Source organism: Mustela lutreola, chromosome 13 (genome assembly GCF_030435805.1).
Source record: "Mustela lutreola isolate mMusLut2 chromosome 13, mMusLut2.pri, whole genome shotgun sequence".
Classification (NCBI taxonomy): Eukaryota; Metazoa; Chordata; class Mammalia; order Carnivora; family Mustelidae; genus Mustela; species Mustela lutreola.
This window is the reverse complement of record NC_081302.1, coordinates 75,741,716-76,318,431: the sequence shown is the minus strand read 5'-3', so window position 1 is coordinate 76,318,431 and position 576,716 is coordinate 75,741,716. Positions and strand designations below refer to the sequence as shown.

Here is a 576,716-nt window from a genome sequence, read left to right as displayed (position 1 = left end):
ACCAATGACTGCTGTGTGTTTCTGTTTTCTCCACTTTAGCACAGGAGTATCTATAGCAGATATCTTATACCTCTCCCACCACTATATGTTGGGTTTATTTGAGGGAGGAGTAGAAGAAAATTTATCTCTTTAATTCCTAAGTTTTCTTATCAAGCAGACCCTTCACTCAAGAAGCCTAATATCCACCTGGACCTGAATTATATTATGAGATCTTGGACCCTAAGCCCAGTCAGCTCAGCAGATGCTTCTACTATCACATCTTCACCAGGCTTGAGTATCTGATTTTTTAAAAGTTTTATGTTATTTGATGATCATTCTTTACAAGTCTAGTGTTTCTCTTATCATGTTACGTTGAATTATTTATATATTAAGGATAACAGCTCTCCCGGTGCCTGGGTGGCTTAGTCAGCAAGCGTGCCTTTGGCTTGGGTCATGATCCTGGAATCCTGGGAATCCAGCACCCCGCTCCGTGGGGAATCTGCTTCTCCCTCACCCTCTGAACCTCCCCCTGCTTGTGTTCTCTCGATCAGTTTCTCTGCCTCTCTCCAGTGAATACATAAAAAAACTTTATTATTTAAAAAAAAAAAAAAGGATAACAATGCTCTTGTCGAGGCACCTAGGTGGCTTAGTCCTTAAACGTCTGCCTTTGGCTCTGGTCATGATCCCAGGGTCCTGGGATGGAGTCCCAGATCGGGCTCTCTGCTCGGTGGGAGGCCTGTTTTCCATCTCCCACTCCCCCTGTTTGTGTTCTCTTTCTCACTGTCTTTGTCAAATAAATAAATAAAATCCTAAAACAAAAACAAAAACAAAATGCTCTTGTCATTTTTGTAGCAAATACTTTTGTCATTTTTTATTTGCTTTTAAATTTTTGAAATGCTGTGTTCATTTGCTTGTTTTAAAGAGTTTCTTTTTAAGTAATCTTTACTCCCAACGTGGGGCTTGAACTCACAACCCTAGAGATCAAGAGTCGCATGCTCCACCAATTGAGCCGGCCAGGTGCCCCTGAAATGATGTTATTGATAGCTATCCATTGTTTTCTTCATAATTTCTTTCTTTTTCTTTCTTTCTTTCTTTTTTTTTTTTTAAATTTTAGTAGGTTCCAAACCAGGTGTGGAGCCCAATGCAGAGCTTGAACTTATAACCCTGAGATCAAGACCTGAGCTAAGATTAAGAGTCAGAAGTTCAACTGACTGAGCCACCCAGGCACCCCCATAATTTCTTACTTTGTCTTTATACCTAGAAAGTCTGCTACATTCAGAGGCCAGACTGGTTTATTAACACTGGTTTATTTTTTTAATTCATTTTTTTAAAAGATTTTATTTATTTATTTGACAGAGAGAGACACAGTGAGAAAGGGAACACAAGCAGGGGACGTGGGAGAGGGAGAAGCAGGCTTCCTGCTGAGCAGGGAGCCTGATGCTGGGCTCCATCCCAGGACCCTGGGACCCTGGGTTTATGACCTGAGCCAATGGCAGAGGCTTAACTGCTTAACCGCCTGAGCCACCCAGGAGTCCTCAATACTGGTTTAACAGCATGATATTTGATGTCAGATGGGCCTAGATTAGAATCTATCTTCAGGAGTAGATGCTGGTTATTGCAAAGATTAAATCAAATAATTTAAGTTAAAGAATCAAGCACAGGGGGGACCTGGGTGGCTCAGTCCTTAAGCGTCTGCCTTCAGCTCAGGCCATGATCCCAGGGTCCTGGGATTGGTCCCCACATTAAATGGGGCTCCTTCTCAGCGGGAAGCCTGCTTCTCCCTCTTCCTCTCTCCCTGCTTGTATCCTCTCTCTCTCTCTCCTTTGCTGTCTCTCTTTCTGTCAAACAGATAAATAAAATCTTAAAAAAAAAAAAAAATCAAGCACAAAACCTGGGATATAGAAGTACTCCATTTCTTTTCCTTCTGTTTATTATTTTTTAAAAAATTGATTCAAGGGGCGCCTGGGTGGCTCAGTGCATTAAAGCCGCTGCCTTTGGCTTGGGTCATGATCTCAGGGTCCTGGAATCGAGCCCTCATCAGGCTCTCTGATCAGCAGGGAGCCTGCTTCCCCCTCTCTCTCTGCCTGACTCTCTGCCTACTTGTGATCTCTGTCTTTCAAATAAATAAATAAATCTTTATTTAAAAAATTGATTCAAGCAAATACAGAAAATACAAATGCCCAAAAAACACATGAAAATACGCTCAACCTGTTTAAGAATCATGGAATGTAAAGTTAAATTATACCATTTTCTGTACATCAGATTAACAAATATTTGGAAGGTGATCTCTAATGCAAAGAGGCTAAGGAGAAATAGGGACTCTGTGATGGTAGTGTGACTTGCCAAACCGTTTCAGAAAACAATGACTATATTTAGTAAAGCAAAAAAATGGGCATGTTCTTTGATTTAGCATTTCCAAGTTAAGTAGTCTAGCCTTTAAAAATACAAACATATAGAAACATATATGTTAAAAGATGGTTACCTTTCCACTGTTTATAATAGCAAAACACTGACAACAACTTGAATATCCCTCAGTAGGGAAATCATTAAATAAATACAGTTATTTTCAATCTCTCCCACTAGAATGTAAACAGAGGTTTAAAAAAAAGAGAGAGAGAGAGAGACGTTTGGGGGCGCCTGGATAGCCCAGTCAGTTAAGGGTCTGCATTCAGCTCAGGTCATGATCCCAGGGTCCTGGAATCCAGCCTTGCATCAGGCTCCCAGCTCAGCAGAAAGCCTACTTCTCCCTTTCCCACTCCCCTTGCTTGTGTTCTGTCAAATAAATAAGTAAAATCTTTTTTTTTAAAGAAATTGTTGAATAAATGAACACAATTCTAGTATATCTAAATTTACAAAATGCAGTGATCACTAAAAAGAATCCGTCGGCTTTACGTGTAATGAGCTGGGAAAATGCCCATGGTATATTATTCAATGATAAAAGCAACTCAAAGTATGACTTTTTTAAAAGATTTTTTATTGGGCGCCTGGGTGGCTCAGTGGGTTAAGCCGCTGCCTTCGGCTCAGGTCATGATCTCAGGGTCCTGGGATCGAGTCCCGCATCGGGCTCTCTGCTCAGCAGGGAGCCTGCTTCCCTTCCTCTCTCTCTGTCTGCCTCTCCATCTGCTTGTGATTTCTCTCTGTCAAATAAATAAATAAAATCTTTAAAAAAAAAAAAAAAAGATTTTTTATTAAAAAAAGTATTTATTTGACAGACAGAGATTACAAGTAGTAGGCAGAGAGGCCAACAGATAGAGAGGAGGAAGCAGTCTCCCCGTGGAGCAGAGAGCCCCATGCCGGGCTCAATCCCAGGACCCTGGGATCATAACCTGAGCCAAAGGCAGAGGCTCCAACCCACTGAGCCACCCAGGAGCCCCTCAAAGTATGACTTTATTTTGTTTTGTTTAAAGGAAGGAAAAAGGAAGTCCGAGATGGTATATAATATATATTTGTGTAAACACAGAATGTTCTTGGAATAATATGGACCGGGGTGTTAATATTGGTATCCCAGAGGGATGGGATTGAACGAATGAAGGAGAAATTAATTTTTTCCTACTTCTGCACTGTTTAAATTTATTGAAAGAAATTGTTCGTGCAAGACCTTGACTTGCATTAAGAGAAGCCTGAACCAAACCAGACTTTGCTTTGGGAAAGACAGCATGTTTGAATTCTCTGACCACACCCTATTAGGTATTCTTTTTACAATATTGGTTTGTTGCCTTTTTTTATTTTTTAAGCTTGTGAGGAACACTTCCCCCTTACCAGCAAATTCTGCTCTCCCCACCCTCCCACTCCCGCCTCCACTTAGTTTGCTCTGCCCGTTCCCTTCCTGCAGGTATCTCCCCTGTCAAACCTGCTGACTCTCCTGCCCGCTTATCTCTAAACTGTGCTTTAGAGCCCAAGCCGCGACGGGCGGGCGCTGCTCCTGTGGGGCAGCTACTGTGTGCACGCTCGACCTTTGCCATTTGAGCTGCAGGAGGATGTGGTTTGCAAAGAACGTGGCCCAAGCGTCTGGATTTACGAAACACTCCCCCAAAGTGCAAGTCCCATCTCCGATTCTAAAAGAAACTCCAGAGAAAGAGGGCTGGGCTGGGGAGGGGGGGAGGGGACAGGAGGTGTTGGAGAAGCACAAGCATGGCTCCTCCACCAATATTAATATTAACCTTTATTAAGACTCGGCCTTTCTCTCCCTGGGGCTTCACAAAGCAGGAAGTCAAGGGCAGCGGTGCAGGGAAGGGAATTGGCAGGAAGAGAAAACTTCGAGTAAATTATTTAGCTGTGAGACGAGATTAAGAGTGATTCCGCCTCCACCCCTCCCCCACACTTCCCAAAGTGGGCCCAGGCTGGGGATCAGCCCCCAAACCGTCACTAATCACTGAAGCTGGGAAATCTCTAGAGTCTGATGAGGGTCAAACTAGGGAGACTTTTCCCTGCGGTGATGAGCCGCGAGTGCGGCGGGCGCCCCTGGGCTGCAACCGGGCTCAGGTTGGGGGAGAAAAAGAGGGGGGAGGGTCTCTCCCCAGGTCGCGGGCCGCACTTTCGGTGGCTGTTGAAGAGAAGAAGCTGGGGGCGAAAGTGCAAGAGCGCACCCGGCAAAGGCGGGAAAGCGCAGGTGACTTTGCACCCGCGGCGACGGACCCCCGGCCTCGTGCCCCCTGCCGGAGACCAGTTGAGCAACCCGGGGACGGGAAGGGCCGCTCCAGAGGTGGTTCCAGCGCACTGCCCGCCGCCAGCCGCCGGCTGCCCTGCTCCGCCCCCCAGCTCCACACCCCCCTCTTCCCGGCTCCCGGGTCTGTTCGGCCGGCTCAGCCGGGGCAGCAGCGCCGCCTGCCGAGCACTTGGCGCCACCTCGGCCGCGACGCAGGCGGAGACGCGCTGGACGCGGGCGAGCGGGCGGGCGGGGACGCTCGGACTCCCGCTGAGAACATAAACACTGCGATCCTCCCTTTCCAAAATAACATCCCCCCCGCCTGGCCGCCGCCGCAGCCCGGGCCGCCCAGCTCCACCGCGGAAAGCGGCTCTCTGAGCCCCGGCGGGGGTCCCGGTAGCGTCCCCTTCAAAGCGCTGCGCGCCTCTGAAAAATCGCCGTACTTGGAACTCCAAGCACAAAGCCACTGCTGAAACCTAGCTGTCCCAAAGAAGGAAAAGAAAGTGCCGGCGGTCTTGAAGCGCGACTTCCGGAGGGGCGCGGACGCCGGCGGGGCGCGGCGGGGAGGTGTCCCCTGGGCTTCCCGCCCGGCTGGCACCTGGCCGGGGCCCACGCCGCGCTCCCATCCCCGGGATGGCGGAGGAAGCCGGACACTGTCCCGGGACGGCCCTGACAGCGGCGGGGACCTAGCGAGGCGAGCGGGCGCTCTGACCGGTGCAGACCGGAGAGCTGCCTTCCCGCCGCCGCGGAGACCGAGGGCGGGAAAGACGCGCCCCCTGCGCCCAGACGCGCGCGAAGAGCTGGAGGAAGGGGGCCTTGGGGACGGTCGGGGAGCCTGAACCCCGGGGCGGCAGGAGCGGATGCTGATGCCCGCAGGGGAGGGGGTGAGGCTGCCACCACGAGTGCCCTCAGGGTCTTTCCAAGTGGTTCCCGAGGCAGTGGTTCCCTTGACTAGTGCTTTCCCCCACCCTATTTTGGACATCCATTTCTCTATTTGGGCATGGGAAAAGTTTTCTTCCCTTTTGCTGTCTAAAACATTCAAAGACTCAAATCCAGACGGTTTCTCTGAGGTAGAGGTGGGAGCTGGGAATAAAAGTAAAGTTTGGTAAAGAAGCTAAAAGTTCTCGCAAAGAAAACAGCTTGCTTCTTGGTTGGGTCTGACTTCAGATTTGCGAAAGGAGGGCCCAGCTTCATTCAGTAATACCAAGTCCATCTAAAATGTACTCTCGGAACAGTTTCAGACCTTTCCGTTGTATAGTTCTGGCTGAGTGTCTGCCCAAGAGTAGCTATTAGAACCCTGCATGTACATGTCGGGACTCTAACCCTAGAAATGAAAATAAATGTTGACTGTGGACTTAGATCATGATCAAGAATGTCCTTGGAATCAGGGTCTAATATGTGTAACAATACATCGCTAGCAGGTGGCTATGTCGAATTCTTAGGATGAAAATTGTAACAGGAACAAATGAAAAGAATCAGAAGAATTTGGATTCTGAAATTTGTATTATTTTCATAAAGGTGGTCTGAGGAGGAAAAAAAAAAAGTTTTATTTTACAAACATGGATTCCAGACACACAGTCTTTCTTTTTGTTCCTCCTACGTGCATCTATATTACTACTTATTGGTCACTGTTCTCTGAGCCTTGCTTAATTATATCATTCTTCTGTTTGTTTCTAGCAACTCACATAATTCTGCCTAGAAAAGGGGGAGGGCTGAAAATAGAATCAAGTTCTGCCCAGTTTTGTTGTGTTTATTTGTTTTTATTCCATTAGATGCACAGAGTGGTAGAACAGTGCATTAAGTATCTTTCACAAGTAGAAGATAGAGGCTGTCCAGGTCATTTTTTTTTTTAAGTTCCTTTTATTTTGTTATTTTTTTATTTTTTTTTAAGATTTTATTTGTTTATATGACAGAGAGAAATCACAAGTAGATGGAGAGGCAGGCAGAGAGAGAGAGGGAAGCAGGCTCCCTGCTGAGCAGAGAGCCCGATGCGGGACTCGATCCCAGGACCCTGAGATCATGATCTGAGCTGAAGGCAGCGGCTTAACCCACTGAGCCACCCAGGCGCCCAAGTCCAGGTCATTTTTAACAAGGCCTAATGTGTGGTTTAGGTATTTAATCTTTGTCACTTATTCTACTAATCGCCAATAAATTAAAAATTATTTAAGTGCCACCCAACAAGCCATTGTGTATTTGTACTACAGTGACTAGCTCCTGCATTGTTTTTCATTGTTTGCTTTCCTGAGGCTGGAGAGGAATTTATCAACAACCACTTGTATGAAACTAATTATTGTCATACTAAGGATACAAAGCATTATGATAGTGAACTATCAGTCTTGAAAGTTCTGATAACACATAAACAATTAGAAAAGAATTCCTTTCCTAAAATCAAAACACAAATATTAAAATGCATTAAATGCCTGGGCTTCTATTTACCAATACAATATTGGGCACAAAAACCCAAAACACGACCTGAATATTATTTTTTATATAAATGTATATGTGCGAAGAGACTGTTTGGTTATCATTTAACCTCAGGGAATTCTTTATGGATCAAAACTGGTTGTGTTCTGGTTTACGGATTAGTCTACCACAGAAGCACCAGGATCCTGCAGAAAAAAAAGAACCAACTGGTCATTTAACTTTATCGTTATATTATCACTATCCACTGAGGTTAATGACAAATTCCAATATGGAAAAACTGCTGCTGAAACAAATGTAATGTCTGGGTACTAGAGATGTAGGAGCCAAAAGGTCATCTGTGTGCTTGCCCTCACCCTCTCTAAATTGATTCTTCCAAGACTGACTCTTCCAAGAAGAATGTCAAGGTAAATGTTAGTATAATCTCTAAAGCTGGAAGATTCTACTTTCTTTATTTGGCATTTGAGAGGTTTGTTTGTTTTTTTCTTTTACACATTATTTCATAGTCTTCAAAAAAGTAATAATATTAGAAACATATATTCCCTCTGGTTTGTAGCTAATAAGGCATTTACTGGTTGTTTTGTCCCAGTAGCACTAACCCATAGTTATCAATAAAGCCTGCTTGGTTTCCTAAAATTTCCTAAAATTATAGTCAACCACCTATAGGAAAAGAGGAGGAGAGGCGCCTGGGTGGCTCAGTCATTGAGCATCTGCCTTAGGCTCAGGTCCTGATCTCAGGGTCCTGGGATCCAGCCCCTCTTTGAGGTCCTTGCTCAGCGGGAAGCCTGCTTCTCCCTCTCCCGCTTCCCCTGCTTGTGCTCCCTCTCTAACTGTCAAATAAATAAATAAATCTTTTAAAAAGAAAGACTAAATGTAATAATTATTGGGGTTAATCACATTTTTAAAAATAATTATAGAGGTTAGAAGTTTGGGGCGCCTGGGTGGCTCAGTGGGTTAAAGCCTCTGCCTTCGGCTCAGGTCATGATCCCAGGGTCCTGGGATAAAGGCCCACATTGGGCTCTCTGCTCAGCAGGGAGCCTATTTCCTCCTCTCTCTCTGACTGCCTCTCTGCCTACTTGTGATCGCTCTCTCTGTCAAATAAATAAATAAATTTTTAAAAAAAGAAGTTTGTATGGTATCAGTGTAATTTAGGAAAATAAATGTTAATTTTAAATAGCTACAAGTTAATCTACATTATTAGATAGGAGTGTGTTTCTTATTCTCCAAAGCACAAAACTAATTTAACACAAGAGCTGTTCATGTAGTTTCAATGTCAGGGAAAATCGTGGGGACTAGAGTAAAACGCTTGAAATGATCTCAAGGGGGGAATCGGTCTTAAAGAATTAAATCCACAGCAGCTTTTTGGGGTGGTTCCCTGAAGAGTAGAAAATTGACACTCAAGTGCTAGAATGGAAATTGCTTCAAAATAAAGGAACTTTCAATGCCATCTAGTTAGAGCACCTACCTCTCTGCCTCCTTTGGACTGAAAGTGTCCTGATCATTATAAGAAAGTTCCTAACTACATTCTCAACTAATCTGAATCTCCTACAAGTGTTTGGGGGCTGTCTTTAATGGTGGGTGAAAAGGCAAGTCAACTATGCACATCAGTGATATATCTTCATGTCTGGAATGTTAGTGCTTTGCCACTTGAGATTTTATGCAGATGCCTAGGCAGTGGAAATCAAGGGACAACAGACTGGCAGCTACTTGGGAAAGTAAGCAAAACTCAGTGAATTAGAAAAATGTGCGAGGTGATTTGAGAAATTATCCTGGCTCAAGGTCTCTTTGTAAAGATTCTTGCACACTTTGCAAAACATGGTTCATGATCAAAAGCAGCAGTAGGGGGGCACCTGGGTGGCTTAGTGGGTTAAGCCTCTGCTTTCGGCTCAGGTCATGATTTCAGGGTCCTGGGATTGAGCCCCACATCGGGTTCTCTGCTCAGCAGGGAGCCTGCTTCCCCCCACCCCTGTCTGCCTCTCTGCCTACTTGTGATCTCTGTCTCTCAAATAAATAAAATCTTAAAAAAAAAAAAAAGCAGCAATAGGTCTTGTCATCATTGGGGATTAATCCTAAGTGTATGTTGTAAATTCCATTCCCTTACTTTACCTTATTCAATTCCCCTGTTAGTGGTAGGGCTCTCCTCAAGGTCATTAAACCAGTAAATTGCAGCCTGTCTCTAAAATAAAGTCTACAGATTTTTTTTTTTTTTTTAATAAGCCCAACTTGGGGCTTGTACTCACCACTCCCAGATCAAGAGTTGCTTGCTCTACAGACTAAACCAGCCAGGCGCCCCATGTAACCGAAGTTTCTTTACTTCTGCTTGTTGTCTTCTCTTATTTTTTCCTGAGGGGCTGTGAATAACAACAGCAAGGATACTGCTGTTTACATACTAAGATTTCTATTTAAGATTAGTTTTCTTGACTGATGTAGGCCCCTTACAGATATTATCAGAAAGGAGTGAGGCTCGTTGAAACTTTTATTGCTCTCATTAACAGCCCATCTTGCTAACTTTATTGGATGAATATGATAAAGCCATGAATTGTTCACAGAAGAAAAAAAACTCAGACTGTCTTCTATCCACATATGCCTTAAAACACACACACACACACACACACACCTTTTTAAATATTTTTTTATCTTAACCGCGCCCAACACCGGGTTTGAACTCACGACCCTGAGATCAAGAGTAGAACGCTTTGCGGACTGAGCCAGCCAGGCCTCCATTTATATGCCTTTTTTGACATGAGTTCCACAACACGGGTACATTCTTCCCCATATTTATCCTAAGTTCACAGTCTTCCAATATATTCATACCGTACCCACAGTCCTGTAATTTTTAAAAAAAACATCTCGTGCAAGAAGGCCCTTTTAGAATGGCGAATAGCTCCCCTCACCCTAATCTGTTTTTCTTAAACACTCAACGCGCCTGACTTAGTCTGACCTTCGTCTCAGCAGGCCCACGACCACAGCTGGGAAATCTCGCCGCGCCCCAGCTCGGGAGCGGCCGCGGCGGGAAGGCTGCTAGAGCTTGCAACCTTGCAGCTGGGTCAGAACTGCGTCCCTTTCCGGTCGGCTCCAGGTTGGGAGAGGAGCGCGCGCGCCCCCTGGCGGACGGAGAGACGGAAGGGCGCCCGCAGGGCCAAGGAATGGAGAGGAAGGCGTAGGGATCCTGGTCCCGGACCTGGAGGCCCTGGGAACAGCGAAGTCACCCTGTCAAAAATACACCAGGGCGTCCCAGCGCCGACCTTCCTACGCCTCCTCCGGCGCCCCACCCGCGCCCAGTCCCGGAGTTGCCTCGGGTTTGCTCCAGCGGCGAGTCTCGGAGTCCCAAGCGCGGTGGCCTCGCTTGCCCTCGGGGGCCCTCTTTGGTCGCCCCCTCCACGACCCGGGAGACCAGCGGGCAGCCCCGGACCTGCATTTCAGAGAGCAGCCGAGCGCCCCTCCTCGCCCCGGATGCGCGGGGCGCGGGCCGGCGGCGGGCGTCTGTGCGAGGGGGCCGGACCCGGCGAGGGGAACTTGTAATCGCTTGCAGCGGGACAATGCTGACTTTTGAACCTCTAACCACTAAGCAAACAACCCTTGTGCTCTCGCTTCACTGTCCAAACAGGGTTTATTGACAGGCGTTTCACAGCAACGCATAGCAACCGCGGCGGCGGCTGGGGGCGGACGTGTGGGCGCGGCCGGGTGCGGGTCTTCGCTCTCCTCCCAGCGCCGGGACTCCCCAGGAGGCACAGAGACCCGGGACCGGTCGGCGGGGGTGCGGGGGGACGGATAACCCGCTTGGAACGCCACCCCCAGCTCGGCGGACTCCCCAGCCCGAGGGGCGGGCCAGGCACTCTCCATCCAGCTCCGAGCCGGGCGCCCGCGGGCCCGGCCACCAGGGCCCCTTTCTCAATCCCGGAGCGGAATGCCACCTGGAAGGGCCGCAGAGCCGGGGACATGCTGCAGGCGCTATTTAGGTCTTGCTGCTTTGCTCTTCCTCCCGAGCCCTCGGGCCACCTCCTGCGTCTGCTGGGGCCGTGATTAGGGCTCGAAGGTGCTTGTGGGAAGACCGACACGGAGAGCAAAGCCCTTTCCCCATGCCCCGCCTGCCAGAGCGCCCAGCTCGGCGGCTTCCAGGACCCAAAATCTCAAGGGCAGCAGCGCGGTACCAGTGGATCGGCTAGATAACAAGCAACTACTACTAAAACGGTCTCCTTATACTGGGTCTTGAATTCTTTACGGAGTGCGGGAAGGGGGCGTGGGTGTGGGGCAAGCGAGGCAGTTTCGCAACACACCGCAAGGAGTGGAGACCGACAAGGGCTCGTAGAAATGCCCAGTTGATTCACAGAAGACTATATTCCTGGAAATGTTCCCTTGAGAGAGCAGAAAACACAGCATTTTTACTAAATGCTTCTGTTTAACAAGCTGGATTATGGGACATCCCTCGGGTGAAGGGAATCACTGAGGAAGGGGATGTCTGCAACCGCATCAACGTGCATTAGATGAGATGTCAGGAGGGGACTCTCTCACCTGCCCCCCATAATTCTCCACAGCTTGGAAGCAGCTGAGCATTCAGATGTACATTTAGCCCAAAGCCACCCCAGGAGAACCACACATTCCACAATCCAAGGTTGGGCTCAGGCTTGGGGGCAGGGAAGGTCTTAGAACCTGCTCCCTCAGGCTTCTGACGCTCTGGGGTAAAATGAGTTTATCCAGATAACCTTCTCCACCCGCTCCCTCGTTTTTCTAATACTAGCTCTCAAGTAGACATTTCATTTCTTAAAAAAAATAATAATAATTCCAGATAAAATCTGAGGATGATAAATACAGACTCTGAAATCTGGAAAGCTCATTTATATCTCTCTCTCTCTCTTTTTTTTCTTTTTAGAAAAAATTCAACTGTGTTCAAATACCCCCCCACTTCCCTTCACCGTATTACTTCTCTCCCCCATGGAATCAGAAAGCTTTTTAAATGCTGGCTTGGATGTTACACAGACCAACAACCCAAACAGCAGCAACAATAACAAAAACTCCCCTTTTTCATCAGCCCCAAGATTGTGAAAATGACAGGAAGTCCAGGTTGGCTCTGGCATTTATAGCACTGACATACATTCAGCCCAGAGAAGCTCTGGTGACAGGCTTTCTAAACAAGGCCCTGTCCGGGGCCTTCTTGTCAGGCCTGGAGCCCCATAACCACGCCCCTCACACCATACAGCAGCACATACACCACTCAAGCCTTTCCTGGTCTGGGAAGGGAAGAGAAGAAAGACAAAGACCTGGGGGTTCTGCAGTCTTTGGTAGGTCCAGGTTTCTATCTTAGCTGCCTCTGACTTTTGCAGTTAAAGCTTGCCTGCCCTTGAGGCAGGAGGGACCAGCTGGCCCTTGAATGGTTGGGAGTAGGCAGTAGCCATCTTGGCTGCAAGCGCTGGCGTTCACCCTGAGTTCCTCTCTCCCCTCGGCTTCAATCAGAGGTGTGTCCCGCAGGTTTTGGAGGCCAAGATCTGCGGAGGTGAGGGCTGACAGCCTGTCTGTTTAGTCAGTCCAGGCCAGGCTTCTGCCAGTACTAAATGAAGCCTCGGTAGTCATATCCCATCTTCTCGCTGGCAGAAAGTCAGACCAGCAGAAGTCCAAATCTGGGAGAATGTCTTCCTGGAGGCCTCCAACCCCACTTGTCCTTACTCCCGGCCCCCATTTTTCCTCTGAGAGCTAGGTAAGTTGGTGTACATTTGTGGTTGGGAGGGAAGGGGGTCTCTCCTGAGGATTCTAGCAGAGTCTATGCTCCTCGTGGCTCAGCCCGGAATCGCTCTGCTGCTGCAGGCCACTGGAGGTCACTGGGTGACAGTGGGGTTTAACACCCCTGCCGCTGGCCCCAGAACCCCAGGGACGGAGCCAGGCACCGAGCCTTGCAGGGCAGACACAGGACTCAGGGGCTCTGGGACGCTTCTCAGAGGGCCTGGCTGTGGCTGGGGTTGCTGCGGGGTAGGCGGTGGACCTTGCGGGGGCGGTGGCTGCTGCTGCTGCTGCTGCTGCTGCTGCTGCAACTTCTTCTTGTTGATTTTCCTTTCCTTGGCTCTGCGGTTCTGAAACCAAATTTTAACCTAGAAATGGAAGATGGAGAAAAACAGAGGGTGATGAACGAGCCGATGGAGGGGGTAAGGAACTGGTCCTCAGCCCCAGCTGCCGTATCTCCCTCCCCAGCTAAAGAAGGGCCCTCTCGAACTCCCGGACCCCCAGACCTTCTCCCAGCCTTTCACCCGAGAGTTCGGGACAGCCCAGCGCTGGAGCCCTTCCCGAGCCCAGTACAGCCTCAGGAGAGAAGAGCCTTCCTCCCTCCTTGCTCGCCACATTTCGTTCCAAAGCAGCCTTTATCTACAGCTTCACTGGAAAAGTTCAGAGTCTCAGAACCAAGGAAAACAGAAACTTTTCCACAAACAGAAACAAGGAAAACAGAGCCTTTTCCACAACAAGCAAGAGAAGACCAACATGGATATAGTTCAAAATGCCAGCCTTTGGCCTCTCAAAATTAAACTGAAATGTAGTATTATTCCTCACCTTAAAGCTGAGAATGAGATTTGAGAGAGAGAGAGAGAGAGATTTGTCCATTTATTTGAGAGAGAGAGAGAGAGAACATGTGAGTGTGTGGGGGGAGGGGCAAAAGGAGATGGGGAGAGAGTCCCAAGTAGACTCCATTCGGGTTGCAGAGCCCCACATGGGGATGGATCACACAATCACAGCCTGAGATGCTTAACTGTGCGACCCAGGCACCCCCTGAGAACGAGATTCAGTGTGCAGCTTCACAGTAGTGGACTCCGCCTTTTTCTAGACCATATAGAGTGTTCATGAGTCAAGCCTCACTCTAATTTTCATGGGCCTTTTTTTAAAAAAAGATTTTATTTATTTATTTGACAGAGAGATCACAAGTAGGCAGGGAGGCAGGCGCGGGGGCGGGGAGCAGGCTCCCTGCTGAGCAGAGAGCCTGATTCAGGGCTCCATCCCAGGACCCTAAGATCATGATCTGAGCCAAAGGCAGAGGCTGAACCTACTGAGCCACCCAGGAGCCCTGGGATTGGGGTCTTACATTAATTTTTCCCTAGGTATGGTACTGGGCACAAATTAAAAAGGTATTTAAGTCTTCTTTCACCAAAAAAGAATTCTGGATTAAACTACTACTCATATTTTTTTTTCTTGCACCTTCCGGGTCCCGGAAAAGAGGAGAAAAAGAATCAACATCCAAAGAAGACATCTAGAGGTGGAAGGAACCTTTTCTAAAAGCATTTGGAAGGAAATACTCTCTATCCTCCTGCTTTATTTATTTATTTATTTACTTACTTACTTTAAAAAAAAAGACTTTATTTATTATTTGACAGAGAGAGATACAGTGAGAGAGGGAACACAAGTAGGGGAAGCAGGAGAGGGAGAAGCGTACTCCCTGGGATCAGGGCCTGAGGCAAAGGATCAATGACTGAGTCACCCAGGAGCCCCTACTTACTGATTTTAAGTAAGCTCTACACCCACTGTGGGGCTTGAACTCAACAACCAGGAGATCAAGAGCTGCATGCTCTGAGCCAGCCGGCGCCCCTCTATCCTCCCGCTTTAATCTGCTCACAGAACTAGGTAGATTCTGGGGCCCGGCTTCTAACTCTGCCTGAGGAACCCCCTGCCCCCACCCCCACTCGCCGCCAGTGACCAGGCCCTAGAGGGAGCAAGACGGTTCCCACCTGCCTCTCGGAGAGCCCCAGTGTGGCAGCCAGCTCGGCTTTCCTCCGGATGGTGATGTAACGACTGTAGTGAAACTCCTTCTCCAGCTCCAGCCGCTGGTGATCCGTGTACACCACTCGGTATTTGTCTTTCGTCCTGGTTTTCACTGAAGAGGAAGGAGAAGTTAGGGCTGAGAACTGCAAAGCGGCCCATCAGTCATGGGTAATGACAAACCTCCCTAACCCAAGGGCCATTTCTCTTCCTCCACCGCCCCAGGGGGCCAGGGTTTGGCTGGTTCCTGACAAGACCCCCAGGGGGTCATGAGGGGCCGGTACAAGCCTATCCAGACAACTAAACTAACCTTGAGGTTAAGTGGTTTTTAAAAATGAAGAAAAACTAAAACCTCATTCACACACGATAACAGAACCCAACCACCCTTCTGGTAAACCAAATACAGTACTGGATCACGCTAGGCCCAAAGGCAAAGGGGGCAGGATGGAATCTCCAGAGTCCTGGGAGTATTCAGATTTTCAGGTGTGTGGGAGTTGGAAGCCCACCCTGAAAACAGCTGGGGGGGGGGGTGGGTATGTGCTGGTGGCAATGTTACTTTCTGTTTGCTTTATTAAAAGTGGAAAGAGGAGTGCCTGGGTGGCTCAGTCCTTAAGTGGCTAACTTCAGCTCAGGTGGTGATCCCAGGGTCCTGGGATGGAGCCCCACATCAGGCTCTTTGCTCAGCAGAGAGCCTGCTTCTCCCTCTCCCCCTCCCTCTGCTTGTGTTCCCTCTTTCACTGTGTCTCTCTCTGTCAAATAAAGAAATAAAATCTTGGGGCACCTGGGTGGCTCAGGTCATGATCCCAGAGTCCTGGGATTGAGCCCCACATCGGGCTCTCTGCCCGGCAGGGAGCCTGCTTCCTCCTCTCTCTCTGCCTGCCTCTCTGCCTACTTGTGATCGCTCTGTCAAATAAATAAATAAATTCTTAAAAAAAAAAAAAAGAAATAAAATCTTAAAAAAAAAAAAAAGTGGAAAGAGGGGGAGGTGTGCAGGAGCTGACAGTTTCTCTCAAGTCACCAGAAACTTCTCCCGGGCACACTAGTCCCATCTGGTAGAATTCTGAGCTGGTGCCTGGCTGGCAGAAAACCCTCCCCCCAGCTGCGGGGAACACTGTATACCTGGCTGAACCTGGTTTGGCATTTGGCGCTTTTTCTTTTTCAATCCCCCATTTATTTCTGCTACAAACTCTGCCAGAGCTATCCAGACCAGTGATCTATGCTCATTGGATTGAGTCAACATATTAAACCTCAGATTGATTGTTTTACTGAAGGGCCTTGACAAATAGTGCCGTCGCGGTTGGAGCGGGCCCGAGCCTGGCGTCTGCACCGGGTCTGTCCTGGGTCAGTCGTTGGTAGAGCCCCCACCCCCGGCCGGGAGCTCTTCTCTCCTCGTTGGCCCCAGGTTCAGGTCTTTCTGCAGCCCGACAGGTTCAGTCGCTCGGTGCCCAGTCCTCTAGGAAGATCTAAAGGGTTTGGGAGTTTCTTGGAGGTGTTTAATGCCCCGCAGGCCTACTTTGTTCAGGTAAAAACCCTTTGCAAACCACAACAAAAGCGCCCTGGGAAGATACAGGCCGGATCAGAGGGAGCTCCCCCGAGCCGCTGAAAAGGGAACACAGTCGCAAACAATGCAGGACAAGGCGATCTTATCAAAGAAAAGCCCTTTCAATGCCTTAATAACAACCGCATTCTGTTTGAATTACCACTACTGAGCAAATGGCGGTCCCGGCTTTCATCCCCCTCCCCGCCAGGCGCATTAACATAAACACGGCCCGGCAGGCGCATTTGAATGGCGCAGCGGCCCCGACCCCGCGGCTGCTAAGAAAGTAAAGGGAACTAACACGTTCTGAGAGCTTTCCGAGTGGAGGGCGCGTTTACACGCGTTGCTGCCTCAAACCCACTCGAGGCTGCCAGCGGTAGTCGCCCCATTTTACAGATGAGGAAACTGGGAGTCGGACGAGGTCACGCAGGGAGTATCAGGCGGGGTTGGAGAAACTGCAGCCGCGGTTGGAGCTTAAAGGGCACCCCCGGGACTTGGGAGCAGGACGCAGAAAACGTTCTCCGCGCTGAACATCTCAGCAGCGGTGTTCGCCTTGGGGTGCTTGGGATCGGCTCTTGTTCCAGTGCTCCCCTTTCAGTATCCGGGATGCGCCGGGAGCGCGGTGACCCGGACCCCTGTGCGCTCTGCGGCTCGAGCCCCAAGGGCCTAGGAGGCGCCCCGCACCCCCTGGGAACCAAGGAGGGGGATGGAGGAGGGGAGAGATGAGAGGGACTTGTGAGAATTCATTATTGACTGCGAAAGTCACCACCCTCTTTCCGGGCCCTAAAAGAGACAATGGCAGGGCTGGGAAGGTGTATATCAAAGCGGGCCGGGCCGAGGACCAGCCCCCTAGCCCCTTGACAGATGATGCTCCGCAGAGGAGTAGGGCACTGGCCTGCGGGCCTCGGCCTCCCGACATTAACATCACAAGGGCGCCCGGCGCCGACTGCGGCCTTGCCACCTCTGCGCGGGACATCACAGCGGCCTCTCATCTGCTGACCCCGCGGCCTGGGCTCCTGCGGCTCCCCTCCCTCTCCCCCGCCCGGGCCCGGCCCGGCGGCCGCTCTCCCCGGACGAACCAAAGGGCTCCCTTAGGGCCCCCGGTAGCTGCCAGTTGCGCCCCAGGCCGGCTCCGTAAGAGAGAGCCTTCTCTGAGACGGCGCACCTTTCAGACGAGGGCGCCTCCTCTTGGGGAAGGGACCTAGCCGAGGCTTCGAGTCTGGCCCTGTGGCCTTCTCCGTGGGCGGCCGCATTTCCCACCCGGCATGTGCCCAGTGACGCAAATACCGATGCCCAGAGACAGCCCCCAACGACTTCTCTGATTTATACGGCAGTAATTGGCTATAAACCTCTGCAAAGTGTCCATAACCTGCAGGAGGACAAGGCTGGGCCAGAAAGAAGGAAAGAGAAAAAAGCGGAAGTGCAGAGGGCTAGGAAGACTTCAAGGAGTGCAAAGCGGACGCCAACAGGACTCTCTCCCACCACACCTATTCGCACTTCCTTTCCACTTTGACACACATCCCAATACCAGAAGGGACAGACCCGGAACTAATGAGCCCCCACAATGGGGCAAACCTAGGACGTCTGCAGGGACATCTCCTGAGTAAGCTTCTTGAACACAGGCGCATGTGAACATACATACACATACACCTCCCTCCACCCCAAAGCCCTGGAAAGGAAGGGTTGGAACGAATGATCCCTGTCTGGAGCAGAAGCTGAATCCTCACCAAGGATTCCTCCCCCGCTTCCGCAGACACAGGAGGACTCCCATGACTTCTTGCCCCTAGCCCCCCAGCTTCTAAATCTTTGCAAATCAAAGGTTCAATGAAAGGACGCCCTCCTTTCCCCCTTAGTTCCTGGGGCCTTTCCTGCAACAGCAGCTTTGCCCCACGTCTTCTTACTCGCCCTAGCTCTTGAGATCCCTTGAATTGGCCCGAATGGTCGAACCTGGTCCCGAGCACAGCCTCGCAGCCCTCCTGGTCCCCCCGGGCCACCATTCTTCTTGAGTGGCTCCGTGGCGTGGAAAGAAATGCTCTAAAGTCCGGCCGATGGAGTGCAGGGCTCCCTTTCCCCGGCGGCTCCCAGCCGCGCACCCGGTGCTCGGGGTGGCAAGTGGAGGAGGACGCGCTCCTGCACCGCCTGCTCCGCCGACATTCCTGGGAGCGTCCCCGGAGCGTTGGGATGGTACGAATGAAGGACCGCTGGAGGGAGGAAGTTTCTCTTCTGCGCTAAACCGAACGCGGTCTGGGAGACCAAAATATCCACTCTCGCCCCGACCCCCTGCCAGCCCAGGCACAGCAGAGAAGCCCCGCAGTCGAGGCCCCCTGAAGTAGTCTCCCGCCCTGGCCCTCGGGGCGCGGAGCCCCTAGACAGCTCTGGACGCCTCGGTCCGCCCTGGACACGCGGCCCGCCCAGCAGCCACCTCCTGCGGGGCGCCGCCACCGCCTACCTTGGCTTCCGAGGGACGGCTGCGCAGGCTTCCGCATCCACTCGCACAGGTTCCGCCGCTGACCGCCGGGGGACAGCTGCTCGGCGGCGGCGGTAGCGGCGGGCCCCGGAGGGCCGGGGTTGAGTGTCTGCAGCAACCCCGAGGCGCAAGAAGGCGCGGCGGCCGGGTGGTGCGGGTGGTGGTGCGGGTGGTGGTGCGGGTGGTAGTCGGCGGGGCTGCTGTAGCCCATGGCGGCGGCCGGGGAGCCCCCGTTGAGGCCGTGGGCGACGGCGTTGGCTGCGGCCGCGGCGCCCCCCGGCGCGTAGCCGTTCCAGTCCTCTCGGAGCGGGGCCCCGTAGGCGGCGGGCCAGGACGGCCCCGGGGACTGCGCGCTGTCCAAGTTCGCGGCCGCGGCGGCCGCAGCCGCCACATGGTAGCCGCCGTAGTCCGGGTACTGCGGGGGACTGACGAAGTTCTGTGGGGCCAGGTTGAGGCCGCCAGAGTGGCGCACGGAGCTGGGGTACATGCTCACGTCCTTGTCCAGGAGGTAGCTCACGTACATGGTGGCGAGGGCCCGACAGCAGACCTCACCATGCTGCCTGGGGACCGACGCTGGACGCTGCCGGAGGGCGCGAAGGGGAAGGGGCGAGGCGGGGTGCGGAGAAGGGCGTCCGGCTGCGCCCCAGCCCGCGGAGCTCCGCTGGCTCTTCGCGGCGCTTCTGCCTCTGAGGCGGTCCCTCCCTCTGGCCTGCCTCCTCCCTCCTCCCTTTCTTCCTTCTTTCCTCCCACCTCCTTCCCACTGGGCTGCAGAGGCGGGGAAGACCCGCCACAGGCTGGAGTGCGGAGCCCCAGGCCGGCGGCCTTTCGTGATTAACGAGTGTTTACAAGACTCTATTAGTAATGACACAGACACCAATGGCTGGAGACGTCGAGGCGCAGCGCGCACCCTGCGCACAACCCCCCGAAACACGATTTGCATTTTAAAAGATAAGGGGAGGGGGGAGCTCCAGAGACCTGATCACAGCTAAATATTCAAACCTTTATTGTTAAGAGCTTCCTCCTTCCAACCTGGTGCACTTTAACCTCCAATCACAGGTTCAAAGAAAGAAATCAAGAGACTTGCAAAAGAGAGGGGGGAGAGCTATCTTGGTGGGAATCTGGGCTTGGAGACTGAGTAGTAGCGTGTATGCATTTGCGGGGTGGAAGCGGGGGTGGGGGCGCATCACAAGCTCCTTTTATACCGAAGAGAAAAGAAAAGGGAAGCCATTACTTTGATGACAACGTTTTTGACCAACCCGGGAGAAGACGAGCTAAGACGATCTCCTAAGAGATGGGCCAGTTCCTGTCTTCCCTGAGCTCCTGGCCAGAAGGACTCCGCGCCCCAAACAACTGTCACTGCTAATCGGTTATTCTCTTCCCCCATGGAAACTCCTGCCTCTCGCAGGACATAAATTATGATCCTAGCTTCAGGCTGCATCTCCGAGTCCATCTCACATTTGGGATTTAAGTTAAATTAAGGCAATTAGTTTTTTTTTTTTTTTTAAAGAATTTATATTCAAAACAGTCCAACCAAGGAGCCTGTGGTAGAAGTCAGACTAGTGGAGGGCAGTAATGGGGCTGGGGGGCAAAATGGGGTCGTTAGAGTGCTGGGAAAGTTCTGGGTTCCTGAGCAGGGTGTTGGTGACACGGCATGTTGTCTGTGAAGATTCAGCGAACCTACACAGGTACATGTTTATTTTACTGAAATCAGCGGCTAAAATCCAGGAAAAAAAGAGCCAGAATGTGTACCCTAGGTATATGTCATATAATCACACCTATGTCTTAAAAACACTTTCTGCTTTACAAAGTAAAAGGTTATACAGAGGAAAATTGTCTTTCATCTCCAGGAGATGGGAAGGGAACCTGGGCTGTTCCTAATGATTGCTTCTGAACAACTCTGAGTAGGGAGGAGTTGAGAAAGTTTCCTGCTTGGTTTTGAAGCACTGTGTCAAGGGGCCCGGAGCTCGGTGGCCCCTGTGTGTTGCGCGGCCTGGATCGGGAACTGCCCCGACCGGAGCGCCGGAGCGATGAGATCCGTCTTGCGCTCGCGTCCATCTGGGTTCAGCCACCACAGGGAGTGAACCCGCGGTAGTCTTCTAGCCCTTCTCTCCAGGCCCAGCCAGCGCTGCCAGACTAGGATCTGAGGATCACAGCGGCGAGTCCGCGGCCTGGGCAAGACCTCTGGGTGGCCTTGAACGGCTCTCGGAACCAGCTCACCTCCAGAGCTGCACTTGTCGGTTCTCATTGTGAAGCGCTCTCTGGTATTTGTCACTTCACCTTCTCATCTCTGGAGCCCTTCTTCCAGCGCTCTTTATCTCCCTTGATCCTCACGTCTCCCGAGATGGGGAACAAAGCTGGTGTTGGCCTCTCCATTTTACAGATGACACCCACCAAAGCTGCAGACCGGAAAGAGGCCAGGCCCAAGGAGGATCTGAACTAGCCCAGGCCTGTAGGATCTCCTGCTTGCTGGTCCCTCCAGGTCTTTGCCTTTCCTAAGGAAGATGGTTAAAAATCCGGGCTCAGTGGAGGGTCAGAGAGCTGAGCGCTCAAGAGGTGGGAACCAGGAGCAGGTTCTCCATGTGGACCTTCCCACTTGAACCAGACAGCTGAGTGTCACTGGACCTCTCAAGAAATAAAATAGGAAATACATCGCACATTATACATATGTATATATGTAATGAGATCCGTATATCTGTAATGTATAAATGCATTAGAGAACCCAAATCATTGAGCTGGGGGACAGGGGGAGAAAGGGGGTGTCTGTAATCCTGATGAGAATGGGCTGAGAATATGGGAGGTTACATGGTGGGCATTGCAGACTTTTGATCTACCAAACATCTCCCTCCCCTTCCTGGAGACACAATTCCTCTTTCTGTCCCCCACAACCCCCTCCCCAGCCTCGAGCTCTGGAAGCCGAGGCCCAGGCTCAAGCCTGTGTCTTCGGAATGTGGGCATTCTTTGGAACAATCACTTTATTGGGGACAGCCATTCCCTCCGCCCTGCAGTGGCCACTTCCTGCGTTTTTATGGCTCGGCCGCCGGCCGCTGGCTAATTGTCCCGGTTTTCCAGCTGTGTCTCTGTGCTCTGCCCCCAAGAAAGGGTTCTGGCCTGCCCAGCCAAATGCTTTGGGAGCACCCGGGGTTGCTCTGGCCCCAGGGGTCATGCCGGGCCCCAGTGCTGGTAAAGCCCACAGGTTCATTTGGGTGGCAAGTGCTGGAGAAAGGAAATCGTGATGAAAAAACAATTGGTTTTCTTCATGGAAAATGGGCCTGCAAGCAATAGGTTGTACCCCCACCCCTCCCCACCCCTGCCCCCAAGGTCCTAGATCTAGGCTGTTTGGTGAGGGAAAGGAGCCTCTACTGATGTCCTTGGACAAGCTCCTCAGATTGGAAATGTCCCTTCACATCCAGTTGCCCTCTCAAACAAGAGGCCCATGTGGGCCCCCAAGAGGTAGGGCGGCAGGAGCAGTCAGAGAGCATTGGAAGGTGGCTGGCTGCTGAGAAGAAAGCTTGCATGTGTCTTTTTGTCATTATGGCTTAGCCTCTGGTGGGTCTTCGTCAGGTGCCTACCCTCTGGAGGCCTGCTCTAGTTGGGACTCTACCAGCCTTTGGGTGCAGATGTGGGCCCTGGGAGGATGTTGGCGTCACCTGCACAAAGCCCCAGGGGGAGCTTTCTCAGTCCTGGACCCAAGGTGCTTGGCAGCTTTCTTAGAACCATGTGAGCTGAAAACTGCCTGGGATAGTCGTCCCCAACTTCTCTGCTCAAGGTTCCTTTCCAGCCAGTACCTCTGGTCTCCAACTGGCTGCCCCACCAGAGAAGCCTTCAGCAGATCGTTCTGGAGGAGGCACTGGTGGTAAGCTAGAGGCTGGGGTTGGGCGGACGCAGAATGTGACCCCATGGAACCAGCGCTAAAGCAAGCTTTAAAGGGTAGGAGAGGGTGGGAACAAAGAGACCCAGGTAAATAAAGCATCAGGAATACTACAGGGCAGCCACAACTCCGTTATCAAAGGGATGTCTCTTTGTTGCTAACATTGTAAAGGCCATTCAACATTCCTTGGGGAGAGTCAGGGCTTCCAGAATTCTGGCTGGTGGCAAGGGCAGGGGCGCCGGGCTAGGGCGGGGCAGGGGAGCGTGAGGCACAGGAAGGGGCGGGCTGCTCCTCTAGGCAGATGGGACACTCCTTGAATCCACAGATCATTGACAGGACTCTCTCCCTGCTCAAAGGTCCCCAATGTTTGCTTCAGCTTGGGGGACCCTCCTTTCCCCTATATTTGTAGCTCCTGAAAACTGGGGCACCTGTGATCCTTGTAACCCAGACAGGGCAGTCCATCTCTGCCCACCTTAGCGTGCTGGTCTACTTTTGGAATCCCGTTCAGATCAAGGGAATTATCCAAATAGTGCAACATTTCTGTTCTCCCTCTCCCCCTCCGCACAGGAAACCCTCACCTTGCACTGACCTGGATTCCCAGCATAATTAAGGAAGAGTGGGAAGGAAGAGAATGTGGTTTGATACAATTGGTCAGTTTGGCAATCTACATTGCTGAGGAGATCTCTACTTAATTTGGTGTTTAAGGAGTTCTTCAGCCATTGCACCCAATCGGCAACCCCCCTGCACAAAGAAAGGCTCAATAATGGGTGGTTTGACCGCAACGCCCCCGCCCCCCGCCGCGGCTCACTCAGCTAACATCTCTGGGAAGGAAATCGAAGGAAATCGATGGCAGTGTCCTTTCTGTGGGGCGTCCCCAGAGTCCATTGCCCGCTCAGCCCCATCAGGCCACAATGGATCCCCAACGCGTTCATTCTGAACAACAGTGAGGGCCGCAGCTGTCCACAGCTGCCCAGGCTTCCCTCACAAGAGCAGATGTCCCTTGCCCCCCTCAGAGTCGAGACTGTTCCCCCACCCACCCTCTGCGGCAAATTGAGTATCTGGGCTTTTCTACCTGAGGAAAAGTTCCTGAATTTGTGGGAGGTCTTTAGTGGACTAGAGTTTTACCACTCAGGGGAGAGGGGGCAGGAGCATGGGGGAAATCCACTGCCTTATTTGTCTCACAGAGGAATCCAAGGCTTTCTTGTCCAAGGCAAGGAATTTACAGTTTTCATTATTCTCTTCTATCTACATTCTTGAAGTCAAGAGATTTAGGAAAAGAAAGAGCCTCAAGGGAGAGGGTGACATTTGGGTATAGAAATCCAGTTTTGCTCATTGGGTGAATATGATGAAAATAAGTGATGGTGGCCTGTTTTCATTCTTTCTTCTGAAATTAGAGTCTGTGGTCACTGTGGAGTTATCGTATAACCCATTCCCGTTCCGTGTGATGGATGAGCACTGAGAATGATTTAAAGTCCCCCAAGGGAGGACCTTGGGGTCTTACCCCAGGAGAAAAACCCTTGATGCTGAGGAGAATCGGGCTCCCGGGCCAGCAGCAGCTAAACGTTATCACTTGGTCTTGACGTGGAAGGCCTTCAGTTACCATTTGTTCACTCACAACGTCTGTGCCTAGAGTGACCTTTGCTTATCATATGAAAATATGTTCCGAGGAAGCCCTACACAGTAGTCTTTATGAGGCTGAGGGAAGGGGCTCAGATAAGGTTCAGCTCTCCTTGAGTCACTGGGAAGCTACTCACCCGAGAGGGGGGACAGGGGACTTACTGTTCGTGCAGCACTTCCACTTTATAGGGGAGAAATCCAAGGCTCAGAGAGGTTGGGCGACTTTCCCAAGGTCACACAGCTAGCTATTCCAGTCACTAAAACTAAATGAGCTACTATAGGTACATTGGAACCCATAAGATACTGTATGGATGTTAATTATTACTAAGGTTGCTGGTGCCACCCTGGAAACACAAAACCAACTAGACGATTCCCGGAATCCAAACTCCCCACTGCCACCCCCCACCCCCCACACCAAATAGTACCAGAACAATCAGGTTCTGCTGTTGCAACATTTCGGACTACTTCCCGAATCCCACTTATTTCTCTTTTATTCTCTCTTTCACGGGCACCTGCTAACTGCTGTTTATTAGTTTATTGAATGGCGAATTTTCCATAAATTCCATCCCAAGTTTTCCATCCCAAGAAGGTCTCCATCTACTCCTGTCCTACAGTACATACTTACTAAAAAGAGCTCTTTATTTTTGAACTGGAATTGACATCCTAAGGCTGATCTCTGGAAGTGCGTCAAATTTAAAATGAATAAAGAAATTTATGCAAAGAAATTGTCTTGTCATTTCTCCCCTTTCTCTTCTTCCCATGCCCGTGTCCGTGGACATCTTTTGGACACACAGACCAAAAAGACGGCATCTCTGGGCAAATGAAAGCAGACCCCTCCCCAACTTGGTTTCTCAGTTACACATGTGAATGCCAAGCTGGGACTGGGCTCGTGGATTCCTAGCGGGAGCAGGGAGCACTCTTTTTGCTCAGAGCACACGCTGGGTTGGGGTTGGACATTTTAAGAGGGGGGTGAAAATTGGCAAAGCAGTACCGGCACCTGGGAAGGGAGTGTGCTTGGAAGGGCTGTAGGGTTAGGGGACTGAAAGCAGCTCCTCGCCTTCCAACTATTTTTTGCATTGCTATTGTGTTCGTGTGTTAACGAATTAGTAAGTAAAAGATTAAATTACCCACCCTGGGAGCTGCACCAACAACTCTGGAACCCCAGATGCCCAATGCTCTCAGGCCACCCCGCCGCCTGTGCTGGTGCACACACAGGAAGGCCTCAGACAGTGGCCCTTGGTCTCCACCATCTGGGTTTGTCTCCCGCCTCTTGCGCAGGACAGCACGGAAACGAAAAAATGTCTCCGCCAGGCCAAGGCCAGCACAAGCCCAGGGCGTGTTGCTGTGTGAGTCCACAGAAAACTGCTCTCCCGGACTTTGGCAGCCACAGGTGACCTGCTCCCACAAGACCCAGTCTCGGGCTCTTCGCTCCTACTGGAGGAAAAAAAAGCCAGAACTGCCAGTTGTATTTGCCAGAGCCCTTGCCAGCTTGGCGCCCCTGTCCCGCGTCCTGCGTCTGCCTGTAAGACTACAAGAGCTCCGGAGTCTTGGCCGAGGAACCTCCCAGCTCCTTTCAGGGGTGGATCCAGGGTCTCCCCCCACGGAACATCCCCCTGCAGAAAGAAACAATTTCGGGCAAGCTTTGAAATGTAACTGTGTGACTGAGGACACCCAGGTGGAGCCAGCCCCAGAGGTCCAGATCTCCTGGACACTCAGTCTACAATTGTAGCTGGAAGTGTCATCCCCCAACCCTCCAAGCCTGGCTGCCTTAGGTCGAGCCTATTTACAGGGACAGTCCAGACTCTGCAGTGGGGGGCCATCTATCTAAGCAGGACTTATCCTAGGGTTGGACAGGGTGGCTTGAATATAGTGGATTAGTGTGTCTCAGACCCAGTCTGATGGCACTTGTATCCTAGGCCCCCAAGTTACCCATCTAAAGTGAAGCAGGATTCTAGCCCCAGGCCTAAGGGGCCCATCGTGGCCTTGGGGTCCTACAGCACAGGAACTGAGTCATCAAGTTGCCTTTGTAGTGTACACCTGGTGCTCTTGCTTCCGGAGAAGCCTCTGGCACAGGCCCAGGCCAGCCAGGCCCTGGCATTAATCTACAGGGATGTGGGTAGCCACAGCTCACTGCCCTGGCACCCCCACCTAGCCCCCTCACCAGCTCCAATCTTCCCCCCTTACCTCGAGCAGAGAACACCTGTATGGTGGGAAAGGAGGGATGGAGGTTCCCTGTTTGAAATACCTGGTGTGGTCAGAGCAGCTTCTTTCTGTGAGATTCAGCCCCCCCAACCGATGTGTGGCCACACTGCTTTTTGTGAAAAGGTTTTCTTGCTGCTGTTGCTGCTGCTACCCTGGGCCTGGGATGGTCCCTAATGGAGGTTCCAGTCTTCAAAAGGGCCTTCACTTCTTACCAGGTCTGCATCTAGGAGGATGGGTATGACTTGTTTCTCCTGTGCCAACACAAACTTCAGTCGTGTTGTTGGGGTCAGACAAACCCTCCAGTGTGTGGGGAGAACCCATGCTCCCCAGAGAGAGAGAATGAGTGAGATCAACCCCTTTTGCATGAATGAATGGACATTCTGGCTTTCAGGACCGACAGCGCTGGAGCCCCAGGGTTGGTAACCTCCCCAAAAACCGCCTATGCGGGCCAGAAAGATTGCAATGGGCACCATTTTCCTCCATTACCTGCTTTATCAGCGCTGTAGGGGGTGGTTTCATCCTCATCTTGGGGGCCAGAATATCCAGCACTACTCAGTGAGTATTATTAAATTATTATTATTTATTTTATTATTAACTTTTTAATGACCGATGGCTCTCCCGAGGCAGCCTGAAGTTCTGACGACCCAAGTCTCAAGGGACGACCTTTGTGAGAGTCGGGGGTGGTGGGACGATCTCTGGAAGAGGCGGGGAGGCCGCCTGCCCCTGACTTTCAGGCCCGTCCAGCTTGGAGACACCCCCACTCCCACCCCTCTTTCAAGAGTGCCTGTGGCAGCTGCTCCGCCTGCCCCCACGGGGCGCCTTCCCAACGTTGGCCCGTCGCGAGGCTCCCATTCGCCCACGGACCCCCCACCCGCGGCTTGCCCGGCGCGGAGGACCCAAATCAGTACCTCGCTCTCCTCGCCCGGGCTCCCGGCTCCCGTAGGCGCCCCAGAGGGAGAAAACTACTTCTGCTCACATGTTAATGTCGGTACGGCAAAAGAGGTGGGGAAGAAAAAACAAAGTGCTGTGGAATAAAAAGATGCCTTTTCCTCCGGTTTTGCTTTGCAGCTCGGGCTTAGCGGGAGAGGATGCGGACCCAACAAGAGCTGGATAAGCGCTTTGGAATCCACAAAGGCTGGTGGTGTCAACGGGCTGCAAAGGGAGTGAAGAATTGAAGCAGTGAGCTGGATAAATCGGGGCCAAAGCACGAACCTCTACAGAGATTTTGGCAAAGCGTGCGCGTGTGAGTGGGTGGACAAAAGGGCTCATTATTCGTGCGGTGGCTTCAGTTCTCCCCTCCCTCTGCGCGCGTGTAGGACGCCGTTCCCGGCCCGCGCCAGCTACCGTCCCCGCGCGTCCGGACGTGCGCCCCGGGTCCCGGGCTCGCGCGGCCACTACAGTCAGGTTTGCTCCGCGCCCAGGAGGTCGGCGAGACGCAGGTGGCCGATCTTCTTCACCTCGCCCAGGGCGGTGCGCAGCTCCTGCTCCGGCGGGCAGTGCAGCCTGCGCGCCAGCTCCCGCGGCACGGCCGCCCTGTCGCTCAGGCGCGCGGCGAGCACGAACGGGAAGCTGAAGCGCGCGCGGTACTGCGCATTGAGCTCCGCCAGCCGGAGCCGCTCTTCGGCGTTCAGGCTCGTCAGGCCCGCGCTTCTCTGCTCCCGCTGCGACTCGGCGGTGAGCGTTCCCCGCTGCAGCTCGCGGCCCGTCAGGTCCGGGTGGCAGCGCAGGATGCCCTCTTGGCCTGCAGGAAAGCACAGACACGCGACGGGAACACGTTACCCCGCGGGCGCGGCGGAGAGGGCGCACGGGGCTGCGGGCCGCCCGAGCCCGGGCGCCTGCACCGCCTGAAGAGGGCTTCGCCAGGGAAGCCGGGTCTTCAGGAGGTGACGAAGGGCAGCAAGGGGTGTCCTGGAAGTGCAGGGGTGCCCACGGCCACCGCCCCTCAAACACGTCCCGAACCTTGCGCCCCTCCGTCCCAGCTTCAGGGGCCTCGGCCTGGACCCAGGGGCGGGGCGGGAAGTGACAAGTTTGTCCTTTGAGACCTTGGGGCAAGAAGAGCGGAGGGGAGAGGCCACTGGGGCTCGGAATTTACGACTTGCTCGGGAGGGAGCAGGGACGCGCGATAAGGAGACCGAGCATTTCGTATCTTTTCAAAGTCCTTTACTCTCAAGGGGGCTTTGATGTCTCAGAGGGCCGGACACGGGGGCCTGAAGACTTCCTGCAAAAGCCACAGAATAGGTTTCGTTCTGTCCCAAAGGAGACGGGCGGGGAGGGTCCAGAGGGATAACATCCATGGGGCTTGGCAAATAAATGTCCAAGATTTTGTGATCCTAAGTGTGAGTTTTGGGCTTCTGGAATCAAGCATCCAAAGAGGCTTACAGATGATTAAGTGTAAAGAAACCCATTTCCAGCCGGAATTCCACAGCCCTTTGAATGAAAGTGACTTTTTTCCTTTTAGGAAAATAACACCCACTCATCACCTACCCTGCCTGAGGCTCCTTCCCCTTCTCCAACTGTAGGTTCCAAAGACACTGCAGACTGCCTTGGAGTTTTCTTGGGAGATAGTTTCTCATAATCTCCTAGACCTAAAATTGGAAATCCCTGGTGATTGACACCTGAGATTTTAAATCCAAATCCAGAGAGTTTCCCTGAGCCCCAGCCAGCCATTTTGCTCTCTCTCTAGAGAGAGAATTCGAATAGTCAAGGCTGGGCAGAATTTCAGATATGGTCAGCAGACGGCCGTAATCTGTACAATGAGGATAATGACATCTAACTTGCAGAGGAGCTGTGAGCATTAGAGACAATTCATTTCCCTAAAACACAGTGCCTGAGTCCTTGGGTGGCTTAGTGGGTTAAGCCTCTGCCTTCAGCTCAGGTCATGATCTCAGGGTCCTGGGATCCAGGCTGCATTGGGTTCTCTGCTCAGTGGGGACCCTGCTTTTCCCCCTCCCCCTGCCTGTCTCTACCCTTACCTGGTGATCTCTCTTTATTTAAATGTGATCTCTCTTTATTTAAATTTAAATGTGATGTCTTTTATTTAAATAAATAAAATCTTTAAAAAACGAAAAAAACCACACACAGTGCCTAATGCTAGCAAACATCCAATAAACAGCCATTATTAGAAGTCGTAGTAAACACTGTTAATGGGACTGTGGTGCAGTTGGGAGTATCCGACTGTGGCCCTGGGATTAGCCATGAGTTCTGTTGGAAAAGAAGATCATTTAAAACTTGCTTTAGTTACGGCATAAACCTCCCAGTACTCAAACCTGGTAGTTTCTGCCCAATTAAACGATGATTGGGATGGCACCACCTAACTCTTAGACAGGGGCCAGGTAGGGATAACTGGGGTGGGGACATCTTTATTTAAGAAAACATTCAGTGAAAGTTCCGATGGGATTAGGTGACCTACCCAAGGTCACTTAGTAGCTCAAATGCCAGGCGGTTTGGGGGCACTGGCTGCCCCTATGAGGCTAAGGGGCGCTTATTTAAACGAAACTCGTGTCGCCAATTCTCCCATCTTTATAACACCACTGTTTTAGACCCCCTCTCAGGAGCCCTATCCCTGGGGCGCTGCAAATGCCAGGTGGTTCTTTTCCATTTCCTGCGTCCAGCCCGGTCCGGGTGGGGCGAAAATGAAGGCGTTAAATTCCCTACCTGCACTCCCGGCCCCAAACGCTGGCCCTGGAGCTTGGCTGTGCCCAGCGGACACCTGCCGCAGAATCTACTCTGCACCCACCCAGCCCTGGGCCCCCGCAAACAGCCGGCTGGGAATGGGGAAACAGAGTCGTGCGTGGCTCTGCAAGTCGACCCTGAGGGCTCCCCCGGGCTCTCCCTCCTTGCATATTCAGGTTTTCAAAGCTGCATGTAGACAGTGGTGACTTGTATGTGTGTGTGTGTGTGTGTGTGTGTGTGTGTGTGTCTTGGGGGCGGGTCTGGCTGAGAGTCAGTATTCTCACCGACTCCCCTTCTCTCAGCTTCCCTTCCCCCCTTATTTCTTATTCTCTAGAGACCTAACTGGAGCTGGGGAGAAGTCGTTAGCTATTGGGTGGCGCCCGCATGGGGGTCCTTCCCCAGTGGACTCCCCTAGCTGACCACAGAGCAGAGAGAGGTAGAGGTGCAGCGGGGCTGGTCCCTCTTTCCTTTTTGCTTTCACACCTCGCTTCTCACTCCCCTGGGTTTGATTCCCCTCTTGAAAATGCCGCCTGGGGTTAATGTTTGCCCAGGATCCAGCCTGTGTTTTACACTGTTTGCAGGGAGGAGTGGGAGAAGAGGAGAGAAGGGAGGCCCAGAAAAGGGCAGAGCAAAGAGAAGAACACACACACACACACACACACACGCACACGCACACGCACACGCACACGCACACGCACACGCACGCACAGAGCTGCAGATAAAGAGAAAAGTACAGGGAGTCCCTCAGAGGATGGCAGCTCAGGAAAAAAGGGAACCTGATCCCATCTAACCAAAGACTCTTCCATTATTGCCCCACACCGCTGACCCCATGAGCATTCTCCCCACCCTCGTTGGGGGGGGCAGCTCAGCAGTGGAGTATCTTGTGCTTCTCAGGACTATGTCAATGCTGCCTAATCTTCAGTCTTTCTTTCTTTTTTTTTTTTAAAAAAAAAGATTTTATTTATTTATTTGACAGAGAGAGATCACAGTAGGAGAGAGGAAGGGAAGAGATCACAGAGAGAGGAAGGGAAGCAGGCCCCCCCCTGAGCAGAGAGCCTGAAGAGGGGCGCCTGGGTGGCTCAGTGGGTTAAAACCTCTGCCTTCGGCTCGGGTCATGGTCCTGGGGTCCTGGGATCGAGCCCCGCATCAGGCTCTCTGCTCAGCGGGGAGCCTGCTTCCTCCTCTCTCTCTGCCTGCCTCTCTGCCTACTTGTGATCTCTGTCTGTCAAACAAATAAACAAAAAAATCTTAAAAAAAAAAAAGAAAATTAAAACCTACCTTTGATTCCCTACTGTCCTCTAGTTTCTTTCTATATCGCTGCTCCTCCTTACAGTGAACTCCTCAAAGGAGTTGTCTACGCAGTGTTCCCCGTTTTCTCACCTCCTATTTCACGTTCATTCTGTTAAGCTTTCAGCCCCGCCCACTAGCGAGTGCACACTCATCAGGGCCACAGATGATGGACATCTTGCCCAAGCCCCATGACCAGTGCCCGGTCTTCTTCCTCAGCCTCTGGAGAGAATGTCACAGGCTCGCTCCTCTTTCCTTAAAAGATTACCAGCGCTGGCCTCCTTTCTTCGCTGGTTCTTACTTTGCCAGATCACTGACACGGGAGTACCCCAGGACTCAGTACTTACCTGTCTTCCCTTCTGTATTTACACTGATGCCCAGATGTTCTCACTGAGTTCTGTATCTTTAAATGTCATCAGTTTTTTTTTGTTGTTGTTGTTTTTTAAGAATTTCATTTCTTTATTTGAGAGAGAGAGAAGGAAAGAGAGGAGAGAATGAGGTAGGGGGAGGGGCAGACAGAGAGAGAAGCAGGCTCCCCGCTAAGCAGGGACCCCACCAGCAGGAATGCCCTCCGTTTTGTTTTGTTTTGTGTGTGTGTGTGTTCTTTAACGACACCCAGATCCAGTCCAGCCTACAGCTTGCCAATGAGTTCCTGTGTTGTAATCCATAAGGACACTCAATATTTTCATTTGGATGATTATTACGCCCCTCAGACACAACAAGCTCCCATTTTCTACCTTGTCTTCTCAATTGTAAAGTTTTCCCCATTGTAGAAAACGACACCACTGCCCATCCAGTTACTCAGATTAAAAATTTAAGTTACCCTTCATTTCTCTTTGTTTTTGATCTGTCTTCCCCCCCCAAATCCATTAAAAAAAAACAAACAAACTATTGAGGGGCGATTGGGTAGTGAAGTCGGTTAAACCTCTGCAGACTCTTGGCTTCAGCTCAGGTCCTGGTCTCAGGGTCCTGAAATACAGCAGCCTCCCTCCCTGGTCAGGCCCCACACTCAGCAGGGAGTCTGCCTGAGACTCCCTCTCCCTTTGCTCCCCCCCCCATTTGCTCTCTCTAAATAAATAAATACACGTTTTTAAAACCTGCAAATCAAACTCTAAAATGTATTCTGAGAACCCAGTCACATCTCTCCATCTCTCCTGCTCCAACCTGAGTCCAAATGAGCATCTCCCCTCACTTTTACCACCTCCTCAGTCCCTGTACCTGACCTCTCTTTCCTTCTATCTCTCCACTTGTCACTATTCTCCCCACACTGTGGGCTTTCTGTGCTCCCGAAATGCCGAAAATTTTAAGTGCCTTTTCTCAGATGGCCTTCTCCTGGATCTTAGACTGCTTCCTTCTCATTTCTCAGTCTTAAACTCAAATGTCACTTCCTAAGAATGACCTCTTTTATTACACATTTTCTTCTAAGAGTTCCTAGAATGTGAAAGTATCTTCCTTATTCATGTTCATCCTGTCCCTCTTTACTAGAATGTAAACTCATTGAAGGCAGGCACTTGTCTTGTTCACTGCTCTGTCCCCCATGCCTGGTACAATTCCTGGGACCCAGTGGGCACCTGACCAACACATCACTCTCAGGAAGGAGTGCTATATGTTTTTTTTGATGGAACACCCTTTAATAGTCTCTTCTAAGTACCTTATGATCTGCATTTCAGGGAATTATGAGTATCTTTCTTATTCATTCAACAACTATGAAATATGTATTAAGTAATAAATTATAGAACGACTGTGCAATTTTGGAATGTCACAAGGAGATACACGATTAACCCTATGTTATGAGAGGGCTTTTTCCCTCTTTGATTTTTAACACAAATCAATACTGAATTGGTTTGTTATTGGCTGTGTGTGTTTGTGTGTGTGTGAGGGTACGTGTGTATGGGTAAGTGTTTCAACCATCTTCCCTTTACTTTTGCCTTGCCCCTTGCCTGGAAATGAGGAACTGTTTGGCTCAGAGTACTTTGCCAGTTGAGCTAGAGCTGAATATTAATCCTGGACTGCCACCTACTGACCAATAATCATCATAGTGCAATGGAAATAGATTGTCAACCTTGGTTTACTCTAGAAACAAGATTTTCATTTCCACTAATGGTAGACGGTTTTCTTTTCTTTTCTTTCTTTCTTTCTTTCTTTCTTTCTTTCTTTCTTTCCTTCCTTCCTTCCTTCCTTCATTCTTTCTTTCTTTCTTTCAGATTTTATTTACTTATTTGACAGAGATCACAAGTAGGCAAGAGGTAGGCGGGGGAAGGGAGGAAGCAGGCCCCCCGCTGAGCAGAGAGCCCGATTCGGAGCTTGATCCCAGGACCCTGAGATCATGACCTAGCTGAAGGCAGAGGCTTAACGCACTGAGTCACCCAGGTGCCCCATAGACAGTTTTCTTAGATCATGTATAAAACAAAGTCTTGACCAAGTAGATTACCATATCCCGAACTTTACTTTAAGGTGTCTTTTAGCTTTCGGATTCAAAGACTATTACACCCATTTGTTCCCAACCATGCAAAGATTAAAGCTAGACTAGTCAGTAAATCCTATTTTATTTGCTTATTTAAACAGCTGAACATAGCATCTGGGACATCGGGCATTAATGTTAATTGAATAAATTACTGAACAAATAGATGTAACCCCTAGAAAATGTTTCTAGCTGTTCCTCCCTGATTCTCTAAAAATGCCACAAAAGCTGTTGGGTTGACTATCAGAGTTCTGAATTCCAGTTCTGCCACTTTCTAGTTGTGTGTTCTTTTGATCAAGTTATTTAATCTCTCTGTGCCTCAGTTTTCATCTGAGTATGGGTATGGGTATAATAATAATACTTGCTTTATAAGATTGTTACAAGGATACAATGAGTTGACAAATGCAAAGTGCTGAGAAAAGTGCCTGAAACACACCAATAGTAAGGGTGAAATGCATTGTAGCTATTGTTATTATTAGTTGCTTATTTAACAACATCAGCAGCAGCAACCTCATCAGTGTGACCACCCATACAGCATTGAAGCTCTGCTCCCACCTGTCTGAGAGAGTGTGGATGCTGGCTTAGGGCTGAGAAGCAGCCCACAGGGAAGTCCCTCCACAGAACAAGGTCTAGTCCAGAAACGAACAACCCTCCAGTTTCCTCTGGGCATTTTGTCCCACTGACTTGCCACTAAAGTCACTCCAGGGAAAATGTGTGGGAACAGCGTAATATCAGGAACCGTCATCTTTAAAAATCATTTCATGATTTCACCTTCTAAATCATTTCATGCATTTAAATCTTTATTAAGTCCCAGTATCCTATTCACTGAATGATGTAAGATTCTGACACTGGCTGGAATACAGAGTTCCTGTTGAGTTAGGAGAAGGATCAAAAACAAGCCTTGGGAGAGAGGGAGTGAATGCCAATCCCCAAATCCCACTTTGCTCGGGATTGTGATTGGATTTAACCTTAACCAGACCTTTTTTTTTTTTTTTTTTTTAAGATTTTATTATTTTTTGACACAGAGAGAGAGACAGAAGCAGGCTTCCTGCAGAGCAGAGAACCTAATGCGGGGTTCGATTCCAGGATCCTGGGATCATGACCTGAGCCGAAGGCAGGTGCTTAACAACTGAGCCACCCAAGCACCCCTTAACCCAGAACCTCTGCTCAAACCTATCAGGGTGCCTGCTGGTGGGAAAGAAGACAGAAATAGGGAAGTTTTAATTTTATTATCTAAGTTTCTGGCACAGCAAACTCTAAATAAATGTCAAGTAACTGGATAAACCAGTGAATACTGGATTTAAATTATCCATGTAATACCTTCCCTCCCCAGCCCCATCACCCAGTCCCATCATCCCTTGTGTTTTAAGACAGATAATGGGATTTTTCTCTTATTTTTACCGTGATAGAAAAAAAATGCTATTCATAAGGCATTCACACCCTTTAAAAATTATTTCCCTCTGGTCTTGAAGGCTTTCGTTTGATCCACATTTTCCTGTCAGACATTTTGAACACGGGTTCTGGTGAACATGGTGAACATGAACATGGGTTCTTGCTCTTTCCAGCTCACTCTGTAGGCTGTGGGCTGACAAGGGGAACCCCTTCCCTCCCCAAGCCAGGGCTGAACATTCCTGTGAGTCATCAGTCACAAGGCTCTGGTGTCCATCAGCCTCATTAATTTCTGAGCCCATGGCAGAGCTGAAAAAGGCCCTGAGAACTGGGTGACTGCCAACAAAGTCCTGATATTTCTGTCAGTTTGATTTTCTAACACCTTCTTCCCCTCTTGCTAAATGTGCTTAAAACAAATTAAAATGAGTTCCTTCCTTGGGAGACATTCATCTGACAATTGGAAACCATCCTGAATGTCAAACTCCGGATGGATAGGCAAGAGTTCTGTTTCTTGGCCTTGTAATGGTGAAGAGAGTGGCCATTTTCCCCCAACCCCTCCACACACAGACCAGATCTCTGTAGAAGGCCCCTCTGTGAAGGCAGCCCTTGCCCCTCATCTCCCTTCGAGCTTTTCTGAAGATACAGGACAGCCCAGTGAGTGGGCTCTAATCCTGGGCCTCTGAATCTTTGTGAGGCCATGTGTCATTCTGAGTCACTTGGGGTTAGACTAAACCTCCACCCCCGCCTCTCCTCACCCTACACCCAGAAGTGTCTTCTTTTCTCTCTCTACCCAGAGGAAGTCAACAATTTCTTTCCCTTTCTCCAGAGGAATTCTTTCAGATTTTTGTCTTTTCCCCTTTACTCCCTCAGGGAGTTGCTGATCTGAATGAGTTTACTTTCCTTGGCAGTCCAGTCCAAACTGGCCCTTTCTGGTAAAAATGTCACCCATCTGCTCTTTCCCCTGGGCTCCTGAGATATTCTGATACTGTGCTGTCTCCTGTCCTGCATACAGGACATTCCCAAAGTGAACACACTTGGCTAAGAGAGGGTGGGCCCTCTGCCTGACCTTTGGCCTCTGAGCGACTATGAGGCCTGAGGAAACAAGTGCCTGTTCCTCTTCCTCTTGACCTCATAGCTTTAATATTTAACAGCTCTTTTACCTGAGCCAACGTATGTCTCTTTTTCTAAAAATTTAATACAATTTTTTAAAAAAACAGACTCTGTGCCCAGTGTGGAGCCCAATAAGGGGCTAGAACTCATGACCCTGAGATCACTACCTGAGCTGAGACCAACATACATCTTTAATTCCACTTTGGCCTAACATCTTGCAAGTGTCCGACTCGCATTGAATAAGCCTGAGGAAAGTAAACCTTACAATAAAAAGTGCTGATCAACATATCAGCGATAAGCAACTAGGCTGAAACATATAAAAATATTTTGAGGGGCGCCTGGGTGGCTCAGTGGGTTAAGCCTCTGCCTTCGGCTCAGGTCATGATCTTGGGGTCCTGAGATCAGCCCTGCATGGGGCTCTCTGCTTAGCAGGGAGCCGGCTTCCCCGCTCCCGCCCTCTGTCTGCCTCGCTGCCTACTTGTGATCCTTCTGTCAAGTAAATAAATAAAATCTTTTTAAAAATTAAAAAAAAGATAAAAATATTTTGATAAGCATATTCGAAATCCTTTTGTGGAGATTCTCAGCGTCTAATGCCGAAGCCTTACCTGACTGCGGAAGGGCGTCAATGAAGGCAAAGAAGTGCTTCTCTAAATCTTCCAAGTTGGAGAACGGGCGCTGGGACCAAACAGCAGCGGCAATCAGAGGACACCTCTCAATGACATTCCCAAACACATCCACAAATTCCCCAAAGTCCATGGAGTTGACCTTCTCAATGTCCATTGCTTGCATTCAGCCCGAGGCCGGAGAACGGCAGCTCCCCTCTCAAAAGCAGGTGACCCTGGCTCTGCTCGCCAGCTTATATTTGCTGAATACGCAAGATTTTTTTTTTTTTTTTTTTTTTTAATGCAACACCAGCGTGGCATGTTTTGAATGCCTCTGGCAGGAGTACATCCACAATCCTTGTGTAATGAGCAAACTGAGGTTAAGGTTCTAATCCGGGGAGTGGAGATCTCTATATGGGAAATGTTTCTCACCAAATTGTTCCCACCAAGCTGGGAGGGACCCTATTTCACTGTGGGCCTTCAAGCCAGAGACCCTTTTGGTGTCATTAACATTTTTTTTTAAAAGATTTTTATTTATTTATTTGACAGACAGAGATCACAAGTAGACAGAGAGGCAGGCAGAGAGAGAGAGAGCGGAGGAAGCAGGCTCTCCGCGGAGCAGACAGCCCGATGTGGGGCTCGATCCCAGGACCCTGGGATCATGACCTGAGCCGAAGGCAGAGGCTTTAACCCACTGAGCCACCCAGGTGCCCCTGTCATTAACATTTTAATGTCAAGGGTATCCCAGGAAGTTTTGTCTGATAACTCAAACACAGGTCACAAGTCCACCTGCCTAATGTGTGATTTCCCATTGGTTGCTGCTAGAGAGGTCAGATGGTGTGTTTTATCTTTTCTCTGTATCTCAGATGCTTAACATGACAGGTACTTCATAAATGCTCATTACACAGGATGTGGCATCTAAGAGATAATGGTGTCCCCTTTACAGTTGTCTCTCAGACACCATGACGTGTTAGTTTCTTCCTGAATATATATACAAACCTATCTGAAATCACCTTGCTTATTGTATTTACTTACTTGCATATCATCTCTCAGCCCCAACTAATTCCATGAGCCTGGAGACGGTGTGTCTTGTTTGCCTCTGTGTCCTGGGTGCCTAGAGCTGTGCCCACGGTAGGGGTGACTTAGTTGACCAAAGGACCACAAAGATTTAATTTCTCACCTATAGCTTTCATGTGTACTCAAAACAAAAGAAACCATGGAAGATAAAGTTAAAAAAAAAAAAAAGAAGGGTCAAAATTTTAAAATAAATTGCTGCTGTTTCCCTTTAGAACAAAAAAATGCAAACATATTTGTAAAAGTCATACTAGCTACATGTTTGCCTCCATCGGAGTCAAAACTCAAGGGTAGAGTGGCCATATTAGCTTTATTTTTTTTTTTTAAAGATTTTATTTATTTATTTGACAGACAGAGATCACACATAGGCAGAGAGGCAGGCAGAGAGAGAGGAAGGGAAGCAGGCTCCCCGCTGAGCAGAGAGCCCTGATGCTGGGCTCCATCCCAGGCCCCTGGGATCATGACCTGAGCGGAAGGCAGAGGCTTTAACCCACTGAGCCACCCAGGCGCCCCCCCACCCCCATATTAGCTTTACTAAGTCAACTACATCGTCCACTGTGGTTTATGACAGGTGGGTGACAATAGTGCCCTTGACCATCTTTCAGATGTCATGGAATTTGTCCTCCTGTTTGTGGACATTGTCTAGCCCAGGTTCCCTCTGACGACCTGACAGAGGGACCAAGAATTCATCTCTTGAAAAGAAGCTGGTAAGGTTTGCTTTTGTAGGAAGTAAATCCAGTGACACGAGACTGCCATTACTGGCTTGTCTTCATAGAAGTTAACAGGGATATATAATGTACCATGTATTTGTGAAAACACAGAGAATCCCCTAGTGTGTACACGGTTTGGGGTATAGAACTCAGTGTGGAGAGCACAGACCCAGGAGAGTTCTGATCCTGCCTCTGTCACTGATCAGACATTTGGCAAGTGATCAAACTTTCTGTTCTTCAGTTTCTTTGTAAAATGGGGATAATGATATATTTACCTTGTGGGATTTGGGGAAAGATTAGTGACTACACAGAAGTACAGAAAACAGCTCCTTTACAGAGCTCTACATGGGCTAACGTTTTCTGTATACAATCTCTCCATTGGACCAACCACAGAATTTTCTCCTTTATCCTTTCTGTCATTAGAGCTTTTTCCTTGTCCATGCGGACTTTGCTGCAGACCCAGCTAATAGCTCAATATCCATTTCTTCCCTTTCTTGAGGACATCCCTGCCCTGAGCCTCGGTTCACTCTAGCATGACCTGTGCAGCATCTGTAATGTCCAAATAAGACTGTGGAGAGATAAGACTGAGGGGGAATCTGGCTGGATCCCCATGACTGGTCTGTCCAGGCTCTCCAGCCTTATTACCACCCTCATTCCTGGAATCTGGGAAAAGAAGGTAGGCCAGAAGCCAAGAAAGAAGACCATCCTGGGTCCACGGCTCTTTGTCCCCCACCCCTCAGGCCTGACCCCTTACAATTTCCTGCTCTTATCTCTGCACACTGAGGGTCTCCACCAGCAAAGGAGCTCCTGCCTGGGGCTGGGAGCCTGGGGGTTCTCAGTTCCTCTGAGAACAGCAGGAGATAGACATCTGAATTTGCAAGTAGAAACTCCTTCCTGTCATGGCAATGCTGATACACAAGGATGGGAAGGACCTCCCTGCTGATATTGCTACCTTTCTGGCACAGAATAGACACTGAAACTTCTATTTTGCTCTATCTATTGTATAATAATGAAACTCCAAATTACCTACTAACATTCGAACTGCGAGACACAAAAAAGTTAAGGAATTAAATAATTGCAGACATAAAAACCTATGGACAAAAAAAAAAAAAAAAAACAAACAAATTACTAATGTGGAACTCAGCAGCTCATGCTGCTGGGCTTAACTCAGCACTCTGGGCTTCACCTCTGTTGACCCTCACCGATCAAATCAATCGAAGAAATGGCAAGTGGTCAGAAGGTAAGGCAATTTGTAGCTGAGCAAAAAGCCAATATATTGAACAGTACACCATACAGAGGGGGATTGTGTGGTATACAAATTATATATCAATAAAGCTTTTTTAAAAAAGTACAATGAGGGGGACCTAGGTGGCTCAGTGGTTAAGCATCTACCTTAGGTTCAGGTCATGATCCCAGGGTCCTGGGATTGTGCCCACATCTGGCTCCCTGCTCAGCAGGGAGCCTGCTTCTCCCTCTGCCACTCCCCCTGCTTGTGTTCCCTCTCTTGGTGTCTCTCTCTCTGTCAAATAAATGAAATCTTTTTTTTTTTTTTTAATTTGACAGAGATCACAAGTAGGCAGAGAGGCAGGCAGAGAAAGGAGGAAGCAGGCTCCCTGCTGAGAAGAGAGCCCGATGTAGGGCTCTATCCAAGACTCCGAGATCATGACCTGAGCAGAGGCTTAACCCACTGAGCCACCCAGGCGCCCTGAAATCTTTTTTTTTTTTTTTTTAAGTGAAATGATATAAACATGTAGCCTCATAATTTGTTTGATCCTACCAGATAAGATTCTTACATTCTGGTTGCTGAATATATTATATTTGATTCTATTATAATTTTTCTCTTAAGACGCTTTTAGCTGAACATGGAGAATTATTTTTTTCTTTAAGTAAGCTTCATGCCCAGTGTGGAGCCCAATGAGGAGCCTGAACTAATGACCCTGAGATCAAGACCTGGACACTTACCCGACTGAGCCACGCAGGCACCCCAACACAGAGAAAATAGTTAACCACAAATTTTTGTTTCATGTTTTTTTGGTTGTAACACTCACACATCCATTCCCTTTAACTGGCAGCCCTTAACTTTTCATTTATGGAGCTTAAACGGGAGCGTTTTCCCAATGAAATGCCAGAAAGACAGACTGCTTTTCTTCATATTATGTATTTTTAATTTGAGGCAAATTGGGAGTCAGAACTCATAATCTTGCTGTTACCAGACCACGTTCATTAGCTGAGGACTGAGGCAAAGCAAGAAGCACTGGCAGGAGCCCAGACCTTGGGTGTGGCTGTGAAGAGGCGGAGGGTGTGGTGCTAGGCCAGGCCAGAGCTTAGTACCTGCTTTGTGTGGCTAAGTTGGTGACAATCTTCCTAAACCTTGATTTCACCGGTTGCTAAACTGCCACAGCACATCCTTCTACCTCCCGTCTTGTTCAATGAAATACACATGTGAAGCCTTCAGCGAGTCACTGGAATACAGTCTATTATCAACAAATGTTCATATAAAGCCAGGTGCAAAATGACCAATACTGGATGGTTCTACTCCTATGAGGTACCTAGAGGAGTCAAATTCAGAGACGCAGAAAGTAGAGGGGCGCCTGGGTGGCTCAGTCGGTTAAGCATCTGCCTTCAGCTCAGCTCATGATCCCGGGGTCCTGCTTGTCCCTTGTCCTCTGCCCCTCCCTCAGCTTACACATGTGCACTCTCTCAGTCTCTCTTTCTAAAATAAATAAATACTTTTTTTTTTTTAAGAAGCTTTTTAAAATAACTTTTTAAAAGTGATTGTCAGGGGCTGGAGGTAGATGGAAAAGAGAGTTATTGTTTAATGGGGACAGAGTTTCAGTTTGTAAAGACAAAAAATTTCCACCAGAGCTGGATAGCGGTGATGGTCATATAACACTGTGAATGTACTTAATGACATCGAGCCCTACACTTAAAAATGATTAAGATGGTAAATTGTACATGTACATGTATGTAGGTTATATATATTTTACCACAAAAAACTCATCAAGCCTTTTCTGATTAAGTAAGATAATTTGGAATTTAAGTACATGGTAGGCTCCGAGGAACTAAAAAGATGTGCTGTTTTTATTTTTACTTTATTTATTATTAGTATTTTTTAAGGAAGCACACAGAGTTCTGTCTTTTCTTTTTCTTATTTTAAAAAGATTTTTATTTATTTGACAGAGAGAGAGAGACAGTGAGAGAGGGAACACAAGCAGGGGGAGTGGAAGAGGGAGAAGCAGGTTTCCTGCAGAGCAAGGAGCCAGATGCAGGGCTCGATTCCAGGATCCTGGAATCATGACCTGAGCCGAAGGCAGATGCTTAATGGACTGAGCCACCCAGGTCGTCCAGTGTGGTGTTTTTAGGTGATAATTCCCCCTCACCCTTTTTTTCTGCTGCTTAGAGTCATGATAGCATAGACAGAAGCAAATTTGAACGCTGATAGGTAATTTAACAGAAATGACAGTGGGAGTGGCAAAGGGGTTCGGATAATCATGTCACTGGGAAAGTGAAGAGCTGAGGAAAGAGAAGGAAGATCAGGAAGAAACACAAGTGGCAAAGGTGGATGAAGGAGGGACAGAAGGTGGATAATCGAAGGGCTGGAACTTTGATAAGAGGTCACCCAGGACATCTTCCTGCTGCAGGCCAAACACCCCTGGCTGTTTTCCTTACTCCAAAAGATCTCTGAGAAAAAGACTTGGTTTTCAACTGGAAGCCAGTCCAGGCTCAGGCAACACTATGCATAGAAAGTGTTCCAAAAAGAATAAGCTCCAAAGTCAGTCCCCTGTGCTGGTAAACGTGCTGTGCAGAATCTAGTGGTAAAAACTGAGTTCCATAAAGAAACTGACAGACTGCTCTGTTAATGTGGGAAATGTGAAAATAATGTGCGAAATGTGAAAATAATGTGTGTAAAATGCGCAATAGTTATCATAGTCAAGAAATAACCAGGTACTGAATAAATGAATTTTAAGTGATCTGTGTAGAGGATTGTTCTTCCTTCTAATTAATAGACTGGCCTTTTCTTTATTCTGCTTGTTAAAATTTGTCTTTCCAGAGGCAGGGTGAGGGAATGAAGTCCAGCCCCCTGCTTGGGATTAATTAAAAACACAGTAGTCCTAGGGCGCCACCTACTGGTCAGATGGAAGGGACTGCACGCAGTAGCAAGAACACATCTCTAAAATCAGTGCTTGTAAGTTGTGTTTTTCCACGTGGTAACAATGTGTGGTTTGGGGCGCCGGAATGGCTTAGTCAGATTACTTAAATAAATAAAACTTAAAAGAAATTTAAAAAATTAATATTTAGTTTTTATGTAATCTCTACACTCAACGTGGGCCTTGAACTCACAACCCCATGGTCAAGAGTCGCTAGTGCTTCTGACTGAGCCAACCAGGAGACCCCAAAATAAAATCTTTAAAAAAAAAATGTGTAGTTAAGTCAGAGATACAACTTGACCTACATTAATACCGGATCTGTGATAAGAGCTGGGTTTAGTAGAGTCTAATTCTGTTTTCCCCAATACAGTTTTTTTAAATGCCTCCCTTCCTCAGAGAATGTTGCCTTTTAAATATCATATTATCATTTTTGATATTTAAATATCATATTATCATTCGGCTCCGGTGGTGGTCCCAGAGTCATCAGGCTCTCTGCTCCGCAGGGAGCCTGCTTCCCCTTCTCTCTCTCTGCCTGCCTCTCTGCCTACTTGTGATCTCTGTCAAATAAATAAATAAAAGCTTTAAAAACAAACAAACAAACAAATAAATAAATGTCATATTTGGGTGAGTTGGGGGAAGTTGCGGGGAAACTGGAGGGGGAGACCAGCCATGAGAGACTGTGGACTCTGAGAAACAAACTGAGGGTTTGGAAGGGAAGGGGGCGAGGAATTGGGTGAGCCTGGTGGTGGCTATTATGGAGGGCATGTATTTTTTTTATTAAAGATTTTATCTATTTATTTGACAGACAGAGATCACAAGTAGGCAGAGAGGCAGACAGAGAGAGAAAAGGAAGCACGCTCTCCGCTAAGCAGAGAGCCTGATGAGGGGCTAGATCCCAGGACCCTGGGATCATGACCTGAGCTGAAGGTAGAGGCTATAACCCACTGAGCCACCCAGGTACCCATGGAGGGCACGTATTGCTTGGAGCACTGGGTGTGGTGCATAAACAAAGGATGCTGGAACACTGAAAATAAATAAAGTAAAATAAAATGGAAAAAAAATAAATATAATATTTGGTATTTACAAAAGTTATATTACAAAGTAAGATAATATCACTGAACACCATGAACCCATTATCTCACCTAACCCAAAAAAGCCTCAAATATCATCAATGTGAAAATGAATGAATAGTGGTAATTTTATAGTCACATCACACATCAATGAAATGAAAGAGTTTGAGATCCATAGAACACCACGAGTGAATCTTAGAAAGCATGATGTTGATATCTTTTTTTTTTTATTTTTAAAGAAAGCAGGAACTGGAAGTCTATATAGAGTATGGTGCCATTTTTATGAAGCTCATCAACAAGAGAATATTCATTTTCAAGGAAATCAAAATTTTGGTGCCGTAGATACTACAACAGCAAGGGGTGCGTTGCGTTGGTGATTCCATGTATAAATGTATTTATTTGGTTCCATCTGCAGTGAATTCATGTTCAGAATATATGTGCGTCTGACATAAAATGTGCTTCTCTTTTCCTCCCTATGATCACCCACAGTTTTGGCCAAGCTGTTGAAGAGGGCTTACTCAATGCTTGTGACTCTACTTCCTCAGATCCTGTCAACATAATGGAATCAAGTACAAATGAAGATAAATTATTTGAAAGTTGAAAGGAGATCACTGTACAACCAAAACAGAGAGGACTTTCTAGAAAAGGCCAAGCAGATGAAATCCTCAGTTTGGCAGAGGAGACTGTATATCGGTTCAGGTGTGTGTGCCAAGGGTCTTGGCTGTGAGCTCTGGAGACAGATTTGGGCTCCTGGGGCAAGGGGATTTACAGAAAGGACACTGGGTAGCTCACAGGCCTAACAGGAAGGCCAGAGACCAAGGCTTGTGCAAGAAGAGGGACCAAAGCAGCTCAAGGGATCTAGGAAGTGGGAACTGCTTGTCACTTTTGTCGGAGACCGGTAGTGTGAGAATAATGAGTTCTAACTCCCTTTTTGATCCTTGCCTGAATCCAGTCCAGATGCAAAGTTCCAGAATAAGAGAGGAGGTTTATGAGCTGAGCTTCAGTCAAAGACCCTCCTTGGCTAGAAGACCACTTATGCAAGTCCCACTCTACTGCATGCCATCGGGAGAAGTCATGCCCCCAACCACAGAGCTGTTATCAAAAGAAATGGGAATTGATACTGGATGGCCAAAGAAACACATGATCATTATCACTTTTAAGATAATACAACAAAAACTTAAAAATAGAATTACCAGTTGATCCAGCAATCCCACTTCTCTATAAAAGCATATGAAAATATACCAAAAAAGTTGAAAGCAGGGTCCCAAGAGGTACTGGCACCTCTGTGTTCATAACAACAGTATTCACAATAGGCAAGAGGTGGGAGCAAACTGAATGCCCATCAGTGGATAAATGAATAAATAAGATATACACACGTACTGTGAAATAGTTATCAGCATTAAAAAGAAAGAGAATATGCACATACTTCAACATGGATGAAACTTGAGGCCAGGACACTCAGTGAAATAAGTCACTCAAAGAAGACACATATGGTATAATTCCACTTATATGAAGTAGTCAAATGCAGAAAAACAGAAAGTAGAATGATGGTTACTAGGGCTTGGGGGGGTTGGAAAAAGGGGAATTATTGCACAACGGGGGCCAAAGTTCCAGATGTAAGAGACAAGAAAATTCTGGAGATGGGCTGCAGAACAATGTGAAGATACTTACCATTGCTGAACTATACACTTAAAAATGGTTAAGACGATACGTGTTGGGTTTTTTTTTTTTTTTTTTACCACAATTATAAATAAATGGATAAACAAATACAATAGATAAAATACTGGTAGGACCCAGGAGTAACTACATGGTAAGTGTTAAGAGGGGCTTGGAGACCACAGGTTACTAAATTAAGCTCCAAGTTCTCCAGAAATACATGGTATCATATTAGTACCTACTTCATAAGGCAGCTAGGAAAATTACAGAAGGTAAAACATATATCAGTCTTAGCACCATGCTTGGCTCGCCACAAGTGGTACACAGACATGTATAGTTGGGAAAATATCAATACATGGTCAAGAACAAAAATACGTTTGGCCATAGTGCTAGTATAATTCCATTTATATAAAAAACAGAGTTTGGCAGGGGTGCGTGTTTGTGTAAATACCTGTAACATCAAGTATATTTAAGCAAGAAGATGGAAGAATTATACCTGATACTTGAACAGCATTTCCTCTGACGAAGCAACCTGGGATTTGGGCTGGGTGCATAAAGGGTAAATTTCACTTATTACTATAAGAAAAAATACAAAATTCTTTGAATTTTTAACATCAAGCATATTTTATGCTTTAACCTGAATAGGCAAAAAATAATTGAATACACATATGGTGCGCGTCCTGACTGTACACACAAATAGGAATTAGGCATACAACTTGGAATAAATCGTATCTACTTTCAACCTTCTAAAAATCCAAGTGAAAAGACATAATCCTTAAGATCAGAGAACCAGGGTCAGCTGAGTTCAAAATCAGAGGGAGACATGGCTATAGAATGGAGAGATGAAACACCGTAGGCTATAAGGAAGGAGGAAGGGGGCCAACTGCCAAGGAATTCCAGCAGCCTCTAGAAGTTGGTGAGGAACAGAGTCTCCGCTAGAGCCTCCAGAAAGGAAGGCAACGTGGATGACTCCTTGATTTTAGCCCAGAAGGACATTGCTGAACTGACTATAGAACTCTAAGATATGCTTTTGTTGCTTAAAAAAAAAAAAAATCCAGGTGAAAATAAGGAATGTTTGGGGCGCCTGGGTGGCTTAATTGGTTAAGCGCCTAACTTCTGCTTAGGTGGCGCGATCTCCGTCCTGGGATCAGCGGGGAGCCTGTTTCTCGCTCGCCCTCTGCCCCTCCCCCTGCTCGGGCGTGAGTGTGCGCGCGCGCAGACACGCTCTCTTCCTCTCTCGGTCTCTGAAAGAAGAAAAGAAAACAAAAGAAAAAAGAATAGAATAGGTGAGGAGAGGAGAGGGAAGGGAAGGGAAAGAAAGGGAAGGGGGGAAGGGGGTAGGGAAGGGAAGGGACAGGGAAAAGAGGAGAGGAGGGGCGGGAAGAGAAGGAAGGGAAGGAAACGGAAGGAAAGTTTATGTTAAGAGCCAGTTGGGGGGCGCCTGGGGGGCTCAGTGGGTTAAAGCCTCTGCCTTCGGCTCAGGTCATGATCCCAGGGTCCTCGTATCGAGTCCCGCATCGGGCTCTCTGCTCAGCAGGGAGTCTGCTTCCTCCTCTCTCTCTGCCTGCCTCCCTGCCTATTTGTGATCTCTATCAAATAAATAAACAAAATCTTAAAAAAAAAAAAAAAGAGCCAGTTGGATGATATGGACAAGGAGCCTATAGATTTCAACGGAGGAAGCCAGCACCCACGACTGGTGGAGGTGAGAAAGATCTGAATTATAAGACAGAGCTCAAGTCTGGCCACGAAGCAGGGGTTTACTTGAATAGGAAGAAGCATCCCAGGATGGTGGCAGGTGAAGAAAAGAAACACAGGAGATGGGAATGCCCAAGACATTCCCACTGAACACGAGCAGATGGTTTGGGCGACAGAGAGTTATGTAACCTGACACAGAAATGCAGGGGAGCCCAGCTGTGGTGGGCGTGTAGGCTGGCCAAGAAAATCCGGCTTTAGCTGATAGACACTGGGAGCCACGGGACGTGCTCCTGCCGGAAGTGGCAGGTGCACAGGAATACTTTAGGAAGACAGATCTTTCTGTGGCCAGAGAAAACACTGGATGGCCCAGAGCTTGGGAGAAGGGGTGACGTGAAGAACGGATTTGTGTAATCTAGTTTTTGTGGTCTCGTCTAAAGTAAAAGATTAAAACCAGAGAGGGAAGTGCAAATGACAGATTAGGGTACATTTATGGACGAGGTACTCTCTTTCTGTAATATAGCTTGTCTTCAGCTTGCGATGGGGTTATGTCCCAGTAAACCCCCAGTAAGCTGAAAATATAAGCTGAAATACATTTAATACTCCAACCCAGCAAACCTCACAGTTTAGCCTAGCCCACCTCAAATGTGCTCAGAATACTGATGTCAGCCTCGCGTTGGGCAAGATCATCTAACACAAAGCCTATTGTATAATAAAGTATTGAATATCTCATGTAATGTATTGAATACTGTGTTGAAAGTGAGAAACAGAACGGTTGAATGGGTATACAATGGCTGTCAGTGTTTTGATTTTTCACCCTGGGATCCCATAGTGGACTGGGGGCTGCCACTGCCCAGCACTGTGATAGACATTGAACTGCATATCGCTAGCTCCGGAAATTCAAAATTCAAAGAATGGTTTGTACAGAATGTGTATCCCTTTTGCACCACCGTAAAGTCAAAAAATTTTAAGTTGAGCCGCCCTTAGTTGGAGACCATCTGTGTGTCTATTATAACATACATATATTATATATGTAGTCCATCTAATCCTTATCAGAACCATGTAAGATAGATGTCATCCATTATTATTTCGTCTTCCAGAAGAGGAAGCCGAGACCCAATCAAGTTCAGTTACTTGCCCAAGGTTGCCCAGTGTTGCTCAACTAAGCAGCATTGGAAGGAGAATTTCAGCCCAGGCAGACTGGCTTCAAGGTTCTTATCTTAACCACGCCCCAGAAGGGAAGACAAGAAGAGGCAGACCTTGGGGAGGTGGGTTGGTTAAGACCTGGGTGGTTCAGTTGGCTAAGCAACTGCTTTCTGCTCAGGTCATGATCCTGGAGTCCCAGGACCGCATCCCACATCAGGCAGTACTTTCTCCCTCTGACACTCCCCCTTCTCATGCTCATTTTCTCTCTCAAACAAATAAATAAAATCTTAAAAAAGAAAAAAAGGAGAACATCACCACACATACCCTTCACCGAGAACCACACCTGGAAAATAAGGATGAGGGCAAGTTCAGCTTTATAAGCCTGTGGGAGGGAAGAAGCTAAGCTGAATTCGAAGGACGAGAGAGGCTGAATCCACAGAGCGCCGCAGAGAAGCCAGCAGACCTCAGTGTTTCTGCCCTAGTCGGGGCAGGAGTCACGCGTCCTCTTAAGAATCTGATGGAGGGCTAGAGCGTCTCAGTAGGGAAAAAAATACACATGCACAAACAAATCGTTGCACATAATTTCATTAGGTTCCTGCCCTCCTGTTAAGTCTTGCCCTAAATGGGACATGTGAACAATTCAATGACAAACATTTCTAGAGAAGAGATTTTATTTCCATTCATAAAATATATCACTAAATAGCTGAAAAAAGTTACATATTATTTTAAAACATAGATTTAAAAAATCATATCAGCTTCTCCTTAGCAAAATGCTTTTGTGTTATCTATTTACAAGAACGTACTGTACCTCAGGTACACGATTTTCACTCAAGCCAGCCCAAGAAGGCCTTTGGATCTGGATAGATACTCCAGGAAAAGTACTTATCAGCTCTTCCCGCCTTGTGCAAAGGATGATTTGTTTTTACAAAAGTCCCTTTGAAAACAAGAGTAAATACAGAGAGCTTCTAGAGAAAAGCCCAGCAAAGCAGCAGTTGAGATCATGCTTTCTTTTGGTGATGAAATTAATCCTGTTTTGGTAATCTATAGCCTGTTTAAGGAGGGGGTCAGAGGGAGGAAGGCCTTAAGACTCAACTGTTTCTCTAAGAATCTTCATCATGAGCCTGTGGAGGCAGGAGCCCCGAGTCCACCTCTCTGCTGTAAGGTCGCCTGTTTTGGTAGACAGAAGAACGGTCTGAAACGTGGCCCTCCATGTTCTGATACATCTGAAGGTGAGGGAGAAGACAGAACACTGATTACCATCCAAGGAAGACGGACATGTCAAGGGCCTATGTTGCAGATTACTTGCTATTATGATACAGAAGTCTTAGAGGACAATCTTAGAGGATGTTAATTGACAAACCAAAATCAGTTTACTAATGGAGAAATCAAGTCACCATCAAATAGCTAATTCCAGTATCATTTCTGCTCTTGCATTTAAAGTCCCAATCTAGAGGGCGCCTGGGTGGCTCAGTGGGTTAAGCCGCTGCCTTCGGTTCAGGTCATGATCTCAGGGTCCTGGGATCGAGTCCCGCATCGGGCTCTCTGCTCAGCAGGGAGCCTGCTTCCCTCTCTCTCTCTCTGCCTGCCTCTCCATCTACTTGTGATTTCTCTCGTCAAATAAATAAATAAAATCTTTAAAAAAAAAAAAATAAAGTCCCAATCTAGAAATCCAAAAGCTGAGCAGTAAAACCATAAAAAAGGGACTCCTGGGTGGCTCAATTGGTAAGCGTCTGCCTTCGGCTCAGTCATGATCCCAGGGTCCTGGGAGCGAGCGTTGAGCTTCCTGCTTAGTGGGAAGCCTACTTTTCCCTCTCTCACTCTCCCTGCTTGTATTCCTCTTTTGCTGTCTCTGTCAAATAAATAAATAAAATCTTTAAAAAGCCAAATAAACCCATATAAGAGAAAGGCCACTAAAAATGATCTGTTCATTATGCAACTAATACAGGTGATTCTTGACTTTCACTTGGGAGGTCAGTGACTTTAAAATGTTTTTCCAAAATGAAAACAGCTCTACTTTCTGTCTGACTTTAAAGTTAACACACATTCATATAGACACCTTAAGCAATATAGGAAGATATATAGAAAAAAGCCTAAAATTGTCAGAGATAGCCCCCATGACAGATGGTTTGCTGTGTATACGCAATTTTGTGTTGGTAGGCTCAGAGTGTAGACCTTGTTTCAGAACCTTATTTTGAATTTCTAAGACGTTGTTTGCAGGTTACACATTACACATTTTCATATTTACTAAATATGAGCACATTCATGTTTTTAATAGTAGCCTAGCATTCCATAGTATGGATGAACCATAATTGACTTTTTGATGGACTGTTTGTATAACATCGACTGAGAAGTGCACACTGGCCCTGTCTGTCTCCAGGGTGAATGAGGGCAGTGGAATTGCCAGGTCAAGGGGGATGCACATTGAATGGCAACGTACCTCAACAGGCTGCCCGGCAGAAACAGTTACTTATTTCCACTCCTCTCCGCTGTGTCGGGGAACAATGCTGCTTTCTCCCAAGCCCTACAGCAGGGCTGTTAACTATCGCCCACGGCTCTAGCCCTTTGTCCAGGGAAGGTCTGATCCCCTGGCCTGCGTGTTTCATGATAAGCAAATCTGAACATCTTTTTCTAGATTCAATGAACATTTGCACTTCATTGGGAATTGTCTGCTTCTCTCCTTTGCCCTTTTACGTTGGGTCATCCAGGTTTTTCTTATTACTTATGAGAACTCTGTGATGTAGGGATCCTGGATTCTTATGTGAGTTGGACAGACTCCCTCCCTCTCCCTGGCCATCACTACTGTGTATTTGTTTGTGTTAGTTCACTTGGCAGTTATCGTGTTCACTGAACGGACCATCTCCTCCTCTTATTTTTTCTTTCTGGAAAACAAATGGACAAAAATCTCCTTTTAAACCTGGTCTTCACCATAACAGTCTGCCTCTATCCTTAAGGATGAACAGTAATGATACGTTGTTTTTGTAGAGCGGGCCTAGCAGTTGGTTATGACCTGTTGAACCAAATGTTCACATCCAGCACTGAATTTTGACCATCTAAGGAAAGCTGGGACAGAAATACCAGTAACACTTCAAACCCAACAGCTCCACACCTGAATCCATTATCTCTGATCCCTGATCCTTCTCTCCTTCCTGGATCGAGAGTTTCACTTAGTGAACTGCCCCAACTCCAGGCCCAAGATCCAGGACTTTCAGAATCATCTTCTCAACCTCGCTGTACTCCCACAGCCAGAGACTGGGTGCTATTCTGGTGTGTCCCCACTTTTAATGTCTTCCTGTCCATTGCTTTAAGAGATTTTTGTTTATGTTAAGTAATTAATTGGTTTTATTGATGTATAGATGAAACACAGTGTTACACCAGTTTCAGGAGTACAACATAGTGATGCCGAAACAAGTCTGTACATTACGCCATGCGTCCCAAGAGCGGCGCTCCCTTCTGCCAACATATAGCACTATGACAACCCCATTGACTGAATATTCTCTGTGCTTATGGCCTTTCATCCTGGTGACTTTCATTCCCTAACTGGACGCCTGTGTCTCCCACCCCCTCACACCTTTAAGTGATTTTAAAATAAATTTTTTAATTGCACAAGTAATACATGTGTATATGCTCCTTACAAAGATTTTGAAACCCTAGCTTTTCAAGTATATCAATAGAAAGAGGTGCATAAGATTTTCTTACATTTTTTTAAATGGTGTCTCTATCCAAAGTATGTTCTTTTTATCTGAATGTCATCTGTGCTTTCTCTTTTTTTCCTAATTGTTCTCTTCATAGTGTGCGTTAGTGGTATATTTGTACACCATATTAACATACAATATTAATATATAGTATAAACTAGATCCAGACTCCTGTGTTCAAATCCTCAGTCTGACACTTACTGGGTTACCTTGGGCAAATGACCGAACTTCTCTGTATCTCAATTTACTGATCTGCAAAAGAGGTAATACTCAAACTTACTTTGTGAGATTGATGTGAGAATTAACTGTTCGTATGGATAGTATATTAGTAGAGTGTATGGCAGACACTTAAAAAATGTTTGCCATTCAATCTTATTATTATTAGTTCAAAAAACAACTTCTGTGTTTCCTGATTATCACTCTTGTTTTGGGGGCTACTCTCAGTTTAATTAATTCTGCCTGTAACTTTATTAGTTCTTTTATTTTATTTTTAACATTAGTTACTTATTTTAGAGAGAGCACACACAAGCATGGGGAGGAGGGAGAGGGGGAGGTAGAGAGAGGGAAGAAGAATCTCAGGCAGACTCCACGCTCAGCATGGAGCCCAATGATGGGCTCCCTTCCAGGACCCCGAGACCACATGCTGAACTGAAACCAGGAGTCCGACACTTCACGGGCTGAGCCACTCGGGCACCCCTCTATTAGTTCTTTTCTTCTGCTTTGTTCATTTTCTTCCTCTACTCCTTCCTCCTTGTTCATTGTGGTTTTTTTTTTTTTTTTCTCAGTTTCTAGAGATGAAAGTTTAAGTCATTCATTCTCATTCTTTGTTTTCTAATGAATTTAGTTATAAATTTGGCTGGCTCCTACAGGTTCTAATAAGCAGGGACTATTTTTATGTCTTTTTCCTTCCTCCTTCACCTTCTTGTGAACCAAAGGCTTCTGTAAGAAACATGAGTTTTAATTTCTCATGTAGGACACGGGGAGCTTTTTGGGTATGACCAGTGATTTCTCCTTTCAGTGCACTGATGTTAGTAAATGTGATCTGTGTGATAAGAGTCTCATTTATTTTGACATTCTCTCTCTCTCTTTTTTTTTTTTTTAAGATTTTATTTATTTATTTGACAGACAGAGATCACAAGCAGGCAGAGAGACAGGCAGAGGGGGAGGGGGAAGCAGGCTCCCTGCTGAGCAGAGAGCCCGCTATGGGGCTCCATCCCAGGACCTGAGATCATGACCTGAGCCAAAGGCAGAGGCTTAACCCACTGAGCCACCCAGGCGCCCCTGAGATTCTCTTTCTTAAGTGGACTTACTAATCTTGACATTTTGAGCTTTTTCTATTTCGATGAATGCTCTTTGTTTCTCTCTTCCCCACTTTGTGGCGTTGATCAGGTTTTCTATGGTCCTTTTTCTTCTACCCTGAACCCAAGATTATAGATTATATTTCTGTTTTCACAGTGGCATACTTACATCCTTAACACCCATGTTATTCTTATGTGTATTTAACACTGTGACTCGTCCCACTGAGGAACTTCTGCGTGAGCCCACCAGAACTCTCCCTACTCTCTGGGAAAACACTAGTCCTCATTCTTTCAGCTTTCAAAGAGTTCTCTGTTGTGGGTCTTCCCGATTCAGTCCTAACTACTTTCATTGTCTCAGGGGTTTTCCACAGTTTCTGGTCTACAAAGATCTCCTTCTGGCTTTCAAAGGCGATTATGGCCTCACTTCTTTAAAAAAATATAATAAAAAAAATGTGTATGTATGTATGTATATATATATATATATGTCTTATTTTTTAAAGATTTTATATATTTATATGAGAGAGAGATAGAGAGATTAAGAGAGAGAAAACACAGTGGAGGAGGGGCAGAGGGAGAAGCAGATTCCCCGCTGAGCAGGGAGTCTGACATGGGGCTCCATTCCAGGACCCTGGGATCATGACCTAAGCTGAAGGCAGACGCTTAACCGACTGAGCCACCCAGGTGTCCCATTTTTTAAGTATTTATATTATATTATTTTATATTTGTATATTTGTTTATGATATAGTATATATAAATACATTATATATTGATAATATATTTATATTCTATGTATATATTTCCTATGACTTGTGGGCATGGACATGAGAAGAGCGTGATGTGAGTTCAGGCCCTTTCTGAAACAGGAGCTGTGCGTGTCCCTTCCTTCTGCACCCCCTCTTCCCACCGTCTAGTTCACCCCCTCATCTTTGCTCACCTCTGTTGCCACAGTCACCTCTTAACTGATCTTACTTCCTCTCTTAGGGTTTTACTTTCTCAAATTTACTTTTATGCCTGCCTGCCTTCCTTCTTTCCAGAAATATTTGCTTAGCACTTTCCATCCACTAAGCATTATGCCAGCCACTTAGGTATGTAATGGCTGAACTAGGTATGCCATGGTGAACAAAGCGGATGTGACCTCTGACGTACCGTTGTGCTGATAGGCACTCATTTCTTTGATAACTGGTGAGTGTCGCCTGCCTACGGGACTGCGTCAGGTGATGTGAAGACGAGCAGTGCATCTGCTTGCCCTCATGAACCAAGTCTAGTGGTGGGAAAGATAGACCCATAAAGCAAAGTCTCACACACCATTACTGGAGTCTCACACACAGTTAAAGACAAAGTGTTAGGGAGACTCAGGAGAAGGACCCTGAAATCTGAGTAGGGAAACTACAGGGGTCTTTGGAGAGGAGAGAATACTCCATCTGGCTCTTTTTTTTTAACTGAGGTATAATGGATATGTAACTCTATATTAGTTTCAGGTGTATGATATAATTCATGTATATATTGCAAAAACGATTACCACAATAAGCCTAACTAATATCTGTCACAGTCGTAGTGATCTGGGCCATCAAGACCAATACTGGAGCATCTGCCCATTCTAAAAATCCCTGTTGGTTCACCACTGTCTGAATAATGCCTTAGCACATTATTCGGTGATCTCCCTGCTCTAACTCCACACCACTGGGGTTGGGTTATACCTAAAAGCGTTAGCCTGTGTTTTCTCAGTGAGCTTCTCTCCCCTTCTCACTTGTCCCCTGAGGGCCATTTTCCTTCCCTAGTCCATGAAGAAGCAAAAGCAGAGACTGTACAAAAAGCGTTCACATGCATACCAGGAAATATCACCTCAGGCCTGCTGGCAAGGCCTGTCTTCCCACCCAAGAGACTAGACATCGCTGTGCTTAGGGCATGTGAAGGGAAAAGCATTCCCTGGAGGAACCAGGGTTCACTAGTAGTGGGCAGAGCTGCCTGGCATGGTTGTGTAGACTAGGCCTTGCTCAGAGGTGCCCAGCCAGCGGGGACTGAAATCCAATCTCATCTCTGCTCCCCAGGCTTCTAGACTGGATCCCACTGCACCAACCAGTACCAAGATGTTCCTCTTGGTGTATTCATCCCACCCAGAGGGGACACTATTAATCGAATCTCCCTGAAGAAGACAGAGCTTGCTATCTGTGGCTGATACTGGTAGGAAAAAGAACCTTCCATGACAGAGGGTCAGAGAAAGAGAGGAAGAGAATGGTGGTGGGGGGAGGGTAGTTAGAGGGGTATCTCTGAGCTCAGACCCCCGTGGCTGAATCATCACCTGTGGAAAAGCTTGCCATTCAACAACCCTGATTCCCTGAACAGAGGGAAGGGCATCTGGACATCCTGTGGGAGTGGGGACATGAAAGGAGACTTGTACTCCAAGATAAGGGGTTCTGAACAAAGCCAAGGGGCTTCTGAGCAGTAGCAGAGCCCATACCCTGGTCCACTACCTTTCCAGTCCTGTTTTTCTCCATATTCCCCCACCGACCCTATACTTTCAGCCACAACCATTTATCTTCCACTATCCTTTCTCAACTTTGAGTCTTTCTTATATTACTCATCTAGCCTGGAATACCCCCACTGACCCCCCACCACCTCCCAACAGCCAAAATACTACTCTTTCTTCACAGCTTGGTACAAATAACACCTCTGTGGAGCCACACCCAACTGCCGGGCAAGGAGAAATTATTCGGTCCTCTCTGGAGCCCACTTCTGGTTTCTCTCTCTTACTCTTCTTTTGGTTTGTATTATAGGGTCATTAACTGTGTCCAGGCGGTCTGCTCGATAGCCTTGAGGTTTTCCATCTCCCCCGACCTTGTTGGCCTAATTCCCTCACAATAATTTAGTTTCCGAATGTGATTTTTAAAAACAGCCTACCAGGAGGAAGGGACATGACTGACCCACCCAGGTCTCTGGAGAGACTACAGAATTGAAAATGGGCTCTTAATAATTTAGAAAAAGAGAACAGACAATCCATTTAAGCAGTCAGGTTCCTATGTGACTAACATTTACTGATTAACTACTAAGGGCCTGCTATGTGCTAATAGATCTTTTCACATACATCCTACTCCTTACAGCTTCCTAAAGCAAGATTTATTAATTCTATGTTTCAGATAAGGAAATAGAGATTATGTCACTTAATCGAGGCCTATAAGATGTAAATGATGGAGCCACAATTTGAACCTGGTTATTGGAGGTTCAAGGTCTGTCCTTTGTCCACTTCCTCTAGGGAATGGCTCTGTTCACTACGGTGGATTGTAATACTGAGGGGAAGAGTGAGCAAAGTGATTCCAAGTTCCCAAAGCCTGAGGATCACCTACCTCGGCAACCCATTTTACAGGTGCGAAAACTGAGGCCAAGAGAAGTAAAATGATTTGCCGTAAGTCATACAGCGATGAGGAGCTAGAGTGCTAGAGCTGGGATTAGACTCTCATGATTCCAGGTCAATGTTTTTTCCACTCTGCTGTATTATATGTCTGGGTTGTACGGATTATTCCATACTAAAGCTTCATGTTGAATTAGGAAAGGTCAGTGGTGATCAGGGATTAAGTTTTGTTTAGTTGTCTAGTCCTATGCATTAATTAAATACTTAAAAGCATTTAATTTCTTAATCAATTGGCTGACAATGTTAGGGAAAGCTTTTCCCCCCCAAAAAGCTTACCAATAAATATATCTCACCCCACGCAACTTTCAGAGGGCAACCAAGACAAACTATGCTGAGACAGACAACGTGATACTTTGATTCTTAGGAAATGAGTGCGTGTTCTGAGTTACTGCTCTCCTTTCTAACAGCGCTTTGTAAAATACTAGGAAGCTACATACGGCTTCTTCTGCATCCGCCAGCTGACATCCTAAAAATGAAGTCAGGTTGGGGAAGGATGGCCGTTTCCTTGAGTCGAAAGCCCAGCAGGATTGCATTATAAAGTATCTGTAAAACCAAGAGAAGGTGGAGTAAACTGAGAAAATCTGAAAGAAGAAAAGCTGATCATTTCCCGCCATTTCTTGCTGGAGCTACTCATCATCTGTGGCCTGTTTGTTTTGTGGCAAGTACTCTGCTTGACTTTGAACCCCCACCAGGAAGGGCAAATTAGGTGACGGGTAGAAATGCATTCTGTGGACCAGAAATCAGAAGATGGAGTCTTAGCACCCTGAGGGACCCCTTCCAACAAAAGAACTGAAGCCTCTAATTCACAGTATCTTCAGTTTTGTTCAGAAATCCCCAAAACAAAAAGGAAGAATTTCCTTTTCTTTCTTTTTCTTTTTTAAAAAGAGGAATCATGGATTTTGCATTAAGGAGTTTTACTGTCTTCAACATGCTTTGGAACTAGAGAGACTGTAAATTCCTGATTTCAGCCACGGTGCAGTCTGATCTGAACTCACATTTCTTCCGTAGCATAAAAGGGCTGATCCATCTTAAATCCACTTTGAATGAGTTTGTAGAAGTTAGCGTCAACCGGAATACCAGGGTAAGGATTGACACCTGGGGGAAAAATGAGGGAGGATACACCATTTCATTTGGTTAGTCATTCAGTGAACAAGCAGGTACCAAGAGTGCCCATGGGCCGGACGCTGCTTGGTGCGAGGCTGTAAGTGGGGAAAGTCAAGGCTCCTGCTCTCATGCAGGTACAGGCTGGGGGGTGGGGCAAAGACACCACAATAAGACATGAAGTGGCACATATATCACAGATGACAAGGTGGCACGTCATGAATGCTTTATTTTTTTTAAATTTTTATTTATTTATGTTTTAAAGATTTTTAAAAATTTATTTAACACAGAGGGATCACAAGTAGGCAGAGAGGCAGGCAGAGAGAGAGGGGGAAGCAGGCTCCCTGCTGAGCAGAGAGCCCGATGTGGGGCTTGATCCCAGGACCCTGAGATCATGACCTGAGCCGAAGGCAGAGGCTTCACTGACTGAGCCACCCAGGCACCCTTCATGCATGCTTTAATATAAGAACAGGATAAGGCGCGGAGGGGGCAGGGATGGTGGCCACGGGCAAAACTTACCAAGTGAGAATATCTCCCAGAGTAATATTCCATACGACCAGACGTCACTCTTTATGGTGTAGATCCCTTGGAATAAGCTCTCAGGAGCCATCCACTTTACAGGCAGACGAGCCTGTGCGGAGTCCAGGAGGAGATCAGTGGTGAACAGATCGAATGGTGAAGGGGATTTCTTTTCTCTTACTAGCTAGATGATAAAATTTCTTTGCTTCCTAAAGTTACTCTCAATGCTTAATGGAGAAAATCATATTCCTCAAATGGAAGTTTCTCACTTTCAAATCAACATCCTAACATAAAAGCCTGACAAAAAAGAAAAGAAAAGAAAAAAAAACCCAAACAAACAAAAAACTCCAACACAATATCTTTCATTTTTTTTGAGAGAGAGAGTGCGCACCTGCATGCAAGTGTTGGGGGGGAGGGGGGCAGCGAGAGAGGGAGAATCTTTTTTTTTTTTTTACTATTTAGAATCATTCTGTTTCAACTTGGTCCTGACAATGAAGATTTATAGGGCAATTAGTTTTGTTTTATTTTAAAGATTTTATTTATTTATTTGACACACAGAGAGAGATCACAAGGAGGCAGAGAAGCAGGCAGAGAGAGAGGGGGAAGCAGGCTCTCTGCTCAGCAGAGAGCCCGAGGCGGAGCTCCATCCCAGGACCCTGAGATCATGACCTGAGCCAAAGGCAGAGGCTTAACCCTCTGAGCCACCCAGGCACCCTGGGAGAGGGAGACTCTTAAACAGGCTCTACACTCAGCTCGGAGCCTGACATTCTCAGCACAGGCTCCATCTCATGACCCCAAGATCATGACCTGAGCCGAAATCAAGAGTCATGTGACTCTGAGTCAACCCACTGAGTCACCCAGGTGCCCCATAGCTGGCCATTGCTTTAAAGCTCATCCTGAAGCGGGGCTCCGTAGCTCAGGGGTTAGAGCACTGGTCTCGTAAAGCTCATCCTGAACAAAGCCTGGTGATTGGAATGGGTAAGTTTAAAAGCAGATAATTCCCATTAGGGAATAACAAGTCCTTTGCCCAGAGGTAAGGAAATATTGGTGAATTGGCGGAATATTTTGTTAAAGCATTTCTTGGAAGAACTTTAGTGGAAATGCCAGCTACAAGAATGTGGTGAGGGGAGCATATGTCATCACTTCCAGAAATGACACCAGGCTGGCTTCTGTGGCTTTCGTAATTTCCAGTAGCACGAAAGGCAGGTTTAGAGTCAGTACAGTTGGGTTAGCATCAAGACACAGAAGCAGGTAGGTTACTGGGACACAGCTTTTTGTAGTATTTCTTTTTTCTTTTTTTTTTTTTTTTCATGAAATGAGGAGCCCTTCACTGTGCTCGTTTAATCTTCCAAGTAAAATCAGAGTTCCAAGGGCACCTGGCTGCCTCAGTCAGTACAGCATGTGACCTTGGATCTCAGGGTTGTGAGTTCCAGCACCACAGTGGGTGTAGAGATTACTTAGGGAAATTAAAAAAAAAAAAAATCAAAGCTCAAGAAAGAAACCCTATTTAAATTCTATACAAACTGATGAGCTGATAGAATCATACAGGCTCATCTGGTTAATTTAATTAATTAAAAGACTTAACTGAGGTGCCAAATGGAAGTCACCTTCCCACATAAGAGACCACCAGCTAGTAAGGTAAAAAGACTGCACAGTCGCCCACAAGCTTTGATCATCTTTATGACTTCAGCTACAACAAGGGAGGTATAGATCTAAAATCAGCTGAGATGGCTATTTGATTCTAATGGAAATAGTGTTTGATTTGATTTTTAACATTTATTGGCTGTTTACTGAGACAGGTGCTTTCATGTTAGTTTTATTGGTTTATTCCCACAACGCCAATGTGGTAAGCAGATAATTGTCATGGGAAATGCTGCACCTGTCACAGTGGTTATGCACAGGCTTGGGGCTCAGACCATTCACGCTCTCTCTAGTCCACATGCTGTGTAACCAGGGGCAAATTATGTTCTGTGCCTTGGTTTCCCAGCCCACAAGTGGGCACTGTGAGGACTAAATGTATGAATGTACGTAAAGCGCTAAGAACAGTACCTAGCTCCTGGTAAGCACCAAGTCACTATTATTTCACAAGTGGGGACTATAAAGCACAGGGAAATTCCAAAAAAAAGGGGCTTAACTCTAGGTGTTGGGATTCTTACAAGCCACTCTTTCCAGTACACAATTTTATCATCTAGTATTTCTAATAGTCCTTAAATAACACGTCTGTCCCTAGTTGGGTTTTGTTTTTTGTTTTTTTTTTAATAAGTGGATTTGGTCATATTTTAGATCTTCCTGTGTGACAGTAATAAGATGCTAAATATTCATTAGCTCATATCTAATTTAAATATTGTGTCCTTTAAAAATGCACATTTAATATTTAATTGATATGTTGTACTTTAAAAAATGCTTTATTGTAGTGACTGCCAAATTCCTGTAATTGGAAACATGACTCTAGTTGCTTTATAGCTAATGGAACTGAAATAAGTTCAAGTAATGAATTTTTTTTTAAGTGTGGCTTGTACTCCAAGATCCCTAATTGGTCTGTTCTGACTAGCCCAAGGACAGATGTGATGCTATTTTGCTCAGTTTAATTGTAACTGGAATATTCCTTGAAGCTACAGAAAAAGCTTTTAGTGGCACATGGGTGGCTCAGTGGGTTAAAGCCTCTGCCTTTGGCTCAGGTCATGATCTCAGGGTCCTGGGATCGAGCCCTGCATCTGGCTCTCTGCTCAGCTCTCTCCCTGCCTCTCTGCCTACTTGTGATCTCTGTCTGTCAAATAAATTTTAAAAATCTTAAAAAAAAAAAAAAGAAAGAAAAAGCTTTTAAATGTAAGAAAGCTGACTGCAGTAAGGAAGCTTTTTGATGTTGCCATCAAGCAAACCCTCACTACGGTGAGTGCCAGTGTCTACCGTCCCAATGACAAAACACAAAATAACAGTATAAAAACATGTGAGAAATAGTGGCCTCACGTTGCCCCTGATAACATAGTTGGAGTCACTCATAATGTCCCGGGCCAGTCCAAAATCACAGATCTTCACCACCTTCCCGTGGGTCACGAGCACGTTCCTGGCTGCCAGGTCTCTGTGAACACACTGCAAAGAATGAAATTGGCGTGTTATTTACTCTGACAGAGATCATCACAGAGGGCAATTTTGCTTCCAGTTTCAAGTTCAGCAGGAGTTACAGATGACAGGAAAGTGTGGTTCCTCGAGGTGTCTAATCTTTACTGGGCCACCGGCTATCCTCACACGGGACCTGCAGCACACAGAGTGAACGCGGATGGCCCACTTCTTCAGCTGTTGTGAATACAGTCACTCGTGCTACTTATGGAACATTCCTGGAGGCCAAGGGGGTAGGTTCTTAGAAAGGAGATCAAACCTGGCTGGGTGTGTCTTCCTATAAATAAAAGACACAATACCGAGGTCCAGTCTTGAGCTCCCTTCCGAAGAGATTTTCCAAGGCCGTTGTCCAGCACTCTTACTGAGGGGTGGAGAAAAACGATCTCCTTTCTGACTGGAAAACAGCTTTGGCAATGAGAGTATGACCAAAGAATATATTTGGAGAAAAAAAATGAAAAATCAGTTTGGGAAGGTTGACTCAAGTGGAATTAGGAGCCTCTGAGTGGACAGAGGACATGATATGAAGCCAAGTGGTCTGACAAGAGAATTAACCCTAAGAAGGAAGATATTCAAAGGAACAGAGCACTAGGAGCAAAGGCCCAAAGGGCTCTCCTCAATCTTGAAAAAATAAAAGCAAAAACCGGGCAGACTAAAATCCCCCTAGCTCTCCTTCCTCCCTCCAGTTTTCTGAGAGTGTTGCCCACTGCCTGCAGACTCCATTCACGCTTCACCCACGTTCCTACCAGCCCCCCACACCTGGCCTTCATCCTCCCAGATGTCTGCCCCAGCTGCCTGGGCTAAGCCCCGCAGGGACACCGACTGAGATTGGATTCGGCGTCCTGGTGGCACCTGGTCCTATGGGCCAGGCCCTCCTCCTTCACATCCCTCCTTCTGTGCATTCAGCATGTCACTGGCCCCCTGTTTTCTTCCTACTGACTAGTGGAACCTGTTTCTTTCTGCGGCTCCAGACAAGCCTGCTCTCATTCCCTGGGGCAGCACCCTCTCGTCTACACCTTCCTGAGTCCCTTCGTCCAAACAAAGAGACGGAACTACCATCATCCAACCTCTGTTCCCAACCCAAACATTTCTCCTGAGCTTTAGATAGGAATATCTGCTGGACTCTGTTGCCCAAGGAACCACAGGTCACACATTTAATGTGACCTTTCTCAACAGACTTCCTCCTGATTTTGTGCTCCCTGCCCTATCCCATGTTCCCTGCTGGTTTTCCTTTTCCTCAGAAATCTCCTCTAGCCGAAGCATGAGCTGCTTCCCCAAGCCTTTTCTGCACCGCTCCCCCTCCTGGTTCTGATGGGTCTGTGCCTTCCCTGGGTTCTCAGAGCTTACTTGAACATGAATGTTTACCACACTACAGGGTCATCTTTGATTTGCCTGTCTGCTCATCTCTTTCTCCCCTGTCAGTGATAAGCTCTGACTCTATCTCAGCACCTAGCACCAGACTTGGCACTAGTCAGTATGGTGGATGGAGTCATGGCAGCTACAGGGAAAGCAAGGAGCAACCAGAGAAGTAGGGAGAAAAGACAACCAGGAGACAGTGACGTCATGGTGCAGGGGGTAGGACCTAAAGGGAAAATAAGCGGGGAGCGTCTCAGAAACTGGATATTCCTCAAAAAAATTCTTATTATAATAAGCCCAGAGGGGAAAAAAGCAGGGCCCTTGACCTTTGGTTGTGAGTAATTTGCCTATTTACTTCACGACAGGCAGGAAATCAGGCCAGACTATCGAGGTCGAGGCCCTCCAAGGTCTATAAAGACACGCAACCACTACTGTAGTCAAGGAGGTGAACGATAAACGAACTATAGATACACTTGAGAAAAGAGGAAGCCAACAGCAGGCAGGGAAGACGAGGAGAAGAATGTGCCTCAGACAGGTGAATGGATAATGAAGATGTGGTATATATCTACACCAGAGTAGCACTCAGCCATCAAAAACAAGAAATCTTGCCGTTTGCAAAGACGTGGATGGAACTAGAAGGTATGATGCTAAGTGAAGTGAGTCAATCAGAGAAAGACATCGATCATATGATCTCACTCTCATGTGAATTTTAGAAACAAAACAGAGGATCATAGGAGAAGGGAGGAAAAAATAAAACAAGACAAAACCAGAGAGGGAGACAAACCATAAGAGACTCTTAACCGTAGGAAACAAACTGAGGGTTGCTGGAGGGCAGGGGGTGGGAGGATGAAATAACTGGGTGATGGGCATGAGGAGGGCACGTGATGTAGCAAGCACTGGGTATTAGATGCAACTGATGAATCACTGACCTCTACCTCTGAAACCAGTGATACATTATATGTTAATTAATTGAATTTAAAAAAAAGAATGTGCCTCAGAGATGAGGGGTGGGAAAATATTATGAGGCAGGAATTTTTTTTTAACCTGTGAGCAAGGATGCTCATATTTGGAAAAAAAAAAAGCAAAGAAGGTAACATACACTTTCAACATCCGTGAGAGTGAAAAAAACATCCTTGAGATTCTAACTGGAGTTGTGTTAAACATACAGATTAACTGGGACAGAATTGGCTTTTCTAATAAACCCCGTATCTCTCCTACATGATCATGGTAGAGCTCATTTATTCAGGCCTCCTTTTTGGCATTTAATAATGTTTCATTTGGGTCTGGTATATTTCTTCTGTTTACCTCAAGATGGTTCACAGGTCTGATTGCTATTGTGAACATCACTTTTTTCTTCAAAGCTGTTGATTTATTTTATGATAATCTTTTTTTTTAAAGTTGAGATATACCTAACCTATGACAATATATTAGAGAAATTTTTTTCTCTATATATTAGAGAGATTATTTCTCTATATTTTCTCTATATATTAGAGAAATTATTTTTATTTTTATTTTCTAATTTTTAAAAAAAGATTTTATTTACTTATTTGACAAAGCGAGAGATCACAAATAGGCAGAGAAGCAGGCAGAGAGAGAGAGGAGGAAGCAGGCTCCCCACTGAGCAGAGAGCCCGATGCAAGGGTCGATCCCAGGATCCTGGGATCATGACCTGAGATGAAGGCAGAGGCTTTAACTCACTGAGCCACCCAGGCGCCCCAAAAGTAATTTTTTTAAAGAAAATAAAATATAGCTGAAATGATTCTCTCCAAATTCAGGAAGGAGGAGGAGGGAAGAGGCAAAAAGAGGGACATGGAGAAAAGAGGGAGAAAGAGAAGCAAAGATTTAAAGGGAAAAGAAGAGGAAGAGTTTGGGGGAATACTCAGAAGGTAACAGAACACAAGACGGTGTGGACAGAAAGCAGCCAGAGGAATGCTCAGAGGTACGAGACCCTTGAAATGTCCCAGAACAGGGCTGAGAGACGATGATAGAAAGAAGGCAAAATTGAGGTAGAAACCATGGTTTGAGGCAGGCTTCACGGCCCTCCCATCATAGCCCTGTGGGTCTGGGATTAGCATGGGAAGCGGGGGGGGGGGGGGGGGGAGGCAGAAGGTGTACCAGGATCCCAGCACACTGTGTTTGAAGTCCTGCGTACCCAGGGTCAAATGCCCACACACAGGACACAGCTTGGACAAACTGGACTGCCCAAGGAAAGACTGACGCTGTAGACCTCGCTTTGACTTCCTATCTGGAAGTCTCAGGGGACTCTGGACCTCCTGGAAGGGCTGCAGTAAGGGATCTCAGTCATTCCCCTATAATTCACCCAGAGCTGCTGAAATGAAAATTCTAGGTGGTTCCGACAGAGAAGAGGGTGGTTGTGGATAGTGGGCGATACAGACTGTAAGGGATACAAGTTGAAATAAGAAAAAGAAAAGCACATCCCATTTCCAAAATTATCTTGTTGCTGTTAGTTTCTCCTTCAAAGGGGGCTTACCGACTTAAATTCCAGAAATTCCATTCCTTTGGCAACTTGATATGCAAAGCAAAGAAGGTCCTCAAATGTCAGCACGTTCAAGTCTTCTTCTTCCTCCAGCCTTTTTTGGTTTTCATATTCAATTTCATCTGTAAAACAAAACTGGTCCTCATGCTTGCCCCAAGTTTAAGAAGTTGCCCCATTACATCTCTATGGGGACATTATCAAAGCCACAGTGAGGAGGAGCGCCCAGACTACAAAGGAAGCTCCCACTGCATTTTCCCAGTAGCACTGGGGCTAACCTGTTCACGCTAAACCTGTGGGGCCTCCGAGGGGCCAGCCAAAGGTTTCTTTTGGTTAGAAGGGTAACCTGTCCAGCTGCTTTTGTACAGATGGCCCCTGATCAGTCAGGAGCTTCTGATCCTCCTCTTTTGTGCAAGGTAGTTTTGTCATGTGGGAAAGAATTAACATTGCGCCACCACATTTCACGAACAGCACTGGGCACTTACTATACTTCCATTTAATCCTTCCAATGGTACTATGACGAAAGTACTATTAGGCCCATTTTACAGATGACAAAACTGTGGCTCAGATGATTACATAAATTGTCCAAAGTCTTCCAGCCAGAAAGTGAGGGAACCCAAGGTTAACCCAACTTCTGTCTGATTTTAGAACTCATCTTTTTTCCACATGTCAGTAATCAGTGGCTCTGATTAATGTATTATTTTAAAAAGAACAACCTGACCAAATAACATAGCTCTCTGTGTTTATTAGTTGCTCGCTGACATCAAACCCACAATATATAAACTGTTGGCTTTTCACTACCTTTAAAGCAAATATACATTAATAAACCCTATGGGTGACATTAGCAAATAAAAGCATTTCTTGCATTGACACTTTTTAAAAACTAACTGAATTTCCATACCTGTTTCTATTTAAAGGTGCTACTAATTAGGATAAAATATTACCTTCAGATTGGAATGAATTCCCATTGAATCCTGAGATATGATCCGAGTCCTGGTGTAACTGAACTTCTCTTGAACCAGGCATACTATAAAAAAAATTATTTTGTTATTTATGTTCTTCTTCTAAATAGAAATTTTATTTAAAAAAACACAATTCATCAAAAAAGTTGAATTCTAGTTATAAATGGGCTTTGAGATTAAAAGCACAGTATCCACTTGTCCATTTTTTTGTGTATATGGACATTAAAAACGTGTGGAATCGAGCTTGCCAAGTCTAATGAGAGGAGTGATCCCATTATCTGTACAGGGTCCCAGAGTTCAAACAGGACCTCACTCTGTCCTTGCCACAACTCAACAAGCTGGGTGTCAGAATCACATTTTATAAAAGACTTGGTGAGATAAAGGTTTGCTGAACCTTTATGTTCAGCAAGATGTATAGTTAGGACTCAAGTACCTCTTCTGTTTCTAAAAGCCCACTTTCCCTATGAAAGTTCCTGTAATACAGTTCTTCTTATAAAGACCTGTGTGGTTTTTTTTTTTTTTTTTAAAGATTTTATTTATTTATTTGACAGAGAGAGACACAGCGAGAGAGGGAATACAAGCAGGGGCAGAGGGAAAAGGAGAAGCAGGCTTCTCACTGAGCAGGGAGCCCAGTGTGGGGCTCTATCCCAGGACTCTGGGATCATGACCTGAGCCGAAGGCAGACACTTAATGACTAAGCCACCCAGGCACTCCAAGACCTGTGTTTTATCATCCCTCTTTTCTCAGGTTTTGTAAATAAAGCACATTTCCTTTTCCCATGAAATTAATAAAGTGATAACAAAACTCTCCTTTGTGGTGAATAACATAAAATCCTTCACTGAGGAATTCTGTGTGCATTATATACAATGATTCCATTTATTCCAGCATACAAATTCACCCCGACTTATAATTTTCCCTATCTTTGGCAAATGGCTTTATGCTTGCAGACCACAAATATTCCTAAGTCGCTTCAGTGTAGTTAATACCCCAATGACTAGAATGAATCAAAGACCCTGTTGACCAGCGTTAGCTATTGCTAACCATGGAATGCTGATCTCACCATCTGACTCATTAAGAGACTCTATTCTAGAATACAGATGACATTGCAGAATTTTCTCAGTTTTAAAACATGAACTGAGAAACAAGTGTGAAAGATAAGACCGGTGTGACATGAATTCGTTTCGGGCAACCACACAAAGACATCCAACGGGGATCTCCAAGGGGTCTCCCAGCTTCAAGATGTAACATCCTGTCTGGGGCACCTGGGTGGCTCAGTGGGTTAAAGCCTCTGCCTTTGGCTCGGGTCATGATCCCAGGGTCCTGGGATCGAGCCCCATATCGGGCTCTCTACCCAGCGGGAGCCTGCTTCCTTTCCTCTCTCTCTGACTGCCTCTCAGCCTACTTGTGATCTCTGTCTGTCAAATAAATAAATAAAATATTTAAAAAAAAAAAAAAGATGTAACATCTTGTCTTAAAAGACTCAGTGTCTTAAGAGGCCAAAGTCCTACGCTGAAACCTACACACCAGGAAAAGGGAGAGCTTTCACGTGTGTGGAGGAAATAGGATGACACTGTGGATTAAGGAACATAGAGACAAATTGACATTGACAGAACATAGAGACGAATGTTACCACTACTCAATTTCGTCCCCATCACATTATGTCAATTAATCCATTCTAATTTTCAAAGATCCAATGTGTGAGTTCAGAGCTCTTTTGTACCAACCTCCCAAGACCTGCACTACTCTCTGTGAATATGTCATGGGAAAGTGTTCATTCTACCAATTCCTGTGCGTCATCCAGGAGAGCTGAAGGACTGAAGAATGTACTCTCCCCAAAACTGAATATGTGGCCAGAGTGTGATTCAGGCACAGGTGGATGGAGACAGCTACAGCCTTTGTACCACAGGAAAGCGAAAGTCTCGTTGTTCCAGATCAGCAGAGAAGCTAAAACAAAGACAAGTGACCTTTCTAGATCTTAGAACCCATAGACCACAGGAGGTTGGACTCTGGCCTTCAGAGACTGCCCAGTGCGGGGTGTTTAACCATCACACTGGGCCTGTGTTCTGTGACATAACATTGTGAAATCCTGACCCACTTCTCTTACCTGGAACTTGGGTGTGATTGGAAAGTGGGGTAAAAACTGAAATTGTGTTCCTTGAAAATCTCCGTCCATGTCCTGTGGAATTTTTCTCTTTTATTTCTTAGATAGTTGAGAAGATCACCATAGCAACAATATTCAAAAATCAAGTAAATTGGTCCTGAAATAGAATTTTCATCATAGGCATACAAATTCCAAATATTTCCTTCAGATGTCTGTGTGGCAGCCAGCATCACCTAGGAGAGCCCTGTGCTCCCTGACTTGGGGAAAGTACAACTTTTTCTGACTATCTCTTGTACTTGAAACTCAATTTTGGCTTTTGGCTCTAACTCCTTTGGAAAGCGGGATCTTCCTGCCTTCCATGTGGGCCCTTGCTGTCCATCGCCTCACCAATAACCAGTGGCCACGTGGATTCTCCAGTTTGCAACGGGGCATGATATGCCAGCAGCGTTGTGAGCACTTGGCAAATCTACGCCGCTCTGTTGTTCGCCTGAGGAGGGAGATACAGGCCACGGGTTCGCTCCTAGATGTGTTCACTCTCGTTCTCTTTCGTTTAGTCCCCGTCCCAGGAGGAACGAGCTGCGAGCGCATCTTTCCGGGATTTCTAGGCGGAAGTGAATCAGAGCGCATGCGCCACTGCATGCTGGGAAAACGAGGGCTGGCGTCCCGCCCTCGTTGTCCCTTATTTGAAGCCGACCCAGCTGGGCAGCGGCCAAGCTCTGCGGCCATTCTCCCCACTGCAAGGAGGCCAGCTTCACAGCCTGGGGAGAAGCTCCACCAGAGCAGGTAGAATGAGAGTCCACAAAATGTGCCAGCAGGGCTGCTGTTGTTTTTAAGGAGGTTAGAATTACGCGGCCTGGCCTGGTGCGCGGAGGCATTCTCTACACGGACGCATCCGCTCTCAGAGCGCTCACTGTCTGAACTCCGCTCCGGTTCGAGGGACCGTACGAAGACGGGGGAAAAGAGGAAAAGTTGAGAACAAATGTCCTCTTTGTCTTCAGGCTAAAATATTTTTGATGAGAGGCTTTTAGTAGGAATTGATTACCTGACAGTGTGCATGCCCCCAGCAGATTGACGATATTCTCGTGGTTTCCCAGGTGAGTCATCATTTTGAGTTCAGACATGAGAGCCTCTCTTTCGGAACTGTCTGCTTTTTCTGTCGATGGAAGAGCATGAAAAAATATAAAACTAAAGTAAGAGAGGCATTTTAGATCATTTAATAAATGAAAACTTTCTTCAGTTATTTGCATGAAAATTTTAAAATGTGTAAAATACATGAATTTTGAATAAAACTATCTTGTGTTTAAGACAGAATTTCAAAGATTGCAATATAAAAGTTTGGTCTGATAATGTGCCTTTCTGCTGGACGTTCCTCTACTTACCCAAATAAAAATCAGTAGAGTTGACCCTCAAAAAACAAAATAAAACAAAATGCATGATTTTCCTCTATGGTAGAAGTTAGTAAATATACTGAAGGGAGAAACATAACTTTCTTTTTGACTCTTGATTTGTTGGACACAGAGAGACAAGATAGGAATGTTAAGCAAGGTTGGCTCCACCTTGTGGTCTTCAGGTCTAAAACCTTAAATTTGTCAGTGGGTCCAGTGGTGAGAAGGTCAAAGAGACCAATTCCCTCCAACCAAGTTCTCAAGAGACTCATTGATTGATCATGAGAAATATAACTGGCAAATAGGCTAGAATGTATCCGTTGGCCAATGCATTCTCTCCCTGAAGATAAGTCTAGATAGTTTGGTAAATTGTACTCATAATCTTGCTTAGAAGCATATCATGAGGGTAGTTATTGATAAACTCAAAGGTCTCATGTCACTGAGAGTGAGGTGACCAGGTGCTTGGGGAACTCCTGCCCAAGAAGAGGGTACTAGAGCCCTAGAGGTAAGGGCAGGGTCGTTGGACTTTCCTCTCCACACACCAGGCACCTACTCCTCTGTTAATGTCTTCTTTCTCATAGACATAGTAACTGAAATTTTGATTTGATATTCCGAGGTGTCATTATTTTATCTTGGAAGACACCTAGCCTTTATGCTAACTTTTTCAGATCACTGAGGCCATTGATTTTCATTTAGTGAGTTCTTGGGGATATCCTTACTACCAACATCTTGGCATGGGAGTGAGATTCTTCACTGTGAGCACTATGACCTACACCAGTATGGGTCATGTCTTCTGCTGTTTCATGTTTTATAGGGGTCCATGGCTTGTTCCTCTCAACTAAAGTGGTATATTTTACGGTGTGCTTAACTTTTTCAAAGTACTGTCATTACCCGACTTTCGTTTAGTCTTATCCATTCGTTTACTGAACTAGTGTTTATTGAATGCCTACAGTGTATGAGGCAACGTGCGAAGCAATGGAGGAATGAAAGACAAGACACAGCCCCTGTCTTCCTGGAGTTTAGGTCTCCTGGAAAAGGAAGATGAGTAAATAAACAATTATAACAGTGTGATAAATACAAAGTGGCAAATGAATGGGGGGGGGTGCTGTGGGGTCACACAAGAGGGATACCTAACCTAGCCGTGGAGAGGTTTGGAAGGGGACGCCAAGTGCCTGTTGCTGAGATGTGAGGAAAAATAAGAGTTAACCAGGTGAATTTACAGTGGGGAGGGAGGGGAAATATTTCATACTGAAGTAATAGATTGGGCAAAGATCAAAATACAGAAAACACAATAAACAGATCCAACCCTTGCCCTCATGAGACTTACAGACTAATATGGCAGATGAGACATTAATGGGATAATTAAGCAAATAATAAATTGCATGGAAAAGAAGTCTGCAGAAAGCTAACAGAGCATAGGGCATGGAACTTGATCTCTTCTGCGGTGTGAGAGAAGGCTTCCCTGAGGAAGTGATATTTCTGCTGAGATCTAGAAGAGGAGTGGGAGAGGACTACGTGAAAGGGGAAGGGTGAGCAGAGGGATCCGCCTGTACAAAAGCCCTGGGAAGGGAGGGAGCATGGAGCTCTGGAGGAACTGAAAGAAGGCCAGTGTGCTCCTGTGCTGAGGGCGAGGTGGGGAGGTGGGCAGCCAGATCTGCAGGGCTGTGTAGACTAGTTCAGGAGTAATTAAAAGCACCTGGCAACATGAAGTAGGAAAGTGATTGGAGAAGATGGGTTCAAGGAACACCAAGCAGGGAACCTGAAGGGATGGCTTTATAGGGTGCTAGAATGAAGATGGTTTCTGGTTTGCCTGACTGTGGGAGATGTGGCTAGTCACTAGTACTTATAACCAGTCACAGACCAGGAGCGTTGGTGGAGGGCCAGGGCTGGAGGAGTTCAGTCTGAATTATAGACACCTTTGAGACACCCAAGCACTTGGACAAAACCTCGGGCTCAGAAGGGAGGCATGATTGTGAGAATGTGGGATGAAGTCAGGTTGTCTTTGACCTAGCCTGTGGAGAGCATCCTTCCCTAAGGAGGCCCAGGAGAAAGCCTTCTGGAGCCCCACCCAGAAAACTGGGTAGAAGAGGAGGAGCCAGCAAAGGATGGTGAAGTAGGGGGAGAGGGAGGAAGAAAACAGAAGAATATGGTGACATGGAAACCAATCGAAGAAAGCATTTAAAGGAGAGAGCAGTCAGTTGTGCCAATTTATGCTGAAAATTCAAGCAGCATGAAGACTGAAAGATGTTCATTAGACTTAGTTTGTTGGAAATTGCTGATCACCTCAGCAGAAGCTGACTGGGGCTCTGGCTGGGGGAACAATGCTAAGGGGAGGGATGGTGGTGGAGGCCAGGTGGGAGGGCATGAAGCCACGAGTGGGAAGTGAGAATACAGAGGGCTTCAACTTGTTCTTCTACCCAGAGTGTGTGTCAAAATGTGAGAAACAACATCTGCCTGTAGTAAAAGTACCCCCTAATACTGAAGCCGAAAACACTAAAAAAAAAAACAGAAGAGGAAGAAGAGGCGGAGTTTTGCGTTTGCGACTTGTGTTTTATATTCACAACTTGGTTGACTCGAATCCCAACTCAGTCCCCTTTAAGCCTTGAAGAATGGCAGCCATAGCCATAAAAATGATGGAAAAGAGTAGATGAGGCGGTGGGAAACCATGCCTCCCATTTTTGTGCATGGTGTGGACATCATTCCACTTGTACTTTTTTTTTTTAAGATTTTATTTATTTATTTGAGAGAGAGAGACAGGGATGGTGACAGAGAGCACAAGCAGGGAGGAGAGGGAGAATCAGGCTCCCCGCTGAGCAGGGAGCCCCACACAGGTCTCAATCCCAGGACCCTGGAATCACAACCCGAGCCAAAGCAGACCCTTAACCGACTGAGTCACCCAGGCATCCCACTTTACTGTACCTTTCAGCATTTTGACTGCCACCTGGATTGAGACTCCTGTTTTACTAATTCCATAAGCTGTTGCATTCATCACTTTTCCGAAAGCACCTGATCCTAATACCTTCCCTGTAAGACAAATGGTCAGTGAGGGCATGTTAGAGATTTTCCAACAGAAAGGAAATGCTACAGAAACACTCGGACCGATCGGTTCTTACCGAATTCTAAATTTTCTCTTGGAAACTCCCATTTGATATCATATTCATATTCTCTGAAATCAACGTAGAAGTACTCATTATCCAAAGAGCCGGTCACCTGCACCATTTGCAGCTGGCTTTCATACCTGAATTGCTTCAGAGATGAAATAATGGGTCCATGAGCAATGGGCAGTCCCTCAGAAATGGGAAACAGGGAGGAATTTTTACGTTTGCTTTTACCTTTTTGTACTTGTGACAAATCAGCATGGTCAGAATAGCGATGAAGGGAAGACACAGCCCGACTGTTGCATAGAAGGAGATGTTGTCTTGGATGAAAGGGAAGGGCCCTGCAAGGCAAGAGTGTCACCGAGCAATGAACCTGTGTACCTGGTGGTTGGACTAGAATCTCATTATCATCTCTCACCTCCTGTTTGAGGAACCATCATTTGCAGTCCTCGTAAGCACTTGACAAATACTCCTCTCCCCCCCAGAAAATCAGGCAATGTTCATCTAAAGGCCAAGTTCCCTTCCTAGAAAATTGTGACTGACTTTGACCCCGTTTTTACAAATCACTTACTAGGGTTATACAGATGACATCGAATTAAACCCATGGGATATATAAGTCAGATTAAAAAAATGAAAGAAGTCTGTGCTCTCCCAATAAAGGTATCCTATGAATATGGGAAGTTGGTCGTGTAGGTGGGCATGTTTCAGACTTGTTTAAGTTTGGAGGGTTCTAAAAAAAACAAAAGTATAAAAAAGCAGGCTAAAGGAACAGAGGGAGATGAACCAAGAGGGAAAATGGAAGGGACCCCAAATTACTAAATCAGTTTCTCTCAAGTTGGATCTTTCAGTAGATCCTTCCTGTTCTCGGGGTTTATGGTTCTGCCTCCATCACTGTAATGTGTGAGTCACACTCACGTAAGCAGAAACCATTCTGTCCCTGAATTACAAAATGGCAGAGGTTCAGTGGGGATTCTTGCCTGACTCAAAAACCCTTCTTGTCACACACCGAACCTACGTGTTCTGGTGAAATTCCCCAAATAAAAGCCAATGACAGGGACAGCCTTCTAGTGGGGAATTCCTGGAGGTGGTGTATTATGGTGGTGACTACTGTATACCTGGCGAGTTTAGGAGGATTGTTTCACAGGATGTGCCAAGAGAATTGTAGGCACAGCACTTCACCAGGAATCCCTTCACGGCCTCACTCATGTTAAGGGTGCTGCTTGATAGCCACTGTCCAAACACTTTTCTGTTAGCCTTTTTATTCCAGATTCCTTCTGTGATCTCCTCTGTGCAGCTGAAAAGAAATGGCCGACAGAGAAATCAGGCAGGTGAGGCTGTGGTCAGATTAGAAGTTAGGGTTGGTCTCGGGAGCTTGGAAAGGGATTTCGCTGTTCTAAGTTATCAGAAATGCTCTGTGCCCTTTGAAAATTATGGTTGACTCAGAAGGTAAACATTTTAAATACTTCACCATTTCTTCTTAAAGGTATTCATGAGAGAGAGTCGATATGTCAGAGAGAGTAAGAGTTCTATGTTCTTCCAACACAAGAGACACCAATGTCCTGCTTACTTGGGAGACTTATCTGAACACTTCTTCCAAGTCCAAGATGGTAATGGGTAGCCATCAGAAGAACACGAAGCCTGACTTGCTGATGTCTTGGCTAGCACCTGAGGTTTCCCTGTAGAGAATAACACCTAAATTAAGCTCCTGTGGTATGGGACTTTCCAGAAATGGCTTCAGCGTTCACTTTATCGAGGCTGCCCATCTATTCCAAGCTGTTTGTGCCTCAGCAAGGGTGTCTCATATGCAGGATGACTCAAGTCCTCTGGTTATTCCCTTTTTGCCCCTTGTATGGAATTTTCTATCCAGGCAGCCCTACCACCCATCTGCAAAATACCCCTTTTCCACAGCCAGGCCCCTCCTGTAGAGAGTCAAGGCACGCTACTCTATAACCTTGAAGAATCAAAATGATTCTGAGCTTCAGAGAAACCCTTACCAAAGTCCAAGGAAATGTACTCTCAGCTTTTTATATTGCCTTCTTCCAAAGAAACAGAAATTACTAAGACAAACCAATGGAAGATATCATGACTTTTAGCTGTTCCTTAACATGACCTTTCAAGATACCAAAGCCAATGAGGCACTTCACCAAAGCATGTTCAGACAGGACATGGAAGCATTATCTTAGCTTCAAGGGATGAACACAGAAAGAGATAAACAGGTATTTATCTATCTATATATGGATATATAGATCTATATATAAACAACAAAGCCATAGGGACGTCTGGGTGGCTTAAGGGGTTAAGCCTCTGCCTTCAACTCAGGTCATGATCTCAGGGTCCTGGGATTGAGCCCCACCTCGGGCTCTCTGCTCAGTGGGAAGCCTGCTTCTCCCTTTCCCACTCCCCCTGCTTGTGTTCCCTTTCTCTCTCTCTGTCAAATAAATAAATAAAATCTTTTAAAAAATAAATAAAGCCAGTAGATTTGAAGTAAAATTTCAACATATTTCAGCATATAAAAATAATATAGTATCCCTTCTAAGCCATTACTTAGCTCTTTCTGGTCATGGTTGATATATAATGAAGGAGTTATGAAAAGAAAATGAGATTTCTTGATAATTTAACTTACTTCTTATGTTCAGCGTGAACATTTTTGTGAATTCAGCATCATCATTTTCTGCATGGAATATATATTCTCCCGGCTGGTGTTTATGGTTGCAAAACTTAGATATGCTGTTTGAAAAAGAATTAAAGATCCACTTAGCCAGATCTTTATAGGAGATGCTGAAATGAACGTCATTATGCTTAGGAGTTTTCCTTGAGACTCTGACCCCTTAAAGTCCAGTGGACAAGGAGGAGTCTGTGTGCTAGGCCCTTGCTAATCTAAGTGTGGTGTGGTCCACAGCAGGTAACATCAGCATTGGTATTATCTAGGAGCTTGTCTGAAATACAGAATTTCAGGTCCCACCCCAAACCTACCGACTCAGAGTCTGCCTTTTAAGATGATCTCCACATGATTCATATGCACGTTTAAGGCTGAGAAGCCCTCCTCTAGACTGGGGTTCCTAAGAGAGATAAAAATGTTCCTGCCCCTACTGTCTATACCTTCTGGACTAGTCTGACTTCCCAGACATTTGGAAAAACCTCTATAGGGAGAGGAGCCCATAACCCCCTGCTTCCTAAAAGGATGGCTCTCTGACATTGGTCCGAGGTAGGACCTATAATCAATCCTTGACTTCAAGAGCAATTAACAATGACAAGGTCTCAAATCCACTGAGTTTGTACAGAAACCTGTAGGTGTTTTCAGGCTCCAGTATTTACTTGGAGTGTTCATTAACCACTCAGTACATTTGGACACGGACAACTTAGTATTGGAGATTAGCCACCATGCCTGCTAGGAATCTAGGATGCTGAATGTTGTAGCCGGATATTATATACTATAGGGGAGATAGGGGATCAAAGAGCTTTTGAATATGCCTTTATGCATTGAAGAAATTGAAAAAAATTTCCCTTAAAACAGAATGAGAGAATGTAAGGCTTGTTCAGAAGATATATAATTAGGCTACCTCTATATAACCTACTAACAGTAAACAAAACAAAACAAACAAACAAACAAAAATATATATATATGAGAAACATATTGCCATATTGCCAGGGTAGATGTGTAAACAGGAGAACACAGGGTGTGGAAACCAGACTTAAACTAGGAGCTATGGAGAATGCAGACTATAAAATATGGCTTCTGTCCTCAAAAATATCATCATCCAGGTGGGTGGATAAAACCTCCAGAGGTAAGAATTAAACTAAAAGCCAATAGAGGATTAAAGAAGGTGGAGGATGCCAATATAGATGAGAAACGTTCAGAGGTATGCACAGAAGCGGGACCCGAGCTAGCTCTTTGTGGATGGGTTGAGTTTAAGGAGAGGGCAAAAACAAAGCATCCAAGGGGGAGGCAGTGGCATTCCCAATGCCATGAGACAGGCACTGGTGTGGCCACTGGGAGAGGAGCAGGGAAGCACAAGTTGAGATGTGGGAGAAAAGACTGAATGGGTATTGTGGGACCAAGTGATCAGGGGTCCATGAAAAACAAGCCTCATTATTTAAACCTCATGGGGAAATCAGGAAGATGCTGTGGATTCTTGAGCAGGAACGGAACACCATGAACAGTACTGTAGTTTAGATTGATGGCAGGAGAGAGATCTGGAGGCAGTTGCAGTAACATAGGAATTAATGAATTATTCATTCATTCATTGTATTACCAATGGTAGAATCTACTTATTGGAGGAATCGGGGATACAACAGTGAGGTACAAGAGGTAAGTTTCTGTTCTCACAGCATTTTCACATTGGTAGTGAAGGTAGACCAGTGATTCCAGTAGAGTGGGAAGTCCAATGAGAGCAGAAGTAAAAGTTCAGATTTGAGAATTCAGAGCACGCAAAAACGAGTGCTATCGAAGGCAGGGAAAATGGGAAAGGATTGGAAAGAGCAAACCCAAGAGGCACCAGGAAAAACAAATACAACTAAGCAGGTGCTGTGCTAGGTACAGAAGAGGGAGAGAGCAGAATCCCAGCTGATTCTCAAGACTCAGCAGCCACACCTGGCACCTGACTGATAGAGCAGCTTTGAAGCCCATGTGTATTTGACACCAGTGTTCTGTGCCCTCAACTCCAAAGCTAAAGGATAATTCTGACTCTGTATAGCGATAAGGGAATTCATTTCTCTGGCCTATCAGAGTGAGCATTTAATGAGTTTTTTGTTTGCCCTGTTTGTTTTTTGTTTGTTTGCCCTGTTAACAACAAGAAGGCTGAAGTAGAGGAATTTCTTACCCGACCTACTTGTGGACAACAAGGAAATGGCTGGTGACATGGAAGTGATGGAAAGATGGGGGAACACACCAGTATAACATTAGGGAGAAAAGTAAATATAGCCACTTGTGACTCCCAGACTTTAGGAAGGCAGAGTATAAGTGGCCCAAGAAGGGAAAGATGCATGCTTCTAAAAGAGAAAATGTTAATTCTCACTGGACACCAAGAGCACCAATCAGCTGGACTGAAGAAACTACCGGTGCAATAAGTGATTATCATGTGGACCAAAGCAAAATGTTTTGTGAACTTTTTTTTTTTAATATTTTATTTATTTGACACAGAAAGAGAAATCACAAGTAGGCAGAGAGGCAGGCAGAGAGAGGGGAGAAAGCAGGTTCCCTGTGGAGCAGAGAGCCCAACGTGGGGCTCAATCCCAGGACCCTGGGATCATGACCTGAGCTGAAGGCAGAGGCTTTAACCCATTGAGCCACCCAGGTGCCCCTGTTTTGTGAACTTTTTCCTTCCTAAGTCTTTTGTGCTGTCTTAATGGAGAATGATTTGCCATGGGATAGACGAGAGAGCATCTGAAATGTTCTCACTCTTCTGGGTAGGAAATTGGTCACCTACGTAGCCTGATCACAAAACCACATATCCAGATTATTTTCAACTGCTTGGGCCCCAGTTCCACCCTTCGCTGACAGTTAACCCTAGCAAAAGCAACAACTGGGTCACTGAACCTCCTCTGGGAATTCCAAGGGGAATAACCAACCAGGTGATCTGGAGATACAAAGCTTCCTCTTTCCCCTTAGGGTTTTTCTAGAAATGGCCAGCTGACATGAGATGGGAGATCAGGACATTGGAGTTTACAGTGAAAGAGTATCTTGGTGACATACAACCATGAAAACCACGAGTTTTCTTCTCTGCACAAGCAAAATGAAGGTCCTCTTTACTTTCTGTGTGGTGCCTAGAGGAGACGGGATGAGGAAGGGCTGGGTCTTCCCAGCGGCTCAGGGAGTACTTGTTCTATAAGTGAAGAACGCTTTCTGCAAAGAGCAAGGGATTATTAAAGTCAAATCAGCATGCGGAGAATAATACAGTATCCACTGGGGAAGCTGAGAGCTTCTGAAAGAGGAGAACAAAAAGCTGATGGGAGTGGGGGAGGCTTCCCCCGGCACCGAGTGCTATCTGATCAAGAAACCCACGATTCTACCTCTGCAGAAGGGGGACACGGCCAGGCTGAAGCTGGATCTGATCTGTTCCAACTTCTGTCCCGAGGGAGATAGAGTCAGGAGGTGGGAGGAAGGTGATGATGATTTCATATAATACCATCCTCGTTTTTATCTTGGGGGAGTCAGCAAGCCTGGGGCAACAGAACCATTATGGACTGAATAGCAAAGCATGGCCCATCTCATTAGGAGGCACACTTTATTTTTAAATAACGGAAGAAAATGATTGCATCGCTTGCATTTTTGTTTTCTTACATCCTGGGTTTGGGACTTCTACACTTTTGAAATGAGTTGGCGTCCAGAGCCAGTATAGTGATGTGGTTAAAAACATAGGCTCTGGGGGCACCTGGGTGGCTCAGTGGGCTAAGCCTCTGCTCTTCGGCCCAGGTCATGATCTCAGGGTCCTGGGATGGAACCCCGCATCTGGCTCTCTGCTCGGCTGGGAGCCTGCTTCCTCCTCTCTCTCTCTGCCTGCTGCTCTGCCTACTTGTGATCTCTCTCCCTCTGTCAAATAAATAAAATCTTAAAAAAAAACAAACAAACAAAAACCCAAAACATAGGCTCTGAAGTCAACCGTTTTTGCCAGAATCCCAACTCTGCCATTGCCCAGTGGTGTGACCTTGGGCAAGTCACTTAACCTCTCTGTACCTCCTCATCCTTGAAATGAAGACAGTGGTAGTACTGACCTTGTATGGCTGTGGGAGGAGAACACTGTTACATTTTTAAGTAGTTTTGTGTGACGTATCTATAATGGGGCCCAGCTCACATATTGAACACAACGTATGTGTTTATCATTACTATGAGGCTTATTAACTCCAGTAATCATTTTGAGTAAAAAAGAAATTTAGAAACTTTACTGTAGTGTATACTGTGAGAAAATAACATTAAAACAAAAGAAAGCTGCAAAGAAAAAAAAAACCTAAAGTAAATGTCCATCAACAAGATTCAGTTAAAATAAAATGGTCCAAAAAGCAGAATACTGTGCAGCCATTAAGATGCTGATGTAGGGGCGCCTGGGGTGGCTCAGTGGGTTAAAGCCTCTGCCTTCGGCTCAGGTCATGATCTCGGGGTCCTAGGATGGAGCCCCGCATTGGGCTCTCTGCTCTGCAGGGAGCCTGCTTTCTCTCCCTGCCTCTCTTGTGATTTCTACTTGTGATTTCTGTCAAATAAATAAATAAAATCTTTTAAAAAAAAGATGCTAATGTAAATAAGATAAGATGTAATATATTTAGTATCATAGAGAGATGCTCACAATATATTTTAAATAAAAAATCAGGTTACAAATGGCAAAATTAGTGCCATAGTTGTATAAAACCTGTATTTATATGTTTCTATCATGGTGGTTACATAGAAAAAATCTGAAATATAATCTCTGGAGGTAGAGTTATTGATGTTATTTCTATTTTTTTTAAAAGGCAGTTTCAGAAAACAGGAGTAAAGGAAGGGTACTGACTTTGTTCCACGTGGGCAAGTAACAGCCTGTTTCCATCTTTCAAAAAATGATATTATGGGCATTAAGCGAGATAATTCACATAAAAGATGTGCACATTGTCTGGCATGTGGTCAGAGTTTAAAGAAGTTTCTTTCGCTCTCAGTGAGCGGGGTCTTGGGGAGGAAAGGACAGGTGCCCCAAACAGCAGCGGCAAAGAGGGACAGGGTTTGCTGGGGGCTCTCGGTGCTTTACTGAACCCACACGACTTCTCCCTCCTTTCAAGATACCTTCAAGGCCCATCTCTTTCCAGAAAAAAAAAAAAAAAAAAAGTCTTCCCAAAGACGCTCAATACACTTCTGCAATTACATATCTTTTATTGACTTGAGAGCCTGCTTTTCTATTAGTCTCTGTGCTTGAGAAGGACAACATCTTATGGCTCAGAAGTCACATGCCCACCCCCCCTGATGTCTCCCCTAAGCGCTCACCTAATGCTCGGTGTGTGCAGAACTCCAGGCTACTGGAGGTGGAAAATGAAATACTCCAGGGAAAAGGAAAACACAGGGATCAGGCAAGCTAAGGAGAGTCTTTCAGAAGGAATCACTAAATAATTCTAACATCTTAAGGTTTGCTTATTTGTTTGAACCACAAAACTGGGAAAGGCTGAGGTAGATTCAGCATTTATAAGGAAGTCTAGAGGGACAGGAAATTATGCAAAGCAACCGATAACTATCCTAGGACCTTTTCTCAAGATGAAGATATCAGGACTGCTAGAGAATTCCAGTGGAATAAAATGTAAACACAGAAAGACAAGCCCTCACACTTGGGGTATGATGTTTGAGGAAGTAAATAGGAGAAATGAAGCTGTGAAGGTGGGGAAGCTGACAGACTTCCGGCACACGCACGACGACTACACCATAGTCTTTTTTCATGAGGCGGGTTCCTACAGAGGGCCTTCCAGTTATCGCTACAAAAGCTCATGTCACTCTGCTTATAAAGTCACCTGTTGCAACATGATTAAGATACGGTCCTTCACCAACAAATTTCAGTTTGGTTGAACTTTGAATAACAAATTTCAGTTTTGGTTGAACTTTGAATGTAAGTGGTAAGGGAAAGGAAGCTCACTGTATGATTCTTTTAGCTTATTAGTAAATTGGAAACTTTTTAAATAAAAAAAATGATATCCAATATTCAGCTAGCCACCTGTTCTCTCAACTCAGAGCCTGGTGTGGAGAGCAAAAGACATTCAGGGTCCTCACTTGAAGCTATGTTTAGATTTCTCGTTATTCACTTTTTGTTCAGTATTTTGAGCATCTTCTTCAAGAAGAAGGATGATCTGTCTTCCCCTTGTGTTGTGTGTTACATAGCGTATAGGGTGATACAGGATATCAGGCACACCATTATCACTGACAAACCCTGTGTGTCACCCAGTGTGTCAGTATCACCAACAAACACTGCAGCTCTTCTAGAACTTTTCAGATAAAACAAACTCTTGGGTGTTGGGTATTATGTGAGTGTCTGGTGTGTGGTCCTCGCAGGGCACAGAGGATGCCACTGACTTCTTCTAGCCCAGGCACTGCATCACCACTTCCAGGGATGATGATGAATTAATTCATTCATTCATTAAATACAAGTTGCCTCAATGAGGTATTGTATGAGAGAGAGACATGGTCCTCTAATCAGTGATTCTGTAAAAACTCAAGAGCTTGTGTCAGAAGTCAGCAGCAAAGGAGCAATGAATCGTATCCAAGATGCCCCTTGACCATGAATGTGCCAGTCTAATTCTGGGGGTTGGAGAGAGAGAAAGAGACATTACCTTATTCATTCTTGTAGACCCTCAGAGCATCAAGCCCATCGAGAAGATATTTAAAGAATATTTATTGAACTAAAGAGAATTGATTCTCTAGCTCTTTGAATCAGGTTCAGGAGAGAATCCCATAGCACTAAGAGCTTCTCTGACACAGGTCACAATACAAAGAAGGGAGGGAATGTTGATATCACTGATAGTCATCCGAACAGAGAGGCCTGTGGTGGTCAATTCAACAGAAAGACAGGGGCTGACTCCCCGGCTGCCTACATTCAAAGGTTTGATAATTCAGAATAAGCAGCTTATGATAATGGGGTGATCCCTCTGTGGCAGTGGTTCTCAACCCCAGTCAATTTCTCCAAAGCAAGGACATCTGGCAATGTCCAGAGATATTTTTGGTTGTCACAGCTGGGGGTAGGGTTTCTACTGACATCCACTGGGTGGAGGCCAGAGATCCTGGTAAAGATCAAACAATGCAAAGGACAGTTCCCAGAACAAAGAATTATCCAGCCCAGGATGTCAATAGTTTGCTTTTGAGAAACCCTAATTCAGAAAGTGGGTATCCCTCAGCTCACAGGTCAAAGACTGTGTTCTTGATTAACTGCAAAATGAATGCTTTGGACATTAAGAGGTTAGGGCAAGAGAGGACAGAGAGTTCCATGCAAACTCTGCATTACAGTCTTTCTAAAAATGCAAACAAAGATCACTTATAAACCATTTTGGGTTATGAAGAATAGCACAGTAATTGTGAAACAGAGGTGAACCCAGGTTAAAAAAAAACAACTTTTTCTCTTCACCTGGACCAATGTTATCCGATAGAAACAGAATGTAAGCCATACAGGTAATTAAAAATTTTCCAGTTAGCTATGAAAAAGAAAATAATGGGGCACCTGGGTGGCTTAGTCATTATGCGTCTCCCTCAGGTCATGATCCCATGGTCCTGGGATTGAGCCCTGCATCGGGCTCTCTGCTCTGAGGGAAGTCTGCATCTCCCTCTCCCTCTCCCCCCTGCTTGTGCTCCCTCTCTCGCTGTCTCTCTGTCAAATAAAAAAATTAAAAAGTCTTTTAAAAGTAAAAAAAAATAATAATAATATAATATGATAAATAAAAATAAAATAAAATGTCAGATAAAGAAAAAGAAAAAATAAGTAAAAACTAAACATTGTTTTTATTTAACTGGATATATCTAAAACACTATAATTTAACTTATAATCAGCTTAAAAATTGAGATATTTTACAGTCTTTTTATTTTCCAAACTAAGTCTTCAAAATCTAGTGTGTATTTTACAGTTATGGCACATCTCAGTCGGGACTAGCCCATTTCAAGTACTCAACAGCCATTGTGGCTGGTTAGCTACTGTAGGCAGAACACAGATCTAGACCCTTGACAGGACTCACCAGAGGGAAGGACAACATGTAGAATCTGGGCATTTTTCCCCAGTTGTTGAGCATGGCTAGAATGGGAGCTAGGAATCCATATTTTTAACATTTGCCCAGATGATTCCTACAGAAGTGGTTTACAGACCACACGTCAAGAAATGCTTTATTCTAGACCACTGACATGTTTGAGGGATGACAAGTGTCTTTCAGGCACTCAGAGCCCCGCATGAAATCATGGTACACAGGACTACATTTATGAGATAAGAGGGGTCTAGCTCTAGGAAATACCAGAAAAAAAGAGTTGTTTTCTGTTTCCTGTAAGACAATCTTGAATACAGCTGTACAGATCCCCAGGAAAATGGAATTTTCCTTCAGCATTTATTCTTAGGCTATTTCTGCATTGATATTTTTGAAAAGTTAAATCAATACACTTGTAAGTAATGTTTTGCTGTTTTTAATGGGTTTTACTTCCTCAATCATCTGTATACGTGCGGAGGGAGATTCGGCATAATAAAACACAGTACTCTCAAATAGGAAGTAACAATCGAGTGACTCAGAAAATGCCGCAGAACCATATTCAGACTAGTAGGATTCTTTCTGTTGTTTTTTTTTTTTTTTTTTGTCCAGGGGGTTCTAGATTTGAACTGATTCTAAGACTATCACAATGGCCTCATCTTTGCTTTTTCTCTTCTCATCTTCCATGTCAACTCAGTAATATAAAAACTTGTAATACAGAACCGCTCTTCTGGGGGCGAGAAGTAGGGCTGTGCTATGCCCAGAGAGCCCCTGAACAGTCTGTCGGCTCACCTGGACCCGTCATCAAGCCCACGCTGCTCACAAGGAAATGATTTTCGAGAGAAGGTCCACGTACATCTGATCTGCGGATATGCTTTAAACCTGACAGAAAAACAAAACTCTTCATACTGGTCAATCTCATAGTCTTCACTCGATTTGGAACCATTTATAAATCCCTTTTCTGTTAAAAAAAAAAAAAGTATGTTTATACATTAGATGGGATTCATATGGACATACATTGAAAAGATAAAATACATTTTTATTCATTAGTTTCACATAAGAAAACTCCGATGTGGCCATGCCGCAGGTCAGAACTGACAGTTGACAAGAAATTCAAGAGTCCTCTCCCTAGTTATAAACCTGGGTTCGTCACCTTCTACAGTCAAGATTCCTCTAAGAATTGGATGTCAGTAATTGAATCCCTCCCCAAATCAACCTCCATATTTTATGGACAATTTCAAGAGATCCAAGAGCTCCCAAGCCTGGCAAGCCTGTCCATTTCGGGGCAACTGACAGAATTTGGAAGCCCTCTGCTGAGTGAAGACTTCTCTCTCGGTGAGTGACGTGTCCCACCGAAAATCATCTCAGGCACAAATGAAAGAATCTGGCCAGCAGTATTCACTAGATTTCTTTACGGAGGACTTACTTGTTAGTTTGATATGAGAATCACTTCATTCTCTAGCATGTCTGAGGCTGCCACCTGATCTGAGATTATTGAAGCGTGGTTATTTTCAAATCCTGCACAGCCCACCCAGTTTCCGTGCATCTAAGCGCTTGTCCCTTCTCTCTGTCCCTGCCTGTCACCTGCAGTTTTCAGAACAAGTATTTATCAGGTGCCAATTTTGCGTCAGGCTCTCTGCCAAGTTCTGGGACCACAGGGGTATAGAAGGGATTATTTCCGTCCTTCTGGAATTTAGTCTGTTGGTAGACAAACATCCACAAACAGATGGTCACGTTACAATGACAGTACAAAGACAGTGGCATTCAAGTGAGCACGGTTTAAGTGGAAAAGGAAAGGGGCAGGCAGCTTCTAATTACAAACCGATTCTATTTCAGTTTCGTGCTCAGCTTTTTGATGCTACTGTGTCCCAACAGAATTTGCAGTCCGTACCTCACGTTCCACACTAAAGCAACTGAAAGGATGGAGAAAGACCGAGAAAGAGCAGCCCGCATTACCTAGGATGGTAACCAGAGCGGATTTACTGGGATGTTCTGAAGAGGAACAAGTGTAATAGCCGGTGTCATTTCTTCCCACTGATGATACAAAAGCAAACAGAATCCGTATCATAGTTCTGTTTGTGGAATAGGTACTCATCTCAAAGGAGCTGCCCTGGATTTTAATAAAACAAGAGTTTGAATTTAATGACTTCAACCCGTACTTTGTAGCCATCTGCAGTTTCAGAATGCAAACTTGTCATCTTACCTCCCCCAGCGCTTTATTTTCTAGCTCCCAGCTGAGTCCGAATCCATGGTTTACGTGAACAGCTTTGCACCTTATCCATAAGGGTTCCCCTACTTTAAGAAATAACTGTGGCGGTGTGGTCTGAGGCGTTTGATTTAGATCTGAAAGGACGAAAACATCCCGAGTGAGAAAACAAGGTGATTTTTCCACCCCCACCTCCCCATTATAGAATACATCCCGAGCGTTCCAGTGACCAAAGATTTTTACCATCATCTCAAATGGTACCCACTGCTTGGATAGAAGAATCCTTTAGAAACTGTCTACCCTCGTAAAGAAATTGGTAGATGCATAATCCAAAATATTCTAAGTGGCATAGAGAACTATGGCAGCTCTAAAAGTGAATGATGACCTAAGCAATCACTGTTCAGTGTCGGGTTTTTCCTAAGGAACAGTCACTGAAAAGAGAAGAGCCCCGTCTCATGGTTCCTACCTATTGTGAATAGCTTGGTACACTCCCTGCCCAGCTCGTTTCTTGCACAGCACCTTATGTCTGTTCCAAACAGCTCATAAAGCACGCTTTCCTCCTTTGTAACAACAGCTGCACTCTCCCCTTTACAGCTGCAAGTAGAAAAAAAGAGCTGTCTGACCAAACATGTTTTTTTAAAGTTACAAATGAAAGTGAGGGAGAAAAACAAAGTGAAAGGTTCTAGAGCCTGTTTAAGAGAATGAAATGCATCAGGGCACCTGGGTGGCTCAGTGGGTTAAAGATTCTGTCTTCGGCTTGGGTCATGATCCCAGGATCCTGGGATCGAGTCCCACATAGGGCTCTCTGCTCAGTAGGGAGCCTGCTTCTCCACCTCTTTCTGCCTACTTGTGATCTCTGTCTGTCAAACAAATAAAATCTTAAAAAAAAAAAAAAGAGAGAGAGAGATTGAGAGAGAGAAAGAAATGTGTTGAGAGGTAAACCCAAATCTAAGGTTTCTAGGTAGTTATCCATTATCTCAACCAATTAGAATAACACTAAAAAAAAAAAAAAAAAAAAAAAAAAGGAATAACACTAAACAGAATTACATACTTTTTTCCTTTTTTTAGCGAGCTCTACCCTCAATATAGGGCTCAAATTCACCACAGGAGATCAAGAGTCCCATACTTTCCCAACTGAGTCAGCCAGGAACGCCAGATTACATACATTTTTATGTAAGCTTAAATTTTGGGGGGTTTGGTGCCTTCTTTTTTTGTTGTTGAGAGAGAAAGAGAGAATGAGTGGAGAAAGAAGAAAGAGGGAAAAAAAGACAAGAGAAAAGGAAAAGCACCATTAGGTTTCAATACAGCACAACAAGGCGGGTATCTTTTCTTTGAAGCCCTACAGAGGACTATGAGGGAGAAGAGAAGAATGTTGCAGAAGTCACCCATCCGCAGAGCTCACAGGGAAGAGGCATGGTAAGACGCAGGAGGGAATTCAGTGGGTCTCAGGACCTGACACGGTACCCCTCACCCCCACCCCTTCACCCCCTCTTCATGCCCTCATCACCACCGTCCACATCCCCACCCTTCCTCAGACCCTTATCCCTCCTCAGCCCCCCACCCTCACCTCCTCATCCCCATTACCATGCCCTCCCACACCCTCCACCCCCTCACCACCCCCACCATGCCCCCACCCTGGTGCCCTCACTGTCACCCCTCAGCCCACCCCCAGACCGCACGCCATCCCATCATCCCCACCCCCACTGTCTTCCCACCCTAACCCTTACCTCCTCATCCCTATCCCATACCCCTCATGCCCTTTTCTTAGCATAAGACAGACTTGGATTCCTCCCAGGGAGTTACCCTAACCACTGCCTTTCCAAAAGCAGGAGTTGCTTTTGGAGCCTGTGGGTGATTACGTTTCTCCCCCTTACCACTTTAGCTAAATGTATTCTTTTCTTTGTTGACATATTATTCCTTAATGATATTTTTTTTCTTCTTATAAGACAACAGTAATTGAGTTCACTGTAGAAATTCTTGAAAATACAAAAAAGCCCAAAGAATTTTACTTGCCCATATTTCTACTACCCTGAGATAACAACTATTATTATTTTGGGGTGCAGACTGTCTATCTCCCCCCCCCACCGCTATGCTTATGTTATATATGTATCTACAGGTAATCTCTTTGTCCTCTAAAATTTGTGATCACATTCCTACCATTTGGTAATCTTTTTTTTTTTTTTTACTTTTTCTCCTGCTTAGTACCATTTTTCACCAAAATTGCTTAGTAAATTTTTATTAGCTCAAACTGCATGAATTCTCGCTTTGTGAGAGCATAGCTATGGCACCTATGAAAAACAAAAGAAAACACACATATGGGACTATCTGCAGGCGCCAGCCTTGCAATGAGCTCACATGTATTGATTCATTTCATCACTGTAGCGTAAGGCAAGTACTATCCCATTCCCATTCTTCTGATAAGCCAATTGGTACACACAGTGTGATGTCAGCTATATCAGAAAAAGACCAAAAAATAAAGCAAAAATAGCAATTACCTCTATAAATGTCATACCTTTCACTCTGTGCATTGCAGAACACCCATTCCACGGTCGGTTCTGGAATGCTCTCAGATATGCAGACCAGGGCATCCTGATTTTCCATTTTTCTAAAGTAAGGTCTCCTTAATGTATAAAGCAGTGTGTCTAGAGTATCATAAATGAGTAACATTTTAATATTTCAAAACTAATTGTCTTAGCAACCCCCTCAGAAAAAGAATTCTGCATTATTAAGGAAGGTTAAATATTTTATACCATAGCAGCCTCATCTGCTCCCCTCCAAATATGTACAATAATATATCTCCTCCATTCCAATACATTAAATTCAACTCTGGCTGAAATGTCTACTTCAGCATCTGTCCTCTTAGCTAATTTTTTGGGATATTTCATAAACCTACAGACAACTGAAGTTAAGTGGAGTGAGGTCATGTAAAAATACAAATAGTGATTTGCATAGGAGCAAGAAAACGAGAAATAACAGCTTAAAGCTCATATAATTAAGCCTCAGTTTTCTTCCCATGATTTATTTTATCTAGAACTAGGCAGAACTATGCTGATAAAAAACACAGAAATACAGTAGGAGAGAGGATTGGAAGAGAACTGAGAGGTTCGGTTTTAGCTTCCCGTTCTTTTTGGACCATCATACCTCCCCTCTCCCCCCACCCCCATCTTTGGCTCCCACAATGCTTAATGTACAAACTTTCCACTTCTGGGTGGACCCCTCTAGCCACAGGAGTTCACTACCTCCCTGGGTGGATCATTCCATTTATCAACAGACCTTTTCCTTTAAAAGAAAGTTTCCCTGTTCTAAATTCTAATTTCTGATCTTATATTCTGTTTACAAATATTATATATATGCACACAAAAGAATATATGAAGTGTACATTTCAAAGCATAATAATAAACACAAATGCCCACAGACCCGTATCTGACTTAATAACTGGAATATTAATAAATATCTTCAAATCTATTTTATGTTCCCCGCCATCTCAATCCTAGGTAATCTTTATCCTGAATCTTGTGTTTATCATTCCTGCGCTTTTAAAAATATTTCCACCACATAGATGTGTGTCCCCCAACAATCTATTGGTTTGCTTTGTTTGTTTCTGATCTTCAAAACGTGGTATCCCTCAATATGTAGGTTTCCATAACTTCATTTTCTCATCCAGCCTTATGTTGGTGGTTTTGCCTTATGGTTTTCATGTAGCTATATCACATTCATTTTTTTTTACAGCTATACAGTATTCCTTCAGTGAATATATTACCATTTATTATTTCATTTTCTTGCAATGGACATTTAGCTTTTATCAGTCTGTTGTATTTGCCAACAGTGGTACTATGAACATTCTGTACTGTACCGAGGCAGGTGTGTAAGTTTCTTTAATAATATACCTAGGAGGAAAACTGCTGGTTTATATGATATGAGCATGTTCCGCTCTACATATAACGATAGTCTGCTTTCCAAAATGGTGGTACTAATTTAACTAACATAGCAGGACATGAAATTTCCTTTTTCTCTGTATACTGACCAAGACTTCTTAATTTTCAACAATCTAGTGGCTATAAAATGGTATCTCAGTGTGGTCTTTTTTTTTTTTTTTTTAAGATTTTACTTATTTATTTCTCAGAGAGAGCGAGCACAGGCACAAGCAGGGGGAGAAGCAGAGGGAGAGGAAGAAGCAGGTTCTCTGCTGAGCAAGGAGCCTGATGCAGAACTTGATCCCTGGATGCTGAGATCGTGACCTGAGCCGAAGGCAGACGCATGACAGACTGAGCCCCTCAGGCACCCCTCTCAGTGTGGTCTTAATTTGTTTTTCTCAGTTATTATGTTAATATATTTATTGGCCATTTAGTTTTCGTGTTCTGAAAGTGAAACGTCTACTCGTCTTTTGTTCATTTTTCTACTGTTTTTTTCTTACTGATTGATAGAAGCTATTTACCTATTACAATTTTTAATCCTTTATTGATTACATGAATTGCACATATCTTTTTTCATTATGTGATGGTTTTTATTCTTTCTTGCAATTTCTGACCATTGATCAGGCCCCACATAGGCCTGATCCTGTGACCCTGAGATCATGACCCAAGCTGAAACCAAAAGTCAGTTACCCAACCAACTGAGCCACCCAGGTGCCCCGCCCTCATCCATGGTATAACTAGTTAGGCCAGGGTTCCCTGACTCATATGCCAGAAGAGTACATTACATTACACTGCCATCAGTCTCCTCCCTTCAAAATATTTTCTTCTCTGTGCTAAACATTGTTAAATCCTTCAGCTGTTTGAATTTAACCAAGTTCTTCACTATCTGGTTGCTCTGTTTTGTCAATATTCGTCTGAGAAGAATAATCATCCATTCATTTCCTGAACCTAGACATTCCAACATTCCATTCTCATGAATGCTGCCAAGGTTCAGCTTTCCTTTTTTTTTTTTTTTTTTTTTTTTTTAGGTAACCAGGCCTTAACTGCTGGTTACTGCTAAACTTGTGGTTTGCTAGTAAACCCTTTCCTCTTTTTCACATTGGATGTTGCCAAGTCTCTTCCGCCCGATTTTTTTTTAGCCTCACCCAGAATGCTGAAAGCATGTTACAATTTACCTGAATAGTTGTCATATTTTTACACTATAAATCTGAAATGCAAAGAAGATACCCTACATATAATAAAGACAACAGCAGACACCACTTATCTGACACAAATTCAACTCTAAACATTTGGCAAAAAAAGAAAGACAACAAGCAAAGAATCGTTGATTCCCTTCCGAATTGAACTGAACCACAGAGACCCGTTGTTCCACAGAATGGGATCAGGGACTGAGGAGGGGACAGGGAATAAGACCAAAATCAAAGAGAAACAAAAGCTCTCTTTTGATTTTTGGGCTTTCAGGCCTCTGGTCCTATACATATCAGAGTAAACTGAAGGGCTTTTCAGAACTTCTGACAAGTTTTGACTCTACCTAATTTCTTGCCTTACAGGCCGATTTTAGAAACCTACCACACCACCCCTGGCCCCAATTAAGGTGACACTTCTAGGGATCTAAATGGCCACAGGTGCTCTTTGTGTTAGCAGCTAGGACCACAAGCCCCAGTACAGTGTGGTGTAGACTGCGTAAACCTGGCTTCCAGTGGTGTCCAGTGTGTCTGTTTTCCAAGCTGCATGAAGGGGGAATGGCTGTGAGGCAATGAGATGGTGCCAGCGGCATCCCCCTCAGCACAGATGGTACATACAGAATACTATCCATGGTTATCAGCACGGCACCTCCGTGGACTAGACCCTGGCTTTGTGCCTTCAAGTCACTTACAAGGAATAGGAAGCCTCATCCTCAGGTGTGGCCAGGTAACCTAATTTAAAATGGCTTGGGGTGGGGGGTGCCTGGGTGGCTCAGTGGGTTAAAGCCTCTGCCTTCCACTCAGGTTGTGATCCCAGGATCCTGGGATCGAGCCTCGCTTGGGGCTCTCTGCTCAGCAGGGAGCCTTCTTCCCCCTCCTCTCTCTCTCTGCCTGCCTCTCTGCCAACATGTGATCTCTGTCTGTCAAATAAATAAATAAAATATTTTTTAAAAAATGGCCTAGGGGTGCCTGGATGGCTCAGTCGGTTAAGTGTCTGCCTTCTGCTCAGGTCACTATCCCAGGTCCTGGGATGGAGCCCCGCATCAGGCTCCCTGCTCAGTGGGAAGTCTGCTGCTCCCTCTCCCTCTGCTTGCTGCTCCCACTGCCTGTGCTCTCTCTCTCTCTGTATCAAATAAATAAAACCTAAAAAATAAGTATATAATATAAAATGGCATAAACCCAGAGATTTGGGAGTGCTGCCTTAGTCCCTAAAGGCAGTAGGATGTATGTGAAGGCACCTACCTCTAGTCCCTGCATGTCATGTGAGGTGAAGTGTTCGGTGTCTAGGAGCTGAGGGGGTGCAATTCCTAGGCCTGCACAGAACTGGGAGGAAACAAGAAGCCGGAAAGCACACACGCGGGGTGATTCTGCCAACTGCACAGTTGCCTCCACAGATAACAACATTTGGATTGTTCCTGGCGATTTGCGGAATGATCTAGCATTTGTACAAATCAAGGATCCATAAGCTCTATGTGGTTATTTAAGTCCAGTTTGTAACATCTTAACATGAATGAAAGTCACACCTGGTCCTCAGCCACAGTGGCCACATGTCAAATGTTCAAGAGCAATGTATGGCCGGTGACTACCTTGTTAGAGCGGACACGGACATCTTCCGAAATCTCAGAGAGCTGTACGGGATGGTGTGGGAATCTTTCAATCCTGTGAGGTATGTATTTTTATCCCCGTTCTACAGATAGGCAATTTGAGGTTCAGGGAAATTAAGTGACCTTCCAAAGGTGGTAGGAACAGATCCAGAGTAAGAACCCAGGACTTCTAACTCCATGGTCAAGATCAAAATTATTTTCCATTTCTTCCCTGTCAGTCATGTCACTGAAAAAAGGGGGCTGAACAGAGAATGTTCTGAGAGTCCACAGGTCATGCCCGATGGTTGAAGTGAATTCAACTATTCAACCACATATTGAGGGAAACCTGAATATTGTGTCTCCAGCAGCTGGCAGGAAGCTCAAGGGCTAAACCACTCCTTTGGAATACTGTGAATACCCAGTAGCGAGGTGCACTTACTTCTTATACTCACTGTAAACAATATTGTGTAATTGGTAGCTTCGGTCTGGATGAAAAGTAGGTATTCTCCAGCTTGGGTTTCTGTCATTTTCAAAATGACCATGGAAACAACTCCTCTGATGAAAAAACAAAACAAAACAACAACAACAACAAAAAAAAAACAAGAAAGAGAACTGGTTATTTTGGAAAATGTGTGAAACTAAAACATAAAATTTCACCCTGAGTCAGCGGGCAGCACAGGGGGCCCCCACGTTCCATCTCTGACTGTGGCACCGGAGGCTGGCAGCTTCTCACTCTGCCGGAGGCTGGTTAGTTTGACTTGGACTTCATTCAGGCCCTCCCCTCAGAATGAGGGACCTCCATTCCAGCACCTTCACCCCATGCTTCTCAGGCCTCTCAGAGGGACAAAATGCACAGGCTTGGGGGTTCACTCCTGCCAGCAAGAGCAGACCATTCCCCTCAGTGACAAGCACCTCACAGTCATGTTCTGTTACCTGACCACCAGCCTCACTTCCCCACTTGCAGACCCAGATGACTGTACGAGCAAGATACCCAGAGCTAAGGAACATTCTCTTCTGCGTGACTCTCTCTGTAGATGAAAGAATTCAAGCAAAATCTAACACAAGCCATTATCCTATGTGAAGGAGAAAAATCACATATATGTAAGGAGAAAGATGGCTCGGTTTTCGCTCTTTGAACTTCTTAGGGGCTCGATACCAATACATTTGTCTAGGAGCAATCTCTTCCAAGAAACTTCAATGTGTTCAGTGATATCTATTTTCATTAAAGCTTACGATATTCTCTAATAGTTTGTTGAGTGATGTTGGGTGTAAATTTATGCTTTCTGACCTTTAGATGCTTACTACTCAAGAGTGTAGGATTTCTCTAGCAGTTTTAGTCTCAGCCCACCATCCACTGAGAGTCAGACTCTCAGGACCTGCCCAGACCCATTGGACCCATTGAATCAGGATCTGCATTTGAACAAGGTCTCCAGGCAATCCAAATGCACATTTCTGCAGAGATGCCCTGCCCTGCTCTAGAGCTCCAAGCTGCTTGGTTCCAGAATACTATTCGTAGGTTAGCAGGAGACATATTTGATTGGTGCCTACAATACTCCGGTCCTGTGCTTGCTTTCTCTGAACCACTCATTGTCCTGGTACCATTTGTGAACATTTAATGCATATCATAGGCAACTGGAAGACAGTGATCACAGCCTAGGTATTCAAGCTTTCTAGCCATGAGCCCAGAGCTAGATTTCCACAGTAAGTCTCTATCGTGGACAAATTGCTAAATAGTTTTGGTATTAACTAATCCACAAGATTAGGTAATACCGATCAGTCAAGTTAATACCTATTAGTCAAGACCGGTGATGGGGACTGACAAATGGGACCATTGGTCCTAAATCAAAAAAGGCAAAATCTAATGGAATGACAAGAACCCTGCCTGCATTTGCTTTTTGGTCTCAATCCAGTGGGAAATGTTGTGGTATAAAATTTTAATAGGATTACCAGAACATTTCTTTAAGCCAAAATTTTTAATAGAAGAGTGCTTTGGTTTAACCCCAAGGTACAAATAACCAAAAAACAGAAGTGAGTAATATAGTCTCAAAAGAGGAAAGGAAAATGGATGTGTTCCAAGATTTAGAAGCAAACTTTAGAATTATAGCCACTTTCCTAAAAATTACTTACGAGTTTATTTGACGTTAAGGGAACAAATGCAAATAATCTGGTACAAGTCAGTCACAGAAATGTTCCCCCATACCTCAGTCGGACAGGATACCCACTGTAGGCCATTTGGGTCCCACTTACTGCATGGTTTCTGGAAAGACAGAGACTCCTCTACACCATGGGGCACCAGAACACCCTAACAACTGGAGAGAAAAGTAGCCTTAGAATTACCAAGGGGCATTTGAATGACTTTTGTCTCTTTGTTACTGCCCCCATCTGGTCTCAGCAAGGGGGACCCAGACAGCGGGTGTGGGGGGGGGCGTTAAGGAGTGAGAGGGGCACAATCAGAACAGAGTCAAACACAGACTTGGCCATTCCATCACAATTCTTGGCTAAGATATTTTTCTGGATCATGAGACCCATGTTCCATCATACCCAGATCAGTTTCCTATTAAAATACTTTGTGGATATCACTGGCAATTCTGCTCATCATACTGTGAAACAAAATAGATTAAAACCAAATGTTCTTTCCCCTAGTATTTCCCAGAAAGAAGCTTCTGGCTACTTGAAGTAGAATGTAATGAACATTTTCTAACTTTTTATCTTTAAGACAAGATCCAATTAAAAAAAAACAAGAGACCATAAAAATCCCAAATATTCTTTCCCTTTTTGTTTTACATTTTTCCAGCTGCTCACTGCCTTCTTAGGCCCTAACTATATCTATATGCAATTTTTTAGGTACATAGGCTTTATTTTTTAGAGTAATTTTAGATTTACAGAAAAACCAGGTGGAAAGTACAGAGAGATCCCACATATGTTCCCCCAACACACACACACACACACACACACACACACACACACACAGAGTTTTCCCTATTGTTAACATCTTACATTGGTGTGGTATATTTGTTACCACTGGTGAACCAATATTGGTACTAACTCAAGTTTGTAATTTACACTAGAGTTCATTTTCTGTGTTAGACATCCTATAGGTTGGATAAACACATAAAGCCATGTATTCATGCCCTAACTATATTTTTAGTTCATTATTTCACTGGAGATAACAGTTATGATGGATATAGATAAATATTTGAAAAGAAACTCCAGGCGAACTACATTCTACGGTAAGGAAGTTTTCCTCCCAAAATCCTTGTGGGTGCTCCCACCCCCCACACCCCCCACTCACCTGTTTTGTAAATCAAAGTGTGGCTGGCAATTCAGGGAGCTGTGTTTAAAGACCCAGAGACAGGAAATGTTCCCCGGGGTGTTGACCAGTACTTGCAGCGTGATGGACGCCAACATGTCCACTTCCACAGTGGCTGCTCCATACACGGCCTCTGTGCTCTCAGACTTCAAGGCGCACCCGAGGTCTTCTGGGGTTTCTGATGCCTGTGTGGAAACAAGGTGAATTCACTATTCATGCATGTTTTTACATCCTCTTCTTAGCTGGGACCTTTATCAAATAGATTCACGTTGATGTACTGCCCACTGCGCTGGAGAATGTATTACTAACTGAAAATCCTATTATTTACAATTCTCAAAAGAAGAGATAGGAGCACCAGGGTGGCTCAGTTGGTTAAGCACCCACCTGCCTTTGGCTCAGCTCATGATCTTAGGGTCCTGGGACTGAGCCCCATGTCGGGGTCCCTACTCAGCAGAATCTGCTTCTCTCTCTGCCTCTGCCCCTGCTTGTACTCTCTCTCTGTGTCAAATAAATAAATAAAATATTCAAAAAAATATATAGAGGGAGGGGTGCCTGGATGCTCAGTTGGGTAAGTGTCTGCCTTCAGCTCAAGGTCATAATCCCAGGGTCCTGGGATCAAGCCCCACATCAGGCTCCCTGCTGGGCTTGAGCCTGCTTCTCCTTCTGCCTGCTGTTCCCCTTGTTTGTGCTTGCTCACTCTGTCAAATCTTAAAAAAAAAAAAAGATAATTGAGTTTAGGCTGCATTTCTAATATGTTTTACATATGGTTATGTGTTGAACTGTGTCCCCTTGAAATTCATGTGTTGAATCCTAACCCCCACTACCTCAGAATGTGACCTTATTTAGATATAAGGCCTTTCCACAGGTAATCAAGTCAAAATGAGGCTGTTGTGTTGGGTTCTCATAAGAAGAGGAAATCTGAAGAAGACACATGCTAGGAAAAGTGCCATGTGAATAGAAGACGAACCTCTAGGAGTCAAGGACGGAGGACTGGAACAGATGCCTCCCTCACAGCCTTCAGAAAGAACCAACCCTGATGACATGTAGATTTTAGACTTTTAGCTTCCAGAACTGTGAGATAATAAATTTGTTGTTTAAGTCACCCAGTCTGTGATACTCTGGTACAGCAGCTCTAACGAACTAATATACAAACAATAGTCATAAAATGCATAAGACTGCTTTTGTGATTACTGGTATGTAGATAAGAATCTACACAGTAATAGTAAATTGGTAATTGTGTTAGAGGAAATTTAAAAAACAAAATATTTTCTGGGCAGATACCCCCACAGGCTCTTCACCACCACCACACTTCTTCCCTACTTTAAGTAATTGAGACACATTGAAAGAGGGTGTAGTAGCAACTTCTGTCTCTGGACCCTTCATCTCCTACCCTCAAACACAATGTAGCATGCCTACACATGCGCGTGCGCACATGTGTGCACGTGTGCATACCCACAAATACGCACACACAAGCTTCTTCAGGTGAAGAGCAGGGTAGGTCTTCTGCTACTGATCATAAGCCATACTTCTGGTTTTACTTATCCATTTATTCAGCAAGTAAATGATAAGTTCATTTACTCTGTATCTGTTAAGTGCTAGACCATGTACTGGGCACTATGGGAGTTGGAAGAAAAGACATTGATTTTGTCCTTAAAGTGTTTCAAGTCTAGTAAGAAGGAATAATTAAAACACCAGGTGAAATATGATGTACCCTCTAAAAAGATACCAGTTATTTTGAAAGGCAAATTTAAGTGTCCTGGAACTTCAGAGGAGGAAGAAGTAACTACTAAGCTGGGAGGGTTGTAGTGGGGAGGCTTCATGAAGTCCAGAAATTGAGCCGGATCTTAAAGGAGAGGCACAGAATAAAGTAAAGACAAATCAAAACCAGGTAAAAAAAAATCTGCCATACTAGAAGAAAATATTTGCAACATATATTATAAATATAATATCCCTAATATACCCCTAATATATGAAGAGCTTGTTACCAATGAGGGACACATGACCAAAACACAGTAGAAAAAAGGGAAAAAGAACTGAATAGGAAGATATCAAGAATAACCTTTGAACATAAGAATAAAATGTTCAAACTCAGTTATCATGAGAAGACGCAAATTAAAACAACACTGAGGTATTACTTCTCATCTATCAATCTGTCAAAAATTTTTCAGTATTATAACACACGGTGTTGGTAAGGTTGTGAAGAAACAGCTATTCTCATACATTTCTGGAGGAATATAAGCCAGTGTGACCCCTCTGGAGGAATGTTTGGCAATAGCTAATGAAATTACATGTGCACCCATCTTTTCAGCCAACAACCCCCACTTGAGGATATATGTATAAACCTATACCTACAAACAAGTAATTGCAAAATACTAGAAACCAACTAAATGCTCATACACAGAAGAGTGGTTGAATAAACAATGGTACCTCCACATAATGGAGTACTGTGCAGCTATAAAGAAGTATGAGGACAATTTCAATGAACTGATTTGGAGTGATCTGGATATACTGTTAAGTGAAAAAAAGTGAAAAAATAGCTACTTTCACATATACTACACCTCATGTAAGAAAGAAGGAGATTAAGAAAATACACATGTATCTGCTTATTTTGGGCATAAGAAATCTAGGACTAAGACAAAAAAATCTGAAGTGGGAGCACTTGAGTAGCTCAGTCAGTTAAGTGACCAACTCTTGATTTTGGTTCAGGTTGGGAACTCAGGGTTATGGAATTAAGCCCTTTGTCATGTTCCACAGTGGGCATGGAGCCTGCTTGGGATTCTCTCTCTTCCTCTATCCCTCCCTCTCTGCCCGGCACACACTCTCTCTAAAAAAGAAAAAAAAAAAAAAAGCTAAAGGGATTGACTATAAACAAGAAGTAGGTGGGAAAAGAATGGAAACTTGGTTATAGGTATGAAGAGGGAGTAATACTTCTTTGAGTATATCTTTTTATACACCTTTGGCTTTAGGACCATAAACAAGTTTCACATACTCAAAAAAATAAACAATTAAAACAACCAGGATTTGGGGGGGACTCAAAATGGAACAGTAAAAAAAATTTTAATTATATTACAGATTCATAATGTAACCATGGTAAAGGGGGTGGGAAAGAAAAGAACTAACATAAATAATAGAAAAATACTACACTGGATACTGTATGGTTAAAGACAAAAAGAATTATGCACAAAGACTCTATTCTAGTTTGTGAATCTGTTTCTCACTGTAATGTGGGTTAGCAATTCTGAAATTTGTTTATATATATACCAGGTTTATATATATACCAGGTTTATGTAAGTCATTTATTATAGATAATGAGAACCTTGTTTCTATCACAGAGAGAAAAACAAATAGGGAAAGAGGAAAAAGTACAATAAAACCGTTGATGCTGAATTGACATCATAGCTATCAGCATGAATTTATGGTGATCTAGAGATAGGTAAGTAGGTAGATGTAGAGATGATAGAGAGACAAAGTGTCGTGTGTGGTGGTGGGGGAGATTGTATACATACATACATACATATATACATTTCCTAGAGGGCCCAGAGGCATCCCAATAGAAATGAGCACACCCAGCTCTCAGACCATGGTTTCTAAATACTATTCTCCAAAAAACCCAGTGTTGTTTTTGTTTTGTTTTGTTTTGAGAAGTGGCTAATTTTAGGGCTAAGGCAGGAAAAATGCAAGATGGGCCTGAACTATATTGTAGTTACTAGAAAATAAGGCAGTGTTTGAGAAAACACGGGCACAGGTTGAAGGGACATAGAAGACAGCCTGAAGTAGCTCCCAATGGCCAAAGCTGTACAAATCTGAGTAACAAAATAAAACTGATAGTCTTGGGTTATAAATCATAGAATAAAATAAATATCTCTGAGTCCATATGATATAAATAAATAAAATGGAGAGAAGAGAGAACCCTTCCTTATGCAATTCCAATTTAGAAATGTAGAGGGAATAAGGGAAAAAGAAAATTATCATTAGGCAAACATCACAGTTATAACTGTTGTAGGCAAGATCCACCAACGGGTGCTAAAACCAGCAGGTGAAAACTGGAGGAGAAATAGGATATTGGCAAATGCCCCCAAATACCTGCTATTTACAAAGAAAACAGTAACTTTACAGTGGAGAAACTCAGCATATATTACATTCATCTTCAAACAAAAATTAAAAATGGTGAAAACATTCAGGTTTTAAACAACAATTAAGTGGATTGTGGGAACAGTAAAATCATCTTATTTTGGTTCCAGGTTTTATCGGTAACACAGCTAAGGATGTAATTGCTTATTTAATAGAGTTATATTGTCAAGTTTCGTCTACTAGAATGCTTGGTTATTCAAAACACTCCTGAACTGTAAGAGTCTCAGAAAGATGTCTTATCTGAGCAACGTGAACTGTGGAAGAAATCAAAACCAATTTTTAAAAGACCACTGTCCCCCTAACAATACACTTCCCCACTAAAGTGGGAAAATGCCCAAAAGGAGCAGCTTCAACTTCAGGAAGGTGAAAGCACATTATGTAGACTGCTCATCTTTGCATCATCTAGGATTTGTAGGATTATCTGTTTAATGTTGTTTGAGAGACTAGGTCTTAAAACAATCTTAAATATTGCATAAGAACATAACTTCTACAACATGAAAAAGAAATGCAGGACTTAATCCTAGGAGCCAAGACCAATTATTAGCTTCTTTTACAGATTGTGTTTTCTAAGAAAACACTTCAACATGTGCAGCTATTTTCTTAAGTTGAAAAGACACCAAAAGTTTAAAACAGCATAGCCAATAATATCAACATTTTTCTGAGCATACTGAAATACTATATGCAAAAATATTAATTATTAATAAGCAATATGCTATGATGCCAATACCTGTTTTAAAAAAAGTAAAACCAGCCATGCTTCTGGCATAAAAAAAATCACGAGTTAAATCAGGAGTTTTCCATGCATGTAGAATGTTATGGAAACCTATTTAACACTATATTTTAAATTTGAGAATATTTTTACTATCTCTGATCTTAGGGGGTAGGGAGTGAAGTCCAGGGCATCATGTAGTATATGTTATGTGTTTATGTATTCTATTTATGTAGAAGAAAACAGAATGACTTTATATTGGTATGAATCCTTAGCTTGAAATGTTCATGGAATTGGCTGCACTTCATGTTCACTTTTTGTTACGTGTTTCTAATATTTTCAGTTCTCTATTATCTAAGCTTCCTTCCTTTGAGTAAATATCTAAGCTATTAGAGGAATTGCATGAAGGAGAAGGGTGATGGAAAACAAATCTGTAACCTGAAGGAGCCAGAGTCAGATGACGGAGCAATTTGCATGTCAGTTTAATGGGAAGCCACTGACGGTTCTAAGGCCGGCTGTAAAGGATGTGGCCATGCTTCAGAATCGTCTGGGAGCCCTATCAGAATGAACTGGAGAAGGAAGAAGCCACTTACGATATTATTGTGATTACAGAGGAGTTAACGAGGGAAGTGGCTATGAGACCAGAGAATATGAGGTGATTATATGAGAATTATCAAAGAAAGGGAATTGACAAGACTTGGTAACTGACTGAATGTGAAGGTGCAGGGGAGGAAGTAGTCTAAAATAATGCTGACCTCTCCAGCCCAGAAACTAGACAGGCCCATAAACAGAAATCATTTAATATAAGAATAGGTGCAGGTTCGGGGAAATAGAAATGAAATATAGGTGGGTTTTAATGAGCAAATGAAAAATCTGTTATATCTAGATCCAGGAGGCACTCGGAAATTAGGGACTTGGGTTTAAGGTAGAAGCCTAAATTCTCTTTAAGGAGAAAGGGTAATTCCTTTTACTTATTCATGCTGAGTATCTGTGTCTTTCCTGAATCCAGGCCAGGAAAGAACATGACTCTAGATAGAATGGAGTGCATATAAGTACATAATATATTTAAACACACAAAAGGAAAAACCCATATAGCTGTGCTAAACCTCAATAGCTTACGAAGTATGGCCTCTGGAGAAAATAACTAATGTTAGAATTTTAATATTACTTTACCATGGGATACGATGATGATATCCCCAGTGATGAATCATTGTTCTTATGATTGATTAAAACACACTTGATCACAGGCAGATCTTGATTTGTAATAGTCTCAAATATCATTGCTGAAAAAACAACTGTAAAACAAAATAAAGACAACAATGTTGATACATGCACACCTTTAAAAGAAAATACACATTCATTTCACAACAGAACAAAACAAAATGTAATCAGGCAAAGGAGGCCAACAGGAAAGTATGTAGGACATATGATTTCATAAAAGGCAAGTCTTATTATAAATCAGGAACAGAGGTACTTAGAGCAGTCCTTTCCAGTGTGCTACTGAGCATTTTGAAATATTGAGGAATGAGGAATGATTATTGGCACACAAACAATTTTTCCTTCTTCATGGATGTTTGTGAAATCTTTTCTTTGTGCACTTAAATTTTTAGAATTATGTACCTTATAGAGAGTCTGTTTTCATCCATTGTGCTAGACACTCAGTTGGCTTTTTCAATCCAGAAACTCACCTCTCAGCAAAAGTTTTCTTTCTTTCTTTTTTTTTTTTAAAGATTTTATTTATTTATTTGACAGAGAGAAATCACAAGTAGATGGAGAGGCAGGCAGAGAGAGAGAGGAAGGGAAGCAGGACCCCTGCTGAGCAGAGAGCCTGATGCGGGACTCGATCCCAGGACCCTGGGATCATGACCTGAGCCGAAGGCAGCGGCTTAACCCACTGAGCCACCCAGGCGCCCTCAGCAAAAGTTTTCTTGAATTATTTCTTTGATTCTCTCTCTCTCCTTCACTTTCTGTTCTCCTATCATTTGGATGTTTTTCCAAAATGACTGATGATCTTTGACAGTATGCTCATATATAAGAATGAAGTCCAAAGTGGTCATTGTAAGCTCTGTGGGCATGGTTTGACCTGCTGCCCCATTCTCTCTGTGCGGTTATCTTTAGTTTTTTTCCATGGGCTAATCAGATCTCCCAAAGAAGAGTTCTCACTCATGTTGGCTACCTAGGTTGTGGGAGTTGCTGCTGGCAATTTATACTTTTTTGGGCAGGGGGGGTCCTACAATGGAAATCAGGTTGCTTTTCAGCTTTTTCATCCTGCATCTTTTGATTCCACTTTCTTCATGTGTTTTAAATCTCTCTAAATTTTATTTTCTGCCTCTCCAGTGTCCTTGTAAGTTTATGTCTTTAATAAATTTTTGTCATTTGAGTGGATTCTTGGTGGAAGGTAAATGAATGTGTTCAACCATCTTTGTACCATGTCATCTGATTAAAATCTCAGTATTGTAGCTATGAGAACTGCATATTAAGATACATTCACTGGTTTGTTTTCATCTATCTTTATTATTTTATTCTTTATTAAAGAAGTCATATTATACCAATACAAGTAGAACTGTAAAAGGAAATTCACCCTAAATCATGACATCCTGACAAATAAACCATTTTCATTTCCCTAGAACCTTTCCCATCCATAGACATCGTTTTTAACTAATTGCATTAATAGAGTAGAAATCATTTTGTATTCTGATTTTGAAAATAATATATCATAAGCATTTCTTATGATACTAGATGCAATTGATTTGCTTTTCTTCGGTGGCACTAACAAAAATGACCTAATCATTCTCTTGCTGTTATACATTCTGCGGTTTTGTTTTTTTTGCCCTCTGCCATTTAAAATACTTCACCAAGGGACACCTAGGTAGCTAAGTCGGTTAAGCATCGAACTGCTGATTTCAGCTCAGATCCTGATCTCAGGATTGTGAGATTGAGCCCTGCATCAAGCTCTGAGCTTAGTAGTAGTCTGCTTCAGATTCTCTCCCTCCCTCTCTCCACCTACTCCTTCCCCTGCTCATATGCACATGCACTCTCTCTCTCTTAAATAAATCTTTGGGAAAAATGAAATAAAATAAAATACTTCACTAAGATTTTTACTGTTTCTTTTTTATTCTAAGCATTTCACTTTTAAAATATTATTTCTTTATATACATTTCTGGAAGTGGAACTAGTGGATTAAAAGATATAAAAATACATAAAGGATATACTTAAATAGTTCTTGATATGCATTGCCATTTGGTTTTCCAAAGGTGCTATACCAATTTATATAAACACAAGTAAGGTGAGAATGTAATTGTTTGACTACAATCTTATCAGCATTTAGTCATTATGTGTTTTTTAGTTCTCCTAATATAGCCCCTAGTCTTTTGTTTTCCTTTCTTTTTTATTTTAAGCAATCTCTACACTCAACATGGGGCTCAAACTCATGACCCTGAGATCAAAGAGCTGTATGTTCCTGGGAGTCTTCTTGAGAGTCTCTCTTTCTCTCTCTCTGCCTTCCCCTGACTCGCATGCTCGTGCTCTCTCTCTCTCTCTCAAATAAATAAATACACTTTTAAAGGTTTTATTTATTTATTTGAACAGAAAGAGAGACAGTGAGAGAGGGAACACAAACAGGGGGAGTAGGAGAGGGAGAAGCAGGCTTCCTGCAGAGCAGGGAGCCTGATATGGGGCTTGATCCCAGGACCCTGGGAAGGCAACCTGAGCCAAAGGCAGACAGTTAACGAGTGAGCCACCCAGATGCCTCTAAATAAATAAAACTTTAAAAAGGTGGGGGGGTTGCATGGTCTTTCATCTGAGCCAGTCAGGTGCCCCAGCCCCTAGTCTTTTAAAAGAAAAAAAAAAAAATCAAATAAGCACAATTGCAAGGATGGGGGATGGGGGTGGGGGGGCGCAGATCAGAGAATTTAGGAAACTTCCCTGTCTTATTTCCTAGTGTTCTTTTTTCTCCCTACTCGTTTTTTTCAAATAGTTTTATTCAGCATAATTAATATACAGTAAGCTAAACATAAAGTATATAACTTGATAAGTTTTGACATAAATACAAATCAGTCTATAAAACCATCATCATAATCAAGATAGTAACCTTATTCAGCCCGAAAAGTTTCCACATGCCCCTTGATAATCCCTCCATCTTACTCACCCCACAAGCGCATGCCATGCAACTTCTGATTTCCTTTCTGTCACCATAGATGAGCTTGAATTTTCCAGAAATTTCATATAAATGGAATCACATAGTATGAAATTTCTTTTTTTGTCGGGCTTCTTTTGTTCTGTTTTATTTTTAGATTCATCCCTACTGTAGTATGTATCAATAGTTCACTCCTTTTAACTCACAAATAGTAGTCTTTTATACAGATATAACACAATATTTTAATTCATTTACCTGTGGATAGAATTTGGATTGTTTCCACTCTTGGCCTCTTACAAATAAAGCTGCTATGAATATTTGTATAGAAGTCTTAGTTTGGACATATGCTTTTATGTTTCTTGACTAAATACCAAGGATTGGAATACTCATGTCATGGGGAGGTGTCGATGTCTCTTTCTAAGTGCCAAGCTGCTCTCCAAAGAGGTTGTTATCATTTTATATTCTTATTGTCATTGTATGGCATTGTCATGTATGTCATTCCAGTTGTGGAAATCACATCCTCAACCAACACCTGGTATGATGAGAATTTTTAATTTTAGCCATTGTGCTAAGTATATAATAAATCATTGTGCTTTTAAGATCTATTTTCCTAATGATGTTGAGCATCCTTTTGGATGTTTCTATGACTTGCTATATATTCTTTGGCAGTGTGTCTGTTTACATAATTGCCCTCATCAAATCTTTTAAAATTGGGGTGCTTATTTTCTTATTATCGAGTTTTGACAGTATTTTCTCCCAGTTTTATTATGTTATTGTCAGCATGTACCATTGTATAAGATTAAGGTATACAACACAATGATTTGAAATATGTATACACTACAACATGAATACCATAGTAAGTTTAGTTAACATCCATCATCTCACATAGGAATAATTTTTTTCTTGTGCTGAGAAATTTTAAGATCTACTCTCCTAGCAACTTTTTGTTTTTAATACAAAATCCTTTTTTTTTTAAAAAAGATTTTATTTATTAATTTGAGAGAGAGAGAGAGACAGAGTGAGAAAGCGTGAGAGGGGAGGTCAGAGGGAGAAGCAGACTCCCCATGGAGCTGGGAGCCCAATGCAGGACTCGATCCCAGGACTCCTAGCACCCCTCCTAGCAACTTTTAAATACATAACAGAGTATTGGTAACTACAGTCACCATGCTTTACATTACATCCCTAGAATTTATTTATGTTATAATTGAAGATTTGTACCTTTTAATGACCTTCAATCATTTCTCCTACTCCCTACCCATGCCTATGGCAACTACCAATCCCTTCTCTCTGTGAGTTTGTTTTAGATTCTACATAAAGGTGAGATCATGCAGTATTTGTCTTACTCTCTCTGACTAACTTCACTGAGCATAGTGCCCTCAAGGTCCATTCATGTTATAAGAAATAGCAGGATTTCTTCCTTTCTTTTTTTATGGTGGAATAGTATTCATAGATAGATAGATTAGATGATTGATAGATAGAGAGATAGATGTATACTTATCTCAATATCTAAAAAAGAAAAGAAAAAGAAATCTGGTTGGAAAATGTGCAACAGACACTTCTCCAAGGAGGGCAGTATCACTAATCATTAGAGAAATGAAAATTGAAGCCACAATGAAATATTATCTAACACCTGTTAGAATGGTTGTCATTAAAAGGACAGAAGATGACAAGTGTTGGTGAGGATGTGGACAAAAGAGAAGCCTTGTGCACTATTGGAGGGAATGTAAAATGGTACAGTTACCATGGAAAACAGTACATATAGTAGATCTATCTATCCACGTACCTCACATTTTCTTTACCCTCTATCCATCAATGGACTCTGAAGTTGTTTCCAAATCTTGGCTACTATGAAAAGCACTACAATGAACACAGGGGTGCAGATATTTCTTTCAGATAGTGATTTTGCTTCCTTCAGATACGTACCCTGAAGTAGAATTATTGGATCACATAGTAGTTCTATTTTTATTATTTTGGGTAACTTACGTACTGTTTTCCATAGTAGCTATACCACTTTACATTCCTTCCAATAGTGCACAAAGCTTCTCTTTTGTCCACATCCTCACCAACACTTGCCATCTTCTGTCTTTTTAATGACAGCCATTCTAACAGGTGTTAGAAAATATTTCATTGTGGTTTCAATTTTCATTTCCTTAATGATTAGTGATGCTGCCCTCTCTGGAAAAGTGTCTATTCATTTTTTCTGTGCATTTTCTAACCAAATTTCTTTTTCTTTCTTTTTTTTTTTTTTTTTTTTTTTTGGTTGCTATTGAGTTGCATGAGTTCTTTTCATATTTTGGATATTACTCTCTTATCAGAAACATAATTTATAAATGTTTTCTTCCATTCCATAGGTTACCTTCTCATATTGTTGATGGTTTCTTTTGCTAAGCAGAAGTTTTAGTTTGATGTAGTCCCATTCATTTATTCTTGCTCTTGTTGCCTTTGCTTTTAGTGTGAAATCTGAAAAATCTAAATTTGCTAAGACTGATGTCAAGATTACCACCCTATGTTTTCTTCTATGAGATTTATGATTTTAGGTTATATGTTCAAGTCTTTAATCCATTTTGAGATTTTTTGTATATGGTATAAAGTAGTAGTCCAGTTTCATTATTTAGCATGTGGCTGTCTAGTTTTCCCAATATCTTTTACTGAAAAGATTATCCTTCCTGGTTGTATACATTTGGCTCCTTTGTCATAAATTAACCATATGTGTATGAGTTTATTTCTGGGTTCTCTGTTCTGTTCCATTGATCTATGTGTCTACTTTTATGCCAATACTGTACTATTTTGAATACTATTGCTGAGTAATAGTGTTTGAAATCAGAAAGTGTGATGACTTTCACCTTGTTCTTTCTCAAGAGTGCTTTAGTTATTTAGGGTCTTTTGTAGTTCTACATAAATTTTAGGATTTTCTATTTCTGTGAAAAATGCCATTGGAATTTTCATAGAGATTGCACTGAATCTGTAGATGGCTTCAAATAGTATGGACTTTTTAACAATATTAATTTTTCTAATCCATGAGCATGGAAAGTCTTTGCATTTATTTGTTTTAGTTAATTTCTTTGATTAATATCTATACTTTTCAGGGTACAGATCTTTTACTTCTTTAGTTATATTTATTTCTAGATATTTTATTCTTTATGATGCAATTGTAAATGGAATTTCTTTCTTAACTTTTTTCCTGATAGTTTGTTGTGAGTGTATAGAACCAAGAACTGAATTTTATATATTGATTTTATATCCTATATCTATTAAGAAATAGAGTTTCTTAATTAGTTCTAACACTTTTTCGTTGGAGTCTTCAGGGTTTTATGTATATAATAACATGCCACTTGCTACAGAATTAGTTTTACGTTTTCCTTTCTGATTTGGATGCCTTTTATCTCCTTGTCTTGCCTAATGGCTCTGCCAAGAACTTTCAGTACTATGTTGAACAAAAGTGGGAAGAGTAGGCATCCAAGTCTTCATCCCAATGATAGGAGAAAGGATTTTAGCTTTTAATCACTGAGCATATTAGCTATAGGCCTGTCACATATGACCTTTATTACATTGAGGTATATTCTGTCTAAACCCACTTTGTGAAAGTTTTTATCATGAATGGATGTTAAATTTTTTTAAAAAAGCTTCTTCTGCATCTATTGAGATGATCATATAGTTTTCCCCTTCATTTTGTTAATGTAGTATATCACATTGTTTGATACTCAGATGTTGAACCATCCAAGCATCACTGGAATAAATCCCACTAGATATGGCATATGATCTTTTTGATGTATTGTTGAATTTGGATTGCCAATATTTTGTTAAGAATTTTTGTATCTATTTTCATCAGGGATACCGATCTGTAATTTTCATATATGTGTCTTTGCCTGGTTTGGGTATTAGGGTTATGCTGGCCTCATAAAATGAGTTTGTAAGTGTTTTCTTGTGTTCTTTTTTGGGGGGAAGGGAAGAATTTGAGAAAGATTGATACTCAATTTTCCTTAAATATTTGGTAGAATTCACCACTGAAGCTATCTGGTCCTGGATTTTCTTTGTTGGTAGGTTTTTCAGTCCTGATTCAATCTCCTTCCTAGTAATTCTATTCAAATTTTCTGTTTCTTCATGATTCAGTCTATGGTAGGTTGTATTTTTTTTTATAAGTTTATCCATTTTGCTAGACTGTCCAATTTGTTGGCATATAAGTCTTCATAGTAAGTAGTCTTATGATCTTTTGTATTTCTGTGAAGTCACTATGACCATTAATTTAAATTCTTAATAGGTAAAAAATTTATCTTTGTGAATCACCAAGGTTTGTTTCTGCAGTTTTATCTCATTCTTTTGTTTGGAACATATTCCTCTTAACTTTTCTTTACTCTCTGTGTTGGTTTCTATGCACTGGAGAAAACAGCTGCCTCTTCCAATATTCACAGAATGATCTCATGTAGGAGATAAACCTTGTCATTCAGTCCAGGCTAAGACCTTGGTTGCCTCTCAAACCTTTGTAATTGTCCAAGCCACCTTTTTTGTTCTTACTGGATTTTTTTTTTTTAAGATTTTATTTATTTATTTGACAGACAGAGATAGAGATAGACAGAGAGTAGGCAGAGAAGCAGGAAGAGAGAGAGGGGGAAGCAGGCTCCCCGCTGAGCAGAGAGCCTGATGCAATGCAGTGTTTGATCCCAGGACCCTGGGATCATGATCTGAACTGAAGGCAGAGGCTTTAACCCACTGAGCCACCCAGGGGCCCCTTTCCTGGCTCTTAATAGTAAAGGTATGCCATGACCTGTGAGTGCCTCAAAGGGGGAGGATCTCAATCAGCACCTAGATGAAGAGTGATTGGAAGCCAGACTCTCAGGCAGCAGTTTTTCAAGTATGCAAATCGACCTCTTTCAGGAAAAGACAGGAGCTGGAAGTTTCTGTCTGCTCCCTTTGCACGGAGCCCTGGGGGATAGCCACTTAAGAACTGTTTCTTTGTTTGCTACAGTCTTGGGGGATCCTTCAATACAAGCTCTGCTGAACCAGCGCCAGGCAGTTAAGGGGTGAGTCCTCTGGGCCGCACCCACAAAATCCAGGGCTCCAAACATGTGCACATGTTCCTTTCAGGAAGATACTAACAGAGGAAAAAGTGGAGATGGTGCTTGCCTCCCCAGTTTTGGGCAGGATCACAGTCAGTTCCTAAATGTATGTTAAACTGGAAGCCTAGACCTCAGGCTGCAAACACATCTCTTTAAGAGATATGCATTTGGGTTGTTGCTTCTGCACTGAGCCCTAGGGGTATGACCACAGAGAGTCCTCCCAGGCCCAAAGAACTGTTTCTTTGTTTGCTCCAATCTGGCTGGTCTCATAGATGCAAGCCCCCCATAGGTTTTCAGAGCCATGTGTTTTGGGAGTCTGTCCCTCATAAGTCTTAATGATAGGAATGCTAGATGTTGGGTCCAAACCCTTCATTCGTTAGGGAGAAGCTGAGAGTTATGAGTTCCTTCTGGTTTATATATTGCTGTGTTGGGTATTGGGTTCTCGTGAGATTGACATGTGTCTCTGCCTTTTCCACCCATTTTAGTGTGGGTTCTTTCCTCATTTTGTGTGATGTGTGAGAGTCACTCAGCTAGTTTCTGGATTCCTTTCAGAGAAATTGTTCGATGTGTAGCTGTAGATTTGGTGAATCCATGGGAGAAAGTGAGTTCAGGAATCTTTTATATGGCCATCTTCAAGTTTTGAAACTTCTTTTTAAAAAATATATTCTGGATACAAGTCCTTATAGAATATGTAATTGACAAATATTTTCTGCCAATCTGTGGCTTGTCTTTTGTAGACTTGAAATTCTTCATCTTAAAGATGTTCAATTTATCATTTCTTCTATTATGGACCATGCTTTTGGTTTTGTATCCAAAAAATCTTTGCTCTATGTAAGGTTGTAAAGGTTTTCTCCTAGTTTCATAGTTTCAGGTTTTAAATGTACATTTTAGTCTCATATTTAGGTCTATGATCCATTTTGTGTAGACTTTTTAAATGGTATGACTATGGATCAAAACTTTTCATATAATTATATTTACATGGGAATATTCAATTGTTATAGTACCATTCATTGAAAGATTTTGATTTCTCCACTGAATTACCTCTATACCTTCATCAAAAATGATTTTGATGACTGCATATTCTAATTTCTGAAGTCCTTATACTTTTCCATTGATCTATTTGTCTATCTGGATCTGATTCCACATTGTATAGATTATTGCTTTATAATAAGCCTTGAAATCAAGATGATAAGTTTTCCAATTTTGTTCTTTTCCAAGTTGTTTTGGGTATTGTAGGTCTCTTTCATTTTCTTTCTTTCTTTTTTTTTTTTTTTGAAGGTTTTATTTATTTATTTGACAGACAGAGATCACAAGTAGGCAGAGAGGCAGACAGAGAGAGAGAGAAGAGGAAGCAGGCTCCCTGCAGAGCAGACAGCCCGATGTGGGGCTTGATCCCAGAACCCTGGGATCATGACCTGAGCTGAAGGCAGAGGCTTTAACCCACTAAGCCACCCAGGCTCCCCTAGGTCTCTTTCATTTTCATATTAAGTTCAGAATCAGCCTGTCAAAATCTGCAAAAAGGCCTGCGGGGATTTTGATAGAAATTATATTGAATCACTGGGACAACTGAGTAAAACTGACATTTTAACAATACCGAGTCTTACATATATATGGTACATCTCTATTTAGATCTCCTTTAATTTCTCTTAGAAATTTTTTATAGTTTATAGTTTTCAATGTACTGATCTTACCTTTATCCATATTTCATCTTTCTGGACATTTTTTCTTCAAATTCTGATTCTTAGTTATAGAAACAAAATTGAAATTCTACACTAATCTTCTGTCCTACAAACTTATAGAACTTACTTATTAGGTGTAGTTACTTCTTTGTAAGTTCCATAGGATTTTATACATAGATGATCACTTTGTTTGCAAATAAAGATAATTTTACTTCTTCTTTTCCAATCTGGTTGTTTTTATTTTTCTTGCCTTAGTATACTGGTTAGAATCTCCAATACAATGTTGAAGAGAAGTAGTGAGAATAGTCACCCTTGCCTTATTTCTGATCTTAGTAGAAAACATTCAGCCACTTAATATTAAAAGTATGATGTTTGCTAAAGGTTTTTTACAGATGCTATTACTTAATTGGAGGAGGACCACTTCTATTCCTAAGTTGTTGGGAAATTTTATTAGGAATGTATGTTATATTTGGTCAAATGTATTTTTTGTATCTATTGAGATAATTATGTAGTTTGTTTTTGTTTTTCTAGTGGCTTTTCTTTTTTATTCTGTGAATACGGTGAACTACATTGATTCATTTGCAAATGTTAACCAACCTTGCCTTCCTGCAATAAACCAGCTGAAAATGATGTGTTATCTTTTTTATATATGATAGAATTCAACTTGTTAAAGGATTGCTAGGAATTTTTGCATTTATATTCATGGTAATTATTGGTCTGTAGGTTTATTTTTGTTTTTCCTTCTAATATCTTTGGTTTTGGTATCAGAGTAAAGCTGGGCTCATAGAATGAGGTGAGAAACATTATCTTCTCTAAAATTTTCTGAAAAAGTTTGTACAGATTTGGTATTATTTCCTCTTTAAATATTTGGTGAATTCTTCCCCAGTAGTTTTCATTATGGGAATATTTTTAACTACAAATCCAGCGTCTTTAACAGGTATAGCATTGTTTAGGTTATCGATTTTCCTTGAATGAACTTAGCAGTATGTATCTTTCGAGGATTATTTTTCCTTTAAATGGAGGTTGTCAAACTATAGGCATTAAGTTGTTAATATTTCCATATTATCCTTTTAGTATCTATAGATTCTGTAGTGATGTTGTCTGTTATTCCTGATTTTGGAAATTTGTGTCTTCTCTCTTTTTCCTGATAATTTGGTTAGAAGTCTAGCAATATTACTGATCTTTTATTGATCTTGGTTGCACTGATCTCCTTTTCTTCCTATTTTAATTTTTTCACTTTCATCATGTTTGTTTCTTTTCTTTTGTTTATGTGGGTTTTAAATTGTTAATTTCCCTCCTTTTGCTTATGCTTGAAATCCAGCTCATTAGTTTGAATTTGTAGTGTTATAATTTAAGGCTATTAACCATTTAATAATTAATAATTTAGTGCTATAAATTTCCTCTTAAGTACCGCTTTAGGAACATCCCACAGATTCCAATATATTGCATTTCACTTTTACTCAGTTCAATATATATTCTCAACTATCTCTTGGTTACTTCTTTGATCCACAGATTATTTAGAAATGTGTTCTTTGGTTTCCAAATATTTGAGGACTTCCCATATATTTTTCTGCTAGCAATTTCTAATTTAATTACAGTGAAGTCACAGCATATATTTTGTATGTCTTTAATCCTTTAAAATTTACTGAAGCTCATCTGATGGTCCAGAATATAGCCTAGCTTGGTAAGTATATTGTGTGTGCTTGAAAAGTGGAATATTTTGAGTGGGATATTCTATAAATGTAAATTAGATTAAGTTGGTTGACATTGTTTTAAGTCTTCTGTAAATTATTCATATCTTTTTTTCTATCAGTTATTTCCATAACCGGAAAGAGTACTGAATTCTGAATATAATTGTGGATTTGTCCATTTCTCTTGGCAGTTCAATCAGATTTTGATCCATGCATTTTCAAACTCTGGTATTAGATGCATAAATATTTATGATTTTTATGTCCTTTTGATGATCCAAGTCCTATAGCGTTATGACATGACTTTCTGCTCCTACCAATATTCTTTGCTCTAGAATATACTTTGTTATTTATCCTCTCCAGCTTTTGACTAGTGTTGGCATGGGATTTTTTCTTCTACATCCTTTCAGTTTTAATATTTTTGTGTCTTCCTATCGAAGGTCAGCTTTATTTATGTATCATATAGTTGGGACTTGCTTTTTTTTTTTTTTTAAACCAAGTCTCACAAACTCTGCTTTTCATTTCTGATGTGTAGATTATTTAAATTTAATGAAACTATTGATATGCCTAGGTTTAAATCAATCATGTTGTTTTTTATTTGATCCATCTGTTCTTTTTCCCCCCTTTCCTCTTTTTCTGCCTCCTTTGGGAGTAAGTGAGAATATTTTATGATTCTACTCAATCTCATTTCTTGGATTATTAACCATAATTTTGTTTATTTTAGCACTTGCTTTAAGGTTTATAGTAATCATCTTTATCTTAATGCAGTCCTTTAAGTACTGCTATATCACCTCATATAAAATATAAGGATCTTACAACAGTATATTTCAATTTCACCCCTCCCAGGTTTTGTGTTATTGCTCTCATACATTGCATTTCGACATAAATTATACACCCAACAAGTCATTGTTATTATTATGCCTTAAAGAGTCAATTATCTTTCAAAGGAGTTTAGACAATAAAAAAAGTCTTCTATTTTACTCACTTTCAGAGGTCAAATATACATGTTATTGGAAAGAATAGGGGAAAGGAGGTCAGGAAAAATAGTTGATGAAGTAATGGAGAAAATGCCCAAATCTGATGTAAATTATAAACCCACAGATCTAAGAAGCCCAACAAAACCCAAACACATGACTCAGGAAAAAAAAAAAAAAAACCTACAAAAGTGCATTATAATCAAATTGTTTAAAGCCAATGATAGAGAGAAACTCTTGAAAGCATCCAGGAAAAAAAGGTACATTCTGACAGTAGACTTACACATCTATTTGACCAAATGCAGTTCTCAATGATTCTTTGTTCATTTTATTTTGTCTTTTCTGTTCATTTTGGATTGTTTCTATTGCTGTCTTCAAGTTCACTAATCTTTTCTTCCGCAGTCAATCTGCTGTCAACTCCTTCTAGTTAATTGCAATTTTCGTCTTGGGAAGTTCAATTTATGTGATTTTTTTTTAATATTTACTGTGTCCCTGCTTAACACGTATAATCTTTCCTCTAGTTTCAGAACTATGTAGAACTAGTTTAATGCTCTTGTCTACTAATTTTATATTCTATGTCATTTCTGGGTCCCTTTTGGGTGGCTGATTTTTCTCTGTGGGTTGAATTTTTAATCCTTTGTTTGTCTATTAGTTTGTAAGTGGAAACCAGGAATTGTAACTTTCACCTCATATCAGATGTTTCTGTATTTGTTTACATTTTTTTTTTTTAAGATTTTATTTATTTATTTGTCAGAGAGAACGCGAGCGAAAGCGAGCACAGGCAGACAGAGAGGCAGGCAGAGGCAGAGGGAGAAGCAGGCTCCCCGCTGAGCAAAGAGCCCGATGTGGGACTCGATCCCAGGACGCTGGGATCATGACCCGAGCCGAAGGCAGCTGCTTAACCAACTGAGCCACCCAGGCGTCCCTTGTTTACATATTTTTGAACATTTCTATGGGATCAAGTTAAGTTCATGAAACACTTTTCCTTTCAGGTCTTCCTTTAAACTCAGTTAGGTAGGACCAGAGCAGTGTTTGTTCTAGGGCTAATTTTTTCCATGAGTGGATGTCATCAAAATTAATAACTTCTGCTCCCCAAAGGAAGTGCTCTTAAAAAAATGAAAACTGAAGCCATAGACTGGAAAAAAAAATCTTCAAAACAAACAACCTGATTAAAAATAGGCAAAATACCTTAGGAAACACTTCACCAAACATAATATAGGGTGACAAACACACAGAAATATAACCAACATCATTAGTCACTAGGGAAATGCAAATTAAAACCACCATGACATATTGCTACACACCTAGGAGAAAGGTTAAAAAACAAAGACAAAAAACTGACCATACCAAGTGAAGACAATGATGTTGAACAACTGCAACTCTTGTACACTGTCAGTAAGAATGGAAATTGGTAGAAGTACTTTGAGAAACTGGCAGTTTCTCATAAAGTTGTATATTCATCGAGCATACATTCCAGCAATACACTGCCACTTTTCAGTGTTTTATATTCAACTATTTATAGCAGCTTTAATGATAGCTGCCAGAAACTAGAAGCAAACAAATGAACTTCATCTTGTCAATGAATAAACCAACCGTGGCACATCCAACAATGAAATATTATTCAGCAATAGAATGGGAAAAAAGTACTGTTAAAAAAAAAAAAGAAAAGAAAAAGCACCAGAGGTCCAAAACAGAGTTATTCATGCTATGGCCAAGTCACCAAACCAGGGCTTACTACCTAACCTAATGGCAATTTCAACCTTCCCTAGAATACAGTCTTAACTAACCAGTCAGAAATTTTCTGGTGAGCTTCCAGGAGTTCATCTGTCACAAGGGCCCTCTCCATCCCCCAAAGAAGGACAAAGTAATCCACCTAACAAGACACCCTGTCTATCTCCCTAAAGGAAGGCTACCTTGTCAGAAGCAATCTTTTCTTTTGCTAAAGGTCCCAGCCCATGTCTGTCTATAAAACCCTTCTGTTTTGTACAGAGCTCCCCTCTACTTACTAGATGGGAACTGTCCAGTTCATGAAGCACTTAATAAAGGTAAATAGATCTTCAAAGGTACTTGATGGACTTTTGGCTTTTGAGTACTGATATGCGTAACATTGATAAATCTCAAAGAATTAGGCTGTGGGAAAGAAACAGACTCAAAAGTCTAGATATTACAAAACTTCATTTACATGACATTCTGGAAAAGGAAAAATTATAGGGACAGAAAAGAAATTATTGGTCACCAGAGGTTGGAGGTGGGTATTGGGGTTGATTAACTATAAAGAAGTATAAAAGAAGCTTTGGGGGGAATGGAAATGTTCTATATCTTAATAGTAGTGCTAGTTATATGATGATAGGTGTTGGTTAAGCTCAGGGAACCATACACTAAAAAGGGTAAAATTTGCACTAGGAAAATCATATTTTAATAGACTCAACTTTTTAAAAAGCCAAAGGAAGAATTTGCCACCACTGAGATTAAGGTTCTTTGTTAGAGAATCCATTCGCAAACCCTGGTAGCACTTCCCAGAGTCCAGTTCCAAAGACAGTCTAAGCAATGAGGACAACTTTGGAATTGGAAAAGTGGTGTGCTTTAAAGGGCTGGGGTGGGGGTAAGTGGAAAAAAAATGCAGCACCAATCAAAAATAAAATTTCAGGTACAACTAAAATCTCCTCCACTGAAAGGGTGATGGATTTAGACATTATAAAACAAATCAGAGCATATCAGGTAACCTCGTTTTCAGGTTCTCCAAGATGAGTCTCCCGGGAAACACAGAGCTGGCGAAGACTTTAAAAGTTTGAGTTCCCAGTCCCTCTTCTGAGAGTTACCCACTTGGATGACTGAATTTCAGCAAGTTCTTTAACCTTTCTGGACCCCATTTCCCTCACCAGGTAAAAGAGGGCAGTAGATCGGACTGGTGTGGTATATAATAAATATATATGACCAGTCCTGGTTCCTGGCACAAAGCTCCTAAAACCCTTGAAATTCCCCGAGTGACACGAGTGTCTTGTAATCCATAGTGGGCCCCTTTTGAGAACACTGGAGTTGAAGCTAATGAGGTCACTTTGGGTGGGGTCCCTAGATGGCCTCAGAATGGGGCTAATAGCCAGAAAGACCAAGTAATCAGAGGGTGGGAGCTTTCAGCCCTTTCTACTAACCTCTGGGAAGAAGAGGAGCTACTGATTAAACTCCACAAATATTCCTGGACTGGAAGTTTGATGAGCTTCCTGGCTGGAGAGCATATGGATCTGCCGGAGAGGGGCTTCGTGGAGAGGATGTGGAAGCCCAGGCCCCTTCCCACACACCTTGCTCTATGCCTGGCTTCTTTCTGGCTGCTCCTGAGTTAGTTTTTTTTTTTTTTTTTTTTTTTTAAGATTTTATTTATTTATTTGTTTGTTTGTTTGTTTGACAGAGAGAGAGATTACAAGTAGGCAGAGAGACAGAGAGAGAGGAAGGGAAGCAGGCTCCTATGCTGAGCAGAGAGCCCGATGTGGGACTCGATCCCAGGACCCTGAGATCATGACCTGAGCCTAAGGCAGCAGCTTAACCCACTGAGCCACCCAGGTGCCCCTAGATCCCTTTTTTTTAATAAATTAGTAATCTATAAATAAAATGCTTTTCTAAGTTCTGTGAGCTACTGTTGCAAATTAATCAAACCCCGGGTGGGGCGTGGGGTGTCATGAAAACCGTGGCAAGAGGGACGATGTGAACCCCTAACCTGTGGGATCTGAGGCTGTCTCCTGGTAGATAGTGTCAGAATTGAGTGACATTATAGGACATCAGCTGGCGTCTGAGAGTTGCTTGGTGTGGGAAACACCCACTGCAAGACACACACACACACACACACACACACATTTTGGTGGCCAGAAATGTTCAGTGCTGTTACTGGAGAGGAAGAGACATACAGGAGTGCTTTCCCTTACAACTGGGTAGCTCTAAGGTCTCGTCCCCTCTACTCATTTTATGCTCTTTTTTCCTGAAAATTCTCATGATTTTAACTGTCATCTGTTTGCTCATGAGTTTTGAAATCGTACCCCCAGTGTGTATCACTACATATCCGGGAGTCCCAGGAACCCTCAATTCGGACTGAACTTTTTTTTCCCCTCCTAAAGTTACTCTCTCCTTTTTCTTCTCTCTCAGTTAGTGGCAACAGAGCTACTGTTTTCGAAGCCAGAAACCCAGAAGCCATCTTTGACTCCTCCACATCCCTCATTTCCCATCAGCCAGGCCATTGCCAAGCCTTGATATTTTAATCTCTTGGTAATTCCCAAATCAGTGTGCAGTTACCATTGCCCCCATTCAAGCTCTAGTCATTTCTGGCCTGGGTGACTGCCCACAACTTCCTAGCTGGCCTCCCTGCCACGGACCTGTCAGCCTGACATCCATCCTCTCTACAGAAATGTCTTTCTAGGGGCACTTGGGTGGCTCAGTCTCATGATCCCAGGGTCCTTGAATCGAGCCCCACATCGGGCTCCCTGCTCAGTGAAGCCTGTTTCTCCCTCTCCTACTCCCCCTGCTTGTGTTCCCTCTCTCACTGGTCTCTATCAAATAAATCAATACAATCTCTAAAAAAAAAATGTCTTTCTAAAATATCCATCAAAGCATGCCACTCCTCTGCTTAAAACCCACAGCAATGGTGCTTACTATTTCTTAAGCTGGACCCCTTGAAAAATCTGATGAATGCAATTAACCCTCTCTCCAACACACACACACACACACACACACACACACACACACACACATGCACGCACACCCCGGAGGAATTCATGGATAACTGAATTCCATTCAGAAACTCCTGTTGTACAGGATAAAGTCTGAGCCCCTCATCACATCACCAAAATACTCCTTAAATATTAGATACGGAGCCTCTGACAACCCAGAATGTTTTTTGAAAGATGTCCACTGAACAGTCTTCAAGTAATTTTCTGAATCACAACTTTTCAAATGAGAATCACTCTGTTCTAGAAGCCTTGTACACTGTGTCTCAGCCACCTAGAAAGGAACTCTACTTTTCCATCCACTGCGTGTTTCTTACCTCTGGACTTTTACTTTGCTGTCCAATCGGCCTGAAATGTCTTCCTTCCCTTCCTCTGTCAACTCTTCCTTACCTTTCTAGTCCCGGCTCTGGCATGACTTCTGCTTGGAAGCCTTGCCTTACTTTCTCCATCTGGGTTACAGGATCAGTCTGTGCGTATTTCCAAACTTGCACTGCAATTTCCCTTTTGTATGCTGGATTTTTTCCTGCCAACACCCCCAACATTAGACTGTGGGCTCTTTGAGGGCAGAAACCAGTATTATGGGGGACTTATACAAGTCCTAGATAAAGGCAGTACTCAAAAATGTCTAAGAAGGGAAGGAGGAAACTCCTGTGACTCTAAATCCTGATGATTTCTTAAGACATTATATACTTCCCTTTCTGCAAAGCACCTGCCTAACAAAGAATGCAGCTGTACTTTACAGGAATTATCTGATGAAGGAGTAAGATACTGCTTATCTCCTTTTTACAAATGAGGAACTTAAGTGCTGAGAATTTCTCTGCCAGAGGAAAGAGCACATGTTTCCTAACTGTCTTGTTAGTTCTAATATATCTATCTGCATTGCCTCCAAGAACAGAATCCCTACCATTAGGAAAATCCTAACTCAAGTAGCAAAGCATTTGAAAACAGAGTTCAGTGAATATCTTCTAATCCAAACATAACAGTTTGTATAAATAATGACAATATCCTGTTTTAGTGTAAACTGAAAATAATTACCATTTGACTTATAATGACAGCAGTGGAAAAAAAAATATTTTACTGTTTAAACCTAAAAAATAACAATAGTTCCTCTTTTAGGATCTTATGCAATTCCTCTAGCCACAAAAGAACACTGTGTGTGTACTTTATATTATTTTTAAATTTCCTCTACATGTGTTGGTACCCATAGGCCAGAACTGCATGATTCAAATTAACGACCATCCGTGAGTTCTACAAAAGCTTTTATCCCTTGAGGACCATTGATGGTATGGCCATAGAAGGTAGCAACCAAATGTAAGTAAGTCACCTACGTATAAAGCTCATAGCTCATATAAAGCTACATATAAAGCCCAACCCCTCCAAAAGATCAAAAATCTTTCGGCCACATGACTATGGCTACCTAACTAATCAGTGGCAAAGGATCTTCTGGAAGTCATGGAAAAATCTGAAGATCACAATGTCACCTGACGAAAACCAAGAAGCTCTACTCAGACAAACCACCTATAGTGAGATTCACAAGAGTGTGTTATTTCAGAGTGAATGAAGGATAGAGCAGGGGGGCTAGACCAAGATATGCAAACTATAAAGCAAGTTAAGCTAATTTTCAATCCCTCATATTCCCCCCTCCAAATTCTTACTCCTGTCTCCGCAAGGTCTTTTCAACATAAAGAAAAGTGATATAATACTTTTGAGGTTATTTGCTTTTTGTTAAATCAGAACCTTTACCCAAAAATAAAGGCAGTATCTGGTGGGTGTCTGGGGAGCTGGCACACTTGTGAGCTTGAACATTGAATGTTAAGGGCTCTTGTTACACTGCTTACTGAGTTTTACTGAAGAGCGACAAGATGACAGGAACAAAAAAAAACTGTGTAGAAAGTGTTAGCACTGAGCCTTCCTGTGGGCTTCGCAAGAGAGAGAGATGCTCTCTGGGGGTAAAGTGAGGTTGATAAGCTTTGTTCAAAGAACCACTTAGAAAACGCCTTCTTCGGGGCGCCTGGGTGGCTCAGTGGTTTGGGCTGCTGCCTTCGGCTCGGGTCATGATCTCAGGGTCCTGGGATCGAGCCCTGCATTGGGCTCTCTGCTCCGCAGGAAGCCTGCTTCCCTCTCTCTCTCTCTCTCTCTGCCTGCCTCTCTGCCTACTTGTGATCTCTGTCTGTCAAATAAATAAATAAAATCTTAAAAAAAAAAAAAAAGAAAACGCCTTCTTCCCGACACCATGCATTTCTTAAATAGAATAGAATTAGATATTAAATGTGAGTTCCTTTACCCTCAGTCTCTTCCATCCCTGTATCCCGCACAGAAATATGTGTTCAATAAGATTTTATGAGATAAAAAAATGTCTTTCTTTCTCATGCACACTTCCTTTTCAACTTTCTTATCCTAAATCCTCTCTGGAATATAAGTAAAGTCTTCCTCCTTCACATTTAATATCTCCTCTCTTGATTGTTTTGCAGTTCAACGATAGGAGACTTCAACAACAACAAAGACAAAATCTTGATTCATAATGAAGAGTTCCTGAAAGTTCCTTTATAGTTATAAAAAGTGGAGCCACCCTTTCATGGAAAACAGAGTCCAGAACTCAACCTCAGAGATAATTTACTATGGGTCTATGCGACGGACCTAAGAAGACATGAACAGCCGATCTAAACTTATATGACAGCAACAGTTAGAACTAGACTTTTAGAATCAGGGGACCTGATTATCAGGCCATCAGGTCTGGTGTCCCATCTAATGCAAACCTATCTTTGCCTAGCAGTCCTTTCCCTCTACCTCCTCCTGAATCACTCCTTCCTCAGGCTAGCGGTCCACAAGAAGGCAAAAAAAAAAAAAAAAAAAAAAAAAAAAAAGCAAGAAAAGCAACAAGGGCAAGGGCAGAGGATGACAATAAAATGTATAATTCAAGGTTCTATGAATTTTCCGACATGAATGAAGAAGAGCATCACATTTACTGAAATATCAAAATCCCCCTCCTCTTCTCCAGTCGCAGCACATAATGCAGTGGAGACCGTGGAGAGCACATTTCCATTCTTTAAATCCTACTTAGAAAGCGTCATCATTTTTCAGGAGAGGTAGAGCTGATAATATAAGGGAAATGGGGATAGCATCTTAGAAGCCAAGGAATTTCAAGTTTTTAAATATTATGAAGTCCTCACTTGAAGTTTCTCACGTTCTGCTCCTTTGTTCAAGAAAAATGTGTAATACCAAATATTGGTAAAGATGTGAGGGTCTGGAACTCCCAAAAGCTGCCAGAGGGAATGTAAATTGGTAGGGCCACTTTGGAAAACTGACAGTTTCTACCAAAACTGAATCTATGCCTTTCCCTGTGATCTGGGGATTCTACGGGTGGGTAGCACCGTAGGAAAAATGAGTGTTTGTGTCCACCAGAAACCTGTAAAACAATGTTCACAGCAGTGTCATCCCTAATTAAACAAAATTGGAAATAACTTAAATGTTCTTCAACAACAGACTGCATAAATTGTATAGTATATTGATATTTTAGGAATAGTACTCAGCAGTTTAAAAAACAAAAACAAAACAACAACGTTACTGAGACCAAGGCTGAATCTCCTAATCACAAAGTTGAGTGAAAGTAGCTAGACATCAAAAAGCACATAGGATGATTGGATTTACATAAAGCCTAAAAACAGGCAAAGGGAGGGTATTGAAAGTCTGAATGGTGGTTACCTTTGGGGGGATATTGACTGAGAGGGGGTGGGGCTAGGATTGTTTACTATCTATATTCAAGGTTCTGTGGGTACCTACACCTATAAAAACCAATGGAATTGTACTGTTAAGACGGGTGCATATTTGCTGTATGCAAATTATACCTCATTTAGAAAAATCTGGAAAGAGATGTGAAATTTCTGAGATTGTTCCTAAATATAAAGGAATTCAGTGCAGCTTAAAAATAGTTGCAAGTACGAATCTTTGTAAGCCTCTGTGTGCTATTGAAAAATTCGCTTACTACTTAATGTCGTACGTAACAGAGAGCCAGCTTTTTGTATTAATAGACTGGAAAGCATATTGTAGGATACATCTGAAATGTACATATTTACCAATTAGCAAAGATAAATGTTTAAGAAATGCAAAAGGTCTGTTTTCCCACTCTTCTACCCCTTATGTTACATTTCTTAATCTCTAATTCTGAATTATTTTTAACAAAAGCTATTGGAAATAATTCCTGCACGTCTATGTGCCACAAGGATTTCAAGTTAGAATGCTCGAAATTTTGGAGCTGGCGAAAACACAGTCGGATACCCTCACTGGATGGAGACCGAGGGGGACAGCGGGGCGGGGGCGGTGAGTGCCAGTCCCAAGGTTGCAGGACTAGACAGAGACCCAAGGCTCCCGGGCTCCTCAGGCTCCCACAAATGTCTCCTTCACCCTAAATTCAAACCAACCCTCTTATCTTTCCGAATCGATGAGCTGGATCTAAAGGGGATTCTCTCTCTCTCTCTCTCACTGCCGACCATGCCATCCAGGAGATTATTTGGGAACAGTCAGCTGAGTCCTTGAAAACCCCCTTGGGGTTTAATGCCAGGATAAAAATCGAGTAGAGTTAGAAAGGGCAGCTAGTATTCTCATAGGTAAATCCTGTTTGCATAACATTTCCAAAGTAGCTATTCGTTGATGCCACCGAAATGCGGCGGGGGTGGGGGGTCATTACTCGGGATGAGTAGCTCTGGGGAAGAACGCGGGCGCCTTTCCCCCCTCAGAGTTCACTCCGTAAATCAAAACCTCAAAAGACGAGTCCAAGACGCCACCCGGTCTCCGGGGTCGGTCCAGGTGCGGTCCGGAGCCACCTGGGGCCACCCTTGGGGCCGCGGCCTCGGGCGGACGGCCCAGCACCCGGCGCGGGAGACCGAGCGGGCGGCGGCGCGGCGCGGGGAGGTGGGGGTGGGCAGGCGGCTGGCGCGGCCCCGACTCCGGCCCCGGCCCTGGCCCCCGGCAGCGCGTCGGGAGGCCGCCCGCGGAGTCTGGGCCGCCGTTCGGGACGCGGGCCGAGCCGGAGCGGCGGCTTTAGAAAAGAGGCAGGACGACATGGGGTGGGCAGGCAGAGGCCGCGGGCAAGTTCGGGGCGAGCCGGGAGGGCGCGAAAGAGGGGAGGGGCGCGGGAGCGAGGGAAGAGCGAGCGCGGGGAGGAGCGAGGCGGCGGGGACCGAGAGGCGCGCGCCCGGGTCCACAGTGCGGGGTGGGGGCGAGGGCCGCGCCGGGGGCTGCGGGGGCGGCGAGCGGGCGTGCGGGGCCTTACCGAGCAGCGGCAGCCGGCCGCCACGGCGTGCCCACGCCGGCATGGCCTCCGGAGCCCGGGGTCCCCAGGCCGCACCGGCCCAGCCCTGCGATGCCGCCCAGAGCGGCGCGCCCCGCGCTGCAGGTGGCTCGCTTAAGGATGCGCGTCACCGACCGCAAATTCCCTCGGACTGGTGCAAAGTGGAAGGGGGGAGGATCCCTCTCCCCACCGGCAGAGGCCGAGGCGGGAGCCGAGAGGTTGGGCCGAGCCGGGAAGCGGGTGCCTGGCGCAGCGCTGCGGCCGAGCCCACGTGCCCGCCGTGGTCCGCAGCCCGCGCGCTCCGCGGCGCCCGGGGCTCCCCGATTGTGGCGGGGGAGATCGGGCGCCGTTCCGCTGGGGAAGTGGTCGGAGCTCCGTGGCTGTGGCTGAGGGGAGGGGACGCGGCAAGGGATCTGCCTTGACCCCGGGAGTCCCTGATCCCTCCCGTTTGGAGCCCGGAGTTGGGAACAGCAGAAAGCCAAAAACCGTCCCCCTCGCGCGCGGGGGTCTTTGAGGTCCCGGGATGGCAGCGAAATCCGCACCACACACCCGCAGCCCTGGGTGGCGCGCGGAAGAGCGGAGGGTCGCATTTCGAGGTCGGTGGATCCTAATTAACGGACTGATTTTCTTTGTCTCCCCCTCCATCTCCAGGGATGCTCAGGACCCGTTCAGTAGTGGCAATGAGGAAGGCAGGCTAGGTTTCAATGTCAACCGAGGCACGTAGGGAGGCTAAAAACCAGCCATGGAAACAAAAGCAAAATACACAGAGTACATCCTAGAGGATGGCTTGAATTATCCATTCCATAATTCTTGTTCTTCATCGAATATATACCTCCAGTTGAAAATTATTTTCTTTGCAGTAAGTTGAAGATTGGAAAGCCCTGGATGCTAGTTCTGGGGCTTTCCTTAACTAGCCCCTTGACCTCACAAGCTGCTTGCCCTCTCAGAGTCCCAGCTTACTCATCTGTAGATTAGTGAAGTGGGCCAAATGGTTTACAGGTGAATCCCAATTCTAGGAATGCCGTGCCTTCAATTACGTAAATAATTTTCTAAAGAAGCATGATAATTGGCAGTGTTCATCCTTGGCCATAAATCCTTTCCCTCAGCTGTACTCTATAGCACCATAATTTTTACCCCATAGGGTATGACGGAAACAAGTGTCTACCGTGGTGCCGCCACTGTGGAAAACAGTATGGCAGTTTCTCAAAAAAGTAAAAATAGAATTACTGTGTGATCCAGCAGTTCCACTTCTGGGTATATACTCAAAAGAACTGAAAGAAGGTCATGAAGACATATTTGTACACCCACTTTCATAGCAGCATTAGTCATAATAGCCAAAAGGTAGAGGCGACCCACATATCCATCTACAGATGAATGGACCAACAGATGTGGTATATATGTACAATGAGCTATTATTCAGACTTTAGAAAAAATAGGAAATTCTAATATGTGCTGCAACATGGTTGAACTTTGAGGACATGCTAAGTGAACTAAGCCAGTCACAAAAAGACAAACGCTGCATGATTCTACTTGTATGAGGTACCTAGAGACGTCAAATTCATAGAGACAGAAAGTAGAATGCTGATTGCCATGGGTGGGAGGGAAGGGAATGGAGAGTTGGTGTTTAATGGGTACAGAGTTTCAGTTTTGCAAGATGAAAAGCATTCTGGAGATTGGTTGCACAACCATCTGCATGTATGTAAGGCTACTGAACTGTACATTTAAAAATGACTAAAATAGCAAATATCATCTCGGTGGATTTTATCACAATTAATAGTTTCCAAAAAATAGTAAGCATCTACTTTGGGTCCAACAAAGAGCTAGAGGAAGAGGCATGAGTTAAGTGAGGCATGAAGAGATAAAAGCAATGACGTAGGCTAGTAACGAGAAAAAAATGGGCTGTGATCCTCCTTTCAAGATCAAACACATTACCTTTTATTTATAGCTTGATTACCACAAGCTTTCAAAGAAACTGAGTGTTGCAAGTCTGTAGAATATCAGCTTGGGAGGAAAAAGGTTCAAGAACACAAAATCATGAAGATATGATGTTTTGTCAAAGAATCTTGGGCACAAGGCAAAAATCTCTACTAGAAGTCGTAAGAGGGAAGGATATTAGTCAAATAACAAATGAGTGAAATAGGGAAAGACAAATACCATATGATTTCACTCATCCGTGGAATTTAAGAAACAAAACAAGCAAAGAGACAAACAAAACCAGACTCCTAAATATAGAGAGAAAACTGGTAGTCCCCAGAGGGGAGGTGGGGGGAAGGATGAATGAAATATATAAAGGGGATAAAAAGCACTCTTTCCCAGTAAGCACTGAGCAATGTATAGAATTGTTGAATTACTCTATTGTACACCTGAAACTAATATAACACTGTATGTTCGTTATACTTTTAAAAATGTGCTCAAGAGTTGAAATTTAATAAAAAAAAATAATTTCTATGCCTTCAGAAAAAAGAAGAGAAGAGAAATTAGGAATGGCTTCTACACACACTTGATTTTCCCTGGAAATTGGTGGAGAAAAATAATTCCAGGAAGAGCACATTTTATGGACTGAAATATTTTGAGGTATGAAATATAGGCTAACCTTTGGGAAGTGAGATAATACCTATCATTCTTCGAAGTGTGCCAAGAGTTATGTCTCATATGGGACCTAATTTAGTTCTCATAACATCACTCTGAGAAGTTAGCCCTACATTATCTAGAACCTTAGACCACACAGCTAGTTATGCATGCCAACTGTGAAATTTTCATTCCAGATCTCCCAATATAAAGAAGCTCCTACAGGGGCAAGAAATTAAAAGGAGGAATGAGATTAAAGAATCAGTCAAAAGAGAGATGAGTACATTTATTTCTGGGTTGAATGGAGGGACTTGCATTTGCTCTACAAAGGACATAGTTCGTGTAGATGCTTAGCACCGTTATGCTTAGTGCTACATAGCTAGAAGTGGCCATTAAATTACACAAACATATTCCTCTCCCTCTTCAGAAATCATGGTATATTTTCAATAACAACCTATAGGTAAAGTGCTTTCATATCATTTTTAAAATACAAAGCTTTACACTTTCCTGAAAATAAGGGACAAGCAGAAGAAATATTTGAGTAGGATTCTTGTGAATCCAGTTGAAATATCAACCAGAGAGTATAATTTTACACATTTTTTAAAATTTTACTTATGTGTTTACTTTTTAGTAATCTTTACACCCAGCATGGGGCTTGACCCCAGGATCTCACGATCAAGAGTCACAGCTCTTCTGACTGAGCCAGCCAGGAGCCCTAATTTTATACATTTCTATTAACAGCAAACTTGAACCTACATCTCGGCAAAACTAACAATACCAAGCATCAACAAGAATTCAGAGCAATGGGTAGCTCTCATCTATTGCTAGTGGGAGTCTAAACTGGTATAAACACTTTGGAAAGTAATTTGACATAACTTACTAAGTTGAACGTGTGCATACCCTACACCCAAGTTTCAACCCAGTATATATAAACAAATGCATATACTTTGGAGAAATTCTACACACATGCACCAGGACACATACACAAAAATGTTCATAGCATTATTGTTGGTGATGTCAAAAAATTGGGACCCATCTAAATATCCACTATGAAAGAATAAACTCATATATTCACATAATGAAATACTATATAATGGTGAAAATGAATGAACCACCGATACTTGAAACAACATGGATGAATCTCATGAGGTGGGGGATGGTTAAGCAATTCATGGAATGATAGACCCAAAGGCAAAACCAAACAATAATCTTTTTAGGAATATATTCATAAAGGGCTTAAAGAAAGAGAAGGAATAATCACAAAAATCAGGATAGTGCTTAACTGTAGAATGGGGTGGGAAGAGAAGGATTAAATTGAAGATTTCATTCGAGAAGGCAGGCTGGCTATTTCTGAGGACCTAGCAATACTCTTATTTTAACCTCTGCAGTGGATGCTGGGTGTCTGTTTTATTATTTTTTTAGCTATGCAACTATTTTTATACACTGCTGCAGGTATTATGTATTTCACAATAAAAGGAAATTTAAAAGGAATATTGATTGACACGACACTTCTACCTATGAAGTAGTCTTATCCAAACAAGTAAAAACCATTGAATCTGATTGAGATCCTAGGTCCAGCTACCAATGAGTAGGAAATACAAGAGATAGTGGGACATGACAAATAATGACACAAGGATACAATCAGAAAATCCCAGACCCTAGCAAACTTTATAGAGCAAGTAACTTATTTTCTTCAGTAAAAATTGGTAAGGAAAAAAAGAGTCGGAGAGAACCTATAGATGAAAAGAAAACTAGCAGCTATATCAAGCAATGGCAATGTACAATGTAAGGCTTTCCTTTCAAGCAAACTGAAAATGTGAAGTAGTCAAGAAAATGTGACCGTGATTTTATCTTTGATATTATTGTTTTAAAAAGCTTATATATCATAAAATTGTTACATATTTTAAAAATAGTTCTACCTTTCTAGAAGCTCATATGAAATCTTTACAGATAAAAGGCAGAGCTTGAGAGAGGAATAGAGAATGACAGCTAATGAATACAGAGTTTCTTTTGGGGAGGATGAAAATGTTCTAAAATTAGACTATGGTGATGGTTGCACAATTCTGTAAATATACTAAAAACTACTTTCGTGTGAAAGAGGTGAACTATAGGGCAGATCAATTTGATCTCAATACAGCTGTGAAAAATGATATAAAGTCTGAGATGTTCTTCAAAATCATTTGATGTGGGAAGGTTTGAGTGGGGAAATAAAAATTGACCATGTGTGACTAATATTGAATCCCAGCGATACTTAAATAAGCCCATTATATTTTTCTTAGAAATTTTCTGTAATAGATTTGGCAGGGAAAAAGATTTTGAAATAATGGTGTAGTTAAGTCACCCCGAATGTGTGGAAGACAACTGTCCTCCCTTCGATATCACCAGCTGCTCCTTATTGTCATAACCCACCTGAATTAGAATGAAAGATTCCACCCAACCCTGGAAACTCTCTTCAAGACACAAACTCAGTGGCACACAGGTGAACCACAAAACTCCCACTGAAGGATTGTGTGGTAACTGGCAGTTCTGTGTGTAGGAGGAGTTCAAAACAAGCATTTCCTTAGAATTTTTGGCAGCAGATAATGTATTGGTTGGTTAAGTCTACTGTAACATATGACAAAATGAGTGACTTAAACAAGAGAGATTTATTGTTTCACCGTTCCGGAGGCTAGAAAGATGGAGGTGAGGTAAGGGTTGGTTTCTTCAGAGATCTGTGTGGGAGAATCTGTCCCATGCCTCACTCCAAGCTTCTGGTGGTTTGCTGGCCATCCTTGGCGTGCTTCGGCATCTGCTACATTGCCCCGGTTCTCTGTCTTCATCTTCATGTGGCATTCTCCCTGTGTGTATGTGCCTATCTCTCTATCTATGTGTCTCAAATTTCCCCTCTCTTATGAGCATACCAGTCATACTGGAGTAAGGACCACTTAATGAGCACACTGTAACCTGAGTACCTATGGAAAGACCCTATCTCCATATAAGGTCATGATCTAAAGTACAGAGATTAAGGACTCCAAAATAACACTTTTAGGGACGAGGGGGAGGCGCAATTCCACCCATAACACATAGGTTTCAAGATCGGTACCTAGAAATTAATCCACATGATTCTTCTATAGCTTAGTTATTAACTGCAGGTAGATTGTAATTTAATATTTTGCTTTTACAAAGAAATAGAACATGAGTTACTTTTAACTTGTTGTTGTTTTTTTAAAAGATTTTATTTATTTATTTGACAGAGAGAGATCACAAGCAGGCAGAGAGGCAGGCAGAGAGAGAGGAGGAAGCAGGCTCCCTGCTGAGCAGAGAGACTGATGCAGGGCTGGATCCCAAGACTCTGATATCATGACCTGAGCCGAAGGCAGTGGCTTAACCCACTGAACCACCCAGACACCCCCTTTTAACTTGTTTTAACACAAAAATGAGAGCCATTAAAAATTTTGCCTCTAAAAAACTTCCATTAGAAAGGAAACAAAATGGGCACCTGGGTGGCTCAGTTGGTTGAGCATCCAGCTCTTGGTTTTGGCTGGGGTCATGATCTCAGGGTTGTAGGATCAAGCCCTGCCATCAGGCTTTCATGCTTACCAGGGAGCCTGCTTGAGATTCTCTCTCTCTGTCTGTCTCTCCCCACCTTTTCCCCTCATGCTCGCCCTCTGAATAAATAAATAAATAAATAATAAAATCTGGGGGGAAAAAGTATACAAAATAGTGCAAACATGTATTAGATTTTTAGCGATTTTATATATATATCCCAAATGCCTGGAAGGCAAAATGCAAACTAGTGATCTCTGACTTGTGGCTTTTTGGAGTGCTATGGAACTGGTTCCTCCAGTTAGAAATCCGAGGCTCAGGGGTGCCTGGCTGGCTCACGTGGTAGAAAGACATACACACAAACAGGGAGAGCATGCGACTCTTGATCTCAGGGTGGTGTGTTTGGGCCCCACACTGGGTGTGACATTACTTAAAAATAAAATCTTTAGGGGCACCTGGGTGGCTCAGTCAGTTGGATATCTGCCTTTGGCTCAGGTCATGATCCCAGGGTCCTGAGATGGAGCCCTGTGTCAGGTTTCTGCTCAGTGGGGAGTCTGCTTCTCTCTCTCCCTCTACCTGCTGCTCCCCCTGCTTGTGCTCTCTGTCTCTCTCGGTGTTGTCAAATAAATAAAATCTTTAAAAATAAATAAAGAAATAAAATAAAATATTTAAAACAAACAAACAAACAAAAGAAATCCAAGGCATAGCTCTGTTAGGTGGCACACCTAAGGTCTTTCACCTAGTGTGAGGCTACTGGGATTCAGACTGGCTCGCAACCCTCATCCTGCTTTTAACCATCATGTCTCAGTATAACTGCCAAACACTGTACTAAGCACTTTATAACTGTGATCTTATTTAATTCTAATAACAATCTGATAGTTCATTATTCCTACTCTAAAGATGTCTATTAAGAGGGTAAACTGAAAAAAAAAAAAAAAAAAGAGGGTAAACTGAAGCAGGGAGAGATGGAGGATTCCAGGGGCCAAAGGAAGGAGTTCATGAAAAGAAAACAAGAATTGAAGATGGTTGCATCCAATGTAATGACTCGTTGGCCCATCTCAGAGGGTCAAACGACAACTAAGCATGCTAAGACTCAAACAATATATAATCAACAAATCATTTACATCCTACAAGCAGAGAAGGTATCTTTTTTTGGACATCTTTGGCACGGGAGAAATCTTGATCATATACCAGGTTACATAAATCAGTCTCAAAAGCAAACATTACATTCTCTTATCACTCTACAGTGAAGCCAAAAAAATTCGTAATTCTGATTCTAAAATCTTGGAAGTTTATAAACACTCTGTTAAGCAATATTGGGTTCAAGGAGAACAGCATGATTCAATTACCAGCATCATATAAAATAATGGAACTAAAAACAAAATGGAGGGGAAGGAGTAGAGCTATAGCAAGTCAAAAAAGTGATCAGCAACGAGCTAGTTAACATACTTCAGACAGTTGGAATAGAGAAGAGTGGGTCTGGGAAAGGGGAACTTGGGTCCATTTGCATTTCAAGGAAATGTATATCACATTTCAAGGAAAATCACCAAGGACTCTACTATCTTGGTGTGCAGGAAAGGAGAAAGGACTTTGAAGAACCACAGTCCTCAGGAGCAAGGGATATAAGGACATTCGATTCATTCAATTGGTGGGGAGGGTAGGACAGCATCCTCTCCTAGGGAGCCAGAGGAAGGGGACTTCAGGAAGGGTGAAACTAGGTATGTCAGGCCAGATTGGTCCAAAGCCAATTTTTAGGGATTGAAAAATAATTGGCTTTTCTTGCCCACAAGGCTGGTAAAGCATAGAAGGGCCGTTTTGTTGGGGCCTATAAGTCCCCTACAGAAAAGCGCAGAAAGTACTGATCCAAAAAAAGAATCAAGAAGACAAATAACAAGTGTGGGGAACATGTAGAGAAATTAGAACCTTCACACACTCCTGGTAGGCATTTAATATGGTACAGCTGCTCTGGGAAATATTCTAACAGTTTCTCACAGGGTTAAACATTACAGTTACTTTATGCCCCAGCGATTTCAACATAGGTCTGTACCCAAGAGAAATGAGAACATGTGTCCACACAAAAACTCATACATGAATGTTCTTAGCAACTTCATTCATAGCCAACAAGTGGAAACAACCCAAATGCCCACCAACTGATAAATAGAAAAACAAAATGTGATGCATCTGTACAATCGAAGGTTACTTGGCCATGAAAACAAGAGGTAGATACTACAATATGGTACCTTAAAAACATTATGCTAACTGAAAGAAGCCAGTCATAAAAGACTATGTACCATATGATTCCCTTTATAAGAAATGTCCAGAATAGACAAAATTAGTACAGACAGAAAGTAGAGTAGTGGTTTCCCAGAGCTGGAAGAAGCAGGGTTGCAAAGGAGGGGTGACTGCTAATGGGTCTGAGGTTTCTTCTTGGAGTCATAAAATTTTCTTCACGTAGATTGTGGTGATGGTTGCCCAACTCTGTGAATACACTATAACCACTGAATTATACATTTTAAATGAGTGACTTTCGTGGTCTGTGATTTATATCTCAATAAATAAATAAATATATATATATATATTTTTTTTAAAGATTTTATTTATTTACTTGACAGAGAGAGATGACAAGCAGGCAGAGAGACAGGCAGAGAGAGAGGAGGAAGCAGACTCTCTGCAGAGCAGAGAGCCCGATGCGGGGCTAGATCCCAGGACCCTGAGACCATGAACTGAGCCGAAGGCAGTGGCTTAACCCACTGAGCCACCCAGGCGCCCCAATAAATATATTTTTTTAAACAAAAAAAAAAAAAAGGAAGAAAGAAACTGAGAATTATAAGCTTGCCAAGAGTCAGCAGCAGAAATAACCGTGTATTTAAGAAAGGAATAGTTTTATTTAGGACCTAAGCGAACTACGGAAACTACCCCAGGCATCTCCAGCATCCTCAGAAAGTGGGGATGGGGTGGGACTGAGAGCTGTCCTAGGGCCAGTTACACTTCCAAGAAAACAGTGACAAACAAACTGATCTAGTATTTTTGCAGAGTTCCTGTGGCCTTTGTTTCTTTACTTCTCTTGTAGCTTCTTAAATGAAAATACTTAAAAATATTAAAATGCATTTGTTTCTCGTGACAAGATAAGAAAAGTAGAATTGGTAACATTTTCTGTTGCTCAGGAAACCTGGCTGGTGAGTGGAGAGAGCAGGTAGGGATGGAAGACAGCAAACCATCTTAGGGCCTGTGGAGGATTCCAAATAGAGCAGCCCAGCTCGGACCAAGAAGCTGATGGGAAGAAAAGCTGTAGGTTTCACATTCTTCCTACACAAACCTGTTCCTATAGAGTCTGCGTGACGCTCCTTGACCTTAGGGGAATTTTGGGGTTTGTCTTTGTGTACTTCTTACCACTCCCATGCACATCTGTGAAGTCTCGTGTTTTATCCCTCTAGACTTCTGTTAAGCTGTAGGCAGCTAATCTGCTAATATCTTATTAACTACAACCATCATCCTCCCACCTCTCGGATCATACCTTCTCAATCTTTGCAGGTCTGCCTTCTCTTTCCCATCCCCAAATGCTGGTGTTCCCCTGAACTGAGGCCCCTCTCTTCTCTCCTCCACTCCAGGCTTCCTAGTGATTTTTCTACTCCCAGCACCACCTCAACACCGAAGATTCCAAGGTCTGTATCTTCAGTTTATACCCCTCTCACCAACCACATTTTCAAAAAAACCAAAATGGGCTCCTCCTGAAAGACACTATCCCAGTCACTATTCATCCTTTTACTAACCTCTTCTTTTAAATCTCCACGTTCAACTCATCATCAGGTCTAGATTGGGATATATAGCCTAGATATCTTTTTTAAATGTTCCTTCTGTCCTTTCTATTCTCCACTGCCATTAGTCTTCACAATGATCTTGCTTAGATGATCACAGTCACCCCACAACAACCATCACTGTCTCCATCTCATTGAGAGTCTCTAAAACACAATAGGATCATAACACTTTGTTTCAGTAAAGCCTGAATGACATCGCATGCCATTCTATAAAAACTAGAATATTGGTGCAGCCTTAGAACACTCCCTTAAAAAATATTAATCAATTACAAAGTGGAAAAAATGACTCCAGGAACCTAGCATGTGCCAGCCCAACCAGGTGATCAAGGTTAACATCACCCACAGGATGGGTCAACATGGAATGTCTCTTGTAGGGATGCTTGAAGAAGAACACAGTGTTATTTCTGTGGTATTCCTTCTAAGAATGCCTTACCAGAGTCTGGATGAGGAGACATGAGACAGACTAAAATTGAGGGTTATTCTAAGTAATGAAAGGCCTGTACTCTTAACTGTCAAGGACACAAAAGACTGAGGAATTGTTCCACAACTGAAGAGTCTGCAGAAATAAACAACAAAATGTAGCCCATATTCCTGAATGGGATCCTGGACCAGAAAGGGAAAGAGACATTGTTGTAGACAATATTTGAATGACATCTTGAACTGTGTACTAATGTTGATTTCCTGATTTGGAGGGTTTGTTTCCTAGTTAGAGAGGAGAGTGACTTTGCATGAGGGAAATGGAAATCAGAGATTTTAGGGCCATGCCTCTTTCTATATGCATATAGAAAGAGAGCCTGAATACAAGAGAATAAATGCAATAAATATTGACTGGAGAATCTAGATGAAGGAAATACAGAAATTCCTTTTACTGGTTAGAAAATTTTTCAATAAATTTGAAATTATTTCTAAGTAAATTATTTTTTGAAGGCAGTTTCTTGCCTTCCATGTCTGCTTTTTCTTTCCCCTGAGCTTTTTCTTTCCTCTGAGCTGGAATGTGGACATGACTGTCAGCCCATTTTGATGATGCAGATGGGACCACATCCTAGGGTCTGGTAGAGCAACAGTATGGAAGGCATTTAGGGCTCAAATGAGCAACCCTGAAAGTCTGGGCTACCTACATACCTCTAGACAGCTATTTGAGAGAAATAAACTTTGATTGTGTTTAATCTACTGTATCTTGGGGTGTCTTTGTAATAACAGCTTAGCCTGTACTCAGCCTATTTTTATTCCCACTACTCCTCCATAGGTACCCGAAGTTAGAGTCATAGTGAACAGGAATTCCAAACTCACCACCTTCTCCCTGGTTTCCATGTCTTGAAACTTGATACTGTTTCTGTCTTGAGTGACCCCCTCCCCCTTCTCACCATTTTCCCTGCCCCTTCCAGCCTGCCTTCTAGATTTGTTCTGGACCACTCTGTCAGTCCCTGACTGCACCCCAGCTGTGAGCTAGTTATATCTTCTTCCTTTCTCATGACTGTATATTGCACTATATGCTTGTCCCATACTTACCCACAACCCACCTAAACCCCTTTTATTCACATGGGTGTCCCTAGACTCTAGCACAGTCACCAGCATACAGTATACTCTCATACGTCATTAGATATTTGTTGCATGACTTGTTGAATTTTTTGACCGATTTCTAAGCTATCTTTTAATACAGAAATGTTCAAACATACACAAAAGTCAAGTTAACAATGTAAATGATACACATTTCCATCACTCAGTTTCAGCAACTATGATCATCTTGCTGGTGCTGGGAATGGATAAAGTTCAAAGGTGAAACATTTGGACATAATGCTTTAACTAAAAAAAGTTTACTTCAACAGGGAGAATTTCAGTCACTGTGGCAAACTGGCAAGGAGATATTTTAGAGTAGATTGGTGTTTCCGGGATAGGAAGTCTTCAGATCAGTATGCATTTTCAAGTGGAGAGGCAAGAAGAGAAATGAAAAGTATTCTTCATTCCCTCTTTCAAGCAACACTTATTAAATGCCTTCTAGGTGCTAGACACTGGGGTTACCTAGGTGAGGAAGACAATTCCTACATTTAAAGAGGCACACACACAAAATAAAATAAAATAATAAAGAGGCATGCAATCCTTTTCTTTTTTAAAGATTTTATTTATTTATTTATTTATTTAAGAGAGAGCGAGCAAGCATGGGGTGGGGGAGGGGCACAGGTAGAAGGAGAAGCAGATTCCCTACTAAGCAGGGAACCTAATGTGGATGCAGGGTTCAACCTCAACACCCGGAGATCAGGACCTGAGCCTAAGATAGATGTTTAACCAACCGAGCCACCAAGGTGCCCCAAGAGGCATGCAATCTAATAAGAATTGATAGTCACATAAAAAAATACTTGTGGCAGAGCGCCTGGCTAGCTCAGTGGGTAGTGTGTGCAATTCTTGATCTGGGTGTTGTAAGCTCGAGCCCCACCTTGGGTGTACAGATTACTTAAAAATTGTATTTAAAAACACAACCAAAAACACTCTCACCAAAGTGTGATTAGGGTTTTGATAGAAACTTGTGCCAGGCACAATAGAGTTACAGAGAAAAGTGTGGTCAGTTTTCTATAAAATATTCCCTCCCCCTCTGGATCTGGAAAGCTAGCTTCCTCGGTAGCTCTCTCAAGTGCTATTTATTTCCCTCAATTTCATGTATCTTGGAGCCTGGAATGTGGACATTCTGCCAGTTCTCTATTGCTTCTCCCATACCATTGCCTCTTTTTTCCCCCCCTCTATCTTATTTAAAAAAAAAAATTCTGAATTTCTAGAAGTAGTATACATTTTAAAGGCAAAAAAAATTGGAAAGTACACATTCATACACAAGTGTTAACTAGTATTAACAATCTGATGTTAGTAGATTTTTCTCTATGCATGTATGTATACATAGTTTTAAAAATTAATAAATATTAATCAAGTGTAATTTTATTTACTATGATGAATTAATTTAATCAATCAATTAATTTTAATAATCATCATCAAATAAATAAAAAATCTTAAAAAAGCAAACAAACAAAAAACAGCTCATGACCCTGAGATCAAGAATCACATGCTCTACTGAATGAGCCAGCCAGACGCCCCTGTATAAAAATTTTTTTAAGTGTTTTTAAAAAATAGTATCATCTTGGGGCACCTTCCTGGTTCAGTTGGTAGAGCATGCAACTCTTGATCTAGGAGTTGTGAGTTTGAGCTCCACACTGGGTGTAGAAATTATTTAAAAATAAAATCTTTTTATAAAATAGGATAATCTTTTTTTTTAATTGTATTTATTTATTTGAGAGAGAGAAAGAGAGAGGGCACAAGGAGGCGGAGGGGTAGAGGGAGAAGGACAAACACTAACTGCTGAGCAGGGAGCCTGATGTGGGGCTCAATCCCAGGACCCTGGGATCATGACCTGAGCTGAAGGCAGAGGTTTAACCCACTGAGCCACCCAGGCACCCCAGGATAATCTTATATTATTTTTATACCTTGCTTTTTAAAAAAATCAAATGCTCTCTATATGTACATTTTTCTACAAAATTATTTGTAATAATTAGAAATTTCATCATACCGATGGGTCAAAATTTATGTAGCCAGTCCATGCTGTTGGTATTTTATAGCTATTTTTATTTTAATTAATATTCATTAATAGGGGCACCTGGGTGGCTCATTTGGTAGAGCCTGCAGCTCTTGATCTCAGGATTGAGTTTGAACCCCATATTGGACATAGACATTATTTAAAAGAAAAAAGGTAAGAAAAGAAAAAAAGAAAAAAGAAAAGAAAAAATATTCAGTAATGGTCACAAATTTTTCAACTAAGTGTTTTGAAACTTTTGAGCTCAACTTAGGAATCTTATTTTATTTATAAATCCAATGTAGTTTGTCTTGAAATTCAAAATATCCATTTTTACTTTTTCAGGGTTAACACTCAATCATCTTATAAATTTAAATTATTAACTATAAATTTATTATTAAATATTCCAAAACACTTAATGGATTTACAAATTTTCTTGGATATTTTAAACTATCACACTTTAATAACTTTATTCTTCTTTACCTAATAAAGTCTAATCAAACTTTCTAAACATTCAAGGAATATTTGCATGAATAATAAGGGAATCCTTGTAGATTTAATAATTGGATTCCCTTAAATATTGATTATAAATTTAATTAGTCAAATATTTCTAAGTATTTCACTTAAAAGCATAAATCTAACATGTCAGGTTCTCTTAAACACATCAAATATCTCAAATCATGAGTAAAACATAGAAACTGTAACAATGATTTACAAAACATAATACTTGAACAAAAATATTAACATTGTTATTTGGGATCAATTTTATTTTTACCATTTAAAAACTTATCTTTATACATTCTAGCATTGCAAGCTTACTTCTCTAAGAGAAGCTTGGTTTGGCTGTGATGTACATTTAGGGTCACAGGTTATAGATTTGTCATTAGGAGGTTAGAGCATGGATGCATCTTCCAGAATAATTCACGGGCCAGCCTGTATTTGGCTGATCACTTCTTCAAGCCACGTTGGTTTTTAAAAATGAAAATCCAATACATTATGTATTTTCTCTTAGTCACTGCCACCCCTTTTTAACTGCAACCTCTCTTTCCTGAGTCAAGTTGAGGGAATGCTGTACTTGCCTCCCCTCCGCAAGTCTAGTTACTTTCCTCCTTCATTTGCACCCCTCCGCCCAACCATTTTCATGAGGACATACACCTGTCCAGCTCTCTGCCCCCGATCACATAACACCCTTGCTCCCAACAGCTCTGATCACAATCTGCCCATTTCCATGGCTCCACCCTGAAAATCCTCTACCTCTGAAATCGTAAATGTCAGTGCATGGGTCCGAGAGCAACTCCCTACCCCTCCGTGGTCTGCACCTTCTTTCAAGTCTAATTGTGATTAAAAAGCTGCTGAGGTTCATCCAGAAAGTGAGCTTTGGCAGATTTCTCTCTTTCTTTCTTCCTCTTTCTCTCTCTCTCTTCCTTCCTTCCTTCCTTCCTTTCTTAAAGGACAGGGAGAACGTGGTTTAACGGAAAGAAATAGAACGGATCTGTAATCAATCAGGATGAGGGCTATGTGATGGCCTCGTGGGCAGAGATCAGCGGATGAATCATGTCACAGTGGAAAACTCACGTGGGGGTATAGTGAGGGATGACTTAGGTGAATGAAAGGAGGGGGATCCATTTAATATGAGGGCTTTAATTTGAAATGGGAATTGAGTGCCCCTCTCAGAGCAGCCCACGTTTTCCTGCTTTTCCATGGACTACTATGAGTCCTATGAGTAAAACATAGAAACTGTAACAATGATTTACAAAACATAACACTTGAACAAAAATATTAACATTGTTATTTGGGATCAATTTTATTTTTACACCAGGACTACTTCAACGTCCATGGTACCAGGGAAAAGTCTTTAAGAGGGATTAACCATAACTTGCCTATGAACAAAACTTGACCCGAGCACTTATGATTATAGATTTTTCAAAATACAAGCTTCTGAGAATTTTAATGTTGCTATTATGATTTTAGGGGATGGACTATATTTCATATTTGGGGGGGTGGGTTTTCCTTATAAATCAATGACAAAATCCTAAAAATCCTAGCATTCCAACAAACAGTAACCAAATATCTTTAGTCAGGACTAATAACCAAATGGCAAAAATGATAGGATGCCATTTTCGAGATTAGGTCATAAAAAGATTGAGGCCTCCATCTTGCGTGTTCTCAATCTTCTCTCACTCATTTGCTCTAAGGGAAGCCACCTCCATACTGTGAGTTTCCTCACGGAGAGGATATGAGGCCCAACATCAGCCACATAATAAGTTTAGTAGGTGATCGTTCCCAGTCAAGCCCTGAGATGTCTGCAGCCCTGACTTTGATCATAGCCCATGGGAAACTGAGCCAGAGGCAACACTTCTAAGCTGTGCCCAGATTCCTGACTCACAGAAACTGTGAGACAACAATTGCTCATCATTTTAAGCTGCTGAATTTTGGGGTAATCTGTTAAGCAACAGCAGATCACTAATATACTCTCCTTTGTTTAGCCTATATTTAAATCTTAATAAATGAATTGGGGAATGCATGGAAATTTGGTCAAGCAGGAAATCATGAAATTCTATAAAAGGAGGAGAAGTTCGAGGGTGTTGAAAATAAAGAAGATGAGACTTGATTAGTAATCATATGTAAAAAGTATATTTTTTTACTCTATCATTCATATAAAATTTCCTCTGGGTTGACATTTTTTAGTAGGAGGAACACATTTGTGTTGATTCATCCACACTTGGAGCTTTAGGCCCAATGGCACATATTTGTGTATTGGTTGGGATGTGTAGTATAACTGATGCTGAAGAGGATGGTGAGAGCAGGAGGCTCAGACTAATTGAAATTGAAGTCATAGGCTTCTTGAAACCAAGGGATAGATGAAATCATTTTTGACTCTACTCCAGTCCATTGGACAGAGCTGTCTACTAGAAATAGAATGCAAGCCATGTATGAAATTTGAAAGTTTTTAGTAGTCACATTTTTAAAAGATAAAACAAAACAGGGGAAGTTATTTTAATAATATATTTTATTTAACTCAGAAAAAATATAAAAATTTCAGTATGTAATCACTATTAAAATATTATAGAATATTTTAGTGTTTTTTGCCCCATGTCTTCAAAATCCACTGTGTTTTTTTGAACTTAAAGTACATCTCAATATGAATGCTAAGTTTTTACTTATTTACAAGTAAATGCTTGAGACTATTTTGCATTTTCGAAAATTTAGGATTGAAAAGGTAGATTTGCATACCCAAATTGTTCCAGACATACCTTAAAGTTTTCCAATAACTGATTTGAGAGTCAGTGCTTAAATTTAAATTAATTAAAAATAAGGTAAAAATGCAGCACTAGCTCTCTCTCAGGTGCTCAATAGGGACACATGGCTGGTGGCTACTATACCACACAGGGCAACTCTAGTACAGAGTCATACTCAATACATGATTGCTGGAAGAATTAATTTCATCAATTAAATCATCCATGAATTGGGATGCTTGGCTGACTCAGTCTGTAGAGCATGCGACTCTTGATCCTGGGGTCATGAGTCCAAACCCCATCCTGGGTGTAGAGATCACTTAAAAAAATTAGCCATGAATCAGGGAAATACAAATCAAAACCGCAGTAAGATACCACCTCACAACAGTCAGGAAATGTTCATGTTAACCAGTCAGGAAACAACAGGTGTTGGCGAGGATATGGAGAAAGAGAACCCTTTTACACTGTTGGTGAGAATGCAAGCTGGTGCAGCTACTCTGGAAAACAGTATGGAGGTTCCTCAAAAAGTTGAAAATAGAGCTACCTTATGACCAGCAATTGCAGTGCTAGGGATTTACCCCAAAGATACAAATGTAGTGCTCCGAAGGGGCACATGCACTTGAATGTTTATAGCAGCAATGTCCGCAATAGCCAAACTATGGAAAAAGCCTAGATGTCCATCAACAGATGAATGGAGAAGGAAAATGTGGTATATATATATGATGGAATACTATGCAGCCATCAAAAGAAATGAAATCTTGCCATTTGCAATGACGTGGATGGAACTAGAGGGTAAAATGCTTAGCAAAATAAGTCAATCAGAAAAAGATAATTATCATATGCTCTCACTGATATGAGAAATTTGATAAACAAGACAGAGGTTCATATGGGAAGGGAGGGGAAATGGGAACAAGACAAAACCAGAGAGGGAGACAAACCATAAGAGACTCTTAATCTCAGGAAACCAACTGAGGGTTGCTGGAGGGGAGGGGTGTTCAGGGGATGGGGTGACTGGTGATGGACGTTGTGGAGGATATATACTGTGGTTGGTGCTGTGAATTGTGTAAGACTGATGAATTATAGACCTGTACCCCTGAAACAAATAACACATTATATATTAATTAAAAAAAAGAAAACATTAGCCATGAATTAAACCAAAAGGCTGCCAGAAAAAAAATGTTATTAATAATTATGTTAGTAGCCACTAGAATATCTTCAGTATTAGGTGGTTTTACTTGTACCCATATCCTGAAGACAGCATACTTTCTCTACACAGTGCAGCTTGAACACTGAGTCATCAGGGAATCACTCCAAAATGTGTAAATTTTTTGAAAACACTCATTTATTTGTGTTTTTTACCCATGTGACAATTTAGGGATTTAAAATTCTCCATTAATAAATACGGGGATGAAAATCAAAATGGCTAATGAATCATGAATGGAATAAACTCATTTTAAGAATTGAAATAAAAAAAAAAAAAAGAAGAAGAGTTGAAAAGGTGAGTAACTTTTCAAGGACATGCCAACCAATATTACCTTCATATCACAACATCCCTAGGTTGATTAGCATATTTCCAAAACAACCCAGATTTCCGTCCCCGCCCACACATATACCCGTACATTCAATCTTCCATGAATCCAGTTATATAAATTAGAAGTTTACATTTTAGATTGGGGTACAGTTGTATACTATGAAAGACTTCAGAAGGCTGATAGTAAACATGTGCTATTTCTAGATATTTAACAGAGACATACAGTAAGAAAGTAGAGAATGTTCACCTTATCAGTTAATTTGCTTTCCTTAAGTTAAAGCTATTTCTGTCCTTTCCTAAAAGGGGAAACGGACTACACAAGTATTGCTAGGATCTTAAGCTTAGGCTGAGTTTCTAAATCAAAGCACAGGAATAAATGCTTAGAGATGTAGTGTGGGGACCCGTGGGTGGCTCAGTCGGTTGGGCCGCTGCCTTCCGCTGAGGTCAAGATCCCAGGGTCCCGGGACTGAGTCCCGCATGGGGCTCCTTGCCCCGCAGGGAGCCTGCTTCTCTCTCCACCTCTGCCTGCCACTCTGCCTGCTTGTGCGCGTGCGCCACTCTGCCTGCTTGTGCGCGTGCCCTCGCGTGCTCGCTTTCTAGCGCGCGCTTTCTCTTTCTCTCTGACAAATAAATAAATAAATAAATAAATAAATAAAATCAATCTTAAAAAAAAAAAAAAGAAATGTAGTGTGTCTTTGCTCTCTCTTGCTTTTCTTCCTTCATTCTCCCTTTCTTCTTTTCCCGTTTCTTTCCTCCCTCCCTTCCTCCATTCCTTCCAATCTTCTTTTCCACAGATTAAAACCTTCCTCCAGGGGCACCTGGGTGGCTCGGTGGCTTAAGTCTCTGCCTTTGGCTCAGGTCATGGTCTCATGGGATCAAGCCCACATGGACTCTTCATTCAGTGGGGAGCCTGCTTCCTCCTCTCTCCCTGCTTGCTTCTCTGCCTACTTGTGATCTCTCTGTCAAATAGATAAATGGAGTCTTTAAAAACAAACAAACAAACAAACAAACAAACAAAAAACCACAGAAACTCAATTCCAGGTGCCTGGGTGGCTCAGTTGTTAAGCGTCGCCTTTGGATCAGGTCATGATCCCAGAGTCCTGGGATAGAGTCCCACATCCGGCTAAGCTGCTTGGTGGGAAGCCTGCTTCTCCCTCTCCCACTCCCCCTGCTTGTGTTCCCTCTCTCACTGTCTCTCTATCAAATATATAAACAAAATCTTCACAAAAGTAAAAAATAAAAAACCAAAAATCTCAATTCCTAGAGTTTTTGTTTTTGTTTTTGTTTTTTAAAAGCACTATGTGGAAAAACCACAGACATCGAGAACTCTTAGAAAGTGATTCAGAAGAGCTGGGCTCTTAAAGTGAAGAAGTTTTAAGAGAAACTAGCCAATTAATTTTGCTTATATTTTCTTTTTTACGGATGCCAAAACTGTACATAATTTTAAAAAAACCTGTCTAAGTAAGTCCAAAACAGCTCCTTCAATAGATATAAAATAAAAATTCCAATTGGTAAGAAGATATTTTTCCCCCTGGTATTATGTAAGATAACAGTGTATCTTACTCTATATTTCAGGGACTATAATAATCCAATCCACATAGACATTTCTGAATATAGAAATGTTCTAAAATATGTTAAGTTGTTATATAGTCCTACAGGTAGTTTTAAAATAATAAAATATTTAATTATTACAGAATAATATCTGAAAGGTTCTTTTTTTGAAAAGCCAATGTTACTGAACAAACCTGAATATAGTGTGAAATATGGTAGGGGTCAAAATTACGAATATCCTGAAATTTCTTAGTTTGTTTACTTAACATTTATAATTTCATGCTCCCTGCTCTCTCTTGCAGTTCACTGCTACCTTCTAGTGAAAATTAAAAAATCACTACATGGCAGTTCTTCGAAGATCTGGTATCCAATCCTAGCTGTTCCATTCACACTGTATAACTTAACCTTGGTAGACTACAGCTTCTCTGTTTCTTCATCCACAAGGCTACTTCCCACTTTAAAAATGTTTTTAACTTTAAAAAGTCTACAATTCAACCACTAGTCAATATAATTAGTCTGAGGAAATGCAAATATTTGGCATTGATATGCCTCACAGATGATATTGACGTGAAAACCATACCACAAAATAATAGCAGAGATTATTTTCTTCTAATCCTGTATCATAATTTTGATAGTCTTGATCTAACTTTAAGTAGGCATCATACCACTCATTCATCAACAAGTGTTTGTTGAAAGCTTTTGTGCACCCAGTTCTGAGGTAAATGGAAACTGTCCTTGCGGAGCTGATAGCCAGTAGGATGGACAAACATTAAGGAAATAATCTATCATAACAAATTATCATTCCAAATTATGATCTATCCTAAAAGGGGGAAAGTGTTAATTGCTAATGAGAGACTAAACAATGGAGACCCAGTTTAAATTGGGGGGTGGGGAGGAAGGGTCTCCCTGAAGAGATTTATAGAGAGATTTTTTTTTTTTTTTTTTTTTTAAATTTGAGAGTAGGCAGAGAGGCAGGCAGAGAGAGAGAGGAGGAAGCAGGCTCCTGCTGAGCAGAGAGCCCGATGTGGGACTCGATCCCAGGACCCCGAGATCATGACCCGAGCCGAAGGCAGCGGCCTAACCAACTGAGCCACCCAGGCGCCCCAAGAGATTTAAACTGAGACTAATAGCAGGATTTGTATCAAGTGTGCATGTTGGAATAGAGGTACGGGCCTGTATTCCATGTAGAGGAAATGGTGTCTATAAAGACTTTGAAGTGGAAAAGATCTGGTGTGTCAAGAAACTCAAATAAAGCCAGTGGGGGGCTGCTCTGACAAGAGGTGAGGTACACAGGCATATCGTATCATGCAGGTCTTTGAAGAACATGCCAAGGAGTTTGGATTTATATTGATTCAGTGGGAAATGAATAAAGATCTTAATGGGGGGATGTGGGGAGGTGTGATTTGATCAGCTGGTTAATTTTATTTGTTTATTTCCTCAGCCTTACTGAGATATAATTGATATAACATTATATAAGCTTAAGGCATACGACATGATTTAAAACATGTATATGTTGTCATTACCACAACAATGCTAGTTAATCAGTCACCTCCCATAATGACAGTTTTTGTGTGTGTGTGTGGTGAGGACATTTAAGATCTACTTTTTCATCTTGCCATTTGCGACAACATGGATGGAACTAGAGCGTATCATGCTTAGCGAAATAAGTCAAGCAGAGAAAGACAACTATCATATGATCTCCCTGATATGAGGAAGTGGTGATGCAACATGGGGGCTTAAGTGGGTAGGAGAAGAATCAATGAAACAAGATGGGATTGGGAGGGAGACAAACCATAAGTGACTCTTAACCTCACAAAACAAACTGAGGGTTGCTGGGGGGAGGGGGGTTGGGAGAAGGGGGTGGGATTATGGACATTGGGGAGGGTATGTGCTTTGGTGAGTGCTGTGAAGTGTGTAAACCTGGCGATTCACAGATCTGTACCCCTAGGGATAAAAATATATGTTTATAAAAAAAAAACTTAATCTCCTCTGATAAATATAAACATTTCACATAGATGTTTGCTGACATTGAGATTCTGCGCCTTTTCTCTCACTTGGAATCAGAGTCTATTTTTTTTTTTTTAAAGATTTTTATTTATTTATTTGACAGAGGGAGAGAGGTCACAAGTAGGCAGAGAGGCAGGCAGAGAGAGAGGAGGAAGCAGGCTCCCTGCCTAGCAGAGAGCCCGATGCGGGTCTCGATCCCAGGACCCTGGGATCATGACCTGAGTTGAAGGCAGAGGCTTTAACCCACTGAGCCACCCAGGCACCCCAGAGTCTATTTTCTATCTATCTGTATAACCTCAGACAATTTTTTAAATCTTTCTTTTAATAGTTCATATTATTAAAGCCACAGGCATGTTTTACCTTTCAAATAAAAACATGTATTACAGTAAAAAAAAAAAAAAAAAAAGATCTACTTTTTCAGCCACTTTCAAATATGTCATATCGTATTGTTTTTTTTTTTTTAAGATTTTATTTATTTATTTGACAGAGAGAAATTACAAGTACACTGAGAGGCAGGCAGAGAGAGAGAGAGAAGGAAGCAGGCTCCCTGCTGAGCAGAGAGCCCGATCCGGGACTCGATCCCAGGACCCTGAGATCATGACCCAAGCCGAAGGCAGCGGCTTAACCCACTGAGCCACCCAGGCGCCCCTGTCATATCGTATTGTTAACTCTAGTTACCGCATTGAGCATTAGATTCCCAGAACTCACTCACCTTACAACTGGAAGTGTATCCTCTTTGACAATATGTATTTTTAAAATGTTGATTGGATGATATTTTGGAAAATGGATTGCATAAGATAAAGTAGGGGGCTAACAGTCATCTAGGAGAGAAGTGACCATCATATGAACAAGTATCATGGCGGTGGAGAGGAAGGGAACGAGTTGATCCATTTTGAAGGTGAGGTAAAGGGAGTTTGGGAGATTGGGTATTCAGGATGACATCAGGTTTCTGCCTTAAGAAACTGGGCCTTTGGAGGTGCCCTTTACCGAGTCGGGAAAGGCTGGCAGAGGTTTGTTGAAATAGTGAGATTGTAGTTTCAAGATGGTACGGTTGAAATATCTGTGAAAATTCAAGTGAGAATGTCAGGTAAGCATTTATAAATAAGTCTGGAGTCAGAAGAGAAGTCCGGGTTGGAGATATAAATTTGAGAGTCTCCTACAGATGGTATTTAAGCCATGAGTCAGCTGGGTGGGATCTCGGAGGAATAGAATACAGAAGGAAGAACAGAAAGGGCCCAGAACTAAGTGTATTTGTGTACTCTAAAAGAAACTAAGCCTGTGAATTTGGGGCTACAGCAGTGAACAGGCTTACTTTTCCATTGGTTCATTAGTTTACTCATTCAGTTATTCTGCTATATATACCTGAATCTACCTTATTTTAAGTAAGTTCTAAACTGAAGGTCCTGGGGCATTTTTCCCTCATTGTCAGAGCCAAAGGGAGGATCCAGGTTTGGGGGTGGAGGGACTTGAATCATATATAATTTGGGGACCCTTCTTTTTAAAAAAGGAATGCAACTTTATAAACATAAAATTAGGCACAGAAATAAATATTTATTAAGAACTGGAAAAGATATAACAAATTACAGATTTTTATTTTTTAAAATTCCAACGGAATTGATGTACAGTGTTATATTGTTGCAGATGTACAATATATAGAGTTTAAACAATTCTATATCACTCAGTGCTCAACATGATAAGTGTTCTCTCAATCCCTTATACCCACTTTACCCATCTCACCCACCCACCTGCTCTCTGGTAATCACCAGTTTATTCTCTAGATTTAAGAGTCTGGGGTTTTTTTGTCTCTTTTTTCCTTTGTTTTGTTTCTTAAATTTCACATATGAGTGAAATCATTTGGTATTTGTCTTTCTCTGACTTATTTCACTTACGATTACACTTTCTAGAACCATCTATATTGTCACAAATGATAAGCTTTCATTCCTTTTCATGGCTGTGTAATATTCCATTATATATCTATATAAATATTCCATTATATAACTATATATATCTATATATCTATATCTAGAACCATCTATATTGTCACAAATGATAAGATTTCATTCCTTTTAATGGCTATGTATTATTCCATTATATATATATCTCTCTCACATATTCCTTATCCACATATTGTTGGACATGAGGTGCTTCCATATGTTGGCTATTATAAATAATGCCGCAATAAACATAAGATGCATACATCTTTTCAAATTAGTGTTTTTATTTTCTTTGGGTAATTACCCAGTAATGGAATTAATGGGGCACATGGTAATTCTATTTTTAATTTTTTTCAGGAACCTCCATACTGCTTTCCACAATGGGTGCACCAGTTTGCATTCCCACCAATAGTGCACAGGGTTCCTTTTTCTCTACATCCTCATCAACACTTGCTGTTCCTTTTATTTCTGATTTGAGCCATTCTGATGGGTGTGAGGTGATATTTCATTGTGGCTTTTTTTTTTTTTTTTGGGTTCCAACATTTTATTATTTTTCTTTAAATTAAATTAATTTATTTTCAGCATAACAGTATTCATTATTTTTGCACCACACCCAGTGCTCCATGCAATCTGTGCCCTCTATAATACCCACCACCTGGTACCCCAACCTCCCACCCCCCCGCCACTTCAAACCCCTCGGATTGTTTTTCAGAGTCCATAGTCTCTCATGATTCACCTCCCCTTCCAATTTCCCCCAACTCCCTTCTCCTCTCCAACTCCCCATGTCCTCCATGCTATTTGTTATGCTCCACAAATAAGTGAAACCATATGATAATTGACTCTCTCTGCTTGACTTATTTCACTCAGCATAATCTTTTCCAGTCCCATACATGGTACTACAAATGTGGCTTTTTTTTTAAATACTTAAAATTTATTTTTTTAATTTTTTAATTTTAATTTTAATTTTTTTTAATTTTTAATTTTTTATAGACATATATTTTTATCCCCAGGGGTACAGGTCTGTGAATTGCCACGTTTACACACTTCACAGCATTTACCAAAGCACATACCCTCCCCAATGTCCATAACCCCATTCATTGTGGCTTTGATTTGCATTTCCCTGATGATGAGTGATGTTGAGCATCTTTTCATGTATCTGTTGGCCATCTGTATGTTTTTTTCTGGAGAAATATCTGTTCATGTCTTTTGCCCATTTCCAATTGGATTATTTGTTTCCAGGGGGGGAGTTATAGATTTTTAAAAGTTGACAAATACCAGAGATATAACAAAATTAAAACAAATAATTTTATTTCTACATTTATATATTAATTAACTAATAATTAACTGTCTGGTGTATCTTTATATCACTTTTTTCCTACCCTTTCTGGCTCCACAAAGTTTCATTGCCTCTTCTCATGTCATTGTTTTTAGAAAATAACATTTTCTAAAAAGAATAGAAAGATAATTAAGTCTTTCATAAAGTATGGTCAATCAACATTTTTATTGTTATTAATAGTTTAAAATTTCTGCATTACAATTCATGACTGGTTATGACATGTCAGTTTTTAGTATTGTTTTCAAATCTGGTAAAACCTCAATTAAATTTCTTTCACATATGAATGGTAAGATTTCAGGGTCATTTCATTGCCTTAGTGCCAGCTTTGCATGCCATCTTGTCTAGAACAACCAGAATTTGTCAGAACAAGAGGCGTTAGATATGTTAAAACTCAATCCAATCATAGAAGTATAAAATTTAACTTCTCCCAAAGACATACTGGCTGGCTGTAATACTGCTACAGGCTTTGCTCCACACACACAGGAATTCTGGCAAATTCTATTTTGTGCCATTCCTATTTTTAAAAAAATGAATGGTTCATTTGTATGTGTATACATTGCATTACTGAACATATTCCCGACAGGCTAGGATTTCCATTTTAACTAGGTGTTGATGAGAACCAAAGACTCCAGCTTACAATTTCACATGTTATCCAATTGGAAGAATTGACTGGAAGACTTTTCTACAGACTAGGCTACAGACTTGGTTTTAGTCCTAGATGTTTGTGTTATGCTTCATGGCAAGGTGACATTGGAGGTAGGAGTGCTCTTAGAAGCCATTCTTATAACCTGGATGACTCTCGGTGACTTATCTATGCATAGAACTGACTATGAATCCCTTAACTATATTCCATTAAACCCAAACTAGGTAAATACACCCAAACATAACCCAACACAAGGGAAAGGCGAGTGGAAAGAAATAATTGTTTGAGTTAGCTGTGGTTAAAATGTATTACTTTTGAAAATTTTACAAACAAATATGACTATGAGGACACATTTCTAGGGCCCCTCCCAAGGCCTTTTGCAAGGCCATATGTAAGCCCAACTTCATTAGTTTCATAGTAAGTTCACCTCTAGTCATTAAATTTTCAAACACAGAGTTATCAACAGTCTTCAAATGGATATTATTTTATCCTCTCCTTGCAGGCAGAACAGTTATTCCTTCTCACACGTTCCTGTTTGTCAGTCTTGGGAGGAAATCTCAAGGTGATGGTTTGAGCTGCTGCTCTGGGGACACCACTGTCTAGTATAAATTGCTTTTTTCTTTTTTTCTCCTCCTCCTCTTTCTTCTTCCCTTTGTTGTTTTTGTTGCTGTTGTTGAGCTCCAGCTTCTTCTTCTTCTTTTTTTTTTTTTTAAGATTTTATTTATTTATTTGACAGAGAGAATCACAAGCAGGCAGAGCAGGCAGAGAGAGAGGTGGAAGTAGGCTCCCTGCCGAGCAGAGAGACTGATACGGGGCTAGATCCCAGAACCCTTGAGATCATGACCTGATCTGAAGGCAGAGCCTTAAACCACTGAGCCACCCAGGTGCCCCAGAGGCCCAGAGTCTTGATTTCAGCTCCTGTTGTGATCTCAGGATTGTGAAATCGAGCCCCAGATCTAGCTCTGCACTCAGTGGGGAGTCTGCTTCTTTCTCTCTTCCTCTCCCCTTGCCCTTCCCCCTGCTCACACTCACGTGTGCGTGCTCTCTCTCTCTAAAAATAAATGAAATCTTTAAAAAAAAATTGACAGCCTTGGGGTGCCTGGGTGGCTCAGTGCATTAAAGCCTCTGCCTTTGGTTCAGGTCATGATCCCAGGGTGCTGGGATCGAGCCCCGCATCGGGCTCTTTGCTCCGCGGGGAGCCTGCTTCCCTTCCTCTCTCTCTGCCTGCCTCTCTGCCTACTTGTGATCTCTGTCAAATAAATAAAAAAAAATCTTTTTAAAAAATAAAAAATAAAAAAATTCACAGCCTTGAAAAAACTTACCATATACATCTGATTAATTCAAATCCAGGGGGTAATAAAAACCTACAACTAACTAACTATTCGTCCAATAGTAGTTATCACAACTATGTCTCTAATTCGGTGATTCTCTTCCTTTGAAAACTATGATTTAATTCTAATTTTTTTTTAGCATGTAAATAACTCAAGTAGTATGTTATACTTAGCATATATATTAGCAAATATATTTAGTGTGTCTAGCATGGAAATAACTTATATAGTATATTATACCTTCCTTAACACACTATGAATAGTTGGCCTAAACAAAAATTACCTAATTATACTACCTAATTATACACCTGTCCAGAGAACAGTTAACCCTACCTGGGAGGGAGAGAACAGATAAGGGAAAGCAGAGCTTGGTGGGAGAGGTGTTTGGGGAAGGAATAACAATATTGATTCTAATAGAGGTATTTAAAAAACATAGCTCTTAAATTAAGATGGTCTAGGTTGAAACATGGCTTTCTTTTACTTAGCTATATGATCTTAGGTAATTTAGTTGACCTTTCTCAGCTTCAATTTCTTTTGAAAATGGGGGCAATAATATTTGAGAGAATTCTTGATAAATTTGATGAGGTAACAGTAGGAAATAATCATTAATACTTTAAGATTTTATCATCATCACATACACAGACAGAGCTTTTTACTTATTTTTTAAATCTTAGTGTTCATTTTTGTAAAGTAGGCTCCACTAGTGTGGGAACTTGAACAAGTCCTCCACAAGTGGGGACTTGAACTCCTGACCCCAGGATCAAGACCAGAGCTGAGATCAAGAGTCAGACACTTACCTGACTGAGCTATCCAGGCACCCCTTAGTATGTGTTTGTTTGTTTTTTTATCAAGTTTATCCAGGTACATTATTTAAAGCTTTTATTTTTATTTTTTTTTTTTAAAGATTTTATTTATTTATTTGACAGAGAGAGATTACAAGTAGGCAGAGAGGCAGGCAGAGAGAGAGAGAGGAGAAAGCAGGCTCCCTGCCGAGCAGAGAGCCCGATGCGGGACTCGATCCCAGGACCCTGAGATCATGACCTGAGCCGAAGGCAGCGGCTTAACCCACTGAGCCACCCAGGCGCCCCTATTTAAAGCTTTTAATAAAAAACAGTTCAAAATTTGGAAGGTATGTCCATAATATTTTCATGCTGTCTTCCCCGCACTATTCAATGTTAGGATTTCTTTCTCTCTTTATTTCAAATGAGTGTCATTTTCTGAATCTCATTTCTCTCTCTTGCTTACTGGGTTTCCAATACTGCTGAAGGTGTTGGACGCAATACTATATACACACTCTCCTAAACTTTCTTATTTACTTTTTATATCCCATTTGGATTTTATTTTTATTTATTTATTTATTTATTTATTTTTAAAAGATTTTATTTATTTATTTGACAGAGAGAACTCACAAGTAGATGGAGAGGCAGGCAGAGAGAGAGAGAGAGGGAAGCAGGCTCCCTGCCGAGCAGAGAGCCTGATGCGGGACTCGATCCCAGGACCCTGAGATCATGACCCGAGCTGAAGGCAGCGGCTTAACCCACTGAGCCACCCAGGCGCCCCTGGATTTTATTTTTATATGCTGGATCCTTCTAGAATTTTCACATGCTGTTTTGTTTTCTAAAACAGCAAATCATAGCAGCAACAGTTATTTTTAAAAATTCCTTTTCTCATAGAACTAAAACAACAACTTTGTCATAAAGTTTTACAAAACTTGGATGTATTTTTCTCTTATTATTATTATTTCTTACTATTTAGTTATCTGTTCCAGTGCCAGTACTGTACTCTTGTAATTATAGGAACTTTATAATAAAGTTTTAATGTCTGCTAAAGCAGGTCTTCTCTCATTTTCCTATTAATTTGTTCTTATGATGATTAAATTCTTGGCTTCAGATACCAAACAAGAGTAAAATATCACAGACAACCAAGCAAACAAATCCCCTAACAGCCCATCGTCTTGTGAGGATTTTGATTTATGTATGTAATTTTCAAGGATTTAGAGTTTAATGATATGACATATTCCCACACAGGCATTTCTGTTAGTTTGTTTATTCAGATACTTTTTCTTGTCAATAAATTACTAATAACTCTCTTCATAGAAGTCCTGCAGTGTTCTAGATTTATTTTTACATGGTTTATAATTTTACCACTAATATAAGTAGAAATATCTTTAAAAAATTTTTTTCTTAAGATTTTATTTATTTATTTGACAGAGAGAAATCACAAGCAGATGGAGAGGCAGGCAGAGAGAGAGAGATAGAGAGAAGCAGGCTCCCCGCTGAGCAGAGAGCCCGATGCGGGACTCGATCCCAGGACCCTGAGATCATGACCTGAGCCGAAGGCAGTGGCTTAACCCACTGAGCCACCCAGGCGCCCCATAAGTAGAAATATCTTTAGTTCCATTTGTAATTGGTTCTTAAAGAGAAAAAGTTATTTATTTTTAGCTATTTTTCTAATATTCAGCCACCTTAACATTTTTTCTTAATTTATATTGGTATTAGACACAGAAAGGCAGTGCTGTCCAATAGAACTGTCACGCAAGCCACATACAGAATTTGAAGTTTCCTAGTAGCCCGGTTATAAAAATAAAAAGGAAAAAGGTAAAAACAGTTTTAATAGTATATTTTATTTAGTTCAATATATTCAAAACTATAATTTCAAAACAGAATATGCAAAATTACTAATTAGATGTTTTATATTTTTTTGTTTGTTTACACGACATCTTTAAAATCCAGTATCTGTCCTATCCCAGTAGCACAGCTTGGACCAGCCACATTTCAAGTGCTCAGTAGATACCTGTGATTAGTGGCTACCATACTGGATAGTATGACTTTCAGATTTTCTATATATACAATCCATGCAATCACATCATTTATAAATAGTGTTGATTTTATTTTCTGACTATCAGGAAAATCTCTCTAAAAACATTAACAAGTAATGGTGATAGCAAGCATCCTTGTCTTTTTCCGTATTTTAATAAACATGACTTTAATGAAATGCTTAATTTTTTAAATAACATTCTCCTTAAATAGTTTCCTTTTGTTTCCAATTTACTTAAAGCTCATATGAAAGAACTGAGGAATTTTAATTATTTATTTTCACCCTTTGATATAATGTCATCTAATCTGTGGATAGAATTAATTTGTTAAAAGATTTCCTAATCTAGAACAACCCTTTCATTTCTACAGCAACAATTCTTGGCCATGATTTATTATTCTTTTACATTCAACTTGCTCATATTCTAAATTATTTTAGATGTTTATAGATTCAGTTTGCAAATATTTTATCTAGGTTATTTATGTTCATATTCTACAGTGAAATTAGCCAATAAATTTTTTTATTTCAGCAATATCTTTACAAGGATATTTGGGTAGTGAGGTTATCTTAGTTTCATAAAGTGAACCAGGATATTCTCTTTTTCTAGCATTGCACAGTCCTTGAGAATTTTCTGTTCTTAGAAACTTATATAAAATTCAGAGGCAAAACCGTTTGGATTTAGCTTATATTTTAAAAAGTTATATTTCAAAGTCATGTTTTAATTCCATTGCTATTGATCTTCTGAGTTTTCAACTTCTTTCTGAGTCAATTTTGAAAATTTAAATTTTGCTTTGAAAGCCCATTTCCTCTAGGTTTTCAATTTCACTGCCATAGCATTCAGACTACATTCCTTTAAAAATACTTTTGAAATTTCTGAAAAAGGGAAGTCTATAGAAAATCTATAGAGGCAGAGAGTACAAAAATATTTGTTAAAGGCTGGGGCAGACACAGGGGAATGAAAACTAAAGGGTATAAGATTTTACTTAGAGGTGATGGAAATCTCTAAAATTGTGGTGATAATGCACAAATCTGTGACTATACTAAAAATCACTGAACTGTATACTGGAAATGGATGAATTGTATAATAAGTGAATTATAACTCAATAAAGATGTTTAAAGCTCAGAAAAGTTAGGAAAATAGAAAAAAAGATTATATATATATATTTTAAATAATTCACTTTTTCTTTTTCTTTTCTTTCTTTCTTTCCTTTTTTTTTTTTTTTTTAAGATTTTGTTTATTGGGATGCATGCATGGCTCAGTTGAAAATCTGCCTTTGGCTCAGGTCAAGATCCCAGGGTCCTAGGATCAAGTCCTGCATGGGGCTCCTTGCTCAGTGGGGAGCCTGAGCCTGTTTCTCCCTCTGCCTGCAGTTCTCCCTGCTTCTCCTCCTTCTCTCTGTCAAATAAATAAGATCTTTAAAAAAAAAAAAAAAAAGATTTTATTTATTTGACAGAGAGAGACAGCAAGAGAGGGAATATAAGCAGGGGGAGTGGGAGAGGGAGAAGCAGGCTTCCCGCCAAGCAGGGAGCCTGATATGGGGCTCAAACCCAGGATCCTGGGATCATGACCTGAGCCAAAGGCAGATGTTTAACGACCGAGCCACCCAGCTGCCCCGGAGAATATACTTTTAATCTCAAAACCACAATGAGATATCATTTCACATGTATTAGGATGATTACTATTTTTAAAAAAAAAGTGTCAGTGAGGATGCAGAGAAACTGGAACTCTTTTGGTTCCAATATCCAAAAGAAAAGCAGCATGTGTTTCAAAGAGATATTTGCTCACCTATGTTCACAGCAGCACTATTCACAATAGCTGGGAGGTGGAAGCAATCCAGATATTCATCATCGGATGAATGGATATTATATAGGCTAAAAAGAAAAGAAATTTTGGATGAACCTTGAGGACATTATGCTAAATGAAGGAGGCCAGACACAAAGAAAGAGATGCTGTATGATTCCACTTATATGAGGTATCTAAAATAGTCAAATTCATAGAAACGGAAAGTGGAATGGTGGTTACCAGGGGCTGGGGGCAGGGGAAAGGGGAAATTGTTTAGAATTTAGACAGTTCTGCAAGATGAAAAGTCTGGAGATCTGTTTTGTAACAAGGTGAATATAGTTAACACTACCCAACTGTATGGCTACAAGAGGGTAAAATGGAAAATTTTACGCTATGTGTTTCTACTGCACATAAAAATCTTTCAATCTCTTCCATATCTACTGTCATAGCACTTTTAAAATTCCTAATGTTGTCTACTATATCATTTACTAAAAATACTTTAACAATGTAGAAAAAGAGAAAAGTGAATAATTCAGAAGTGTTACTGATCAATGAATTATCATATAGTGAACACATATAACCACTACCCAAGTCAAAAAATAAAACATCACTATTATCTCACAAGTCCTGTACATGTCTCCTGCCTAATAACTTTCTCTCTCCTTCCTAAATATAGACACCATACTAACTTTAAACACTACAGATCAGTTGTGCCTGTTTCCAGACTTTTATATAAACAGAAGGTACTCTTTTGAATGTACTCCCTAGCATCTTTCTCTTGATATTATGTTTATGAGCTCCATCCATATTGTTGCATGTAGCAATAGTTAATGCATTTTTTTTTTAAGAGAGATAGCATGTGAGGGTGGGTAGTGGGAGAGGGAGAGACAGAATCTTAAGCAGGCTCCACCCTGAGTGTGGGGCCTAACATGGGGCTTGATCTCACAACCCTGAGATCATGACCTGAGCCAAAATTAAGAGTTGGCTACTTAACCAACTGAGCCACCCAAGTGCCCTGATACTTAATGTATTTTTCTTAGTCTATAGTATTCTACTGGATGAACATATTCCATAATTATCCATTCTATGATTTATAGGCATTAGTATTTTTTCAGTATTAACCTGTAATAAATGATATTTTTAGGAATAATTTATATGGCTTTTGGCACATGTGGGTGCAAAGAAATAAATGCATTTCTGTTGGGAATTCACATAAGAGTTAAATACCTGTGTTTGTGTTTATTTTTAATAAATAAGGCCCATGGGGCGCCTGGGTGGCTCAGTGGGTTAGGCCGCTGCCTTCAGCTCAGGTCATGATCTCAGGGTCCTGAGATCGAGTCCCGCATCGGGCTCTCTGCTCAGCAGGGAGCCTGCTTCCTCCTCTCTCTCTGCCTGCCTCTCTGCCTACTTGTGATCTCTCTCTGTCAAATAAATAAATAAAATCTTTAAAAAATAAATAAATAAATAAATAAATAAGGCCCATGTTCATAGCAGCAACCATTTCCCAATATACTTGTACCAATTTCAACTCCCAATGGCAGTATATAAAGATTCTGGCTACTACATATTCTTGTCAGCATTTGGTATTATCACTTTTTATTTGGTATTTCACTTTTTAGCCAGTTTGTCAGCTACGCTATAGTATTCATTTGTTTTAATTTTCATTCTGATTATTAATTTGTTGAAAATCTTTTCATACTTAGTGACTATATATCACCTCTTGAGAGTTGCCTGTTCAATTTCTTACTAATTTTTCTATTGGGCTATCATTTTCTTACTGATTTGAGGGAATTCTTTATACGTAATGGTTACAAATCCTTTACCTATTTTATGTGTTAGAAATATTTTATTCCACTTCTACTTTCCACTTTTTTTTTTTTTTTGAGAGAAAGAGAGAGCATGAGTGGAGGTAAAGGGGCAGAGGGAGAGGGAGAGTGAGAGAATTTAAGCTGGCTCCATGGACTCGACACTTGACCTCATGACCCTGGGATCATGACCTGAGCTTAACTGACTGAGCCACCCAGGTGCCCCAAGATCCCTTATGAGTTATGTGTTATTTTTGTATCTTTTAATTACACATCTATTTAAAACCCCACAAAGTCATTGCTATTGTTTTATACTGTCCATATTCATTTTTTACCGATATATTTCACCCTATTGCTTTTTATTCCATCCATCTAAAGTCCTTTAGTGTGGGTCTGCTAGTGATTAATTTTCTCATTTTGTCAAGACTGATTGTCTGATTTTTGTCAACAAATGAGCCACCTAGGTGCCCCTTCATCTTCATTTAAAAAAAATTTTTTTTAAAGATTTTATTTATTTGACAGAGAGAGATCACAAGTAAGTAGAGAGACAGGTTGGGGGGGGCAGGTTCCCTGCTGAGCAGAGAGCCTGATGCAGGGCTCGATCCCAGGACCCTGAGATCATGACCTGAGCTGAAGGCAGAGGCTTTAACCCACTGAGCCACCCAGGCGCCCCTCATCTTCATTTTTAAAGATTATTTTCACTGGACATTGTATTATAGATTGGTAGTTATTTCCTGTATGTGTGTGTTTTTTTTTTTTTTTAAAGATTATTTATTTATTTGACAGAGAGAGATTACAAGTAGGCAGAGAGGCAGGCAGAGAGAGAGAGGAGGAAGCAGGCTCCCTGCCGAGCAGAGAGCCCGATGCGGGACTCGATCCCAGGACGGTGAGATCATGACCCGAGCCGAAGGCAGCGGCCCAACCCACTGAGCCACCCAGGCGCCCCTTCCTGTATGTGTTTTGAAGATAATAATGATGCTTATTTTTCTTTTTTCTTGCTATCATTGGACTTGCCAGGAGTGCATCTGTTTAAAACCTTTCGATGTTTTCTATTTCCTTAGTTTCGATCTTTCCTTTATTACACATTTCCTTTTCCTCCTGTCTCCCAGTTCATTTTGTCCTTGAATGAGTTTGTTACTATTCATTCCCTTTTTTTTTTTTTTTAAAATATTTATTTATTTACTCACAAGGGGCACCTGGGTGGCTCAGTGGGTTAAAGCCTCTGCCTTCGGCTCAGGTCATGATCCCAGGGTCCTGGGATGGAGCCCTGCATCCAGCTCTCTGTTCGGTGGGGAGCCTGCTTCCTCCTCTCTCTCTCTCTGCCTGTCTCTCTGCCTACTTGTGATCTGTCAAAAAAAAAAAAAAATCTATTTAATCACAAAACAAACTGAGGGTTGCAGGGGAGGGGGTGGTAGGTGGTGGGGAGGAAGAGTGCGGTTGGGTTATGGACATTGGGGAGGGTATGTATGAGGCTCTGAAGTGTGTAAGTCTGATGATTCACAGATCTGTACCCCTGGGGCTAATAATACATTCTATGCTTAAAAGAAAAAAAAAAAAGAATTGTCTTTGGGGGCACCTGAGTGGCTCATTCAGTTAAGTGTCTGACTCTGGCTCAGGTCTTGATCTCAGTGTCCTGGGATCAAACCCCGCATCAGATTCCCCACTGAGTGGAGAGTCTGCTTGTCCCTCTCCCTCTCTTTCTGTCCTTTGCCCCACTGTATAAGCTCTCTCTCTTTCAAAAAATAAATAAAAATCTTTAAAAATATTTATTTATTTATTTGAGAAAGAGAGAGAAAAACAGAGAGGCAAACTCCTCATTGAGCACAGAGCCCAACCGTGGGTGTGGGGAGGTGGGTTGGATCCTATGAAGCAGAGATCATGACCTGAGCCGAATTTGAGTCCCACACTTAACCAAGTGAACCACCCAGGTGCCCCTCACTCTTTTTTCATAATTAAAGTACTTAAGACTATGTATACACTTCAGGGCACGTGGGTGGCTCAGTCCTTAAGCATCTACCTTTTGCTCAGGTCATGAGATCCAGCCCTGCATAACGCTCCCTGCTCAGCTGTGAGCCTGCTTCTACTCTCTGACTCCCCCTGCTTGTATTCCCTCTCTCACTGTGTCTCTGTCAAATAAATAAAATCTTAAAAAAAAGAGAAAAGACTATGTATATATTTCTTCTTAGTATAGCAGTGTTTTCTAGACTTTAAGATGCAGTATGTACTTTTTTCATTGGTGTTTGCATGTTTGTAATTTCAGTTTTATTTTCTTGTTGGTCCTGGAAATATTCAGAAAAACATTTTTTAATTTCCAAATAGGTAGGCTTTCTTATCCTCTTTTTAGCATTGATTTGTAGTTATATTGGATTATAATCAGAAAATGTAGCCTATAAAATCCCTATCTTTTGAAATGTATTGTGATTTATATTATGGTCAAGGGTATGTTTAATTTTTGTGAATCTTCCATAGTTATATGAATAGAATACATATTTTGGCAATTGGGTACAAAGTTCTCTATTTGGCTGAAGCATAAGCCAGTTGATTATATTATTAATATAATATATAAAAATATACATAATATTTATATATAAATATAATATAATATAAATATAAATATTGTATTATTATATAATTATGTAATACTATTATATATGTAACATATTATATTTATAAATATAATAGATAAATATAAATATTTATAAATATTATATTATCATATAATTATATTATTGTATATTATATACGTATATAATATATATTTATAATTTACATATTATATAAATATTATTTATTTATTATTACTTATATATTATTATATATTCATATTTTATATGTAAAATATGAATATATAATATACAATAATAGAATATATAGACTATAAATATAATATAAATATTAACATATATTATATATTATATAAATATAAATATAAAATAAATATAAATATAAAATAATTATATAAATATATAAAAATAAATAAAAATATTTATAAATATAAATACCCCTGGGTTTTTTGTCTGTTAAGTTCTGAAAGAGGTTTATTAAACTCTAACATCATAATTATGTGTGTGCATGTTGATTTTTGTGTGATTCAAACCATGTTCTGTATTGCTAGGTGTTCTTGCAGTTTGGCATTCAGTAATATTATTTGGCATATGAAAGTTTATTACGATAATTATTATTTTGTGGAGTTCACCTTTCATTTTTTCAGAATGTTCCTCTTTTTCACACTTAATGTTTTGGTCTTAACTTTTCTTTACCTCATGCTAATATTTTCACTCGTTTTTGTTTTCACTTAGGCCAATCAAAAATCCTAAAAACACTGTAGTACCTAGATCCTTGCTCTAGAGGGTCTGAGTAGACTTGTGCTAAAGACAAAGTTCCTAGCTTCAAGGAGCTTCATTTTAATTTTACTAATGGCATATCCTATTAAGATTCTTGTTTTAACATATACATTTTTTTCAGCAAGTCTCCTGATATAAAGCTTTTTATCAGAGTATCAACTAGAAAATTTGCACAACAAATATTTAATCTTTGCAATAGTAAAATAAATGATTAATATAGCACTATTAGATTTAAAATGATAACATACTTTCTAAAATAAAAATAAAAATAAATACATATAAAATATAATTAAAAATTTAGAGTAATTATTTAGAAAAATTTAATATAACTAAAAATATAATGAAAATTATAATAATGGGCATATTATACATGGGAATGTTGAAGTGACTTTCTGGAGTAGGGGGTGTCTAAGCAACAGAAATGGTAGCAGTGAGCTTTGCTAAATTGAAGCGACTTCTGTAGGGCTGCTGGTAGCTATATGGATGCTAACAGTGATTTCCTTTAATAATCAGGGTTATTTCCGAGGTACAACTAATGTTAAACTCATGTTTGCCTTCACACAGGAATAGAACGAGAGTCTTGGAGTTCTTTGAAAACTTGTAAAGGAAGGTAGCAAATTGCTTTTATTACCACAAAGACTTAAAATCTATATACTGCATACAAGTATGTAAGTACGATGATGCTGATGAAAGACTACCTCTTCTAAGGAGGGTCACAGATACACTACAATCTTTTTTCAACACATCAACTGTTTTTTGTTTTTAAGTAGGCTCTACATCCAGCATGGAGCCCAACTCGGGGCTTGAACTCATTACCCTGAAATCAAGACCTTAGCTGAGATCAGAGTTGGAGGCTTGACCAACTGAGCCATCAGGGCAGGTGCCCCAACATATCAGTTATTTCTAACTGCCACAAACAGACTTTTGTTTTAAGTGCACCAGAAATTTGTCAAAACAAGATTAACACTAGGAAATTGCCAATAATCTTATATAGAATTATAGAGCAGAACTTAGAACTTAGAGCATAAGAGGTCACACAATTTTGCAACTATAGAAGAAATAGATATAAATGCAGTCAGTTCATTTCTGAGACTCAAAAATAGTAAAAAACCTTATCTACATGTAGTTTCCATGTTAGTTGTCTTGATGGAGAATGTTTTAAACTCAGGCTACTATCACTAACTACTCAGAAAATGTGAAGTTTTCCCTATTACTTGTATTCAATACAAATTAACATCAGCTTTAGCTTTTAGCAATCTGCTACTGGGGGAATGTTGCTAGAGGCCGGCCACCCAGACAAAATATAATTCTTACAGTATATTCCAAAGCAAATATGATTTATGGATTATTTGCAGTTTTGGATATAGTCTTCATAGCATGAAAATGACTTGGAGTTGTCTGAAGATTTGTTTTTAGTAAAAGATACTTAAGAATGAATATTTCTTAAAGAGACAGCCCTCTTATGAAGGAGGCAGTTGCCTACAAAATACTTTGGAGGAGATACAAAATGTGTGAAAAATAAGGTCCTAGGATACTTTTCAAAAAGCAATCACATTAGACTATAAAATCAAATGAACACATTTCCTGTAGAATACTTTTTATAATTACATGGGAACATTATACACTTACATACTTATAAATTTGCCATTGTTTTAGGAAATTATTTTCAGCGTCAGCTTTTAAGCCACACAAGAATATTGGTTTTATTTATATTGACATCATTATTTTAAATAAAAAATGACATGGCCCTATTCAGTTATTTTTATCATTTATTACACCTGGCTCTGATAAACTTGGGTCATCTCCAAAAATCTGGTCTTCCCTTAAAGAACAAAAATTTGCTACCATGATGATATTTTAGAAATGTGATTAGGGTGCATAAATACATCTCAAAAACATGGTATAACTTAGAACAAGCCTTGTTTTTACCAAGGTGACAAGTTGCGAAGTAATGTTCACTTAGATTATCAGGTGAAGGAGAAAAAAAATCTCATTATTTCATCGTACCTCACAGTTCTTCCATCCAGAAATGGGAATATTGCTGCATTTGTAAATACTACCATTAAAGCACACGTAAAAAAAGCCAAAAACGTAACGTAAAGTTACCTCCCTCTGTATTAGTATGTAGTTATGGGCTTCAAAACCCCAGACTTGCTTGAGGGCTATCTTAATTGAGTATCCAATGGAATGAAGTATGAATTTGGTGCATTTTAATGAAGGGTAAGGAGGAACTATATTAATCTCAAGGTGAACTAAAGGCAACAGTAAGAAAATCCAGAATGAGAGGACACAAACTCTACTGAAATGTTTATAGATTAGGAGAAAGATGATAAAATACAAGATTTTACAGAGTCTAAGCGGACTATTTTGGGGCAAGGCATAGAACCTTAGAGATCTTTTTAAAGTCTCAGGCTCCCAATATTAAAATAACATTTGCATTTTAACTGTTTCACAGGATAGTTGGGAGGAGAGATGAAAACTATGCCTGACTGCTCTTTAAGCCGTGAAAAGCTGTGGAATTTGAGGCATCATTACAGTAATTGTCAACTTCTTCATCATATAAGAAGAAAAATGTATGAAGGAGAGTGCCTGAAGAAGTAATATTAAAGGCAATAAGATACAAAGTTGGGAGAAGTAAAATGCCTCCTACACAGGAAGGTGGTTACAATTATTTTAGAAATAGAAACTTTGTTTACTTAGTGGCAAAGAGATTCAATCCTCAAGACAGCCCCATAAAGTAGGTATCATCTCCATTTTAAAAATTAAGAAACTGAAGCTAAGAGAGGTTAAGAGACTTGCTAAAAGCCACATGGGTCTAAAGTAGTAAAAACTAGATTTCAAATCACTTATTTTAATTTCAAATCCAGTGCACTTTTGTGTCTCATAAACATAAACATTTTGTGTTCACCACACAAGCTTAAGCTTCAGAGGATGTCCTATGCATTGTATTAAGTTTTAATACATTAATGCCTTGAAATGCATTTTATAGTATTTCTACAAGACGTACCATGCGGGCAGCACTGAATGGCAGAGGCAGAGGCAAAAAGATGAGGAAGAAAAACCAGAAAGGGGTGACTGCAAGCTGTGTGGGGAGTGCTACAAAAATGGTTATTACTGTTGAATATTACAGAGGAAGCATAAAATGGCTGAAAAGTAACTAATAAATTTACTAATGAATATCAGCAGTGGCCCTAGTTAAAAAAATACTTTAACAAAGCAAGGGCAATTTTTAAAAAAGCCAAAAAACAAAGCAAAGCAAAACAACAAAACAAAGCAAGGGCAATGTCTGATTATTCTCGATTAAAGGATGAATGGAGATGCAGAGACTGGTTATGAAAGGATGATTCAAATAAATTGCCTGTGAAGAGAAGTTAGGACAAAAGAAGGAAACCAATGGAGAGTGAGGATTTTCTTCCTTTAAAATCAAATTTTAATTACTGAAGCAGGCATATATACTTGTAAAATCTGAAATATCAAAGATAAAGCTAAATCCCCTTTCACCACTGCTCCTGATGTCCATCCTGATAGCAATGTAATGTTTATGGTTCGTCCTTCCTGTGCACAGTTATATGTATCATTGTAGGAAATAAATTTTATTTTAGATAAAAGGTACTACATTCCATATCTACCTGTTTTGTGGTTTTTTTTTTTTTTTTTTCATTCAATAACACCTCTTGGTGTGTAATGGCACACATAGGTCTAGCTCTATATTTATGAACATTTAGGTTATTTCTGATTTCACTTTTATCAACAATGCCTCAAATGAACATTGTGAAGCATGCCTCCTTAAGCACAAAAGGTTTTTTCTAAGGGAGATATCAACAGTGGCATTGTTGGGTCTTGGGAATGGATATTTGAAAATTTTACAAATCTTGCCAAATTGCCCTCCAAAATAGCTGTAGTAGTTAGCCCTCCTACCAGCACTGTTTCTTTCTGGTATTTTTAAAAACAGAAACAGAAACATTTTTGTTTCAGATTTCAAAAGGCTCACAATAGAAAGGAATGGATGCCTTACACATTATTGCAGTGTGAGACTTTACATATTCACATTCTAGAAGAGTCAGAAAAGATACTGGATGGAGAACACTAGATCCCTGAGGAAATGTTAAGAAGTCTGGTGCACGAGTGAACGGATTAGTCCTAGATGGGAGGAACTAGATGGGAGGAATGGACTCCTGTTCTAAGGACATAGGCCGTGTTTTCTTTTTATGGCCCCATGAAGTAGAAAGCAAGGTAGAAGGGTTGGAATGGCAGGGTTTGCGGGACTGAAGAATGCAGACACATTTTAAAATAGGTTATACAAGGACAGTGAGAAAGCAGTTGACTGGGACGCCTGGGTGGCTCAGTTGGTTAAGTGGCTGCCTTCGGCTCAGGTCATGATCCCAGCGTCTTGGGATCGAGTCCCACATCGGGCTCCTTGCTTGGCAGGGAAGCCTGCTTCTCCCTCTGCCTCTGCCTGCCTGTGCTCACTCTTTTGCTCTCTCTCACAAATAAATAAATAAAATCTTAAAAAAAAAAAAATAAAAAGAGCAGGCAGGTGACTGGGCCAGTGTTCCTCAAAGTGTATTTGAGGAACACTGACTCCATAAGATAAGTTAAAAAAAAAGTTTAAAAATTATGGTAAATTCTGCTTATTAAACCCTGCTTTTGCAGAATTACAACTTATCAACATATTCAAGGATCTGAAAAAGACAAAGTGTTTAACTTGGCATTTCCCAAACTTTCTCAACACTAGAACCTTTTCCTTTGTGTAAAAGCAGTTAATACACTGTTGAAATAGTCATCTGTGAAATATACTTTGGGAAACACTGAACTAGAAATATACTTTGGCAAACGAATAATGTAAAGAGCACTAGTTCAGTGACTTTGGGAAATTTGAGGAAATGGGCAACAAATGAGTGTCCAGCTTGTCTTCAAAAAATTAATTTATTTGAAAATAAAATGAAACCAAAAATACACAGAACAATTTAACAAACATCCAGGTACTAACTTCTTAGAATTAAAAGGTTAAGATTAAATTATAATAAAATTTTAATGCTTATTTTTCTATTATAGAAATAATGTATGTTCATGATACAAATTTGGGAAGAAGAGGAAAGAGGAAAAAACCACTGTCATTTTACCACCTTAGTAAAACTACTGTTGATGTTTTGAGGCAGTTACTTTATTGTTATTTTTATTAGGTTTTTTATTATTTACATCATTATAATAACACAGCATATACAATTTTGTATCATGTTAAATATTTACATTTTATTGTAAGCAGTACTGTATATTGTCATGGCTGCCTTTTTTTTTTTTTTTTTAAAGATTTTATTTATTTGACAGAGAGAGATCACAAGTAGGCAGAGAGGCAGGAGAGAGGAAGGGAAGCAGGCTCCCTGCCGAGCAGAGAGCCCGATGTGGGACTCGATCCCAGGACTCTGAGATCATGACCTGAGCCGAAGGCAGCGGCTTAACCCACTGAGCCACCCAGGCGCCCCATGGATGCCTTTTTAATGGCTGCATAATATTCCAAGTGGATAGTTGACTATTTAACCATTCTCCTTGGTTTTAGAATTTACACCGTTAGTAACTCTTTCTTTTTTTTGGCTTTCACATGAAATATTGCAATGATTACAGGGGAGCATAAAACTCCTTATTTACAGTTATTTTCTTAGGACATATTTGCAAGTAGAATAGTTTAAAGGTAACATACATTTTAAAGGGTTTCGAAAAAATATTGCCCATTTGCTTTGGGGGGGCACGGGGAAAAGCTGTATCATCAGTAATATATTAAAGTGCCTATTTGTGGGGTGCCTGGTTGGCTTGGCTCAGTTGGTTAAGTGTCTGCCTTCGGCTTGGGTCACGATCCTGGGGTCCTGGGATCCAGTCCGGCATTGGGCTCCTTGCTCAGGGGGTAGCGTGCTTCTCCTTCTGCCTGCAGCTCCCCCTGCTTGTGCTCTAACAAATAAATAAATAAAATCTTAAAAAAAAAAAAAAAAAAGTGCCTGTTTGCTCTGTTTCCCTGCAATTTAATTCAGGTTTCATTTTGTTAGCACTGGTCCATTTTGTTCCAGCTGATGGACATGCACAAATTCTAATGTCATTAATTGCATTATCTATCCCCACTGGTTTTATAACACGTTACAGATCTGCTAAACATGTTATATATTTCTCCATCTAGGCAGCGAATAACATTTTTTCATAAAATGTTGAGAACAGAGTCCAAAGGAAGATAGTAAAGACCATATTGAGATGTATCAATTTAGCAATACTCTTTGGATTTAAGGGATTAGTTCCAATGGCAGCTTTATCAACATTTTGATCATGACTGATCAAAGATACTTAAGTCACCTAACTATAGCATATTAGTTTATTTTTCTCCATTTTGTTCACAGTGATTTAATAGAAAACTCTGTCAAATGGGGTACTGAGGGGTGATTTCTCTTTGGCATTTCCCCTCATGATTGCCAGGCTGTATTTTACACATTTTTATGTATCAGAGCCTAGCACAGAACTTGCTTGATACATGGCACACAGATTCTCAATAACAGTTTATTTGAATGATATGCTTAATTTGGCATGAATTTAATGAACCTCCATTGTCCACTATAGATACCACTTTCCTTTCTAATCCATTAACATACATGTTCACTTAGGAATGGCAAATGTATAATGGAAAGGGCACTTAGGAAAAAAAAGATTTTATTTATTCATTTGAGAGAGAGAGCACAAAAGGAGGAGCAGAGGGAGTGGGACAAGCAGACTTGGTGCTGAGGTCCTTGAGGTCATGACCTGAGTCAAAATCAAGTTGATTGCTTAACTGACTGAGCCACCCAGGGTGCCCGCCTCAACCAAGAGCACATTTTATAATCAGAATTCTCTGTAAATTGGCTTTGCAACTTATAAGTTGGTAACTGTGTAAATCCAGACCTTACTCAGTTTGTTCATCTACAAAATGGTGATAACCCATCTTTATTACTTTCCTCATAGGTTTCTTATAAGAATTAAAATGTTTTTCTCCAAAAGGAAATCTGATTATGTTCTTACTTGGACTTTTTAAAACCTTGTAATAACTTTCTTTTCTTTTTTGAAGATTTTATTTATTTATTTGACAGAGGGAGAGACAGCAAGAGAGGAAACACAAGCAGGAGTAGTGTGAGAGGGAGAAGCAGGCTCCCCACTGAGCAGGGAGCCCGCTGTGGGACTCAATCCCAGGACCCTGGGAACATGACCTGAGCTGAAGGCAGATGCTTAACAACTGAGCCACTCAGGCACCCCCTGTAGTAACTTTCTATTGCCCTCAAGAAAGAGTTAAATCCTGGGGTGCCTGGGTGGCTTGGTGGGTGGGTTAAGCCTCTGCCTTCCCAGCTGGGGTTTGAGTTTAGGGTCCTGGGATCAAGCCCCACAGGGGATTCTCTGCTCAGCGGGGTGCCTGCTTCCCTCCCTCTTACCCAGCGCCCCCCCCACCCCTGCCTGCTCCTCTGCCTGCTTGTAATCTCTCTCACTGTGTCAAATAAATAAATAAATAAATCTTAAAAAAAAAAAAAAAGGAAAGAGTTAAATCCTTTAACAGGTCATACAGAGACTTTTGTGATTACTATTCTAACAATGAAAGCTCTCTTTCACTGCAAGGCCTTTTGCACAAGCTGTGTGCTTCGTCTGTAAAGCTATTTTCTGTACCCTTCTATGCTGATTACTACTAGAAGCAATTCTACTAATAGCAATAGCTAAAATCTGAATTCCTACTAAGCACGGGACACTTTACATACAGTAGTTTGTACTTTATCAAATAGATACTATTATCTGTTTTACAAATAAGGCACAGAGAAGTAAAGCAACTTACCCAGAGAAACACAACTAGTAAGCCTTAGCTCACGGTCTGAATTCAAAGCAGATGTTCTCAACTTCTGCTATTATGTTATCAACTTTCTCCGGAAAGTCTAACATCTCTAATATTCTCTAATAGCCAATGTGTTAAGATTAGCACTTAAAGAACTGCCTTATTATCACTGTGTACTTTATGGGGGGCTCTGCAACCAGAGGGATAAACAATCCATTTGAACTCAGACAAGACTGCATTTAGTTTACTTTTGTTTCTCCAGGTCCTAGCAGTTCCTGCTACACATAATGGGCATTAATAAATATTTACTGACTAAATAAATACACTAAAGTGTTTTTAAACAAAAGACAGAAGACAATGTTATTTTTGAATTTAGTTAAGGAGCATCACCAGGCTTACCAGTTTGTGATGTATGGGATCCACTTTTCCCCCTTTTTTAGTGTAGTACACTTGCTTATATCCACTCTTCTGTGATCTCTTCTGTTTGCCACAATTCCTTAAATACTGTCGACAAATATTCCCCTTTCACAGCTGTGATGCTGCCTTCTGAGAAAATCTTTTACAGAGGAGAAAAACGAAAATGTTAAAATTACTTTTCCCTTCATAGCAAGGAAAAACTTTTTTTTTTAAATATAGCGCAGCAATATTTAAATATTAAAATATTTAATTTTGCTGAGGGAAAAGCTATCTTTTTAAAAATGAGTTTCAAATCAAGACTAGGCTGATTGGAGAAAAGCAATCTAGCACATTTATAAATGAAAAGTTCTGAGGCTTCCTAGGCATAGTTGTCCCCAGGTGGCATCTTATTTTTCATATTTTACTGAGGCCTTTCGGTAATTATAAATAGAGAAAACAGGTGCTGCACTGAGCAGGGGGTTTGTCCAAATCAGCCTTTTTTTGGCTCAGTTTTTTGATAGGAGGCCCAGAACTTAAGGTAATCAGTCCTGCAGCTCTCATCACCTTCAAGGAGAAGGAAAAAGAGGAAGGTAGTGAGAAAAGAGGTAGGGGAAGTGTGGCAAACAGATGAACTATTCTCCAAATAGAGCAAGGGCTTAAGCTCCTTGCTAAGGTGCGGCCCCTCAAACTGACCGTTTACATTCTGTTAATTTTGTCTTTTCAATTCAAAAAGGACGCCTGGCTTTATAAGTACGAGGATATACAAAAAAGGAAGGTATTCATCTCGTGAGAACTTCACCACCCTAATCTGCGTCCGGGAAAGCCACCGCGGATACCCCATCCATTGGCCGGCCCGCTCGCGGATGCCCCGGGGGCCGGACGCCTAGCGAGGCATCCCCTCGCGCTCCCGCTACCCACAAGCCACCGCGCCTCGGCGCGCCTGCGCAGCGGCGACGGCCCTCTCAGGAAGAGGAAAATGGAATAAACAACTCGGAGGAACCAGAGCGCGAGAGAGCGAGTGGAGGCAGAATTTAAAAATAAACCGGCTCTCCACCCTCCCAGCCCGTTCGCCGCTGCCGCTCCCCCTTCCCTAGTCCGCGCCCTCGAAGGCCCCGTCTGGGCCCGCGCGCCCACCCCGTCGTCCCGCGCGGCCCCTTTAAGAAAAGAGAACGAGAGAGTGAGTGAGAGAGAATCCCAACTCTCCCCCTCCCCTCCCCTCCCCTCCCTCCTACCCCCTCCTCCCTCCCCTCTCCCCTCCCCCCCTCTCCCCGGGCGGCTCCGGCTCCCGCAGCGGGACAGACCCACCCGCCCAGGCTTTTATCCGGCACCGGCAGCGTCTTCCTTCCCTCCCCGGTCTATGGTGGCGGCGGCCGTGGCGGCTCCTCGGGCGGCAGCGGAAGACGAGGCTGCGGCGTTGCCATGAACAGTGGCGGCGGCCTCCCGCCCCCCTCGGCCGCCGCCTCCCCTTCCTCCTCCTCGCTGGCGGCGGCAGTGGCGGTGGTGGCCCCGCCGGGGGTCGGGGGTGTCCCCGGCGGGGCGGCGGCGGGAGTGAAGCTGAAGTACTGCCGCTACTACGCTAAGGATAAGACTTGCTTCTACGGGGAGGAGTGTCAGTTCCTGCACGAGGACCCGGCCGCCGGAGCTGCCCCGGGCCTCGGCCTCCATAGCAACAGCGTCCCTCTGGCTCTGGCGGGCGCGCCCGTGGCCGCCTTTCCGCCCGGAGCGGTCCCGGGCGGGGGAGCCGGGCCGCCTCCGGGGCCCAAGAAGCCGGACCTAGGGGGTCCGGGTGCAGGAGCCGCAGCCGGCGGAGGAGGCAGCAGCGGGGTGCTCGATGGACCGCGGCTGGCAAGTGAGTGTGGTCTGGGCAGGGAGGGCCGCCCCGGCCTAGGCTCGGCGGCGGAGCGAAGGCCTGGGGCCGGCGGAGCGAGGGCCTGGGGCCGGAGGGGGCCCGGATGAGTCCCTGCAACGAGCTTTGCCGGCGGGTGCCCCCCCTTCACCTCCCTAGGCGGTCTGAGAGGCCTAGGCCGGGCCTGAGCCCTCCTTCCTTCTTCCTGCTTCCCCTCCTCACAGCCCTAGGCGAGCCGGGGAGCGAGGGGAGGCTGGGTTCCCCGGTACGTGGGTGGGTGGACTGGGGTGCTGTGAGTGGGGGCGGGGAGGAAGGGGGATGGGCTGTGGCGTGCGGTGTGTGAGAAAGGGGGTGTCGTTTCCGGGGGGTGTGGAAAGGGGCTGGGTTTGCAGGCACATGTGTTTTGCGTGCCCGTGTGGAGTGGTGTCTGAGGAGTGTTGAGGTTCCCTAGTGGGTGTGTGTGGGTAGGGGGCGGGAGGTGATGGGCGGGCTTAAGGCTTCCCGGAGTAAGTTGAAAGAACGGAAAAAGTTTGTGTAAGCCTATGGGAGAAAGATTTTCCAGGCAGGAAATGCTTTCTAAGGATTAGGAGTGAAGGGACAGCAGCTTTTATATTATGTTTAGGTTTAGTCGAGAGTTTAGCGTGGGAATTTATGAAGACTTGCATTTCAGCATAGTCTTCCTGAAGCCAACATTAGTTTGCCGGTGTCAGTAGGAATCCTGAGTAATACAACTTGGTATCAAGCAGACTCTTAGCATGGAGCTTTGAAAACGTCCTGGGCAGCGTTCATTTGTGTGCGACCGAGCACTAGAGTTCGAATATCTTAAGGCTGTTGGTATTTTTTACTTTTTCTCTTGTCATTATCTCTTACCTTTCAACTTTTTAGTTTTCAGTGAGTGGAGTTTACAATCATTAGTGTAAATGCAGTCTATTTTACAGAAGCAGAGCAGGTGGCAGATTTTTCTTTTTTGTTTCTCAGTATATTGACTACTTTCTTTCTTTCTTTTTTTTTTTTAAGCGTATTGACGATTTCTTAACCAAAAGGGGGAAAAGCTTACTTTCTTGGGCATTCTAAACAGTTTTTAGATCTTAAAATAATTTGATAGGCAACTTAACTTGGACATTAATACATTTTTGCTTTTTTTTGTTGTTTTTTTTAAGCAGTTACTTGCTTTTTGAGGATTATTTAGTCTTTTCCTAGAGACTTGCTTTTTAAAAAAAAGATTGCTGTGATGGACTTGACTTTAATGCCCATGTATTTGGCTAGATTGATGTGCTCAGAAGATTAATTTGTAACTAAAAGTGTTTTGTAAAAAATGGTTACTTTATTGGTGGAAATTTATCACTTTGGAGTAGCAACTTTGCATTTTCAAGGTAAACTTTTGCTGGCTGTGTGAGTTGTGGCTCAAAGTAATTTGATCAGTGTTTGAATAGTACTGGGAACCTGGTTGGTGGCTTTGTTACATACAAAAAGGCATTTTCAAAAATGCTGGCATCTGATTTAATATGTTATTTTTCTATGATTTTCTAATATATGGAAGTAGTAGATTTGGGACGTGAAAGATAAGACAGGATATTGTAAACAGGTGAAGATGGGAGGTCAAAAAAAGATAGTGGCAATAGCTCAAAGGTAGGATCATTCCATACCTCAGAAAAAGAAAGCAATTGTCTGGGATATAGGATCTTGAAAGAATAGGTAACTACTGCAAAAGAAAGCATTTAAAAATTTAATAGCCATTTAACAGATATTTGATTAAATAGTTGAGTTATGTATTTAGGTTCTGTAGGGCTTGCTTTAACTTGCCTGGGTGAAGCCTGAGGCTTGTCTTTACTGTTGTAGACTTGGTAACTGAATAGTATATAGATTCTGACTCCTTTTAGATGAGAGCATTTTGTTTCATATCAGTGAGTGGCAAATAAACTTGCTCAGGAATCAGGAAAAGAGGACTGTGTTGGTAATTTAATGACTGCTTAGAATTTTTACACTTAAATGTTTAATTTTTAGTTTACTTTCTACCTTTTACTGGATTCTTTGCTGTATCTTTGGAAAGAGGCTTGATTTGTTAAGTGCATGAGGTAATTTAATGAGGCAACACATCCTAAGAGCTGCTATCAGGAGAAATTTAAATTTTTTAGTTGTTGCCTTGATCATCTTAGCATCACGGTTTTATTTTGTTTTTATTTTTTCTTTGCTCTTCTTTAAAGGTGAGGTTGTATAGTGCTTCCTTAGCAGAGAGGTCACAAACTGATCTGCTCTGATAAGCTAGATTTGCCTGCAGAAATATTTTGTTTCGGCTTCATGGAATCTTCTGTGTGTGCATGTGTGTGTTAAAAGTTTTTATTGAGGTATACATACCTCGGTAAAGCATACAAATCATAAGTTTTTGGAATTTTCACAAGATAAACACATAGTTTATCATCAGTACTATGATCAAGAAGTAGGACCTAATCAGTACCCCCCAAAAGTCCTGCTCTTGTCCCCTTCCAGTCAGTACCCTTTCCCAGATGGGACTTTTGATTTCTAACACCATATTCTGACGCAGTAGATTCATTTTTCACTTTTTTTTTGAACTTTATAGGAATGGACTTCTTTCTTTAAATCTTTCTGTGAGATCCATTCCTGTGATGTAGAAACAGCTTCTGTAGTTTCATTTCTGTATAGTGTTAACATTGTATGGATATACCACATTTTATTTTCCCATTTTACAGGTGAGCAGTGGAATGTTTCCAATTTTTGTTATTAAAAACATTTCGAACATGGTTTTTGATGAACAAGTCTATGCATTTCTCTGTTGGATCATCTAGGAGTTGAATTGCAGGGTCATAATAGGGTATGCATATGTTCAGATTTAGTAGATAATTTCTGAAGCGGTTTTACCATATTTACATTCCCTGTGGCAATGTGTGAGAGTTCTAGTTGCTCTACCTTCTCACCAGTACTTGGCATTAGCTCTCTTACAGTTTTAGCCATTTCGCTGGCTCAAATTTTATGGGTGGATTGTAGTTAGTTAACAACATTAAAAAATCAAAAGATGTACGATAGAAGTAGATTTCAGACTTCCTTTGAAAGGCAGCTCTTACTCATATTGGAATTAGGACCATTGCAGCAAGACTCTCTCAGTTTTGCCTTAATCTCTGACTTAGGTGACTTGTGTGTCTGGCTACTTTTGGCATTTGAGTTTTTGACCCTTCCTTTCTGCTTTATTTTTGCAGAATTTCTTCCTTAGTGTTTCAGATCATGTTAAAACTTAAGAGGTAAATGCAAAAGAAAATTTTATCCTATTTTGCATTGGAAAACTGAAACACAAAAGCCTTTTTTTCTTAATATACTTAGTTGCAGTGATGTTTTGGTCTTGTGAAGGAACCATACTTTAATTTGTTGCTTACCGTTTATGTATACAGAGTATTATATTTTCTTAGTCCAGTTCTCCAGCCCTTCTGCTCACCTGGCAGTATAGTAGTAAACGTTCTGGGATTCAGGATAGTTGTTTGGGAAATAACAGTTTTTGTTTTTTTTTAAAGAAGAATTTTAAAAAAATACTTTAAGGAAGTATTTAAGTTTTTTAAGAGAGAGAGCTGGTGGAACCGGTGGTGGGAGGTTTGGGTATGCCAGTGGGAGAAGAGGCAAGGGGAGAAGTAGAGAGAATTGTAAGCAGGCTCCACACCCAACTTGGAACCTGAAGGGGGCCTCTCTCTCACAACCCTGAGATCATGACCTAAGCAAAAAATCACGAGTCAGGTACTTAACCAGCTGAGCCACTCAGGCACCCCTGAAGATGTATTTAAGGTTTTGACATTTCATATTTCTGTTGGACTTGGGATTTTCTGAGGCTTAAATATTGTTTGATTTGGGTTCAGTTGAATTACTGATTCTTGACATTTTAATAATGTAATTCTAATTTTCAGCTAGCTAGACTTCTAATCTTTAAGGTGCTCAATTTTCAGCAGTTAAACTATATTCCAATGTTTATATTTTATGTACATTATTTGAAATCTAGTGGATTTATTTATTTTATCAAAAACAGATGTATTTCTCAGTTCAGTTAGTTTAGTTACCAGTGAAGGCTTTGATGTAAGACACATCTGTGGTGGAATCCTGGCTTTCTTATTAGTTTGGGATCTTGTGTAAAGTTTGAAACTTTAAGCCTCAGTTTTTCTTATTTTAAAAATGGGGGTAATAGTAGCACTTACTTCAGTTGTGGTAAGGTTAATGGGATAGTACCAGTGCATTGCTCAGCCCATAATGAGGTTTTAGTTGTAGTTGCTGCTGTTAATCAGTATTATTAATAATAAATCTGTAAGTTGTGAATTTTTTTCTCCAATTTTTGAGAATATACGTTTAAGACCAGTGAAATACTTAGATTATGGAATTTTGTGTAGTTGTCTATCCAAATGGAAGAGAATAATGGATAAATTTAAGTTCATTTACTTTGGATTAAACTGCGTTTAAGTCAGGATTTTACTTACCTAGAATTACAGAATTACACTATTAGCTAACAGGAAAGTGAGGAGTGGGAGTTTGTCATTAGTATAGCTGGCATAGGTTTAAACATTTTTATTGGACAGTGGATAACAAAGACTTTATAATACCATTCATTTCACTCATTTTATATTGCGCTTGCAAGGTGGCAAACTTTGGCCAAACTCGGTGTAAGGAATATAATATAGAATAAAACGAAATTCTGCCCTAATGGAGTTTCTATTCTAGAGGAGAATACAGACACAGGTGTAAGATAATATTAAGCCTTGATAAGTTTTATGAGGACTATTCAAAAATGGATGTGTTTTCATAAGTTGAGGTAAGATTCAGTTAATGAGTAAAAGTGCATAAAAGTGTACCTTCTTTCCATAGAGTGCATTTGAAATAGCCAGAAAGGAAGATAAATGGTTGTCAAAACAAAGCAAAATATCTTTATATTTTTGCCCTTCTATAAGATTTTTCACTTTTTAAAAGATTTTGTCAGAGAGAGAGAGCGAGAGAGAGAGCAAAATCGGGGGTGGGGGAGTAGGAGAGGGAGAAGCTGGCTGCCAGCTGAGCAGGGAGCCCAATGTGGTATTTCATCCCAGGACCCTAGGATCATGACCTGAGCAGAAGGCAGACACTTAACTAGCTGAGCCACCCAGGTGTCCTGGATTTTTCCATTTTGAAATGAACCTTCTATTTTGAGATAATTGTTGAGGCACATGCAGTTTTAAGAAATGATATACAGAGAACTTGTTGTTCCATCACTCATTTTCCTTTGACAGTAACATGTTTCATAACTGTACTGCAGTATTAAAACCAGCATTGATTGATATAGCCCACTTATCATATTCATCTTTTTGTAATCTGATTTGTACTCTTCTGTGCCCATACGTGTGCATTTAGTTCTGTGGGATTTCTCACAAGTATGTTGGTGTAAATGCCAACACAGTCAAGACATAGAACAGTTTATCACCCTCTAGTTGCCCTTTCGTAATCCCCCACCTTACTCCCTCCCCAAGCTTGACAACTACTAATTTGCTCTCCATTTCTATAACTTTCTCATTTCAAGAATGTTTAAATGGACTCATATAGCATGAAATCTTTTGGGATTAGTCCCCCTCCGCCCACACAGAGCATAATTCTTTCAAGATTCAGCCAAGTTGTGTGTATCAAGAGTTCTTTTGTATATATTGCTGAATTTTTCCTCTGTATTTTAACTCAGGAAATTTATATTTATTACTGAGCAGCATTTTTTGGTTTGCTCTGCTGTAGGCATGTCTACTTTGTGCACAAAGTTATGAACATTTACAGTAACCCAGAGATAATATTTTAAAGATTTGTGCTAGGAGCATTTATTTACAGACTTGAATATTTATTTATATATTTTAGGGTTGATTTTCACTTTATCTTTTTTTTTTAGTTATGAAACTTTATTTGTAAAAATTTCCATTGGCGCAGCAGTGTATAAAGTCAAAGTAGATCAATCTTACCTTATTACCTGGGGTTGATCGTTATTAATATAATGCTTTTGTGCTCCTAAAAGCTCTGCCTCCAAATACAATTATGTGAGGGTTAGGGCTTCAGTATATGAATTTTGAGAGAAGTGTGTGCATGCACACACTGAAGTTTTGTAGCAGTATTTCTCACCTTTTTTCTGTATTAACTTTATATCCCATTTATAAAATAGTTTAGTTTGAGATTTTATAAATGGAATATGATAAAATACTTGTTTTGTGTAGTGTTTTCAAATAGCTTTTAGAAAGCCAATATATACAAGTATTTATGTCTTCTACAGTTGTATAGGAATTACTCCTGGACTGGCAGTTCAGAGATTTTGATTTTTAGTGCTCTTACAAAATCACTTTGTGATCTTAAGCTAGTCATTTAGTCCACATGGAAATAATGTTTATCTGTAAAGTGGGAGAATGGGGATAGAGTACATGTTGTCCAAGATGCTTTTAGCTCTAAAATGCTCTGTTTTCTAAATGTTCATGTTCTAGAAAACAAATTACTTCATGTTTGATCTTTAGATCCTCTTCCCCTCCCAACAGCTCTTAAAATACAGACTTCTCAGCAGTTTAACATCCAGTACAGGGAAGGGCATGTTGATCTCACTAATCTTGGCTGGGCTAATTGGTATGTAGATAACAATCCTCTTCCATAAAAAACCTTTCCCCTTTTTTGATGTCTGTTTTGTTATTTATTTTTTCTTTAAAAAATAAAGTTATTTTTTTCTTTTTAAAGTAAACTCCACACCCATCATGGGGCTTGAACTCAACCACCCCAGATCAAGAGTTTCGTGCTGCACTGGCTGAGCCACCCAGGTGTCCTGTTGCTATTTTTCTAAAGCGAGTTTTTAATTACATTTTTATTATAAAAATTCCAGCTTTAAAAAAAAATGGGAAACAATGTCTTGTTTTTGGAACTAAAGATGTAACACATACGCAGGTTAAAAACTTAAATAGCACAAAAGGGTACTCAATGAAAAATAGTCTCCCTCTTTCTTTAGTTGCCTGATTCCTTTCCAAAAGATAGTCACTCTTTCTAATTTATAATGTGTACATTCAGAAATACTCTGTGCCTATACAGTCATTTATGTGTTTTATATTTCCCTGTCTCTACCATCTACTGACACACATACGCGTACACACACGGAAGCACTTTGAATTTTCTCACTGAATTTCATATTTTGTGGTTTGTTCCACATTCATACATAGAAATCTACCTCGCTCTTTTTAAAGGCTGCATAATATTCTACTGTATGCTGTATTATTCTTTTTAATGGATAGCTAGGTTATTTATAGTCTTATTACAAATAATGGCACTAAGCTGTTGTATCTTAATGCATTATGTACATTTATACATAAACTCATGCAAAATATATGTACATATATTAAGCATATAGAATCTTCAGTAATTTGGTAAATCATTCAGACTTGGTACATTAAGAAAAAATTATGTGGGCAGCTACCATATGATCTCACTTATATGTGGAATCTAAAAAAATCCCTGAGCTCATAGATTCAGGGAACTGATTGGTAGTTTCTGGAGGGATATGAGAAATGGATGAAGATGGTCAAAAGGTACAAACTTCCAGTTATAAGTAAATCCTGAGTATGTAATATATAGCAAGTGGTGTATTGTGTATATGGAAGTTGCTAAGAGAGTAGATCTTGAAAGTTCTTTACATAAGAAAAAAATGGTAACTGTGTAGTGACTGATGTTAAATAAATTTAATGTGGTAATCATTTTGTGGTATATGCATAAATCCAATCATGTTGTACACCTAAAACTAGCACTATATTCCATGCCAATTATAGCTTGATAAAAAAAATCTGTATTTTACACATTATTAGCTGAAATAAGATATTTGAAATAGTCATCAATATCAAATCTACGCCAGCAAGATTTTTTTCCCAGTGGCTCAGATATCTAGAGATAGTTTTATAAATCAGATCTTTTGTAACTTAATAGATTAGTATTTGTTAATAATTTCAGGGAAATTTCATTTGTATATTTAATAAAAGACATGTTATTATTTAATAATCTTTCATTGTTTATCTGCATTTTTGTTTTTTTAAGATTTTATTTATTTATTTATTTATTTAAAGATTTTATTTATTTATTTGACAGAGAGAAATCACAAGTAGATGGAGAGGCAGGCAGAGAGAGAGAGAGGGAAGCAGGCTCCCTGCCGAGCAGAGAGCCCGATGCAGGACTAGATCCCAGGACCCTGAGATCATGACCTGAGCCGAAGGCAGCGGCTTAACCCACTGAGCCACCCAGACGCCCTAAGATTTTATTTATTTATTTGACACATAGAGATCACAGGTAGAGAGACAGACGGGGGAAGTGGGGAAGCAGGCTCCCCACTGAGCAGAGAGCACGGTGTGGGGCTCGATCCCAGAACCCTGGGATCATGACCCGAGCTACCCAGGCGCCCCTGCAGGTTTGATATGGTTACCTTAGGGTGCTTTAATAAATTAGGTAGAGCATGAAAGAGCTGGAAAAACGGGAAACAACTTTATATATTATTAAATATAACTTTATTATTTTACTTATCTTTTCCTAAACTTATTCTGTTGTTTAATATTGCTTTTCCTGAATCTGACTGTATACTTGATTGAAAGGATGAGAACAGAGGTGAAGAAAAACAACATAGAATTGGGTCTCTTAAATTTCGTAAGTGACCTTTTATGGCTCATAGACTTTATAGAAATGATAGCTGTCTCTGTAAAAGAGCCTTGACGATGATGGGACAGGGAATTTTCTTTCTACTCCCAAGGCTTGGAAAAGTGATAAAGGCAGTTTTTAAAGTAAAAATTTCAGAAGAGTTTTCTGATATATATTTTAAAAAGATTTAATGTAAACAAAATAATGTATTTGAAAAACAGATTTTTGGCAGACTTTCAGCTTAGCATAATTAGGTCTGAAAGTAGTGATTCATTCATTTTATTTAATTATTTGATTAACACACATTTACTGAGTACGTGCTCTGTGTCAGCCACAGTTTTAGATTCTTGGGATATGTTAGTAACCGATAAATGATAGATTCCTTCCTTTGTGAGCCTTCCATTTTAGTGGGTAGGGTAGTCAGTATTTGTAAACAGAATCCCCCAAATTTTATATATTATAAATTTATATATTACAGAATTTGTTAAAAGATTTTAATTGCTATTAAAAAAAACCAACTCTGCTCCTAACTTCTCATTAAACTATGGGTTTGGATGATCTTACACTAATATTTTGGCACGGAGTAAGCTGGTTTTAGAAATACATTAATAAATTCTGATTTACTCTACTGAGAAAGCAAGAAGAATGGAATACTCAAAAACATTTATTTATTGGCAGATTGAGATTGCATAGAGAAAGCAATCATCTTGGCACAGATCCTAAACGAGAACTGTCTTGTAAGACATGTTTCAGTAAGTAATCAAAGGGGCAGTACTAAATATTAAATAGCTTCACGTGACAACCCAATTTATTTAGTTGTTTATTGTCAAGTTTGTAGCCAGTGTACATTGGAAGGCCTGTGGTATTGTAGTGCTCCTCAGAATGCACTGTTTACCAGAGTCTTGCTGTTCTACATACAGTTTGTCTCTGATTCTGGAAACTAAGTAATGTATATCTTCAATTTTCAGTTCAAAACAGTGAACTATGTATATTCCACTGTGAAACACTAGAATCTCAGCTGAGCTCTTATTAAGCCACTGTGATCTATGTAAAATTGCTGTTTCAGGATTTTTTCCCCCCATCTTCTCAGAGGCCTTGGTGTGTCTATCTTGGTGCAAAGGTATGGTAACTTTCATAAGGGCCAGTTTGCCAGATAGAATTTACAGTTTTTAAAACAATGTTAACTTGCCTCTGGAGGTATATTTTATGCAGATAACTACTCAGTAAGTATGATTTGGTATATGTATACTCTGGGCACTGATTAGAGGCTTAATTATCAAGTTTTTATTGAGCACTTTTGTGCCAGATACCGTACTGTATCAGGGAATGTAAAGATGTGTGGTTCTGGCCATTTATGAATGGGCAGTCTAGTAAAGGATTTTGAAATGTATAAATTTGGGCACAAGTATGATACAGTATAGGTATAAAGTTGTATACAAACAGACTCTATTCAGGGATATTTTGGAAGGTCTCATGAAGAGGGAATATTTGAACTATTTTTTGAAAGATTTATGAAGCATACCTGGTAAAAGAGAAGGGCATCCTAGGCAGATGACAAGGACACAGATTTTGAGAGACAGCCGTGTGCATGCTTGTGTTCTGTAGTCTCCTGTGGTGGATAAGAGGCTTTATTATGGAGAGTGGGACCAGATGATAGATTTTGTGGCCACATTGTGAAGGTCCTTGTAGGCTGTTCTCAGTGCAGTGGTAAGATCTATGTCTTAAAGAGATAACCATAGGAGTTTTTGGCTTCCAAGGGTGGAGATAGGGAAACAGTAGCCTTGTGGCAGTGGGAGAGAGAAATGCCAAGGACTTGATTTAGGCATTCGGACACATTTGAGAGAGATTTGGTGAAGCACCTACTTCAGAGGGTAAATGGGAGAGAGAAAGGAGTTAAGAATAAATGAGTTTTTAGCTTAAAAGTACTTGTAACACATTGTACTTGAAGATTTAATAATAGGTCGTTGTATAGGTGAGTCTGTAGGAAGGGCTGAGAGGAATGTAGTATAGTGATTTTTGTAGCCTTTGAAGTAAGTTTGTTCTGGTTTCAAATTTCGTCTCTGGCACTGCCACCAAAATAGGCAATAATGATATATATATTTTAAAGGACTGATGAGATTGTATATATAAGCAATACATGGCAGCTGGTATTATTGTCTATCTGTCTATATGTAATTTATCTATCAGAACCAGAAATGAATGTTTCAAAGCAAGAAAATGAGCATTTAAGAGGGGAAGATTGGTCAAGGTAAATGGCTAAAAAGGGAAGTTCTTAAAATTCTTAGCCCTTTATTATCTCAGTTGAGTTGTGGTTTAATACTGTGTTATCTACTTCTATTGAGAATTAATATAAAAAATGTTTCTAGAAATTTTTCTTTTATCTGTATTGAAGATGCATGATGATCAGTACTCCAGATATAAAAATCCTTATAAAAATTTTTCTGAAAAATTTAGTACTAGGAAGTATTTTTGCTCAAGGAATTGGTATTGGTTATTTTACTAGGTGAGTATTTTTAACTTACATTTTTCCTTTTTATCTTGGCTGCTTAGGAACTTCTGAACTTAATGTTCAATTGAGATACTTTTTTAAAACTTATGTTTATTGGTTTAATAATCCCCCATTTAATCTTTTATTTTTATTATATGTGTGTATTGGGGGAGGGTGATTAAACAACAAATTTATTGTCTCACAGTTCTGGAGCCTAGAAGTCTGAGATGAGGGTGTTGGCTGGGTTGCCTTCTTCTAAGGGTTGTGAGAAATAATCTGTTCCATGCCTCTTACCAAGCTTCTGGTGGTTTGCCTGCCGTCTCTAGCATTCTTTGGCTTGTAGAAGCATCACCTTGATCTCTGCTTTCATCTTCACAAGACCTTCTTCCTGTGTGTGTGTCTGTGTCCACATTTCCCCTTTTATAAAGTCATAAGTTATACTGGTGTCAACTTACTACAATTTAAATAAAAAATTTGAAAAGGAAAAAAGAAAAAGGAAACTGATAATGAAACCAGGAAAAAAAAATTGTACTGTAGGATTCACCTGAATAACCTCATCTTAACTAATTACATTTTCAATGATTCTGTACTGAAATAAAAACATTCTGAGATACTGAGATTAGGACATCAACATGAGTTTTGGGAGGATACATTCAACTTGTTGAGTGGGTAAAAAATGAGATAATGCACATAAAATTACATTTGACTTATGATTGATGCTGTGTGCTACTAAGGTCTTTCTTCTCTTTAGTTATCATCAGTGTTGGTTAATGATGCCTTAGAGTTAGGTAGAGAATCTGGAATGTGGAATGGTCTCTTTATGGTTCTGCACAGAAACTTTATCACAAATATAATATTTGTAGCCATTAATTAGTTTTCTCATAGTTCCCTTGGACTTTTTTCTTAGTTTCAGGAGCTTTTGAGGGAAGTCCAGTCTTTCACACAGACCTGTACGTCTTGTCCAGCCACCTGCTTTGGATTCGAGTCTTTTCTTTCAGACAGTTCCTATGGGATGTCTGAAATATTCCAAGCTACCTTTTCATCATTTAAAAAACTATGTGAAAAACTTCCTCTAATGCATTCTATACAAAGAACATGTTAGCTTTTCATCAGAAAAAGCAAGATAACTTTTACAAATAAATTTGTAAATGGATCCAAATGATAACCACAAAAAAGAATCATTAGGCACATAGTATCATCTAGGCATGTCATTGTACTGAATTATTCTCACAACAGCCCTGGAAAGTAGTTGTGATAATTTCTATTACAGAGGAGGAAACTGAGACTTGGATTAAATATGTTGTCAAAGTGAGGTGCATGGCTGGCTCAGTAGAGCATGTGACTCTTAATCTCTGGGTCTTGAGTTCAAGCCCCACGTTGGGCATGGAGCCTGCTTAAAAGTAAACAAACAGTTGGAGGTCAGTGGTTGGCAACTGGCTGAAGCAGATCATATGGGCAAGTTGTATTTGCTCAGTCTGTACCAAAAGGTTGGTGCCCCTGACTGCTGAGTGGGTGGAGGAGCCCCTGTTTCTTGGGCCTTCATCCACCTTACCATCATCTAGCACTTCTGCTTCTTAATTTTGTAATTAGGAAAATTGGAAGCAATGATACCATTTACATTGGTATTTTATGAAGCTTGGATGTGAAAGTCATAATATAGTGCATCTTTTATCAACTTTTAAAGATACCTATTTTTAAAAAGGGCTTAACTGTATTTATACAAATGTGCTACTAGATTAGATAATACCAAAAAAAAAAAAAATAGAAATAGTTCCAAATCTCAGTTAATAGATAAGTTAGATGGGAAGATGTTACAGAAACATACAAGAATTTGAAGATTTAAATAGTTGAAGGCAGCAATAAAAGTCAAAGGAAATGTGTATATATTTTTAGTCAGATGAGTGGTATAAATGATATGGTAAGGGGTAAAGGTTTTAACAGCTTGGAATAATTGGGCAGTGCATTCTAGAGACAGGAGAAGAGGAAAAAAAATATTTATGATGACCTATGAGGCAGTTTGCATAGGTTGCTTCACTTGAGTCCCTACCACAACTCTGGGTGAGATGCTGTTGCCTTCTTTTTCAGATGAAATGAACCTTAGAGGATTGTTTGCTCAAGGTCATACAGCTAGTGAGTGGCAAAAGTAGGATTGGAACTCATTGTGTAATTCCAAGTATTTTTTTTCTTTTCCATCATATATCTGGATCTGAAGAACATAGAGCTAGGGGTGTGTTTGTGTGTGTGTGTGTGTGTGTGTGTGTGTGTGTGTAGGAATTGATGGTACTCTATTTGTAAAGTGTAGACTTTGAAAAGTTAGTGAGTGTATCATTTTGACTGGAGGAGGGAGTTCAGTAATGTTATGATTATTGTAAAGATATTTTTATAGTAGATGTGTATATATATTATTTTTTACTTTGATTACACTATAATCTTTGGTCTTTTGGAAATATCTTTGTATTCATTTTTTTCACTGATGGATACCCACTTGTTTCAAGCATGTTTATTGAATAATTCCTTTTTTCTCCACTGATATTATAAAATAGCCTTTTAGAAATACAATTTACATGCTCTGTTATCCCTTTGTAAGTGTGCAGCTCAGTTTTTAGTAGATTGTATTATAGAGTCGTGCAACTGTCATGATTCTTACTCTGTTTCATTGTTTTTCATAATTTTTCATTGAGGTTTGCAGAGTAGATGGTATGAATTTCATTTTACAAGTGATGGTACAGTCTACATTTTATAAGTGTTTTGCCCTAGACTTTATGGCTAGTAAGTGGCAAAACTGAAACTCAAACCTAGTACCTTGGGAAATGATAGAGATTGAGAACAGATTGTTGGGGGCTTTTTAATGTCAGACTGAGAAGTTTGGGTTTCATCACATAGGGTAAGCATTGCCAGCATCTTGGCTATGATGTCCTCTTCAGCAGACAAAAACCACTCAGTATTTTCAGGGGTCACTTTTTGTATTCTGTGGAACTGTAGACCCTGAAGCTCCTTCATGTAGAAAGGGTTCCTTAGTCAGATACATTTGGGAAGTACTCTGTCTCCTTTTTGAATTATCACAGTTCACATTGTAGACATAGGCTCTGAGAAGTTGTGTAGTGAAGAAATGGATTTACTTTTAGTTTTTTGAGCTTTTTCCACTTGACTTCAGAATTCCTTTTGGGTAACATTAGTTTATTCTAATGTTTTTGGAAAGTTAAACCCATTTCATCAAGAGGAGACAAGACTGAAGATGATGAACATTTATTTAGTGAAGCCGTGAGATTGGTTTTGTTTTTTCTTTTTTTTAAAGTGGGTTATCATCATATACATTCATATGTTAACAATGGCAGGGTAACTGCTGACAGATATAGAAGTTCTGATTCTCTAGGTACTGAGAGATCCTTTGGTTCAAAGTTTGAACGTCTCATCATTTTAAAAGTGCAGGCTTGAGATACTTGGAGGGAGGAGTCAAGATGGCGGAGAAGTAGCAGGCTGAGACTACTTCAGCTAGCCGGAGAGCAGCTAGATAGCTTATCTAAAGATTGCAAACACCTGCAAATCCATCGGCAGATTGAAGACAAGAAGAACAGCAATTCTGGAAACAGAAAAACAACCACTTTCTGAAAGGTAGGACCGGCGGAGACGTGAATCCAAAGCAATGGGAAGATAGACCCCGGAGGGGGGGGGGGGCGGCCGGCTCCCGGCAAGAGGCGGAGCAACGGAGCACAAAATAAAAGTCTGTTCCACTGAGGGACATCGCTCCAGAGGCTAAACCGGGGCGAAGCCCAGGCGGGGTCAGCGTGGCCTCAGGTCCCGCAGGGTCACAGAAGGATCGGGGATGTCTGAGTGTCGCAGAGCTTGCGGGTATTGGAACGGGAAAGCTGGCTACAGAGACAGAGCCGACAGTAAGCTCACAGCTCGGTGTTACCTTGAACTGGTCGCAGGCTCGGTGAGCTCGGATCGCAGCCGGAGGTCAGGCAGACGGGAGTAACTGGGCGCTGTTCTCTGAGGGCACACTGAGGAGTGGGGCCCTGGGCTCTCGGCTCCTCCGGGCCGGGCCGGAGACCAGGAGGCCGCCATTTGTATTCCCATCCTCCGGAACTCTACGGAAAACGCTCAGGGAACAAAAGCTCCTGAAAGCAAACCTGAGCTGATTACTCAGCCCGGCCCCTGGTAAGGGCGGTGCAATTCCGCCTGGGGCAAAGACACTTGAGAATCACTACACCAGGCTCCTCCCCCAGAAGATCAACAAGAAATCCAGCCGAGACCAAGTTCACCTACCAAGGAGTGCAGTTTCAATACCAAGGAGAGCAGCAGAATTCCAGAGGAGAAGAAAGCAAAGCACAAATTCATGGCTTTCTCCCTGTGATTTTTTTTAGTCTTGCAGTTAATTTAATTTTTTTTCTTTTTCATTTTTTGTTTTGTTTCTCGCCTTCTGGTAAAATTTTTTTTTAACTTTTACCCTTTTCTTTTTTAACGTTTTTTAACTAGTTTATCTAATATATATATTTTTTCTATTTTTGTTCATTGGTTTTCCTTTTTTTAAAATTTTTTACTTTTCTTTTTCTTCTTTTTTTTTCTTTCTTCCTTTTTGAACCTCTTTTTATCCCCTTTCTCCCACCTCACGATTTGGGATCTCTTCTGATTTGGTTAAAGCATATTTTCCTGGGGTTGTTGCCACCCTTTTAGTATTTTACTTGCTCCTTCATATACTGTTATCTGGACAAAATGACAAGACAGAAAAATTCACCACAAAAAAAAGAACAAGAGGCAGTACCGAAGGCTAGGGACCTAATCAATACAGACATTGGTAATATGTCAGATCTAGAGTTCAGAATGACAATTCTCAAGGTTCTAGCCGGGCTCGAAAAAGGCATGGAAGATATTAGAGAAACCCTCTCGGGAGATATAAAAGCCCTTTCTGGAGAAATAAAAGAACTAAAATCTAACCAAGTTGAAATCAAAAAAGCTATTAATGAGGTGCAATAAAAAATGGAGGCTCTCACTGCTAGGATAAATGAGGCAGAAGAAAGAATTAGCGATATAGAAGACCAAATGACAGAGAATAAAGAAGCTGAGCAAAAGAGGGACAAACAGCTACTGAACCACGAGGGGAGAATTCAAGAGATAAGTGACACCGTAAGACGAAACAACATTAGAATAATTGGGATTCCAGAAGAAGAAGAAAGAGAGAGGGGAGCAGAAGGTATACTGGAGAGAATTATTGGGGAGAATTTCCCCAATATGGCAAAGGCAACAAGCATCAAAATTCAGGAGGTTCAGAGAACGCCTCTCAAAATCAATAAGAATAGGCCCACACCCCGTCACCTAATAGTAAAATTTACAAGTCTCAGTGACAAAGAGAAAATCCTGAAAGCAGCCCGGGAAAAGAAGTCTGTAACATACAATGGTAAAAATATTAGATTGGCAGCTGACTTATCCACAGAGACCTGGCAGGCCAGGAAGAGCTGGCATATTTTCAGAGCACTAAACGAGAAAAACATGCAGCCAAGAATACTATATCCAGCTAGGCTATCATTGAAAATAGAAGGAGAGATGAAAAGCTTCCAGGACAAACAAAAACTGAAAGAATTTGCAAACACCAAACCAGCTCTACAGGAAATCTTGAAAGGGGTCCTCTAAGCAAAGAGAGAGCCTACAAGTAGTAGATCAGAAAGGAACAGAGACCATATACAGTAACAGTCACCTTACAGGCAATACAATGGCACTAAATTCATATCTCTCAATAATTACCCTGAATGTTAATGGGCTAAATGCCCCTGTCAAAAGAAACAGGGTATCAGAATGGATAAAAAACCAAAACCCATCTATATGTTGCCTCCAAGAAACTCATTTTAAGCCCGAAGACACCTCCAGATTTAAAGTGAGGGGGTGGAAAAGAATTTACCATGCTAATGGACACCAGAAGAAAGCAGGAGTGGCAATCCTTATATCAGATCAATTAGATTTTAAGCCAAAGACTATAATAAGAGATGAGGAGGGACACTATATCATACTCAAAGGGTCTGTCAAACAAGAAGATCTAACAGTTTTAAATATCTATGCCCCCAACGTGGGAGCAGCCAACTATATAAACCAATTAATAACAAAATCAAAGAAACACATCAACAATAATACAATAATAGTAGGGGACTTTAACACTCCCCTCACTGAAATGGACAGGTCATCCAAGCAAAAGATCAGCAAGGAAATAAAGGCCTTAAACGACACACTGGACCAGATGGACATCACAGATATATTCAGAACATTTCATCCCAAAGCAACAGAATACACATTCTTCTCTAGTGCACATGGAACATTCTCCAGAATAGATCACATCCTCGGTCCTAAATCAGGACTCAACCGGTATCAAAAGATTGGGATCATTCCCTGCATATTTTCAGACCACAATGCTCTAAAGCTAGAACTCAACCACAAAAGGAAGTTTGGAAAGAACCCAAATACATGGAGACTAAACAGTATCCTTCTAAAGAATGAATGGGTCAACCGGGAAGTGAAAGAATTGAAAAAAATCATGGAAACAAATGATAATGAAAATACAACGGTTCAAAATCTGTGGGACACAACAAAGGCAGTCCTGAGAGGAAAATATATAGCGGTACAAGCCTTCCTCAAGAAACAAGAAAGGTCTCAGGTACACAACCTAACCCTACACCTAAAGGAGCTGGAGAAAGAACAAGAAAGAAACCCTAAGCCCAGCAGGAGAAGAGAAATCATAAAGATCAGAGCAGAAATCAATGAAATAGAAACCCAAAAAACAATAGAACAAATCAACGAAACTAGGAGCTGGTTCTTTGAAAGAATTAATAAAATTGATAAACCCCTAACCGACTTATCAAAAAGAAAAGAGAAAGGACCCAAATAAATAAAATCATGAATGAAAGAGGAGAGATCACAACTAACACCAAAGAAATACAAACTATTATAAGAACAAACTATGAGCAACTCTACGCCAACAAATTTGACAATCTGGAAGAAGTGGATGCATTCCTAGAAACATATAAACTACCACAACTGAACCAGGAAGAAATAGAAATCCTGAACAGACCCATAACCAGTAAGGAGATTGAAACAGTCATTAAAAATCTCCAAACAAAAGCCCAGGGCCAGACGGCTTCCCAGGGGAATTCTACCAAACATTTAAAGAAGAACTAATTCCTATTCTCCTGAAACTGTTCCAAAAAATAGAAATGGAAGGAAAACTTCCAAACTCATTTTATGAGGCCAGCATCACCTTGATCCCAAAACCAGACAAGGATCCCATCAAAAAAGAGAGCTATAGACCAATATCCTTGATGAACACAGATGTGAAAATTCTCAACAAAATACTAGCCAATAGTATTCAACAGTACATTAAAAGGATTATTCACCACGACCAAGTGGGATTTATTCCAGGGCTGCAAGGTTGGTTCAACATCCGCAAATCAGTCAATGTGATACAACACATCAATAAAAGAAAGAACAAGAACCATATGATACTCTCAATAGATGCTGAAAAAGCATTTGACAAAGTACAGCATCCCTTTCTGCTCAAAACTCTTCAAAGTGTAGGGATAGAGGGCACATACCTCAATATTATCAAAGTCATCTATGAAAAACCCACCGCAAATATCATTCTCAATGGGGAAAAACTGAAAACTTTCCCGCTAAGGTCAGGAACACGGCAGGGATGTCCACTATCACCACTGCTATTCAACATAGTACTAGAGGTCCTAGTCTCAGCAATCAGACAACAAAAGGAAATTAAAGGCATCCAAATCGGCAAAGAAGAAGTCAAATTATCACTCTTCGCAGATGATATGATATTATATGTGGAAAACCCAAAAGACTCCACTCCAAAACTGCTAGAACTTGTACAGGAATTCAGTAAAGTGTCAGGATATAAAATCAATGCACAGAAATCAGTTGCATTTCTCTACACCAACAACAAGACAGAAGAAAGAGAAATTAAGGAGTCAATCCCATTTACAATTGCACCCAAAACCATAAGATACCTAGGAATAAACCTAACCAAAGAGGCACAGAATCTACACTCAGAAAACTATAAAGTACTCATGAAAGAAATTGAGGAAGACACAAAGAAATGGAAAAATGTTCCATGCTCCTGGATTGGAAGAATAAATATTGTGAAAATGTCTATGCTACCTAAAGCAATCTACACATTTAATGCAATTCCTATCAGAGTACCATCCATCTTTTTCAAAGAAATGGAACAAATAATTCTAAAATTTATATGGAACCAGAAAAGACCTCGAATAGCCAAAGGGATATTGAAAAAGAAAGCCAACGTTGGTGGCATCACAATTCCAGACTTCAAGCTCTATTACAAAGCTGTCATCATCAAGACAGCATGGTACTGGCACAAAAACAGACACATAGATCAATGGAACAGAATAGAGAGCCCAGAAATAGACCCTCAACTCTACAGTCAACTAATCTTCGACAAAGCAGGAAAGAATGTCCAATTGAAAATAGATAGCCTCTTCAATAAATGGTGCTGGGAAAACAGCCACTTGCAGAAAAATGAAATTGGACCATTTCCTTACACCACACACAAAAATAGACTCAAAATGGATGAAGAACCTCAATGTGCGAAAGGAATCCATCAAAATCCTTGAGGAGAACACAGGCAGCAACCTCTTCTACCTCAGCCACAGCAACATCTTCCTAGGAACAACGCCAAAGGCAAGGGAAGCAAGGGCAAAAATGAACTATTGGGATTTCATCAAGATCAAAAGCTTTTGCACAGCAAAGGAAACAGTTCACAAAATCAAAAGACAACTGACAGAATGGGAGAAGATATTTGCAAACGACATATCAGATAAAGGACTAGTGTCCAGAATCTATAAAGAACTTAGCAAACTCAACACCTAAAGAACAAGTAATCCAATCAAGAAATGGGCAGAGGACATGAACAGACATTTCTGCAAAGAAGACATCCAGATGGCCAACAGACACATGAAAAAGTGCTCCATATCACTCGGCATCAGGGAAATACAAATCAAAACCACAATGAGATATCAGCTCACACCAGTCAGAATGGCTAAAATCAACAATTCAGGAAATGACAGATGCTGGCGAGGATGCGGAGAAAGGGGAACCCTCCTACACTGTTGGTGGGAATGCAAGCTGGTGCAGCCACTCTGGAAAACAGCTTGGAGGTTCCTCAAAATGTTGAAAATAGAACTGCCCTATGACCCTGCAACTGCACTATTGGGTATTTACCCTAAAGATACAAACGTAGTGATCCAAAGGGGCACGTGCGTGCACCCGAATGTTTATAGCAGCAATGTCCACAATAGCCAAACTATGGAAAGAACCTAGATGTCCATCAACAGATGAATGGATCAAGAAGATGTGGTATATATACACAATGGAATACTATGTAGCCATCAAAAGAAATGAAATCTTGCCATTTGCGACAACATGGATGGAACTAGAGCGTATCATGCTTAGCGAAATAAGTCAAGCAGAGAAAGACAACTATCATATGATCTCCCTGATATGAGGAAGTGGTGATGCAACATGGGGGCTTAAGTGGGTAGAAGAAGAATCAATGAAACAAGATGGAATTGGGAGGGAGACAAACCATAAGTGACTCTTAATCTCACAAAACAAACTGAGGGTTGCTGGGGGAACAGGGGTTGGGAGAAGGGGGTGGGATTATGGACATTGGGGAGGGTATGTGCTTTGGTGAGTGCTGTGAAGTGTGTAAACCTGGTGATTCACAGACCTGTACCCCTGGGGATAAAAATATATGTTTATAAAAAATAAAAAATTTAAAAAAAAAGTGCAGGCTTGAAATTTCATCTTTTGATTTCTAATCCCTCTCTTAAAAACTGGAAGGCAGTTTCATGCAATTGAGAGATTGCCATTACATCCCAGTTTTGTCACTTACTAGCTTTGTGGCATAGAGCAAGCTTTCTCATCTCTCTAAATCAATTAGTTTGCTTAATTGTAAAGTAAAAGTAGTATCAACCTTGCCACAGTGGACAGTTGGACTGAGGTTCTTATCTACACAGTGGTTGTTGAATTGATTATTATTCTGTACAGATACAAGTTATAATAATAGAGGTGATCATAGAGCTTTCCTAGAAATAGTAAGCTTTACTTATAGTGGATTGCATACTATTATTCCATAGAGATGGTGTAAAGTTTACGTAAAGTGGATTGCAAAAATAAGAGGTTAAACTAGTGAAAAGTTCTTGTTTAGTCTTGGTAATAAAAGCCTCTAATGTGTCTTATGCTTATGTAATTTAAACTTCAAAAGTGCTCTACATGCCTTTTCTCTTTGTGCATCTCATAAGTTAGGTAGGACATGTGTCTATTCTTAGTAACTTAGCAAAACCCAGTATCTTCAGGATCTGATTTTCCTAACTACTCTTGGAAGTATCAAATCCCATTCTCTTCCTTCCAAAATACGGAAAGTTAAGTGAAAGTATATGTGTGGAATTTTTCCTCTCAGCTTTATTCAGATACTAACATTTAACAAGGTATATGGCATGATGGTGTCATACAAATACATAACTGCAGAATGATTACCACATAGGTAGGTCAGCACCTCTGTCCCTTCATGTAATTACATTTTCTTGTGTGTGGTGATAACTTTAAAACTCTACTCTACTAACAAGTTTTAAGTATATAATATAGTTTTTAAATTATAGTCACCATGATGTACATTAGATCCCCAGAACTTACTCATCTTGGAGCTGGAAGTTGGATCAGCATCTCCCTATTTCTTCTGCTTCTCAGTCCTTGGCAACCACTCCTCTATTTCTTTGAGTTTGGCTCTTTTGTATTCCACATATAAATGAGAACATATACTGTTTGTCTTTCTCTGACTTATTTCACTTAGCATAATGCCCTCAGGGTCCATCTGTGATGTCAGAAATGTCAGGATTTCCTTCTTTCTTATGGCTGAGTAATATTTCATTTTGTGTGTGTATGTGTGTATACACAGAATACATACACATAAACATATATGTATATACCACATTTTATATGTATATCACATTTTCATTAGCTATTCATCTCTCAGTGCTCATCTAGGTTGTTTCCATGTCTTGGCTATTAGGAGTAATGTTGCAGTGAACATGGGGGTGCAGAAATTTCTTCAAGATTGTGATTCCATTTCTTTTTATTAATACAAAGTAGTACTCCTGTCTTATCTGCAGGGGATACAGTGGTCCTCTGATCTGTAGGGAATACAGGCCAGTACCCCCAGTGGATGTTTGAAATTGCAGACAGTATGAATCCTATATATACATGTTTTTTTCCTATGTATACATATATACCTATGCTAAAGTTTAATTTATGAATTAGGCACAGTAAGACATTGAGAACAATAATAAAATACAACAATATATCAATATATTGTAATAAAAGTTACATGAATGTGGTTTTTCTCTCTCTTTCAAAATATCTTATTGTACTGTTACTCACCCTTCTTGTGATGATGTTTGTTGATAAAATGCCTACATGATCAAGTGAAGTAGGGTGAAAGATGTAGACATTATGACATAGTATTAGCTTACCACTGGCCTTAAGATGCTATGTCAGAGGATCGTTGGCTTACATATGGTTGACTGAGGTTGACCATAGGTAACTATGGTAAGTGAAACCTTGGAGAAGGCCAAGGGGTGGGATGGGGGGACTAGTTTAACCAGAGGTAAGATTGCTAAATCTTGTGTTCTGTTTTTAATTTTTGAGGGACCTCCTTATTATTTTCAGTAGTGGCTCCACCAATTTACAGACCCACTGACAGTGGTCAAGGATTCTCTTTTCTCCATGGCCTTGCCCAAACTTATCTCTATCTTTTGATAATGGCCATTCTAACAGGTGTAAGGGGGTATTTCATTATGGTTTTAATTTGTATTTTCTTGATGATTTGTGGTATCAGGCATCTTTTCATATGCGTGGTGGTCATCTGTGTGTCTTCTTTGGAAAAGTATGTATTCAAGTCCTTTGCTTATTTTTCAATTGGCTGTTTTTGAAGGGCTGTTGAGTTATAGGAGTTCCTTATATATTTTGGATATTAGTCCCTTATCAGAGGGATGGTTTGCAAATATTTTCTGTTGTTTTATGGATTGCCTTTTTATTGTGCTGATTGTTTCTTTTGCTCTGTAGATACTTTTCATTTGATACAGTCCTACAGGTTTATTTTTACTTTTGTTGCTTGTGCTTTTGGTGTCTCATTCAGAAAATTCTTGCCAAGACCAAGGTCAAGTAGCTCTTCCCTATGTTTTTTTTCCAGTTGTTTACAGTTTTGGGTGTTTATATGGAATGTTTAATTAATTTTTTAACCCTCATTACTGGCCATGTTTAACCCTCTCCTCTCCTTTCTCTTTTTTGTTTAGCTTTGTCAGTTGTTTCTTTGCTAGGGAGCATCAAAGTTGTGTCAAAGTTGTGTATTCCAAAGGAATGTAAACCAATTTTAATATAGCAAGAATCAGTCACTACCAGAAATTTGGTAATAAATTAGGGTAAACTCTGTTTCTAAATGATACAGTATTATAAAGGATGGGATGTTTATAAGATTGCTTTATTGTCCTCTGACAGTTTAATATTCCTTTGTTTTGCAAATATTGTTATGCTTAGGTGCTTATTTTTATTTTTTTAAAGATTTTATTTATTTATTTGACAGAGATCATAAGTAGGCAGAGAGAGAGAGGAAGCAGCCTCCCTGCGGAGCAGAGAGCCTGATGGGGGGCTCTATCCCAGGACTCTGGGATCATGACCTCAGCTGAAGGCAGAGGCTTTAACCCACTGAGCCACCCAGGCACCCCTTAGGTGCTTATTTTTAGTCCAGTGGATCTTTCTTAAAATTTACTAAGGTGAGATGTTGAACATAGATACTTAAATTCTGGCATGTTCAATAATAGTTTTATTGTAGTACCTTTATAACATAGGAAGAAAAGAGAAAATTAGATTTAGAATTTGGAAACATTGAAATAAAAATACTGTATTTAAATAATTTGACTCTGAAATTGTACTCTATTTTTGAAAACTATTTTATTTTATTAGGAAAAGGTAAATAATAGATGCTGTAAGGGTTTTGGTTGAATATAGGAACTCAGCCCCTTTTGGATTTCTCTGTCATCATCGTCTTTGTTATAAAAATAACTACATTATAGAAAATAATCTGAGAAAAGACTAATCTCTCCCAATCTCAACCCAATAACACAAGATTAAAATTTTGGTGCGTGTCTGTGTGTGTATATGTATGTATGTGTGTTCAGTCTTATAATCTGTGTTTGTATATATGTAAGCACACTAATTATCATACTGTAAATAATTATCATACAGATTATCATACTGTAAATAAAAATACATTCCCTTTTACTTCACATTGTAAACAGTTTTGATACATACCATTATTTATTAACCTCATTTTCTAAACCTTTATTATGGAAAATTTTAAACTTTGATAAAAGTAGAGAGGAGAATAGAATAATTCCTTCTCACTCAGCTTCAATAAGGACCTGCATTTTGCCAGTTTTATTTTGTCTCTCCTCCCAGTTTTTGATTTGCTAGAGTATTAATAAATCCCAGACATTAATTATTATAATTTCTAAGTAATTTCATAGTACTCTTTCAAAGGTGTGTTGGAATTTACTTAATTTTTTTGCTGTTGTTGGGCATTTCACATTGTATCTTATTAAAATAATACTTTTAATACTTGTATGTAAATGGACAAAGTGATGAACAACTCTACATGTAAATCTTCAGTGTTTCTGATCATATTCTTCTGCTACATCTGAAATTATAAACACTAATTTAAAAGATATGAACCATTAAAAATCTTTTTATAATTATAAAAGGAGTACATTCTAATTGCGGACATTTTGTGTAATAAATCTTAAAAATAGAGACTAAAAATTACCTCAGGATTGCAAGTAATCCCTAAATATTAGTCTGTTTGGGCCACTGTAATAAAATTTCACAGAGTCGATGTTTTATAAACAACAGAAGTGTATTTCTCACTCTTCTGGAGGCTGGGAAGTCAAGGATCATAGCACTGGTAGATTTTGTGTGGGGGTTGGTGAGAACCTACTTCCTGGTCATAAATGGGTACCTCATGCTCTCACATGGTTGAAGGGGCTTGGGATCTCTGTAGGTATCTTTTATAGGCATATTAATCTTATTCCTGAGGACTCTACTCCCATGAGCTAAGTACCTCCCAGAGGCCCTACTTTACCATTACCTTTGGGGGTTAGGATTTCAACATAGGAATTCTGTGGTTATACAGAAATTCAGATCATAGCACCCTATATTCAGCCATCAGCTTTTTGTTTAGTTTTTTTCTTATTTGGGGGTTGGAGTGGTTTCAATGGTCATCAGAGGCTATGCCTAGAAGTGGACGACCTACTTGAAGCTTAGCTTATTTGTAAAGCATACAGCTTTGTACTTAACTGGCAGCTTGGAAAATAGCATCATTCCATGTAGTTACTGGAAGGTAGCATCTACAACAGATTGTCCATTACTTTGTTGATATATCATGGATTGTCCTACTAGTTACAATCATTCTGTATTCATCTATCCCAAAATCAACAGCTTATCTATATTCCTGAACTCTATCTCATTGCTACATCTGCAGAATTGTTTTTACTGAATTATGAGTTAATATGAGACTGCTGGTGTTTTTCATAAGCTAGGTTAAGAGAAACAGCCCTGAGAAACTTCCATCTGTTTCTCATATAAAGATTCACAGGAGAAATTGCAGTGTTTTATATTCTGCTGTCTTGCAAAGTTAAAGAAAATGATGAGAAAATGAAATGCAAGTTTGGTTTATTTCTTCATGTTATGCCTGGTGGTGCTTATGTGGCTAATATAAAATAAATTACTTTATCTGTGGGAAAGAAATCCATCAACTTGAGCATTGATGAACAGATTTTTAGAGCTGAGCCAGTTTTATTTGGTCCTGCCTTTTGTTATGAACAGATAAATAATAAATGTGACAGAGATTTAAGACTTCAAAGTTTATTTAGAGACATGGAAACTACATCAATATTTTGTGCTTTTAAAGAATTAAAATATTTGAATTTTCCTTATCTTTCAGTTCCTGGAATAGATGGAGGTGCTTTAACGGATTCGAGTCTCACAGATTCCTATTTCAGCACCAGCTTTATTGGAGTCAATGGATTTGGAAGCCCAGTGGAAACAAAGTATCCTTTGATGCAGGTATCCTTATGTGGTACTAAACAGTGAAGTTTATTCCAGTGGTGGGGGATATCTACAGTCTTCATTTATTCCTAAATTTGTTGAGTAGGAGGTAAGGTTTTAGGAAGTGATAAGGTTAGGTGGGATAAGGTTGGATTCAGGGTGAGCTTTCAAGGGTGGAGACTAGGGTGGGATGACAGTGGAGTACGTAGATGATAGAGGGAAAGAGACTAATTTCATTACTCTGTGTTTTGTGGGTATGGAGTGAAGGTCTTTCAGGATGAAGACACTAGAGGCTATAGAGTATAAGAAAGAATGGAACATGTTTAGAGTACAGGGAATAGCCTGATTTTACCAAATCTAAAAGGTATATGAAATACCCATTGGGAGAGGATGTTAGAAAGCATTTGTTGACTTTATACATAGTCACTTCATATCTTCTGAGATGGATATTGGACTTTATATTTATTTTATAGACAAGGAGACTTTTTTTTTTTTTTTTTTAAAGATTTTATTTATTTATTTGTCAGAGAGAGAGTGAGCGAGAGCGAGTACAGGCAGACAGAGTGGAAGGCAGAGTCAGAGGGAGAAGCAGGCCCCCTGCGGAGCAAGGAGCCCGATGCGGGACTCGATCCCAGGACGCTGGGATCATGACCTGAGCCGAAGGCAGCTGCTTAACCAACTGAGCCACCCAGGCGTCCCGAGACAAGGAGACTTAATAGTTATGTATGTTGCCCAATCTAACAAGTTATGGAAATGCAATTCAAAATTGGTGTGCAACATTGGTTTTAAATATCTGGCTAGTGAGTACAATTTTTGTTTGATGTGTCATAGAGAGTATTTGGAAATTTTTGCATGAATTATTGTAATCCATGTAGCAACATTTGTAGGAAGATTAGAGTGTCAGTAATATGAGAAGTGGATTAGAGGGGAAGAAACGGAGAGAGTCTGAATTAGTTGAATATTCTCAATTCTGTGTTTCTCAGTGATATTATATGTATCTATTTTGTTTTTCAGAGAATGACTAATAGTAGCAGCTCCCCAAGCCTTCTAAATGACAGTGCCAAGCCATATGCAGGCCATGGTAAGACTTGGTCCCTTTTTATGTTTTCTGTTTCTGATTCTAAAAATAATATGTTCATTGTAGAAATCTTAAAAATTATAAATGGGTATGAGGAAGAGAATAAGAATGATGTTATTTTCACTCCAAATAAACATTATTTGGATTCCATATAATTTCAAATAATCGTTATGTCTGAGTGTGAAAATAGATATAAATGTATACATACATAATATGTAATAATACTTAGTCAAGTATATACATGATAATACTTAAGATTGCATTAAGTATACTTTTAAATTATATCATGAGTGTTTCTTGATCGTTATAAATTGAATTCTATTGGTTATTTTCATAATTTACTAAACTTTTTTTAAAACTTTTTTTAAATAAGTATGTACTCTAATATTGGACTGTGTGTATGAGTCTGTATTCATATTTTGAGTTACACTTTTGGAAACATTCTTAGACATGGAATTACTGTTTCAAAGATGATGATCATTTTTAAGGCTTTTGATAGGGAATTTTCAAGTATCTTTCTGTATCCTATTTTAAAAGACAAATGTTAAACAAAAAATAAAAACAGATGTTCAAGAATGGTGTCTTAAAATATGTAACAATTGAGTGTTAATACTCTGCATCAATAAAATGCAAACAACTATTATTAATGGTGAGAATAGGAATTTGCGTGTTGATTATTTTCTGAGATAGACATTTTATGTGTGTGTTTCAAATTTCTATCACTATTTGGATATTTAAACTTTTTTCTTGCTGTAGGAAAAAACATTTTAATGTAGAATAAAATTATTAGAAACTAAAATTTGTAGTGTAGTAATATTTTTAGCTTTCCCATGGAGTTTATATGTTGACTTTTAAATGCTATTAAAAGTAGACTAAAGGATGAATAATATTACTTCTTTTTCTAAGTGCCTTGAATGTATAAATTACATAAAAATATTTTACGTCTTGTTATTTTATTAGCTTCTCTTTCTTTGCATTATTAAACCTTGTTAATTCTAATGAAGGACCAGACTATGAAAATTCAGGGAGACGAACCTAGAGAAATTAAGCAGCAATCTATTCTGCATTATGAAGAGATTTAAGATTTCTTTAAATGAGAACACTTACTATGGTTTTTAGAATTTTATAGACAATTTAATGAGAAACATAAGATTAACTAGAGCTCAGAATTGAAGATAATGATATTCTATGTATATCATGCATACCTTTTCAGAAGCTCTTCTGATTTATTAAGTGAAAAACAGCTTAGAGATACACTTTTGTTTGTAATTTCTGGCCACAGAGTAATAGAACTTTGAAACTATAAAATCTTTGAATTTCATGTTTACCTCTGTTTTTAGTAAGAATTAAAATATCTGGTGATAAACTTATAAATATGGAATGTTCTCTAGAATAGATGGTTTTAAGGCATTGCTTAAGTGTTAAAATCCAAGTCCAGTAACTTAGAGTGTGGTTTACGATCTTGTCCACCTCACTGCCCCTTTAATTTTCCTCATGATTTGGTCTCAAGCATACAAACATTTACTACAGGTAACCTTCCTTCCTTCCTAAACACATTACTGATAGCATGGTTAAGAGTCCTCTTTTCTTTTTTTCTGTTTGATTTTTCTTTTGGTTATAAGCAAATGCATCCTACTCCATATAGGTTCTGATTAAATGTGTACTGAGTGTTTGCTGAACGAAGTATTCTCCAGTTTGTGTTTTAGTCACTTAGAAAATATTTGAATGTTTGTTGTATGTGAGGCATTGAGTTTAACAGTAACTGTGGTATATGATTTATATTACTGTTATAAGCATTGTCAAGTTAAAAATTTATTAGATTTGTGAGTTACTTGAGTTGTCTATATGGAAACTTATGTAACTTACCTTCCAGATCCTCTAACTTCACCTGCTTCATCCTTGTTTAATGATTTTGGTGCCCTCAACATCTCTCAGAGAAGAAAGGTAGGTGAAGTTGAAATTTATGTGAGACAAAATGGAATACAGAGGTGATATTGGGGTCATCACCTATGTAATGGTCAATATTCTCTTAAGTTGGGAGGCGTTTTTATGGACTGTGATATTTTTCTTGCTTTTGTTTGCCCTTTTCCTTGGTATATATTTCATATATATAGAATTTGATTTGTGTCTGTGCATGAAATAGAGATTTTTTTATGCAAAGGGATGAAATCCTTTTGCTCGTTTTCTTTATCTTAATCTGTTTTCAAGAAAATACCTAATTTAATGTTGTGGTTGCTGTTAATGTGACCCTTTACAGGCACATTAATCATGTCTTAACTTTATTTTTTGACTGCTTTGTCTAAAATTATCAATAATTCTCCCCTAATTTAAACGCCTCATGACAAGGCAACCTTAAAAATCTTCAACTTTTCATAATTGGTTCACCTGTTTGAAAACAGTTTAAAATCTGTTTAAGTTAGAAATTTAATTTTTTTGGAATTGAGGTTGATAGGCCATGGATAGATTTTGAAGTATTTTATAGGGACTAGTTCTGTGACAAGGAGAAATGAAGTTCTATTACAGTTTGAAGCCTCTGAGTCTTCATGAGAATCATTATGTCAATAGTAATAATGATCTAGAGAAGGTGGTAGTTTTAGTTGGGATCAGTAGCCCCTGAAGAGGTTCGGGAGGTTGTAAATCTCGGTGGAAATTACTGCCATGTTATAACTAATTTCAGTCTCCTAAGTAATGGAAGAAATACCCTCCCCCCTCATAAAGAATATTAATTTTAGGAAATTGATGCAAGTTTAAGATTCTTTTAGGAAGTTATCTGATTGGAGGGTAGTATAAAATGAAATTGAAGAAGCCTAGATAGTCTCAAGAATCATGGGATCAGGTATAAATGACATCAGTACTTTATGTACCTACTATTATTTTCATTTTGAAACAAAAGATCAAGATTATTGAATGCTTTTAATGATAAATGAAAATGTGTGGGCTTGATTTTAGAGACTTACTAATGGGCTATCATCAAGAACACATTTACTCTTGATTTGCATGCTATTCTCATAAATTGGAATATGTAGTTTCTGAATCCTTATAGTAGAAGGGGAATAGAATTGACTCATTGGCAGTAGTGGGAAGTGACAGTAGGCAAAGCCAGTCAATATGGAAGGAAACTGAAATGCTGAAAAGCCAGATACAAGCTAGAAAGCAAATTATCTGGAGCTATTTGGTGTAAGGAAAAATATAAAGCCCTTAAGTAGTCTTAGGGGGTCCCCTTTTAAAATAATCAGTTAATTGTGATAAATTGCTTTTCCGATCTATGAGTAGAAAGTAAAACTAGAATGGCAGATAAACACTTAAAAAGTGTTCCTAATATGAGGGTTTAGTGGACTATACCTTTAAGTTGAAATATATGAGTTAGAGCTACTCACATTTGTTTTTGAGGAAATGGTAGCAATCTCTGGAGACTGGAAAAAGGAGGATATATAGTGCCTGTTCTTTTAAAATTCATTTTAGTAAAAGAAAGTGGTAAATGGAAATGTTATTACCTCAGTATTTGGAATGGAAGCAGATTAATATGGTAAAATGAGCACTATTTTGAAACTTCTGAGGTCCTCTGGCTTTGTGACCTTGGTCTAGCTTCCTGGGCTTTAATGAAATGATGAACATGGCATGGATAATGGCTATGGTATCTTTAATCTTAAATCTCAGTGTCTTTAATCTTAAAACTCAGTGTCTCTCTAAACTGAAAGGACCTATGTATTAATCTCTACTTAGAAATTCAGGGTTCACATAGTATATCTTTGAAGGGCCATATTTTCTTGCCATTTACATTTAAAATAATATGAAGGGACATAAGATTTTTTTTTTTTTTTCCCAGTAGTGGACTATATAGTTACTATGTTTGGTACAGGTTGCATATGTTTTTTAAATTAATGGTTGAATTAACGTTTTGAATTTCTTTATGTTAGAACAACTCTTACCATAAGTGTTGCATGCTCCATGCTGTGAATTGAAGGCATCTGTAGACTTTCTTTTATTGTAGTAATGCTTAATGTCTGTTTCATGATGCAGTTTTAGTGGAAGTAACTCAAATTTAGGTAAATATAATTCTGGGTTAATCTAAGCAGGCTGTCATGATTACTTAGAGACATTTTCTTTCATAATGATATTGGAGAACAGATAGGCCATACCTACTCCTATTTCATACCTAAATTATTTTCTGGAAATCTCATTTGATGATATTACTACATTTTGCCTGGAGAGTATATGAGTTATTGGGATCCGATCAATCTACTGTTTTTACTGTAAGCAGACTTACTATGTGCTATGTAGAAAATTGAAAGAGTATTGATGTTTTTACTGCCCTCTAAGGTCTAGTTGAAGAGGCAATACATGAACCTACTTAATAGCATATTAATTAGTATTAATTTAAATATGATGATTGCTAAATACCAGAGAATTTTCTAGATGTAGAAGCATTTATGGTGAAAAGTTGTTTTGAGTTGGGGTTTTTTGAAGTTGAGGAATATGTTGTGGCAAATACTGAGAAGGTATTGCTTGATTATTGAGAGTTAGGATCATCAGCAACTTTTAAAATTCTCTGTATCATAGATGAGCTAAGAGATGATGACTGAGGACCTTGCATCTATAGGAACTAGTTGAAGTAAAATATGGGATGTGAAAAACAGTATTAAACAGGTTCATAGCCATTTGTCTGGGTTGCTTTATTGTTGCTAGATGTGTGACAAACTTCCTGAAGAGTTGTGTACTGAGAAGATATGCATTAGGGCAGTACTGCTCATGTGCAGGGATCGGGGCTAGTCCCTCAAGTATTTGTGACCTGTATCTAGGGAGGTAAGTTAAAATACTGAAAGTAGATTTTTAGAAACTTCTATAATAATCTGATAATTTGATACTGTAGCATCCAAATATGTGCTTATTTTTCTAATAACTCACTTTTACTTTATAAAATATACAACCACAATATTTAGGAAATTATTATTGAATCTTCATGGTATTTCACAACTGATGTTTGAGAAGCACTGATTTTTTTTTTCTACATTAGACATATTTAATATTATAGATAGGGAAAGTAACTAGTGTTTGAAAATGTGTAAAATTATTGTTGGCCAAGAGTGGCAGTAGAAGAAATTAAATCATAGCTGTGTACTCTGTGGGAGGGTTAAGTCCCCCAAAATGCTGGAGACAGAGTTTTGATGAAAATGAGAGCTAATATATTTGAGAGTAATACATGAGGAAACCTAAACAGCCGAATAGATGATGCTGTGATCTGGCCTGGTGGAAAAAGAGGTGAGAGTCATCCTGAATCATAACTGTGATCTAGAGAACAGTACAGTTTTGGGTAAGACTCCTTTGGGAAGAAAGTATCTTTATAACAAAGTTAGGTATTGAAATACAGATATGTATAAATGAAGTGAATCAGTACTATGACATCTCAGTAGATATTCTTGCTATGCTGTGAATTTTTATGCAGGGTGACCACAAATGATTGAGACATGTCCTAAGCAGAGTGAGAAGCCCTCAAAATTTGTATTTGGCATTATTGGCTTTCTCTTGTATACCTTTCTTAGCCTCTCTTTGCCTTCTTTTGTAAGCCATCGAGAGTTCTTTTCCTATTCAGCACCACCCCTCCCCACCATCCCTTGCCCACTACCTCCATTAAAGCAAAAGGGCTCTGGTGCCTGTCATTTATACTTGTTTTAGTTGTACTTTACTGTGATGTTACAATCAATATACAGCTTTGCCTGGATATTTGCGCTCCATTTCTAGTATTGGGATAACAGATTTTCACTTTAGTAAATTTTTAACATTTTAATAACAAGTTAAAGTCTTTAGACTTAGGGGACAAAGATTTGTGATGTATCCTGTTTATTTCTTCTGTTCTTGATTTTAAAACTGTTAGGATGAGGGAAGTGGAACCAGGTGGGACCAAGGGATTTGGCTTATTTGCTGTTGGTTTATTTGTGAGGAGATGTAGGTTTTAGAGGTTCAGTTCTAGATTATTCTGCTTGAGGTCAAAGTTCACTAACTAAAGTTTAATTTAGTTAAACTTTCTCTGCTTCCTTCCATGTTTTATCTCAGTTTGGAACCTCCTTCCCACTGTGTTCTACCTCAAGATTATACGTTCCTCTTTCAGCCATCTTTATTACAAAATTTACTGGTGATATATATTGTATTTTCTGATTAATTTGACATTTAAGTTTTTTCTTATAACAATTCGGTTGTCATGTCTTCAAAAGATGACTTTCACACTGTTTCTACTCTTGAGAACAAAATATGGAGTAACAAGGAACGTGGAGAGTATTTATGGTAGGGCTCTTTTCTGGAGAAAGCTAAACTAGATTTGGAGAAATTAGTAGAATTATGACAGGCATAATTTGGAATGTAAATCTTTTCTTAATTCTTCTGATGGGTTAGGTTTATTTTGGAACATCAAGTCAAGTATTGATCTCAGGAAAAATAAAAAGTGAGGAGAAAATGGAGAAGATAGTGAACAATAACTGAAATCTTAATGGAAATTGCAGTATAAAACTAAACTTATAAAACCACAGTGTTTGAACTTTTTTGTATATGTTCTCAAATACTGTTTTACTTAGTGTTTAGATTTGCAGGTCAGCCATATCAGTATCATTTACCTATGAGTATTGTGCAAGTCATGTTTCTATGTAAAATTGTGTTTAGAATTACAAATTAAACAGAGCTGTTCTTCTTTCACTGGAGTAGGCTGAGCCTCCATTCATCTCCATTTGCCGTGCTGTGGGAAGGTGTACTATCCCAACTTAAACCAGATGTAGTGGGTTGTAGATTTAGAGCTAACATATGGGTCCATATGGGAATTGTTTGAGTCGTTGGACTCCAGATTCCTATAGTCAGGGGAAGCACCCATGGTTATTGTTTATAGCTTGCTCAGAGCCCCTTCGAGAATTTTTATTTCTCTCAAACACAAGGAATAATAATAATCTAGCAGTATTGAAAAATGGTTAAAGTTTTAGGGTTTGGAGTTGGATGCCAGGAGTCTGAATCTCCATTTCTTCACTGATTATCATTGTGTCTTTAAGCTTAGTTAAACCTTTCTTTCTTCGTTCACAAGATGAGAATAATAACAATACCTTGTGCCTACTATGTGGAGTTGTTACAAGGACTAAATGAAATGCATTTCCTGGGTAGAAATGCCCAGTAAATGGTGGTTCTCATTATAGTAATACATGGTATTAGCCAGACCTTTCTAGCCTTATTTGGAAATTGTTGACTGTTGTTAAATAAATAAATACCGTTGCTGCCCACTCTGGATCAGGCGTGTTATAACTGCCCCCTGGAGAAGTAGTTCTCTTATAGCTGCTCTGAGGATGTCTGTCTTTTCTTTGAGGTGCTCTGTCCTCTCCTCCTCCAGCATTTCTTTTTTGCTTCCTCCTCACATAGCTGTTAACTTCTCAAACATGTGCTTTAAATTTGGTGAAAAGCTATCTGGAGAGTTCTCATGATGTACTGGCAGACGGATAGAAATTTGATTTTATTCATATCGATAATGATTTTCTGTATCTGTTCCAGGTAATATGGTGAACTTAAGTAATTCTTTAATAAATTAATGTTTTATATTACTTAATCTCCCCAGCAGGTCTTTGAGAGAGATTATTTGAGAAATGGAAATTTTGGGAGATCAAGTAATTTATGAAGAATGATATAGATAATTATTTACATTTCAGAGAAAACAAAAAGTCTTTAGGGCAATATGAGAGATAAAATGAGTCTTAGATACAGTGAGAAACAGGTAGTGGAAACAGGCTACTGGTAATATGCAAGAGAGGAATAAAACATTGACCTTAAGCTTGTTTCTTTTTCCGTTTATGTGATTATCTCAGTAAAAATTTCCATAAGCACAGTTTCTAGGGAAAGAGTATACAATTAAACTTTTGATATTTGACTTAACTTTTTAGAAATGTTGCACATGTTTATATTCCAATTCATAGATGGCGATTTTCCTAGAGCCTTGAAAACACAGAGATGTGAAATCCTTTCACATCTCTGTCATTGTATAAGGCAAAAAACCCCTCATTGTTTAAATTTAATTTCTGGTGCTGTTGAACTTCTCATTTATTAATTGGCTATTGGTGTTTCTTTGTTTCTTTAATGTCTTTTGCTCATTTTTCTGTTTGGCTATTTTTAAATTCATTGTAAGCTCTGTGTGTGTTAGAGATTTAAACCTCTTCTATCAGATGTTTCAATTCTCCCCATTTTGTTTTTGGTCTTGAATTTCATAACGGATTTATGCTGTCACTTTTGAAATGCCACACTTACTCTGATGATCTCTTATTAAGTACATTTAAAAAGAATAAAATATTAAGCTCATTTCGTTAAAATAACATAATTCTCTATTTGCTGAGTCAGTGATTTTAAATTGAAGGGACTGTCAATGTTCTCATGTAATTTGAATCTACTGTCATTTTTATTGCTAAATGATCAATAGTAATTAACTTCCCTTAGCAAATGAATATGTTCTCAATCTTCTCTGCATTTTAATTGTCAAATTTAAATTTCACTTTCTATTGCTTTTACCTCAGTCTTAATCTTTTCTTTGAAATGCTGCACAAGTAACATTAGGTTCAAACTTGTTTAGAAATATGATAGCTCCTAGAGAAAAGGGCTCAACTTTGAAAGAGTTAATTTTGTTTTCCTACTGAATAAAAAGTACTCCAGGCTGGATTTCCAAGATTGTGTTGAGATAGAGATATGCTTTGGAAAGAATAGATTAAATTTTGTTGTAACAAATCAGGAGTTCAACCTTGTACTACTTTGTGTATTTTAGTTTAATTGGTACTTTGTGTGCAGTGACCACTTGGCTTTTCTTGAGTCAAGAAAGAATCTTGTTCTATTGACTGGAATTTGTTCTATTGACTGATTATAAAAGATCTCATGGCAGATCTTTGTTTTAGAGGTTTTTTTTTTTTTTTTTTTTTTTTAAGAGATGTGTGGTGGTTTGGTGTTTGATACTTAACCATATTTAAATGTGTGAACTGAATGAAGCAGCATGCCTTTTCTGTACAATATATAATTGTATAGTCCTTATTTTGTTTTAGCTTTGGGCATTTTGGCTTGCCTAATCCAGCTTGATAAAATGATGGTGCATATACTACTTGGATTTAGGAACTAGTAGCTCACTCTGAGATTGTGTGGTTGGCTTTTTACTTTTCTCTGATCATTGTATTTACAAAGTGGAGTAGCTGATTTTAATAGCTTGGCATTACTGGTGGCTATCTCTGTTTTCCTATGAAGTAGGGGTCTGTAATGAATTCATAAAGGTGAGTTTAGAATTCTTAGCACAAACATGCTAGCCGAAGTTTTGGCTAAATTTAACCCAAACTGTGTAATTTCTCCAACTCTGTTTAATTCCCAGTATTTTTTTCCTTGCATTTTGAAAATGGGTACAGGGAGCTGCTTAATTTTATTTCTTTGAATGGAGCCTCTGTAGCTCTTGTTTCTTACTGATAACCATCTATGCCAGTTAGATTCAAAGAGAGATTGATTCATTTAGAAATTGGTATTTGGTCATTTTAGGATTGCTAGTATAATGTAAGAGTGAAATATGTTTAGGAATGTTATAGAATATGGAACAGCTTTCTTCAGACTGGAGGCAGAGTATCATGTAAGAGTACAAACTCCAGGGCCGGATGTTGTATTAGTTGTGAGATTATAGGCAAGTTATTTTAACTAATTCTAAGCCTCACTTTTCTCATCAGTAAAGTTGGTTCTACAATTGTGCCAGTCTCACAGAATTATGATGATTAATACCATAATGGGTAAAAAGTGCTTGGCATAGTGCCCTGTGCTTATTAAATGGTAGTTCCAGTCTTGACTGCTTATGATTCTGTAGTTTTAAAATGTGTTTATCTGTTTCTGAATGTGTGTGAGATTTACTTTTGATTAACCACTACCTTACTTTAAGTTCAATTATAGCAGGGTATATTAGAGTATATTAGTAATACCAAGTATATATATTATTTAGCAGATCTGAAGATCCTCTGTTACATTTTAAGATTGAATTTAACCAAGGGTACACATATAAATACATAAAAAGGGAACCTTTTGCTAACAAGCAAATAGGCATTTTAGCATGATCTTTGGTTTTGATAAGGTACTGAAACACATTATAAAAACTTAAAATTGTTACAGTTGATTGTTGTGGAAATAAGGTTCATGACTTAAAAAAACAACTTTACTCATGTTCACTTAAAATGATTTTTTGTCATGGTATTTTATTTATCTACATTTTATATTCTAGTTCCATTCTAAAGCAATAGAATGAAAGAAGTTGCAGTTTGGTGTTCTAGTTCTTTCGAAACTTAGTAAGAGTATTCCAACTGATCTTGATTTTGTTGGAGTAGAACTCCATTGTAATATTGAGGTTTTAAGGACAAAAGTAGTGACTGCTTTGTAGGCTTTCTTAAATTTATGCAGATAATATTGGGGGACTGATTCATAGTAGAGCTTAAAAATGTGTTTGCATATGTATGTAAATCCTTTTTTGTTTTATTTGATATCATGTAGATCAATTTTTACTTAGCAGCATCTTCTGTTTTCATCCTGTCATCCTGTGCATTGATTCCACAAATTAAAAGTTCTTTTTCATTTACAGATGTTTACCTGCCCCTGAGTCTTAACAGTGAGCCTGTTTCTCGATAGACTGACTTGTCTGTTGCATCCTACTCTTGTTTTTATTTGAACAATGAAAACTTAAGGAGTCCAATCTGTTTTCACAAAAAGCCCATAATTAATAATTAATTGACAAGACAAAATACAATATAATCTTTGCAGCTGGCTTGCTGTGTTTCTGACTCTAAGTCTTTTACCTATGGAGAAAATGATTGGAGCCCACGCTACAGTGACTTGTAGGTCTGGGTTTACTGTTTTAAATTAATTAGGTGTAGGAGCCTTTAAGATCCAGGTAACAAATTAGGTAGAGGTATATAGTTCCCTATCCTGATGACTATATGAAAATTTATTTGATTTAGAAATTGAAGTGTTTTATTGTTTGGGGTCTGTTTTTTCCCAGTGACTTTAGATTAACCACTGAATTAATGGAATTACAGTCTCATATTTAGTTCTCATAATTATAAATATGCTAAAATGCCAAGGCATTTAATTAATTGAGGGAAGACCATTGTGAGTTAGAAGAGGTGATGAAAGAAATGCAGGTTTATTTTCAAATGAGTATGTAGTAGATTCTAGACCAGAGGTTTCTATTAGTGGACCTAAGACCATCAAGAGTGGCAGGAGGTAGGTTGCTGAGTTACTATAGCAAAAGTTAATGATTTTATGTAACTGTTAAGCTTTATCTGAAAGAAGATAATTCATATTTTAGTATATGTGCTGCTGAAGCAAGCACTGAAAGAAGATAATTCATATATATGTACCACTGTTTTTAAGTATATGGAGCAGTTTTGACTAATAAAATGAAAATCATCCAAAAATGTCATTCACAGTAACTTTAAATCATCATTCATTGTTTCAGAGTATAAAGGGTGAAAGCACAATGGTGTTTCTGACGTTCAGAAACAGTTTTTAAATTTCAGGGTATTGGAAACTTTTTGTACTAGGATAACAATTTGATTTCTAGTTTATTACTAGTTAGATGACGTATAACTACATATGGCTGGTAATATGAAATGTTGTTTTGCAGTTGTACCAAAAGAATTGTGCACTGAAAAATTGGTCTGTTACTTGGTAGCTTTAACTATATTTTCTATTACAAGCATGGTATTTATAGATTTTTCTTTGGCTTGACTGAAATTTCAGAAGAGAATATATCTTAGCTTTGTATTTCTAGGAAGAAGGGCATAGAACCTTATGCTGAAATGTTGACTGAATGAATATGTGAAAAAATGTGCATACATTTAGAGTTTTGAACTCAAACAGTCCTAAAAATTAGCTTTTACTGTTTGTTCTTTTTTCGACATAGAGACTTACCTCAGTTGTAAGGAATGAAGGTGGACTTCTTTTAGACCTAAACCATTGGAAATGGCTTTTACGAACCAGGGCAAGAAATTTTGAAGAGCCAGGGCTCTGGGGGCTGCATGTGTAATGGTCTTGAAGTTCTTGAAGGCTTTAAGTATCTGGGTCAAGCTTTATGGATTTGGGATGTTGAACTATTGAATTTCTCTCTTTTTATTTCAGGGAGTGGCTTCAGTTTCTGTCTGGACCAGTAGTTGTTTCTTATCTAGGTTATTTCTGTGACATTCTCTGAAACTTCACTCCTCAAAGTGTGGTCACCAGATAAGCAGTACTAGCAGTCTTGGGAGCCTTTTAGAAATGTAGAGTCAGGCTTCACTCTAGACCCACTAAATCAGAATCTTTATTTTAGTAACATCTTGAGAAGATTCATGGGTTCATTATAGTTTAAAAATGGAAGGATCCTTGAATACTTTTGTTCAGATCTAACCTGTTGTTTTATTTTTTAAATGCTCAGTATAAAGGGTAAAACTATTTTCATCTTCTGTCTTATTGTACTGTTTATTTAGATTTTGTGAAGAATGATAAAAATTCACTCTTAGAGTAAATCTTGAGACTTAAAGTAAAAATTTTGTAACTAGAGGGGAGGAAGGGGGAGATAAGGAGGAACACTTTCAGGCCCTGCTGTATATTTTCTACAGGAACAAAAAGAGATGGGAATTTTGATGTACAATATTGACTTACTAGGAGGTGGGGTATAAAGCTGGTTATTTACCAATAGGACAGGACATTTACAAATGCTTGCATTCCATAAGTGGAATTCCATAGAGGGGCAAGGCTATCAAGAATAGAGGATCAACAAGAGGACATACCTGTTTTTTTAACTCTCACATTTTCAAGATTGGTTTAGGAAAGAATTACTAGAAGCTAAGGAAAAGGGAAGAGGGATGTTGCTTTTGTTTGCTCGGGAGTAGAGGGTTTATTTTAAAGATCTCAAGAATTTTAGGGTAATAACTTTAGGGGTGAACATTTTCCATAAAATTTTGTTTGTTCCTTTTATTTCTTCCTCTTCTATTTGACTTCTCTGATTTCCTTAGCCCCCACTTTCAATCGCCTATAGTTGTTATTAACCTATTGTTATTAACCTAGCAGTTCTCTCCGCAACCAGTCTTTATTAGGTCTATTCCCATTTCAGTTCCCTTGAGTTCACATCCTTCACCTACACCAGTGATTCTGAAATGGGGGCAGTTTTGTTTCCCCATGACGTTGAAGATGTATTTGGTTGTCACATCTGGGACTGTGGTGCTACTAGCATCTAGAGGTTAAAGGTCAGGGATGCTGCTAAACATGCTACAGTGCACAAAACTGCCTCCATGACAAAGAATTATCGAAAGTCTGTAGTGCTTATAGAGTTGAGAAACTCTAACCGTGATTACTGTCAGAGTCCACAAATTTTTCTGCCTGTTTCCACTTTAATTTTCATTCAGAAGCTTTTAAGAGTTCCCATTGCCCATGGAATGAAATGTAATTGCCCATGGAATGAAGTCTGAAGTCCTTGGTGTAGGCTATAGAACAGTTTTTTCATTGCTTTGAAGACTCATCTTTTTGCTCTCCAAGGGTAGCCCTCTCTAAAGGGCCGATTGAATACTTGGGGTTTTCGCTTAACACCATAGTGCCTCTACATACACGTTTTTCCAAGCCTACAGTACCTCTCCCACCTACTTCCTCCATCTAGGTGCACTTACTTCTTCTTCAGAGTTGCATTCGCCTTCTCTGTGAACTCTTTGTCTCTGCCCTATGGTACCTTAATTATATATGCATTCTTTATATCACAGTATGTTCTGTTTGCATGACTTTGTTTCCTACTACATTATATTCTCTTTGAGGGAAAGGTGTGTGTTTTATTTAACATATTTAGAACAATTCCTGATACACAGTAGTCTCTTAGATTTTTAGTTGAACATACATTTTTTTTCCTTCAAGGGATAAATAATAGGGTAGTTTGGAAATTAGTTTATAGTTGAGATTTTACTCTAATTTTTGTCTTGTGCAGTAATATGTACTCTTTTTGCCTCACCTTCATGCTTTCTATTTCTGCTATCCCTTTTCAGATGTCATTTTGCCTTCCATTGCTTATGATGGTAATTTAAATGGTATTGATATCTTAGGTCTTTTCATTCAGTATCACATAGAAGGTTGTACTTTTGGATTAGATTTTAATCTCTGACTAGTTATCGAAGAAAGTTAAATCTATAGTGGCATATGTTTGGGGATCTCTTCCACCTAAGAGGGAAGGCATTAGGCTAATTATAGGTTTTTGAGGGTTGGGGTGGAGAGAAAGTAGTGAATTCTTCTTTGGAAAAATGAGCTGTTGGGGAGGGAGAATGCTACAGTGGATTTATTTAAATACTTTTTTCTACATTGCTTAGTATACTACTGTAAGAAGATAAATTGTGCTATTGTAATAACCAGCTCAAAGCAGGTCTGCATTTGTGAAGGATCTGAATAACAGAAGACCATTTAACGCAATAATCTACTTGCTTTCAAATATATGACTGAAATTTAGGTGCCCTTGTAGAAATCCTATTTGATAGCTTATTTTGTTTAAATAAATACCCTTTGATGTGTTGGAACTTTCCTAATAGTTAAGATATTCTTTAGCCCAGACATTTTCTAAAATACAAAATTTAAATTTTGTAGTGTAGTATTTTTGCTGTGTATCAAAGCCTTGTAGTTGTGAGCTATATTACTAGAAATAACTTGCTTTAAAATTCTTTCATTTATAATATTGTTCTGATGGGTACATATTTATTTTCATCCACAAAAGTTGCTTGTGATATAGGCTTAAAGAGTAATTGAATTGGTACAAGAGTGCATGGAGATGGAAATATTTTAGCCTCATGGAACTTTATCCACTGCTGTAATTATTGGGATGGTAGGTAGTTTAGTTACCTTTCTTATGCAAGTTTAATTTTTTTTTTTTCATCTTAAGTCAAAGACTACTAGCAGAGGTCCATTTCTGTTAGTGTCTACTTTGCATAGAATGATTTCATAGGCATTATTCGCACGGTCATTTTGAAATTTTAGAAATCAAGTGTTTTCTTCAAATTAGTTGTCTCTACTGGTCAAAATTTTATATATTTTATATGTTTGTCTGGCTAGGGCACTTTTTTTGAAGAAAGTTAATTTTAACTATTTGCTTTATCAGACTAGTGAGATATGCTTTATCAGAATAGTGAGTAAACATAAGTTATTTCAGGTCTTAAACTATCTTCCCAAGAATGATTAGCATTCCTTAAAGGGAAAAATATATATACAAATTCCTATAAAGATATAATTTAATGCAAATTTGCTATAAATTAGGGAGGTAAGGTGGTGGAAACTATCATTAATTTTCACATATTAAAAAGCCCTGCCAACCACAACTAAGATTGTTTACTAACTTTATTATAATGTTTGCCAATGAGTTCATGCTTTTATTGGACAAGCTATTTAATATCAGTCTGTGTACATTACTGGTATACTCATAAGACCCATGAAAGTTGTGTATTTCTTTTTTTTTTTTTACAAAATTTGAGCTTATTTCAACTAATACCTTAAGTTGAAGGCCCACTTAAGACATAGTGACTTGTACTTTTGCCTAATGTGCATAGAATTTTAAAAAATTTAAAAAATCCATTCCTTAGGAATTAACTGCTTCTTTTAAGTGGAGGTAGTTCCTCAGCAGGAAATAAGATAGCAAAATGGGAACAGAAAAAGACATAGTTTGGAGAATTTTTTTTTTTTTTACCTGTATTTGGTGCCCTTTGAAGCATTTCTTCATATTGCAGTGAGAATAGGTAAGTGCCAGTGGAAAAAATTTTGCAAGGCATTTAACTTTGCTGATAAGTTAATTTCTATTCATTAAGGTTTTATAAAATCAAATTATAATGTATACTTCTAAAACATCTGTTGCTTTTTACCTATATGTTGTTTAGCCTGTTAGGACTGTGGGTTATTTTGGAGGTATGTATGGGGGGGGGGTTGGGAAATGGTGGGTGGTGATAAGGACATTAGAGGGAGTGTCTTAGAAATTTTACTTGTTCCCTATTGCACCATCCCTGGTATCATCTATATGTTAGTTATGTTAGTTTAGATTAGTGTGGGGGATGTTAGGAGTGGCCTGGTTTCTTTCCTTCTTTTTCCTAGCCAAGGAAGTATCGCCTGGGGATGCTGGAGGAGAGGCTAGTTCCGATGGGATCAAAGGCACGAAAAGCAAAGAACCCTATTGGCTGCCTTGCTGACAGGTGTAAATCAGGAGTACCCATCAATATGGTTTGGTGGAACAGAGTCACAGAAAACAATTTACAGGTAAAAATAATTTTATTAGACATTTTTTGAAAGTGAATATCTTGGTTGCTTTCTGTGTCTGGGTGGGATGGTGGGTATGAGATTGAATGGTTTAGATGATATCTTTAGGTGATTTTTTTTTTTTTTTAATCAAAGGAAGGTTAGTGACTTGTTAACCAACTAAATGACTTTGGTGACTTTTTGAACTTTCTCTGCTTATAGTTTACTTTCCTAAAAGTATACTAAGTTTAGTTTTTCCCTTTTGGATTTTGTTAACAGATATGAGGTCAGTTATTTTAATACACAAAGTTATTCAGGGTACTGTATTAAAAAATCATTATAAAATTTATTATGGGAAACCTCATTTATACTCTGAATAACAGGAAGCTTCATATGTTTACTTTTTGTACATTTTTACTAAATAAAAATTACATGTAAACAAACTTGTTAAGTATTGGCTCTAAAACGAGCCTCAATATTATGTTGTCATAGGCACGTGCATTTTAGTCTTTGACTCTCCCTTATCAATACTGAATAATGAAAATGGACTTTGTAACTCAAAAACTATCTTTTGAGTAGGATTCTGAAGTACCTATGAAATAATTTGAATTAGATTCAGTTTTAATTTGGAGTATAATTCTCATTTTAAAAAATTGGTAACGGTAATAATATAGCTCTTAACCCAAATTTCAGTTTAGATGTAAGCAGAATATTTTTCTTCCCAAATGTTCTGAATATATGGGTCTTTTTAATGTATATTGCTAACCAAGCATCTGTAATCCCACACACATGTACCACACACAGAAAAGCTATAACAAAGTTAACAACTTGGTTATATTTTTGTCACCAGCCTTGTGTTACGAAGGGGTTCCACAATATTTTGGTCTGTTCAGTATTAATACCATAGCAATATCTTTATTGCCTTGGGCATAAAAATAAAGGAGTTAGTCCAAAAATATTGCAAAACATAGTTTCTGTCCCAAAATAAATTTTCATAGTATTTTATAAAGTAAGGGAAGCCTGGGGACAGGGAAAGGGGTCCACATCATGATACACTTAAAATTTCATTGGAAAGTTTTGACTCTGTCAATTATGAATAGCAGTGTAGTTCACTGAATTTTTGTCTTTTTAGATTGGTAGGAGAGAGATTTGATGTGGATTGTTAGAATTATTTTTCAGTTTTAATCAGAATAAATGGGGCCCTAACTGTATACGAACTGTTAAAAGTGGAACTGGAAATGCTTGTACGCTGTGGGGTAAAACGGTGATAAATGCACTGGTGTATCCACTTGGCTTTTCCACAGCTGCCCGTCTTATCTTATTGTCAGCTTTTGAGGTACCTCTGTGTAGCACAGCTTGAAAAATCATTAGGTTACTGTAAGAATGCATGCTAGAAATGGTTTTATTTTTAATTAAAGCAGGTTATAATAGATAAACTTTTCAATGTACAAAAGATTGAACTTGTGTTATCTGAATCTCCTATTTCAACTACTACTATTATTTTATACTTCAGCTAGTTCTTTTCCTTTAAGGACATAAGGAATACTTCAGTAGCTTGGTCTGATATTGGAAGGACAGTATCACCTTGCAGTATCAGTCACATGTTGAAATATTGAAAAATGCTCATCTGTTGTCCATTATTGTGTTTGTGGATTCCTAAACTGTGGATACCTTGTGTTGTTTATGCAGTGCAAGGAGTATGTCAGTACCTTTTTTTATTTTTTTAAACTGGGGTTTTTATCTTTTTGATGTGTAAGGAAACTAATTCGTGTGAATCAAGTCTTTACCTTTTTATTTTATTTTTTTTTAGTTTTGTATGATGCCTTTTAACATATCTGTCCACAAAAATTTTATAGAGTTTAAAAAATATGAGTAGCTCGGTCTATTAATCTTTCCTGCTTCAGTTGTTTCCTTTCTTTTAAATCTTAGGCCTTCTCAATCCTAAGGTCAGAGAAATGTTTATTTGTACTTTGTTTTAGTAATTATAGCTGTGTTTCTTAAATGATTACCTTATGCCAGGCACTGTGCTAAGCTTTTTACATATATTGTCTCTTTTGGTCTTTCAAATAGCTCATGAGAGGAATATTACTATTAAATGAAGAAACTTCTTCAGAGAAGCTAAGTAACATTAAGGTTAAATAGTAGTAGTAAATAGAGGAGCAGACATTTTAACCCGTGTTTGTCAGACTTTAAATTCTCTTAATCTTTATGTGATATACCCTCTATTGAACTACAGCTGTGGTTAGCTTAATTATCTAACTGGTTAACTGAACTTCTATAGGACAACTTGTTTTTGGATGAGAGTGCATACATATTTTCTATCCATGGATTGTAACTTATGCATAACAGCAGGATTGGTTAAGGTCAGTCCTTTTTCCTCGTGATTCCATCTGATTCTCAGTGACCTTTAATTACCTTTCTTTCTGGAACTGGAAACATTTCTTTACATTGATTTCTTAGTGTTAAGCTACCATCTTTAGAAGTTTTTCCAGTTTTGAAAACAAAAGATAACCATCAAAACCCTTATACCAAAATGAGCTACAGAAACTTTTCTCTGAAGGTTTCCACATGAATCATTCATAATTGCATTTATTCTGCAATTATTATTGGATTTCTTTCAAGAGCCCCATGATCCCCTTTTAGTATATATATATATACTTTTTTCTTTTCCATTAAGGATCTCATATGAGAGAGCCTGTTTACACATTTGTAAGACAGTGATTCATGCTTTCATTTAAAACATATATATAAAAATACATGTGTATATATATAAAATGTGCTAATTAAAGAATCAAAGATATTTATTATTTTCCTTAGTTTTTCATATTGTGGTGAAGGCTAAATTTTTTTTCATATGGCTCTTTGAAATATTGATAATGTTCATCCGGTTTCCATTCTCTTTGTGGAGTTCCCACTTGAGAACCCTTGGAATAGATCTTTCTTTTCTCTGATTTCTTTACCACCCATTTATTTATGCCTTCAGTGTCTACAGTTTGGCGTCATCAAAATTTTGCTAACATTGGGACTCCTGGGTGGTTCGGTCAGTTAAGGGTCTACCTTTGGCTATGGTCATGATCTTGGGGTCCTGGGATCAAACCCCATATAGGGCTCCTTGCTTGGCAGGGGGCCTGCTTCTCCTCCCCCTCTCTCTGCCCTCTCCCCACCCTGCTCATTCTCTCTTCTCTCTTTCTCAAGTAAATACATAAAAATGTTAAAAAATTTTTTTTGCTGAAATTGCTCTCAAAATTTGTCAGAGAGCTCCTTAATTACCAAATAGAGTGTTTTATCTAGTGCTTAAAACTGCTGGCCACCTATTTTTGAAACTTTCCTTTTTTCAGTCATGACTTTTGGTTTTACCCCAGCTCCTTGTGAGCTCCTGTTCTTGGTGCACTCATTCTTTGCTTTCCCTTGTATGCCTAAGACCTAAAATTTTATTTCTATTAGGGTTGTCTTCTGAGTTCAAGACTCTTATTTTTTTGTGCTTTTTGATATCTTTGCATGTTGATATGTATCCCGCTGTCACTGCAAATTTGGCTTGTCTAAAACAGGCATTTTTCTATTTTCAAAATCTACAGTTTCTTTTGTAGTTCTTCTTTAATGACTTCGTCATCTTCCCAGTCCAGTCACTGAGGCTTATGTATCTTAATTTCTCCCCTGTCATCTCACATTCTACCATTTATTATAAGAAGGAAACTATTGAAGTTTTGACTAATTGAAAGATAGTACATTGGACAGTTTATTTGCCATCATATTAAGGCTTTGCCACAGTAATGACATATTATCCTCTTTTGACAAATAACATAAGTTGCAATTTAGAAAAGCTTTATTTTTTTTTTTTTAAGATTTTATTTTTAAAGTAATGTCTACACCGAGTGTGCGGCTCAGACTCATCACTCTGAGGTCAAGAGTCACATGCTCTACTGACTGAGACAGCCAGGTGGCCCAGACCTTATTGTTAATAAGCGATAGAGCTAGGATTCTAGCCTAGCCCTGTTTAATTCTAAACCTGAGATTTTTCTGCTATGTTGTCTGCCTCTAATCCCTATTCCTTAAAATTCTGCAGTATCTTCCTCTTCTTTCCTTTGTTAACACTACTGACATAATTTCCACCCTAAGGGTATTTTCTGTATAATTTCTGTCAAATCCCTTTGGGTGTGTTTTACTTATCTAGGGCTCTCTCTCTTACTGTCCATACATACTAAATTCTAATCAAATGGAATCTTTCATACCTCATATAATATGAAATACATTGTCAGATCTCTGTATCTTTGCATCTTTGTATGGTTGTTAACCGAGCCTAAAAAAAAAAAAAACTTTCCTCCTTTTCCTTTAAGAGTTAATTCACATACTACCTTCATTGTAAATACTTGCCTGAAAGAATTTTTTTTTAACCATTTCTGTAATACCTGGTGTTGTTTAAGAGTTATTTCATTGTTTTATATTATTTCTTTACCTGTTTGCTGCTTTTTCCCATTGGACTATAAATATTTGAGACTGAGCATGTATTTATTACAGTTTTTGTACCCTTAATGTATTCTGTCTCTAAATGTTACTGTTTAATTTCCTTTTATTAGGCAGTGTATATAATTTGTGGTAATTTATTCCAGTACTTTTCTATGTTTAAAAATTGTTCTGGGATTTATAGCCACCATATTACTATTGCTTAGTTTTATTATCACAGTTGATTTAGAACAGAGGATAGTGATTTCTTTTTAAATGTTAGAGAATCTTTTTCTTTTTTTTTTTAAACTCATGAAAGTTTATCATTGTTTAAGTGTTCTTGATATTTTCTAATCTTCTTATCCTGGTAGTAGTCTTAATTACTTATTGACATTGTTGTTAAGTCACAGGGCTTCTCCAGTTTATGTTTTTCTCATCATCTTAGCCCAAACACCAAGCAGATGGTAGGTGGAAGGTCACCCGAGACTCCATATCAGTAGTACTTTATTTTACTTAAGTGTAAGTTCTCTTTATCATTCTTTGGTCTTTGCCTAGGTTGTTTATTTATCCATTTCTCTGCCTGACCAACCTATATGTCAGTTTCCAAATTTTTGATTTGTTCTGTGATTATATAGTTCAGATACCATTGTTTAGGATTGAAATATTTTAGCACTTACCTTACAGAATTGTGAGGATTCAAATTTCCAGGCACATAGTAGATACGAAATAAATTTCCATTCCGTCAGTTTCACCTTATTCCGTCAGTTTCACTCCTAAACTCGGTCTCCGTTTATATTTACATAGGATGCCATCAGTTATATTCAGATGTATGTGGCATGGTGTGTGTATTATATGTATATATAAAGAGGCAGTAACATTAATTGTCTTTTAGGGGCTCACATTTTAATGCCAACTCTCTTGAATATTTTTTAAAATTTGTTTAAAAATGCCTTTTTTTTTTTTTAAAGAAAGGCTTAACAGGGGCGCCTAGGTGGCTCAGTTGGTTAAGCCTCTGCTTTTGGCACAGGTCATGATCTCAGGGTCCTGGGATTGAGTCCTGCATCGGGCTCTCTGCTCAGTGGGGAGCTTGCTTCCTCCTCTCTCTCTGCCTGCCTCTCTGCGTACTTGTGATCTCTGTCAAATAAATTAAAAAAAAAAAAAAATCTTTTAAAAAAAAAAAAAAAAAGAAGGCATAACAGTGTGCTCTCACCTTTCCCATAAGACTTAGTGTTAAGGGGTGCCAGAATGGTTCAGTCAGTTAAGCATCCGACTCTTGATTTTGGCTGGAGTTGTGATCTCCATCAAGCGCTGTGTTGGCCCCTGCTCTCAGCAGAGTCTGCTTGTGGATCTTTTTTTCTCCCTCTGCTCCTACCCCTGCACGCATGTGCTCTTTCTTTCCTTCTCTCAATAAATAAGTCTTTTTTAAAAAATTATTTTTATTAACATATAATGTATTATTTGCCCCAGGGATACAAGTCTGTGAATTGTCAGGCTTATACATTTCACAGTACTCACCATAACCCATACCCTCCCCAATGTCCCTCACCCCCCAAAAATTAGGTGTCAGCTGGAATAAAAGGATGGGAGGTATATGGCTGTGTGAACTTCTCAGGGTATTGCAGGTTAAGATTTGCCTAGAGATAATGACATGTTAAATAAATTTCTGTTCATTTTGTCTCAGACTTTTGGAAATAATGGGTTATAGATTATGAATCAATAGTGTTACTGTTGTTTTAGCTTATCCCCGGAGTGATGTAAATGAATGAGAATGGTTGGACTGTTGGCTTTATTAGGAGTTTCATACCTGTCAGCATCTCGTTTGATGACATTTGCCCGCCTTCTGGTTTGATTAAATGGCATTTCTTGTAAGGAGTATTTAATTAGAAGAATGCTCACATTAAGATTTTTGACTCACAAATTCTCCTGTGAATTCTAGTTGCTTGTTACTGGTGCTTTTAAGATCCCAGGGAGGTTTTTGAAACTCACCAGATATATTTCAATCTTTAGACTTTTTGATTTTTAGTGTTAATTCAGGTGATTTCTAAACAGTAGGCCCTAGGAGATAGGATGGTTTGGGCTTTAGACTGGAGTGGTTTAGAATTTTTTAAGGTTGAAACTTAAACCCTCTATCTACTCAGTGTTCCTCAGGACTTTGAAGAGTTCTAGAACTGTGGTGCAGTGAAAACGGCATGCCCACTTCTTTTCTCCCTTTATAGCTGATATTCTAAGCCTTTAACACTCCTCAAACCTACTCACCCCTTCCATGTCACTTTTGAGTAAATGACTTGTGTACTTCACTGGAGGGAGAAAGGGCGTGAGAATGAATTGCTTCATGTGGTAACTTTCAGCCTGTGGACAGCTTTTTCATTCATAACTTTTCTTAGTGTTTTTCCTCCTGTTTCAGACAAACAGTTGTTCCTTTATTATGTGCTTCAGAACCTGTCTTTATTCCCTCTAACAATTTATTATTTATCCCTTTTCAGTTTTATATAATGTCTCGCTCAACAGTGATTTCTTCCTCCTAGCTTGTTAACATGCAGTGTTTAAATTTCTTTTGCTCTGGGACCCTGGGAGTAAGGAATGCTATCTGAAAAAAATGTTCTAGCGTCAATATGTTTGGGAAAGCAGTAAAATTTGAGAAATGCTTGCTACTTATTGTTGCCACTTTTTTACCTTTAATTCATCCCTCAATTCCCATTGTTTTGCCATTCGCTTTCCCCACTATGTTGAAACTTTTTGATATGGTCACCTAAGTACCAAAAGTACCAGTTCTTATTCAATCTCTAATGCATTTGACATTGCTGACCATTTCTCTTCCTGAGAACTCAGCTCTTAGCCTGTTCCTTATTAGTCTGTTTTGAGGACCTCTTGTTTGTTGCCTTGACCTCAGGAACTCTCCCGAACTCTGTCCTTCACTCCCTTCTCATTTATTTCACATGGTGCTCCTCGGGGGTCTCAGCAGATATTTATTACTTCAGCTACTCCCATCCATAGCTGACTTTCAGGGTTTTTTGTTTTTGTTTTTGTTTTTTTAAAACCATCCCCTCAGTCCTTCGCATTGTCTCTGAATACTAACTTCTTCAGAACATCTTTATTTATGTGGTGTAAGACTTTGAAAATTCATTCTATCTAAAACAAACATCACATCTTTTTCTTTAAACGTGTTTTATTCACACATGTCTGTATATGCCTGCTCTCTGTCGTGATTATGGTATCACCCAGTTGTGAGTTTTTCTGGACTCCTCCATCTTCCTTATTTGTCACATCTTTTGGCCACCAGGTGCTGTTGATTGGGCTACTTTGAAATTGTCTTCACTTTTAATATTACCGAGTTATAGGTCTACTTTCATTTCTTATCTGGATTGTTATTATTGTAAGACTGTTATTATCTAGTATCCTGCTTCTGTTCTTAACTTTCAAACCACTATCTGACTGATATTTGATCATGTTTTTTACCTTTGTCATTAGTATAAAATTCAGATCCTTCAGGAAGGTATTCAGGATGTACCTCTTGATCTCTTTCCTGATAACTGCTGTAGACCTACTGAACTATTTGTAGTACCATGAAGAGTACCATGCTCTTTCTGCCTCTTCCTTTGTTTGAACATTGCTTTGCTTGCTTTGACCTTTTCTCTGTCTTGATTCAACAAACTTGTCTCTTAGGATTCATTTTGAGCATATAGTTTTATGACCTAATCAGTCAGCGTTAAGCAGTTGTTCACTTTTCCCTAGCACTTTAATTGCTCTAATTAATGCATATCTAACTTGTCTTAAAGGTTAACAGTATACAGCACACTGTGGATACTTAATATTTTTTGATATCTAGGTGTTCTGAGCCCTTGGAATTGTGAAATGAGGTTCAGTGTACATCATATCTGTGAAATGCCCATCTGTGAGCTTCTAGAACACAGTGCCTGTGTTTTATAGCTGCTGCTTCTCCGTAGCGCCTAGCACAGTGCCTAGCACAGTATCTTCTATGTATTAGCTATTCAAATAATTGAAAGAATAAACCTGGATTAGTGATTATTTGGCGATAAAAATATTTGGCTTGGTGGTAGTCCTGAAATTTAATGCTTTGTGCAGTTTCTTAAAACTTTCTTTGGTATAGTTTCATGTCAAAAAATATCATTATGGAAAAATCTTTGAAAAATCTTAAATATATCTTGAATCTTATAACGGAATATGGCAGAGTTCTTGGTTGGAGAGAATGTCTCTAAGTAAATCTCTCTTACTGTGCAATGTGGCAAATAGGTTTTACTATTATATAGCTATTGTTAGAAACTGCATAGATACAGAAAATAGTTATAGTTGTGTAGTAATTCTTGCCTCTTTGGAATGCTGTGGTGATCTCATTGTCCTGGATTACTCATTAACTGACTTGAATGGATAGTTCTGCTTTTTTTAGGGAGAGTAATTTTTTTTAAGCTTTCTTGAGATAATTGACATGCAAATAGGTAGAGGAATATCGAGAATGAGCTAGGTGATAATGCTTCTGTGACTGTGACTGTTACTGATTACCGCTATTGGATAACTGGTAACATAAATAACTTTCAAGTGGAAGAGGAGAAGCAGTTCACCTGTTTTTTATTTGAAAATGTGTTCTATCCATTGTACACAGATTTTGCTTTTTTATTCTGTTGGTGTCAATTTAAATATTGCATAATTTACATGCATTCCTGTGTAACACCATGCTATTCAGTGATGATAATAGGCAAAGAAAAGGGAACTGTGTAAGTGGCTTTGTGATGAACATATCTTAAACTTTCTTACAACTTTTTTGTAAAAAGTATATGTACTTAATGGAAAAAAATTCAGATACTATAGGGAAGTACAAAGAAGGAAGCAAAAATGACTCCAGTTTCTTTACCACCCAGAGATGACATCTCTGTTAACATTTTAGTGAGCATCTTCAGTTACATCCTTTTATATCATATGCTTGTGTGCACATATATTTTCCCTCTTTACCCTTCTTCCCTTTCTCTTAGGCATTAGTACACCCTTTTACAGAAATAGCTGTTTAGTATAATTGCTGTATTGTAGCCTAATTTCTGTTTTATTTTTACTCACAGGGCTTCTTTCTGTGGTAAATAAAAATAAATCAGTTCACATGATTTTTAATGGCTACACACTATTATAGGTACCAAAATCGACATGACACATGACTGAATCCCTACCAAGAGATATTTTAGTCACTTCCTTTTTAAAAAAAAAAATCATAAATTTAAAAAATATGTGCAAAACTTAATTTTTTCTACATAACATTATTTTCTCCTTAGCTCTAGTTCCTAGATGTTAGGAGTACTAGGGCTGCTTATTTTTTATTTTGATACATATTATCAAACTACTCTCATGAACAGTGTTTAGGGTATTACCTAGTTATGACAAACTTCATAAAGGATGGACTAATGAGTACTTTTTTGGGGGGAAATTTATGTTTCCATAGTTTTAAGCTGTTATATATAATTTTTTAGCTGAGCTTCTGAAAGTTTTTCTGTTTAACTCTATCATAAAATGAAACTTATTTTGAATAGATTTTCACTTGTCGGTTCTGATGTACTGATACTATTTCACTCTAAAGATAGCCAAATTATAAATAGGAGAACTTCTGTTTAAGACAACATTGAAGTGTATCTCTTAAAAGCATTAAGAATCAGCTTTCTTCCACAGTCTTCACCAATTTGATTCTGATTTATTTAGAAATCATATTTACTGTATCAGTGTGTTTATCACAGAGCCCAGATTGCTTCAGAAAACAGACTAATTTCACAGTAGTGGTATTTTAGATGTTAACTTTTAGCTTATAAGGTGAAATTTTGCTGGTCTTAAAAAGGTTAGTTTCTGAATAGCCCAGAAGTTAAGTATGTTTTGATAGTAAATTTAAAATGGACCATATTTGGGTATACTTGAAATAAGGGGAAATAAGAGCCCATTAAATTCCAAAAAATCTTGTAAAAATGTGAACTTGGAGGGTCTCGTTAGCCATTTGACTTCTCCTTTCCATTTCATCCTGTTCCTCTTTATTCTGTATTACTTATGAACACTGAACACTGGTAAAAATAGCTCTGAATAGGGCTGGGGTTGTTTGTCCTTGTGTCTCATCTTTTTATGCCTTTATAGATCATTTTATCAAGGCACAGTGCTTGCCAATTCCTGCCTTTTCCCCTCATTATCAGTATCCCCTCTTTTACCTACCCAAATAATTCACTGCTCTTTGCCCTTGCCAGGAGACAGACAGACAGATACACACATACACCCCTTGGACACAAATCTTTTGAATTAGTCCCAACTGGGCTCTTGTTAACTCCAAAGAAGGAAGAATAGTCATAAAATTGATAGATTGGAGTAGGTTTTAGAAAAAAAAGTAGATAAGACTAAGATTTATATCAACATTTCATACCCTTTTTAAAAAAAATTTACTTGATTCAATCAAGAACAGTGGAAACTTGATCTGTTCATTCTAACTGGATTTCATCAGTAAGTCATTAAACAAAACTTCCCCTTCTCTTCCTTTCTTCCCCTCCCCCTTCCTCTTTTTCCTCCTCTTCTTCCTTTTCTTTATTTCTGTTTTTATCTCTTACTCTCTTTAACCCTGGTTGAAAAATATAAGAAGGATTGGAGTTGAGTAAGATTGGAGTCTAGTTGGTCCATTGGGATGATGTTGCAGTAAACCTGAGAGCAGATGATGGTGGTGTAGACTAGGGCACTGATGGTGACATACGTAGAAACAGTTGAATTTGAGAAATATGTAGGATGTAGAATAGATATCTTGATTTGATGCTTCAAATATATCTTCATTATCAGAAGAATAGTTAGTTGTGATATAATTTATCTGTTTGGGCTAGAGATGCTATAAAAAGCACAACAAAACTTGAAAAACCAACTTAATAGGAAGGTGGTAGATTTGCTCAGAAATTGTATAAAATGATAGTTGCAAAGCACCTCTTTACTGGTAAGAGCCTGATCAAAATGAGGAGTTGGCTAAATTTTATTTATTGGTTTATTTATTTATTTGACAGAAAGGCAGAGAGGCAGAGTAGGCAGAGAGGCAGGCAGAGAGAGAGGAGGAAGCAGTCTCCCTGCTGAGCAGAGAGCCCATGTGGGGCTCAATCCCAGGACCCTGGGATCATGACCGGAGCCGAAGGCCTAGGCTTTATTTAACCCACTGAGCCATCCAGGTGCCCCAAAATTTTATTTATTGATCAAACAAAATGTTTGAAAAAATGTTTTGAAAACATTTACTATTAGATCTGTTTTCTGGCCAAGGTGGAAGAACGCGTGTTGGACTTACCCTCTAGAAACAGCTAAAAAACTGAGCCAGTATATGAAATAACAGTTTTTAAGACATTAGATATCAGACAGTGGAGGAAATCATCCCTGACAGATGGGAAACAAAGGTGAATCTAACTTACTGCTTGGAGGGAGTTTCCAGGCCTGGTGCATGGAGCCGGAACTCAGGTGGAGTCTAGTGATTTATTTAATTGAGGAGACCAAATTGGAGGTTAACAGAAGGTTATAGTTTACAAGAAAAAATACTAATGAGAAGGGAGTTCATAAACAGAAGGAACTTTAGACACTTGGAAAGATCCTGTTGAATTGTCAGCTGAGTACTGATCAGAGGGTATGAGTGAAGAGGCTGTTTGAGCTGGAAGAAGAAATTCATAAAAAGATCATAAAAAATAATTCTCAGAGTTCATAGAAGACAGCTATAGTTCCTATTCTCACCAGCCAACATGGAAAACATCATGATTTATGAAGTACCATGGGAGGTCTTTTGCCTAGTAGTGGGACCAAATTATTGTCTTAAAATAAATGCTGCCCTGGGCCTTCCTAATGAAGTTTAAAAGCAAGACCTGAAGGATCAGACTACTTTTTAAGCAGTTTATGATGGAGAAAAAAGCTCAAAAATTTTTATAGGAATATAAAAAATAATACCCAATACCCAAAAAGATAAAAGTAGCAATATTTGGCAACCAATCAAAAATTAGTAGACATACAAAGACTACTTGTTGTGAGTCTTAAATTATTTTGAAATATTTCTTTTAAAACAAAATAAACACTTTAAAAACATACAAGAATTGAAGGATTCACCACCAGCAGATGTGTACTTCAGTAGGTATTAAAGGAAGTATTTTAGGTGGAAGGAAAACACAAACCTGTGGAAATCAGAATGTATACAAAGAGGTGAAGAACACTGGAAACAGATACTACATGAATAAATATAAAAAACTTTCCCCCTTATTTAAGTCTCTTTTAAAAATACTTGTTAGAGCAAAAATAATAACAGCGTCTTATTAGGTTTATGATGTAATAGATTTTAAATATGTGATGAAACTAGTACAAAGTCTAGGGGAGGAGAAATGGAAGTATGATATTGTAAGCTTGCTATACTATATGTGAAGTAGTTTAAGACTGGATGATAATTGGTGTTAGGGACTGAATTGTGTCTCCCCTAAATACATATGTTTAAGCCCTAATCCTTAATATGACCATATTTGGAAATAGGGTCTTTAAGGAAGTAATTAAAGTTAAATGTCATAAGGACGGGGCCCTAATCCAATATGACTGATGTCCTTAGAAGACAAAGAAATACCAGAGGTCCACATTTCCGTGAGGGAACAGCAAGAATTTCGTTGTCTGCAAGCCAAGGAGAGAGGCCTCAGGGGGAAACCAACTCTCCTGGCACCTTGATCCTAGACTCTCACCTTCTAGAACTGTGAGAAAATAAATTTCTGTTGTTTAAGCCGCTCGGTATATGGTATTTTGTCATGACCCTAACAGACTAAGATAGTTGGTGATAAGTTAAATACATATATTATAAAATCTAAGGCAGCCACTATAATAACACAACAAGAGAGTTCTAGCTGATAAGCTGAGAGAAGAAATAAAAAGAAATTTTAAAAACTAGTTAATTCCAGAAAAAGGCAGTAAAAGGAAAAGGGAAACAAAGAACAAAGAGAACAAGTAGGAAAAGAAGTAGCAAGATAGTAGTTTTGAATCTAACCATATTAATAATCACATTAAATGTAAATAGCCTTAATGCCCCAATAAGAAGGCAGAGATTTTCAGATTGGATTTAAAAAAGCAAGATCCAACTATATGAAACTGACAGAAACACCACTTTAAACATAAAGACAAAAATAAGTTTAAAGTTATATCATGAACTAGTCAGAAAAGATTTGTGTGTGTATTACTAGCATCATATACCACATATGTATACTATGACAGTACATTTATACTAATACACTATTATCAGCCTGTACATTGTGTGTGTGTATATATCTATCTATATATATATAGATAGATAGATATGGTATAGTAATACCGTTGGCCTTGAACAATGTAGAAGTTAGGGTGATAACCCCCCACGCATTTGAAAATCTTTGTATAACGGGGTGCCTGGGTGGCTCAGTTGGTTAAGTGTCTGTCTTTGGCTCAGGTCATAATCTCAGGATTCTGGGATCGAGCCCTATAGGGCTGTCTGCTTAGTGGGAGTCTGCTTCTCTCCCTGCCTGTATTTCCCCTGCTTGTACTCACTCTCTCCATCAAATAAACTAAAATAAAAAAACAAAAAACTTTGTATAGCTTTTGGCTACCCCAAAACTTAATGACTGGCAGCTTCTGTTGACTGGAAGCCATACTGATAACATAAACATTTGATTAACATACATTTTGCATGTTATATGTATTATACACTATATTCTTACAGTAAAGTAAGCTAGAGAAAAGAAAATAGTAAAATCAAAAGAGAAAATACATTTACAGGTACTGTACTGTATGGAAAAAAATCTGTGTAAGTGGACTGCACAGTTCAAACTCATGTTATTCAAGAGTCAACTGTATATATAGTACATTGATGTATATATATTATTATACCTGGGGTAGCTATATTCACATCAGACAAAGTAGGTTTCAGAGCAGAGAATATTAGAGAACAAAGACAGTTATTCAATAAAAATAAAGGAACAGTTCTTTAAGAGCATGGATGTACCATTCTTAAATGTGTATGTACTTAATAGCAGGGTTAAAATATGAATATATGAGACAGAGACTAATAAGAGATGCAAGGAGAAGTAGACAAACAGTGATAGGGATTTGAGTACTCCTTAATATTGGAAGGAGACAAAACAGTAGGGTATGGGAGATTTGAACAGCTTTATCAATTTGACATTTATGGAACACTCTGTCCCTGAACAACTGAATACATATTCTTTTTAAGTGCACATAAAACATTGACTTAGACTAATTCTGGATCATGGAACAAGTATCAGTAAATTTATAGAAGGATTCAGGTCAGACAAATATGTTCTCTGACCATAGTGTAATTAAAGTAGGAATCAGTATTTTTTGAGAATCTTCAAGTATTTGGAAACCAAATAACATACTTCTAAATTATATACATGGGTCAAAGAGGAAATAGGAAAAGTAGAAAGTATTTTGAACTGAGTGAAAATGAAGACATGTCAAAAGTGGGATGCTGCTAAAACAGTAATGAGGGAGATTTATAGCACTAAATGCTTATAGTAGAAGAGAAGAAATGCTCTTAGGTCAGTGACCTTAGGTGCTACCTTAAACTGGAGAAAGAAGAACAAATGCAGCCCAAATTTGGCCCCTCAAAAGATAAGTTCATGTCCTAATCTCTGGAACTTGTAAATTCTACCTTATTTGGGAAAAGAGATGTAATTAAGTTAAGGGTTTGGAGATGTCTTCCTGAATTATTTAAGTGGGACCAGAACAATGGCAAGTGTCCTGGTAAGACAAGGGCAGAAGGAGATTATACACAGGAGAAGGTGCTATGAGGACAGAGACAGAAACAAGTGATGTGGTACAAGCCAAGGAATCTCAGAGAATGTTGGTAGTTACCAGAAGCTGGGAGAGAAGCATGGGATGGATTCTGCTTCAGGGCATCTGGTGGGAAGCACCAACAACTGGATTTTGGACTTCTGGCATCCAAAAAGTGGGAGAGCATACATTTCTGTTGTTTTAAGCCATCAAGTTTGTGACATTTTGTTACCAGGAAACTGGTACATATGTACTAGCAACAAATAATAATACATTGAAATTTTTAAAATTATATAATTTATAGTAATATCAGAAATATAAAATTGGGATCAATCTGACCTACTGGACCTATAATTGAAAACTTTGAAACATTCCTAAGAGGATTAAAGAAGACCTAAGTAAATGGAGGCATTTATCATATTCATGGATCTGGAGACTCATTATTGTTAAGATGTTAATTCTTACCAAATGTATTTATAGATTTGTGTAATCCCAAATAGGTAGCTGATTTTCAACAAAGTAGCAAAGGGCATTCCATGGAGGAAAAACAATCTGTTCAGCAAACAGTGCTAGAATAAATAAAAAATATTAGACCCATAGTTCATAGATTATAAAGTTAAATCAGAGTGGAACTTAGACCTGCATGTAAAACATGAAACCACAAAACTTACAGAAGAAAATAGATAGTATCTGTGACCTTTGTTTAGGCAGTTGTTTCTTAGGTGTAATACCAAATATATGACTCTTAAACATTTTATAAACCAGTTCTTTGAAAGATACTGTTAAAACAGTGAAAAGACAGGTTATAGACCTGGAGAAAGTATTTTTATATCATATATCTGACAAAGGACTTCTATCCCAAACTGTCCAAATTCCAATAAAAAACAAATCCAAAAACAATGGCCAAAAAGTGTGAACAGACATTTCATGATAGTAGACACAGAGTGGCAAATAAGTCATTTAGGAAATGCAAAATGAAGCCACATTGAGAAACTACACACCAATTAAAAAGTCTCAAATATAAAACTCTGACCAAAGCACACGTTCCTGAATACCTAGAGCATCTTGATCTCTTCACAGTGTGCTGGTGAACATATTAAAATATAATACAACCACTTTGTAAAACAGCTTACCAATTTTTTAGCAGTGTTAAATATATATCCATACAAAGACTTGTACGACGAGTGTTCTTGGCAGCTTTGTTTTTAATAGCCAAAAACTGGAAACAACCTTTGTCCATTGGATGAAAAGATAAACAAGTTGTGGTATAGTGATGTTATTGACTGTTAATCAGTAAAAAAGGAATGCAGTATTGGAAGGCAGTGATATGGATGAATCTTAATGTTGCCAAATGAAAGAAGCTAAGGAAGAAACCAGCACATAAATATGTATGTCAGATCCATTCATTTTATTCTAGAAAATGCAGATTAATCTGTGGTGGCAGAAAGCTGATCTGTGGTTGCCTCAAGACCAAAGTAGGGGAGTAGAGAGAAATAGGAAGGAGGGATTTAAAAGAAGCTTGTGGCAACTTTTTGGCATGATGGATATATACGTTATCTTGATTTGGGTAATGGTTTCTTGGTTGTCTACCTGTGACCAGAGTTATTAAAGTTTACATTTTAAATATGTGTGGCTTATTCATATGTCAATTGTATCTAAATAAAGCTGTTAAGAAAAAAATTAGCAGGTCAGGTTTCATTCAGAGAGTAAAAAGGTTACTGATAGCAACTTAAGCCATTAAGACAAGTAAAGTAAGTTGAGCTCTTTATAAGGATCTTTACCATGGAAGGTATTTAATGGGTTTTATGGGTTTATTATGTGATTTTTTAAAAACCTGAACAATACTCAAAAGCATTAGTGGTTTCTAAGCCATATGTCACCTTCAGACAACTTCTTACAGACCTTTTTGACATACTTGCAGTGAAATACTACATAAGACTTTGTGTTCTGTGTTCATTTAATATAAACTTCCTGTTTTTCTACTTAATTTTAAAAACATACTAATGGCTGTTACTTTTTATTTTGTTGCACTATTTATTAAATTAGTCCCTTAATTTCTGGGACTCATTTATTGTGGTCTTAAATAAGTGTTTTCTTTGTAGTGGAGTCCAGCAGAGTATTAAATACTAAATTTTACTTTAAAAGTAACAGTTAAAATGGAATCATGTAATAGAAAAACATAAAATTGTGTTAAACCTATGTTAGAAAACTTCATCAGAAAATTACTTCATTTGTTAAAAAAAACAAAAACAAAACAAAAAAAAACAACCCTATCGGATAGGAAATACTTTATCATTTTGGTGGAGTGAGATGTCTACATTGAAATGTTAATTATTATTTTTAAGTATAATAACAATGGCAGTAGTGCTTTTTAAACTAAATGTGAGTAGGATTCTTGATTTAGTCTATTTCTGTTTAGAGAGTACAGGTAGGGATCATAGCTAAATGTTGTGGGATGGTGTCAGTTTATAAAAAGCACTTGGCTGTTTTTGGCATATAAGTTAGTAGTGGAAATTTAAGTGTATGGGAACCACAAACTATTTTTATTGATAAATTCTCCCAAAATGATGTCTTTTACTTAACTTGAATAAACATTGATTTTTTTTTTAAAACATGCATTTAGAGCTGTTTAAGAAATGCTGAAAATTAGGATTTAAAATGTAAGTACTAGAATAGAAATAGAAATTATAAATATAAATATAGTTACATGTATATGAAATAACAAATATAATAGTATAGGAACATATACTAGATAGTTATGTAAGGATTATGAAAATCATAGGGCAGGAGTAATAAAACTTTTTATTCCATTCTCTTTAGAGGTGTTTAAGTTAGACAGAAAATTTATACAACCCAAGTCCTTGAGTCTTCTTTATAAACGTAATCTTCACTTCCTAAAGCTAAAATAAATTAATTCCTTTCCGATGAGCAGATATTTGATTTTAATATGATATACTGGTTTTAGTTAACTAGTTTTGGCTTATTTTTCAAAAGAATTTTTCTTTTTAACATGTTAAAGGTGTGTGCCTATGCTATTTTGTTATTTTAAATACCGTATTTATAATTTAAACCAAAAAATTAATGTCATTTTAAGAATACATCTTTTTTTAATTGTAGTTATTATTTTAACTAATTGTATCATAAAATGCATTCTCATTATTATAATAATTAATTATTACTTTAAATATTTCTGATAGTTCTCTAATCTGGCTAGTTAGTATAAGAATTTGTATTACCTGTTAATAATAGCCCTACTCTGTTATTCCTAGATTTTGGTTTGTGTTGTACCTAAATCCTCTGTAATTGTTTTTTCTGTCAGTTAAATCCATTAAACTTTTCTCTAATCTCAAGTACTCAGAGTTGAATAAAATAAACTCCTAAACCATCCACTCAAGGGAAATGCTTTGCCATCTTAAATCAGAAAAGAGTAAGGAGAGAGGATTTTAGGCTTTTCTTTTCACTTCTTATTTAAAATTCATTGTTGGGTAGGTTGCATCTTTGATTGTTGAATCTGTAAAGGTTGCAGTTTAGTGTGTAAAGTTTCATGGTTATATTAATTTTAATAACTTCTAATAAATTTGGAAGCTCTATAATTTATTAAAATGACATTTTATATATATTTGTTGTTAATTCTTGCATAAATCACATTCTGTATTCATACAAAAACAACTTAATGTTTTTTATCTGACAAACTGTACATATAGAAACAAATTTCCAATTGGACATGAACTTAAATTTGTGGAGGTGCTCCATGTCTCATGATATTATAAAAAAAAAAAATAAAGATTCCAGCTTTTATCTTCACAAAACAATGGGAGTTAGGGCAGTGAGGGTGGACAGGATAGAACAAAGCCAGGTAGCCAGCAGAAGTATCTTCATCTTGAAGACCTCATTAGGGGCTCCTGGGGTTATATATGATTTTTTTGGGAATGGTGGAATAGACTTTTCCCTCTTTCTTTCCTGTGTAGGATCCTTTAAAAACTAAATATAAGATATTTACTTTCACAGTAAATATAAGATATAACTGACATAGAAAATGAGTAATACCTAATTCTCAGGAATATGCTACTAAGATTTTTTTGTTTACACATATAATTTTCTTTGTCCAAATTTGCTCTTAGTAATCTTATAATCCTGAAGTCTCCATCTCTTCTAGGCACTCTGGACTCTTACCAAGATACTGATTACTTTTATCTTGACTCTCATCTTCTAAAATAGATTTAAGATTAATTGAAACACATTGGTTTAGCTCTGAAGTGATCTTGTTAGTAGCCAATCGTTCCCTTAGAACTAGGGAGTAGTATAATAATAAAATGCATGGACTTACCTTTCTAGAAATTTTCCCAGAAATTAAGGAGTTGACTATACTTTTGTAGAACATACCACTATTTTTGAAAACTTTAGAATTTGGAAGTGTTTGAAACAGACACACACATGCACACAGAAAGTGATAGAAGAGGATTTTTTTTTTCTCTTTGAAAAATATATTTTGGATCAGGCCTGGGTTTTTTGTTTGTTTGTTTGTTTGTTTTTCAGAATTTCATATCTTAGATGTGACAGTTAAAGAGATTCATTCTTTAATATATTTTAATTAAGCACAGTTTAACATTTCTTCTACATTTTATGAACTTTGCATTTAACATTAGCAGGCATGTAATTAATTGGTAAACTCTCATTTGTTGTAGAGTTTAAATTTAGGTCAGCCTGTTGACTTACAGTCTTCTGAATCTAATAACTTAAACTCTAATTTGGTAATGTAGAGTGGTATTCTTACTGAATTAGGGAAGGTGTTCTCGGGTTGTATAGGAATTAGTCTATCTTATTTTCTTCCTTTGTGGAAATGCATTTTTACATTCTAATGATCGGTTCTAAAAGACTTCTAAGTGAATGACTGCTTTACATCATGATTCAGTGCATTTTATTTATTTGTTTAATTTATTTATTTTTTTAAAGATTTTATTTATTTTATTTGACAGAGAGAGAGACCACAAGTAGGCAGAGAGGCAGGCAGAGACAGAGGGGGAAGCAGGCCCCCAGCCGAGCAGAGAGCCCAACGCGGGGCTCGATCCCAGGACACTGAGATCATGACCCAGCCGAAGGCAGTGGCTTAATCCACTGAGCCACCCAGGCGCCCCCGATTCAGTGCATTTTAAACTTAGTTTATATGTATGCATAGAATGTGGGCTGAAGTGTGAGCCATCCTAAATTATCTCCTTGGCTGACCATTTGAAAGTTGAATTCAAAAGATTAATGTTAAGAGTGATTGAATCTTTATTTTTGCTTAGGCATCTAGAATTTAAAATGGTCACCATTTCAGAAAAATTGAGGATATTTATTTGTTCCATGTTGACAAAATACAGGCCATTTATGAATTTGTTATGCAGTCTCATAATGTTTTAGTAGTTTTTAAAGCCTAAAGTACTATGCCACTTGAATATATAAAATGTTGTGGCATAGTACAACTGTGAAGAAAATTTTTTTCTATGTTATCACATAGTAAAATACTTGAAATATCAACAAAAGTTACATGTGATACTTGTAGGGCATTGAAAGCATTGGGGCCTCTGTTAGGTTTTTCTTATAGCTTGATTCCTCCTACCTTTTCCTGTTTTTAAATGTTTTTCTTGTGTTTACTCTGTTACTTAAATACATGGCACCATATTATTGGGGAAATGTCTTAAGTGTCTTAAAAAAAGGAAATGATTAATTTTGGGAAGAAAGGCACTTTTGACCTTTATCCTGCTAGAAGTGATTTGAAGATCTTAAACTTGAAACTTGTTGCTCAGTTTTGAGGTAGTCTCACCTCCCAGTTCTCTAAAATGTGTTAGGATAGTTTGGTAATGATGCATATTTGACAGCCAAGGCAAATTTTACATGTTTCTGGGGTTAAATTCTGCAAATGAAATGATTAAAATCCTCAAATTTGATTTTAAAATTTCCTTCAAGAAATTTAATTATACCATTCCAAAATACAGAAACTAAAAACACTGTAAATCCTTTCAATAAAATATTTTACTCAGTAAATCATTGTGCAATAATTCCTAGTAGATTCAATGTCTTTTTTGGGCTTAAAGTGTGTTAACTTACTATATTTGATTTTTAAATAGACACCAAATCCTACTGCAAGCGAGTTTATTCCTAAAGGAGGATCAACCTCCAGGCTGAGTAACGTGTCCCAGTCAAATATGTCTGCCTTCTCTCAAGTGTTCTCTCACCCATCCATGGGAAGTCCTGCTGCTGCTGGATTAGCACCAGGTAAGTTGAGTAACTGTTTCCAGTGAGTTCCAGATATCAAATCTGTAAGCACTATTTGCTATTAGTTTATCAGAACTGAAATTGTATACTTGAATGATTCACGTTTAGACACATTATGAGTTTTATGTTCTTAGTTTTGGTACCATAGATCAAATGTATAGTTGAAAATTTTAAACAAAATTTAATTATAAACAAAAATTCTATATAAGCATGTTTAAAGGCACAAAAAAATTTAAAGTAGAAAATGGTTTATTAGAAAAAATAATCTACTTGGACCTTAGTATTTCCCTATTTTTTCAAGTCAATAATAATGCTATTTCACTCAAAAACTTCTGTAAAAGCCTCAGAAATAGAATATTGATATGTATATATGCTTCAGAATCTTCTTTTTACAGTAAGTTTCTAAAAATATAATTCTGTATCATTCTAAATACACGTTTAGGTGTATTGTCTTTCAGGTGTTTGATTATAAATTTATAGTAGTAATTTTAAATTGGCTAAAGTATTATAAACAACAGTAGGAAAGAAATCTATTTAGGAGTTGTCAAGGTTGAGAAAATAGTACTTTTTAATCATTTTTTTTATCCATGTTTACCCATAATGGCTGAAGAATTTGGATAAATGTACTGATACCTCAGAGGTCCAATGTGACCCTTCCAGAATTCTATTTTCTTGAAGTCCTCTCTTTTACCTTAAAAATTCGTACAAATTTTTCATTCTACATATAATAGACATTTATTTTAATATAGAAATATGAAATATTTGTTAACATCATCCATCCCTGCTGCTGTGTACCTTAATTAGAAATCCAAGGTGTGGAGAATTATGTTGAATTTATAATAAGTGCAGAGTAGATTATCTTGTCTCTATAAACTGTTTGAAATTATCACATGATTATGTTTCTAGAACCTGTGCTGGATAATCATCACTTAGTCTTCAGTGTTTCAAAAAATAGAAATTGGATGCCATTGAAGCCAAAGGGTCTACCTAGATCAGTCTGAAACTAATATTGCCTCCAGGGCTTAATCCAGTTAATAAGATTCATCGGTTTTGATACTGATATTGAAATCAAAGATCTTTATGAAATAAAGAATGAGAATAGTACTGATAACTTTATGGAACAGAGCATCAGGTTTAGTATATAAAGTATCAAGCGTACTTAGAGGCAGAATAACCTTATGTTGCTAAGGATTTTATCAATGCTTCTTTCTGCTACCTTTTTCCTTCTTGCTCTCTTCCTTCCCACTCATCTTCCCTTCCCTTTCGACCCATTCCCCCTCTCCTGTCTGCTTACCTTTTCTTCTACTTTGGCTCTTTTCAGGTTCAGTTAAATTTGTAAATATTTTCCCTTCTTCCCTAGAGAGCAGTGTCAGAATTGAATATCCCTGGTAGCCTAAAAGTTTTACTTGTAAGTAATATGCTACTATGCTATTTGTCCCATTGAGGTGTGTTCACATTGTTTACATGAACATAATCTACATGTCAGCTATACATCTAAAATTTCTTAGAGATTGTCCAGACTTCTGAGCAGTGTTTATAAAGAACCCACAAGCACGGTATCCATATGCCAATCAGAAAACTTTGGCTCTCTTAGTGAAGTACCAGTTTATTTTGGCCTGACAACACGTCTTTGCCTGTTGCAAAAGTAATTATTTTGTAATTATTTTAATTACTTTGTTCACATCTTTGATCAGATTAGTTCAAACTTGCCATTAAAAAAATAATAAGCTTTTTAAATATTAAAGGAGTTAAAAATGCCAAAGGAAATTTTAAATCTTGAAAACAATTAGAAAATTTATTAATGATTCGTTACTTCTTTAAGCTCTTTGGTAGGTGGGTAGGTAGATGTTTCATTGTGTGTAGGTAGAAGTTTCATTGGTCTCAGTTGGGTATCAACAACTTAAATTTAGATTGAAATTAATTAATATAAAACACTAAATTAACTGAGAAACTATTTACTCTTCTATATAGCTCTATATTATTATTCTATATATTTTAACATTAAAATGGTCATTTTATTTCCTATTAATGAAAGTAATTACTGTCTGGGACCTTTGGTAATAGGTCAGTATACATATTAAATGTATTCCTGAATACCTGTTATTTAAAAATTGTTCTTCATTCAAATGAAAATCAACTTATAAGATCAAGTATTTTCTACAAATACTGGAATGATGAATGGTTTTGCATTTATTATTTCCTCATATTTTCTCCTTTTAGTTAATGGCTTAACATTTTCTGGAGAGGAACAAAGAAAAAAATTAAGTCTCCCTTCAGTGTCTTTCATCACTTCTTACCCACAAAAAATTTTTTTTCCCAAGGTCTGGGAAAGGTTTTTGGTATTTCTGCTTTTAAGTTGTAGAATCAAAAAGGTGGTAGAGTTTATTTACCTACCTTAGTGGCGATTTAATTTATCTTTGCTGCTTCTTGTCTACTGTAGATACAACCTATTGATCATTTTCAGTTTATGAAGTTTCATTTTCTCTTTTTTAATTTGTGTTTTAGAAATTATTGCCCTTGGAAATATATCAAATACCGTTTTTCTAAAAAACAGGAAACCTTAAATACTTTGGCATGCAGATGTCAACTAGAGTAATGTCATTTTCATTTTGACCAAAAATGTGAACATATTTGAGCAAAATTAAGTAGATAATTAGAGTTTGAATTTCCTCAAATTATAAGGAATTAAAAGCCTTCCTGGAACACAGTAGATTCTGAGTGAATCCTGAGTGAATATGTTCTCATCACTTTTAAACCTAATTTGCATTTTTAAAAAGCTTTACTACAAAAAACTTTATATAAAAATTGTTTGAATTTAGGTTTCAAAGGTATTTAAATTATTAAAAATATGCAGCATATGTTAAGTTGCCATTGAACTGTACACACAGCCATTTTTTGCTCCTTTAGGAAATCAAGGATTTATAAGTTTAGTTGTTTTATGCACAATTAACCTAAGAACAGTGGCTTGCTACTTTCTGAGTATTTGCTATGTATAGTTACAGGAGTATTCGTGATATGGCACTCAACTTGGACTTCATAGTCTTTGAGATAGTTATATGCATATTCTTTATTTGTAAATGTACATTTTTCTCTGATCACAGCATGAACTATCTTCTTAGAGATATAGACTTCGGAAATTTAAGAACCACTGGCTTAACACACACTTAGTAAAATCTATTTCCTAAATGTGCTTTAGTAAGAATGTTTAAAAAGTAATAGATAAAGATCTCTTTTTCTAGTAGTTTTTGCTTTAAGTGATGTTTTTGAATAGATCTTTAGAAATGAAAATATGACTACAGTAAGTATATGAAATGATAGTTTATGCCTTAATTTTTTGTGCCATGAAAACTAATTTTATCATGAGAACTGTTGAATGGTTTTTTTAGTCAGAATTTTTCCAAGAGTCTTTTGACTTGATAATAGACTTAGTATACTAAGTTTTGCTGTGCTTGAATTACCTCAGTATTAACCATAGTCTGTTTGAGAGTGATTTTAAGAGAGGTTGCAGTGGGACCATACATTTCAAGGGAGTTCACCAATATATTTGGTGGTTTAATGCGCAGTTGTGACTCAGGATTTGAGCATCTCTTCTTCTGCTTGATTGTGTGTGGATACTTGGGAGGGGCAAAGAGAGTTTTTGAATTTGAAAATGCCATCATTAATTTATAAAGAAGAAAGAGAGCCGTAAGTGACTTTCAGTATTTTCAAAAATTCATTCTTTAAGATGAAGATGGTGCAGATTTTTGGACCATTAGCCGGATTTTAATATGTTATTGTGACGAATCTCAGATAATTGATTTGGGGAGAAGCATTTAATTATACTACATGTAACATTATTAAATAATTTTATTCATTTATTATAAATCTTACTGTAATAGTCTAGAATAACCTAATGAAAATATAGTTTTAGATCCAGTTTTTAAAAATAATCTTCTTTTTATATTCTTGAGGATATTGAATTGGTGGGTAAAATTAACTAATATTTATCTTTTGGCTTGGGCAAGGTGTGGGGAAAAAGGGGACAGGAAAGGAAAAGGGGAAGTTAATATTTTTCATCATTTTTGTTCTAAAATATTAAAATATTAAACCATATATATGTATGGTTTATGTATCAAATGGTGCTACTTAAAAATAATTTTATTTTTATAATGTTGAGATAGATCCTAAAAAGGATATTTTCTTTTTAGTTTTAAAGTTCTTTGCTAAAAAATAATAAAGTTCTGTGATTCATTAGCTCTGTGGCATTTCATATCATTGGCAAAGAAATGGAGGTATAATTTATTTCATTTGAATAGTTGTTGGTTTATGAAATAATTTGATACTGGTCATTGATCTAGGTGGAACTTTTTGGAGTCAACATTAATTGAGCCTTATACCAGTGTAGAGGTGACTTTCCTAACAGATTATCATCTAACTACTTCTTAGTAATAAGGAATTCATTAGCTAAGCGAGCTAACTCAGTGTACATTTTAAGTTTGAATAAAAAAGAAATTTGTATCTCTTACTAAACTAAACTCTGTCTTGTCTTTTATTCACTGGACCTAGTTCTTTCTCTTTGTGTTGAATGAGGTAAAAATTAGAATCTTTTCCACGTGATAGCCCTTTCAAATACTTTCTTTTTTGGACAAGTTTTACGTATGTGTGTCCATATAACTGATCAATTTGTATGACTGAAAAACAAGAGAGAGGGCAAATTGGGATATGTTGTCAAAATTAACAACTCATATAGGTCAGAAATCACGAACTCCTCTAAGTCATTGTGGTTGGAACACTGCTGTGGATAAAATCAAATGCATTGATATGTCTATCCTGCAAGCTGTGTTACTGCTCTGATATCCAGCTAAGGAGCCTATGTACCTGTGGGAAAATAGGAAGCTCTACTAATAGGTTGAAGCTGTGGTCTTGCTGATAGTGAATATCCAAGTTCATATTTAAAATTGTACTGTGCATCTTAGGTTCTACATTATAATCACTGAAGGCATAAAAATTCATAATCTATCATTTTAGATTATTTTATGTTTTGCTCAGTGGTAAAATCACTGAAAACAAAGTTATAAAAATATTTATGTACTTCTTAAACATCACCATGTTTTATATTTTATAGTATGTTACACTAGTTAGATTTTCCTATAATTATTTTCTAAAAGTCTACCATTAAATGAATTCTGTGGGTCAACCCAGTCAGGAAACTCTGCCACGATTTTTTTTTTTTTTTTGATATTTCAGTCTGAATTGATTTGTCTGAATTGATTTTACTCTTATTAGTAGTAGAGGTAATCTAGCATTAAAATATTCTTCTTTGTTTAAAAATATCAGTCTAGATTTCCTAAGCATATTACCAGTTCCCTGTTCCCTAAGACAACCATGTCATTTCTAATCTAGCTCAAACAGGCATATAGATGGTGCCTAATAAGTGCTTATTCACTTAAGCTTCATTTTTGTCTTAGGAGAAAATGTTTTAATTGGTCGGTATCTTTAAATATAGTGAATTTTAATAATTTCATGAACATCTTTGAAAACTTCTAAATTACAAATGTTCAAAAGAATATAGATATTAATAGTCCTATAAGAACAGAAATGTGCCATTTGAAAATTTGACTATACCAGAACTAGAGTCACTTTGTGTCTTGAGGTGCTGAAACATTCTTAAAACCAGTGAAGATATTTGTAAGTATTATTTTTAAATTGCATGTTCCCATTTTTGTAACTACTTTGTTTTTCAGGTATATTCTGCAGAATCACTCAATCCTTTCCAAGTTTTCTAATTGGGGAGTACTTTCTACATTCAAAAATGAAATAAAAATTTATAGTTAAGATCAGGGGTCTCTGAGGTTTTTTTGAAGAGAACCTTTTCATTGCCCTGTAATGTTAAGCTCATCCTAGATGGAGACTGCTTTTTGTATGCATGTATATGGATACAGATGGTGCTGTCCCAGGGAAGATTTACTAACAGTAGAACTGTAGAGCCATAACTGGGTTGGGAATGCCTGTGGGCCTGTATTCCCTTCCCGGTTGGGAATTTCAGGAAACTGAGGCGAGACGTTAATGGCGCAGAGGGGGATGTGGCTGCTGCAGCTGTCTTGGAGACCTGTCAGGTAAGGCTTAATAGCTACCAGTAGATACTGTTCTACTGGTTGGGGAATCCCTGGTTAATACATCTTGTTAGGTTTTAGAGGTCCTGTTGTGGACTTCTGTTTAAATCTCATGTATTGGCTAACTTGTCCCTTACCTATGGGATAGGGACTGGATGGGAGCGGGTAGGGGTTTCCCTTCCACTGAAGTTCATCAGCTTCTCTTTGGCTGCTTTCATGGATCATGACTCGATTGCCTTTAGAACATGGTGCTAGTTACAATAAAATAGCTGTGTGGGTTTTGGCACAGCCTTTGATCCTTGTGTTTTAGCATCTTCATTTCTATAAGAAGCTAATATTTGATGATTCTAAAAAAGTCTTTCTAATGTAAAATTCTCTTGTTTTGTGACATGTTGATCTGTAGGTGATAGGCACACTAAAAAGAGGCAGAAATGAACACAGCGATGAAAGAGGTAGCAAAAGGAGAGTTGGGTGTTTGTACTAGACTTAAAAGGGACTTTAAAAGGTACTTGACTTTCCTTGACATTGTTTCTCAATGACAAGTTGTCATTGACAGAAAATCCCACCAAGGCTATCTGGAGATGAGGGGAGTTTTGTTTCAGCAATGTAGGATTGGAATCTGGGGTAAGTAAATCAGAGTGTTGTAGTGGTTCTGGATGAAATGAGGCAGAGAGAGCATGTATTAGTTAAATGCCCAAGAACATTCTGGATTTCTAGCTGGATGTAGAGAATTGAAGTCAGGTCCCTGCCCACCCCCCGCTTCCCCCTTAAGTCAAATGGGTTGAGAGCTCAGGATCATTTCTTCTTTAACCTTTTGGCTCAGTGGGGCCTGGTGCATTGTATATACTCAGGGAGAGAGTGTGTGAATAAAATTAACAGTGCTGTGTGTCATGTCTTTAGTTAGGGTGGTCCTCTAATTCTATAGGAATGACATGAAAGGTGGCAGCCTCTTCTTTCTTTTTAATTTTTATTTTTTAATTTAAATTCAGTTAATTAACATATAATGTATTATTTGTTTCAGGGGTACAGGTCTGTGATTTATCAGTCTTATACCAGGTGCTCATTACAACACATACCGTCCCCAGTGTCCATCATCAATGACCCCCCATCCTCTCACCCTGCTCCCCTGCAGCAGCCTCTTCTGTGTCTTGAATTTTCCCTGATTCTTCTCAACTTGCCTAGTCAAATTCATATATGAAAGCCACCTGTTTTCTTACTCTTTTTTGCTTTTCAGTTTGTGCAGTCCATGTGGAGCACATGGGAAAGGTCTTAGAAAAGGAGAGGAATTAAAGATGTATCTATTTTAAAAGCCCTAGTACACATAGGCTAGTAAAGCCTAAACATAAATACTAGCAAACAATCAAATGTGGACTGCATGTTTATGGTGATAATGTTTAGTTCTGGATTTTTTAGTCATGACTCTCTTATACATTGATTTGTCTGAAATGAGATATTTTCTTGTGATTTCATAAATATCTTCCTATATTGTAGATGTGGTTTCCAGATTTTAGATTGGTATTCCTAGAAGTAGTAACTATTAACTGATAGTCCCTTTGGGGGATTTTGTACCTTGAAGAAAACAGTACAGATCAATAGTATGTTAGTATAATTATTGTCTCCAAACTGCTCCCTATACTATAGTTACTATGGCTTGTACTCTTATTGTCCATTGTTTGTGATGTGGTGGTAGGCTAACCTGCTGAAACAAACAAATCCAAACTGTAAGGGCTTCTTCACATGACAAAACTTATTTCTTGCTTTTGCACTAGTCTAGGGCAGATATTCAGGTTGTCTGAGATGCTCTTTTCCATGAAATCAGTTAGAGACCCAGATCAGGTGGTTTCTGGGCATCTCTCCAGGCAACTGGAAGAGGAGGACATCAGTGGGATGTTGGTATGGATAAGCCTGGAAATTGTCTGGTGTCCAGTAATAACTATCTCCCAAAATTTGAACTTTGTTTTTTTTAAGCAGTTACGTTTCATTTGCCAGTCCTTTTCCTGCAAAATTTTAACAGTTTGATCCTCGTTATCTCGTATCTGTACATTTTGGGACACTATCTTATTTGCATCTTTGGTATCTAAATATATTGATAAAGAAGCTGCAATAATTGATTTATTTAGGATCACAGGAAATGGAGGTTTCCAGCATACTTGATTTTTTATTTATTTACTTTTTTTTTTTTTTGAGAGAAAGTATGCACACAAGCAGATGTGGGTTTGGAGGGAGAGGGAGAAAGAATCTTAAGCAGGCTTCCACACTCAGCGTGGAGCTGGATTCAGGTTTCGATCTCATGACCCTGAGATAACAATCTGAACCGAAATCAAGAGTTTTGAGATGGATGCCCAACCTACTGATCCACCTAGGTGCCCCGCTTGATTTTTTTTTTTAATATATCAGAAGCTTTATGACTTTAACTTGTCAAAACTTGAGATTTTCAGCAACTTTTCATAGATTTCTAAAATTTGTAGTACTCTTTTGTTTCAGATAGAATATAATCCTTTTTTTTATTTTTTGATGACTCATGCTCAACTTTGTTTGCCTCAGTGATCATATTGGGCCAGAATGGAATTGATACCCTTTAGGTATCAGAGTTTGTAGAGCAGTGTGTTTCAAGTTATGTAATTACTTAGATTCTTCACTTTCTCATTGTCCTCTCACCCCAGTATGTTAGATTATAATACCTTGAAGGTAAGGCCTTTTTCTCTTGCTCTCTGAACTGTTGAAATGCTCCTGCATGGATATACTCAGCCAAGTTTATTTGAACCCTTCTACTGAGTTCTTACTGGCATTTTATTGATGACTGTGTTGTGCTGTTAGTATTCCTACCTTTAGGACAGTTGTTCTCAAATTTGAGAGTCCATCACAATCACCAGCCTTCTTGGTCTCATCCCCAGAGTTCCTGATTTCATAGGTTTGGGTGAGCCAGAAAATTTACTGTTCTAATTTGTTTCCAGGTATTGCTGATAAGATTGCTTTTCTTGGGAAGCTCTTTGAGACCTCACTGTTCTTAGTGCTCTATGCTGTCTTCTTTCCCCTTTTTTCTTATAACCTCTTTCTTTTCCTCCTGATCTGCTGAGGGCTAAGAACACAAACACATTTTTAGTACTTTTTTTTTTTCCAAATAAGAAAAAGACTTTGCGTTAAGGACTTGAATTGTTTCCTTTGAATAAGGTACATGGACTTTAAATTATCCTTCGAGACTAGTTTTTTTCTAGTTCTTGGCTATGTTCTGGATAACTGAATTGATCAGATAAGTTTTCCTTTGAATTATTACAGGGGTTACTGAAGCTCATTCAAGAACATAAACGGAATTAAAAAAAAAAAAAAGACACCTGGGCAATGGAGATTTCTTCCACCTTAATAATAGTAAAAGGACAAAATAGTTTTTAAGTTAATTACTATAATACATTGATGTCTATTCTGGCTCCTGATAAGGACTGTGGCTCTTTAAAATTTTAAACTCCATGGTTCTTGAACCAGTAATCGAATATCTTTTGTTTACATGTTACATTTTATTATGTATGCTTTAAAGTTTTTATGTGGAGGTCAACTAAATTGTTATGTTAGGGAAGTAACAGAGGTATTTATTGATTCTATCACATTTTTTTGAAGTCAGACTTCAATTTTTGTTTTAAATTTGGTATTAGCTTTTATTCATTGGAAAGAAATCCAAAGTTAAGATAACATTAATATTAGCCTTACACTATTTTTGTAAATATCTATAATTTTTTTAAGATTTTATTTATTTATTTGACAGAGATTACAAGTAGGCAGAGAGGGAAGCAGAGAGTGGGGGGAGGGAAGCAGGCTCCCTGCTGAGCAGAGAGCCCAACCTGAGCTGAAGGCAGAGGCTTTAACCCACTGAGCCACCCAGGCACCCCAGTATCTATAATTTTTATAATCAGACACACCTGTCTTAGAGTTAAGTTTCTTGTTTGTAAACAGTACAAACATAATTTGTCACTATGAATGTATGAATGAAGAATCCATTTACTCAAATATTATCACTTGAGAAGCAAAAAAATGTTTCTTTTGATCTAGAAGAGTTGGTCTTGTTATGAGATACCTGTCCTCCTCCCATTTGGTTTTAACCCTTCGTTTAAATAGCACCAATGTTATGATTTAAACGATTGCCACCATTGTAGAGGCTAGGACAGATCCTACCATTTTAGGTCATTAGTCCAAGTTTGGGGACAGGCAGGTCACTGTTATGTTTCTTCAAATATTACGGTGATCAAATTAAGTACCTACCAAACAGGCCAGAGGATATAGTTCTTAAAATTGTAATTCAAATCTATACAGTCATTTTTAAAAATGTGGATAAGTTATTAACACTTTTAGGGTTTAGCCACTATAGATTACACGTAGTTAATACTCTAATACTTGTCAAATTAATTAATGAAAACTCAAGGAAATAAGGCTGTTAACAGAGGTAAGGTTGAAGTTAGGCCAAAGGGAAGAATACTGTTTGTAGACATGGGAAGCAAAACAGATGTTTAGGCTGTGGTTTCTATCAAATAGTATGTCAGAGTATGTGTTTGATAAAACTCAAGTTAAACTCCTAATACGAATTTACAGCGTTTGCCTAACTTTGGTAAATGAGATTAGATAAATTTTTTCAGGAAGCTGTAGGACACCTAATAGATTTTTCAAATGCTTTTAGTGTTTCTAATAGCCAGGTAGTCCAGATACTTTTTATCACATGTAACTAATCAGCCAAAATGAAGTAATGATTATATAAATCCATTGTTAAAATTTTCGCTTCGGCAGCACATATACTAAAATTTTCTAGAGGTTGAGGAGAAAACCAGAGATGGAAACTGAGTTGTATTTATTTTGGCCAAATCCACATGGCTTCTATTAAAGGTTACTTACATTAAAAAAGAAAGAAAACTTTTTGAGAGTGTTAAAACTTTTCATTTTTATTGTGTAATATAGTGAAGAGAAAAATATTTGTACTTTTCATCAAATATAATTTTTATAACTGAAATGTTAACTGTGATTCAGTATTTTAAAACATTTTGTGCTTTTTCTTTATATTTTCCTAAAAGTAAAAATATTGCTGGTTCTTTATATACTTTTTAAAAGAATGAAAAACAATACTTGTGATATCTTCTCAGTCCTATTCAAATAATTTTTAGTTCAATTTTTTTTTTTTTTTTGATGGAGTCTTTAAAAAGATTTAGGTTTCTACTACTCACTACTATATTAAAAGGCTTAAGGTGGATACTGAAGGAACGCAAAATAAGAGTCGAATCAGGAATACCACAAGGACTGGAGATTCTTTGAATCCAAGGTTCAGTTTACCTTGAATCTGGATTTTGAAGACTTCAAGATTAGAAAATTGTTCTATCACATCTTTAAAAAAGCATTTCAGTGGTAGCTGATGATTTGATTCTCTTCCCCTCTATGTGGGATGCATTTGCATGTAGGACGTGAAGCTCTACTACCTTCAATTAAAAAAAAAAATCAATGAAATACATACTTCATTGAGAATTTAATTTCCAGGGCGCCTGGGTGGCTCAGTGGGTTAAGCCGCTGCCTTCGGCTCAGGTCATGATCTCAGGGTCCTGGGATCGAGTCCCGCATCGGGCTCTCTGCTCAGCAGGGAGCCTGCTTCCTCCTCTCTCTCTCTCTGCCTACTTGTGATTTCTCTCTGTCAAATAAATAAATAAAAATCTTTAAAAAAAAAAAAAATAAAATAAAAAAAAAAAAAAAAAAAGAGAATTTAATTTCCATAAAAAAACATATCCACAAATTTTGATCATATATGTATTAAGAATCAGATTAAGTTTTCAGGTAAGGTGTTTATTTTTTATAATTTAATTCAACTTTTGTCATGAATAACCTTTAGCCACAAAACTGTTCAAAATGCTCCCTTTGGATGAAAGCTGTAATCTTTCAGGAAAGCAATTTATATGTAAGTTCTAAGGTAAAATCATGTCTCTATTAAATATGGTCTGTGAGTGTACATATTCCCTATCCTTTTTATGGAATGAGTTTTTAGGTTAGGCCCAGTACAAAACGTTTACCTGTATTTTCAGATTAGAGTACTATTTTTTTCTTCTTATTATTTTTTTCCCATTTGAAAAGGTTAACAGATACCCAGAATGCATGTTTTTAAACTAGAAAATGGGAATTTAAAACCAGTAATTTCAAACAAAAACAGATATATTGGTGTAATTGGAAGAATTATAGACAGTAATTTTGGGTGGTTGCTTTTAGTAATTCTGAAACAAAAACAATGGGAGAAGTTCTCTTAGTAATCTTACCTACCTAAATTATTAATGATGAAATCTTAAAACAGTTTGAATAAAAGACATTGTAAACAGGATAGAGTTTTCTTTGCTTGTCTTATTTACAGTTCTATGTGTTTATTTTGTGTTAAATGCTTATATTCCATTTTATTCATTTATTACTTAGCACAGTATTATTATTTAAATTTGGTTATGCATTTTCATCTCTTCTATAGAGAAGTAGGGATTTTTGTGATTTGCTCAATTGCATGGTTTCCTAATATTTTGGAAATTATGACTGTTTTATTCTTGGAGTTGTGACTTCTTTCTCTTGGAGGAAAGATATATTGTGTGGCTTGTGTGCAGTTTTTTATGTTGCAAATTAATTTCGTGTATTGCACATTTTATCTATTCCTTGTGGAAGTTTGAGAGCTGTCTCGGGTAGAAGTGAAGAAGCTTCTCATCTCATTCTCATCATTTCACTGGCAAAAATCAGTTTTATAGTTTTTCTTATTTACTAATCTCCCTGATGAGAGAGCTCTCAAATTTTCCATCTGTATTTAATAAAGGAATATATTTGTAACTTAAAACTTTCATCTAATGAAAAGTAATTTATAATTCTGTTGCATTAAAACTTGATAAAATAGGGGTGCCTGGGGGGCTCAGTGGGTTAAGCCTCTGCCTTCAACTTGGGTCATGATCCCAGGGGCCTGGGATTGAGCCCCACATCGGGCTCTCTGCTCAGCGGGAAGTCTGTTCCCCACCTCCCCCCCCCGCCCCCCTCTCTCTGTCAAATAAATAAATAAACCTTTTAAAAAAAAAACTTGGTAAAATAAATAACACATTTCCAATTTTTAAAATTTTGATAAATTGACGTTTAGGGGTTTTGGTTCTCCTACTTAACTTTTGGAGATATTTTTGTATGTGCCTGTATTCACAGGACATAACTAGTAACCCACATGGGGGAATTGCTTGGAGAAACTTAAGGAGATGTTGGGACTTGGTTTTATTTTAAAGTTTTTACTATATTCAAACTACAGTCAGTAGGAAATATGACACCTGCTTTCCACCCCCCAAAAGGGGAAAGGTCTATTTTAAACATAATTGTGTAAATTAATCCTTTTGTTTTGTTATTTCAATAATTTTGACTTTTATGACTAATATACAGTAAAACAAAGAGCTGTTGCTTATGTTCATAAAAATATTTCTGACTGTAATGGATTTACTTCATGGCCTCAGCCATTGATAATAGAAAAACTACTAATTAAAACTATGTGAAAATTAGCTTGGATTAGTGTTAATCTTTTAAAGATTAACTGAGGATGTATGTCAACATTTTCCAGGCTGTTTTTAAAAAAATTTATGACCAAGACCCACCCTAAACCCACCATTCCAATCTCTCACCCAGATCCTCCCTTTCCCCCCAGTTCTGCACATGTCTGTTTTTAGACAGCTGATCTGGCAATTCCAATGTCCATTCCTAGAACCAGTACTTTAAGGGGTTAGAGACAGTGGAGAAGCACTCCTCTTCTTACAGTGGGGCAGAGCAGGACTTTTCCCTCCCTCAGATACTTTCAGTTACATATATTTATAATTAAAAGAAAATATTACTGTGTTGTCCTAAATTTTTCATTTTTGGAATTTTGATATGAGTATGATGGAGCTGTTGTGGGTATGCACGTGAATTATATACATTATAAAAAAAATTATAGGTAGCAAGTATCCTAAACTGTTTAATTCATTTCCCCAGCTTTATTTCCCACTTAAGCTAGCTAAGCTGTTTAAAAATCTCTTAATTACTCTAGAAGAATAGTCCTTACTTCATTTCAGGATTTATTAATTATTCTGCATTCCAATTGTGGATTTAAGGCTTTTTCTTATCAGGGCTTTTATGAAGTTGGGTAAACCCATCATCACCCTCTGAAAGATGCTTGAATGAGATACTTAAGATTCATCTTTGCTCTCTTCCCTCACTATCCACAGTGAGTTAATGAGTAATCTAGTCAATTCAGTTTGCATATGATATCTCTAACATACATTAACATACACTGCCCCTGGTCCTAGCCATGATAGACTAATTGGTTTACCCCTGAAGTTCATTTCCCATTTAAAGGCAAAAGTAATCTTAAATATAAATGAGGTCATGGCCTTCTAATTGTTAGTAGAATAAAATCCAAGCTCCTTACTATGGCTTACATAATTCATGTATTGTATACTTGTCTAAATCTTACCCTTCTCCTCTTCCCTCCGCATTGTATATTCAGTTACAGCCGTGCTGGCCTTCCTCAGATAGGTCCAGCCCGTTTTTGGCTCATGCTCTTGGCATATGTTGCTCCACCTGTTCTTTTTGTGACTAGGTCTTTCCCTCTCTTAGGTGTCAGCTAAAATGCCACAAAGGAAAAGTCCTTGACTAATTTAAAGGACATTTCCCACCATTATTTTCCTCAGGTGGTTCTTTTTATTTCCTTGTCAGAACTTACTACAATTTGAAGTTTTTTTTTTGTTTAATTTAGAATGATTGGTCTTCTTTATGCCCATTGGAATATGAAGTCCCTTGTAGTGGAAACTGTGGTTAGATGCTAAGTGAAATATTTTTAGAATTAAAACAATTACAAAAAATGAATTAAAACAATTGAAGCTAATTGTTTAAAGATTACTGCTTTCTTTTCTGATTAAGTAAGCCTCATCCCTTTTACTTTACCTCATGGAGGATCTACTCTGTTAAAAAGTATACATTCTATTTGAGAATATGTATTTGAACTTGGTCAGCTCCCGCCCCCCCACCTCAATCTCTGTGCCTTTGCTTTGACCTTACTTTTCCTGGAAGGCTCTTCGGTTTCTTGAGATCTTGCCTGTTTTTCATTGATTAAGGTCAAATGCCTCATTTTCTTTCCTCAAAGCCATTTCTACCTCTCTGGTCATTCTTCTCTGTGCTGCTGTAGTGCTTAAGTATATCATAATTTATTTTTTTAAATTTGTCTATGTTTTGGGGCACCTGGGTGGCTGAGCCAGTTAAGTGTCCCCTTAATTTTAGCTCAGGTCAGGATCTCAGAGTAATGAGATTGAGCCTTGCGTTGGGCTCCATGCTCAGCCGGGAGTTGGCTTGAGATTCTTTCTCTCACTCTCTTGCTGCCCCTCTCCCTGCTCATTTGCACACGTTTTCTCTCGCTCTCTCTAAAATAAATAAATCTTTAAAAAATATATATATATTTTTGCCTATTTATATATGTTTTCTCTACTAAAGCCAAATGCTTCTTCTGGGGGTGCCTGGGTGGCTCAGTGGGGTGGGCCTCTGCCTTTGGCTCAGGTCATAATCTCGGGGTCCTGGGATCGAGCCCCACATCGGGCTCTCTGCTCGGTGGGGAGCCTGCTTCCTCTTCTCTCTCTTCCTGCCTCTCTGGCTGCTTGTGATCTCTGTCTGTCAAATAAATAAACAAAATCTTAAAAAAAAAATGCTTCTTCTGAAGGCATTTTTAATATTTTATCCATTATTGTGATCTCACATGGAGCCCTAGAGTAAATTTTTAAATTAGAAAATTCTGAGCACTTTGGGGCACCTGGGTGGCTCAGTGGGTTAAGCTGCTGCCCACGGCTCAGGTCATGATCCCAGGATCCTGGGATCGAGTCCTGCATTGGGCTCTCTGCTCAGCAGGGAGCCTGCTTCCCTCTCTCTCTGTCTGCCTGCCTCTCTGTCTACTTGTGATCTCTGTCTGTCAAATAAACAAATAAAATCTTTAAAAATCTTTTTTGAGCACTTTAGTGGGCTTTATTTATGATAGAGTGTGAACTTCATGAGATGGGGACTGGGTCTTATTTCTTGAATTCCTGGAACCTTGTTCAGTGCCTGATCTAATGCAGTGGTTCCCGTAAGCTTCCATATAGTTACAGATCAATCTTTGGTGCTTCTAAAATACAGCCTTCCCTGCCCCATCTAAGATCTACTGATCTAACTAGACAATTGGAGCAATGTCCTTTGTATTTTTAAAGATTTCGTAGGAGATTCTTTTTTTTTTTTTTTTTTTTTAAGATTTTATTTATTTGAGATAGAGAACACAAGTGGGGGGAGCAACAAGAAACAAGAAACAGGGGAGAAGCAGGCTTTCCACAGAGCAAGAAGCCCGACATAGGGCTCGATCCTGGGACTCTGAGATCATGACCTGGTCTGAAGGCAGACACTCAACCAACTGGGCCACTTGGGCACCCCAGGAGATTCTGATATCTGCCCTTTTACTTATAAAGAGAAAAAAAGTTCAGAATGCCAGAAAATTTTGAGAAAAGTGAGGTTTTAACTGATTTGAATGAGGATGTCCAGGCCAGAAAGGTTCATGGAAAAGGAAATACTGGAGATGGGTTTTAAAGGGTAGAAAGGATTTCTTTAAATTTTAAACACCGTTGAGAATCTGTGAAGTTGGTTGGGTTTTGTTTGTTTGTTAGTTTGTTTCAACCCGTTGAGTACCATAATCTAGAATGCTCTTACTCAGTTAGTGAACTTTCAAAAAGTAATTCAACCTAATAGTTAGGTAAAAAGATTGAACAGATGTGAAGAAAATCTCAGATGTGGTACCGAAGCATAGGCTTGAAGCAGGCTTCTGTTAGAACAGGCACTGTTACTCCCCTAAGTGCTGATGGTGAGGAAGTCCATGGAGTTTCCTTAGAGAAGCTAGGTTAGGGCAGGGTGTTGTTTTGCTTTTGTTTTAACCAGTTGCACTTTGTCGTTGTTGTTTTTTAAAAGATTTTATTTATTAGAGAGAGAGTGGGAGTGAGTGAGAGGAAGTGAGAGTCCACAAGCAGGGAGAGAGGCAGAGGGAGAGAGAGAAGCAGGCTCTTCACTGAGCAAGGAGCCTGAAAAGGAGATGGATCCCACAACCCTGGGATCATGACTTGAGTCAAATCCAGATGCTTAACTGACTGAGCCACCCAGATGCCTCTGTTTTGTTTTTTTAAAACAAGCTGTGGGTGGGTACTAGCGTGCAGTGATTCCATGTGACAATTTAAAGGACTATCATTAGCTCCTATGGATAATTCTGTTTCTCCACCTTAGGCTTTTAGTCACTGCTTTTGTTATATAGAATTTCTTTTTCACTTATCTTTTCAAAGAAATATCTGAAGTCTACTATTTGTGTGATGCATGTGGTATGATATTTCATCTCTGTTATATCAGAAGAGTGGGATTTCATTTTAAGATTAAAATTGCTAGGCAAGTGTGCCTGACTGGCTCAGTCAGTAGAACATGTGGCCCTTGATCTCAGGGCCATGAGTTGGAGCCCATATTGGGAGTAGAGAGTACTTAAAAATAAAATCTTAAAAAAATAAAATTGCTAGGCAAGTGGAAAAGGTTAGATTGGATAGAAACTTGGAAAAATTAATGAAAAATGGCACTGAGATACCTTTTCCTCCTATATTTATTTCCTTCCTATATTTAAAGTATCTAGTACCCCCTCTTAAAATCTTTACCAGTTTTGATTGCCATTAACACTCCAGAGTTTGGCATACTGTGTTTTGAGAGCCGTGAGAATGTGGGGAGAGGAGGCTAGTAGGAGGGAAGACTGGTAAGGTGATTTAGAGTACAGGTAGCAGGCACTTCCCACTCAGCAGGCATTAGAAACTAGACTTAATTACCATTTCAGCCCCTAGAGGACCTGTGAACCAGGAATCCCAAGCCTTAATTAGAGTTTAGAACACTGGTTTTCAAAGCAGCAGAATGCTTGTGGAGATGATATATAATCTCCAAATCTAAATTTATATAAAGTCGCTAAAACTGGTATTACAGGGTTAGATTTTAAAAACTTATTCATAAAGTTATTCAGTGACAATAACAAGTCTGTGTGGTTTGTTGGACACAATAGATTGAAATTGGTGGCTAAAGGATAATAACTACTCTTTGTTACTCAGTCTCCTTTTCTATATTTTCTATCATATAATATGAGAATCACAATTCACATGTGTACGTTGTACACTTATTTGTTCAATTTTGTGTAAGTACCTGTGCATTTAAATAAGGATTTCTCCAGAGTCTACCTTCCTAACAAAAAATCCATATATATATATAGAGAAAGAGAGAGCGTGCGCGGTGACAGGAAGAGAGAGGCTTTATTCTGGGATGTCCATGAAAATATTGTAATCTGATACAAACTGAGTATGTTGGTGATAATCTCTAGTATGCTAAAAATGAATGCATACTGTTTGGACCTGCATATGTGATTTTTATTACTGATTTAATAAATATTGAAAAAATAGATAAAAGAATTTCAGATCAAGAAATTTACACAACCCTGAAGTTACTCTGGAAGCCTAGGGTTTTACCTGATAAAGTTTGAAAACCACTGGCCCACAAGGCCTATTTTTCAGTAAGAAGGAACTTACCGGTACATATGAAGGAAACTGGGAGCGTTGGAGCTTTTCTGAACTGCATTCTTCCTCTGAACCACAGAATACAGACAGTGATTTGAGTTACTCTCTAGTAATGTGCAGTATGTGTCTTAGCACATTAGGGCTCAACTCTTTCTCTGACAAAGGCTGGGAATGTGAGGAGTCAGTAAGACTTTAAGGCCACACCGAAGCAGAAACCCCTGACCAAAGTGTCAGTCAGATGCTTTGATGCAACTGAGTACAGTTTTCAAGGCAGGGTATTGGTTCTGCTAGTTTTATCTTCCATAAATCTGAGGTCAGGCACAGAGATTCTTAGTTGAGAATCAAGAATTTTCTAATTACAACTTGAAAATGACAAGGGAAAGATTTTGATTAGAATTTTCCCACACTTGAATGAATAAATAATAGAATTAATAAATTTTTTAAAAATGAAAAGTTATATTGGTCACCTTCATGATTCTAGTTGTATTGGTCACCTTCATGATTCTTTTTGGAGACAGTCTTGAGTAATGTATTTGTTTTATGAAAATCTTTTAATCTAATTCATGTGAAAGGACAAAATGACATTTCTGTGTTCTGAAATTAGCTTGAGATCCCTAGTTGCCTTTCTTACTGAGTATTTTGCTTCCCTTTTCCCTAATAGCATGATATAGTAGACAAAATCCCTAACTCCTGAAGTGGAAAGGCCCCCTACTTCTGTTGTGGTATATCTCAAAGCTCAAAGGCTGTGCATGTTGATTTTTTGGTTTTAGAAATAATAGGGAAGGCAACCTACTATTGCCAAGTCCTAACAGAACACGTTACTCTTTTTATCTTTTGATTCAGAGTATTTTTTCTAACTAATGAATGAAGATCTTGGATTTAAGGGATTATGTAACACTTCACTAGTTTTTTTATGTATGGTGTTAAGTGTAGCTACCCTATGACATGGAGACTACTTCTGGGTGGCGACATTTAATTTTCACCCACTTCACTCTCTGTTTCTTGCACGAATGAGTGTGCATGCACATAAAACTCAGCTCTCAAAGATAAAAACAAAACAACAGCTTTGGCCCTTGGAATACTTTTCATTTATATTCCCTGTAAATTTCTTCTTGAGTGAGAAACCATATAGTTTGTGTGATAGCTTTTCATATAAGCTTTTTAATTTATTTAACATTTCTTTGCTGTAACTGAGTGAAAGCTTTAACCAAGACCTATGGCACATAGCTGCCTTCTGTTTATTGGCTATTTCTCTAGTTGAAAGGAAGTTGAACTATTTTTTGGACCCAGTAAGTTGTCCTTTCCACTTGGGTGTTGAAAGAGCTTATGAGCAGTAGCTGTTCTGATTTTTGTTGGTTGTTTTCTCTAGGGAACAAGCTACCCTCTGAGTCAGCACTGGACTTGAAGATAAATCCTACAATTCATGAAACTGACTGATCCGACTAAAGGATGGATAGTTTGGGCAGCGTTGGACAGCTCTATGAGGGGTCTGTTGGTTTAACTGAAGGGATTGTTGAGTTCAGCAACTTTTAATTCCCCTAATCAAAAGGGGTTGCTGTTGTGAAAACAGGGTTTGTGAAGGAATCAGTTCTGGCAATTAACATGAATATCCTTATTGACTCCGTTTTCATTTTGTCACACTTCATGGAACAATTCTTTAAAGTATAGAAATTTTACTGCTATTTGTTGCCAGCAAGAATTAGTACACCCTCACAAGGTCAGCATAGGATTTTGCTGAATCCAAGTACCCTTTTTTCACATGGGGTTGTAAACATTTCTTTCAAGTAAACCTTTTGGCATTTGGGTTGTTTCATCTTTGCAAAGGTAGTTTGCATTTTTGGTGTGAAACTTCTAGGACTAAATTGAACTTAATTTGATTAGTGTGTATTTACTAGATCTGTGAATAATTTACATTTTGGCTTGTGGTTAATACTGTGATATGCTTTTGATAATTACCAATTTTTGCCTTGAAAAGTACAGTATTTTTTAGTATCAATCTTTGAGGAAATGAGAATAATTATGTTTAAATAAATGGATTTTAAAATCTGAAACAGTGAGGGATTTAAACTGTAGAAAGCAAGTATTTATCCTAATATTCTAGGCCATCGTAAATTATTCAGGAATACTGTGGACTGTCTTTTTGGGGACCTTTAAAAATAGGGTATGGCTTGTCATAGGGAATATTTTGGCCAAAAGTACATCTGTGGGTAACACACATAATCCTGTGGTTTAGGATTGCAAATATATTTATTTTAGTCATTTGAAAGTTAGCATGATTTAGAATATATAAAATAATGGGAATTTTACCTAGTCAGTATTTTATTTCACTACTAAGTATTTTTTATTGTTCAGGCTAGAAGTGCAAATGATAATCTGTCATGTCAGAGTTTGGAAAATTGGGCTGTAGATAATGAGCTTTTATACATAGATTCATTGGTTGCGTGGTTATTTTGACCTTAAACCTGGTACTTTTACGAACATTTTTAGCCAGTTTTGATAATATGATGGGATGATGAAATTATTATTGGGAAAGAAGTAAAGCCTATTATCTTAGCTATTACTTCCTAATTCTTTTGCTTTTTGGGTGCTGGTTTGTTTTATTTTGTACAATCTGTTTGAGGATTAGATCCATATTTAAAATACACACATGCCTGTATGATTGTTATCTCAGTTGTATGTTTATTTGAAAGTTTTCTTACCTCAGTTTGTGGCTTAACAGTATAGTAAAATGTTTCCAAATTAAAATAGACTTTCTTACTTGATGGCAAGATCTTGAAGAATCTTGCTCTCAGTCCCCTTGTTTGGCAGAAAATTATGCAAAACCATAATCTAGATTTACCATATTTTCCTGGATTCTCAGGTGCCATCTATTATAAAATGCATCCTATCAATTTAATAATAACTTTTGAGGGGGAGAAAAACTAATGTCACTAGATATATAAATTTTAAAAATCTTTAATAAATAAAATAACCTAGACATCCATATTGCTAGGATTCTTTAGAATCTCTGATTCTTCCATAATTTTTAAATTCAAGGGCCTTCTGAATCACTCTTGTCTTGGCAGGTATACATGGCTTCATAGTCACATATTTCTTTTCATAGTACCTAAACCTTTAGGACTGATGGTATCATTTTGAGACTTATGTAGAATTCCAGAAACTTATTAACAGATCATTGTTTTTAATTGGTTGCACCATTCTCCCCTCCTTTAATATTTTATATTTGACTTGAAAAAACTTGCCATTTCTGCCCTTAACCAAGTTTTCTCTTTATACTATAACTTTTCCTTCTAGGTATGTTACTTTTATATAGTCATTAAGGATTTAAATTTAGGTCAAATTCAACAGCACTCGAGCTGTATTAACACTCAAGTGGCCTAGATTCTAGTTTTGTATGATCACTAAATTTCTATGAGTGAACAAATCACTGGGCCCCAACTGTCTGATTTGTAAAAAGAGAAAAAAAACTTAATTTACTTCTGGCTTAAAAATTGGAAATTATAAAATATATGCAAATTATAAAATATTTTCTTCAGATTATTGGTAAGTTCATGAAGTAGATTCTTAATTCTCTTTAGTAGATAATTAAATAGATTCTTAATTATTTTTAAAAAGATAATTAGGACTTTAAGGGTCACTAAGTGGGGTGATTATCATGAAACAAAAATATTGACTAAGGATTTTTCTAAATTTAGGATTTTTAGATTTCTCTGTTTTATTATAAGGCAATATAGATGATGATGACTTTAATATTTTATCAAACAAGCTTATGCTCAAGGTTATTCAGAGTGTAAACTTACAAGAAATTGATTTTATTTTAGGTAATGTTATTAATTATTTAAATAGCTTTTCTATATTTCCTAACTGGATCAAATAACTATGTCATGAGAAAAATTTTTACTTCATATTATAATGCATCACTTACAATGAGCTGTTTTCCCCTAAAATCATTCTTAGCATCTTAATAGACTTTAGTTGATTGAGAATATTTTCTCTAACCTTCAAATTGCCTTTGGTTTTTAAAAAGTTATTTTATCTATTAAAAAATTGAATCATAGTGTTATCTTTTTAAAAGCAGCATATCGGGTGCCTGGGTAGCTCAGTCGTTAAGGGTCTGGCTTCAGCTCAGGTCATGATCCCAGGGTCCTAGGATCAAGCGCTGCATTGGGCTCGCTACTTGGTTGGCGGGAAGCCTGCTTCTCCCTCTCTCTCCTCCTGCTTGTGTTTCCTCTCTCACTGTGTCTCTCTCTGCCAAATAAGTAAATAAAATCTAAAAAAAAAAAAAGCATATGTGTATGTTCTCATATCTATATATACATTTATCTTAACTATGAATATCTATATATACATTTATCTTAACTATAAATATCGTTCAGGATTTAGGGTGATTTCTTAGGATACTTTCTAGAACTAGAATTTCTGAGTTAAAGGTTGTGAATAGTTTTTAAGCTACTGAAACTGAAAGCAGCTACTTTTATGATGCATATGCCAAATCATAGCCTAGATGATCCTCTGTAGGATTCCTCAGAATCCAGCAGTTATTTACTAAGTATAAAGTTTTCTTTCATAATTTTCTAATGTTTAAGTAAGTAAACTTTTTGAATAGCTTCTACAGTTTTTGTATGCTAGAAGCTAAGAAATACAACCTAACTATTGATAGTAAAAAAGTCTTTTCTATTTAGTGTTAGTAGCTAAATCTTAGTATAAGCCATAACATTTAGTGTGTATATTTAAATAGGTCAAATACTTAGAGATAGGAGCTGAGGAAGCACATAGGCTCAGCTCCTTTTTATATGAACTGCATTTAATTTTTCTTTGCTGTATTTCCTAGCCATGGAGTATATGTCACTAGTATATGTAATCTTTCCTAAAGGTGTGTAGATAAAAAGTAGTGAAATTCACTGCCCTATCTTAAGGTTTACTTTTTTTCTTCTGTTCCTTCCCTGAGGCATGTGTTTAGATGGGAAAAACAAAACATTTGCCCTTAGATTTTTCTGTAACAATATTCACTTTACTGTAGAGCAAAATTATGAAACAGTGGTGACTATACTGGATGCAATTCAAGGTGTCTGTGCAGAAGTGAGCTAACATAGCAGGCTAAAGATTCTTGTCTTTGAAAAAGCCTGCTTGCAAGGTTGGCCTTTGGCTGATGTCCGGGAACTTGGAGTTAAGGAGTGTTCCTGTTGTTCCGTAACCTGTGAGGGTGGTTTACTGTTCCTTGATTCTTTATGTAAACAGCTAGGTTTATGCTGCACACCACATGTATTGTACACGTGTTACTGGAGGATTAGTGAGCTGTGTGAACCCTCATGAGAGGAGGAGAGCCTAAGGAAACCTACACATGAATTCCTCTGGGCTCTACCTGTGTGTTTTTCCCTTGAGAAAATGGACGTGTATGCTTGTTACATTGCTGTGACAAATCTTCATGAGTGCAACTATAAGCTGAATCCCTTGCGTTCTGGTGAATTTCTAAACATGGGGGGGGTGGTGGTCCTGAGGACCCCCCAGCCAAGGATCTTTGTTACTAAATTTATGGAGAAACTCTAAGGATTGATTATATTTTAAAGCAGTTTTATTTATACAGTAATTATTACATGGAGAGTTTAGTCCATTTCTCATGTTATTCTGTAAATCTTAACATTTTATTTCAAGAGGTTCTATTCAGTAGAAGTCTGTCCTGCATACAGTAGAGTTACCTAGAGTATCTTGGGGATTTATTTGTCAGTTGCAAATTTCAAATAATTTGTTTGGCAGATTGCAAATTGCAGATAATCAAATTGTAAATAACTCTGTGATATCCAAACTTTTAATTGTTAAAATGATTACAATAAAATACTGAAACTCACTTTCTCTTTCTGCTAAGAACAGTTAGTGATAGAAATGAACTAAGATTAAAGTTTGTGTCTTAAGCACTGAAAGAGCAAGTCAGGGGAAGTTTTCTGAACTTTACTGTGGAGTTGACCTTTTATACCCGTCCTTTAAATCATCAGCAAAGTCGAAGAAAAGAACGCATTGTTGCTATGTTTAAGACCCTGTTAGAGTTTAGGAGTAAAAACTTAGTGCCTGTGTTTTGGATTGTAACTGTGTATCAGTTTATTTTAGGAGGGTGGTGTTATTGGGGAATTTCATTTAAAAAATGAGTAAATTAAGATATGTAATTTTAGTAGTAACTTTTGTACCAACTGGGTTTTATCACATGAATTCCTTAGTATGATTTTCTCTTGGATGAGGCACCAAATATTGACTCTGTTGCTGGGAAGATAGTGCTGCTTCTATTTTTCTTCAATTTAAGTTCCATCTGTTCAGTATGAGATGCATTTTGATAATTTCTTATTTAAACTGTTCTCTTAAGTATAGTCATACATGACAATTTATTATTGGGGATTTAATTTGGTTATTGGAACTTCGTTAAAATTATTAGTGTAAGCCAAGTTTATGCAAGCTACATTAACCTGGAAAGAGTAATGCTGGAATAATCAAACTGTTCTTTTAAGAACAGTGTCCTTCACTCCAAATTCTTGCAAATTCCTCTCTTTCTTTCATAACAGTGTTTGGCTTGTTTCACGTTTGCTTTTAAATAGCAATGGTCAACATCTTGATAGCATACACATTGATTTTTTTCTTCACACCTTCTTGTTATACTCAGGTAATTCTGGTGATGGCATTCTCCATTACCTGGTCATGGCTGTTGCTCTATTTAGCATCTTGGTTGTTGATGTTAAAAAGAGGAAACTTTCACCTCTATATTTATTTATTTTTAACAGATTGCTTGTGTGCTGACAACTATAACAAAGTATAGTTAGGAATACAGAGAGGATTAAAGTATATGGTTCTTTACTACAAAGAGACAATTTAAAATGTGTGGTACCTGCTGCAAAATATAAAATCCAAAATGATGGGAATAATTTTAATATATGGGTATTGAGAAAATATTTTATAGAGTGAGAAGACTTTTTAGAAGGATGATTTGGAATTGACCGTAAGGACGGGGTTTAGAGAATTTGGTGTTGGCCAGGAAGGTTGTTGATTAACCTCCCAGAGGAGGAAGGAGCTTGGGAGACTTGTGGATACATGAGGCAGCATGGTGTCTTCATTGCATTGAATCTTTAGATGAAGAGAATCATCATCATTACATCTTTGTATCTGTGAACATGGACTATCTATTCTTTTCCTTTTTTCCAGGTCTTTCTACAGAGTTATGTAATTTTCTGTGTTTCGGGTCTTAAATATATTTTGTTGGAGCTTCTGAAACACTTCATAGTATTTGTTGGCATTATAATTGGTGTCTTTAAAAAATAAAGTTTTTCTAAGTATCTAGTGTGTAGATAATGGGATTGACCTTTGTATGTTGATTACTTTTATATTTCTAATATTTTATAGATTCTTGTATGTGTGCAAATTATGATAGTTTTATTTTTTTCCTTTGCAACCTTTCTTCTATCATTTTGTTGTATTGCCTAAGGCATTTGTGTGGTATTATTTAGAAATAGTCATAATTGGCATTTTTTTGTCATGGTCTTGATTTTAAAAGGAATGTTTCTGATGTTTCACATTTAGGGAGATCTTTACTCTTGGCATCTCAGCTGCATCTGTATTTGAGAGGACATCTTTTTTATAACCTTTCTGAAAGAAAAAAATAATTACTTTTTGTTTTTTCCTAGTAGGGATTTAAAAGTAACCTGAGCTCTTTTTTGTGAAGCATTTATTCAGTGACTCCTGTGGGTCTAAAAGATGAGCAAAACAAAAATACCCACTTTTGTGGAGTTCCCAGCTTTTATTTTTCATTTTATGGCTTTTAATTGTTTACCATTATCCTGTCAATTAAAAAGTCTTAGTTGATGGGTATTGCCAAATTGATTTCCAAGAGATTGTAATAACTGATACTACAAGTGTGTGACAGTTTATATGCTACCCACCTTTTTAATAATTGTTAAAATAAACTTTTTTTTAATCTGTGCCAGTCTGTGAAGGAGGCCAGTGGTAATGCTGGTCTTAAATTGCATCTCTTTGTCAGTGAATAACTGCATCCTTTTTTATATTTGAGGCATTTAATTTTCTTGTCCACAAAATGACTAGTAGTGTAATTTTTCCTTTTGCTTTTAATTGCTTTCTGTTGTCTTAATGATTTTAAGAACTATACTAAGCAGATTAGCCATTTTTTGCCGTGTTGGAAATTTATTTTTGAAGAAGTTAAATTAACATTTTCTTTTGGTTTTTTTCATTTTGTGTCTTCATAACATGGTGTGTTTTAAAATATTCTTTGAGGTACTTTTCTTCTTGAACTCTTAACTATTCAGTCTGAATATTTATTTGAAATTTATGTAGGTAAAATGAATGAAAGGGTCAGTTTGCTTATATCTTTTTTTTTTTCTAAATAATTAGCTTTGCTTATATCTGTATTTATTGTATCATTTAGTGCCAGCAGTAAATGGTCATATCTGACTACTGTCCTCTATTCCACTAAAGTTTGAAATGCCACCTTTATCTTACTTCTTCATACGTATTTGAGGTCAAGTTCTGTGCCCATTCTGTATGGACCCACTATTTATGTAACTCTTTATCAAACATTTTTATCACTGTAGCTTTTTTTTTTTAATTAATGTAGCTTTTATCACTTTTTACTATCTTCTGGTCTTATATCATACTTTTTCTTCTTTTACTTTTGTTCTACTCTGCTTAATTTTCTTTAGTAATTTTCCTGACTATTCTTAATGTTTATTTTTTCAGTTAATTATAATTGGTTTGCCTAATTATAAAAAATTCTATTGGTATTATATTGAACTAGCATTAGTTAAGGGTAGAATTGAAATGTTTAAAACAAGTAAGTACGAGTATTTATTTCCTTTTGTTTGAGTCACTTTTTGTTTCTGTTAGTAGAGTTTTAATCTCTTCTTAATATAAGCTCAATATTTCTAGTTAAGCCCAATATTTTTATTATTTGTTGGTTGAGTTAAAACCCCCAAATCATGAAATTCACCATTTCAGAGTATACTAACTGGTGAGTATGCTAACATATTCACAACTGTGTAGCCATCATCACCGTCTAATTCCACATTTCTTCACCCTAAAAGGAAACTTCATACCCAGTAGTAGTGACTCCCCATTTTCTCTATCTCCAGTCCTTGGAAAGCACTAATTGACTTATGTCTTTATAAAAGATTTGCCTGTTCTGGACATTTCATATAAATAGAATCATATAATAAATGGCCTTTCATGTCTGGCTGCTTTCACTTAATGTTTTCAGGCTTCATCTATGTTATAGCACATAGCCAGATTTCCCCCATCTTATCATGGGTGAATAACATTCCATTGTATGGATGGATCAGATTTTAGTTACACATTTATCAGTTGATAGACATTTGAGTTGTTTGTATTTTTTTACTATAATCCATAGTGCTGCTATGAACATGTAGGTACAAGTGTGCATTTAAACATATGCTTTCAGTTCTCTTGGGTAACATACTTAGGAGTAGAGTTTTTGGATTATAGGATAACTATGCTGAACAATTTGAAGAACTGTCAGACTGTTTTCCAAAGTGACTGCATCATTTTACATTCCCATCAGCGATGCACGAGGATTTCAGTTTTTCCATTTGCTTGCTAATATTTGTTACTGTCCTTGTTTCTGATTGTATTCTAGTGGTATGAGGTGGTTTTGTGGTTGTGATTTCTATGTTTCTAATGACTAACGATGTTGAGCTTGTTTTATATGCTTATTTCCCATTTGTATATCTTCTTTGGAAAATGTTTATTCACATCCTTTGCCTGTTTTAAAATTTGTTTTTATTGTTGAATGATAAGAGTTCTTTATATATTCTGCATACTAGCCCATTATTGAATTTTCCCTTTAATTTCAGTGATTGTTTTTCACTCTTAAAGAGTCTAGTTCTGTTTCAGAAGAACAAATATTCTGTTTTTCATGATGTTTGTCATTTCTCTCATGTCTTTAATCATTTAAGTTTTATGTCTTTTACAGCGTTCTGTTTTCTGAGATTCCTTTTTCTCGGAGTATTAATTCTCAAGTATATTGTGTATGCTGACTCTTATTTTGGGAGTTCTTTTAAAAAGTGGGATTGTTTTTCTGGGGAGAGATCGAGTTTTTGTGTGTTCTGAGTTGTAGAAGCATTCATCAGAACAGTTAGTGTTTGCTTCGTGCAAGTGTCCAATGCAGTTTAAGCTTTATATTAATTTCTCACTGGGATGCCTATACCATGTCTTCTGGTAATTTTTCCCCCTATACCTGTACATAATACAGGCACCGGGTTCTTCTCTCTCGATACAACCCCAGCCGCCACCTTTCCTCCATCTCTCTTCCACAAGCAAGCTTACTTTTTGCCCCTATGCACCAGTAGGTAGAAAGACGTTTTCTCATTCTACATTCACTGATGTGGCAGCTATTCCAGACTTCTTGGCTTCACACTGAATTAGAATTCCATTCCCCATGTGTTATGGGCTGAAGGCCATGTTTCATATTCTCATGTGGGCATTAAAGTCTCAAAGCCTAGGTTTTTTCTCAAACTGCCCACAGTATAACCTCATAATTCCAAATTTTTTAAACATTTCTTACTCTTGGAATTTTTTTGTTGTTGTTCTTTTTTACCTGAGCTATATTTTAAATTTGGGTCATATTATATCTTGTAGTTCCATCTGTTCACAGCATTGATGGGGGTTGAGCGGAGGGTATCATGTTACCTTAGTCTCTCACATTCCCTAGAAACAGTATTGCCCTAACTGGTTGCTTGTATTTGGGAATGCTGTTCATTTAGCATATATTAATATTGTAACCATTTGCTTTAATGAATTCTGTCATTATTACAAGAGTCTTTTTGTTAGTTTTCTTGGGTTCTTCATGTATAGAATCATGTCATCCAAAAACACTGATAACTTTGTCTCTATATATTAGCCTTGAGGTTTTTTTTAATATAATTTCTTACATTTTGTTAATTCCTCTGGTTAACTCCTCCAGGGAGCATCTCTTTACTGTTTCCTCACTTTTATTTGAATTAGGATACATTTAAGAGAAGATTGTTTTAAATGTTCTAAAGCAGTTAACTTAACATATATGATTTAGGTCTCACAGTTTGCATATTCACCTAATAAATTATAGTGTAGTTTTGGTATCTGATGTCACCAAAATGTCATTCTAAGAGTAAACTACAAAAACTAACACAAAAAATGAATACAAAAATGAAATATTTCTGAATCATTTTTTAAATACAGATTTTCATTCTTCCAGATTGTCTCTTATGGTACAGTATCCTCAGTGGTTACTGTATTTGCTTTAGTGTTCTGGTGGTTGAATACCAGTGAAGAGCAGGGTGTTAGTGTTGTAATAATCACAAGTAGCACTTATCCCTAGTATAAGGAAAGATAGAACTTATAAAGGAGTATTTACATGTGAGAGAGATAAAACCAAATCTGTTCATTTTAATTCTTATTTATTTTTGACTACTCATTTCTATAATATTGTTCTACTTCTTTGTGCTGTGGGTAAGTTAGTATTGTATCTAGGCAGTTGACATTAACTATGTTGTGCCCATTGTCTTCACAGTAGTTAGGTACAGAATACCTCTCTTTGAGCAGATGTGTGCATTTTTTACTCAGTTCTTTAACATGTTTGTAAAATATTCTGGTGACACAAAGCTGAGCCTTCTGTGACTGGGTTTGATGTTTTGCTAAGTTAGGGGTTAATTTCATTTTTAGCTTCCTATACATTTAAATAGTCTGTTGCCCCTATGAGTGGTGATGCTTAATATTGTACATGTTTCATTTTGAATGTATTTAAATAACTGTAATCCGCCTCAGCTCAGATATATGAACTCAGATTTCAGTGCTGTAACATTCTATTAGAATAGCTACAAAATTACAAAGTCTTAAGAGAGAGCTTTTACTTTACTACTTAAAAATTCTACTATACTTGAATTTCCTTCTTAACTGACCAGATTGTTTTTGGTAAATCTTTTGCCACGTATTCAGCCTTAAAGAGAGAGTCTACCTTTTGTCTCACTTGCACACCTACTTTGATGTCAGAGTCTTTCCCTGCACCCCATGCTGCACCTCCTCCACCCTGTGTGGCTCACGTAGTCACAAACTGAGTACTGGCTACTACCGTGGGCAATGGATCCCCTTTCGGCTTTCCTAGTACAAGACTTAGGAACTGGGCGACTGGATAGCATATTGGCTAAGAGCACAGGCTTTGGAGTCAAACAGACCTGAGTTGAGTCTTGGTTCTTTGGTTTAATAACCTAGATTCGTCCTTACAATACATTTAAAACCTTTTTTCTTCACAGTGAGGTGAATACTATATACCTACCTCACAGGGTTGTTGTGAGGATTACATAGACTGTTGTATATGAAGTACTTTTATTAGGGTCCGCCACGTGGAAAGTGCTCAAGAATTGGTAGCTATTATTTATTGCTGTTACTTTAAGTTTAAAGGTGGTAAACAAATTTATTCATCTTTGGTGACTTGGCCAGTTTTGTCTTGGAAAGACTTGGACACTAGCTTTAGGAAAACTATCTTAAATGCATTTCACATTAGGTAAGTGGGGAGTATTTATCTTTTGAAAATAGTTAAATAATTCAATTTTTGCTTTTTGGATTATTCTTCAATTAAATGTATAATATAGAGTTAGAAGAATAGAACTCTGGACAGTTTTTTTTTTTTTTTTAAATAAGCTTATATCTTAATTTAGTAGCCTGGCTTCCTTATAAATAATGATTTTTTGAAAAGTGGTTTAGATTTTTAAAGTCTGTCAGACACATTTAAGACGTACTTGAGAATGCCTGGCCTATTTTAATGTCAGTGCAGTAGACATTGTGTTATAGCAGTAGGAGTGTTATGTTTGGAGTTTGGAGACTTGGGTTTGAGTCCTGGCTTTGCTGTTGAATTTGCACAAATGTCACCGGTCAAATCAAAACCTCTTGATGTCTGAATTCTAATCTCTACTATGGTGCTTGTAACTTGACCGGCATCACCTGCCCAACTCATTTAGTTGCTCAGAAAACCAGACAAAATAATTAAGTTAAGGCTCTTAAAAAGTGCAAAGAGCTGTTTAGAGTAAAGTTAGTGTTAATCTCAGTTCTCACTTTAGTTTTGTCCAGCTACATCTTTCCAAAAAACAATGTTGGTGTTTAATGAATGCCTCAACATTGAAATTCATGTCCCTGTTAATTATATTTCTCTGACCAGAGGCATTTTGGTCAACTTTTTCCTTGCATTGTGAGATGGCACGTTACTCTAAAAGTGTGGGTTTTAGTCATTCCCCAAATGGCCAGAAAACAGTTTGTGGATAAGCCGAGTTTTTCAGAAAGTGTAACTGTAGCTCTAGAAACCCCTTTCAATCTCTGCTCAGAACTGATCACCTCCATTAAGCCTTTGATTAACCTACCTGGTTTTAATTAATTTGCATTTCATCTGCATTTATGCATGTAGTTTGCAGTATATTAATTTATATTTGAGTGTTTTTGTAAGTCATTTTTTGTCTTTACATGTGACCTGGTCTTGTTTTCTCAGCTAGCTTGGAATCTCCTGAAGGGTTACTGACAATTATCCTTTCCCTTTCTTCACCTTAGAATCATTAATAGTGGATGCCTTACCAAGAATGGTTTCTTACTAGTTGCGTTTGAATAAAACTTTTGTTAGAATCTAGTGGCATCAGTTGGCCTAATTTTAGAAAGTATGCATCTGCAGAAATTTTTGTTTGTTTTAGTATATGCCTACTTAGAGTTAAAGATAAAAGGCATCAGAACAGTATATTGCTTGATTAAAAAATGTAATGTATAAGCTGTCATGTATTTCAGCTAAGACTAGACTTAGTCGTTCTGCTTTTTCAAACCATTCTGTTAATTGTATTTGGCCAAAAGAAGTCTAGTAAAACTCCTTAAATAGTTTGGTTTTTAATACTATAGTACTTTAGGGTAACATGTTGTTTGTATTGTTAATAGCCATAGCTTTAAATAATTCTTCACAAAAAGGGAATTGGGTCCTTTATGAAAGAAAGGCTTTTAAAAAGGCTTTCAAGAGTCCCAGTTTGTTATTTCTCATTTTTCCATTAAATTAATTTGTCAAATTACTAATGATTCTTACTGTTGAAGTTTCTCATGTAAACCTTGATATGGAGGAGACTATTCTTGCAATAAATTTCCTAGTTTATTTGAAAATGTCTATCTTTGAAAAAAGAAACATCTTTACATTTGCTTTCATCAAAGCTTTCTCTAAAACAAACCAAGATAAAATTATGGCTTTTATTTTTGCCCTTGAATTTGCTAAAGATGATGTTTCTTCCAAATGAATGTTTGCATTTTAATTTTCCAGATGTGTTTCTTTAAAACCAATTTTTGCTCCCTAAGAAACATTTTTATATCTTCTTCAGGAATGTCCCTGTCTGCTGGATCTTCCCCTCTTCATTCTCCCAAGATCACTCCACATACTTCTCCTGCTCCTAGAAGAAGAAGTCACACTCCAAATCCAGCAAATTACATGGTGCCTTCTAGTGCCTCTACACCTGTTAATAATCCTGTTTCTCAGACTCCATCTTCTGGTCAGGTGATCCAAAAGGAAACTGTTGGTGGGACGACTTACTTCTATACAGACACAACCCCAGCACCTTTGAGTGGAATGGTATGTCTACATTAAAGGAGAAGTGATAGTACTCTTACAACAGTTTCTTCTTATTAATGAGATTAATGAGGAGGTTTACCCCCTCTTGTATCTTTTTATTGTGATGTGAAAAAGTGAGTATTTGATTTTCTAACTTAGACGATAATTCTAATCTCTCCTTATCTCTTCAAAGTAAACTGTTTCTGCAGTAATAATAATTCCAGTTTTGGACAAATCTGGTTTTAATCACAAATGAAATTATATTCAAGCTCTCATTCAGTACTTCATGGCATGTTTTGTTCATGGGGTTACCTTATACTTGTGCTATCTAGAGCTGAGGTTTGCTACACTTGTTTATAGTTATAGGTGGTTTTACTTCTAGTAAGAAGTCAGAGAAAGTAGATGGTTTCTTATCCTAGTTACTGAAAACAAACTCATGATCAACTCTTGCTTCAGATGAGGCAGTGATTCTGGATAGTGGAGGACCCGTAGTGATAAGAGGTCTCTAAAATGGGTTTTTGGTAAGGAGGGGGGAAAGCCAGGGGAGGCCCCTGATCATGGGTGAGGAAAGAACTAACGAGGGAGGAGGGAAAGGGCAGAGCGGGAAATGTCGTCATGTTCCACAAATCGTACCTTTTAGCTTAATTACTATGTCTGTGTTCAAAAATTGTTTTTTAATTAATACAGTAAAAGAAGTAGTAGTAGTTGAAAATCTTGTGAGTTAGAAAGGCAAATTCCATGAAAACATAAGAGCTGATCTAAATTGTAGACATTTGACATAATTTCAGATGATAGTTTCATCAATTTTAAATGAAAAGTGTATTTGGATTTTAGTAAGATTTTGATCTCACAAGTTAAGTTAATGGTTTATTTTGATTAATATTTTACTAAAAGGCAATTTGAATGGAAAGATGACAAAGTTCTTTTATATTTTTTAAGAGTCTCAGTCCTGCCATTGTTTCATGACTCATGAATCTTAGAACCTCTGAGCCCATTTCCCCAGTTGTAAGTGGGGATAATAATACCTGACCTCCTTATGAGAAATAAATGTTAAAACTTTTATAGAAGTACTTGTAAATTATGTAAAATGCTTTTTAAAAACTAATAAATAGCTAATAGTTTTGTTCTGTTTTGTTTTGTTTTTGGTCAGAGATCTTTCAAAAATTATCACAGAACAGCTTGCCGAACAGAAGGTCAAATAATTGAGGTAGAGTAGAGACTTTCCTTGGTTCTTTCAAGTAAGAATTCCATCAATGTTTTACCTTTTTTGGGGGTTTATTATATTTTGTAATTATTTACATTTTTATTATATTTTATCATATTTGTAGAAAGAGAAAATTTAATCTATAAAGAGGTTCTTTTGTCACAAAACTGTCTCAACTGTTTTTGTAGAGATTATATATGGCACATTTTTATGATGTTTTTACCCTTCAGACCACTCTTAAAAATATGCTCATGGTAAACCTGAGGTGGTTAAGCCAAACTGTGCTATCTGGTGTAAGAAAACCAAGGCAAGAAAAAGGAGGTATTATTCTCCCTACAGATAAAGGTCAAAGGAAACCTTACAGGTATTGCGAAACCACTTCCTGATTGAGATTCAGAGCCAAGAGTAATCATCTGAGGGCAGCAGAAATCAGCTGAATTCATTTTTCAAAGGGCGGGGTGGGGTGGGGGAGTGTTTCAGCTTGTAAAATGAAGAAAGAGAAGATAGTTTAGAATGTACCTCGATTTTGTGTCAGGGACCAGTGAAGAGGAAGGAGAGGCATAGGAAAAGAGAAGAAGCAAGGGGTGGGAAGAGTTCAGTTCCGAGAAGCTGGAAGATTTAGTAACTTGGCTGTAGTTTGCCCAGAAAGTATTTAAGTAGATTGTTGCTCCCTTCTGTTCACCTAAGCTGCAAACCCAGACCCAGAGTAAGTCAGCTAGTCCTTTTACGGTTGCAGTTTGAGGTGTTTAGCCTGGTCTATGGCCATACCACCCTGAACACGCCTGATCTTGTCTGATCCCAGAAGCTAAGCAGGGTCGGGCCTGGTTAGTACTTAGATGGGAGAAGCATTTAGCCAGTATGTACACAACGGTTTGTTTAGGTTGGCCACAAAAAGCCCGTCAAGGGGGTGGTTCTTTGGTGAGCCAGGGCAATGTTACCTCATTATTTGACTGAATCCAAACACTTTGAATATCTGCTTTCATCCTCTCTTTCAACTGCTTAAAAAATATTTACAAACTATAACTTTTCTTCCAAAGAGCAGTTTTGGCTTCTCATTGGAAGTTAAATTTTACTGTAATCGAAGAAATGTTTTCTTTCTCGTTAGATTTTTATATTCATTATTACATTATGAGATTATTTTTAAAGTGAGTTCATTCAAAAAGTATAGTAATAACAGCTCTTCTGAGGTGTTTAATTCATTATCATTAAAATGTATTCATTTTATCTATCACTGTCATTTAAAGATTAAAACTTTATCAAAACAATGATAAAGCTTATCAGTTGAGAACAATTGGTCATTACATTTCCCGCCTCCCTACCTTTTTAGGTATTTCCAAACTATCATATTTATCCTCCAACTGCACCTCATGTTGCTTATATGCAACCAAAAGCAAATGCACCTTCCTTCTTCATGGCTGATGAACTCCGACAGGTATGCTTTCAGAGTCCCTGGTGGAAATACTTCATGTCTGTTGTGCTTTAGCAAACAACTGGGGAAAGAACAAAGCTCTTTTCAAATCATACAACTTAATCAAATATGCTGTACTAAAGTAGATAGAATTTAGAATTTATGAGTTCTCATTGATTTGTTTATTTAAGGAAACCTGTTATTCAAGAAAATTGCAAGTATGTATTGAGACATAAAACAGACAAGCTGTTTAAATGGGACACCTTTTTATACTTCCTATCCTGTACATTGAAAAGTCTCTCTAACGTAATTAAATAAATTATTTAAGTGGTTTCTAACCTTCAGACAACTTTTTGCTAATATCTATAGGATGAGAATAAGTAGTTTTGGCCTAGAAATAAACCTTATTTTAAAAGAGATTAAAATTTTCTATAAAGTAAGTTTTATCAAATAGTTTTTTTTAAGGTAAACTAACCTAGGTGCTATTTGATATGTAGAATTTCATTTTATACTTATATTCTCAGAAAAATTTTTATTTTACAGAAGTAGGTTATACCAGTATTGTACCAGTGTTGACAAGTGAATTACTGACAAGCTTAGAGTTGGCCTTGAGTTTGCCACCACAGGGTTAGTTATGTGCTTTGGGTTATAGACAGCTACTTCACCCCAACCCTAATTGTGGCTAGGTCTGTCCTATCTAGTTAGACATTTTATCATTATTAGAAATATCACTTCATGTTATTAACATTAAAAAGTACACATACCCCAAAATATTAATACTTAACGTTAGTTATAATAGAAAATCTGATTTCAGAAGCTATGTTTATATGTAAATATACTTGTTTTCTTTTCTTAGGAGCTGATTAACAGGCATTTAATAACAATGGCTCAAATTGATCAAGCAGATATGCCAGGTAAAATATGAATATGAATTTATCCTTTTAAAGGATATTATAATCTTTATGTACATGTTTTTATGTCTTGAGCAGCAGTTGCTAGTTATGAATATATTTATTTGAAATCTACTTTTGAAGAGTTCCAAGATGCCACTGATCATGTAGTTACTTCACTTTTGTGACAATATTCTAGTTCGTTAAAAAAAAAAAAAAGTGCTTTTAGAATTCATGGTGATTTACATCACCTTGCACGGAAATATTAGTGTCTTCTGAAATTTGATGAAATATGGATAAACAGAGGGGGAAGGTAATTACTATTTTTGAAACTATGGTACCAGTGTGCTAATTAAATTCTTTATGTCTTTCTCACAAAAATTTTATGTATGAGGACAACTGAAGTTGACAGGAAGGCTAAGTAATTTGGCTAGTAATCAGCTAGTTGGGTCAGAATTTAAACCTAGGTTATTCTGATTGTACCACAGTGTTTCTTAGAATGCAATTAAAATCTCTTTCCTTAGCTTATTCTGTATATAGCAAGATTAAATATGGTATAATTGAGCAGAACTTTACAAATAAGGTAGTAGGAATACATTTGCCATAGAGATAATCTCAAAACATGCAGTTGTAATCAAGGATTCAGCATAGTCCACTGTGTATCTTGTTGATTGCTAAAGAATTAAAAGAAATATGTCTACCTATTATGCCTCAAGACCAATCTTTTCAGTTTAGAATTTACCATAGCCTTGAGATTTTCAGGTTGGAATTTTCCCTCATTATTTAACATTGTCTGTGAAGCCCTAGCCAGGGTAAAAGGAGAAAATAGGTTTATTTTTGCCTTTCTAGTCTTTATGATGTCATGTATAAATAATATAATTGGAGATTAGACATAATTGGAAATTATGATAGAATTTAGGAAATAGCTGGATATAAGAATAATACATGTCAGTTAAATGTCTATAGACCAGTAGCCAATTAACTTAAAATATGATGAAAAGATGTTACTTGCAGTCGTTTCAGGTTATCAGCAGCTAGGAATAAATACAGCAAAAGATATGTGAAATAATCTCAATGGGGGAGACTTACTAAGAGATATCAAGTAAGATGAATAAATAGAGTAAAATGCTATATTAGAAATAAGAAGACATAATGATTAAAATGTCGGGTTTTCTAAACTGATGTGTAGGTTCGGTTTAATTGCAGTCAAAGCATGCGAGCTGTTTTTACTCATAATTCTTCTGACGCCCATTTTGTGTCCTAACTATTTATTAAGGGCTCAGCCCCACAGAAATACTCCTGTTTCAGATGCCAGCTGAAATGGGTTACCCAGGCTACCCACACTGTGTGTGGCCAACTACATATTTGGGGGTTTCCACAACCACTACCACCACTTCCCCATCCCCCCACACCATTGTTTCAGTAATTTGCTACAATGACTCACTTTAGGTACTACTGCCTGTTTAGTATAGGGGATACAACTCAGAAGAGGCAAATGGAAGAGATGTTTAGGGCAAAGTAAGGCGGGGGAGGGGGGACGGGGATATGCATAACCTTTCCAGGTGTGCCACTCTCCTAGTACCTCAGTGTTTTCATCAACTTGTAAACTCTCTGAATTCTACTATTAAGATTTTGTGTTTGTTTTCATTCTGATTGGAAGTTTCATTGTGTGAGCAGGGTTGATGAAATCTTTAGCTTTTAGTGGTGAACTGAATCTTTAACTTCTTTGTCTAACGTGGGAGTTAGGAGAGAGGGGTGAAAGTCCTAAACTGTCAATCAAAGTTTGATCTTTATTTTTTAAAATTATATTATAGCATAATAGAGCTTTTCATACTATATGATGAAATTTATCAAAGAGCAAAGGACCGAGACTACCTGAGGTACTTTGAAGATGATGAAGAAGAATCTGGTTGTATTGAGGGACGGAAGGCATGATTTGAGTCTGTAATAACTGTGGACAGGGCAATGGATTAGACAGATCGGTTAATGGACAGGGCTAAGGAGAGCCCGGACACATTCTGTGGTATACGTGGCATTGTCAGTGGGGAAAGGAGGCATTGAAAAATGGTTTTCTTTATGGGAAAAGATAAAATTGGATCATTATCTTTAACCACATCTGAAAATCAATTCCAAGTTCATTAAGAACTCAACTGTATAGGGGCACCTGGGTGGCTCAGTGGGTTAAAGCCTCTGCCTTTGGCTCAGGTCATGATCCTAGGGTCTTGGGATCGAGGCCCACATCGGGCTCTCTGCTCAGCGGGGAGCCTGCTTCCCCCTCTCTCTCTGCCTACTTGTGATACCTCCCTCTCTCTCTCTCTGTCAAATAAATAAAAAATGTCTAAAAAAAAAAAAAAAAGATCTCAACTGTATAAAACAAAACTATAGAAACTCTTACTATAAAATCGGTGAATAGTTTTAATATTTCAGTGGGGAAAGATTTCCTCTACAGAAGACAAAGATCATTGTCTCTTAAAGAAAATACTGATAAATTTTACTAAATTAGAATTAAAAACAATCCAAAGATACTCAGAGTAAAGAAAAAACCTGGAAGAAGGTATTCACACAGCTGATGAAGAATATAAAAAACATGATCAGGTAAAAGCATAAATGACTCAATTGAAAAAGGGCCAAAAGAGAGGAGTAGACATGTGAAGAAAGAAGAAATTCACCTGACCAATAGATATATGACAAGATATTGAACATCATTGATAATTAGGGGAAAATACAAATAAGATATCATTTTATTCATTCATTCATTCATTTATGGATTATATTTATTTATTTGCAAGGGAGAGAGAATGGGCAGTGGGGAGGAGCAAAGGCAGGGCAAGAGAGAAGCAGACTCCCTGCTGAGCAGGAAGCCCAATGCGGGGCTCTGTTCTAGGACCCGGAGATCATAACTCAGCCAAAGGCTGACTGAGCCACTCAGGAGCTTGATTTTAAAGTCTCGTCGTATAAAGTATTAGGATACGGATCTGCAGATTCTCCAGTACACTGTTGTTGGTACTATAAATTGGTGAACTTGTTACCACTTTGGAAAACTCCTAAAGTTGAGTATCTGGTATGCAATATGATCCAGCAATTCTCTTCTGGAACTACATAAACTCCTATACATTTTCTTTTCTTTCTTTCCTTTTTTTAAAGATTATATTTATTTATTTGACACACACACACACACAGAGGGCACAAGCAGGCAGAGGGAGATGGAGAAGAAGCAGGCTCCCCGCAGAGCAGGGGAAGTCTGATACAGGACTCGATTTCATGACCAGAGCTGAAGGCAGTGGCTTAATCAACTGAGCCACCCAGGTGCCCCTCCCATACATTTTCAAATGCAAAATGTGTAAAGTATCCATATTGATGTTGCTTAAAATAGCAGAAACTTTGATCAATTCAAATGATAGTGGAACATTGTACAGTGGCTTAAATGAAGAAAGTTTACTGACATGCAACAATACAGAAGACTCTCAGTAATAAAATAGTAAAGTTAGTTGCAGGAGACTACATATAGCATGATAGCTTTTTGTAAAGTTAACTAAAATTATGTATTTACATTTAAGTAAATGTATGTGTATGTGTGTATTTTTATGTAATAAAACTATAAAAAGAGAAGGAAGTGAGAAGGAAGGCAGAGGTTGGTAGAGAGCCATATATTTAGATGTAGGTTAAAGTAATTGAGCTTTTGAGTGCCGAGTTTGCAGATGCTTATTATGTTATTAAGCATAATTAAATAAAAGCAGTCCCTGCATAGACATGAACCGGTGATTTGAGTGTCACAAGCTAAAGGTTATGGTTAATCCAGTTCTGTGCCCCTGTGTTCAACAAATTTTAATAAATGCTTTTTTTTTCTGTCACTGTTCTAACTGCTCTTTTTCGTGTCTTATGTTTACTGTTAATCTTCATCTCATGTTGACTTGTTTATTAGTGTTTGATCTTGCTGGTGTTTTTTTTTTTTTTTCTCTTCCATTCTCTGCTTCATACTCCCACCAGATTAGTACTTCTCAACTTTGAAATAATAATTTATTTCCTGTAGATCAGGGGTTCCCCAACAGGAATGATTTTCCCCCTCACGGGTCATTTGGCAATGTCTGGAACAGTTTGGGTTGTCATACCTGGCAGTGGAGTGCTACTGGCTACTAGCAGGTTGCTTCATACCCTACAATACACAGAAGAGTCCACGACGACAATGAGTGATCCAGTCCAATATGTCCATAGTGCTGAGGTTAAGAAACAGTAGTGAGTCTCAGACAGTCGATACCTTAGATCTAGCCTGTCATTCTGTATGTTCTTTGAGGGGAGGTAGGTTTGAGTAGAGCAAAGACACTGACGTTTTCTTTTTTTATCATTATTGTTAGTATTATTTAGTGGACTTGGACCCCAGCTAACACTTGGGGCTGAACTAAAGAGTGCAGCTCTGTCCATAGCCTTCCAAGTTGATTTTTCTTTATTTTGATTTTTGATATTTAATGATTTAGGCATCCCCTTTTATTCATAAAGGCACTTCCCTTTATTCGTACTTAATTTCGTGCATTTGTTCAGTTGAGCTAGGAACAAAGAAAGAACAGAACAACAATGAATAGTCCTATCAGTGGAAACATTTGGTTTTTAAGGTTAATATTAGGCCACATTTGATTATTTCAGGGTAGAGTGAGAAAAACAATGTTAAAAGGTTACTCTCTGAAACAAGGTAAAATCATAATATACAAACATGAAAAGCATTTTGAAGATTATATTTAAGTCATGAGCCTTTTATAAGACCTATTATAGAGCAGGAATATTAAAATGAATGTGCACACTGGCTTTTTCATAGAGGAGGATAGGAGTTATTTTTGCATTGCTAGCAATTAGCTACATGCAGATTGGGTGTAAAATATCTCCATAGCATCAGAATTAGACACTGGAAGGATATCCTTTGCATAGTGCCTAGTATTCTACTGATCCATAGTTTTGTTTGTTTGTTTGTTTTTCCTGCAGTGTAGAGAATTCAACATGCCTTGTTTGAAAGTACAAATAGGAATAAAGGAGTTAAGAGTGTAAGATTTTTAGTTGATTGTGTCCCTCACTCACTCTTTGTCCCGCTGATGCTATGAGTGCCACTGCTTGGCATAGTGAGTTTCAGGTCCTTAGTATAGCACTTACAGTTCCCTCTGATCCAGTCCCAACATAACTCTGTCAGTTTTTTCTCTACTTGGCTCCTCCTCCGTGGTGTACCGTATTCTCCCACCACATGAGATTTTGCAGTTCCTGAACACAGTGTACACATTCAAGCCTTGGTGGTGGTGGTTCTCTTCACTCCTTCGCCATAAAGCAAAGCACTCTTCTTAGGTCATTTTAGCTCACTGAAAGCAGTCTCATCCTTCAGTTTGTAGTATATGTAGTATATGTACCAAATCTTCTGTTATATCTTTCAGTATCCTTGGGAATGGCTCCCTTCTCCCTTCTGTTTCCATGTGTAGTGGTTCTCAAACTCTGGTCTTTGACCCAGCAGCATCTTTTCTGTATCACCTGGAAACCTGTTAGAATGGCAAATTCTTAGGCCCTACTTAAGATCTACTAAATAAACACTGGGCATGAGGCCCAACAAACTGAATTAATTCTCTCTATGATTCTGAGGGGTGCTAAAATGTAAGGACCAGTGCCATAGTGAGTTGTACTAGTTTCATATCTATTTTCCTTTTACTGTATTATGTTTTCTGTAAATCTCTGTCGTTCTTTTCTAAGTGTCTCGATAACCTGTATTTCATTAATACGGGTTCACCAATACATAGTAGGCACTTATTACATTTTTACTATTTTGAAATTAATGACTTCCTCTTATTAGGTGCTCCTCATGAAATACCCAGAAAACAAAATTTTATTCATCATCTGTATGTGGAAATTACACTGATTATTAAAATAATAAATGGGCAGAAATTACAGCTACATTCCCTTGTTTGTATATACCCTCCTTGTACTGCTTTATTTCAGAAGAACATGCTACTTGACCTTGTTTTGAAAGTTAGATTGAATCAGTGTTTGTTTTGCACTATGGCCAAAATACTGGCTGGGGGTTAAGAGCACAGGACTATAAAAAATCAGAGTCCAGAGTTTGCATCCCAACTCCCTGTCTAGACATGTGATCCTTATTTTCCTTACTTACGAAATAGAGAGTTCTGTCTCCTTTGGTTTCAAAAACTAAGAGTTAGTGAATGTAAGAATTTAGTAAAGGCAAGAGGGGTCATTTTGAACCTATCTTCTGGAATGACAGTTTTTTTCATAGGGTTTTATATGTATTTCTTAAGTCATAAGTAAAAAATTATTGGTGGTTTTCATCTAGTTTGGTTTTTTTGGTTTTGTTTTTAAAAAGATTTACTGCTGTGTTTTAAAAATAGTGTTAAACAGGGTTGCCTGGGTGGCTTAGCTGGCTAAGTGTCTGACTTTTGCTTTGTCTCAGGTCATGATTTCAGGGTTGTGAGATGAAGACCCACGTTGGGTTCTGCATTCATTGTGGAGTGCTCTTAAGATTCTGTCCCTCTCCCTCTGCCCGCCCCCCCTTCCCGCTTGCTTGTACCTGTTCTCTTTCTCTAGTGAAATATAAAAATAAAAAATATAAATAGTGTTAAACATATTTATTGTAACAAATTTGGCAAGTGTGAACTAGTGTAAAGAAGAGAAGGGGCGCCTGGGTGGCTCAGTGGGTTAAAGCCACTGCCTTCGGCTCAGGTCATGATCTCGGGGTCCTGGAATGGAGCCCCGCATCGCATTGGGCTCTCCGCTCAGCAAGGGAGCCTGCTTCCTCCTCTCTCTCTCTGCCTGCCTCTCTGCCTACTTGTGATCTCTGTCTGTCGAATAAATAAATAAAATCTTTAAAAAAAAAAAAAAAGAGAATAAAAATCCTCCCACTCAGAGGTTACAATTGTTAACGTTTTTGCAGTATTCCTTAGATGATTTTCTGTGCATATTCTGCATGTTCACTAGCTTGCTTTTCATTTGAAATATCTTGAACATTCCTGAGCCATTCAAGATATTTAACAGAATGGAAGCTGTCTGGTTGGAAAATGTAATTTGATTGTATGTGAAGCATTAAAAAACTCTTGTCGTTTTGGATTGTAAAACCAGTAACAGAAAACAAATTGCCTATACTCTGTAGAGAAACCAGTCACTGAATACATTTAGTCTTTATAAGAAACAACAAATTGGGGACGCCTGGGTGGCTCAGTTGGTTGAGCAGCTGCCTTCGGCTCAGGTCATGATCCCAGCGTCCTGGGATCGAGTCCCGCATCGGGCTCCTTGCTCAGCAGGGAGCCTGCTTTTCCCTCTGCCTCTGCCTGCCATTCTGTCTGCCTGTGCTCGCTCTCCCCCCCCCTCTGATAAATAAATAAAATCTTAAAAAAAAAAAAAAAAAAAAGAAACAACAAATTGGGATTCAAGATAAATAGTTTTTTTTAATGCCTAACTAAAGTATCATGAGCAAATTCCAATACATTATCCTGGTTATTCTTAAACATAATTTTTCTTACTTTGAGGAACACTGAAAGCATAAGGTAAAGTTGTTTTCAATTTTTTTCTTTTACATTTTGCTAGGAATTAAAATTGTGCTATTCTACCCTATGGTTGAACGTTTTGATAGATTGCCATATTTACACATACATACACAGACATGTCACACATATGCTCTAACTTAATGTTACTTGTTCTGAATTTCTTTATGCCTTAAAAAACAAGAATGCATATGCTTAACACCACTAAGTATATTTTGTGTAAACTTTATAGATGCAAAATCTGTCTTGATTTTTATTCAACATCAGAATCAATAAATGTTTAACATCTCTAAGTGAGAAAATAAATTGTTTCTAATAGCTGAGAAACAAAGAGTAGTTTTGTGCAATTAGAGATAAGAAATGTTTTCGATGTATGAAATCTGGTTGTTCTTTTGTTGTTTTATAATGCCTATTTTTATTGATAGTGAGACCAGTTTGGTTTATAGAATTGTTACAAATGTTGACACTTCCAGAATTCAAAAGTATGTTTTGATACCAGTGGTTTATGGTAGATTGGGTTTCTTTATTTCTCTGAAAGATTGATGAATATCAGGAAATTAAAGTTGTCTTCCTGTGAATTACTCTAGCAGTCCCTACAGAAGTTGACAGCTACCATAGCCTCTTCCCTCTAGAACCACTGCCACCACCCAACCGGATACAGAAATCAAGTAATTTTGGATACATTACATCTTGCTACAAAGCTGTTAATAGCAAAGATGATCTGCCATATTGCCTTCGGAGGATACATGGTAAGGAAGATAAATTATCCTCTTTTTGAAGCATGTTATTGAGGCTAAGATTATTGAAATATTCCTGCATATATTTATTTACTTAATATGTAGGTTTAAAGGATAATAAATAAATGTATTTCATTTGGAAATTAATAGCTCACAAATGATACATAACATGGCTTATTCTTCACATTTCTGATGGAATAAAGGGGAGATGTCACTTACAGTTGAATCGAAAAGATTTTCTTTTCCAGGTTTTCGTCTTGTCAACACAAAGTGCATGGTGTTGGTCGATATGTGGAAAAAAATTCAGCATTCAAATATTGTAACCTTGCGTGAAGTATTTACCACTAAAGCATTTGCAGAGCCTTGTGAGTAATTTGTACTTGTCTTTCTGCTTATGGGCTTCATTATTTGAAGTCAGATTGCAGTAATGAGTGTTTGTGTTTTATTTTAAGCTCTTGTGTTTGCATATGATTTCCATGCTGGAGGAGAGACTATGATGAGCAGACACTTTAATGACCCTAATGCTGATGCCTATTTCACAAAGAGAAAGTGGGGTAAGAAAAAGATGCAAGCGCACTATGTTTTGACAAATGCTTTTGCTCTGTGAAAGAGTAGTTTTGTATTTTTAAATGCATGTAAATTTGTCCCTGTAATCAATGCATTTTAAAAAGAAATGTCTTAAAGAATTGAAGTCAATCTGTAACCAGCTGGAAAATAGGGTAGTGTGTGTATAGACTGAGATGAAGACAGGGTGTGAAAGATTCATGGAGGTATTTGAAGACTGAATAACCAAGAATATGATAGAAGTGTTTTCCTTTTAAACATTTTTTTTTTTTAAATACAGTGCTTTCTGAAGAAAGACTGTTTGAAAAATGATGCCTGTAGCTTCACTGCCAAAGCACAGCCATTATCATCTCTTTGTATATTTCTTTCCAGTCTTGGTTTTTTGTTTTGGTTGGTTTTTTTGGTCTCCTTTCATATCATTTCCTTTTCCTTTTATCATTTTGTGTCATTGCATCTTTCATTTATTTTAAGTATTTTATTTTTTTAATCATTTATATTTTCTTTTTTTAAAATTTAATTTTTCTTCAGTGTTCCAAAATTCATTGTTTATGCACCATACCCAGTGCTCCAAGCAATACGTGCCCTCCATAATACCCACTACCAGGCTTAACCCACCCCACCCCCAAAATCCCCATTTTCCCCTAAGTTTTATATTCTCTGAATATAATTTAATGACTCATAGTCCAGTGTGACTATATAGCATTTATGAAATGATTTTCCTAAAAAGATGCCTTTTTTTAAAGGTAGGACTTCATGTTACTTAAGGAATTAGTCTTTGAAATAAATTCTCAGGTAGCATTTACTTAAGCAGGAATATATTCTTTTTTTTTGCCCCTTTCCAGTATTCATAGTTCAAAGAACCAAAATATTGTAGCTCTGTTCCAATAGATGTTTATTAAAGGGTAAAATAACTTCAGAGTAAAAGTAGGTCCATTTTGAGATGTCTGTTAATTAACTTCTATTTGGAGAGGAAAATGTATGTATCATTCTCTTGTTTAGTGACAGGAAAAGAAGCATTGAATTCTTTTAAAAAAATGTTTATTATTGAAGTTGACAAACCATTGCATTTTTTACTGTGGCTTTTAATCTCTTTAAAATTTTCTTGAGTACATACTGAGAAAAACTAAGGAGAAAGAAAGATGTGAATCCACGTTATACTATCTTTTGAATTGTGACTCCTTAAAGACTCTGAATTATGGATAAAAATATATTACTTCTGTTTACTTGTAACTTTGCTTTCTGACAGTTGGAAGAAGAAAGCTGTGGTTACATGGCTGTTTTCACGTTAAAAATCTGGTCATATGGTGTGGTCATTTTTTTTTCCTTTTGCCTTGTCATCTGTAGACACATACATAATTTTGTTGAAGGGGATGTGGTATAACTTTTCCTATAGATGAATATAGCTGTAGTTGTTCAAGTTTATTTTTGTAGTAACACCTGTGAGATGACTGTTGGCTTTAATTTATAGCTGGGTTTCTCAACCTCAGCACTGTTGACATTTAGGGCTAGATAATGATTTTGTGGGGGCTGTCTGTCCATTCCAGGATGTTAAGCAGCAGCCCTGGCCTCTACCCTCTAGATGCCAATAGCAAGCCCCTTCTCCAGTAGCGACACCAAAAATATCTCCATACATTGCCAAGTGTGACCTAAGGAGCTGAATTGACCCCTGTTGAGAACCACTGATGATAGCACTCCTTTCTAGTTAGTGTTTTAATCTTTATTTTTGGTGTTGATTGATTATTTGATGTATTATGTTTACATTTTCAAAGGAGTCATTCCTTTTTCTGATATTTGAAAATAATGTTTGAGTAGTAGATTTCCTTGGACATACTGTATATACTTTGATTTGTAGGAACTTCTCATACGAGACAATTGTCAGTTTTCCTGTTGTGAATATTAAAGGAAGAAAAAAGTGTGTGTATAAACTTTTGGAGAGACATAGATGGAAGTCCTTAACGTTTTCTTATATTATTTAACTTGGTACAAATTAAAAGATTACATATAAGAAATATACTAGTTCAGAAAATGGGAATAATAATCATGTCATACTGGACTATAGGAGTTGTGATGAGAGGTTTAAAATGGCACCAGGAGGCTCTGCTGCTTTTGACAATAATAAAGGTTAAGACAGAGTCTGCCACAGAGTAAGCAAGCACTGTGTTTGCTATAAATACTTTTTTCTTATTACCATGTTTATTAAATAGTTTGATCTAAAGTCTTCATAGTCGTCTTTGATGATGTCTTGGCACTTGTTACTAGAGCCACTTTTTGAGTTATTTAACACTGTTTTCCAGAATGTGTTATCTTCAACCTGTTGAAATTGAGGGAAAGCAGTTTTTTAATTTCGTATTTTTCTTGGAAATGTTATCCCAGTCCACAGATTTGCTCTTTATTACCTCTGCAATTAACATTTAACTGTGTTGCTCTTATACCTAATTCACAAAAAATTTGTTCACAGTCATAAGAACACTTGAATTTATAAGGTCGTATTCCCTGAAATAATTAAAAAATCTTTATTAAATTTCTGTGACTCCTTTTCCACTGATTTAAGGGTTAACAGTGACCCAGGAAATAGTATTAAGAAGCATTTTTTTTCTTTTTTAAGATTTTATTTATTTGAGAGAGGGAGAATGTGAAAGGCAGGGGTAGGGCAGAGGGAGAAGCAGGGGAGCCCGATAGGGACTCGATCCTGGAACTCTAGGATCATGATGTGAGCTGAAGGCAGTCGCTTAATGGACTAAGCCAGCCAGGCACCCTCAAGAAGCACTTAAACAAGAGATGAGGGGCATCTGGGCCACTCAGTCAGTTAAGCACCCAATTCTCGATTTGGGCTCAAGTTATTATCTCAGAGTCGTGAGATCAAGCCCTACATTGGGCTCTGTGCTGGGCATGGAACCTGCTTAAGCTACACTCTCTCCTCCTCTCCCTTTTCCCCTCCCCGCTCCCAGCTCCCTCCCACCCCTGTTCGTGTGTCTGTTCACTATCTCTCTCAAAAAAAAAGATAGACTCAGAATTTTCCTCTCATGATAGATTGGATTATTTTTGTTTAATTATTAGATATGATATTAGATGGTAATACTCAGTGTTTTACATTTTTATTTTTATGAGTTGGATACCATCCTGCCTAACTGACATGGCTGTAAGAAACGAGACTGGGAAGTTTATGGGGAATAAGAAAATATTCAGCATAAATGATGGTAGAGACTCATTTTTCTTTCAAGCCACAGAATGAAATTGTTCACCTACCTGAACAGTAATAGAGGCTAAGATTATTTTAAGTAAAATAATAATCTTCACCATCCTGTTTTTATTCAGAATTTACATTTATTTGGTTCACAACTAAATAAATATAAATTCTTTAAATAATTTTGTTTATTCGGCAATTACAACAGTCACAGAAAAGAGAACTTCAGTGAGAGCTCTGCTGCTAACAGTATAAAGGTATGATCTTGTAAATAGGAAATTGGAGTTTGTCTCTTAATGTTTTACTAATAAACTAAAATTTATATATAAACAAATAAAATATAAACTTATATTTATATTTTGATATATTTTAATATATGATACGTATTAATATATATTAATAAACATAAGTTTATATGTATATATTAATATATACATACATACATGTGTGTATGTAGGTATGTATAAACTGACAAGTTATGGGGCGCCTGAGAGGCTCAGTTGGTTAAGTGTCTGCCTTCGGCTCAGGTTGTGATCCCGGGAACCTGGGATCTAGTCCCACATAGAGCTCTCTGCTCAGTGGGAAGCCTTCTTCTCCCTTTACTCTCCTTCTGTATGCGCACTCTCTCTCTCAAATAAATAAATAAAATTTTTGAAATAAATAGACAAATTGTGCCATGATACATGAATTTTTTTAATTAATTTTGGTTTGATGTTTTAGTATTTCAGTTGGTAATTTAAAAGGTGTCATTTTTGTTTTGTAGGTCAGCATGATGGACCATTGCCCAGACAGCATGCAGGATTATTGCCAGAGTCTCTTATTTGGGCATATATCGTCCAACTGAGTTCTGCATTGCGTACCATTCACACAGCAGGTTTGGCATGTCGAGTTATGGACCCAACAAAGATTCTAATAACTGGCAAAACAAGGTACTAGCATTTTGAGTTTTGGTTTCTTTATTGCATGTCTAACCTATGACAGCTTAGTAAACTGATTTAATTTTACCTTTTCATGTATTCCATCCAGAACAGCTGCTGTGACTTTGAGTTTAAAAAAGAAATGTTGAATTCTTAATAAAATGCCTGGTTATTAACCAAGAATCTTGTAAGGGTTTGGAAAGTATATATAGTTAGGGTTGGGGGGATATAGACATAATATCAATATACCTTTTCTGTGTATAACTGTGGTTCTCAGATTGTAGCATGAAACAGAATTACCTGGAGGGCTCATTAATAAGCACACTCTATTGGGTTCTACCCCAGAGTTCTCCTTCAGTAGGCCTGACAATTTACATTTTCAGCAAGTTCTTAGGTGATGCTATTGCTGTTCACTGGGTCCCCTGCTTTGAGAATCACTGACACAAAATCAAGTAACAGCCCTTGACTTCACCACTTTTATTTGAATTACTCTAATTTTGAGAGTTATCTCAAACAGCATAGCATAAAGAGCTCAAGATTTGGTATCTGGTTATTTGGGTTCATCATATTCTAAGTCTGTTAGTTGCTATATATATGATCCTGAGCAAGTTCTGTAACTTCTGTGTATGCAACAACTTTGTAAGACAGGTACTACTATTATCTGTTCCACATTTATAAGGTACCTCTCTCAGAAGATTATTGAAAGGATTGAATGATTAATACATGTAAAATTGAGTGACTAATACATTGAGTGGTACCTAATATATAAATGTGAGAAATCTGATTAGTCTATTAGTACCTAATATATAAATGTGAGAAATCTAATTAGTTCTCTTTCGTGAATAACTAATAAAGAAGCAGCTTGGTGTGGTGAAACAACCACTGGCCTGGTAGTCAGAGAGTTGTAGTCCTGACTTTATTCATTTCTGGCTTCTATAACATTATAGGCCTGTCATTAGTATTTTTGAGCCTTAATTTCCAACTCATCTCTAAAGTGGTGTTTGATAGAGGTTACATGGGGAGGCTAGACTAGATAATATTCTGAGATCCTTCCTAATAATATAGGAAGTATTAAAAAAAATTTTCATTTTAATAATTTTTTAAAAATTCTCTGGTCTTTAAAGGTTGCGAGTAAATTGTGTTGGAGTTTTTGATGTTTTAACATTTGATAACAGTCAGAATAATAATCCATTGGCATTAATGGCTCAATACCAGGTGAGTAAGAATGAACATGGGTACTTCCTTAATAACTTAAGGCTTGATTTTCTTTTAAGACAGATTTTATTTATTTTTAAAGTGTTTCTGGGGTGTTAAATCTATATTTCAATTTATTCTGGGGGTGTCTCTGTGCCAACTGTGAACATTTATTTCTTAATCACTGTTAAGAATGTAGTGTAGAGCCCTTACAAGTGGGAATATAGAAAGTTAATGACAGTGTCAAAGACTAACTGTTCAAATGAAAATGTATTTTTGTGATGAGGAAATTTTTCCTCAGCATAGATTAAAACAGATTAATTAGTTGAATAAATAATATTAATTGACATTTTCATTTTTTCAATTCTTTAACGTGTTAAAATTATAGCTGCTATTTTTACTTTTAGATACTGTCCCCCTACCAATCCAAAAATTTTAGAAATATTTTTGAAGGAATATTATTGTATTGCCATTTTTAAAATATTTTCTTTTGCATACTCCTTGTATATAATCAGAATTTGATTCTAGGCTAGTCATAATAATAGTGTAGATCTAGGCCCCTTTGATGTTTTTTGCTGTTTATTTCATACTTGATTCATACGAGGCCTAGGAGAATAAGACCCTGTCTCTGCAGGGAGCATTAAGTGTGTTGCTTTTGCCTTGATTACTCTGTGCAAGTAACACGGCTCTGTAAAGTAATTATTTCATATCATTCATCATTGCAGTACTTCACATTTTTTAGAGGATATGCAGGTGCTGTTTTAAGACCATGTTAATTTTTGTGTGAGAAATTTTTGGTGTTTCTGAACATTTATTAACTGATAGAAGTTTGATATAAGGCAGAATCTCTTAATTACATGGAGAAACAAGGAAGGAAAAAAACACTTTACCTTTTCTCTGCCTTCTCATTTTGACTTGTTTTGTTTAAATCCTTAAAAAAAAGATTTTAGTTTGCTTTATATTATAAGCCAAAATTTTTGAACAAAAAGAAAAAGGATGAGAACTAGTAGAGTCTAAGTAGTGCCTAGTAATCCAGTTCATGTGTAAACCTCTTCTTTTACTGTAGAACCAGGGACAGTACAGTCCCCAAGATTTAGAGCCACTCATCACTTTGAGTTGTATGCAGACTTTTCACATCTTCCTTCCCCTCTGCTCCTGCCCAGCCAAACTCAGCAGCAGCCAAGCTGTCCTGGTTGGTAGCACCATCTAGTGGGCACCACACAGAAGAATTTGACTACTCTTTCCCCCCAGCAGCTTTCTTCTGCCAAAGGGGATTTGCTCACTCTTTCTTATCAAGGGTGGTGGTTCTTAGTGACTTTCCTTCTTAGCTTCTTATACCTGGTGCTTAACTAACAAGCTCTGGAGATTTTTCTTCCTAATCCCTTTGCTTCTAGAAGTGACTGATTATTGATTGAAATACTAGTGATTTTTCATGTATCCAGGAAAATAATATTGAATTTTTGAGGAGAAATTAGACATTATTTAGAACCATTGCCACCTAACTTTATTGCAAGTATCTGGAAACCCCAGGTCCTCACTAAAAAATGAAACCACTTATAGTTTTGTTTTTTTACAAGTATAGCCTTAAGGCTCTCATTCTTCTTTATTCTTGAATAGAGTTCTTTAAAAAAAAAAAAAAATTACTGGTATAAGACTACTTTGATTTTGGTTTTCTGTGAGTATCATAGCAGTATTATCTTCCCTTTTTTCTTTGTAAATATACATTATTTCAGTTATGTTAGTGGTTGTGTAGTTACCTTGAAAAACAACTCTTTTTAAGAAAAAGTAACTCTAGAATTTCAAACAAACAACTCTTAAGTAAGCATTTGGGACAATTGATTGGTCATGATTCATAAACTCAGGCTGCTTTCAACCAGTCATCACCTTCCCTTTATTTTCCAGCAGTAAAGGATATCTCAGTTTTTCTTTTTTTTTTTCCCCCTTTATTTTTTGGGGGTGGGTGATGTTTGTGTGGAAGATTTTTCATATAGCTTATGGTAAGGTAAAGGAGAGAATTAAAGATAGTCCCAGTGGGGGATTGTGATTGTAGAGAAGAGGGTACATGAGAAAGGAGTGCATTGTTTCTTGTAGTCTATTTTTCATAGTCTGTTTCAGACACGTGAATAGAGACTGACTTTCAGTAAAGTGGACATAAGTAGAGCCATAGATAGAATCAGAGAAAAATCAAGAAATCAAGAATCAGGAAGAAACTGAAAATGAGTGGGGGGAAAACCTCCAGAATTCAACAAATGGGGGGAAAAACCAGATGGAGGTAAGAAGCAAAATAACAAATGGAAAACTATTTAGCTGGCAAATAAGGAAAGGAGAGTTACTAAGCTTTTATGATGTTGAACTCTCTTAATTAAACAGGACTTCATGAACCTCTTAGTTAAAATTATTTCTAATTTAATCTGGATTATGTGATGTGTATACCTTATTTCTAAAAGTGTGCATTCCCACCTTGAGTCAGCTTTAGAAAGGTGGTGGGATGTATTCAAAATCAGATGTTCTTATTTTAAAATCCCATCCAGTCTTTCAGCTATCTTGGACTTTGTTATCCTGTCTCATTAATAGGAAATACTGGAGTGTTCTAGGTGGGAGGTTTAGTTACAGCATCAATTCAGGGTGGAGCCAAACTGAAAATTCTATTGTTTTAAGGGTTGGGAGGCTGTGTATTGGTACATGCTGCTCAGATACTTGGTAACTAATATCAACCTTCAGTTTGCTGAGGATATGGGATTGAAACACAGAAATTTACATTTAGCATTTTCATGTACTGATTTCTCTTGACCCACATTTTTATGGTTTCATTATATAACTTGGAATATTTTACTTGACCTTGAGGATGATTGAGGGGAATCCTTTTTGAGTTCGTTCATAGCAGTGCCCTCCGGAGAACAGAAATGTTGGCAACCGTAATAGTGTTCCTTCCCATGCCACCTCCCCTCCTGCCTTTCTGGGCTCCTAACTCTATACCATGAATGAAGTTGTGAGAAGTTTCTTTGACGTAAATCCTTGGCATCTCTTTTTCTGATAGAATCAGAGTAGTTTTTTTAATCCATGTTTCCACTGGTTATAGGATCTCATGTTCAAAGTGTCAGATTCATCAATGCTGGTTTTGGATGAATTTTTGAATTTGGATTTTTTGATGTTATTTTAGTAATGGGAGTTTGACTTCTTCTTTATACTTTATTATAAAATGTTGCATAAAATGTTAAGGGTAGCTGTATAGTGCTTAAGTTTCATTAGTGACTTCCTTCAAATATTCACCTATTTTGCAACTATACCATTTATAAACGTTCCATGTTTCACAAAGCCAGTGGTTCTTAACCCTGGCTGCATACCAGAATTCTTGTGGAAACTTTGAAAAATTCTAATACCTAGAGTTTACTCCAGACTGGTAACACCAGAATTTGGGTCAAGGGGATGGTCACAGGGTGATTTTTTTTTTTTTAAAGCTCCTCAGTTGATTTTAATGTATAGTTAGATTTGAAAACTTTTTATAGTAAATCAGTATTTAGTAAATGTATCCAGTAATTCAGATCAGGTCTCAGATCTTGAAGATCTACAGTTTTCTGTCAAAATTACTTCGAATGATTGTATTTAACGCTGAGCTATTCCATTCTCCTAGGCATATAATTATTATAGTTACCTGCCAAGAAGGGCCACTTTGGATAACCATTCTGTTTCCTGGAGTTGTAATAGGTAATAGAGAGTTTACCTCAATTCAGCTAGCTGTCTTTTGAAAATTCTTTTAGAAGGAAAGCCTCAGAGTGGTAAATCTTAAAAAATAAACAGGTAGGGAAGTAAGCAGGCAGGCAGATAGAGAGATATTTAAATAGATACCAAGTGACTACAGAGCTCTCAAAAAACTGTTATAAGGAAAAAATTTTGGAAACAAAGACAGACAGGATGTCATTGGGGTTTGCAGTGTTTTCGATGTTCTAGAAAACTTGCTCTGAAATCAGGTAATGGTTATGTTGTGTTCGGAATAAAGGAATAACTTTTCTTCAAATAATTCTTCAAACTCCCACTGTATTTTGGGTATAATGGAAAGTAAAAAGGGGGCATACTATAAGTTGTAATGATCATAGTAAAGCGAGTATATAGTAACCAGCCTTAAATTTCTTGTAAGAAGAATGTTAGCTCTGTCTAAATTAAAAAAAAAAAAAATTTTTTTTTAAATTTTAAAGCAGCAATTCCATAGTTGGCTTGTAAATTGCTCAGAGTAATGTTTCTTGGAGCTACATTCATCAGAATTGTCTGGGTGCTTTTAAAATGTTGGGCCTGCTCTCCCAGACCTACCGAATGAGAATCTCTGGTGGAGAGGCTCATCTTACCAGCTCCCAGGTGATTCTGAGCGCCAGTATTTGAGAAACCTGTGCTGGGAGTTCTGCAGCTTTTTTGTAAAGGTGCGGCAGTAGTGGCAGTGTGCTATATTTGTGCCTTATAAAATAAAAATTAAAAGTTATATTTATTCTTCCATGTCAGCAAGCAGATCTGATATCATTAGGAAAAGTTGTGTTGGCTTTGGCTTGCAACTCTTTGGCAGGAATTCAGCGAGAGAATTTACAGAAAGCCATGGAACTGGTGACAATCAACTACTCCTCTGACCTGAAGAATCTGATTTTGTAAGTTTTGCAATACAATTAAGTGTATGTAATGATCATGAGATGAGACAGCTTTTTCATAAAGACCTTTAATAGATTGTAATTTTAGTTCTTACTATTCAAAATCAGGCAGAACACAGTTAAACAACCTTTAAATTCTTTATTGTTAAGTATATATTTCTTTGAATAAATTCATATACCAGTGTATTTATTTAGTTATTGATGTTTTAAACATTTGGCCTCTAAAGTTGCATTGGTATTCAACTAGCTACATACACATTTTAAGTTTAAAATAAAATAAATTCTTCAGTTGCACTAGCCACATTTTAAGAGCTCAAAAGCCACATGTGGCTTCTGGCTAATACATCCCATAATCTCAGAAAGTGCAGTTCGACAGTGCTGCTCTAGAGTGATCGGTATCTCTCTGAATGCTGTCATAAATAAACCTCTGATGTGATCCAGTTACAGACTGTGTAGCCAAAACATCCACTCCAGAAAGTATGTTCATCAGAGTCCCTTTGCTTCTACTCCAGTATCTTCAGACTGTCAAGAAGTCCCTGAGTATAGGCTTGAAATGTATTTGACTTGGGAGGAACCCACTGTGGAGTACAGTCATCACAGAAAGACTCAGACACACACCTGTCTGAGATATATCTAACATTGGGGAATTCTAGAGGGTGGACAACCATAATTCTTATTCTAAGTTATTCTAGAGAATAGACGCTAGGCTATCTCTTGACATTTTTCCCATTCTGTTCTAGAAGCGGTTGGAGCACAATAATCCTTTTCAGTGTCTTAGTTTTAAGCTGTTCGTTCTGATTTTTTTTTTTTTTTTTTTTTTTTTTGTAGTCTTGGATGGCTCAGTTTCTTTTTTGGACTAGTCCTAGATATAGAATTGAGGGTTAGAGGATGGGGATGCCCACTTGTGCTTTGTTACACTAGTGTAAATGTCCTTGCTCATGACAGAGTCCTTAGAAGCCAGTAGTTGCCCCGTGTTCCTGTTAATAATCAGATGATTGCTCTTTCAAATGAAAATATTTGTTTCATATGTTTTCACAGCAGTGATTCCTAGCCTTAATTTGCAACATCTAGGATGTTTCAAATAATCTCAAGTAGTAATCTCCAAATTTTCTTTTTAAAAAATTGGGAGTAAAGGATATAATTGAAACAAACTAGCCATATGTTAATAATTGTTGAAACTGGGTGATGGGTACATGGACATTCATTATACTATTCTGTCTATAAATTTTCCTTAATAAAAATTAAGTAAAAAAGCAGTACTTTCATACTAATAACAGCTGTATAGAGCAACAGACTGTGTATCAGGTACTTTTGAACTGATGTGAATGAATTAATTTTCCCAATAACCTTATAAATTAGCTCCATTTTAGAGATGACAAAACTGCGGCATGGAGAGGTACAGTAACTTGCCAGAGTTACAAAGCTTGTAATAACTTTTTAAGTAGTTAGATATAAATATGTCAGTAATTACAGAAAAATAGCTAAGATAGAGATTATCCACATGAGTATTTTATTCAACAAAAGAATGCCTTTTCTGTGCCAGACTGAAGATACTGTGAACAAGATGAACAAAATCCCCTAACTTCTGGAGCTTCCACTTAATGGGGAGGAGATCACAAACATGTAAACAAATAAGGTGTTTGCAGGTAGTGCTAAAGTCCAATGAAGAAAGTAAGATAGAATTATAAGCAGAGAGTGTGAGAAGGGGAGGCTACTTTAGTGAGAATGGTTAGGAAATGGCTCACTGGTCAGGATAGGCAATAACAGGTCACTTTGTATTCTAGCAGGTAGCTTTTTAAAATGTATTTTTCTGCCTCAGTTATAATGGTGAAACTGAATTGGTCTCTTCTGATGTATGTTAGTGCATAACATGACAACTGGTAGATGAAGTTACAGAGCAGAAGGCAGCTTCCTAAAAAGTTGGGCCTTGTTTAATTTATCAAAATTGAAGACCCAGTTTCAGTTTCAAAAAATATTTTGAAGAGCAATGGAAAAATCTCTTCCCTATAATCACCCCCTATTTCACCCCTCCCAGAAAGTTTGTAACAGTCTTTTCATGTCCCACTATTGTAAGAAAGGATTTGAGAATGGAAATGATTAAGTGTAACTCTACTCAACTTTCCTTTCTCATTTTCATAATAGCAAAGATGTAAAAGAGACTTATTTCTTCTGTTGGATCTTAAAATTTTCCAGAGAAATTATTAAGTCTTATTTATTTATTTATCTATTTATTTATTTTTAAAAGATTTTATTTATTTATTTGACAGACAGAGATCACAAGTAGGCAGAGAGGCAGGCAGAGAGGAGGAAGCAGGCTCCCCACTGAGCAGAGAGCCCAATTCGGGCCCCGATCCTAGGACTCCGGGATCATGACCTGAGCTGAAGGCAGGTGCTTAACCAACTGAGCCACCCAGGCACCCGAGAAATCATTAAGTCTTACAAGTGAACTTGACTTGCATGAAAAAATGTTTTCGAATTTATGTAAGCTAATATGATGGTAGCAGCGACAGCTTTGTGCTTGTGGGTTGTGTTGTTTTTTAAAGTACGTGTTTGGCATTCAAGTGATTCTTCTTTATCTTCACCAGATATTTGTTGACTGACCAAAACAGGATGCGAAGTGTAAATGACATCATGCCCATGATTGGTGCTCGATTTTATACTCAATTGGATGCTGCTCAAATGAGAAATGATGTCATAGAGGAAGACCTTGCAAAGGTAACGATCTAGTTACAAAGAGATATACACACTTGGCACCTATATGTGTAGAGAGAAAGAAAACAGTAATTTCTGTGCTAAGTTGGCTAAGACTATTTGCAGATATATTTGTCCAAACTTAAGGTTCAGTATTTTGATTTCTTATGTTCTCTGGGCATTTTTTTTTTCTCTTCATGATTTTGCTACAGTCACTTGACATAGTCTTGATGTTTTTTTTCATGTACAAACATTACCTTAACCGTTCTTAAAAATGCCCAGCTGCATGATCTTCTTGAATATTACTGTTGAATGAAATGGAAATATTATATTCCAAACTATAACCAAAAGGTGGGGATTTTATGATTTAGTATTTATTGTTTAAAGGTAATATTGGTATAGGATACCAGTTTTGTAAAATTTTGCTTTTATTTTCAGTTAGCTGGGATATTAATACTCTCTTTCTTTTCAAAATGTTTTATAGGAGGTTCAAAATGGAAGACTGTTTAGGCTTCTAGCAAAATTGGGAACAATCAATGAGAGGCCGGAGTAAGGATTTTCAGTATTTAACAATATATTTTCAATCAGGGGTGCTAATAGGAATGTGTTTTCCTTAATCTTACTGGTTTTATTTGGAAAAAGAGAAAAATTCTCATGTGAAGTGACATTAAGCCTGCTGTGGTAGCAATTAGGATGCTGCTTTTTAAACTATAGCCTAGATGTGGTTGTTCTTAGGTATTCCACACACACACATACAGAAAAGATACTGTTAGAACTCTCTGTTGTGGTTTATACAGGAGGGAACATTTTATGACAATCAGTACTGCCTCTATCCTGTCTCCTTTTTGAAGTGTGGTCAGTTCAGTTTACCGTAGGCAGATTAGAGACTTCAGACAGGTCTAATTGTTGCATGCCCCCTATCTTCTATTATAGGGCATTATTTATAGCCATCATATCAATGACACCACCACCTTACATTATTTGTCATTTAGTTCTGCCTCATTTGCAGGTTAGAGTTACCATATGTTCAAGAAAGAAGTAGAGTTGATGTCTGTACTAAGTTGTAACTGTCGAGGATAGGTGGAACAGTATTATAGCTGTTGTCATGTAGTGTAAGTGATGTTACAGGAACATTACCTCTGTTAATAGGGATAGATGATACATAAATATTTCTTAACCCACTGAGCCACCCAGGCGCCCAATGATACATAAATATTTCTTGAGGGAGTTTTTTGACCACAGAATTCATGTTCACTTCCCTTCCTTCGAAGTTAAAAAGAAAAACTCAATTAGTATTTTTCATGATAATTTTTCTAAATGAAGAGAAGATGACATTAGGGAAAAAAACTTCTGGCTGTTTCTTCTGGCATTTATTTATTTAAAAATTATAGGCTTATAGTACTATTTCTTGATTTTTTTCCCCCCCAGTATTTAACTCAGCTAATGACTTTGCCCTATGGAAGATGAGGGTTTGTCTTTCATACCCCTTCCCTTAACCAAACACACCCACATCCAAACACATACAAGTATGCACATTCTACCACTTAGTCCATAATTTTGAGTTAAATCTTCATTCAGTGTTGACATCAGTGTAACAGGGTAAATTTGTTCATAGTTGCACCATATAGTAAACCATTACTATATTTTCTTTCTTTTGTATTTTTTTAAATTTTTGTTTTCCTGGGGTTCTTAATTGTCTTATATAGAAAACTAAGCAAATGAAAAAATGTTGACCACCAGTTTATTCCAGACTCACTGCCAGAGTTATGAAACACCTTTCCATATGGTCAAAAATAGGTAACCTATCAGCTCCTTTTTTTTTTCTCCCCCTTAGAGAAATTGCCCCTGGAGCCTCTGTCCTTCTGTTCCTATCTGGGCTGGTTGTACTTTAAGCCTGCTCACACTTAAATTTTAAATCTTTTTTTTTTTTTTTTTTTTTAAATTTTATTTGACAGAGAAAGAGATCACAAGTAGGCAGAGAGGCAGGCAGAGACAGAGGTCGGGGAAGCAGGCTCCCTGCTGAGCAGAGAGCCCGATGCGGGACTCGATCCCAGGACCCTGAGATCATGACCTGAGCCGAAGGCAGTGGCTTAACCCACTGAGCCACCCAGGCGCCCCTCACACTTAAATTTTAGAGCTTCCCTTCACTATTATCCTGGGAGTTCTCATTGTCTCTCCCTTTGTGTTGGATACCTTGTCTCTTGCCTTTTCCCTTGGTTTATTCTTTTGATTTATTAGGGTACGTCCTCCTGTAACTTCCTGAGAAAGGTGAGTTTTTGAGTCTTTTTAAGTTGAAAATATCTTTTTCTGTTTTTACACTTTATTGATAATATGAGTAAGTATAGAATTCTAGATAGTCCTCAGAAAATTCTTTTTATTAATTAAGTCTTTTGAATAGATTAATATGAACCAGTTTTTTTTTTTTAAAGATTTTTTCTTTATTTATCTGACAGAGATCACAAGTAGGCAGAGAGGCAAGCAGAGAGAGAGGAGGAAGCAGGCTCCCTGCAGAGCAGAGAGCCCGATGTGGGGCTCGATCCCAGGACCCTGGGATCATGACCTGAGCCGAAGGCAGAGGCTTAACCCACTGAGCCACTCAGGTGCCCCATGAACCATTTTTTTGAAAAGCAGAAAAGAGTTTGCAGTGAAAAAAAAAATCTCCTACTTTTAATGTCCCCAGTCTTTCCACTTTCTCCCACTAATCTTTATTTTATATAAAGATTTCTGAGTTACAATGATATATTCTAATCTCCCTCCTCCCTCTTTTTAATATATACAAATTGTAGACCATGCACAGTGTTCTGTATGTTGCTTTTTCTTCCTAACTGTATTTTGGAAATCTTTTTGTTTGGGTATGTTTTGCGTATACCAAGCACTATTCTCAGTAGTTTACAAATACGACCTAACCTTACTCCTTGTAACAACCTTGTGGTGCAGGTACCATTAGTATTCCCACTTAACAGAGATGTTTGGGCATAAAGAGGTTAAAAACTGGGCGCCTGGGTGGCTCAGTCAGTTAAGCATCTGCCTTCAGCTCAGGTCTTGATCCTGGAGTCCTGGGTTCAGGTACCGTGTTGGACTCCCTGCTCACTGTGGAGTCTCCTTCTCCCTTTCCCTCTGTTCCTCTCCCCTGTTCCTGCTCTCGCTCACTCTCATTCTCTCTCAAATAAATAAAATCTTTAAAAAAAAAAAAAAGTTAAATACTTTTAACAGGGTCAATCATTAGTGAGTATATGAGCCAGAATTTGAATCCAGACAGTATGGTTCCAGAGTCCATGCTCTTATCCTAATGCTCTGCTTCTGTAATCTATATAGCTATGTAATAGTCCATTCTGTGGATACACCATAATTTATTTCTCCAGTCCTTATCAATAGACATTTGAGTTGTTTTCAGTGTTTTGCTAGTATAAACAGTCTGCAGGGACTGACTTACACATATTTAGTTTTATATGTGCGTGGATACAGGCCCAGTTGTGATTGTTAGGTCCGTGGTTGTGTGACTGTAGACTGTTACAGAAGGGTTTCCCAGTGTATGAGGCATGAGAGCCTTTTGCCAGCAATACTTTTTCAGCTTGTGGATTTTTTTCAACCTGTTAGATGAGAGATTGAATCTCAGTGCAATTTTATTTTGTATTAACTTTTATGAGCATGTTGCCTGTCATTTTTATGTTTTTGATCCATTTCTCTACCTTTTTCTGTCCATATCCTTGGTTCATTTTTATTTTCAGTTGAATTGTCTGTCTTTTTGATGTATACAAGCTATAGAGAGTTATCCTTTGTGATCATTTTCTTTTTAGTTTGTCATTTTTCTTTTGACTCTGCTCAGTTTTTTTTCATGCATATGTAGTCTTAATCAGACTTCTCTTAAGCTTTTGGATTTTGAATCAAAGAATGGAGAAAGGCCTTTTCTACTCCCACTATTTTAAAGGAATTACCTCATGGTTTCTTCTAGAGTACTTATGGTTTTACTTCTTTTCATGTTAAATTTTTATATATGTGGAATTTATATAGGGTATGAGGTACGTATTCAGCTCCTCTACCCTTTCCCCTCAGAAGACTACCCAGTAGCCCAAAAGCATAGTCTAGCTGTTCTGCGCTGTTTTAAGGCAGCACTTCTTTCACATTAGTATTTTAATGACTAATGTTCTAAAATCTGGTAGGTGCTAGTTCTTTCTTATCTCCATTTCATTGCCTGTTATTTGTTTTCCTAAAATGGCTTAATTTTCTTTTTTTTTTTTTTTTTTAAAGATTTTTTTTTTTTTTTTTTTTTTTTTTTTTATTTATTTGACAGAACACAAGTAGGCAGAGAGGCAGGCAGAGAGAGAGGAGGAAGCAGGCTCCCTGCCGAGCAGAGAGCCCGACGCGGGACTCAATCCCAGGACCCTGAGATCATGACCCGAGCCGAAGGCAGTGGCTCAACCCACTGAGCCACCCAGGCGCCCAAATGGCTTAATTTTCTATATAAATTCTAGAATCAGCTTTTTTGCTTAAAAAAAAATCAGTTAACCTGATGGATTTTTTTGAGAAGTTAACATGTTCATTAATAAACTTAAGGAGCATTTGTGTTTATGTATGTTGAGTATCTTAACTAAAGTAATGGTCTGTCATCATACTTGTTAACACCTACTTTACTGTTCTTAAATGCTAAAGTTGTGCCTTATGTTGTTTGTAGCACACTAAGTTTACTAGGTATTTTTTCTTGTTGCTATTGTAAATGCGAGCCTCCCGCCCATTCTTTCTTTTTAATCTAGTCTAATCTTCTTAATCTAATAAATTCTTAGATTGCTTATTATCGGGGCACATAAAAATTACTGGTTTCTGTACATTTTGTACCCCAGTATCTTAGTGTTTGGATAGTTTTTCACTAGAATTTCTTGGCTTTCTTAGATACATAGTCCTATCTCCAAATATAGTTACATTTCCTCCTTCCTAATTTCTATACTTTTACTTTCCCTGGAGTGATGGTGTTAGCTAGTACCTCTAGTGCATAGTTAAGTAATACTAATGATAATTTCTTTTTTTTTTTTTTTTTTTTTAAAGATTTTATTTATTTATTTATTTGACAGAGAGAGATCACAAGTAGGCAGAGAGGCAGGCAGAGAGAGAGAGAGAGGAGGAAGCAGGCTCCCTGCTGAGCAGAGAGCCCGATGCGGGACTCGATCCCAGGACCCTGAGATCATGACCTGAGCCGAAGGCAGCGGCTTAACCCACTGAGCCACCCAGGCGCCCGACTAATGATAATTTCTGTCAAAATTTGAAGCATTACACCATTGTCTTTTAACTTCTAGATTAAAAGCATTTTCTTTTCAAACCCTTGCCCTTCCCCTGTGCTTTTAGAATCTTTATCAATGATGTTGAGAAATTCATAATGATTTGCTTTGGTATGCCTTATTGATTCATTTTGATGAATTAACAGTTATCCAGACCCTTTTAATAATTGAAACTGATGTCCTTCAGTTCTTCGTTGTTTCTTTGATAATTTCACCCTTTGGAATTTCCGTTGCTCAGGTGTTAGACCATGACAATTGATTTTCTAATATTCTCTACTGTTTTCTTTATTGTATCTTTTTGTTCTACTTTCTAGTTAATTATCTAAATTTATTTTGTCTAAAAATAAAAGTTTTTTTTTCTAATCTGTGAATTTTTAAGTTTCTGCTGTCATATTTTTAATTTTCAAGAACTTTCTGTTCTCTAAATGTTTGTCTTACAGCATCTAATTCTTGTTTCTCTGAGACTCTCAGTTAAAGATTTTTGGTTAGGTTTTGCTTTGTTCTAAGTTCTGTTCCCTGCAATATCTCATAGGAATCAAGATTTTGTTTTGTTTTGTTCTGTTCATTTTCCAAAGGATTTCTGATCCTTGGCTCTGCGTTCATATTAAAAATGACCTTTTTCAGGGTACCCGTGTGGCTCAGTCAGAAGAGCATGTAACTAACTGTTGATCTTGGGGTTTTAAGTTTGATTCCTACCATGGGTGTGGAGATTACTAAAAAAATAAATGAATAAACTTTTTAAAAAATGACCTTTTTCATCTAAAAAGTGAATGGGAAGGTCCTTGCAGGGTCAGGGATTGTAGAATGTGTGGCAAAGTAGTGTGATGTTGTAATGTATAATTTTTGCCTGTTTTTGGTAGATTCTTAAATGTCATAATTTCTCTTGGGCAAGTTCATATCCAGAAAAAAAATCTTTAGCCTTTGTCTGTAGTGTAAACCCAGAGTCTAGCTTTGGGTAGCCAAAAGTAAAAGGAAAGTGTTGATTAAATAGTCTCAGCTACCATCTCTTTCTCTTCGTGGCATCCTGGAGGCTGGAGTTTCTTTGTTCACCCTGTCTAGAAAGATTGCTGGTCCGCTTTCTGGCAAATTTCTACAAAGCAGAAGTGGAGACAGGGATGAAAAAGAGGTTATCTATTTGTTATTTATAGAACTTTTCATCAGTTCTGCCATTTCCAGCTTTAGTTTATACCTGTGCCTTCAGTGGTACCAATGACTTCCCTTCCTGGGCCTAACTGGTCTGGCCTGCTTTTCTGGCTTCCCCTTTTTGTGTGTGCCTTCTGTAGCATCCGAGTTCTGTTATTTCAAGTCAGCTGATCATACCACTTACCTGTTTTTCACCTTCCAATTTTCTCTTCTGTTGTTGCTCCTGCTCACTTTGTCATTGTGTGTTTATTATATCCCTCTTTAGACATTTACTGACAATTTGGTGGGGTTTTGAAATGGAATGGAGATAAATGGGTGTGTTTAATTAGCATTTTAATTGAAAGTCCCTGGAGTGAGTGATCTTTGCAAAACTCATATGATTGTGTTTCAGCCATGTGGTCGGCTTTCCATTTTGTTCTTAGAAGACAGGCAGTTTGTTTGTTTCTTCCCCCAGACCTAGTTTTTTAACCAAGACTGCATAATCTGACCTCCCTTCCTATCTTTGCTTCAAATCGGCCTCATTTTTTTTTTTTTTTCTTTTAAGTTTCTCCTCCTAGCTCTTGCCTTCTCTCCCCTTTGTTCTTGTCTTTTCTCTTCCCTCTTCTTGCTCTTATTCTCTGTCTCTCCCTTGGCCTTCTTTTCCCACCCACAACTGCATCCACATCTTTGCTGAGTTTCTGAAGTGCTGCATGCTCTGTACCTTGCAAATACTGCTGTCTCTGACCAGGACCTACTTCCTCTGGGAAGAGCATCCACTGCTTCTTGTGGAAAGCTTCCCTTGCCTTCCCAGATGAATTCACATTTCTGTTGCATACCATTTCCCTTTCTCTTGATGGTGTTATCTCAGTATGCAACTTTCTTTGCTTATTTGAGCATCTGTTTTCCTCACTAGACCATAAGTTCCAGAGGTCACTGGAAAGTAACTGTGGTCATTTTGACCAGATGATCACTGTAATTGTTCTCTAGTTCTTGTTTTTGAAGTTTTTGTTTCCTTAAACATTTCTCTATTTTATGCTTACCAGTAAAGTTGAACATATCTGATCAATATCTGATCATATCTCTCTACTCCATATGCTAAAGGTGAAAGGAGGAAAAGAATCTTTTTAAACCTATTTCTTTTTTTTTTTTTTTTTTTTTTTAAACCTATTTCTAAAGATCTTTTAAGACATTTTCTTTTTCCTCCATTTTATCTAATGGTAGGAGCTTAAATAAGAAAGTGATTATAAAATAGGAGTGTGGGACGCCTGGGTGGCTCAGTTGGTTGGACGACTGCCTTCGGCTCGGGTCATGATCCCGGAGTCCCGGGATCGAGTCCCGCATCGGGCTCCCAGCTCCATGGGAAGTCTGCTTCGCTCTCTGACCTTCTCCTAGCTCATGCTCTCTCTCACTGTTTCTCTCTCAAATAAATAAATAAAATCTTTAAAAAAAAAAATAAAATAAAATAAAATAAAATAAAATAGGAGTGTGAAAGGGATGATTGCCTTTGAGACTTAGAAACTGATATTCGTATACTTTCATGTGTGAAATTATTTTTTAAAAATTTAGCAGTCTGCACATAAAATTTGAAAACAAAATTTTTTTATTTTTGTTTATTTTTTTAACAAAAAAAACCAGTTTTTTGTTTTATTTTGTTTTATTTTTTATAAAGTTAAATTTCCCTTTAACTTTAGGAGAATTAAAAAAATAAATCTTTCACACACACACACACACCCTACTTCCTAATCCGAGAAAACAATAAAAATAAACTAGTACAGAGTTGGAAGAATCAACATGGCCATGTGGTAGACAGCATGGGTTATTGAGGTAAAATATTACCTTTCCCCAGGTTTCAGAAGGATCCTACCTGGTCGGAGACTGGAGACCGTTACCTTTTGAAACTCTTTAGGGATCATCTTTTCCATCAGGTGACAGAAGCGGGTGCTCCTTGGATTGACCTCAGTCATATCATTTCTTGTCTTAACAAGGTAATTTGTATCTGGATTTTTAAGATCACAATGCCATCTATAATTTTCAGAGTTGTAAATACTAAGAGACTTAAGTGTAGATGTGTTCTACTCCAGCCTAGAAGATATTTTATTAATAATTACCAGGTGTATCTACTTAATAACAATTTCTAGACTAGGCAGGTTTTTTAACATCAACATGAATAATTATAGAATTTTTCATTGTGGACCTTTTCATTGTGATAAAATGTCGCAAAAGCAATAGGTGGGAAAAACAAAAATAGTTTTACATTGAAAAATTTTTTAAAAGTTGAATTCTTTTCTTTTAAGTCATTGTGAGTGTTGTTGAATGTCCTACATGTTATCTGTTCATTTACTGTTAACTGTGGGCATAGTAATCCAGTGTTACAATAGTAAAAGCACAGTAGGCCCAGCGCTCTAAGTGGAGAATGAGGTGAGTAGATGAACTTAGGTAGATGGAGATCTGTCAGTTCATTTGAGAGGTGAGCTTTGTGTTTTTGAAAGGGCTAGGAGATAGTTTACAAAGGAAGGAAGGAATGCATTTTCCTTACGAATTGCTTGGAATCACAGAGTGTAGAACAGGTCTCCAGAAGTAAATAAATCCTAGTCTTTGTACAGGTGTATATCTAAATCTCAGGGGTCAGTAGACTGGGGTCTGAAAGCCTATATTTGTAGAGTGCATAACCTGAGAATGGTATTGATATTTTTAGAAGATTGTAAAACAGACAAAAACCAAAAGCAAAACTAAGAAGAATATGTGACAGAGACTCCACGGCCCTAAAATTTAAGGCATTTACTATGTGGTCATTTTTAGGGATACTATTTGCTGACCCCTGTTCAAAACTGCCCCTAAATTACAAGTACTAAAGGAAATACCTATTATGGCACAGAATGTAGAGCTGGTAATGTACAGCGTGCTAACTCTTCAGGGAATCTTCAGGGAAAACGTGGTTTTGTATGTTTGTTTGTTTGTTTGTTTGTTTTTTTAGGCATGACTTTGCCTTGCTGGAACTTCCTTACAACTCTTTGAAAAGAGTATAGTCTGTAATCTACATTAAGACAGTAATTAAACTAATCCAGTACGATTTATACATTTATTTGCTCTTGCTCTTAAGGGGAAGACATTTTTCCTGAAAGTAATGAGTGAAGAACAATTGTCCTGGATTTTAGAAAATAGTATACATAGTAGCAAAGTGCCAGTGACTAAAAATATGTGGCACTGGTGTAAACACTGGCTGGTAGATCCTATGAAATAGAGCCATAGACAGATACCTTAAGTGAAGAGTATTTAATGATTAATAGGATAATTGATAACTTGAAAATTCTATTTCATTTCATAAAATAGCTAGTAGTAAATAAAATTTATCCCAAACCTGAAAGTATGATAATTTTCTAAGTCTGGAAAGAGTATAATAAATTAAAAGGGATGGATGATATTGATATTGATGATATATATTGATGATATAAAAAATTAAAATCTTACATAGCATATTTTGGTAGAAATTATGACAGATTAACTGTTAAAATGGTTTGAAAGTTTGAGCCTTCAGAGTTAGTAAATTTAAAACATTTTAACGAATGAGTTAATGAAAAAGGAAGGAAAAATGTACACCAAAATTAACCAGAAAAGGTGAAAACCATAACAGATAAGTTATTTGATGGACTAAGGATTAGTATGTATGCTTTTAAAGACCTCATTAAAATATTACTACCAAATCTTGACCACGAAGTGGGTAAAGATCATAAACTGGCACTCCTACAGTGGAAATAACACAAATAAACGTAGGAAAACATTTGGTAACATTCATTAAAAAAAAAAATGTAAATAAAAATAGCAAGGCATGCACTTGGTACGGAATTGCTTATAAATTGGTACAACTCATAAATCAGTGGTTTCTGATACCCTTTGGAAAACAATTTATCTGTATGTATTAAGCTATAAAATTATCTGTACTTTTTGATTCAGAGTTTATATTTTTCATTATCTCTTCAAAGGAAGTAATTATTCAGAAGAAGAAAAATTAAGTAGGTGAATATGTTCATTGCTCTATAATTTGACACAAAAAACTTGGAAGATACCAGAGTTCCTTGTGGGACTCTTGATCTAAGGGTCGTGAGTTCAAGCTCCATGTTGGGTTTAGAGCTTACTTAAAAAAAAAAAAAAAGGAAGGAATAATGACATGATGGAATATAATGCAGATAAGAACTAAGCATGAAAGATAGAAGTGTGCATGCTGATTAGTGATGTAAAATGCTTACGTATATCTAGATGGGAATATGACAGAAATTTTTAAAATATTCATCAGTGCTGCAAAAGTTGTGCTAGAATAGATACAGTGGATTATCCTCTGCCTGGTATGAACTTCCCATTTTGTGTGTCTGTCTGTTTCAGTTAGATGCTGGTGTGCCAGAGAAAATAAGCCTCATTTCCAGAGACGAGAAGAGCGTACTTGTGGTGACTTACAGTGACTTAAAGCGCTGCTTCGAAAACACTTTCCAAGAACTGATTGCAGCTGCGAATGGTCAGTTGTAGTATTTGCTGAAAAAGCACGCAGGACATGGCTGAGGACCTTAACCCAGAGCAAATTGCACTACAGCTGAACTGTTCTCATCCTCTCATTTCACATTTGGGAAACAAACAAGAGATGAGCAAAGCTGCTTGCACTTCAGTCAGGTACACTGTTACTTGAAAGGAAGAATGTTTCACTTATCCTAGAGCTGTGGCTGCCATTGGGGCCATATCTGTGAAGAATTTATTTTAGATTAAGGGGCACCATTGAGTGAATGGTGTTCCTGCTTTTGTTTTCTTCCACTTGTATATGCACTAATTTTAATTTTTTAAAGACTTTTTTCTGATCTTTGAACTTTTGCCACATTGTATACTTACTTATTAAGGGAAACTATTTGCAAGGACATTTTTGGGAAACAATGCTGGGCAGCGTTTTTGTCACTGAGTGTTGCAGAATTTGCTCTTTTGGGGATGGGTTGCCCTGAATAACATAATGGACCAGGTAAATAATTTCACAGAAGTACAGTATAGTGTATAATTCTTGTAAGAGTATTGTATGCAAGCTCTGTATGCCACCCACACTGTTAGTTCCAATGAAGATTTTTGGGTTTTTCTTGTTTTGTTTTGTTTTTAAGAACACACAGAGAGAGATCAGTGAATTGTTGGATACAAATTCCCCCATCAGTAGACGTAAATCCTTTCTGAGTGAGGATTGGATAAACAGGAACTTAAGGAGCACATAAAGCTCTTTGCTCCAAATTTGACCAGTCTTTTTTTAAAAAGCTGTTTCCCTGCTTGTCAGATATATTTACACTTATGCAGTTTTTTTAATAGAAAAAAAAAAAAAATCTGATAAAGGCCTGAAGGTCAGGAGTATATTGCTTTAGATTCTTTCCAGTTCGCTTTTTTTTTTGTATAAAGTTCTGTTCTTTGAACCACAGCTTTATTATGGTACTTTACACTGGATACAGACACAGAGACACTGTTCAGAAGATGAACTAAACACAGCAGTGGTCTGGCATCAAGAGCTTTCTGAAGTTTTACAGCCTGAATCTGGAGGGATAACAATCTGCTGTGCCTTTGCAGTCACTGCTTAGCCCAAAGTAATAGTACTTTTGATAATAACTTCACTATGTGGGATATTCCTGAATAAGTCAATCTCAAAAGTTTGGAATTTTCCTCTTCTTAACTTTCTTAATATTTGGACGTGCAGTTGTCGCCAAACTTGGGTATTCATGGAATTTCTAGTTAATGAAATACCTATACTTTGATACTGAAGACTGCCAAATACATAGGAATTTTCTTTCACAAAAAAAAACCAGTAATGAAGACTCTATCTCCTTTCCCAGCACTGAATGTTTTACTAGCACTGGGTGCTCACCATGCAACTATGAAGAAAATGTGGAAATTCAAAAGGTCAGGAAAGACTTCCAAGCACTTGCAACTGATGTTACAGTCTTCAATTTTAATAATTATACATATTTGTAGTTTTCAGAGAAGTTTTTAATATTTCTCTGTCCACTTTTTATAAGCTTTAAAATGATTTTCTCTGCCTTGAGATTTGCATCAAGAAAAAACACCTCTCCTCACCTGAAAGCTTTGAAGACTAAAGACACGCTTTACACATTTTAACAGGTGTGTTTGAGTCCACGTTTGGTAGCATCAGTTGTTGAGTTAAAAAGAAAATCAATTATTGCATTTGATCTGGATGGATTTTAAAAGAACATAATGTTCAATATTCAAAGGATAATTAACATTTGCCACCATAATGTTCTTTTTTATGTAAAAGGAACAAGAACTTGGAGACATTAACATGCAGAAGTCTTTTATCATTAGCTCATGTATTTGAGGAAGAGCAGCTGTCTTTTTATATGTTTTTTGACAAATCATATTGTAATTCTTTTGTACAAAAAAGAACTACTTGTATTCTAGAAGAAATATGAAATGCTTAATTTATAAGCGGGCTGGAGATTTTTTCCAATATTGTTTTCTTTGAAAATGAAAGGGGATCATCTATTTTAGTTTTGGGGTCTGGGAACTTTTTGAAAATTTAATTTGTGGACCAATGTTTTATGAAAGCTAAGGAAGGGCAGGGGTAAAATAGGGCTTGAATTTCTCATCCTGTATAGACCAGCAAACTTCCCTCTGCAAGGCAGGTTCAAATCACAAACCCAAGAATGTTTGCATCCTAAGTGCTAGTTTGCTTCAGCCCCTAGTAACCTCAGGACTTGGTTTGAATATAAAGGTAGACAGCTGATATGTTTCCATGAGTAAATATTGTCGGCCAGAAAACAGATGGTGTCAGGTAATACATATTTTTTTTAAGCTTTGTTTTATATTTATTTTTCATTTAGTTTTTATTGGGAATGGTTTTCAGTAGAACTCTTAGTTCTGCTTAGGTGTTTTTTGGGGGAGCCCTCTTTTCCATAGTGTAATTCCATTTGAGAGGTTGTCTAAAAGATAGTCTTTTTAATTCATAGGAAGATTTAAATATCTGAGAATAGTCAAATTAAGGATAGAAACTTCCCATACCTTCTGTTATGGCAGATCAAAGCACAGAAAGGACAACCCTTGAAATCATGTAATGTTGGTCATTTCATTTTTTTGTACCTATTTTAAATTCTGTTAGTGTATTTACTTCATTGTAAATATTTTTGAGGGTACCTTTGTATTTTGCTTTTGACCTTGGTTCTGTGGTTTGGATGTCAACAACTTCCCTAAAAAACACCAGTATGTTAAGTTCTGATGTCATGATCCCATGTGGGTTATTCATCTTTAATCCTGTTTTCAGTCTCTATGTGTACAGCCGTATTTTTAATAAAGAATTACAGAGAAGTTTGTAGTTTTTGGGTACCAGTTTATTTAAGAAGATGATGTTTGCCTGATGATCGAGATTTCAAAGGCTGAATACTGCCTGTGTGTTTGGAGGAATTGTTGGTGGCATGTTTATTCATTAATTTACCAACTATCTGTGAAATGCCTACTTGGATCTGTTCTAGGTACTAAAAATGCAAATGTGAGTGTTTGTTATTTATAAAGTGCATAGTTATACTCAAAACTTTTTTTAAAGATTTTATTTATTTATTTGACACACACAGATCACAAGTAGTCAGAGAGAGAGTATACTCAAACATTTCTATATAATACCTGGCTTTTACAATGTAGTTGAGGAAAGAAGACTTACTTATGTGAAAGGATAGTGAATGGTAGGTGGCTAACCTTTGATTCAGTACTTCAGTAATTTACTATTTAGGTATAGGTCTTCTAGAAACATTATTCAGAATATAAGAGTAGATTTCAAGAATGGCAAAGATGTTAACATTTGTTGAATCTGAGTACCTACTGTTTATTTCCTATACATTTGAAAAGTTAAAAAATACAGAATAGAGGGTGATAAGGGACTTGAGGCCTAGGTGAACGGAAGCTAGAGTAAAGAGGTACTGAAGTTCCTTCACGGAAGGAACTGTTGAGTTGCTTATAGAAATTTGGAGAGAGAGAGAAGAGTGTAGAAGGTCCTTGTGGGGATAAATTTGATGGCAAATTAAATTTAATTTGATGGCAAATTAAAATGACCATTGGAGGTTCATTGGGAAGAGAGACTAGTCTGCCTAGAATAGGGGATGTTTGGGGGGGTCTTTTAGATTTAAATTTTATGAGAAAACATTAAATATTCTCTTAAAGCTAGGCCAATGTTAACATCTCCTACACTCTGGTGAATGGACATACACACTGGTTTATTAGTTACATCTCCTGTGCTCTGAATAGTCGAAACAGGCGTTTCCCTCCACCTTGAGCAATTGTGCTCTTAGGGATGCATCTATAAAATATCTTTCGTATAAGTGTGGGGGAAAGGGTATAGTGATGAAAGATTTACTTATTTATTTTTTTAAAAAAAGACTTCTTTTTTTTTTTTTTTTAAGATTTTATTTATATATTTGTGAGAGAGAGAGAGTGAGAGCGAGCACAGGCAGACAGAGTGGAAGGCAGAGTCAGAGGGAGAAGCAGGCTCCCTGCGGAGCAAGGAGCCCGATGTGGGACCCGATCCCAGGACACTGGGATCATGACCTGAGCTGAAGGCAGCTGCTTAACCAACTGAGCCACCCAGGCGTCCCAAGACTTCTTTATTTTTAAAGAAAGAGAAAAAAAGAGAGCATAAATGGGAGGGGCAGAGAGAAGGAGAGAAATCCCAAGCAGACTCCACACTGAGTGCAGAACCCGACACGGGGCCCCATCTTACCACCCTGAGACCACAGCCTGAGTTGAAACCAGAAGTTGGATGCTTAACAGAGTGCGCCACCTGGGCACCCCAATGAAGAAAGACTTTTAAACTACACGTCTTTAACGTTTATTTAAAGTAGTCTGGATGATGGTTAAGAAACTAGCTTGCCAGAACAAGCCTGCCTGAGTTCATATAGAGGCTGTACTACCTAGAGCTCTGTGATCTTGGGAAACCACCTACCCACAGTTGAATGATTGGGATTCACTCATTCATTACATATTTATTGAATGCCTATTAAATGCCCGGCATTGCTCGAGAGGAACCAACAGAACAACTCTGACCACTACAGACAAATATTTCTGCTCTTACAGAGTTTCCATTCTAGTGGGGAGAAGACAAAATACATAGTAGCGTAAGTGGTACTAATGGCTATGGAAAGATAGGAAAGTAGGGTGAAAGATGGCGATGGGGTTACCAGATTTAGTGAATAAAAATAGAGAACACAAAGTTGAATTTGAATTTCAGATAAACCATGGATAATTTCTTTTTTAGCATAAGTATGTCTCAGGTATTGCATGGGGGATACTTGTCTTAAAAAATTAATTTGGTTATGTGAAATTTGAATTTGGATATCCCTGTGTTTCATCTTGCAACTTGAGATGTGGGGAATGTGGTGGTGCTGCTAGAATTTCCAGTGGGATGATCTGGGTAGTAGCCCTCACCAAAAAGGTGCTAGTCAAGCAGGACTTGAGGTAGGAGCCAGCCATGCAGATATCTGAGGGGGAAGAACTCCAGGTTGGAATGGAATGGAACGCCAGACAAAGGGGCCAGTGTGGTTACGGAAGAGTAGGGAAGGGAAGTCAGGTAATGGGGAAGGAGGGTCGTGTTTTGGAAACCATTTTAGAGCCATTTTGGCTTTTACTCCCATTGAAAGGAGAAGCTTCAGGAAGATTTTAAGTGGGAGAAAAACCTGATATAATTTAAAAGGATCTCTTTGGTTACTTAGTAAGGAGCTCCTGCAGTATTTTGAGCAAAAGATGATAGGGGTTTGGGGCTGGAGTGATAGCAGTAGAGGTGGCATGAAGTGATTAGATTCCGAATATATTTTAAAAGTAGAGCCAAAATGATGTCCTGATTATTGGATCAAAATCCAATTATTGAAGTCAAAATCACTGGTAAGATTTTGAGGTGATGCTGACAGGAAGGAGGATTCTACTGAATTGAAAGATACTTGGAAACAAAGGTTTTTTTGGAGGGTGGCAAGAAGGATGGGGAAGCGAGGAAAGACAGTTACGAGTTTGGTCTGGGACCCGTTACGTTTAAGATGTTCAGTACACATTTGTTCTGGTTACTTATTTTGTAATGAATGACTCCAAACGTACGGCATAAAACAACGACCGTTTTATTATTCTCAGGAATTCTGTGGGTTAGGAATTTGGACAGGGCACAGCTGGGATGGCTTATCCCTATTCCATTAGGTCTGGGGCCTCTGCTGGGAAAATTCCAGTGGCTGGGGGCTGAAATCATCTGCTCTGGCATTGGGACTGAATGACCTAAAAGCTGGGCTCAGCTGGGGACTGCCTGTGGAAGCACCTGTACGTGGCCCCATCCTGTGGCTCCACCTTCTCAATTATTGGTGACTGGGTCTCCAGTGGGAGCTTCTGAAGCATGAGTATACCAGGAGACTCGGATGGAAAGGGCATGATCTCTTCTGACCTGGCCTCAGAGTCATGCAGTGTCAACTTTGCCACATTCTGTTGATTACAAGTGAGTCACAAAGGCGTCTCTGATTCTAGGGGAGAGGAATTTGGTGGGGAAGTGGCAAGGGCACATTGCCAAAGGTCATGTGGGATGAGAGATGTTATTGCCACTATTTTTGAAAAATACAGTCTGCCACAGCATCAAGAGATGTCAGTTTAACACACAGGTGGCTGAGTTTGGAGCCTGGGAGACAGATCTGGTCTGTACATGTAATTTGCAAGTCATCATATAGACGTCATTTAAAGCCCTGAGATTGGTTGAGATCATGAAGGGAGTTAGTATAGACGGTGGAGAGGAAAAAGTCCAAGGGCAGAGCCCTGGGGTGACTGAACAATGTGTAAGAGGGACAGAAATGACCCATGAATTAGGAAGAAAGGTGTGCAATGTCCTGGAATCAAAGTTAAAACAGGCATTTTCAGGAATAAGGGGCAAGTTGTTGTTGAGTCCAGAAAGGCTGAGACTGAAAATTGGCTGTTGGATTTAGCACTTTGCAGATAACCGATACCCTTATCAAGGGCAGTATCCGTGAGCGGGACAGAAAGCTAGGCTTGAGAGGAATGAAGAGTACTTGGTGGATGAGGGATCATAAACAGAGACTAACCACCTCAAGGAATTTTGCTGTCCAGAGGAGTAAAGAAATGTATTGGTAGAGGGGAAAGAACGATGGAAGATTTTTTGTTTTGTAACATGGGAGAGAAAATAGCATGTTTGTCTGATCTAGTGGGAAAGGGACCAGCTGATGGCTGTGAGGGAGTGCTGTGTTTCTGGAGCTGGGTCCCTGAGCCTAAGAAGGAACCCAGCTGCATGAGGAGGACGTGTTTCAAACTGGCTGTCCAGAAGAGAAGGCTGACTGTGGAGCTCAGGTGCTGGCAGGCAGGTAGATGTGAGGGTGAGATTTTGAAGTTCTCTTGATTACCTCAATCTTCCCATTGATGTGGGTATAATGAATGTTACAGGTCGTGTTGGATTGCTTTGAAAAATGAATGAGTTTATTCCTCTAAGGCACTTAGCATAGTTGCTGGCTCATGAAGTTAATCTATTTTTGTCTGAGATTAAGCCCTTAATCTTTTTAAAATGGGTCTTCTGTGATAAGTTGTCATATTAAATGGGTTTTTTTCTTTTAACAATCTCTTATTGAGTAATAGCACACACAAACACACAGGTTCGCAAATAAGTATAGAACTCTGAATTATCACAAAGCGAACACACCTAGGTACCCAGACGGAGAAATAGAACATTTGTGGCATCTAGTTGGTTTTGTTTTGTTTTGTTTTGTTTCTCCCTTAAAATACCCTTAGTTCAAAAAATAGAATGCTAGTCATCCCTATGTTGGAATCCAGGATATTTTTGTAAAATTTACTGGCCTGTGAAACCCCAAAGTCTGGTAATATGTTTAACACTGAGGAATCCAATAAACCTTACTGGGCCATCCTTCTGCTGGAAGAAAGAAAGTAGCAAAGAAAGAAAGAAAAAAAAAAAAAAACCACAATTCCCAAAGGTCCTGTAAGTTTCCAGAGTCATGAGAAAATTTCAAAACGATGATGTGACACCAATTCTTTGAGCATTCTTTAAGTCATGTGCTTTGATGAGTGACTTTACTCTTATGTTATGAAAATCAGTAATATTTTTGAAGGATTTCCAATTTGTGAAGATAAAATGCCTTGTGCCCTCTTCAGTTAACTGCACATTTTGCTTCTTTCTTGCCTCTGTACCCAAGAGAATCAGCCTGATTTCCCTTACATGTCTCCAGTCTAGTTTCCTCATGATGTTTTTAGGAAGGTGATATAAGACCACTTTCTAAGATGATGTGTTGGTCACTTCTGTCTATTAGTGATGATCTGAATTATTTCTCTTTTTAGGATGTAATCCACCAAAAGACAAGCAAAGGACACTTGGCAGGTGTACTTTTCTTAGGGAAGCTCTTGTGTCTTGGGCTTTTGTCTAATTACTTTGTATGGTTCCCTGCACACCACCTCTAATACTCAACCGTAAATGCACACACACACCCTGTAATTGTGGTCATCATTTCTTAGCTGAAAATCAGTGTCTGGGAAAACCCACCTCTTTTTAAGTTAAGGGTATTTCCATTTGCAGCCAGCACTTACCCTCAGTGTGTACATTTTACTCTGATTGTGTTCTTTTTTTTTTTTTTTAAAGATTTTATTTATTTATTTGACAGAGAGAGAAATCACAAGTAGGCGGAGAGTCAGGCAGAGAGAGAGAGAGAGAGAAGCAGGCTCCCACTGAGCAAAGAGCCCGATGCGGGGCTCGATCCCAGGACACTGAGATCATGACCTGAGCCGAAGGCAGCGGCTTAATCCACTGAGCCACCCAGGCGCCCCTGATTGTGTTCTTTTTAGTGTTTTGTTTTCTGGACCATGTACCTAGCATGAGTTTGGTTTTGATTTACTGATGCTTTAGAACCGTCATCTTGCAGCACAGAAAGAAAGCTCTCAGAACACCAGTCCTCCACCCCCAAGGAAACCCGTGACCCCTTTTTTCATGTATAAGCAAATTGGAGAAAATATGTAGATGTTTTTAGAAGTTAATTTTATTATATGAAGATAGCATACAAAATACATTCATAGTGACTAGAGATGTAGGACCAAATTAAGTCTTACTTATATCTGCAGCATATATTCTTGGTATGTATAAAAGTAACTTTAAAATTCCAGTCTCCTTAAATAGTCACGCACAAAACACACACACGTATATGCACATACAGTCACTACCACTGTCAAAGATGCGCTCCTCTTCACCAGGGAAAAGGGGCCGGCAAGTATCTGTTTCATGTCTGACATTCTTACGGGCTGGGAAACAAGGCACAGCTAGAAGACCTACATGACATTTTTCAGGATTTGGACGAATTTGTTCCATGGGCTAAAACGAAGGTCTGAGCATCACTTCTTAGACTAACTAGATACAGACTTGCATATGGTTTCAGTCCGTTCCACCCACACTGTTACACATACATGGTCTCAACAAATCCTGAAAGGAAATGCTGCTTTACTTGTCAGTGCCGACTATTTTTGTCATAAATGGCAAGTGGTTCCAATAATATCATCGGTTAATTAATGTTTTAGTTTTCAGTGCTGTTTAATAAATGTTCAGGGCCGGTAAACGAACCATTCCGTGGCAAGCCCTTTGCCACTAGATAGACCCATTCCTGCAAGCTTCCACTTTTCTTTCTGCATTAAGGCTCTAGATGGAACCATTGTTGACTGATGGACTCGTGGAGGCTATAAACCTGAGTCTTTGAGCAGCTGAATTAACACAGTTCTAGTATATGTTTTTGTTTTGGAAAGATGGCATTACTAAAGTCTGACCAATCCAGAATTAGATCATTGAAATCAAGATGCAGTACCTGTAGTGAAGGTTTTTGTTTTCACTCACTGCTGGCTCCTTATTTGATTTGAAAGCATGAAAGAATTAAGGTCTTCTTTTATTTTCCCTATTCAACCTCCTTCTGGTTCCCTGATTGATACAGTTGCCGGCTGTCCCAGATGCTTTTGTGCGTGCAAAGAAGAGGAAGAACAAAGCTTATCCCCTCTTCTGGTCCTGGCCTGGTTTTGTTGGCCCTGGGCTCTTGGTGGAGAAGCCTGCCTCACCTCTCTGCCGGCCAGAGGTTTCCCCAGCAGAGCCACCAGTGGTGCACCTGCCGCCTCGCTTGGGGTGTGCTGACCGTCCCAGCTCTTTATACTAAGAACCTTGAAACCAGAGTGTGACACACAGGGAAGGAAGCAAAGATTCTTCCAGTATATTTCAGGTTCTAGAGTTAAGTTCCTTGCATAAAGGGAAGCATATTCTTCTCTACCACCAGAAGCAGCAGGTCACTGTTGTCTGTCCAGCCTTGACTGGTTTTAGAAGGTGCATACATCCTAAATACATAGCATCAAACTGAGCCAATTGAGAGAGCCAGGGTCCTCAGACCCTGAAAAGTCGGCACCTTTGTGTACCCTGTCTCCCTACTTCCATCATCCTCAGACCCAAGGCAAGGTCCAAAGCAGATGAAAAGAGGCTTTTCTCCTCTTGATGGCTCATTAACTAATATCCTGAGTCCCAATTCTAAAAGTATCTTGCATAAATTACATATCACCTTTTTTCTCAAGGAGCATAAAGTGCTTAATAAACATTGGTTAACGTTCTTCCACATCTTTCCAGTAGACTAGCATGAGACAGTAGAATCCCCATTAAAAAGGAAACATGGTTGACTTCCTAGCCTTTGGGTCCCAACCAAACCAACAGGGAGTTGGTTTGGTTGGTATAGAGATGGGGTTTTCACTCTGTTCATCCTGTTTTGGCTCCATCTGTCCTGGTTTTGGTATAGAGGAAACCATCCGCAAGACTCATTTTCATCCTCCTCAGCTTCCTTTTATAACTAACTGGACAAAACAGGTTAATGTGAAAAATTGAATGAAGTATCTTGATTATATATTAAGACTCAAAAAAGAATCTGACAGTATTTTGGAACATGTGGCTTAAAGCCCGACCAGTAACCCTAAACAGGCCAAACTCGTTCCAATTAGCTTACTCAGAGCAAGGAACCTGCTAAGTGTGAGGCCATCACGCTGCAGAGCCAGCTTAGCTCAGGGTGAGTATTCAGTGTATCTTGCTAGAGGGGCCTGCAGTCTTGGCTCAGATTTAAGCACAAGTTCAGTGCTAGAAATTTTCAAATGTGCCATATATGGGAACGGGCATAGATCCAGTCCCATAGGTAAGATTTTAAAATTTGTTCTGTAGTTCCAAAAAAATACGTTCATCCTTTTCTTGCCTGCCAGAATCCGGAAAATGTCCCCTTGTCCTTCTGTCCTGCCTGCTCCCTGGCTGAATTCTCTATGTGGACTGGGTTCGGTCAGGCTGTGGAAGCCACAGCATGGTCATGGCTGATAGCCCTCTCCTACTCCCTTCCCATCTGGGACAGCACAGATTCCCTACAGTGCTCCGTCCTGTTGGCTCTCTGCTTCCTTTCTCCCTTCTTTCCTTCTCCTCCTCCTATGTTGCTTCTGCTAGAGGACCCCAGAGACATTGCACAGGCCGGCTTGGGGCTGGTTGCCTCCCGGTTCCAGGAGGCTGGGCCCTATCAAGTCCATACTGCACTGCGGGATCAGTGCATCTCCCGAATCATCAAATGCCCTGTGGTCTCGGGGGTAGGAGCAGGTAAGTCATTGGGCTTAGAAAGGGTTTCTCTAACACACTGAATAATGTGAGGATTTACCAGTGGTGTTTTTCACTTATCGCTATTACTCTATCTGGGGTTACATTCTTGTTAGTCAAAAAGAAAAAAAAAAAGCACTATTAAAAATCACAAAAGGCAGCTTGTTCCTGTGGAAAGATAAAGGTGTAAATTTATATATGTGTCATACTGGCAAAAGCTAGTTTTCAGGGGGCATAAATACTTGTGTGGTTCTAGAAAGAAGGTGATGTGTCAAACTTTAGACAGGTGGGGTGGAGTATAAGACCACCGAGTTGTAGTCTGGGGGAGGAGAGCAGCACGAAATCTTCTTTTCCAGCTCTGAGTTGTCATACGTGAACCTGCGTCTTCCTCTGTTGATGTGCCCACACCCGGAAGGGCAGAAAGCAGGCGGCGTGAGGTCAGAAAGCCCCGACTCCTTGCTTTTACTGGTTACTCTCAAGCTAAAGAGAGAAAAGAAAAATAAATAAATAAATATTGCGAAACCGATTGCTTGAAAACAAATGCTAACGTCCACTCCTTCCTGTTAGGTCTTGGCTCATAACTGTTCTAGAGCTAATGATTATTGAACCCCTTCTCCGTCTCAGGTCAGGGGTTCTGTTCTAGGGCCGTGCGCTGTTTCTCTACTACTAGCTTGGGGGCACCAGGTAGAGAGATGCCTTCCTCTGGCCAGGGACTGGACTGAGTGAATAGATACTGCAAATCCATAATCCTGGGTGGGAAATAATTCCAAGACGGGTATGGCCTTCCCCTAGTCTCGGGCCAGCTGGCTACCGGGGTAGGCTGAAAAATGCCCCCGCCTCTAAAGCACGTTGATCTCAAATCCCTGGAACCTGGGAATAGTGCTTTGACAAAAGGAGTATTACCTCATGTGGCAAGACAGGTGATGAAGCTAAAGGTCTTCAGAGGAATCTCGGCTCTGCCAACACCCTGGTTTGGGACTTCTGGCCTCCAGAAGTACAACAGAATGACTTTCTCTCGGCTTAAGCCTCTAACTTCGTGGGGATGTGTCACAACAGCCTCAAGAAACAAACCACTTCAGACAGACGGATCAGTACGGCTGTTTCCCTACCATGTTTGTATTCTAGAAAATGGATATTAGGGGACTGTCGCTAGCAAGGCTCAAAGGAGAAGAAACTGGCTTCTGGTTCTTTGTTACATCCAGCCTGAGACAGACACACAGGGAAGAAAAGCTGCTCTTGTCCTTTCAAGTTCGTTTGTTTCTTCATGCTGGGGTGAGAACGAGAAAACCTCGTATGTTACCGCGTTATTCCGATGGGGCCTGGGCTAACGTCAAGCATTCGCCGTATTTTTAATGTCAAGAGTCGAGGGCAAGATGATTGCTTTCCTTCACAGGGATCTTGAGTAAGATCCCCAAAATAGGGAACAAAAGGTGGTTGGTAGTCTGCTTTCTTTTCTCCCTTATCTGCGTCATCTTTGTGAGGGTCCCCTAACCCGCTCCCCTCTGAGGGGACTCTGCTCGGGTACCATCACGGTGCTCATGTTAAAAGGAAACAAGTGCGAAGACCTGCCTGTCAGTGTGCCTCCCTTTCAGACTTCCTTGTGGTGGTTAAATTGTGCTAACTCTGTCACTGAGGGGCATTTGGGGCCACATTTTGACGTGGATCAAGGTCAGCGAACTACAGCCTGTGGGCTGGCCATCTGCTTGGTTTCCTTTTTTTTTTTTTTTAACAGCTTTATTGAGATACAGCTCACCTGTTTAAGGTGTGCAGCTGCAAGGTTTTTAGTATATTCACAGATGGTGCGACCATCAACACAATCGCGTTTAGAACATTCTCCTCACCCCGCAAAACACATACCCAGTTGCATAGCCGGTTACCCTTCCTCCCCACACTTCCCACCCCCGGCCCTAGTCTGCCACCGACTGACTTTGTTTCTATAGATTGGCCTATTCCTGGCATTTACGTAAAAGGACTCCTACGCTATGTAGTCTGTTGTAGTCTGTGGCTTTGTTCACTGAACAGTGTTTCCGGGGCTTGTCCACGCTGTAGCATGGGTCCGTACTTCATACTTCTTATTGGCAAATAATATTTGTATGGGTGTACTGCGTTTTATCAACTCATCAACTGAAGGGCAGTTGGCTTGTTTTTACTTTGGGTTATTATGAATGCTGCTGCCATGAACTTTTGTGACTAAGCTTTTGTGCGGCCGTACGTTTTCATTCTGTTCGGTATATACCGAAGGAGGGGGATGGCGTGACTCGAACCTTTGGAAGAACTGCTGCTGTCCTGTTTGCCAAAGGGACTGTACCATTTCCCATTCCCACCGCAACACACGACGCTTATAATTTCTCCACATCCTCATCAACGCCAACTTTTCGGTTCTAGCTCTGCTAGTGGGTATGAAGTGGTGTATCGTCATGGTTTTGATTTGCGTTTCCCTGATGACTCATGACCTTAAGCAACTTTTCAGGTGCTCATTGGCCGTAGCCATCTGTTTCTGTAAAGTTTACTGGAACATAGCCACACCTCCTTGTTTATAGATGGGTGATGGCTGCTTTTATCCTACAGTGGCAGAGTTGAGTAACTATTGTTTTTAAGATTCTATTTATTAGAGAGAGAGAAAGAGATTGAGAATGAGCAGGGGGAGCAGGACAGGAGGACCGGGAGAGGGAGCCTCTTCTGCTGAGCAGGGAACCCGATGTGGGGCTCGATCCCAGAACCCTGCGATCATGACCTGAGACGAAAGCAGAGGCTTAACTGACTGAGCCACCCAGGCACCCCAAGTAGTTGTTTTCTATGTGACTCCTGAAGAAAAAGTCTGCTGACCCCTGGTTTAGAGGAGAGAGGAGCACGTTCTGCCTCTGAGTGAGACGGGCAGGCATTGAGTCGGGAAAGGTGGGAATGCCTTATAGGTCAGCTCAGCCTTTGCCTGTCCAGCACAATCCCTAGGTAGAGAAGAGCACAGAGAAGCTGCGGTGATAGGGCCGGTCATGTAAAAAGCTGGGGCCCAGGTAATTCCAACAGCACTTGCCAATGGCCACCATAGGGAGGGTGGGGTGCCAGGAGCCAACAAGAAACCAGCCTTCTCTTGGAAGCGTCGGCTTCTCAGGATGGCATGTATTAGGCCGGGAAAACAGGACCGTGTGCTTTCCCATACCAATGCTGCCAGCCCCGGGTATAAGCACGGGCCAGCTGCCCTCCCCGCCCCCATAAGCATGTCTCCATTTGACTTTTGCCCTGTTCAGTTGGGCCTTGAATCGGGCTCCTTCCAGCCGAGACACTGTGTTTCATGTGTTTGGACTGCCTGTCCTGCTAGAATTGTCCGCACATTTCTACTTCTCGAATCCTTCTCAGCACTCGGTGCTCATTTCTTTGATTTTTATACCCTCCTTCTTGCCCATCTGAGGGCAAAAAGTGCTTTTCTGCAATGCCTGAACACTGTAGTTCAAGAGGGTGAGTGGTCCCCACTGAGTTTTCCCCAGCATCTTCCTTCATACCCTTCCCCCCATCGGCTGGTCACAGAAAAGACCCCCAGCTTCCTTACTCAATCTTCACAGAGGCCTTGGGTTTGCTCTCAGCCCAGGTGAAGCGCTTCAACAAGGGGGAGGCCAGCAGGGTGCTGCTGTCCACCTGGTAATCCTGGAGGGAGGAAGGAAACAGAGGTCACTCCTTGGCTGACCCCAGAGAGGTCCGATGCGGGGGGGGGGGGGGGGGGGGGCGTGATACTGGGATGCACGTCTGAAGTCACGCCAAGCTCTGTCCTCCCCTGCCTATTAAGACCAAGCACTTCTCCATATGTGCAAATCAAAGTGTTGTCAGTGGCAATAAACACCTATTGTATTTCTTGTGAAACCTACCAGCGGAGACCCTGCTTGACTTTGAGGTACTTCTTCCTGAAGGTGACAAAAATACCTTTCAACAAAAGGGGAAGCTTCAGGTAACAGGAGAGCATTTTTCAAAGTAAACTTGGATGCAAATGATTGTATACAGCTATGAAAGCGAATTATGGCAGAAGATTGTTGTCTGTGAGTATGCCGCTATTTGGGACCTACCTAAATGCAAACACTGCGAGACACGTTATAAAGGCCTGGTGTTTTTTTTTTTTTTTTTTTTTTTTTTGTGGACCCTATGGAATTTTTGGGCCCTCCATGGTCACGGTTTGCAACAATTCCTTTTTCTCCTTGGTTCAGCTTTAGCGTGGAGTCCCAGGCAGGCTCCTGCGTACTCTGCGTTCCCAGCGTGTGGACTCCACACTCTGTCCCTCTGAGCCTCTGACAGGGCTGTGTTCAAGTGTGTGTACTCACCAGCAGGCAAGCCTAAGTGAGCAAAGGAGCTGCTGCGGTCCCCACTGTATCGGGCTGGGGGAGGGGTGAGGTGGACAGAAATCTTCCCTGTTTAGTTCAGCATCGCTTCCTGGCACTTAAAGCCGGCTTAAGAAGCAGAAAAACAAAATTTCCAGCTACTTTTCTTTTGTGTTCTGCGGCTTAGTTGTAATGCTTTTAAGTGTTCCAGTCATCTTTTCCTCTCTAGTGTGTTTGAAACTCTCCTGGTGCTTTCTAAATGACAACAGTGCTGGGTTTCAAGGTCACAGTGTTTGCAGACATCACCTTCCCACGGGGGTGGGCTTCCCAGCCCTTTCATGGGACCTGGGCCTTACCAGTGCCCCTCAAACTTTGCCATGCACATCTGTCCCCTGGGGACCTTGTGACAGGGAAAAGTCTGACTCCATGAGTGTGGATGGGTTTTGAGACCTGGCATTTCTAGCCCGCTTAGTGACCACGGTGCTTATCTGGAGATCACACTTCAAGTGTCAGAGGCTTGGTGGCAGAGGGGTACTCTCTCAACCTCACATCCCAGAGTTTCAGTGGGACCAGCTGGATAAAGCCTTGTGTTTGCCGGGCTACACTGTTTTCTCTCAGTGTGGCTGGGTAGGACTGTGGCTGTTCAGCTTCTAGAACCTCAGTGGGAAGGAGCACGAGGCCTGGGTCGACTTCTCTCAGGACCGCAAGGCTATTCTTAAGGGAGAGCTTTTTGTTAGATCCTGAAGACCCAGCCACTCACAGCTTTAAGTTCCTCCATTAATCTGAAAGCAGGATTCCATCTTTGATCGCCAAGAAGCTTAGAAACACTATGAGGTTTCCTAAGGGACTCAACTATGCCCAGGTGAAGACGTGGCCCTGGAGTGAATCCAGGGTCATCGTCAAACTATAGAATTACCCGCTTTCAAGTTAGCTCTCTATAGCTAAGTCTTGTTAAGTCTGTATAGTTAAGTCTTGTCACTCCCCTGAAATTGTCATTTCCACCACTACTCATGACTGACCCCCACGGACTGAGAGCCACCAGACTACCGGAGTTTGGATAGAGACCGCAAAAAGGCCTTGAGTATGTGAATCCCATTACTCACATCAAAGATAGAGGTGGTGTTTGGTGAAAGTTCTTCAAAGGTTTTGATTCTCTCCAGACTCATGAAATTGAAAGCATTTACGTATCTGATGAAGAAGCAGAAAGAATAGTCAAGACAGGAAAATGCATCCAGCTTTTATTAGCTGGGAGACTGTGGGCACTGTATCTTAGCTGAGGTGAACCACAGTCCCACAGGAATCCCCTGGCTCCTGAGGCCGCAGGTCTCCTGCTCTGCGTGCCCCCTCGGGATCTTCCCATGGCAGGCAATCCACACTGCATAGTTTTGAGCAAAACCCCAGAGGACCCTTGAGAGACTCCTCAGTGGCTGGGCTTCCAGTCCCTTGTGGAACGGGAAAAATGTGAGGCCTAGAAGAAACCTGAATCCTCACACGGTCTAAACACCCTATCCTATAAAGGAGAGAAATGATGCCCAGAGAAGGGATAGGATTTGATCACGTAGAGTTGCCTACTTCTCAAAGGGTGTGAGGAGACCAGGGAAATGACCTTGCAAGGCCACACAGCTGATGTAACAGCTAGTCCTGTATATTCTCTTCTGGGGTTCCAGATTGGGAGAAATGGGGAGCATTTTTGTGTTTTCTCCTATAACTACTGGTCTGTTGCTGAAGACCCAGTAGGAAGGCTGCAGAGAGCTGCACTATGTGCTTCCTCCTAAGGCAAGTTCACCTACAGACTGAGTTTCTCCATCTGAAACCCCATCATCACCTGTAAGGCCAAATTTCTTAGCTAAGCTAGTTATTGGCCGAAGGCTTAGCAGCATCCTAAAAAGGCAAAAATAACTGACAACTTCCTTCCCCCACCTCTGATACAATCAGATATCGCTCATCCCAGCTCGTTTTTTAATCTTAAAAAAGGGTGATTCATCTGTGTCAGCCTCTTGGGCTGGTTGGGAAGTGTGAGCAGGTACCACTGACCTATAACCCACGACCACAGATCCGGGCTGGTCTTCTAGGCCTGTCAGAGATGGCTATTGGTCCTTTCAGACTGCCCCAACCCTTCGCCGTGCCTCCCTTGGCTGAACTGGGGCCAAAGCTCTAGGGTTGTGCCCACGCAGATAAAGATGCCACAAAGCCCACAGGATAGTCTAAATGTCCTAAAAACTGCTTTGATGGCATGGGAACAGGGAGCAAGTATCCAACCACCTAGGTTACAAACTCCAATCTGGCGCTTACCATTTTGGCAAGCCTCCTGCCATGGAGCCTTAATGTCCCCGTTTGTGTGACAGGACTAATAATACCTGCTGTAGAGTACTGTTTAGAGCATTAAAGGAATTGATGTCCACAAAGAGCTGGGCACAGGGCCAGGCCACACACAGCGTGTGTCTGTGTGCCCAGTAGTACCGAATGCATACGATACGCGTGGAACCGTTAGCAGCAGTGAACATCCTCCTGTACTGTTAGGACTGGTGTGTGATGCGTGTGTAATCACTACTAAGGACGTGCTGATACACATGTAACCACTTGTGCCAAACGTGTGATACACATGTAATCATTAGTACCCAAGAGCCAAGTCCTGCCCCCCCCCCAGTAGAGACACTAAATCAGTATTTTTCCCCTGTATCTCTTCAAATTTCTCTGCAGTAATGAGAGATAGGCTAGTGTGTCAAGTAAGGAAAAAAAAAAGTTTAATCTAAGGCCGTATTAAAAAAAAATTATGGGGAGGGAAAGAAAGAGGTAGGAGCATTCTAGAATAAAACTGAAGAAAATGTAATGTGCTGTTCTTGATTGGATCCTGTGTTTGTCTTTTGTTTTTTCTTTTTTTTTTTTTAATTTTTTATTTATTTGTCAGAGAGAGAGTGAGTGAGAGCAAGCACAGGCAGACAGAGTGGAAGGAAGAGTCAGAGGGAGAAGCAGGCTCCCCGCGGAGCAAGGAGCCCGATGCGGGACTCGATCCCAGGACGCTGGGATCATGACCTGAGCCGAAGGCAGCTGCTTAACCAACTGAGCCACCCAGGCGTCCCTTTTTTTCTTAAGGTATAAATGACATTTGGGGAACTTAAGGAAATAGGAATATTTAATAAGGGAACTATGCGTTTCTTTGGTGTGATCATTTTGACGTGGCAACACAGGAGAACGACCTTCTTACAAGATTTTGGGGTAGAATGTTATAATGCCTTAAGTTCTCCTTCAGTTAGTTCAGCAAAAACAAAAAAATACACCTATAAAGTCTATACATAGAGACAAAATAGAGCAAAAGGTTAACTACAGCTGAATTTAGGAGGTAGACCCGTTGTCTAATGTTTGAAAATGTTATAAGACTGAGGAAAGAAAGAAATCTTACCTGACATTATCAGAACTTCCTGAATTAAACTTTGGATGTGAAATATCTTCCTTGAAGAAGTCATCAGAGAAGGCAGGAGGTGAATATGTGAACCCACTATTTCCTGTCAGTATGGCATTTAATGGGATATAGTCCTTGCCATCCTAAAATACCAAAGATGGAACTCTAATTATACAAATTTCTATTTCAACCCATGTCTGGGAAATAGGCCAGCTTCAGCTGTCCCATTTCTGCCATCTCTGTTGTGTTTTGGGAAGATAATTGTGCATACACACACGCATACATGCACCACACTTAACTGCTAATCTCTGCTATTAATAGCTCTTACACAACAAACAAAACACCCCCTTGACTTCTATTCAAAGGCATTTGGGGCTTCTCCTATGCAAGATAATCTCAGCTTTACCTGTTGTACGTTTGCTTGAAGCAAATCGCCTAGCTTTTCCACAAGTTCTGCAAATCTTGGCCTTTCTTTTGGGTCTTTGTGCCAGCAGTCCAACATGATCTGGTAGCTGTCGGGGGGGAAAGCACAACAGAAGTAGCTGAAGACCAGTGGTAATCGTGTAAATTGCCCCAAACCCATCAGCAAAGTGATGCATGTTGTCCCGTAGACCCAGACTAGGCTTCCTGTAGCATTTCGTGTTCGCCTTCGTGTTTGGACGGGGATAGGCCACACCCTCCCATGCAAGGCTGCTGGGACCAGGTCCTGTAGTAGTGGGAAACACGTCTACAAAGGCAGACTAACAAACCAACCCTCTGGAGCCCATCGCCACCCAGGTTCTTTGGCATGCTGGTCGGTCTGCAGGAGGGAAGGCGTGAGCTGCTCTTGAATAAAGCTGGGCTCCTGAGAAAGGAAGCCCCACCATGGACTTGCACTTGACTGTGCCGTGGAGCGCTCCTCCCCCCACTCTCAAAAGCAGGGCAATGTCCCTTAAAGGTAAAAGCTCACATACACACCAATATCCATGGGCATATTGTTCGTAGTACTTCTAATCTCAGGCTGTTAAGAAGCCTGAGCCATTTTTTTTTTTTTTTTTTTAAAGAAGCATGTGGTGTGTCCATGGCCTCGTGGCTCCATGATAGAGCTCAGCAGTGGAGACGGGTGGAGAAGGCATTGTTTACAGGACCCCTGTCCCTTCCAGAAGGTGAACATTTGTGTAGAGTGTGGGTCATTCCTTGGGCCGCCTGCAGGTTCTTGCATACGGCTCCGCCCCGCCCCCGCCCAGCTCCAGCATTTCAAATTCGCCATCACCAATGGGCCTCCCTTACCTCTCAAGGAGCTAGGTACAGACTGAGTGAGGTATGGACATGTTTGTCTTAATCTCCCAGAAGCTGGGTGGTGTCCTGGGATTTAAACGTCAACAGGCTTCCCCTACAAGTCTTCTCCTCTGACCTTGGAAATTGGAAAGGTATTGGGTTCTTCTCTTGGTCTTGCTGGAGGGAATGCAGGTTTCAGCCTGCCCCACCCCCTCTGTAGAACAGAGGCCTGAGGCTTGGAGATTTACCCTCCTTGGGCTCTTGGCTCTCCTCAAGAGCTGTTTACTATTTGTAATCTCTTCTCTTAGAAGATCATCTGGGCTAGAGAGGTCTCTGACCAAGTTGGAGCAAAGTCCGAATGGCCTCAGAATTTGGAACCGGATCAGAACCTGGCTGTTGGCGCTATGGGGGAGGGACCACGTCTCCACACCCCTGACCTAGCTCAGGCCCTTCCACAAAGGTACTCCAGTATCTGATGTGAAGTCAGACTGGTCTCTGGGAAGACCTAGCAAGGCTAATCTGCAAAATATATATCCTGACTGAGGAGGGGGATAGAGGGGGATAGAGGCAGTGCTCCGAGCTTCCTGGCAGCTGGAGAAAAAGAAGAGTAACTATGTGATGCACATAAGGCAAAAGTTAAAAACAGACCAGATACTTGGAAGAAGCCTGGCTGTTCCTAGAACTGAAATCCGAAAGAAAGCTGTCCTACATGCCTCTCAACACTGTCATTTCCATCTAGGAAATAACAACTTCATGGGACTGTCTTGTACCTTGTCCTTCAGTGTTGGCCAAAGCCTGAACAGCAGAAGTATCACTCCGGAGAAACGACTCTGAGAGGCAAGACACTGTGGTCCAGGCTGTGTCTCCTCAGGTCCCCAGGGCAGGGGTGGCCCCGTGTGGTCTTTGGACAACCTCCGTGGGTACCGGTCTTCAAAGGCAAGCTCCTCTACTAGATGGTGGAGTTGAGCGCCTACTTTCAAGTGCCCAGCGAGCACTTTGATTAAGGGACTGGGGCTCTTAAGGATCACTTGTCTGAATCACAGATTCTCCTGACTTTGTCCAAACTGATAGGTCAAGGCTCTTCTCCGAAGGTGGCTCTGGTTCCCTCTGGTCTGCGTATTTCATCTACTGTACCCATTTTACTTAACTCCCAGGAGGTGTGGTGGGGCTCAATGGGTCCCAAGAGCTGGGAAGGCCAATGTCAAGGACCACTCTACGAGGCTCAGTTTGCAGACACGCAGGATACTGAGAGTGAGGAGGGGGAACACAGGCTCTCCAACTTGGGACCTATTGTCCCCTCTGTCTAGGAGACCTAGGACAGGGGCTGCAGTGCCCAAGGCCCCTGGCTATCCGTGACCACTAGCCTCCGAGCCAGGGCTCAGGACACTTGCTCTGTTCAGGCAACCCAGGCCAGCCTGCTAGTGGCCAGAGGTCTGAAGGGGCCTAAGACCATCTGCCCGATCCTATGTGGAACTCATGGTTTACTAAGTTTACACGGTTGACTAATTTTTTGAGCTGGGTGCAAAAACGTTTACCAAGGAGACAGGAGGTCACTGGACCAAGCCCGTGGTCCCACATCCCCTGGCTGCACTGGCTGTGATGTGATGAAGGCCGGCCTGCTTCCATCTTACCAGCCTGAGGCCGAGGCCGTTCTAACAACGAGCAGTCCTGGAGGCTGTTGGAAGGACATTCAGTGTATATGCGGATAATGTATAAAAGGTAACCAAAGCAAGAAAGGCTTGAACCAGGCCAAAAAGAGGGATAGTCTTGTTGGGGGCCTTGGCTTCTCCCAGTCAGTACCCTTTCCCTGCTGAGCCAAACGCTTCTCCCAGTCAGTACCCTTTTCCTGCTGAGCCAAACGCCGCCGTGAACAGGATTCTCCCTGGCTTCTCTCAGCCCAAAAGCCCAAACTAGCAGAAGGGACCACCTACAACTACTTGCTGTTTTTATTTTGATTCTCGGTTTCGGATTTCTACTTTCCTTTCCTCTTGCTTAAAATCCAATGCAAATCATCTCCGCAAACACCAAAGGAAAAGGAAAAAAAAAAAATCAAAACATTCATTGCTTATTTCCTTATTGAAAGACATCTGATTAAACAGGCCCTGGGCAAGGAACCAGCCACTCAGGGTCGAACCGTTTACATCACTAAGTAAACAGGTTGAGCCCAGTAAAGAGACATGAGCTGCACCCACCCCAACAGCCCTCCCTGAAACCAGCTGGGGGAAGGGCTTCCTGTTCAAGCTATCACCCAAGCCCCCAAATGCGCGCCACTTTAGGCCAAGTTCAGGTCACAGGGGCTAGTGCTGAGAGCTGTACTCTGTCCTCCACCCAGGCCTTCCCGCTGTGGAGCAAACAAGAAGGCGTGTTACGCCACCAGCTCTCGAATGCTTGAGAATGGCTGAAGGTTTGGATTCTAGCCTTCTGCGCACACATTTCACAAAGCCACTGCTTTTCACCGTTTCTATAACTCCCCAGCGTTGAGGAACCATCCTTTTGTCTATAGGCTGCATGGTTTTTCAGGGGTTTCCTGGAGTGGTTCATGTGGAGACTTAAAGCTTTGATAAAGCTTTGTACCTCTACTGTCCTTTTGGACTGGAATCTGGACAGGTATTAGACCCTGCAAGCATGTAGCCTGGTGTTGTGGACTCTGGGCTCAGACACACTTACTAGCCATGTGGCAGACCACTTAGGTATTCTATGCCTTGGTTTTCTCACCTGTGAAATGGCGTGAATAATTGTACCTACTTTGTAGGGTGGTAATGAGCATTAGGTAAGTTAGTATGTGTTCAAGGACCCTTAAGACGGTGCCTGGCACTTAAGCACTTAATATCTTAAGCACTTAAAAAATATTAAATGTTACTCAGTTATTATTACAGTTCGTAGTTGAGAACTAGTCTTGTGATTGTCAGATTTTTAAAAAGAATTATTTATTTATTAGAGAGAGCAGGAGCTGAAGGGCAGAGGGAGAGGGAGAAGCCAACTTCCTGCTGAGCAGGGAGGCCGATGCAGGGCTCGATCCCAGGATGCTGGGATCATGACCTGAGCTGAAGGCAGCCACTTAACAACTAAGCCACCCAGGCACTCCGTGATTGTCAGGTTATACGAAAAGTGGAAGGAATATTCAAAGCATGAGTGGACACATTAGAGAAACCTTTTTTTCCTAAGGAATGTGGAATATATTTCTAATTTAACAGTCCTGGGATATAGGGAAATCCATCTAAAAGGCTTCTAACCATCTCCTCTGCTACTTAGTCGATGGAGGACACATCACTTCACTTTTGAGATGATTAGTTTCATTATTCATCAAATTCAAATTATGACATCTGCCTATTTGCCCCTCAAGGATTGCTGGGAGCTTTCGATGGAACTGTGTCGGGGAAGCACTTAGAAAACCATAAAGTGCAAAGTAATCTCATTTCACTCCAGATCTCCCCGCGGTTGCCCCTCTCCACCAAGCAAAAGGAAGCAGGCGATTAAAAGCTCTCTGTACCTTCCAGGCTCCGCAGCTCAAATGTCATCCTGGGGGCTAATCTAGTTCCGTTCCCAGGTCTCAGGAGCCCTGCATCAAGGTCTCCGGACTTTCCTGACCAGACCCCACAGTCGCCTGACAAGACAGGCGCCCCAGCTCCTTTCTGCACTCCCGCTCCTTCCCGGAGCTGCCTTCACGGGCCCTGAGTCTCCCCCCATCCCCCCATCCGGGGCCTGACTTAGTCTTGTCTCCAGATGCTTAAGGAAAGAGACTGCAACCTTGAGCTTTGGCCAAGCCCACGCTTCCTTTATTCCCTCTGACTCCTCCCCAAAGGCCATCCCAGGGCTTCTGACAAGACCCCATTGTGCAGGTAGGACAGGGAGGGCCGCCTGCCGGTTCAGGAAAGGTGGTGCCGCCGCAGGAAGGCCCGAGTCCTTGTCAGCAGCTGGACGGAACTGCCCGGTGTCATCCCGTTCCTGCTTAGGCCTCAAAGCGCAAAACCTCCACAAAGCTTCAGGGGCAGCAGGGTGTCTGAGGGAGGTCAGCAAGTGTTTGCGCAGTGGAGAATGCCTTCACACGGAGCCTAGACTCTAGGACCGTAAGCGGGGACCCCCTCAAGAAGTTCCTCAGAGCTGCCAGTTCCTAGAATGAGTCTTGACAAGTCGTAATGCCCACAGAGCCTTCTGGGGAGGATGATTACCACTTCATTCGGGAGAGTCCCCTTTCCCTCTCCTGCATCTTTTGCCCTGAACTCCACATGAAAAGCCCTCATGGGTGTCTAGCGTGAGTGGAGGACGCCCTCCGTCCCCTGGGGCTGCTTAGCTCATCTGGCTTCTGCTTTGGGAATGAGGACAAGGTCTTGTGTTCTGTGCCTGGGTGGTCTGTTCACTGCTCCTGCGTTCATGCCTAGAAGCTCAACTTCTGAGTTCAGTTCCAGCTAATGGCCTTGAAAAGTCATGTCCGTGCTCAAGAGAAGTAGGGAGGCACAGGTCAGGGATAATGTGTCCCGCTTCCAGCAAGTACTCCCAGCACAGCTGGGCCCAAGAGGGGCTGAACGTCAGCAGGACTTCCCCTTTCGAAGGTGTGCTGGTGGGGAGAGCACGGTCGGGCGGGGAAGGGAGCACACGGGGGGCTCACATTTCAGGAGTGGCGTACTGGGGGGCCCTCATCCTCATGCCTTCCTTCAGGCGGCTGCAGAAGTCCTCGTCCATCTGCACACCCGGGTATGGAGACCCACCTGCGGGAGACAGCGAGGGAAGCACAGGGCTTGTCATGGCTGAGGGTGCAGAAGACCACGGGGCGGGAGGCGGGGTTGGGGGGACGCGAGTTCATGTCTGCCGCCTCCCTTTAAACTGATGGCTTAGGACCATATCCCCCATGGAATGGATCACCACAGCCAGTACCACCCGCAGAGAGGCTCTGCAAACCCTGGTCAGCCAGTACCACAGGCTTGCTTGGTGGGTCCTGTGGTGCTGGCTGTCAGAGGCCCACAGGCCGTTCCCATGTCAGGAGAAGGGGTGTCCTCGGCAGGGCATGCCCCTCCCCCAACAAGGAACTCTCAAGAAAGCCCGTCATCTGAGACTCCTACCTTGGGTGACTGAGAATCTTTTTAAAACCCCAGTGGACCTGGGCTTGGATAGTCATGGGTCATTCACACCTCAGTGAGAATGCTTTCCTTCAGCACTGTCTTGTGAATGCTGCTGGGAGCAACCCGAGGGAAGGGGGACCTTGAGCTCCAGGGTGAGACTGAACGGGGTAGGGTGTCTGTGGGCTCGAGTGTGCCCGAGGCGGGGCCCAGATTCTGCCTTCCGCCAGTTCTCCCGTCCAGGAGACCCACATAACCCTTCCTTTTAGGGGGATGCTTGGCTGGAACTAGGGGCAACTCCGCCTCCCGGCCGGCTCTGCTCCAGACCTAGCATCTAGTCTCTCTCGACATGTGTTTGTCTGCACTTTCTAGTGTGTAGGAAGCAGCTGGGAGGCGTGCGGCTCTGGCCCTGTGTCACTGTGGGGCCACTGCGGACGCCAAGCTGCTTTCAAGGACTGGAAGCAACAGGTGTCTGTCATCGAAAGCAGGGGAATGATTTTCACACATTACAGGAAACCAGGGATGTTACTGGGTGACTTTTATTTGCTCTGAAAGGCAAATTTTTGGCAAAGTCTAAAAGACTGTTGGCTAGACCCCACACTTGGGAGGCCTCGGAGCATCAGTGTGTGTCTGGGAGCAGATGTGGGCCCTGTGCACATCTGTGTGCCTGGGATCTCCAACAGGGCTTCTCACCAGCCAGCATGGATGTTATCAGAAGCAGAATAAATGCAACCGTGTTCCCATGGCTCATCCTTGGTAAACCAGCGTCTAGGGCCAGCTGCGCCCTAGAAACCAGCAGCGGCCCGTTTCTAACAGTGATGCCGGGTGAGCTGAGCTTGCTGGGATCTTTTTAAAGAGGGGAGGGTGGTGCGGGGCGGGGAAGAAACAAGGCGTTAGGAATTGGGGGGTTTGAGGAATTAGAAGAAGCGAAGGAGAGGGAAAGTAGTCAGACCGGCAGAGGTGATGCTGGCGCCCCCCGACCCCATGTGTGTCCTACAGAGTGTCCTCGCAGTACAGGGCACTCACGCGTGCACTGTCCTCATGGGAGCTCCTACAGGGACCCAGGCATCTTTTAGAAGCTGGTCTCAGGGTAGGTCTATCAGGAGGACCCTCGACAGAGGATGTAGACCTTTGGTTCTGGGCCATTTCTTTGCTCCCTTCCGTCCCCCCAGATTTACCTAGGGAGAAGATTTCCCACAGCAGAACTCCGTAAGACCACACGTCGCTCTTGGTGCTGTAGATTTTGTCAAAGATAGATTCGGGAGCCATCCACTTCAGAGGAAGTCGAGTCTAGAAAAGGGCGGGGGGCCTTGAGCAGAAGGACTGGAAACAAAGCACGTTCAACCCAAGCGCCCATAGGTTCACCTCCCAGAGAACACGTGGCCCACAAATCATTTCCTAGAACAGCTATGGTTTCCTAAAATGGAGGAAACTCTCATAACACGCGTTGTCACCCTAATAAAGTGGACAATGTCGGCTGAGCCCCTCCCATGTATCCAGCCTGTCCTCCCTCCAGAACTCTGGAAGCCCTTTCTCCCCTAAAAGGCATGTGCTCTACGGGGTTCTGGCAAAGGCTGATCTGAATTAGGACACATCTGGAAAAATCGACGGTTTTCAGGGCTTTGGTTTTCGGTGTTTAAGAAGGAGGATGTTGAAAGGCATTGCTGTATGAGAAAGGCAGGATTCTAGAGGTCACTGAATCGGGGAGCGGGCAAAGGCGCTGGAAGGAAGGAAGGTGAGAGATCACTGAGGAGACCGTTTGGCTGGTTTTCAAGTGTGGGGACAAATCTTCCATCTCTTCAGACAGCAGGAGTCCCGGAGGGTTAGGCCTTCACTGCAGATGGACAGGATTTGACAGGAACTATGGGATCACGGCAGGGTGGGGGGCGGGGGGAGAAACAGAAGTGGGAGAGGCTGGAAGCGACAGAGATGACAGAAAATAGGGACAGACTTCCAAAATGAGCGCTCCCGAGGCAGATTTGGTGTTCTCCTTTTATAAGAAGAGAGTGCAGAGCAGTGGTTCTCAAAGTCTAGCCCCGGGAGCAGCTGTGCCTGCAGCCCCTGGAAACTGGTTAGAAAGGCAGACCCTCAGGCCCCACCCACGACTCCGTCAGAATCCCCGGGGGGGGCGGAGCTCAATCAGTTATGGTTTCATAAGCCCTCCAGGCCACATGAAGTTGGAGAGCTGCTCCCTCAGTCCTCCTCAGAGCCCAGACACTGGCTTCAGCCCCCGGGCTGGAGAAGAGAGGACACAGGAGGTCACCCACAAAGGTGAAAAATAACACTCTGTTCAAAAACAAGCACAGAAGAGAAGCCAGTGGGAGCCAGCAGGGAGATGCTAGGTAGGAAGGCAGGCATGGGAGGGTAAACCATTTCCTCCTCCTCCAGATAAGACGGATACCCTCCCCCACCCTTTCCTGAGCTATCCACACCTGCTGAATCAATCACCCGGGTTTATTTGAGGGAAAGAGTCCAAGCTGTTCCTTCCAGCTGTACAGAGTACAGGGAACTCCCACAGGAGTCGAAGGGGGGCAGCGAGGGGGGTCTTCCCAGGCCCCCCACTGGACTGAACACCTCTCGGGGTACCGGGCTCTGGCAGTGCTGCCCGAAAGGTACCAAGCCAGCAATGGGGGAGAGAACAGAACCAGGAGACGGGGGTCTTTCTGAGCCCCCCGCGAGGGCTCTCTGGTACACAGCCCATCTGGGCTGCACGTCTGCACAGAAAGCAGATTTGCAGGGAGTGTGTAAATATTTACCCAGGGCTTTGGTCTGTGGTTTAAAGATGACGGTATAAATGAGTCAAAGAAACACCACACGGACTTACATCTCCTTTTCTCACATAATCGGGGTTCTTATAAATATCCCGGGCAAGGCCAAAATCGCAAATCTTCACCACATTGTTCTCAGATAAAAGAATATTTCTTGCTGCCAGGTCCCGATGAATGCACTAGAACGAAACAGTTACGTCATCACTGCGTTTCCTTAATCTGACCCACCGTTGCCCTGTGCCTTTTCAGTGTCCTAATTCCTCTTAATTGGAGGATCCATTTCACATGCTTCCTTCACATGAAGGGAGCGACTTCCAGAGCCCATGGGGTGACCATAAACATGAAGGCGTTTCTTTACATATGGGCACCCCCCTACCCCTCCCTAGGCCCCAAAGCCACAAAATGCCCCAAGTCCGCTTTGCCACTGGTTGGCAGGACAGCGTTCCTGGTAAACCAAGCTGGCCATCGATGGCTCCCCGTGAGCAAAATCCCATCACCCCCGCCCCCGCCTTTAGACCTGAGCCACCAAGGTCAGATCATGATCTGGCTGCAACTTCGCGGCGCACTCCACATGGATGAATTAACAGGAGCTCTCCCAGGAAGTTGTGTATTCTGAAATTCTGGCCAGTTTTGAAAACACCCCAGAGGGCAATGTGGACAGTGGTGGCCAGATTTGTCTGGTCGGAAGCCTGGGGAGGTTTTCCCCTGGAATCCAGGTCTACTCATGGGTATCCAGGGTTCCTCTGTCCCTATCAGGACAAATCGAAGCACTTGTTGTGATGTTTCCTCTACATAAGTCTAAGCAAATACTAGGAAGGGCAGATTGAGAGCCACGGTGAGCATGAGTCCATAGAATGTCCACATGTCTGGGCCTGGCAAAGAAGAAAAGCAGTAAAAGGCAAGGCTGACCTTTCTGGAAGACAAAAACTCCATGCCTCTGGCCACTTGGAAACTGTAAGAAATCAGATCTTCCATAGTGATGGGCTGCTTGTAGAAATCATCAGAGTCTGGAAAGCATTAAAACCGTAACTGTTTGTAATGGTTCTTGTTATTCCACCAAATCCCAGTTTATTGGAACAATGTTAGCAAAACATAAAACCAACAAGTAGATCAGAGTTCATTTTTAAGAGCATTGGAGTTTCAACATGAATATCAGAGATTTTTCCAGGCCTCCAGCCCATTCTCCCCAAGCATGGGGTGGAGGGGGGGGGGATGATCCGTTTGGACAAAAAGCCCTGAGGGGAGACAATTGCACAGTTCCCTGTCAAAATTAGTAACTCTGTAAATAATCTTAATTCAAATCTTATCTCCTCAGGACATTACCCTTCAAGTCTCCCACGGATGTTTATTAGGGTGATAAATAAGAAAAAAATGTCAGAGATGCACAGTATGTTGTAAAAATATCTCAGACTGTAGGACAGGAAGGAATTAATACCTACCCTCCTCTTCCTCAACATCGCTCAGACTTTTATCTTCCTGAAACCCAGAGCTTGCGAAGCTCTCGCTGCTGGTGACACTATCTAGTCTTGGTTTCTTGTCTTGTTCAAGGTCTGGCTCCATTTTTTCTGTCTTAGGCTCCACGTGTAATGCGGCATCCTTTGGACCGAAAGAGAAGGGACACAGAGGAAAGAGAGTTTCAGAACAGCGATGGGGGAAACTGATCCCTCCAGGGGCCGGGCGCCTGAGTTGGGAGAATGTCCTTGCACAAGATGGGTGATAAATTGGTGGCAACGGCCCTAGGGCTCAGATGTCTGGCTCTTCACGGGGTTCTGGAGTCTGTTGGGCTTTCGAGTGGATTTCAAGATAGCATCTTAGGTACGATAAAGAAATATTAACAGTCACTGGTATTCACCGAAGGCTTGCTCAGGGCCACCAGTATATTAAGACTCTTAGGGACATTTTCTCATTTAGTCTTTGTGACAATTTTATGAAGTAGTTATTGCTGAGACAGGAAGAAACAGGTTCGGAGGAGGCCAATAGTAAGTCACATGCGAGTAGGAAATGGCAACACTTGGCCCCAGCTTTGGCCAACTCCAGTCCATGCCTGTAACCACTTTTCCCGTACCGCATGCCACCTTGTGAAAGATGATCTGAATAATAGGAACAAACCCCTCGTGGACTTGGGGTTTCCCTTGGCATAACGCCTGTGAGTAATGAGAGACGGCCGTACTTAACGATTTCTCTAGTATCTTTGGAGAAGTCGGGAACATGACCATTTCTTTGTGTCGTTCCCCCTCCCCCATTTAGAACAAAGATCCAGCTGAATCCTGGTACAAGTAGAGAAGGCCTTTCATCCCGGACTGGCGATCCAAGCCCTGGTGTGTAATCTGGCTCTTTCATTAATTATGTGATATGGGGCAAATCACCTCCATTTTGGGGTTCCATTTTCCTCCCTGGAAAAGCTCTATCTTACGATATTTGGTCTCCTAGGAAAGGATGTGTTGGTTCTGAGTGTTGGAGTGGAACTGGAAAAGATTTTTATCATCTTTGGTAATTCACCTGGTAACTGTGACACTACAAACTTGGCGTGCCCGGTGGCCTCGTGGCCATGTGCTGGTGGAGCACAGACCTCGGCTCAGTCACACGAGCTGTCAGTACTGAGGAAGGGGCTGAGAGGGACTGGGGCCCTTGATGCACCTGCCTTGAGTGGCAGAGCTGGGACTCGCCAGCCACACAGCACGGCCTTGCTTGGCTTTCCCCATACATGTCACCCGTTAGGAGAGATCGTTCCACTAGAGGGCGCAGTGGGAGTAAGCAGAGGACAGGAGGGAGCCACCGCAGGGACAGCCTGACAAACTCAAGAGTGGGAGGTAACCAGGCTCTTGCCTTACCATAGCCCCCCAGGAGCCCTGCACGGGGGAGGGACAGGCAGGCCGCAGCATAGACCCGCACTGCCACCCCACATGACCTACCTGAGAAGAGGTAAACTGTAATTCTTTGTTACTGTGTCTCCCAGAGGCAGTTAGAGTTGGTTCTGCTCAGCTGGGGACTGGAATTGGATTTCTCACGAGACCCGGGGTCAGAACACAAGGCAGCAGGGAAAAGGCACTGGCAAGGGTGTGAGAAGGAAAGTGCTCAACAGGTCTGCCCACGGCTCAGCAGGCGACAATCCATGCTCTCTGCTCTCCAGGCCGCCTTCATCCTTGTCCTCCCAGGGGTCCCAGCCCTGGACACGTCTGCAGGGGTCATAACTCAAGCTCCCTCACCCCCCCTTCTTGACTCCCCATCAGTGCTGCATTCAGCTTGGCTTACTGGTAACCACTGCCGTGAAATAAAGGTGTATGTATGGAACTTTCGAGACTCTGGCAGAATGTGGTAGATTTATTACAAGTAGTATTGAGAGATCCTGCTGCATTTATTTGGAAAACGAAATATCCCATTTCTATTTAGGCTTTCAGTTTTTCCTTCACTTTCTCTTTATATTCCTTTAGGTTCCAAATATGAAATACAGCCATGTGTTTTCCATGAAAGCACTGAGCTCCACCAACAGGGGGGTGAATCATTAAATATAGCCAGAGGAGGAAGCAGAGCCTTCTAAACAAAAGACGCACGAACCCAAACGTTCCATCCTGCCCAGGTCCCTGGGGTATGCTGCCGCCTTAGTTCTTCTTGAAGCCAGTCCAGAATTTCAGGACTGAGGGGACTTTGCACTGCTCCCAACCTGGGCCACCACTTTCCCCTTTTACTTAATGGTGTTTCCCCCCCCCTCCCGCCCCACTCCACTTTCCTTATCCAGCCTAAGGCCCAGAAAAGCTTTGCAACCGTTGTCAAGAGAGCGGGGGCTCTTTTCTCCCAAACTTCACATCTGCATAAGTGAGTGTCCTTAAGGCAATCTTTCACTTGACTTTTCTGGGCACATCTATAATGTGAGAGCATGAACTAGCTGAACACAAGGTCCTTTTCAGATTCAAGATTTTTTTTTTTTTTTTTTTTTAATAATTTCTACCCCCAGTATGGGACTTGAACTCAGGACCCTGAGATAGAGTCACATGCTCTACTGACTGAGCCAGCCAGGTGCCCCTTCAACTTCAAGATTCTAACTACTGGAGGGCATGGTTTAAAATGAGAGACAGGAAGTTCTTGATAAATGTTTCCAAGTCGGGTAGACCACCTGTGTCTTCAGTTGGGCCAAAGTTGGAGGCATGAGAAAACTGGCCAGCTGGCCGGTGCTTCTTATTTGTATGTTCTATGACTACCATGTGATAGATGTGTGGATGTGTGGCACTTTATCCATTGTCTAGGTCATATAGATCAGTGGCATTAAGATGGACTCTCCCAGTCTTTTCTCGCTCAGTGGGTCAATCGGCACAATGACCATTAACATGTCTGGAGTGCTTAACTCGGTGAAAAATGTGATTCTGTCAACAATGGCATGACTTCGGTGCTGTCAGTACCTCCATTTAATAAAGGAGGGAACTGAGACTGAGAGATTGAGTAACTTGCCCAAGGTCCCAGATTTTGAGTGACAGAGACAGGATTTAAACCAGGACGTCTGATTCTGAGTCTGCGTGTTGAATCACCACAATGCACGGACTCATTACCAACACTGTTGATTATCAGGTAATAATAATGTTGAGTCCTTGCTCCTCAGGCGGCTCCAGGGCAGAGAAAGACACAGCCCTGGTAGGATGGGTCACAGTGGCCAAGTTTTATTCCTCCATTCGGTAATCTCTGCCTTCAGGACTTAAACCTACATGTTCCTTTTGTTACATGGCTTTATTTTAGTGGGTAAGGCCAGTTCTGTGTTTGCACAGGGCTGACATGGGTGGTGAGGGTCTGGGAAAGGTGAAGGAAAGGGCACAGCAAGAGGAGAAAATAATTTCCTGGGCCCTGTCACTGGCTTCAGGGTCACGGCAAAGTCAGCCAGTTGAGTCCTTATTTTCTCTAGTAAATGGAGACAACTCCACTTCTCATCTTCTTTAAAGAAACAAGTAACTAAGTGCTTTGGGTCGGTGTCTGTATATATGGAGAGAGAGAAGGCGAGAAAGTGCTCAAGGTGCTTGGATGGGTAGTCAGGTAGATGACTCGAAATTTTAACCTCTAATTGTTGCTGCCTATGCTGGGATTATGTACTCTCTGCTCTGCCCACAAAAAGTGTGATATATTAGCATGGAAAGAAAGAGCAGAGATAGGGTTTGGGGCTTAGTGGTTAATGGAAAAATGCAGGTTTCTCTTGCTTTATGCCACCATAGCCTAAACATCGGCCCCCTAAATTCCTTACCTTGTTGAGAAAGAATAAGTCTCGTTTGCTCTTGAGGTAGTTGGACAGATTTCCATATTTGCAATATTCGACAATCACCATCAGAGGCCCTGCAGGAAAACAGATGGCTTGTCACTTGTCCATTCCCAAGGGTAAGGGAGAAGCAGGCAGCCAGGGCTGGGTCTCTCGGACTCTAGTGGGAGCCTCTCAGTCCTCACCTGCTTTCTGTACCCACTGCTACTCTGAACAGGTAGCGTCTTCCCGACGACCCTTCATTGCTACTACGTTTGTTGACCTTGGAGAACACTGACTGCACAGGTGTTCTGCACCTTTCTTTCTGCCTAAAGCAGTAATCACACACCTATAGCCAAGTGCTAACGGTGCCACAGGGGAAGGCAGACAGGTCTTCAGGAACATGCTGGAGCCCTGAGTCATAACCACAGCCCTGTCTCGGCCACTTGCCCCAGAGAGGAAAACCTGTCTGAGGAGAAGGGCCCTTCTGGGTGTCCCTTACATCCTCTCCTCCTGAGATCCCACCAGTAGCGACTCCTTCCTTTATGAGAAGCTTCAAGGAGAGCTCCCCCTTCCATCCATTACCTTAGCTCCGGCCACACTCCCTTCAAAGCCGTTCTCAGACAAAAATGCTCTCCACTTGACCTGGAGCCCATGGAAGGAAGTCTCAGAGGGAACCCTTCTCTTTAGAACCTTTCAACTAATTGTACAGGGAAGGCATTTCTAGGATGGGAGTGCCTTTCCATAAAGGGACAAATTGTTTCCTCGGGTCCTACGGAGAGGCCGTTTTTCGGGACGCGAGGAGGGACCGGGAGAAGGAGCTGTATGGCCAACGGGGAAGAGGGGCAGGCCCTCCTCCTCATTTACCTCCTTGCTTGGTACAGGCTCCCAGCAGGTTGACTACATTCAGATGGTGGCCGATGTGGGTCAAGATCTTGAGCTCAGTCATCAGAGCTTTGTACTCGCTGGCTGTGGCCCCCTCTGTGTGAGACACAAGGAAGAGTCAGGGTGACAGGACAATGGGGCTCTTTCCGCTGGAGGCGGCATTCCTGCCCTCCGTGTTTGCCAATGTTCGGCCGGTTGCTTCGTTAACTTCCCCACATTCTGCAGAAAGACTGGGTCTCCAGACTGTTTTCATTACTCCCTCCCTCCTGAGCCAACATCCTTTTGATTACAGTAAGGCCCAGAAGCAGTGGTGGGGTTAGTCACTGGGCATTTCCTCTTGGTGGACCTGGTCTGCTCAGCAATGCGCTGACTCAGAGCTGGGCACCTTGTGGAGGCGCCTTCCAAAGGCTTCCGCCCCACAGAACCAGGCACAGAACCAGGCACGGCAAGAGCCTTCCAGACAGGGGATGAGCCCACACCTCCCCTCTTTTTCTCACTTTCCCCTCTTTGAAGAGTTACAAAGAAGGAGCACCGGGGGTCTGCAGGAGTGCGAGGGCCGCTTCTGTAAACATCTTTGCAATGTGTTATTTTCTCCCTATAACCTTTTCCTCCCTGGAGTCTGCAGGGTTATCTCGAGTTGTAAGGATCCGTAAGCATCTGACTTCAACTTCATTCGCAGAGATAAACAACATCACTCTAAGTTTTAGCAGAGTCTAAAGCCTAAATTAAGTTTGTTCTGTTTGTTTTCGCTCTTTTTTTTTTTTTTTTTTTTGGTGGTGGTGGGGAATGGGTGGGGAGGTGTCTTTCTTACTGATTAACTTATAAGGCATTTACAAAATTAAAAAAGATAAAGTCATATAATCTTGTAAAATATTCTAACAATATGATGTATACAGAGTAAAAAGTGAGAATCACTCCAACCACTTAACCTCCCTAGACTTTCTTCTATATATTTATAAACACATATACCTACTTAAAGGTCTTCTTGTTTTGTTTGCATAAAAGGAATCCTCTCTCTGTATTTTTTTTTTTTTGCCTTTTTTTTTTTAATATGTCAGAGACTTTTCCCATTCTTGTAGCATTCTTGACATTTGAACTGCCTCCAGTTGGGGTGTGTGTGTGTTTTGCCTTTACAAATAACACTGTAGTAGATAGCCAACATGTAATCTTTGTACACAGATGCGAGTAGTTCTGTAGAACAGTCTGGGAAATGGCCAGAACATGTGCGTGGCATTTCACAAGCACAAATCATTTTTAAAAATTATTTTTTAAGTAATAACCAGATAAACTCTAGATCTCTTCAATGGGATCATGAGTGGCTTATAGTAGATGCTTCACAAATATGTGCTAGAAAGATAAACACCATGAACACTCTTCTTATTTCAGACATGGGCACGAGGCCCAAAAAAGGTTAAAGGTCTGCCTCAAGGGCACTTTGAAGGAGCTTCTGACTCACGGCCTATCTCTGACATTCTGTCTTTTCAATTTCTCCTAGAAACAGATGGCCAACCAATTCGAGCAAAAAAGCTGAATGAAAATGGTTTTTACGAATTTCATGGAGTGGGTGATTTGGCCATCTTTTAAAAATCAAGACTTGTGGCTTTAAAAAGACGAGGATTTGTAAGGATATCGTACCCTGCTATTTCTGTATTGCGAAGAATACATTCTTTGGGCCTTTAAAAATTGTCAAGTCAGCATCGTCCCCCTCAAACTCAACAGCCCCGGCACGCTTCTATGTTTCCATGTCCCTTTGGCACAGAGTGGGGAAACCAGGCTCCCTTGCCTGGATTGTTCCATTTCCAGGCAGGTGTTCTCTTGGATCCAGGACAGACAGGCATGAGCTTCAGACCCGTCTCTCGGGGAGACGATGTGTGGTAGTCAGCCGGGAAACAGACCAGCTGAGGAAGCAGATGCTTCCAGACGGAGTTTTAACTTCGTTCAAGGTTGGATATTAGGTTGTCTCTATAGCTTGAGCTAGGATCATGTAAGGATTTTGGAGCACTGGGCCATTTCCCAGAGACCGGTCTCGGCAGCCCCTCTTGTGTAGCAGCAGCGCTGTGGTGAGCGGGGGAGGGGGGAGGGCTGCTCTCAAACCCTGACTTTTGCATTGGGAGCTTTGGGGCCTTGCAGAGATGATTTAACCTTTAGGGCCCCTGTTTCCTCATCTACCAACTGGGAGAATGATACCTACCTCACAAGGCTGGAGACCCCAAAATCAGAAAAATGGCAACTTCATGTGGTTTAGCCTAACACATGAAAGCACTTAGTCTGGTGCTTTCTCACACAGAGGACATGGTGATGGCTCTTCCCTTCAGCATCTGGGGCTGGGGTGGGGGCAGGGTGCTGGAGGGTGAGGGTTCTCACAGGAAGTCGGGGCAGTCCCTTTCAAGCATTAGTCCTGATTCGTGGGTCTAAGATTCCTTCCCCAGCTACTTTCTGGTAAAACGGTCAGGTTCCTTGTAGAGCTTTATCAGAGCCTTTGCCTGACAAGGACAGCCTTTTGGGGGTAGAAAATACCATTTCATGGGGCTCTTGTAATGCTGGCTTCCATGCTGGAAGAAAGGACATGTTCGTTCTTTGTATGCGACTGGTCGTTTCTCCTGGAGCCTTTCATAGGGATCTGCCTGGCTGGGCTCACAGCCCCCCATGCCCCGGCATCCCCTGGTCCTATCTCAGAGAGCTGGGAAAGCTAGAAAAATGCCCTTCGGGGTTTCCAGTACTTTTTAGCTTTGGAATCTTCAAAGGAGTAAAAAAGACATGAAAATTCCACCATGAATGAAGAAATGAAGTATTTTCCATATTTTAAAAGACACCTGCCTCTTTGGGGAGGCTAGGTTATGCACTTTCCACCTATTTTCATTTTCATCTGTCCTGTGGGGGTCATAAATCACTTTGTCACGTGACTCCACCTCCCAAGGGCTTCGGAGAGTGGTAGTATTCGTCAACACTAGAAAGATAGATATATTTTTTAATTTCTAAAGAGGAAATGTTTTGTGGGTGGACTTGACAGTATAAAACAGTTAAGAGTTCTGATGATCTCAATTATTGCAGCTTCATAATTATACTTTATAGTCAGGTCAAGCCCCATCCAAGCCCCCGGGATTTACGACACACAGCTAATTTCCCATTACAAGGTCGCTAATTTCCCATTACAAGATCATAATGGATCATTCCAAAACTCTGAACCTGTGGTTGCAGTGAGCTTGAATCCCTGGTAGTTTAGAGGCCACAATGGGAGACGAGAAAGATCTTTGAGGTGACAGAAATTGTTTTCCCGTGGGCAGTGCTCGGTGGTTTCGTTTATAACGTTTATGCTGAGCTCTCACTGGCCCGATCTAAAACTCCTGAAGCCAAGCCTGCTTCCAGTAGCGGAAGACCATTTACATGGCCAGAAATAGCCACGTCTGTTCCTAAGCCCTATCGAGCTTGCACTAGGGTTTTAGGAAGGCGACCAGTCTGCTGAAAGCCAAGCTATGGCCCCCATACCTTTCAGCATTTTCACAGCCACAGTCCGGCACGTGGGTGACTTCTTAATGCCAAATGCAGAAGCTTGAACCACTTTTCCAAAAGCCCCTCTTCCAAGGGACTTGCCTGCAATGAAAAGAAGGCATTCATTTGTTTGCCAAGTCAGCAGGGTGAGGTTAAGTCTTGTTCAGGAAGAGAGCGCCTGGTGTCCTATGTGCGTGTGTGAGCCATGTAGACTTTGAATGGAATCCCCAATAAGCTCAGCCCAAAGAGCCAAAGTAAGGGACATGTTTCTGGGTATCTTCCTTCCACCTCTTCACTGGGATTCTGAGGGGCCTTTGTCCCTTGTAGCTAGGCTGGGCACCTGGAAGGCATTTCCTGTGGGTGGGTGACCAGTTTCCTCTTCAGCAAATCCTCCTGGGGAGTCTCTTCCATGGTTTAACAACATGACGACCAAGACTTCCCTTTGTTTAACCTAAGCCACTTTTCTTGCCTCTTAAGGTGATTTCTCCTGATTTGTTTTCTTTTAAGATTTTATTGATTAATTTGAGAGAGGGGGAGAAAGAGAATGCAGTAGAGAGGCGAGTGGCAGAGAGAGGAGAAGCAGGCTCTCCACTGAGCAGGGAGCCACACTTGGGGCTCGATCCCAGGACTCTGGGATCATGACCTGAGCAGAAGACAGATGCTTAACCAACTGAGCCATGAACATGCCCCTCTTTCTGACCTGTTTTCAACAGAAAGGAAGAAACAGAATGATACCACTGTCGGTTCTAGTAACACCCCATAGCTACACAAAAGTCGCTAAATCATTTCTCAGCCTTCCTTTGAGGCAGCATACTCCCAGCTCTTCTAATGTGCCCTTACATGATGCCCACATCTCCAGGGCACAGCACTTGAACCTAGCAACTCCTCAGAGCAATTTGTTTCAGCCACAGAGACATGGTTGCCAAATGTCATAACAAAGTCAGGTGTCTTTCATGGCCCCTCTCATGTTCTGTGACCACTGTCACCATGTTTCTTTCCTTGTCCTCGCATGAGACCATGTGACTCGGAGGGAGAGATAACCATGTCTGACTCTTCCCAGAAGCCTGAAGCCAGAAGCCTTCCGGGCCTTCGTGAAGAAGGAAGAGTAGTAATTTGGGAACCTGTGAGACGCTCACAGCAAGTCTCACACAGTTATGGGTACCTCGAGGAACCCTTGGGTTGGAGACCATGAAGGTGATGCTCTGTGAAGAGGGCATTCCCCCAACCCGGGAAAACCTCAGGTCCTTTTTATATCAGGACACGGGTAGCTAAATAGAACCGGAGAAATAATGCACATCAAGCATGATGTGGCAAAAGGGAGAGTGAGCCACAGAAGTCACTCTGGCTGGGTTCTTCTGACGGGAAAATTGGCCAACACAGTGCCTCTGGTCAAAAGTAAATCCTGGTAGTTAAGAGTGTTAATTCCACACGACCCCTCCTCTCTCAGCCTAGTCCTCTTTCTCAGACTGATAAGGGATCTTCAATGAGTTAACCAACCAACCTACCTTCCTTCCTTCTTCCCTTTCTCCCTCCCTTATATTCCTGCCCCTTCCCTGCAAAGACATAGGTTTCTGTTTGTTTTCAAGACTCTTGCAAAGCTGATAATGAAGCTTTCCTGCTTCCTTATCATATTACAACTTTATACGTGTCTGCGCAATGACTCAGTAACAAAGATGATGTCACCCTGGCTCGGCTTAGTATTGTCCCCTCACTACCAACCATCCCAGGCATCCAGTCAGGACACAGAAAAAATTCAATTATTAATGTGATCATGAGAGTCCCTTTGTAGCTGTCTCTTCTTATCTGCTTCCTGGGGACTCCCTCTTCATTAGGAGGGAACACCGGTGACATCACATACTTATTCTCAAAAGGACGGGTAGTGACTGATAAAGGTCATTCCTCCCAGAGTGGGCACCATGGACAGGGATACGGGCTCTGTTTCCCCCTTCGGGTAAAACTGTCCATGAAACAGACCAGCATGGGGACTCCAGGTTTAAATAAAAGTTCCTTGGGCAGACCCAGCAGGTAGTGAGTGTGGAAATCACGTGTGGAAAGAACACAAGCAGACTTGTGAAGATCAGGGCACTTTGGTTGGAGGTTCACCCCCTTGCTTTTTGGGGGCGAAAGAACATTTTCCTTCTGCAGTGCCTGGTAGGGAAAGTGTCCCGAGCCTGACAACCCAGTAATAATCTCGATCTTAGGACACCTCTCCACATACCACGAAGACTCTTGCTTTGTTTGGGGGCAGGCAGTACCCTCTTCCCTCAGCCCCTACACATTCCCTTCTTTGTCAGCACAACACACTTGATTTTAACTAGTGCTTGGGGATTTTGCTTCTGTCAATGAGAATAAGCTTGTTCTCACTTGGCTTCCCTAGACCTTTTCATCTATTCTCTTGGAAGCAGACTGCTGCCTCGTAAAACAGCATGAAGCTATTATGGGCTCTTTAATCATCTGATGCATTGGAATCCTTTGGCAGACCAGACCCACTGTTCCAGTTTCAGGGGAGCCCGGTGACGCTGGGCTTGACCTTGCCTGATCCTTCTTTTCCCTTAAAATCCTCCTTGGTGTTACCTAAATGCCACTGACTGGTTTGTTAAAGTGCTAGGTCATGGCCATACAATGAAAGGCTACTGGAATCTCCTTCAAGAATGTCCTTGACTGGCCAGGGTCCCTGGGACACTCCAGGGACAGTGCCCGGCAGCACTGACATGCAGAGCTGGCCTTCTAAGAGGCAATGCCAGCCCAGCCACCGTCCACTTGCAAATTCCACATTCCCCATGTTGTTTCCTAGATTAGGTAATTCTGATCTTATTTTGCAATAGAAAGCTGTGTTATCCGACATTATCCCAGCTTCTGTGATACATTTACAAGAGCTGACATCTCCCATAGGTTTAGTGAGGAAGCACTAACAAAACAGATTCCTTTTCTTCCTGGATTGCAGGAATTTCAATGGGAGCAACACTTTTGACCTGAACTCCTACTGTATCCATCTATCAGGTACTATAAATTCCAACTTCTCTCAACAGGGCTGCTAATAGGAACCAACAGAGTACAAAAAACTGAAATCGGATGCCACTTGTCTGTGTATTTCCCTACACAGTGTGCTTTTCTGGGTATTTATAGCCCCATTGTAACTCGGCCCATCAAACCAGCTTTTTCTCTCCATCCATCCAGACATAATCTTGGATACTTTCACTTGCCAGACATTATTTCAGATTACTTTCTGTCATTTATTTGGCGCAAACCCCCCCCCCCCCCCCAAATCTTGGGCTCCCATGCTAGTAGGAGTTGCATTCCTCTAGCCCTTGCAGCCGGGCTCTGCCCTGAAAGACAGAGTGAGCTGACTTAACACCCATTTTCTCACCCATCAAAGACACTCACAAGCACATGAGCCAAATCACAACATCTGGCAAGTCCGGGAAGGGAAAGAACCATAAGACCGATCTTCCACAAGGAGAACCTCCTGAAATGGGACTATCTACACCCACGGAGGCCCCACAGGAAATCTGGTGGAAGGATTAGCAGTGTCCCTCAGTGTGATAGGGAGCACAGGGACACTAGGTGAAGGAGTGAAGAGATGAGACAAAGAGCTCATATGTCCTATATGGGAAGAGGCATGTTTGATTGTGACTAATAGTGCTGGAAAGCAATGTGGCCTGAGAATGGCTTATGGTTATGGGAAAATTATCCCAGTTCCCTGCCAAGGTCATGGAGGGGCTGGGCTAGCCGCCATCAAATTTAGACTTGCAGAAGGAACTCATCTAGTGTACCACCTGCCCTTAACTACTCTAAATTTAGTTGATTTTTCCCCCCCCTGTCAGCAGCGATTGCTGGCTTTTGCCTGTCTCTCCAGCTTTTTACTGATTTCCAATTTTCTTCCCCAAGCCAAACAGAACGTACTCTTGGGGCCAAGTATTCTTTCTCATGTAAGAAGAAACGTAAGCAGAGTCATTTCAAGGCCCAAGAGAACAATAACAAGAACCATTTCTCCCTCATGGTCCCCTCAGACCCCCCACTCCAATAGAGTCTGCCCGTTGGGGGAGGCAAGGCAATGCCGTCGAATTTGGAACGACGGGCTCTTTCTTGACAAGATCCAGGACACTGGATCCATGATCCCTTGTCGGTTCCAACTATTAATGATTCTGGCATACACAAGAGTGAGTAGAAATTTTTCAGAAGCCACAGTCCAAATATTTTGGGCAAGAGTCACCGAGGCTCCTTTTGTTTTGTGCTACCCCAGGCTGGAGATTAATTTGCATCGTGATGTCTGAGCTGGAGGAAAGCATGGCTGCCTGATGTTTACAGGGGAACAACCATCCTTGCTCTTCAGAAATGAAACTTAAATGACCCCTGGGGCTTTCTTCTCTGTCTGGACGTTTCAAACACCCACAGAAATGAAGCGTATAGAATCTGTGGATTTGTGCCGACAGGTCTATGTGGTCCACAGCTTTGAAGAGGCGCTGACACTCTGACCACATGTTTGGTTGTGCTGTTTGTTCCTTGCCATCTTGAATTGTGTTCTAGGTCACAAATTTCTACGTCCTCAAAAATGTCCCTGTTTAGGAGTGCCTTACTTGAAAGCCCCATGGTGAAACTATCTGCGCCCTTCACTTACCTCCTTCTGTGGCAATCTCCTTCACCTTTGGAGGGAAGGCACTCAGACACCTGCGTAGCCTCATGGCTTAGACGGGTGTCTGCTGCTCAGAGAAGGTGCTTAGAAACTGTGGCGAGAATAAGTGAGGGCCCCTGTCTTCCCCCCCTTTATAAAAATAAATTTTGATTTAAAATTAAAATTTTGATTGATTTATAATTTGTCAGAGAGCACAAGCAGGGGGAGTAGGAGAGGGAGAAGCAGGCTTCCTGATGCGGGGCTCAATCCCAGGACCCCAGGATCATGACCTGAGCCCAAGGCAGATGCTTAACCCACTGAGCCACCCTGGCGTTCCCCTCCCTGGTCCCCTGTACTGGCATCCCAGCATACTGTCAGAATTATTTCCCTCTGTGCCCATCTCCCTTGCTAGTCTGTGAGCAGCTGGAGGGGAGAATCTCGAGTCTAGTTGACTTTTGGAGCCCTTGGAGCACAGTGTGTTGTATGCAGTAGGTGCTTGGTGTGGGTTTAGGCATCTGCTGATACGTTACCCAGTTTCAGTCTCTCCCGGGCAAACTCCCATTTGCTGGCATCATAAGGGAGCCGCTCGCACTGCTCGTCCAGGGGCACTTCATCTGGGTCCATTATGATCGATAGGTAGTCTGTTTTTATTTCAGAAGAAGACTGGGAAGGAAAGAGATCTCAAAGTCACCAACAAGGAAACAGCTTTAAAAACCCTTAAAAAACAATATCTGGCAGCATCTGCTGCTATTTCGGCCCATTTGGTCAAAACCATGTGGTGGGTACAGAAAGTACTCCTCTGCATACACGTCAGAAGGACACACTTCCCATTAAACAGCCCCTCGCTCTTCTCATGCCGCATTTCTGTAGGCTGGTTCGGCCACACTGTCTCCGATAGTATGCACCCAGATTCTCTGGTGACCTTGTTGCTTGTTCTCAGACAATGATCCCATGATACTCCTTCTCCAAAACGTGCAAAGCATTTTTATAATATCATTCCAAATGACTGACCAAAAATAAGTTTCCATGGCCATTCTGTACAAGCAAGGATACACGTCACAAGCCAGGCCAACAGTGAGAAGCGTCACTGTGGCTTTTCCCATTTGCAAGAAAGGTCAGAGGTGGGGAAGTGAGCCCTGGAGCTCAGGACGGCTGAGATGCATATTTCATGTGGAGCATTTAAATATATGCAGAAGGCCTGGCTCCTTGGTTCCTGCAGCTACCTGGAAACACTGTAGGGTCCCTCGGTGAGAACAGAGTAAGATTAACCTTCAATAAGAAATAGATTATTTCAATGCCCCAGGAGTCTATAGGGCGTGGGACTTAAAACACAGCTGTGGGGGCGCCTGGATGGCTGTGTGGGTTGGAGCCTCTGCCTTCAGCTCGGGTCATGGTCACAGGGTCCTGGGATCGAGCCCCATGTCTGGCTCTCTGCTCAGTGGGGAGCCTGCTTCCCTTCCTATCTCTCTCCGTCTGTCTCTCTGCCTACTTGTGATCTATCAAATAGATAAATAAATGCATCTTTTTAAAAAAAGAAAAGAAAAGAAAAAGAAAACACAGCTGTGTCCTGAGCTCTTTGGCTATTAGCGGGATTGTCAAGTAAGGAAGTCGAGCATCTGCCTTCAGGTGCTTATGTTATCTTGGTAATGGACAACAAGGCCAGATAAGATCTTTTATTTCAGAGCATAGATAACTGGATTTACATTTAGTGTCTTAGATTCATATCTATGGTTGTGTTGCTGGTTAATTTGGATGTAGAAGTGACGTTGACATTTCTATCAGTTCGAGAAAAGAAGGCTGCTTACCCATATAAAGTGGGTTTTGGAAAATCTTGCCTGGAAGTTCTATCAGCTTCATTTCAGTGAAATGAGTTTTGGAAGCCTGCGTTGCCCTTCCCTAGGCAGGACCCGAGTTCAGGAGAGAAGTCACCCTCTCCATACACACCATTTCACGCTTGCCTGCATTCTTCAGCTCTTACTCACCCTGTTCTGGGCTGTCACAGTTCACCTCATCCATCACTTGCAATCTGTCTCCTTCTCCCAGAAATTATCACTGAAATGTGTGACAAATAGCTCGAAGCAGAAAGCTCAGCCTGGCCTCCACGGGAAGTGGAAACCAGAGAAAGACACAGAGCACATTGGTCCAGAGCTACATTTGCCACTGGTGCTAATCTGGGAGGGCCAGCTCATTGGACGCTCGAGGGAGTCTAGAAGACTGGGAAGGAATACAGTCCTCTTCCAGGGTCCTGGGTGTGCACTGAAGGAGACACTGGGGTAGGTTTTATGACTATACTTTTCCAATGTCCATTATAGGAAGGCCATAAGAAACAACCTCTAATCTTCAAAGTGCACAGGCTAGGGGAAGCCTAGCAAGGAACGTGTCAGTTTCAGGAGCACACGTGGGGAAGCTGGTGGAGGTGTTGAGAGAGACGGGGGAATCAGGCAATGAAAGACAGTCCCCCTATGGAATTTTATGGTTTATCTCAATAAGGCAGATGAGAGGAAACACCAGACAAGCCTCAAGTAAGGGCTTGAGGAGAGTCGGAGAGTAGAATCTTAGTTGACAAATATTTATTCTTCCGATTGACATTAACACTGAGCAGCTACTAGGTGTTTGGCTTGGAAGCTACACAGCGAAGTGCTTCAGGGCACAGGCACAGAGGCTGCTGGCTGCCGGGCTCGGGCTCGAGTCACAGATCAGCTCTGGACCAGCACCCAACCTCGGCAAGTGGCTTAACCTTTCTAAACCTGGTGTCCTTATCTGCGGAATAATGATAATGACAGTGCTTATCTCCTAGGGCTATGGTGAATATTGCATGAAACCATCCATGTCAAGCTGTTAGAATGGGGCCTGGGACACAGGAAGCATCCATCAATGTTAGCTCTCAACCTCACGCTGGCCTGTGCAGTGTGGGGTAAAAGGATAGCATCCAGTCCCTATCAATGAGGAATTCACTTGCGGTTACAGAAACCACATGGAAATAGTTTTTGAGGACCTGTATCTCTTTGCCTCCCACAATTCATCAAATTATCTAAGGATTCTCTTTTGGAGAGAATAATCGCTTGTTCTCCTCCTTTCTTATTGACATCAGGATTTCAAATTTTTAGAGGTTCTAGGGCCACCTTCAATGTCCCGGTTCACTGTTCCAGCCTTATTTCCGCTCTGCTCCTGGGTGTTCCTTCCCTCCTCTGGGCCATGGGGAGGAGGGTGGGCTGAGTCTTTCGGTTCCTTTCCTTTCTGCCACAGCCTTCAAACTCTTTCTCTCAACTTCATTTTCTCTAATGTTTTTTCTCCCCCTCCCTCTTCTGTAAGCTTTAGACCTCCCTTCTAGATTTGGCAAGCTTTGCTTGTGTTAGACCTACTTCCTTCCATGCTCTGTCTCCCCTTTTAAAATGCCGGTGGTGTGGCCTCTGTGCCATTCTAGAGCAGTGGCCTTCACTGTCACATCTGTAGACCAGTCGTTCCACACAGCCCATGCCTGATGTTACGTATTTTCACAGAGGATGCCCGCAGAGCCTCGCCTCTCATACCAACCCCATAAAGGGCACCTCATTGGTTTGGTTACTAAGCCTAAAGTCACACAACCTGGGTTCAACGCTCCACTCCAACTCTAGCTAGCTTTATGACTGGACAGGTTATTTTACCTCTCTGAACCTCTCTTTCTCCCTATAGTAGGAATGCTAACACATCTACTTCCTTGCATTTTTGGAAGGATTAATTGACATAGTACACGAAGAGCTCATCATAAGACCTGACATGATAATGAGGGCTAAGAAATCTCTAGAAATGGAGGAGGCCTTCTTGACACTTTTCAAGTCCTGTTGGTTTTACCTGCTAAACATGTCTTGTTTTAATCACTGAGACTAAGAGCTACCACCATTTCTCACTTGGGCTACTAGAAAGTCTTCTGGTGGGTTCTTCTACCTTACCCTTGCCTCTGATCCATTCTTGCTGAATCCAAAATTCTCCTTCCAGACCCAGCTCTTTTTCACTGATGATTGCCTCCCTTTGCTTAACAATACTGGTCCCTGCCCCCAAACCTCCAGGCTTTCTTTGACTCCCGGAATAGAGACTGAATTTCTTACCTCAGCCTGCCATGCCCTGTGTGCCCAGCCTCTGCCGCCTCTCCTCTCCCACCTCACCTCCTACCTTGTTCTCTCCACGGCAGTCACACTGGCCTCTGTCAGGCTCTGGTTCCTGAAGTGCCCCTGTCCTGCCCCAGCCTCACCCCGGCTCTCCCTGGGCCTGAAGCACTTTTCCCTCCCTTCTCGCCCGACTGCCCCCTTCCAGGACAACGTTCAGCCAGCTTGCCTCCAGTGGCAGGTTCATGTTTGTGTGTGTAACTGGTGAAAGCCAGGCTCCTCTCCGACTGTACCCTTCTGCATGTCCTCTCCACTGTCGCGCGACCCCCTGACGTTGCGTATGGAGCAGGCGCGTACATGTTGGAGGCATGAGTGAATGGATGAGCGCGTGCTGGCTCTCCTCCCTGGAACCGCAGAGAAGCGAGCGGGGGCTGCAGGCCTAATGATGGAAGCTGATGTCTTGTGTTCAGGCTGAACCTTGCAGCAAAGAATGCAGCTGTGTGGTGGGGCTCCGAGGAGGGTTCCGCAGGGAACCGCCGGAACCGCCATGCGCTGTCTGCCTTCCCATAATGTTATGAGATGTAAGTCAGAGGTGGGTCTCTATTTTGCTTTTGCTGTTTCATTTCTTGGCAGAGAATAAGAACACTTTGCAGGTCTTAGGCTGACTTTAAAGATTTTATGACCTATGTTTATATCAAAAACATCGCTTCTGTTTCTGGGAAATAGTCCTCTGTTCATTGCTCTAGGTTTTGGTTTGAATACACTCCCTTGATGGTTGAGAGGCATTTTAATGACTCATGTTTGGTGTTCCCCAGACCAGAATCAGAAGCCAGAGAGAAGGGGACTGGAGTCTGACACCGGCTTAGTGCGTGCTCTAGACGTGAGGCTAGCATTTTAAGAACATTATGTAAAAAGAAGCCTAGGACTTCATCTGAAATGTTCTTACCCTTTTCAGTTTTCGGATGAAGAGCGTTAACAGGAGCCAGAAGAGGGTTGCAGCCACACAGGTACACGTCAGAGTGATGAGCTCCAGGTTAGATTTGTCTGAGGTCCCTGGAGAGAGAAAAACATCAGGATGGCCCTCAAAAGGCATCGTCCAACTTTGAGTCTTTGTGATGTTAGAAAACAGAACTAGTGCCCCTAAATGGTTCGTCATGGTGAACCCAGCCTGCTGGCGTAAGAGTTAGTCTGGGACAGGTCTTCTCTTACCTTCTGAATCAAGAAGGGTACATGATCTTAGCATCATAAACTCATGCAGAAATGAAAAGGCTTTCCAGAAATTCTGCGGTTGAGTTTGCAGACTCTATAATCCCAGAAATAGCTAATTAAGAATCAGAGGAGAAATTTTTAAAAAGGAAAAAAATCAAGGCAGGAACAAAAAGCCCATTCAAGGGCTAAATCTGGAATACGTGAAATCTCCCTAGTGGGTTTTAGAGGAAATTCTAAAAAGGAAAAAAATAATAATAAAAATGACATAAAAGCGCTCCTTTGGGACTCCCAAAGTTCTTCTACTTTGATTTTAAAAATAAAAATAAAACTCAAGGACTGTCACAATTGCCTGCTCGCTTCTTTTTGAACAGGCGGGCCAGACTGCCCACCTCCTGCTCCCCACTTCTGGCTCCATTTCTGACCTTCGCAGCGGCAGTTGGCCAGTAGGGGCTGGGATGCCAAGGGGGTCCTTTCCAATCGCCTCATTTCCCAGAGTCAAAAGCTGATCAGTTCCTCCATCGCCAAGAAGAAACCACCCAAAGCATTCAGGAGGAAGCCTCCAGAGAGGAAGATCTTTGGGATTTGGGAGAGTATACCCCCAGGGGGGCCAGAACAGTGGTTCCCTCCTTACAGACTCCAGGGGACAATTTCTGGAGAATTCTAAAGTAATGTTTTATCCTTTAACCTCATTATAAGGAGACAGAGCCCTCGTATTAAGCTAGGGAAGAACAAATGGAACTTACTCTCTTTTAGAAATAATGATGTGGGGGCACCTGAGGGGCTTGGTCGGTTAAGCCTCTGCCTTCGGCTCAGGTCATGATCCTGGAGTTCTGGGATTGAGCCCTGTGTTGCGTTCCTTGCTCAGCGGGGAGTCTTGCTTCTCCTTCTCCCTCTGCCTCCCTCTGCTCATGCTCTGTCTCTGTCGCTCTCAAAAATGAAATCTTTTTAAAAAACGGTATGAATGGCATCCTTGCGCCCTCAATATGCGGCCAGCCCTCAGAACCCCCTTACGAAGCAGGTAGCAAGAACATTCCCATCTCCTACACAAAGCGCTACATCTTGTGGGTTCTTTGTTTCAACTCAGCAAGAGTGGCTGAATCCTACTGCAGGTGACTGTCAGTCCGGAGGCCATGGGAAGATGAGCGAGAGAAAGTAGTCACACTCCCGGGACTCGCTCCCAGCCTAACCGAGACATAGGCAAAATACAAAGAAAGGAGGGTTGCTGGAGCCTAGTGCTTTTTGAAAGAGGCGACCTTTGAAATGGATGGTGGCCTACAGAGATGAGGCAGGGGAGGGCACGGAGGCAGAGGGGACAGCAGGAGTGGGGACCCAGAGCTGGGAAATGACAGGGTGCCCATGGCAGTCTAAGGCCAGGCCGGGACCTGACCACAGAGAGGTCAAGCATCTGTGTGAAGGGTTTAAACCACGAGTTGCATGCTGGCAGCGGGAGCCAGGGAAGTTTCTCTGAAGAGCAGCAAGTGCACAAGCTAGAAAGCGGAGCGGCGGCGTCCTGCCTTCTCACCCACGTGCTTCCTGCGGGCCGCGGTCCCTGCCGCCGTGGCCCTTTTCGTCTAGAGGGGAAAAGCTCATTTTCTCTCCATCCAGTGCAACACAAAGGCCCGCCCCTTCTCCTCCCATGGCCCTGTCCTGCCGGGCTCTCACCGCCTACCTGGAGTCCCAGCCAGCTGTCACCTGGACCACGGCACTACCTTCCTGACCGGCCTTGACTCCTCCCCAGGGCTCTCCCCCTCGCTGAGCTAGCGTGACCTTGCCTCTGTCTAGATGTCATCCCTCCCCACCTCTGTCCCTGTGGCTGGCAGAAGAAAAATCCAAATCTTTGGTTCCTTTGTGCCCAGCCCTGCCTGTCTCTTCATCTTCCTCTCCTGCCTTCCTCCCATGGGCTCCAATCACCTCAAAATCCTTGGAGTTTCTTAGATCGGCCAGCCCTTCTGCATGTCCGCGCTTCGGCCCTTGCTGTTTCTCTACCAGAACGTAGGCTGCCAAGGGCTGCGGCCGCATCCCCCTCATCTTTATGTCCCTGCTCCTCGGTCTGGGTGAGCGAGCGGGTAACGTAGGACGAGCTTGGTCACTGGAGAGTCTCATAAAGCTTTTAAAGGGTTCAGGGTCAAATTTCTGTTCATGGGCATTAATCCAATAAACACATGGAACACCACATGTGTTGCGGGCTCTGTTCTCGATGCTGGCATAGGGTGGCAGATGAAAGGTATGGTCTAGAGTTCACAGGCTGACATTGACCTCTGACCAGGGGAACAGGTTCAAAGTCCCGAGCGGAGCAGCGGACGGCAGGATTGTGGTTCTGTTCACTGCTCTGTCTCTGGTGTTTGGAAGCGTGCCTGACTGACCCTGAGTCGGCATCCTGAGTTTAGTGGGTGACTAAATGGATGAGTTTGGCTTCATTTGCTGCTTTATTAGCTTGTGGGTGTTTCCCTGCCCCTCACGGGACTGAGAACAGCTTTCTTGAAGTTTCGAAGGATGATAAGTTTTTCTCTCAGTATGCCTCCCCTTAATGGGAATAAGGTAAGCTCGAGTTAATAGGAGGTTGGCTTTCCTCTCCCAGGTGAAAGGTCTGAGGCTTCCCTGTTGTATTCACACACACACACACACACACACACACACACACACTCACAGTCTTCTCTGCTTATGCTGCAAATAAGTTCTGTGGAATCTTATTGTGACCTGCTCAGGCCTTCCTGGCCTTTGGCTGTTGGAGAGGCTGATAGCATCTTGGGACACGATACTGTCTGCATTAAACCTCTGCAGAGGCCTCCTGGCTGGAATGCCCTGGGAGAGGCCCCCTCCCATCGTGGGAATGTTCCCACTGCATTCCACGGGGCAGGAAGTTGACCCCCAAAGTAATTCCACAGCCCTTACTCAGGCAAGATTCCTTTCGGTGGGACCAAATGGGTTTGTGTGCACTTATACATTTAAAGAATCAACTTTAAAAAAAAAAAAAAAGAATCAACTTATGCAAAAACATCTTCAAGACGAACATTTATGACAGGGGAAAGATCTCCTGCGCGTTCTATCCCTGCTTACTGAAAACTAGACTAGGAATTTATCAGGATATCATGTAGTCTCTGTGCTCGCTCGCTCACTCTCTGTCCTGTTTGCTTTGTTTGGAAAGTAACCATTAGGATAGTCTTAAGTTGAGGAGACTGACTCAGGTCAGCAGCATCTCCTGCACAGCTCTTGGACATTTTCTCAGAGGTCAAACCTCCCCACACGGGTCTGACTAGACCCAGCTTCAACTGGCTGGTGACTGCTGACGAGCTCAGTCTGTGAAATGGCCCAGCTGCCCGTGGCAGGGGGAACGGAGGCCAGAGGAAGTGTGGGTGGGGCTTGACACTAACTAGGCGCCAGCGCCGGGGCTCCAGGACATTGCTCTCCTAGGCGGTGTGTGCAAGCCTGCTTCGGGGCACGCGGCAAGGTTATTTTTATATGGGCGAGTGACAAGAAGGTGGCCCCTCTGAAGAGTTAGGGTGACTCTACTTTTTAGTTACTGAGTGCTAACCCTGTTGCACAGAGCTTTCCAGGTCAGCTACCCTTTCAGGCTTCAGATCCCGCCTCCTGGGACAGGAAGGCGGATGTCCCCCAGGGGAGGCACTGAGTCCTGAGGGGTGACGTGCCTACTCTAGAGCCCTTGCAACTGCAGGGACCGGCTACCCTGCTCTGAGGTTTTGTGATGGGTCAGTAGGCACCGAGCTGGACTCTGGGTTGCGGCAGCATCCTGCCAACCCTGACACGTTGGCACTGTGTGGCCCCGGACTGCCCGAATCAACAAGCAGGAGAGCCAGAAACTCAGCTCTCACAATGGAACTGGGGGTTCTTCCCAGGGGTTAGGAACAACCCCCCATGCAAAAGACCAAGGCCTCTGGCTCTGGGACTTGCCTTGACTTGAGATGAGCCCAAGTTTTACCAGGAAAGGGCAGGAAGCAAGCAGCCATGTCTTGGACCAAGGTCCCTGTGCCCCATCTTCCTCCACATGTGGATGTAACAACAGCACCTCAGCTCACAGGAGAAATGTGTGACCCCAGGGGGAGTGATTCTTTTGAAGTTTCCTCCCAACCCTAGCACTCCCTTTCCTTTTTTTTTTTTTTTTTTAATCCTTATTAGTTTTTGGACTTCAAGTACAAGATAATTTGGTTCTCATCCAAACCTACTGCAAATATCACAGTTTGTCTCTTCTTTCTAAAACTATTCAGACTTCAGCCAAGTACCGATTGTTTTCTACAGAACTGCTTTCCCTGAGAAATTTGCCTCATACCTGCCAGGGTGGCTTAGGTGGTGTTCTCTGGTGCGATCATTATTTTAATTTGAGGTAACAGTTTATGTGGGCTACTTGTCCAGTGAATTCTGAAGACATCAGGAGATGGGTGTGTTTCGTGTTCATTTGGCATCTCCAGCATTGGTCCAGTGGAAGTCTCAACAAATATTTATATATAGATGAAAAGCAAATGAGTCAGATACACCTAGACCTCATCTTCCACATGAACCAGTCAATCAGAGCTATCTCCTTTTATCCAAAATCCAATAACCAATAATCCAGCTAACCTTATCACATAGTTTCTCTAAGACTCACAGGAATATTCAAATTACCTCTTCTACTATTTTTGAAGCCTTTTGGGAATCTTTGTATACAGGTTTGGAACCTCTCTTAAGGACAGAGAAATACTGTATTCATTTAAGTTGGAAGTAAGTTTTTAAGAATAATTTTAGGGGAAGATACTTAAAATTGCAATTATGCACCATCAGGTCTAAGACACTTTTTGGTTAAAGCTGGTAAAGCTAAATCCTTTGACCTAGGTCCTTAGGACAAAGAGGAACTTCGTGGTTTGGAACCCCATTTGGGTAACTCCCTGATTAAGTGTAGGAAAACTAAAATACAGAAAGTTTTGTTGAAGTTCATATGGTTTATCATATTAACAAATAAAAATGTTAGCTAATACTTAAAAAGTTTCTATTATAGACCAGATACGATTTTAATGTGTTAATAATCCTTACGACCCCGTAAGGTGGGCATACCATCATTAGTCTATTTGGCAGATAAGCACCAAGAAGGTAAATAATTGGCCCAGGGGCCACAGCTCAGGGGCGGTGATGCACCTGGCTTCAGAGGGGGGTCCTCTGCTCTCTCAGAGCAGAGAGGCAGCAGGGCAGAATGGTTCAACATGGATCCAGTTCTCCACTCTGCCACTCCTAGCTTTGTAACCCTGAACAAAGTCCTAGATCTTTCTGTGCTTTAGATTCTGACTCACATGTAGGAAAAAAAACCCCATTGGGTTGTCACAGAAGTTGAGTAGACTAGTGCATGTTAGTGAGCATAAGCTATTAGAACTGAATTCCATCACCATTTTTTGAATTCTTGATGAAGGCCAGCTTTATGTCATTGTTTAGACTTGAAGTACAAAGGCATGCATATCCCGTTCCCCAGCCCTCTTGCATGAAATTAGTGAGTAACAAGTTCACCTCACTATTGGCAGTGCTGGTCTCTCCTTGGGAACTTTTCTGAGTTGCCAACACCCAGGAGAAGAGTGACATCAGTCACCAACATCTATACGTGAATTAGTTTATCACATCCTTCCCAGTGCCAGGAGAGCCAGGGGAGTGAATTTGGGGCAAAATCGAGGAAGACAGGAGCTAATGTGGAGGGTCCTCTGGGCTTGAAGGAGCATCAGAAAGAAATGAACTCAAAAGCTGGCCTGGCCAAGGGGGATACAAGGGAGTGGCTGCATACCCAAGACAATTTAGGGCTTTTCCTATTTTTTACGCTCCAAATTGATGAAGGAACACAGTGTAGGTTTCCTGCTCTATGGGTCCTTTCCTGAAATGCATTAATGGCATAATTTTACAAATGTCACCTCTACTACCACTCTAAGCATTTAGACTATGGGACCCTAAGGCAGTCCTGTGTTTTCCAGGATTCCCATACCCATCAGTCATCCCCAAAAGAAGGTTTAATGTCATATTTTCTCTTGTGTAATTATAAAGGCTACTGAAATAGTATTTCAATAGCAAGGCCTAAATCTGTTAGAAGAATGTATTTATATGTAATTGTGGTTCTGACTTGCCATCTTAAAGGTCCTTGGTCTTTATCTCAAGTCCTTGGTCGAGAATGTGCCAAGCTTTCATGGACACCATTCCATTGAGTCGCAGGGACTATTGAGCGCCATGTCAATTTCAGAAATTATTTTGGTTACGAACAGTTTTGTGTTGTTGTTTTTAACGTTAGAGCTTCCCCTTTGAGAGTTCCACGTGTGCTCCTGTGCAGTCCAAACCAAACAAGACCTGTGACTATTTAAAGAAGCCACTCTGACTCCACAGTCCACTCATCCTTTTCAGATACAAAAATAACACATTGTTTTATCTATGAGTATAAGAATCCTTTTTCAAGGGAAATAAAAAGAGCAGACAGTTTCCTTCCTGGCTAATTCACGAACCTCTTTAAATCTGTTAAACATAGCCGCAGACACAGCTCATTTGCTTGGTTTTGTTTCCTAAACTCAACCTGACAAGATAGGTTGGCATGAAGGGTCTATATGCATATATTGGGAAATCAAGTCAAAAGCTAGGGAATGTTCCATGGCCACCAGAGTGAGAGCCCCCAGAGAGAGCAAGGATCCAGTTTTAGTAATAAGATTACTAGCCACATCCTGCACTGAACACTTTGGAAGAGCATCTAAGGACCCAGTTTTTCTTCCGTGAGCTTCAAATACATCTATTCAAGATAGCGCGTCCAACTAATAAGATCCACTTTTAAAATTCTCCTTATCCCACACAAAAATGGAGCTGACACCTGCCTCCTTGAAACGTCACCACCATCTCCCTTCTTGGTTCTGGGTATCTCTTCTGGAGTGTCAGAGGAGTAAAACTTCCCCTCCGTCTGAAGCTTCTCAAATATTTGTGGAAAACAATAATATCACTCCTTGGTTTTTAGACTAAACATCCTCATTTCCTTGCACTACTTCATCGTGACCGTATTGGGATACGGCTGCATGGACGTGTGAATGGGTACAGTAGTTCTGGCAGTTTGACGAAAACGGATCAGGGCCTCTGTTTTCTCAGCTATCCACAATTTTGAAGCGGAGAGGTTGGATATAGCTGTTATGGCCAGAGCAAGGGGAGGAGAACTTACAAAAGTGAGCCAAGAAGAAGGCAGAAAATCTAGAAAAAGCAAACAGAAGAACTCAAAAAGCATGGCACTTGGGGACAATAATGAGTCGAAAAGAAAGAACCACGTTGCAAGCTATAGCATTTCTCCAAGTGCTATCAGATTCGTGCCACACAAGCGGAAAGAGGTCATAAATCAAAAGTACCAGTTTCTCAGAAGAGCCAGTGGCTAGACAAGAGGAAATATTTAAAATTACCTTGACGTTATTGTTGCCAAGGGAGATATCAACACAGAAGGCGCACAGTTGTCTCGTGGTTCACTGCCCCTCTGCCTTGCCAACCCAGCAGCCTGTGAGGCTTCCTTTATACCTCAGCTCACCCCCATGGCCTTTCTCATCTCTCTGAACTCCTTGAGCTCTTGTCAGCAGCACTGTGTAGTCTGCTTGATACAAACTCGTGTTTCTACTTTACCCTTAGGAGGAGCTTAAATTGTGTTTTTGAAGATTTATTGATTTAGTAAAAGGGGGGGGGGTGCATGGGAAGGGGCAGAGGGAGAGAATATCCAAGCAGACTCCTGCTGAGCACAGAGCCTGACATGGGGCTCAATCCTATGACCCATGAGATTAGGACCTGAGCCGAAACTAAGGCAGGTGCTTAACTGACTAAGCCAAGGTGCCTTGAGGAGCTTAAAATTCTTACTGATCTGGTTCTAATTGTTTCATGTGCACCTTAACCTGCTCCAACCACGTTTTGAAAGCACACCGAGGTTCCACATGCTGCACAGTCCCGGGTGCCTAACTAAGTTGTCGAGTTAAGAAAAAATTGAATTTAGCTTATCTCTATTGCCCTGTACAATCTATCAATATGCATCTTTTTTCAGACATTCGGTGGTTTTCTAAGTAGATCCATCCAGCAAACACATTTATCGAATGCTTAGGGAGAGAGGAGTGAAGAGTAAGCTGTGGTAAGCATTGCATTAAACATTCACGGCAAGTACTCTGGGAGTACCAAGGGGACAGGGATGGGAAGGCAGGAGGTCCTTTCCTCTACACCTGAAGCAAGCAAAGACGAGTGGTCAGGATGAGTAGGGTTGTCCAGGGGAAGAACAAAGTAGGAAGAAGGAAGGCCGTGGAGACCAAAGGAAGGTGCTGTGTGTAGGCAGAAGATGAGAGGAGAGGCAGCGTGCCTTCAGGGGGTCATGAGCAGTTGCACAGCTGAGGAGCTCAGGGGTGATGGGAGGGATAAGCCACCAGGCCGCAGGAGGAGCCCAAGGAGGACGTTCTGTGCCTGCATGAGGATGAGACACGATCCAGAACCACTGCCAATTTGAAGCAGGGAAGTAACGAGTCATAAGATTAGTCATTTAAAAAATCACTCTAGAACTGAAAGAGGATGGAAGGAGAGAGAAGGGCTGTTCGGGAGGATGAGAGATGATGTCAGGAGATGACAGGGTCAGGATGTCCGTAGTGGCAGCCGACATGGGCAACTGAGGTGAGAATGGTCTCCCCTTTCCTCAGAAACAAATGACACAGGCTGATGGAAGCGTGTAGAAATGATCAGTGGCAGCCAAATTCTTCATGCTGTCTGACTTCAGAAAAGCATTTAGTGGGAAAAGGAATCACTGTCGAAATAAGAAGCAGGTAGAGAGAAAACCAAAGGACAGGATAACTGAAAAAGTCTGTAGGCTCAAATTTACACTAAGGCCTCAAGGACAAGTTCCTACGGCACCTCAGGGAGTGGGACAGATGGAGGAAGAGGGGACCCTCCCCAGGTTACAGGACATGGACTGTGGCCAGCCTTCCCGCTGACTTCATTGTATGACTTTGGGCAAATCATTTAACCCTTCTGGAGCGTCCATTTTCCCATCTGTAGACTGAAGATGAATACTAGTTACTTCTTTGGGTTCTTGTCAAGTTCACGGGATTAGGTATACCAGTTGTCTAGCAGTGTCTGCACGGAAAGGTACTAAATAAATAGCCTCTTGCTAAGTATGCAGCACGGTTAAGGGAGTCAGACAGTTCAGACACAGTTCTGTCTCAAAACATCTACAATTCAGTAGGGAAGAGAGGCATGCCAATTCCCAAATAATAATAAAAAGCAGGATAAAATAAGTACTGACTGATGATCCAAAAGTCATGCTGTGGGGGGGCAGGCAGGAGAATGAGTATCTGAGTCCACTGTTCGTACTGGAGGACCACTGCTAAACTGGCCATGGTGGGAGGAGGGTTAGTGGTGAGTCAGGTGGTCTGATGGCCAGCACACTGGGTCTGGTCCGGCCTGGGGGTCTCCCCAGGGCTGCTGCTCTGCTCCTGGACAACAAACACAGCCCAGCAGGAGAGACTACTCCCGGAGGCTAGACTTATGGCAAATAGAAGGATGGTGGTGGTCATGACTGTGGGCAGAAGCCATGAAGCAAGTTGGCTTCTGAGAACCCCAGACTAGTCTGGCAGAAAAGGTGAAGGGAAAGGAAGTAAAGTCTTTGTGGAGAGTTGCAAACTTGCAGAAATATCCCTGCTTCAAGCAAGGGCTTCTCTCAAGCTGTCCCAAGCTGCCTAGTCACTGGGTCAGACACAGCCCTATATGCCCTGGTAGAGAAGAATGAGGGTCATGGGGATGGACCACAAGGAAGGCAGGTATGGGGGCTGGAGTGGGTCTAAAGAACCCAGTTCGCGGGCATGTCTGCCATTTCCTGGCTGTCGGGTTTAGATCAGTCATCTCATTCCTGTCCGGAGGTTCCTAACCATTCTGTGCGTCCTTTCGGGGATATGGGGGAAAATGCCTTCTGAACTGAGGATCCGGAACCTCCCTGCTCTTCTCTCAGATCTGCAGCCTCCCTGACCTGATTCAGTGACTCCCTGAGGGCCACATCTGGAATCCTTGTTAGAAGGTAAACCAACCATCCTTTGAAGAAGGAGGTGTTAAAGAGAGGTGTTCATAATTGTTTTTTCCATGACTATCTGTTTTGTCCGTGTGTAAGCAGACCAGTTGAAAGAATTCTTAAAGACAGGACCTTTTGGGAGAGAAACAGGACCATCACCCTAAATACTGGGGGAATGCTACCCTCGACCTTCTCTGAAAGGATACATTTGTGGAGGTACAGTTTTTTAGATTTTTCAGCAGGCTCTCTAAAATCATCTCCCTGGCAAAGAATGGGGTTGATGCTCTGTGTTGAAGGAGTCTGGAGTCTCAGAGTCAGACCCTTCGAGCAGTGCAAGTTTCCAGGGCGGAAGAACTGATTTCTATGTCGTTTCTCCGCCAGGAACACATACTTGCTCATTCTGTTGTCTCCCGGGGAGCCCTTGGAAACAGGCTACCGAACAAATTGTGTCTTTTTATGTAAAACCTCAATGTGCCATAGCTCTTTACATCTCAAGAGGTGCCAATTTGATATTTTATGATACTGTACATGGGAGGTTTGGATGATTCCTGGCACCCGAGGACCGAAGTTGAGGTCTGAACTACTTTCCAAATGGGAGCCCCAGGGCCACAGCGCTGGCTCGGATTTGCTTTGGATGTTGCTGCTCAACAAACTGTCTGAGGTCTATAAAGAGGAAGCACTTGGAATCGTTTTCTCAAATGTGGTCTGTTTTTTATGTGTGGCTTCTCCCTGATGATATTTTGCAGCCTGCTCCGTGTTTTTAAAAACACACACACACACAGAAAACAGTTTGTGAAAACATTCAGGAGAGCAGCATATGTCTAACTCTTGGGAACTGGAAAAGGAAAAAGAACGAACAAGTTTCCAACGTGTGGGTGTTCCCCCTCTCTCTACACCCCTCTGCCTTCCTGGATTTCTTTGTCACAAGCGTGGCCACTGCGGTCGTTCTCTGTGGGTCAGTGGCAGGGTCTGTTCCGGGAACTACTTCCCTGCAGGGATGGGGTTCAGATGATGGCCCTGGGGGGGCGGTGGGTGGCCCCGCCAGTGTCTTCCCCTTAGGCCTTGCCAGCCCCTCTCCCCCCAGAGGGTCACTTCCCACAGCCGCAGGGGAAGGGGCGAGGAGGTCAGAGAAAGGAACAGGCTGGAAGCAGCGGGAGACCGGGAGGTGGAAAGTTAAACAGGGAAATAGACGTCTGATCTGTTTCTTGTTGCTTTCTGCAGCAGCTGTTTACCTTGAACAGTGAGGTACGCGGAACTTTCCACGGACCCCTTCTGGTTGGTGGCTTTGCAGTGATAGACCCCTTCATCCTCTTCTGTGACTCTTTCAATAAACAGCGTGCTGCTTCCTGGTCCTAAAATAATTCCTGCGGGGTGAGAGATGTTTACATTAGTGGGCCTGGGTGACACACAAAAACAGCTACTTCTGTAATCCAACCCTCTTCCTATAATTATGCGTTCAGACGAGGAAATCCGAGCTCTAGGTAACCTTGGGCTGGGCTGCTTATTTGTTTTCCCTCCGTCCGCGCCGCCGAGCTCGGACCCCAGCCCTGGAGATGCAGACAAGACCCAGGCCCTTCACTGTGTGGAGGGCAACGAGATGGGGCTGCCAGACTCCGCTTTTGGGAGCAGATGTCAAGGAGGCAGCGTGCCTAATGATGACACCATCGACTCGCCGCCTGCTGCGTGTGAGGCTGCTACAGACACTTCGAATCTTGACATTGACAACCACCCCTTAAGGTCTTAGGGTCTCCGTTTTACAAACGTGGAAACATCTGGGGAGGTTAAGTAACTTGACCGAGAGCCCACAGCTGCACGGACACACATCTGTGGCCTCGGGGCCAAAGGAAGTCCTGCTTCACTGGCTGGAGAGGGGAAGAGCTCAGGCGGTGTTTTAGTCCAGGTCTTAGCCCTTCCAGCTTTGTCTCTCTAGGCAAGCTACTTCACCTTTCTGTTTCAGTTTCTCCAACCTTAAGATGAAAATGCAAACAAGTCCTGCCAGGTACACGAATGGCTAGCGCAGGACACAGGGGTTAAGTGCTCCGTAAATTTGAGCTAAAGGGTTACTACCAAGCATCATGTAATAGAATGAGCACCAAAAATTTTCAGAGCCCAGCTTGAAGACCCAGTGGCCTCAACACCAAGGACTATCACCAAATATTTATCAAGTATTGACTCTGATAGTAGTCTATGTTAGACCTTAGGGGAGGGGGAAGGCTAAGACCCCAATATCTGCTAAGGAGGGACAATGAATTCCTACCAAACACACATACATACATATTCTCTGTGTGTGTGTGTTTCACGCACACACACACACACACACACACACACACACACACACAGCAAACAGAAAGTATTTTGTGAATGAGAGTTAATAAATGTAGCATGGCATACCCAATTAAATGCAAAACCTGGGAGGGGAAGAAGATCGGTAAGGAATAGGAAAACTCAGGAAGGCATTGTGGAGGAGGTGGGCCTTGGGCTGAGATTCCAAGGATTATCAGAGGAGCAGGGAGAAGGGCAGGCAAGAGAGCCTGCCGCTGACATGAATGGGCATTGAATTCTTGTTCTGGAAAGCATAAAGAACATTTAAAACAAACCTACAGTTTTTCCTCCCAGCTATTTTCCCTTTATTCTTTCTAAAGTGGACTTTTTAACACATTTTGTTCATTCATATGATATTTTTGAGCTCTTACCATTTACTAGCCACTATACTAGAACCGTAGGATAATAAGGAAGACAAATGAATGCTTGCCTACAAAGGGCTTAAATTCTAGTTTGGGAGAATGATAAATAAGTAATTTCAAGGAACAAAACCTGTGAAGAAACAAAACCAGGGTAAGGGGACCACAGGGCATGGAGGGTGCTTAGGGAAGGTTCTCTGAAAAGGTGACATCAGAGTAGAGACCTCAAAGATGAGGAAGAATGCACTATTTGAAGATCTGAAAGGGCGTTGAAGGCACAGGGAGTAGCGACTATAAAGTCCCTGGGGCAGGAATGGAATTGTTTAAGGGACAGTAAAAAGACCATGTCGACTTTGGTTAGCAAGCAGGAGAGAGAACTGGCTGGGCTCGATCAGGTATGACCACAGGCCATGGTAAGGATTTGCGGTTTTATTCTAAGCACAGAAGAAAGCCATAGGAGGGTTGTACCTAACTGCTCTTAACTCTAAGTCACAGTGTAATTAACATCTTTCAGCATAAAGGTTTTTCTGTATTTCAGATTACTTCCTTAGAAGAGATTTCCAGAAGCAGATTTATTAGGTCAAAAGCTCTTGATTCTTATAACCACATGCCTTCCAAAAGGATTATACCCATGAACATGTCTACCGGCAAGGCTGAGACACTATTTTATGGGATCATCTAAAAAAAATAGAAAACACAAACTTTTGCTGATTTGATAGATGACTTGTTAGCCATTTTTACTTTCAAAGCATGCATTTGGAGTGGTTGACTGGAGAAGGTGGGTTCAGCTTAAGGAGAGGTTTGAAATCCTAGCTGAGGAAAAGAGGGGCTCACAAAAATTTTTGAGCAGGGAAATGACATAATGAAAGCAATGTCTAAGGAAGTTTAGTCTAGAATGAGAATGCAGGGTAGACTGGAATAAGGGAAAAGAGGCATCTGGAAGTCCAGCTCACTAGCTGTAATTCAGGCAAGGAATGCTGAGGATCCAAATCTGGATGGTGGGAAAGGAAGTGGAGAGGAAAAAATGCAAATGGACTCTTTGTAGAAACAATCTACAGGAAGGGCTGCCCTACTCAATGCAGAATGGACAGAGATGGGTGCAAGGCGATTCTGATATTCTAAGTCCAGGTAATGGGGTGGAACAGGAGACTCTCCCCTGTAACTTGGTTAAATCATTTAATGTCTTTGGGTCTGTTTCCCCATCTGTAAATTGAGAATAGTACCTGCTTTGTCTATTTTATGGGATTGCTATGAGGATCAATTGAGATAATTTCAAAGAAAGCTCTGGAAAGTGCAAGATATGGCAAACATGGCAACTGCAAAAAGGAAAAGCTGGCTGGAGAGCAGGTGGCCAAGGGCAGTGATCGTTCCTAGCAGCAGCTATCCTGCTACTCACCACCGTCTTCGTTGCAGTAGACCTGGCCCTCAGCCAACTTTCTATCACTCCAATCCTGGTTTAAGGTTGATACAACAAATAAATAAAGCCCAGGGCCTGGGCTTTCACCTAAGGAGACAGGGCTGTAGTTGTGAAGGTGAGCAGATCATGCCAAGGATGCCATGAGCTAACGTCACCTGGATCAGTGTCCTTCCTCCTTCATGTGGAGGAGGAGGCAGGGTCAGAGGGTGTCCCGGGCCACCAGCAACACCTTTCTTCCCAACTTGCCCTCACACTACACTCTGACCAGTGGCACAGAGGTTAATGCATCCCCATCAGGAGGACACTCAGAGCCCTCATCGGGCACTTGCTCATTGTCTATTCTTGCTATCGATTTCCCTTCTCTCAGACATTCACCAGTTACAACCCTTTTTCTTCCCCTCAGCCGTACTTATTCTAAGTTGTGTGCTCTTGTTTCTTTTTAATGCCTTAGCTTGTTGCTACTCACTTTATACGTATGATACAGGCGCTATTCTCTAAGGAGCTCATCTTCTACAAAGGGCGCTCTTCTTAGTTTAACTTTTTCGTTGTGATTCATTTCAGACATTTAAAAGTGCAGGAAAAATAGAACCCATGTATCCACCATGAAGATAATCAGATGTCAACATTTAGCCATATTTGCTCTAATACCCCCTGTCTCTTTTATATGAATAAAATGTGTAGATACTTTGTCCCTTTTTTCTCCTTCTCTCCCCAGAGGTACTGCTATCCTGAAGTTGGTGTGTTTCATTCTCATGCATGTTTTTGTGCTTTTGCTACACAGATATGTACCTCTGTAGAATGTATAATACTGTTTTGTGGCTTTAAAATTTCTAAATAAATGGTGCCATACAGTATATACCTATTTTCAACTTTTCCTATTCAATGATGTTTTAATATGTATCCTTGTTGATACAGGTAGATGGAGTTCATTTTTTTATAAAGATTTTTATTTATTTATTTGACAGATAGAGATCACAAGTAGGCAGAGAGGCTGGCAGAGAGAGAGGAAGGGAAGCAGGCTCCCTGCTGAGCAGAGAGAGAGCCCGAAGCAGGGCTTGACCCCAGGACCCAGGGACCATGACTTGAGCCGAAGGCAGAGGCTTTAACCCACTGAGCCACCCACGAGCCCCAATGGAGTTCATTTTTAACTCATTTTAAAAAGAACTCTTGGTGGGGCACGTGGGTGGCTCAGTCATTGAGCGTGTCTTTGGTTCAGGTTATGGTTTCAGGGTCCTGGGTTCCCTGCTCAGCAGGAAGCCTGCTTCTCCCTCTCCCACTCCCCCTGCTGGTGTTCCCTCTCTCACTGTGTCTCTCTCTGTCAAATAAATAAAATCTTTTTTTTTTTTTAAAGATTTTATTTTTTTATTTGACAGAGATCACAAGTAGGCAGAGAGGCAGGCAGAGAGAGAGGAGGAAGCAGGCTCACTGCGGAGCAGAGAGCCCCATGTGGGGCTCGATCCCAGGACCCTGGGATCATGACCTGAGCCGAAGGCAGAGGCTTTAACCCACTGAGCCACCCAGGCACCCTCAAATAAATAAAATCTTTAAAAAAAAAAAAACACCAAAAACCACTTCATGGTATAAAAAGGTCTACTTCTCTACTATAAGCTAGCTTTCCTGAAGTTGGTGTGTTTCATTCTCATGCATGAAAGCTGCAATGCACATCTGACTCAGCTATGTATACAGGATTCTGCAAAGATCTCTCTGTGCTGGGTTATACAGTACACGGATTTCAGCTCTAGGCATAGGATTACAAAATTGTCTTCCAAAAATATACTGATTTATACTTTTACCAGCACTGAGGAAGAGCTCCCCTTCCTCCATATACTTCCCAATACCTGGTACTACAAATATTGTAATTGATGGCAACATGGTGGGTGTAAGATGGCATCTCTCTATGGGTTTAACAAATGTTTCTCTGATTACTAGTTAGATGGAACATCTTTTTCCAATTTTATTGGCCATTGGACTGCTTTTCCTGTGAATTACTTCTTCATGTTGTTTGCCCATTTTTCTTTTAACCTATTTGTGTCTTCCCTTGATGATCCTGGGTTCTCTAAATGCTTTGGATAACAATCCTTTGTTAGTTAAATATGCTGCAATTCCTCCCCTATTCTATAAATAGTCTTTTAAATGTTTATGGTGAATTGTCAATACAAATGCTCTTAAAATTCAAATGTAGTCAAATTTATTCATGTTTTCCATTATCCTTTGTGCTTTTTGCTAATTGTTTTTTTTTTTTTAAGATTTATTTATTTATTTGAAAGACAGATTGAGAATGAACAGGGGAAGGGGCAGAGGTAGAGAGAGAATCCACCAGCAGAGTTTAGCTGAGTGTGAAGCCCAATGTGGGGCTCGAACCTAGGACCCTGAGATCATGACCTGAGCTGAAATCACATCAGCTTCTCAAATGAGTGAGCCACCCAGGTGCACCTGTTGCTTGCTTTAAAAAGGTGGTTTCCTACTCTAATTATATACTTTCTTTTAAAAATTAAAAAAATATATATCTTAAAAAGATTTATTTAGAGACTGTTTTTTTCCATTTAGGTCTTTAATCCACCTGGATTTTCTTTTAGGGAGAGGTATGTGAGGGGTGAGTTAAAAATCTAATTTTTAGGGGCACCTGGGTGGCTCAGTGCGTTAAAGCCTCTGCCTTTGGCGAGGGTCATGATCCCAGGGTCCTGGGATTGAGCCCTTCATTGGGCTCTCTGCTCAGCAGGGAGCCTGCTTCCCTTCCTCTCTCTCTGCCTGCCTCTCTGCCTACTTGTGATCTCTGTCAAATAAATAAATAAAAGCTTAAAAAATTTTTTTAAATCTAATTTTTACCCTATAAATAGCCAGTTATTCCAGCATCATTTACTGATAATCTGTTCTTCTCCCACTGAGTTATGCTGTCAGTTCTGTCAGATACTATGTTCCCATATACTTGTGGTTCTGTTTTTAGGTTTCCTATTTATTTCCAATAACCTATTATCCCCCACAAGTTATGATTGCTTAACAATGCTTCATCGTATTTGATCTGATATGACCCCTTCTTCTTCAGAATTGTCTTGGCCCTTTATATGTCCATAAGGATTTCAGGTTTAGCTTATCAAATTCTGTGAGAAGCACTGTTGGGATATAGATGAGAATGTTATTGAATTTATGTACTAATCTGGGGGAAACTGTCATATTTATTTTTAGGTTGAAACAAATAAAATTGCCAATATTTTTGACTTGCAAAATGAGCAAAAATGGCTCAAAAATTGTTCTACTAATAATTATTCCCCGGGCACCTGGGCAGTTAAGCAGCTGATTCTTGATTTTGGCTCAGGTCATAATCTCAGGGTTGTAAGATCGAGACCCGTGTTGGGTTCTACACTAAGTGAAGAGTCTGCTCGAGATTCTCTTTCCTCCCTCTGCCTCTCCCCAAACTCATTCACACTCTCTCTTTCTCACATAAATAAATAAAATCTTCTAAAAATAAATATTCCCTTCCAAGAATATCAAATATCTTTGAATTATTTTGGCATTATTTTATGTCATTTGATAGCTTTATGATTTTCTCTTTAAATATCTTTTCAGTTATATTTATTCCTAGATAGGTTATAATTTTGTTGTTATGCAAAATGGTATTGGGTTCTTTGAAGAGTCACCCTAAATGAATTTTGTTTCCCTGTAGGTGTTAATCATTAAAACTAACAAGTAGAACTCACTTAGAAACATGATGCTCTACTTCGTGTTGTTGAGATGAAACCATTTAATTGTAGATCTGCTTGCTTCTAGAGGAATCCCCTAAGTAATTTTCAACCACTAAAAACATAACAATTTCTGTTAAAACATGATTTATTTCCCTTTATTGAAAGAAGTTGTATCAGATTGGACCAACAGGGCACAGAGCAGGATTTGCAAGTGTCGATGTCTTCAGGGGCCGGGCACATAACATAAATGAGTTGGGGATGAGATCATGGGAGAGGGACTGTGTCTGTGGAGTGCAGAAAGCCTGTCTCCTATCTAAACATGGAAGCATTAACTTAGCTCCAACCAACTGGAGTCGGGGAATTTGAGTCCATTGCTGTATTCTGAGGGTAGCTTTTTCTCTTGTTTCGTTTTGTTTTGTTTTTAATGTAGGCTCCATGCCCAGCGTGGAGCCCAACACATGTCTTGAACTCATTACCCTGAGATTGAGACCTGAGCTGAGAGCAAGAGTTGGACACTTAACTGACTGAGTCACCCAGGTGCCCCATCTTCTGAGTGTTTTAAAAAATTTAAATTCAATTAATTAACATATAACATATTATTCTTTTCAGAGGTAGAGGTCAGTGATTCGTCAGCTGCCTATAACACCCAGTGCTGATTCCATCATGTGCCCTCCTTAATGCCTGTCACCCAGTTACCCCATCCCCTCACCTTCTTCCCCTCCAGCAACCCTCAGTTTGTTTCCTACAATTAAGAGTCCATTACGGTTTGTCTCCCTCTCTGATTTTGTCCTGTTTCATTTTTTCCCTCTCTTCCCTTATGATCCTCTGTTCTGTTTCTTAAATTCCACATGTGAGTGAAATCATAATTGTCTTTCTCTGATTGACGTATTTCACTTAGCATAATATTCTAGTTCCATCAACAGAAATCTGGATTTTTCATGTTAAAGCTTATGATTTCCAAATGTTGGCAACCAAATCAACCTACGTAAATTTGCTGTGAGGGCCAACAGAAGCATGTATGCTGGGTAAAGTAAATATAACTTTGACTTAGAAGATGTACATGGATGATTCGTGAAGAAAAGACCTCTATGATCTGGCCCCTGCCTATTTTTTTCCCAGTTTCTGTCACTGCTGCATCCCTAAGGGCATCTTTTGTGGGAGACATCCTTGTCTATTGACGGTTCATAAGCCTCCATGACTTTGCCTGTGACTCTCTTGACCTGTCACTTAGCTCGCATTCACTTCCTAATATTCAGGCCAAGGCAAATGTAGATGTTCTGGAAAGCATCTGATGTTCTTTGCCCCTTCTTTGTTATTCTTGCATCACCTCATGCCTGCCTCTACTCCAACACTTAACGTTTTGTAGTGAATTTGCTGACTTTCTCACTTTTGTTTTCCACTGTCTTTTCATCACTGAGCCCCAGTGTCTAGCATTGGGCAGATGCTTGGCAACGGAGGAGATGGCCAAAGAAACCAAGACCATGGAAAATGGAATTTAGGGGGTGAGGAAAGGAGGGAGCTCTGTAGCATTTGCTATCCAAAGCTGAGTAAGGTGGTAGCTCACGTGGATGCCCCACATACCCAGCTCTCCCCAGTCTGTCAAGTTCTATGTCAGTTAATTTTATGATCTTAAGCTTCAAGAGCTTTGTTTGGGTCCTTGAGCTTAGAGATGCAGACTCAGGTAGTTTCATGCATCTATGTTAAACCATTAGCCTCAAAGGCTCAAGTAAAATTTGATGTGGAGTTATTTTTGTAGGAACTAGTACTTCAAGGAAATCTGGTGACAGTACCAGCGTAAGAACTTGAAGCATCTATCGTGTTGGCTGCTGGTGGAGGTTTTAGATCAGAGTTTGTGACAACATTGGTCTACATATTTATCCATGGGGTGCAGTCTACATTTTCCACATATGAACACCTCCTTCAGTTTTTAGTCTTTTCAAGGGATTTTCACAATTTTATTTCTTCTCATGATACCATAAGTTGAAAGACAGTCTTGGCATTTTATACATAAATACCACATTGTCCAGAGAAGGGCATGAAACAGAACTTTAATCCAATTTACCACTGAGTAAATAAATCTGCCGATCTTTAAATTGAGCTGTTTGACTAAATTAATGCACACCATGTGTTTTCTTCCTGTTCCTTCCACAAAAATCTGCTTGTTGTTTCCTAAATTGGCCTGTCAATCTGACCAGGGATTCCTGTTTCGTGACTCAGCCAAGCATCTGTACTCCTAACTTAGAGAACATATCCATGCAATTTGGCCAAATTAATTGTCAGCATCAAAACTCTTCTTCAGGGGCGCCTAGGTGGCTCAGTGGGTTAAGCCGCTGCCTTCGGCTCAGGTCATGATCTCAGGGTCCAGGGTCATGATCTCATCGGGCTCTCTGCTCAGCAGGGAGCCTGCTTCCTCCTCTCTCTCTCTCTCTGCCTGCCTCTCCGACTACTTGTGATTTCTCTCTGTCAAATAAATAAATAAAATCTTAAAAAAAAAAAAAAAAAAACCTCTTCTTCAACCATCAGATTCCAGTTCAGATGACACCTCCTCCATGAAGGTCCCCTGATCACTCCAAGTGGAGGCACCAATTTGTAGCTCATGGAATTTTATAGCATTCACATTACATATTTACAAACTGACTTGTATCTATTATGTTTAAGTTTTCCAAGGGTAAGAGCTAAGTTTTGCTCATTTTCATTTTCTCTCTGGCTCATAGACTAGGTAGTTAGTAGCTGTTAGGTAATAAAAGTACATTTTATTATGAGAATAACAATGAAATGATAAATTCTTTAAAATTGGCACATGATATATTTTTGATAAACAGAAGCCATGAGGATGATGATGTTTATAGTTGTAAGTACATGGTAAATTGTACCTGCAGATTGATACCTCTTAAAGGAATTGATAAGCTAAGAGCTGTATCTGAACAAGGGACCAGAAGAGCCAAATATAGATTCAAGATGACTAATGCTACCCAAGAAAACTGGAAGCAGGATGTCGGATTAACATTCCACAAAGAACACAGAGGAGACTGTGTTTATCCAGTCAAACTTCAGAGGTTTGGACAACTATGGGGAAGAGACATCCAAGTTTGGTAAGCTACAAAGACTGACAAATTTGGGGAGTAAGCAATGGTGGACTCATTCAATGGCCCTAAAAATGCAAATGATTCCAGTGTTTCCAAAGGATCGCCACTGGGCTGCTGCTTTCTCTGCTGAGAATTTTACCCTAAGGTCAAGCCACGTGGCAAAGCACTTGCACATGAAAGAAAATAAAAGTTGGCAAGCGGTGGAATAATTTGAGACATAGTGAAAAGCAGCCTTATAATAACGTGTTATGTTGGAAGAGAATTATGAGATGTTTAAAACACATGGCCTAAAGGAGACCTGATGGGAAATGGGATCCCTTGTGAGACTGTTGGCTCTTCAGCCATGAAAAAGAGAGAAGAGGAGCTCTCAGAAAAGAATAGGGTGGATGGGCGCCTGGGGGGCTCAGCTGGTTGATCGTCTGACTCTTGATTTTGGCTCGGGTCATGATCTCGGGGTTGTACAATGGAGCTGGTATCAGGCTCCGCACTGGGTGTGGATCCTGCTTGGGATTCTCTCTCTCTCTCTCTCCCTCTGCCCTTCCTGCCTCCGCCTTCCTTCTAAAAAAAAGTAATAATAAGATTGAGACCAGTGGTGGAAAATGCTGTATAATATTCCTCTTCACGAAACCACAAAATAAGGGAAAAGCCATAAACAAAGGTCTTTTCATTTGGGACAGTATCTATTGCTTCACAAGCCTGACTTATAAAACTGGGTTATGAGAACAGAATGGTTTCAAAAAGCTGTCAAGAAATTGTAAACTGGCTGACTTGAAGGGGTTGTAGTTGAAGTCAGCACCTTGAAACTGTGCCAAACACACATGTATTTCTAAACATTTAAGAATGAAAAGCATTCTTGTGCCTTTCACTGTGAACTTTGCCTTTGTTCTAATGAAGTATTTCAAGATGATTCAGGCACTTAAAAAAACGTGTCCAGCGGTGTTAAGTCTATAGTTACACATAGTCGATAGCTAAAGTTTCATGGTTCGTATCTATACATTGTAAACACACACACATGCGTGCACACACACAGGCACACACATTCCTGCTGCATAGATTCTTGTCTCCATTCAGATTTGCGGTACTTGTTCCATGAGGCTGGGTGCACGTATCCTGCAGACCATAGCCATCCATCCGATGTGGCCTTTCTGTGTCTAGCGAAGAGGTGTTTTTACAACCGGTCTAGTATTAGTACTGCATTGCATAGAGGTTAAAGTCAAGAATGTGTTTTTCCATCAGCAGAAGAATAAATTATGAGCATGCGTACCACATGATAGTATATGGAGGCTAAAAAGAACGAGGCAGAATGTTATGCACCAACAGAGAAAGAGCTCCAAGGTACACTGTGATCAAAGCAAGTCCTAAAACAAAACACATAGCATGATCTCAACTCCTATTTATCTCAGAGAGGCTGGCTGTCCTATGTGACCCCTCTTCAGGTCCCTCACTAAGAACTATGACCTTGTTTTGTCCATCATAGGAGTTACTACTATCTGATGGTAGGCAATATGTGTAGAGTTCTGTTCGTTAAATTTATCACCTGGGCTTTTCCCATTAGAGTGTAAATTCAAGGTCCTGTCTGGTTCAGAGCACCTCCTATATTCCTGGTACAGAGCTAGCTTTCAGTGAATAACTGTTGAATGAATGAATGACTGAATCCCATTTATTATTTGCCCCACATCTATGTGTGCCCCAACTTGCATATCTGCACATATCTAGGTAAAAAAAAATGATTAAATTGTTGACAAAATACAAATCAAACAGTTGGCCTATGTTAATTGTCCACAAGGAAATTTTTTTAGCTTCTGCTATTTCTGAACTGTGTGATCTTTTACAACGAAAATATATTCATGTACCATTTAATTTTAAAAAAGGGTAGTTTAAAAAACGAAATGATGGACCTCCAGACTATCAGCAAAGAGCCAATGAATAAAAGTTTAAAAGATATATACATCTCCGAATACTTAGACATTTGCAAAATTTCATTATATTTGGCCATACAATGATGAAATATTTTTGGAGGAAAGTTGTACTTCACAACAATTTATAATTAAAATTTTATATTATTTATATATTATATATTTATATTTAATATTTACAATTAAATAATTATAATTATTGATTTATAATATTTTATAATTTAAAATTTTATAATTTTGGATTAAGGCAAAACCAAAATCCATTCCATCAGAAGACTGGCCCCCTATAGAGAGAGAGAGAGAGTGTGTGTGTGTGTGTGTGTGTGTACACGTGTGTGTGTTGCGGTACACAATATATGTTTGGTTTGCTTTATTTTAGGACTGGGTTGAATGAGATAACTCCTTAAACTAAACAAGTAACCTAATTGCTTCAGGCTGCTTACTAGTCGGAGATAATGCAGAAGAGAAGCACTTGAGCATGGGATGGGGAGGAATGGACTTTCTCAGTTTGACTTTATCAGCATCGATGCAGTCATGCAAGCCATGCCCAAGTCCACTGACTAGGTAATCCGTGAAGACATTTATTTGTGTGCGTGTTGTCCTTAATTGGATCGGGAGTCGCCGGCTGCATTAACGTCTATCACTGCAGGTCCTGGTTAAACTGTTTCAAGTTTGTACTTGGGGGGAAGAGGAGGCAATGCAAGTTCTGGACACATGGAGTAGAAAAGCCTCATTTAATTCTTCTGCTAAGAGATGGAGGCACAGTATTATCTAAGGCAGAGTGTGGTTTTTCCTTCTTTGGCCAGGCGGTCTTTGGTGTAAGCAGAAAATTGGAGACTGGGGATGGAGACGTCTCCCATTTTAAGCGTCCAGACAGTGGCTGTTATTTTTGGGGTTAGTGACTTTGGACAAGGTGCAGCCCTGAGATCTGTGGGGGTGACCACTGGGAAGGAACCCCATCTCTCGTCCCCCACCATACACCTACATGTCTCTATTTCTCTTCGTTCTTCTTCATTTCCCATTTCTTTTTCTCTGCTATTGGTCCCTCAAGCCCTAGATGCTCAGCCGCCAAAGCAGGCTGCTGACCTTGGCCATACTCAAACTACAGTTCCGTGGGTTATGAGACGTTACAAAAGAATAAAAAGTTGAGCTTCATTCACAGTCGAAAGCTTTAATGGGTACGAGGTTTCTCTTTGAGGTGATGAAAAAGTTTGGAAACTAGAGAGTGCTGCTGGTTGATACTTAGTGTCACCCAGCTGTACATGTTGATGATTAAGTGGTAATATTTATGTTATGTGCATTTTTCCATAATAAAGACAAGGGGGCGAGAGGCGCTTTCGAAAATGATGTTCACATTCTCCATTTCTTTTCCCTCTCTTATGGTCTAATTTTTCATTTGAAAATCAAGAGGACTTTTTTAAAATTATTTTATTTATTTATTTTTTTAAAAAGATTTTTTCTTTATTTATCTGACAGAGATCACAAGTAGGCAGAGAGGCGGGCAGAGAGAGAGGAGGAAGGAGGCTCCCTGCAGAGCAGAGCGTCCGATGTGGGGCTCGATCCCAGGACCCTGGGATCATGACCTGAGCCGAAGGCAGAGGCTTAACCCACTGAGCCACCCAGGTGCCCCTCAAGAGGATTTTTTAAAAGGCACAAAACCAAACTTGAACCACCTGCCCTGCCATTTATATGCATGGGCTTATGCAAACTTAGTGTGTCTGATTCTCTTGGTGGGGTCTTGCTGTTGGAGGCTTTTCTGGGCTGGTGGAAAGCACATCCAAGAAATTTTCTTTGGGCAAAGCATTAGGATAGGCTTAGCTACATCTTAAGAACATACAATACCTAAATAAGCTGGATGTTATCTCAGTGCAGAGATAGATTGGGGTGTCAGGACCGATTCTCCATAAATAACTTCTAGTGATTTTCATTACAAAATGGGACTCTACCCACGGGTCACTTCACTTTTCTGGGTGTGAACCAGAGAGCTCTATAGCTGTGCTTGTCAGTCTCACTGAACCTGCCTGACATGGACAAGTAATTGCAGAAGTCCGTAAAGTGACAGCCTCCATTTCTCCACCGTGTCGAGGCCATGGTCAAAGTCAGGGTTCCTCTTTCATCTGGGGTTGGGCTTGTAGCTCTGAATTCTGGCAGTGCCAACCAAGGAAATGTTTTCCCTGCTATTACTTCACTGCACTCTTTTCTTAACTCCGCTCCTTTCTCTTCACCTTCTAAATGGATGTTTATCCTTAGAAAGGTACAGAGTCTTGGTTCTGCAACGTGTTCAGAAGGTCCCCTATGCATATATTGTTGGGGGCACAACTAAGCCTTGAGAATTTGTTGGAAGCTTCTGGCCAGGGAGGGGAGATACTGGATAGCCACGTGAATCTTGGGGGTTCTTGGTCTGGGTACGTGGATCCCCCATCCCTTACTTAAAGACATACTGGAGAGAAAGGAGCAGTGAGAGCAGCTGCTTAGCTAGTCTCATCAGGGGACTGATGGGGCTCCGTGGGGGGGACAGAGCGGCCAGCTTGCCCTCCCATGCACCAAGTATATCAGGAATCTTGGACACATCTTCATTCATTATGCACCACAAGGGTGGATTTCATAAGAAAGAGAAGGCAATTACTCTTCAAGTTTTACAAAAGATAATTGACATTTCTGAAGTTTATTAGTACCAAGCGATCAAGTGAAGCTGCCGATTCTAACAGCCTGAAGGGGACAGGGAGGCACTTGATTATCCTTAGGCATTAACATCCGTTTTCGTTCTCTCCTCTACCCTCCTTCAGGTCTTTCCTAGATCTCTGAAAGCTACTTTACCCTTCCGATGTCATTCTGCCACCCCCAGCCCCCAGTACAAGGACAGCTGGTCCCCTCAGTCTGAATATGCACTATAGGTACATGTATTTGGTGTCTGTGATCTAGTGGTGACAGGGAAGCTGTCCCCTTCGGGGCATTAGATAAATGGTCTTAGTGACCAAAATCCAATTTAGGAAGGAATATTAATAGGGGGTCAGAGCAATTCTCCCCTGCTCCAGCTTCAGGCTATTTAAGAAGGAATTTACTCCTTCTAAACTCTTTGCTGTTCCCCTCAGCGTCGTGCTCGGATCTTAAAATATTCTGAAAGACTTTGCATAGAAATTCAGTTTAAGCAAGTTTGCTGATGGGTTCTCAGTTTAGGCAATCTTTACTAGAAACCATCTCAGAGCGGCATTGTTTTCTGTCCTCTCAAATATTTTCAAAGGAAAGTTTGTTACTTTTTCCGGCATTTTAATGACTTTTTCAGAAACCCCGTTTACTCTGCACAATCACTTGGGAGGCGGTTTGGGCCTTTGTGGAAACAACATGCGGCTAGGTAGGCCTTGCAGATCTGCTCCGCACACCCCTTGTATCCGTAAAGTGTCCCCACACTGCTGCCGACGGCCCCACCTGCTCCGATCTGTCGCAGTTTTGGACATTTTTAGGACCTCAGTGGGGAATCTGGGAAGTGTGGGAGGTAGAAAGGCAGCGTTCTGATCATTTCGGAGGAACTGCAGGTCCCTTGGGCAGGTGGCCGGAGAAGTAACGATGACACCCAGGAGGTCATACGTGCGGTCTCCAAGATGACTTTGCACCATGACTCCCAAGACTGGAGTCTATAAACCCTTTACATTTCTAACCCAAAAGAAAGAGACGTTTCTTAGAGGAGCTTGCTTTGTACCCCTAAGAATCAAATCATACTCAAAGCAGCCACTGGCCAATAGAATCCATCTCCAACTTGCTACTGGGCCTTCCATATGACATTTTTTCCCCCACCTGGTCCTCGAAATTACACTCATTTTAGCTAATCAATTCTCGGTTCACCTGTCTCTTCGAAGTAAACACGCCTCAAACTACTTTTCTCTTCAACGCACTGCACCCTATCAGTCCCTCCTAAGAATTCCGAGTGGCTTCTTCCCTCAGTCTAATTTGGAAGTTCTCCTGCCTTTATTTCCTCTTTATTTCATTTGCATTCTGCGTATTTAGTGAACAAGGAATAGTTGTTGTATTGTATATGCCGCATGAAGGTAGGAAAATTGAAGCAGAGGGGATGTATTTTTTCAATTAGCTAATGTATTCAAACATATTTTAAACCTGTAATGGAGACATATTTTCTACTTGTCTCATTTATTCACCTTTTTCCAGGTTTAGACTCGTTAACTCTGGTGCCCAACTATTCACTCGATGATTGTAAAGAAGTTAGGACACACGCGGTAGTAGCTTGAAGAGGTTATGTTCATTTGAACACCTACATAAACTAATTACTTTAGATATTTGATCATTCAGATTTTAGCTTTTTCATTCACTACTGTATTGGCAGAGGCTACACAGCACCAGACTCAAAGTACTGCCTTATAATGTTTGTTGAGTGACTAAGAGAGTGTTGGGCTGCTATGGAATAAATTCTGAACCTTTTAAAACTTAAAAGTAACTGGATTTGGGTTCAAAATAATTTTTAACTTCATACAGGGCATGTCTGCTTTTATTGTATTTTATTTATTTTAAGATTTTATTTCTGAGTAATCTCTATGCCCAAGGTGGGGCTTGAACCCCACAGCCCCAAGATTAAGAGTCCCCTCTCCACCCACCCAGCCAGGTGTTCCATGGGCAAGCCTTCTTTAAAAAAGTGCTTTAAATATTTTTAATATGCTGTAAATTTTTAACATTTTAAAAAATAAACTATAACTTTGGGAAGCTTAAGCTTTAAGGGTTAGAAATGAGAAAATATCCATTGTTTTAAAAATATGCTTATTAGCACCCATGAGGTCATTTAAACGTGCTTAGGGGCACCTGGGTGGCTCAGTGGGTTAAACCACAGACTCGATCTCAGCTCAGGTCTTGATTTCCAGGTCCTGAGTTCAAGCCCCACATTGGGCTCCACGCTCAGCATGGAGCCCATTTAAGAAAAAAAAAAAAAAGTGCTGCTTGTGTATTCCTGGGAGCGATGTGCACCAGCGGTCAGCCCCCATGCTCAGTGTGCAGAGTTTGGTATCCCAGCCTCTGGTCCCGGCCTCGGACAGCTCGGCACAGGCTCCGTGACCTAGTCGGCTAGTTCTCCTGCATCTACACTTCCTCATTCTTTCCTTTGTAAAACAGGCATCATAATTTATCAGACCTCTTAGGATTGTTATGTGACATGCCATGTTAAGTGAAATGCCTGGAACAGGACCAGGTACCTAGTTCAGTGCTTGTTGAATTAAACTTGCTCTGCGAAACGCCATCGAAGCCCAGTACCTACCTCTGATGATAGTCGTGAAAAGTAAATGAGATATTTGTAAATCTCACACAGTGCCTTGGTTCCTAGGGAGGGCTCAATACATTTTTATTATTTTTAATAAAGGAGACCTATTAAGATACTATCTCTATCTTCAAAGGTGTTCCAAACAAGCCCACATAAAGCAAGGGAATAAGTGACACAGTCTATGGCATGAATGGTAAATAAATCAGATATTAAGGGAAGGGAAGGGTCTCTATGGACTGGGTTGTGAAAGAAGGATTTCTAGTGGAGGCAGCCTCTAGGGTCCGCTGGCTGAGAAGCAAAGATACTTTTGTTTGCAGGGGGCGGGGGGTGGGGAGTGTCACAGGAGGAAATGGCAACATGTGGGACAGCGCAGCTCCATGGAGGCCCCCAAAGCCGGCAGGTGCTCGAGGGGGCCAGGAGGGCCCCCATCAGGCACGGGGGCCGCATGGCTTACAGGGGGTGCCCTGCTGGGGACTGCCTTGTGTCCCCCGTGCACATGCTTTCCTGGGCCTGTGCACGTAGCCTCCCTTTGGTTCCTTTGGATGCCCTTTGGCCCAAGAAAGCACTACTCAGCAGCTTTCATAAGGTTTTCTTGAAACTGCATTTCTTCTCTAGAATGGCTGTGCCCCACTGAAGAGCTTCCTGAAAGGAAATAAGGAGGGAGGAGAAAAGCTCTCCCGTAGTCTTTCGGGAGGCATTTTATAACCACTTGTCCGGAGCATGAGCTCTCACGTGTGCCCTGCTTCCTCTCTCCTATTTTCTTTGGAATAGGCTAAGTTGTCATTTAACAAACCCCATCCCAGCCCAGACCCGAGGCCACTGAAATCCTCTCAGGGTATCAGTTTATTTGAGTTGCCACACGTTACAGCTCTCTCAAGGCCGTGCAGTGTCTTCTCTGGATTTTTAAATTTTAAATAATTAGCTTAATTACTTTTAAACCATTATTTATTTATATATAATTCTATATTTTATATTCATAAATGAAATATATCTAATGATATATTTCATTAAATATATTTAATTCTATATTTGGTATTGTAAAGATATCGCATTAAATATATATTTAATTATTAATTATTTAAACTTTATTTAAAATGTATTCTCAATATGGCTTTCCAAAGGCTTAGTTTAAAATGGACTAGTTTTCAGTCTTTTCTAGGCTGCGATCTTGGTGTTTTCCCGGTTCAGCTTTGGGAAAACCAGTGAGTCAAGGACTGTCACTCTGGTTACCTGTAATCTTTGCCCGTAGGTTTGTAAAAAAAAGAAATAAAGAATTGGTAAAAGATGAATTGGCAAAAGAATTTTGAAGATGTCCACATGCATAGTCAGCAGGTCATAGTCATAGAGCCTACTGCATTGGCTGCTGAATTTGATGCCTCAAATTGGAAATCTTATATATGAAACTTTATAAATACTACATGCATGTAAGAGATTATCTCCAGAGAATTAAAAAGTTCTTTTCCAAAAGGCTATAGCAGTTTTAAGGAGTGAATAAAAGGAGAGAAAATGGATGACTTAGTACAGTTGAACTTCATAAATGCCAACAGTAGCATCGTATGATTTTCATAAAAGATTTTATGCAAGTATGTATGTAAGACATGTTTTAGAGAGTCTTCTCTTGGCCTTCTGAAGATCAGAGAAAGCTAGAAGGAAGAGATCTTTATTGGATTTAGAAGTGTTTGACTTTGAGCTGAATTACTAATTAACTTATCTGATACCTTCCAACAAATTCGGACAACTCAATGGCCAGTTTCTATGTAAATGAGGTGGGTCAGAAGATAGCATTTACTCAGCCGTAACTAGGGGCAAGTTTAGTGATATTAACTCATTTAAACCTTACCATGTGGTTGTGTGGTCAGTATTCTCCCAATTGTATATGTAAGGAAACTGAGGCTCAGAGAGGAGGGGTAAGTGAGTTGCCCAAATTCCCTGACCCATGAGGGCAATGGTAGGACTCAATCCTTCCCTCACACCTCATAATCTTTTTCCATTTGTAGTAACTGCTTTAGCATTCCGTCTTGCCTTGTCTACCCTCTAGTCCCAGAATGGCCATGAGCTTTCGAAACTGGTTCAACCCTGATTCTTTTTTTTTTTTTTTTTTTTTAATTAAAACTTTTATTTATTTATTTAACAGACAGAGATCACAAGTAGGCAGAGAGGCAGGCAGAGAGAGAGGGGAGGAAGCAGGCTCCCTGGCAGGCAGAGAACCTGATGTGGGGCTCGATCCCAGGACCTGGGACCATGACCTGAGCTGAAGGCAGAGGCCCTAACCCACTGAGCCACCCAGGCGCCCCTCAACCCTAATTCTTTAACCCACATCCAAAGTATGAAAACTGAACACAAGCCAAATTTACTTCTTTCAAAGAACCCAACATCTTACATTAATATCTCATAAAATGTATTTTATGTTCAAATTATTTGTGGGAATACTTTAAAGCAATTTACCTGATTTCTTTAATATAGGGCTTCTTGGCATCTAATGTGAACTCTGAACCTCTAAAGGAAGGATGCTACAGGTACTGTTACACAAACCGTTCTATTTATTTATCCTTGTCTTCATCTTTTGGTTTTGGTAGAATACGTCAAGATAGAATGCCTCAGGAATAATACCTCAAGCATTCATTTTCTATGAAACTGCCCATCTTAATAGTGTGTCATCTTGGGCAAATCACTTAGCCTCACTGGGCCTAAACTTTCTATCCTACAAATGGGACCAAAGATATCCCAAAGATCCCTTCAGCTTTAAAAATTCTACCATACAGCTTCCCCAACCATCCCTAAGTGTAGGCATCCATGCTCCCAGGTGAACTTGCTAAGACTAGAGTAAGATTTTCTGAAAAACTCTCATTCATTCATTCATGAAACATTGATTGATTGCCAAGCACTATGCCAGGTTCTGAGGATAAAAAGAGAAATTAGATACAAATAAGACAAAAAAGATAAAAGATCTAGAGTCTGCCCTCAGGATGAGGCATGATAAGATGATAAACATGTAGGGATACAGTACGGAAAGAGAGCAGTAGAAGTACGCATCGATAATACACAGATGAACTGATGATTATAAAATAACTCAGTAAGACAGAACAGGAACATTTATAAATGATAAAGACCACTAGAGGATCTTCCCCTTCCTTGCTGGGGCCGAATAAGGCTTTCTAGAAGAAGAACACCCAGTCTGGGTGTTAAAGGGCAGGTAGGCATTAGATGAAGGGAAGGTACTCCAGGCAGAGGGGACACGGGAACAAAAGCAGCAGAGAGGTTGAAGAAGCATGTGTGCCGCGATCCACAAGGGTTTGGCAAGTGCTAGAATATAAGGTTCAAAGCAGGGGAGGGGAAGCATGGAGCTGGAGAAGGAGGGAAGGCCGGTTATCGAGGTCCTTGTCTGTGAGAGAGCTTGAACTTGGTCTTGGGATAGAGAGCCAGGGGAAGACTTGAAACAGGGACGTGAGGTGCTCACAGCTGCCAAGATCTTATCCAGCTGTGCGGAGAAGATTCCGAGAGGAAAAAAGAGGTAGAGAGGTAGAGAGTCCGGAGACGTTCCGGAGACCGATCGTGAGCTCCTGAACCCACAGAGGGACAGCAAGGGAGCAGAGGAAAGGCGGGGCTTGAGAAGTATTTCGTATTCAGTAGACACGACCTGCTCAGCCTGGTGACAGATGAGAGAAGGACGAAGGGGAGGTCAGCAGCCTCTGGTTTGGATGATGGAGTGAATGACGTCAGTACGACAGGAGGCGCTGCTCGGTGGAGAAAAGGGACGTGACGTGGTTAGTCTGGCATCAGCTTAGTGTGAGGCGTTTCTAAGACATCTTAAAATCAGAGCTCGTCTACCACCAGCCCTTCCTGTGCCTCACCCTCCAGTGGGGATTTCGTTTTGCGTAGAGAATTCACATGCAAGGACCATGCCATAGTGGTCGTCACTTGATTTAGGTTGTTGGGATATTGCAAATAAGTGGTACTCTTTAGTTTTTCATGTACATGGGACTATTCAGCAAGATTATAAAGAAGTCCATTCTAATCTTCATGACAAGATCATGAAGCAGGCAACAGACAGCGTTGATCCTTACTGATTTAAGTCTAGTTGTTCTTAGATGTATTTTTTTCTTGAAAGAAAATTAACACGCGACCGTTAGTTTCACTGGTTGTTTTGTTTCGTTTTGTTTTGTGTTTAAGCCGGTATTCTCTCATTTAAAATATTCTTCTTTTTACCAAATCATGAAAATTGATAATAAGTGCATTTAAAAGATTCTAAAACAGCTCTGGTCTTCCTGACTATACCAGCTGTGCAAAGTTCTGCCGCACCTCAAACCAAGGAGTGCACTCCTCACTTTGCCTGTTGTCAAGTTGAACAGACACATTGTCTCAGGGGCTATTAGCATCTCTTTACCAAGGCACCCTTTAAAGCACATTCCGCATGGATATCTCCCCCCCCCCCCCCAAGGGGCAGAAGAACAGGCTCAAGTTGCTCTCAGCATGAACCAGTGCTCTACTGCCCAGAGGTTCTAGAGGTCTGAGAGGCAGGGAGAGGAAGGGAGAGGGAGGGAGAGGATGATGAGACAGAGGAAGTGAAGGAAAACAAGCTCTCTTACCCGGTTCTTGCTGGATTTTGTGGTTGTTTTTAAACCAGGTTATCTGAGGCTCTGGGACGCCGGTAGCATGACAGTCTAGGGTAGTGGAGCTGCTGATGGCCACCGTGTGGTCACTGAGGTTTCGCAGAAGGTGTGGCGCTTCCTGATCTGGTGAATAAAGAAAGGGGATGGTTAATCCTCATCACCTGTGTTCCCTTCTTAGCCCTGCACGGAAAACGCTTCACAGATACAAACAGCAAAACTCCACCGTATGGTTTCATTCCTATTTTGCCCCCTCAATGTTTCTTCTCTGTGTAATCTGCGTCATCTCTAGAAAGTTCTAATGTACTGACGTTTGTTAGAACACACGGTAAAATCGAGAACAAAATGCTATAGGATTCGGTAGCACGGGCTTCGCCTGGCCAACGAGTTCTCTTCCTTTCTGTGAGAGCAGCTGTTCTGAGACCTAAGGATGTTGCATCCTCTATGAGCACCGAAACAGGACAACCACGATTTTTGGATGGAGGCTTAGAGTGAATTTTTACATAAAGATATCCTATTAGAGCGATGAGCTTCATGTAATTTTGCAGGTATTTCTCTTGATGTGTTTGTGAGGCCGTGTCTGTGTGACTCTCTCCGTAGTCACCTGAGGTATGAGGCAGGAGACCAAACAGGAGAATTTCTTGAACTTTGCAAGCTTTATTGATTATTTCCTTCTTCCATTCCCTTCCCCAGTGCGAGCAACCAAAGGATTCATTCAAGAGGCAGAGGCATAGGTTTGTAGTTTTTGCACTATATAATAGTACAAATATTGTATTTTATATTATTTTCTCTTAAAACATACAAATATGATACAATACAATTTATTTTAATAAAATGCCAACCAATATAGTACAACAAAATGAATTTCATACATTAGGATGCAATACATTACAACATGAAAATCCCACATCGGAACAGCAGTACCCCCAAAGGCCCCAGTTGAGTACAGTGTCTCTATTTAACGAAGTAGTCAGTCCTGCTGATGTGGATACATTCTAGCTGGGCGAGTGCTGGATTGGCAGCTGGAGCTTCCAAGGGAAAAGAATAAAGACAACTCCTAACGTCTCTCCCGCGTCACCTAACACCCTCCCGTGTCATCGTCTTCACCCCCTCCTGTTGCGCATCCTGGAACAGAAATCAAAAGGCGTTTGGCATGACTTACACATTCTGTGCCCCTGGCTTCAATAACACAGTCTGAGCGGTCTCCGACCACTGCGGATTTCCTCATCTTAGTGTACTAACACTGTGAAAGCCGCTTAGGAGCGATTACAAGGCTAGGAGAGGTGACAAAGGGCAGTGGCTTGACCCTGTGTCCCCGCAGGGTTGCTGCCGATGCTCCAAACCTTTCTCTTTTTATTCCTGCGGGGAAACTCTCAGGATTTGCATTCATTCGAGCAATTCCGAAATCTCAGGTTAAAAAGTATAGTATCCTATACCTTTCAAGGGGAAACAGCTTTCTCATTAAATTTTGATTTCCAGAGCGCATCCCTAGCTCTTTCCTCGTTTTATACAAAAGGAAATCGGAAGGCTAAAAAGAGCGTTGAAAGGAGGGGCCTGATTTAGAAACTCTCAGAGCGTGGAATGAGTGATCACGACGGCTCTTTTGCCTTCTGTCCGTGTATCTTTCTGGTCTGTCCTGCACCGCATCCCATGACCAGGCAGAACCATTTCAACATTTCTGTTTGCTGTCTGTGCTAAGTCTGTCAAATGGTGTTTCCTAATTATAAATGCAGCCAGGTATCAAAATCTTGAATCCTGATAACTTTTCACAAGCTTGATTGTTACAATCTTGACATTTTTACACAGTAAAGACTCCAAAAGAATCAGTGCAACAGGACGAGATAATGAAGAACAGTGTCATATTCCCAATGTAATGTCTATTACAGTGGTGAGCCAAATTCGACATATCTCGTTTAAAACTCAGACACAGTTCATGGAGTTATATTTTAAGAGCTTTCCCTACCACAGTGACTGTTTCCCATGCACTAAATATGATAAAATGATCAATCATTGCCCACGGGCCTTATTATAAAAAGGAAGCCTGAATATAGGGCCTACAACACTGAAAATTATTTTCATAGCTATAAACTACAGCATCATCAACAAAAACAGCATTTGACCTCCCTGACAGGTGTACTAGCAAACACTTATATGAAGGAGAATGGTTTATTTTAACAGAAATATACTGAGAACTCCCAAAGGCCCTGTCTTAGACAAACTTCAGACAAGAGAAGCAGCAAAAAGACTGCAGAATAAACATAGGACTCTCAATTAAATACAAAGTTCATATAAACATGTCTGAAACACACAGTATTATATTTTTCCTTGTACCCATTTCTGGAAGAAAAAAAAAAAAGCTCTCCTACGTGAACTCTCTCATTTTTGACTGGTTTCTCAATGACCGATCAACCAAGAAATCATTGTATCAATTCCCCTTTATACTTTATAACCTGTTTTGACATTTTAGGTAAGAAAAGGACATTGAACCCTTATTATTAATATTAACCCCAAGTTATTTGATGGGAAAAGGTAGCTACTTTCCCAAACTTAACAAAGTGGAGCTGATCCCTTCAAATGGAGAAAATAAAAATTAACAGAATATTTCTGCGGGTTATCAATAGCCAAAGATAGCTCCCTACCGGGTTCTTCTTTCAGCTTTTAGTGTTATGGCCCCAAGGATCTGCCAGGTCTCCTAAATACAGAGTTTCTCTTCTTCACTTGGACTGGGAGCTGAGGAACCAGCCTCATGCCCTCTACTCCAATTCTGTAATTCTCTATATTAGGCTCTTCTTCCTCTCTTTTTTTCCCCACGATCCTCTCCTTCCTCCAAACTCCCCAGGAATGACCCAAACAAAACAGAACCCACCCAAAAGATTTTTCTTTTTTGAAACTCTCTGGAGAGATGAATTACACAGCAAACAATTACTCTGTGGAATTCTTAAAATCATCTCTTGGAAGTCCTTAAAATCCTCCCCTGGGAATACTAACACCCTTCCCCTCCCTGCAAAATTGCAGGCGCGGTTTTAAGGGGGAAGGCAGCGATAGCTTCTGCGTGTCTGCATCACCGTCTTTGCAGAAGCAACCCCTCAACCATCCCATTTGCTATTTTGGCTTTAGTGAAAATGGAGTCCCCACGATCTGTGGCACCAAGGCATTGTTTCCTGAAGGAACACGCTGGCTTAGAATGAACAAAGACGCCAGGCAAAAGAGCCATAGGTAACATTTCCAGATACAATTGATTATTCTTTCCTCTGGGCTGACAACTTCCAGGTTACTAATTGTTTTCAGAGCATTGGGGGCGCCATAAAACTGGCATTCCGGGGAAACGCTATTGTTTACTCTTTCACACTTGACAAAAGCAATTCCCACGTGAAAGACAAGTTTAGCCGTGGGACAGCGGCTGGGGACAGCGGCTGTTACCTAGAGGAGGAAACAGTCTGGTGAGTTCCCAAGCCTGAGAAGTTGTCATATTGTCACCTTCTATCGGGCTGCCCGGCCACGGTGTTCTCAGCCGTGGCTATTTCGGTCACTGTGGCTTGTTTTCCAATAGTTCAGTCAAGGTACATATAATGATCAATCATAAATGAAAACAACAGAACAATGCATAGTAAATTGGTGAAAAAGTCACTTTCCCCTCAAACACAAGCTCGGGAGAGGAGATTTCCATCTCTCCTGATTGGAAAATGAGGTGGGTTTTTCAAAGGTTCTGAATTCTGCTTCTGTGGTTTTGCCATTTCTTAATTCCCATAAAAATCCCATTAAGAAAGTGGATTTCTTTTTAAAATGGCCAAATCCTAGATTCACATTTAGAAGAATGCATTCAACCACAGGTCACAAGAGCCTTGATTTCCTTGATGACCTGATTGTGGTATGTATGTCTTTGAATGCCATCAATTAAATAGGAGAGGGTTTTTTAAAAGAACAACCAGGGGACATATCTAAGTAAGATAAAGGCATGATGTCCATTTTTGGGGATGCGGTCAGTAGCTAGATAGTCCACTCAGAGGCGGTGAGGGGGGAGCCTGCCTTGGCTAGTCGGCTGGCTACCCAGAGTGCACAGAGCCAGGATGTGACCTTGACCCAGGTGGGCATTCTGAATTCATACTGTGCTAAAGCTTTAATTACCACTGGATTACACCGACATCTTGCACTCCTGGGGCCCATTTTAGAAGCTCCAGTCTAAGATTAATGCGCTTAATGTAAAAAAACAACAACAAAAAAAGCATTTTCAAATAAATAAGCATTATCACTTGCTTCCAGGTGCTATTTACAAATTGAGAGCGGATGAAATAGTACAAAATAAAACCAGGCAGAGGTCCGGTAAGAGTCTCAAATTCAACTGTACTTGTTCTGAGCTGGCAAATTAACTTATTCATGTCCATCTTTGGCAGAAACCAGCATTGGTTTAAATTATTCAGTTTGCGTAGCTTCAAAACTTAAAAACACAGAGAGGTTGGCATCAAAGTGGGAGGAAAGGATCAGTCCCAAGTTGTTGTCTATCAGGCAGGAGAAGACAGCAAAGAGCAGAACAACAGAGAATGCACTGCAGGGATCCTCCAAATCCAAAGGCGCACCAAGTCGGCCCCAGAGAGCAGAGCCCTCAGCCCAGAGGTGGGGAGCCCAGAGCTGGGACCTCGGGAGCTCATTATCACTCCTATCATCTCCAAATTCATTTTGGGAGGAGCATCTCCTCTGAGCCGGAAAGTTAGCAACAGTGACAATAAATCAAGATGATATGAGACAACTGTTACTTTTTAATGAGTCCTTTAATGTTTTACATTATTTTGTGTGGTACAATCATTCCTTGTGCTTTTAAATTTGGAGATCCGAGAGAAAACAGCCTTTTTGTTGCAGTGCTCACCTCTAATTGTAACTTCTTTCTTCTGAAGAATTTCTTCCCCTGTGTATATGTTCCTGGCTCTGCAGGCATAGGTGCCTGAATCTTCCAGGGAAACGTTCTTGATGGTGACATTGAGAGTGATGGAGTTCTCTTTCGTGATGGCCATTTTCTGCTTGCTGATGCTGTGGTGCATTGTTCGGTTTTTAACTGTCCGCAGCAAGATCCAAGTAATGTCTCTATATAAGAACTTGTTAACTGTGCAAGACAGTTTCAGGTCCTCTCCTTCTGTAGGCATTTTTTCCAAGTTAACATGAAATCCGTTTGGCACGTCTATAAAATAAGAACAGAGAACTTCAGTTCATAGAAAAATCAGTGTCTCCTCTGGAGATTGTCACAGATCTTAAGAACCGCTCTGACACACATTCTCTCAGTATCGGCATTAAAAGGGTGAATACTTCTCTTTTCATGTTGGGGGAACCGATCAAACCCAGGTAGGAACCAACGAAGTCCGTTCTGCCAGAAGCAAGGCAGCAGGTACTAAGCAGGCTGGTTATTAGGAGGGCACATTTTTCCCTGGTTGCCCCCAGTGCCTTTTCAGAGCACAATTTGTTTTACATCTTGGGGTGACAGCAACATTCCCCATTCCTGTAATACATCTAGAACTTCTACTGGTGGGTGAGCGGGTGAAATAGGGAAGTCCTAAGAGAGCGATCTGTACTAAAAACCAAGGGTGGTGTTATGGTCAGACTTATCCAAAATACGCTGTGACCAGGAGAGAAGGGGAAGTCCCAAGCACACGGCAGGAGACTTCAGTCCTGTCAGTCCCTACCACTTTAATCCTAAATTTCTCCAGTGAAAACAAACAAACAAAAAACCTGGTGTCCCTAGTTTCCAAGCACTGGACAGACAGTATCCCTGCCTGCTACTGTGCCATCACCTTGCCTGCTCTTGGTGGGCATAGTGGGTAGAAACGAGCCACAGTACTTGCTTAGGTCCCCCTCACGGAGATCATTCTACTCAGATGTCAAAGAACAATAGGCAGCCAACGAATCTGAAAGAGTTGCCTGATTTCAGAAGTGGAGGTGATGGGGGAGGGAGGGAACAATTTTTTTAAAAAATCACTTTTCCTCTCAAAAACAGTAAAGGTTTTCAGAAAGTGAATATACCATTAAAAGCCATTTGTAGGGACCCCCGGGTGGTTCTGTCGGTTAAGCATCTGCCTTCGGCTCAGGTCATGATCTCAGGGTCCTGGAATCGAGTCCCACATTGGGCTCCCTGCTCAGCGGGGAGCCTACTTCTCCCTCTGCCTCCCACTCTCTCTACTTGGGCTCTTTCTCTCTCTGACAAATAAACAAAGTCTTAAAAAAAAAAAAAAAGCCATTTGTCTCTTGTCAATCCCCAGCTAACCTTCATCACCATCTCCAGCAACACCTCATGAGCTCTTCTCCTCAGCTTTCTTACTCTGGACTTGTCACTTAGCTTTTGTACTCAGAGTTCCCTAGTCTCATTTTGGACCATTTCCCCAGAGGATTAAAAAAAAAAAAAAAAAATTGGTTGCTGGCCCTGAACTGACCTGCTCCCAAAACCCTCCCATTGCTTGTTACTTAGTGGCGTATCTGTATTTGAGCAAAGAATTTGGGCCAACATTTTACAAAGTACTTTGAAGATGAAAAGCGCTATGTTCTGCTATTATTATTATTATCCGTTGCACACAAAGCTATAAAGAAACCTTTAAACCTTAAGGGGACAATAGTCCAAAATTAGATATCATATCAACTCTTTCCTAAATCCGACTTTGCTTGTTTTTCTGATTTTTCTGGGCTTTGGCTTTATTATAAAGTGTCACGTCTGAAGAAATGCCAAAGTATTCATTTGAAACCTGGGAGCAGGGGGTAGCAGCGGCTTATGAAGCTGTGAGTGGCTGGAGAGAGAGGGGACCAGCAGAGGTTTTCCTGCTTTTAAAATGAATATCTAAGAATGTGCCAGAAGATGCAGAAGCCGCTGATAGTCATTTTTAACATAACAATAAGGTGTCAGAAATAGCCCCTCTAATTCAGCATCTTTTTATATTTGGGACCTTTTCCAAGCCTGCAGAGTAAAACCTCAGCCGTCAACTTTTACACAGATACCCGAAGAATTGTGCACTGACTGCGGTCAAATCATTTCTTCAAAGACCATCCACAAGCTTTCCATTTGTTTTGAGGTCCCGTCCTGGTAATTAGAACCCAAGCGAGCCCAAGTAACACCATTGAGATCATGTAGAGTTTCTATTTACTTTAGTGATTTGAAACTTCCTGTGGAAATAGCTCACAGGTTTCCTGATGGAAGATTTTGTTTATCTTTGCCAAGCACCACCAGGAATCTCAAAATAAAATGCATTTAGTGACACTGGGAAACCAGGGAGATAAGGCAGTGCTGTTCCTGTTTCACCGTCGGTAATTGCTAACACACCCATGGTCATGTGGAGGGCTAGCGAACAGCACACACACACACACACACATAGGAAAAGAAAAGAACCAACTGGATTTTGAGGTCTGCTTCTCATATGGGGGACACTGTCAGTGAAGTTGACTTGGTTCGTGTTCCTGGACGGCCTCTTAGAGATGCTTGTCCATTTCTCAGGATAATCCCTTTGGCCTTCTCTTTGGAGCCATAGAAGATGATAAATAAAATGTCCTAACACTAGTTAATGAATCCAGAGGGAGTTTTCCTTCTAATTCATGTGGATTTTTTTTTTTTTTTTTTTAAACAGCCTGAGTACAAAAACAGACCCAAAGAATTGCCTTCTAACAAAGTGAAAGTAAGAAATCTTCCCACACTTAAGTGTCTGGGCAGATTTAACACAATCCTCACTGGCGCCTACCAACTCTCATCCTCTTAACGCGTAGACATTCACAGCATCTTCTGGGGTATCGTGGAGAAGAATCCTCTTTGCTTAGAAGAGACATTCAACTTAGGGTTGGGGGGAGGAGTAATCTACTTACACAGGTGCATATACTGTGGGGGCATATTGGCTTGGTTAGATCAAACCATGTGAATTAAGTTCATGAAACAGACAAGCATAGAAATCAACAGGCTGAGAGGGGGCTCATTTGTCAGGTGGTAATAAAGAAGGCTTTCCTTCTACGGAAGAACAGAAATAACATTCTCTAAAGAGGTGAGTATTACTAGAAAGTTTTGCTTGTTTTAAGTAGATACTGTTTACAAGGGAATACCAAAGTTGAGAATAGAAGCAGTGGAGAATTCTTAAGGCCACCGCTAACTCCGTTACATCAGTTTGGAAGGCAACCTATGTGAGCTGTTGTTGTATTTTAAGGAAGGGGCAACATGCATGACATGAAGATCAATAAGGATCCAAATCTAGATCTTTTGATTTAGAACAGTTGAATCTTAGATCTCTCAAAGCAGTCCTTGCACGAGGTCAAGCATAAACACTGAGTGAATGTACATTCACTTTGCAGAAAACACACACGTAAGGAGCAACATCCCTAAGACTATCTAGTTTTATCTCCAGTGAGAATAAATCTCATGACAACAATTTAAGTGAGAAAAAGGCAGTCATTCATTAAAAAGGTAATACATGTAAGCAAATTAATGTATGATTAACAAAAACTTGACCTTTTCAGGAGTGGCAGAAAAGAATTCAGAGCAATTACATTCTGTTTCAGTGTAAGGTTAAAGCTCTTGAATATCTAGAGGAAAAGCATTGTAAGCCTCGATTAGGCATGTTTGAATTGAATTCTCATAGCTCCTTTCTATGGACAAGTCTTGATATCTAGGAACGGTTTCAACCATCCCATGGTTATACATTGTACAGTGTGGTAGGAGGGCATCCCTGTCTGAACAGGTGATCAGCTTTGTCAGTAATACCGCCGCACACAGACAGACACGTAGCAAATGCAAAGCTCAGTGGGAGTAGGCTAGGTATTGGTGTTGCAATTAAGGCTGGGCATCAATTCATCTTTCTTGAGGACTCTGAATAATAAGGAAATGAGCACAGCATCCCCCTCTACTCTTGGTACCTCCACTTCCAGTACTCCCTTCAGAGCAGCAAGCAGACCCATCTAAAGGCTCTATTCTAGCTATCTCCCTCCTCACAGCATAGAGTCTGTGGGGTCAAGAAAGCATGCCACCCCCACTTCCATATCTTGCTTGAGATGCCTGGGATGCCACAATTCCCTGTAAAGGTGATCCTCAGTCTGTTTCTAGACTGTCAAAGACCTCTTCCCATGTGGTCCATATACACGATGGAGTATGAGGCCTCCATCAGAAAGGACGGATACCCAACTTTTGTAGCAACATGGACGGGCCTGGAAGAGATGATGCTGAGTGAAAGGAGTCAAGCAGAGAGTTAATTATCATATGGTTTCACTTATTTGTGGAGCATAACAAATAGCACGGAGGACAAGGGGAGATGGAAAGGAGAAGGGAGTTGGGGGAAATGGGAAGGGGAGGTGAACCATGAGAGACTATGGACTCTGAAAAAACAATCTGAGGGTTCTGAAAGGGCGCGGGGTGGGAGGTCGGGGTACCAGGTGGTGGGTATTAGAGAGGGCACGGATTGCATGGAGCACTGGGTGTGGTACAAAACCAATGAATACTGTTATGCTGAAAATAAATTAAAAAAAAAAAAAAAAGACCTCTTCCCTAGGTTTGTCCTCCTGAGGTCGGATCACCCATCCATGTGCACACTTCTAGATCTCGGGGAAGACTATCAGTCAGAGGTGTGGGCAGCACTTGGATATGTGGGCTGTGGAGACCATACACCCAGGTGGAGTAGTGGGACAGAGCCAGGAGTCAAAGGAGAAGATGGTGGCAGGGGTGGGGTGGGGTGTTCCTTCTGTACCTCCAGACATTGTCACTTTCTGTTGTGGAGCTATGAGTAGTCCCCAAATTCTAAATTTGCACCTCACCTCAGGTCATCATGGAGGTGTTTTTGCCCATGAGAAGCTAAAACATCACAGCTTGTTTGCTTCATTTAGAATTTGTGAGGTGGTTGGATGTAGAGCTTGTGGGCCTCCAACGATACTCCTGCCTTGGCTCTGAAAATGTCAAGGCAAGCCTGTCCTCTTCTTTTGACCTCTTCCAATTTTATGCACTCCTCCCCCAGGACCACCTCAGCCCTTCCTTCTCAGAGACTTGGAGCTCCGCTCTATACATACTCTCCACTGGCCACGTATGGCTACTGAGCACTTAAGATGGGGCTAGTGTGACTAAAGAACTGAATTTTATTTGATGAATTTTATTTCAATTAATTTAAAATTTAAAAACAGATGCAGGGTAATACTTTAAAAACCCTGACTGCGTGGTGAAATGATATTTTGGAAATACTGGGTTAAATAAAATTAATTTTTATTTTTTTAAATACAGTTTTTGCTAAAAATTTTTATATCATATTTGTGGCTTTTATTTCCATTGGACAGCATTGGCTTAGTGTTGGTAAATTCATCTGCCACATTACTTCTGCATATGCCTTTTGATATTAGGGTACAGATAACACTACTTTTTCATGTTAAAACTGTCTTCCTATAAAGACAGGGCATCAATGGTAATCCGTTCAAGGGCTCAGTGCAGAGATGAACTGTTCTAACTTCACAGTTAGTGCTCATTAAATTTGTAGAAACTTGCTGAATGTTCAGAACGGGAATCTTCTGAACATGTCTTTTATATTTGCAATCATACATATAGTGACTACGAATTTGGATAGGAACTTGCTTGCAACCAAATAAAAAGGACTGTCCAAGCCTTTGTTCCTAATTAGTCTAAATCACCCGAGATGGGTTAGAGAACCAGTATGTGTGAAATTGCTCTCGAAATCCTCCCCTAAATAAAGGACTTTTCCTACTTGGAAGGGATGCAGAGATGATCTCCCTTCCGCTCCTCGGATGTAAGAGGACAGGGGCTGACTTGGTCTCGGGTGACTCTGCCATGTCCCTTTGCACATCTCCAAACCCCTTTTCCTCATTTGCAAAGTGAGGGGGCTGTCGTGTTGAATAGCCTCTCCAGTCTCTTCCAGCTCTGACATTCCATGAGAATCTACTTCAGGAGATCTCCCACGACGCAGCTTCTCTGAGGATTGGCTAACTTGCCGGAAGGCTCCCTGCGATCTGACAACCCCTATGTCTCATACAATCAGACCTACCTATTTCTTTCTGGAGAATTCTAGGCAACTGCTGCAGCCTGCCCCATGCAGTGCGAAGTTTCCAGAAAGCTGGCAAACTGCCCGGGTTTCCTCAGAAAATTGGGGGAGTGCGGAGCCAGGCAATTGTTTTTATACTTTGAGCTACTTACTTCCTTCCTGTACCCGCAGAGGGACCTAGGGAGTGCCATTTGTGTACCTTGGAAGTTTTAAGATTTGCAGAGACCATCATATTTCAGGCTAAAAAAAAAAAAATGGGTAAATGATACCCAAAAACCCAGCACATTAATTACTGTCAACAAACTCCGCTTCAGATTTCTATAGGAGAGCCTCATTCCTCAAAAGTAGAAATGACTTAAGTTGTGAGACAATTAGCTTCTCAGCTTCAAGACCAAAAACATATCACCACAGGTTTGGTGTCCTTAATTGTTACCGAACAACTGCTACGTCCCAGACCCTGTGCCAGGTACTGAAAGGAGCTCAAAAATGAACATGATAAGAGCCTAAATTCACGATCCAGCCTGGGAGGGGGACGTACACACCTAGCTCTCAACGGGACCTCAGAGAAAGAACTCGTTCGGAGATCCGGTAATACTGTAGAATACTATTCTGGAGAGCAAGGATGAAGGTGCTCAAAGTTTAACAATTTTGTGGGATTAAAAAAAAAAAAAAAAAAAAAATCCCTCCGGCCCTAAGCGCACTCAGGACAAACAGAACTGAAAGGACAGCGAGGTCACCAGGCTCTCTTGGGGAGTACAGGGTATGCGGCTTACCTGTGACATAAAAGCTTATGTTTCTTTCCACAGCCCCTACTTTATTGGAAGCCATGCAACTGTAGATTCCAGAAATTCTAGAGTCAGCCACAACCAAGGTGCTAGCCGTCTGTAAAAGAAAAGGAAACTTTAGCTGGAGCGAAGAGCTCCTGGAACACCCCGAAGAGTCTTCTAAAGGTCGGAGTGATTCAGCTGTTCCATTCATTTAACAAGGGGAGTGCTGCACGCATGGAGGTTACCAGAAGGCGCTCCCTTTGCCGAGCCCCAGCAAGAATGGAAAAATAACAGGAAAGCAGGTCCTCAGGAGACCGGGGGCTATGACATCCGACGCGTATGAGGGTTTCAGGCTTATTTATCTCGTGCTGCTGGCGTAACAATTACAGACCTGAAGCTGAGATGCGGGACTGCACGTCCTGCTCTGTGAGGTGGTCGGTTCCACGTCAATGAGAGGAACAGGTGAGGCTGAGGCCTTCCCTTTTGTTTGGATGACCTGAGATCAGGGATGCCACTGGGTAACAGGTTTCTTTGCTGTTTGCTTCTGTAATGGGTGTGTTAAGCGAGTAAGGACAGAAGAGAAAGGTTGGCCGGACCATTTCTTTTATGTACTCAAAGAATAGGGCACGGCAGTTCCTAAGGTGCTGAAGCTCTGGAAAGCTCTCTAAGGCTGTCCTGTGTGTTTGTGAATGACTTCATCTCTCAGTCTGCCAATTCCCAATGTAGAAAACAGAGACACAGGATTTTCGTGCTGCTATTTGACACATGAGCCCTTGAAGAAACACTAGTGGTCACATTTGTGAGCTGGAAAACACTTTCTAAACTGGGATATCTCATACAAATCTGTATGGTGTGAAGACTCGCTCTGCTGTCTTCTTGTAAAGATAAAAATCAGTAAAATGAAACAGGTTGCTGTGAGTTTTAAAACTTAGTCCAGCCTTGCAAAAGTGCAATGCATCCTTTCTATGAAACGAATGAAAAGGGGAGTTATGTTTCTCTTATTTTGTAAAGTGTACCCCATTACTTATAAACTATTGCCGCTCATCTCCTAGAACACAAGTAACTGGTCATTGGCTTTGAACTTAGAGAGGCTTGCTGATGCTTCTAGACCAACAGGGAGTCCTAACTGAAGCCGAATTCGATCAAGTGCCTTACAGGCTAACAAAATATATAGGTGGAAATGTGACAGTCGGTTTCCCAAGGGGATGAACCTGGATTCTACAAAGGGTCCCAGCATTTTTCTGAGTTGTAAAGTAATGGGCTAATTAAGCTCTTTACTTATGTTCTCATATCCCAGCCAGTAAATGATTTATCTTTAATCTGCAGATCAAGAACACTGAAAAATATAATCCTCACTTTTTCAGCCAACAAGCTTATTTCTTCAAATTCTCTGTAATTTTCACTACGGTATCATGCACATTACATGATTATTTCCTCTTGTGTTTCTTGGATCTGTTTAATTGCATCTTCTCATTTGTCCTGAGTTATTGAAATTACCGGAAATGAAATGTCTGCAGTATGTGACAAGTTTCATTCAACTTAGCAGACATTTATTGAGCATATATCAAGGCACTGAGCAGAGGTTGTAGGGGAAACAGAGATGATGAGTGTGACACAATCCCTATTCTTAACCTTGAATAGTCCTTGGAGGACTATTTTAAGCTGACAGAGACTTTCCCGCTTAAAGATCAAATACGTATTATTCTCTCTTTTGCAGAGAAAAACACACGTGGAGGCAAATGACCAATAGAGGAGATCATAGAAGACCTCGGGGCTCTCTTTCCCTATGTTAATTAATCATTTTTATGAGAGGTGGGAAATACAAGGAAATGCTAGCCAGAATAATTTCTTTCAATTATTGCACCTACCGCTTAAGAGCCGTGGTAGTAGTTAGAAGAGAAGCTTGTAGGGAACCATGTGAAAGGAAGTGTTAGCTTGTCACCACTGGGACAATTCAGACCATCAAGTCAGACTCTGACTTCTTTATTTGGTCTCTGCAAGTTTGAGTTCACATGCTTGGAAGTGGTATGCAACAAGCTCAGACCCAAGGCACACCCATGAAGGCCCCCAGCTCAAGCACTGCTTTTCTTATGACATCAGCTCGCCCATGTTTATCCTCAGGGGTCTCAACAGAGTTTTATCTACATTCTTCGTTTTGTTGCTCAGTAAATAAGGAGAAACGCATTTCTGTTTCTCCGGAGGATTTTGACATGAGGGACAGCTACTGCCTGAATCTGAAAGTTGCATCTGCATTTCTTTCTTTTTTGTTTTTAAAGATTTTATTTATTTATTTGACAGAGGGAGAGAGTGAGAGAGCACACACAGGGAGAGTGGAAGAGAGAGAAGCAGGCTCCTAGGGAGCCTGATGTGGGACTTGATCCCAGGACCCTGAGATCATGACCTGTGCTGAATGAAGGCAGCCGCTAAACCCTCTGAGCCACCCAAGAGTCTGGCATCTGCATTTCTGTTAAAACTGCTTTGATTTCACTGGACTCAAAGCAAGTAAGCACCAGCGCTGGGCTCCATGGAAAGGGAAAGTCAATTCAGAAATGAACAACTGCCACAACTAAGAATTCTGCAGGAGACCTGGGATGATTCCAACAGCTGGGAGAGTTCAGCACTTTTGTATAATCGGAGAATGAAATTGACATACCTAGACCTGAAAGGGGTCCAGGTCACAGGTGAGCCATGGAGAGACGAATACATTTAAATCTCTCTTATTTTGCTTGAATGGCCCCTTCCCAAACCAAGAGCTTACCCAGAGGCAAGCCTTCTCCAAAACTCACCTCTCCCAAGTTTCTACTAAAATTGTACGAGAAAATGACAGTGATCAGAGTTTACATTATTTCTTTGTTTCTGGGTGCCTTTAGGTAGCCCTTGCTATGCTATGCACCAGACAGCGTGTGAGGCGTTATCTAACCTGTTGCTGGGCAGGTTAATTATGTGACTGTAGGCAAAAGCGTCATTAAGCTGGGACTTTACTTCCTTCCTATAGCCCTGTGAGGTACCTATATTACCCTTGATCTCTACATGAGACTGCTTCTTGCTTTAAAACTCTTCAGATTGGATAGCACACATCTATTGGTAGAGTTCCATCTACTCTTCTCATTGAATTCTTTCTTAAGAATCATCCTGAAATTGGCAGAGACGGGTCACATAAGCTAAAATGCTAGTATGTACAGAAATACTAGTTTCTTTCTAATTTACTTCACATAAGCCATAAGCTATTTTTCAACTGATACATTGTTATAAGTTTTGAGAATATGATGGACGAATGAAAAAGTCATAATTAAAGAAGGAAATTTAAAAGAGGAAATTAATATCTATGATCTTCGCTAAATATTTCTAGAGCTCTTCTTTTTCCAGAGCATATGTTTTAAACTTAGAAACTAAAACATATTTTCATGAAAAACAAAAGACATCTATTTGATAGTTGAAGTATAAACACTATAGGGTCAGAGAAAGGAGCTCAAGTGTGAGTTGTAGGTGAATGTGGTTTTTCAGGACAGGAGAAAACTTCTCGTAGGACAGCAAGGCTGAACACTGAAGTCTGCTGAGTAAAATGGACAAATCCATTCCTCAGAGCTCGTAACCAAATACTGTCGTTTCAAAGGGTGAAAAAATGAAAACAGCCTACAGATGGAACACCAAATATTAACTTCATACTTTAAAAGAGGAAGTGCCAAGAATTTGAGTCGTTACGTGTGTTTGAAATTATAATCATTTAGAAGGTGTACCAAAAGAAATTCTCCAAGATTTCTTTTGGTACAGGCTGCTTGTCTTCGTTCTAGAAGTTTTCATTTGCCCTAGTTGTTTTTTAGCTCTGAACCTACACTTCGGGGGTGCCTGGACTTGCCCTGCCAGGACCCCAGGGATTTAGATATTAGAAATAGACCCTGAGGGACGCCTGGGTGGCTCAGTTGGTTAAGCAGCTGCCTTCGGCTCAGGTCATGATCCCAGCGTCCTGGGATTGAGTCCCACATCGGGCTCCTTGCCCTGCAGGGAGCCTGTCTCTCCCTCTGACTCTGCCTGCCACTCTGCCTGTGCGCTCGCTCTCTCTCTCTCTCTCTCTCTGACAAATAAATAAATAAAATCTTAAAAAAAAAAAAAAAAAAAAGAAATAGACCCTGAATGTCATTCTCCGGGTTCTTTAGTATGATCCAGGGATGCTGATGAAATCTGTTGTCAGGTACTGTAAGTTGGGAAGTTATTCATACCCCTTCCTTCCTTCCCTTTCCCTAAGCATTAGTAACTTCCTACCACAATGTGGTTTCAACCTCGCGGATCAGAATGGAGGGGATGATGTGTAATTCAGCCTAATTTCCAGAACGAGTCTTAAAAGGTCTAAATATGGACCCGTGATTTTAATCTTGGGATGTTTCTAATATCATTTCCTTTCAAGTGTGTCAGGGAGACATAAAAGTAGATCTATAAAGGTCATGGAAGAAACTAAAATTAACCTCGGGTGGCACATTTTTGAACCAAGTGATGGGAAAATAGAACGTGAGAATTTGAAAAAATTGAGGAGTGCGGGAAATGAGACACAAGATGTAATTCTGTCATTAGATTTAAGGCCTCTGTCATGGATTGGTCTTGTATGTTAACACTCCTCAAGGGAACATCAGAATGATTTCAATGGAAACGCTGCTAAAGCATTAAAATTGTCACAATTCTCCCGCCTCACAGAATGAATGCTGTAATATGTATTTCCTGAGTGTTTTTTCTAACCCAGGGTTCCTTCTACTTCCTACTCCATAGCTACAAACCCAATAGTCTGGCAACGCCATTAAAGAATACTAAAACTCCACATTTGCTATTAGCAACTCCAATTGATGACTCATTTTTTACAAATCGAGGCCAAAACTTGCCAATGAGGAAACTAAATTTTATTGTCCTCTGCTCCCTTCTATGAGTTAAACCAAAAACAACAAAACCAAAAAAAAAAAAAAAAAAAAAAAAGGAAATTCCTAGAATCTAATGGGGGGCTCCAGTGGGATCTCTATTCCCCTGATCTGTGGGGGCGTCACTGTGCAGACTAACAATGTGACTGTAGCTAAAACAGTCATTAGGGTCTAAGCTGGGACTTTAATATACTTCCTAAAGTTAGACAGAAAAGAAAAGCAGTTTAATTGTAAAAGCATGGAGCACCTGGGTGGCTCAGTGGGTTAAGCCTCTGCCTTCTGCTCAGGTCATGATCTCAGGGTCCTGGGATCGAGCCCTGCATCAGGCTCTCTGCTCGGTGGGAAGCCTGCTTCCCACTGGCTCTCTCCGTCTGCCTCTCTGCCTACTTGTGATCTCTCACTCTTGTCAAATAAATAAATAAACTCTTTTAAAAAAATTGTAACTGTAAAGGCATGACCACTGTTAATAATTCTGCAACAGCCAAACTCCCATCTGTCATCTTCATAGATTTTTCCCTATGTACACAGATAAATTAATAGATGTCCAAATTGTAGAAGTAGTAAATGCTTCTAAATTTAGGCTTTGAAATGAATAAGGGGAATCTATTACCGCTCTAGCTTCGAAGAGGCTATGTCACATATACATGATATATACAGAGATCAACTTTGTTGAGAAACAGTATTAAAAGCTTTTCAATGCAGAGAGTTATCAAACAAAGTCCTTTTTTTTTTTTTTTAAGATTTAATTAATTAATTAATTTGACAGAGAGATCATAAATAGGCAGAGAGAGGAGGAAGCAGGCTCCCGCTGAGCAAAGAGCCTGATGTGAGGCCTTAAACCACTGAGCCACCCAGGCACCCCAAACAAATAGTCTTCATTGCATTTGATCATAATCAGTCTGGGAACTGCATTAGGGCGTAGATGACAATCATGCTTACAAGAATGGGCAAATGAGGGAGGTCAAGGATTATGAGCGCCATCATTTGGAGGAAGGACAGGTTCAGAGAGAGGGACTCATCTGCAGGTGGTTTCACAAGACAGAAATGGCAGAGCTGGACCCCAGGGCTCCTGGCTGCAGGCCGACATACGTGCCCGCTACGTCTAGAGGTCTCTGTTTAAAACCTTTGCATAACTACAAAATTACAAGACAATAAACTTGTTTCAAGCCGTGTGAAAAAAAAATCAAGGAAGTTCCTTATCTCACTCGGGCTGTGTGACTTCACTCCCTCTGTGCTTTCCAGGTAATTCTGTACGGAGTCAGGTTGCTACTTTCTGTTTCAGGCTAATCCGAAAACTCCCCTGCCTTTTTCATTTTCCACTTTCTTTTCTATTGTAATTTCTGGGGCTAGGAAGCCAGAATGGAATCTAAACTTACCATTGGAATTAGGTTCATAAATTCTTTTTTAATATACAGCAATTAACAGTACATCTCCCTGGGGGCACCTGGGTGGCTCAGTGGGTTAAGCCGCTGCCTTCAGCTCAGGTCATGATCTCAGGGTCCTGGGATCGAGCCCCGCATCAGACTCTCTGCTCAGCAGGGAGCCTGCTTCCTCCTCTCTCTCTGCCTGCCTCTCTGCCTTCTTGTGATCTCTCTCTCTGTCAAATAAGTAAATAAAATCTTTAAACAAACAAACAAACAAACAAAAAACAGTACATCTCCCTGATGTGGTCAGGAGAAGGTAAAACAAACTGAGACATTTAGTGGCATCTTGACGTTTTCTAGTGTTCTGTGACAACTAACTTGCCTTCTACTGCGAGGCATTTCCTTTCTTGGAAAAACATGTACTGTCACTCAAATTAAACTCTCAGGTTCATAGAATTTTCTCTATCCTAAGGATTTCGTTGAACTGCTCTCGCCAGTGGTTACCCAACATGCAAACTACTGTTCATTTGTATTAGAGAACAAGAGCTGTAAAATACTGCGGTAGTCAGAAAACCTTTTCATAAATCCATGACAAGCGATTGTTTATATTTTCAGGCAAATCATTACCACTTTAATCTCTGCTCCTAGTTGGTAGAGCCGTGGCTTTGAGACTAGGAAGACTTTGCTTTGAGTTTTTCGTCTGCCACATTTAGGCTGTGAGGCTTTGAATTCCTCTCATCACCCCTGATTTTCTTATCTTTAAAAAGTAGATAGCCACTCTGGCTGGCCAGAATGATGTTGATATGAGCATATGTCAAAAAGTTTTACAGAACGAGGAATTCAGATGTTATCTGTCATTATTGTTCAATCCGACATGGGGGGTGGGGGGAATGATGCCATCCACTTTGTTGTCTCCAAATGCAAAAAATACAGCTGAATACACAGATAATATGAGTATAACCACACTCCAGTAGATAGCACCCATACTAACAAGCCGAGCCACTCAGAGTCAACATATGCACATATAAACAGACATTTTGGCAAGGGGTTGAAAGGCTTTTACTTTTTAAAGCAGCACTACCCCTGTGCCTGATAATAGGAGATTTTAAAGTGTATTTCCCCCAAATTCAACCAAAGAAAAGTCTGAGGTCCACGAGATATGTCCAGTTCACAAGGCATCAGCTATTAGCTAAGGCTCAGTGGAGGTCAGGGAAACAGAGAACGCATGGCAGGCAAGAGGGGCGCCAAAGGCCACCCATTGTAAAAAAAAAGTGGGTTCCCAAAGTTCAGGGTCCCCCAGCTGCTGTGCAAATACAATACCTGCACAGTTTCTACCCAGACACTCGGAGGCAAGGGGCCCAGGGCTAACATGAAGTCTGAGAGATTTGCTATGAGTAATAAAGTCCTTGTATCTGACCAGTAAGTAGCAGGTCTTCAACTACCAAGCTTACAATTGGGACAGGGCTAGCTGTTAGCCTGAAAGCAGGGTATAATCTCAGAGCTTCGCAGTTCTTGGCACCTTTTTCTAGAAGCTAAGTTGAATCTTCCAAAATTGGTCAAAGGGTACAAAGATTCAGATGAATAAGTCCTAGAGATCCACTGTTCAGCATAGTACTTGTAGTGAAGAATGCTGTATTATATACCTTTGCTATGTGTTATCATGGATTCATTCACATTCCTACATTCAGTGGGAGGACATTTTTGGAGGTGATAGATAAGTCTGTAGCATTGACTGTGTCAATGGTTTCATGAGTGTATATTTATTTCCAAAGTCATTATTAAACTGTACACATTAAATTTGTACAGCTCTTTGTATGTCAATCATATCTCAATAAAAATTATTTAACACTGAAAGGAATACTAGCAAAGAGGCTTGCTTGACCCCATTAGGTCAGAGAACCTTTTTTTCCCTCTGATTAGAAGTCTCTTCTTTTTGAATTGAGGTGTAATTGACATATAACATTGTGTTAGTTTCAAATGTAGAGACAGCATAAATGATTCAGTATTTGTACATATTACAATACAGTTACCACAATAAGTGCATTTAACATCTGTCATCACACATAGTAAAGCAAATTTTTTTCCTATGATGAGAACTATTAAGATCTATTTTCTTAGCAAACTTTCATATATGTCATTCAGTAATATTAACTATATTCATCATGTTGTACAATAATCCCCAGGACTTAGTTATTTTATAACTGAAACTTTGTACTTTCCGACCCCCTTCACTTATTTTTCACAACCCTTACACCCCCTGCCTCTGGCAACCACAAATCTGTGCTCTGTAACCTATAAGCTTGGGGGTTTGTTTCTTTTAGATACCACATATAAGTGAGATCGTATGGTATTTGTCTTTCTTTCACTTAACATAATGCCCTTAAAGTCCATCCATGTCACAAATGGCAAGATTTCATTCTTTCTTGTGACTGAGTCATATTACATTGTGTGTCTATATACCATACATTCTCCATTCATTCATTCATTCAATGGGCACTTAAGTTGCTTCCATAACTTGGCAATTATAAATAGTGCTGCTATGAACATAAAGGTGCAGATAATTTTGAGTTCGTATTTTTCTTTTCTTTGGATATATACTCAGAAGGAGAATTGCTGGGTTCTAGGGTAGTTCTACTTTTAGTTTTTTGAGGAACCTCTCAAAACCTCCATGTTTTTCATAACAGTTGTATAAATTTACAACCCACCAACAGTGCACAAAGTTTCCCTCCACACCCTCGCCCGTACTTATGACTTCTTGTCTTTTTGACAATGGCCATTCCAACAGGTGTCAGGCAAGATCTCATTGTGCTTTTGATTTGTATTCCTTAGGTCACAGAAACCTGATACACTGTATGGGTTTTGCCTACTTGACTTAGGCTTTGCCCTTGCAAAGACAGAGGGAAAACAAGCTATTTTGTGAGATGGAAAACATTCCAGTTTAACCCTAAGTCTTATACTAGCTTTTGCTTATCGACACCCTACTTTAAGTATATCAGAGATTCTCAGTCCTGGGTTCATGCTAGAAAGTTCCCTCCCCAGGAACTTTCATGAACCCCAAGCTCTACTCCAGAGATTCAAGCATCATAATAATTGGTGGAGTATCCTGATATTCAGCCAGGGCTGAATCCATTAGGACCTAGTACTCAAGCCTTGGGAACTGGTGGGCCATTGGAAAAGACCACAAAGACAACCTCTCAGATCTCGTCTTTTCTCCCTAATTTTTGTTTGAGCATTTCAATTACTTCTGGTTCTAGTGAACCCAGAACTGGAAGCAAAGTGTGTGTTTTTAAAATAAATATCCCAGGGGGACCTGGGTGGCTCCGTCGGCGAAGCATCTCTCTTAGTCGGCTAAGCTCAGGTCATGATCTTGGGGTTCTCGGATCGAGTCTGCTTCTCTCTCTCCCTTCCTCTCCCCCTATTCATGCTCTCGCTCACAAATAAATAAAATCTTGAAAAAATAGAATAAATATGCCGGACTTTATTTTTGCAGACAATACCTTATTCTTTCCTTCTATTACTGCCGTCCGCTGAGTGATGCTCTCGATCCTGTTTCCTAGGTTGCTGTCAGGATCCAGGATTAGAGACTCTTCATTATTGGAGCAAAAGTCATACCTTTAAAAAAAAAATTATCATGATGTTATTATTTATCATGATGTTATCATTATTGGAGCAAAAGTCATACCTTTTTAAAAAAATAATTTATCATGATGTTGCTTAAAAATAATTTATTATGATAAAATAATTTATCATGATGGTCCACGGTGACAGGTGAAATAAGTCACTGGTAAGTCCTGAGATAACAAAGATAGCAAGACATGCTTTCCTGTATTCCTTAGGTTTTTCCCTGCAGAGTCATCTCCACAACTTAGAAATAGAAAATATATTTTGCTTGCTCTGAAAGCAGCCCACACCAGTGTATCTCCATATATCCTTCCTGTTCTAAAGGTTAAATACTAAGTAAAAATTAGGAAATTTAATATCTAGATTTTAATTAGTTCCTAGTGGAGGAAACAGGCAAACACGAGGTGGGGGATGTTATGTTAATGAATGGAAATCTCGAGGAAATAGTAGCATTTCACATCTATAAAAAGTTGGCTTTTAATCAGAATATTCCATTATACAGCTAATTTTTTCCAGGGCTAATCAAGTGTATATGGAAACACAGAGCATGAAGCAGTTACTACATTCTGTCTGTTTCTTTCCAAGTTTTGGGATATCATGAGAAGCCCTTTAACTGCTCAGACCTTAAGTGTTTAACTGTAAAATGATCTTTTCTGTTTCTAAAAGTCCATTAGATCTCTTATTATATAAAACCAGCTGGTAGAATACATTTTAAAGAGAGAAGTTGGCATGTTCTCTCAAATACCCATTCTTTTCAGCAAGCTTCTGTTTTCGTATGGTTTATGACTCAAATTTTGGTGGAAATAGTTATTAATCTCAACACCTACAAAGTTGCTCCCAGACCAAACTCTGAATGTTCTGGTTTTTAGTGGAATCCTTTTTGCTCCCAAAGCTCCAGCAACTGTACTGAACTTTTTTAAAGCCCAGGCGTGCTTGTCTGACACTCAGGGCCATTCATAGTCCATTTCCTCCGTAGAATTTGTGGTGAGCAGAGAGCCTTCTGGGCTCTCATGAGTATTTGTCATGGTAAGATTATGGGAATTTTCAAACCAAGAGGGATTTCACAGCCCAATTTCCAGAGAGAGCAAGCAGTTGATCCTAGGCAGCCAATGGCTATCATGATTTGCATAAGATGATAGCAATAGAATAAATAAAGTAAGTCGAGGAAGCAAATCTCAGATGTCATGTCACCCTTACATACGTCAGCACATATCTCTAAAAGAATGCACATTTTCCAAGATGACAACAATGCCATTATGACACCTCATTGTACCCGCTCCATATATCAGATTTCCCCAAATGTTGGCAAAATGTCTCCCTTTTACAGTTAGATTATAAAATTTAAACTAAGAAAAAATAATAAGGACTGGCTATTCCTTAAGGAATTTATGCAATTTCTATAGATATTCTTTCCAGTCATCAGGTAAAATAAGTGAACGTCTAAACTGTTATTGATTAGTAGAGGAAAATGAACCCGAGAGAAATTATATTGTCTCCTTCACTTGAAACATTGTAATGTTATTGCAATCCTAAGTCATTCTGCTGTTTTTCGTTGTCTGCTCTCTGGACTGTTCCATCCATGCCTTGAACCTCCGTTTGACCTCCCATCCTTCACACACGCTCAGGACACATATGAATATATCAGCTCACATATGCCTTACATGTAGATGGGGTTTATTACTCATGTGCACACCTGTATGGGACACATGTGTGTGTACTTGGCCTTGTGCTGTCAAACAGCCGAGGTTCTCTCGTATCTGGAAAAGATGCTTTTAATTGTGTTCTTCCCCCCCGCCACAGAAGTGAAAAAGATAAACGGATGCCTCAGAGATCTTAATTGCATATGCTTGGTCTGCAGGAAAGGCAAAGAAATATGTTGGAGTACAATGAGTCTAGGCATTTTCTGAGGGAAGTGCAGTCCGCTGCCCAAGTTCATGAGGGGCTGTCTGCCTCTGATCCCCATCCCCCCGCCCCGAGGGGCGGCCGCTCGTGGCAAAAGCCCTAGTATGGAAGCTATACGGTAGCCTTAAGGCAAGGTCCTCCCAGTGCAAAGGACAGTCTGTGGCCATTTTCTAATTTGGGGACTGTTTTTTGTTTTTTGTGTTTTTTTTTCTTTTCCCTCTTTGTAATTGGAACCATAAAAATAGAATGTCATTTAGGAGCATGACTATATAACAGCACTTGAAAAGAGATTTAGGGGGAGGGGAATTTGCCTAAGCCTTAAGAATACATCAAGCTCTTAAGGAAGTAGATTGTGCCATGTTTGAAGATGCAAAGATAATCACTGTGCTGGGAACCGTCTTGAGGGGGGAGGAAGCCGAACAACAAGAGGAAAGCAGCGTTCACTCCTGATTTCGCACAGGAAGCCCACAGCACCTCCTGCCAAAGGGAGATAAGAAAGCTCCCAGGCACTATTCTGGACAAGGCCACCGTTATCAGCTTTAGCTCCACTCGGTCCTCTCCATGCTCCAAGCCTCTGTCCCTTGCCTAATGAGCTTTCAGACTCCTACCTCTATTTGCATACAGCGCGACAAATACAATAGCAAGGCGGTATTTATAACCATTGAGATGCAAAAAATTTCCGGGGTTAGGGTGTACTCCATGTCATCTTGTCAATTGCCCTGGAGTTGAAACAAATTAGTTTTGGACTAGAATTGATAATAAACACGTTAAAACAAAACAGCCAATTGTATATCCAACACTGAGACCCTACATGTGATGTGTCAGTTAAACCCCAGGTAGGGAGCTGTCTGTGGGACTCTGGTCTAAGCAGCCAGGCTGCTGCTTTCCACACGTAATGGGAAAATGCCACCCTCCATAGACGGACAACGCTTTGGGTTGATTTTTCCTGTAGTCATGATGGATTTGCCCTATTCCCTTCACAATCATAAATATTTGTCTCCTCTGTGAGGAAAGACAGATAATGGCAGCCTGGGGCCACAGACAGAGGCAGAGCCAACACTGAGGTCAAAGCTACCATCTTGACTGGGGTCCTCACAGACAAGCTAACCAGCCATGGGCTAGAATAATTGTAATCTACACCATGCAATATTATACTCTCCTATAATGGTATTTCCTACATGCTAAGCACCAGAATAAGTGATTTAAATTCTCTATCTCACTAATCCACATAACCATCTAAAAAGTAGGTACTATTACCCCCCCTCCCTTTAAGGAACAGGGAAATTAAAGATTAGAGAGGTTGAGTAAATTACCCAAGGTTAAACAGCTAGTAAATGGCAGAGGCAGAATTTGTCACCAGTTCTGGCTCATTCCAGAATCTGTGCATTAACCCTTACCCTACATGCAACATAATATCCATGTACTATCATCACATACGAGAGATTATTACTATTCAGTGCTTCTTTGCATATAGGAGAAAAAGGTTTCTCAAACAGTCACTACACCAATTCTATTATTGCACTGGGGAGTTAATGCCTTTGTTTTGTTTTGTTTTGTTTTTAGCCCTTTCTGTAATAAAACTTCCTTCCAAAATATGGCAAGCAACTCTCCTCACACACCAAAATGTATTAAGCACTCAAAGTGCATGCTGCACAATTACCATTTAAATTAGAGCTTCCTTTTGCATCCTAATCTCTGAACCTGGTTCCCACTCACCTTCATAAATCCTTTGGCTCCCTTTTACAGGAAATGAGGAGCACAGTGCACCCAAAGGTAATCTTTTGTGTTCCCTGTGCTTTTACTTAGTGCTGGCTTTGAACAATTCTGATTTTCAGACTATGTTCAGTCCTCCTGCCTTCCTCTCCCCTCCCCCTACCTCAAATGCAGAGCTCACACTTTCTTTTCTTTAGAGGGTGGGTGGTTGCTTCTGGTGGAATCAGAAGGAAGCTTCCAGCTGGGTGAGCTTCAGCCGTTGATGGTTAGTCTGTGTATTCTTTGAAGCTGCATTCTAGAAAGGTTCAACACTTCACTGAGCCTTTCTGGAAACTGACCATCTGTTTAGTGCCTGTTAGGATACCCACATTTCCTCGAGATATCCAGTAAGACTTCTCATTTTTTTAAATGATTTCTAGAAAATACTAGATGGTCTACTCCATAGGCTGAATCTCAGGATAAAGAGTTTTTTTTTTTCTTTTTTCTGGCTCGCCTTTCATCCTGTAATAAATAAATTATATTAAACTGATCTTTCTTTCAATATTTCTGTTCTGCTAAAGCCTGACTCTTGGTTGGCTTAAAGGAAACTGGCTGTTTCTGAGCTACTAGTAATGTGCCAGGTCTGGGCTGGAGTGGGGAGGGGAGGGGCCATACACATTTAATTCTCACAGTCCAACTAATTCTCACTGTCCCCTTTCAGTGAAGCAGGCATTATAATGCCCATTTCAAAAATTATTTTACAGTAAAGGAAACCAAGACTCAGAAAAAAACAAATACCTTGCTCAAACTCACAGAGAAAGCAGGAGACCTGGGATCAGAACCCAGATACACTCCACTCTTTCTACCACACCAGAACTCAACCCATCACACAGGATGAATTCTGTTCCCAAGGAACTGTCCCAAACCTTTATCGTCATGCTTCACAGAGTGAGTCTGGTTCAGAGTCACAGGTTAGAGGAAATCTCTGGGAGTCTTCTGAATCAAACTGGTACAAAATCAGACACCAAGAGAAAGTGAAAAATTAGCTTTCAAGAGGAGAAGCGGCGCCTAGTCCTTTGGTGGAGGGGAAAAAGGAGGGGCATATTTTATAATACATTTTTGACATAAATTCTGGTTTGTTTGGATCATCAGGATGTCTTGATGCTAACACTATAGGAACCCTTGGAATTTTATCATTTTAAAAAATCTTGCAATGAAATAACAAATCCAACTTCTATCACAATCTTTGTCTTTCCCTGTAACTTCCTTGCATCTGCACGAGCCCTGGATGTGTTCTGGGATGAAGCTCGCCTGTTTTATTATGAACCCCAATACACTGATAGCAGGCAGCAGACTTCAAAGAGGACCTCTGGGGTGGGGGTCGCTGGTGGTGGGCCGCAGTGAGCCAAGCACCCAATACCCAAGAGCCACCTACTTGAGACTGAGCCATGCCTGGGAATGAAGGTCTATATCGATTTACAATGAAAGCACATTTACCTGGAAAAGAGGCTCTCGAAATCTCTACAAAGTCTCACGACAGAGACTAACCTCCCCCTCCTTTTTTTTCTATTTTGGATGATGAAATCTGAGCACTTCTGGTGGGGACTCTGCTTATCTGTTTAATGGGATTTGACAGCACGTGCTAACTCTGATTAGAATCTGTTTGTACAGAATATTGAATCATTTCAAGTTAGAAAACAAAGAGGGAGAGCCATAATAAAAAGCAAATCAAGGCTGTAAAATGTCTTTTAAAAAACTAGAAAGGAAAAAAAAAAAAAAAAAAAAGGGGCCACCTGGCAGCCTGCCAGAGGGCACGGCGGGGCTGGTTCCCCATGATGGTGCGCCATCGTGTAGAAGGGCCTGATGGAAACTTTCCCCTGCTACCACGGGTGTTGTGTCAAAACAGTAGTGACAGTGGGCCTGAGCCATCAGATTAATAGAATCTGCAAACACTCTCTGTTCCCCTCCTCTCACGTTCTCTCAAAACAAATAAAACCATATAGGGGAGGGGACGCTGGCAGAAAAAGGTGTGGAGTTGGAAGGAGTGTTTAGACAGAATGGTTCCTGCTCCTTCTGCCTCAGGAAAAGGCCTGGGCCTTCGGGTTGGTCACAGGGTCACAAGGAGGGGATCCTGGATGAGTGACTCTCTTGTGCACGGAGAGACCTTGTGACGCCTTAGAGCCCATAATGAAAACTACTTCTTGTCTGAATGGAGAGCGGGGAGTGGAGAAGGCTTTTCGGGGATTGAAGGCTCTGGGTCAGCTCCTTGGACAATGGTGGAGGTGATCCAGCGCCCTGGCCACCTCTGTTTCGATAAGAGCTTTTCCGTGAGTGTCTTGGCCTGTGCTGCTTCCTGCCCTCCAGGGTCTCGTGGTCCATTCACACTCAGAACAAGGCCTGTCTTCCCAGCCTCTGCTTTCCTTCCTCCGCTCTCCCAAGCTACCCAGGACTCTGCCCCTGTGCCCTGTACAGAATCTGAGCCAAGGGCCAAGGCATCCTTGCAACCCTGTCACCGGGGTGACTGAGAATGGATACTTACTTGGCCACACCCAGATGTGGGTCTTCACACCAACACCTATTTTGTTCATTCATTTTTCCTCTAAGTGAAAGATTAATCAGCTGAGGAAGGGTGATTTGATAAACTAGAATTCTTCAGGGAAATCTCAAGAGGAGCTGCAAGTAATATCCTGAAACCCATTCAAGGAGTCTTGGGGTGTTAACTCTAGATATCTCAAGCTATGGCTACATTTTGTTGTCATGGAAAGGAAGAGAACATATTCCTGTCAAGGCTGAAATGTGCAGCGAGCCTTCAGGGGGAGTGGGTGGGTGATCACAGTTTGGCATTAAGAACACAGACCTAGCCTAACCTGTGTTCAAATAATAGTTTTACAACTTCACAGTTCTGTAAGCCTGGACAAGCAAAAGCCCAACTGTGAGAGTCATAGTCACAGAAAATTGCTCAGAGGACTTACAGTCTTTTCAATCCTTTGAGTAGTTCTGAAATAGAGCTTTGGTTAAAGATTTATTTATTTGAGAGAGGGAGCACGTATGTGCACACAAGCGGGGGAGGAACGGAGGGACGGGCTCTCAGGTTGACTCTGTGCTAAGTGTGGAGCCCACTGCCAGGCTCCACCTCACAACCCTGAGATCACGACCTGAGCCAAAATCAAGAATTGGACGCTTAACTCACTGAACCACCCAAGCACCCTGGATCATTTCACTTTTAGTAAATTCGGCTTTGGTGTTAGGCCACTGATCAACTCTAAGGGATGTGATGATTTCCTGTCCTGTGACACTTGCTATAGTGGAAATGTGGTTCAGGAATTTGTGTATAGGATATGCTATATCCCAAGGATTATGACAGGAGATATAATTTTTCTTGGATTTTAGTTCCCTGAAATCTTGATTTGTTTTTATCTGATGTGCCCCTTTCAGCTCGCAAATGTCTATTTCATGTGTCTCTCTCGACAACTAGAAAGTAAAAACATATGGGCCATACCTCTGTACTAGCCTTACCACATTTTCTCCTTTCATTCAGATTTGCTGAATTATTTATTGTACTCTTTGTGAACTGCCTCAAATTCTTTGGGAAATGAATGTGTTCTTAACATTGCCAACTCGGAAGAAGTAACCCCATGTTCCCATGTCTTACTAGTTATTATAATAGGAATTAAAAGACAAACAGAAGGGAAATAATTTATGGAAGAGTCTTTTCCTGTCAATAATGGTGAACAACACTAAATGAGTTAATTTACGTAATGTGCTTAGCACAGTGCCCAACATACTGTAGACGGATTGATAATGTAAGTTGTCATTTTATTATCTCACTAGATAGAGAGCTATCTAAGAGCAGGGCCTGTGACGTGTACCCAAATGTTTATAGCAGCAATGGCACAATAGCCAAACTATGGAAAGAACCTAGATGTCCATCAACAGATGAATGGATAAAGATGTGGTATATATATATGTATGTATGTATGTGTGTGTGTGTACACACACACACACACACACACACACACACACACACACTATGGAATGCTATGCAGCCATCAAAAACCCCATGAAATGTTGCCATTTGCAACAACATGGATGGAACTGGATGGTGTTATGCTAAGTGAAATAAGTCAATCAGAGAAAGACAATTATCATATGATCTCTCTGATATGCGGAATTTGAGATGCAGGGTCAGGGGTCGATGGGGGTAGGGAGGCAATAAAATGAAACAAGATGGGACCGGGGAGGGAGAAAAACCGTAAGAGACTCTTAATCTCAGGAAACAAACTGAAGGTTGCTGGGGGGTAGAGGGTAGGGATAGGGTGGTTGCGTTATGGACATTGGGGAGGGTGTGTGCTATGGTGAGTGCTATGAATTGTGTAAGCCTGATGATTCACAGACCTGTACCCCTGGGGCTAATAATACATTATATGTTAATTAAAAAAAAAAAAAAAAGCAGGGCCTGTGTCTTGTTTACTATTATAACTTTCAGGCCTAGCCCAGCCACCTAGTCAACAGAGGAGGAGCATCCTCATCTCTCGCTCAGTTGACTGTCTGATGAGAAGAGTGAATCCTGACAATGGCCTGACTAGATGTGGATTCAACCCCATGTCAGGTGTCAACCCACCATCTATCATTTACCTCCCACTTGCTGAAAAAGGAACACTACTGACCCTCAAATGACCTCACACATCTCCCTTCAGTGAAGCACTATGTCACCGCCAGCAGGGCCTGTCTACTTACAGTGAGGAGTACTAAGGCAGACAGAGGGTCTGACTGGGACCTGAACCTACTCTGCACAGCATTATCCATATCTGACAAACTGACAATCACGGGCAATTTCAACTTAGGCAATGATGTTCACACATGGAGAAGCACCTTCTGGTCTAACAGAAAACAGAAAACCAACCAGCAATCATCCCCTCCTTCCCTCAGGGGTAGGCCAAAATGTGGGCTCATGATCCTCAGCACCATTTAACGATGCTTCATACATATTCCACTTAGGAAGTAAAATCATGTCCTCCAAAAGAAGTAGCACATTCAGTTCCTTCTGTTATTAAGGAACATATACATTTATAAAAGAGACAAGTCAAATACATGCTCATGTATCAAAATATCTGAAAAATGTCAGAATGTAATTGAGCGCAAGCAAGTAAGATGTCAAGAGCCCGTATGTGACCATCACTGGACAAGAGTTGGGTCAATACGCATTTGAATGCTGAGGTAGAGTTCTCAAATGCAAGTAGATTCAGGATATTATAGCTCCTCTAATTTCCTAAAAAAATCTGAAAATTCTACCTTTCTGGTCCCATCTTAATCTCTTTGGAGTAAATCACCATAATCAGAAGACCTGTCTAAATATGCAAACACGGGGTCAATGGGTGGCTCAGTCAGTTAAGTGTCTGACTCTTGATTTCAGCTCAGGTCATGATCTCAGGGTCTGGAGATCGAGCCCAGGAACAGGCTCTGCGCTCCATGCAGAGTCTGCTTGAAATTCTCTCTCCCTCTCTCTCTGCCCTTCTTCCCTTCCCCCCACCTCAAATAAATAAATCTTTGAAAAAAAATTAAGATGCAAACATGTTTCCTTTTTTGTCCATTTTGTCACCATGATAAGCTTTCACAGGATAGACAGGATACACACATTGTGTGTATGATGCCACCTCAGAGGGAAGCTGCTTTGCAGTGGGCAATCCTAGAGTGATCTAAAAATACTGGACAAGTTCCAGCAAATAAATGTAGTGCTCACAATGCACCAGCCAGGGAGCTAAATACTTCGTGTATATTAATTAGCTCATTTAGTCCACCTAACGGCCTACGATAGTCAGTAGTCAGTGCAATTTCTCTCTGGAAATTAGGCTGAATTACACATCATCCCCTCCATTCTGATCCGCGAGGTTGAAACCACATTGTGGTAGGAAGTTACTAATGCTTAGGGAAAGGGAAGGAAGGAAGGGGTATGAATAACTTCCCAACTTACAGTACCTGACAACAGATTTCATCAGCATCCCTGGATCATACTAAAGAACCCGGAGAATGACATTCAGGGTCTATTTCTTTTTTTTCTTTTTTTTTTTTTTTTTTAAAGATTTTATTTATTTATTTGTCAGAGAGAGAGAGAGAGAGAGAGAGAGCGCGCGCGCGCACAGGCAGAGTGGCAGGCAGAGTCAGAGGGAGAGACAGGCTCCCTGCAGGGCAAGAAGCCCGATGTGGGACTCGATCCCAGGACGCTGGGATCATGACCCGAGCCAAAGGCAGCTGCTTAACCAACTGAGCCACCCAGGCGTCCCTTAAAATTGCTTCTTGATGTCATTTACACAAGCCTCACGAAACACATTTGCTTTCTGGATCATGAGCCTTTGTCCCCAAATTACTCAACTTAAGGTCTAAGTTAGTTGTTCCAGAGCCAATGCTGGGAGGCGAAAATGACGGACTTGGTAGATGATGAGTGAGAAAGGCCACTCTGACACGTCCCAACCACGGCTGGTTTCCTAACAAGGTACTTAAATTTTCTGTAAAGGTAATCATCCCAGGATCTGCCTCATTGAAGTTCTGTGACAATTAAATTAGACAATAATGTCCTGTAGATACATGCTCAATAATTTTCAGCTATAAAAGAAAGAAAAATAGAAATCCCAGGCCTTGGATCTTCTTTGGGATATAACCTTCTGTTTGGCTCTAAGCAGTCTCTAAACATCCATTCTGTTTTCCTCACCTTACCTCACCAAAGGCTTTTTCATGTGAGAGAATTTCTCAATAAGGGAGTCATCTGTGATCTCCTTACATAATGTTCCATGAGGAAGACAAGGCATATGGAACATTAAAAGCCTCAGGAAATGGGATAACATACCCCCAGATCATTTTCAAAATTTTTATCTATTTATTTATTTTTAAAGATTTTATTTATTTGAGAGAGACAGGATGTGTGCGCATGCACGTGAGCAGGGGTATGGGGGAGAGGCAGAGGGAGAGGGAGAAGCAGACTCGCTGCTAAGCACAGAGCCCAGTGTGGGTTCAGTCCCAGAACTCCCAGATCAGGACCTGAGTGGAAGGCTGATGCTTAACCAATTGAGACACCCAGGGGCCAACCCCCAGCCCCAGATAATTTTTTTTTATGAGCTCAAGTGAAAATCCAAGTTCTTAGATTCTGAGGCTTTGATTTTCAGACATGCAGAACAGAGTTTCAGGGACACATGGCACATGACACATGCCAAAGACTTGGGCTATAGGAGTAAGACCACCAACAGTGAGCTTGGGAAAGTCTATGTCTCCACAGGCAAGTGACAGGGTGGGCTTACGGGCAGCAGATGCAGAACAGCCACACATCAGCCAGGAAGGTGGGCGGAAGTAGAATGAACGGCCGGCTCATCCATTGAGCCCTCGAATGATTCCACAATGGGTCCATACCTACATTTCCAATTTTTGGTTTTAATTTTTCTTAGGCCAGATCTGAGAAGCCAGCCCAGGTCCTCTTCAAGCATGTCCCTTTCAACTCTTCGACCCATCCTTGTCCCCATATCACTCTGCCACAACATCTCTGTTCCTTTCCATTTGCTCTTCTAGAACCTACCCATCATCTTTAGGACTCAGATCTTATTTCTTCCACAGAGTTTCCTCTAAACTGCAGTACTCCCCACCTTACATCCACGGCAACCATGATGGCCCATTTATTTATCCGGATTACAGGGCACCTCCTGCAGAGACTCAAAGCAGTGTTATAGTGGAAATAAGAATGAACAGGAATAATCAACAGGCAACCAGAGACTCGGGTCTAGTCCCGGGCTTGCCGTTACCTAGCCCTGAGGTGAGGGATAATTATTTATCTTTGAGCCAGTTTCTCCTTTATAGAACAAGCTCTTCTTCATCTCGAAGATTCCGTAATTCCCTAATTCTGAGTGAATAAAGCATTCCCAGTGACTAGGTCGAGGCCTGTGGAGGTGCCCAGGTCCTCCCTGTAATTTACTCGTCAACCATAAACTCTAGCTTTCTCCTTCATTTTCTTTTGTCCCGGAACCCCCACCCATTCTTCATCTCCTTTGTTCCCCTGTGCTTCCTGCAAAAACCCACAGCTTTGTGAGCCCCTGAGCACTGAGTGCTTGCTGAACCCTGATCTAGAAAAATAATCGTGAACAACAGAGGAGGGAACGGGACTTCTGGCAAGAGACCAAATACACCTGCAAGGTGAGAAAGTCACAGAGAGGAACGGTGCTATCCAGCACAAGCGCCCAACTGACTAACTGACTTGCCACCCTCCTCAGGTTGGTTGTATTTAGACCTGTTCATCCCATTGGGGTTTATACCGCCTCAAAGGTGCTATTCCTACCTGCACGTCTGGGGTCTAAACCAGTGCAGCTCACCAACATTTCCCAAAGTAATTGTGAAATCTGAGTCGAATGCTCCCAGCTGCTCTTTCCTCTCTCCCCTCCCCTCCTCAGGGCAACTAATTTAACAGACGGGCTCTGCATCTGCACGATCACTGGTGACAAGAGTAAACCCAGAGACTAGAGCCTCCCCGAACCCATCCCCCAAGGATTTCTGTGCCTTCCTCTAGGAACGCACAGGTGTGCACTTATAGAAGTCCTGTCAGACACCAAGGGAAAAAAAACCCTGTCGGACACCAAGTGAAAAATGCCAACCTACTGAGCCTCTCTTATTTCATGATCTGAAGACACCTGAGAAATAACTGAGCTTCAGTCTCGTAATGGGGAAATTATGTCCATTCTGGAACATTGTACAGATTAGGGATAGTATATAGAAAGGGGTGACACTTTGACACTAGGAAGGGCTCATTGATTACATTGGTTATCATTACGTAGACAGTGGCATTCAAGGTGATAAGACATCCCCTGAAGCTTCGAGAGAAAGTATGAAGAAACAAGTTCTAATGACTTGAAGTGCTTATAAGGCACCAGCTGGCCATGGTCTAAATCCATTACATCCTTTCTATCTTCTCAATGCACCAGGCTCTTCTTCACCCACAAAGGCAATGAGGTTACATCAAAACCACAGACCAGAGTTCACATTTCAGGAAACAGTCTACTGATTTTATTCTTTGTGCTACAGCAACGTGGGCGGGGTGGAGTGGGCAGTCTACTAAGTCAAGATGTAACTAAAGGTAGATTTCCAAGAACAGGTGCATGTTTTATAAGTGATTTGTCCTATTTCTCCATTATCTAAAGCTCTGTGTTTGGACATTAGGTTTTAGATTTAGTCATGAAAATGTCCATTTGACTTTTAGAAATCTGTGAATATGGCCATAGAAAAATGTGAGAAGTTCTGCCGATCCTCTTTAAGGAATCTTCCCAAACCACGTGTCATTACCTTCTGGCATTCCTAATCCTGGGAAGCAACACTGAATTTCGCTCAAAAGATCCCTATAAAAACCATTCCTATGACTCAGCCTTTTGGTTTAAACACACAATGAAATGTTTGATAGCAATTACAGGAGACAGTTAATTCATTAGAAACAATTATTCCTCAGACTCGTTGTATTACCATGAGGAGTGGGAAAAAGAGGCAAATCTCACAAAGCAGAGAAAAGTGGCAGGGAGGCATTTGGCAAATGAACTCACGCTCTGTTCTCAGGACTTTGTATGAAATATTAATAAGGGCCCGCGTCCAAACATTCACATTGGGCAGCCTGGACTTCCTCATCCAGCAATTACAGAGCAGAAAGCAAGAAGTTTCTCATTAGTACGTGAACATTCACGTTCTGTTTGTGATGAAAGCCTCCTGGAGAAGATGGCCAGATTTCGTTGAGCTTGTTTCAAGCTCAAAGTCCTGCTAAAGGGGGTCTTTGGAGAATGAATCTTCTTTAAAGTCCCTATTTTGATTCAAGGTTTTGCATATGGCAAATTAAAATTCTCTATAGCATGTCTGGTTTGGGTCCGCAGACCCCTACGTACCCCGCACAGAAAATATGTCAAGAGACACGTGGATACAAATTATATGTACCCTTAGGAGGAATCATTTAAAAAACACAGTTCGTGATATTTCCAGAAGAAGAGGTCTTCTTAAATTATGCTTCCCTCTGACGTTGGATCTACGTTTAGCCCCCTAGGAAATGTTGACTTTTTTAATGTTTACACTGTTAACACTTTCATTTCGTAGACAGTAGAATAGGGGACATAAAATTGTTTCAGAAAAAAAAAATAACAGACATTCATGCTGGCAGTCAATTAAGTCCTTGAGTACATTTCTAATTAACTACCGTTAACAATTGTTTTGTTTTGGTCCTGTTAGTTTTGTGCATCAGTGGGGTATGTAAAATTACGTTTCTCTCAGATGATCTATCCCTCACACATCCCTAATGATTCAGGCCTTTCTTTCTTTGCTAATTTGCTGATGTAAACAATAGAGGGATGCAATTAAGCAAGCCCTTCTCAGAACTCCTAGAGGCCTCTGTCTGCCTTAATTTTGTAGGCTACCTCCCACCCCACTTCCCCCAAAGAAGCCCAGCAAACCACAGTTGGTCCTGGAGCATTCGGCTTTCCCTAGACCCAATCCCCAGTCCACTGCCGGGCAGAGGAAGGGAGTGCAGGAATGGGATGTCAAATTGTGTGGCAGGGATGATTATATCCCATGAAACTTCTCAAGCATGTAACTATTTGAGGTTCCAGATCTGACCGGCTTTAGAGTTCCGGATGCAGTCCCTTGAAATTCCATGTACGCCTATCGGGTTTTTTCTTAGCAAATCCACCATTTTGGCTAAGAAGGTAATACAGGATACCCTTCACCCCACTTCACTTGCCATGAGCAGAGAATCCAATGACATTTTTTGGCATTCTGAAGGAGCTCATTGGCGAAAGATCAAATAAAGCCTGCAAGGCTTTAGGACTAACTGGGCAAAGAATGATACTTCTGCTTGGAGGGTTGGACCAAGACCAGCAAAGGTAGTCCAGCTCAGCCCTGAAGAAAATGTGGGTTGACACCAGCAGTGGAGGAGCGGTGCGTTTTTGTTTTTATTTTCTTTTTTTAAATGGGTGATTACTCACATTATAATTACGGAGGTAGTTCTGTACCACAGAATACATACTTCCATGTAAGACTTCTCTTATAACCATTCAACTTTCACAGGTCGATTTTTGTTTTCAGTGAATTTGGCATTGACCCTCAGAGTTAACCCTCAGGTCAAATTGCTTTATAATTTGTAAGAAGCAGAAGGGAAATATCCGTGTGCCACAACTAGGAAATTATTTCAAGCTTTTTTGAATGAAGAAAACGTCATTTTAAGAGATTTTCTCATTTCACTCATGAATAGCTGTGTATTATAGGAAAGGGGAAGCAGGGCCGTTACCATTTACAGAAGGGGAAATTGAAGCACAGATTAAATAACTGGCCAAGGTCACACAGAAGTCAAGGCCTGTGCCAAGAATAGAACCCACTTCCTTGCTTCCCAGGTCTCTATCCCTGAGACTGGGAATTAGATATTCTCCAGGTACACACACAGAGAAAATAAGTAACGCCCCGCTATGGTTGATGGTGTATCATTAAAACATACATGCTGAAGGCTAACGGTGTGTGTTTTTGTTTTGCACACAGTCGGTGCGATGAACAGAAGGGTGACAGTGTATTTGGGCTGAACCCTGATGATGTGCAAAATACATTTGTAAGATGCAAACAATGTGAATGCCACAGAAGGAGCCGAAGTTTCTCTCTGTGTATTCTCATTGGTTGCCACAGAGAGCCAATGAAGAAAATGAGATTTTCACAAAGAACTCAATATACATAACAGTCTTTTCCCACTAACGGTCACTCTGTTATCATCTATCAGTGTTATCTATGACCTCGATAGTTAGCTGGGGACAGGGAATTAAAGTAGACTATGATGGAAAGCACACATGCTCTAAAAACAAAGCTGGAGTCATCAGTGGCCACCGTCCCTGGAGAAAAGACCCAGACACATTCAACATTTGGAGAGCAGGCCTTAGTTTTAGAAGGAAGACAAGACAACCTCGGAAACAACTGGGGAGACTCTGGACATGGACAGGAAGCCAAGCCGTGTTAATGAGCTGACAGCGAGCATCAGAGAGGATGACCCAGCAGTGGGCCCGCTCACCACCCTCCTGTTTGTGGTGAGTAAATGACCCGGCTAGGCCTGAAATTCTCCACTTAGTCACTGGCTGGGCTCCTGGGTGCTCAAGCTTGCGTCAATTCAAGTAGTCTTGAGACATCTCAGACTCTTTCTGAGAAAAATGGAACTGGTGGTCTGGAGTACCAGCCTCAAGCCAAGGCTGTTGTCCCCGTTTCCTGCCAGGACCCCACAAGTCCATCTCCTTCATTTCCCAAAGAAGGGGCCCCTCCCCTCCAGTCCAAGATGGTTACTCTTCCCTTTAGAGACCAGTCTCCACGCAGTGGACAACGTCATCCACACGACTCCCTGTGAGATGGAACCAGTGCCGTGGCAAAGGACTACGTGAGGAAGACCAGCTCATTGCGTGGGCAGGTCAGTAGTCCCGCTCAGTGCTTCAAAATCCAGGGGGGACGTGGAGTTCTAGAATCTACTATGGATTCGTTCAGTAGGAATCGGCTATGCCATGTCCCACTCTGCCCCACCCTGCCCTACCCTGGCCTTTGCCAACGCACAGGTCAGAACCACTTCCTCCCATGACAGGAAATGAGCGGGTAAGGGAGGCCGCACAAACTGGGAAGGCTACTTTAGTTTCCCGCTGCACAGTTTTGTGTCATCTTCCTTTTGCTTTTGCCTAACTCATTTGTATTTCCTTCCTTTCTCTTCTTTTGAAAAATTGTGTTATATTTTCCTCGAGTCTAAAGCCCACACCTACTACATCTGTTTCTCAAGCACAGGAAAAATCACACTTTATTTTCCACAACTTGTGTTCATTTCTCAGAAGCCTTAAGTTAAAAATTGTCAATTCTGTGAAACTAGCTCTATAGTAGGCAGAAATTCTTTTCAAGTTTCTAAAAAGTTTTGGAGCCTTAGGGCACCTGGGTGGGTTAAGCCTCTGCCTTCCACTCCAGCCCTCCATCAGGCTCTCTGCTCAGCAGGAAGCCTGCCTCCCCCCTCTCTCTGCCTGCCTCTCTGCCTACTTGTGATTTCTCTGTCAAATAAATAAATCAATCTTAAAAAAAAAAAAAGTTTTGGGGGGCACCTGGGTGGCTCAGTGGGTTAAAGCCTCTGCCTTCGCCTCAGGTCATGATCCCAGGGTCCTGGGATCAAGACCTGCCCCGCATCAGGCTCTCTGCTCAGTGGGGAGTCTGCCTCCCTTCCTCTCTCTCTGTCTGCCTCTCTGCCTACTTGTGATCTATCTCTGTCAAATAAATAAAATCTTAAAAAAAAAAAAAAAGTTTTGGAGCCTTAAACATTTTTTTTTTTTTTAAAGATTTTATTTATTTATTTGACAGAGAGAAATCACAAGCAGACGGAGAGGCAGGCAGAGAGAGAGAGGGCGAAGCAGGCTCCCTACTGAGCAGAGAGCCCGATGCGGGACCCGATCCCAGGACCCCGAGATCATGACCTGAGCCGAAGGCAGCAGCCCAACCCACTGAGCCACCCAGGTGCCCTGGAGCCTTAAACATTTTTATCCCACTGCAAGCAACAATCACAACCTTGCCCATTTCAATGGCACTCCGTACCTTTCCCAAATACATGACTTCATTTGAACCTCATATTGTCTCTGTGAAGTGCGTGGAATTATCTGTATTCTACATGAACAGAAGCTGTAAACTACACATGAGTGAAAGGTACTCTGAGCTTAACTGCCCTTATGCACACCCACTCGGTTATGCCTCCACTGACCTGGAATGAGTTAAGGAGTATCTACTTGTAATTCTTTGCTAGTTGCTGAAGATGAGGAAAAATCCAAAATCCCACTTCATTTGGTAATAATGAATTATTTTAATGCTATTAAAAATTCAAAAGAAATATTCTAGCTCTCCTACTACTTTACCACCCAAAGGTGCAGAAAAGCAAAAGGGGAGAAGATTCTGCTGTATTTCCTCTCAGCTCATTAGGAATGTGAGTTGAAAAGTAACTACTCTTTTCCCTCCTTTCTTTCATTCTTAATGTTTCATAAGAACAAACTCTAGGTGAATCAGAAGCATCGCTGAAACACAGCTCAGCAGTATATCACAGGAGGAAATTCCTGTTCATTTTATTTATGGTTCTTAATTTCCACAAAGATGGACTACTTGAACAATAGTTCTGACAGCTTTAAGATATATTTAGGTATTTGCCGGACTCCAGAAAACTATGCAATTTAAGTCTGAACCTCTTTAACTTAGACACATGAACCAGTTGGCCATATTAAACCAATTAGTAAGTCTGATCTACTTAAACACATTAAACCTCAAAACTAACCTAGTGCTTCAGTTGTGTCCACAAATAGATATGTCCTTTAGGTAGAACCTAAAATTTAAATACCAAGAATTAGTCTATATACTCACGAGTAATGCATATGTATTAATCATTTAATCTCTTTTGACTGTCATGTCATAGGGATATCACCAAACAAATATGTCACTATGTAACTCAAAATAAGATTCTCAAATTTCATGCAATCGAGCCTCCTTTATTCAAATGTCATTCACTGAAATTCCTATCTGCAATGGAATCTAGGTGTTAAGTATATGAAATACATTTACCTAAAGATGTATTTGAAAATTTCTAGTAATTAAAGAAGGATCCATTTCTTTGTCAATTTTAGCTTCTATCTCTCTGACAGGGTGAAGTGGAATTATTCTATTTGTGTCCTAGAGCACAAAGGTCCTGTATATATTTCTGAACTATTTCTAAGTCAAAGGTACTGATATAACCACCAAGCACCGAATTTGGGCCTGACACAGGTAGGCTAACTGGTATGCTGACTTAGGGGGGAAAAAAAAAACAAAAAAACTTATGGATATGCACATTTGTATCAGGTAATTTCAAGCAACAACATATATTTTTCTTATATGAAGCATCACTGAAAAAGTTAAAGCTTGCATTTTTTATGTCTTATGATTGGTTAAAAAAGTGCCTTGATGGGAGAATAAGTCAATGGTCAAAAATCATTTACTGAAGACCTGAGGCACTGCTCTGAGTCTTGAGAGAAGAGGAATTAGACATTTTTCTAGACCTTGGCAAGCTTACTCTGTGACACAAGAAGGATCCCATGTACCAAAAAGAAATCAGAAAAAGAGAGCTAATGTCTCCAAAGTTTTACTTACAATGACTTCATCCCCCAAACCATATTTTACTAGCATTATTCAAACCCAACTTTATAACATGATAATCCCTCACTCATAATTTTTATTTTCTAACAGAGTTCCTAGCTCTTCCCTAAATAGAACTGAAATTTTATTTTTATTTTTAAAAAAATTTTTAAGTAGGTTCAATGCCCAGCATGGAACCCAACAAGGGACTCAAACTCACGACACTGAGATCAAGACCTGAGCTAAAATCAAGTGTTGGATATTTAACCGACTGACCCACCCAGGTGCCCCTGGAATTGAAATTTTAGATTTGCTATTGTCAAAACAAAAATTTAAAACAGCTATAAAAGGCTATGTTATTCCCTGAAAATTCAACTTTACACTTTTCTCCAAATGGCTTAAATTATTTAGTTATTTTTCACTTACTTGCATGTTAAGTTAGCACAAATATCCAGGTCTTAAGGGAATGGAGACCCAAATATGGATGCCTACCCCGAAGTTAGCAAAGTCACACAAAATCTCAGTAGATCTCACTTTCCTTTGGGGTAAGCATCCACAGGGTAAAGAAGATTTTCAAGCTTTACAATTTCTCCCTATTTCTATTCTTAGAAAATGACGTTCCCATGAGAAATTGGGACAAGTGTGGAAATAGTGACTTCTCAGGAACCCCAGGACTCACCAGCAGCTTTCACTATCAGAATGAAAGACCTTAAGTAAAAGATTACAACACAAGATGGAAAGTTGAAATGGCAGGAACAATCCAGAAACCGAAACAGACACTTCTGTTTAAGCTAGAGTCGTCTTACTTATTCTCAAGTTAATTTTGTTTTTGTTTTTGTTTTAAATAGCGAATTTCCCCAACATTCTACAAGTGGAGTTAAAAGCAACAAGGCAGTTACTATGGCAGAATGATTGTTCTTGGGCGGTCTCAATAGTATCTGATTGTTGCGCTTATTGATTCTATTCTTGTCCTTCGAATTAGCTCTCATGAACTGTCCTTAGCATCATTCCTCTAGACTAAACAAAAATGGGAAAAGAGCAAACAGGACTCAGTCATCAACAGGATGCAAGGAAATGCTGCACAATGACCAGAAGGTAGGGATGCAGCCACTCAGCAAATACACGGTAAGCCTCTACTACTGTGTGTGCCAGCCCCTGAAGATAACAGAGGTGCTCTCAATCAGCTCAGGGCTTAGACAATACACATGCATGCAAACCCAGCAAAGTAAGAAGGTGTCAATGAGGCATGGTTCCTACTGAAGAGGGGTAAAGGAGTCTGAAGGAGGCAGTCAGGAGAGTTTGCCGAGAAGCTAAGCCTGGGAGGATAAGGAAGGACTTCTCAGGGGGCAGCCAACGGGTGGAAGCACATTTCAAATGAACAAAAGAGCATGAGCAAAGTCTACAACAGGAAGTGATCCCCAGGCAGGGAAGATCTTCTATCCTATCCAATGGTCACAAAATGAGAAATGGGAAGGCCATGACAGCTGAATTAGCCCAAGTCTGGAGGTTCTCCTTTGAAAACAAGACTGGAGTTCCAACCTGAGTTTCAAAAAAAGGCTCACAAGGTGACCTTGATTCTGTCCCTGCGCTCCTAAAGCTATCAACTAAAGAGAAAAATTATGAAATGGTTAGAAATGAGTAAGGAAGAAGAGTAGATATTGCCTACTTTTTCCCTTGGGTGGGAAAGCCTTTGCTCCAAAGATAACTGCGTATCCCATTTGTCAACTTCATCTATGTCCTTTAAAGAATCTTGAGTCCAAGTATAGCAAGTATTTGAAAGTTAGTCAGGAAACAAATGGTCCTTACCTTGCTTTGGAATGACTATGGTTACAGGGACGCCAGTACCATGTGACTGTAGGTTGAGGGATACCATAAATTGTACATGTCAGGATTTGTCTGCTGCCCAGGAGATAGAGAGTCGGGTCTAGAAAGGATGACACGGCCTTTTCATAGATCTGGGGTTTCACTGGAAGGAAGATGAACAGGATAGAAGTTAAGAGATGTCCAGTAACTTTCTCCCAGGCTACCACACGAAGGACCGCATTTTCCTGGTGTTGATGTCAGGGAAACAAACATATATATGTTGTCATTATGGCCATTTCTTATTTTTTTTTAAAGTAGAAGTGTTTTGATAACAGTAAAAAACTGATTCCATGGTATGTACATCATGATCACAATGACTTAAAAAATCATATTGCTTATGGAAGATAATGAGCAGACCTGAAATCGGTACAATGGAGGCAGATGCAGTTTTCAAAACCATTACTTAAAAGTGTGTTTTCTCAAAAAAAAAAAAAAAAAGTGTGTTCTCTCTGACTTTGTCCTATTGACTTTTGGTTCCCCAATTTTCCTGAACCGGAATAAAGTACAACAACAAACTTACCATTTACAATTAAAGTGGTGGTAAGGTTTTGGAACACGCCATACTGCTTTATGGCCAGCAAGACCGTGTAATCCCCGGCATCTTCTGCAGTGACATCTTTGATAATTAATGTGTAGCCATGAACCAGATAGCGAGGAGATTTCTCAGTCACGGGGAACCCATCTTTTAACCTGTGGTGAAGAGTGATCAGGAAGTCATTCCCCACAGCCTCTCAGAGATCATTCTAACACTGTCATTTACGTTTGTGAGCTCAAGTTGAGACTCTCCAAGCCTTTAGTCCTCCACATTCATTTTATAAATGTAGACACCAACTTTTCAGTAAATCCAGGTGTGGTTTTTAAGCGGAGAAACACTTCACATTTATTGGCAAGGTCGAAGAAGTACGTTGAAAGGAGAAAGAAAAGCAAGGGTTTTAAGGTACCCATGTGACTTAAGAATTCACCCAGCAGCACTGGCTGATCCCATCGAGATGTTTTTCAGTTTTGGTGAGGCCTCATCAGCAATACAAGGGCCATTGTAAGTCAGATCAACTAGATCACTTCTCCAGATAAAAATAAAAATAGACTTTCCTATTGTGGTCTCATGTGGAGTTCTTATTAGTTGTATAAATGGTCACACCAGTTGTCCCTTTCATAAGCTATAGTAAAATCAAGATTATCAAGATTTTTCCCCTGAGGAAGAACAGTTAAGGCACAAAACTCACAAACAAAAGGTACAAAACTTAAAAAAAAAATTCTTTTTAACTTTAAATATAGAATCAATGCCTAGATATCATGCAGTTGCATACAGAACTGAGAGCCGGGAGACTGAATGCTTGTCCCAGCTCTGCCACTCTGTGCTTGTCTGTGTGACCCTCAGTTTCTCCAAATTTTCTAGAGCTTCTCAAAGATTTAATGCTACAAGTCTAAGTTCATTAAATCGCACAGTTCTTTAGCCGGGTCTTTTTTAATCTGTTAGGAGTTTACTGTGTTCTGTAGGCAGTTTTAATATTGGAAATGGTATTAGTTCATATCCATGCAAGCATTACCTTGTCCTGTACACAAATACCCATCACTAATGGGTCTTGGTTCCCAAGCGGTTGAAATGACTATGCTCTATGTTATGACTGCAGATGTCATCTTAATTGACTGTATTTCTGGGCGCCTGGGTGGCTCAGTGGGTTAAGCCTCTGCCTTTGGCTCAGGTCATGATCCCAGGGTCCTGGGATCAAGTCCCGCATCAGGCTCAGCAGGGAGCCTGCTTCCTCCTCTCTCTCTCTCTGCCTGCTTCTCTGCCTACTTGTGATCTCTCTCTGTCAAATAAATAAATAAAATCTTAAAAAAAAAAAGTTGACTGTATTTCTCATGAACAAGTCAGTGTTTTCAAAGATGGATGGACTTATTGTGTATGTGTTTTAGGTCCTAGCAGCTTAGTTATTAAAGAAATTAGCACTCTTTAATAGATGGGGATACTCTCAGACCCTTTTGAAGGAGGGAATGTATAGCCTGGACTAAGTTCCAAAGAAGGAATTAATGTACACTCACAGGAAAAATTTACAATTGGACTTTTTGTACATTATAAAACAACAAAAAAGACCTCTCTTCTACCGTGACGCCACAAAGGGGCGCAGCACAAAGTTTAATTTTCTCTTTAACTCCCTGTTAACTATTTGAGGAAACTGAAAACAAACACTGCAATCGTGTGATATTGTAAGCAAAATGAGGGCTGGTGGAGGTGATTCTACAATAGTACCATTTCCATATTGTGCAGGTTGTTTTCCTAATGGGTTTTGTACTGTACTCTTTGTTTAAAATGTAATGGTTTGAGCCAAAGATATTAGCATTTAAAAATGATTTAACAAAATGACTGCAGATTATAAACAGATTACATTGTTTTATATCAGGTGTTGTACTAACACAAAAAGAACCTGCTTTGGGAGGTTCTGAATATGCAAACTTCAAGCCAAAAAAAAAAAACTTAATTAGTTCAAGTAGGTCCTTTCCTCCACCCCTACAACTGAATAAGTCTTGTCTCTCTTAATGTTTGTTTAATTTTACAAGAAGACTGGAACTTTCATCCCAGCTGTATATAAAAGAATTATTTTCAGATAATAAAAGAATTATTATCCTCATTACAAGGGCCCACTTCTTCAGGGTTAATAGAGCATGTTAGATATTCAAGACGCTTCCTACTCATTGCCCAACATACTCCATTCAAAGGATGTTGACATCATAGGGAAGTTTAGAGATGCAGAAATTTAGTCACAGCGTGTGAAGGGCTGAACTGAAGGGAGCCTTCAAAAACACCTCGTCTCCCACTCCATCCTGGGACATCCCTCCCCTTCCCCTCCAGCCCCGCCTACCTGCTTCACTCCCAGCCCCAGAAATCAACTCAGTTCTTGGCTTTCCACCGGGGTCTGGGGACACTTCTCTTGATATTTTCTCAGGGATTCCTATCATTGGGCTCCTGCATCTTCCTACTCACAAAGCATATCTCAAACTGATAGGAAAATAATTACGGTCCTACCATAGAACCTCTGGTGAGGGAAACGCCTTCACTTTCGCAGAGAGCCTGTAGGACCGCTTGCCCGCTGTGGTCTCCAGCACGTGCTGTTTTCGATGTTTCACCTTGATGAATGCTTTATCTTGGAGAGGAAAGGCGATGAAAAGATTAGGAAAGGCCCTGTTTATCTTAACAGAGGAACACCAGCCCAAACCCCTGCCTCCTAGGAGAGTGGAAGCAGTGAACAAACAGAGCAGAATTCCCATCAGGACCATTAGGGAGCCCAGGGCGCCTGGGTGGCTCAGTGGGTTAATGCTTCTGCCTTCGGCTCAGGTCATGGTCTCAGGGTCCCAGGATCGAGCCCAGCCTCGGGCTCTCTGCTCAGCGGGGAGCCTGCTTCCCCCCTCTCTCTCTGCCTGCCTCTCTGCCTACTTGTGAACTCTCTAAATAAATAAATAGACTATCAAGGAGCCCAAATACTGATCCCTGAATAAAATAATCCAGAAGTACACTAACTACTGAGGTACATTCAAGTGAGAGGGTTGCGAGGAAAACAGAAAAACAGAGGCAGAGCCACAGAGAATGGAACATCTCAAATACCCATATGGCAATCACAGAAAAGTAGAGAGACTTCTGAAAATCTACCATGCCCAAGAGGAGTATGATGGGAGAAAGTTCCTTTAGGTGCCATAAAACAAATGATCTGATTTAAAAACAAAAAACCAAAAAACCCAAAAAACCCTACTGGAGAAAATCAAAAGAACATCACAAGCCACTGCCAGGACCGTTCAAGAGTTTCTGCTTTTTGCCTCCCCCCCCCCCCCGACAGTGGAGATAAATAAGGTTTTTAAGGATTCTAAAGATGTTTACATAGTTTCTTTACAGAATTCGCCTATTGGCATTAAGCAACAATATCAGGATTTCATCAGAGTAATACCGAGGATAAAATCACATCAGTTCTCAATAACTTATCCCACCACATTTTTCTCTAACTCACAGCAGTACCTGAGAAATAAAGGTCAATCTGTCATATTTTTCTGTATTGTTTATATGGAATGCTAAGAAAAGAGCTTAATGTAGGTTATAATATGATCTAACTGAATTACTCACCACAACAAACTGGCAAGGAAAAGATTCTCTAATTCAAAAGTATTAAACAACATTTAATGTGCTTTGCTTTTTTGGCAGCGGGAAGAGGGGACCCAAGTAGTATCATTCATGATAGAGTACCTCTTGGCCAAAAGAAAATGTACTTTTTTATAGAACCCGTCCCAAATCCATGATGATAGAAAGCAGAACAGGGGGATGCCTGGGTGGCTCAGTTGGTTAAGCAGCTGCCTTTGGCTCGGGTCATGATCCCAGCGTCCTGGGATCGAGTCCCACATCAGGCTCCTTGCTCAGCAGGGAGCCTGCTTCTCCCTCTGCCTCTGCCTGCCATTCTGTCTGCCTGTGCTCGCTCTCTCCCCTTCTCTCTCTGATAAATAAATAAAATCTTTAAAAAAAGAAAGCAGAACAGGAATGGCTTACCATATATATGCACTGACGTGTTCACAGATTTGAACGACGGGCCACTCTTCACATTGCAAGTATAAAGTCCTTTGTCTCTGTTCTGTACTTTGTCAATAGTAAGAACGCTGTAGAACACAATGGCAACAGACGTGCGCTGGCCAATTCGTTGCCTTATAGACGCTCTCTTCTTTGTCTAGAAAGAAAATGTATAGCAAAGGTGGACGTAGTAACTGTTCACACTCCAGATGAGAGCATTTCTCAGATCATCGCTGAGATGATCAACATTTTATGCTGGGAAGCAAACCCACCTAACACCAAGATGTTTAGAACTCAAACTGTGTCTCAATGCGTTTCCAATATTTGCCACGGGAGCATTCATTTAGCACATCGTCTCTCCAGATGGACTTTCACGTACATTAAACCAGCAGTTTCTCACTGGGGAGATAGGCCTTTCTAGACATGAAGAGGCTGAAGCCTCAGAGGTCACCATGGGCAGGAAACCCAGGTCTCTGGACGATATAAATGTAGTGCCTTCCCTCCAGCACACACCTCTCTAAACAGCAACCAGCTCTCTGGGCAGAGATGTGGCTAAGTTAGGCAGTAAGTATCTTTGGTGCCTGACTCCATGACACTGTTTCTCTAAGCACAAGTTTTCTTTTGCTCCCTTACTAGAAATGAAGGAAAAAAATCAGGAGTCCTGGCTCCACACACTGAGGTGTAATAATCCTGCTCTCATCATTTCACTATTTTGAGCAAGGCTTACCAATTTCTGCTAAATCACACAGAATGGGTCTGAGGCCATGCAAAGCCATCTACAAGCTTAGGCAACATCTGATGGTGGTGGTGGTGGTGGGCCGTGGTTCTGTGTTTGCACCACAGCACACCAGGAGCAGGCCCCAAGGCTCAGCAGCGTAAACTGGTCACAATGCCTCCTTCCTGGTTTTGGGAAAATGAGATCACGTTGCCTTTTCCTTCCATTGTTCCTTCTCCCTCTCTTGTGCTCTCTCTCTTTTTTTAGCATTGCATTTTATAACACATAATATGTTATGTCTCCCTCTCCATCCTTGCCATGTGAGGAGGCATGGGGTAAAAAAAAAAAACAAACCTACTGTGAAATCAGTACAGAACTGGTCTTTGGGTCTTGAACTTAGCTCTCTTCTGTGCCATGTTTAGGAAACTTCTACCCACCTGTCCTTTTATTGCCCTGCTGGAACAGACACATGGGGAGGCCATTGTCTTCCTTCATGGCAGTAAACAGAAAGAAGATGCCAACCACCACCATCAAAAATCAAAGCAGCGGTCCCTTAAATGCCAGCCTGAGGGATTTTCAGCCACTCTCTGTAGGTATTACTTCCATCTTCTCCATTAGAGAATTCCTTCCTTCCCAAATTTGAGTAACATTGGTATTTTTCTGCCTTTGGAAAACAGCTGATCCTGGGTTTCAGACAACTGTTTTGTCTGGCTCTGTAGCCACCAGCCACACGTGGCTGTTAAAATAAGAAATGCAGTTCCTTAGTCACAGGAACCACACTCCAGGCCCTCTTAGCCACCTGTGGCTAGTGGTGACTGTAAAAGTCAGACAAAATACTTCAGTCACACAGAGTTCTACTGGACGGCGCCATTTTCCAAGGTTTAACTGGCGGTCACCCACCAACAGGATAAGAGTTTGTTCCCTCTTTTTGTTTATTGAAGAATAGCTGACTTCTATCAAAACCCAGAAATGACTGCCACAAGTCACAGCATTTTTATTTAAATGAAACACTATCACTTTCTAGAAAATACGGACGAGTCCTTCAGGGCATGCGTTCCATTTTTTTGTTGCCAAGTTATTCTATTTCCATGGCAAGCAATGTTTGACGAGAAACAACAGTAGCTCGGGGCTGACATGTTAATCTTTGGCATATAATTTAATCATCAGTTAATTCTGTGATTGGGCAATCTAAATGACAGGGCACACGACAGGGCTTGGGATCCGCCCCCTCCATTTTGCCGCCACACAGTCAATGGGGCCACAGTGACAGTTAAAGTTTCTTAACAGCTGATTTTCAATTCCCCATCTACACGTTTGCAGGGACATTTGGTCTGAATAAGGAGCCCCAACTTGGTCTCCATTCTTCTCATTTTTCTAAAGGACCGCACTGCTCCTTTTTTACTGAACAAAGGGAATACTGGCCGACTGACTTGGAATATCTTTTCCAAACATGCTCCAATCAGGTGCCTCGCTGTCTGCTGGTATCTAAAATTAACATGCTGACAACAACTTTTTGTTGTGGTTCTTACTGCAGATAGGCCCTGCCTGGCACTGAGTGATAAATTTCCCTCTCATCTCTAAATCCCAGAGAAAACAGTTTCCAAGGATGAAACAATCCCCTTTTCCACCCCGAGTCATGCAATAGAAATACCAGCCTATATACTTCAAAACAAAACCTCCAGACATCAAAAGACCGTATCTGTGCACACACACTCATGGAACATCAGACGAGCCAAGCCCCCAAACCACACCCACAGCTTCCTTGTTCGCTCAAACCACCACAGGAGTCAGAAGATGCTGATTTTGTCCCACCTCCAAAACCCAGGGGCAAGCCCCTTGCCAGAAAGAAACACTGCCCTCCAGAAGCCAGAGGAAAATGCCACTCACTTTACCAGGATATTTCCAAGTCATCTGAACCCTTGTGTTCAAAGCAGTGGTAGCGGTGCAGTTGAGGGTAAGAGTGTGACCTCGAAGTAACTTGACTGGGCTTGGTGTGCTTATCTGGACATCTTGGATGGTATTGGCTGCAAACATAAGAAATGAGATTCTTTTTTTTTCCCCCCAAATCAAGGTCTCAATATGCAAGGAAGCACTGAAGCGTTCTGGCCTGCCCTCATGCCTTTGGAACCCCACTTACTTTGTCGATGGGTGAGATAGTTGCTCTTGTACAAATGTCCGTTGACTGTCGTTTCACAGGTCAGAAGGCCAATCTCTCTGTACGTTGCATTTGCTATTATAAAGCCCTTCCTACTGTCCCAGCTTATTCGTTTTCCATCCGGGATCAGGGTGTCAAGGGGAAACTGAAAAGGAAGAAGGAAAAAAAAGAAGATGCTTTAAGAAAATCATAGGAGTACTGTGACAATAGTGTTTCCCTTGTAGTCTGTGAAATCCCAGTTTTCATCGAAAACGAAAACGGTAGAGGTAAAAACTCCAGTTTGGCTCTTTAGTTTGCTTGGCGTGCAGCAAGATATACACAATGAGGATAAATTATGGTAATTCATTATCAGCCTCAGCACCCCCTGGGGTGAACCTAGCTGTCATGTTAGACTTGGAGCGGGGGTGGGGGTGGGGGTGGGGGTGGGGGGGTGGGAGGGCCCCTATCGCTTGGCCTCTGGGAATCACCCTTGTCACGGACCCGCCTGAGAAACCAATTAGGAACTTTTCCACTGGGTCCGCCAGGTCACCTTCTCGAGCCTCGTCATCTGGAGCTTTTAACAAGCCATCACTTGTCCTCCCATTTTGCATGATTTAGTAAAAAGGTGGCTGTCTTCAGAGGACTGTAATTCCCAGTCCTTTGAGATACATAGCCTTCACTTGGCGCTCACTGGCGTTATCATCCTGGGAAGGCTGAGGGCCTCGAGTCTGCCTCTGGGGGGGAAACTTCAGGGAGACGGACAGTGAAGACAGCTGCAAACAGATGTGGAGCCCAGAGACACTGTCATGAGTGAGGCGTTCTCAGATTCTTAGAAGTATTCCCAAATACCATGAGTCCAGACAGAAGAAAGGAATCCATGATTTGATTTTCCCTTATGCCTTCTGCTGGACGCCAAGAACTTTATTTTTAAAGACTACCATATAAACAGTCCGCCTGGGGATGAGACTTTATAAAGGGCTATTGCTCCACTGAGTGGCCCAGCTACATTCCCCTGATACCAGATTCCCGGCCCAGTTTCAGAGGCATCTCTAACTACCACTGTGACTTATCCCCCTGCTGGAAAAGGGTGGCAGTGGAGAATCAGATTACCTTTCAGATCTTTTTCCTCTTCTTTTAAAAAGTGCACCTGGCATTGCTTATCTGTTGATCACTTATTTATTGTGCTTGTTGAAGGACCTAATCTGGCTGGGATTTGCAACTCCATGACAGAAATTCCTCTGTGAGGCGACCCCAGCGCCCTCTCCCAGGGAGCATGTCTGTGTGGGTCTGTGTTACCAGAATGTCCCACAGCTTTGAAATGAGCTGCACCCTGTTTACGAAGAACTTATAAGCAAGTGAAGGCGGTATTTCATGTTCTAGTAAATCATGATTCTATCTGTAGGCTCAGGGAAGCTCTATCTCCAGTGGGAGAAAAAGAACCTTTCTCTAACTTGATACCAATTATTAAGGGAAAAGCTCAGACAAGTTTCAGTCAGGGATTGAGAGCTATGATGCTTTGAACATAGGCGACCCCAAGCCTGGGCCGAATCTAAAAGAAAGGTTTGCTGATGAACTTCCTCAGCACAACTCAGAAATATACTTGAAGTTTCCTTTAAAGTTTCAGAGGAAGTTTCACTACTGATCTGCCCTTACCACCACTAGCAGTATTCTACTGACAAAGAAACTTTGTTCTGAGCTGAATTAGCAGAAGGCCACGTAGCTCATCAGCTATGACGGTGCCTATGAGTATCACAGAGAGGCAGGGGAGAAACAGCCTTGAAAGAAAGGACAGGACAGGACAGGGAGGCTGCCTCCAGCTGACCACGGCTCCTATGGCAGGGGTAGTTGAGGGGGAGAGAAGGAAGGGACAGCAGGTTAAAAGGGACAAGAGGAGAGGTAGAAGGGAAAGATCTTACAACTAGAATAGTTTCAGCATGTATGTGGCAAACCCAAATCCCTAGGAGAACAGCGTGCTTCTCTCTCTCTCTCTCTCTCTTTCTCTCCCACGCTCTCTCTCCCTCCCTCCCTCCTTCTTTCTCTCAACTGTATTATAGATCTTAGGTAGAAAAACAGAGAAAATAAGCTCCCCCCGCCTCAGATTTTTACATGGGGGAATTTGGGACTGTTTCTTACCACAGAAAAATGATCTGCACTAGAGCAAAAAGGCAAGGGGCTTGCCCAAAACAGAGACATTCCACAACCTTATGGCATGTTCCATATTAATCACACAGTGATTATTACCTCAGATTAAGAGAAGTGGATACCACACTAATAGTAAATATCACTTGATAATAAATCAAGTATTGGGTATTAATCTGTTAGGTAAATAATAATAGTTAACCCTTGATGGGGCTCAGCTTATCACCTCAGTTACTTCCCAACACCAGTGTGAGGTAGGTGTGACTGTAGCCACTCCCATCTCTCAGGAAACTGAGGTGGAGGGAGTTTAGATAATTTGCCAGTTGGTCCAGCAGGTTAAGTGGCTGGGAGATCAGAATCCACGCAGCATGGCACAAGGCTCTGTTCTTAACCACTCCGGTCTCTCTCCAGCACGAACTAAACCGTTAGCAAAGGTGGCAAGAGCATGGAGGTAGTCAAGATATGGATTCCAATGCCCAGGGTGGTCTGGGAGGTCCCCAACTCCCCAATTCCCCCAGGACCTCAGTTTTTCCTTCCACCATTGGTTTTGAATCCTCTGATGCTCTCAGCTCTGAAATACAGCGACTTTATAATTACTGGTGATGACACACAGATATAATGGAAGCTGAAACCTGTCACTGATGGACTATCCTGAGGGCTTCGATCAAATCAATAATGTAGGAAAGTGAATGCAAGGGAAGGAGACCAGGAGACACCACCTGCAGGATTTCAGGCCAACCAGTGATACCGGAAATCACTCCAAGTTTTTCTGACTCCACTACTACGACCACCAAACACTTCCTGAGAACCTAAGTGCGACGGTGGTGCTTCACGCTACCTTGGGACAACCTAAAACTTTTCCTCTTAAACCTCAAAGCTCTCAGGATTCACCACTATTTTCCATTTGGGGAGTACCTGTTCACCTCAGGCCCTAGTCTGTTCCCAAACTCTTAGCATTGATGAATTAGCTGGAATGTCACATTTTAGTTTTTATCTTTATTAGATTCCATCCCAAATCTTTTTCTTCCTTCACATGCATAATTTACCAACATGATATGAAGAAAAAAATGTCATGTGTGGCTTTCTTGCGCCCCCTTCCCACTTTTTTCCCCTTTCCCTAAGCAGCTAAGTTTGGCTGCCCAGCAGGACATAAGTTTTTGTTACTGGGACTTCACAACTTAAACAAAAGCTGGTGGCTGTAGGCACCTGTCTCACAGTTCTGTCCTTAGCAAAAATCTGGAGTAATCCCTCTCTGCCAAGTTACTAATACGGATAAGCAACAGAATTGGTTTTTCTCACATCTGCAGACAATTGGATTTGTGGCCTTAGATGAACGTATGCACGATTTTCGTTCTTTCATTATATTCACACCAATTTATGCCCACATAAACGTGTCATGTTATTTCATGCCTGCGTATGACCTCTAGCACTCATCCTTTGTAGTAAAAGGATATTCGAGAAAAGTCCACTGAGCAGCCCAAATGTCTGTAAGAAAATCATTCCAGAGAGATAAAAGGACTTGAAATTCATTGTGCTCACTTGCAGAAAAGATTTTCTGAGAGAAGCATTGCTCGGTTTTACCTTTTTTAAAGTCACAGTGATGTTAGGTGATGTGACCCGGCAGGGGATGACGATCTCCCTTCCTTCAGTCATATATATAATTTCGGGTATTTCACTGTGCATCTCTAAGAAAGGTCTACCTGTATCTGAATGAGAAGAAAATGAAAAATACATATATATATGTGTGTATATATATATATAGATATATATATATATAAATGGTTGTATCAACATCTAGACACCATAGCTGGGTGAGGCAGACGGTCACTGACACATGTCCCCCTTAATATAATCCATAAATTTGCATTCTTATCTTTGAATTTGGCCCTCTTTGTTTTTTCCAGAAACAGAATGCTTCTGTAAGAAACCAAATTCCTTGGGGCACCTGAGTGGCTCAGTGGGTTAAGCCTCTGCCTTCGGCTTGGGTCATGGTCTCAGGGTCCTGGGATTGAGCCCCATATTGGGCTCTCTGCTAGGCGGGGAGCCTGCTTCCCCCTCTCTCTCTGCCCGCCTCTCTGCCTACTTGTGATCTCTGTCAAATCAATAAATAAAATCTTTTAAAAAAAAAAAGAAACCAAATTCCTTATTCAGGTCTTGACCTTGGGTCAGATTGCCCCATGCCCTAAGATGCAACTGTGATGTAGGGGGTGGGTGGGTGGGGAGGGGGAATGGGCTTAGGTCACCATTGCAAAAAGCCATAAAAGTGCAAGGAGAAAGAAAGGAGAATATTCTGCATAAACTTCTTCCCACCGCTATGCTATGCTAAGTACCTCCGGAAGCAGCCTCCAGAGCCTTTGTAAGGCCTCCAAGGGCCCAGGGTACAATGGTCAGCTGACTTTGGAGCAGATAGAGGTAATGCAGAGGTGTCAATTTGTAGAGAGGATTAGCATTTGAATGACAGAAGCCTGACTTAAAGGTTTTCTAGACCTTTCCTGCAGACTCATAAGGAGTGAGGAGCTCTGAGCTGTTCAGGGCCAGGGGAGTCTGTTGAGGACTTTGTTGACTTCCCAGGCCTATTAGATTCCTTTAATATGTGCAGTGTTATCTACTAACAGCAGAGTAAGTCCCAGCAACTGCAGAGGGGGCTGGAAAAGGCTTACATCATCACCAAGATACCACCGTTCAAAAGGAGGGCATTTGGCCAAGTCTCAGAGGCCACAAGGATTCGAACCACCTGTTCAGCTTCTCTGTGGTTCCTCTGGGGACCAGAATCAGCATCAGATCTTTCAGAAACATTCGCAGTCTACCAAGCCCTCACGCTCAGGAACCCACTGAAATCTCATGATCTCTTCAGGAGTCACCGTGCTACCTTCTGCCCTTGGTTTTAGCCTTAAACAGCCAGATGGAAAGAAGCCTGCTGTTAACTCTCTCCATCTGGACCTGAAAGACCCAACGAGCCCCCCCAGAGGCTTGCTGGGCTTTAGGAAGCTCAGTCTGGATGCTGAATGGAGACATGGAGCAGTGAGTAGGCAGTGGTTGCCTAGACTAGATGGTGGCTATGATGTTGTTGTGGGGTGAACTGTGTCCCCCCCCCAAACCAAAATGCGCACGTCCTCAACCCCAGTACTTTAGAATATGACCTCGTTTAGATCAAACGGGATTGCTGTCAGTGGAATTAGGAGGGTGGGTCCCTACTCCAGTATGGGTGTCCCAGGGTCAGGGACATGGGGTCGGGGGAGAAGACACATGAATATGCAGGGAGAGACTGAGTGATGGGGTGTGAGGTGGGGGTTGCCAAGGATTGCCAGCAACCACCACAGGTAGGAAGAGACATAGAAGGAAACCCCTACAGGTTTCAGAGGGGGCATGGCCCCACTGACACCTTGATTTCAACCTCCAGTTCTAGAATGTGAAACAATAAATTCCTGTAGATTTAATTTAAAAAAAAAAAAAAAAAGTGACGTTGGTGTAGCCTGCTTAAGACAGACTCATTTGACTCACTAGACACTAGAAGGCCCTATTACCACAGCCTAGCTCATATGCCCTAGATTTCTAAATAATTCCTCCTTGTCCTCTGGGCAGCCTTGCTAGGCCGGCCCCTTCCTTATACCCTTTCTCCATCCCCACCTTAGCGGCCCTCCCCAAATTCTCCATTCTCCAATAACAATATTTCACACATTCTACATTGAACTGGCAGGTTACTTCTCTGGCTGCAAAATGGCTGATGAGTTCCTAGAGGAGAGGAGGCAGGCTCTCAGTACTCATCTCAGTCTGACGTGTGGTGAATGAATGAATGAATGACCTAACAAAATGGAGGAAGAGCTCTCCAACAACTCTGTCCTCTGACAGATAAGACAAGGGTGTAAATGCGTGAGGTGATGTGAGCAGAGGCAGACCTGGAGGCCAATGTCTCCTGACCATCTTTCCGCCTACCACCCTCAGGGCTGGAGCTCCTTGCCTCCTCCTCAGCCCACAAAGGCTGTAGCCGGCAACTGCTCTTCAGAGATGAAGGCTGATTTTCACACACGCGGTGCGAAGAGGATGTACAGTCTAGTTTTAGAGAGATTCTGACAAGAGGACAATCACCCGGGGCAGGAGGGCGGTGAGGGCAGGCTTGGGGACAGGGTGGTTACAAGGCTGAGTCAGAGGGAGTCAGCACATGGTGGGGGCGCAGAGCTCACACTTTACCGATTGGGAGGGAATCCTGGCTCTGCCCCTTCCTGGTTGTGAAGACCTCAGGCAAATCATTTTACTCTCTGTGCTTCATTTGCAAAATCAAGTTCAAAGGGCTACGATGAGGGTTACATGAAGGAATAAATGTAAAGTGCTTATGGGGCGCCTGGGTGGCTCAGTGGGTTAAAGCCTCTGCCTTCAGCTCAGGTCATGATCCCAGGGGCCTGGGATCGAGCCCCACATCAGGCTCTCTGCTCAGCCGGGAGACTGCTTCCTCCTCTCTCTGCCTGCCTCTCTGCCTACTTGTGATCTGTCTGTCAAATAAACAAATAAAATCTTAAAAAAAAAGAAAGTAAAGTGCTTAGAATGGTACGTGGCAGACAGTTAATACTGGATATGTGCTGGCTGTTACTTATTATTAGGAGAGATTTGAACTTATGGAGAGTGGGGGTTGGGATATATGAAAATCACAAATTATACCCATGATCTTAACTATAAAAGGCATAAATATATATTCGGATATGGCATAGGGAAAAAAACAAATACACTTAAATTTCTGAGTAGTGGTTTGTTGTTATTTTCTTATTTACCTTCCTATATGTTTGTCAGATTTTTTAGAATGATCATGTATTATTTTATAATATTTTGAATACTGAATTTAAGTCTCAAATTATAAGGCAGCATCCATTCTTACCTGAGGAAAACTATCAATTCTGCATTTGATTTACTTTAGTTTTGCCCAATAGAATGACACATGAACACTGCACAGTTAATAGTTATATGTCTATTTGGAGAGCTCAGTGGTGTAGCAATGTATGCAGAGAGGAAAAGTTAATTATACAGAGACAAAGATTAACTTATCAGCACAAAATTCCTCCCTTAAATAAAGTTGCTGAGCTAGATGTTCAGGCAGAAACTATTGGGATTTGATCATTCCTTTCCTTCCTCCTGTGAGTTTATATTTTTGTCTTCTTTGTGAGTCCCAAGGTAAACACAAACACCAGGAAATGGTTTAATTCATATAACTAAACTGTAAATCCTTCACATTTAATTTACTGTCTTCTTAAGCAACTATTTGCTACAAAGGACACTGGCATAAAAAGTTTGTGCGGGAAACAGTAAACATCAGTGTAGTCATTTCTAGGTGAATGAATACCCACCCCAAATGAAAACAGAAGAGGTGAGTTCGATGTGTCTTTGAATGTCTCCTTCCCTTTTGCCACTTTGGAGACTCCCAACACTTGAATTTTACTACAACTATTGGCCTTTATAAGCCAATACCAATATCAACCCTGGGCCCCCTGCAATTCTGCTCAGCAATGCAGTGAATTGTGCCCATCGCAACCCAATTCAAGATACCTCATTTGTATCAAGTCAGCGGTAGCATTAAAATCCCCCATGTTTGCCAATGAGCTTATGACTGTGGACACATACACACACGGACACACACACACACACACACACACACACACACTACGCTCTGGGCTTAATAATAGTATACTTCCTCTGCAATTTGCTTCAAGGAAGGGCTAAGAATGAACTTGCCTGACATATTATAATACAAACATTTTTTGTTTTGTAGGAGCATAGATAGAGAAGAGGTCACAGTTCCATTAATATCACCAGTAAAACCACTTACTACTCCCATAGGACATATTTGTCTTTGTCACAAAATTAAAAATGACTTCTGAACCCAGCCAGCACTGCAGAGTGGTTTCCTGAAACCAAACTGGCTGGTCGTTGAGCAAGGAAGAGCTGCTCCAAAGATTGTCGGCGCGCTGGCGGTGCAGACACCCTGTCACCAGGGACTAGGGCCAACACACAGCTAGGCAGAGGTCACGCCACCCATCCCCTCTCTGAACTCCTAGAGCTCAAAGCAGGGACAGGAAACTGGCCCTGAATGTGAGGTGTGCTCCTCCCGTGGCAGTGTCGGGGCTATCCTCCTCCACGACAGCAAGTGGGCTCAGACACAGCAGATGATCAAACAGGGGCCCTTGCTGAGTGGTTTATACCTGTGTTGTTTTTTTTTTTTTAAGATTTTATTTATTTATTTGACAGACAGAGATCACAAGTAGGCAGAGAGGCAGGCAGAGAGAAAGAGAGAGGAGGAAGCAGGCTCCCTGCCGAGCAGAGAGCCCGACGCGGGACTCGATCCCAGGACCCTGAGATCATGACCTGAGCCGAAGGCAGCGGCTTAACCCACTGAGCCACCCAGGCGCCCCTATACCTGTTTTTTTTAAATGTGTTTTTTTCCTTTTGAAATCTGTGCTCACTCTGGCACAGTCAGGCCCATAGACACAGAGGTCCCGGCATGCCCTCCTCACTCCATGCCACTTCCCAATAGCATCACTTGGGGGTTCTTCCACTGCTTTTGGGGCAAGTGAATGACCCAAAGAATTCAGGGAAGCTATTCTGACCTAAGGAGTTCAAGACTAAACGTCTTATTTCCTAATACCTTCGTATTCCTCTGATTTTGATAAAATTTTTCCTGATTTCCCTTTCCTTTAATTTTAGTTCCTTACCTCTAAGTTCTGGTCACGAGGCCTCCTCGTTGTTTTAGAGGAGGATGTGATTTGAATTTGTTGAGGATGACATGAAGAGGATGAACCAATCCCATGAAGGGGTTCTATCTAGATACAAGAGTTTTCACATCACGTAGGTCTTTGTGTGGGGAACTCTACTTCATGCTCAGGGAGAGTTGGTTGACTGGTAAAATATTTCATTTGAAAGATGAAGGGGGAAAAAAGGGAAAGAGGTAATTTCTTCACTCATTTCCAGTGCCCATCAAAGCCTATAAAAATTCAAACCAGAGCTTTGCAGCAAGCATAAAAAGCGGAAGTAGCTATACTAATATCCAATAAAATAGACTTTAAAACAAGACACGTTACTAGAGATAAAGAGGGACATGTCATAATAAGAACAGGGTCGATCCATCAGGAAGATATAATAATTATAAACATTTGCAACTAAGAGCAGAGTAGCAAAATACACAAGGCAAAAACTGAGGGAAATGACAGAAACAGACCATTCAACAATCATAGATGAAGATTTCAATATCTCAATTTCAATAGAACTATGCAGAACATCACAAAGGAAACAGGGCTCGAACAACACTAATAACCAGTGAGGCCAAACACTCATAAGAGACCCCATCCATCACAGCTGATATACATTTTTCTCAAGTACATGTGGAACATTCTCTAGGCCATGAAGCAACCATCAACAGATTTTAAAGGATAGAAATAATATTAAGAGTATTCTCTATCGTGGAATGAGAACAGAAATCAGTAACAGCAATGAACTTGAAAGGCCCACGGATTAAACAGCACTCTCCTAACTAGTTAATGAAACAAAGAAGAGATGAAAAGCAAAGTGAGAAAACAGATGAATGAACATGAAGATGTCATGTTCCAAAACTTACGGGATGGAGCTAAAATTTATAGTTGCGTGGAGGGAAATTTAGAGCTATATGCCTACACTGAGAAAGGAGAATGATCTCAGATCAATGATCCACTCTTCCACCTCAGGACTCTAGGGAAGGAATAGAAAGTTAAACCTAAAGGAAGCAAAAGGGAAGAAAGAATAAAGATTAGAGTAGAAATTGATGAAGTAGAGAGCAGATAAACAATAGAGAAAAATCTGTGAAACCAAGAGCTAGTTCTTTGAAAAGATGAAAAAACTGGGTAGGGCTCCTAGGAGGCTCAGTCAGTTAAGCATCTGCCTTAAGCTCAGGTCACGATCCTGGGGTCCTGGGATGGAACCCCACAGTGGGCTCCCTGCTCAGTGGGGAATCTGCCTCTCCCTCTCCTTCTGCCCTCCCTCCACCCTGGCTTGTTCTCTCTCACTGTCTCTTTCATGTTCTCTCTCAAATATATACATAAAATCTTTAAAAAAAAAAAAAATGAACAAATTGGAAAACATACAAACAAACAAGCCAAGACAAGAAAAAGAGAGAGAAAACAAATTAATAAATGAGAGATGAAGTAGCAGACATTACTACCAGCATTTTACCATTACTAAAATAAAAAACATTATAAAGGAATATTGTAATTGTGTGCCAATAAGTTAGATAATCCGAAATGGACAGGTTCCTAGAAAGACATAAGCTACTGAAACTAAGTCAACAAGAGTTCATTTCAAGAACTAAGAAGATACAGACAACCCAAATGGACCTATAAGAAATAAAGAGATTGAGTCAGTAACCAAAACACTACCCACAAAGGAAAGCCCAGGCCCAGATGGCAAATGGAGTCCATCAAACATTAAAATAATACTAATTCTTCAAAAACTGTTCTAAAACAGAAGGACAAACTTCCTGATTCATTCTGAGGGCAGCATTATCCTGATACCAAAACCAAAGACACCACAAGGAAGCCACAGATTTTATCTTTTGTGAGGGTAGATACCAAAGAAAAAGCTCAACAAAACACTAGCAAACTAAATACATATAAAAAGAATGAGACACCAAGACAGACTGGGATTTGTTTCAGGAATGCAAGATAGGCTTAACACTGATATGCATATGAATAGAATAAAGATCAAAAATCAAAAGGCATATGATCATTTCAATAGATACAGTAAAAGCATTTGACAAAATCCAAACCCCTTTCATGATAAAAACACTCAACAAACCAGTAATAGAAGGGAACTTCCTCACCCTGTTAAGGAAAACTACCAAAAGCAAAAACAAAAACAGAAAGCCCTAATAGCTAATGTCACATTAATGATGACAAGAAGTTCTCCCTTTAAGATTAGGAACAAGACAAGGTTGTCCACTCTCACTACTTCTATTCAACATTATACTAGAGGTTCCTCAGCTACTGTGAACAATGCAATAAACATTCCAGCCAGCACAATTAGGCAAGAAAAAGAAATAAAAGGCATCCAGATTTGAAAGAAGAGGTAAGATTTTTCTCTATTTTCAGATGACATACTCTTGCACATAGAAAATTCTAAGGAACTCACTAAAAAAAAAAAAAAGACTATTAGAACCAGTAAGTAAGTTCACCAAGATTGCAGGAGCCAAGAAAAATATACAAAGGTGGATTATATTTCTATATACTTTCAATGAGCAATCCGAAAATGAAATAAAGAAAACAATTCCATTTATAACAGCCATCAGAAAGAAAAAAGTACTTAGGAATATATTTAACACAAGAAGTGTAAAACGTATACTTTGAAAACTACAACAACATTGTGGAAAGAAATTTAAAAATATAAATAAATGAAAAAAAATCTCATGTTCACAAATTCAATGACTTGACGTTGTTAAGATGGCAATGCTCACTAAACTAATCTGTAGTTTTCATGCAATCCCTATCAGCGTCTCAGCTGAGCAGACAAGCTGATTCTAAACTTCAAAATTGCCAAGGACCCAGAATAGCCAAAAGAATCTTGAAAAAGAAGAAGCAAGTTGGAAGACTCAGACTTCTCAATTTCAAAAGTTACTATGAAAACTATAAGCAACAGTGATTAAGACAGCATGGTCCTGGCATAAGGAGAGACACACAGATCAATGAGTAGAACTAAGGATCTAGGAATAAGCCCATGAGTCTATGGTCAGTTGATTTTTGATAAAGGTGCCAAGCTCGTTCAATGGGAAAAGAATAGGCTTTCAAGAAATGGTGGTGGAGTAACTTTACATGCAAAAGAACGAAGCCGGACCTTTCTATCACACCATACAAAAATATTCACTCAAAATCGATCAAAGATCTAAATGTAAGACCTGAAATTATAAAACTCTCAAAAGAAGCCCTTGAGATAAATCTTCATGATCTCAGATTTAGCACTGGATTTTTACTATGACCCAAGCACAAAAGAAAGAAATTGATCCACTGGAATTCACCAAAAATTTAAAACTTTTGTGCTTCAAAGAATACTATCAAGAAAGTGAAAAGAATCCACAGAATGAGAGAAAATATTTACAAATTATATATCTGACAAGGAACTTTTATCTCGAATATCTAGTACACATTTATACAAATCTAGACATACACATATATCTATAACATGTGTCACTACCTTATATATCGAGATGCTATTAAATATTTAAATATATAGTTATATAAAATACATGTATATATAAATCAATAATAAAACATTGAGGAACTCTTACAACTCAATAGTAAAGACAAGTAGCCCAATTAAAAACTGGAAAAAGCCTCCAAAGAGACCTTTCTCCAAAGAAGATACACAAATGGCCAATAAGGACATGAAGAGGAATCTTCGGGGAAACACAAATCCACAGTAAACGAGATAGTGCTTCGCACCCAATTGGATGGCTATAATAATAATACATAAAAACCCACTGGAGGGCGCCTGGGTGGCTCAGTGGGTTAAGCCGCTGCCTTCGGCTCAGGTCATGATCTCAGGGTCCTGGGATCGAGTCCCGCATCGGGCTCTCTGCTCAGCAGGGAGCCTGCTTCCTTCTCTCTCTCTCTGCCTGCCTCTCAGTGTACTTGTAATTTCTCTCTGTCAAATAAATAAATAAAATCTTTAAAAAAAAAAAAAAAACCACTGGAACTCTTTTTGGTTGTGTGCCAGGAACATACACCTGCAACAGCTTTGGAAAACAGCCTGACTTTTCTTCAAACAGTTAAACACTGAGTTACCAAAGGACCTGGCAATTCCTCCCCTAGGTATCTACCCAAGAAAATGAAAGTGTCTGTCCACACAAAAACCTGGATACGGATGCCACAGCCAAAAGGCGGGAACAACGCAAAAGTCCCTCTACGGATAAACGGATAGCTAAGATATGGTAGATCCCTACTGTGGAATATCATCCCGCAATGAAAAGTGATGAAATGCTCATACTTGGTACAACACAACATGGAGAAACTTTAACACGTACTGAGTGAAGAAAGTCAGCCTGTATTTATAGATTTAATAATAAAGTGCCACATATTTTCTTCCATTTATATGACATATCCAGAATAGGCAAATCTATAGGGACAGAAAATATATTAGTGGTGGCTTCTGGCTGGGAGCTAAGGGATGGATAATGGGGGGATAGCTGAAGGATATGGGGGTCCTTTTAGAGATCAGGAAATGTTCTAAAACAGACAATGCTAACGGCTGCATGTATGTGTCAACAGGCTGAAAGCTATTAAATGGTACACTTGTAAATGGGTGAAGTACATGGAATGTCAATTACATTTCAAAAGCTTACTTTGGAGAAAAAAAAAAAAGAACTTGGGGCTCTTTCTTAGAAAGAGTGACAGGAGACGGAACGTCTCGCGGGCCGTAGGAGGAAGATGGCGGTGGAGTCGCGCGTTACCCAGGAGGAAATTAAGAAGGAGCCGGAGAAACCGATCGATCGGGGAGAAAACGTGCCCGCTGCTGCTGCGTGTTTTCGCCACCAATAACGGCCGCCACCACCGAATGGACGAGTTTTCCCGCGGAAATGTACCGTCCAGCGAGCTGCAGATCTACACCTGGATGGATGCAACTTTGAAAGAACTGACTAGTTTAGTAAAAGAAGTCTACCCAGAAGCTAGAAAGAAGGGCACACACTTCAATTTTGCAATTGTTTTTACAGATCCTAAAAGGCCTGGCTATCGAGTAAAGGAGATTGGCAGCACCATGTCTGGGAGGAAGGGGACTGATGACTCGATGACCCTGCAGTCGCAGAAGTTCCAAATAGGAGACTATCTGGACATAGCGATCACACCTCCAAATCGGGCACCACCACCTTCGGGGCGCATGAGACCATGTTAAATTTTATTTACTATTTCTTGAATTATTTTTCATTCAGTTATGTAAAATAAATTCTTTTTCCTCCCCTCAAAAAAAAAAAAAAAAAAAAGAAAGAAAGAAAGAAAGAGTGACAGGCTGGTTTTTTTTGAGGCAGAATAGTTCCTAGAGATTATCCAGGGCAAACTCTTCATGTTTTGGGTCTTTGCAAATTTTTTTCCCAGTCTGCTTTGCATCCGGGTGGGCTACTCATGAAAAATGGCATATTCCCCTGTGACAAAGTCATCCTGACAAAAGATATGTCCTTCCGTTCCCCACAGCAGCCCCAGGTCAGTCAGGAGCCCCGCAGAACTTCTCTACCTTCGCTTAAAGAAGTCACTGGACTAACATGTCTGAGGACGACAATCTATACAGAGTATACAAGTGGGTATTCCCTAGGGAGTTATCCTGATTTTTCAAACGTGTATTGTAAAAGCTCAGCTGTACTTTACCACTAACCCTGCAGACATAATCATGGTTACCCCTAGTGGTGGCTCAGCGTCCAGATTCCAAAGTAAGAAAAATCCTGGGGTGGCTGACTGGGAGTACCAGCGGCCAGCCTCTGCCATCTAGACAGACAGCAAGTGCACACAGATATTTCTGTCTGAGCAAGGCCAATAGAGAAAGGTCTTCATGTCCCAGCCCCAAGATGCTCTCCCTAAATTACAAAATTTAAAAACGTATTATTTGTGTGATACAAAATAAGACATGCCTCTTTTTTGGAAAAGCTCTTTCCTGGCCACAAAACACGTCGTTTTGCCTTATCTCGCTTGGAACCCCCACTGGCCCAACTGTAAGAGCTAATTGAATAGCAAGGGAGGAGAAAAGGACAAGAGTTAGAAAGCAGAGCAGAAAACACAGGCAGCGGTCCACCATCACTGCTTCCTCTTGCATCTTTTATGAACTTGCTCCTCGAAACATGGACAGCGAGCAGCAGATCAGGGTAATCAACCATCTCAGGCCAGTGTCCAGCCCAGGCTGGGCACATTGGAGATAGTCAGCTGATGTTTATGGAGACGCTATCAGGTGAAGCAAGAGAAAAGGTGAAATCAGGACATATTATATACCCAGAGCTGGCCGTAAAGAATAGTCCGTGAACCCAAGGTCTTTCTACTGTAGTCCAGCTTTCTGGTCAGCGCGCATACCTCCCGCACAAAGGAATTTTCAGATTGATTACAGGAAAAAGGACATACTAAATGTTGCCTTAAAGAAAAAGAGGAACATCAGTTTTTGTGTGTGTGTGTTTGTTTAAAGATTTTATTTATTTATTTGACAAACAGAGATCACAAGTAGGCAGAGAGGCAGGCATAGAGAGAGAGGAGGAAGCAGGCTCCCTGCTAAGCAGAGAGTCCAATGCGGGGCTTGATCCCAGGACCCTGAGATCATGACCTGAGCCGAAGGCAGAGGCTTTAACCCAGCGAACCACCCAGGCACCCCAGAACATCAGTTTTTAAAAATTACATCTAAGATCTTAATAAGTTATTTGAAGATCTAAATAAGAGCGGAGTGCTGAGGAGATGGCGAGCTTGACTAGACTCGAAGAGCCAGGCAGGCAGAGACCGTCTCGGGCATACCACGTGCCCTGGAACCTTGCTGACTGCGTGTTCACGCAAAGTGGCTTGGTTGAATGACCTCAGTCAGCTTTTCATCTTGATCACCTGAATCATCTCAAACAGAAAAGAAAAAGAGAAAGGAGGGAAGGTAAGGAGGAAGAGAGGAAGAGTGGAGAGGAAGGAGGAAGGATGGATGGATGGACGGATGGATGGAAGGAGGAAGGAAGGACAGAGGGAAGGAAGGATGCATGGATGGACGGATGGATGGATAGAAAGATGAAAGGAAAGCAAGATGGAAGAAAAGAAGACGGAAGGAAGGAAGGACAGACAGAAGGAAAGAAGGAAGGAAACGAAGCAGAAATGAAGGAGAAAGGAGAGGAAGAAGGAAGAAACTCTGAAGGATTACTGTAGCTCTCTCTTCTACTGTCAAGATTTTGGCCATGTCTCAAGTCCTATTATTTCCAGTTTTGCCTCTGAATCATCAAACTGTAAAATTTTGATACCCTAACATTGTCTGTCATGTTACAAAAGAGGAAACTGAGGCCCAGAAAGAAGGAGCACAGGAATACTATGAATGGCTAAGCCAAAACGGAATTCAGGATTCTTGATTCTAGATCATCTACTCTCCACCACACCAAAACCCGACTCTCCTGAATGACTCGGGAGCAACACCACCTTCAAATACCCATCCCAACGGGAGAAATGGTGGCACACACACAGGGATAGTATGGTCTTTCTGACGGAACTCAGAAATACGGAACAACAGACTGATAAGTAATTCTCATTATTGAAATCAAGCTTAGTTCTCTCTGCTATCAATGCCAGTGATCCCTTGTTGGTATCTATGAATGCCCTCCTACCCCCCGCCGCCCCGACCAAGAGCAGCCAAACCAGAGAAAGTCCTGTTTTATGGCGACTAGAGATGGAATTCCTTCCAAGGGTACAGTCGGTGAGTACAGAGGGCGCTTGGTCACACCCCTCCCCAGCCAGGACATGGGTTCCTCTAGGGAGCAGCTACCAGGCAAACATTCTTTCCAGAGTCACGGGGAGCAGGCAGCCAAGGTTCCGTTCAGGTCGTGCGCCCACGACTCGTGCCACCACGGGACTCCCTCGGACTCAGCTTCCACATCTAGAAATCACGGCAAGCACCTTCCTGTTTCCAAACTTACGATTTTGTCCTTCATTCACTTGGAATGTTCTGGCTGGGCACCGCGCGCAGATATCCCCCTGGGGGCCGGGCCAGGAAGGCGAATGAAGGGAGTAGCAGGATGAGAAACGGTGAGAAAGTTGGCCACTGAGAGGGTGGGGACCAGGTCTGGAAGAAGCAATCCTTGCTCATGGGAGCCAGCAGAATAGGGGCCAATATGGCTACTTTCCAGTTTTTAAAAGATAAGTAGGGAATCAGGTTTTTATGTGAACTCCAATTATTAAATATTGGCAGCCAAAACCACTCTGCCTGCCAATCAAAATGTATGTCAGCTGAATCTGGCCCCACACGCTTCCAGTTTGCAATCCTGCTCCGCACTCCACCTTCCCCCACACTCTGTTTCATCCTGCACACAAAGGTCCGAGGGGGCTGGGGCAGAAGCCCTGGCAAGGCCGTGTTGGAAAGAGTGGGGGCTTCGGCGTCACCCAGATCTGGATCCAAAGCTTGACTTGGTAACTTACAAAGTGTGCAACCTTAAGCATGGTATTGAATTTCGCCAACTTTTCTATAAAAGGAGACTTGTATTGGAATTTATTCCATTGCATTGTGAGGATGAATGAGACCATAGATGAGATGAATCTGAGCCAGATATTAATAAATGACAGCAACACACACCCAGTCCTCAATGAATCCCAACAGGGGGAAGACCCTGAGGCATCATCTCATTTATACCCACCAAGGGAGCACCTGCCCTGTGCTTGAATACCTACACACATGGGGAACTCACCACATCCCAGGACAGGTCATTTTGGATAGCTTTAAACATTAGGAAGAAAGTGTTTCCTTCTGTCAAACTGAAATGCTTATCTTGACTTCTTTCATTCTTAGATGACACTTTTCTGCCATCTAGGTTCATAAAGACAAAGCAGCTTAGTCTCTTCCTCATATAAGAAAACTTTGAAAGAGGGGCACCTGGGTGGCTCAGTGGGTTAAAGCCACTGCCTTCAGCTCAGGTCATGGTGTCAGGGTCCTGGGATAGAGCCCCGCATCAGGCTCTCTGCTCAGCTGGGGGCCTGCTTCCTCCACTCTCTGCCTGACTCTCTACTTGTGATCTCTGTCAAATGGATAAATAAAATATTTAAAAAAAAAAAAAAACTTTGAAAGAGACTATCCTATAGTGTCTCCTGTTTTCCCACCCAATTCTTCACTTCTTTAAACATGGCAGTTCCTTTCTTTGGTTGTTCCTTGCCAGTGGGGACAATAAAGTCATCCAATTATTTGATGCTCACAACCCTAGGAGGCCAGTGCCCATTTTACAGAGGGGAAAATAAAGTTTAGAGAGGTTGAAAAATTTGCTCAGAGTTCCTGTTTCTTGTTGTCTGTCTTAAAGCATAAATGAAATGGTAAGATGCACAGCACATTTATTCTGAATGCTACGTATTAACACAGTCCAAGACTGGATCCTGTGACTGGGCCAACGTGGAGTCTATGTCAGGCTCGCTCAGTCACAGCCTCCCCTGGACGGTCCCAGGACAGATCATGGGTTTTGCAAGCCAAATGTAGTCCTTTACACTTAGCCCTGTCAAATCCCATTTTGTTAATCCTAGTTTACTGTTTAAGCCAGCTGGAAATTTTTTGGATCATGATTCTGCCACAGGATAGGTGAGTTTTGCCCCCAGATTTTGTCCGTTTGCTTAGCGTGCCCTCAATTTCCTCATCAAAGTCCAGGAGACGAGGCGAGGCTGATGCAACTGAAAAATCCCAAGTTTCTTTCTTTCATTCATTTAACAAACATTCTTGAGCACCTCCCATGTATAAGACCCTGTGCTGGGTGCTGGAACCAGCGCAGTCAGTCCTGGTCCTCCCAGAGCCGGGGAGAAGGGAGTTCTCTGTGAAAGCAGGAGGGCAGCAGAAGACCAAACCTAGTTTGGGGGAGCCTGGGGAGGTGATGTTTAACTTGGGAGCTGAAGTGTAAGTCAGCTGGTGAAGGAGAGCTGGAGGGAGGTGTGGGGAGGGGACAAGTGTCCCAGGCAGAGCGTCCCTAGTCTACGTTCCTCTTACTGCTCTTTCCCATAGTGCTTTGCAATTGGCTCATTCTAACAGATTTCATTTGCCACAGCTGCAGGCCCCTCAAGAGTTAAGGGTGTCATCTCTGTCATTTCTATTCTGCCTAGCATGGCGCCTTCCACACAAAATAATTATTGCTCATTGATCCTGCCAAGTACAGGCACCGTGTTATGTCTATCATGTCATTTAATCTCTTGACAACCCCGAGAAGTAGTCCTCTTCTCATTTTGTAGGGAACAAAACAAAGGCTCTGAAGCTTAGATCGTTTCAACAACAGCAGGAGCCATCCCAGTAACACAGAGCACATGCCCTAGGTCAAGCCCTGGGACTAAATGTTTCACAGGTACGAACTCCTGACTGTTAGAAATGGCAAAGGGCAAGAACTTCGTTGCCGTCTCTACCATGTATTAGTTCCAGGACTCCTTAGGTGAGCAAGTTGCCTAAACTTTCTGCGACATGGAGATAAAACAAGCACCATTCAGAGCACTATGGAGGAAAAGAAAACCACTACCCGGTGCAAAGAGCTTCCCGTGGTGTCCAGCAGAGTGAGACCTCAGCGTTAACCACTACTCTTACTAAGAAACTGGTGCAAAGTCAAAGACCTAGCAACTGTCAGAACAGGGATTTAAACCTAATCTGAACCAGATCATGTGGCTTCGACTACAGCTCACTGGTTGACATCTGATGAGGGAAGGCAGGGTGTTTATGGTTTTAGTAAGTCACCATTTTGAGAAGCCCCATCTGTGAGCCAAGACGATGCCAAGATAACCCAGCAAAATGCATCAGATGACAAAGCAATGAATATTTTAAATAGTAAATGAAAACGTAAGAATGTCAGAACTGAAAGAACCATAGAGATCAAAACAGACCTCTGGGTCTCCAGACAAAGGAGGCATTTCGTTACCATGGTTAAAGAAAGTTACATAATGTCAGAAATTTAAAGCCTTTTCAGCTTAAGGGGATTTCTCCTCAAAAAGTCCCTTGCTCGTTCTTCTTAAAAGATCACTTAGAGGAGATTTTTAAAAATCTTTAAAGCCATTAAGTTTTGATGGCCTGTTCTTCACACTTTTTGACTGTAGAAGGACCATGAGAGGGTATGGTCGGTTTTATTGCCTTTGGACTCTACTGCCATCTGGAGATTTCATTGATTGTACCTCAGTCTTTAACTTCTCAAAGTCTTAGGTTGTGTCCAAATGGCTCATTCAAGACTGTTCATTCTGATTATTTTTTCATATTTCTGTAGTTGTACTCAATGCCTTGTGATACACACTTGTACAGCAAAGCTTAGCCAACTGGCGTGCCAACATTTTCTGGTAGGGAGACTCAGGAGTATCAGAAAATGCTCTCTTTCTGAGGGCAGGGCCGGAACGTTTGGCAGGTACCACCAAGGGCTAAAGTCGAATTCCTAGGAATATGCTAGGTGAACACAAGTTCTGGGGCAGGGACCAAGAAGAGAAGGTGCAACACCCCTGATTGTCAATGAATCTGCCAAGAGGAGTGGCTTCTATCCCAATCACACATACATGTTCTCTACAGCCAAAGACTCTTACTATCTAATGACAAAATGTCATTAGAAACGAACTATGAAACGGCAGGGCTTGAAGATACTGAGAAGGTGTTCTATCATATTTTCACAGAGCTGGAAAGGAGAATGGATAAGAGTTAAATTACTCTTCTCTAAACTCTCACCATGTGGTCCTCATCAGCTGTCCCCAGTGACAGACAGAATGGATAATCTCCATCATGCCTGCGCCCTAGAGGGAGTACAGAGCTGAAAGGCAGAGGGGTCTGTTTCCCAAGGAAAAACCTGCCATTCCAATCAACAGTGTCATCAGTGTATATTTTAAACCCTAGAAATATTTCTTTCTCCTTTTATACAAATTCCTCAAATGAGAAAAAAGGAAGGGAAAAAAACAAAAAAACAAAAAAACACCATCCCAGCAAAACCTGGCCTCGCACGAAGTTTCTGATGAAGCTGTATGCCAGAGTGTTCCTAGGAATTCTTTATAGAAGATCATTTGTAGTACAATTTTGGAAATGCATACCAGGCTCAGACTGCTGCGGTTTGAGGAAGCCGACCTGTGTTTCCAAAGACCAAGAGTCCAAACTCTGTTCACCTCAATGTGTTCCTCTGTCTCCTGAGCAAATATATCAGGCAACGATGTAAAAAGAATAAGAAACACAATCTATCAGCTGACCTGGCTTCATTCTTTGCTTCCTGGTTTTGCAAGGTGACTTGGAAGTTTTCTTCACAACAACTTTGGGCTGAAGAGACTACTGGGGCAGGAATCTTAGACTGCCCCCAGACCAAAACTCTGGAAAGCCATTCTTACTGAAAGATCCCATGTTAGAATAAATGCAAGTTTCAGAAAATAAGGGGCAGGAGCCACAAGATAGGGATAGAGATGAAGTGAGTAAGGGAGGTGTGGGGAGAAGCTCTTCAGAGGGGCCGGGGGAGGGGAGAATGGCTACAGGTTGAAAACTGACGCTTAAACCTGGAGATGACTCTAGACATTAATCCAGCAATCACAGATAATGTCATTGATTTGCCAAGAAATCCAGACCTAAAGAATTCACCCAACTAGTGTAGCTAAGAGTTTTGGTTTTGAATTTTTTCTTCCTGCAAGACGTAAACTGTTTAAGCATCTTTTTCCCTTGGAGGAGAATTTTGATGAATAGAAACAATATTTTCTCCTTCAAGTTTCACGGAAATATGATGGTGGCTGCACTGAAATGTTTTTCGAAGCGCAGGAAGTTCGTTCAGCCTTGCGATGCCCTCCCCGCCCATCACGGATCTGCCCTGCATGGGGCGGTGCGTCTGGCTGATGCAATCCGAAGCATGAAGACATCCCCTTTCAGGTTAGGCCGGAGGGCTGACATCCTCTCTGCATGCTCCCCTACAAATACTGTCATCACTACTGTGGAAGAGATGGAAGCCACGAGGCTCTAAGTACATGGGCAGGTCACTACTCTTTCCACTGATGTCCCCGATTGTGACAATGGCTTGCTGTCTGCCCTACCAGGATGGCAAATGAGGCAACAAACACCGACCGCCCAGATGTCACCCAGCTAAGCAGTGTCCACCGAGCATGTCACGCAGGCCCCACTGGGTGTGAGAATGGGGAAGGGGCCCGATGGAGGGCAGTGTTGGGACGCAGGCTTCACAGAACCCATAGAACTGCAGGCTTCACAGGCACCCTCAGTAAGAGGGTCGGAGGAGTCCCTGTTATTCCTTGGAAAGACCCGATTTTGAGCAACAGTTATTCCCTAAAAAAGATAAACCTGTGCTCACAAATCTACTTGGGGTCACGGTCATAGACCACAGGGACTCCCCAAATCGTAAGATCCCCCAACTTCACTCTTTGTGCTGGCACAGAATAAGCAACAGGGCCTGGTACCTAGTAGGGGTGCAAGCCCCCTCTGCAGATGGATCCCACTTGCCCATGGCACCTCCAGGGTCAGACCCGTTGGTGGGAAACACCATTTCAGAGCTGTGGTGGGCAGAACACACAGCTGCGGTACAGAGCCAACAATAGGAGGACAGGGCTTACCCCACTACTGAGTTCTATGCAGACGTCTGTTTTAGAAGTGGTGTGCCAAAAACACCATAGTGCGGGGCACCTGAGTGGCTCAGTCAGTTAAGTGTGTGCCTTCAGCTCAGGTCATAATCTCAGGATCCTGGGATAGAGCCCCATATCGATCCCTTGTTCCATGGGGAGCCTGACTCTCTCTCTCCCTCTGCCAGCTGTTTCCCCTGCTTATGCTCTCTCTCTCTCTCTGTCAAATAAGTAAATAAATAAATAAAAAATTTTAAAACAACAACAACAACAACCATAGTGCTTCTATAACTGGTGCTCTTTTCCTTTTTTTTTTTTTTTTTTTAAGAATTTATTTATTTGACAGACAGAGATCACAAGCAGGCAGAGAGGCAGGCAGAGAGAGAGGAGGAAGCAGGCTCCCCGCTGATCAGAGAGCCTGATGCGGGACTCGATTCCAGGACCCTGAGATCATGACCTGAGCCGAAGGCAGAGGCTTAACCCACTGAGCCACCCAGGTGCCCCCGGTGCTCTTTTCCTAAATAAAAAGTACAGATAGGACCTACCTTGTCTAAACCAGGTTAACACTTTCATACATTTACCTGTTTAAACTTTGATCAGTTTGAAATTTTAAACATATTTATTCTGAGTTCCACAATAAGACACACATTTCACATCAGACCCTCTGAACTTGTTTCCACCTTACATACACGCGCGCACACACAGACACGCTTATGTCTTTTACCTGTATGTGGGTATGTGTGTGTGCATATGTGTGTAAGATAGAAACACAAGTTTTATTTAAAAATGCTTCCTCAGGGCACCTGAGTGGCTCAGTGGGTTAAGCCACTGCCTTCAGCTCAGGTCATGATCTCGGTGTCCTGGGATCCAGTCCCGCATCAGACTCTCTGCTCAGCGGGGAGCCTGCTTCCTCCTCTCTCTCTCTTCCTGCCTCTCTGCCTATTTGTGATCTCTCTCTGTCAAATAAATAAATAAAATCTTAAAAAAAAATGCTTCCTCAAACAATACTTACCCTTACCTATTGTGATATACTTGGATATTTTCCATTCTATTCTGCTCTTCCTTTTTTAACGCTGACTACAATCCATCAATTTGATTCCACAGACCATTATCTTGTTGGGATGTACATTTTTTTTTTAAGATTTTACTTATTTATTTGACAGAGAGATCACAAATAGGCAGAGAGGCAGGCAGAGAGAGAGGAGGAAGGAGGCTCTCCACTGAGCAGAGAGAGCCCAATGTGGAGCTCAATCCCAGGACCCTGGGATCATGACCTGAGCCGAAGGCAGAGGCTTTAGCCCACTGAGCCACTCAGGCGCCCCGGGATGTACATTTTTTAAAGCCCTAGTCAACTTGGTACACAGAGAGAGCTATATCTCTCTCCCATGTCGCATGAGCTAGAACACAGCTGTGGAACAGTGTGTATGCAGATGGCCCCAACTGGGCTCTGTTCCCCACAAGTGACAACACAAATTTCTCTGGGATGGGGATTTGTGGCTTTAAGGTCCATCGCTCAGAAAAACACTCTGCCACCAGCTTAACCTATCATTCCTCAAAAAGAAAAAAAAAAAAGAAAAAAGATACTGAATCTGAAATTTAAAAAAATTTTAATAACTAATATATATTCTAAAAAATTAAAATAACAATTAGTTTAATAGTTTGAAGGCCCCGGTAGCTGGAACTTGAGTGGAGTGGGAATAGCTAGGGATCGGACCTAGATCCCCGACCTGGCTTGTCATTTTCTTAGTTCTGTCTTCTGAAGGTCACAGAGGCTGTTCTCTTGTATATAAAATGGAAGAAATAATACCAACATAGTTTATCTCAGAGATCATTATGTAAAAGTGCTTTAGGAAAATCAGTACAAGTGAGAACACAAGACCCTTCTCAGAAGGTCTGTGTCTCCACCACCCAGCCAGGGAGAGCTTTCTCTCATTTACATGAAGGCATGACAATTGTTTTCTCCCAGGATACCTGGAAAACACTTTTTAAAGAAACCTCTATGCCCAACATGGGGCTTGAACTCATGACCCCACCATCAAGAGTCCCTCTACCGACTGAGCCAGGCAGGCACCCGGCCTTTCCCAGAATATCTGAGTCGACAGAACCTCTACTACTTTTCAGTGATGTACCTAGTGGGTCTGATAGTTTTGGGGTTTTTTGTTTGTTTTTTTACCTAAAATGAAGCTGCTATGCACATCTTAGCAGTTTGACACAAATGAGAGAAAATCTGTCGGGAAAATGCCGCAACCCCTTTCCTTTCATAGACTCAGAGAGAAAAACAATCAGGCAAAGAAAAGCAGAAAAAAAGAGACAAGTTTCTCTTAGGGGAAGAAGTAGAGGATACTCACCCAATAATCACACACACACACACACACACACACACACACACACACACATTTCTTTCCCCTTTTCAATTATTATTTTTTAAGAGAAGACGTTCTACTTTAAAGAGCCCTGAAAGGCTTGGTTGTGGAGGGAGGAGGAATTCAGGCTGACTTCACTGTGTGGGGAGCTCAGCATGCTAAGTTCAAGGTCTTCCTAACTAAACCGGAGACGCTGACAAGATAGCACAGACTTCGGAGATGCCATTAAAAACTCTTCTGCTCAACTTTCTTACTTTATGGCCACAACTCATATATTACAAAACTAATTTCAAAGAAATCCTCCAACTTTTAGGAAAGGCTGAGCTGCCGCCAATTTCTCATGTATACGAGAGGGTCAGAAAAGCCACGCTAAAGCATTCGTTCTCTCCGAAGGGGATAAACACCACCTAAGGAGGCCTTACATTACTATTCATCTAGAAATCTCTCTGTTTTGCAATTAGCAAAGCATGGAGGAGTGCTTTACAATCTGTTTTTCTTTATGACCCAGAATTCTGCAGCTGTAGTTATGGGGAGATTCCATTCATTTTGCTAAGCAATTTTCTAGAACGTATACAGTATTTTTTCAGGTACTGCCATTTATCAAGAACAAGCCAAGGGTATACCAAAAGAGGGGGATGACTGTCTTCCCATCAGTGTAATTCAGGGACACAGAGCTCTACTTGGCTATGGGTACAAGCCGCCCAAGCACCCGTCCAGAATTCCGAGGGTCTCTGACTCCTCTTCCTCACCCACCGTGACGCAACCGCTCACCACGGCCAACTGAATCCCTCCACCCCTTTTCAATTCCCCTTCTCTCCTTCCCCACAGCTCTCAGAGTAACCTCGGACCACAGCTCCCTGGCATCAATGCGCACAATAGCCCCATCCCTGGTCTTCCCACCTCTGCCTTCCCCTCTCTGGATCTCCTTGTGCCACTGAGACTCTCAAAGGAAAAATCTGACTACCTTACTCTGCGGCTAATAGTTTTGCTGTCGCTCCCCCTTATAGCTTCAACGTGAAATGGATCTTGGGTTCCTCACTTGTAAAATGAAGAGAGACATGCTTTCCGGGATTGTTGTGGGAATTAAATGGCATAATGTAAACAAAACCATTTGTTGAAACGAAACTTCTTACAAATGTAAGACGTTATTACATTAAAGGAAATGGTAATTTACCAGAAAATTCAGCAATTAAAGTGGTTAAACATAATTACTTGAATAATTAAATTGATGTAATGTATTATGTCAGAGGCTTGGTGGACTTTATAAAAGCTGTAATGCCAAAGCAGTGAGGTTGATTTCTCTGTACATCACATATCAGATGCTATGTCCGAATCACTGCTCAGGTGGGAAATGTGCCCATTACCCAGCAGGCCGTCAACGATGTCTAGATGATAGTTTGGTTATAATTCACGTGCTAGCTCTACACAGACAAAGCTATACAGCCCTGATTCTTTTTCTTGGAGCCCCATCAGACTACAAATCTAGGTCTTTTTCAAAAGATTAATCTAACACTGTTTCTCCACTTCATGGAAAGCAAAGTGAAAAGCCAATACATCCACAGATGTTTATCAGGGCAGAAACTCTCCAAATAGAACAATGAGCTCTGAAGTAAATATTCAACAGTAATAAATAAGTGATAACCAGTTAGCACCTAGTGAGTAATAGCAGCTGTGTATCAGGACCTGGTTGGAGTTTTATTAACACTAGAGACAATTGTGAGTCATGGGGGACAAGTTTTGTGCTCCTGAATGAAATTAAACTTGCAATGTAGTAAGTATTCAATTAAAATGGAAGCATAAGACCAACTTTTTTGGGGTGCCTGGGTGGCTCTGTCGGTTAAGGATCTGCCTTCAGCCCAGGTCATGATCCCAAGGTCCTGGTATTGAGTCCCAGATCCGGCTTCCTGCTCAGTGGGGAGCCTGCTTCTCTCTCTCTGTCTCTGCCTCTCTCTCTGTCTCTCATGAATTTTTTTTTTTTAAAGACCAACTTTTTTTTTAAAGGAATTGATACAATAATGAAAACATGAAATTCATAAAATGTTAGGCTATTTGAAAAAGTTACCGTTGCTTATAAATTATATCACAGCTCCCTTGGACTTCAGGAGAGTGTGTTTTGAGATCAACAGCACTATCGGGAGAGACCACAAAACCAGCATTACTACTCAGGGCCCAGTTCAACAAGCATGTAGAAGGTAAAAGTGAAGATAGCTGAACATTGTTTTTTAGGAAAAAAAGATAAAAGAGATTTTTTTGTTTGTCTGTTTTTTACTCATTTAAGTATTTGATTTGAAAGTCAGACTCTGATAAACCCACAGGAGACAGTTTTATGAGACTTTTCGTATGAATGAATTTTTCCCTCTTTCCCCTTGAGAGCTGGGAATAAAAGTGTTTTCTTTCCTCTGCTAGTGCCAGAAAGAATGTAACATACTATGTAGAACTAGAAAAAGAGAACAGATGGCTGAGTGTTTTATTTGTTTCACCACTATCAAACTTGGTGTCTGCTTTCTCCCCGAGCTGCAGAAGTAGCTGTCTGGAGGTCTGTCCGGCTCTGCACCTTTTGCACCCTACCCATTTCCTGCCTACCACCCTCGCTTCCCTCCTATGGACGTAGGCTGACTTCCCCAAGCCAAGATCCCAGGCCGACCTCCCCCTCGGACTTTCAAGCACATTGGCTATGTTCCTATGATGGAGCACTGCTAGTAAGTTGTAATTGACCCCCATCCCCGACCCTGGAGAAGTGCAAAATGTAAAAACAGGAGTTTGGAAGAAACGAATGCAGAAAAAGTGGCTTGGTCTCGATCAGGCTGATAAAAGCTAAAAAGAGGTTTCTGACAGCACCCTAAGCTGTTCCACTGTCTCCTAAAACAGGAGCTCTGAATCTGGGTTTTTTTTTTTTAAGATTTTATTTATTTACTTGACAGAGAGAGATCACAAGCAGGCAAAGAGTCAGGCAGAGAGAGAGGAAGGGAAGCAGGCTCCCTGCCGAACAGACAGCCCAACGAGGGGCTTCATCCCAGGACCCTGGGATCATGACCTGAGCTGAAAGCAGAGGCTTTATTTAACCCACTCAGCCACTCAGGTGCCCCTGGATTGTTTTTTTTTTTTTTTTTAGATTTTATTGAGTTATGACAGAGAGAGACAGTGAGAGAGGGAATATACACACGGGGAGCTGGAGAGGGAGAAGCAGGCTCCCAGGGAGCCTGATATGGGGCTCAATCCCAGGACCCTGGAATCATGACCTGAGCCAAAGGCAGATGCTTAATGACTGAGCCACCTAGGCACCCCTGAATTATGGGTTATTATACGTTACACTTGGGTGAAACACTATCTAGTTGCCTTACTTCAAAAAATAAAGAATCCTGCCAAAACATAATTCTGTGGTTTTGCCTTCTATGGGAAGTCTCACTGGGAAATAGACCCACCATATTGTATATTTAGGCTACTGACACGGGTGGTGGCTTGTCCTGTTTTGGTTTTTCAATTTGATTTTGTGCCTGAGGTGCCTACTAACTTTGCTTTTTGTTGTCTAGAGCCTCAGGGGTTTTTGGGTTGTTTTTTAAAAATCCCATTTAGTAAGCTTTGGAAATTGGCTGGAACTGATTAACCAGGAAGAACAAAATGACAGGCCATTTTCCTTATTCTTTCTTGGGCATCCATTTCTACCGTCAATTGATATTTCCTTAAGGATTTTGCATTTCTTCCCTCTGAGTACCACTTCATATGTTCTTTTTTTTTTTTAAAAAGATTTTATTTATTCGGCAGAGATCACAAGTAGGCAGAGAGGCAGGCAGAGAGAGAGAGGAAGAGAAGCAGGCTCCCTGCTGAGCAGAGAGCCCAACGCGGGGCTCGATCCCAGGACCCTGAGATCATGACCTGAGCCGAAGGTAGTGGCTTTAACCCACTGAGCCAACCAGGCACCCCATATATGTTCATTTTTTAAGGAGTGAAAAAGAGTACCATAAAAACGGTAATTGGAAAATGATTCGTTTTTGCCTTTTGCCCTTTCTACAATATAAGGTTACATGCCAGTTCTTATGTCATTATAATAGTTGCTTAATGAACACGAAATACAACAACATTATTGGAACCAACTCTGTAACATTCAAGGGATGTTAGCAGCATTACATATTTAAATCTGGTAGAAAAAGCAGTATTTTACAATTGTGACATTTAAGTGAATGCAGTTGTGCTGAAGGACAAAAAAAAATCTTATATTCTGTTTTGCTCTTCTAGATAATTAAGACATAGAACTAAAATCTTGTCATTCATTTATTCATCCAGCTATGCTACATGCCAGCCACTGTTCTAGGAGCTATGGATACATCTGTGAGCAAAACAGACAAGAGACAAGAGTCTCTCCCTGCAGGGAACACACAATTGACCCTGTGTCCTTGAAAATCATGGTTGAAATTGACCCTGAAGAAATGCATTAAAAATGCATTCCACCAATTTCCAGGGCAGAAGATCTTTCTTGGCCCATTTCCTTCATCACTAGGAATGCCCACTTTCCAGGGGCATGGGGCGATTTTACCCACTGCAAAGGGTAATAAACAGAATGTAGAAAATGGAAACCCTACCATTAATAAATATGTAGATCCTAGATTCTGTTTTCCTCTTCTTTGAAGCAGGTATGGATAGATATTTGCAGCTGTAGAAGCCAGTGTGGTTTGCCTGAGCCGCATTCAAGGTCAGAGTACTGCAGAACTGTTTGCCATTTCTTCCACAGGCCGATTTAGCTATGCTCAGCCTTTTGCTTTCCTTTCTCAGTGTTTCAGGCAAAGACCATGAATGGGCGGCTTCCCCTCTGCAATCACAGATAAGAAAACAAAACACAGTTAGGGCTGGGGCGAGGTCCTAAGCATCCATATCATTAGGAAGCGCTATTCTGAGGGTCTTGAAATATTAGAAAGCTTTTAAACAACTTGGAAGAAAAATGCAAAGATGTTCGTTCAGGCCATTGCTTCCCTGTTACCCCTCCAATGAGTGAGTCTCTCCTGGTGAAGCTGGATACATGCGGCTTGCACTTTGCATAGTACAAGAGACCACTTATGTCTCCACCTTTGTTCTCTGAAAGGCAACCCCTTCTACTCTGCCAGGGAATGATTTGGCCTTAGAAAAGGCAACCAGGTTATTCCCAAACCAACACCGTCACTTACCTACATCTGAGAAGCAGCGTCTGGCCTGCTTGCACGACGTGCTGGGTGCCTTTTAAACTCAGTTCAGGACCTTTTAATTTTGAACCTGAACTATATCCTGGAAAACAAATTTTGGAAATGTATTATTTGCAAATTGTCTTCTCATGGTTTCTTAAAGTCGTCTCTTTCCGTGAAGGCAAATTTAAGCTTTAACTTACTTACATTTGCAAAAACGTACATATAATATTAACTTGTCTTAATTCACTAATGTTTTCTAGTCCAAGCCTTGTTCACAAATATATATCCCAGTTTACCAAATCATTTAAATAATATCCAAAAACCCAGTGATCCAGAACATTAATAGATTCAAACAGATTCCTAAATGCAGCTGAGAATATAAAGTGACATTAAAAACTCTCAGGATTAAATGTCTAATTAAATTTAGTGTCATTCATAACTGAACTTCTACCATGGTGGGTCATCAGGTCCTACAGGCCTCGCTGATCTTCCTTTCCAAATACAAACAAAGTATAGAAGCTTTCTGGGTTCTAGACATAGCTCAATGATTAGTAAGGCCATGATATTTTGGGCGAGTCATTTCTCTTTCTGAACCAGTTTCCTCTTTCCGAAAACCAATTATAGACCAACAATCAGTTTTAGAAGTCTTTTGGTTTGTCTTACATAATCTCCAAGTTCCCTCTATCATGGAAAGAGAAAAAGGGAACTATTCACCCCTACGTGACATTTGACAAGCATACTTCATGGGGAATGTTGTGAGATAATGAGATAAGCCAAGCGAAGGTGCCTGGAAATCTACACATGTCTATACAACACAATAATAACATCCACCCTAGGGACTCTGTGTGACATCAGCCGAGCCAAGTCTCTCTCTCCAGAGCTCAGTTTTCTTATCTGGAAAATGAGAGATGGGGTTAGATGACCTTAGATCCCTGACTTCTTTTCTGACATTTCCAGTCCCGTGATCTTGGAGCCACGGATGCTATGGAGGGTGATCCTCTCCTGAAGCGGCCTTGGGCATGAACTCATCATAATAAATATTAATAAGGATCTCTCCTGCCTCTTCCTCCCTCCACCCCCTCCTCCTACGGAGGCAGCTGGACATGTCTGGCAAAAGCAGATCAGGGGCCCAGGATTAGCAAAGACAAGCGTGAGGGAATGGATATTCTTAGAAGAAAAGTTAAGCCAATCCTGGAGCCATTCTTTAGGAATACTTTTTTACTTAAAAAATAGGTACATGCAGTAGAATTCATGACAGAAGACCAAGCTGAATCCTCTAGGCTTTGATGTCAGATCACAGATCTGTGAGATGAGATACACATATCAAATTCCATGGTTAAGTCTAGCAGTGCTCTCTAGTGTTACTTGTGGGTCCTAGTATCACAAGGAAAATTAGACTCTGTTTTAAAAATATGCATTTGAAGTTTAATTTCTCCATTTACTAGCTCATTGGCCTTGGCCTGCTGTCATTGTTGCTTCTTAGTATCTTCAGGCATAAAATCGGAAAACCCATGATCTACCTTGCAGACATGGTATGTGGATTCAGAGCTCGGTCCTCTAAGTGAAGGTGCTGCCCTGGTGTGGGGGAGATGCCCTGTCACTGCCATCTAGCAGAACTGCTTCCCCCACTTCCTGCCAGAGAATATTTTGCTGAGATGTAATTGCGAAGATATTAATTTAATGGATATGGACACTTCATTTCTGATGTTGCTGGTGGATACAAATTAACATAAAAATAACCTTTATACACAATAGGTCCTGGTATCAAATGACTGCTAGGGAAAAAAAAAATGAATCGATATTAACTAATTTAAATTAAAATCACTGTTTCATATAGATCTAACTGGTCCATCAAACCACCCCAGAGAATAAGTCAACCCATTCAGGGACTCAGCAAAGCATTTTGTACTTTATTCATCTTTATGAGTTTCCTGAGGCAACAGATAGCTCAACCTTAGTGATCCACAGGAACACTAAGATTTTCTAAAGCCACAGCCAGGAACTGATAACACCTATCCTGAAAAAATTTCCAGGTCAGAATAGTTTCTGCCCTTCTTTATGGCATGGAATTCTGGAGATTTCATTGAGTAGTTGTTCATGTGCTGGAAAAAATCCAGCAAAGTTGCCTGTGGAAAATTCTGGCATGACTTAGAGAGGTCTCTATGGTTTATGTGGAGATGGTGTGCTTTCTCATCCAGGAGAAGCCAGGGGAAAGAAGCCTCCCTTTTCATGACAGGAGGTGAATCCCAGTGCCTGCCAGTTCATTTCCAAATCATATGAATCTTTATCAGCACCCTAGAAAACCAATACTCCTGACCCTTATCAGAAAGAAGCTTTGACCTCAAAGACCCAAATCACAGCCATCCACACGCTCCTCTCTGCACTCCCCATTCCATCCTTCCACCCAAAGAAAGCAACAAAACGGACTGGTTGGTTAAATAAGACACAGAAAACACTGGAGTTATTGGAAAGTTTAGGAGGAAAATGCTAAGAAAAATGTTTTGCTATATAGTCTCCACTGACATCAATGAATTTTGCACTCAGAATGAAGAAGCTAGGGTAAAGAAGTTGATCAGACAAAGGAAAGGAAAAGTAGAAGGAGACTATTTCCAAGTAACTGGACACTGTGAGTATACCATCATTCTTCAATTAATAGGGAACTAGAATCTCATAAAAATTAATGGAGGTGCCAAGACTACAGTCGAACAGGAAAACTCATAGGGAAAAAGGAAAGTGAAATATTTATTCCTCAAATGCTCTGAAGTCACCTTAGGTCTTAAAACATTTCTTTAAAGCAATTGACTGTCCATACCCTTACTTGAGTAATGAAGACCTGACTAACATTTTTTGAGTATCTACTGTAGGTCAGTATTTCCTCCATTTCAGTAGTGATCTACGCAAAAATGTAAAATGTAAACAAGTACATATCCATAGCCACATGAAAACCAGTTTGTTCTCTGCAGCAAGTAGCTCCGAGTTACACTACCCAATTAGAAACAAATCCCCAGGTTACTTATTTCCAAGGGTGGAGTGCTAGAACTGAACAGGAGTTCTCCCCCTGTGATGCTCAGATGGGGATCGGAACTTTCTACTGTTTGCCATGGTGGCCTAAAAGTCTGGTTGAACCAAATAATTGTCCCTTGGTGATTAGGTGGTCTGTGAACCACTGTTTCCATCAAAGTCCACTACAATATAGAGCAGTGTCCCCTCGTCTGCAGGGACACATTCCAAGTCGCCAAGCGGATGCCCGAAACCACAACAGTACCCAACACTCCAGGTACTGTGTTTTTTCCCATATATACACACCTGTGATACAGTTTAATTTATAAAGTTGGCACAGTAAGAGATTAACAATGATAAGTCATAATAAACTAGACCAATTATAACCACATACTGCAATAAAAGTTATGTGAAGGCTTCTCTCTTTCTCAAAATATCTTCTTGTACCGCACTCTCCTTCTCCGATGAGGATGGGAGATGATAAAAGGCCTACGTGATGACACGAAGGGAAGGGGGCCGATGTGGGCGCGGTGCGGCTATTAATGACCTTCTGACCTTATGTCTGAAGGAGGATCACAGCTTCTGGGCCACAGCTGACTTCAGGTGACTGAAACTGTGGAAAGCAAAACCACACGGGGGGTGGGAGGGATCGCTGCCGTTAAGACAGGCAAAGAGATGTCCTACTGTCAGGAGAATTATTATTTAAAACAAAACAAAAAACCATACAGACCATGGAAGTGGGCTTTACCACATGCTTCTTAGAATAATTAGAATCAGCTATCAAGCACTGCAGTGCAATAGCCCTAAAAAACCATACTGTGTGCAGGGACGTAGGTGAACCTTGAAACGGGTATTATTCTTGTCTGAATATTTTCTTCACTGTCATTCTGTTCTGTATTGTCTGGCAGGTTGAGAGAGAATAGAACATTATGACTCTTTGACGAAAAGTCCTTCCTTCCCCACACGCCGAACCTCTACTGGAATGTCCTCACCAAGATGGTTCCAAAACACGGCTTTCTGTTCTACCTTCATTTCGTCCTGCAGAACAGAGTGCTTTCTTGGACTTTGGGGGGAAGAGTGAGTACAGTTCCAAGTAAAGTACGGCTTTATTTTGCAATCAAACCCAGCCAAACCCAGATGAGCCAGGCTCTTTCTTCAGAGCCACCCCTGCTGGATCCTGACGGAGCAAACTTGCCCTAGGTCGCTGGGAACAAGGCAGCCTGGCCTATCACTTTTAAGACTGAAAGAAGATGCTTCTGCAGAGTTGGGCTAAAAGCATTTAGCCCATGAGAAAACTGATGTTTATTGACCTAAGCAAAAACAGCTGAATGAATATAACTTCAAGACAAACCTCTTAGCCCCTCTTCCTTCTAGATGCCACCCCTCCCGTCACCTCTACTATATCGAACTCCAAGGGTTATTCTCTGTAAGAAAGGGCCTTAGCCCTTTCTGTAAGAAATGTCCACGTTTTTCCCTTTTTGATTTAGAGTCAGTCGTCTCCCCGGTTCAGCTACTAGCTTTGCTGTGGCCATGGGTACACACTTAAGCCTCAGATTCTCCACCTGCCAATGGGGGCACGAGGGACAGGGGATGGCCTCAGATTTTTAGAATTCTGTCCAGCCTAAAAATTCTATGATCCTGAGATTACAGTGTTTGATACCAATGTGCAAGTTAGAAGTCACATCAAAGAAATAATTATGACTAATAAAAAGACAAATAACCCAATTTAAAAAATAGACAAAGGATCTGAATAGACCTTTTTCCAAAGAAGATTTATAAATGGCCACCAATAAGCACATGAGCAGATGCTGGAAAAAAATGCAGGAAAAATGCAAATCAAAACAACAGTAAGACAGCACTTCAAACTTCCTAGGTTCAATTAAATGAAAAAAGACAGACAATAACAAGTGTTGGTGAAGATGTAGGGACATTGGAGCGCTCACATGGTATTGGTCACATTATAAAATGGTACCATCACTTTGAAAAACAGTATGGTGTTTATTCAAATGGTTAAACACTGGTTAAACATACAACCCAGCGATTCTACTCCTAGGTATCTAGGTATCTATCCAAGAGAACTAAAAACATATGTCCACATAAAAACTGGTGCACAAATGTGTACCTACAGCAGTATTACTCTTAACAGCCAAAAAGTAGAAACAACCGTAATGTCTGTCAATGACAAACAGATAAACAAAATGTAGCCTATCCGGACAATGGAATATTACTTGGCAATACAAAGGAATGAAATACTTATACATCGTACTATTAGAAAACTCTTGAAGATGTGCTGGTGCACAGAGGAAAGGCCTTTGAAGATGGAGGGAGAAGGCAGCTGTCTACATGCTAAGGAGAGAGGCTTCAGAAGAAACGAAATCTGCCAACACCTTAAATTTGGACTTGCAGCTTCCAGACCGTGAGAAAATAAATTTCTCTTATTTAAGAACCCAAAGCAAAAGCACTATGCTAAGTAAAAGCAGCCCATTACAAAAGGGCCACCTACTGAATGATTCCATTTGTATGAAATGTCTAGTATAGGCAATTCACAGAAAGTCCATTAGTGGGAGCCAGGAGCTGGGGGTAGTGTGGGATGGAGAGAGACTAATAGCAGGTATGGGTTTCTTTCTGGGGTGGTTAAAGTGTTCTAAAATGAGATAGTGGTGACAGATGCCCAGCTCTTAATACAGTTAAAAATCATCGAATTATGCAATTTAGAATGGTGAGTTTTGGGACACTTGGGTGGCTCAGTCAGTTAAGCATCAGCCTTTGGCTCGGGTCATGATCCCAGGGTCCTGGGATCAAGTCCTGTACTGGGCTCTCTGCTCAGCATGGAACCTGCTTCTCCTTCTCCCTCTGCCTACTTGTGCTGCCCCCCAATAAATACATAAAATCTTAAAAAAGTAATAAAATAAAATGGTGAGTCTTACGGTATATGAACTCCACCTCTATAAAACTGTTTTTTTTTTTTTTTTAATGATTAAGTAATCACAGCAATAAGTTGAAGACACAGAATATGGAACTATTTTTCACTTTGCTGCCACAAATGACCCCATCGGTATTAGATTTTATACTAGTTACTTTTCCAGCCTAAAGCTTTAGAAGACTGATTTTAGAGAAATCATTTTTCCTCCATGCTCAGTAACATCACTCTTCTATGTATTAGAACTTTCACAAACATATTGCAGAAAACTCATTGTTTCCCTAAATTACAAACTTCTATATTTAATTTGATGTTAATTTTAAGTCACTTCTAATGGCCTGTTTTGAATTTTAACTATTTAAATTGGAATTCTAACAAATTGAGTCACATAAAAATTATGTTGTTAGAGCTCCCTGAAGAAACCTATTGGTGTTTCTTCCTATATTAAAATTGATTTCCAATTTATTTTTTTCATGCAAAGCTTTGTATATTAGATTTATTTCAAGCGAGATGCATCTGTCTTTGATTTCTGCATACCATGTTTTCAATAGTACATAATCCTACATGATAAATGACCTCTTTATCTAAGTATAAAGTCCCAAGTATCATGTTTCCAAAATGATTTTAAGACCATGAGCCTTTACCAAGGTTGTGTGAGGTTAATTAAACATAATTCATAATAAAAAAAGATATTCTTTCCCCAAGATATAGGCTATTAAAAGCTCAAGTCTCACAGACTAAATTTTAGAGAATCTTTCTGGCTGGTGGAAAGGCTGGGAGAAAGGTTAAGCCTGCAACTGCAGGTGAACCAAATTTCTAGAAACTACCATAATTTTGGTTTGGGCTATTAATTCCTACAGTGCTTCTAGTGCTTGGTAAAAAGCTAGATCTTGGTCTCAATCTCTGTGTTGTGCCTCTATTACAGTATTTATAAGTTAACACGAAGTGCAGATTGTAACTGAATGCACTATTAGAATGTCTGTCTTCTATGATGACCACATCACCAGCTAAGCTGACAGCACCCACTCTGATGAGGGGCACTCCACCGTGCATGTTGCTCTCGTTTGTGGCATGATGGAGAAAGACCGAAGGGTTCATATTCCATCCACCAACAGACCACATCAAAGATAGGAAAGCCACGGGGATTTGCATGGCAGCCACAGAACTTGAACCCCATGATTAGGCATGATATTCTTTTTCAAAAAAAAAAAATGTTTCTCGCAAAACAATTAGCATTGAGTCCAGGAAAACCCTAAAGAGAAAAGGCTGTTAACCTAAATACATAAACACACCTATCTATTTGGATTTCTGTCTGTGAAGACATCAACAAGTTTGTTTGAAGGGTGAGGGGAAGCAGGTAGAGTAGGGAAAGAGATTTGTGGGGAGGTGTTTGAATTTTCTCCGTTATTTTAGGCATAGGGAAAGCTCTTTTTGGCTGGGATTTGGAAATTGACACGTACTTGGCAGTAGCAAGCTAGAAGTCACTGGCTTTTTGCTTTAGAGTTTTTGCCAAAGCAATCCCCAAGTGAAATGTCGAGCATCTGATCTCCACGCTTTACTAGAAAATTTAAAATAGTCATTTACATAGAATTTGTGTCTTGAATTCAAGGGTCAAAAAACAAGAAATCATTAGATGTTTAATTTCAGCAGTTAGTGTTAGCATCACCCTAGAGATATGTTCATTTGAATAATTCTGCTATAGTGCATGTTAGAGCTGTCTTACAATTTGTATTTAACTGTCAGTCGACAAAATCCATAAATAGCTTTGCAGTGCAAGGCACAGAGGACATCACACTATCTGCAAGTGACATGGCCGATGTCTAAAATCGTCAGAACCTGGGCAGTCTGCACCCTATCCATGAATTATTGGCGTTGTTCATTTTTCCTTTAGAAGTTACTTAAAAGAGAAAATTCTGTGTGGTTTAAGATGTTTACCAAGAAAGAAGTACTCTAATAACCTCGACGTTCTTACTATCAGTGTTTATAAGGGCGCGTCTCCAGTGTACCTCTCTGAGTTCTTTCCTTGACGCTGGATTCTCTCAGGGGTCATGGTGTAACAGGGCATCTTCATTTATCATCAGGCTTGTCACCGGGCTACCATCAGGAGCCTACCCTCCCAATGACCTATACTCGTGCACAGCTCCTTTTCATGTGACATCAGAGTTAATTAAGGTCGGTCAGTGAGAAATCTCCTGCTGACCAAGGAGGTACCTCCGCCCCCCCCCCAAAATGTTCTACTCCCACGCTGCTGTTCTTTTATTGAATGAGTTCAAAAACCACCTCCACAGAGCAGTCTAACAACATGTCATTTCAATTTACCATACAATGTCATGAAAGTTATCTGAGCTGCCTGGAGCAAGGGTCAAGATCTGGTTGACAGGGCACAAGGCACGGCTCGGAAAGTATGTACTGGAGAAGTCTGGTAGACCATCCTCTGCTGATGTGAAGGGAGAGGAACACCCTAAAAACGCATAAAGATTTCATCTGTTAGGTGGTGCTTCTCTATCAGTAGCAGGAAATGCATTACATTTGGAGCAGATCACCACCTGCCTCTGTTCTACCCAGTGATACTGTTCTAAAGACCGTGCGCAACTTGGCCTGACACCACCTCGGCCAAAACGTATTCATTTTCAGGCTGTGAACACCTGAAGTTCACAATGTATTCAATTTCAAATGTATTTTATTTATTTATTTAATGAATTAAATTCATGTATGTATAATTATTTTAAATCATTTCTATATATTTGTATATAATTATTTATCTGTAATTTGCAATTACAAAAATAATCTAAATAAAATTATTTAAGTGAATTCACAGTTCATTATGAATACGTGGAAAGAGATTGTTCAGGAAAGGTGCCTTTTCAATGAAAATGCATGCATGTTTGCAAGGTTAAATACACATGACTTGGTTTAACGGAAGAAACTGTTTTGTTAATCTTTCAGCACTTGGTACATTCTTTAGAATCACAGGGCTCTAAAGCAAGGCACTGTGGTCAGTGACAGCATGCTTACAGACATGAGGGCATGTGGCTAGAGCTGCATTAGGAAGGATAATAGCATTAATAAAACGCCTGAAGTGCCTTAGCGTACCCTTCTCCTCTCTCATTTTTGTTTAGAAAGCCAAGTTTCAGTTCTCCAAAGGTACCCTCCATGTTATTTTCAAATACACAACTATTCCTGAAACTAACATAATGTTGTATATCAACTATACCTCAGTTTAAAATTTTTTTTTAATGGTTAAAACTTTTATACAAATGCAAACAAACAGTGATCAGTCTGGAAGCCTAGGACAATGTGTATGCAACCCACAGTTTGAAACCTCAAGTTTTCCCCATTCTGCTTGACATTAGGATTACAGTTTGGTCTACTACCAAATATTTTATCAAATGCTCTGTATTCATTGGTGCTCTTTGCCAAAGGGCCAGGCATCTATGAAGATGACGGGAGCAGGTACCCGAATTTCATGGACATGTTATTTACATTGCGGTCCCGGTGGGTTCCATTAGGAAGGAAAGCATCCTTCTCACACCAGAGAAGGTATGAGAAACATTTTATCAATTCAATAGGACCTTGCCATAGAATGGTTAAAGCAGAAGGACAGGAAGTGGAACTTTTACATTGTAGCATAGCCACTGCCTATTATATGTTATAACACAAATAATCTGTAGATGCATACACAGTTCTTTTTGAAGAATGAGTATAACACGGAGTTGTGCGCTGTGATGCTATTAAGTCACCAAAAAGTGCACTGTGCTGAGGTTTTAATTCTGAATCCAAAATAAGGTCTTAAAATGTGTATGTAATAAAAATAAGGGTAGCAAGCTAGTAGGCAGGCAGGCAAGAGCGCTCCTTAACTCCAGCTATCCAACAAGGAAGAGCCAATAACGTTTCTATAGGTAACCTGTGTTTGGTCTCTTCTTTTCACATATTCTTCACCTTTGTAATCTATTGCAAATAATGACAAATAGTATTTGCTTTGCGTATAAAAACAGGAGAAATAAAACAAGACTGGCAGGCAGAGTGTAATAAGGTTCTCACATTAATTGTAGGCTCATGCTGATCCAGTTTATGAAAGCTAAACTACACAGGGAACTTTTTTTTTGGAGTGCTTTAAACGGTCTATAAAGGAGGTGCTTTATAAATTCCCTCCCTAAGAGGCAAGTTGAGAGATCTCTGCCTTTGTAACCAATAATATATACAAACCCTCTGACCTCTGAGATTTAAATAGCCAAGTGTGTGCGATGAAGTTATCCATCATAGGGGAATTGAGTTTTTGAAAGCTATGTTAGCATACTTTCGAAGGCTCATTAAAACACTATTCCTGACCATTGTGTTTCTGTTGTCAAAATCAGTTTCCTTCTAAAATTAAACAATTTGAAATACAATTGCTTTCATTATGGATATTTTGGAGACTAATCCCGTTTAGACAATGGAGGGATATGTTGCCTGAGCTGTTCTTTTTAATTCTGGCTTCCTTTAACTTTCATGTTTTCTTAAGACTCACTTAATTTACACAGTAAATATTTGTAATCTTCCTAAAATTTCACAAACTGTTAAAAAATCCTATCTCAAATGGAATAATTTTCTACATATTTTGTTGAAAGCCAGGATTCTGGAAGGGAAAGTAATCCACAAAGGCAGTAGGCTTCCAGCAGAAGTATCTCAATATCTCAATTCTAAAAAATTATTTTTATTAACATATAATGTATTATTTGCCCCAGGGGTACAGGTCTGTGAATCATCAGGCCTACACATATCACAGCACTTAGTATCTCAATTTTTAAAGAAAGAATTTACTGAACGGTTTTCACTCACTTCAGTATGTGATAGCAAGGGCTTCCTTCAAATATCCATGAATGACTTTTAAGTCATTTATACCCCAAACTGGAAGAATATTAATTCTCAGGGCATTTTTACCCATACACTCTCTTTAGTCTAATCTAGAGTTTTGTTTCCAGACTTAGCAGGTCTCATATCATCCAAGATATCACACCTCTGATGGAAGAAAAAATAAAACAGAACACCATTTTCTTCTACCAGCTGGCCATCAACCTAAGAGGCTTTAAAATAACTTATGGATCAGCTGACTCTGGAGGACAAGCCCAAAATCAATAAGCAAAAGTTATATAAAACCAGAAGGAAGAACTCTGTAGAAAGGCAGGAAGGTCCCTTGTCCTGGAGCTGTCCCTATAAAGTTAAGCCACCAACTCCCTGAAATGGGACTGAGGCACTGGGTTAAGGGTTGGACTCCCAACGATGATCCCAGGAATATGGGAACTTGTTCCCTTCATTTATCTGTCCTTCTTATCTCTCTTTTACTGCTGGCCAACCCTGGTTTTTTCCCCACTACATTCCCAATAGGACCCCTTTCTCTCATTCCTCACCTTGTAGATTCCTCTGATCTTGAACCTCAGCATTTATTCCTCCATGTAATATTTTCACCATATATTAAGAGAAGGATACGATGACTAACAAGACACACAAGATTCTTTAAAGTGCTTATAACTTCAGCTGGATGCCAGATAAAGCAACAGGTAAATGTAGAAATAAATAAATTCCTACTTACAAATTACTTTGTATATAGACATATGTCTTATCACAGCAAAGCACCAGATGTAGGGAAGCTGGCCCAGCCCAGAGAGTGAAGGACGTTCTCACAGAAGAATAATGTTGAAGCCAAGACCTGAAGAATGAGGGTGTACTGGGTAAAGGAAACACTTGGCTCTCTTTTCTTTCTCTTTCCAAGACTTCCAAACCTTCAAAACCTCTAAAGCTTCATCTTTACTTTTAGCCAACTCTTTTTTCCTCTACCAACTACCCTTGACTCTCTTGCCCATACAACTCTGCTTTCCTTGACCTCTTTGCTGAGAGGCAATGCCCCGGTTTGCATATTTTTTTAAAATGGGAGATTTATTTGACTTTACTTGCCACCAGATTAAAAGCCACAGAACATTCTCTAGAAGACCTGCCCAGGTCATGCTTTGGAAATCATGGAAGAGGCCTCAAATGGAAGTGAAGCAATGACAGGAAAAGAAGAAAATGATGAGTTTTCATTTGCTTGATTACACTGACCAGGACTGAACTTGTCCCTCCTCCTCAACCCTCTCGTCTTCCTAGCTTACCCTGGGGGTGGTGCAGAGCCAAGAGGAAATAGTTTCCAACCCAAATGTCTTTATCCAAGATGGCAAAAACAATTGCAGGGACAGCAACATCACCTAATATCTTTGGGCTGAATTGGCGTACCTAGAAATTCAGGTTCGTAACCAACAGTCTGTCTTGTGTGCTATTTGGGAACCTTGACAAGCTAAGAATTTCCGAATAGAAGGGCTCATCTAAGGAAAAGATCTCTGGGGAACCACTTCTCTAGGGCTGGGCAGCTTCCATCCTCATTTTGAATCCTAAGTCTAGATTCAATTCAGGAGAACATGGCCAGCTCAGCCAAAGACAAGAAAGGGGTGACTGGAATCAGAGGATGCCCGCAGGGAAGGAACAGAACATTACAGATGTGCTGGGAGACTGACTGCCTGCTCTCGGGCATATTTTTGCCAACCTCCTTCACCCACACTCCCACGTAGGTTCTTAGAAAGTGAACCAATGTGGAACCATGACTCCCACAAGGGCCTCTAAGAACCAGAGGAATGGCCAGGATATAGTTTGAGTCAGCTCAACCAGCATTGACTGAGTGACTACTGTGTACCAGCTACTGTACTGGATTCAGAGCTGGGAAGATGAATCAGAAACAAGCACTTCCTTTTGAAGGGCTCTCAGTCCTGAGCAGCCTCTTAGGTCATGAGTCATCTAGAAGTAGATAAGGTGAATATGAAGAAATGTAGAAGATTATCTAAGTCAACAAGCAGGGATCACCTCATAACTATGTATAGCTTGTTTTCAAAGACATATTTCTGAAGGAGTCATAAGTTCTTCACTAACTTGAGTGATTCACTTCGGTAAAATTCAGTTAATGTCTACAAACTAAAACATGCATTCGATGACAAACGTACAGCACAACAAACACAACTGTGTTTATATCTTGAAATAAAATATAATGGGGTAACTGATGATAACTGAGCACCTTTTAAGTGAATATGTTAAAATGTTCTAAAATAAAAGAGTCTTCAAAAAGAAACTGTCCTCTGCACATGCCTGAATTCCACAGACAGTCGTACATAAACCTAGAATGATGACTGGTTATGAAAAGGCAACAGGAGAATGAAATTTGTTATGATCCACACTTTTCCTGATGAAATCACGGCAGAAAGTATAGCATTCCAAAACATTCTAAGGAAATATATTTCTTAAAAAAAATTTCCCATCCCAAGTTTGTCCGTAACACTATCCCAAAATGGTGAGTGAGTTATTCCAGAAAGGCAATCCTATTCCCATCTGCTTGGACTGGGCTTTACATCCAAAACAACTCTACCTCAACATTTTGGAATTTCGCTGCTCTTAAAAAGAGATAACCAGATATAGAATTCCTAAGTTCAATGTCACTTGAGATAGACTAAGGTGAGATAGAAATTCCTGAAAATAGGCATTTGGGTTAGGTTCCTGAATTTCCCGTTTGCCTTCCAGGTGACTCTGTGTGACAAACACTTTGCATAAGCTATTTCTCCTTTACCAGTTTTGAGGACAGGGAACGGGATAGGAGTGTATGATAGAACCGCTGCCAATAGCCTATGCAAAGTATTGATCAATTTGTACATCAAGGATGTGCGTCAAATATTCTCTAACCCTCCAGAAGTTATAGGTACACAAGGTCCATCCTGGGACCATAGGATTGCTCAATTCCCATGCAATTTTTCCTTTTCTCTAGTTTCAGCAGAATTCCCTATGGAAAAGATTTCAAAGCTATAAACATTTCCAAAGAACATTGAACAAAAATGTGATCTAGCAGGAGACATTAAGTGGAAAGGAGAGTTAAACAGTGTTTTCCAAAAAGAAAACAATACCATTAATCACAGACAAAATGCCATAACGAGAGTTTACACTACCTTCTCAAATTGTTTGTAATCTCCTCTAATACAACGCTGCTTTTCCAAGTGTTTACATCTACTTTTGGTTGCTCTAAGGCCAACTCAGAAAAAGGAAACAATAATAAAAAAAGCAAACAGTATATATATTACTAGTCCTTATAATTTCCATCCAAGGTACATATCCATTGGACCACATTTTCCACTGTTGGCTTGGAACAAACGATAAAAGGTGGCATGACAGGGTTTTTCGCAGATTTGGATGAACACAGCCATATTCTGGTGGACTGGAAAATTGTCCCTCTCCAAGAAACTGATCAAGGAAGAAGTAAAACACTTTTTCCTCTTTCCTCGACTTCTTGCTGGTTTGAATATCTGAAAGGAACGATCTAGCAGAGGAGAAGAGAGCCAAGGCACGACAGGGCTTGAAAGAAATGCTTCCATTTTGGGGGTGACTGGGTGGCTCAGTAGGTTAAACCCTCTGCCTTCAGCTCAGGTCATGATCTCAGGGTCCTGGGATCAAGGCCCGCATCTGGCTCTCTGCTCAGCAGGGAGCCTGCTTCCCCCTCTCTCTCTGTCTGCCTCTCTGCCTAATTGTGATCTCTGTCAAATAAATAAATAAAATCTTTAAAAAAAAAAAAAAAGAAGAAATAAATGCTTCCATTTTTGACAGTGTTATAAGGACTGTCAATCAACAAGGTAATTCATCAGGAAACCTAACAGTACAAAACCAGGACTATAATTAACCCTGCTGTGTATCTGAAAATTGCTTTGAAGAAAGAGACAAAGAAAGAAAAAAGAAATGAAAACCTGTGTTGTGTCCATCCTATAATGAAAAGTAACCCTCTCTAGGAAAATGCCCTTAGACAGCTGTGTTTTCCTCACAGACGTAAAGCAACCATTTCTATATCCCAGAAGCCAAACTCTTTGGTTTTCCTTCATTCCTAGATTTTGTCATTCTAGATACGTTGGGTACACGATGGCAGAAAGAGGACCATTTCAGAATCAGAATGACCTGGTTTGAACCCTGGGCTGGACACTTGTATGATCCTCAGTAAATCACTCAGCTTCCCCGAGCCTCGGGGTTTCAATATGTAATAAAGTTAGGAAGTGTGCACACTGGATAATTAGGAAGAGCCTGTGCTTAGGAAGGGCTCATCTCCCCTGCATCTCCCCCTTCCCCAGTGTGTGTGGGTCCTTCCCCTGTAGCCCAATCTCATTAAGAAAAAGCTCCAAGTCTTTGGAGTTTCTGAGACCTAAAAGGTCCACAGAGAGGTAAACATTTGATTCCTGAAAGCAATATACAGAGGGCAGCCCCGGCTTTCTCAGAGGACCTTTCTGACAAGAACTCTTCCAGAATCAAAGTGCTGGTTTGGCCCATCTGTCCTTCTACACAGTCTGATTAGTGTGAAGCCACAGGAGAGCAGTTTGAAAACCCATGTAAAATCATTTTTTTTTTTTTTTAGATTTTATTTATTTATTTGACAGAGATCACAAGTAGGCAGAGAGACAGGCAGAGAGAGAGGGGGAAGCAGGCTCCCTGCTGAGCAGAGAGCCCAATGCGGGGCTCAGTCCCAGGACCCTGAGATCATGACCTGAGCCGAGGCCAGAGGCTTAACCCACTGAACCACCCAGGCGTCCCTAAAATCATATTCTTAAGAAAAATAGGAATTTTTCATATTCATAAGAAGGCGTTCCTGGGTGGTTTCATCGCCTAAATGCCTGACTTTTGGTTTTGGCTCAGGTCATGATCTCAAGGTCATGGGATCAAGCCCTGAGCCAGGCTCCCCACTCAGTGCAGAGTCTGCTTGAGTTTCTTTCTCCCTCTCTCTCAGCCTCTCCCTACTGCTTTCTCTCTCTGAAACAAATAAATCTTTAAAAAAAAATTAAATTCTTATTGACATTGAGGATCCTTTTCGGACGTGAATTTTTTTGGAAGGTCCTGGATCAGAAAACCCACGTGGTCACAATCCCATTTTTTTTTTTTTTAAGATTTTATTTATTTATTTGATAGAGATTACAAGTAGTCAGAGAGGCAGGCATGGAGAGAGGAGGAAGCAGGCTCCCTGCTGAGCAGAGAGCCAGATGCAGGGCTCCATCCCAAGACCCTGAGACCATGACCTGAGCCAAAGACAGAGGGCTTAACCCACTGAGCCACCCAGGCGCCCCAGAATCCCGTCTTGATGGAGACTTCACTGGTGTCTGCCACACACAACAGTGGAACTTCCCAAGGCCACTTCAGGCTGGAGTAGCAGCGGCGTCCCACATTCTCGGGAGATGGCAAAACTCCAAGGAGAGGGAGTTTTGAAAGAAGGGGAAGACCGGCACATTCCCATCATACTCTTTTCTTTCTCCTGTTTTCATTTAGGCTGCAGGGCATGGCAGGTGGAGGGGGTCTGGGAGTCAGGCATAGCAGACCAGAATAATTCCAGCTTTACTTACCACTTCTGCGATCGGAGGGCAAATCGTTCATTTCTGTCAGCCTCGATTTCTTCATGTTTGAGAGTACTGTACCTACCTCTCGGGACTGAGTCAAATCCTATAGGTAAGTCAAAGGGCCTGACAATCCTTGGGGGTTAGGGCTCTCCTTTCCTCAAAGCATACAGCCTCCCCACATCTTCCAGAAGGTGTTTCATCAAAGATCCTCTGATACGAGTACAACAAAGCTGTGGACCTGCCCACCTCAGAGTCTGAGTGCCCGCTGTGCTTGCTTGCTGGGACCACATCACCCATCAGAGGCCAGCAGCTCCAACAAAACACGGTACCTTAACCGTGACCGATTTATGATTTAAGATTTATGGAATGGAAGCTCTTCCAGGGGGCCAGCTGCCTCAATCACAGGTAGTGTTTAGAAGGGCCAAGGAATTGTTTACTTTTATTTTCTTGGCCAGGTTTAAGAGCTTAAGAGCTAGACTGAAAAGAAAAAGCTACCCGTGCTGACAGTCCTTTGCGGGGAGTGGGGCGGGGGGGCGACGCGGACTGGAAAACACAGCCACCATATTGTACAGCTACTGCCTTCAAGAGAGAAGCCCTTTTCCACAGCCCTGGACTTTGGGTTAGGACCTGCTTTTACCAATCAGATGTGGAGGAATAGTGTCGTGGCAGTGGCCAAGTCCAGGCGTCCAAGGGCCTAGAGGCTTCCACAGTGACCCTCCTGGACCGCCCCTGCCTCTGAGTTCAGAAGTGTAAGTTACACAACTGAGTGGCCAAACACCAGGTGTGGAGGGAGACGACCCGGGGATGGCCAGCACCTAAGTCCCAGGGGCAATGCCAGCTGACGGACAGCGGCATGAGGGAGCCAGAGGAGACCCACCCAAACTCCTTATCCACAGACTCAGGCAGGCATAATGATTTACTGTTGAAGGTCATTAGTTTTGGGGCAACCTATATCATGGCAGCAGATGACGAATGCCTCCGTGACTCAGCCCCCCAGACGGTGATTCAGTGGTGAGTGCATGAAAGATCTGTTCCTTCCATATCTGAGCATCAAGTGCGCAAATGGCACATATGCCATTCGGCCTCGAAGGCCCCATAGGTACCCTGACATGCTCTCAGCGATGCCGCTGGGATTGTTGATGCTCAACAAGGAAGTTTCCAGCACATGGTTCGGCACAAGGGGAGGTCAGCTATCTTTCCAGACAAGCAGTGACTCCTCTCACTGAGGGGGACAGACCCCTGGTGCGCCATGAAAATCAACAGAACCAACAGGAAGAATTCAGCCACCCAAGTCAGGGGACACCGATTCCCAGCAAAGGAAATCTAGGCCAAGCAGCTCAGTTATGGGAGCAGAGACCCACAAGGCTGAGGATCCCAGAGGGCAGCAAGGTAGGCCTGAGGTACGCAGGGGCTCTGGACAGGTCAATGGCACGGCACCTTCCAACAGGACGCTGCAGACATTTACCAGTGTTTATCTGGAGGAAAGCCTGCGTGCTCCGAGGTGTCAGGCAGAGGAAGGCTACCATTAGCTCTGTTGTCTGGACCTGCAGTTTGGTTCCGGCTCCTAATTCACACCACCCCATTTGCCAAGAGGATCAAGCTTTCCTCGGAAGGCAATCTTGCCCCTCTCTTGGTTGCATGCTTCAAGCATTTGATCCTAATATTCCTTCTATCACGCTACTGACATACTCCTCCTGGCAAGAATTCTTGTAAATGGCTTCCTTTACTTTATTCTACGTCTAGGGAGGACTTGGAGCCTTTTACGGATTGGCACATGGGTCTCCCAGGTGGTCAGGCCTCTCCCACCAGCCCCTAGGGCAGTGGCTCTCCCACTATGGTCTCTGAATTGGGCGCACCAGCCACCCATGGGAACCTGTTCGAAATGCAAATTCTCGGCCCCACCCAGGCTACTGCATCAGAAACTCTGGGTGGGGCCCAAGCTCTCCAGGTGATTGGGACGGATGATAAAATATGAGGTTCTTAAGCCCCGGGCCGCCCACTGAAATCACCTGGGAGCTTTAAAAATGACCGATGCCTGGCTACCACTCAGGGGATTGTGATTAAATTGGTGAAGGGTGCAGCCAGGGCAAGGGATGTTTCAAAGCTCCCCAGATGATTCTAATGTAGAACCCACACTGGAGACCATGACCCTAGCCAAACACAAAGGGCTTCACAGAAATCAACTGGCAGATTAATTACTAATCAGGGTTTTGCTAAAGGTGGCCTTGAGTTTAAGTGGTTTCATATTTGTGTATAATGAAAGAAAAGGCTTTTCCTTTATATAATAAGGCTCACTTCGGGCTCCTTTCAACACGAGCATCTGATCATTGTTATAGCTTGGCTTGTGGGGACCACATGGGTGGGTCTGCGGCTTGAAAGGAAATTCATTCACACTCCATCAGTTAAATAGGTTAGAAGACCAGGCGGAGGAAAAGTGCCTGTAGGCACTGTGGTAATCTGTAAAAAGACTAAGGCATTTGCCAAGATTTGCAATAGGAGACAAAGAAGAATGAATATAAACACACTGGATTTCAAGCCAGTAAGAAGCCCAAAAAAACCTGTTGTCAGGGTAGCAGGACACAATGGGATAGCGATGCCTCCCTGACCACTAAGATTCCAGAGAAGAAGGACACTTACCTTCGTTGTGTAATGTCACCAACTAATTTTGTTCTAAAAGCAAATACCTCATAAAACTTTTACTTATGGCTGAAACCTATCTGTTTAATGCCATTTTTACTTTTTTTTTTTTTTTTCACCGAGTGTGTTATTTTCTAAGAACTTGATCTTGCCACCCATGATTTGGTTAACCATGGTATCCTTCCAGACCACCACCTCTGTCTCCTTGGATTACAGGTCTAAGCCACATCTAAGATTTTATAAAAAGAATCTTCAAGAAGGACACAGGTCTCCCAGGAGAAGACGGGGCACAAGCATAATGTGGGAGCCAGAAGAGGCTCCTGGCTGGCCCGGGTCTAGGCCCTTAGCCATCTTTTTTTAGGATGAAGATGAAAAGGTATTAGATCCTGACACCAGAGCTAAGAATCCTTTGCTAAAAATCTGTGCTTCTCCATTTTTAATGTGCAAAGAAAATGTCAGTGGACTTTATTAATACATAGGCTCTCTGATTCATTAAGTTCCCGGGGGCTGCTGCTGCTGCACCATGGAATACAGTCTGCGAAGCTTGTTTTGGATAATTCTGTGGGCATGTTCAGAGTGTGGGGGTGGGGCAGGGGGTGAGGCAGGGACCCCCAGGATCCCCATCATGGGATTCAGGTTTTTTAGAAGAACAGGTCTCACACTTTCCTAGTAGAGTGGTCCAGCCAGGAACAAACTTGCATAAAGGGTCAGGAAGAGCCCATCCCATGGAAAGAGGAACTCCGGCAGACTAGCCTGGTCCCATAGCAAATGGCCCTAATGGAAACGCAACATCAGGGCTGAGTGTGGTCAGGTCTCTGTCATTGGGTTTATATCACTGCCCAGCACGCATGGACTCAGGTTTGAGTCTACGAAAGGATGAGTAAGGCAAACCATAAAATCTGAGAGCACTGTTGTTTCTAAAAAATTGTATGCATAATACGCTGCTGGGCAAAACCGCAGCGCTACCTCATCCACAGAGGCTATGACAGAACTTCTGTGCAGACTGAAATCCAGCTTTGGTGGCTTCGAGTCCCCAGTGAAGCATGAAGACAAAAAAGAAGAGGATTACAGGAGAGAGGGATCTCAGAGGTTAAAGATCCTAGCTGATCTCCTACATCTTAGCCACTTGCTACAATGTCATCATTGCAGACCAACATTATCTCTTGGGAGCAAGGCTTCTAAGGAATACGCTGTAACTGAGGCCAACTGGACAGACGGGAGCACATTAATATAATGGGATAAATTCGTATCTGGCCCTGAGAGCTTTCTTCCTGGACATGGTAGCCTGGCAACATCACTGATTCATTCCAGCACTTACCGAGGGCCTCTGTGCTGGGCATATGCACTGGTGCCGGGAATCAGAGAGCAAGGGGACGAAATAGTAACGATGCAAGGTGAAAACAACTAGAAAGGGGTACGCATAAGGGTTCTATAGAGGAAGGCACCTATGGGAGCAGAAGAAACCACAGATTCCGTCTGCAGCTATAAGGAGGAACTCAAAGAGATGGTGACTGCGGAGCTTTGAAAGGCTTCTGAAGGCAGGGAAAGAGGAAATGAAGAAAGAGTGAAAGGGTCTTGAAGAAAAAGGGCATGAACACGGAGTGAAGAATGCACAAGGCCCATCCTAAGAATGGTGAGTAATTTCTTTGACTTGGGGAAGGGCTTGCATAGCTGTGTCACAGGGTGCGTGGGGGGAAGTGGTGAGACGAGGCTAGTCATGTAGGCTACAACTATTTAAACCACAGCAGTTCAAAAGAAGGGTCACAAGGAGAACCAATCTGCTCACCAAATCTGTCAGTGCACTACTAAGCAGCCGCAATTTTGGTATTCTTAATCTCAAGCCCTTGTGGGCTATATGAAAATAGAAGAAAATTCCACATTTGAGAAAGATCCTGACATTTTAAAAGAAACGTTGAGCGCCGTAATAATGTCCTTCAGCAAATGTTTGAACATTTCTACCCTGCTTGGGGTGGAGGAAAGACAGAAATGAAGAAAAAGTATTATCTGTACTGGGACCATCAGATGCTATGCCTGGGTCTGCTGCCATCCAGCTACTGAACTTGTTGGGCAGGGGTGGGGGTTGGGGGGGAACACTATTCTGGGCGGGTTTTCTCATCTCTGAAACGAGTATGTTTGATCTATGAGGTTCCACCTAGTCCTCACAACCTCTATGTCTGAGAGACAAGATCAGGTCTCGCAAGGAGCTCAAAATCAAGGAAAGGAGCAAGAATCAGATGTGGCTCTCAGGCATCCAGCTTACCGAGACTGATGGGAAATCCCCAGGAATTCTCGACACCCCCCCACATCCGCCCCAGCAGCAATGCAGGAAATCTAGTCCACTATCTTCAGCAGACTCAATGGAACCATTTCCTTAATGAAACCCCCTGCAGTCCCAGATGCTAAGCCAGAGGCTTTCCTCTCAATCCTTCCCTCAATTACCCCATTCCTCCCATTTCCTTCCCCTCCCTCAATCTGGTATAAAATCCAGTAATGTCATCAGCAGCATGCAATTTCCAAGGCACCCAAGTGTGTGAGGAATCAACAGTGATCCTGGAAAGCATTTGGCAAGAGATCTTGTCATTCCTTACAAGCCTCACCAGTATACTAAGACCAGTGGAATGGAAGGGACTATCCTCTTCTATTAAATTATTTAAAGCAATGCAACAGATGCTTTTAATGCTTTTAACCATTCCTCATAATATATTTTTGTTTAAAAAAAATTAGGTCTGGTGTCATTTCACAGTCCCTCCTCTCCTCTCCACAATGACCAATACTCTGAAAGGTTGTATTTACTTGATATCCAATAAACTCCCAACCGTGCAACTGCACCAAAAACCCAACGCCAGCAAGCTTTGCATTTAACACCCAAGTGCCAAGAGAGCTTCTTTCACTTTCTCTCCATTCTTATGTCCACTCGCATACACATCTCAGTTTGTTCTTGCTTTGCAGAACTTCCCAAACCCAGGGTAAACAGCAGGCACAACCCTGAAATGGGTTGGCTAACCTTCCTCCAGGACACTGCATCCCCCCCACCTTGGTCAATATAAAACCCATTTTTTGGCAACATATTTTCAACTGCTATATTACACACGTTCAAAGTAGATGTAGAATGTCTCAATACATTCAGTAAGAACAAAGTGATTATTTGGTTCCTTCTAAAAGATCATATAAAATAGGTCCAATTTTAAATAAGAGGCTTGCGTCCCTGTGGCAATCTGAAATTTTAAAATGAAGTTATTTTTAAATCAAATATGTGATAATTAACTTAAACAAACAAACAACAAGAAATTCTTCTGAGTTTAAAATGACTGATGGCCTTTTAGAAGAGGTAATGTAACCAGAGTCAGGAAGTAGAGTTTAGTTCCTAGAGTTAAGGATTTTGTTTGGAAAAAGAAAAAAAAAAAAAGAAAAAAGCCTATGATTACTACTGGTTCAGACAACCTAACAGCCTAGCTCTTGCAACCCATTAAAGAGCTAGTTAATCAGCTGGTGGATGAAAAAGAAAATGTAATGTGATTATTGATAGCAGGTGCTCTTATCATCCATTTTACATGCAAATGTGTAAGGGCAGGAGAAAAAGGGACACACCGTGTTCAGCCTACTCCTTGGAACCATTCACTGAGTCTTAAAGAATTGGAAAGGGGCATTAGAAATAGGTATCTATTCTAACTTCTGACTTTCACAGTGAAAACGAAAAATTCACTTAGAGTTCCCCAGGGAAGAAACTGGAGAGCCTATTATAGAATTTTCAACAGGGAAAGAAAAAACTTAAAATAACAATAAACAAATAAGGTAAAAATAGTAAGGAATAGATCAGATGACCACCTGTAGCCCATTGGCAACAGGACTCAACGGGGGGACCCTCCCCACGTGGACTGCCAGAAGTGCTAACTAATTAATAGTCCAAATATGCAATATGGAAAACCACTACCAAAAAAGTGTAGCTTTGTAAACCTTTGAGAAAACAACAAAAACTGCCATGTAAAATTAGCTTTACTATGAAAGATTTATTACATTGTATTTGGAAATGAGTATTATTTTCATGCACATTTCAACTTTGTATTATTAATGTAGATTTCCCTCACAAGATTCAGAAGTCATACATTTCCAGTTAGTTAGTTGTAAATATCAGCTGCTCAAAAACCCCCAAAAGATGGGGACAGAAACAAGGGGCCTGAGGCTTTAATCATGGACATAATGCCTTAAAAGTAAGAAAACTTTTAAGACTTTGAGCCAGAGTAAGAGAAGTATTCTTTTTAGAGGGAAAGATCGCAATACAGAGGACTTGAAAATACCCAAATTACTGTCATCTTTTCATTTCTCAGGATATTTGGAAGCAGGTAAATTTAACCTTTAGGGGGAAATACATTCTCTTTTTGTCTGACTGAGCTTCTGGTTATTTTATATCTCAGTGCATGCACACACCTTCACACACACTCAAAATATTAATAACTCACAAATATTCAAAGGCACCTGAAAGTGAGCAGACTCCTGATAAATCCACAGAGCAGAAACTTGGCCTCTTTCTGGATAACACTTCCCGGAGAAGCAGCCCCCGGCAGCCCCTCGGTTTAGTCTGAAAGCCCTGATGCAATTTACAAAGTAGGCAGCTGACTGTTGTTCTGTGGGTTCTCTGTTAACCACCCACAAGCCTGTGGTTTACAAAGCCATGCTTCAAGAATTACACCCTGGGACCACTGATAACCACAGTCCCTGACCCAGCAGGTAAGGAGGCTCTCACCTTGCTCATGTTTTGCCTTGCTTTCTTATAATAATACGTACACAACTTTTAAAAAATCAAACAAGAGTCTCAATGTTTCTGCCTCGTTTAAGGGAAATAAAATCTAAAAGAAAATTTCAAGAGAATCTTACTCAGGTTTCTGAAAAGCTTGCACGGATCTAAATTGGTCCTCATCACCAACAGAACTATACTTCATTGGTCAACCACGTTTTTGAAACAAAAGTAAAGATGTATTTGTGTGAAGCAGAAAAGCCAGTGAAACATATAACTTTTCCCTTCATTGGATACGCAGGAATTAACCTACATTTACCTTTACAGAACAGGTGAATGGACTTCAGAAGTTACTTCAGTGCTCTGAACAACTATACTTCAATATAAGTGACTTTTCAAAACAACAACAAAAAAAATACTTTTGAAAATGAAAAGCAATATTTCATATAATATAGCTATGTTACCGACTTCCCCAACTTACAGCGAGTTCCCAGACATGAGGGCTTTCTTTGCCTACCTTTCAGCTTAATGGTTTCGCCAACCTAATCGGAACCATTACATGTTTTTCAGAAACCGAAGATCTAATTAGTCTTCCCACTGAGAAAGAATGTTTTTTAACAGTTACTGCTTTGGGGGTTTAACAAGCATTTAAAAAAATTCGCTCAACCCAACTGACAATTACTGCAATAACTTGTTTGTTACTGTACTTTATTTCCTATTTTACCTATTCTCCAGAAATACGGCTCTCTGCGCCCATGAGGACTGAACCGGAGGGCTTGGCCACTCAGCCCCAATGGGCAGAAAAGACAAATCTGGGCCCCGAAGTCCCCTCGGGCTTCGACGCCCTGGTGCGGGGTAATCTCCGCACTACCGCGATATAACCTCCGGGGCCCCGGACTGTTTTGCCGCGCGTTTCTCGAATTCCCAGCAAAGGGGCGGACCTCGCCGTTTCCTCAAACTGCATCTTTTGGTCCAAATCTTCCTCTCTCTTCTCTGGGAATTTAAAGACTAGGCCCGCAATTCCGAAACTTAACGGTATTTGGGTTCTCCACTGCCCTGGCCAGGTTCACTCAGGTCGGCGACCTGGGCTGGACCGGCCGCAGAGGCCCCACCCGGGTGGCTGCGCGCGGCGCGCTCTGCCCGGCGGTCGGCAAGCGGCGGGGAGGAGCAGAAGCTGCTGAAACGTTCCTGGAGGCAATCGGGCCGGGGAACCCGAAGTGGGTCGAAGGATACCTTTTTGCCCTCTCATGGGATCTGCAGGCACGCGACCCCTTCCGAGGGGCTCTCCTCTTCCTCTCTGGAGGCACGACGTAGTGGCCGGTGCCCAACCTCGCCAACGCCCGGGCCTCAGCCCAGCCCCCAGGCAGTGTGGCGGGCGTTCTAGAAGCCACTGCTCCGGGCTCCCGTGGGCCCTGCCGACCCGCGCCAGGCCGCCGGGGAGCAGGCTGTGGGGGTCAGGCAGGTCCGGGCGCGCGATGCTCCCAGCGCCCGGGAGGGGAGAGCCGACTCGGCAGCTGGGCAAAGAGGCTCGGCCGCTGCAGCCGCAAAGGGGCAGCCCCAGGGCGGAACCGAGCGCGGCGCCGGCAGCCGTTCAGGGCGCCGATGCCCGCGGACCTCCGCCGGCGACTCTCCGAGACGCCTGCACTTGCCTGCCCAACGGAAGAGAAGGGCGCCGCGGCCCCAGGCGTGCCCACGACAACTGGCGTCCCAGGCTCCCAGCGAGGCTCGCTCCTCGCGGCTGCAGCTTCACCTCCCCGCGTGCACCCGGCCCCAGACCCAAGGGTGTGCCCGCCCGCCGCCCCGTGCCGGCCCCGCGCGGGCTTCTGGTCCCGACCTCGCCTCACCTGTAAGCAGCAGACCGCCAAGCAGCGCGCACAGCAGGAGACCGGTGTCCCAGCAGCTGACCATGGTGAGCGCGACGCGGCCTGCTCGCCCGCTCCCCGCGCCGCTCGCGGGCCACAGACCCACAGCCGCCCGAATCTGCCTCCTCGCGCTCCGGCCCTCCGCCGCGAGCGCCCCTCTCCGCGGCTCCCACCAGGGGGACAAACACTTCCCCGGGTAATCCTCGCAGCTCGGCGTCCTCTGGCCGCTGCGCTCCAGTCCCGGAGCCCGCTCCGAGCCGCCGCTGCCGCTGCCGCCGCCGGGGAGGAGCCGCGAGGAGTGTCCGCCCGACGCGCTCCGAGCCTTCAGCGGACCTCGATTAAGAGGAGCCGAGGGCGGGGGCGATTTATAAACTTTCCCCAGCCCACTTCCTACCCCGGCACCTCCTTCCAGTGACGTCAAGGGGTCCCCCACCCCTCATCCGCCTCCCCACCTACCCTCTTCCTCCGGGACCTGATTCCCTACGGTTATCAAGAGGGGCGGGAACCGCCGGGGTGGGGTGGGGGGGTAGTTGAGGGCAGAGCGCGCGTCGGGACGGAGCGCGAGCGCTCGTGGGGAGGCGCTGGCTACTCCGTCCGGAGGCGGCCCCGGCAGGTTCAGGGTCCTTGCTCCCGGCCCTCTGCCCGGGTCCCTTCCTCCTTCCCTTAGCGCTCAGGAAATCCTTGCAGTCTCCCTCCCTCCTCCAGGCTTACTCAGCCTTTGGGGGCCGCCCGAAGCCGGGAAGGGGGACCGGGCAGGAGCTCCGCCGCCCAGCCCCGGGGGCGGAAAGTCCGATCCGTGGGAAGCTGGCCGCGTCTCCGTGAGTGTCCTTGGCAAGGAGGATCTAGGCGCAGCCCGGCTCCCTCCTCTTCCTTGTTCTTGCCGCCTGGTCTAGCTGCCCCAGACCCCCCAGATCGTCCCCAGACGTCTAGGAAGGCGCCGAAGACCCTCTGCACAGGGACTGGACCTGGAGCATCTGAGGGGACCGGACGCTTGCCCGGCACCTTCGAGAAGACAGAGGACCCTCTCAGGTCCCTGGGGAGGACGTCTGTGTCTCTTTCGGCGGCAGAGATGCACCCGCCCAAGTCATTTCCTAAACCCTGTGCTTCCTAGAAGCAGCACAACGAATAACATCAAGATACCTTTTAAAAAGCTGAGGCGTGAAACTGCTCCTGCAACTTGTAAGGGTCGAGCACTTGAGCTTTAGTTCCTAAGGTCTTGGGGGGGGGATCTTTCGGATGGCATCTTGCTACGCAAGATGAGTGACTGCTGCTCTTCGAACAAAACCCGATGAAGTTGACTTGAGGCACTAGATCACTCGCGATGACACTAATTCCACGTTGTTCCTCAATTATGTCTCCATTACCTCAAAGGCTGAAATCGTCCTAGACTCCACTGAGCAGCCCAGTCTTGTCTTTATAAATACCGCTGGTTTGAAAAATAGTTCTATTGGAATAGTTCTATTCATCTGCCAGATGGTTGGTCTTGATAAAAGAGACTGTGATGGCTCCTAAACGGGACCAGCGACTCTTCCTGTAGGACTGGACTACCTCCCTGCCTGGGAAGGGTTGGGCAACCCAAAGTTGCCACACCTATAGGCTGCCAGAGCAAGGGAAGACAGGTCCCCGCCACCCGCTGCCCCATGCAGGCAACTTGCAAACCCACACCTGGTGCCTTGGAGCCTAAGTCGCAGACCCTCACCGCTGGTGGTTGGGAAGAAAGGACAACCGCGTGTGGAGTCATGGCTCCCTGCCAGCTTCACTAGCCTTCTCTGTGTTTCCAACATACCTCACCATTCTCCCTGGCTCCTTTTCTCTGCCTCCCCCAAACCTCGATCATGGACCCATGAGCAAATAGTATTATGAATTATTGGAAGCTGACAGCTGATCCTTCTCAAACACCATCCAGGAGCGCGGGAAAAGCCGTGTTCCTCTGCCTCACCTCAGAGCTGCTTGTCACTCCCAGGCTCCCTCCCAAGGAGAAGCCCTCAGCATTGGCTTTCTGCAACACCTCCCAAGGGCCAGGCAGTGTGTTGGGGCTAAAAGCATTGGGATGGGAAGACACCATCTCTGCCTTCTAAGGAGCTTAGAATCTGGAGAGGAGGTTGACAGGTAAAGAGGCCATGACAATACGGGCATGGACCACAGTGTGGAGAGGGGTTTGAGTCCTCATGGGTGCAGAGAAGAGGTGATCTGCCCTGGGAGATCAGGAGGGCTTCTCGGGGACAGGCACTTAGCTGACTCCAGAGGAAAGTAGCCCATAGTACAACCTACGAACATGTAATTGAACTTTAAAAATGTCATTTGATTTTGTAAACACCCAGAGAGACAAGCACCTTATATACCTGCTGTATATTAATTACATCAGTACATATAGATTATCTACTCTGCGTTGAGTTTATTTGTAAAGCCACAAGTATTTGATGGACAACTGAAACAGCCTTCATAATTTTAAGATGCCACCCCACAGTGCTAATATGTTGTTCAATTACTTGAATTTAAAAGAGAAACGAGTAAATAAATAAAGCTTAAAAAGTCACGGTCAAATCAATCTAACTTCATTTACGCCCAAATTATTCAGCATTAAGAGTGATCCTCCTCAAATTCCTCAACTCTCCTTCTGGAAAGTTGCAAGCTTTTAATTATAGTCAGCAGTTTGCTTCCTGCTTCTTATTTTGGCAGCCGTGTTAGCCTCCTCACAAAGAATTCAAGATCCTACAAATTGTTGCAAGGTTTTGTTCATGATTTTATTTTTAGCTTAAATTTTAGTATTTAGTTAAGCGAATATCTAAGCAAAATTATGGGGAATAAAGGTTTGGCTCTCAGCTCCCCTGCCTCCAAAGAGATAATGCCTTTGAATGAGAATGGGTTATTGGCACTCTTCTAACTGAACCATTAACCAAAGCGGTTTTATAGATAATCGTGATGGAAAAGATCAATTTCAGCATGCCTGGTGGGTATAAAAAGCTATTGAAGTAGACTATCTACTTGCTTCCTGCTCGCATACAAAAGAACATTTCATCTCCTGCAAAACCAGACACTCTCTCTTGTTATCAGCTACAAACATTCTCTTGAGGATTCTTTCTAGTCCCCATTCAGAGGCTCAGTGCTGGTCAGACCGACAGCTTTAATATTCAAGACTGAATAATAGTGTGGAAGCACCAGTGGGAGAGACAGGAGGGAAGCCAAGGCCTCACCTTCCTACAGAGGACCAAGAGTGGAGCGACTCAGCTTCTCAGAACCAGGGCTCTATCAGGAATTTCACCCTCACCTGAGTGAGGCAGCTTCAGCGCAAAGACAAATGATACTCTGCGGCTACACACCACGGAGCATAAATGTGTATGGCTGGTTACAGAACCAAATGATCTTATAAACCCTCTGTGTTATATGAAAACCCCCCACCTGGCCATGCTTCTTCATTCGATAGTTAACCTGGTCAAAGAAGCCTGTAGGGAACCCTGCTGAGCTCACCAGGCAGGCGCACTCAGGGTTTGATCTGACAGATGCTGCTAAGCTCTGCTCCAGTTCCAGAGGGGACATTGGCTGCCAACATCCTTACTCTTCTCCTTTCTGTTCCGCGGGCTTCTCTCTCTTCCTGGGCACCTGCTCTTCCCATAAGTTGGTGCTGCTGTTGTTTATCTCGCTTGGGTTTATTCAGGGTTTTGGCTTCTTTTTGAGGCTGGTTCGCAGTTCGCAGAAGGTATGTCCAGGGAAATTAACAGGGGTGGAGTGGAGAAAGAGGGAGGGGCCCAAGAGAACTCCAGGGATCCAAGGAGGACTTGAAGATAGTAAGCGTTCCCAGGATGGGGACATTGGGAGGGTGCTAAGGAGGGGGGAAAGAGGGAGAGCAAGGAGGGGAGGGGGGAGGGTTAAGGGGAGAAGAAAGGTGAGGAAGGGTGTGAGGGTAGAGGAGAGAAGGGGAGAGGAAAAGGAGGGGAGGGTAAAGGAGGGAAGAGGGGAGGGAGGATAAGGGAAGAGGAGGGGAAGGGGGTGGGTGAGGGAGAGAAGGGGAGGAAGAGAAGGGAGGAGGGGTGAAGTAGAAAGGGAAGGGATGAATGAGAGAAGGGGAGGGAGAGCAAGAGAGGGGGTAAGGGGGGGAGGGGGAAAGAAGAAACGGGGGAAAGGGAAGAAGAGGAGCTGAAGAGGACCTGGGGATGAAGGAGAGAAAGGGGAGGCAGAAGAGGACGAGGGGGAGGGAATACCAGCTGGGGAGGTGAGCACGGAAGGGGAAGAAGGGGAGGGGTACGAAGGGCTTGGCTTCAGGCGGGCTGAGGGGAGTGGGCAATTAAAAGCAACCCACTTGTTAAAGCGTCTGCCTTCAGCTCAGGTCGTGATCTCGGGGTCCTGGGATCGAGCCCCGCATCGGGCTCTCTGCTCAGCGGGGAGCCTGCTTCCCTTCCTCTCTCTGCCTGTCTCTGCCTACTTGTGATCTCTCTCTGTCAAATAAATAAATAAAAATCTTTATATAAATAAATAAATTAATTAATTAATTTAAAAAAGCAACCCACTTTATTGCCTCTTGGGCCAAGGCAGGGTTTGAAGTAATAATCATCAGATTGGCATACCCTAACACTGGGCAAAAATCTTATACATCTAAATGTAATGTCTGAGTTTTGTGTAATGGCCGGGCGATGAGTAAGAGGTTTATTAAAAGCCATGGTCCTCACTTCCACTTGAGTAAGTAGGGGGTGACCAGCAGAGCTATCCATCTTCGACCTTCCTTTTTCAAAAGTTCTCCTAACCCCAGGCACAGCCTCAGGGCAGGTCTGCTGGCAGCTTCTGTGGAAGACCATCCCTTTCCTTCCTGCCTCTCTTCCAGGCTCCTCCCAGACGTACTTCTGTCTCAGCTGCTGCAGAAGTCACGGAGAAACCGGGGCCACTCTGCCCAAGCCCAGGGACCCATCTGAACCAGAAGCCAGCGGGAATGCAGAAACACGGGGGGCGGGGCGGGGGCGGCAATATTCTAAGTCATCAGCCGATGTGAAACTGGCAAATCTGCCTCTGTAGGAAAGTGAGACCCCTCCCCCTGTCGGACCCCCCCTCCCCGCCCCGCAATTTCACCTAACCCTATGGTGAATGGAAAAACTGAGTATCCCCTGTGGCTTTAGGTCTTTTTCTGTTGAAAAACGGATATTCCATAAAACCGAGTTCTAGCTAAATGGAGAGCACAGCTTCCAATTAGCACTTGAAAGACACATTGTAAACTGCATTCTGCCAATTTTTAGACTGTTAGATAACGTTGTGTCTAAACGTTTATAATGAAAATTTCCTCAGGATCACTGTTTCTGTAGTTCAGAGTACAACTCCTGCTTATCAACATAAGAGAAAAAAAGTGAGGGTCAAGATATGACAGACAAATCTTGCTTTTGACAAAAATCGTATCAATGTCCAAAGCATCAACTCAAATATTAGTGTGAAATATTTACATTTCTTGCTGAAATGTAAATCCCAGCTAAATAAGTTTATTATTTAATAAAACTTATTAAAAGTTTAATTTATTAAAATTAAAATATTATTAAATAAAATTATCTTGTATCACTGACTAATGTAATCACAAATGACAGTAGAACATCTGAGATTTGCTTCAAAATTATCCAAGAAGAGGGAACCTGGGTGGCTCAGTTGGTTAAGCAACTGCTTCAGCTCAGGTCCTGATCCTAGAGTCCAGGGATTGAGTCAGGCATTGGGCTCTCTGCTTGGTGGGGAGTCTGCTTCTCTCTCTGACCCTCTCCCCTCTCATGCTCTCTCTCTCTCTCAAATAAATAAATATAATCTTAAAAAAAAAATTATCCAAGAGGAGTAAGGATGAAGCACGTTAGGACATATATTGATAATGTGAAGCTGAGTCATGGGCATATAATTTATATACATTTCTTTTTTTATTATGTGTTTTTTAAAAGATTTTTACTATTATTTTTTAAGTAATCTCTATGCCCAATGTGGGGCTCAAACTCACAATCCTGAGATCAAGAGTTGCATGCTGTACTGACTAAGCCAGCCAGACCCCCCTCTTATGTATATATTTAAAGTGTTTTCTTAATAAAAATACTTTTTTCTTTCCTCATCTGAAATTGAAAACACAAACTATCAGGCACCTGGGTGGCTCACTTGATTAAGCATCTGCCTTTGGCTCAGGTGGGACTGAGTCCCACATTTGCTTCTCCCTCTGCTTCTGACACATTCTCTCTCTCTCTCTCTCTCATGCTCTCTTTCAAATAAATAGATAAAATATTAAAAAAGAAAGAAAGAAAGAAAGAAAAGAACACACAAACTATCAGCTCAAACTAAGTTTTAGGATCTGAGCATAGAAAAAACTAGAGAGAAAAGAGGGACGGTGACCAGAACTTTGGTGTCATGGATAGTCGTGAGGAAATGTGTCCTTGGCATGAGTTTCCAACAAATCCAAAGTTCGCTGATAAAGAAGTATGAATAAATGTAAAGCAATCGCAGAGGAGACAGCTTACAGTTTTAAAAATCCTCTTGATTTGAAAACTACAGCTGTGTTGAGAAGTAACCCAGATAAGTAGAAACAAGATCAAAAATGAAAAAGAAGAGGGGCGCCTGGGTGGCTCTGCCTTCGGCTCGGGTCATAATCTCAGGGTCCGGGGATCGAGCCCCCGAGTCGGGCTCTCTGCTCAGCAGGGAGCCTGCTTCCCTCTCTCTCTCTCTCTCTCTGCCTGCTTCCTTGCCTACTTGTGATCTCTGTCAAATAAATAAATAAATAAATAAATCTTTAAAAAAAAAAAGAAAAAGAAGAAAAGAAAATAGGAAAATCTCTTAGGAAAATACTATCTAATGACAAAGAAAAGAAAAATGCACCAGTTTTGAAAATCCATTTTCTTCATGATATTTATTAAAATTTATTAAAGATGGTACATGGTAATATTATTTATTGAAAACTGTGTTTTTAAAGAAAGGGATTTTTTGGAAAGCATCAGAGACAATTTTAGAAACAGGAAGACAATATTGCAAGATAATTGACCATTTTTTCTAGAACGTATGAATAAGAGAGGTTCCAATGGTTAGAGAAAGAAAGAGATTCCACAAGACTGACTGGTGGAGATAAAAGGTAAAATTATAAAATGTTAGCGTACAAATGGACTTCGGAGATGACTTACTTAACCACCTGATCTGATGGCGGAAAAGAGGCATAGAGGCCATATGCTTGGACTCACCCCTGAGCAGTCCCCACCCCCTCCCCAGCAGCCCCCTCATGTTCCCTCCCAACTCCTGCCCTTCTGGTCTCTTAAACCCAAGCCTAGCAGACAGAAGGAAAGAGCTGGTTCCTGTAGCCCCAAACTTCATCCACTGGGTCAGTGTGGGATGATCTAATCAGTCAGGGGAAGGAAGGATGGTTCTGCCTGCAAGTCAGTTCATATCGCAGTCAGATGAAGGTCACCACCTTTGGGTAGAAGGTCACCTGAACCCAGAAAGCAACATAAAACTAAGTAGAGAGCAAAGAGCCCCTTCTGGTATGGGGCAGCTTCCAGCCCTCCCTCCCCCTTGCTGGGTATGTGACCTTGAGCAAACCACTTCACATCCCTGGGTCCGGCCCTTATGCTTTAGAGCAAGGATAACATAATATGGTTGCTGGGAAGATTAAAAGAGGAATCCAGAAAAGAATTTATCATAGTACCTGGATTGAAATTAACACTGAATAAATGTTAGCTGTTATTACCTTAGCAATGCCCTTCTGCAGGTTCCCTCACTAATCTTCCCACACCTGCAGTGGGGTTGACCTTCCTGCCCTCAAATTCCAGATCTCCCTTGGGACTGGGCCTTGAATGGCCTAACCAATTGTCTATCCTTCCTAGCTTTGTCCCTATAGGGTAGACCCTCTTATCCTTACTCTTAGGCAGTGCTGGAGACCCTGTCTCCTCTTGGACTTCAGGTGTTCCCTGATGTTTAAAGTCTCCAGTTGCTGACCCCATCCTCTGGACTAGGAACCCTCCGCTGTCTATCTGCTGGAACCTGACCCTGAGTAACTGCTGCATTTCCTAGCCATCCCCTGTGGGGACCAGGTCATACTGTCATGTTTTCCTGTTTCCTTTCCTTTCCATTCTGCCCTGGTCCAGCTGCCCATTCTTGCTCTCCATGGGTCCCTATTATTGAAGTTTTAGCACAAAGTTCCCCGCTTTCTGTAAGAAAACCCATCAGCTCCTTTGATAAGCAAAAGCCATAATCCACCAAGGTGAATAGCGATGGGAGAATCTCACCTGGGAGAAGGCCTCCCCATTCTCCTCTCCTAAAGAGATCTCCTTTCCTTGAGTTTCCCACTAATCGCCACTGTCCCCATGGAGTTGCCCCTGCCCCACATTGCGTGTGTGGATCAAAGCTCCCTTTAACTTCCTTCAGCAGAGCTGAAACTGACTATAGTCAACATCAGGACCCTACCAAAGGCTCCGACCGATCAGCAGAGGATGACTCCTGTCTCTCCAGAGCCCAAGGGATGTTTTCTTCCTGTGCCTCTTCAATGACTCCACATGATCAGATTGAGCTCTGGGCTCAGGAAGAATCCACAGATAAGGGACTACAGTAAAAAACCTAGAGGAGGCAGAAGGTGACAGGCAGTTGACCAGCCGGGGACCTCCTGTGACCACAGTTCCTCCTGCCTCGCTGGGCAAGCTGTGGTTTGCTTTTGCTTATTTGGTTCCCTGTGCTTGAATTGTTTTCCAGCTTTAAAAAAAAAATGGTAGTGTTGGAGAAAAAAGGTAGAAATCCTGTGATTTCAGTATCTAGAAAGAGCAGCAATGATAAACAACCACTTCAAGGATGATTTTAGTTTAGAAAAGCCCCAGTGACTCATCTCTTATAAATGAAGAAAATGAAGTCCCAAAGTATGAAGTGATCTATCCTATGAAGGCTACGTAACTCTCAGTGGTAGGGCAGTATGAGAAACCAGATTTTCTTCTCTGGCCACGGCGTCTGGCTTTGCAGTTGAAGAGTAACTTAAAAACACAGTATTTTGTCATGTGCGGCACTTTTCATCAGCAATAGTGTTAGGCAATTTAAGGAGTCTGACCACACCTAGAAGTCGGAAAATTTGCCACAGGCTACCAGGAGTACCATTGGCTTAGAGGAACCCTCTAGGACCATGAAGGAAATTTCCAGAATGTTGGCCTGGTCCCTTGACACCAAAATGAAGACCACCTCTGACCACGAAGGAGGACAGAGTTTCTCGGTCTCAGGAAGAAGGTAAATTAGGAACCCAGGGAACCCACCCAACAAAGAGCAAAGGCACACACCACAGCCTAGATTTGGAGTCCATGAGGACCGTTGATGTGTTGCTCCCTGCAATCGTCCTCAGGGAGTGCTGGAAGACTGAAAGAACAAGGTTTCTGTGGGATCCATGAGACCTGTAACATTCAGGAATTTAATTACAGACTGGAATCCAAGTCCTTTACGGTATCCAAAGGACTGGCTGTCATTTGCTTATACTGGACCTTCCGCCTGCCTGTGATGCGCCTTGACAATTTCCTTCCGCCAGCATGTGATGTACACTGACAATTTCCATCCGTCTGTTCTTCTCTTACCCACAGTCCAAGTCCTGGTCCAAGTACCATATGCACTGTGAAGACTTTCCTGAGCACTCTGGTCAGCCCGATCCCTCTCTCCCTTGCACTCCCCTAGAATGCAGAGCTCTGAATTTTTATCTTGTACTGTCTTATTTAGAAACTATAGGGAACTGCAAAGGGACGTCTTTAGGCAGTTAAATGCTTGTTTAAAAAGCAAATATAATGTGATTCACAGACCTGTACCCCTGGGGATAAAAATATATGTTTATAAAAAATAAAAAATTAATTAAAAAAAAAAAAAGCAAATATAATGCATATCCTGGTTCGGCATGCTTCAGTTGCAAGTAACAGTAATACCTGACTGAAATGAACAAACAATAAAGACAAAATGTAATTATCTCATATAGCAAGGAGTCTGGGAAGGCAGTTCCAGGTTGGGTGGATATGCGATAATCTCACAATGTTACAAAGTACCCAAGCAACCTGTCTCATTCTTTCTGCTCTGCCATCTCCGATATTGCTTATGGTCTCAAGTTGACTTGTGCAACTATATTCAAAGTAGGCAGTGGGGCAAAGAGGTCGGCTCCTAGCTGGCTCTTAACCTATTAAGTGAGAATCTCCCAGGAGCTACCCAGCAGATCCCCCTTTATGTCTCATTGGCTAGAAATGGGTCACATGTCAACCTTTAGACCAATCATTGGCAGGGGGGAGTAGATTTAACTTGACTGGCTTCAGCCAGTCAGGATTAGTTCTCATTCTCACCCCTGCCTGACCCACACGTACTGGGCAGGATGCTCTGTCTCCTAAAATAAAGGATCTCCTTTCAGCTCCCACCAACTAGACCAACGTTGTGGTGGAGGGTGGGGTGGGGGCGAAGGGGTCTCTTAACAACCAAAAGAAAGACACATCATAGTTTATATAAGCATCAGTGTCAGCTGCAATGAAAATATGGATAGTCACCGATATACGATATGTAAGAGCCATAAAAATCGACTTTCCTAAAATATGGCATACATCATGTCACTTCCCACATGGAAAACTGCCGACTGTATCCAACTTTTGCCTATTACGGTAGAGAAGCAGTGACCTTAACGTGGGATCAGAGGAATTGATTTAGTGTGCTGGATAGCATGACTTACTAGTTATGTGGATAAATTAATTCACTTTCTTGAGCCTCAATTTCCTCATTTGTTTAAAATAGTGAATTGGAGTCGATTCATCTCTTTCAGTTCCAGTCCCCTGTGAGTCCCTTTTGACTTTCAAGGCTTCCTCAAATCTGGCCAGACATATATATTTAATCATATTTCCTGCTTAGTTATTTCTATTAAGATTCTTACTTCCTTTATGCTAGCCCATTCATTGCCTCAGAACACACTAGGTCCGTCTTTCTTTCTTTCTTTCTTTCTTTCTTTCTTTCTTTCTTTCTTTCTTTCTTTCTTTCTTTCTTTCTTTCTTTCTTTCTTTCTTTCCTTCCACAAGCATCATTGAATGCCTGTCAAGTTCTAGGCATTAGATGACAGCAATTCTCTAGAAAATGGTAGAATCAGAACCAAGAGGGACTTGGGTCTCTGGATGACACAGAGGAAACCCTACATCACCTATTTCTTCTAGATTGTTTCATGAGAAAAAAAATAATATACCTTTTTGTCTTTTTTTGAGACACTGTATTTTTTAATCCCTTAGCCTATGCACTACTCCTAAGTCTCTCCTGATTACTTGTTATGGGCCGAATGGCATTGCCTCAAAATGCACGTTGAAATCCTAACTTCCAGTACCTCAGAATATGACTATATTTGGAGATAAGTTCCTTTAAGAGATAACTAAAGTTAAATGAGTTCATGGGGGGGTTAATATAACTAGTGACAAATATAACTGGTATCCTTATAAGAAAAAAAAAATTGGACAGAGATGGAAGACCATGCAAAGACACAGGAAAAAAAGATGGCCAACTATAAGCCAATGAGAGAAGAAGAAACCAAACCTACCAAAACCTTGAAAAACCTACCAAAACTTGTGGCCTCCAGAACTGTGAGAAGATGAATGTCTGTTGTTTAAGCCACCCAATCTGTATTACTTTGTTACAGTGGTCCTACCAGACTAATAAGCTACTTCTACCTGACTGCTTTCTTAATTCTTAAAACTACAATTTTATCTTCTAGTTGAAAACACACAGCTTAAATCTTCTCCTCCTCACACCTTTTAAAAATTTCACTAAGGGTAGGGAACATACCTTAAACTTTTGTAGGAAGTTCTATTGCTATTGTAATTTTGAAACCAAAAGCTAGAACTGGTAAGGAAAAAAAAAAAAGGAAGAAAACAAATATATGTATATAGATAGATAGATAGATATAGATATATAGATAAATACACACACACACACACACACACACACACACACACACACACACACAGTAATAATAACGACAAAGGAGCCAAGCAACAAAGTGGCTAAATCTACAGGTACAGTGTGGTGCTTTTAAAAAAATCATAAGAAAACGCTGGACCATGGTATGCAAATCATTTTGATAGCTTAAGTGAATTTGACAATTATTTATAGGGAAAAAAATACAAAATTAGACTGAAGAGATGTCTTGGTTAAAATGAGAGATGAGGGGCACCTGGGTGGCTCAGTGGGTTAAAGCCTCTGCCTTCAGCTCAGGTCATGATCCCAGGGTCCCTGCTATATTCATTGCTCTCTGCTCTCTGCTCAGCAGGGACCCTGCTTCCCCCTCTCTCTCTGCCTACCTCTCTGCCTACTTGTGATCTCCATCTGTCAAATAAATAAATAAAATCTTTTTTAAAAAATAAAATAAAATAAAATAAAATAAGAGATGAGAGTTATACCAAAGAATAACCTTTCCTTAATACCAAAAAGAAAAATAAAAAACATGAAAATACTCCAAATATATGGTAACAGCAATCTAGAGGCAAGGATAGAATTACAGCTTAATGAAATACACTTCAAATATCAATAGCCAAGGACAGACAGGACCTTCTGGAGCAAGAACTGAGAGGCATAGAAAGGCTAGACTTCTAATTTCACCCCTTCACCCAAAACCAAAAGAATTCTTTTTTTTTTTTTTAAGATTTTATTGATTTGATAGAGATCACAAGCAGATGGAGAGGCAGGCAGAGAGGGAGATAGAGGGAAGCAGGCTCCCCGCTGAGCAGAGAGCGGGATGCGGGGCTCGATCCCAGGACCCTGAGATCATGACCCAAGCCCAAGGCAGCGGCTTAACCCACTGAGCCACCCAGGTGCCCCAAAACCAAAAGAATTCTTACTGATGACCCCCACGAATACACTGGGGAGGGACAAGCTGTTCAAATGGCTTCCCTTTTTCCCCCTTTCTGTCTGACAAACAGCAACAACAGAGAAACAAGTGAGCATATCACAAGAAACAGTCTCAAATCTGAGAATATTCTCTCCATGGGCATTGGGATTCTTGGTTCTAGCATTTTAGCAAGATCTCAGAAGAGAGAAAGCAATCACATAGCCTAGCAGATACTGCTCAGCCCCCTAAACTCTCCCCTTCCCACTCTCCTCTCAGTCCTATTTAAAAAAATACAATATGCACAGCTTAACCCTCAAACTATAATTTGGAGGAGAAAAGCTATTTTTAGATACAGTGGAAAAGGAGTAATAAAAAAAAAAGTCACCTACTTTGTAACAGAGAAAATACAAGGTCTGGACAGAATTGCTCAAGATAAAGAAAAAAACCAGCATGACAACTATGCAAATATGCTGTATGCGGGAATGAAAGAAAAGAAGCCAGGGGAAGAGAGGCAACAAGCAAGCACAAGACCAGCAAAGACTTAACTTAGGAGAACACTTCACTCAAATAAAAGAAGAAAACTCCTTCTGATCTCTTTACGCTAGAGAATAATTCCTTTTTAAACCCATGAAACAATAAAACAAGAACTTAACGATGGTATGGCAAATGTGGAGAAGATAATGCTATATGTTCACCAAAGCTTGGGTAATTTCCTTCCTCCCAGCACACAGATATTTTGCATTTCTTTGTTCTTGTAGTTCCTATGACCATTCTGGGCAAAGAGCATGCATTCTGGTAATAAACGTAGAGAGCATGACCTGCATCAATTCCAGGCCAACTGCAACCAATTTGAGGTCAGCAGATATGAATTCTTCATGCTGAAATTTCTCCTGCTAAGGCAATTTAGCCTGTGACAAGACTTCTGAGATGCAAATATCTTGGGCTCTGAGTTATCTCAGGACAGGAACTACCCTGGAACACTTTGCATGAGAAAGAAATAAAACTGTAAGTGATAAACCCCTGAGAAGTTGAGGCTAATTAGTTACTGTAGCATAACTGAGCTCACCCTACTATCTTGAAACAACAAAATGAAGTGTAAAAAGAATCTACAGGCACAAGAAAACCAATTGGCAGCCAAATAACATCATTATATGACAGGTATATAAATTAGGAACAAAGAGAACAGACAGGTACCACTGAAAACCTGATTATTAACATAAAGGAAAGTCTTAAAACATTTGAAATAATATATGCAAAAAAGACAACCATATAACGGAAACTAATGAGAACTCAAAGAAGTAAAGAAAGATTAGTTTACTTCAACTTAAGACAAGATTAGTTTACTTCAACTTAAGACAACGGATGTCCCTGAAGTAAAGAATGGGTGAAAAATTACAAAATTAAAGAATCTTTAAAAATTAAAGAGAATATTTATTCGAATTATGTAAGAAAATTTTTATAAAATAAAAACCTGACCCACACATCAAGAGGACAAATCGTTTTTCAGGAAAATTTAATACAGTATAACACCAAAGAGATACATTCTAATGTAACTATTGAACTTTAAGGATAAAGAAATAATTTATCAGGTTTTTGGGCAGAAAGGCCAATTACTTCCAAGAAACAGAAATTAGGCTGGCCACAGGGCTCTCCTCATGACCTTGGGGGGCAGAAGACAGCAGAGTACTCCCTTCAAAGATCTAAGGGAAGGGATATTGGAAAAGGCCAATGGGTGTCATTCAGGGAGAAAGGCTAGGGCAGACATTTCTCGAAAATGGTGGAATTCAGGGAATACAGTCCTATGACACTTCATGGGGAAAGCTAGATGACTTGACAACAAGTTCCAGCCAATTAAAAAAATTAATCAAATAGAAGAACTCAGGAATGAGGAAACTGTGGTAAAGGATTTAAAGTGAACACCATTTGAAGACATGCATACATTGATACGAACATAGTCAACAGCTTCAGGAAACACATTACTTACTAGAATGTAAATATTGCAAATTGGGGCAAAGATCAGGAGGGGAGGAAAAACAGGAGGAAATAAAATATTTTCATGTCAGACAGACAACTGATACTGTCTAAAATTTGAAAAAAAAAAAAAAAAAAGATAATTAAAATCAGAATGAGGGTACCTGAGTTGCTCAGTCAGTTAAGCATCTTCCTTTGGCTCAGGTCAAGATTCAGGTCCTCCAGTGGATCACCCTACACTGGGCTCCCTGTCAGTGGGGAGCCTGCTTCTCCATTTCCTCCTGCCTGGTGCCCCCCCCCCCGCCCCCCACCGTTTGTGCTCTCTCTCACTCTCTGTCAAATAAATAAATAAAATCTTAAAAAAATAAAAAAAGACAGTTAAAAAAAGCACAATGGATATAATACCTTAATGTTTTAAGAAATTTTTCTTCTTAACCTACAGGAAAATTTTAAAGGAATTATCTCTCTTATCTGCAATTTATTTTCTCTTTAACCTCTTTTTTCTTGAAAAAATTCAAATAAAATGAACAAATTTGTAACTATGCCTATTTATCTTTCTAAAAATAGTATTTATAAATAACCATTCATCCATCATTCATCAGTCTTTCTATTGCATTTTTTTGTATGAATGCATTAAGAATTGTCTGGAATAAATATTGATCTAGTTCATGATGGTTTTTTTCTTAATGGTGAGGTTTGGAGTAGGTTTAAAAAAAAACTTTCATTTTTACACATGAAAATGCTCAACATCACTCAACATCAGGGAAATGAAATCAAAACCACAATGAGCTATCACCTTACACTTGTCAGAATGGCTAAAATCAAAAACATAAGAAACAATAAGTGTTGGCAAGGAAGTGGAGAGAAAGGAAGCCTTGTGCTCTGATGGTGGGAATGCAAACTGGTGCAGCCATTGTGGAAAACAGTATGGAGGTTCTTCAAAACGTTTAAAATAGAGCTACCCTATGATTCAGCAGTTATACTACTTGGTATTTACTCAAAGCATACAAAAATCCTAATTCAAAAGGATACATGCACCCCTGTGTTCACTGCAGCATTATTTACAATAGCCAAATTATGGAAGCAGCCCAGTGTTTATCAATAGATGAACGGGTAAAGAAGATGTGGTATATAAAATGGAATATTATTCAGCCCTAAAAAGAATGGAATCTTGCCATTTGCAACAACATATAGAGCTAGAGAGTATAATACTAAGTGAAATAAGTAAGTCAGAGAAAGACAAATACCATATGGTTTCACTCATATAACAAAACAAATAATCATGGGAAGAAAAGAGAGCCAGAGAGAGAAACAAACCAAGAAACAGATCTTAACTATAGAGAACAAACCAATGGTTACCAGAAGGGAGGGAGGGATAGCTGAAATAGATAAAGGGATTAAGGGTACAGTTATCATGATGAGCACTGAGCAATGAATAGAATTGAATAACTCTATTGCACACCTGAAACTAATATAACACTGTATGTTAACTATACTGCAATTAAAACTAAAAACTTAGTGAGTAAATAACAGTAAAAAAAAAAAGACTTTCACTTTTATACTTTGAGCCTATATTTTTTTAAAGATGTTATTTATTTGTTAGAGAGAGAGAGAGAGAGATACAGAACACAAGGAGGGGGAGCACCAAGCAGAAGGAGGAGCAGACTCCCCACTGACCAGGGAGCCCCCTTGAGACTCAATCTCAGGACCTCGGGCTCATGCCCTGACCCAAAGGCAGATGCTCAACCTACTGAGCCACCCAGGCATCCCTAAAAATATTTTTCAATATAAGAGTATAACCCTAAAATTATGTAGTAATTGGACATTAAAAAAACAAAACAAGTAGGAAGATTTTTTTTTTCTTGAGTAGTTTCAGGCAACAGTTATTAACCATATTTTTGTGAAACTCCGGTATTCAGGAACTGTACTGAAGTTTTGAGCAGAAATTTTCCAAAAAATACCAAATTAATGGAAACTTTTCCTCTATTAATTTTTTTCTATTTAAAATATTTTATCAACTATTTCTCATAACTTTGATACCTCCTTCCACCTGTTTATACAACAAGCTAGGCTAAGATGGCATACAATTTTGCCAGAAAATTCTGTGAAGACCTGATCTTTGAAGCCAGACTGCCTGAACTCAACTCCAGGTCTCTCATCTCCTTGTTGAGTGGTCCTAGACTACAGGCCAATGACACAGGAAACTTAAGCTTCTGGACCCTTCATGCAAGGTCCTCACTCAATTTGTTTTCATGGGTTTGAGTTCCTTTTCTTAACGGTAGCCTCTAAAATTGCATACGCATCTGGCACACAAAACCAGATCTGCCTCTGTTTGGTGTAAAGTACTTACCCCCTCTGAATATCAGTTTACTCTTCTGTAAAATGAGGATAATCACGGTATGATAGTATTAACCTCATTGTGAGGAATTATATGAGATAATAGCAAAGCAAGTAGTGTAGGAACACACAGTAAATAACACTCAATAAACGATAGCTATTGTTACGATCACCATCATCATTATTGAATTTATTGTCTTAATTTTAACATGTTATTCATGGTATTCTTCCAAGAACTCCACGATAGGCAGGAGCTCCTCTATCTTTATAAGCCTGAGAGTCCCTGTTTGGAAGGTCCAGCTATTTGGATACAGAGGCTCTGGACCCCCTGTAAGCTTTACAATCCTACTAAATAATGAAGTCTTAAGATGACCTGGGGTGACAGCCTTTGGTTATTATAGGGGAGAATTACTTGGAATCTTCGAGACTGAGATCTATAAAAACACAAATTTTATAGTAGTTTTCCTTTCAGTGCAATAACATTAATAAAATATTTTCTAACTAAATGAATCTAGAGAACATAGACAATGTTTTTTAGGACATGCTCTTTTTGTACCTTAGTTAGAACTATTTTTATAAGATGTTCATGATTCTTAAATGGCAATAGTTATGACTGCTATACTCTGGCCCCAGACATGTATTCCAAATGTGTCCCCTACCCCACCAATGGGTCCATGTCACCTTTAGTTGATAAGTGGAGGCAAGAATGTTTTGAAAGAAATGTTCCATTGTCTTTCATGTAATTAAAGACAGAAAGTTGTGACATTTCAATGCTCTGAGGTAATGTCTCAGGGACACAAAGAGTGACATGGGAATGTATATCTAGCCATCAGAGGGCAGAAGAAAGCAACCAGAACAAGTTTTAGAGGTAAAATACAAAGATAGAAGTTTGATATGAAGAGACTCCTTTGCTGGTTTAAAAAGTCGACATTTGGGCACCTGGGTGGCTCAGTGGGTTAAAAAGCCTCTGCCGTTGGCTCAGGTCATGATCTCAGAGTGCTGGTATCAAGCCACGCATTGGGCTGTCTGCTCAGCAGGGAGCCTGCTTCCTACACCACCGCCCCCCACCACTGCCTGCCTTTCTGCCCACTTGTGATCTCTGTCTGTCAAATAAATAAATAAATAAATAAGTCAACATTTACTAAGCGAAAGAAGTCATTTCGAAAAGGCTAGAAACTCTGTTTCCAACTGTATGACATTTTGGAAAAGGTGAAACTATGGAGACAGTAAGAAGATCAGTGGATGCTAATGTTAGTGCTGGGAGGGAGGGATGAATAGCAAAGAAGAGAGGATTCTGGGGCAGTGAAACTACCCAGCATATACCATAACTGTGGTGGCATATCCTTATCCATATGTCCAAACCCACCATATGTACAACACCAGGATAAGCCCTATTGTACACTATGGGTTTTGGATAATCACTTGTGTCAATGTACGTTCATCAGTTCTAACAAATATGTCACTCTGGTAGGGGATGTGGATAGTAGAAGATGCTGTGTGTATGTGAGGGGCATGACCACACATGTCAGGGGATATATGGGAACTCTCTATAATTTCTGTCCAAGTTTGCTGTGAATCTAAAACTGCTCCTAAAAATAAGGTCTATTAGGGTTTTTCCTCTAAGATCAGGAAAAAGACAAAGGTTTCCAGTTTCAATTTTATTCAACATAGTACTGGAAGTCCTAGCCACACAGAGAAGATAAAGAAATAAAAGGCATCCATATGGGTAGAGAAGAAGTTCAACTGTCACTATATAGTTAAAAAAAAACTATTAAAAGTAATAAATGAACTCAGTAAAGTTACAGGATACAAAATTAATACACAGAAATTGGTTGTGTTTCTATACACTAATAAAGTACAAGAAAGAGAAATTAAGGGAACAATCCCACTTATAATTTTTTTATTATTATCATTTTTTTAAGATTTTTTTTTATTTATTTACTTGAGAGAGAGACAGTGAGAGAGAGCATGAACGAGGAGACGGTCAGAGAGAGAAGCTGACTCCCCACGGAGCTGGGAGCCGGATGCAGGACTCGATCCCGGGACTCCAGGATCATGACCTTAGCCGAAGGCAGTCGTCCAACCAACTGAGCCAGCCAGGCATCCCAATCCCACTTATAATTATACCAAAAAGGATAAAATGACTGGGAATAAATTAACAAAGGAAATGAAACCCTGGATTCTGAAAAATATAAAATATTGATCAAAAGAAATTGAAGACAACATACATTGAAAGACATTCCACATTCCATGACTGGAAGAATTAATATTGTTAAAATGTCCACACTATCCAAAGCAATCTACAGATTCAATGCAATCCCTAGCAAAATACCAACAGCATTTTTTCACAGAACTATAATAAATAACACTAAAATGTGTCTGAAAACACACACACACACACAAAAACCCAAATGGTCAAAGTAATCTTGAGAAAGAAGAACAAAGCTAGATGTATCACAAAATTCTGGATTTTAAGATATACTACAAAACTATAGGAATCAAAATAGAACAACATTGGCAGAAAAACAGATGTATAGATCAATAGAAAGAATAGAGCCCAGAAATAAACTCACGATTATATGGTCAATTAACCTACAACAAAGGAGGTAAGAAAATACGAGGGGAAAAAGACAGTCTCTTCAATAAATGGCACTGGGAATACTAAACAGCTCCATATAAAAGAATGAAACTGAACCACTTTCTTTTGCCATACACAAAATAAACATAGAATGGGTTAAAGACCTAAATGTGAGACATGAAACCATAAAACTACTAGAAAAAAGCATACCCATTGATGCCTCTGACATTAGCCATAAAAATATTTTCCTAGCTATGTCTCTTTAGGCAAGGGACACAAAATCAAAAATAAACTATTAGGACACCAAAATAAGTAGCTTTTACACAACAAAAGAAATCATCAACAAAGTGAAAAGGCAACCTACTGAATTGGAGAAGATATTTGCAAATGATATATCTGATAAGGGGTTAATATTCAAATTATTTAAAGAACTTATAGACCTCAACACCAAAATAAAAATAATCCAATTTAAAAACAAGTAGAGGACCCAAATATACATTTTTCCAGAAAAGACATACAGGTGGCCAGCAGATACATGAAAATATGCTCAATATCTCTCATCATCAGGGAAATGCAAATCAAAACCACAATGAGACATCAGCTCTGTCGGAATGGCTAGAATAATAAAAAAAAAAAGAAATAACAAGTGTTGACAAGGATATGTAGGAAAAAGAATGCTCAGGTACTGTTGGTGGGAATACAAATTGGTACAACAACTATGGAAAACAGTATGGAGTTTCCTCAATAAATTAAATATAGAAATGCCATATGACCCAGTAATTCCACTACTGGGTATTTTGTCTCCCCAAAAAGAAAACACTAACTCAAAAAGATATATGCTCCCTAATGCATATGTTTATTGCAACATTATTTACAATAACCAGGATATGGAAGCAACCTAAGTGTCATAGATGGATGAATGGATAAAGAAGATGACACACACACACACACACACACACACAGTGTACTATTACTCAGCCCTAAGAAAGGATGAGATCTTGCCACTTTTGACAGCATGGATGGACCTAGAAGGTATTAAGCTAAATGAAATAAGTCAGATGTAGGAAGAAAATACCGTATAGTTTCACTTATACATGGAATCTAAAAGTAAGACAAACAAATAAATAAAAAGCAGAGTCAGACCCATAATAGTGGAGAACAAACTGATGGTTGCCAAAGGGGAGGGGTAGGGATAGACAAAAATGGGTCAAGAGTAGGAGATATAGATTTCCAGTTCTGGAGTGAGTAAGTCACAGGATGAAAGGTACAGCAAAGGGAATATAATCTATGATATGTAATAGTGTTGTCAGATGACAGAAGGTGACTACACTTGTGGTGGGCACAGTACAATGTATAAACTTGCTGAATCACTGTGCTGAACATCTGAAACTAATGTTAACATTGTCAACTCTACTCCAATTAAAGGATTAAAAAATACCAAATTCTATTAAAAAATTTTAACCTAATTTTTTAAAAGATTTTTATTTATTTATTTGACAGAGATCACAAGTAGGCAGAGAGAGAGGAGGAAGCAGGCTCCCTGCTGAGCAGAGAGCCCAACATGGGGCTCGATCCCAGGACCCTGGGATCACGACCTGAGCCCAAGGGAGAGGCTTTAACTCACTGAACCACCCAGGCGCCCCCAAAATTTTTAACCTATTTTTAAAAAAATGAATCTTCAGGATCTTGATTCCCTAATTTGTGGGTAATTTGTAAACTTGACTCTTCACTATTTTTAGCAGTCACCGAAATCTGAAGCTTAATTTTGGTCACTCTTTCCCAGGGTCTGCCAAACAGGGACAACTACATATTAGTACCATAAAATGTACATAATGCTATTATGTTGTTAAAAAAAATGAAAAGAAAACATACATTAAAAACAAAAAGTGGCAAGTCCTATGAACGGAAACAGAGAAACTTTCACCTTAAAGAGGTGATTAATTTAGCAATTTAAGGAAATCTACACTATGCATTCAGTTTTCACTATTTGTAGACTATGCTTACTGTAACCCGGAAGTAATCCTGATTCATAATATTTAGCAATAGTTACCTTCTTATTCACCTTGGGAGTTTTCTTTACCTAGTCTCCTTCTTTTCACAAGCTTCTTTCCTTAATTTGCCTTAATATATTGATCTATATATTTAGGAGAGCGTAAACGAATTTTTAGTTCTTGAGACAGAGTAGGCTGCAGGTTTTCCTCGATCGCTCTGAAGCGCTCTTAGAGCCCAAATGTTGACTGAAACAGCTCAGTCAGGTAAAAAAATAAAATAAGAAGAAAAAAATTTAAAAATTGCAGGGATGCTTGGGTGGCTCAGTCAGTTGAGCACCTGACTCTTGGTTTCGGGTCAGGTCATGCTTTCAGGGTCATGAGATCAAGTTGAGAATCTGTTTGAGATTCTCTTTCTCCCTTTCCCTCTGCCCCTCCCCGCCACACTTGCACACGTGTATTCTCTCTCTCTCAAATAAATAAATATTTTTTAAAAGAAGCTGTAGAGGAGGTCTGGGTGGTAGGGATTTAGATTAAGATATAAAAACAGCACATACCTCGGGGTGCCTGGGTGGTTCAGTGGGTTAAAGCCTCGGCTTTTGGCTCAGATCATGATCCCGGGGTCCTGGGATCAAGCCCTGCATTGGGCTCTCCGCTCAGCAAGGAGCCTGCTTCCTCTTCTCTCTGCCTGCCTCTCTGCCTACTTGTGATCTCTATCTGTCAAATAAATAAATAACATCTTTAAAAACAGCACATACCTCGTAGGGGTATTGCAAGGAAAAGGCATGTGGGTGCTTAACACCCTCCGCCCATTGTAGGTGCTCAGTAAGGCTTCCCCGTTAAAATGATTCATCTGTCAACCTACTCACTCTGCCTGTACTCCTTCCTTCCTTTTCTTTTCTTTCTTTCTTTTTTTTTTTTTTTTAAAGATTTATTTATTTATTTATTATCAGAGAGAGAGAGAGAATACCAGCAGAGGGGTCGGGTCGAGGGAGGGGGAGAAGCAGACTCCCCACTGAGCAGGGAGCCTGATGGATATGGGACCCAATCCCAGCATCCTAGGATCATGATCTGAGCCAAGTCAGGCACTTAGCCAACAGAACCAGCCAGCGCCCCGCCTGTCTTCCTTAATGATTTAAATTTCCAGGCGCTTGAGTCTTGATGGCCCTGTCAGTCGTGTGGATGGGTTTGCATCAGACAGAGTGACCAGGTGTGTGTGCATAGATGTGCATGTGTGACTGTGAGAGTGTGTATGTGTGTGTGCGTGCACCTGACTGGAGACGGGTGCAGGCATGTCTGATACTTGAACGTGAACTCCGACTTCAAATGGCAAAGAACCTTGTTAAAAAAGACGGCCAGATGTAAATTCTTCTTCTGATAAGGAAGAAGGCTACCGCAGTGCTCCTGTTGCTGGCCTGGACCTGTCATTTCACTTTTCTCCATTCAGAGCCCTTGGGAGGGAAACAAAGAGGGCAAGAGAGAGGCAGAACAGGCATCTTTATAAAAAGGCTCCATATACATGGGTAAAGGAGAGCCTTTCTGTTAGTATGAACCCAGAGTTAATGCAGGCAAAGAGCTGGTGGGAGAGGTGTTATAGGACTGAAAAGCTAGAAGTGAGTTAAAAAGTTGTTTCCCCCTCAGATACATACATGTAGGACCAGGGACAACGCAGCTGGAGAAGGGAAACAAAGTCAAGTAATTTCATTTTTACTATCTTTTCTCCACGTGTTTTAATTAACCCATGTTCTAAGTAATAAAATAAGTTTGAATTCATTTATAGAACATAAACTACCGAGGAAAGGGTAGAGCTATTTAGATGAAAGTTTTGTTGTTGTTGTTGTTTTTTAAGATTTTATTTATTTATTTGACAGCGATCACAAGTAGGCAGAGAGGCAGGCAGAGAGAGAGGGGCAAGCAGGCACCCTGCTGAGCAGAGACTGATGTGGGGCTCCAGGACCCTGGGATCATGACCTGAGCCAAAGGCAGAGGCTTTAACCCACTGAGCCACCCAGATGCCCCAAGATGAACGTTTTAAATATTATGGACTATTGACATTAGGAGGGCTGCATACTCCTCTTTAATATTCATGCTTTAGATTTTTTTTTTATGCTTAAGATTTTTGAAGAATGTTTCATACACCAAGCATTTCTATATTCGAGGACTCTTTTTTTATACGTGTAATTCATGAAAGGCATGTGGCTTTTAAGACTGAGTCATTCTTTGACTCAGTGAGTCAAACTTGTCAGGGAAACTAGCCATTGGAAAACCTAAGTTATCACTGCTCTCCAGATGGCAGCTTGCCTAAAATGTCAGCAGATTACCCAGGAGAAAAGAAGCAGACTTGGAATCTGGCCTTGCAGACTAAAACCTGAAAGGTGCTTGCAAACATCACAGGGTATTTCAAGTCTTGTCGTGACTCACATGTTTCTCTTTTTTCAGGGCTGTAACTATGACCCTTGGTTGAGATCTATATCTATATCTATATATTTATGTATTTATTTTTATTATTATTTTTTAAAATTTAAACCTGCCTCCTTTTCAGAAAGGTTTCGAGCTGTCATCGGGTCCAGTGGGGAAATGGTCAGATACTCACGATAAGCTGATGCCCACAAAGGAAAGTCAAGCTCCAGAAAGGAGAAAAACAGAAACTGAGAGGATTCGCCAATGCTAAGGATGTTTGTGTCAGAGGTAGGTGCCCACGGGTTATCAGAATCTTTAGGCCAGGTCCAAGAAATTAATCAGCCGTGGGGAAAGGAGCCAAGGATGAAGTAACTGGACACTGGAAAATACAGGCAGAACAGCACAGTAAGATGTCAGGGTGAGCACACTTCTCAGGGAGGGCGGAGGCAAAGGGTGTCTGATAGGGTTCCCCACCAGGTCTCAGTCTCAGCACCAGAGTTCTAGAAAAGAGACCTAGCAACCGTTCTAGAAGGAAAAGATTACTAGGGAGGAAACCAGGGTAGGAAGATGAAGGGTAGGGGCTGGGGAAGAACCAGATCAGTGGCCCAGGAATAGAAAAGGAAATGGAGGCCAGTGGTAGGATACCTCAAATAGTAAGACGGGGTATGTTATTAGCTCCCTGACTGAATGAATTTCTTTCATATAGACTTCTACTGAATGGAGCCAAGGAACAGCTTTACCGATATGTTTCAGCAACCCACGAGGAACATAAAAGATTCATCTCTAGTCACCCACACAAGTTAAGCCAACATGAACAGTCCATTGGAAAGCAAGCTGAAATGTGACTATTCTGCATTTGCCAGCTGCTAGGGAGCCCTGAAATCCTCCTAACTGAAGGTTATCAAAGAAGCTCCAGAGCTCATTAAGCCCCTGACTTATTTAGCTTAAATTTGGGCTAATCCTTTGGTGAGAAGTCTATGGGGGAAGAGCCTGCCTCTAGAACACTGGCAGCAACAAAGTAGGTGGAAACACCAGGAAGATGTGTGGACAGATGGAGCCTTAGGAATCTGGGTGCAGACAACTATTTCCATTGAAGAGAACAGAAGATTCAAACCCTTCCTCATTTTCCCCAGCTCTGAGCATTTCTTTTCTGAAAAGTTTTCTTCTTTCTTCTAGTTCATAGATCATGTTCAGAAAGCTGTTTTTTGAGGATTAGTGACAGGGAAAGTTCAATTTTAAATATTTTCCCCTATGAATAGCTTTGGGATAGCAATCTGCGTTTGCCTGTTGTTGTCATTCACCTGAGATAGATGTTTGCAAAATGGTCCTAAACCGTGGGACCACAAATACAAAAGTCATTCTAGTAGAAGGTTTTTCTCCACTGATCCCTTAAAGCCACCCATGTAATACCATTGGAAAGCTGCCACTGGAGGGCATTAGACATCATTTAATTTACTACATGATGACTTTTTGACCTCTGCATTCATATCACCAGGTTACTTGCTAGTTTATCCCTATTACCACCATCAAACATTCACTGATCTATTTCCAAGTGAAGGAAATGATGATTGAGCAGCAGATCCAAAGTGATCTTCTAAGGCGCTCATTGTCCCGTTGAAACAAATACATGAAACCTGGGGTAAATTCAAATCAGACTTGCATGCACTCTGAAAAAGCCATGGTGAGACAAGATCAACAATGTTTTCAGGGACAGTATTTTGCAAAAGCAGCTAGGACCTCTTAAGGAGCAAACTCACAGTGCCATACAGGGTTTTTTGCACATTCTGCTGGACAAGTCTCACTGCATCAAGACTAACCATAAGAACCAGCCAACATTTTCATTATTACAAAATATTTGTTGAATAATTAGGATGCAACCAATTTATGCCTTTTTAGAGATCGCTCCATCTGTTTCTCCCCAAATTTATTTCTATGGACCACAAAGCTGTAATCTCTTCTCTAAGCTTACAAATAAAATAATATGTAAATACACAATATAATATGATCAATCATCCATTCATTCAAAGCTTTAAGCAGCCTTGGCCTTTACTGGGTTCAGGACTCAGGACTCCAGCAACTGGGGATAATTTTCACATTACAAAGGGTTCCTTTTAGTGCTTCCCTAGAGGATTTAAATATTTAAGTGTTGCTTTGCAGACCATTAACTCTTGCAGTTGGAAGAGGAAGAAGGGATAAATGTGGATGGTCAGGGGGGAAAAAAGTAGATCTAAACCTGAAATGTCAGAAGCCAGTGCCAACAATAGACCACTGATCCCTGTCACTGATTTATCTCACTCATATAGGATAAAAGTCATCAACGTACATTGTTGACATTCCCTGTTTTGATCTTAACATCAGTTAGGCTTGTAGATAAACTAAAAAACTGAGCATTTAGAGGAATGACCAGATGGAACACGGGATTTTTAGAGCAGGGAAACTACTCTGTATGATACTATAATAGTGGACCCATGTCATTATACATGTATTTAAACCATGGGATGTACACCATAAGGGAACCCTAATGTAAACTATGGACGTGGGTGATAATGGCGTATCCATGTAGTTCATGGATTTTAACAAACGTGCCTCTCTAGTGGGGGATGTTGACCATGGCAGAGGCTCCACATATTTGGGGAGAGAGTTATATGTGAAATCTGTACCTTCTGCTCAATTTTCCTGCAAAGCCACAAGTGCTCTAAAAAATAAAGCCTACCAAAAGTGTGGGGAGTTTACAATTTGATGGTAAATAACATTTTCAACAATTAAATTCCTATAAAATGTTTGTCGAATTTGTTGCAAAAGATTAATGAGAAGGGGGAGGTATGCCTATAATAGATTTGAGATGGAGCCTCTGTCTTCCTCTCTGCATGGTCATCAAGGCAGGTAGAGGAGATGGGGATGGTACAGGTATTTCAGTTATTAACATACAGTGTAGTATGTGTGTGGTAGGAGTCTGCCTCCCCCCATGTATAGAGAATAGCATGTAAATGACACATGGTATAAATTTTGTGAGTATTTTCTGCAGTCAGCTGGCAGTATACCCCACCTACAAATGTGAACAGTACGAGATGGCAGTAGGGCTATCTAGGATAGGCACCAATGTCTCCATTTTTAGTAAACATTCAGAACGATAACTGCAGACAGAGAAGACTCCTGTCTGTCTCTATGATTTGGCAATCAAGTGTTAGTCCAAGAGACAAGAGACAGAGCAAAGGGAGCCACAATACCAAAATAGAAGTGCTAAGGGGAGTAGGATAATATTTACCAGCAATTTTGTAGACCTAACAGCTGTTCATATCTGTACATTTTGGGACCGCCCAGGCAACCCCTCCCAGTGCCCAAAGTTAGCCAACTTGGAGCATCCCGCTGGTACCTCCAGTGGCCAGGCAGACGGTGGGGAGGGTCTTTGGGGGAGCTGGGGGCTCCTTCTGCCAAGTTCCTCTTCCAAATAAAACGGGCTGCAAGAGGGCTCTGACTGCCACTTGGCACAGTCCGCCCTGCTGGCCCCAGTGGGAGGGTCACTGCTGAGACACCCAGCCCCATCTTATTGTTCAGCGCCGGGAGTTTCCTCCTTTGGCAGAGACCTGGAGCCCTGAGCTGAGCGGGAAGGGGACGGGCTGGGGCAGGACTTTGGGATGTCTATTGCTGCCGCTCCTTCCCCTCTCCGGGAGCTCGGGTTTCCCGGGGTGTGTGCGGATTCTCAATAAAAAGGGAAAAGCACGATCCAAGTTAATTTTCCAGCGCCGAGAGGAAATGCTGTTTCCTGCATCGTACAAAACTGGTGCCAACAAGACTGACACAGGAGCCCATTGTCCCGCTAACAATGCGGTGATGGGGGAAGGACGCCTGAGAAAACAGACCTCGGGCCGCCGTGAGCGTTTGATCTTTCCTCATAAGTGTGTGAGTGTGCCTGTGTGTGTGTGCCTGTGTGGCGTTAGGATGGGCTGGTAGAGCCAGGGCACAGCCCCTTTCCGTCCTGCCGTCGCTCCCCGGGCACGCTCCTGAAGATGCCCGGGGAGACCTGACTCTCTAAAGCGTCCACAAGACACAAGGAAAATGGGAAGGGCACGAAAACCCAGAAGAAGGCATGGAAATGGAAAGAAAGGAAAGGAAAGGAGAAGGGAACAGACAAGACTCACCCCAAAGTCCCCCACACCCCATGGGTTCATTACAAATCCTCCATCGGCCCGGGTCCGAGGCAGAATCGAAGGTCTCCCACCCCACCCCCGCCCGGGTGCCAAGCCCGCTCCTCCGCCGACCCGGAGCCGAGGGCGAGCCCACGCGGTGCGAGTGGCCGGGACTGTGGCTGGACTCGCCGGGAGCGCAGCCGTGCGTCGCCGCCGCAGGGAGGGAAGGAGGGAGGCCGAGGGGCAGCGGCTCACGGAGGAGTCCCTCGAGAGCCCAGCCGCCGGGCAGGGCTGACCCGCTGGTGACTCGGCCCAGAGAGCGCCCGGTGCGCCCCGATCCCCGCCTGGATGGGGTGGGGGGTCGCCCCCGCCCCGCACGCGCCGGGACGAGCGTCTGAGTTGGGGGCGCTCGGCGGGGACTTCCGCGGAGCAGGCGGGGGCGCGGGAGCAGCGCGCAGCTGTCCGCCCGGGTTCACCTGGGCGCCCGGGGTCACCGCCTCTGCCTGAGGACACGTTGCCGCGGGCTCCAGGGGACGCGGGTTCATCCCAGCGCCCAAGTGTAACCTCCCCGCCCTTCGCTCGCTCACGTAGTCCCGGGTTTCGGGACGCGGAGTGCTGGCGAGGAGGCCGCTCGCGGCCCCGGCGGGGCCGGGGGATAAACAATCGCACAGGATACACGACACCCTGGACTGTCACAAGTCCCTCGCAGGAAAAGATAAATAACATCTGAGGAGCCGCGGCGCAGCTTCCCCGGCCGGACAGAAACTCGGCGAGAAGTGAGTAAACAACAGAACCGGAGAGAGTTCACCGAGCCTTGGCGGCAGAGAGAATCCGACGCGGTGGCCCCCGCTCCCCCGCCCGGGCTCTCACGAGAGGGGGGTGAGGGCTAAGGAGGGGGTGGGGTTCTTCCAGGGGAAATGAGGGGGGAAACAAAACAAAACAAACCGCACACGGTTCAGACTTTGTCCTTTACACGGACCGACGCTTGTCACGTTCTGGATGCGAAGCCTGTTTCCTGGGCGTTGGAGGAAACCTTTCTGGAGCAGGGGTTGAGATGGAGGGGGTTTTCTGGAAGGGGAGGCTAAGGAAGAATTTCCTGAGGAAGCCACACTCTTCCCAAGGTTTGCTGCTTGGGCTCAGAGTTGTCAGGGACCTAAACCACCTTCAGGAATCTGTGGTTCTATGGGGATTTCTTAATGTTCAAGGAAACCTCCTCACCTATGTAAAGGCTATGCCCCTGGGGGAGGGGGTGGCCCGCGGGGAAAGGTAAGAGGGAACAAAATCCAAACCAGGGAACTGGAGATGCTCCGTGGGGCAGATAAAATATGCACACCTGAAGGGTTTACCTTTCTCCCGAGGGAGTTTGAGTGCCCAAAGCAGTCTTTCACCTTCTGTGAGGGAGCAAGGCACTTTTCCAGCCTCCTCTCTCCTCTTCTGCAAAAACGCACTTAGTTCCTAGACTGGCAATCTCCTCAGCCCAAGAAGTATCTCGTGGGAGGTGCAACAGCCTCTTGGACACTGCCAAAATTGCACTACAGGAGATCTATTACTCTGAAATAAGGCTACAGCCCAAGATGCAATTTCCCCGAGAGGATATCCATTCATTACTCAAGCACGCAGGTGTTATTTACCTGTTCCTGTAAACTGGGCTACTCCAGGAGCGCATTGTGTATTTCATAGTGATGTAGCTTTTCAATAATCCTTATGTCCATGTGAGTAAGTTTAGGTAATTGTTTTGAGATTAGGGAAAATGGATGAGGACTGTGAGGATGTGGTGAGAGTGTGGGCTGGCCTCTTACTAAACACAATTCACAGCAGACTGTGGTCTTCATCCCTCTGAATATTCTGACCGGTCCCTCAGCGGTCACGTACAGACATAGTGTACCCAGATTTCTAGATGTTCTTCAGGCTTTCTCATGCCAGTCATGCGGGCAACATGGGGACATCTGGACTGGATGCTAGTGCAAGTAGGTGAGTTCCTGACTTAGCCAGAGTTCTAGTTCTGATGGTTACACTCACAGAATCCTATGGGAAGCTTTCAGTGTGGTTCACAACCCACTCATCTGCTGTGAGCCTCTCCAGAAACAGCCCCATTTGTCTTTGTATTCACAGTGCCTGCCCAACTGCCTACATTGTGGGTACTCAACCAGTATGCATTGCTGAACAAAGATTTTGTAGGTCTGCTTATTAAATTTGGAGGTGACACAAAGTTGAGATGGTAAACATGATTATAAAATCAGAGTCACCCAAAGCCCTAGCAGATTGGAGTATTAGATGAATCTATAATAAGAACATTTAAAAAAAACATTTATTTATTTGAGCAAAAGCACAAGTTGGGGGGCAGCAGAGGGAGAGAGACAGAGGGAGAAGCAGACTCCCCACTGAGCAGGGAGCACATGTGGGGCTGGAGCACATGTGGGGCTTGATCCCAGGACCTTGAGATCATGACCTGAGCCAAAGGCAGATGCTTCACCAACTGAGCCACCCTGATGCCCCTATAATGAGAACATTTTAGGTCCTTCTCTTGAGTCTCCCAAAATTTAACTCTGCAAATACAGATTGGGGAAGATCAACTAAGTAGCCAGCCTAACAATAATAATGGCTGAGGGAAAGTTCCATGTGGGCATCACAGACCTCTGTCAAAAAAGTGACTGAGGCCCTGGATCAGAATCTACTCCACGTGTCCTAGATGTATGAGTTCTGGGATCGGTACTGAGCTCCTCAATATGGGAAGAGATTAGATATAGCTGTATCTGTTAAAAGGAGGGGGGCAGGATGGAGAAATACTCAAAATCATGTTGGGTGAGGATGGTCAAGAGAACTAGTGAAGTTTAGTCCAGGAGAGAGAAAGGACTTTAGGAGACAGGAGAGCTGCTTTCATATATATAATTTTTTTTTAAAGCTTTTATTTATCTATTTGACAGAGAGAGAGGTCACAAGTAGGCAGAGAGGCGGGCAGAGAGAGAGGGAGAAGCAGGCTCTCTGCTGAGCAGAGAGCCCCATGTGGGACTGGATCCCAGAACCCTGAGATCATGACCCAAGCCGAAGGCAGAGGTTTAACCCACTGAGCCACCCAGGAATTATGTGGGCCCCCATGCTCCAGTGAACCCTGAGATGAGAGTGATTGTCCACAGTTGGCAGTGTTCCTGATGACTGTACCTTTTAGTTACCCTGCCTCAGGGGGAAATGAGATCCCCAAAACAGAAATGACCAGAGCATAACCTGGATGACCCCTCACCAGGGCCATAGTAAGATGGGATTTAAGCATCCCTTGGGGCTGGGACAGAGAGGGCTTTTAGGATTCCTTCTACCACTAAGCAAATACTATTCTATGTCCATTTCTCATCTGCTAAGGGCTAACTCTGCCTTGCTATAGTTTCTTAAACTTAATGAGATCTTTAAGGCACTTCCATATTACTGTTTCATAAAGAAAAATGTACATGTGGAAACAACCAAACAGTGCATATTTGGGGGCCCTTCAAGATAAAAGATAAAAAAGCTTCAAGATAAAACCATGTATTGCTGATGATATTATGACCATGATTACTACAGGTTTGAAATTAAGATTTTATTTATTTATTTGACCGACAGAGATCACAAGTAGGCAGAGACACAGGCAGAGAGAGTGGAGGAACCAGGCTCCCTGCTGAGCAGAGAGACCGATGCAGGGCTCGATCCTAGGACCCTGAGATCATGACCTGAGCCAAAGGCACAGGCTTTAACCCACTGAGCCACCCAGGTGCCCCTACAGGTTTGAAATTAAATAAGAGGCCAATATTTGTGAAGAGCTTTGTCTGCCTGGAGAAGATCCAGATCAAGGGGAACTTGTATATATTACTGGTAGGCATGCAAGAAGGTAGAGTCATTTTAGAAAACAATCAGGCAGTTTCTTATTAATTTAGACATATACTCTCTAAATGACCCAGCGATGCCACCCCAGATAATACTCCAAGAACAATGAGAACTTATATCCATACAACTACCCATAGACTAATGTTTGTAGCAGCTTTATTCATAATGCTGAAAACTGGAAACAACCTGAATGCTCATCAGCCAGTGAATGGGCAAATAAATGCCACGCAATGGAATACTACGCAGTAATGAAAAGGAATGAATTGCTGATTTGGGCAACAACGTGGAGAAATCGCAACAGGGTTATGCTAAGTGAAACCCGCCAGACACCAAAGCTACCACACTGTGTGATTTTGTTTATTTGATATTTGGAAAAGGCAGAACTATAGGGACAAAACTTAGATTAGTGGTTGCCAGGGGCTGGGGGAAAGGGGAGGGCCTGTCAACAAAGGGGCACAAGAGAACATCTCCAGGATGATAGAAATATTCTGTATCTTGATTTTGGTGGTGGTTATACAATATACATCGTCAACTCCTGGACCATATACCTGAAAGGATGAACTTTGTTTTATGTAAATTATGCTTCAAGAAAATGGCCTTAGGGGCGCCTGGGTGGCTCAGTGGGTTAAAGCCTCTGCCTTCGGCTCAGGTCATGATCCCAGGGTCCTGGGATCGAGCCTCGCATCGGGCTCTCTGCTCAGCAGGGAGCTTGCTTCCTCTTCTCTCTCTCTGCCTGCCTCTCTGCCTACTTGTGATTTCTGTCTGTCAAATAAACAAATAAAATCTTTAAAAAAAAAAAAAAGAAAATGGCCTTAGTAAAACTCTGCCTGCATTTTAAATAATTGATAATTAATAATAATTAATAAGTGATTTTTTTTCTGGTGAATTGCATAATATTGGTACACAAGAAATATTTGCAGAATGAATGAATGAATCTGTGTGGAAGTTTTGCTTCTCCACGAAGTCAAAGCTTACAAACATGCTCTGTCTTCTGTCTGAGGGACCCGCCTTTTCCACCATCCCTCATGACACGGAGGTTGTGTGGGAGGACATCCTTTTTCTGGGAAAAGGCATCACCCTGATCATCAAGTCAGTTTTCTGAGGAAGTCTTATTCATCTGGAATTGGGAACTTCATCCAGGAAATACCCAGCAGACATGTGGATGAGACATGTGGATGTTGTCTGGGGGTCTGCAGTGGCGAGGCCTGGCTGGGGACACGCAGGCAGGAGAAATTCCCATCCTAGAGGAACAGGGCATTCTAAATGAAAAGTGTCACTCCACAGGATCGATATCACTTTCCAGGTTTCTAATCTAACAGTTGTCTTTGGAAATTGATTATAAAACAAAGAGGTTTTAAGACCTCTTTAAGTAATATATTATTACTAATTACTCTAAGAGTATAGCTGGGTTTTAGGAAGATATGAATATATACTATTTTGAATTTATAGAACTGTTACTTTATTTTTATTATGTCACTTTTCCCCCCACGACTATCATAGAAATTTTTTTTTTTAAGATTTTGTTTATTTATTCGACAGACAAAGATCACAAGTAGGCAGAGAGGCAGGCAGAGAGAGTGGAGGAAGCAGGCTCCCCTTGGAGCAGAGAGCCCGATGGAGGGCTGGATCCCAGGACCCTGGGATCATGACCTGAACCGAAAGCAGAGGCTTTAACCCACTGAGCCACCACAGGCGCCCCGCATAGAAATTTAAAAAAAAATCATTTAAACCATTTTAAGTGTACAGTTCAGTAGTGTTAAGTACATTCACATGGTTATGCAACTAATCTCCAGAACTCAGTTCATCTTGCAAAACTAAAACTCCATCTTCATTAAGCAACTCCCCATTCCTCTCTTGCCCCAGCCCCTGGCAACCACCATCCCACTTTCTGTCTCTATGAATTTGACTCTTGCAGATACCTCATATAAGTGGGATTATGCAATATTTGTTTTTTTGCAGCTGGTTCATTCCACTGAGCATAATGTCCTCAAGGTTCACCCATGTTATGGCATGTGTCAGAATTTCCTTAACTTTTAAGGCTCAATAATATTTAACTGTATGTATCTGCCGCATTTTCTTTTTTTGAGAGAGAGAGAGAGAAACAGAGCATGCACACAAGCGATCATGGGGGGAGGTGGTGAGGGGCAGAGGGAGAGAGAGAAGAGAGAACTTTTTTTTTTTTAATTTATTTGTCAGACAGAGAGAGCATGCACAAGCAGGCAGAGTAGCAGGCTGAGGCAGATGGAGAAGCAGGCTCCCAGCCCAGCAAAGAGCCCGATGCGGGACTCGATCCCAGGACACTGGGTCATGACCTGAGCCAAAGGCAGCTGCTTAACCAACTGAGCCACCCAGGCATCCCGAGGAGAGAGAATCTTTTTTTTTTTTTTTTTAATTTACTTGACAGACAGAGATCACAAGTAGGCAGAGAGGTAGGCAGAGAGAGAGAGGAAGGAAAGCGGGCTCCCTGCTGAGCAGAGAGCCCGATGCGGGGCTGATCCCAGGACCCTGGGATCATGACCTGAGCCGAAAGCAGAGGCTTTAACCCACTGAGCCACCCAGGAGCCCCAGGAGAGAGAATCTCTCTCACAGGGCTTGGTCCTAGGAGCCTGAGATCATGACCTGAGCCGAAATCACAAGAGTCAGACGCGTAACTGACTGAGCCACCCAGAAGCCTCTATACCACACTTTTTTTTTTTATACATTTGTCCATCAGTGGACATTTGGGTTGCTTCTACTTTTTGGCTATTGTGAATGCTACTGCTATAAATATCCTTGTATAAATACCACTTTAGGGCCCTATTTCCAATTATTTGAGATATACATATTTATCCAGATATCCAGAAGTGGACCGGTTTGAGCATATGGTAATACTATTTCTAATTATTTGACAGACTCTTATTTGCACAGTATTTTCACCGTTTTACATTCCCAGCGAGAGTGCACAAGAGTTTCTATTTCTCCATGTCCCTCCCAAAACTTGCTATTTTCATTTGTTGTTGTTGTTTAATCGTAATCATCTGATTGGGTTTGAGGTGGTGTCTTATGGGGGTTTTGATTTGCATTTCCCTAATGATGAGTGATGTTGAGCATCTTGTCCTGCGCTTCTCAGCCATTTGTAGATCTTCTTTGGAGAAATATCTATTCAAGTCCTTTGTTCATTTTAAAATCAGGTTATGTTTTGTTGGTGTGGTCAAGTTGTAGAAGTTCTGTGTATATTCTGGATGCTAACCCCTTGTCATGTATATGATCTGCAAAAATTTCCTTCCATTCAGTGGGTGGTATTGTGGGATTCTTTTAGGCAACAGCATCCTCTGTGTGGGAAACTGGACTCAACAAGCTCCCTGGGTTATTCTGATGCAGGCCTTTTGCACCACTCTTCTGATGCACATACAGTCGGATGGAACTTCCGTTGATATATTAAGTAATAAATGTGTGTGGATTTGGTTAGAGCCTTAGGATGTTTAAGTAGAAGGAACACCAGGAGGTCACTTTATCCAAGCACCTATTTTTATGATCAACAAACTAAATTGGACTCCCCGGAGCAGGCACAGAGCAAGAGCTTCGACACAAAGGCCTTGTTCCCAGTTCTTGCTACTCCCGCCATGCTGGGGTCTCTGGAATATCTTTGTAGGAGATTTGTTTGCTCTATGGGCAGGTTGTGTGCTATGTTTACCACTCACTTTACAAAATATGTTCATTAAAAGTGAGGTCTTTTGTTTTTCTTGCATGGGAATGCCTAATATGGAACAAATACAGGTCAACAAATTGCCTGAATGTCACTTTCATTTGATTCCACTCTGGAGGTGTTCATAAAACCCTAACATCCTGGAGGAATGGAGCCTCATGACCAGTGAAGGGACTGTATCTTTCTTTTTAGAACAATTGTTTCTCTTACCTGTCTCTGTGATTTATGGCTTCTCTCCCGCTGCTTCCTGCTTCTCCTTCTCGCTCTCTTGCTGTACCTTCTTTGTGCCCTTTAGGACCATCTCCTCTCTCCCCTAAATGTGAAGGCTGCCCTCAGCCCCCTTCCTTTCTCATCAAATACCTCCTCCCTAGACAACTGTGATTGAGTCCTTGATTTTGCGGGTGATGACTCTCAGATTGAGGGCAGCAGCCCGACTCAGGTCTGTGCGTGCCTTCCACAGGTGCCTGTCTGCAAGGGAGCTCCAGCATGTCAAACTCCGAGTGTCTGAAATCTCACCCAGTCTGTTCCTTCCCAGAACTTGTTCTCTTTGCCCTGTCTGCATTTGCCAAAGCCAGAAACCTAGGAGCCAGCCTCTCCCTTAGCACCCATGGTCAATCAGTCATTTAGCTGTTCATGCTCTTTGCTAAATATCTACATTGCACTGATCCTTCTTTTCCCTCTGGCTTGACCCAGTCTTCATTAGCTAGTCATATTCAGAGAAGCTTAAGCTTCCCACTTCATACGTGCGTGCGCGCGCACACACACACACACACACACACACACACACACAGAATGGAATGTGTGTATGAGACGCTGTATCCTGGTGACCAGACAGTACCATGGCTAGGAGCTCCCTCGGAGGACTGGCTCAGGACACCACAGAATACCAGGATGGCTGGGGAGGAGAAGGCCATTCTGTACTCCAGGAGACTTCTGGCAATGTCTAGACACTGGGGTGGGGGTGTGCTACTGGCATCTAGCGAGTAGGGACCAGGGAATGTTGATAATGTACTACAATGCACAGAACAGCTGCCCTTTGCTCCCCGCAAAGAATTATCCAGCCCAAAATGTGAATAGTACCAAGGATGAATTATCCTTCCCTAAAATGATCCATAGCTTTTGGTTCCCCACTCAGGCCCCTTTTACCTGGAAGATGCACAGGACTGCTGAGTGTTGGCTATTAAGGGCTCACCACTGCCTCCTGCAAAGAAGAAGTTACCTCAGGATCTGTGAGGTTACTGTATTCCCCACTACTGAAGTGCCTTTAGCCAATGACTGACTAGAGTCAGGATACAAAAGCCCAGACCCTCCGCTTCAAAGAGGAACAGTTCATGTGGTTCAGGGCTGAGGCTAGACTTTAGCCGACACCACATCTTCTGTTAGCTGCCCCCCATCCCTTTCCTGATTCTCCCCTCTCTCTACAGATTCCTCCTGAGGGCACATTTCCGATATACCACGTGTACAAGAATCCCCACCTCAGCTCTACTTCTGGGGAACTGACCCACAGCGTGGGGCTGGCTGACATTTGTGAACGGAGAAAGCAGAGCTTGGAAAGACCAACCAGTCCCTCCTAAGCCCCTGGCAGCTGGAAGAACATGGGTCTGCCCCATGGAGTTTCTCTGCCATTGACTTCCGGCCCCAGGGTGCTCGGCCAAAACCATCCCTCAAGAAAATGATGAAGAGACAATGAATTCAAGTCAGTGTTACTTGATCAACCAGATAGTAAATTTAAGGTATTAATTTACTTACTTTAAAGAGACATGAGGGGCATCTGGGTGGCTCAGTCTGTTAAGTGTCTGACTCTTGATTTCAGTTCAGGTTATGATCCCAAGGTTGTAAGATTGAGCCCCTCTGGGCCCAAGGGGAGCCTGCTTAAGATTCTCTCTCGCCCTCTCCCTCTGCCCCTCCCCTCCCTCTAAAAAAGAGAGAGAGAGAGAAGGAACTTGCTGACCTAATCTATCCATATTGCTTTACAAGAACCCCCTGCCTGCTTGGCTTTTTTGGGAAGGTGATAGTCAAAATAAGCTCTGAAAGATGAGATGAAGTCAGCAGAAAGTAGAAGGGAAAGTGCCTCTGGACAGAGGGAAGAGCTTGAGCAAAGGCCCTGAAACAAAGCAAAACAAAACAGCCCTCACCACTTCCACCAGCACCACTAACCGTAAAGGAAGAAGGTGTCCCAGGGACTGGCGGCAGCCAGTGTACCTGATGCTGGCAGAATTAGAGAAAAAGGAGGACAGGAAAAAGCTGAAAGAAAGGGAATTGCTGTAAGATGCAGGGCCCTGGAGGAAAGGCATGTGGATCTTATCTGAGACGCATTGGGAAGGTTTTAAGCAGTGTGTTAAAAACGATCTGTTTTCCTTTTAAAAAGGTGACCTGACCGTAGAGTCTCTGGATTAATCGGAAAACGTCTATAATTTCCAAAGAAAAATTACCAACAATTTCAAGGGTAAGAGAATTGCTTTTCCATATGTCCTTGAAATTGTTAAAAGCCATTTTATTTTCCAGTCTAGTACAGGAAAGGTTGGGGGGGGGTAGCTGATTTGTTTTAAAAAGTAAATTGACAAAAATCCATAGGTATGTGGAAACTTTGTAAAATTATAAATTTCCTTCTTATACCATAGCAAAGGATAAACATGAGTTGAGTAATTTTTATTTGATTAGATAATTTCAGGCAGATTTTACATTCAGAAGCTTCATTTTGGTAGCTTAAATGCAAAAGGCTTTGGTGATCATTTGCAAAGATGTTGTTAAACTTTCCATTTTTTTTTTTTTTCTGTTTTATTCTAATTCCAGCATAGTTAACAGTGTTAGTTTCAGGTATACAAAGAGTGATTCACCAATTCCATATATTACTCCGTGCCCACTAAGATAAGTGCCTTCTTGACCCCCACACCTTTGAATTTAAAATTCTATTTGCATGTATTACTGTTTTTAAAGGGAGAGCTACCGTTTCAGGGGTGACTGGCTGGCTCTGTTGGTGGGACTTGTGACTCTTGATCTCGGCATTGTGTTTAAGCCCCATGTTGGGTACAGGGGTAATTTAAAAATAAAATCTTAAATAGATAAAAACAAAACAAAATGGCAGCTATTATTTCAAAGCCTTAATTAATCTAATTGTAACTGCAGTGTAATTGTTTCTTCAAATGAGATGCGGGACTCAATTCCAGGACCCCGGGATCATGACCTGAATCAAAGGCAGACACTTAGCTGACTGAACCACCCAGGTGCCCTTCAGAGTTTGTAAAAGCCATTTTAATTTCCGGGATTTTCTTTTTTAACAGTTTCCCCTAGCTGTTTTGTGGAGGCTTTATTAGGCAGGGCAGCAGTGAACAAGGAGGTGCTCAGTGGTTTTGACGGGGACAGAAGCTAGACTGGAGTGGGCTTGAGGAGGGAACAGGTGACTGGAACTCAACCCTGGGACAGCTCCTGCGAAGATTTGCATCATTAGGGATAAAGGTGGGAGGAACCGCAGGGAACCAGTTGGTAGCAGCAGGAGGATGACAGTAAGACAGGAATGTGCCCTAGATGTTTAACAAACCGCCCTTTGGAAAACCAGAGGCTTCCTTGCAGTGGTATAAACACTCTCAGCACAGCCCATTCTGAGTCACCAACATAATGCCCAAGAGCTGGCAAGATTCCTGAAAATCTAACAATCGACTCTTCAGAGTCAGCATGACCCAACTGCAGCTTACCAGTGCATCAGAGAGATGCTCCTTCTCAGAATGTAGACACTAAAACAGATCACCAAGCTATTGGAACGATCCTGGGGAACAAGAGAGAGCACTGTGTTAGGACAGCATACACAAGACAGGTAAGATGGGAAGGAACCAGGTGTACGTGCTAAAAGGTCTGCCAGTTTGGGGATGGGAAGAGCAGGGAGGCTCCCCTCCAAAGCCCCCATTCTCTCTTGTCTTGGGAGACAGGGCTGTCAGAGCATGGCTGTTAGTGGATGACAGCCGCACGTAGTTGAAGGACTGTGTGGTGGAAGTATTTGAATAGGAGTGGCGGAAGGTTGGGAAGGTGTGGTGGCTGAGAGAGGTGTGGGATTAGAGATTGGGGGACTATATATATGATGACCTAATCCACATGTCCACCTGGGTGGGGGTGGCTGCTTTCAAGACTGTTGTATAGTCAAGGGTTTAAGAGGCGAGCATGGTGGTTGTGTCACCACTACATACATAGAAAAAGCTGAAAATCCTGCAGGAGCTGGGGTGGAAAGGCAGGAGCCAAAGCCTTGAGCATACAAGGGGAGTGTGTGTATGTAACATGCGGAGGGCGTGTTCTGGTGTGTTCTGTGCATGAAGGTGGCATGTGAAGAGTAGGAGTCTCAAAAAGTGGGGGTTTGTGCAACAGAGAGGAAGAGAGACATGGCCTGCAAAGGGTAATGGCAGCCCAGGAAAGATGGCTTTTGCTTCTGGTCCTGAGCTCTAAGATGTGTGTGAGAGAGAAACAGCACACTTGCTTGGGCTGCGGTGAAGACTTCTCAGGGTGAGCTGGGTGCTTGTGAAGAAATGGAGATGGGGACAGCAGGATGGCTCAGGTAGTTAAGGGTCTGCCTTCTACTTGGGTCATGATCCTAGGGTCCTGGGATCAAGTCCTGCGTTAGGCTCAGGAACCTGCTTCTCCCTCTGCCTACCACTCCTCCTGCCTGTGTTTTCTCTTTTTCTCTCTGACAAACAAATAAATAAAATCTTTAAAAAAAAAAAATTTTAGGGGCGCCTGGGTGGCTCAGTGGGTTAAAGCCTCTGCCTTCGGCTCAGGTCATGATCCCAGAGTCCTGGGATCGAGCCCCACATCGGGCTCTCTGCTCAGCAGGGAGCCTGCTTCCTCCTCTCTCTCTGCCTGCCTCTCTGCCTACTTGTGATCTCTGTCTGTCAAATAAATAAATAAAATATTAAAAAAAATAAATAAAGAAATGGAGATGTGTTGGAGGGTTTTGCGATTGCAAAGTGAAGGCTCCAGTTGGAGGAGTGGTAGTGGGTTCGAGGAAGGGTTAGGCTGGGGATGGGGTCCAACTGGGGATCCACACAGTGTTATCGAGGTATAACTTGGGGTGAACAGAGAAATTTGGATTTCTGGCAAGGATGGATTTGAAGCATATAATCTTGTTGGGATACAACACATTCCACACCAATATGCCTCCAACATTATCAACAAGATGTCAGATTTGAGATCCTATGAGACATTACCTGATGTAACCTCTAAGCAGACTGAAAGTCTATCAGGCATCATTTGGCAACCCCCACCCCTGACCCCTTCCTTCAGTTAGGACCTCTTGGGTTCTTGTCCAGATTTCTGGCATCCAATGTAGACTTCCTGGCCCCTGACATTCTCTCCTTAGAGAGTTTTTCTCTCTGAAATTTAATTACATCTATCCTTTGTATGTCCTCTTTTTATTTTTCTCCTCCTAAGCTATCCATGTATGATCTGCAAATGTGTTTCTTCAATAGGATTTGTTTTCCCTTAGTTTCAGGTTAATTCAAACATACTACTTCTTAGAGCCTTTTCTTTGATTACTCGAACTTTTCTCCTGATCAACAGGGAGGTGCAAAAACATTAATACAGACCCACGTAAATTGCCTTGATTCATGTAGGAATAGTGTTAGTGGTCATACATCCAGTAATAGTACTCCTCCCTGTCAGTCCTTTGAAAGAGAATCAGAGGGAATACGTCGACCACAAGTACTTTTCTGCAGAACTTTGAAGATTCTTAGTAGTCAACAGCAAGTGATAATGAAATCTGTTGCAGTAATTAACTGATAACAGATACCAATTCCTATTTTACATAAAAACCCCACCCTATTATGCTGAAGGCACAGGATTTCAAATGCTCAATTTTTTTTCTAAAGATTTTATTTATTTATTTGGCAGGCAGAGATCACAAGCAGGCAGAGAGAGAGAGGGAAGGAAGCAGGCTTCCTGCTGAGCAGAGAGCCCGATGCAGGGCTTGATCCCAGTACCCTGGGGTCATGACCCGAGCCAATGGCAGAGGCCCTAACCCACTGAGCCACCTAGGCACCCCAAATGCTCAATTTTATAACTTGGGAATTTTCCACCTGTAGAACGTGGCCTCTGGAAACAAGAGAAATGCTATCTTGAGTTTCTCTTTTTCGGGGTTGTGGCATTCAGTGAAGTAATAGTACAAATGAGAAATTCAACAAGGTTACAGGAACTGCTGATAGAAAATGTGAGTCAGACTCAACTTGGTGTGGGTGTTGCTAGAATTAACTTTTAGTTCTAGATTCTCTAAGGGAGTCCTCTGATGAAATTCTCCATGTGCTTTAAAATTTTAAAGAGAAAAAGAAATGAAAAGAACAATGGGCCCCAACCATTTTGTAAAAGGTGTCAAACCACGCAATTGTGATAATGTCACAATTTAAAATTATTATTTTAAATAATTTTATTATTTATTTTTATTTTTTAAAGATTTATTTATTATTATTTTACAGAGATTGAGAGAGAGAGGAAGAGAGAGAACATGCAGGGGAAATAGCAGGCAGAGGGGGAAGCAGGGTCTGTGCTCCGCAGGGAGCCTGATGCAGGGGTCAATCCCAGGACCCTGAGATCATGGCCTATTCTGAAGGCAGAAGCTTAACTGACTGAGCTACCCTGGCACCCCTTAAATGATAATTTTAAATAAAAATAAGTAAGCGTCCATTGGCATGGCCATAGCTTGACCCTACTATATTCAGAAATCTCCAGGAGTCTGAAAGATCAGGTATTTCTGGCTCTAATAGACAAACATCCTCTTGTTTGTTTGTTTGTTTTTAAGATTTTATTTATTTGACAGAGATCACAAGTAGGCGGAGAGGCAGGCTCTAATAGACAAACATCCTCTTGTTTGTTTGTTTGTTTTTAAGATTTTATTTATTTGACAGAGATCACAAGTAGGCGGAGAGGCAGGCAGAGAGAGAGAAGGGGAAGCAGACTCCTTGCTGGGCAGAGAGCCCGATGTGGGGCTCAATCCCAGGAACCTTGGGATCATGACCTGAGCCTTAACCTACAGAGTCACCCAGCTGCCCCTTGTTTGGTATTATTGGAAGTTCACAAGCTAAGCCTGTTTTGATTATCCATTTTTCTATTCGTATTTGTTGAGTGTCTGCAATGTGCAAAGCACTGTCAAGTGTTTGGGGGAAGCATTAATCCATGTAAAGAAATACTTATAATGCAAAGCACATGTGATAAGAGATATATAAGGAAGCCCAAAACACTCTGGGAGTTTAAAGAAAGGAGCATTAATTCTTGCCAGGAGATGAGAGAAGGAATTGTAGAAGTGGAGTTTGAGTGGTGTGTCAAAGGAATAGGAGGTTTGGAACAGAACGACAAGGTAATGGGAAGAACAGCCAAGGCAGGGGAATTAGTGAGCGCAAAGTTGCATTGCATGTTTGGAAAATGCCAAATAGACTGGTTTTTGGGGAGAACATGTGATGCAAAAAGAATACAAAATCACTTTATGGCCAGACTTGTGTGGTTACCAAGCTAAGAAATATGGTCTTTATGGGAAAGGCAGTGGGGCACTACTGAAATTGAGAGCATGTGCTCTCCAAAGTTATATCTCCCACCACAGGTAGGATGGCTTGGAGAAGAGGGGACTGGAGTAGAGCTGTCGGCTAAGACACTAGATGTGTCCCATGTTTAAAATCCTCTACTGTTAGGGGTGCCCAGCTGGCTTAGTCCGTGGAGCACATGACTCTACATCTTGGGGTTGTGAGTTCAGCCCTATGTTGAGGGTAGAGATTACATTAAAAAAAAAAGATGTTTTACTATTATGATTTCACTATTATTATTATTATTATTATTACTGTCATGACCACTTATTAGATACCTATCATGTGCCAGGCACTAGTCAAGACTTGTGGATACACAAATGATCAAGACAGAAGGTAATGGAGTGTATAATCTCATTGGACTTGTCAGATAATAAGCAGAGTAAGGAGGGAAATTTCAGATTTACAAATTCTATTAAAAAAATAGAGTATCTTTGGGGCGCCTGGGTGGCTCAGTGGGTTAAAGCCTCTGCCTTCGGCTCAGGTCATGATCCCAGGGTCCTGGGATCGAGCCCCGCATCGGGCTCTCTGCTCCGCAGGGAGCCTGCTTCCTCCCCTCTCTCTCTGCCTGCCTCTCTGCCTGCTTGTGATCTCTGTCTGTCAAATAAATAAATAAAATCTTAAAAAAAAAAAAAATAGAGTATCTTTTCCTTTCTACGATCAGGTTTGGGTAGGGGTAGGTTATTTGGAACAGCCCTCCCACTGAAAATCACTAAAAATGCTATGTAAATTACATTAAAAACACACACATACACCTTAAAAGCTCAGATACGATAATAAGGAATTTACTAGGTTGAGGTCACCGGGGCGGGGGGTGGGGGGATGGGAGGAGGCCAAAGAGTTAAGTGAGTCCTGAGCTGCTTTTGTCCTGAGGATGAAACCAGTCTCAGAGGCCTTGAATTTGGGTTATGATGGACCAGAGGGGTGGGAGGGAAAATCCTTGCACCTGTCCTCACCCTGGGGGACTGGACATAAAGCACCCTAATCACACCGAGTTGGAATTAAACTATGAGCATGAGAGTAAGTCTCCACCAGAAGCAAGCCTTCCCACCCCATGATCTGAGATCTCAACTCTGCCAACACCGTGGAGAACTTAGCTCCTTTCCAAATACATAATTAACTGTTTCTAGAAAGTTCTCCTGAACTATGAAGATCACAGACTATCTGAAATCAATGACCAGAGCTTCAGTTATGCAAATTCTCATACCTATTCAGAGTGCTCTGTGGATAGGTAGAAGAAAAATACACTGGGGACTTGGTTTTGGGTCGAGCCCACAAACTTCGAAGCTGATACTCTGAGCTAACGAGTAAAAACAAAACGGAACAAACTGAAAAGTCAACAACAACTCTTAAATCTGTAAGAGAAGTGAAGACACAGGACAAACCGCACCCCCCTCCCCTACCAAACTGGAAAGACACACAGGCAGATAGTCACAACTAACCAAAGCAGGAAGCTGGGGAACCAGGGCGGGATAGGAAAACCTGAATGGAGGAGTTGCTGGAGGCTCAGTGTGGACATATCTGAGAGATTAAAAACTCCAAGGACACCCAGTCATCAGGCGGCCACTTCACTTTGGGTAATTTTAGCTCCTGGTGCTCTATTGGGTTTTCAGTGACTCTCAGCTTAAAAAAAAAAAAAAAAAAAAAAAAAAAAAAAAAATCAAAAATCCCTTCATGCTTCTGACAGGAGGAGGGGAAAAGAAACCATTTTGAAACACCCCAGAGCACTGGGTTCTTCTTAACAAGGTCTGCCCTTGGGGGAAATTAGTTAACCAGCCCCCCATCTGCTGTGGTTTTATTAAAGCCTAACTGACCACGAGAAGACAAGTACCCAATGTCAGCCCCCTCTAGCCGTGCTCTCCCACCTAAAGGAGGAGAGAAAAGCAGGAAGCCCGGGTGAAGTTCCCGGTCTAAAGGCACACATTCACTAAAAGTCCACTGGAAAATCCATCTTCCTTGGTGTGAAGAGGAGAACAAAGGACACTACATTCCCCAATTCCCCCATTCAAGTTTGCAGCAGTCAGGGAATTTGGAAGTTGGGAGAAAGCCTTGATAACTGACAGGATTTGACAGCTAAAGAGTGAACCGTGTGGCCACGCCCCACCATACTGAATGGACTCCCGTGAGGTTAAATAATGCAATCCTCCGAAACAGTGGGCACCACACCTGGCCTGGAGGTGTGGGGTTGGTGTCCTTCCTTTGGAACCTGATTCCCAACAGCCTGGCTGGTCATCGCAGCATCTGGGAGGTGACCTGGCTGGAGGGTCATTCTGGTCACTCAAGACGAATGTCTCCATACACTTGTTTGCAGCAGAACGTTATGACTCCTTCAGCAGAGGCACAGAGAATCAAGGGTCCTGTCAGGTATTTTCCCCTAGCAGGCTGTTAATTACTTAATCAAGCAGAAGAGAGAAGGAAGTCAGTAGGCCTATTTTCTGAGAAGCATTTAGTGCATTAAATTATTGCATTAAATTGCAATAAATTAGTGCATTAATTTATTGGCAGCTGACAGAACTACACATTACAAAGGTTTACACTATTTTCTTTTCAAGTTGTCAATAGATAAAAAGCTTTAAAAAACCTGGCTTTTAAATAATAGTACAATCGGTTGGTACTTATTAGATACTTTACACTCACTGAGCTTTAACAAAAAGTACTAAAGGGGTGCCTGGGTGGCTCAGGTGGTTAAGCCAATGCCTTCGGCTCAGGTCATGATCTCAGGGTCCTGGGATCGAGTCCCACATCGGGCTCCCTGCTCAGCAGGGGGCCTGCTTCCCTCTCTCTCTCTCTCTCTGTGATCTCTTCCCTTCCTCTCTCCTACTGTGATCTCTCTCTGTCAAATAAATAAATAAAATCTTAAAAAAAAAAAAGTACTAAAAACCATTAAATTCTATAAGGTAAAATCTGCTATGCCTACAGGATGAAAGAAACGGGCTTTTTTAAAAAAATTATTTTTATTAACATATAATGTATTATTTGCCCCAAGGATACAGTTCTGTGAATCGTCAGGCTTACACAATTCACAGCACTCACCATAACACATACCCTCCCCAATGTCTATAACCACACCATCCTCTCCCTACCTTCTTCCCCCTGGTGACCCTCAGTCTGTTTTATGATATTAAGAGTCTCATATGGTTTGTCTCCCTCCCGATCCCATCTTGTTTCATTTATTCTTTTCCCCCAAACCCCCCATGTTACATCTCCATCTTCCTCATATCAAGGAGATCATATGATAGTTGTCTTTCTCTGATTGACTTATTTCACTAAGGATAATACCTTCCAGATATATATATATATATATACCACATCTTCTTTATCCATTCATCTGTTGATGGACATCAGGATTCTTTCTGTAATTTGGCTATTGCAGACACTGCTGCTATAAACATTCGGGTGCATGTGCCCCTTCAGATCACTACATTTGTATCTTTAGGGTAAATACTCAGTAGTGTGATTGTTGGGTTGTAGGGTAGCTCTATTTTCAACTTTCTGAGGAACCTCCATGCTGTTTTCCAGAGTGGCTGCACCAGCTTGCATCCCCACCAACAGAGAAGGTGGGCTCCATATGACCCTGTAGGAGACCCTGTAGAAGACCCTGTCTTCCTCACAACACCTTCAGCATTCTTCCTTGTAATCATTGGTTTAAGGTTCTTCCCCCATCCCAGGATTATGGTGGACTCATTTACAATCGCATACGCAGAGCCAAGCACAGTACACATTATGTGTTTAGTAAACATTGGTTGGACCGAAGAATGGAAAGACTACACATGAAGAAAAGGAAACAGTCAAAGGAAACAAGTTTGTTTGGGGCAAAAGATAGTTTGGCAAAGTCCTTATTTGGGGGGAAATGTTCTGACACAATCCCTACTCTTCTTAATTTAGCATCTTTAGGAAGTTGGAAATGATCGATTCTGGGGGCATACCTGAAGTCCTCTCAGTGCAGCCACTAACTCACAAGTTCATAGAACAAAACTTGCTCCAAGACTGAAGATCTCCTGGTGGCCTCCCTCTTTCTCTTCAGGTCCCAGGCACTTTGGGAGCCTTGGATTTTAGTGCACACATGGCCAAGTCCGAGAACCACACCATGCACAACCAGTCCCGAAAATGTCACAGAAAGCATCGAGAAACCCGTCACAAAGATATGAATCTCTTAGGGGTGGACCCCAAGGTCCTGAGGAATATGCACTATCAAGGCTATCCAGGCTGTTCTACAGCCCAAGGAGGTCAGGCCTAAGATCCCACAGTGTTAATCACAAACTCAGTCTCCTTACCTACACTGCCCACCCCAAACTCCGGAAATGTGCTCTTGTGTGCATCACCATGGTCTCAGGCTCTGCCAGCAAAGTGCAAGAGCAAGGCTCAAACCATGGTCCAGCCTGTGACTCTGGCACCAGCTCCAGCTCCAGCTCCAGCTGAGGCTCCCTAATCTGCCCATTTCTTCACGAAGACTCTAGAGCAGAGGCCTCTGTCTGCCAGTGTGAGGACAGGAAGACTGGTGTGATCATGGGCTGCTATGTGGGGCTTGTGTCCTCTGCTATATGTATCTGTCAGCCTCAGGCAGCATTTGTAAAAAAAAAAAAAAAAAAAAAAAAAAAAATTAATGAATGCCTGGGTGGCTAAGTCAGTTAAGTGTATGCCTTCAGCTAAGGTCATGATCCCAGGGTCCTGGGACTGAGTCCTGCATCAGGCTCCCTGCTCAGAGGGTAACCTGCTTCTCCTTCTGGCTGCTGCACCCCCCTATGTGTGCTCTTGCTCGCTCTCTGACAAATAAATAAATAAAATGTTTTTTTAAAATGTGGGGTATTTTGGGAAGACTCCTATTGGGAGGCAGCAAGGATGTTTTCTGATCACTTTAATCAGTGCCACACCCTCCTTCCTCTGGGAAAATGCCACACTATGCAGTGTTTTTTGTTTTAACTAAACCATGTTTGTGTATTTAGAGTATTGATTTTTTTTTCTGGTGTTTTCCTCTTAGAGAAAGAGGGTGCTAAAAAGTTCTCTGGTCTGTCCCTTTACTTCCACCTGCTAGCAGCTCATCAAATCTAAAAAGGTGGGGTGCCTGGGTGGCTCAGTGGGTTAAAGCCTCTGCCTTTGGCTCAGGTCATGATCCCAGGGTTCTGGGATCGAGCCCTGCATCAGGCTCTCTGCTTGGCGGGGAGCCTGCTTCCTCCTCTTTCTCTCTGCCTGCCTCTCTGCCTACTTGTGATCTCTGTCTGTCAAATAAATAAGTAAAATATTTTTTAAAAAAATCTAAAAAGGCAAAAAAGGCTTTCAAGGACTATAATGGATTTAGATTCCTGAGGTAACATGCAAGGCCAAACTCATTTATGGGCAGAACTATGCTAGCAAGTCTTTTAAGTTGCCCATAAATGATAGCAGTCTATTGTCTTAGCCTAGCAGCCAGTCTTGCCTCCAGCCTTGGAAGGGATCACCATGACTTCACTTGACACAGGAAGGCACGGTTGCTGTATGCTTGTGGTCCATGACGTGAACTCACACTGAAGAAAAGCACTCACATCTTCCAAGGGTCACAGCAAATGAGAGTGAGAGCACTGTGTTTGCGGTCACTCAGCGACAGGCAGAATCGCTAGGACTCCCCGTATTTGCCACCCTCCCCCTCCCTCCCAGAGCAAATCTGTTCTCTCTCCTAGGAGCTGTCACCGTGGGGCCTGGGGACACAAAGGCACTGTCCTCATCCTTGCAGGGTCCACAGCCTAGTGAGGTTCACAGCTGTGACCCAAACTTTATATTACAACAAGAGGAAATGCAAAGAGAGACATGCTAAAATAGTTATGGGTATACAGCGGTGGCCACGGCTAGCTGAGTGGGGGACTCCTGGGAGGGCTGTGCTGGAGACATGACATTGGACCTGGATCTCAAGTGGTGACTGTGAATTCACTAGGTCCAGAAGAGGAGGAGAGCCTGTGGAGGGAGGCCTGGAAGGGCATTATCCCAAGCATAGCAGGAGGTGGAGGGAAGAGAGAGCAAGGCAGAAGATGAAGTTGGTGTAGAAGCTGGAGGCCAGACTTGACTTTGTACTGGCATATTCTGGGAGTCAAATAGTCCAGGACTTAAATAGTTAACTCCACTCTGTATATCAGCCAGAGGACTAAATGGTCTTGAGTCTTACCTTACCTTCTCTTTCTACATGGGGGGCTCCCAGAAGTGAATGAAAAAGACCAAACTAAAGGTGTGTTTTCCAGACCCAACTCCCAGTGAAGCCACCTTTGGATGGAGTAATTGGCCACTGGAGTCAGCTTTGCAGAGTTCCCGTCCCTTTGATCGCTCTTCTTCTTCAGGAACCTTGGTTTGGAGTAAGAAGCACAGCCGTGGTCTTGACCTTTGAAAACATGGAAGTCTCTATTTCTATTTTTCACACCCAGACCCCAGCCATTGCCACCCAGGAGGAGTGAGGGTTTTGTGTTCCATACAGTTCAAGATGTGGGAACTTAATCTAGGTTCACATGTGATCTCCAACCAATAGTGATTTGGCAAGATCTCAGGAGGAAAAGAAATTTATATTCTAAGTTATGGCTAATTGTTCCCGTATTATTTTGCACTTCCTTATTACAGGAGCTGTAAGCATGCTTGAGGCAAGATACAGCATGAGTTAAAGTGAGGTGTTAAAACAAAGCGTGCTTGTTCCATTTACAAGAAAGGTGAAGATTGTGGATTGATAAAGGGAAGGGAGTAACCAGCTAAATGAGCAACTTTTTAATTCTAAGAATGTTACAGAAAACTCTGGTAATACCATGACCTGCAAAATTAACCCTTCACTTTGCTTAACACACAGTCGAGCCTTGTGAAAAGTCAAATGCTATAAACAATTTTCTGTTAGAGGCAAACTCCTGCATTCCCAGGCAAAAGCTCTGAGAATGTTAAATCTTTGGGAAATATACAGAGAGAGCAGGGGAAGAGTAAGCCAAAATGCTACCCCCATCTAATAGTTTTTAAACAAGATTCAGGAAGAGGTCTCAAAGTAAAGTGTTCAAAACATCTGGTTCTTATTTGAAATATAATTAGAAATGTATCTTAATATATAAGGAATTTTAAAAGCTGAGAGGAAGAACATTTCTGGGTGACTAAATATTTGAGATGATGTCACAATAATGGCATGAAGAGGAATACCAAAGGCTCTATAGAAGATTTTGAGAAATTATTTTCCTTATGTCATGTTACTATTTTTAGGAAAAGTCATTTTGAAATCAAATAAGAGAATGACACTTTATCAAATATAATTAGGAATCAAGGGATTCCTGAACTTAGATGTTATAAGATGAGATAGTGTTTCAAAATGCTAGTTAATTATAAAACAAGTGCTTTGTCTATTCTTCCCATTCCTGGCCCTTCTCTACTCCTGTTTGTTTTTATTTGGTCCATTTTCTGCTCTGGGAATAATGAAGAGAGAGGAGCTTGTATTGAAATTGAACTAAAAAAGTAAAATAAATGACCACTGTCTGGTTCCTTGTTCCAGATCACTTACCTATCTCCCCTTGGCCAAATTTCATGTCCCATATCCAGACCTATTACACTGGAACCCCAGGGGGTCAGACCCAGGCATCAGGGTTTTTTTGTGTTTTGTTGTTGTTGTTGTTTGTTTGTTTGGTAAGCTCCGCAGGTGATACTAAAATGCAGCCAAGCTTGGGAACCACTGTCCTCGATGATATAACCTCATGAGTGAGAGACTCCCTGGAGGTCTCCACACCAATAACCGACACTTTCCAAGGCTTCTTATTCACAGACTAGCAATAGTTCAAAAAGCACTTGGAGGAGCAATATATACTTTGATTGGTCAAGATAATAAGTACAACACTAACCATTTACTATCATGATCAGTTCATGAAGTAGAGGACATTTTCTATCAGGAGAACAGAAAGAACATAATCTCAGAGTACTGAAAATCTGACATATGTACATATACACATACTTATGTATATATACAGTTATCATCATGTTCCTTTTTTCCTTTTTACTAAGAAAAATTCTTGGACTGCCTGGTTTTGGAAATGACTTGGTCCTATCTGCAGTGCTCCTTCCAAGAATCGGATGCTCATTGAGCATTATTACATGCCAAGCACTTGTCTAATTACTTTACATGTATTAAGTCATTTAATTCCCAAAACTGTAAAAAGTAGGTACTGTTACTGTATTTATTTTTCAGATGAAGAAACAGATCCCAGAGAGGTTAAGCAATTTGCTCTAGGTCACACAGTAAGTGACGGAGTCTGAATTTGAATCCGGGCAATCTGATTTCAGAATCCTGCATTCCCAACTACTGCACACGTAATAGGATGTTCCTGTATTACATTATTCAGCAAATGTTTCTTAAGCAACTACTATGTGCTAGGTGCTGTGATGAACCCCAGGGATCCAGAGATGAAGGGGGTTAAAATTAGGCCTAGGTGATGTGGGCACACACTTATCTCCCACTTCTTATGTTTCCTAGGAAGGAAATGAAGGAGGAGTCAGTTCACCTTCTCTCTGTCTCCCTGCTCACTACTAGGAATACATTATGTGGCTTATCAGATGGTTGGTGATTTGGAAGAAGAAACCCAGTAGGCCAAGCAGTGAGTTTCCTGGTTCTTCTCCCAGGGTGGGGGTAGTTTGCTAGGGTGTGGGGAAAGTCTGGCGAATTCACTGCTTTCCTGGAAGTCCTACTGGCCACTGAGGCCAAGAGCCCAGGACCTGCCATAATTGGGCTTGTTGTCACAGGCAAAAAAGCTGGGAATGAGAAAAGATTTGTCTCCCTGTGAAAAATAGTCCAGTAGAATTTAGCTTATACTGGGAAGATCTACACTGAAAACACATGACATGGGAAAAGTTGGGTATCCATGCCAATATTCTCACATTCCCCAGAGTTTTCAAGGCCAAGGGTCTTGTGTACAGTGTACAGGTGCCCAGGGAGGTAGACCAGGAGGCTAGGGAGCCCAGAGCAGGTGTTCCCAGCACAGATTGTGAGATAGTTTACATGAACTGAGTTCTGGAGGCCCAGGACTTTGAGGGGTAGGGCAGGGGTGGTAGGACGCTCCAGGCAGGGGTGAAGGGAAATGCAGAGGCAGAGGAAGACATGGCATGCCCTTCAGAATGACTGGAGCACAAAGCGTCTGTAGCAGAGGGGTAGGGAGTGAGGCTGGGGGGATAAGCAGGCCCTTTTGTATTTCCCCCTCAAGGCAACGAAAAGTTTCTGAAAGATTTTAAGTGGGGAGTGACATGATTTTATATTTTGGCAAGATTTCTCTAGCAATAGTGTGGAGAACTGGGGATAGGAGGGCCCGCTGGGAGGCTGGGACAATGGTCAGGCAAGAGATGGCGAGATCTTTCAATAAGGACATTGGCTGTGGGGATTGTAGAGAAGAGGGAGATTAAAGGGATCTCAATAGATCATAATAATGGATCAGCTTTGGGGATGGGGGGAAAGGGAAGGCTGATTTCTGGCTTAGTGACTAAGTCCATGTTGGTGCTATTCTCAAGATAGGGATTGTAAGGAGATGGGGGAAGAGCATGGCCAGGTGCATTTTGAAGTGCCTGTGATGGGAGCATTTGTCCTGCTATGGTTGGCCCCTCCATGGTTCACTGAATTGGACACCAGTCCTGCCAGAATGCCACTCTCTTGCCGTTGCCAGTGATACCCATGAGATTGCAGGGGCCATCCAGTGCTGTGGTCTGGAATCTATTTTGTTTCTCTTGCTTGCTCAGGGCACTAGCAGAGCCTCAGCTGAGGCTCCAAGGTGAGGTTCTGGCTCCCTTCCCCTGGGAATCACCAGGCACCTCCTGCACGTTCATTCCTCACCCCCCTCAAATCACTCCTGCCATATTCCACAGTAACTGGTTCTACCAGTTTTTCTGAGCATTCTTCTCTTTCCTCCACTCCAACTGAAAGCTTTCTTGATGGAATCACTGAGCCTCCAGGCAAACACGTTCTTCCCTTCCTCGTGCAAGACACCCCATCCCAGCTAAGATGCCGCTAACCCGCTATCTTAAATCATGCTCCCAGCTGGCCTGTCTGTCCTGTGTGGACTCTATTTGGGGTCAGTTCTGCCTGGGGCTGGCAGATTTAGATTAAATATCCCAGCACATCTGCTTTTCTCTGTGGTTTGCCCTGACAGAAGACACACTTTGGTCTTTTAGCAGGAATTTAAGGTAAATAGAGCTATCCTAGGGTCAGCAGTAAGGTTTGGGGCTACACCAGCATGGGGCTAGAGCAACTCCAAGAATCTCCAAATTGCCCCCGGCTCAGATTCAAGTTTGACAGACAAAGACTCTTCTGTCTTGTTCTCTCTACCCTCCGAGACGTGGCTGAGCCTGTGAAGAGATGGCTGGATTTCTGGCCAGCTGGAGGATCACAGAAAGAGCTAATTTTAGTAGACAATCCAAGAAGTTAAGTTTAGGACTGAATTAGGTCTCAAATTTCTTTCTGGACCCAGCAGCTCAGAGGACTTGCCTACCAAACGTGGTTGGTTGATTGCTCTTGGCTGGGGCAGTATAAAGGAGGGTCGGCAGCCCCAGGACGGTCTTCTGGGAGTCTGGCCACCCAGCTAAATCTCCTGTAACTTCATACTTTCCCATCCATGAACCTTCATTTTGATGTGAATTGGAATTCAGACATGGCTCAATTAGAGTCCGAGCTCTGCTAAAGAAATGGCATTGCTACGTGACAGTGGTCCCAAAGACCCCAGACAGATATGGATGACCCAACAGCCAAAATACAGAAAGATGACTCGATCCACACTGCTTCTCTAATGGGCCTTTCGTAAGTGAATTGCTCCAACGCAATCACTTTCAACTCCAACCTGTCTTTTCTCCTGCCCCTCTCCAGTTGTGCAATGTCAAGGGAAGGGTTCTGGATGGGAAGCCAGGAAGTCTGCTCCTTGGTCTCATTGTGCCCCTTACCAGCAATGCTGCCTGGACAGGTTGCTTAACTTCTCTGGGGTTCAGTTTTCTCAATCTAAAAAACATCAGATTAAAAAAGAGATTAAAAGGGGAGCCTGGGTGGCTCAGTGGGTTAGAGCCTCTGCCTTCAGCTCAGGTCATGATCCCAGGGTCCTGGGATCGAGCCCCACGTCAGGCTCTCTGCTCCGCAGGGAGCCTGCTTCCTCCTCTCTCTCTCTGCCTGCCTCTCTGCCTACTTGTGATTTCTCTCTCTCTGTCAAATAAATAAAATCTTAAAAAAAAAAAAAAAAGAGAGAGATTAAAGGAGAAAACATGTGGAAACTCTTGCATTTAGTACAGACCAATAAAATAAGACTTTTCTGTAAACATTGCTTCAAAGCACTGCTGACCATTGTCGATTAATCTAGATGTTTCCTTTTTGGTTAGCATTCTTTATATATTCATGTGGCAAGCAGCTTTCGACATCTTCGCACTGTGGTAGTACCATCTTGTTCAATGGGTTTATCTGTGTTTTTCTCTTCCTGGTGTTTTTTGTGATCCCCAGTCCAACCAGAAAGCAGTAAGATGTTCTGTTTTCACTGCCTTTGTATTTGGGAGGTTAGAGCAGAAACGTAGAGAGAATAAAGCTACCCTTGGTTTTGGATTTCAAAATAGACTTGAGGGGTACCTGGGTGGCTCAGTCGGTTAAACACCTGCTTTCAGCTCAGGTCATGGTCTTGGGGTCCTGGAACTGAGCCTCAAATTGTGCTCCCTGGTCAGTGGGGGAGCTTGCTTCTCCCTCTCTCTCTCTGCCCCTCCCCACCCCTGCTCTCTTGCTCTCTCTCTCCATCCTTCTCTTTCTCCAATAAATAAAATATTTAAAAAAATAGATTTTGAGTCTCATAGTGGAGATAAGATAAAAGAGAAAGGTTTTGAGACCAAAAACAGGATTTTAAAGGGACTTAGGGCATAGAAGTTGTACCATAAACAACATAGTTAGGAGAATGAATGATCAGATGAGAATGGGATTTTGCACTCTCTTGTCATCCAGACCAAATAGGGTGGGCAGAGGAGAAGACATTAGCGGGATGCAGGGTATTGTAGAGGAGAACTGTGCTTCCATCTAAGAGGAGACTGATTTGGGGGCAAGTCTCACTCATGGTGGTGGAGTAGAGCAGCATGAAGATGAAAATGGCAGCCTGGCCAACCTACACGGGGAATGGCTGAGACATCCCCTTGTAAAGCATCCATCTTTCCTTCCCCTATTGAGAGGCAGTCAATAAACCTGCAAAGAAGGATTAAGCATGAGCCATATGGATTCAACAACAGACCAGAAGAAACGTGATCATTCCAGCCAATGCCAATGTAGGGAGAGGGAGCATCTTGGCCGATGCCAGAATGGACAGATGATGACAGGGATCTGTTCTGATCCCTTGAAAGGGTAGCATGTTAACATTTTAGAACCTGGACTTACCCCCAGGTGCATGGGCAGGGAGAGAAAACTCAAAATCTATCAAGAATATCCTGACTGAGTTTGTTCTGAAGTGGTTAGGTTCTTACCACCAATGGCTTGAGGTTCAAGAAAAAAATGGGTTAAAAAAAAAGTGGGGGGGTGCCTAGGTGGCTCAAGGGTTAAAGCCTCTGCCTTCGGCTCAGGTCATGGTCCCAGGGCCCTAGGATAGAGCCCTATATCAGGCTCTCTGCTCAACGGAGAGCCTGCTTCCTCCTCTCTCTCTCTCTGTGCCTGCCTCTCTGCCTATTTGTAATCCCTCTCTGTCAAAGAAATACACAAAATCTTTAAAAATAAATAAATAAAAATTAAAAAAGGGGGGGATGTAGTTTTTGCATCTCTGAGTTTCATGGATCAAGATTTGTAACCACTAAAGTACATTGTTTTCTCATCCATGGATGGTTCAAAGCACTTTCCCACATCATCTAAGTCAGGGCTGACCCTCCACTGGCACACACAGGGACAGCCATACCAGTATATGTTCTGAGTGGTTGATGATTTTGCTGTACTGGTTATTAAATATTTTGAAATTACCCTGAAATTGAATGCCTCCTAATGGGCATAGCCACTGTTTTTATAATCAGTATGTCTCATTTCCATTATATTTTCATTCATTTATTCATTCAATAAATATCTAAATTCCTTCCAAATACCAGGAACTATGCTAGCAACTTCATGGTGAAAAGAAAAAAAAAACAGTTTCTGCCATCCTGGGCCTTATAGTCTAGTAGTAGATAGAATTTAAGAATCCTAAAATAAATGTTAAATAACAACTGTTACCTCAATCAAAACAAACAAACAAACCAAAATTATAACTGTGATGCCTGGTACCTGGAAGAGGGACCCGGTGTTATGAGAATTCATAATTATAGCCAGTGAGGTCACTTTGAGGAGGTTAAGACTGGCTGAGTTTGAAGAAAGATGAAGTGTAAACCAGGTAAAGCTGGGGGAGGGAAGAGCTGTAGGGAGTAGGGCATTTCAAGCAAAAGAATAACATATGCAAAGGTCCTGTGGTTTGAGGCAGCATGGTTTATTTGAAGGACTGAAAGGGGCCAGGATGGCTGACACGCTAAGAATAATGTGGAGTGTGGCCCAAGATGAGGCTGGACCTGGTAGATGGTGATAAGGATTAGGATCTATATCCCCAGGGTGTAAAAAATAAAAAAGGTTTAAAACAACAGGACAGTAGGATAACAAGGGGACTGTGCCCCCCTGAAGCTGACTTTTAGCGTAGATACACAAATCATTCTGGGAGGTTTTATGACTTTGAAATAGAATAGATTTAGCAGAAGTTGCCTTTGAATTCTGTCTCTGAGTACTTCTACCACTCCCTATTCTAATGTCCACCTTTTCCTTTTGCTTCTCCTGGAAAGTTGTGCGTTCATAATGGGTCATCCATACAATAGGGACCGAGCCAGTGACTGTAAAGTTATTTCTCTGGACAGAAATTCCTGGATGTTTGCTACTTGCAAATAAGTCTAGTTGTGGGTATACGCTGGGTCAGTGTGCTTCTCCTGCCCAGCACCTAATCCTCCCTTCTGATCACAGCTCCTTGGTTGTCCTGTAGGGAGCCATTTTACCATTCTCATTCCAGCTGAGAACTGGTGGGGTCAGTTCTGTCTCATCCCTGCTCCCTCCTGCCCCCAGCTCCAGGGCTGAGTATGATCACTCAGGTTGATGAACATAGGCCACTGCATCGTGACTGGCCCAGGGACAGTATGAGAGTCAGCTTGGTCCATTACATCCCCTTCCTAGAGCTTCTTCTGAAACAGCGGGGAGAAGAGGCCTCTTTTGGCTGGGACTACCCCACTGGGGAATGTGGCCACCTTGCGGAGAGGGTCTGAGGGTCTGAGGGTGAAGCCAATGCAGAAGGAACTTGAGCTGAGAATGAGAGAGAGAGAGAATTGCCAGCCTCCTGGAGCCTGAACTTTATAGTGTTAGGGACCAGTTGTCTAGCTGTGGCTCAAATTAGCCAGCTGGTGGCCTTACTGGTGGCCCAGAGGCCCAATCCAAATGATGACCCTTTCTTTCTTTCTTTCTTTTTTTTTTTTTTTTTTAATTTAACAGACAGAGATCACAAGTAGGCAGAGAGACAGGCAGACAGAGAGGAAGAGAAGCAGGCTTCCCGCTGAGCGGAGAGCCCGATGTGAGGCTCGATTCCAGGATTCTGGGATCATGACCTGAGCCAAAGGCAGAGGCTTTAACCCACTGAGCCACCCAGGTGCCCCTTGGTCATCATTTTTCAATGTCTGTTGCACTGCCTGTATCCTGCATCCAGTCCTCATCCAGTGTCCCTTCAGGCTGCCCCTTCTTTTACACAAAGTCCACACCAGAGACTTCTCTTGGTCCCCCAGCACCAAGGAAGCTCAGTCCTTTCTGCTTCGTTCCCTGGCTCAGCCTGACCCACTCCCCTGTCCACCCCCATCAGCCAGTCTCTCCTTTTCCAGCGTGAAGTGCAGACCACAAGGCTTATTCCTCATCACTCTTCAGCTGGAGTCCTTTTAAAGCCAATAGAGAGGACACTTCAGGCCCCATCAGCACTGGTTTCTACCATCAAACTCCCAAGCCAGAACCTTTGTTTCACATGGTTCTTTCCCCTTCCAGTGTGTGGTTCCTGCCCCCACTCCGTGGGCAATACTCTCCATAGATCTACTTCTCCTTCGTGACCTTCCTCATCTTCTGCTTCCCTCACAGTCCGACTGCCAGCTTTAGACATACTTTAGGTCCTGGGTCTCCTTGCCTGGGTTTTTCACACACATCCCAAGACAGGCATTGTTTCCCACCCAGGGCTCTCAAGCTCACATCCCCCAGGACGCAGCCCCACCTTTTGGTTTCCAACAGAACAAACTCACGTGCCACTGACCGTGAGGATAAGTTCGTGAGAACTCCAAGGGAGGACAGGTGCAAAGTATTGCAACCCTTGCACTGTAGGGAACACACCTGGGGACCAGAGAGCTTGTTCGTTGTCCCCATTTCACAGTTCCTTGACAATGGAGTGACTGTCCAAAAGGACGTAAGGGAGAGCGTCCATCGCCCGGCTGCTCCTGTTGTTTGGCTTTACTGAACACGGAGGTTGAAACCCTCAGTGCCTGTTGGTCCAACAATAACCGAAGAGGGAAGGGCTTATCCCCCCTCTGTTGACTGTTGTCACAAGCTAGCTTACAGGAAATGCAGTGACTGCGGTGACCTCTCTGTCTAGATTGTGAGGCGAAGTCTCCTTGACAACGTCAGCAGACCGTGACCGGGCCATGATAGTGGTGCGGACCTCGTCCCAATAAAGATCAAGTGAGTTACATCATATCCATCTCTCTATCTCTTCTTTACACCTTGCGACCTCCTGGCGGGACGCAGGGGTTTTGCTCACGACACTATGTGTTGCCAAATACCTCTGACTGATACACTTCAACTTCATCTGCACGTAACTCCCTCGTCGAACTGAAACTCCCATTCGATGCTCGCTGGATGCCCCTGGGACAGCTGATGACCTTGAGAAAATAAAGGGTGAAATGAGCCCTACAGCTGATGTGGAGGCTGCCAGCAAGTTCCAACACCAAGTCACAAAGCCAGAATTAGGGGGCAGCTTTCCAAGTCCTCTCTCTCCCCCAAGCTCCCCCTCCTCCCCTCTTCATGCACATCTTCTCCTTCTTCTTGTTCCCATCCCAGTTAAAGGATCTAAAGAACAGACATCCATATGAGATGGGGAGAGACAGATAGGACACAAGGGGAGAGAGGGTGGAGGGATAGAAACAGAAGCAGGATATAGGGAGATGTCACTTCAACTCTTCATAGGTGTTGCGGTGAGTGGTTTTACTACAGTGCTACATTTTGTTAAGGGGAGATGGTTCCCCTCTCGGTGAAAAAGGAGTAAAACATAAAATAATTAAAAAAAAAGGATCATTGTCCCTATTGAAAAATAATTGCTCTGCACTAGGCATGTGTGTATGTGTATGTATATATATTCAAGAGAAATGTAGATAAAAGTATGGGTGACAAAATCAACAATTATGCAGTGAAAGAGAAATAGCGAGAGCAGGAGGAGTGGGAGCAGGAGAAGCAGGCCTGTGACTGAGCAGGGAGCCTGATGTGGGGCTCGATCCCAGAACCCTGGGATCCTGACCTGAGCCAAAGGCAGATGCTTAACAACTGAGCCACCCAGGTGCCCCAGCAAAAAAAATTCTCGATGAAGGTAAAGAGGTATTTCTTATGGGTTTATACATACATAAACACAGACACAGACACAGACACACACACACACACACACACACACACACACACACACACAATGTGCATATATGTTGTATTGTGCATTAAAGTGATTTACTTGTCTGGGTAATTTGAAAGCAAACTGTGGCCCATCCTGAAGTGACTTGCAAAATCAAAGTTGGGGATGAATGGAATTCTGGATTCTTTTCTCTTTAACCTGGTTTTGCATAAGCCCTGAAGCAATTACTTTGTATCCTGTTCTAAAAATGGTGATGGGATCTCTTTCTCACCAGAGGCTGGAGTCCCCTGATTCTGTTGTTCTTTATTGGTTACCTTTAAAGTGCTTAGATCTTCATTTCCTAGCTGAACTGCGAGCTCCTTTCCTTTATCTTTGCGTACCTCACGGACCCTGTCCTGGGACCCTGGGTAGAAGGGGGTTCCATAAACGTTGTGTAGCTGGCTGATGGCCAGTTGGACCAGGCAATTACCTTCAAAACCAAGAGGATGATTTGTCTTGGCAGTTCAGACTCTGAAGATAAAGGACAAGACAAAGACTAATTGAAAATGTAGATCTGGCTCTCCGAGCAGACCAAGGTGGGGCAAAATGGCCTGAGCCTGGCAGAAGAGAGTCCTGCCCTGTGGTCAGCCAGCCAAGAGGGCTTGTCCTGCCTTGACTCACTTGAGACTGGCTGCTTACTCCTCCAAGAAGAGAGCAGAGCCCCCACTGAGGATTTGACATTCAGACATGATTTTTCATTTGGATCAGTGGGCTCAGATTCTTATATTTCTTGCTTCTCTTTCTTTCTGCCTCTCTTTTTCTATTTCTCTCTCAATGTACATTGAGCTCCTTTGGGGCACATAAATAGGAGGCAAAGTATGGGAGTTCTATGAGAATGCCCCAACTTGGGCAGTTACTCTATTTCAAAAGGAAAAATTCTTGTTGTTGTTGTTAAACAGGATTAATTCTACTTAACTTATAGCCCCTTCCCCAGCTCCTTACATTTTTATGGCATCCCTTAATTCTGGAGGTACCCCAGGTTGTAACTCATCCCTTTATCGTCTATTAAAATATAAATACACTCATTCAGAAAGCTCATTGAAAAAATGGTAGTAGCCATTTATATTTTAGTATGAATGAGTTTATCAGATACTCCATTTATAGGAGTCACTGGCAAAGAAGGAGATAAGAGCAGGGGCCCCAAGCAGTGGAGGCTGTTAAGAGGGGAAGGTGGATTAAAGGAAAAATGAAGCAAAAAGATGAGGCTGAAGATACCAAAGGAAAAACTTTCTTCTTTCCAATTTTTTCCTAACACCCTCCCTGCCCATCTGTCTCTCAGATAGCACTTCTCTTGTTGGTGAGTGCGTGTAGGATAGTCCTCTATGTACCCCTAGGCATACCAACACTATTTCAATAGTACACGATGGTAAGTGATCCTTCGAAACCATGCCAATGTTTGGCATTGGAACTGCGGAAAAACCTACGACATTTTCAGTCAGATGTTTCCATTCATGTATTCAGCAAAAACAGTACTGATTTAACACTCTGCTGGGCAACAGAGATACCGAAATGAACAAGACAGATACACTGTTTTTTTTTTTTTTTCTGTATGGTGAAAATATGGGCACCCTTGTTTAACTAGATTGCTTTGGAAGAAAAATGAAATATGCCTATTTGGTTTAGGTTGATAGAAATGTGTGTGTGTGTGTGTCTGTTTGCCTGTGTATATTAGTGTGTGTGGTTGTGTGTGTTTGCATGCATGTTTGTGTGTGCATTTGCATGTGTTTTTGCATATGTGGTTATGTGTCTGCATGTGTGTGCATGTTTGCGTATGTGCTTGTACATATGTGTGTGAGACACTGAAGATACAAAAAATTAGTGGGTCTTTCTGGGTGTTTTTACACCTATTTTCTACACCTATAGTATGAAAATACTAATATCACTTATTGAAATTTCACGTTACCTTGAACAATGCTTTTATCTCCATCTTATGCTTGTAATGTTATAGAGAATAAATTCTTGGAAAAAGAGGTCGTACCATAAAAATGCCAACATTTAATAACCAAAAGCACAGAAAAATAAGTAGAGCATAAGTATATATACTTTTATATTCATTTATCAAGTATATAAAGCCAAACACTAAAAGCAACCTTACTGATATTTCTTTGGAGGATTTTTCTTCAAAGGATGCACTTATTGGGAATTCTTAGAAATGAGCACATTCAAATCTAGATGAAAGACAGCTTCTATCATCTTTATTGCCAGAAGGCTTTTGATATCATACAAAACAGAAGACGCATCTTTCTTAAGCCTCTTGTTTGCTAACTGAATGTATATGAGGGCCTTTGCAATTGCTTGAAAGCCAACAGCTGAGGAAACCCCCTTTCCTGACTCACTGGACGAACCAGGGACATCGGTCTGTCATGAGTCAAGGGCTCTTTGCTCCGGCATGCGCAGACAGAGCCCTCTCCTCCTTCACCCAGGACTGACTGGGTTATTTGTGGGGTCCAGGGTGAAGTGAAAGTGACAAGCCCCTTGTTCACAAAGGATTAATCATTTCAAGAGGGTGACCGCACAGCATTAACCCAAGTGTGGGTCCTTCTGAGTGCAGGGCTCTGGGAAAGGTAGTTTGCCTGCCCATCAAGTCAGCCCTGTACCCACATGGATACACAAATAGCTTTGAAAGACACTGGACACATTCTGTTCTCTACTGTACACCCTGAGCTCTGCTTCTGCTTCTTTTCTGGGCTCTGACTCAGTTCTCCTTGTCCCAGTGCATTCTCCTCCTATCTTGAGTAACACCTCTGTCTGTCTGTCTGTCTGACTCTCCCTCCACCCCCACCCCACCTCTGCTTTCTTTACTTGTTACATCCTGCATTTTGATACTTCTAGATATGGCCTATTCAATATCAGGATACAAATCTAAAGCCTATTCCAAGATTACCTCTAGGGCCACGTCCATACGGATCTTTTAAACTTTTAAACTTGTACCTCCAAGTCTTCCTCTTTTTGGTGCCAAATTTTATTTTATTTTATTTTCTTAAGATTTTATTTATTTATTTTTCAAAGAAAGAGAGAGAGTGAGTGAGTGAGAGAGCTTATGCACAAGCAGGGGGAGAAGCAGGCTCCACACTGAACAGGGAGCCCGATGCAGGACTCGATCCCAGGACCCTGGGATCATGACTTGAGCTGAAGGCAGACACTTAACCAAATGAGCCACCCAGGCATCCTAAGGATTTTTATTTTAATTGGATTTTCATTGTCAAGTACGAAGGCAAGGGTCACAAAGTGTGAAGAAGTGGGCCCGTGGGAGGTGGGTGCGAGGTGATTGATTATCTGGTCTTACTTGGAGGGACAAGAAAGAGTCAAAGAATAAATGATGTTCCCAACAATCCCCTTCACTTCACCTCACTTCACCTACTGTCCCTTTGGTTTTTTGTTGTATTCCTCAGTTCTCCACATTTCCAACATCCTGGTCTCCTTCTTCCAACTTGCTGGCATTGAGTTCCAGTTCTGCTTGGAGCCCTTGTTGAGGTGATTCTGGACCCACAGTGAGAAAAGGAACCCAAAGCTGAAGATGCAGTGTGGGCCCAGCAGCAAATATTTAACCACAGCGTCGTGTATACCCAGGGCATAGACTTCCTCTAACACGTGTTGTGGAGGAAGAGGAAATGTTTGACACATCTCTCAGATTGCCTCTGTGGTGACTGCTTTGAGATGGCTCTTGTCGAATAGTATAACCAAATGACTCATAAAAGAGTCTTTACTCATTGACTCTTTCTTCAGAGGACTCAATGAAATGAGTCACACCTCTGTTTACTAGCTTTTATTGGGAATGTTAGGAGAAATCCTTTCCCCTGGGAACAGGAAGTTTTTGGTGTTTCCTGTGTAGGTGAAACACCACTGGGGGCATGCTATCACACACACTATTGGTGGGCTGATTTTCTATCACGGATGCTCAATTAGGGACAGCAGAGCAATGTTTCTGGGGGAGGGCATATCTCACATTAATACTGTTTCGATAGTCCAAATCCACAGAAGGTAAGCCTGGACAAAATGTTTCCCATGGTGAGAACTTAGGAGAGACTCTGAGTGAGAACGCAGCATGGGGGAGCATTGACAGAAAACTTAATAACTGAGTCTTGAAAAATGCAATACTTGATTTTGTCCTGTGGGGGATGAAGTGAAATCTCATTTCGCAATCCGTTAGAAATAAGGGGAGGTGGAGCCAGCTGAAGGCCTATGATTTCTCCCCATGGCAGAAAGGCAGATTATAAACTCACCAGCCACAGACTCAGGATAAGCTGGGCAAGCGACAATCAGGCAGAGAGGGTCTTTACACCAAAGGCCAGCAGATAGCACAGAGTATGGACCTTAGGGCCTGCAGAAGTTCAGGGAACCTCTCTTTCTTCACTACCACAGGACAAATAAGCTAGATGTCTCTTCCCCAAACATCGGGTACCATCTTGGGGAAAGGAGCAGGGGGAATGAGGCCTCCTGTGTGAGAGAATGAACAATTATATAAGAGAAGCAAATGCTACCTGAAGAAAAATGTCAATTACCAGATAGATTAAGCTTTACACGAGATGAGACATTTAATTAAAAATTTCCCAGTAGCATGAGAAAATGATAAGGTTATTTAAAGACCAAAGTCACTATTTTTTTGTCTACGCATCAAAGGATACCATGCATGAATTAGCAGCCCTGCTACACAGTTGATTATGGAATATCTATTATATGCCAGACACTATACTCAATGGGGGGGAGGGGCAAAATCTAGTTTAAGAGAAAAGCAGAGAGGTAAGTGACTATTACACAGCATTGTGGTAAGCTGTATGACAGAGGACTACCTCAGTGATACAGAGGTCCAGAAGAGAGACACTGAATTCAGAATAAGGACTCAGAGAAGACTTTTGGGTTGTTGAAATGAGTCACATTTGGAAGGACAAATAAGTGTTAACTAGGATTTAAGTTCTAGATGAAGAAATGAGGGAAGCACTTCCAAGCCAGGAGAACAGGAACAGCTCTCTTTTCCCCTAGAGGTGAGAAATGCATGAGGAGGTGGGAGAACATTCTCTGGGGAAGTGTCAGGAGATGATGCTGAAGAGGTAAGAAGAGTCAAGTCAGAAAGAGACCTGTGCGCTAAGGCTTTCGACTTTGGTCTTGAAAATTACAAAGATCATTGAAAGAATTTAACCAGAGATAGGACAGAATCAGAGTCTCCTCTGAAAAAAATAACTCAGGTCACAGGGTGGAAGACAAGGAAAGGAGAAAGGGACAAGGGAGACCAGGGAAGTGACACGTGAAGGAATCCGGTGAGAAGTGATGAGAGCCTGAACCAAGACTGGGGCTTCGTGAAGGAAGAGCATGTTCAGACTGAAGACATATGTGGGGAAATGAATTTTATAGCCTGTGAGACAAGGAAGGTGAACAAGAGGGACTTGCAGAGCTCTGGCTGGAAGGGAGTGCCTGAGAGGGTGCACCGTCCCAAGGGGAATACAAGACAACAGAGGGTTCAAGGAGGCAGATGATGAGTTGGGTGGGGGTGTGACTGATAATTTTGTTGTGGTGCCAGACACCCAGGTGGGTTTGTCTAGTATCAGAGTGATCCATAATATTCGATGCCTCTGAGAAGTAAAATACAGGCTTGGGCTCGTCATTGGGCTTGTCAACAATTACTGGGAACCTTACTAACAGCATGTTCAGTGGTTGAGATAAAAGTCATATGCAGTCAACTGAGGAACAGCTGATAAGAAAGTGAAGCTAGGATCTTCCCCCAAACTGAGCTTATTCCTCCCGATGCTGAACTCATTCACCCCTGTCATGGCGAAGAGCCCCACTGAAACTGAATGGTCTTCATCTGACTCCTGGCTTCTTCCCGTCATAGATTGGGCAGTGACTAAGTCCTGTTGACTCTAGTTCCTTAGGATCTCTTGACACCTCCCCCATTCTGCACATCACCTCTCACCTTCATCCAGTCTTTTCAAGCCTGGTGACTCAACTTTCATATGAAACTGAGGCTTTTTTTTTTTTTTTTAAGATATTTTATTTATTTATTTAACACACACACACACACTCATACACACACACACACACACACACACACACAAGTAGGCAGAGAGAAAGGTGGCGGTGGCGGGGGGGGGGCAGACTCCCCGTTGAGCAGAAAGCCGGATGTGGGGCTTGATCCCAGGACCCTGAGATCATGACCTGAGCCAAAGGCAGAGGCTTAACTCACTGAGCCACCCAGGTACCCCTGAAATGGAGGCATCTTTTAACAACACAAATCTAATCATGTAACTCTTCAGCTGAACGTCACGAGGTGGCTCTGATAACTTTCTGGATAAAGTCTGGACTCCTGGGTGGGACATCTAACTGGATCTCTGAGCTCCTCTCTAGCCTTCACTCTCTCAGCTCCTCCTCCCGGCCCATCCCTAGATCTCTCTGCTCTGCTCAGATTGAGTTCATGGGGTTCTCTCTCTCTCACATCCGTTCTCAAGCACCCCAGGCTCACCTGCAGCATTATAAGTGAGCAACACTAAGGACTCCCTCATCTTGCCACTAATGAGAACAAGAGGAGCGGACATGTAGACATGTAGAATGTTAGCTGGACTCAGTGGGATTCAGCTAAGTTGAAGCCATATGTCAAGGGCTGTAGTGGGATATGTATTTAGCAGTGCTCGGTAGCTAAGTGAAGAAGGCACACTGAACACTCTGCTCACCAGCAACTTAAATGGGTAGACTGGAGGTGAACAGGGTGGGTGAAGCAGAGAGCCAAGGGAGAAGGTCTGATGTAATGAGTGAGAGAGGGATTGAAATGGTATGTCAGTCACATGGTATAGGCTGGAGAGAAAAGGAAATAAAAAGAAGCCAATGGTTTTCAGAAAATAGAGTAGACATTAGGGTGCAGTTTCACTTCAGTCAAGGCAGAGGTATATTGGGAACAAGAGAGTGAGACCAATGGAAGGATTAGAGGGTGTAGGGGAAAGATCAGGAGGTCCATGTGTTCTGTGGCACAGTTGTTCAGGGTTATGGTGAGCTGCTCCTGGGTGTGGTAGCTCAAGTACTGTGATCATGAAGGTCTTTGAAATAATGAATAATCAAGAAATTACAAGGCTGGAGGATTAATTGAATCATTTACAAGAACACAGGGGTGGAGGGCATGCTGAGAGCTCAGAACCCAAACTATCAATCATGAGTGTGAAAGTGAATGGGAAGGGAGATGACAACAGGTAGGATTGGGGGTTGGTTCCCCTGTGGGGCATTAACCTCTGCATAGGGAGGTAGAGGATGGCGGCCTGAAATGACAAGAGGAAGATAAGAACATTCTCATGCATTTACCTCTTCTCCTGGGCCCACAGTAAAAGGAAGGGTTGGGAATGAACAGTGTCCCCTTGAGAAGAGGAAAGAACAGCCATCTCCTTTTGATAAACCCTAGAGAAAGCTTCTTCTCAAGAAGACATTATGCATATCCTTCAGTTTCTTCTATATGCTGGATTTCCAGATCCAGGCTCTGGGAGTCGCACACCCAAATGGCAGCTGGCCATCTTTACCTGCATGTTCATGGAAAATGCAGACACTCGTGTCCAAAACCGAACTCCCACCTTCCCTGGGATGTCCCCTTCCCCATACTCATAACCTTTTATGTTTCTTCCTTGTAATAGAGAATTATAGCACTATTTCCTCATTGCTCAGGTTGGAAATGTGCAATCATCTGACTCCTTCATCTCCAAATCCTCTGGTTTTCAGCCAGCTCTGTCAAGTTCATCCAGCCCTCTACCTCTTCTCTGACACTTCCTTCAGAGTGTGGTCACTCACATTCATAAATGTCCTAACTCCCCTCCTGTTCTCCCATCTCACTCCCACTGCTACCTATGTTCACATCATTGACATCACAGCTGTGTTCATCTTTAGGAAATTAAAAGCTCTTGCCAGGACCAGGGAAATATGGGGACCTAGCTTGGGACAAGGAAATTAATCTCCTTTCTTCACAGGGTCCGCTCTCCCAACCCATGGCCAATGGTGACCTCCCAAGGGGCTGCAACCTTCACACTGGGATGTACTTGGTACCCTGTGTTGCTTGGGTTGCCCACTGGGTGTGCCATGGGGCTGCCAATTTGGGGTGGGGATGCCCACTGCCTTGCTCTGCCCCAAGATGCCATGAACCTTCCACATGTGTGCACCTGGACCCCTCCCAAGAATGGAAGGTAATAGCAGAGCATGGGACTCCTCCTGCTTCCCTTTCCCTGGGTGGAGGGCAGAAGCCATAGTATGGCAAGAGTCAGGAGAGAGAGTTAGACAGGGCCAGGCACCAGGGCATAGGAAATAGGTGGCTGAGCATATATTCTAGGAAGTAATAAAGTATCAAGAGTTGGGACCATGTATGAGCAGAGGCTCCAAGTTCCTGACATGCTCCACTGTCCCATTCAACTTCACCTACAAAAGACACATTCAAAGAGAGAATTCTTAAGAATTTTAATATAGTGACTACAGGATCATTAAACTCCAACCATCCAAGTATGCAACTGCACTGGCCCCGTCTGTCCCTGATGCCAGCTCTTCCTGCTCCCCTTAAAATCTTTCAGTAGCTCACATTCCTTTCTCTTTCTTTCTTTCTTTTTTTCTTTCTTTCTTTCTTTCTTTTTCTTTTCTTTCTTTTTTAAATAAGGAAAAAAAGTCCAAATGCTTCAACCTGAATTTTAGCATTAGGCTTTCTGATATACCATGCTCAGTATTTGGAACACATTTACCCCATTCCTATGTTCCTTGGCATAAGTAAGTCTTGTTCTTCACTGAGATTGTAGTTTTAACACCACTTTCTCTCTGAAACTTTCCACGACCCTCTTGTTTAAGAGCTTCATTCGTTTGACCTCACAGCACCAGGACCAAACACAGAAGAATTTCACATGGAAACACCAGTCACCCATGTCACAGAACAAGGATTGAAATAAGCACACACTTGGAAATGGGACTATAGGCCTTGACTTAAAAATGGGTGGGGTTGCCTCTTTGACTTGGCAGGGTCTGGGGTAGAAGGCTTTATGATTCTGCCATTTAACCTGTTCCTTTCCTTGAGATTGTACTTATCATGAAGGGTACAATTGCCTATAGGTCCAAGTCACATGTGTGACCTCTGTGGAGGTTGCCTTATGTAACCTCTGTGGAGGTTGGGATTTTATTCTCATTGTCTCACACAATGCTTGGGACCTGTTAAGAGCTTGGGAAATATTTTCTGGCTAAAGCAATGAATGAAAGAACTGAATATGCACTCTCAGTTTACTGTAGCATCCTAAAATGGAAAATCCTGCATTTTAATACTTGAGTTTCCCCAAGTAATACAACCAGCCTCTAAAGATCCTTAGGAATACCCAGAGCATACATGAATTAGCCTGGGTAGAAGGAGTGTCGATCCTGAAGATTGAATGTAAAATTTTATAGGTACTATTATAGTTTGGGGAAGGAGATGATCATTTTTTTTTTTTATCAGAAACTGAAAGTAGCTTTTACCCCAAAGTTAACAAATCTTTTCTGAAACAGTGGTTCTTAAACTGTGGTCCCTACAAGAGTGTCTTCAGCAACATTTGGAGACTTTATTAGAAAGGCAGATTCTTGGGACCCCTCTGTGCCTCGGTCAGTTAAGCATCTGACTCTTGATTTCAGCTCAGTTCATGATCTCAGTGTCAAGGGATCAAGCTCCACATTGGGCTTCTTGCTCAATGGGGAGGCCACTTGAGAGTCTCTCTCTTTCCCTCTCTGTCTGTCCTCCCCACTGCTCTCTCTCTCTCTTCTTCTCAAAAATAAATAAATCTTAAAAAAATAAAAAGAAATTGAATTCTCTGCCCAATGGGCATAATCAACAGGTCATTCTTAAAGTGAATTCTTGAATCTGATCTCCAGAAAACACCAGCCAAACTCAAACTGGGGACAGTCTATAAACCCATTGGCCTATACGCCTAAAAAAGATTGATGTCATGAAATATAAGGTCAGACTCAGGAGCAGTTGTAGATTAAAAGGAGACTAAAGAATGTGACAATTAAATGTCTTGGTTTTTCTTTTTCTGAAACATATATTATTGGATTAACTGACAAAATATTTATATGGTTTATAGATTAGAGAATAATATTTTAATCAATGTTAGTTTGATGGTTTAGATAATTGTCCTGTGGTTTTATAAGAAAATTCCTTGAGTTGAGACAATATGCACTGAAATATTTAGGAATGATGAAACACCATGTTTGTGTCTCACTCTTTAATGATCCAGAAAAATAATGGGAGAGAGAGACAGGAGAGAGAAGAGGATTTCTTCATGAACAAAATCATGGTTCTGCTAGCAAAGAGGATAGGAAAAATGGATGTTGGACCTCATACTAAGCACACAGATCTTAGTAAGTTGGGCTTTTATTGCTGAAAAATAATTTGGATAAATTCTGCTCAAAACTATTAAGACATGCCATTATATATAACAGAACATCAAGTGAAATTTTTCCAGTGTCCTAGAATTAACCAGAGGCATTAAGTACCCCACACTGAGAGAGTTGCCAACAGTTGGGGTTATCTCTTCACCCCAGAGCCTATGAAAGGCACCAGTTCAGAGCCAATCCTATTTTCCCACCCCACCCTAAACCCAGTGACCATAAGAAAAAATTTAAGAGGTAAAGTAGTCCTCAGGTTTTTCACTAATACAGTGTTTATGAGAAGTTATTTCCTTCCATTCTCTAAAACCAACGGTAAGGCCCCAAGAGAGAATCAGCTCTAAAGGTTTGGGAAGACTGCAAGAGGGGAGAGTTGTATTTTATTCCCTGGTTGAACATCAGCATATCTAGTAGAGGTTCTACTCTGCCCCTCTTAGTTGAGCAAGAGGAAGAGAAACTTCAGGATGATGGCAAGATGGAGAGAGGTCTCTGCAGTGGAACAGCCACACTCACCATCTGCCTAGACAAAGATGTGCATGTTTCTAAGAGGTCCAACAGACTCCAGTGAAAAGAACTAGGCTTGGGTCACATTGCTGATACTGGATCAAAGACAGTTAACCTGAAGGAAAGGGTAATCCCAGGATCAAGAGGTATGAGATGGAGCATCTTTGGTATGGACAGGGACAGGGAGAAGGGCGGGTGAGGAGAAGCTAGCATAACTTACAGAGCCATGTGGTCTGGAATGTTGCCTACTAAATCAAATCTGATCTTGTCAGGGGAATCAAACCTGCTTTCAATCCCACTTGTACAAACCACATTTAACCTCATAAGCCCCATGAACCAAGGCAGGTCTACTTGGTATTAGGTAGATGAGGCAGGGAAAGCTTGGAATGATTTTTGAGGTAGAAGTTTGGAAATGAACAGGAGTGAATGAGCCTTAAATATCAAAATACTGTTCTAATTCAAGAATACCTAAGAATTACAAAATTTGACAAAAGTATGAATATTGCATGAGCTACTTGTTGGTAAAGTTTGACAAGACTGATTGGACAAAATTATTAGAAAACAATTTTGAACATTTTCTGTTTTAAAGGAATGAGTTTAGATTCCTAAATAAACTGGTAATATATAGAAACTAAAATAGGATAAAACACTGGTCTTGAGTCATAATCCATCCAGATGTACCTCGCTTTCACCAGCCCTGCCCTGTGGTTAATGAGCCACAATAGAGAAATACCAAGAGACCCTTCAGCTGTGATGGTAATAGGACAGCCAACGTTTCCTAGGAAATTTCAGGGGAGTGAAGTCATAAAATCAACATCAAATGACCTCTGAGGATGTGTTCTCCAGGGTCTGCCACTGCCAAGATACCCTGATCAGGAGTAGCAGGTCAGCGAGCTGATGGCAAAACTGACCTTCTTCCCACTGTGTGACATGATCCCTGTGACCCCACTTTCATGGGGCCACCATCTTATTCCTAGTCTGTTACTGGGAAGACAGGAAGCAGGTAGGAAAAAGCAAACTAAATCTAGCAACAGTCAGAATACGATTTCATTTGCCTTGGGTCTCCTTAGCTAAATTTGAGTGAGGCAAGTGGCACAAATATTGACATATTTTCTGGTTGCAATTCTAATTACCATTATATCTATTGTTTCCATAGAAGACACTGCACAGAACAAGGGATGGAAGGCGAGTGCCGGGGTTCAAATGTCAACAATCACAGCCATTAGCATTATGACCATGGGAAACTCATTTTATCTCTCTGTGCTTCAGTTTTCTTGTCATAAAAAGATTGTGGGGCTCCTGTATAGCTCAGTTGGTTAAGCATCCAACTCTTGATTTCGGCTCAGGTCATGATGTCAGGGTCGTGAGATCCAGCCCTGCATTGGACTCCACACTGGGTGTGGAACCTGCTTGAGATTCTCTTTCTCTCTCTCTCTCTCTCTCTCTCTAAAAAAGGAAGGAAGGTAGGGAGGGAGGGAGGGAAGAAGGAAGACAGAGGGAGAGAAAGGAAAGAAGGAAGGAAGGAAAGACTGAAGGGAAATACAAATTCTCAGGCCCCATCTCAGATCTGCTAAATCAGAATCATGGGATGAGGAGTCCAGTGGTCTGTGTTGGGAAGTCTTACAGGAGATTCTGGTGCACAATCAAGTTGGAGAACCACTAAAGAATTAGAAGTAGAATATTGTGTTTCCAAAGTTGCAGAGGTAAAAAGTGGGGATAAAATATTAAAGGCGGAGAGAGCCCAGAAAAAAGCCTGTGTATATATACAGTCAAATAATTTTTGACAAGAGTGTCAAGACCATTCAATGTGGGAAAAGATGGTCTTTTCAACAAATGGTGCTGGGAAAATTGGATATCCATCCATCCATGCAAAAGAATGAAGCTGGACTCTTACGTAACACCCTATGCAAAAATTAACTCACGAAGGATCAAGGACCTAAATGTAAGATCTAAAACTCTTAGAAGAAAACGTAAGACGAAAGCTTCACAGGATCGGGTTTGGCAGTGATTTGTTGATTATGACACCGAAGGCCCACATAGCAAAAGTGTCGCAGTGACTTACCCCCATCAAAAACCCTGGACACCAAGACTCATGAGAGCTTCCCTAGTTAGCAGAGTTAGCCTCTGCGTGTGTCACCCATTGTTGCTGGGAGAACAGAATGCCGTGTGCATGAATCCTCTGGGAGAAGACAGCTGGAGGCTCATGCTTGGTCCTCCTGGACTCCACACATGTGCCTTTGGCCACTGCTGATTTTAATCTGCATCCTTTCTCTGCAAAGACACAGCTCTCCTGAGTTAGACTAACAAATTATTAAAAATTATCCATTAATTAAAATCAGAAAGAGAGAGAGAGGCAGGAAGGAAGCAGGGCAAATAGAAAACAAAAATGGGGTAGTAGAAATAAGTCCAAAATAGATCAGTTACCAAAATACATGCAAATATCCTGAAATCACCAATGAGAAGCTAGAGAGGCCCTGTGGATTGGGATAGAAACAACAATGGGAAGGTAAAAAAAAAAAAAAAAGTGTTAACATTTACAAAGAGCCCTCCCTCTATATCTTGTAAGTTCTGTGAGGTTACAGTCTGGTCCAAAGTGCTGAGCCAGTAAGGAGCAGGGCAAGGGGAGCCGCACAGTCCTTCCTCCCCAGCAGCGGGGTCGGCAGGCTTCTCTGCCATAGTCCCTTCCCCAGGCGCAGCAGGGTTGAGCCGGTGTGCCTGATTACCACCATTATCCCCTAGCTAGCGTGTGAGTGCTCATTATGCCATAAAATTCATTCCCTTTTTTATGTAAGATGACTCATCAAGGGCAGTTGGTTTCCTCTAACAGGTTTTTAACATAACCTCAAATTACTGTTGGGTTGTTTGTTTTTTAAGAGCTTCCGTCTCAAGACGCAAGCAAAATGGGGAAAGGTCCAGGGGCCACTTGTTAAGAGCACAAGATAAGCAGCAGGATGGGCCGAGGGGAGGCTCACAGAGCCCAGGAATCTCAGGGCAGTGGGGGAAGGTGCAACCTCGGTCCCCTTGTCTAGGTCCCGGTCCCGGTTCGTAGATAGAGATGTCAGCTGGGGCTGGAAAAATGGACTCACAAGTGAATGACAGTGAAAAGAAAGTATTTGACCTCAGAGCAGATGAGGTAACATCCCCAGGGGACTTTGAAGTTTGGTCTCTTTCCTGTGGCTGAACTGAGCTGGGATTTCTCCAGGAGCAAGCTACAGAAGGTCTGACGCCAAGGGGAGGGCCTGCCTTAAAGCTGAAAACGGAGCAGATTGAGCTCTTTGAAGTCAGAGAGACCAGACTTCCCATTCAAGGGATGCTGGGTCATTGTTTAATTTCTCCAAGACTAAATGTCCTCAAAAGCTGGGACCGAACCACCTCACCAAGTTGCTGGGATGATGACAAAAGTGGTAAAGGACAAAATAGGAACTCCATATATACTATTTCTTCTCCCCAGTGCTGAGAGACCTGGGTTCAAATTCATTTTGTATTTCTAGATCTCCAGCAAACGCATTTAGCGTAGCACAAACCACTCTTTCGCTGGAAAAGGAAGCCTCACCTTGCATTGCCGTTTTCATGATATAATCTACTCAATATCTTCTGAACTGAAAAACTCAAAGAGATGTCTGGTGTGCGCCTTTCCCTCTGCTCTGCTCTGGGATGGCCCAGTTTTTTTTCTCACTGGTTTTTCCTTCAGTAGATCAGATATCCTCTTCATATTTGTGTTTGCAAAGTTCTATCCCTAGACCCGCGTTTTCTCCAAAGTTCTAGTGGCCCAGATCCAAAGAGCCTGCAGGCATGTCCCCTTGGAGGGCTTGCCCTTACCTCACTGAACACTCTGTATTTGTTTTTCTAGCAAATATGTATGGAATGTAGCAAAGTGCCAAATCCTGCGCGCATGAAGGGGGGGGGGGTCCCACCGTTTTCAGCTGAATTAGAAACAGTTCGACCCTCAAGGGGTTCGACTCCAGGGGCAGAGTCGAATTATGCAATGTGGGTGATATGGGATGTGCTACATTCCAGGTGCCTGGGGGATGGAGCAGGCCAGGCGCTGCCTGAGAAGCGGAGGAAAAGCAATCCAGGGGAAAACACGGCACCCCAGGTGCTGAGGGCCTCTGCCACATCAGAGGGCCTGCATGGGTGGTGAGTGCCCAGGATGTCTGGCGGCAGGCCCGGGCTGTCTGCTCTGTGGGCAGCAAATGAAGGAATCACAGCCTGAAGCAGCCCGAGGGGCTAGACTAGTGAGAATGTTCGACCACAATCCAGCGCTCATCAACTGTGGGAAGTTCAGTGAGTGCAGAATCCAGGGCACCTCAAGGCCTCACACACTTGCTTGGGAAAAGAAGGAAAGGTTTTGTGGACTGACACTCCCCAGGGATTGTCAGTGTGCACAGGGACACGTGGTATCCAGCACTTCCAGTTAAGTAAACACTGTCTTGTCATAGGGGTTGGGGGGGAGGGGTAGTGCGGGGGAAGCTGTTCAACACTCAGATCCGCTGGCCAGGCAATCTGGAGGACCCAGACTTTGCGGCCCAGCAACACGGAGGAAACCAAAATACTGAGGAGATTGCATAAAAGAATGAACAGACTAGCCATGCAAATAAACAGATATAGCAGCTCTGTAAAACCTTCAGAAATCACCGTTCTAGCAGTCAGTTGGCAACACAATGGAGGGAAGAAAAACATGGCCTTGGGTCAGACATGCCCAGTCAAACCCCAGTTCTGACATGCAGTAGCTGGGCCTCAATGTCCTAATCTGTAAACCAGGCCAATGTGTGTGTGTGTGTGTGGAGGGGGGTTCCTTAGAATTAATGTGTGAAAAGCCAAGTGCCTGGTACATATTAAATGTTCAACCAATGGCTATTGTTATGACAATTATTATTATTGAAAGCCAAGTGAGTGAGTTTTGCCCCCTGCCTCTTCTCATTCTGTACCAGATCCTAGACAAGTCCTATATAATCTTCCTTCTCTGTCTTCTGTCTTCTCCCTTCTCTTTCTCTCCCTTCCTTTTCCTTCTTCTCTCTTCCTCTCCTTTCTTTTCCCTTCTTCTCCATTCCATTCCATTCTATTCCATTCCATTCCATCCCATTCCATTCCATTCCCAATGGGACAGCAGGCAGCTGTGGACTCCTGGTGGCTTCTCTCCCTATTCCACTCTGCCGGGTAACATGCCTGTGCTCTGTAGAGCTGGCTTCCTCGCCCCAGCTGAAGGGGGCCTCTCCTGCCCTGAACTCCTTACCACAGGTCACATGCTTCTCATTCCACCAGACACATTCTGCCTGGCACTATGGTGTCCCAGCACCTGCGATAGACTCCATCCATACTGGACCAGGTGCCCTGAGTGCAGAGACCAGGCCATTTTGACTGGTTCCCATTTAACACCTACAGATTGCCCTCCATCCACAAGTGTTCTTTATGTATGGAGTATAACAAAGAAAAACCCCACAGTCAACACATACTGAATATGTTAACAAATGAATCTAAGTACTTTTACCCAACATGGTTTCAAGATATGTGTGAATGAAGTTTATCTAAGTCAATTTCCCATGGACAGTGTCCCCAAATAGCATGTAGTCAGCATGTAAGGACCCATGCCAGTCTTCCAAGGAGACCACCAAAACCATATATTGTGGTCTTCAGTTTTCTGGAATTTACAAGATAAAATGGGACCTGATGCCACATTCCAGGGCTATTATGATTCAAATCACAATACTACAAACTTGAGGAGATGAAAAAATGCATCATAACAAAGATGACTTCCAATGAGAGGGTCTGGCTGCATAGGGTTAGAGATCTCTTGGTTTGTTGAATAGATGTTGTTATAATCTAATTTCACTGGTGGCATTACCAGCAAACTTTATAAATACCAAGGATGTTATTAGCTGGGGAGAAAGTTGGAATTGTTGGAAATGCTGTGGGGTGGAAAACACACTCAAGATTAGGGAAGAATGTGTGAGAGAAATGAAGAAAGGCGAGTCAAAATTGGGAACTGGTTGAGGTTTTGGTGGAGTGGGGCTCTGTCCTGTTCCTGAGGCCCTTCTTCCTCTTGGCTTCATTCTTTACCCTGTCCTTGACAGACCCTAAAGATGACAGGGTTGTATGAGACATCTAGGACATTGAACAGGCTGGTTGGGGAAATATTTGTGGGTTTCCCCCTTGTGAGACTATTCCTATTCTAAAGAACTTGGAAAGGTAGGATTTGCCAGTCTAAAGAAGGATTAACATCAGAAAAGGGTTTTTCCTTTCCTGCCCATTTCTACTCATCTCAATCTCTACTGAGATTCCTCCAAATCTCAACTAATGATCAGCACACAGTAGTTTCTCAATAAAATACCTTTGAAATGATTAAAGACATGTATGGTCACTTTTGGCCACATTAAACTGTGTTTCCTAGGATGGGGAGTAAGATTAGTTTTACTTTCAAGATGGTTACCTGACGCAATATGAGGACCAGCTCTCTAGGATCTGAAGAGTTTCATGATGGAGAGATTCTGGTGGGTCATTGTGTATCTCTTCCAGGCATCCTGCTTGCTACCTGCATGCTAAAACAGAAAGATGTGCAGACAAAACTTTGCTCTTTTACCTTAAGGGGGAAAAAAAAGGCCTTCAAGCCGCAGGACACAAGTGACAGATCATAAAGGAGCAAATACCAGTGAACCACAGGTTACAGATGGAAACGTATTTATGCCTAATAAACAAGGGATGATGAACCTGGGTCTATAGGAAATAGTGAGTTTAGAGGTCAGAATGGGACGCGGGCAGTGAGGAATATCTGCTTTTTAAATAACTCTTGTGGTTTAGGAAAGGTAGGCTCTAATTACAAAGTTTGGCTTTCTGAAGGTCTGTTAAAGCTTTGTAGACACACATGCAAATCCTGTAAAAGCCTGCAATATTTGGATGCGCTAGTAATGTTAACGGAGTAGTGTGGGTGGGGGGTTTATGTAGGAATATTTGGCACATGGAACTTCCACCTCTGTTGAAACACATGTTCTGATTAAAATGTTCATATCCAGTATTTTTGTCCCACTATGTTTATGAAGCTCTTAGATGATTCTTGTCACGTGCTTCATGAAGGGAACCGTATTTAGCACGAGGCACTGTGCTTTTCATACAGCTAGAAAACGCCATGGTTCCTCACCACCTAGACTCCATGTTGCTGATACCTAAGGTTTTCTGGCCATGGAAAGGCCCCCTCGGGGCACCAGGGGATTCTGTGGGATGTCAGCAAGGGCTTCAGGGAGCAGGAGAAAACTGGACTCTGACCCAGTGGGGTCATTGCTCCTGGGGCCTTAGCTGTTTATTTTCACATTCTTCCTGCCTACCACCTTGTAACTCATCATCTTCCTTCTTCTCTGACACTTTTGACACAAAGCAGAGCCAGCAGAAATGAATAGAAAGTTACTGATGAAATAGGCTGAGGGAAGGTTTGGTAAATAAGCCCTCTGCTAGGCAGAGAGGCCAGAGGAGCAGCAGCCATATTGAAGTCCCAACGTGGGACAGGGGAGCGATATTTAATAACAGTCTCAAGGGTTGATGATAGGACTCAGGGAGCATTTTCCACTGGTATGGGACAAGAAGGGTAGGTTTACATTCCAAGTGGAGTTAGAGTCGACCAAGGAAAGGTTCGCCCATCTTCCAGAAGTCTTTGGCAAAAGATGAGTCATGGGTTCTAACTGTCATGCCACACTGAAAAGCAGCCTCACCTCTTTGAGGATATCCACTCATGTATTTACTCAAAAAGCATTTTATCAAAAATGATCACTTGGACATGGAAGGTAATATGATGTACTCCCCTTCCTCCTTGCACACACACCCACATACACACTAAATATTTCTCACTGAGAATCTTTCTTCATAGGTCTAGCCATGATTGCATACTGGCCTTCTGAAAAGGCAGAGGAAGACTGCTTTTTGAAAGAAAGTATGTAAAATCATTTAAAAAGATTTCTAATACCTATCATTTCATCATTATAGCTTCATTCCTTTGTATCTCTCAAGTTCCTATTTATTTATTTATTTATTTATTTTTAAAGATTTTATTTATTTATTTGACAGAGAGAAATCACAAGTAGGCAGAGAGGCAGGCAGAGAGAGAGAGAGGAGGAAGCAGGCTCCCTGCTGAGCAGAGAGCCCGATGCGGGGCTCGATCCCAGGACCCTGAGATCATGACCTGAGCCAAAGGCAGTGGCTTAACCACTGAGCCACCCAGGCGCCCTCAAGTTCCTATTTAAAATTTAAACAAAATTGGATCAGAAGTGAAGGGTATTCCATAGGTCCATCAGTAAGTAAAGAGTAACTTGTTGTTCTAGAGGTTATCTTAGGATTCTTTAGCTCTGAATTATTTAAACATCTCATACACCCTGCCCTGAACTTGTACTATCCAGGACCCCAGGCCTGCTGTTGCTGGGACTTAGATTTCCTTGTGCTGAACTTTCCCTCCTGGCAGGCTTAGGTTCCAAGCTAGAGCCTGACTAGAGACTTATAGGACCTCAGGTCCAAAACCAAAATAAAAAGCAAACAATGTTATTGGGAAAATATTTGCAATTTGTGACAAAGGTCAATCACCTTACTATAAAAAGAGCTCTTGAAAAATCAATAAAAGATGAATATACTACAATAGAAAATCAGCAACAAAACCAAACAGACCCAATGAAAAAATGAAGAGAACATTCATAAGGGAAGAAATACAACATGATGGAAAAGCAAAGAAAAACAGTTCATACTTACAAGCAGATAAAGTAACACAAAATAAAGCAAAGAGATAGTTTCTCACTTCTCACATTAGCAAAAAAAAAATTTGTTTTGCTCTATGAGTGATAAAATTCAGTATTGGTAGGGTTCAGGAAAATGTACCTCTTTTACACTGTTGGTAGGAATGTGAATTGGCACAGCCCTTCTGGAGGGAAATCTGGCATATTTATCAGGACCCAGCATTCCTTAGTACATGCACCACAGGAAATTAGCTAAATAGAATATGGTTCATCCACATGTCACCATTAAAAAAGTTGTAGGAGAAACATCAGGGTCACAGATGAAAGAGTAGATTACAAAATAACATTCAATACAAACTTAATTTTTGATTAAAAAATACATAGGCATGAAGAACCAGATTCTTTGTGATATAATTATCGAGCACATAAACCTACTTATAAAATTTACATAAAATTATCATTCTAATAAAATGAAAATATTATGTAAATCATAGTTATTTTACAGTTATATAAAATTATTAAGTTTGAAATTTATTTTTCTTCCAGGACCATGGAGGATGTGGAGAAGAGTGATCCTTGGTATACTGTCTGTAGGACTGTAAATTGGTGCAGCCACAGTGGAAAACAGTATGGTGGTCCCTCAAAAAATTAAAATTAAAAATATCATATGACCCAGGAATTCCCCTACTGGCTATTTGCTCAAAGGAAATGAAAACACTAATATAAAAAGACATACATACCCCTATACTTATTGCAGCATTATTTACAATAGCCAAGATACGGAAGCAATCCAAATGTCTGTCCATAGATGAATGGATAAAGAAGAGGTGGTGTGTACATAAAATTATGTATGTTACTCAGCCATATAAAGAGAGGAGACCTTGTCATTGGTGACAGCATGGATAAACCTAGATGGTAATGATAAGTGAAATACGGCAGACAGATAAACACAAATACCCTATGATTTTACGTATATGTGGAATCTAAAAAATAAAACAAACGAATAAATAAATGAACAAAAAGAGAAACAGACTCATAAATACAGAGAACAAACTGATGGCTGACAGAGGGAAGAGAGTGGAGGGATGGGCAAAACGGCTGAAGGGGAGTGCGAGGTACAATTCATTCCAGTTAAGAATGAGTATGTCATGGGGATGAAAGGCACAGCACAGGGAATACAGTCAATGGTGTTGGGAGAGCGCTGTGTGGGGACAGATGGGAGCTCTGCTCGGGAGGAGCCTGACAGAATTGTCCAACCACTCTGTTGTGCACCTGAATCTAATATAATGTTGTATATAAAAACTAGAGATATATTTGAAAAACCATATTCTTTGTGATATAAAATTATTGTTTCCAATTTATTTTGCTTCCATGAATATAGCTCCTTAAAAATCTAACACAAAGAATCTCCTTAGCAGTAAATAGTTTCTACAAATACTTATTAAACTCCTCTTACAAGCCAGGCACCATTTTAGATGAGAGAGACAGAGATATTTAAGACAAAATTCTATTCTTTTTTTTTTTTTTTAAAGATTTTATTTATTTATCAGAGAGAGAGTGAGTGAGAGCGAGCACAGGCAGACAGAGTGGAAGGCAGAGTCAGAGGGAGAAGCAGGCTCCCTGCGGAGCAAGGAGCCCGATGTGGGACTCGATCCCAGGACACTGGGATCATGACCTGAGCCGAAGGCAGCTGCTTAACCAACTGAGCCACCCAGGCGTCCCCAAAATTCTATTCTTTATGTTCCTTTTGGTAGGGAACATAGACAATAAGCAAAACATACTTAAGAGCGATAATTTCATAAAGAAAATAAAATCGATTACTGTAATAGAGACTATCAACGGTTCAGGGAACAACATTAGCTATGATAACCAATCTGAATTATATTTCAGCTGGGACCAGTGTGGGTGAAGTTTTGAGCCAACTGCAAAGCATTACAGGCAGGAGAGAGAACAATTACAAAGGCCCTGAAGTGGGAACAGCATTGGAATGCTTAAGGAACAGACTTCAATGTGATAAGAATCTGCATGAAAGAGAGCAAGAGGACCTTAAGAAATGAGGTCAGAGAATTAGGCAGGGATGAAATCGTATGGACTCTAATGCCTGGTAAGGAGCTTGAGTTTTATTCCATGGCAATGGGAAGTCATGGGAAGAGTTCAATTTATTGACAATTTGACAAGTTGTATCTTTTAAAGGATAAAAAATTAGATGTAAGTGTTTGGTAATATACAGTTAATAAATTAACTTTATAGACAGGTTTTTATTTAATGAAACAATTCTGTGGGGCAGGTATTATTTATTCTCATCATACGCCTGCTACAGAGGCTCAGAGTTGTTGAACGACTTGGCTGTGGTCGTACAGCTAGTAGGTGGCATGATTGGGAAAAGAAGCAGGGGCTCCTGGGTTCTGGGTAATTTACCAGGAAGCAAGCTAAATAACAGTCTACAACACTAAATGTCAGGCTACTGGTATGATGGTTAAAATTCATACAGTGCCATTACCACATGAGCACACTGAATGAACAAGTGAACTCGTCTGTCACCGCCTCCCCCTAGTATAGGCTTCTCAGGAAGTAACTAAGGAAGGAACTCAGCCTATGTCATCCCATGTTACGGCACCAGGACTGGAAAATCTGAGACTTTGGTTGCAACATTTGGCACCTTGACTTCAGATCATCTTCAAGCCTTTTGAATGGGCTAAGTGTGCTGGGTGCATTCTGTCTCTTGAAGCGGCCTCCTAGCCCTGCCGCCCTGGGCAGAGTGCTGTAGGAGGACTGAGTCCTTTTTCCCAAGCCGAGGGACTGATTGGAGCCTGCTTGAAGTGAGAATAGGTAGAAACATTGGTTATGGACCTCACCCCGCTCTTCCACCATTCGGTCCATTGAGAGGAGGAACAGATTGAGCAAAGTCCTCACAGCTGAGCCTCTGTGCAGCTGTTGCTGAAGCCATCCTGCTTCTCTCCCCTCCCTAATCGTGTCACAACAGCCATCGTCTGCTGCTTCTCTCCACGTGGGCCATTGGAATCTTACTCCTCTCCCTGTCCATCCTTAGCTCACCCTGGCTCATTCCTCAGGCAGCTGCAGGCTATGGAAATATCCCACCCACTCAGTGGTCTCTCTTTTATCCCTGGATTCCCAAAATGCTGCTTTTGCTTAGCTGCAAAAAGTCCCTCTTCTGGGACTTGCCAGTCTGTGCTTGCAACTATCATCCGAATAGTTTTCTGTAGGGACCTTCCCACATAGCTCTCTGGGATCTGAGTTCAGCCTTCTTAAGCAAGCATGTAGCTGATAGGAGATATCTAGAGTAGTCAAATTCATAGGGACAGAAGATAGAATGGTGGCTTCCAGGTGCTGGGAGGAGGGGGGAATGGAGGGTTGTTGTTTACAAGGGACAGAGTTTTAGTTTTACAAGATGAAATAATTCTGGAAATTTGTTGCACAACAGCGTACATACAATTAATACCACTGAATTGTATGCTTCAAAATGACTAAGAAACTGCATTTTTTTAACCACAATTTAAAAAAATAAGCAGACAAGCTGTGAGTCTGGTGTGCCCCTAGTTTGCTATCCTCTTCTAGCTCCAAGCTGTCCACTCGAACATGGTCCTCTGCTTTCTTGTTTGGAGGACTGGCCTTTGGTAATGAGACTCCTTGACCTCTCGTTTGGTGGCACAGCTGGAACCCACTATTCTGCAATGTGCATGAGGACATAGTCCATCTCCTCAGTCCACTCCATTGATGCCAGCCACACTCCTTGTCAACGTCACAATGATTTTCACTATGCCAAATCCAAGAGTCACTTTTTGGTCCTTTTCTCTCTTAACCTTTCTCTTTAACAGCACTGACCTCCTTGAAATACTCTCCTCTTAGTTTCAAAACTACTTTAGTATCTTGGTTTCCTCCTAATTTGCTAAACATTTTAAGATTTACTTATAAGTCTCTGTGGATAACTCCCAAATTTGTGCATTCAGCCTGGATTTTCTCCCTAAGCTCAAAACTTATGTCTCCAGCTGCCTCCCTGACCACTCCACTTGGAGTCTATATATTTATTGAGAATTTTCAATTCATTGGAGGGTATAAACATGAGATCATTTTATGTTTTCCCATGGCTGCCCAATTATGCTGTTCTTCAAGAATCTTGGGATGGTTCGGTCCAACTATGCAATGTTGAGCTTAATAAAGCTGTCTCATGCTAGATTTTAAAATCTCAGTACTGCCCATCTTAAATACTATCTCAATGGTCAATTCAGGTCTGGGGCAGAAAATGTGGAAGATAGGCCTCAAAAATCTCAGGACACCAGAAATCAAGGAATCAATTGAAGAATTCTGGGACCCTGCCAAAATAATTTGGGAGTCAACTTAAAGAATCTAAAGGTGGAAACATTTGATCAATCATGAAAAAAAATAATAACTGCAGTGGATTAAACACATATATTATTAAGTCTGTTAGTTGATAATGAAACTTAAAAAAAATCCTCAACTCATTTGTCTCATATGAGGATGCTAGGGAACTAAGACATCATTTTGATAACTTGTAATTAGAGAGAAAGTATGCATTTTTGTGTTTAAAATGAAGCTCGGGGTAATAAAGTAGTTGATGAGGAGAAACTTCTTTTTCTTTTTTTTTTAAGATTTTATTTATTTATTTGACAGAGAGATCACAAGGAGGCAGAGAGAGAGGGAGGAAGCAGGCTCCCTGCTGAGCAGAGAGCCCGATATGGGGCTCAATCCCAGGACTCTGAGACCATGATCTGAGCTGAAGGCAGAGGCTTTAACCCACAGAGCCACCCAGGTGCCCCAAGAAAATTCTTTTCATGGAAACATTCCAGCTGATAAATGAAGAAGAACAGAAATGGAATATTGGAATTTCTGATGAAATAGTTATTTTGGCTATGATCATCAATGATAACTAAAAGAAGAAAATGGGGAAAAGCTGTGCAACGGATTTGGCAAGGATTTCTTGGATAAGACAAAATGCACAGGCAACGAAGGTAAAAATAAATTGGACTACGTCAAAATCAAAAACCTCTGTGCATCAAAGGACACAATAAACAGAGTGAAAGGACAACTTAGGGAATGGGGGGGAATATTTATAAATCATATCTCTGACCAGACTTGAATAGACATTGAAAGATGATATACAGATGTCCAACAAACACTTGGAAAGATGTTCAACATCACTAAATTAGGGTAATGCAAATCAAAACAACGAGATATCACTACACACTCATTACATTAGAATGACTACAGCCAAAAGTAATAATAATAAAAAGGAGGAGGAGGAAGAGAAGAAAAATGAGGAGGAGGAGGAGAATGAAAGAAAAGGAAAAAAAAACCCACCAGAAAATGGCAAGTGTTGGTAAGGATATGGAGACATTGGAACCCTTCTGCCCTGTTGGTGGGAATGTAAAATAGGGTAGCCACTATGGATAACGGTATGGCAGTTCCCAAAATAAAATTAAAAATTGAATATCCAGGGGCGCCTGGGTGGCTCAGGGGGTCAAGCCTCTGTCTTCGGCTCAGGTCATGATCTCAGGGTCCTGGGATCAAGCCCCACATCGGGCTCTCTGCTCAGCAGGGAGCCCACTTCCCCCTCTCTCTCTGTCTGCCTCTCTGCCTACTTGTGGTCTCTCTCTCTGTGTGTCCAATAAATAAATAAAAACTTAAAAAAAATTTGAATATCCATATGATCCAACAATTCCTCCTTTGGGCATATACCAAAAAGAATTGAAAGCAGGGTCACAAAGTGTTATTTGTATACACATGTTCATAGCAGCACTTTTCCCAGTAGCCAAAAGGTAGGAGCAATTTAAATGTCCATTGACAGGTGAATGGATAAACAAAATGTGTATAACGGAATATTATTCAACCTAAAAAAGGAAGGAAATTTGCATACGTGCTACAACATGGATGAAACTTTAAGACATGATGCTAATTGAAATAAAACAGTCACAAAAAGACAAATATGGTATGATTCCATTTATATAGAGTGGTCAGATTTATAGAGAGAATTATTGAGAGCTGGAGGGAAGGGAGAAGTGGGGAGCTGGTATTTAATGGGCATAGACTTCCAGTTTTATAAAATGAAAAACTTCAAATATTGGCTACACAGCAATGTGAATGTGCCTAACTCTACTAAACTGTACACTTAAAAATGGCTAAGATGGGAAATTATATATACATATCTATATATGTTTTTGCCACAATTAAAAAAGAGAGAGGTCAGGATAATTGGCTATTACAGTCTTCCCAGGAAGGAATATAGCATCACCTACAAAACAGTCTTGCCAAAAAAAAGTCACAACAATTTAAACTTGATCAAGCCACTGGATCTAACTACCAATTTACAGAAAATGCAGGGACAGAGGAACTTGTTCAACAACATCACATGGAAGCAATCAGCAAAATCCAAACTGTGGGAAACTACAGGAAAACAACAGATTTTCTTCAATAAATAAGTTGCAAGAGAAAAAAGTAGTAGTAGGAGGAAACCATAGAGTAAAAGTCTAAAAAGAAATAAAAACCAATTGCAGTGTATGGAATTATTTGGGTCCTGATTCAAACAAGCCATTACAAGGTATGACACACTCAGGGAACATGTGATAACATTCAGGAATCTAATGGTTGTTTTTAAGTTCTTATCTTCTAGAGACTTATACTAAAATATTTGTGGGTGGAATAGTATAATATCTAGGACTTGCTTCATATATAATTGGGGCTGAGGAAGTTGGAGGGCATAAATGAAATGTGCTTGGCTGAGTTCCTAATTACTGATGCTGATTGGTAGAAGCTACTGCATTATTCTTCCTATCTTTACATTTGCTATTTTGCACAATTAAATGTTTTCTTCACAAAATATTAACT

At 41.4% G+C, this 576,716-nt stretch overlaps 5 protein-coding genes, 2 long non-coding RNA genes and 1 pseudogene across 19 annotated transcripts; 3 read left to right on the top strand and 5 right to left on the bottom strand.

Annotated features, from left to right (window-relative positions):
* Positions 1–11,401: 11,401 nt before the first annotated feature.
* Positions 11,402–19,597, bottom strand: CDX2 (caudal type homeobox 2). 2 transcript variants are annotated; one of them, XM_059144549.1, is made up of 3 exons: positions 18,763–19,597; positions 14,746–14,891; positions 11,402–13,125 (listed from the first exon to the last, which is right to left on the bottom strand). In XM_059144549.1, the coding sequence occupies exons 1-3, from the start codon at positions 19,301–19,303 to the stop codon at positions 12,856–12,858; spliced, it is 957 nt and encodes a 318-aa protein (XP_059000532.1). In that variant the 5' UTR covers positions 19,304–19,597; the 3' UTR covers positions 11,402–12,855. The 2 variants fall into 2 exon arrangements, with proteins under 2 accessions (XP_059000532.1, XP_059000533.1); XM_059144550.1 differs by having other exon boundaries at positions 14,750–14,891.
* Positions 19,598–27,027: 7,430 nt separating this feature from the next.
* On the bottom strand, positions 27,028–37,244 carry URAD (ureidoimidazoline (2-oxo-4-hydroxy-4-carboxy-5-) decarboxylase). Its single transcript, XM_059144590.1, has 2 exons — positions 36,992–37,244; positions 27,028–28,208 (listed from the first exon to the last, which is right to left on the bottom strand). Exons 1-2 carry the CDS (start codon positions 37,173–37,175, stop codon positions 27,868–27,870), a joined length of 525 nt encoding a protein of 174 aa, XP_059000573.1. The 5' UTR covers positions 37,176–37,244; the 3' UTR covers positions 27,028–27,867.
* An 11,893-nt stretch (positions 37,245–49,137) lies between these two features.
* FLT3 (fms related receptor tyrosine kinase 3) lies at positions 49,138–124,477 on the bottom strand. 2 transcript variants are annotated; one of them, XM_059144302.1, is made up of 24 exons: positions 124,212–124,477; positions 101,877–101,998; positions 95,846–96,048; positions 92,993–93,108; positions 88,385–88,514; positions 86,339–86,466; positions 85,870–86,009; positions 85,623–85,776; positions 84,459–84,627; positions 75,634–75,737; positions 74,578–74,686; positions 74,126–74,304; positions 73,245–73,351; positions 73,026–73,158; positions 72,832–72,936; positions 69,570–69,680; positions 68,531–68,684; positions 66,409–66,491; positions 65,462–65,589; positions 61,468–61,590; positions 58,501–58,612; positions 57,876–57,975; positions 57,318–57,423; positions 49,138–49,707 (listed from the first exon to the last, which is right to left on the bottom strand). In XM_059144302.1, exons 1-24 carry the CDS (start codon positions 124,252–124,254, stop codon positions 49,585–49,587), a joined length of 2,982 nt encoding a protein of 993 aa, XP_059000285.1. In that variant the 5' UTR covers positions 124,255–124,477; the 3' UTR covers positions 49,138–49,584. The 2 variants fall into 2 exon arrangements, with proteins under 2 accessions (XP_059000285.1, XP_059000286.1); XM_059144303.1 differs by lacking the exon at positions 101,877–101,998 and having other exon boundaries at positions 124,212–124,476.
* A 23,066-nt stretch (positions 124,478–147,543) lies between these two features.
* Positions 147,544–170,652, bottom strand: LOC131813993 (uncharacterized). Of its 3 annotated transcripts, none has more exons than XR_009347075.1 (4): positions 170,526–170,652; positions 169,224–169,380; positions 155,854–155,939; positions 147,544–151,174 (listed from the first exon to the last, which is right to left on the bottom strand). It is a non-coding gene; the product is annotated as an uncharacterized LOC131813993 (long non-coding RNA). The 3 variants fall into 3 exon arrangements; XR_009347074.1 differs by lacking the exon at positions 170,526–170,652 and adding an exon at positions 169,914–170,178; XR_009347076.1 differs by lacking the exons at positions 147,544–151,174; positions 170,526–170,652 and adding exons at positions 152,348–153,815; positions 169,914–170,178.
* On the top strand, positions 170,271–308,092 carry PAN3 (poly(A) specific ribonuclease subunit PAN3). Of its 6 annotated transcripts, none has more exons than XM_059144579.1 (20): positions 170,271–170,397; positions 197,256–197,377; positions 198,374–198,440; positions 200,311–200,381; positions 214,539–214,700; positions 236,006–236,153; positions 269,208–269,455; positions 270,585–270,641; positions 271,966–272,070; positions 272,903–272,960; positions 281,041–281,202; positions 281,439–281,555; positions 281,643–281,744; positions 285,702–285,867; positions 286,980–287,070; positions 291,541–291,680; positions 294,266–294,395; positions 294,856–294,920; positions 302,610–302,748; positions 305,141–308,092. In XM_059144579.1, the coding sequence occupies exons 2-20, from the start codon at positions 197,372–197,374 to the stop codon at positions 305,279–305,281; spliced, it is 2,175 nt and encodes a 724-aa protein (XP_059000562.1). In that variant the 5' UTR covers positions 170,271–170,397; positions 197,256–197,371; the 3' UTR covers positions 305,282–308,092. The 6 variants fall into 6 exon arrangements, with proteins under 6 accessions (XP_059000562.1, XP_059000558.1, XP_059000557.1 ...); XM_059144575.1 differs by lacking the exon at positions 170,271–170,397 and adding an exon at positions 170,640–171,069 and having other exon boundaries at positions 281,044–281,202; XM_059144574.1 differs by lacking the exon at positions 170,271–170,397 and adding an exon at positions 170,640–171,069.
* A 5,678-nt stretch (positions 308,093–313,770) lies between these two features.
* Positions 313,771–490,846, bottom strand: FLT1 (fms related receptor tyrosine kinase 1). 2 transcript variants are annotated; one of them, XM_059144865.1, is made up of 30 exons: positions 490,364–490,846; positions 464,825–464,921; positions 464,246–464,472; positions 438,659–438,783; positions 434,942–435,104; positions 434,692–434,828; positions 432,072–432,246; positions 430,569–430,686; positions 428,064–428,233; positions 427,487–427,646; positions 406,819–406,933; positions 397,063–397,171; positions 390,172–390,480; positions 385,290–385,436; positions 363,899–364,030; positions 352,398–352,504; positions 347,900–348,032; positions 342,755–342,859; positions 339,251–339,364; positions 338,393–338,481; positions 334,611–334,767; positions 334,081–334,178; positions 333,228–333,350; positions 331,582–331,693; positions 329,956–330,055; positions 324,499–324,604; positions 324,093–324,235; positions 321,796–321,880; positions 319,936–320,030; positions 313,771–316,871 (listed from the first exon to the last, which is right to left on the bottom strand). In XM_059144865.1, the coding sequence occupies exons 1-30, from the start codon at positions 490,425–490,427 to the stop codon at positions 316,670–316,672; spliced, it is 4,017 nt and encodes a 1,338-aa protein (XP_059000848.1). In that variant the 5' UTR covers positions 490,428–490,846; the 3' UTR covers positions 313,771–316,669. The 2 variants fall into 2 exon arrangements, with proteins under 2 accessions (XP_059000848.1, XP_059000849.1); XM_059144866.1 differs by lacking the exons at positions 313,771–316,871; positions 319,936–320,030; positions 321,796–321,880; ... (12 more) ...; positions 363,899–364,030; positions 385,290–385,436 and adding an exon at positions 386,046–386,435 and having other exon boundaries at positions 490,364–490,844.
* LOC131814137 (histone deacetylase complex subunit SAP18-like) lies at positions 448,477–448,981 on the top strand (annotated as a pseudogene).
* A 28,109-nt stretch (positions 490,847–518,955) lies between the features above and the next one.
* LOC131813996 (uncharacterized) lies at positions 518,956–570,876 on the top strand. Of its 3 annotated transcripts, none has more exons than XR_009347079.1 (3): positions 518,956–519,342; positions 569,003–569,065; positions 570,402–570,876. It is a non-coding gene; the product is annotated as an uncharacterized LOC131813996 (long non-coding RNA). The 3 variants fall into 3 exon arrangements; XR_009347078.1 differs by lacking the exons at positions 569,003–569,065; positions 570,402–570,876 and adding exons at positions 527,528–527,836; positions 528,472–529,318; XR_009347080.1 differs by lacking the exon at positions 518,956–519,342 and adding an exon at positions 529,409–529,914.
* The last annotated feature ends 5,840 nt before the right edge of the window (positions 570,877–576,716 follow it).

Excerpts from the sequence above, each read along its gene's own strand:
- CDX2 (XM_059144549.1), bottom strand. The coding sequence starts at position 19,303 with ATGTACGTGAGCTACCTCCTGGACAAGGACGTGAGCATGTACCCCAGC. Across the intron at positions 14,892-18,762 it reads GCCGTCCCTCGGAAGCCAAG|TGAAAACCAGGACGAAAGAC; the intron begins GTAGGCGGTGGC and ends CTTCCTCTTCAG. Across the intron at positions 13,126-14,745 it reads TGGGGCTCTCCGAGAGGCAG|GTTAAAATTTGGTTTCAGAA; the intron begins GTGGGAACCGTC and ends TTCCATTTCTAG.
- URAD (XM_059144590.1), bottom strand. The coding sequence starts at position 37,175 with ATGCAAGCAATGGACATTGAGAAGGTCAACTCCATGGACTTTGGGGAA. Across the intron at positions 28,209-36,991 it reads TGACGCCCTTCCGCAGTCAG|GCCAAGAGGGCATCCTGCGC; the intron begins GTAAGGCTTCGG and ends GCTTTCCTGCAG.
- FLT3 (XM_059144302.1), bottom strand. The coding sequence starts at position 124,254 with ATGCCGGCGTGGGCACGCCGTGGCGGCCGGCTGCCGCTGCTCG. Across the intron at positions 73,159-73,244 it reads TTTGTCACAAGTACAAAAAG|CAATTCAGGTATGAAAGCCA; the intron begins GTAAAAGCAAAC and ends TCATCTCTGAAG. Across the intron at positions 68,685-69,569 it reads GGGGGCATGCACACTGTCAG|GACCAATTTACTTGATTTTT; the intron begins GTAATCAATTCC and ends ATTCTATTTCAG.
- PAN3 (XM_059144574.1), top strand. The coding sequence starts at position 170,640 with ATGAACAGTGGCGGCGGCCTCCCGCCCCCCTCGGCCGCCGCCTCCCCT. Across the intron at positions 285,868-286,979 it reads CTAATAACTGGCAAAACAAG|GTTGCGAGTAAATTGTGTTG; the intron begins GTACTAGCATTT and ends TGGTCTTTAAAG. Across the intron at positions 287,071-291,540 it reads CATTAATGGCTCAATACCAG|CAAGCAGATCTGATATCATT; the intron begins GTGAGTAAGAAT and ends CTTCCATGTCAG.
- FLT1 (XM_059144865.1), bottom strand. The coding sequence starts at position 490,427 with ATGGTCAGCTGCTGGGACACCGGTCTCCTGCTGTGCGCGCTGCTTGGC. Across the intron at positions 428,234-430,568 it reads CCCTCACCAGAGGTTCTATG|GTTAAAAGATGGGTTCCCCG; the intron begins GTAGGACCGTAA and ends TCTTCACCACAG. Across the intron at positions 330,056-331,581 it reads GTGGGAAATCTTCTCCCTAG|GTGGGTCTCCATACCCGGGT; the intron begins GTAAATCTGGGG and ends TGTCTCCCGCAG.